Genomic DNA, 515,890 nt, shown 5'->3' on the forward strand with positions numbered 1-515,890 from the left:
GCAAATATCAGTGCAGTATCCCACAGTACCTCAATGTGCATACATTTAAGTTCCATCTTGGTTCATATTTCTTTTTCTTTGGAGATAAAATTTCCATGTAATGAAATGAAGACTTTTTAAGTGTACTCTTCTATAAGTTTTACAAACAGCATTTGCCTGTCTGACCCCTTTCCCTTTTAAGATACAGAACACCCTAGAAAGTTTCCTCATGTCCCTTCTCAGGTAATCCCAGTACCTAGAGGCAAACTCTCTTCTGGTATATTTTTCAACAGTGATTAGTTTTGCTTGTTCTAGAACTTAGTATAAGTGGAATCATACAGCATATACTCTTTTGTGTAATGCCCTTTTACTCAACATAATATTTTTTGAGATTTATCTTTATTGTTGCATAGAGTCAATAGTTTGTTCCTTTATTGTTGAGTAGTATCCCGCTGAATAAGTATATCCTAGGTTGTTTATGCTTTTCCTATTGATGAACCCTTGGACTCTTTCCAGTTTTGGGCTATATGATAAAATACCAATAATATTCCTATACGAGTTTTTTACTTTTAGCCATTCTAGTGGAGATATAGTAGTGTCTCATTGTGATTTTCATTTTCACTTCCCTGATGTGAATAATGATACTGAGGATTTTTTCCTGTGCATACTTTTTTGAAGTGTTTGTTCAAAACTTTGCCAATTTTTTTTAAACTATTAAATTGTAGGAAGTCCTTTATATATCTTGGGTACCAGGATATTTTCAGATATATGTTTCACAAATATATTCTTCTAGGTGTGGCTTGCCTATGTATTTTTCTAATGATCAATTTTGATGATCAAAAGTATTTAATTTTGACAAAGTCCAATTTACCTTTTTTTAATTTACCTTTTTTCAGTGTCATGTCTACAAACTCTTTGATGTGCTCTAGGTCACAAGATATTCTCCTATGATTTCTTCTAAAAAAGCATGTAATTCTACCTTTAGATCTATGATCCATTTTCAGTTAATTTTTGCACAAGGCATGATATTTAGATTGAGATTTGTTGTTTTGCATATGGAAGTCCAACTGCTCCAACATCCTATGTTGAAAGACCATCCTTTCTACACTGAATTTTCTTTATAACTTTATCAAAAATCAATTGGCTATATTTGTAAGGGGCTATTCCTGGACCACGATCTTGGTGTCTATCCTTCACCAGTATCACAATGTCTTGAGTCTTGTAGGTTTGTGGTAAGTTTTTAAAATTAAACAATACGATTCCTCCAACTTTTTTCTTCTTTTTAAAAATTATTTTAGCTGTTGTAGTTTCTTTGCCCTTTCATTTAAATGTTAGAATCAGCTTATTTATAGCCACAACAAATTGTGCTTGGATTTTGATTGGAATTGCCTTAGATCTATAATTAATTTAGGGAGAATTAATATATTTACATTGTTGAGTATTCCAACCTGTGAACTCAGTACTTGTCACCACTTGTTTTAGTCTACTTTCAGTTTTCAACATATGTATTTTGTACTTGTTTTGTTATATTTATATATAAGTGTTATCCATACATGTAGGGGGCTATTTTCAATGGAATTGTGTTCTTAATTTTAGTTTACAATTGTTCATTACTAGTGTATAGAAATATGATTGATTTTTGTGTGTGAACCTTGTGTCCTTCGACCTTGCTAAATCGCTTATAAATTCTAGGAGATTCTTTGTAGACTACTTGTGATATTGTACCTATCATGTCATCTGCAAATAGGAGCAGTATTTATTTCTTCTTTTATAATTCATATGCTTTTTATTTCCATTTCTTGCCTTATTGTATTGGTTAGGACTTCTGGTACCATGTTGAATAAATGTGGTAAGAGTAGACTTACCTTGTTTCTGATCTTACAGAGAAAGAATTCAGACTTCCACCTTTAAATATGAAAATAGATGTAGGATTTTTGTTGATGCTCTTTATCAGTTTGAAGAAGTTCCTCTCTCCTTAGTTTACTGAGAGTTTTTATCATAAAGGAGTGCTCAAATATTTTTCTGTATCTCATAATATGATCATGAGTTTTTTCTTCCTTGGACTGTAAAGATATAGACAACATTGATTGAATTTTTTCCAGTTTCATTGAGATATAATAGATAAATAACATTGTATAAGTTGGAGGCGTACAATGTAATGACTTCATACACGTATGTATTGTGAAATGTTCACCACAATAAGCTTAGTTAATGCAGTCTTCACCTTATACAATTAGAATTTTTTGATTGTTGTTGTTATGGTGAGAACATTTATGATCTACTCTCTTAGCAACTTTCAAGTATATAATACAGTATTGTTAACTATAGTCACCATGCTGTACATTAGATCCCTGGAAATTATTCAAATTATAACTGAAAGTTTGTAGTCATTGATCAACATCTTCCCATTTCCTTCAACCCAGACCCTGGCAAATGTCAATCTACTCTCTGTTTCTATGAGTTGAATGCTTTTAGATTCCACATGTAAGTGAAATCATATACTATTTGCCTTTTCCTGTCTGATTTATTTTACTTAGCATAATGCCCTCAAGATCTATCCATGTTGCCACAAATGGCAGGATTTCCTTCTTTTTTAATGGCTGAATAATATTCCATTATGGGTATATACTACATCTTCTTTATCTATTCATCCATAGAGGGACACTTAGGTTGTTTCCATATCTTGACTATTGTGAATAATGCTGCAATGAACATGAGAGTATAGATGCCTCTTCAAGATCCTGATTTCATTTCCTTTGGATATATACTCAGAAGTGGGATTGCTGGATCATATGGTATTCTATTTTTAATTCTTTGAGGAAGCTCTGTACTATTTTCCATAGTGGCTCTATGAATTTACATTCCCACCAGCAGAGCACAAGGACTCCCTTTTCACCACATCCTACCAACATTCATTATTTCTTATCTTTTTGGTGATAGCCATTCTAACAGGTGTGAGGTGATATCTCATTATGGTTTTAATTTGCATTTCCTTGATGATTAGTGATGTTGAACATATTTTCATGTACCTGTTGACCATTTGTATGGTCTGTACATCTTCTTTGGAAAAATATATATTCATGTTCTCTGTCCATTTTTTAATCAGATTATTTGTTTTTTTGCTTGAGTTGTATGAGTTCCTTATATATTTTGGATATTAACCTCTTATCAGGTAGATATTTTGAAAGTATTTTCTTGCATTCTACAGGTTGCCATTTTGCTTTGTCAATTGTTTCTTTTTTTTTTACTCCGTAAAATGTTTTATTTATTTTTATTTTTTCCAGATTTTTTTAAATTTTTATTTTTTTCGGATGTACATCATATTTTGAATTCTGTATACATTACATCATGTTCACCACCCGAACACTAATTATAGTCCATACCGTCACATGTGAGCCTAATCACCCCTTTTGCCCTCCCCCCCTTCCCCAAAGGTAACCACCAGTCCAATCTCAAATGCTATGTGTTTTTTTTTTGGTCATTTTTATCTTCTACTTATGAGTGAGATCATATGGTATTTGACTTTCTCCCTCTGACTTATTTCACTCAGCATAATAGCCTCAAGGTCCATCCATGTTGTCACAAATGGCCGGATTTAGTCATTTCTTATGGCTGAGTAGTAGTCCGTCGTGTATAAATACCACATCTTCTTTATCCATTCGTCCCATGATGGGCACCTAGGTTGCTTCCATGTCTTGGCTATTGTGTATAATGCTGCAGTGAACATAGGGGTGCAAGTATCTTTATGCCTTTGTGTTTTCAAGTTCTTTGGATAAATACCCAGCAGTGGGATAGCTGGATCATATGGTAGATCTATCCTTAATTTTTTGAGGATACTCCATACTGCTTTCCATAGTGGCTGCACCAGTTTGCACTGCCACCAGCAGTGAACAAGGGTTCCCTTCTCTCCACACCCTCTCCAACATTTGTCGTTTCCTGTCTTGTTAATTATAGCCATTCAGACAGGAGTGAGGTGATACCTCATTGTAGTTTTGATTTGCATTTCCCTGATAGCTAATGATGTTGAGCATCTTTTCATATGCCTGTAGGCCATCTGTATATCTTCTTTGGAGAAATCTCTGTTCAGATCCTTTGTCCATTTTCTAATTGGATTGTTGGGTTTTTTTGTTGTTGAGCTGTATGAGTTCTTTGTATATTTTGGATATTAACCCCTTATCTGATATGTGGTTTACAAATATCTTCTCCCAATTGTTAGGTTGTCTTTTCGTTTTGTTGATGGTTTCCTTTGCTGTGCAGAAGCTTTTTAGTTTGATGTAGTCCCATTTGTTCATTTTTTTTTTTGTTTCCCTTGCCCAGTCAGACATGGAACTTGAAAATATGCTGCTCAGACCAATGTCATAGAGCATACTGCCTATGTTTTCTTCTAGAAGTCTCATAGTTTTGGGTCTTACGTTCAAGTCTTTGATCTATTTTGAGTTGATTTTTGTGCATGGTGTAAGGGAATGGTCTGCTTTCATTCTTTTGCATGTGGCTGTCCAGTTTCCCAACACCACTTATTGGAGAGACTCTCCTTTCTCCATCGTATGCTCTTGGCTCCTTTGTCGAATATTAGCTGTCCATAAACGTGTGGGTTTTTACTTCAGGGCTCTCAATTTTGTTCCATTGATCTGTGTGTCTGTTTTTGTGCCAGTACCATGCTGTTTTGGTTACTATGGCTTTGTAGTATAATTTGAAATCAGGGAATGTGATACCTCCAGCTTTGTTCTTTTTTCTCAGGAAATCTTTGGCTATTCGGGGTCTTTTGTTGATCCATATAAATTTTAGGATTCTTTGTTCTACTTCTGTGAAAAATGTTGTTGGAACTTTGATAGGGATTGTGTTGAATCTATAGATTGCTTTAGGAAGTATGGACATTTTAACGATGTTAATTCTTCCAATCCAAGAGGACGGAATATCTTTCCATTTCTTTGTGTCTTCTTCGATTTCTTTCAACCATGTTTTACAGTTTTCGGTGTACAGATCTTTCACCTCTTTGGTTAAGTTTATTCCTAGGTATTTTATTCTTTTTGTTGCAATTGTAAATGGGATTGTATTCTTAATTTCTCTTTCTGCTACTTCGTTGTTAGTGAATAGAAATGCAACTGATTTTTGTACATTGATTGTGTATCCCACAACTTGACTGTATTCCTTTATTATTTCTAAAAGTTTTTTAGTGGACTCTTTAGGGTTTTCTAGATATAAAATCATGTCATCTGCAAAGAGTGACAGTTTCACTTCTTCTTTTCCAATTTGGATCTCTTTTATTTCTTTTCCTTGACTGATTGCTCTGGCTAGGACTTCCAATACTATGTTAAATAAGAGTGGTGACAGTGGGCATCCTTGTCTGGTTCCTGTTCTTAGAGGGATAGCTTTCAGTTTTTCTCCATTGAGAATGATATTTGCTGTGGGTTTGTCATATATGGCCTTTATTATGTTGAGGTATTTTCCTTCTATACCCATTTTATTTAGAGTTTTTATCATAAATGGATGCTGTATCTTATCAAATGCTTTCTCTGCATCTATTGAGATAATCATGTGATTTTTATTCATCATTTTGTTAACGTGGTGTATCACATTGATAGATTTGTGGATGTTGCACCATCCCTGCATCCCCGGAATGAAACCCACTTGATCATGATGTATGATCTTTTTAATGTATTGTTGTATTTGATTGGCTAGTACTTTGTTGAAGATTTTTGCATTGATGTTCTTCAGTGATATTGGCCTGTAATTTTCTTTTTTTGTGTTGTCCTTGTCTGGTTTTGGTATCAGGATAATGTTTGCTTCGTAGAAGGAGTTAGGAAGCCTCCCCTCCTCTTCAATTTTTTGGAAGAGTTTGAGAAGGATAGATATTAATCTTCTTTGAATGTTTGGTAGAATTCACCAGGGAATCCATCTGGTACTGGACTTTTAGTTTTTGGGAGGTTTTTGATTGCTGTTTCGATCTCCTTACTGGTGATCGGTCTATGCAAATTTTCTACATCTTCTTGGTCCAGTTTTGGAAGGATGTATGTTTCTAAGAATTTATCCATTTCTTCTAGATTATCCAATTTGTTGGCGTGTAGCTTTTCATAGTATTCCCTTATTATCTTTTGTATTTCTGAGGTGTCCGTTGTAATCTCTCCTCTTTCATTTCTGATTTTATTTATTTGAGCCTTGTCTCTTTTTTTCTTGGTGAGTCTAGCTAAGGGTTTGTCAATTTTGTTTATCTTTTCAAAGAACCAGCTCTTGGTTTCATTAATTTTTTCTATTTTTTTAGTCTCTATTTCATTTATTTCTGCTCTTATTTTTATTATTTCCTTCCTTCTGCTGATTTTGGGCTTTGTTTGTTGTTCTTTTTCCAGTACCTTTAGGTGCGCTTTTAGATTGTCTATTTGGGATTTTTCTTCTTTGTTGAGGTAGGCCTGAATTGCTATAAACTTCCCTCATAGAACCGCTTTTGCTGTATCCCACAGATTTCGGCATGTCGTGTTTTCATTTTCATTTGTCTCCAGGAATTTTTTGATTTCTTCATTGACCCAATCATTGTTCAGTAGTATTTTGTTCAATCTCCACATTTTTATGGCTTTTCTGGTTTTCTTTCTGTAGTTGATTTCCAGTTTCATACATTTGTGGTCAGAAAAGATGCATGGTATTATTTCGACCTTCTTAAATTTATTGAGACTTGTTTGGTGGCCTAATATGTGATCAATCCTGGAGAATGTTCCATGGGCATGTGAAAAGAATGTGTATTCTGTGGTTTTTGGATGGAATGTTCTGTATATATCTACTAAGTCCATCTGGTCTAATGTGTCCTTTAAGGTGAGTGTTTCCTTATTGATCTTCTGTTTGGGTGATCTATCCATTGGTGTAAGTGGAGTGTTAAAGTCCCCTACTATTATTGTGTTACTGTCTATTTCTCCTCTTATGTCTGTTAACTATTGCTTTATATATTTAGGTGCTCCTGTGTTGGGTGCATAGATAATTACAAGTGTTATATTTTCTTGTTGGATTGTTCCCTTTATCATTATGTAGTGCCCGTCTTTGTCTCTTATTACAGTTTTTGATTTAAAGTCTATTTTGTCTGATGTAAGTATTGCTACCCCCGCTTTCTTTTCTTTGCCATTTGCATGGAATATCTTTTTCCATCCTTTCACTTTCAGTTTGTGAATGTCTGTAGGTCTGAACTGTGTCTCTTGTATGCAGCGTATACATGGATCTTGTTTTTTTATCCAGTTGGCCACCCTATGGCATTTGATTGGAGCATTTAGTCCATTGACATTTAAAGTAACTATTGATAAATATGTATTTATTGCCATTTTGTCACTTTTTCTTTTTTTGGGGGTGTTTTAGTAGTTCTTCTCAGTTCCTTTCTTTTTCTCTTGCTCTCTTGTGGTTTGATGGCTATCTTTAGTAATATGTTTGATTTCTTTTGTCTTACTTTTTTTCCTGCTTGTTATAGGTTTCTGGTTTGTGGTTACCATGAGGATCCTATTTAATATACTATGCGTATAACAGTCTATATTGAGTAGATAGACTCTTTAGCTTGACCTCTTTCTAAAAGCTCTAGTTTTCACTCCCCTCCTCCCACATTATATGATTTTCACATCATATATACTCTTTTGTTTACTGTGTGTCTATCCATTACCCTCTTATTGTTGAAATAGGTGATTTTAGTACATTTGTCTTTTAACCTTCATATTATCTTCACAGGTAGTTGATCTGCTGCCTTTACTATACTTTTACCTTACAAGTGATTTTATTGCCTGTTTTGTGTTGTTGTTGCTTTGGGGGTTTTTTTGATAATTTTTTTTATCTCTATTTGTGGTCCTTGCTTTCCCACTTAAATAAGTCCCTTCAGTATTTCTCGAAGAACTGGTTTATTGGTGATAAACTCCTTTAATTTTTGCTTGTCTGGGAAGCTCTTTATCTCTCCTTCCATTCTGAATGACAACCTTGATGGATAGAGTATTCTTGGTTGTAGGTTTTTTCCTTTTAGCACTTTAAATATGTCGTGCCATTCTCTTCTCACCTGTAGGGTCTCGGCTGAGAAGTCCACTGATAGCCTGATGGGCTTCCCTTTATATGTCACTTGTGGCCTTTCTCTTGCTGCTTTTAGGATTCTCTCTGTCTTTAATTTTAGACATTTTGATTATAATATGTCTTGGTGTGGGCCTCTTTGGGCTTCTCTTGTTTGGAGCTCTCTGTGCTTCCTGAACTTGGATGTCTGTTTCCTTCCTCAGGTGAGGAAAATTTTCCTCTATTATTTTGACAAATAAATTTTCTGCCCCTTTGTCTCTCTCTTCTCCTTCTGGGACCCCTATAATCCGTATGTTAGCACGCTTGATATTGTCCCAGAGTTCCCTTACACTGTTCTCATTCTGTCTAATTCTTTTTTCTCTTTTCTGTTCAGCTTGGGTGATTTCCTCTAGTCTTTCGTCTAGGTTGCTGATCCATTCTTCTGCTTCCTCTACTCTGCTACTAAGTCCCTCTAGTGAATTTCTCATTTCGAGTATTGTAGTCTTCATTTCTGATTTTTTTTTTGTATATCTTCCAGTTCTTTGCTGATGTGCCCACTGTGTTCATCCATTCTTCTCCGCATATCTGTGAGCATCCTCATTATATTTTGTTTGAATTCTTTGTCCAGTAGGTTGCTAGTTTCTGTTTCACTTAGTTCTTTTTCTGGGGTTTTGTACTGTTCCCTTGCTTGGAAAGTATTCCTTTGCCTCCTCATTATGCCTCTTTCTCTGTCCTATTTTTTTTTATACTAGGTGAGTCGGCTATTTCTCCTGATCTTGGAGAAGTGGCTTTACGTATGAGATGCCTTATGAGCAGTGTGCTTCCCTCTCGTCACCAGTCCGTAAGAACCAGGAGTGACCCCTTTGTGGGCTACTTGTGTTCTTCTGCTGTGGCAGGGTTGCTCCCACTGCAGGTACCCAGGGAGTCTGATCTTTCCTTCCCTGGCCAGCTGTTTGTAAATCCAGTCTCGGGGGGCCTCAGCACTGTTGGCTACAAAGTCTATCAGCACACTCTTAGTGCAATTGTCCTCTTAATTGGGTTGGTACCCAGTGTAGCTGGTTGCTAGGGTCAGGGGCTACAGTTGTGATAGGCCTGAGGCCAACAAGGCTGTTGTCAGCTCTCTTAGGAGTGCAGCTGAGTGGGGCTAGCCCTTGGCATGGGGGCACTCAATTGTTTCAGGCTTTGGAAGGTGGGGCTGATCCTTTTTATGGCTATTTGTGAAGCACAAGTCTTCTGATGCTGGTAAGCCTCACCCCCCACCAGACCACATACACTGTCAACACAGTCCTGGTCCGTGCACACTTCTCAACCCCCTGGAGCGTACCCCAATGCCACACTGCAGAGGCCCCCACTTCTCCCCCAATGCCCCCCACATTTCACCTGGTCCTCACACAAGCCCTGCCCCACAGAGTCAGACACCCTTGCCTGCCTGTAGAGGATCAAGGCACTCAGTCAATGCAGGCTGAAAAGTAGCCTGAGGGCTTGCTGTTAGGTGGGGCCAGTCCCTAGGGTGGGTTGCCTGCCCTGGCTGAACTGGATTAAATCTGTGCTCTAGTGGGTGTGGCAGACCCCTGGGCTAATAGCCCAAGGGACACACCTCAATGGCCCCCACTGGTGTCCGTATCAGCACGCCTGGACCAGCTCAGAACAATGGCACCCACCAATGTCTCAGTCTCCGGAGAGGACCTTCCTCTCACCAAGATGCCCCCAGAGGCCACCAGGTGACTCTCGTTTCACCAAAGGACAGTCAGCCTTCTCTCTGGTGATTTTAGTTTGCTGCAATGAGTGAGTTTGTGCGTGGGCCCTTTAAGACCCGGATCTTTTTGGCTTTTGGCCGATAGCTTTTCTGGGGGTGTCCTCACTGCAGTTAATAGCCAGCAAAGCCAGACAATAAGACCCCTGTCTCAGTTGGGCTGAGTCTGAGGGATGCTTATAGCAGTATTGCCCCCGCTCCAGACCTCACTCCTCCAGGGAGGGCTCGTACCTTAGGGTGGCTCCCACCTGGCCAGCTGAGAAGCTCCGCTGCTCCCAAAGGTGGCTTTTTTCCTCTCCAGCTGGCTTTACTGCCTCTTCTGCCTTCGTCAGGACTGTCCCTTGTCGTGGAGGTTCTTTTTATCCAGTTTTCAGTTTTCAATCCAGGGTGATTCTTCCCAAAATTGTTGTAACCTAGTTGTGTTCGTAGGAGGAGACGAGTTCAACATCTGCTCACAGCACCATCTTGACAAGACCTGTCGATTGTTTCTTTTGCTGTGCAGAAGCATTTTTAGTTTAATGTAGCCCCACTTATTTATGTTTTGCTTTTGTTGCTTGTGCTTTTGGAGTCAAATCCAAAAAATTGTTGTCAAAACCAGTGTCAAGGAGATTTTTGTTTGTGTTTTCTTGTAGAAATTTTATGGTTTCACGTCCTATGTGTAAATATTTAATCCATTTTGAGTTAACTTTTGTGAGTGGTGTAACATTGGAGTCCAATTTCATTCTTCTGCATGTGATTATCCAGTTTTTCTAACACCATTTATTGAAGAGACTATCCTTTCCATCTTGTGTATTCTTGGCTTCCTTGTCAAAAATTAGTAGATTGTATACGTGAGGATTTATTTCTCAGACCTAAATCCTGTTCCACTGGTCTATGTGTCTGTTTTTATGCCAATACCATACTGTTTTGATTACTATAGCTTTGTAATATATTTTGAAATCAAGAATTGTGATACCTTCAGCTTTGTTCTTTCTCAAGATTGTTTTTGCCATTTGAGGTCGTTTGTGGTGCCATACAAATTTTATGATTTTTTTTTATTTTTGTGAAAATGTCATTGGTATTTAAATAGGGATTGCATTGCATATGTAAATGGCTTTGGGTACTATGGACCTTATAGCAATATTAATTCTTCTGATCTATGAATATGGGCTATCTTTCCATTTATTTGTGTCTTCTTCAATTTGTTTCATCAATGTCTTATACTTTTCAGTGTATAGATCTTTCATTTTCTTGGGTAAATTTATTCCTAAGTAGTATATTGTTTTTGATGCCGTTGTAAATGAGATTGTTTTCTTTCTTTCTTTTTTGGATAGTTCGTTGTTAGTGTATAAAAATGCATCTAATTTTTGTATGTTGATTTGGTATCCTGAAACTTTTCTGAATTTGTTGATTAGTTCAAACAGCTTTTTGGTAAACTTCAGGGTTTTCTATCTACAAAATTAGATCATCAGCAAAGAGAGATAATTTTACTTCTTCATTTCCAATTGGGATGTCTTTTTTTTCCCTTGCCTAATTGCTGTGGCTCGGACTTCCAGTACTATGTTGAATTTAGTTTGCTAGCATTTTGTTGAGAATTATTGTATCTATATTCATTAGGGATAGTCTTGTAATATCCTTATCTGAAATTGATACCAGACTAATGGTGACCTTGTAAAATGAGTTTGGAAGTATCCTCTCTTCTTCAACTTTTTGGAAGAGTTTGAGAAAGATTGGCATTGATTCTTATTTAACTGTTTGGTACAATTTACTATCTAGTCCTTGTCTTTCTTTGTTGGGATGTTTTTGGTTACTGATTGAATATCCTTACTCATTACTGATCTGTTCAGATTTTCAGTTTCTTCATGATCCAGTCTTGATAGTTTATACGTTTTCTAGGAATTTATCCACTGCTTTTAGGTTGCCCAATTTGTTGGCATATAATTGTTCATAGTAGTCTCTTTGCAGTTCTATGGTATAAATTGTAATGGCTCCTCTTTCACTTCTTATTTTATTTGAGTCTTCTCTCTCTTTTTTTTGATAACTCTAGCTAAAGTTTTGTCAATTTTGTTTCTTTTCAAAAACCAACTCAGTTTATTTATCTTTTCTATTTTTTCTAGTCTCTATTTCACTTATTTCTGCTCTTATCTGTGTTATCTCCCTCCTTCCACTAACTTTGGGCTTAATTTATTCTTCTTTCTAGTTCCTTGAGATATAAAGTTAGGTTGTTTAATTGAGATCTTTTTTTGCTAATGTACCCATTTATCACTATCAATTTCCCTCTTATGGCTACTTTTCCAGTATCCCCTAAGTTTACGTATTTTGTGTTTCCATTTTTGTTTCAAGATATTTTTTTATTTCTCTTTTGAGTTCATCTTTGACTATTTGGTTGTTCAGGGTTGTGCTATTTAATGTCTACATACTTGTGCATTTTCCAGTTTTTCTCTTCCTATTGATTTCTAATTTCATAACTTTGTGTTCAGAAAAGATACTTGTTATGATTTCAGTCTTCTTAAATTTTTAAAGAATATTTTAAATTTTTACTCTCAGTTTTGTCAATTTTTATATATATATATTTTTAAAGATTTTATTTTTTTTCTTTTTCTCCCCAAAGCCCCCCAGTACATAGTTGTATATTTCTCATTGTGGGTTCTTCTAGTTGTGGTATGTGGGACGCTGCCTCAGTGTGGTTTGATGAGCAGTGCCATGTCCGCGCCCAGGATTCGAACCAACGAAACATTGGGATGCCTGCAGCGGAGTGCGCGAACTTAACCACTCAGCCATGGGGCCAGCCCCAATTTTTATGTATTTTGCAGAAATACATGTGCTTTATGTATTTTGAAGATCTTGATTTGGTGCATTATCCTTTAGGATTGCTTTTCTTCTTGGTGAATTGCCATGTCCAGCCCTCATTTTCTTTGCACTGAAGTCTACTAATCTAATACTAATAAAACCCCTGAAGGTTTCTTCTGTTTAGTATTTACATGGTATATTTTTATAACGTTTTTCTTTTAACCTATCTATAGAATTATATTTAAAGATGGGTTTCATGATAGACAAACCTCTCTCCCATAGTCTCTGAAGACCACATTGGTGTAGAAGTGGTTTGCAACTCTTTTTTTAGTGCTTGCCTATAGTAGGTCTGGTAGTCAAAAGGGTACTGTCCTGTAGATCAGCTCTCTTCTCAGCCCTTGGCTAGAGTGTGTGGGCTTTCCTTGGGGCTAATGTTTTATGCACTCATTTCTGAGTTGCAAGCCTCTTTAGTTACCAAGAGGAGATATATATACATACATACATATACATCCAATATATATATATATATATATATATATATATATATATATATATATATATATAAAACCAAGGGTGTGTGTGTATATATATATCCCAAGGAAAATCACTGCAAGATTATCCTTTTAGTCTCAAAGTCTCAGTCAATCTGACTTCTTTTTCCTATTTTCAAAGTCTTCAGAGAGTTACTTTATTACTTTTTTCAGGGTTTTACTTTTAATTTGTGGAATGAATAGGGTGTGTTGTGGCTATTTTGTGTAACACTGGATGACTTGCCTTTTTATTTCTGTATGGGTCAAATTTTCCGATTCTTTCACATATTTAGAGTTTTTTTAAAAATGTGGATACTGAAGATCATGATGATTACATTGTAGAGACTCTAAATTTGGTTATTTCCTTTGAAAATTAATTCTTATTCTACCAGACAATTACCTAAGCTAGGTTCAAACTTCAAACTCAGGGTTCCCTGTTTATATTAACAGTTGAAATCTCTGCTCAATTATTTCAGCTTCAAGTTGCTGCTTTTCAGCAGACTCTGGTCCCTCTGCAACTGCGTAGTTTAGCAATTAGCCAAGGATTTCGGTGACTTTACATACAGATTGTGGAGCTTCTATCTATGTGACCTCTTCCTTCCAAGATTCTCCGTCTCGTAATTTTTACCTGCTCTGCCAGTCTCAGATGTTGTCTTCTGACACATAAAATCAGTAATTCTGCAATTTTCTTATGCCCTGAGCTGTGGAAGGATTGAAGAGTGAGTCAGATAAAAGGCTTCAATTTTAGGAATATAACCAGGATCTTATCTTTCCCATCTCTCAAAGGAAGATTCCGCTCCAGTTTCTGGATGCTTCTGATCACTACCCAGTGCCTTCATATAGTTGGCTGATTTTGCATGTGTCCTAGGTTTTATATCTGGTATCATTGTTTCCTCTGTATCTGCTGGAGGTTTAGTCTGAACATGGCACATTGCTATTACTGGAATCTGCAAGCCCCCTTCACCTTCTTGGGGGGATATCAAATGTTATAACACTGAAGGTCAGGGAAGCTGTTATTCTGGCCATGGATCTGTCTCATTATTTTATGCTTAGTTTTGCTAATGAGGAATACAACCCCGTCCACCTTTTTAAAATTGTTGTTTAGTTCCAGCCATTGAGCCATTAAGGTTATGTGCCACAATCACCCCCTCAAAGGAGGTATTTACAGATAGAAGCAGCCAGCAGTCTCCAGGGGTGCTGAGGTTCCCTCTCTAGATCAAGAGGGGCCAGCACTTGAGTCAGAGATTTTCAGGTGAAAAAAGCATTAAGGTATCTGGACAGAGCATACCTATATTGCTCAAAGAGAATGTAAGAGTGTTTCCTTTTGAGTGTCTGCATAGAATCATGATCACTATAGGAAAATTCCAGATATCTCCTGATAATATTCCCACATCAAGTCAAATTAAGACATTCACATTCAAAACTTCCATTATATCTATTGGCTTCCTGTTCTACTCTCTTTTCAAGGCATACCTGAACTTCTCAGTGTTAGTAAGGTGAGATAGTATATAAGAGAAATATAATGGCTTGATACTCAAAGTATGATACATGGATTAGCAGATTTAGTATGTTCTGGGAACTTTTTAGAAGTGCAGAATACCAGGTCTTATGAATCTACTGAATCCAAATGTGCATTGTTACAAGATCCTCAGGTGATTCTTACGTACAATCAAGTCTGAGAAACACTAAGCTAATACACAGGCTGCCTAGAGAAGAGCTTCTTAAATTTTCTGTGGATATTCTGAAGTTTCTGTTTGTTTGCTTGTGGTTCATATCCATTATAGGCCAAACATCTGTAACATATAATAAAAATGTTTTTAATATAAAAATAAATTAAGGCGATATAAAATCTAGATTTTTACTAGATTCGATAGACGTAGAATTACATTTCAAAAAATAATCAGAACATGCATAAAATATAAAAAAATGAAGAAATTTATGAAAACTGTATTTGTTCATTGAATTCTTTTCAGATTATTAATATTCACATATGACATACTAAAACTTCTTCTGATGACTTTATAATTCAATATTCCTTTGTAACTACACAAAGTGCATAATCTGCTCACTGCGAGACAAAAGCCAATTGTCAAGAGTCAAGATGGTGGTAGAGAAAGGGCATTTTATTACAGCTTGCTAGCAAGAGGGGAGATGGCCCACTAACGTCCAAAAGAACCATCTTAAGGGGGCACAGACTCTTGAAGCAGTTATATAGGCCAGCGGGTTATAGGGGAGTGGGTTAGGAATGTTGACCCTCTGGTGTTACAGACTGGGAATCAAGTCACCACACCAGATCTTGCAGTTTTCATTGATGATGGCTATCAGCAAAAACTCTCTGTTTGGGGGTCATCACATTCCTAAGAAACTCAAAAGAATGAAATTATCATCTTATCGCAGCCGAGAGGTATACACACAAGCAGGGGTCATAAAATCTATAAAACAGGTGGATCTCCTGGAGGGTGCAAATCCAGCTGCATTAGTTAGTTAGAGGTCATTCAGAGTTATAACATGGTCTCTTTTCTACAATATGGCTTCCCTTACGTCAACCTTGTGTTGAGGGAGTTTCACTTTCTTTGAAATTATTATTTTTGTGTGAATATATTTGTAATAGTTTGTGTAAAAATTCCACTCAGGTTTTGATGGTTTCATTGCTTCATTAGCCAATATATCTCTGCAAACAATACATTGTGGTTTTCTCACTTCATCATGAAATGTTTACAACACTGAATTAAGAATAACTTGGATGAACTCTTTTTGTCTTTATTTCTTCAGAATCACTTCCATTTTTGTCATTTGTTTCATTACTATTGTGCTTTTAGGAAAAGAGGTGTCTTTGCTTGACAAAGGGTCCATTGAAGCTTGTTTTGCCATATATAAATCATTGAAAATAAATAATTCAAAATTTACTTCTATAATTTAGTTAGTAGTTGTAAATACTAAATTTAGAAAAAGTGATTAATCAAAACTTAAAATAATTATAAAATATTGCTATGATAAATAAATGATTAATTTCTCAGATTCTTATATCTTTTGATTTAGAGATAACAGACTAACCTTAAAACATTTTCTCTCACAACACTGTCTTACAAAGCATAGTAGTATGAAGTTTGCACCATACAAAATTCATACCATGAATTCAACAATTGAACTGGTCTAGATCCTTTTCAAAAAGAATAATCCACTACCCATTCTCTTAGATGTCACAGTGTCAAGTTCCTATAAAAATCCCTAAATGCTTACACTGAATTACAGTACTTATCATTTTGCACATCTATGACAGTGCTGGTGGTCTTTTTCAAACTACAGACCATGCTTTGAGCAGCACTGGACTAGACCACTAAGACTGAAAACCGCCTAATGCAGAGCACCGAGAAGGAGAGACTTCTCCATTTTCACATCCACTATTTCTTTCATGCAACAATGCTGAATAATAAAATAAATGAGGCAATGTGGACACGGTATCTTCACAATTTATGTCCTATACCTACCTAGAGTCTACTTGAGCTATGATAGGTTTTTAGTTTTAGTACCTGAAAAGTTCTAAGATACTTAGATTTGAATTTGTGCTTTAAATTTAGATCAAAAGTCTCCTCTTTCTAAGTTCCTCATTACTCCACCCAGGTTCTTTATGGAAACCTTACTTCATATGGTTCTACAATGCTCTCTATCCTGGAGCCATATTTGGCCTGTACTTCTGGTTTCCTCAATTTCCAATTTCATTGCATTATAGAGACTAGATAGTCCCTTTCCACTGTACCTCGTTAACAACATTTTATGTTAACCAATCTATGTATAAATGCATGTTTGACTTTGCCTCTTAGAAGAAACTGTTTTTTCTTAAAAGAGCATTTTTCTTTATGTGTTTATTTCTAAACACTCTGACACCTTCTTCAATTCTTTATTTTAATCACGGTCAACATCTTCATAACAAGATTAATAATTTTAGGCTCCAAGGCCTTTAGAATGTAGTCCGGTAATCATTAGAAGACAATTCCATTGACTGAGGGGCCTGATCGATGGGAAAGGGAGGATAATCCTAAATGCTCACTCCCTAAAAATCCACATGAGTACAGTACTTCACTGCTGCCTAACTACCAGCACACTCACTGGAGAACTCAATTTCTTTACCCACTGGTTGTTGTCTGCTAGTTCTTGCTAAGCCTTCAAAACTCTTTGAGTTGAGCAAATGACAAAAATTCTCTGCAGCCTTCAGAATACTGGAGCCACACCACGTACTTTGGAGAAATGGAAACAGCCTCTGTATCCGTACTGTATATCACACATTGTCACCTGGATTCCAAAGCTGTACTACCTAAACCCCAGTCTCAAAGAATACCTAGTAAAAGAGACTGTCACCTCTGCAATGATTGAAGGTATGCATTAGGAGGATGAATCCAGAAAGAAAGAAATACAATAATATGACAACGTGTAGATTGGAAGTGAAGCTACTATGATAATTAGAGTCTAGATATTAAGTAATGGGGGCCTGAATTACTGTGGTGAAACAAGAGAGGACAGAACGATTTTGAGGGACATTGCAGAGATTGATTGGATGTGGGATAGGGAGCGTGGGGCTTTCAGAGACAGAAGGATGTGTAAGAAAGCGTAAGTACAGTTTTAGTAAACAAAATTTGAAATGCCAAGGGAATTCAAGTGGCAGCCATAAATTTAGAGATCTGTATAATAAAAGTACCCCCCCCCAAAGACTTGATATGATGGAAAGCACAAGCATTTAGATAAAATTATGGGTAAATTGTTGTAAAAACAGCAATTCCAACTAATGACTAAATGATGAATCAAGATGTTTGTTTTTATGCCCAAAGGACATTGAATTACACAAGATATAGTTTAAAAAAAGTCCTACAATGCAGCATATATGAGAAAACATTGCAATATAATGTAAAAAATTCATAAAGTTAATTAGAAACCCATTAAAACTGTAAGACTCCAAGAGAGAAAAATAGCCTAATAGGCAAAAAGTTGAAGCAGATAATTCATATAAAAGGAAACATAATTAATAAGCATTTGAAACAAATTCAATTTTGATAAAAATTAAATTCAAAACAAATTAATAAGATTCATATTTTTAATACTCTCTAGACTAACCAATTAGTAAAGATTTCAAAAACATTGTGATTACTCTAAGTTGGGGTTACGTGGTAGTATGGACTCTGCTATTCTGGTACAATATTCCTAAAAAGTAATTTAAAAATATGTATCAAACAACTTAAAAATGTCTTTGTCTGGAGTTTCACTTCTAGATCTGCCCTATGGAAATCATCAGAAACACAAAGATTTAAGCATAAAGATTCATTACAACATTACTTATAACGTCAAAAAATGAGGGAAAACTTAAATGTCCAATAATCTCTCTCCACTAGTTTCTAAACACTTTTATAGTACAGAAGGTATCTTTTTGAATTTCAAAACATATTAAATATTGTTGCATAGGTAAATTACATAGACATTAAAATAATATGCATAAATTTTGTGGAGAAATACTTATCCTGTAATGTTAAGCTAAAATGGGCAAACAAAATAATGCATATGTAGTAATTATGTATAATATGTACAAATGAGAGAAACCCACTGACATTTTCATGTAGTAATTTGATGCTTTTGTAATTAGCATTAGTTACTATTCTTTTCTTTGTTTCTGTGTTTTCCAAGTTTACACCCATGATATTTCATATATAAGTAATTTTTTTCTTTGCCAAGTAGCAATCAGTTTATATCATAGTTTACCCACGGTGGCAGTTATGGAGATGTGCTCCTCAGTCTCCTTTCAAGAGGCAAACAGCCATGAGGAGTGCAGTTAGCTGATAGCCTCTAGCTGTGGTGCCTTTAGGATCTGCCCCAGTGTTTGGCATAAGTCATGCTTTCCCTGGACAGCGCCAATGACTGAGCATGGCTTGTCTTCTAGGGCCTGGCTATATATGCTCCACTGAAGCCATACTCAATGGGCAGTCTTTGTGGCAGGACTTCCTAGTGGGTGACCCAAGACTTTCTTGGAGTTGCACTATACTTTGAGATTCTTTGACCAAATCTTCCTTCCTTTCCCTAAGTTTTCGAAGATGTGAGACCTACAACATGATCTTAAGGATTTTCTATCCCACTCTTGCTCCCTTGCATCTTAATCTGTTACAGGTCCATCCCCCAAACCAACAAATCCATTCACCTGTTGATGGACATTTGGCTTGATTCTACTTTTTGACTATTAGGAATAAAACTGCCATAAATATTTGTGTACATGTGTTCTTTTGTTTGCTTGATTTAGTTTTCTTTCTTTGCCATAATTTTATTTCACTTGGATAAGTAGAGTGTAATTGATGAATCTGCCCTTCTGTTTTCCAAAGTGGCTGAACCCTTTTCCACTCCTACCAGCAATATATGAGAGTTGTCGTTGTTCCACATCCCCAACAACACTCTAATTTTTTAAAACTATTTTAGTGGTTCTGCATAGGTGTCTCATTGCAGTGTTAGTTTGCATTTTCCTAATCACAAATATTGAGTATCTTTTTATGTGCTTAATGACCATTCATATATCTTCTTTAGTTAACTGTCTTTTAAAATTTCAGGTCCATGCTTTTTATTTGGACTGTTTGTCCACTTACTATTTCGTTATAAGAGTTTTTATTTATTCTAGAAGTAGTCCTTTCCTGAAGATATGAGTATTGTGAGGATTTTTTCTCCTAATTTTAGTTTGTGTTTTCATTTTCTTAATGGTGTCTTTTGAAAAGATGGTTTTAAATTAATGAAGTGCAATTTACAGATTTTTTTTCTTTACGGTTGGTGTATTTTGTGCCACAATAATCTTCTCCTATTTTGTCAAGAATTCTTACAGTCATCATCTTTATACTTAGGCTGTGATCTGTTTCAGATAAATCTTCATGTGATTTGAGAAAAATGCTGAGGTTCATTTTTTTTTACATACATCACCAGTTTGTTCTAAATATTTTGTTGAAAAAATATACATTCTCCACTGATTTACATTATTCAAGAGCCCATTTACCGTGTATATGTAGGTTTATTTTTGCACAATCTATTCTGTTTCATTGGTTTATATGTCTATTCTTACTCCGTTACCACACTGCATTGATTATCATGGTTTTATGGGAAGTCTTAAAGTGAAATTTGCTCTTCCTTTCAAAATTATGTTGGTCATTCTAACCCATTTTAATTTCTAAATCAGCACAAATATGCGCTTTAAGATTATGTTTTCCCTTAATTCTTTGAACATATTTGCCTTTAATTCTTTGAACGTATTTATTTACCATAGCTGCTTTAAAATCCTTGTCTGATGAATCCAACATCTGAGTCACTATGGGTCAGTTTCTATTGACTACCTTTTATTTTCTTGATTATAAGTCAGTTTTCTATTTCACAACTGTCTACTAATTTTTAGCTTTGTATTGCACATTGTAAATGACACATTTTAGAAGCTCTGAATTCTGTTATCTTCCCCTGGCAAGTGTTGATTATTGTTCTAGTTCACTGTTCAATTCCTGGCTGACCACCTTGAACTCGTGTGTTCGCAGTCTTACATTTTGTTGGTAGAGACCTCTGAGAACTCACTTCATTTCCTAAGCCCTTCGATATTGATAGGACTCAACGTTTAAACTGTCTCCCCTGTATATCTGGCCAGGATATGGTTTTAGGCTTTATTTGGGCAGATCTAGAGTAGATCTTTTTCTTTTTTTTTTAAGGTGGGGGTTTTCTGATGTCTCAGCTGAATGCCCACCATATTAACAGAATGTTTAAAGTTTTGTGTGATATGGTTAGGCTCAATTCCATAGCAGTTGCAATCTGTAAACTTGATGTTGTCTTGCCCTGCCCATCCACAGTCCACCCCATTGCCAAGAACCCACCAGTAAACCCTCTGTGCAGTTGCTTTATCTCCCGTGTCTTTCCCCACTTATTCCAATGACTTAAGCTGCCAGGAGATCCTGACATCTGGCTTCTCAGCTCAGCATGACTGCCATACTCTATTTGGACTTTAGCTTAATGTGCTATGGTGAGAATACTATGCCCCGGCAGGTAGCTGGTCTGATTATGGATCTCACCTTCAGTTTCTCAGTTCTCAAGTTTTGTATTCTTATACTGCCTGTTGTGCATTGCCCGAATACAGTCACTTTACATGTTTTTCTCAGGTTTATGATTATTTACAAGGAGAAGACTAGCCTAGTGGTTTTTTCCTTTATAGTTATTTAGGTTTGATGAGAGGATCAGTTCATATTTGTAGGTCAGTGCTATCTAATAGAACTTTCTGTAGTGATGAAAATGTTCTTCAACTGTGCTACTCGATAAAGGAGCTACTAACCACGTGCACTTATTGAGCACTTAAAATGTGACTAGTGCAATGAAGAACTGGATTTTTAATTATTATTTAATTTAAATTTAACTAGTCACATAAGACTAGTAGCTACCAAATTGGACAATGCAGTTCTAAGTAACAGGGACAAAAGCACTTAATGAGCCAGAACAAATGCCTTATTTGGGTAATTTATTTTGATATTGTTACTTGTGTGAGTTCTCTCGCTAGCTTTGTTTGTCTTCTTTTTTTCTTTTTTTTTTTATTGGTGTAACATTGGTTTATAACATATAAATTTCAGGTGTACATCATTATATTTCAATTTCTGTGTAGACTACATCATGTTCACCACCCAAAGACTAATTACCATCCGTCAGTTTTCTTACTTACAATTTGTTTGGTTCTCAGATAATTGCTCACTCCAGTCACCATGAGTCATTATTTCTCTGTGTTTTTCTGATGCTTGTGTTTCTGCAACGCATCTGACATGGTGCCAGGTTAAACTCACACGCTTCTTACCTTTCTTGATTTAGCCTCTTTCCCTGACTCTGATCCAGGATTTGGCTCTAAAAAAATTTTAGTGTATGTCCTAGATCTCTAATAAATGGAAATGGTGTTCCAGTTATCCTTAAAACCACAATTGCACTGTGTCCTGTGCCTCGTTATGGCTATCCGTTTATTGCTGTTTTGATATTTTGACTCTTAAACTGGAGGTTTGCATTTAGGAGAGGGTCAGAATTTAGATAAACATTGATTTTGATAAATGGTGTTACTTGGATTTATCAAGAAACTCAGATAATCAGATCAAAGTCTAAGTTTTCCTCATATTGATCTAAATTTGTACCATTAGAATATTATGTTAAAACTAGATCATTTTTATTTTTTTGGAATTCAGAATTCAATGTTCAAAAAACATAACATTGTTAACTAATATATTTAAATTGTGCAGTATATTTGTCACCATTTAAATATATCGATAAAATATTTGTATAAATGAAAATGATAAAAATAATTAATAGTTAATATTATTATCTAAAAGATAGGACTAAAAGGGACCATGAAATAGAATTTTCCAATTTCCATAACGAAAGCAGAGCCACTGCTATTTTGTTTAAGAAAAAACGTCAGTGTCTTCCGTTTCATGACATTCTCCCCATAATCAAATCCATTGGCTTAAGTATACATCCATTTTCTCTTATTCTGTAGTCAGTGGAGATTTATAGTATAAAACAGTTACTATCTAGATAAAATTATGCTCTTACTAAAACCACAGGAAATTAGTAGCATTTTGTTTGACATTTTCCTATATTGTATGGTACTATTTGGCTAAATGTCTCAATGTTTCAAGTAGATAACATCCTCTTCATAGATAAAGATTCCATGCACCTTTTCTCCTCTTGTCCTCCAAGGCACCTAGTTTGGTGTTTTGCATAGAAGCAGTCTAGTTATTTGAAATGACACAGACTTGCCAGCTCACATATTTAAGAGGAGGACCTCTAGACCCATCTCCTTAACAGCCTGAAATCACTGTAGACTCTCCCGTCCTATGCTGTATCTCAGTACAGATTTAAATTTAAGATCTTTATGCTTCTTACCCTGCCTGCTGACTATTCCCAGGTAGAGATCCTTGATTGCTTCAGACCCCTCTGTTGTGATTGGTCAGCACAATATGTACTATCTATGAGGCACCTGAGACAGTAAAAGCACTGTGGTTAGTATTTATGGGTTGGTAGTCCAATTTTCACTCTTTCCAATGGTGGCATGTGCATTACACTATGTAAGTAGGGAGAGACGCAATACAGGCAAACAGACCAGATTTGAGACAAGTGGAGGGAATGGGAAGGAGAGAGGACACAGTGAAAATCAGCTCAGTGTCCGTGGCACTTAAAAGACTTAGAGAACAAAGCAAAGCAGACAATGAAGAGAAATAAGGAGGGAATTTATGCTTTCACAGTTTTGCTTCAGAATAAAACTAATTTGTTTAAATTATAAACTTAACTTTCTGACACTGTGATAGTCTACTTGTTTGATCTCATGTAAGATAACTTAGAAGGGAAGGGAGATGAAAAGGGATTGAGGACAAAGAAAATATGAGGAAATTTCAGGTAGAGAGATGAAGTTTTGTGGAAAGGATTGAAAGGACGGACTTTGACCAGCAGCCAGCCCTCTTGAAAGGAAACTAGAATCCTAGGCTGTGGCTTGAAGAGACTACTCCCAGTAGCTATGTGGTTCACGATTTCTTTTTACATGGACCGTGTCTCTCAACTTCCCTTCACCATGGAATTAAAGTAAAAAAGCAGGGTTTTTTGTTTTTTAATTCATGATATGCCAAATATCTCTGTGCATGTTTCAAGGATAATTTTGAAGACTATTGCTTCCCAAACATATATTCAACCTGACTGTTGATGCCAGATATTCCATTGTTGGGACAAAAAGCCAAATTAGAACATCTCCTAAAATAAAAATAACTCTATAATTGAGATCAATATACTCAAGGGAGTACACGATTGCCATTCTCTCTGGGGTAGCTCAGCACCAGAGTCTTGAATATCACAAAAAGGCAGAAAATAACATTTTTAGTACTCTGCCATATTATTTTCATGTTGGTAGTGAGAAAACTCTTGAATAAAGGCACAAATTTAAACATTGTTTGTTATTTTCAGACTCTTGACTTATAAACAAACTAGTGAAAAATAAATTCTTTGTATGTTGGGAACCAGAAATAACTAAGATTGGACTAGGACACAAGAATGCCTTGAGCAGTAATTTGAAGAAAAAACATGTTGACTGCAAGGAATCCTGAATAATAAAATACTTGATGCTAATGATGATTATCTGAGACATTTTGATGACTTAAGCTCATTACTATGATTCGTAAAAAGTAACTATCAGTCATACTTAACGTGATAGACATTCTTATACTAATCACCCTAAAGAAACAAAGCCTGGTCTAGTTTATTACCTTGTGTCTATAATCGCACAACTGATTTGATTTAGTGTCAACATTAGCCTGGTGTTAACCATTCATCAGTATTTTGTTTATGTAATTTAATTTTATGCAAAGCAAACGTTCCATGGTCCAGGCAATCAAATTCATCTATTGCTTCTATTGCCAGCTCTTAAACAATTATTTATGAATGGGTGACTCTAATTTTATAATTGTATTATATACAAGCAAAATTTCCACTTCTGCTATTCGATTTTACTTGTAAAAAACTTTCTCCTGGAAGCACATGCAACTAGATAAAAACTAAGCAGAACTACTGACTCATGATGTAACAAGACTGGTCAAAGTAAGGTTAAATTCTAACTTCTTTACCTTCGTCTTCAGTAAATTGGCTCTAATGCTATCCTGGTGTAATTAAATCCTGGAAGACTTTTCCTTTCTGCATAAATCAAATTAGAAATAGCTCAAAGAATGCATGGATTTAAGGAGGAAATCTGGTTATTCATAATATTTTGCAATGTGTTGTCCTTTCTTTGCCAAAATGATGCTTTGGACAACCAAGAGAGCTTTGTGGTTATTTCACAGTAATAAAGATGATAAGAAATTTACATTGAGCTGAGCTGACCACTTAATCTCTCTCCTGTTGTGACTGTTTTGTCATATTTGTAAGGCAGCAGGCATTAACTATGATGCTGAAATGAGTCCCAGAGCAGTTCTTCTGTACTTTTTAATCCTATCTGCTGAACGTCTTATTTTCTCAATATTTTAATTTCAAAACTCTTCGTTTTTTGTTTTCTGATAGCTTCTTTTTTAAATCAGCCGTTTCTTATGTTAAGAATGTGATATCCTTTCAAATCTTTTTGAGCCTACCAGTTAGAATTATTTTTCTGTCTTGTAGATATCTATAATTTTTTCAGGGGCATTTGTTCTGTTACTTCACATCAGATTTCTTTTGTTCTGTTTATTTTCCTCAAATATTTGGTGATCTTTGACTTCCCATTTAATGACAGGTAACTGGCATGCATACATAATACAAAAATATTTTTGAACAAATAAAATATAACTATATTTATGAATATGCATAGAATTCCTGTTTCCAGCTTGCACAATATGTTTTTTTCTTTCATATTTTTACTTCCTAATATGAATTAGAAGTCAAACACATATTTTGTGGAAATAATCTAAAATTTAAATATGTAGAAATAAAATAGTAATAGAGAGACTTCTGCTTCCAGACATTTTGGGATAACTGATATAGGATATGAAGCACAGTGATAAAAAGATGGTAAAAAAATTAATGGTGCTTCAGTGACCTTTGGGACTATATAAAATAGCTTAACATAACATTAATTGGAGTCCCAAAAGGAGAAGGTGTCAAGCAGAAAAAATTGAAAAGAATGGCTTAAATTTTGGTTAAGTATCCAAGAAGCTCAGTGAACTCCAAGCAAGAAAAACGTATTCTAAAAAGCACACTAAGGAGTAGTATTATCAAATTACTGAACTAGTGATGAAGAGAAAAATCACAGAACAACCAGAGAAGGAAAGTTATTTCAAGTGAAAACTTGGATCCATACAAAGTAATAAAGTGTATGTAAACGATAAATATGTGGGTAAACTTAAAAGGCATTTTTCTCCTTTCTAAATTTCTTTAAAAGTTAATTGTTTGGGGGCTGGCCTGTGGCATAGTGGTTAAGTTTGTGTGCTCCACTTTGGCAGTCCAGGGTTCACTGGTTCAGATCCTGGATGTGGACCTAGCACCACTCATCAAGCCATGCTGTGGCAGCATCTTATGTAAAACAGAGAAAGACTGGCACAGATGTTAGCTAAGCAACAATCTCCCTCAAGCAAAAGGAGGAAGATTGGCAACAGATGTTAGCTCAGGGTCAGTCTTCCTCACACACACACACACACACACACACACAAAAGTTAGTTGTTTGAAGCAAAAAATAGTATCAATGTGTTTTGGCTATATAACCATATGTAGAAATAAAGGTATAGAAACAATACTACAAGGAATAAGAGGAGTAAATGAAAACATAATGCTCCAAATTTCTTACATTATTTAGGAAATGGTATATGCTTTGACTGTACACCATGATAAATTGAATATGCATATTTTAAACCCCAGAGCATCATTATTTAATGTAAAGAGATATAGCTAATAAACAAAAAGAGGAGATAAAATAGAGTACTAAAAGATACTTACTTAACCAAAAAAAAAGACAGAAAAGAGGAAAAATAGAACAAACAATATAGGACAAATAGAAAACAGGTACAAAGGTAATAGACATAAACATAGCCATATAAATAATTGCATTAAATATAAATATTTTGAACACTCAAATTAAAAAGCAGAGATTGCCATACAGGATATAGATAAGACCTAAAGATGCTGACTACAAAAAAACACATTTTAAATATAACTAAACACATAGCTTAAAACTAAAGGATAAAAAAAGATACATCATAAAAACACATAAGAATTAGAGTCACTATATTAATACCAAAGAGGACTGTAGAACAAGGAATATTGCAATACAAAATGAATGATATTCCATAGTAATAAAGCATCAATTCATCAATAAAACATAAAATTTGTAAATGTATATGTAGAGATTCAAGTACATGAAACTTCAAACTACAACAAAGCCCAAACAGACAGAATTGAAGGGAGAAAGATGTAATTCCACAATTATAGTTGGAGATTTCAATATTCCTCATTCAGTAATTAATAGAAGTAGACAAAAAGTCAACACGAATATAACAGACATAAAAAATCATGTTAACAAATTTGAACTAATTGCTGTTTATGAGACAGTCACCCAACACAGACAGAATACAAAATCTTTTCAAATTCAAACCAAAAAATTCACCAACATAGACCATTTGCTAGGCTATAAAACAAGGCATTCTTTTTCAGATGTTTCCTTGACATACGGTTGGCATACAAAAGCCATAGATATTTAATGTATACATGATAATGTGTTTAGAAGACTCATTAATTTAAAAGATTTGAAATAATACAGAGTGTGTTCTCTGAACATAGAAGATTCAAACCAAAAATAAATAGCAAAATATTTCTCAAAAATCTCCTAATACTTGGATAATATATGACAGCCTTCTAAATATCTTATGAATCAAATAGGAAGTAATAAAGTAATTTTAAAATATTTTTGGAAGAATATTGATAAGATATATCAAATAAAATTTGTGGAATGCAGCTAAAGCAGGAATTAAAGGGAAATGTGTAGCCTAAAATGCTTATATTAGAAAAGAAGAAAGGGCTAAATCAATGATTTAAAGTTCCACCTTAAAGTGTTAAACCAAAAATATGGAGAAGGAAAGAAATAAGTAAATTAGAGAGAGATTAACAAATAAGAAAAAAGAATCAATGAAACCAAAACATGTCTTTAAGATCAATAGGCTGAGCAAAAAGAGGAGAGAGAGAGAGAAAGAGGAAAGAGAAATGACCAATATCAGCAATATTAGGAATAAAAGAATGAACATCACTATAGATCACACAGACATTAAAAGGATAATAAAAACAATTTTCTTCAAATTTTGCCAATAAATTTGTCAATTTAGATGAAATTGATAAAATCCTGAAATGACACAATTTATTAAAATTAATACCAGGAGAAATAGAAAATATTAATAGTCCCAGCTATTAAATAAATTGAAATTATAATTCAAAATTTCCACAAGAAAACTCTAAGCCTAAATGGTTTTACTGATGAATTCTACCAAGACTTAAGATTAAATAATGCCAATCGTAGATAAACTCAGCATTTGGAAGTGTAAGAAACAATTTCAGCAAGTTTATTGAGGTAAGCATCACTGTGATGTCAAAACCACACAAATAGATTAAAAGAAAAAAGTTACAGACAAATATCACTCATAAATATAGATGCAAAGATCCTTAACAAATGTTAACAGATTGAATCTAACATCATATAAAACTGATAATTTATTGTGATCTAGTTGGGTTTATTTCAAAAATGCAAGATTAGCTTAACATTCAAAAAAATTAATCAATGTAAATCACCATATTAATGGAGCAAAGGAACTGTATTATCAACTCAATAGTTGCAAAAAGAGTTTTCCTCAAAATTAAAACTCCAGAGTGACATCAGCATCATGGCAGTGTGAACTCTCCTCATAAACTCTCCCTTCTAAGATACAGCAAAAAGGACATTCATATTCCAACAGAGGACATCCACACAACACAAAAGACATCTGAGAGACCCATTCAGCCATACATTGGAAGGTGGAGGTGCTGGAGCCCCCACGAGGGAAGTGGAACAAGGTAAGAGAAATCTCCTCTTCCTAACTAAATGCAGCAACCCAGGGACTGCATGCAGCTCGGAGAGAAAAAGGGGGAGGGGGCGGCCCTCTGTGGGAACACCATCACTCTCCAAGGTCCCTCACAGCCTGGGGGAAAGCCCCACACAGAAGTAACTAGCTATTGCAGGGATGTCTTCATCAAGTTAACACCCCAGGAAAGCAGATAGCGAGGGCACAGTGAGAAGCCCCTGAGACTGTATAAGAGAAAGAAGAGAGTCTCTCCCCCGAGCCTAGAGCCCCAGTTCAGCAGCTGGGAGCTGAGCCACAGGTTGCAGCAGGCTCAGAATACGCAGCTCTTGATCCCCACACAGTGGTGGCAGGTAGAAGTGGCGATCAAATACTACCACAATGCAGAAGCACAAATCCACCCTGTCTAACAGTATGAAAAGATATATTATATCTCCAGACCAGAAGGAAAATGACATGTACCCAGAAATCAATCCTGAAGGCACAGAAATCTATATCTAAATTACAGAAAATTCAAAATAGCTATCATAAAAAGTCTCAACAAGTTACAAGAAAATGGAGATAGACAGTTCAATGAATTCAGGAGCTACTTCACAAAAGAGATTGAAACTATAAAGAACCAATCAGAAATATTGGAGATGAAAAACAGAATGGATGAGATAAAGAAGAGTATGGATTCCCTAAATAATAGAAGTGATATTATGGAGGAACAAATCAGCAATATTGAAGACAGAAATATAGAACTGCTTCAAATGGAGGAGAGAAAACTAAGACTAAAAAGAAATGAAGAAATTCTCTGAGAAATTTCTGGCTTAATTAGGAAATGCAACATAATGATTATAGGTAGTCCAGAGGGGGAAGAGAAGGAGAATGGAGCAGGAAGCCTGTTCAAAGAAGTAATAGCAGAGAACTTCCAAAACTTTGGTAAGGAGCTGGAAATACAAGTGAAAGAAACCATTAGATCTCCTAACTACATCAGTATAAAAAGACCTACTGCAAGGCATATAGTAGTGAAGCTGGCAAAAGTCAATGACAAAGAAAAAATATTAAGGCCAGCAAGGCAGAAGAAAATAACTTACAAAGGAATCCCTATCAGGTTTTCAGTGGCTTTATCAGCAGAAACCTTACAGGCTAGGAGAAAATGGAATTATATATTCAAATCTCTGACAGACAAAACCTTTCAGCCAAGAATACTCTATCCAGTGAAAATGTCCTTCAGATATGATGAAGAAATAATATCTTTCTCAGATAAACAAAAGCTAAGGGAGTTCATTACCACAAGACCCCCCTACAAGAAATCCTCAACAAGGCCCCCATATCTGACAAAAAAGAAGAAAGAGGTTGCAAAGCCCTGAGTAAGGAGATAAATAGGTCGACAAAATCGTAAAATTGTAGCTATACATCAGAACAGGTTAGCAAACACTCAAGTATAACATTAAAGCTAAAGAGAAGGAAAATACCAAAAGTAAATATAATCTTGTCATTTTAACCACAAATTCACAACAAAAGATGAAATGAGATGTGACAAAAACAACTCAGTAGGGGAAGAGGAAAGGGATGGAATTAGTTTAGTCTAAGGAAATAGGTTATCAGAAAATGGACTATCTCATCTACAAGATTTTTCATACAAACCTCATGGCAACCACTAAACAAATAAGTTTAACAGAGACACAAATAATAAATAAGGAGAAAACTAAGAAAACCAGCGTAGAAAGCTACCTAACTGAATTGGTAGTCCAAAATACACGGGATGAGAAACAATGAAAATGCAGGAGAATTGGAAAACAAGCAATAAAATGGCAGCATTAAGCCTTCATATATTAGTAATAACTCTAAATGTCAATGGATTGAATTCTCTGATCAAAAGATACAGTGTGGTGGGATGGTTTACAAAACAAGACCCAACAATATGCTGCTTCCAGGAAATACAGCTCCAAAGACAAACACAAGGCTCAGAGTGAAGGAATGGAAGACGATACTCCAAGTAAATGGCAAACAAAAGAAAGCAGGTCTTGCCATACTTATGTCAGACTAAGTAGACTTCAAGATAAAACAGGTAAAGAGAGGCAAAGAAGTGCAATATATAATGATAAACTAGATGCTCCACCAGTAAGACAAAACACTTATAAATATCTACGCACTCAACACAGGAACACAGAAGTACATGAAACAACCATTAACAAACCTAAAAGGAGACATTAATAGCAGCACTATAATAATAGGGGATCTCAGCACTCCACTCACATCAATGGATAGATCATCCAGACAGAGTGTCAAAAAGGAAACAGTGAAATTAAATGAAAAACTAGACCAGAAGGACTTAATAGATATGTATAGAATACTCCATCCAAAACCAGCAGAATACACATTCTTCTCAAGTGTGCATGAAACGTTCTCAAGTATAGACCATATGTTGGGAAACAAGGCAAGACTCAATACATTTTAGAAGATTGAAATAATAACAAGCATCTTTTCTAAATATAATGCTATGAAACTAGAAACTAACTACAAGAAAAAAGCTGAGAAAGATGTGGAGACTAAACACCATGCTATTGAACAACCAATGGATCATTGAAGAAATTAAATGAGAAATCAAAAAACATCTGGAGACAAAAGAAATGAAAACACACCAGATCAGTTCATATGGGATGCAGCAAAAGTAGTCCTAAAGGGAAGTTCATAAGAATACAGACCCATCTTAACAAATAAGAAAAGTCTCAAATAAGCAATCTTAAACTACACCTAACAGAATTAGAAAAAGAAGAATAAATCATGCCAAAACTCAGCAGAAGGACCGAAATAATAAAAATAAGAACAGAAATAAATTAAATTGAAATAAACAAACCAAAAAACGGTAGAAAGGGTCAATAAACCTAAGAACGGGTTCTTTGAGAAACCCTTAGCCAGACTCACTTAAAAAAAGAGAGAGAGAGGAATCTCAAACAAATAAAATTAGAAATGCAAGAGGAGAAATTGCAACAGATATCACAGAAATACAAAAGATTATAAGAGAAAACTATCAAAAACTATATGCCAACAAATTAGACAATCTAGAAGAAATGAACAAATTCTTAGGCTCTTACAACCTCCCAAAGCTGAATCGAGAAGAAATAGATAATCTGAATAGACCAATCACAAGTAAAGAGATTGGAACAGTATCCAAAAATCTCCCCAAAAATAAAGTCCAGGACCAGATGGCTTCCCTGGAGAAATCTACCAAACATTCAAAGGAGATTTAATGTCCATCCTTCTCAAACTATTCCAAAAAATTGGGAAAGATGGATCACTTTCTAACACATTCTACAAGGCCAACATCACCCTGATACCAAAGCCTGACAAGGAGAATACAAAAAACAAAAACTACAGGCCAATAGCGCTGATAAACATAGATGCAAAAATCCTCAAGAAAATATTGGCAACCTGAACATAGTAATATATAAAAAATCATACATCATGATCAAATGGGACTTATACCAGGGATACAGGGATGGTTCGACATCTGCAAATCAATCAATGTGATACACCACATTAACAAAATGAGAAATAAAACTCACATGATCATCTCAATAGATGCAGAGAAAGCATTTGATAAGATCCAACATTCATTTATGATAAAAACTCTTAACAAAAAGTGGATAGAAGGAAAGTACCTCAACATAATAAAGGCCGTATATGACAAACCCACAGCCAACATCATGCTCAATGGGGAAAACTGAACGCCATCCCTCTGAGAACAGGAACAAGACAAGGGTGCCCACTATCACCACTCTTACTCAACATAGTACTGGAAGTTTTGTCTAGAGCAATTAGGCAAGAAAAAAGAATCCAAATAGGAAATGAAGAAGTGAAACTCACTGTTTGCAGATGACTTGATTTTATATATGGAAAACCCTAAAGAATCCATCAGAAAACTATTAGAAATAATCAACAACTACCGTAAAGTTGCAGGATACAAAATCAACTTCCAAAAATCAGTGGCATTTCTATACTTGAGTAATGAACTAACAGAAAGAGAACTCAAGAAGATGATCCCATTTACAATCACAAGAAAAACAATAAAATATCAAGGAATAAACTTAACGAAGGAGGTGAAAGACCTTTACAATGAAAACTATAAGACACTACTGAAAGAAATCGATAATGACGTTAAGAAATGGAAATAAATTCCATGCACGTGAATTGGAAGAATAAACATAGTTAAAATGTCCATACTACACAAAGCAATCTACAGATTCAATGCAATGCCAATCCGAATCCCAATGACATTCTTCTCAGAAATAGAACAAAGAATCCTAAAATTCATATGGGGCAAGAAAAGACCCCAAATAACTAAAGTAATCCTGAGAAAAAAGAACAAAACTGGAGGCATTACAATTGCTGGCTTCAAAATGTACCACAAAGCTAGAGTAATCACAACAGCATGGTACTGGTACAAAAACAGACACACAATTCAATGGAACAGAATTGAAAGCTCAGAAATAAAATTGCACATCTACAGACAGCTAATCTTTGACAAAGGTGCTAAGAATGTACAATGGGGAAAGGAAAGTCTCTTCAATAAATGGTGTTGGGAAAACTGGACAGCCACACGCAAAAGAATGAAAGTAGACCAATCTTTCTTCATACATAAAAATTAATTCAAAGTGGATCAAAGATTTGAAGGTAAGACCTGAAACCATAAAACTTCTGGAAGAAAATATAGGTAGTACATGCTGACATTACTCTTAAAAGGATCTTTTCGAATACCATGTCTACTCAGACAAGGGAAACAAAAGAAAAAATAAACAATTGGGACTTCATCAGACTAAAGAGCTTCTGCAAGGCAAAGGAAACCAGGATTAAAACAAAAAGACAACCTGCCAATTGAGAGAAAATAGTTGCAGATCATATATCTGACAAGGGGTTAATCTCCTTAATATATGAAGAAGTCACACAACAGAACAACAAAAAAAATCAAACAGATCAAAAAATGGGCAAAGGATGTGAGCATGCATTTTTCCAAAAAAGATATACAGATGGCCAATAGGCACATGAAAAGTTGTCCAACATCACTAGTCATCAGGGAAATGCAAATCCAAGCTACGCTAAGATATCACCTTATACCCATTAAAATGGCTATAATCACTAAGACAAAAAATAACAAATGTTGGAGAGGTTGTGAAGAAAAGTGAACCCTCACACACTGCTGTTGGGAATGCAAACTGGTGCAACCGCTATGGAAAACAGTATGGAGATTCCTCAAAAAATTAAAAATAGAGATGCCATATGACTGAGCTATCCTACTGCTGGGTATTTATCCAAATAACTTAAAATCAACAATCCAAAGAGACTTACACACTCCTATGTCTGTCACAGCATTATTCACAATAGCCAAGACATGGAAGCAGCCCAAGTGCCCATCGACTGATGACTGGATAAAGAAGATGTGGTATATATACAATGGAATACTACTCAGCGATAAAAAGAGACAAAATTGCCCCATTCTCAACAACATGGATGGATCTTGAGGGTATTATGTTAAGCGAAATAAGCCAGACAGAGAAAGACAAAAACCATATGATTTCACTCATATGTGGAAGATAAACAAACACAAGGACAAAGAGCACAGTGCAGTGGTTACCAGGGGGAAGCGGGTTGGCGGGTGTGTTCAATGGGTGAAAGGGGGCACTTACATGATGACTGACAAATAATAATGTACAACTGAAATTTCACAATAGTGTAAACTATTGTAAACTCAATAATAATAATAATAATAAAACATATACTCTCAGAAAAGGAGAAATAGAAGTGAATACTCCCAACCTGGTAAAGAACATCTGTGCAAAGTTGCTACTTAACGGTGAAAGAAAAACTCTCCTCCTTAAGATTGGGAATGGCGCAAGTCTGTGTGCTCTCACCACTTCAACATTGTACATGAGGTTCTAGATAGTGCAAGGGTCTAAAAAGTAATAAAAGACCTATAGACAGCAAAAATGACATAAAAGCAGTCTTTATTTGCAGACAATGTGTTTGTATTTACAAAACATCCTAAGGGATCTACAAAAATGCTGTTAGAACTAATAATTTAATTTAGCAAATTTTCAGGATACAGGGTCAACATACAGAAATCAAGGTTTTATACACACACACACACACACATATATATATACACTCTCAGTGAACAATTGAAAGAGAAAACTAAAAGGAAAACTAGTTGACATCCACGTATCTGACAAAGGACCTTTATCCACAATGTATAGAGAACTCATATCTCAGTAAAGAGACAAATTGCTAAATAAGAAATAGGTGACAAGAACTTCTGGTTTCCCAGCTGTCATGTAAAGGACCTTAGAAGTCATCATTCTCATTCTCACAATGAGAGAAAAACTGAACAAACTGAAGTTGAACAAATCTTCTTAGATCCATCAGATAATCGAGGTCACAGGACAAACTGCTCCTCTGCAATTTGGAGAGACAGACAGGCAGATGCAGAGAATCACCGTGTGCAGAGAGCAGGAGCCCACAGCTGGAGCCGGCGTCCATGGGAACACCTTAAACTGTAATTGATGAATTGCTGAAGGTTCAATGTAGAGGAGCTTGACAGTTAAAATTTCCAAGGGGGCCCAGCATTCACGGGGTCCCCACACTTTCATGAATTTTACCTCCAGGTACCCCACCAGGTTCTCACGGTGAAGATCACAAAAAAATTCCCTTCTACTTCTAGAATGGATAACAAAAGAAGTGATACTCCTATACAATGGAGTGATATTCAGCAATAAAAAGAAACAAACTACTCTATATACAAGAAAATCAATGACTACCAAAAATCTTATCTGAGTAAAATAAGCTAGACATAAGAATGCGTATAGTATGATTCCATTTGGCAAAGCAGTGGTCTCAAAATTTCTAGGAACTGAAATACATGAAGTCTGTGTCTTTCAGTAACATTCATTGTATCTTCTTAAACCAAAAATTAAATTATATTTCTGAGGAAACAGAATTGGTAAAGCTTCAATATAAAATACGTTAAATGAAATATTTTAATATATGAATATTCCTTCCATTAAACTATAAGCAACTAATTTAGTTAAAACATTGCACCATAACAACACAAATGTGTTTAAAGTTAAATTTGAAACATTTTCCTGGATTATAGAATGGCATGGTAGACAAGTTAGTGTAAAAATTTCTGGTCAGCCATGAATCAAATAAGCAGAAATTTGAGCTTATTTTTAAATAAGTGCTAAACTTAGTGATTTTCAGAGTTATTAAACTAACAGTAATGATGAAATATTAAATTCTTACAGAAGATTGTTACAACGCCTGCTCTAAAATGTATCATGTACCTCATTTCACATGTAAATGAATAAATATCTCAATCTTCAGTATAATGTGGAATCTGATTGGACTTTCTTTTGTTGAGAATTGGTCTAGAATAAATCCTACTGACCTATTAGAAAATAAGAAACTGTTCAGAATAAAAGAGTATGAGAAAATATCTCAGGATCTTCCATCCTTTGAGTCTCGGTCTTTGCTTCCCCTCTCTTTCTCTCTCGGTGTACATTAAATATTAAACTCTTAACAAAAAGTTTGTAATTTGTAGTTGCAGTGTAGAGACTAGGAGAGATCATATATATATATATATATATATATATATATATATATATATGCATACATTCTTTTATCTATCAATATATAAATTTATGCATAAATATGTGAAGAATATGCATACATATTACATATGAATTGCATAAATACATAAAGAAAATTTTCACATCTAGTTAGAAAAACATTTTGTCACTTGGAAAAGATGTTCACTAAAATACCCTCCAGTGGAAGTTAGGTTGCTGCGAATACAATGCATTGCCTATTCTGGAATATTCATGTCAGATAAGTCCATAAAATCAGTAAGAATGAGAAAGGGGACTGTAAGTTTGGCTTTATACACTGTTTCAAAGAAAGAAAAAGTAAGACTCCTGCTATTCTAGTTAATAAATATATTTTTGGTTAGAATAGTTGAATTTCACCTGTGAAATATGCTTATTGTTAAGAAATTTTTAATTAATGGACACCAAATACAAAAAAAAAAACCCAAAACGTATCTTTATTTGGACAAGATTTATTCCTTAAGGATGGTAATTCAGAGGCTTCCAATGACTTTGGAAGTGCGTGATTTCCCAATCGTTCTTAACAGAATTGCAAATCACCAATTCTCCATTTTCCATGGAATGAAGAATGATTTCTGGCAGGTGACTATGGGAGACCTGGGTCTGAATTCCAATCTCTTCTCTAACTCTGACTGGTCAAGTCACTCAATCTCCATGCTTCTGTTTCTTCACCTGTAAAATGAGGATAAGAACTCTTACCTTGAAAGGGTTGATAGTGAGGCAACAAAATAGTGAATGTGAAAGGACTTTTAAAATGTGGTTTTGTTTGAAAATAAAGCTGTTGTTATTTAAACTTTTAGTTCTGCTTTTATTTGAGTATACTTCTTGGAGGGAGGTCTGTAGGTTTGTCTCCTTCTTGTTTTAAAGGCCTCCGTGTTCTATTCTGGTGCATATCTAGGCTATGCTGCTTTTATTATAGGTAAAGTGTACGTTTAAGTGTCTACATCCAGGAAAGACTATAAACTAGCATTTCGCTTATTAATAGAATCAGACTAGAATCACATTTTTTTAAAATAAATGCCACATCTGCCTTGAGCATTTTAGGCTTTTCAGCTGCAGACAACACGTGGATCCTCTAGATTTCATTTTAGTGATTTCCATTTTAAAGAAGATTGCCAACGTCACTGAAAGGGGGACTGTAGGCATCAAATTAAGTGTCAAGGCTGACAAAGTGAAACTTTACATCATCAAAACATTCAAGTTAATTAGAGAAAGAGCATCATGAAAGCAGAGTCTCAGAAAACACATTTAAAGAAGACCATAAAACCCCTAGTGTCTGGGGTGATGACGGAAAACTTCCAGATCGTGTGGTGCCTGTCACCACCCCGGGCACAGTTACATCCCCATATATTCTTTGCAAGGAGTACACTTTTTCAAAGATCTATAAAGTTTAAATCCTTCTGCATTTTATAGTATCTTTTACAACTTCTTCCTCTTAGACTCCATCCATTCTGCTTCCATCACCATAACAACACATATCCCAAAACAAGCAGCAGAAGCTTTATCAGGAAAGATAGAGGTGAATAGCAACTGTACCCTGATTCCCAAATGGGAGATATTTTTCTTTGGGTCTCTCCTGTCATATTATTATTATTTGACAGGTACATTTTGACGCTACTTGCACTGAAAAAAAAAGAAAAGAATATGCAATTCTGGTATGTTTGATCTGTGATTTTGGAATGCTGGATGTTGGAGACAATAAGTGTAAAATTTAACACTATCCTTAGAGCCAAGATGCTGACCCATCCTTTATTTATCTTTTTTTTTTTTTGTAGTGCTATTCCTTTAATAGATGTACATACACTCCAGACACTTACTTTTTTCTTATTTCTTTCTCTATTTATTCAGCTTCTTTTTTCAGAGGAGCTTTTCTTTTCCCTCTGCTGATCATTCAAGGCTCTCTCAGGCTTTCTCACTCGACATCTTCTGCATGATCTCATCTAGTCTGTGTGCTGTAATTATTTGTTGTACAAGGTAAGGACTCTCAAAGTTACATCATTAGTCTAGAGCTCTCTTATGAGCTATAATCTACATAAGTAAATATTCAACAGCCTATTGAATATCTTAGCTTGAATTTCCCCAAACCCTCAAGCTCATCATATAAATAAGAGAATCCCTTATTATTTACCTCAGCCAAACCTCTCTCTTTCAGTATTTCCCACCTCAGTGAACGGTGCTATCCTTCTCCCAGGTACCCAAGTCAGAACTCTGAGCATTTTTCTTGATACCTTTTTCTTTCTCACCTCTGCATATAGTCACCAGGTCTGCCAATTCCACCTCCTATATATCTGTCAATTTAGTCCACATATCTCCATCCTCACAGCTACCGCCTTATGAGTCCCGGTCAATTTTTGTCTAGATCGTTTCAAAGCTTCTCAATCACACTCTGCCTACAATTATATCACCCCTCTAAGTGATCCTCCATAAAGCTATCATCATGGTCTTTTAACGCTGTAAATCCAGTCATGTCACTTCCCTGCTTTAAATGCTTCAGTGGTTTTTCAATTGTCTTAAGGTTAAAAATTCAAACTCGTTAGCATGACATTCTCCAAGGCCTGGTCCCTGTCGCCTGTCTAGCCCCATGTCTGACTATTCCCTACCTCCCACCTTGCCCTGCAGATATAACAAAGTACTGGATTTGCATTTCTAGGAAATTGCCCCTCTCTCAATCACTCCCCTCTCTTGGACAAACGTTTCCAGTGCCTAGGATGTTTTTGGTCTCTTTTTTTGCTTATTTAGCCCCTACCTGTCATTAACAATTCTGTTCAAATGTCACTTCCTCTAGAAAGTTGTCTCGAACCCTCTCCTTATTCCTGCCACTTAGACTAGCTTAGGCGTCCTTCCTCTGAGCTCCTATATTAGAAAGCTCTATAGTAGCACTTCAGTTTTCACCAATTTCAGTATTTACAAGAACTGAATACACCTGCCAGGCACTGGGCTAAGAGCTACACGTGTACAAAGATGAAGGCATAACTCTTCCCTCCATGAGGCACTTGGTCTAGTCCAGCTCCGTTTTCACAGCATGCAGTGTTTGTTGCCAACATCTTTCATGGCACTGTGAGCTCCCTAAGGCCAGGAAATTTTTTTTAAATTTTTTATTGAGTTAATGATAGGTTACAATCTTGTGAAATTTCAGTTGTACGTTATTGTCTGTCAGTCGAGTTGTAGGTGCACCCCTTTACCCTTTGTGCCCACCACCTACCCCACCTTTCCCCTGGTAGCCACTAATCTGTTCTCTTTGTCCACATGTTCAAATTCCTCATATGAGTTGAGTCATACAGAGATTGTCCTTCTCTATCTGGCTTATTTCACTTAACATAATTCCCTCAAGGTCCATCTATGTTGTTGCAAATGGGACAATTTTGTTCTTTTTACGGCTGAGTAGTATTCCATTGTATATACATACTACATCTTTTTTATCCATTCATCTGTTGATGGACACTTAGGTTGCTTCCATGTCTTGGCTATTGTAAATAATGCTGCAATGAACATTGGGGTGCATAGGACTTTTGGAATTGCTGACTTCAAGCTCTTTGGATAGATACCCAGTAGTGGGATAGCTAGATCGTATGGTAATTCTATTTTTAATTTTTTGAGGAATCTCCATACTGTTTTTCAGTTTGTTTTCCCAAACTGGCTGCACCAGTTTGCATTCCCACCAGCAGTGTATGAAGGTTCCTTTTTCTCCACAACCTCTCCAACATTTGTTACTATTTGTTTTAGTTATTTTTGTCATTCTAACGGGTGTAAGGTGATATCTTAGTGTAGTTTTGATTTGCATTTCCCTGATGATCAGCGATGATGAGCATCTTTTCATGTGCCTATCGGCCATCCGTATATCTTCTTTGGAGAAATGTCTGTTCATGTCTCCTGTCTGAGGCCAGGAAATTTTGGTCTCCCATGTCTAGCACAGTATCTGCACATTCTGTGTGCTTGGTAAATGTGTAAATGAATAATGTCAGCTTTCCCCATATGTGGAAGATGATTTCAGAGGGTTTAAAAATCCTTGTAGCATTTTAAAAGTAAGCATGCTTATCTGCAAATGAGCAGAAATATTATCTATATGTTTGTGGTAAACATCCTTCCTGATTTGCTGCTCTGTCTCCCTTCTCCTCACATCTGTTTTCATTTTGGCAGGAGCCCAAGCTGTATTCGGGCATTATTTATGTAATGCCTCCTCTCCATACGTGCCTTGGCTGAGTGGCATGGAAGCCCCAGCTTTTCTATTAGATCAGGTCCTTATCTCTGACAGAATACTCAACTTGGGTTTCTTATTTTGCATTGCAGTTGCTTTAACAGACACCCTAGAGCTTTTCTTATTAGCCCCCACTGGAGCGCCCGTGACGGCTGTAAACCATTAGTTATTGGGCTTGCCGGAGGCCTGCAAAGCACTGAGCCATGATAGTATGATCAATCCCGTTCATGCAACAACCATAATTCCGAATTTCTGATGGGGATTTAATAGAGATGGGAGGGGGAGAATGTGTCTCAGAGCTACTAAAATTCATTTTTCCTCCAAATCAATGCCAGAGTGAATTTGAGAAAACATTTTTTGTTCTTAACAACCAAAAAGAAAAAAAGTGTCCTATTTTTTGCCTGATGAGGTAAACTGTAGCTGTTCTCTGGAAATGTTTGGTAGAAAACAACTCTCCAAAACTGATGTCTGTCATTAGCTTCATGAACTGTCTGTACACGGAAAAACGAAAGAGAGTTGGGAACGTCTCTGCGTGCCCCATAAATGGCTTCCAGCTGTTTTTACGCTGGTTTCTTTTCTCACCAAGGAGGTGAATGGCAGCCACGTATTTATGAAACAGTGTCCCCGAGATTCTGATGTCTTTTCTAAAAGTACAGTGTTCCCAAAGGATCTCTGAAGAGCAAACCAAACCTTGAACACGTCATTGCTGTATCATGATTTAGAAACTCAAAAGGAGAGAGACGAAAGCAAAAACAAAATACATTTTTCATACAGGATCTCAGTCAATATTAGCTACCCAAATAATTGATTAAATATGAAGTAGAGAAAATACAGTGTTTACTTTGAACCTTGTATCCATATCAATTCTTAACTCCCTCTCCTATGATCGCTCTTTCAGGATGCTCAAAGGAAAGGAAACTAATCCTACGCAAGATGACAGTCACCATGGTACTACATTTGATTACTAAATTTCCCAAGAATACTTTATTTACTATGCATAAATTTAAATTCTTCTTAAGTGACTAGTTTATGACAAATGCTTTGTGTGGTACTGAGAACTGAAACGTGTTAAAAATAGGCATCTTCCATGCCTTCAATGAATTTATAGCATAGAAATAGAGACCAGCATTAAACATTTTTTTCACATAAATAACTATAATTCGTGATAAAGGGTATGAAGTAAAAGTAAACAGCAGAATGTGGGAAGACACGATGTTAAGGAGGCTGCTCCTCCCCACCTTCGACCCCCGCACAGATGTGCAGAGCAGAGCTCCCAGAAATGGCAGGGACCAGCGATTTCTCAGCCCCAGTGTGAGCAGCGCAGCCCACTGTTTTGTTTGTGTCAAGGTCCATTGCTGTGTTGGCCAGGAACCAGCTGGGGAGCACTCTGCTGTCTGACAGCCAGGGTTGCACCCCTGCCCTGGCCCAGAACTGTCTATGATAGGTCGCTGCTTGGGAAGGTCTACTTCAGGTCTGTCAAAAGAAAACTTAATGTTTGTTGCAAGACAGGAATGCTTGAAACCTACACTTCCAGCTTCTGAGACTCCTTCCAGACGGTCCACAGCAACAAAAAGAGCATCACTTATGCATCACTCGCCAGTTCCAAACTCATCCACACACATTATCCAGCTTGAACTTCACATCCACCCAGGAAAGCACAGTTTAGTGTTCTCATTTACAATGAAATCAAGACTTAGAGAGGATGCTCCACTCACCCAAGTTCATGTAGTTAATACGTTATGGCGCTAGGTTTCAGACCCAGCTCTCCTGCACCCAAAGTAGGGGCTCTTTCTACCATGCCATAGTGCTCGCCCCTCCAAGGCATTCATCACCTCAACTCCTGGGATGATTGTTTAGATCCTGTTTTAGTTGCCATCTGGTTTTTGAGCAGCTCAGAAACGATTCTAGTATTTCTGGAACTTAATTGTAGTAAGCAGAATGTGAGCCATGTGGAACAGAAGTGGTAAAAGCGTCTCTTAGAAAAAGAAGGAAATCCAAATGGCCAGTGTCACTCTCTTTAGGAGATGACAGTCCAGGCAAACGAGAGGTAGAAACTGACAAAAAAGATCTTGAATGAAAAATCTATAGGAAGCAATTCGTTGAGTAAGTGAGAGATGAGGAATATTTTTCTTATGCCACACAAGTCACTGTCCTAGCGGCAGATCTCGTTTTAAAAAATTGAGCATTTAATTTAAGGTAGATCATTGTATCAATGGGAAAAAAATCCCAGGGAACGGCATACTCTTATGAGGAAACCAGAAGACTTTTTTCTTTTCTTTTGTTTGGTATCTCACTCAAGGACCAGAGTCAAGGTATTAAAGCAACAGTCACAGCTGGCTTTTGCTCCTGCCTGCCTGGGGGGACAGCAGGAACGGCTGTGAGCTAGACATGAGAAAAGGAGCTTTTTACCTAAAACCCCCCAGTCTGCCATTGGGATCAGCCTTTTTTTTTCTTGCTGGCTGCCTCATGTGTGCAGAACGCTTCTTTTTCTCAATTAGTCCCTGCTTTTCGTAAACAGCAGAGGTAATGCTCAGATCAAACCAGAATACAATTATGCACCCAGTATGGAGTGCCACAGAGTCAGGAGGTAAGATGACCTTGGAAAAGCAGACATTTGCATTTAGTGCACTCCCGTTTATGCTTCTGGCCTGTCTGAGTCTGGGGCACAGGAAGAGTAGCACGATTAAAAGCACATCTGGAATCAGGCTGCCTGGTGTTGAATCTTGGTTCTTCTGCTTTTTATCTGTAAGTCTGAGAGGAAGTTATTTAACTTCTGTCACCCCATCTATAAAATGCGAAGAGAAGACTTTTTTTCTCTTACTCTTTTTCCTTCACCTCTTTTCTCTCTTGTCCTCTTTCTCTTTCTCTGTCCCTCCCTCTTTTCCTTCTTCCTACCTCGCATCACACAGCCTTCCTTCGCTTCCTTTTGGGGAATCTACCACTTGTCAGTGTTCCTTCCATGGAGGCAAAAGAGGCCAGACTCCCTCTCAACCCCCACCCTACTGGTTAAGGCTTGAGCATGTGACCTCGTCTCAGCCAGCAATTCTTCCTGCTAAGACTTTGGAGGGAGAAGTGCACACATGTAAGGAGAGAGGAGAAGTGAATGATCCTGAGAGCACAGCAGAGGCAGCCTGGGGCATCAGGAGCAGTGGAGCCTTACGCAACATCTGACCTGGGCACACTGCTCCCACCCCTGGGGTCCCAGCTCCCTACCCCATCCTTCAGCCTTCCTGCAGACTTCGTTAGCTTCCCCATGTCTATCCAACACACTTATTCTCTAAGTTAGCCCAAGTCAGGTTCTATTATTTTCCTCAAAGAAAGCTGACAGATAAAATGGGAAAAATAATACAATTGTAGGACTAAACAGGAAAGTACAGGTTAAGAACTTAATATACTGACTGGCATATAATATACATTTAATATAATATTAGTTATAAATATTTATTATTATGAATCATCTACTATTCTGGTATTATACATTACCTTATTGTTTAAAAAAATTGAAAGTTTTTTTCTGAGCATAATTTAAAATGTGTTTCTGATTGAAGGAGAATGAATGATAAAGTATAAGAAATTTTGAAAACAGAAAATTATGAGAAAGGAAATGGAAATAGTTCCTATTCTTCTTAAAAAGCAAAACAGATGAATGGATAAAGATGTGATATACATACATATACACAATGGATTATTATTCAGCCATGAGAAGGAAGAACATCTGCCATCTGCGACAACATGGATTGACCTTGAGGACATTATGCTAAGTGAGATAAGTCAGACAGAGAAACACAAATACTGTGTGATCTCACTTATATGTGGAATCTAAAAAAGCCAAACTCATAGAAAAAAAGACTAGAATGATGGTTACCAAGGGCTGGGAGTGAAGGAAAAGGGGAGATGTTGGTTAAAGAGTACAAACTTGCAATTATAAGATGAATAAATTCTGGGAATCTAATGCACAGCATAGTGATTATAACAATAAAAGTGTACCATATACTTGGGAAAAAAAGTAGCTGCTGTGGCAGCTAAGGAGACAAACCATTTGGATCTTCCTTCGAGAAAGAACTCTCAGTTCAGCTGCAAGGAATGTAGTTAGCTGACAGCCTCCAGCCATTAGCACCTTGGGGATCCTCCTCAGGTTTTGAGTTGAGGCCATGCCCTTCCTAGCCACCAACTGAGCATGGTGGGGGTACCAGATCCTGGTCAATTCTGCCTAATGTGGAACTCCTCCAATGGTCAGCCTTTGCTCTGAAGCTCCCTGTTGGGTTGGCAGAGACTGTCAGATCTGCTTTGTGAAGAGTGCTTTCTCTGCTCTTTTCTCCCATAGGTAGGTCTACATGGTGCTCTGAAGGCTATTTCTGCCCAATCCTGCTTCCTCCTGCTTTCATCTTTCACAGGTATTATTCCCCCAGCAACCCCCCCCCCCAAACAAAACACACTCCCAACCCCGTCAAGATATCTGCTCCCTGGAAGACTCAGCTAACAGAAAGGTGTGTTTGCTCCCAGTCTTTTTTTCTAATGTCTGTGTTTGTGTGTGTGCTTATGTGTAATTTTTGTCACATAATTGAGCTCATGTCATAGACTTAATTTCATAAAATTGTTTTACTGTCTTTACATTAAATATTAGAATGTTTCCATGTCATTAAAACTCTATCATTAATATCTTTTTAAAGGCTCAATAATGATTATTTTACATCCTTGCATAAGTTATCTTATTAAATTCTCCCAACGCCAATTCAAAGTAGGCATTATTAATACCACTTTTATAGATGAGGAAACTAAGTTCAGAGAAGTCAAATAACTTACCTGCAGGCATAGAGTAAGCAGAGCCAGGCAGTAGAGCTGGTGTTAGGACTTACCTAAGTAAGTAACACCTTAGCTAAGGTGTTAGACTTACCCAAGTCTGGGCCCATGATGCTCCAACTTCCACACTGCCTTGGCCCCCAGCCTAATCTCAGGCACCAGACTCTGCATCTAATGGCAGCCTTGTAGCACTTATCCTGGCCCTGGCCTCGGGAAAACGTGGGGGTCAGGATACTGCTCATGGCCCCTCGTCTTGAGTTAATCATTACTATCACATAGTTATTAAACAAAAAGTAATAGTAGACCTTTCATTCAGTCATTAGAAATTTGTGGGACATCACCTATGTGCAGGCAGAGGTCGCATATGCCTTTGTTGCCTCCATGGGCTAGTGGGGCAAAGACAAGGAGGTAGACCAGTACAATTCCATGTGACAGACAATATGATAGAACATTACAGAAGGTTCTATGGGAACATAATCTAAGGAACAGAGCTGCAGTGAAGGCTTTTGAGCAAGCTGAGCTTAAAGGACTTATTGAGCATTCCAACACAGTAACAACACGTGCAAGAATAACCCAAAGAAACATTAGTTATAACAAAAGAATTGTGTGTATGTGTATGTGTGTGTGTGTGTTTTAAAGGACAATGAGAAAAAGGGTTAATAGAGGTATTATGGACTGAACTGTGTCCCCTCAAAACTCATGCTGAAGTCCTAATCCATAGTCCCTCAGAATATGACTATATTAGGAGATAGAATCTTTTAAAAGGTAATTAAGGTTAAGTGAGGTCGTTTGGGTTGGCTCTAATCCAATTTGACTGGTGTCCCTATCATAAAAGGAAATCAGGACAAAGATACACAGAGAAGAAAGGCCATGGAAAGGCTCATGGAGAAAATGGCCACCTACAAGCCAAGAAGAAAGCCTCAGAAGGAACCAACAATGATGACACTTTGATCTTGGACTTCCGGCCTCCAGAATGATGAGAAAATAAATTCCCGTTGTTAAAGCCACCCAGCCCGTGGTACCTTGAGGCTGAAAATGCAGGCAAGGACCTGATGAAGGAGATCCATGTATGCCATGTTTAGGAATTTATGCTTTTATCCAGAAGACAATGGTGAGCTCCCGAAGGTTTAAAACAAGGAGAGATATAATAATATGCAAGTTTTAGTAATGTTCAGGATTTTTACTCAGTAATTCCACTTCTGTCCCTATCTAGCCCTTCCATGATTAAAGTAAATGGGGCTGAGGGACAATGGAAGGAATTATTCAGTGACTGGCTCCTACGTATCTGATCATACTTCAATCTGCATTCTCGGACAATCTCATTTCTGTCTTGTCCTGGTTTCCAACATTTTTTTCTCCAGAATAACCCCTGAGTCCACAGTTCAGACTCTTCTTCCAGGCCATGAGTCCTGCCTGACCCACCAAATCTCATCACTAGCATGACATTTAGGGAGCACTGGAAAGACTTAAAGAAGTTGCAAAATGGAAGTATTTGTCATGGAGGCCCAATACTGAGCCTAGACTGGGATTCAAACTCATCTGGGCCGAGCTGAAAATGTGGGTGATGCCTGTGGGGTGCCCAGGGGAATGAATCGTCTGGAAATGGTAGTCTCTGCCATCAATCTCTACTTCAACCCCTTGGATGCGTGCTAGGTTAATGGAGGGGGAAACTGAAGAAAGTGATTTCTTTCTGGTGAGAGGTAGAGTGGCTGCATGTGATAGGGTGGTTAGCAGAGATCTTCTCCCCTTGTGCTTCACACATCACATGGCATAGCCCCTGTGAGGTGTCTTGCTGTTTGGGGAATATGGGGAGGTAACAATGTTGGTGTGGAAATGAGAGTTCTCACAGGAAGGGTATAGAACATGAGAGAACCTTGTATAAACACATGAAGCATCTTCCTCTCCCACCCTCACTCCTGGAGCCTACCCATGACCCTTAGGGTAGTGATGGGGCAGGTTACCAAGAGCCAATGAGCTAGTGAGGCTTGGGGGAAACTTGGCTTTACCAGGTCAAGGAATTACTCATGTAATCATTGAGTGTCATTCACCAATTTTTACTGCCATTACATCCCTGTTCCTTGTTTAGTGTGTCAGCGCTCATGTAGCATGTCATACGTCAAACTATTACATCTCTTCTTCAACCTCTGGGAGAAAATAAGGGTAGATGGTGAGACTGGCTTTTACCCTCTGTGTATAACATAACTTCCTCATGTATTTTCTTCTTAACTTTTCTGCTTTTATAAAATACTTTGATAATTAATAATGGCTTTATTTTTAAAATTATGATGGACTGAGAACAAAATGCTTCTATTTCCTCATAAAAATCATTCTCATGACATTTGGTATTATCCCACTCAAAGAAGGTGGTAAAGATTCATTGCTGCACTCAAAGACACTTGTGAAGAATACTCAACAGACATGAAAAATTGAGTAGAGTGGACTCTTTTTATGGTAGTGGGTGGTGAGGCAGGAAGGAATTTCTTATAGCTAAAAATAATAAAGGCCTAACCTCCTCTCCAAGTTATAAACAGTTGACTCATCGTCTCAGCTTCCTGTTGCTAAATCCACCATGGATCCCATCCATAGACTTAAGACCACCATAGTTCCTGAATTAACCATGACTGAGTCTGAATTTACACCAATAAATTTTAGTTCTATTGCTAAATTAGACATCGTAATGCTGTGGCAAATTGTATTTTCCAAAAATGGCCCATGGCAATATTTCTGGCCTCACATGCTCTTCTAGAACCTTGCTACTCTCCTACCAAGAGGTAGAGTCTGCTTCCCTTCCTCTTGAACTGGGCTAGCCCTTGTGGGATAAATGGAATGCAGCAGAAGTAACTCTATGTGACTTCCGAGGCTGGTCTTCAAAGGCCATACAACTTCCACCTGTCTCTCTCTGCTTTATTATGCTTACCCTTGGGAACAAGTCATAATGTTGTAAGGTAGCCCAGATCTCATGGAGAGACCACGCATAGGTGTTCCAGTCTATGGCCAATCTAAGGTCCAAGGTGATATAGCCAGCATCAACTGCCAGACATGTGAGTAAAAAAGCCTTCAGATGATTCTAGCCCTCAATCTTCAAGCCGACATTATTGCACAGAGCTATTTCCACTGAGTCCTGCCCAAATTACAGATTCATGGACAACCTAAAAGCTTTCTTTGTTGGGAAAGAGCAGAGGGTTTGAAAGCAGAAGAACCTGGGTTCAGATCCCAGCACTGCCTCCTACTACCTGCTGGGTTGCTGGGTGACCTCTGGCTGATTACCAAACCTCATCATAAGAATGGAACTATTTTACTTACCTCACTAAAGTGTTGTGAGGACTAATTGAGAGCCTTTAAAACACTTAATACAAATTGGAATACACTCTCCTAGGAACTAAGATCTCTGAATCAGTAAAATTTTTAGGGACAAGAAGCAACACTTTGGGGAGTAGGTTATTAAAAGTAATAATAGGAGGAACCACTCCCACTTCCGCCCTTTGATTCCAGACCTTACAGTATTTTGGCTATGGGATTAAAACTCATCGTACTCTAGTCAGTTCAGAGCATATACACTACTTCCACTTAAGAACAGAGTATTGATGTCCACAGACTTCATTATGGTTTGGTGGGTTAGATACCATTCAGTTCACGACGAGTAACTCAGGTTGTGTAACCATCTGGCATCCCATGTTCAGACAGTAAATCTTTATCTGGGCCCATAGCAAGTAGGAGCCAGAGGTCTATACAACATCTCTGTTTTCCACAGACTTCAGCTAGGTCAAAAGGCCTAAGTGATGAAGTAGCTTGTGCTGCAACCTTGTCCTGTTGCAGACCTTGTTTTGCTCCAGGCATCAGCCAACTGTCAGTTACTCAGCAAATGAGTGAGAGCAGCACACTCATATTGGCATGCACTATTTCTGAACTTCAAAGAGATCATTGCGCCTCTTTCTTCATGGTAGGAAACTTGTCCTTCACTTTGGAAGGGCTATCCCAACAAGCCCCAGATGCCTGAACCCTTAGAAACTTTTCTAAAGAGACAGACCCCTGTGTTTTCATGGTGTTCATTTCCCACACTCTGGTACACATTTGTCTTATTTAGGTTTCTGGGATACTTGTCATGAACTGCTCCTCAGGTCCAGTCAATATAATGGGTGATGCACAGATCCCATAGGATGTCAGCAGAGTCCAGGTTCTCCACGCTCTATTACAACTGAGAGGAGGAGAGTTGGCACGGCCCTCTCCCTGCCAGGTGAAACAAACTGTTTCTGGTGGTCCTTGACGTTAATATGGAGAAAAAAGCACTTAACTGATCACCATGCATATCAGCGATCAAGGGCTGTGTTCATTTGCTTCAATAAATATACATCTGGAACAGCAGCTGTAAAATAAAATCACCACCTAATTGGATTTATGATACTCCATAGTCATTCTCTAAAATTCACTTGCCAAACAGGGCAGTTAAATGAGAATGTGATAGGAATTATGCGCCCTGGAACTCTGCAGTCTTTGATGAGGGCACTAATCTCTGTAGCACTCCTGTACAGAAGCCTTGGCTCTGGTTTTCATGCTGAAAAGGAGAGGAAGTTCCTGAACCAATAGGATGATTTTGCCATTTATTGAGTGCATTTATACCAATTCTGTATTTAGGAACTAAGGAAATAACCACAAGATGGTTAGATCCATTGGGCCCACTGTGAGGTAGACGCCAAACTCCATTTAACAGCTGATCTCCATAAAGCCTCACTAAGACCCTTAGGACCCATTTCAACACATATTTTCCAAGTGTCCACTGTTATGAACTGGCATTTTTCTACTGTTTAGTTCAAGTTCCTCTCTATCCTGGTCAGAGATTTTAAGTTTCCTTCTAGAGTTTTCTGTACTATGGCTCTAGTTATGGGTCTAAAAGTAATTAGTGGTAGTAGGGTGGGTCTTGGGGAGAATGAGCATCTTCTTGCAAGGCATTTGGTTTAGGGGATTTTTGAGCAAGTTAGTGTCCTTAATAGAGGAGGAGGACTTTCTTCTACTGGCAAAGGATGCTCAACAAACTGGTGGGTTTGCACATCTCAGATTCTGCCCGACAGCTCCTTTCCAGTTCTAAGGGTTTCCCTCCATCCCAATTAAGGACCTACCTTTCACATGAGAGACGTGGAAAATATAAGAATGCTACTTATATTGTAATTTGCAAACTACATAGAAACAAATTTTGAATCTTTCAGAATTTCAGCTCTAAGTCCTGCTGATGCTGGAAGTTTTAAGCCTTGAGCTTATTATTTTCTTTGTGTAAGCTCTCTGATGTAATCGGAACTAGCCAAGTCATCGCACCATTTTTATGCCATCACTTACCACTGTAATGACCAGGTTGTATCCCCTTGGTTTCCCAAACCCTGTCTTCTATAGGCATTCTTTCCCAGGTTTCAACAGATTATACTTAAAGTAATTGTGAAAATTAACCATGCCATGGGCTATCACATTTTCCACTGGTAATGAGTTCATCATTTTGCTCAAATTCATTCAGATTCTTACTTTTGATAATCTTTTCCCTGAGATGCTTCTATTGGCACCAAGTATCAGCCAGGATCTACTCAGGAAAACAAAAAAAACATAATAGGTGTTTCAAGCAGAGAATTTAGCATAGGACAATAGTGTGAAAAGGACTGGAGGAATAGAAGGAAGAACTGATGTCACCCTGAAATCAAGAAACTGCTATCATCTCTGTCCTGGAGCCAATTTGCATGTACTTTCTAGCATGCAGGAGCTAGAACTTCCAAAGAGAGCTGCCCCTGCCAGAGCTGGAATCCAGGACTCATTGGCCTGCTGGAGTAAATGCATAGCCATCTGGTCTCCACTATTCTTACAACCACCAGCTACCACAGCAACTGCCAATGCTTTCAGAACCAGAACTGGAATTGTTGTTCCTTCCTCCTACTTTAAAAATCTTCTATCAATGACTTCTTTTTGGCAGAATTTAACAGGAAGCCAGCTGCCAAAAGAGACTAGGAAACATGGTTTGCAGAGTCCCTGTGCCAGTAGTTCAGAGCTGAGTAGAGAAGAATAGGCGTAAAGCTGGTAGAAAACATATAAATAACCAAAGATGGCTGGGTGGAAAGGTAGATTCTTGGATTTGAGTGGCATTAAGTTGCTTTAACAGCGCTGGGCTATTCTGTTTCAAGGAAAATAAAATAAAATTCCCATGTGTTTAAACAACTGTTATTTATATTCTATGCTATGTTCAGCTGATTATTACCCTTGCCTGAAACAGAATTTGGTAAGGAGAAGCAGGATGCTACGATATTGAATTGACTTAGCAGGACCTTGGGAGGGAGGACATACATGTCGCAGACTGGAGAACTGATGGCCTATGTTATGTAGTGGTGAAATACTTGGCCAAATTTTTACCTGTGTACTTTGAAACACAAACCTTGTTCCAATTAAGGCTGCAGTGTTATGGGGAAATGTCAGGAAATCCAGCTTTTGGGGTCATGCTGATTATTTCTTTTCGTTTTCAGCAAGAATGTCTGGATAGAGAAATATGAACTTAAACTAGATGTCACCAGTCAGAAACCTAAGATGGAATTTAATATGGCACTGCTGAGAGAGATGTTCTCTGCCCCTGCCTGCAATCTAAATTGAATGAGAGTCCCATAACTTGGAGCTTAATAGAGTAGAAAAAGTCGATTGCTTTTGTTTCCCAAACAGAAGAGTTATAAACTGTAGGTGCAAAGCTGCATTTGTAGTAACAAATGAGGCTGATGCCCCAGGCCTTTACCAAGCACCTCCCTTAAATAGGGAGATTACCAAGAGTTTTCACCAGGACCCACATTAAAAAGCAAATTTTGTGGTACAACCCAGCACACATAGACATGTATATAACTAAAACAAATGTTTCACCAAACAATATTTACACTTATTGCCTGTGATGCTCTCTAGTGTCTTGTATTCTAATGCATCCGATTCCTTTCTGTTTAATGTTAAAAATGCTGACCGTGACCCACTAAACTGCCCTCATAATCCAGGAATGAAACATTTTCAAAATACTAGTCTACATCTTCACACATCCTGTTACATTTTCATTCACGAACCCCATGTCTTCACTTTTCTCTTTGCCCAGCTTGGACTATGTGGTATATCTTTCTGATCACCCCCTGGCATCGCCTCCACTCTGTTACTCTCCTTCTTCCCATCATAGTCGTCATAGTTGTTTAAATCCAACTCTTCACTTACTCCAAACCTGCGCTTGAGTGGATGAACATGACAGGATAAGTCACACAACCAGGCTAAACTGTCTACCTACCAAGCCTTTAGTGCTACCCTGACATCTTCTTAAATTCCTTTGTCAATTCACCTCACCCTGCCACTCTCCTAATAAGTGATTTCATATTTTCTCCTCTTTCCTGGACTTTCAACACCTTTGCTCCCTATTTCAAGCTCAGTTGGTATAAATTCCTTGTTCTTTACTGAGAAAAGAAAAGCAGCCAGAAGAGAATGTCAACATGCTTCCATTGCCGAGTCTACCAACCCCGCTGCATGCACTATGTCTTTCCTTCTTTTATAAGCCTCTCGCCAATACCTCCATGCCAGCACTCAATCTCATGTCCTCTTGCAGTTGTCACTTTTCACTTGCATCACCAATTTTTACCTCTCTGCTGGATCATTCCCAAAGTTATACAAACATGCTCTAATCTATTCCACCTTAATACAAAACTGCCTTGACCCCACATTCTACCCCAGCTACTATACATTTCTCTGATTCCTATTACAGCAAAACTCTAGAGTTACTATCTCAACTTCACCTCCTGCCACTGTTTCTTGAACCAACCGCAAATAGGCTTTCATCACCATCACCACCCCCAAAAAGATTTATACCAATTTCACTATGGCTTCTCAGGCCTCATCTTCAGCCTATCAGCAACCATTAACAGATGTGCTGACTCTTTCTTTACTTGGCCTCCAGAATACCATTCTCTTTACCCTTCGATATCACTTCCTATGTTTTGTTAGTCACCTTTTCTAACACCCATCCATCTCCCAGACCTCTAAATATTTGTGTGTCCTAGGTCTTGGTCTCACATGTCTCTTTTATATAATGTTTTAGATTATTTTGTTCAGTCCTATGGATTTTCATAGTATCACTTTGGTGATGATTCCTAAATGTATATCTCCAGTGCCAATTTCTACCTGAACTTTGGTCTCAAATATATAAAACTGGCTACTTGACATCTCTACTCCACTCCTCTCTACTAGAACTCTCAAACTTAACATGCCCTCAACTGAATTCTTTATTCATCTCAAACCTGCCTCTCCCCTAGTGTTTCCAGTCTCTGAAAATGGAAATGGCTTTCTGATAGTCATTCAGGCCCAAATCCTTGACTTCACTCTTTCACTCTCACATTCACTCACTCTGTATTGCACCTTTCAGCAAATCCTATGTGCTCTTCTTTCTAAATATTTCCAGAATCTGATCAACTATTTTCAATTCTGCTGCTGTTTCAAGACATCATCATTTCTTGCCTGGACTATTAAAATATTGTAAATAGTCCCTTGCTTCCATGGCTTGCTTTCTTTAATCCTCTATTGAAATCATCAGATATTAGTGAGAGAATAGACACACAAATCAACGGGATAGCATAGACAGTCCAGAAACCCACACGAATATAGTCAATTGATTTTCCAGAAAGGTGCTAAGACAATTCCATGGAAAATATAATCATTTCAACAAATGGAGCTGAAATAACTGGACATTCGTAAACAACAACAACAAAAATAACGTGCAATCTAGACGTCCACCTGATAGGAAAACTAACTTAAAATGGACCACAGATCTAAAAGTAAATATAAAACTATAAAATTTTTAATAGGTGGTGCAGTGGTTAACTGCACACGTTCCGCTTAGGCAGCCCGGGGTTTCCCGGTGCAGATCCCAGGTGTGGACATGGCACCGCTTGGCAAGCCATGCTGTGGCAGGCATCCCACATATAAAGTAGAGGAAGATGGGCATGGATGTTAGTTCAGGGCCAGCCTTCCTCAGCAAAAAAGGAGGATTGGCTGCAGATGTTACTCAGGGCTAATCTTCCTCAAAAAAAAATTTTTTTTTAAGAAAACTTTTGTAACATTGGATTAGGCAAAAAGTTCTTACACATGACAACAAAAGCATGAGCCATAGCAGAAAACAATGATATGTCGGACTTGTTCAAAACTTTAAAATGTTGTTTGGCAAAAGACACTTCAAGAGGATGAAAAACAGTGAGCCACTACAGAGAGACAATATTTGAAAATAACGTATCTTGACAAAGAATTTGTATCTAGCGTATTTAAAGTACTCTCAAAACTTAAGAATAAGAAAAAAAAACAAAAAATAAAAAAGGACAGATAGAAATGCCCTTTTAAGGGCTTTCCCAAAACCTGACTCTAAATTTATCACTTTCATCTCTTTGGCTAGAACCGGGTCACGTGTTCCCATAGCTACAAGGGATTCTGGGAAGGATCTCATTTTAATTAGTCACCTTGCCACCCTGAAGCTGTGTAAAACTGGTGTTTTCCTGCTGCATAAAACTAGTCCTATGCTAATAAATAATAGGAGTGCCCTTGACCTTTCATGCTTCCATTTATTCCTGCCTTGAATATCAATTGATGCTGGAACTGAAGCAGCTGTTTAACAACCTTGATGCAAGAACGTGGAGACAAAAGCCACCTGTTAAGCCACGGGACTGTGAAAGATAAACGAGTTCACACACTTAAAATTGCTGAGCACATAAGAAGTGAATGTTAGTGGTATTATTATTTACACCTAAAGAAATTCCTAAAATAAAGTTGGTGTTCAATAAATTCTTGTTGGGTGCTTGAATGAAAAAATATTCAATGCTTTTTGCCACAATTATGACTTTACTGTCCACTAGATTGGTCTTTCTGGTAACCATTTTTCTGGTTTCCTGGTTCTGATCTTGCAACTCCACTTACTCAGATGGGCCTCTGTTATCTAATTTGGCTGTCTGGTTGCTACCATCACCATGACTCTCTACTGAGTCCCTTGTACATGGGCTCTAAGCTGTTCTAGACTCAGTTAATTTAGATATTTTGTTTCAATAGTAAAAGATACTTCACACATATATGAAAATTAAAAAAAAGAGTTGGATAATGGACACATGTATATATTTAGGATAGATATATTGGAGAGAGATATATATATATATATAATGTTTAAATCCCATCTACTAATTATTCAATGGTCTTTGTTTTAATTCTTAAGGAGTTTCCAAAATCCTATTTAGAATGTTTTAAATGTATAGATATGAATGATATGTAGGCTGTATTCCTATGATGCTTGTAATAATGAGTAAAGTATTTCCACATTTCTATACATTTGTTTTCAAAATACTTTTTCTGTAGCATGGTTTTTTCCAAAAGTAATTATTTTTCTTTTATTATTTAAACATCAAACTTATAATTTATCTTAAAGGTTTGACTGTTTTTTCCCAAAAATACATGTCACACAACATAAAACTAATACTCATTTGTTTTCACAGAAATGATCAACAAACTTGGAACTCTTGCTGTTTTATTTTTTTAAATGCATAATTCATCTTTAAGCTTCATAACTATATCATACATTGTCTTGAGGTCACTAACAAACTTCTATGATTCTCCTGTTCTCCATCTCATGTAAGAGTTTTGAAGATTCTGATGAGTTGAAAAGTCTTAGTATTTTAAAATTAACCTTATCAGTGATACTCTGGCTTCAATAGCGTTGCTAAAATACAGTATCTGTGGAATGTACCTATGTCAATTTCACATCTCATAATCTTGCTCTGATCTAATCTCCAGAGCAAGACGAGCCTTTTCTCTTTCTGTCAAAGAAACTGCTCCATAATATTTACTCTTACACACTCCCTGCCTTAAAAAATTACATTTATTAAATGTATAAAACATTATTAGTAGTCATCAGCATTCATTCCTCTTCTGTTTCCTGGGTACACAGGAAACTATCCATCCCACCATCTTGCTGTTAATGGAGCCATCAACAATTCTGGCCAATGAAATGTAAGTGGAAGTGACCTGAGTCATTTCCTGCCCAAGGCAGTAAGAAGTCACTGCATGAAAATCCATCCCTTTCTTTTCCTGCTACAGTGACCTGGCAGCATTGTGCTGAGATGACGGAGCACAAAAGTGGAAGCACCCTGGATCTCTAGGTCGTTGCTTGGAAGACAGCTCCCTTGGAAAGAAGCCATTAGATGTATGGAAGACCTAGTGTGAGAAAGGAAGAAACTCTTGAGATGTTAGGCCATTGTAATTTTTAGTCAATTTGTCACCAAATTGTAGCACAGCTTCTCCTGATTAATACATTAAATAATTCATTTTATGTAAGACTACATAATTCTGGTACATGTTTCCTTTAGTGGTTCACAAAGATGCAGTTATTTGTATAGTCATTATTGAAAAAGAATCTTAAAAAATGCTGTAAGATGAGAGATGTTAAAAATATTTTTACTTTTATCCAACTCTATAGCCATTCTCCCACACTGGGTAATTTATTCAAATACTATCTTCTCCAAATGTGCAGCAGCAATGCTTTCCCCCATGAGTCTTCCAATAGTGCTTGCTGACAAAAAAATGCATTTTAGTTTATTACCATATTATTCTCCATATATCGTTTCAGCCAACCTTGTTGTGGCAAAGGAACAAGTGTTTCCCTATTCACTTCTCTTTATCCTTCTCCATTAGGTAAGAAAATTTTAAAAGAAAGTCCTAAATATTTATCAAATTCACTGAAAAATTACAATAATGTGCTGAGAATCCCATGAATCTAAACATCGCTAAAACAAAAGTTGTAGAGGTTTGTTTTCATGTTTACATGCCTAGTACTTACATGTTTTAAATTCTGAGTGTTTTTCAGACAAATCATGATGGCTTCATGCCAATATCTCAAGATCCCATATACACTTCAGGAGGGGTTCATCCTCAAGTCTTTTGGATAATTTCAACATTTTTTGACTGACTTCAAGTCTGATCTCTTTGGATTGTGACCATTTTAATCACAGAAGGTGTAGGATAATGATGTCGTCTTGTAGTTTGTGTTTATTTATTATTACTATATTCAAATCATGATTTCCTTTCAAGAATCTTTTTTTTTTTTTTGAGGAAGATTAGCCCTGAGCTAACATCTGCCACAAATCCTCCTTTTTTTGCTGAGGAACACTGGCTGTGAGCTAACATCTGTGCCCATCTTCCTCTACTTTATATGTGGGACGCCTACCATAACATGGCTTGCCAAGTGGTGCCATGTCCACACCCGGATCCGAACTGGCGAACCCCAGGCCGCCGAAGTGGAACGTGTGCACTTAACCACTGCGCCACTGGGCCAGCCCCTCAAGAATCACTTTTAAGACACTTGTCCTTTATGTGACAAGTGAATTTATGGCATTCAATTACAATTAGATAATATAACCCATAAGTCTACCTAACCAAGAGTAGGTAGGTATAAATACATCACAATACACTAAAATTGAACAAATGGATAAAGATGTCATAACAAGCCTTCTTCATTAGTGGAACTCCCGTACCTCCTGAGAATACCTCCCATGGCAAAGAGTGAAAGGTGAAACAATGGACAATATTTCAACCTCCTTCTTTCTCAATCTCTCAATATTCTCTAATATAGGCAGGGGAACAAAATAAACCAATTCCAAGGCCTTCCTTAATCTAGGGGTGACCATGTGACAAAATTATAGCCAGTGAGAAAACCAGAAGTCCCTGGAGAAAGTATCCCCTTCTGAGTTAACACCTTGCTAGAAAAAGGACTTTCACTTTTGATCTTTCCTTTTTTTTCAGCTTGGAATATGGATGCAATGCTTGAAGAAGAAGCAACCATCTTGCCTTAAGCTGAGAAGCCTCAAGTACCCACCAGTAAGTGTCAGAGTGTGGACTAAGAGCCAGAAATGTCTGATTCCCAAACTCAAATACTCTTCATCCCTGTGGTATACCATCTTGCCGTCACTGGGAGGAAATGAGCTTCATGAGAAAGAGAAGATTTCAAATGAAAGAAGAAAACAACAGCAACCAGGAGTTAAGAAATCATAAACTTGGTAGGACAATAAGATTTTAGGAGAATAAGGAGCTTCCACAACATAGGGCAAAAAAGAAATTAATGTCCTCAGGATATTTGTGGAAGTAGCGTGCTTTGATGAGCATCTTTAGGATTAAATATGATCACACATAAATCAACTTTGTAGAATTGATTCTAATTGTTGGTGACATTGTAATAAAAATGGAGAGTGTTAAATGCTCTGTCTATTGCAGGATTTGTCAGGAGGCCATGGAGTAGGTGAAGTAAGGTGTTGTTAACGTGTTAATTTTGACATTTTGGCAAACTTTTTCTACTTGTCTAAAAGGCAAAATTTCTTGTGTTCTAACCTCAGATCCCTGGATAGGAGCCTGTTGTATATATATATATTGGTCTTTTCCTTAAATAAAGCTCCATTTTGTTCTCAGTTTTTTCTTCCATTTTGTGCAAAGAGTTTTCTTATTGTAAGCAGTATTAGTAAAAATTCAACACTACAGTACCACCTATGAAAAATAATTAAAATTATTGGGCATCATTTAATAGAACCTACATTCTCAGTAGAGTTTTTTCTATTACACAAATCTTGTCCTTCAGAGAGACTCATGGGGGAACAGAGAGAGTATTTTTTGAAACTTTAATTATACTTGTTTGAATAGAACAGGGCTTCCTAGACAAAATTAGTGAGAAATAAAATTTGAAGGTATGTTGGAACCAGGCTGTGATCTAATTGATGAGGTCCTGGAATTGGCGATGACTGTGGAGTTCAGGGTGGGGAATTGAGGATGTTAATCTCCAGAATCAAAATGGAAAGATTGTAGCGTATTCAACAAATATTTGCTGAAAATCTACAACTGTATAGGACATGTACAATTTTTGTATCAGGAATTAAGTTTAAGTTTTGGTACTTTAATGAGTGTTTTTCAGCCATTCCACAATGTAATTGAATCTTGTCCTTAATAACCAACTCCTTCTAAAAATCCCCTCTGCCTGAGCGGTGAAAACCAGAAAGCTCAAGCTCTGTTTTTTCAAATCAAGCCAGAAACGAGGAGAAATAGGGAGAAGAAGGCTCTCTGTGGAAAATTCCCTGTCATTAGTTTCACGAAGCTGGATTTTGAGCACTGATAATAGGAACACTGATGCTGACCTGAATATCATGATAGCCAGGTGGGTTTGGAAAGGCATCCAGACTGCAACACTCTTAGGAATTTGTAGCTGGTAGTTCACCCCTGCTGTTATATTCCGACACATACCCAGAGCCTGGTCACGATATGCTCTCTGCTGCCTTTACCATTTTGTCAACCTCCCCGGTTTTGTGCCAGATGCCAAAGTGGAAAACAGAGATGGAATAAACATTTCCATAATCCAGCTAGGGTAGGTTAAACCAGGATCTACTTGCAGTTTGAACCACAGAAAATTTTAAGAATTCTCTTCCCCTGTTGCTCTGTCTAAAGATCTCTTGGAATTGGCATGGTTAACATTTGGGCTTGATAATTCTGTATTGTGGGGGGCCGTCTGTGCATTGTTGGGTGTTTAGCAGCACCCCTGGCCTCTACACACTTGAGGCCCATAGAATTCCCCACCGTGTCAATGGAAAATGTTTGTGGACACTGCCAAATGTTCCCTGGGGATAAAATTGCCCTCCCCCCACCTCTTCCCAGTTGAGAACCACAGCTCTATTCAGAGATTCAACCTATGCTGAAATATTCCAAATGACTCCGTGGTCCACAGTATCAAATACAACACAGGGGTCATAGCGAACAAAGGCTCAGAAAAGGCCACTGTATTTGACTGTGTGAACAATGTAGGGGATGGAAAGGCATAATTCTGGCAGAGGGAGATGAACGTAGACAACATTCAGGGCTGGGGAATAAGAGAGAGATGATTTTTAAAAAGTTGAAATTGGCTGCTTTTCTGCAAGTTGGCATGAAGTGAGAGAAGTAGGCTGATATTTCTCAGGGTCAGTGCCTCACTGAAAAGTGTGCTGAACAAATAGATATGTGTTTGTTTGTTTAAATTAGGGCTTCTTTCCCCTTCAAAATAGAGACAGCTAGCAGTTTTGGAGTCAGAAAAGAGTTACCAGAAAAGAGAATGGAGGCGTATATAGAAAGAGGAGACAGAAGGTGGAAGCAAGAGCCCAAGGAGAGAAATGGGAGCTAGAGGGTGTCCTGGGAGGAGGGTAATGACGGGGAGACAGAATAACACAGCTGGAGGAATGCGGAATCCAGAACTAGGCTGTGTGACTTTACAACCTGGGTCCATCATTTATGAGATGTCCGACCTTGAAGATGTTTTTTAATTTCTTGAAGTTCCATTTTATCACCTTACAAAATGAGGATAATAATAATTCCCAAACTTGAAGGATCCTGGGGTGTGAAAATGTCATAATGCCTGTAAGGTCCATAACACAGAGCCTGTGCTCAAGAGACACAGCTATAGAACAGAACTGAGGGTACAGTCGGGCACCGAGGAGCACAAATGCCCTATGTCTGGTGGCTTCCACAGTGACTGGGAGGGTCCCTCGTAGTCCAGGTGCAGTGAAGGTTGACAGGAAGATGTGGGCATGGCCCAGCAGATGCAATACAAATGAGAGGGAAAGATTAAAAGGCTTAGCTGGCCCACAGGCCCAGACTGGACCAATAATCACCAGCTTTCTTAATAAGTATGCTGGAGATTGGTGATCTCAGAGGAGGAATGCAATGGCTAATCTGCCAGGAGTACTGAAAAGTAAGACAGATTACAGGTAGGGAGTTGTGGAAAGTGTGGGAATTGGGACACCAAGGCCAAGATCTTAGCAGGAGAGCAGAGACAAATGCACATGATTCTGCTGTCTAGGTGCCCTCCACAGCGCCAGATCATACCCACTCTGTGGTGGGCCTTTGTGCTGAAATCCCAGCCTTTAAAACGGCATCTCTTCCATGTAAATGTTCAATAAATATCTGTTGAGTGAACAATAGAATTGAAGAATAGATGAGGGAAATCAATAGCCTTTTACTGAAATGAACTCTTCTTCTTTCAAAACTTTTCAATCTTTATAGCATTTAAACTAAATTTTTCTTTTTTTTAAAGTCTTTTTTTTTAAAGATTGGCACCTGAGCTAACATCTGTTGCCAATCTTCTTTTTTTTCCTCTTCTCCCTGAAGTCCCCCAGTACATAGTTGTATATTCTACTTGTAGGTCCTTCTGGCTGTGCTATAAACTTTACTTTTTATGACCATTTATAAATTGTGTTGGTAAATTTTATGTGTCAGCTTGACTGGGCCCTGGGGTATGCAGACGTTTGGTCAACTATTATTCCGGGTATCTGTGAAGATGCTTTTGGATGAGTTTATCACCTGAATCAGGAGACTGCGTAAAGTAGATTGCCCTCCTCAATATGAGAGGTCCTCATCCAATCAGCTGAAGGTCTGAATGGAACAAACAGCTCACCCCGCTGTGAGTAAGAGGAACTCCTCCGCCTGACTCATTGAGCTGGAACATGGGTCTTTTCCCGCCTTTGGACTCGAACTGAAACATTGGCTCCTCCTGGGTCTTGAGCCTGCCTTCTTTTGGACTGGAATTTACATATCAGCTCTCCTAATCCTCAGGCCTGCGGACTCTCACTGGAACTACACCACTGACTCTCTTGGGGCTCCAAGTCACCAGATGCAGATCTTGGGAGTTCTCACCCTCTATAACTGCCAATTCCTTATAATGAATCTCTTTCCATGTATACATCATGTTGCTGTATACATATACTTGTCTTAGTTCTTTCACTGAACTAAAAATTCTTCAAGATAATGATATAACTTAATTTTTATATTTGTTGTATCACAGTACCTTGTTTCTAGTATCCAAGCGCTATTGACTTTGTAGAATTAAAATCAATTTGAAGGCAATGATTGTGAAAAAAAGACGCAAAGCTCTGATATTAGATTGGCTAGAAGGTCATAATTTGGTGCAGTGTTTCTTCAACCAGAATCTATGCATACTTTCTGAAGGATTTTTGAGAAGAAAACTTTCTTTGAATTTTCAGTTTTCATTTTGATGACAGTATAAATTAATATTTTATCAGTTGCAAGTAGGAACTTGTCTTTTGGGGGAGGTAATGCACAACTGAACGATATTTTGATAAGCTTTGAGGCCTTAAGTCAATGCTTCTCTGAGTTCCCAGACATTTTTTCTTATTGGAAGGAATTACTCTGTTATTCAAATTTAAGAAATGCTTATTTGGGGAAGAACCCTGGGCTGAGTCTCAGGACAGCAGGTTCTAGCCCTAGCTCTGCTAACAACATTTACCAATCACCCTAGACCTCAATTTTGTTATCCTTAAAAAAAGGGGTTTGAATTTGATTGGTTTCCAAGTTTCCCCTCAGCTCTAAATTTCTATGTTTCTAAGGCTGTTGAAATTAACAGGGGAAGAGGAAGAGAATAAAAATGAGAACAAGATTGTACAAATTTCAAGAAAGGTAAAAACGATACCTAAAAAGCAGTGAAACTACCATATATCAACTATTTCCTTTATATTTTCAACTCTGTTTAGAGCATGACTACTATATATCAGGCATGGTTCCAGGCATTTGGGATCCATCAGTGTACAAATCAAAATCCTACCCTCAGCAAGTTTGCATTCAGGGCATACTTCAGTAAATGGGCAAGAGCATTAGATAAAAAGTAAACAAGTAAGTAAATGAATTAATATATAGTGTAGGAAACATTTGCGCTTTATTGGAGAACTATGTACTGTCAAGAGGATATCCCTCCAGGTTATCTAGTTTTAGTCATTCATTGTCTTTGAGCAATTTCATAGTTCTGTAAACTGTAGACAGCTGATAGAATGCAAATAATTCTTATACACTCGCAAATTCTGTCATCTAGTAGAGGTACAACTGACTTCCCTTCCCCATCTTTCCCTACTCCTCCCCCCAAAAAGCCAATTTTCTCTGCATTTGCATATATATTTCAATGTTCCTTATCTATAAATTTGTCTGATCTACAGGCTGTCTTTTGAACTAGTTATAACACCTGTGTGGCTGTTAGTAAAGAAGTAGAATAGAATCTTTAAAATGTTCGTTTTTATTTCTGCATGAGGATTGCGATTTTATCTTTTCCTGAATGTTACCTTTTAACAATGGCTGAAGTCTATGAAGGAAATAGATCAGGGTAATGGGGCAGAGAGGGATGAAGCCAGACAAGGAGCTGGACAGCTTCAGATCTGCTGGTTAGGAAGGACCTCTTGGAGTGGGGAGCCATTGAGCTGAGACCTGGGTGATGAAAGGAACATTTCTCAAAGGCCTGGAGGATGATCATGCCAGGAAGAGGCAGCAAGGTGCAAGGATCCTGAATTGAGAGTTTCTTTGGTGTGTTAATCTTCCAGAAGAAGGCCAGCATGTGTGGCAGGCACATCTGAGCAAAGGGAACATGGTAAGGTAAGGACAGTGATGTAGGCAAGGGCCAGGTGTTTAGGGCCTGAAGGGCCTACATAGAGTGTTCAGATTTTATTCTCAGTGCAATTAGGAAGATATAGGAAAGAAATGATTTGGATTCTATTTTTGAAAGAACTTTCTATGGCCAGCACACTTGACTAACCACTTTATGTGGATTACTCCAGTCAGTCCTCACATTAACCCCACAGAGCAGGGAATACTACATCCCCCATTTCACAGATGAAGAAAATAGTGCTCAGGGGGTAAATGCACAGCTGATATCTACAAGGTAACCAGAGTTATCCATCAGTGTACATACAGTCATGCCTTGCTTAATGACAGGCATATATTCTGAGAAACACATCGTTAGACTCTTTCGTCATTGTGCGAACATCATAGAGTGTACTTACACAAACTTAGATGGCATAGCCTACTATAGCCCTAGGCTACATGGTCCTAATATCATGGGACTACCATCATATATGTGGTCCATCGTTGACTGAAATGTTGTTATGCAGGGCATGACTGTAGCAATTGTTTCTACTGTCTACTGTTTGTACAATGATTGTGATTAAGTTATAAATAAGTTCAAATGTGATCCTCAATACTTTTGAACCATTATATTGAATTAAGTTTTGTAGATTTACTTTACAGAGTTTCACAAACTTCTCTTTTAAGCTTATTTTCTGGTTCTCCTTTCAAGAATTATTTGAAAAGTAAATGTTGATTTGAAATTTGAATTAATACTATTATTGAATCAATGCTGGCTGTGAAGGTCTTGGTAAACTTATCCAACTTCCAAGTCTTTTTTTTTTTTTTTTGTATTTAGTGACATACACAATAGCTTGCATATTGTCTTACACATGGCAGACGTTTAATTACCATAATCAAATAATGCACTTAAACTGATGTGTTTCTCATACCTCCTTACTACGTCAATAGCCAATAAAAATACAATATATCTTATATGATATTTGTAATAACTTTTAGGTTCTATTTGCAATTTGATGACTATGATATTGACTTGGTCTTCTTTTTTCCAATTTAGTGAATCTATTACAAATCTTATTATTCACATTGATACTTCGCTGTTTAAAGCTTACAATATTCTCATTATTGGAGTTGAGAAATAGCATTTTGGGGGAAAAAACCCACCAGTAAATTGGCAAGTAAAATCTCTCCAATGTGTTGTGATAAGACTTGTCAACATCTGCAGCTTTTTAAGCTTAGATACTTTAACTTGTTAGTAGATGATTGTAATTCCTTTCTCATGGTGTTCTTATGCTTTTACTGGTGTGATCTGCTTTGCTTTCCTTTCTCAGCTAAACTAGGTTTCTGTGTATTTCTGTGTACCTAATTTAGATGCTCTCCATCTCAAAACACAGACAATTTTGAAATTTAACAAGCAAGACAGTAGTGACTTGAACACATCCTGAAATGAACCATCAGCGCTTTCTCTGAAGAAGTAGAATGACTACTTCGTGTGGCGAACATCTCTCCCTGAGTCCCCTGAATCATCGAGCTTGGCTACGTCCCAATTTTTCTTTCAGCAAAAGTGGAGAAAAGGAAAAAACTGGGATGACCAGCTAAGCAAAACACAGGCTGCTTAAAGATTAAAGAAGCACAAAGGATATATCAGGAAGGGCAGTCAACGGGAAGTTTAGAGTCAAAAACTCTCAGCTTCTTGGGTCAGAAAGATTTAGGAATTTAAACCTCACAAGAAAAAATAAAGTTATACTAGTCTTCCTGTGTCTGTGTGTGTGTGCATGCCTATATTGATACAGACACACTCATTGTACATTTTACCTTTACTTTAAATGAATTTTCCAAGCAGATGGTCATGTTTGAGCAGATGCTTTCCACACCCACAGTAGCACTGCAAGAAACAAAAATAAAACACCATACATATTAAATGTGTAAATATTTTCTCATACTGCTTTCATTAACTGAGTATCTCATGTGTACATTGCCCCTAACTCAACTCGATAGGTTTATTTTCTTGATTCTGCATTTTATCTTAGGTTGGGCAGAATGCCTCTGAGGGGAAGACAACTGATCTCTTCAGACTCCCGGGTCACCCCAGTGAAGGAGTGCTTTTATTGCTTGCTCAAGCTCAAGAAAAGCTGCTTGTTAAGCCTAAGAGATCAGAATACTGACCTTAAAAAACCCTGAAGTAGGGCAACCTACATCCCATGTGCTCTGCTAATCTCTCTTGGAGAAAAAAACCCACCAGACTGGAATGCCTTTTTTTGCAAATCAAGCAGAGTATGGTTAAGGAAAAATAATGAGTGCTCTTCTGACCCGAACGTGAAGACATCCCACCCATGTGAGCTATCATAGAAATTAAAATATCTATATATTAGGGACAATTTTTAGAGAAAAATCTGCTTATGGTTTAGGTGCCGCTCAACATTAGGATTCGAGAAATCTCATAGCTCAAGGTATCAAGTAATGATAGAAAAACATTATAAACTGAGTCAAAAGAGTTGCTCTAACTAGAAGTTCACTTTGTAAGTGCAGGTCGATAAATATATTGCTTATTTTCAAGGTGGCAGTTAAGAGTCACAACTGTTACTGTTCTTATACACTGAACCTTTAACATCACTAATTACTAACAGTCCTTTTGAAAAAGGTTTGATGCATTGATGAATCGTTAACATATTTTATGTGTTTGTTAAGTACTTAATGCATCTTTGTAGGGCCCTGACATTACCTGAGCTGAGCACCTGTTACATAGCTTCTTTGAAGGTTGGTGGAGCAGAAGGATGAAATTCAATTACACGGAGAGAAATATAATGACGGGAGAAGAAAAGCGAAATCCTAGCCTTTCGAATCATTACATTAAGTTACACAACTCTTACCTATTCCAGACCTCCAGGCGGTTTTTACCTGTGACTTTAAACATAGCTTAGAACTGCAATCCTGCCATTTACTGAAACTATTTTTTACCCTAAACTCTGTTCCAACCTAATCAGGACTCACATTGGGTAACCAAGCAAAAAACCCAAAGGCAATGCGATGGGACCCAAAGACAGTGAGTGCCAGATTGCCTTGGGTTCTCAGGATGGCCAGCAAAGCTGCCCCAACTTCTTGCTCCATTAATAAGTCTTGATGGATGCCTGACATGAAAAATCAGGATGATCCCTTACCCTAGAACTATCTATTATCCACCAAAAGGCTTGCTATGCTTCTCTATGATAAGATGTCCCACTTTAAAAGGAAGCTACCTAGGCAGCTTCCAGAATCTTCTCTTCATTAATATATTTAACTAGCAAAACTCTTATTGATTGATAAAGTGCAAATATCAAGACTGAACTTACCAACTCAGATTGCTGACAATGAAGCAAATAAACTTAGAGCCTGTCTTATGAATAGCAAGAGGCATCTCTCACGGAAATGAGACCTTATATTTATATGGGCTTTAAACTTTTTGAAGCAACTTTACATTTTATCCTACTTGATTCTTACATCAGTCAGGATAGAATAGCTTTCGTTATAATTACAAACCACGCCAGAATATCATTGGCTTAAAACAACAAAGTCATGCCACTTGTTTATCATGAATCCTCTGGGGAGGGAGCCTTGCCCTATGTCATCCATACTCAGGGACTCAGGCTAAGGGGACTTTATCTCTGTGCTTCCATAATTGCAAAGGTGGGAATAAGGGAATGTGGTGACTGGTGTATTGTCTGCTTGACAGTGACTCATGACACTTCCACTCATAGCTTATGGGACAAAACATGTCACATGATCCCTCCTAACTTCAAAGAAAATGAGAAATTTAACCTTGCTTCTGTGCCTATAAAAAGGAGCTTGAATGTTTGGAAGAGACCAAGGACCATCACACTCCTCTTCACAGCTCTATGAAGAAATAGAGCCAGTAAGACAAGTCACGGAAGCCAGGCAGATTTTCTAAAGATGATGTTGAGAGAAAGAATGGACAGTTACCTACATGTGGCAATGCTTTCCTTTTTGTTCTTAAGTATCTTTCTCTCACCATGCCACAATGTCTAAAATTTTATTCTTCACTCCTTTAGACTAAGCAATGCCTTGCTTTAGAGGACAGTATCTTTCCTAACATCTTGGTGTGAATTACTTATCAAGAGATGATGGGAGGGTGCTCTTCAAGATGGACAGGAAGCACACTCATGACATGGGGATCAATTAAGTGGTACACCCCAAGCTGATTCTACCAGCAGGGGTTTCTGGAGGGGTTTCATCAGAAGTAATGAGGTCTCCGTGACTTTTGCAGTAAGGTGGAGTAAGGGGATGGGGGTTGGGTGGCTGCTTTTATCAAAAGGCATGACAGTCTCTATATATTTCCTGGGATAGGACCCCTGTGGACGTCTTTACAGATAATACACTGTGAAGGAGTTAAGTTATACATCTTCAGAACTGTGTAGAGCAAATTAAAAGCAAAATAAGAATTAAACAGATGATGCATTTAAACTATGAACTTTATGAAAATGCAAAAAGAGACTGAGAAGTTCCTTGAAATTGCTGTGCTAGTGCTGTCCAAGTAATTGACCATTCCAGTGAAGGTTAATTTGGACACCGAAATTCAGCATTAGAACCATGGACAGAGACAACTGATGCGGTTTGGAGACTACTTTTAAACACAATAAAGTTTCCTTAGACAGAATTGGAAGTTGATAGCAAAATCACTCTGTGTATTATTTGCTTGACACGTGTATGTGCTTTCTTATATTGACAAGGTGCTTTGGTGTTTTTGATTATGAAACATTTTTGAATGAACACTTCAGGAAGTCTCATATAAACCTCTGATCTTTTTCTGCTAGTGTTCTCCTAAACTACTAGCATATTTTCAATCCATATTTCTATTCATTCTTTTGGCGTAAAAGCTCAAAAGCTCCAATGGAAAGATGTAAGTGGCTGGAAGGAAATCAAATTAAGGGCCTTTGGTTTCTAGTATCACCAAGAATGTAATGCTTCACATTTCAAGGGAAAGCAGACTACATTTTTCTAACGCCTTTTCTCTGCTTCCTGAAAATCTTGGGAAATTCTAGCAACAAGACAATCACCACATTAGTACTTTCAGCAAATAACTGAAAGATGGAAAAGAGAAGCTTCCTTTTCACTAACGCTTGGGAGCTATAAGTGAGAAGAGAGCCAAACTCTACCTGGGCAGGGCTTTCAGAGAAAATAGTTTTAAGACTTAGTGAAAGATGAGGCTTCTTATCACACTCAAACTACGAAGATATTTAGTGTCAGCTGGACCTGAAAGCAGAGTCAGCCTCCCATCTCGTATACTCACATATAGCTGGAGTCAATTCCCTTTAGATTCTTTCTCAAGCTTCCAGCACCAACTCCTCCTTCCCATCTCCAAGTTAGCCCTCTAGAAGTCCAAGGTCAGGCCCTTCCCATTTCTGTCTTTGCTTATGCTCTTTCCTTCATCTAGAATCCCTCTAGGCAAGTCTATTGAAATCCTACTTATGTGCCTTTAAGATGTACTTAAAAATTATCTTGCCCAACTGTACACTCATACCACACACTATTCTTCCTACCCTCTACCGCTTGGCTCAGGCAGTAGATATCTCCCTGCTTTTCTCGGCTAGTGACTTTGTTGGAGTATTCAGTTTTGTACATTGTGACTTCACTTCTATTAAATCATTAACCAGTCACTGACAAGCTTTGCTCACTCCCTATTCCTGAAGTAGAGACTTCATTTCTCTCATAGACTTACCATCATGTTACTACTCCCTGCAACCTAGATGGAAATTCCCATCATTCTTTTAACAAATATTTATTAAAAGTGTACTAGCTGCAGGGGCTGGCCCCGTGGCCGAGTGGTTAAGTTCGCGCGCTCCGCTGCAGGCAGCCCAGTGTTTCGTTGGTTCGAATCCTGGGTGCGGACATGGCACTGCTCATCAAACCACGCTGAGGCAGCGTCCCACATACCACAACTAGAAGAACCCACAACGAAGAATATACAACTATGTACCGGGGGCTTTGGGGAGAAAAAGGAAAAAATAAAATCTTTAAAGAAAAAAAAAAGTGTACTAGCTGCAAAATTTTATTTAATTGACTCCCTTGGAAGAGACAGCCAACCAAGTGCTTAGCACAGGGGAAGTTCTGTTAAATGCCTGAATATCACTCAATAAGGAAAGATTTTGGGGGGAATTTTCTCCATCTCTCTCAAATTAGTTACAGAATAGCTTGTCAATAGTTCCTTATTGCTCTAGATGACTTGGCCAGGGGGATAAAATCCAAGACAGTCATTTTAGTGAGAGAATAGAGTTTGAAGAATGTGATGGCCAAATTCTAAGTGTCTGGGATCACAGAAAGCAGAAGGCATTAGGAGAGAGCAATAAGAGAGCAAGGTATCAGATAATGGATTGTGTGCAAAAGGATAGCAGAGTGGCTAAAAGATGCCTGCCAAGTGAATTGGGAAGGGAGGAGAATTGTTGGGGGAGAGCAAAGGCTCCAAATATAAAGCTGTACTTCTTCATATTTTGACTAGAATCAACTCTGGCACTAAGAAGAATGTTTAAGAGCAGAGAGACATTATCAATGATTGATCACTATCAATGAACAGAGTGTATTGATCACCTAGGAAGCATCATAGTCAGATGTACAGGCTACACCCACAGAGGTTTTAATTCAAGTGTGTAGGGTGGCACCAATGAATCTGCACTTTTAATAAGCACCCTCAATGACTCTGATGAGTGTGGTCCAAGGGCCATCCTTTGGGAAACACTGGTAGAGACTGTAATGTTTTGCTTTCAAGATACAGCTAAGATGCCAGCATCTCCTAGTTAATTTACAGCCTTGCCTTTCCGTGAATCTGGTGGCTGAGTAGGAGGAAAATATCTGGATGGCTTCATGCACAGATTGCTCACTATTCTTGTAGCCAGAGATCCAATTTAAGAGACAAGAAAAATCCATAGTTTTGATACATTCAAATCTTGAGGCCCCACATCTGTTCCGTTTAGTACCACATGTTTTCAGCAGAAAAGGATGTAGTTTTTATTTCACATATTTTAGGTTGCTTTAAGTCCAACAGCATGCATAGTTTTTAGCAGCAAAGGCTCTATAGATGTCCCAACGATAATTCACAAAACTTCTTACAGAAGCCAAACATGCAAGTACAAACAATCCTTTAGCTTTTCCACTTTCAAACTATAGCCAAAGAGCACAATTAAGTCTCTGTAGAGTAATTTTCTCATGACAAATGGCCAGTAAATACTTCCCATAGATAATTTATTTTAGTGTTATTGATTTTTTCCTCCTAAAAAGCTATATTGAAACAACAGCCATTAAGGCTTATAGAGCTTTGCAACATCTGGTTATGATTGCAGACAATTGCTCCATTCCTTATTTTGGATGCTGCATATAACACCAACAAGAACACCTTCATTAGCTGCCTACTATTCCCCTTTCAGATGGTACCTGGGGAAAGGCACGCAAAAGAGATAGAGAAATATCCAAAGGCAAAGCAATGGTTATTGTCCATAAATTGCTTATGTCATTTACTCAGAGTCTGCTCCCTGGCATTGTGTTAGAAGAACATTTTGCTTCTGTATGCATTACTTGGCATAGCTATGCCCAATGTATTAGTGAATTAAATACATCTATTTTTAAACTAGAGGCATACTAGCACATTGCCTTCCACTGAAACAATTTGCAGAGGTAAAATTCATCAATAGTTATTAGTCAATTTTGTTAGTGGAAAGAAACAGAAACTGACTCTGACCAGTTGAAGCTGAAGGATTTTATCAAAAACGTTGGCGTAACTCAGGAAACTCCTCTGAGCATGAGTCTTGGAAAATGAGCAGGAACAAGGAAATATCGGGTGAGTGCCAAGACCACAGGAACTGTCATGTGAAGATACTTCTTCCTCTGCCCCTGGAGAGGACACGGACATGGCTGCCACCATCAAACTGGGAAATGGGTGTGGCTGCTGCACAAATGAAGGCACCTCACTGTCTCTGATTTTTGTTTCACTCCTTCAAATTTAAAATGCCATGAGAATTTTGATCTTCTTGGCCAAGCCTAGATCTCATTCATGAGAGATCCTGAGTCTGAATTAACTGGGCTTTCTGGAGCTTTAGTACGATTCAGGCTCTGCCTGCCAGGAAGACATTTAACGGAAACAGAGGAAGGGGATTCAGACACTGAATAGTCGAAAAATCCTTGTGTCCACTATACCTAGTGGTAGCACTTAAAATGAAGTCTGAACTATGTTTTCTTTAGAGTCTTTTAACTCAAAATGCCTAACATTTCACCATGGGCTATACCACATCTGAAAGACTAAAATTAATTACCAAATCCATATCATAATATTAGTAACATTAAGGAGGATAAACCGGTAGAGATTCTTCAGAGAATCAGATATTTATGCCCACAAAATAAGGTTCATAAACATAGAAATACGCAGCTGAATAGCATTAAATAAAGATGAAGTTTTGCATCCTGTTTTCATCCCATCTGTCAGTAAACATTTATTTAGTGTCTTCTACAGACCAGGCACTCAGGTGGGTACTAGGAACTCAGAGGTGAACTTAACTCTGTTCTTGTCCTCAACGGACTTATATTACAGGAGAAGAAGACATACGTACAAACAGACAATGCGATAGCGTAGCACAGCAGAGGTATAAATATGTGAGGAGTCAGACCTACTTAAGCAGAAAGAAAGACTTCAGGTAAAAAAATAAAAAATAAATGACCTAAGAAGATGTGTCTCTTGGTAAAGTAGAAAGATGGCTTCCCAGGCATGAGAAAAGACATGCAAGTAGTTGCATGTGATTTGGAAATGGGTAAATGTGTGCCTGTTGGTGGGGGTAGGAGGGGAGAGTAAGGAGAGGTGAAACCATGAAATAAGGCTGAAGAAGCAGACAGAGTCAAAATTTGGAGAACCTGTCCCAAATAGAGAATTTAAGTTTGTCATATAGGCAATAGAGAATCATTAAAGGTTTTTAATCAGAGGAATATTACATTTTACTTTTGTGCTTTATGTTTTATGGAATATTTTATAAAGGTTGTTCTGGCATGGAGAAGGAATTGGAGAAGACAAGATGAGGCCGGAAGATCTCATAGATTTTGGCAATATCTCAGGGAAGAGAAGAAGGGAGTCAAAGCTAGTGACATTCAAGTATTAATGAAAAATGAGAGAAGGATTTGAGAAATGAAAAAGAAAAAAGAATTGGCATGACCTTGTGCACGTAGGGGGTGAGAAGAGGGGAGGATGAGCATGCTGGGCTAACAGCCAGGCTTTGAGGGTGCCAATGGAAGAGGAGTCAAAGGTTTGTGGAAAAAGAAAGGATGTCCAGCAAATTGGATATATCAGGTTTTGAATGCAAGAGAGATATTTTAGTTAGAAGTATCACTATTAATTACGAGGACGGAGCATATGAGATCACTCTGAGAGAATATGTACAATAAAGAGAGGAGCAGACAAAATGTGAAGCATGGGAGCATTCCAGCATGCAAGGAATTTACAGAAAGAGAGGAGCCTGCAATGGGAAGAGAAGAGGAATGATCAGAGAGGTTGGAGGCACCTGGGGACAGTGGTAACATAGCATGGTAGGATGGAGAGAAATGGAAGAAAAAAGGCATGATTAATACCATATTAAACTGATTTTTTTTTCTTTGTCTGTAAGGTCCTCGATATGAAGGAACAGTGCCTTTTTAAACCCCAAACTATCCAGCACCTAATAAAATATCTGGCACTTGGTAGGTACTCAGAAACGCTGTTTGGATTGAAGCATAAAACACACTTGCTGCCAGAGAAGGAGTTGGGGATGTAGCAATACCATCCAAAATGCTCCCCTAAGGGAAGTCCACATATCAGTGAGTCAACAGAAAGACGCTGAGCTGAAACAGTCATGGTATTCGTATTTCTACCTTCTGATAAATGGGAGAACTCTTGTCAGCTGAGAGTATAATCAGGGAATTATTCATCTAGCCTAAAGGAACATCTCTTATCTGCCAATTAGAAAAGAAAGTACAGTTACAGAAAACAGAAGGGTGGAACAAAGAAGCAACTGGCCAAAGATCTCACAGACTTCACATCAACCTTGACTCCAGTGAGACAGGTGGACAGCAGTCATTCCCAGAGTAACAGTAATCAGTGGCTGTAATGTAATCAGTGGCAGGCATTTTGCAGAGCATCTTACAGAGCATCTTACAGAGCCCTGAAGATTCCTTAGTCTTATGGTTGAATGAAGTTGGAAAACTGAACTTGAAATATTTACTGATGTATCATTTAAGAAGACCTAGCAAGGGCCCTGATGAAATTACTGAGCATTCCAGGAAAGATTTCTATTGGACGAATACAGCAAGGAACATTCAGAGATAGTCTATATAATTTATATCACATAAGAGGCGAGGAAGGTAGACAGTGCCAGGAGCTGAGTGGACTCTTGGTTAGAGGTTTTCACTAATTCCTTGATTGGAGAATTAGCTTGCTTCCTTAACAAAAAGCAAACTAATCAGAAACCTTCTGTGTTAAATATATCATTTATAACATCTAATTATTCTTGTGCTAAATGAATAGTAGAATATGATGTCTTCTCATTCCATAACATAAGGTCCAGTTTGTTAACAAATCTTTTGGTTGTGAACACCTTCTGCTATATAGATAGATGTAGACATATTGATTTGATATAGAGATGTAGTTATAGCTACAGATACATAGGGAGATACATATATAGATATTAATATAGATAGAGATATGAATATACATACAGATGTAGATATGGTCATAGATATGGTTATGAATATGGAGATAGAGCTAGATGTTTGAACTTGGTAGGTGCCTCCTGACTATTACAGGATGGGTTCAGGTGCCTAGGGACAATTAAAAAACAGGTACGTAGTGCTGTCAATAAGTTTACTTCATATTATGAATATTTACAAATAAAATGACATGACTTCCAAGCTTTACTCTGAAATATTATGGGAGGGAAAATAGGTGAGGAGGTGGCGCATAGATCAAACAAGACTAGCTATGAGTTGATCATCATTGAAGCCAGGTGATGGATATATAATGCTGATTTTACTAAATTGTCTACTTTTGCGTTTGTTGAAATGGTTTTCCCCATTAAAAGTTTTTAAAAAGTTAATGTTTATTTCTGCATCAGAGTGCTTTATGTTAAAATAGCATTTAATTAGGCACTAAACCACATGGCAGAGATTACTAACTCAAACAGTGTTCGAAGGGAGTGTCAAAGGAGAATGGGGCTGGAGAGGGTATTGAAGGGGGACAGTTTGGATAAGCAGAGGTGTTGGGAGGGCATTTTAGGCAAGTGAAGTGATGGGGAAAGCAAAAGAGAAGAGACGTTGTTGAACAACAAAAATACTAGTTTATAAGAGTAATAGATGAATGATACAAATATCAAAATAGGGAGATAGATCTGAATTGAGAAAATCCTTGAGTGCAAAAAGTTTCAATTTCACATCTGCATTGTTAGAACTAGGAACCCACTGATGGTTTTTGAGAAGAGGAATAACATGAAGAAATTTACTTCAGAGAAGCTTAACTGGTATAAGACAATAAAGAGTGGATAGACTAGTAGCAGGAAGTCCTGCTAAAAAGCCTTTTGGTCATCCCAGAGATGGTGTGATAAAGACTCACTGGTGTGGTGGTTGTGAAAGGAATGGATGGATAAGGCAGAGGACTTAAAGCAGAGTTAAATGATGGAATAACCGTCCAGAGGTGAAGCAAAGGGATGTTCGTAGTAAGAACATAGAGAGAACATTAAAGATAAGTAAATCAAATCTTTATTTACAACAAGATAACTTCGGCAAGAACTGGGAGGTGATTTAAGGTTTTAAAAAATGATATGTTCAGATATTTTTAAAGATATACCTCCATTTAATTTTTCCAAATTGATGTTTAGAAAGCTTGATTTTCCTTATCACTGCATTTTTCTTCCAACAGAGAGCAGCATCTATAACTGATACTCTGAATGCATACTCTACGTAGGCAGGTATTCTGAATAATACAAAAGCAAGTATGCAAGGGCCACTCTATTAAAAGTTATACTTTTCCTATGTAGATAGGAAAAAATTTTAAATGTACATTATAACACACCTACACAATGTCAATATTCATGAAACTCCATTTTCTACTCATGACATAAGAATGTAACGAACATCTCAATTGTCACTTAATGCATCTGTGCATCCAAGAATATTAAGATTGGGCATAAAAAGCAAGAGGCTGGATTAAAAACCAGCATTAAAATACCCAAGTGAATTTAGTTCAGTATTTATGGAGTATATTTTATTCTACTAAGGAGCATCTTAATGCAATTCAGAGTCTGAACAAACACAATCCCACGCAGAGGATAAAGTGTAAGAGTGACAAGATGCCAACACATCATGACAACCACTGTGCTGTCTGACCTGGAACGTTTATGCATTTTCTAAAAGTGCATAAAAAGCAAATTTTGTCATTGCTTCCAGCACGTCAACCTTACATTTTTAGTTTCTATTACCCACAATCCCATGGGCTCTGGTAAAACATCAAACTGAAGTTCATGAGTTAACATTTTAAAAAGACACAATTTGAAGATGTTCCCCCAGGTGCCCTGATTCCAGCAATTTTGCTTCATATGCTAAGAAGCGGACAAATCACTAGCCCTGAAAACAGCCAGCACCACTATTATTATCAACAATGAAATCCACCCACAAATCGAACTGGTGCCAACCAACCACTCTGAAACGCTGACAGCACCATGAGCCTGTCCAACTGTGGAGACACGGAAAGCAGCTGCGATTTCTCTAACTAAATGCAGATGCTGAGAAGTTTGACTGTTTTTTGTTGATGCTCAGACGCATGGGTACTGATGGGAAAGCCACTGAGAACTTCCACAGATGTACCCAGTGATGCTGCAGTTAGTTCCGGATACTAGTTACAAACTGATCTTTGCATCTCTCACCTGCTTCTCTTCCTGCATTTTCTTTCTCAGATCACTGAATTATCATCTACCCAATGGTCTAAGCTAGAAACCTCCAGAATGGCTTTTTCCTTACATTCTCCAACTACCAAAGTTGGGAAATCTCAATTCCATCCCCTCCTCTCTGGCCCCACTGCCAGGCTTCAGGTCCTCTCATCCCTCTGGACTATTACTAGATGTATTAATCAGGCTTATGTTTGGCCATAATTAATTGCTAACATAGTATTCTATCTTTAATAAATGATTAGATAACATTACAGAACTGTTGCTAGAAGATTTAGAAACTATTAATTTAGAAACTAGGAATAAAATTAGTAATTGGAATCATTTCCATGTGGTGCTTAAACTCAGATTCAATATTCATAGGGTTGACAGACAAATTCTTTAATTAGACATTCCAAATAGTCCAAGAAATGCAATTTTATCAGGGAACAGAATACTGAGATACTTAAGTGGCTAAAGCAGGATTTAAAGATTCTCGTCTCCTATTATTTAGAGGTTGGTCAAGAATCTGTCTTCCAGATTCTTCTTCCTGTAAACCCTTGCAAATGTTGCAAATCTGGGCTCTTAAGAGAGTCATATTCAGAGAATTAATATGTCATCTTTGGTTTTAAACTTGAAGGTTGATACAGGCAGTGGGCTTTTTCTTTTTCTGACACAGAAACAAATTGTTTCTCCCAAAACATGAACTCACTGTTTTGAGGAATTTGGTCAGATCTTTCCATGAGTGACAGCTTTGAAGGAGGCTCCGTTGCCTACACTGTCCTTCTCCACCACGGGCACTGTTTCCAGCTTTGTCAGGAAGAAGCCCTATTTCTATGTAACAGTCACCGTGGAGACACAGCAAGAGCGGCTTCATCCAGTGCCCTTTTCTTTAGTTCCTCACTTTGAAAGCCACTTACACTTGAATGTATTATTTAACATGGTAAAAAATGCATTGCTCTCCCAAACCTTCAGAGCTTAAACAGGTTTAAAAAGCTTTGGAAACCTTTCTAAACTAAAATAACCTACCCTTGGAAGAACGATGCCTGGTGTTCATATCAGGATTATCGGCAGTGGGCCTGGATGAGTAAACAATTAAATGAACAGTTTTATAAAATTTGGTGGCCTGATGCCCCCCCCGACTCACCCAAGAAGCTTAAAAGGGCCTTATATGTCATAAACCAATTATCCTCCCACCATGCTTGAAAGAAGTACAAAATTGCTGTTGCCGTAGGCTCAAAGGTAGTGTTAAATCCTAGACACACAATAACTGTGGTAAGGTGAAGTGAAATAACCTGATCCAGCTTAAAGATCAAAGACTAAAATAGAGTTGACCAGATGTCCAGTTTCCTAACAAATGGAATAAACCGACCCTGCTGATTGAATCAGAGATTGCCAATTCAATTAGGTCATTTAAACAAGACCTAAAGTATTTATATATAATTTTTCAACACATCTTTTTAGCTCTAACCTTGAAGCACAGATGGGAGGAGAGAAAGGGGTCTGCTGTCTCTGTACTATGCCAGCTTAGCTAAGCTTGAAATATGTTCCCAGAATTCTCTGCTCTGTATGATTCTGGGCTAGGGCTGACCACAAGAGAAATCTATGAGAGAAATGGACTCCAGACGTGAATCAGGAGTCTAGTTTAGCTTGGCAGATCAGTGTAGTGCCATACTCTAGTGCAGCTCATGTATGTTGTTGTGGATATGCTGGCTCACCCTGTTGGCTTATGTCTGATCTCATCCTCAGGCTTCTCCAACTCCTGGGCCAGGTGCATTTTTAGGATTATGAAAGAGTGTCAGCTTCTCCTGAAGGTCACTTGCTTCATCAAAATTACAGGATTGGAGGTAGTGACAGATCAACTCAGTATCCAGCTTATCCTTATGCGGTCCAGCTTATCCTCCTGGATTCTAGTTTGTCTTTGCTCTCCTCCACTTCACACCCATCTCTTCTTTCCAACTCCCTGCTCACTTCAGGCCTAGCATCAGATGCAAAAGCAACAGCTATTCATAAATTGTTTAACCAATCCCTATGCTTGCACAATGTCAAATCTCTCTAATAAATCTCTTATTCTATCTCATTCCTGATCATTTTACTGTTTTAACCAAATCCTGAGTGACACAGAAGGTATGCCAAGCCCTGTGATAGATGCATTGCTATACATTGTCTAATTAAACCCTCGCAAAGCTTCATTTTTAAATAAATCAGAAGAAAAAAATTAGGTGAAATGCCTAAAGCCACATGAGTTTCTACAGCACCAAATTCAAGCCTATGCTATCTTCTCTGTGTTGCGTAGCTTCGTGAAGGCCCCTCCTCCCCAGACAAAGCACATTAAACATTGATCTTAGGAATGTAGTGACAAGGTAAATAACTCAGAGCAAAGAGCCAGGCTGGAATGATGGAGCCAGAAGGAACAAATGGGTTAGAATAGGGCAGAGATGAGAAGCAAGTAGTCAAGGTAAAATGAAGGGTCTGGAAATAAGTTCTCAATCTTTGGGACCAAAGATTCTCAGTAAGATTTTCCAGGAAGACAAACCCTCACAACATAGAGGTAGAGTTAAGACTGGGGCAAGTGATAAACCAGGAGACAACAAGAAGAGGCCAAGCCCAGACGGCAACCAAGGAAGAAGATCTAGAATTTGAGAAAACAGGAGATCAAACATAGTAGGAGCGCCCACTTTATGTAAGGTATATTTGGATGCCATGTAATTCAAAAAGCAAAGCAAAGTGAAAAAAGCAAGCCCAGAATTGAGAACCCAATTGCAGAGACTGAAGGAGCAGGAGAAATGTTCAGGAGGTCAGACTCAGGGAATGGCATTTTATGCCTCCAGGTCTGGGCTTTTTGGTTGAGCCAAGAACCATTCTCAGTGGAGCTTGATCTGAGCCCGTGGCTGATCTTGAGATTTAGGTACAAGGAGCAAAATGAAGATTCAGTCAGTCATTAGGACTCAAGCTCAAAGCCAGATTAGAGGCAAGTCAGGGTGACTCGATGTTGAACCACAAAGCATTTGCCTTGAGACTCTGTCCGCCTAAGCCAGAAGCCGGGGTTGGACCCCTCAGTGCTGTACGCTGAGATCAAGTGACTCCTGCAGCTGGGAAAAGCCAGGGAACCAGAAGGAGTGACAAGCTGTGAGGCTTGAAAAACAAACCGTGTACGAATAGGTGTGTGAACTATAAATAAATCCTAGAACTCAAAGTGGAGGATTATTAAGTGACTTATCTGGGTTCTATGTATATGATCCATATATATATATGATGTTTGAATATATAATGTACATAATGGAGAAAGATTATATATACTCTATATATGTGAAGATGGCATGTTGACCATATTTTAATGACAATTATATGTAGTAGAATTGAGTATAGGTTAAACCCTGTTCAGTGATTAACAGAAGTTTCTGAATTTAAAGAACTATTAGTCTTTCCTAAACTACTTACACTGGGGTAAAAATAATTTTATAAATATTATTTATGTAAGTATTATTTTTCTCTTCTCTAGTTGTAGAGATCAATTACCCCGCATTAGGTTGTACGTTTCCAGTTTTTTGAAACTTCATTTTTTTTTTTTTGGCCACAAACATGTAGATAAATAACTGTACTGATTAAACTTGGCTTTGGGGTTCTAATACCTCTGGAATTCACAGAATGGGATTTCAAAGCTAACGAGTGCACAAATGTGTATCTTTCAGCCATCCCCCTCCCCCTCCACACACACTTTTACATCTGTCCTTTGAGAGAAGTATGAACAAACTCTCACACCACTACCTGCTATTTACAGCCAGAGAGGAAATGTTTGAAAAGCATGCAGTAATAGCAGCTTTCTGGCTTTTTAGATTATTAGACCTCTTTTGCTTACCAAAACAATTTCTGTTAACACAGATCTTCAAGACTCAGCAAAAACTCCCACCACCAAGACATGATAAAGTTTACAAAAGGAATCTCCTTCAGCAGTATTGGCTTAGGCCCCATCTTGGTAATGATTCATTTTAATATCCTCTGTCTTGCTGAATTATTACACTTACCTTTATTTGCTCACTGTGTCCTAACCAGCCAAGAAGCTATTAACATAATCTTCATTCATGTTCCTTTCTTTAGATTTTCTGTTCCCCTTCACTGGAGGTAATAGAGTGAAAATGAGTATTAGATCATTATACTTTCTTCTATGCATAATTTTAATGCATTTAATCTGGACAAGGAAAATTTGTCCTCTAGTTGAGCTATAAGCCAAGAGAAATTTCTAGGTTTCTCGGTCCTGAAGCTTGATGTATGATAGAGAATTGGGCTAAGCTGATTTCCAGAGGGAACATGGGGATAAATCACATCATGGCTGGTATTATCCATTAGTATCTTCATGCTGGCTTTTAGGTCGGACAGAACTATAATTCTCACAGGGAGTTTCGGAGAGAAACGTTTATGATAGAAGTTCTGATCCTATGAAGATCATTAATATTGCCATTTGAAAGAGATGTGTGTGGGCAGGGGAAGGGGAAGAAGAGAATGACTAACTGCTATGCACTAAAAAGTACTCAGTTGACCTAAGTTACTTTCAGTTCCATGGAGGGCTTAGGAGATGCTAATGAGCTACTGGGAATCTTACGCAGAGTGGCACTGAGGCCAGTGTCGGGAAAGGTCTGTCCTGGTGCAGCAGTGAGGGGATAAGGGGATGCTTTGACTCTACAGAGTTGAAGAAGAATTAAAAAACTAACTAAACGTGGGTCTACTTTATTTTTTAATTTATTTTATTTTATTAGCACCATTAGTTGGCAATTCTTAACAACATCAGTGATAAACATATCTCTCAAAAAAAATTTTGTTCATCTAAGTTCTAATGAAATCCTCCAGTTATTGTTGAGCTTTAGTTATATACATAAGTCTAAATAATATATATTATATAATATATATAAAATTTGTTTTTATTTGTATTTACAATTTAAAACAATGAAATAAAGTGTCAACTGTGAGATATAATATTTTTCTTTGGTAAGTGTAAATTTTGGTTTCTAGGTAAAACAGTTTACTGAATTGGAATAATTCCTTTAAATTAATTTTTATCTTTCACTTTTCACTGTTAATTGTTTGTTATAAAACTAAGGAAAGAATCTGAAAATGGTTATTTTTGATTATTACATTATTATTATTACCATAAATATTTTTGTCCTACAGGGGAAGAAGGTGTTAAAAAACAATCTTCTCCAGGGATCAAATAATCTAAGCATACCACTAACTAAATAAGCCAGATTCAGAGACTGTGATTCTCACAGTGTGTCAGGCCCCACTTGGAAGAAGTAAAATTGAACCAGCTTGGAAAGGGCCCTCAGAGGCATAGACATGATTAGTTTTCCATATGCCATGAGTAAGTTATCATTTTTAATAGTTAGCCTGTCTCAAACGATAAATAATTTGAATTTTGTATAGGGAGGATCCAAGATTTCTTAAAATAATAATCTTCATTCATTGCATTTCAATGTAGGGAAGAAACCAAGACTATACTACCCTAGAAGCCCCAAGTAGCATTCTGGATTGAAGACCTTTTGCGTGGCTGCTTTATGAAGGCCATCCAGTCTGGTTCAAAGATCCTTTGAAGCAGGAGGAAGAGATGGAGAGCTGCCTGCTTGCCCACACCCTTGCTTGAATGCTGATTGAGTGGTCCCAAGGGATCCAATGAGCTATGCCATCTATCATTTTCATCTCCGTCCCTGGGGTATTTTAATTTTTTTTCTGGTAGCAAAATATGTACTTAATAGCTAGTAAGAACTAATCTTTGAAAAACAGCTGTTTTCTTAGGCTAAAAATTACTTATCAGCCTTAAATAAGGATATAAACATGTTGAGCATGCCTGCCACACAAAGAATATATAAATAGAGCAATTACAGGATTTGGGGGGCTTTTTGTTTGTTTTTGTTATTGTTTTATTTAATGAAAGGGAATCCATAACAATAGCCACTATTGATTGCCTCATAGACAAGCATGGCTACTAGGATGATCCAAAAGCATTTCACTTTATATTTTACATGTGCATTTGTGTATGTAAGTGTGTGATAACCTAGGGAAAAATGAAGTTCAAATGGAAGTCATGATCACAGTTGAATAGAGCAAAACTTTCATTTGTTTTGTCCCCTTCGTTCATCTTCTACACTTCTAGACTCCACGCTTTTACTCACAAGTAGAGGAAGTAGAGAGATGATAAAAGGCTTCTTTAAAAGGATCTTTCCTCATGCCCCATCCAAGGTTCAGGAAGGGTCTCAAGCCTTGATTATTGACTTAATGTTTATACCAAATGTCATCCTTAACCCTGATTTTTAACTAATCAAACAAATCAATAGGAGGTAAAGAAGTACATCATCAAAGGTGAAATAGCATACTGCTGGTGGATAATATGCCAAGGAGATCATATTTACTGATATTAAAAACACAGCAAGGAGAATGACATTTCTACCCACAGTATAGAGTATTTTTTAATAGCTGCTATTTTTAGAGTAATGTTTCTCTCGGTGATAATGGAAAGAGTTTCACATATTAATCAGCCTTTAGACCAAATTTGGATAAATAATTCAACTGGAACCTTGTTCAGGTTTCAACCTTGTCACATTTAATCATCACATGAGTGAATATTATGAGAGATAATTTGAGGTTACTTAAAATTTTTTTCCCTTAGAAATATTTTTCCCTGTGTATTTTCTTGCATTTCTCATTTCTTCTCATCTCTCGACATTACACCAACTCAATAGGAGATGCATCCTACTAAATTACATATTATTGTTAATAGAGTGCTACTGTCCAATTAATAGTAGTGGCATTTCCATGCCAAAAGGACACATGCAGAGTTCGCAGTTCGCCATCCATTTCTTCTTCCGAGCAAGCAGAAATTATTCTTCACTTTGCTCCTCCTTTTTCTCTCCTCCTACTGCCTCTCCTTGCCTTTGACCTAAGATACCTTCGGCCTGCTTTCCTACCATATACACATAAAATGAGATGCTTGATTTCAAGGACCTCTGGTATTTCACAATGGCCTCTAATATTCCTGACTCTATTTTCTCCTTCTTGAAGCCTCCTTATTTCAAGGTAGTATATCCTGAACTATTCAATTTTGATGTAACTTGCCTAGATCGGATGTAAAAATCACTAGTATAACTAATATCCAAAGATACTTCATTTTCACCAAAGCAGAGTAAACAAACCTGTCTAAATAAGATTTAGTATTCAAAACAAAAAGTGAAAAGTTTTTTTAAAGTAAGAAGTGAACCCTAGTTATTATTGTTACTTTATGGACAACTTGTTGAATATTTATGAATATCCTTGAAGAGACAATAGTTGATCTTAGGTTGTGAAAGGCTCTTAAATTAGACTGCCTGGGTCAAATTAAGACACTGTCATTGCTCTAGCTGCCAACTTTACACAAGTGACTTAACGTCTCTATGCCTCAGTTTTCCTATATGTAAAAGTAGAATAATAAGGTTGTTGTAAGCATTAAGTGAGTTAATATTTGTAAAGCACTTAGAATAGCACCAGGCAGACATACAAATATTACTTTGATACAGTGTGAATCTTACTCTCATAGAGGCACTAGATTGATAGACAGCAAAGAGACGTGATTACTTCTTTCAGAGAAGATCATAGATATTTTCACAGAGGAATGGGCTCAGACCAATTGTAGCAAGAGAACATCAGTGGTAATAAGACCAGTTGTACTGTAATACTTCATATAAGAGATAATGAGAGCCTGTATCAGAGTAATGGCCATGGGATCAAGTTAGAGACAGTTTCAACACATGGCGAAGAAAGAAATCTACATAATGTGGCAACTGACTGAATGGGTGAAGCAGGGGAGCAAGATGAATTAAAGATACCAAGATATGGTCCTCAGCATCTGGGAGAATGAGTACCTCTTAAATGCACACAGACAGAACACTGCGGGGTTTGGACTGGGTAACGGGACGCTGGGAAATTCATCAGTAGATGGAAGGACCATTGCAGTAACCTGGAGTTTGAGGGCAGGAACACGTGTTTGAGGGGAGAGTGCTAAGAACAAGGTAGGAATGTAGGCAGGAGACCAAGTCCAGGTCTCAGATTAAAAGAATGAGAAAGTTAAAGCAAGGATGATTCTGGTCTGGGAACACGAACTAGGACAAAAGGTCAGGGAAGAATCTGAGTGACCTCCATCTGTGTCCCAGGGCATTAGAGTAGAGCTTCCCAGATATCTCTTGTCAAAAGCCAAGATTTATCCTAGATACCAGGGAGTCATCATCATATGTATGAGTTCAACCAAGGAGGAAAGAAGAATGAAGAGTCCAGAAAATAGGGGAGATTCACCATCCTAACATCCTGGAGAGGAATTGAGGGACTTGAAGAGAAAGATATTTTTACATATTTTAATGATCCGTTGAATGGGGGTTCCAAGTGAAAATGGAGAGCAAGGTACAAAATTATCAAACACATCTTTTAAAACAACTACTTTGAAGCACGTAAAGTTCATCAATGAAGAAAGTGACTAGAAATTCACAGAATAAATAGCTGGGAAATAAATATCAGGGAAAAAGGTGAGAAGCTGTTCAGATATTTCTATACTGATGCACAGAGATTTAGTAAGTTGAATTTAGGTCTTTCAGCCTAAGAAGAAATACAGTGATTCATATATATTACCAAGACATAGCAACAAATATATAGCTGTGGAAAACTACAGCCCGCTCAAAATAAGCATAGTTTTTGCTTTGCTTGGTTTGATTTGCTTCAGTTTAGTTTTCAGAAGGAATATGAAGAATGTTCTCTGTTAAGAATGCATATACCTCTGTATGAATTTCTACATGGAAACTAAGCCTTTGGCTAATGATAGAAGGAGAGAGGGGATATGAAGTGGAGGAACAGCTTCTGGGAGAACCAAAGACATACTTTGTTGCTTAACAGTCCTTTCTGGGCTCAAGTCTGGTCAAGAGGCTGTGCAGGGAGCCAACCGAGCAGACAGAAGGTGGAGCATGACCTTACTTTTTGGCCTTGAGTAGGCCTGTAAGGATTGTGATGGTAAGTAATTGCGGTGGCAATAAAGCTTGCATCTCCAGTCTTCCTAACAGCCTCCTTGCTCATCAAGATGTAAGGAAGATTTAGCAACAGACTATTTTGGTTACAATCTGGCTTCTTCAACATGAATATTGAGGATATAGATTCTGAATAAGAGATGTAGTAACTCTCAACCGCAAAATTGTGTATGCAATCCATCTGATGCAAAATTATAGCAGACAATGGTTTCAACCACAAATCAAAGATCAGTGCCATATGGGTGCAGTGTGGTGAGGCCCACCACTTGGTATCGATCTTCTGAGCCGCAGCCTCACACACAGACGATAATTACCATCAGTCATACCTGAAAGAAAGGACCACAACACTTCTTTTCCTCATGTCAACATGCAGCAAGACATTGTCATTTAGGATAATTCCATATTTTTGGCTCTATAATTCAGCCTTAAACTATTTGTAGGTAAATAATAAGAATTATAAAGTCACCTTTAAAAGAGGGAGTCAGGTGTGTTATCTACTTTTAAATGTTTTTAGCAGTGAATTGTAATCATGATAGCTATTTGAAAATGAAAAAATATGGTTTTTAAAATATTCTATAATTCTGATTGAACATTTCCCAAATAAGTCACATTACTGAAGTGTGTTTATGTGTGTCTGTTTGTAACACTCTTAAAATTTTTGGAATAAATTAATCAAATAAAAATACAAAACACCACTGAAACAATTTATAGTCTTTAAGAAAACTACATGAGCTTCCTACCTAAATAAATAAACAACACAAATTTTTTTTTTAAACCATAGATGTATTTCTCCAGTGTTTCAGAAAATGTGCTTAAATTACCCAGATTCCAAATGTCTCATGCACACAGTGGAATAGAATTCTTCTATTTCTTTGTTTCCCACTGCGCCCAGCCCTACCTACACAAAATAAAGGACCAATAAACATTTATTGGTTGATGAATGAGAAATAACTGTGGACACAGAACACTGCTAGATCATCTACTTTTTATTGAAAATAAAGATTTGACAACAGTCAAACACAAAAACAAAAACTGCAAAAGATTACCTCAGGCCTCCATTTATAAACAGTACCGGTGCCTTTCATCTAAGTGGTATTACTACTACGAATCATTAAAAAGCAAAGCAAAACAAAACAAAACAAGAAACCAAAACAGAAAAATCTTTGTGTGCGTATCCAGGTTCTCTTGTATAGTGCTTTCCTGGAAAGTCTTGAATAAGGTTCTCAGTATAAAATCACCTCTCAACAGCATGTTCACATTTTTATAACACACGAAAACAAAAAGCCAATCTCAAATATGTTTCTTTTCCACTGTCAGCCTTGGCGACTTAATCTTATTCTTTTCCTTCCCTTCAGTTCCAATTGTTTTTAAATAAATAGGATAGATGGCCTTGCCTTGCCTTTCCCACTATCTCCTCACCTCTTAAGCCCTTGCAGCCTGGGTTCTGCTATTTCTCCACTACTGAATCTGCTATCTCAAAGGTTCTACTTTCCAAATTTATTGGCATTTTCTCTATCTTCTTTTTCTAGGAAGGTTCTGAGCCCAGAAACCAAGTTGCCGCCTTGAAACTCTGCCTGTGGACTCTAGGTCATTGCACACCCTCAGTGATTCTTCTCCCTTTATCTTCCTTGCTAGCTCCTCATTTTCTTTTCAACCCCTATAATCACTATGAGGATAACTAACAAATGATGATGATCATTATAATAATGACTAACAGAAATTACTTACCACAAGCTAGGGATTGGTGTTCAATCATTTTATCTTTATAACAACCCAATGAGGAAGGCTCTAGTGTCATGCCCATGATAAAACTGAGACACACCGGGGTTAATGAACCTGTCCATGTTGACACTGCTAGTAATTGGCCAATGAGGATTTGAAGTAGAGTTCAAACAGCCACAGAATTTGGCTTTATAAATATCTGTAAACCCAGTCTGGATTATCATTTCCAGCACCTTTCAGATAACCTCATTTGTATATTTTAAAATTAAGCTTATCAAAAAATAAATTTTTGTATTCATATACACACTCTTTGATCTATTTCTCCTCCTGACTTTGCTTTAATAGTAATGCTGTTGTTTCGGTCACCAAATCCAAAACCTTCGACTCCAAAGACCCTTTTGTTGAAGTCACATTCACTCCTCATGTATATATTCCTATTAGGGTAACTGTATACTTATTTTCTCCACTTCCATTTCTCATTGTCTCTCATTCACTTTACACACTATAGTGAAATTCATTGTCCTATAATGTAACTTTAATCGTCACTCTCTTGCTTGCACCTTCAATGGCTCACCATTTTCTTAATGAATTCAGAGCACGTTTGTCATTTAATAAGGCATGTAAGGCCCCCTTTATTGAAGCCTCCCTAAGCTTCATGTCCTCCTCTCTAATACTTTCATGGTGTGGTCAAGCCTTTCCCCCAAATTTATACCGTCATTTCCTACATCCATACCATTATTTATGCTATAGCATCCATCTGCACCTCTCCCCGAATGCTACCCTTCAACACCATATCCAATGGAATTCTACTCTATTCTAAACTATCCATCCAATTCCAGGGTCAACTGTCTTTCCCTTGAACTCCAAACATACTTTATATCTCCTTGATAGCACTTACGATACCATGCCTTAAACAGTGGTTATTTTAACCCATCCCCCCAATAAAAGTGGTGAGAGTATCTTACTCATTATTGCAGCCCTGGCAGAATCAAGCGTAGTATTTTACAAATAATAGATTTTGAATAAATATTTTTGAGATTTAGGGATGGATTTAATGTGGGATTGGCAAAAATCTTATCTGCAGACTAATAGCTAATTTAATGAGGATCTTCCTTTCTTTAGCACAGCTCTGTAAACTCACTAAGGGAATTAGCTATGTGTCTTTCTACACTGAAGGAAAAAACGGTATTACCAAGCCACTTCCTAATTGAAGCTTTCAGTTATTTCACGTACTACTTTGGAATACTAAATGTAAAGCAGCATCATAAACATTTTTTTAGAAATCTATGTTAGATTTCTCCCAAAATTCATTCTGCTGGTTTTATTTAGCAAAAGTAAGCCAGTATATTTGGCCAACCGTATTGCCACCCTGTTAAAACTCAACAGGTCTCAGTCATTCTTGCAGTTAAGTAGGATCTGTAACTAAGTCTTGGCTGGTGAGATATAATGAGAAGTGTTGTGTAGAATATCGATGAAGTCTCCTTAAAAGTTTGCGGCACACTGCTTCTCCTCCCTTCTTTCTCCTAGATCTGCCGCTTGGAAGGCAGAGGGAATGGCTGAGGCTCCAGTGGCTGTCTTTGATAACGAAAATTAAAGTCCCATCTTGGAATTATGAATCAGAAGACTAAAAGGAACCTGAGTCCCTGAAGGCTTTAGAATAGCCATACTAACCCTACTTTGGATAAGAGGAAACAAGATGCCTACAAGAGAAAAAACTTGCCTAAGGTTACATCCTACTGTGTGATAGAGCTGGAACCCAGTGACGCTTACCCCAGAGTGAGCATTCTTAGCCACCGTACTATGCATCTCCTCAAGTTCTAACTGCAATTTATTACATATTGTACATGATCTTCTAATTAATAGGCTAGGATGATCATATAAAAATGAATCTTCTTGGAATATTAGTATTTTTAGTAAGATAGGATGGAGTCATATCTGACATCAGAAAAAGCATTCTTAAAGTGACATGGAGTCGGAAAAAAAGGCACTAAAATTTGGATCCAGTTAAGCTGCTGTGATACAGTGACACTCTTGGTTCAAATAATGATTTTCAATTCTCCAGGAAGTTTGAATTAAGAAATGTTATTTAAAAGCACAAAATATTGATTTGTCACTTCTTATTTCTCTGTTGAGAAATAAGATGATTATGAACATTCCAATATAAAACTTAACATGATTATTTTGAAGATGATTTTCTGTAAATGCATAGTTATAAAATAATATTACAGGAGTATATATTTGGAATTAACACAAAGAAAGAGTTTCCATTTATCTTGAAGCTATTTACAAAAAAGAAACAGGACAACCAGAGAGGGTTTCTTTTTCTCTTACGTTAATGAAATTTTCAAGTAAGATAAAATCATATGCCCAGTGCAGATTGCCATCACATTCTTAAGAGTATTTTCATGTTCAACCTGTATTTTCAACTATATTTGGCTTATTAGTTCTTATCAAAATTCATTTTCACGAGAAGTAGAATATAACTTCAAAGTCCTTTTGGGTATCAGATGTCATCGTGTAGTATTCATTATGAATTACCTTTCAATCTAATAGCATTTAAACTGAGAAAAATTTGGAGCCTTTTAAATTCATTTTCTCAGGGAAAAAAAACTTTGTAGTAAAATGAAATTCCTTTGAAAGGGAAAGAATTGTCACATTTTTAATATTTTCCAAGACTATGACTATGATAAAGCAGCAGGCTTTTATCCAAATGTAGTAACTAAAGCTCACCTGTGTTCATTGTATCAAACTCTTTTTTTGTGTAATTCTAACTATGGAAGCTGAAAATGCTCTTGCAAAACTTGTTGTCATGACAACAAAATCCCCAAAGAGATGACGCAAGTCTGCATGTAAAGGAAGTATTCATGACATGATTTAGCAGAAAGATACTTCAGCCACCCACTACAGCCCCATTTTTCAGCTTATCTGTCTTTGGCTTATATTTTTTTTAACATATAACAAAATTTCCACCCTAAAGAGATCTATAATAAATATGCTAAAAGTAGCAGTTATTTTCGTCTTTCTTCTAACAACTGTTATTTATAGTGAATAAGGAGGGAGTTACTAAAACTTGTCAACCTTTATAAGTTATTTAGTAATATTCCCCTTGGTCACTTGTTCTTGATTTGGTTTGAAGTGGCTCTTTCAAACATTCTCTAACAGATTTCTCTATAAAGGGAATGTTTGATAACTCTAGGCAAGGAGAATTTATAAGAAAGTATAGATGTATTGTTTAAGAAAGATGAGAAAATAAAAAGTAAAAGAAGTTATTTTAAACAATAAAGCATACTTGTTTTTGCTTTAGAAAAGCCAAGAACTTCAAAACCAGTGCCAAAAAAGAGCACTGCTGTATGACTTCTTAAAAATCTTAGAATCTAGACTCTAAAATGGGAATAAAATTCTAATAAGTTTTAAAATGTAAAATATGAATGATGCTTTCTAATTTGAGGAAAAAATTTAGAAAAAGAAACTATGAAAAGCTTTAGTTTGCAGCTTCCTTACCCAACGTGTCATATTTCTTTCTTAATTATCTTTTTAAATGAGAATATATTGTTTACTCTGGCATTTGGGGTCTTTCTCATTGTGACTGTAAACCATCTCTCCAGTCCCTTCTTCCACTTGTATCTAGTGTTTGATGCAAGAGTTTGACAGCCAAGCTGTAACCCTTGTTCTTGCCAGATTAAACTCCTCATTGTTCCCTGAGGATAGCCTTAACCACGCAGTGTCTTCTTTCATTTCTACTTGTTTTAACCAGTGAAATAAGGCAAAAAAAGGAACAAAAGACATAGAGATCAGAAAGGAAGAAGTGAAACTGTCCCCATTTGCAGGTAATATGATAGTCTACATAGAAAATCCCAAGGATGCTAGAAAAACACTTCCATAACTAAGTTCCGCACAATCACAGAATACAAGATAATCACACAAAAATAAATTGTATTTCTATATAATGGCCGTAAATTTATGGAAACCAAATTAAGAATATAATACCACTTACAATAATGAAAAAGAATAAAAATTTAGGTGTAAATCCAACAAAACTTGTATAGGACTTTTATCCTGAAAATTAAAAAATGCCAATTAAAGATATCAAAAAATCTCTAAATAAATATATAATAGCCATAGATTGGGAAACTCAACATAGTAAGGATATTAATTCTCCTCATATTTATATACATGTTTAATGTAACTTCTATCAAAATCTCAATGATATTTTTCTATAGATATTGACAAGATTATTCTAAAATTTATACAGAAAGGCAAAGAAACTAGAATAACTAAAAGATAATTTTGAAAAGTAAGAATAAATTGCCAAATTAAACTCCTCATTGGGAGGGATTCTCTACCCAGTTTCAAGACTTAGTGTATAGCCTCAGTAATCAAGATTATGTGGTATTGGTGGAATGATAGATGCATAAATAAATGAACAGATTGATAAAGTAAGCTGATTTTTTATGAAGGTGCAAATATCATTCAATGGAGAAAGGATAAACTTTTCCACAAATGGTACTGGAACAATTGGACATCTATTGGACATTGAACAATTGGACATCAAAAAAAGTAAATGTCAACCTGAATCTCACACTTTGTACAAACTCTAACTCATAGAACCATAGATTTAAGTGTAAAACACAAAAATCTAAAACTTTTATAAGGTAATAGAAGAAAATCTTCAGGACCTAGAACTTTATGAGTTCTTAGACAGGGTTCCAAAAGCATCATCTATTAAAAACAGTCTACAAATTGGACTTAGTCACCATTAAATACTTTTGTTTTACAAAAGGCCCTGTTAAGAGGATGAAAAGGGGCTGGCCCTGTGGCATAGTGGTTGAGTTCAGTACACTCCACTTCAGCAGCCTGGGTCTGTGGGATTGGATCCCGGCATGGACCTATACCACTTGTCAGTCATGCTGTGGAGGTGACCCACACACAAAACAGAGGAAGACTGGCACAGATATTATCTCAGGGTGAATCTTCCTCAGTAAAAAAAAAAAAAAGAAGAGGATGAAAAGGCATGTTGTGGACTGGGAGAAGATATTTGCAAACCACACATCCAACAAAGAACTCATATTTAGAATATATAACTAATTCTCAGAATTCAACATTAAAAAAAATTCAGTAAGAAAATGACAAGTTCATGAAGAGATATTTCCCCAAAAAGTATATACTGATAACAAATAAGTACATGAAAAGATGTTCAACATCACTAGCCATTAGGGAAATCAAATTAAAGCGATCCTGAGATATCATCATACACCTATTAGAACAGTACAAATGAAAAACAGTGGCAACACCAAATGCAGACAAGGATGTGGAGACACTGGATCTCTCATACATTGTTGGTAGGGATGTAAAATGGTACAGTCACTCTGAAAAACATTTTCGCAGTTTCTTAAAATACTTAACATATACTTCCAGTATGATTCAGCAATTGTACTCCAGAACATGTATCTCACACAAATGAAAATAATGTTCCCACAAAACCTGTACACAATTGTTCATGGCAGCCTTATTTGTAATAGTCTAAAACTGGAAGCAACTAAAATGTCTCTCAATAAAGAAACAAGCTGGTACATTCATGTTGTGGAACACTATGCAAAAATAAAAAGCCGTAAGCTATTAACATGCACAAGGAGTTGAATGGATCTCAAGGGCCTTAAGCTGAATGAAAAATGCCAGTGGCATAAGGTCTCATACCATATGATTTTATTTGCAAAACATTTTGAAATGACAGAATTATAGGGATGGAAAACAAATGAGTGGTTGCCAGGGGTTGGGGATGGTATGGGATGCAGGAAGAAGGCTGTGACCATAACACAGCAGCACAAGGGAGCTGTTTGTGGAGATGGACTAGTTCTGTATTTAGATTGCAGTAATGGCTACAAGAGTCTACCTATGTGATAAAATGACTTAGAACCATAAACACATGTGGGCCAATGCCAAATTTCTACTTTTCTCATTTTACTATAATTAGGTAAAACGCGACCATTGTGGGAAATTGGGTGAAGGATACACAGGACCTCTCTGTACTACCTTACCACTGCCTGCGAGTCTATAATTATTTCAAAATAAAAAGTATAATTAAAAAATATTGGTGCTGGAATGCATTGTTAAGAATTTAATGTGCAGTTTGAATTGAAAAGGTGTCAACTTTGCAGACCTTGTTGTAAAACGATTGTACTGAATGATGGTGAATTTCATTCACTAACAGACAGTAAAGATGATGGCAGGTGTCATTTGCAATACTTGTGAACCTCTGGAATAGCTCAACACTCCCAAAAGTTAGAAAGTAAAATTATTTCTATAGGCCACACATTTTCAATCTAATTTCTATCCAATAAAGTAACATGGTTTCCATAAACTTCAAGTCTTAAACCAACTAATAATAGACTCTGGAAAAAACTTAGGTAATATGGTAAATTAACACACCCATGCTCAGAACAAGTAACATGACAGGTCTAGAAGATTGTATATGTCATTCTAACATCCTTCAGCTCCCTTGAACCGAGGCACGGCACACTCTTGACCTTTAGCCACACCACTGGGGCTCAGAGGCAGGGCCTTCTGCCCCCTGCTTTCCTGCTCACAGCTCTGCTTCCCTGGCAGGACAAACTGGGGCCGACCCTATCACAGATGTTCCCGTTTGCAAATTTCAGGGTGATTCTTTCCACAATCAGCATTTTCTCTGCTTTCCCACCCCATTCCTTCCACTTGTAATCAGTCCATTGTATTATTTGCTTACCTCTCTGCCACCTACCCTGACTCTAAGCTCCTCTGAAGGCCAGCTTTCTCTCTGATTCACCTCTGTAACTCTCTAGCCATTGCAGTTTTATATATTACAAATCTAATGCATGTTTGTAAAATAAAACACACTTGACTATTACAGGAGAATTAAAAAGGCAGTTATGTATTAGTAATTCCACATATCCTATAATGTCTTTAGCACCATACCAGAATACACAACGTTGGTTTCCTCATTTTAACCATATTGCACTAAAAGGAACAAATTTAAAGAAATCTGAGAATACTGAGCTAGATGATAGTCTCTCTAGGAGTGAGCCAGTGAGGTATTCAGACATTCATCCAACATTTCATAAGGTTAACATTTAACAATGTTAAGATAACATCCAATGTTTGTTTAGTCAACAAATAACGACTGAATACATTCTATATGCATGGCTCTCTGCCAGGTCCTGCAGAAATCAGAGTGTCCGGGAGATGCGATCTTCGCCCTCACAGAATCAGGTCAGAGAATCAGTCCGATGGGAATGGAATATATTTTTGTAAATTAGTAGGAGCCTAGTCTGTATTTTATAAGCACAGAGCAAATATATTTAGAAACAGCACAGTCTGGGGTCCCAGGATTGTGAAGTACTTTTCAATAGGCTGCTTCTTTCAAAGCTTCATTGCCGCCTGAGACGTGGCAGGGAAAAGTGAGCCCCACAAGACTTGACTTGGAGCAATACTAAATGCCTGAAACTGGGAACAACTGTTCTGCTCAAAATAGTTCAAGCTCTTTCTCGTTATGTTATTCTGGAAAAGTGAACTGTAGCTAACAAGTCAAAATAAAAAAATCTTTCCCTCATAACTTTCCAGGAATAAATTTGCAATACAAACCAACAAAGGTAAATTAGTAAATTATCTATTACTGCACTTCTTAAGCATGTAAACCAAATTGTGACTTTTCTAGACAGAATATTGTTATATAGCATTGTTATGTAGCCGTATCTCCTGTTTTGCAGAGCAAGAAGAATCTTTTTATTTTACTTTAACTAAAAAATAAAAAACAAAAAAAACGCACCAATAAAAAGTACAGGTTGCTGAGAACTCATCTATGGACAGCTAATTTTGGACGCGGGAGCCAAGATCATGCGAGAGAGAGAGGAAATTCTTTTCAATAAATGGTATTGGGAAAACTGGACAGCCACATACAAAAGAATGAAAGTAGACCATTATTTTACACCATACACAAAAATTAACTCAAAATAGATTAAAGACTTGAATGTAAGGCCTGAAACCATAAAAATCCTGGAAGAAAACATAAGCCGTATGCTGTTTGACATCAGTCTTAGCAGTATCTTTTTGAATGTCATATCTCCTCATGCAAAGGAAACAAAAGAAAAAAATGAACAAATGGGGCTATATCAAACTAAAAAGCTTCTGCATGGCAAAGGAAAGCATCAACAAAACAAAGACAACCTACTAATTGAGAGAAGATATTTGCAAATCAAATAACCCATAAGGGTTAATATCCAAAATATGTAAAGAATTCATACAACTCAACAACAAAAAAACAAGCAACCTGATTAAAAAATGGGCAGAGGATCTGAACAGACATTTTTCCAAAGAGGATGTACGGATGGCCAACAGGCACATGAAGAGATGTTCAGTATGACTAATTATTAGGGAAATGCAAGTCAAAACCACAATGAGATATCACCTCATGCCTGTCAGAATGGCTGTTATTAAAAACACAAGAAATAACAGGTGTTGGAGAGGATGTGGAGAAGAGGGAACCCTCATACACTGCTGCTGGGAATGTAGGCTGGTGCAGCCACTACGGGAAACACTATGGAGAGTCCTCAAAAAATTGAAAATAAAACTATCATATGATCCAACTATTCTGCTTCTGGGTATTTATCCAAAGAACATGAAAACACTAATCCAAAAAGATGTTCGCACCCCTGTGTTCCTTGCAGCATTATTCACAGGAGCTAAAACATGGAAACAACCTAAGTGCTCATCAAGGGATGAATGGATAAAGAAGATGTGGTATATATACACAATGAAACACTACTCATCCATAAAAAAGATGAAATCTTGCCATTTGTGACAATGTGGATGGACCTGGAGGGTATTATGCTAAGCAAATTAAGTCGGAGGGTGAAGGTCAAATATGATGTCAGTCATATGTGAAAGACAAAACAACAGCAAGCAAACACATAGATACAAAGAACAGATTTGTGTTACCAGAGGGGAAAAGGGTGGAGGGAGGGCAAAGTGTGTAAAATGGCACATGTGTATGGCGCCAACGGCAACTAGACTTTTGGTAGTGAGCATGATGTAGTCTACACAGAAGTTGAAATATAATGAAGTATACCTGAAATTTATGTAATTTTATAAACCAATGTTACCTCAGTAAAAATATTAATTAGAAAACAAAGTACAGGCTGCTGAAGAAGCTAGTGGATAGAACCAACTAAGGGACTTTTGTACAAAATAAAGAATTTGACAGAGTGTAAAAAGTAAAGAGGAGTTTGTCCAAACACTAAGTTGCTGGGGTTGCAAGGAACAGATCTTACCTAAATACGCATCTTTATCTTTTTTAATAGAATTTATTTTTTTAGAGCTGTTTTAGATTCACAGCAAAATTGAACAGAAGGTACTCAGGTTTCCCATTACCCTTGGCCCCCTCACATGTTTAGCCTCCCCCTTACCAAAATCCCTCCCCAAAGTGGTACATTTGTTTCAATTGATGAACCCACTTTGACACGTTATTATCACCCAGAAGCCAGAGTTTACATAAGAATTCACTCTTAGTGTTGTGCATTCCATGGGTTTGGCTACAGGTACAATGACATGTATCCACCTTTATAGCGTCACACAGAATAGTTTCATTGCCCTAGAAATTTTCTGAGCTCCACTTATTTATCTCTCCCTCCCACCAACCCCTGGCAACCACTTATCTTTTTTATTGTCTCCATAATTTTGCCTTTTCCAGAATGTCATATATTTGGAATCATATAGTACACAGCCTTTCAAGATTGACTTCTTTCAGTTAGTAATACGCATTTAAGTTTCCTCCATATCTTTTCATGGCTTGGTAGTTCATTTCTTTTTAGTGCTGAATAATATTCCATTGTTTGGATGAAATAATATTCTATTGTCTGGACCACTCCATTTTTAATTTTTAAGTTGTTTTACCTTTGATGTTTTTTATAGCTTAATCTAGAGTTCATTGAGATAAATTCCTCCTGAATTCCTTTTCAAAATCAACTTTTGAGATAAATAAGATCTTTCGAGAGTAAAATCTTTGGCATCAGAATTGTTTTCCAGCACCTATTAACTGCATTTAGGAAATAGTCTTGAAGTCTTCAAACATGTTAAGCACTAAGGTAGCTTTGTAACTTCAAGTTAGCACCTCCCAAAAGTGCTAGTATCTCTTACCTCCCCATCAGGTCACTAAAATATCTCAAAATGGCATACTCTTGAAGCTGAAATGAATGAGTTAGAGAAAAAATTTGAGATAAACTTTGCTAACTGCAGCTGTGCATACTCAGCATAATCAACTGTTGTTTAAAACTAACCAGGTCTTTGTGTTCCTCCTTAGTATATGAGTGAGCTTTTTTTACAAGGAAGTCAAGGTCCAGATATCAAGGAGAAAGGAGATTCAGCCTCACGAGGCCAAACCCAAGCCAAGGATGAAAATCAGCCAGAAAATCCTGATGGTCAAGGGAAAAAGAGATTCAATCTTCAAGACCAAACACAGGCTGAAGACACCAACCAGCAAGGCCACATGCTGCCAGACCTGATCCTAAAACCCCAGCACATACTCCTGCTCCCCTACCTAAAACCCCAGATGAAAACTCCTGCCTTTTTCCATTCAAGGAGGTGGATTTGAGCTTTAACTCCCATCTCCTCATCTGGCTGTCTTTTGATAATAAATCTCTTTCTTTGCTACAAGCCTGACATTTTGACAATTTGGCCTTCCTGTGTGTCAGATAAACAAACCTGTGTTTGTGTTCAGTAACACTCTTATAGCTCATAAAGCAATTAATTGTTATCCCATGAGGCAAGGAAATAGTGGCACCAAGAGGCAAAGGAAAAGCAAGAGATTTGAATGTTTTCTTAATGCAATATATTTGAATAGACATTTCACCAACAAAGATATAGGAAGGGCACATTAAAGATGCTTAACATCATTAGTCATTAGGGAAATACGCATTTAAACCATAAAGAGATACTACTATAGATCCATTAGAATAGCTGCAATCAAAAACATTGGTAATACTAGGTGTGGGCAAGGATGTGAAGAAACTGGAACTATCATATGCATTGTCAGTGGGAATGTAAAATGGTACAGTAGCTTTGGAATACAGTTTGGTATTTTCTTTTTTTTTTTTTCCTGCTTTTGTCTCCCCAAACCGCCCCCCCCCCCCGCCGCCGTACACAGTTGTATATCTTAGTTGCACGTCCTTCTAGTTGTGGGATGTGGGACACCGCCTCAACGTGGCCCGAGGAGCAGTGCCATGTCCGCGCCCAGGATCCGAACCCTGGGCCGCCGCAGCGGAGCGCACAAACTTAACCACTCCACCACAGAGCCGGCCCCGGTATTTTCTTAAGAAGGTAAACATACACCTAGACGCAGGAAGCATCTACCCACAACAAATGAAAATGTACGTCCACACAAAGACTTGTATACAAATGTTTAGAGCAGCGTTATTCATAATGACCAAAAAAGGGGAAAAAATCCAAATGTCTATAAACTGGGGAATGGATAAACAAAGTGGGATATAACTGTACTTGACATACTACTCAGCAATAAAAATGAACTATGGACACAGGCAGTGACACAGATTAACCTCCAATGACACAGATTAACCTCAAAAACACTTTGTCAGTGAAAGAAGTTAGGCACAAAACCTTACATATTGTATGATTCTATTTAAATAAAATTTCTAGTAAAGGCAAATCTATAGACACAGAAAGCAGGTCAGTGATTGCCTGCGCCTGGGGTGTTAGTGAGGATTCACCATAAATGGGCACAAGAGACATTTTGGGTGTGATAGAAATGTTCCAGGTCTGGATCATGGTGAGGATTGCACAACTATACAAATTTACTAAAATACTAAAAATCATTGAATTATATAATTATAAGGAGCGAATTTTATGCTATTTAGATTACACTTCAAAAATTTATCTCTAAGGGTCAATAAAGCTTCTCCAATAGGTCTATACCTGAGAACAATGTTCCAATAACAGACAAACCTCATTTGCAAACAAACTGAATCACCAGCAGGACTAAAGGAGGCAAAATTGCTGGAGTTGAGAAATATTTCTAGAAATGACCTCATTCACAAAAAAGTGAGAGTGGTGGCTATTCAGTTAAGATTATTTATTGTCTCCTAAGCTTCTTCCACTCACATGAATGTGATGGTTATATGTGGTCATCATGTAGGAGCCATTCGGTCAGAAATTTGCAGTAATAGTACTAATGGAAACACGAACATGAGCAGGCTTCCAAGGAGTTTTCTCACTGATGTGCACAGGCAGGCCCATATCTCTGCCTCTAAGCCCAGACTCTCCTTCCAAAGATGGTTTAATGAGTCAGTCATTGCTGAGCACAACTTAGAAGGGAAAGAGGGCGAGAAACGGCAGGAATTCCAACATAATTAAGCCAGATGCTTTCCTTTTAAATGATCATAATGAGCCCAGAGAAGATATTTTTGTCAACATTTATTCTATCCCCTACAATTTAAGCTATCATGTACTAGATACTATCAAAAAAGGCTAATTTATAATTTCAGAGATATTTAAGAGTCATTTGACTTTTGAGCAAATTCTTCTTCCAAAATAAAGAATTCATCCATTTTTTTTAATTGACCATTTTCAACTGAAAGAAGCCAGTATTAATATATGAAAATTTAAATATCAAATGGAAAAGATACAAATATTCTGTAAGGGATATTCTGAGCTGAAAGTTCTAGCTTTGGACTGAGAATTGCTGTTCCATCATGGCAGGATCTGACCCTGCTCTGTTCAGACAGCTGGGGAGGGACTGCTGGTTGAAGAGACTGGATACAGACTGAAAGAGTGGGAAACCTTGGATCAGCTATGGCCTGGTCCCCAGCCTCTATTGTGGTGCTTGGGACTATTTTTAGAAATGTTCTCAAGGGCTGCTTTCTGAATAAGCCAACTTCTGACCTCATTGTGGGTCAAATGATTCACATGATGATTTTTATAATTTGAAAAGAGAAGGCAGCACATCACATGGTCTAAATCAACATTTCTCAATAAAAGGGTTATGATCACCAATTACTATGTGAGTACATGTGTTTGTTGGGTAGAAGTGTTCCCACATACCAACAAGCAATTCTCGGACACCAGCTGGGTGTCCTACAATTCAACTCGATTCCAACACTATCTAACCAGAAAGAGCATCAGATTCCACAGGTTAAGGCCTCAGTCCCACGGACTGCCCTCCACTTCATATATCAATTCCAAGTCCAGGTTGTAGCTTATACTTCTGATGGACCAGCTCAAAATCAGAGGTTTGCATGACCTCCTCCTTGGGTTTGATTAACTGTTAGAGCAGCTCACAGAACTCAGAGAAGCATTTTACTTACTACATTACTGGTTCAAGGTAAAAAGACTTAACTCAGGAATAGCCAGGTGGGAGAGATGCATAAGGCAAGGTATGGGGAAAGGGTCCAGAACTTTCATGCTTTCTCTGAACATCACTCTCCCAGCACTTCCACATATTCACCAATTGTGAAGCTATCCAAACCCAGTCCTTTGGGCTTTTATGGAGGCTTTGTTACCTAGGCAGGATTGATTAAATCATTGGCCATTGGCAAGTGAACTCAATTGCCGATCCCCAGGCCCTCCCCAGAGGTCAGGAGCTGGGACTGAAAGGTCCAGTCCTCTAACCACATGATTGGTTCCTCTGGCAATCAGCCCCCATCCTGAGGTACAGTCCAAAAGTCACTTCATTAACATAACAAAAGAGACCTTGATCACTCTTATCACTTAGGAAATTCCAAGAGTTTTAGGAGCTCTGTGCCAGAAACAGAGACAGAGACCAAATAAATATTTCTTATTACAAACCACAATAGCACACTCAAGTTCAACATTGTGGATATATTGGGCTGGATAATATGCTGTTGTGGAGGCTATCCACAGGAGGCTATCCTATGCAATGTAGGATGTTTAGCAGCATCCCTTGTCTCTACCCAGTAAACACCCATAGCACTCCTGCCCCAGTTAGACAACCAAAAATGTCCCCAGAAATTGACAAGTTACCCCTGGGAGCAAAACTGCCCCTAACTGAGAACTAATGGTTTAAATGATCAGTGTAAATGCTTTAAAGTATTCAAAAGATTGTGTAAGAACTTTGAGAAAGTATAATTTCTCTCACCATTGAATTGTCCAGATAACTATAAACCTGTTGATACTTAGAAAATGCAAAGTGAGTGTCTTGGAGAGTCAAGACATTTTCAAGAAAGAAAGTACGTTACTCCAGTTTTATCGCACCAACAAACTCCAGCATCAAGAACAGTGAATGAGGAAAATGACTTTGTTTTAAACATTCGAACTGCGAAAGTAGTGATTGATTTTACTACATGGCTGACCCTCATCTTTGCTAAACAAATTGCCTTTACCATGAAATATTAGGAACATGTCAAAAGATAAAAATCCAAAGTTTATACCCAAATTTTCATCACCACATTTTCCTGTAAAAGCCAACTGTATACAGAGACTGTCATTTAATTAAACTATCAAAGTGAGAAGAGACACAATGTGCTTACTTTTGATGAGCAATATTAGCTGACAGACATTAAAATTCTCTTCAATAAAGTGAATCAACATTCTGTTCTGATTGTGTCCTATTCACCTTGTTGGCAAGGGAGGGATCCCCAATTCTAAATAGTACAAGATTGTCAAATGGACAACACTGAACACTGGACAGATGAAATAGACAGCAGTGTATTAGTCACATACACTCACAGTCTGGGGAGAAGGACATTGCACACCCAGCAGGACCACACTGAGGTTGCATTCAGGAATAGAACAAGCAGGGGCTGTGGGGGAAGGTTTTGTAGTAACAAGAGGGTAGGGTGACCCCTGGTTGCCACCTGAGGATGCGATTGGCTTTGAAAAACTTCATGGACTGGCAGGGAAGCAAAATCCTGTTAGGTTGAGGACCAGGTGGAATGCAGCTGTTCTGGCTGATGGAGAACTAGCCAGTGGGGGAGCCTTTCCTGCTAAGTGGGGCTGGGAGAGTTGCACATCTGGCAAGAAGAGGGGAACTCACAGTTAGCTCTTTGGTGCCCCAGGAGGCACAGAGATATTAAGGCAGCACATGGAATTTTAGGCCTTACAATACACATACTGGGACAGTTGGAAGAGATTCATGATGGCTCACTCATCTGGAATGCAAAGAGAACAGCAAGTGGTAGGTATATATTTCCTGTATGAGTTAGCTGTGTTAAAGCTTTTCCAAACAGGAGTCTAATAGGGATAGATCTGAACTACTCCAAGCATTCTTTCAAGACTTTGAATCATAGAAACCGTACTGAGTACGGTGCGCACTGCTCAGCACTGCAGGGAGCTATAAAGGAAGAAGAACACACAGCCCTTCCCTTGAAGTAGCTCATGTCCACATCACCAGAATGTCCTGCACTGATTTCAGTGTACCTGTGGGGCTTTTCCACATGGATCATTGCACAAAGGAGAAACTAGGGTGATGCCATGAACTGCAATATTCCGTGTCTGTGAACAGGCAGACCCCATGCGAAGGTGAGCTTTGGCGTTTCTCCTGCCTTAGGAACTCAAGCAGAAAGCCAAATCATAGGGGGCCGACTCGGTGGCGGAGTGATTAAGTTCACGGGCTCCGCTGCTGCGGCCCAGGGTTCGGATCCTGGGCGCGGACATGGCACCGCTCATCAGGCCACATTGAGGCAGTATCCCACATCCCACAACTAGACGGACCTGCAACTAAGATATACAACTATGTACCAGGAGGGGCGGGGGTGGGAAATAAAGCAGACAAAAAAAAAAAAAAAACATTGGTAACAGTTGTTAGCCTAGGTGCCAATCTTTAAAAAAGAAAGAAAGAAAGAAAGAAAGCCAAATCCTGAAATGCTGTAATGAGACAATAACTTTCTGTGAAGACCCTGGACCACCAAAGAGTCTTCTCCAAAATAATTGTAACATTTATTTTATTTCTACAAGTTCTGATCTGCAAACCAGGAAGCTAATGCATGTCTGAGACACGGTTTGAGGCAAATAAAAATTTGATCTGGAGTCAGAGCTCTGGGTTTGAAAACTTTCTCTGTTACTTTCTAGCTATGTGAGCTTAGAAAAGGCTCTTAGCCACCCAGAGCCTGTGACCTTGTCTCTCTAATGGGGTCATTGAGGGCATTATATGTGAAAGGAACTAGGATTCTGTCTGATACATAGTAGATAATTCTACTAACCTATCCATCCATCCATATACCAGATACAAAATAGTAAGAATCCGGGTCTATATCAAAGTCAATTCAAGTAAAACAATAACAGTAGCAGCAAAACACAACAGATGCAGTTCTATAAAAGGTACAGACATCCTGTCAGGTGGAGAAGGGAGGCTTGCCAGGGAGGATGAAGTTGTCGGTATTAAAATTTGGTCCCTGTGTCATGTTCGATATAAACACTTTAAATTGCCAACTCCAGCATTATTTCCTCACTTGAATCTAAATAAGTTGCATAAGAGTCCTAAACTAACTCAACCTCTAGGGGCCTCTCTATTGCTTTAGCATTAACTGGGGATTTATCTTACAGCCCTGAATCATAAATTGGGAAGAACTCTGAAACAGTATTTAATTCCTAGCCTATGTGACAGAGATCTCATGACACACTGGTCACTGACACTGAAAGTGAAAAAGTCACAAAAGACTGCTTTCTTGAGAATTTCAGATTAGTGAAGCTGGAGCTATATTTACGATATAGCCCATAAGTTAATAAGTCTTTTAAATTATATTATTTATTTCCTGAAATGGGAGGCGGGCACAGGAGAGGGTGTGTGTGTGGGGCGGGGTGGTTTGTGTTTGCCGTTAGGTTGATAGGGAAGTAAAAGGACTAGCTCTGGCCATGGCTGAGCAAACTTCCATCTTGTCTGATTTTCTCTATAAATAAGTGAGAAAAACCTGGACCTTCACTAGAAGCTGGGTGTCAATGTATGTTATTAATATTTATGGCTCCTTCTCAAAAAGTTCTGGAATCTACCCTTGACTACTGGGAAAACCAATGAACCTCAAGTTTTGTATAACCTATTATATTTTTCAAAGCACTGTCACTCCTATTACCTCATTTGATCCTGTCCAACCTACTTTAGTCTCCTCGAAGAATAAACTACCCACCCGCAGAGAAAGGAAGAGGAGAGAGGCTCCTGGCAACTCCTCCAGCACAGAAAGGTCTTACTGCTGTGGATGTGCTGAAAGGCAAAGGCCCTCCCAGCCGTCCCCCAGCCTCGGATCCTCCCATTCAGGGGGTTTAATAGTGACTGTTGGATGTCTTGCTTTGGTCCTCCCTTTTCCTCTTAGGCAGGCAGGGAGCCACAAAGCCACCAGCTCAAGGTCACCTGCAGAGTGTTTCTTCTCCTCCCCCTGCCTAGAGCCCAGTGGAAAACTACAGGGAACAGAAGATAGTGTACGTGTGCAGCCGTGAAAGAACTAGGATTCTGAAAATCTGTTCCCTTCACTCCTTGCCCTACTTGTTAAGATTTGGGGGAAGGGTGTTAAGAATGGAGATCGTGGAGATTTAAAGAAAGCGTGAGAGAGCTGAAGTTCTCCCGTCTCTCTAAAACCCAGGTATTGTTCTTGGCATTCCTGCTAACTGGGAAATTAAACAGCGCAAAGGTCATTAGCAATGAGGAATTTCAACAGAATATCGCTGTTGGTGGTAGAATAGGCAACTCGCAGTTATGGAAGACAACCTGAGGGTCCACACTTTTGGTGTGGCTGAATTTGGTCAGTATGGTCACCATATCACACACGGAAGCAATGTTTGTTGATGGGTCGAATGACTCTAGGTGACAAGATGCCAGCACTTCTCCACCAGCTGCTGACCATACTGAACACTCATTTATAAACCATGACCATAGACACATATATTCCCTTTTCACGGGAATAGTCCCAGTGAATTTTGAGAACTAAGGAGGATGTCCTCCTCAAACACACACACATACACACATGAGCAAGCACACTTAAGACTTAAGTCTGGGCACCAGACAATATGGAAAGTGATGTTTGATGCACCCATATGGGCCCACAGGAGATGAGACCAAGAAGTTCCAAATTCTGATCCTCACACAGTGATCTGGGTTGGTCAGCATCCAGCCAATCATTTTTCAGTCTTCTTATACTCTTACCCAACTGTGCAGCCTTAGCATGATACAACAGATGATTTATTTAGCTCTGATTCTAAGACTTTTAGGTATGCAGAGAGTATCATGATTGTAGTGTACTAAATAACAATTGTTATGTCAAAGGGAGAGTACATCTTTTGTGAAATAGCTTTTTTTTTTTCCCCAAGGAAGATTCACTCTGAGCTAACATCTGTAGCCACTCTCTGTTTTATATGTGGCTCACTGCGACAGCATGGCTGTCAAGCGGTGTAGGTTCACACCTGGAATCTGAACCTGTGAACCCAGGCCGCCAAAGTGGAACACACTGAACTTAACCACTATAATCCTGGGCTGTCCCCAATACCATTTTTTTTAACTTAAGAAAACTGAAATAAAGGCCATGCACCTTTATGTAAATAGCATAGTTGGACACACAGCTGTCCTTTCAGCAACACTCAAGGATGAGACTAACAACATTTTCAGTAGCATTAGCTGAAATGCATACAGGTGTGTGTGTGGGTATTTGTGTGTGTATTATACTGTGGAAAACCCAGACAGTAATGTGACATAGTGGAAAAAACAGTGGAGTCGGAATCAAGACAAGTGGATTTTAATCCCAGCTCCTCTGCTAACCACACATACAACCTTGGAGAATTGCTTACCCTCGCCAATCCTTGGTTTCTTCATTTCTCAGAGTAGATGTGGTGCTGATTCACTTCCAAAGTCCCTTCCAGCTGTAAAATGCTGGTTCTGGGTTGTTCACCTTGGGCACATCTTTATTTAATCCAATTAAAGCACATTATGCTTAGTTGCCTAGATTAAACAAAATGGATCTCCCTTGATATAGGCAAACTGGATGTTTTCAACAATCTTACAGAAAGCAAAACCCTGCTTGCTAGTTGGGAGAAGAAGCATACTGATGCAAGAAGATTGAGGACTGCAAGATTCAAGCGAGTTCTATTCTTCCTCACACTCTCAGGAGGAAGTATCTCATGGGACAGAAATTTTTGTTTCATCCTCCTCTTAATGGTATTTTGCACTTGAGCACTTAGTCACACAAATCCATAATATGTCTTATCATGTTTTGAAAATTGGTATCTTTCTCAATTGAGTTATTACCACAGAACTTAGAAGGAAAGATTGTAATTCATTGTTGTGTGTGTGTGTGTGTGTGTGTGTGTAAAAAGAAAGAAAAGAGAAAGAGGACAAAGAATGAAGGAAGTGCTAATTACTGATAATTTGTGTAGAAAGCACGCCACAACTTTGATGATCCATTTAGTTGTGTGTGATCATAGCGTCCCTGACTCCTGTATAAATGAGAGCTGACAGAATCTCTATCCTCTATAAATACACCCTAATAGACCCACAGCAAAGGCAAGGCTTTATTTGGTTGTCCTCGAATCAAAATGTTATATTGCACACAAAAGCAATAGATATGAATAACTTTTCAGTGATTTCCAAAAATGTAGCCCTTAAACTTGTGTTTCCTTAATTAAGAAAAATCTGAAATTCTCATCTAACAATCTTCCTGTATCACATATTCAGCTCTTGCCTTCTAATGCCTCAAGGGCTAGTGGGAAAACCATTTATGATTTTTTCCAAAAAATGAGAGAGAGTATTCTATCATTCCATGTACATTCTGCCCTCATGCTTCTACATTTCACAGACTGGGATAAACCCCTAATGTTAGAAAAATAGGAACGTTTTTGTTAGATTGATAGGATGAATAAACATTAAAAGAAATACCATTTTAAAATAAAATTTTCTCCAAAATTTGATCTAGATTTTACCATTATCTCTCTTTCATGAAACAGAGAAATCGTCTAATTCAAACAAATTTACTGCTGGGGCTTAAAATTTTAAGCTTTCAATATAACTACCTCTAATTTTGTTACTGATACCATCACAGCATAATTTAGCACAGGAAAAGTCTTATAAAAGTTTAACATTATCAAAGCCAATATATCAAAAGATTGTTTTCTCTGAACCCATTGCTTTTTGTTTTTGTAATAGGGAGATTTTTATTTTTAACCCAAATTCAAAACAATAATTTTCAACAAAGACTCAATTCAAACCAGTTCCATAAAATGCACATTTTATTCTGTATCATGAAAAAATATTCACATTTAAATAAAGTGTGAAAAAAATCAAAGTTAATCCTCCCTGATGAAATAACAGTTTATTGTGCTGAAACCCAGAATTCTTTTGGGTTAGAAACTTCCACCTGCCAATTCACTTTTTAAAATGACTATTTCTTGAGAACCAATTTTAAATAAAGTGATAATCACCACAAACTTCCCAGAAGCAATCAGACTTCGATCACAAGTATTCCAGAATTGATCCTAAAGTCACAGAGTTCAAATACTTGCACACATCCTCCCGGCAATCAGGTGATAGGTCGACAGTACATACAAAATTTCTATATTACACGTCACAATACCTGTGTTTAAGTAGAAAAAATGATCTGCTAAGCATGAATTAGATTTTGAAAAGAGCAAACAACTACTGCTTAGCACAATGCTATTAAAAACATCACATAAAATTTTCACATTGTTTCCTTGGCCAATATATGAATCAATTGTTTCCAGTGAATTAACCCTTATAGACAGAGGCATTTTTAATACCCCACATTCTCACAAATATGGTTGCAGTGGCAAAAACATTTACGAATTTGCAAAAGTAAATTCCCATGGTAACAGTGTTATTGTCAAGAATTTGCGTTATAGTATACAAAATGCTGCAACTAGTGTAAACAAAGTCACTAGAACATTGAGTACAAAGAAATCTACAGTTTTCAATATACCATAAATATGCACATTTTAATTTGTGTTGTCTGAGTATCAAGCACTTCTAAGAGTCATTGCTTTTTCAATAAACTATAATGGATGTTTCAGGGTAGAAATGGTTCTAAACTTATTTCCAATTTCAATATGGTAACAATCAGTTAGTTCCTGATATGAAACGCATGTTCTGTCTTGCTTTAACTGTAAATAGGTTCCAGGGTGGAAAATGACTGCTCAGTGGAAGATGCCAGTGCCGTCAACCAAAATGAAATGTAAACAAACACTACATTTATACCTTCTCTGAAAAAGAATCTCAAAAATCACAACATGAAACATTCCCGCAGAGATCATAAAACAATCCTAGCCACTATTTTTCTAGATACGGTATGTGTTAAATAGTCTTTATTTTAATGAAAGTACATTCCGCTTTTGTATAAACTGACAATGCATAGCTGTGACAAAGTATGTCAATGTTAAAGACTTAGGTCTATGAAACTTTCTTTGATATGAAATTCATAATGACTCTTTGTTGTGGTTTTGCATAGTTTGCTAGCTGTTCTTCCTATTTACTCAATCTTGGCCTCATCAGGATTCTTTCCCACCATACTTTGGTTGGAGAAAGTTGAGGAGCAAAGGAGGGATCGATGATACCAATAGCGCTGTGATCAACAACAATCCTGATGCTGCTTTAGTGACAAAGTCCAGTCTCCCTTACTCAATAGAGAGTCTGCCCATGGAAGGAAGAAGTTAAACTTTATGTTATCAAAGGTGATTTAGCAGAGCAGGAGGATAAAATATTTGACAATGAATTACTTAAATAGTTACTGTGAATACTCAATCTGGTTTATTCAGCATTTGTGTGGATATTTTGGCCTTGACTGGTCTGGTCATTCAACCGTCAGTGATTCTGCAGTGAGTGAGAGAGTGGTCAGATCTTCTTGGCTTTATCCCATGAAGATATAGCCCAACCAGCCAAGTGCTTACAGGCCTGGGCTTCCAGGTCAGAACTAGAGGTTCTAAACTCATTTGGTGGGGGAGCACTCATTTATATATACATAGTTTTCTTTAAAGCCCCCAAACTTAACAAGCTTTCAAACTGCTTCCTAAGGTTTCATTAAAATCTTAACAGTGGTTATGGCAACGTGTTATCTCAAAAATAAGCAAATAAGTAAAAGCTATTAAAAAGCATCACATACAGAAAACACATTAAGAGGAAGTACCACTATCCCTGTCCTCTCTTCCCTTTCTGTCAGTCATAACTCTGGCCAAAAGCTGCATTTTTTGGTCGATTGTTGTTTGACCAAGTCACTTTAGAAGTAGTACAAGTCATGACCTCATTTAAATAATAATGTAGTAATAACATAAAAGCCGGGGACAAAAGTGAGCTAACTATAAAAAACTTTGTATAGTGTCAGTGGGGTCCTTCACAGTCATGCAAAAAGTAGAGTGGTCTTTCCCATGGTTATCTCTGTCTACGTTATTATCAAAGTGAAAAAAAGATGGTTTGGGGTGAGGATCCCAGAATGTAATGTTGCAACACCTTGTCTTTATTCCTTACCTTATAAGACATTAGCTTAAAAAGACCTCACAGTAGAACAAATATATCACATTCAGAAAATTAACATTTTTTCATTAGAGAAAATTGTTTGAACTCTCTGAAGTAAATATACATACAATGGGCTTACTAAATTTGGAAATAACACAAATTGCCATTCTAAACCAAAATAGTTCATTTGGATAATGCATTTAACAGTGATTTGGCCAAGAAGCCAATGTCACTGTAATCAATAAAAAGATCTGCATAATCTACTTAAAACTTAGTGGATCAAAAAGTAAATTTTAAAGATAAAATCTTTCTGGAGTCTCACCCAAATCCTAATATTAAAAATGAAGAGAAATTATAGAAAAACTCCTGTATGTCTCTCGCTTTCTTTGACTATCTTGCATTACCTCTTGAGGTTAAAATTCAATTGGAAAAGGATATGTTGATACCAGTGACTATAACTTGCCTCTTACTTACAAACACATTTTGCAATTTACCCCCACTGATGCCTCTCTTTTGGGAGAAGAGAAGGAAAATTCCATTATTGGGATAGGGCACCTTGTGCTGAACAGTTATGACCAACTCCTGTCATTTGCTCTAACCTACCATGAAAAATCAAACATTTACATTTATATAATAAAGTGAAATTATAAAAAATTATTTTAATTTCAGGAATCTTTAAAAGTACTTATCTTGAAAGACTTGGAATTTGGGGTTGGCGTAGATAGCCCTTGCAATGTCGGTAATTCTATAAGATGAAGTTTTCTCTTTAGGGTCTGACTCCTGTGTTAGAATCTCAACTGTACCACTCAGTAGCTATGCTATCCTGACAAGTTCCTAATCTATTCCTTCATAGAGCTGTTGCAAAAATTAAGTATGATAATCTAAATAAAGTGCTTAGTATAGTATAAATAGGGAGTGAGCGCTCAATAAAAATAAACTTAGTTAATTTATATAACTTCTAAGCCTGAAGGTAAAGAAGACTTCCACTCAGGCTTCTCTCAACCTTTGCCTTCATCATCTTCCTGATTCCCAGTCCAAATCCTCAATGGTCCTGACTCCCAGAAGTGTCCAAACACACTGGTATCATAAAAATTAAAGGATAGAAAATCTAAAGTTCAAATACAGAGCAATGCTCTTAGAACACGTGGCACATAGTAGACATTAAAAAAATTCTAGCTCATGTCCCCCTTCCCTACATAACACGACTCAGAATTTTAATTAGAATCTAGGACCAACTACAAATTCTAGTACCATTTTAAAAGTATGTCAACATAGATGTTGCCCTATTTCCTCTTTACTTAAATAATTTCTCAATTAAACACACCCAAACTCCATCATGCAGTTTCATAAATTTAAATACGCTACAAAAGATGAAAAATTAGCTGTCTCCCTCTACACAGAAGATAATTTGTTTGGGGTGTGTGTGTGTGTGTGTACACCCCCAGGGTTTTGAGAGGTGGAGAAGGACAAGGAAGATGTGGTAGTGGAACTCCATAGTGCTTCAGTGGCTTTGGGACTTGGGGAGGAGATTTTCTGCCTCACTGGATGGCTGAGAACTAATTATTTTATATGAAATGCTTTGACGATTTAACTTATTGCCAACAATTAACACTGGCATTTTTTAACAAATTGATTTACTGGATACAATTAGGCATTGTAATTCTATTAATTACTTTGTTAACAAAGAATGTTCTTTTTTTAGAACTTCTTATCTTCCCATACTTTATGGCCCTGAACCGATTTTCACTATAATAACATTTGGAAATATTACCAGATATTTTTTAAATTATGGGAATTATGAATTAAATTTTCTAACAGGAAAACAAAGTGAAGACCAAATTTATAATTTCATAAATGTTTATCTTCACTATTTCCAAGGTAGAAAAGGACCTGAGGTCAAAAATAATTTTCATTTTTAAGTTTTTTCTTTTTATGTTTTGGAGTTTGGGGAAAAAGGAATCAAGAATAGAAAACAAAACCACTGAAATTCAGAGTAAGCGTTTGATCCTAATATAAGAAAAGTCTGTTGATTTTTAAACGTTCAACATACTGAATAACTCACATTGCCAGTGTGAGAAATACTAGCAAAGTCACTATTTTTAGCATCTAAATCTGTAGTTCTAGAAATACTCTAAATGAGAAAAGTTGGGTCAAATCTGGGAGATAAAAGACCTGTAAATTTGTGAAAAATTAACAGATACCTTTGCAGAAAGAAACGGTGAATGGCAAATGCCAAAAAGAAAGAATCCAAGTATTGATTAATATTAAGCTTGTGGGAGAGGAGTCTGTGAAAATAAAGTTTGAGAAAAATATTTTATAGAAGATCTGAATTTCACAGGAAAGCAGTGTGAAAAACCTGAACATCTATCTCTTTTAATGAGAGTGGTTCTGAGGCTTCATTTTAAAACTGCAGTTTTCACAATTCATGTGGGTATATAAACATCTCACATAAGCGCTCTCTTACTTAAGGATGAGAAAAGCTGATACTAAAGAAGAATGCGTGCAACGTTGATGTGATTGAATTTATTGCTTGCTCAGGTCCTAGGACTGCATTAAGTTTAGTAATTCACGTTATTTAAAGATTGACACTTGGAAACGCATCTGAATGTGTCCTTTTGTTTGGCCTCGTGATGTGCCAGTGAGAAAAAGAGGCTATAACTGCAGAAACGTGGATGTTATGATTCTGTTTCTGTTCAAATGCTTGTCATTGCCACAGCCACATTTTCTTTTTTTTGATGACTTAGACAAATCTTCTCAATGGGACGGCTGCACATATTTAGTTATACAGAGCAGTCAATAAAAGTAGTATAAAGCAATGTACACCAGTAAAGATAAGAGAAGGCAATAAAAAAAATATTTTATATAAACTCACCAGAGTTGATCTGATTGCACCCATAAGAATTGCCAATGACCATGCTTAGATGTCCAGGTGTCTAAATTGCAACCTCCATTATGCTCCGCTATATAGATTTGTTCCACACATGGAAATGCAAATTCTGATTTGGTCTCTCTGTAGCCTGGCACCACTAACCTGACTTACTCTGAATTTTCAGTGGTTTTATTTAAAACCTGACTCTGTTTTTGCTCTGATTGCATAGCCCCACGTACATGATGTCTTGATGTGCTTTCCTGGACTAAGATAAGATGAATATTTCCTATAATGTCAAGTGGATCTCTATCAATCCTCTAAAAATATAATAAATTTCATGCCATAGTTGTAACAGTTTTTATTACCTAAGCTGCTAACAACATTTAGGCCATAAGTACAAAGCTTACACTGAGAGTGAACTGATTGAAAATATTTATTTACATATGTGTAGATGCATATGTAATGCAACTGTGAGTTGGAAGGCCACCAGCCTATCATAGTGGATGAAAATATGAATGTTACTGACCATTTAGCAAATAGACAGGATTACAATGGACACTAAAAAGCTATGATCATTGATGATGGATCCCCTTAAACCCCCTTTAATTCTTCTTCTCGAGTATATCAGGCATTAGAAAATCAGGGAAGATTAGAAAACCCTGTAAGAGATCTAAATACCTCTTGTCACATGAAATGTTCCCCTTTGTTTCTATGTCTTGTTATTTTCTTTACCCAAAGGGTCACAGCAAATGTAGCGAGTGCAGGCTTAAGTATACACCTCAGGATACAAGGCTCTCTTTGCAGAATGAACAAATATTAGCAAAAGAATCTCATTTTCAAGAATAAAATGTTTACATGCTAGAGAAATGGCTTCCTTGCATTATCAATATTCTAATATTACTAATTCCTTGAATTATCAATATTACTAATTACAACTTCTTAAATTAAAATACTCTCACTTAGGACACAATAACATGAGTGATTTTTCAATGTCATTCAAAGGATTTTCCTTTTTCTAACCTGTTTTTTTTCCAGTTCAAGAGATACACTGAAAAATCGATTGGTCATTGGAAAGGATTCTTTTACACTTAAGAATTTTGTTACAAGAACATCTGCCCATGGGGAGCCATATGTCTTGAGTGTCATGATTATTTTTATATAAAAACTTGAAAGATGAACTTCTCTCTACCCAGAATACTCACCAATTTGTTCATTTTCTCTCACTGAGAACTGAGAATTTCTGCTGAGCATTATGATTAAACGGAATAAGAACAATCATAAAATTCACGTCTTTCTATCTGCTTTCTCTCTTCCTCCCCCCAAAAGACCTTCATTCTTTCTATGCTTATTTGATTAGTAGTTCCAAATTTCTAGATGATTTTCAAGTCTTACGCTTACATGCCATGACTAACAATTATTTAGCCACTTACGCCTTTCTCCACCAATCTCTGACCAGAAAAATCTCCTCTAAAACGTAGAAGAATGTTTAGAGAGCACATCTCAGCTGATCTCCCATGAAAGGAAGAAAAACATGATAATTTGTCTTATAATGTGATTTTCATCTGAGAGAAAGGATGGTTTTCCACTGACCTAACATCGTCTAGATGTAAGAAGGGAGCAGCTGTTATCTGTATTTTATTATTTATGGGTAGGGAAATTGGAGCCCAGGACACACCAAACAACAGTTAACTTGCCTGAAGTTACACTGCAATTGTGGCAAAGCTAGATTCAAAATCCGAGACAGAGCTCAGAGACTCATCCTAGAGTGCTTTCCAGAAGAGTGTTCTTTCTTCTGTTCCTTTCTGTCAAGATCACAAGAGAAATACTCTTGTATGTAACAAAGTATTGAAACACAGCATTCAGATAATTACAAAACATCATAAAGTTATCCATGTATGACATGTACATTCTAGGCAAATTTTCTCATTACCTACATAAAATTTTGGAAAAGAGACTCAGATAAAATAGTTTAAAAGATAAAAATTATACAAGATACTAGAATTCATTAGGAATATGACAAATAATTTCACTACGACCCGCCACCGCAGACTTGAAAAACAGTCACTGCTCTGAAGATTCATTAAAAAAAAGTTTTCTAAAAGAATTTAGTTATTTAAAATAGAACACAAATGGGCCAGATCTCACAGGTGAAAAGAATCGCCTTAAATTTAAAGGAAGCTGTGATTTGCATTTGGGCTCCAAGAAGATTAATTTTCAAAATGGCACTTTAGTTAGTGGTCATAATTAATATTTCTATTAAAGTGCTGGGTACTCCAGGAGTACATATTTATTCTTAGGAGCACTTTAAAACCCCAAATTTTCTAATTCTCTTGCTCTGATCCACGCAATTTTTTTTTAACTGAATACTTAGGACATTTGTACTCCTAAACGTAATGTGCAATGAAACCAGTGTCATAATAGAAATTTTCCATTTTAACAATGAAGGATGTGTCTCTGTTCAACGTCTATGTCTGAACCATTCTAAGTACTATTTGTGTCGATGTGGAACACTAGCAGCTTTGGTATTGTCATCTGCCTTTTGTGAGCCTATTTGCCTTTATCATAAGCTCCTCTATCTGCTAGATCCAATTTAATGCAACAATATCCTAAAACAGACTGATAGAACTTGCTGTTATGATGCACAGCTCATATTTGCACTTTTGTTTGGCTTTTGCTGTTACATTACAACCACCTGTCCAGGGTACAGCATCTGATCTTATATATTATCATTGAAAAATATTGAAGGTATATAAGTTGCTTTGGAAAATGTTTGGATTTTAAATACATATCTATTTACTCCTATTATTACATTATTCAGAAATATGATAAAAATTTTATTCTGGATGCACCAAGAGCATCTATACAGTGTAAGAATAAAACATGCAGTCATCTGGTCCCCCAAAGAGAATCTACTGTCTATGTGCTGGTTGAGGCAGCACAGAACACGATTGTATTGTTATTGCACATATTAAAGCAAGTGCTCACCCTTCATCCAAATCTAAGTTCATCTGGTAAGAATTACAGAATCTGGGAATCTAAAGGATTACTCTATATACAATGTTTGCTGAACACATGCATTCCTGCTGAAAACAGCAGAGTGCATTCAGCACCTCAACATGTCATGCACACAGGAACAGAGGCAGCTGGAAAAGAATACCGTGATAACTGCACCAGAAATAAGCAATTGATACTTTTCCCGCTTTGTGACAACTTGGAGTAGTTCAAAACCGTATGTTCCTTTCCCATACATGTGAACAATATTGTAGGTCGATTAGGTGAAAGTGCATCAATGTCATAACATTTGCACCACTCCGAAGCAAAGGCATGGACTGCAGCTTCAAACTGCCCTGCTGTTTCACAGTCATTCTCTTACAGCTTTACACCAACTGTCATTTTTGAAGCACATGGCTAAAGTTAAACTGACCATTTCTGTACTCAGATTATTTTTACCGTTCATTCCCCTTTAAAAGCTTAGCTAAGCTTCTCTCATACATGGTTAAATAGAAAAATACCCTGAAATTCAATAAACGTCAGAGGTCAAGAAAAAGGTACCACCCTCACCTTGAAAGCAACCAAGTCCCAATTTCAAGGCTGTTTCCTTACACCATGGTTACCTCGTTGTCTTGTGCCTGGGGTTGGTAGATATCATGGCACGGCATGGAGACATGCTCCCTGGAAACTTCCATTATGGGTAATGGAAGTTATGGGCACAAAGAAAGGAAAATGGAACCCATGGCTCATAACATCTGTTCTGAGACTCCCGGATTAAAGAGGCACATCTTGTGGGCACGTGAGGAAGTTCTAAGAGAAATCGTAAAATATCAACTGTTTTTATAAATTACTTTGCACTTCTCCAATCTGATTGTGATAACTTGTCTTTCAGTTCTGGTGATTTTGTTTGGGTATGCTGGGAGATAGAAAAGCTCATAAAAATGGGTACAATAGATCAAAACACCTACTTTGATTTTGCTATCATCTTGCATATGTTGTTAACATACATGTACAGATGGTTGACTAATGTACAAATTACTGGTATATATTTTCAACTTGATGCAAACGTTAACTGCCCTGCTCCCACTATTAAATGTCATGCATGCACCAGTTTAAAAGTATGCCTCTCTGATCGACTTCATAAAATATACTTGAGTCAAAAGAAATAAATTCTTCTTGGTTTTTACAAAGGAATGTGTATTTTATTCTCAATACATATCACTTAAGGGACTAGCTATACGCAACTCTTTGTGACTTTTTTTTTAGTCGATAATAGGCACTTTCTAAGAATGGATTTGTGACCCAAAAGACTCTGAAATTCAGTCTTTAGTACCCCCTTTCCTAAGTGGATCTGCCTGAGCCACAGTAGGCTATAGAAACAACTCTGCAGAAGTCCAGCAGTAGACCTGTGTGCAAAAAAGCTTTAGAAAATTGTAACCAGAATAAAATTATAGAAAAGCAGTTATCTGAGTTGAACAACTTAACTTCTTAGTTGTTTTTTTATAACCATATTTCAGGTGTTATCTCTACAAACAGTAAGAAGCATGTGTGAACAATTTCACACCCGTGTTTCATTCTTTCTAAGTTACGATATGCTACAAAAACTTGTCTTTCTGTTTACATTCTTTTTTAATTTTAGACCATTATCCTTAAAAGTTTGAAATGATTACTTAATTTTTTCTTGTTTGTGTTTCTTTGCTAAAAGCCTTTCAACGTCACCCTTGAACAAGTTTCAAAAACACAAATTTAGAACATTCAACACCTTTGGAAAATCAGCATCTCTAACAAGAATTGTTAAAAGGCCCTTTTACCCTGTGGTGCAGGATTTCTATAATAATACACACTATATTAATAGTTTAGTATTTGTGGGATGGATATAATCAGCTTACAAGATGGTAGCTGTTCTCCAAGACGGAGGGAGTAGGGATATCCTTATGTAAGAGTTAATGATTACTATCTAAGTATAATGTTAAAAAAGAGGAGGTATAGTTGAGCGAAAATGCAATTCATGCAAAAAACCCATAGCAATAAATTTTCAATATCCCACACTGCTATCTGACTTAGGCAACAAAACAGTCATTTAAATGGAGCAAACGCCACCTGTTGAGGAAAATAACCTAAGTTACAAAAAAATACCCTATGGAAAGAGATCATAAAATGGTACTAACAGTTTAAAAGGTTGAACTCCTCCTTGGCATTGATCTATAATTCTAACTTAAAGAACGGTGAGGAATGAGAGCTCGATATACTCAGCCTGAGATCAAATTTGTCATGGCAACATTGGCAGGTTGGACCCTGATTCTTCAAATATTACATTGCCTTGGTTAACAAAAATCATACTTTTTTTTAAAATTATAGAATAGAGATTATAAATAAATGTAAAGAGTGCATGCAGTCAACTGCATAATATACAAGCAATATCTATGTTTTTAATAATCATCTTCTTTGGCAGGCCAGAATCCAGCTGGACATGCAATATTTACATATCAAAATCCGTAATGTGTTCATCATATTGAAAGCAAGTGAAAATATATATATGTATATACTGTATATACACACATATGTATATAGATGTATATACTGTTTTTAATATATTAACAAATATATATGTATATATATTAAAAGTGGATTTCCTCTTTGTCAGATTCAGGTGACTCAGGCCTCGAAACACTAAAAATATCCTGACATGGTATTTGGGGAGGTACTGGGAGCGGCATTTGGGATTTGGGAGAAGAGGTCTGGGGCGTGCTTTTTTCTGAGAGTATTTTTAAAATTTCTGCCACCTGCTTCTCCAGGGCAGTCATTCTGCAGCTCAGCAGCTGGATGTCCTCTTTGAGTTCATGTTTGACCTCCTGCAGTGTGGTCTGTAAGGCCTGCTCGGGGATGGGATAAAAGGGGTGCTTGGCATCAGCCTGAATGGGGCTGTGCTCCAACGGACTTCGCGCCTCCCCAGCCTTATCCAAACGAAGGTCACTTTTTGTAATCCCACTGTCACAAGAATCTGTTTTCCTTAATGGGTTTTTGGTCACACTGTTCTCAGAATCGCTGCCCTTGGGGTCCTCTGACAGTAGCCCCATCGACTCGGCTTTAGTGACATTATTCCAGTCTTCCTTCTTCTCCTCAGGGGCTCCCATAGTATTCTTGAGTCGCAGCCACCCCTTCCCATTTCCATTCTTCATTCTGATGGGGCTGTTCACTTTGAGACATTTGGGATCAGCACCGCCATTGGGCTTGAGTTCCATGGCATCACGGTTGTTTTGCTTGAGGGACTCACTGGTTTTCACGTAGGCCAGAGATGTCTGAATAGGTGTGATCTGTGACACGGTGACCACACTGGTGCCCGTGATGGAGGCTCCATTCTGTAAGGAGCGGCTTTCCACCTGGAGCTGGTTCCGCTCGGGGTCACTCTGTGTTGACCCCTGATTCCGTAGTTCCTTCTGCTGTTTGAACTTCTGGAAGAGCTTTCTGACCGGATGGTCCACGGGGATGCTGAGGGTGACCTCATTCTTCTGCCTGAGACGTTCCTCCTCCTCCTTCTTCACGTCACTGATTTTACGGAAAATGATCTGTGGAGGAGGAGAGATTGAAAAACGAAATTATAAAAACTGATGAATTTATAATTGCGTGACATGATACTGGACGTACTTTGTTCTACAGAGGAAACCCTTGAACATAAGGTAAGATCATTTCTGAAGGGAAAAATATTCCAATGTCATTTAACAGATGTGATATACTTAAAACCCAACATAGAAACATCGACTAAGCTTCCTTAGTTCTACTCTTTTGCATATCAGAGGGAGAATGTAGCAGAGACGACTGAATAGAGGTACTTACTTTCCAGTTTATGTTCCCATTTAATAGAAAATATACAATTATGTAAATATAAATATATATGTTAGTATATGTATACTTGTGTGTATACACATATGTGTAAGGAAATACATATTTACCTCTTAAATTTCCTTGTAATGCATCACTATTTTTTGCATGGTTTTCTTTTGTGTATAAACATGATTCAAAACCATTTTTAATACCATCCTCTATTTAGAGGTCAAATAGTAAGAGTTCTAGGCCATAAAAGCACTGAAAAGTTAGACAGTTACCAATGTGGCACTGGGCTGGTGGGAGGAGGGGTTAAATGTACTTGTGTGGCTCTGGAGGGTAGAACTGGCATCTATAAGTAGAAGTTTCTGGGAGGCAAATACTAGCTCAATATACACTTCATTTCAAACTGCTATCTATTAGCTGAATAAACTGCATTGAAAACCCATGAGCCTCACAGCACTAAAATATTCAAACAGAAGGAAGGATATCGTCCAAGTAATTCTTTCACTGAGTGGGAGGTTGTACTCTTCAAATTCCAATATTCTTTAAAATTTAAATATACGATTAAATACATAGTGCATGTGATGTTTAATAGGTATCCACAAATAAGCATAATTTTATTAAAAATGTATTTTGAAAGTAATATTGGGAACTTATAACTCCATCAAGAGAAACAAAAAGTGTTAGCCATATAAGAAATTACCACTTATATTATCAGAGTTAGAAGTGAATTCAATAAGCATGAGATTTTTGCTCAGAGTCCTTCTGAAGAATGAAATCACTGCAGATGAAGCTACAGCAGATGGAGGCTGCAAGGAAAGCTCAAAAAGGAGACGTATTAGAGAACGTGCTCTCAGAATGAGACAATGCTATGAGGTCAGCAAAATTACTTACGTCCGTCACCCTCTCTTCATTAAGTTTTTGGTTAATTTAGAAATATATGTCAAGTACACAGTCCCCGGCATATCATCAACACTCAAAATAGGCTGGTTCTCTCCCTTGAACTCTCATAAAATACTTTCTATTTGAAACCATTTTCATCACTTCTTGAAGATTCAGCAGCTTCCAAGAGTAACATATAGTCATTGACTTTATACCAGAAACCCGACACTGATGATGGCCACTGCTAACAGAAAAGGCAGGGAGAGAGCAATCCTCCCTCTAACTAAGAGCACATTTTCTAAATTGAGATTGATGCACTAAATACTGCTTATCAAGTGGTAATAATTTGTATTTTAACATAAATATTCTCTAAATTCAATAACTGTCTGTAAAAACCAGCCTATCTTTCTTTCTCTAGTGGCACATGAAATTGGATCTTTTTAAAAGATGTAATACTAATCTCGAAGTCTGACATCAAAGCTCCAGCAGTTTAATTAGAAGTCTTTCAAAGGATTGACATATATTTTATGCTTCCTAAGTAAACAGAGCTTGTTCTAAGCCTTTAAGATAATAACATTCTTAGGGACTGGACAGATCCAAGCATCCAAACACAGAAACAGTGATACTGTCCTCCCGTTTCATCCTCTCATTAAAAGGGCACTCACGTTGGTTCTATGAACTGACATGAGGGGCCTAAGGTAGATGACTGGCCACATCGTCCTTCATACTCAACTCTTACCTTTTTTGCTTCTTTTTTAAAATGTAGTTACTTAACCTTGGATAGACATAGCCTTGGTGCAATGTGGTAACTGACAGTAGCCTTCACATTTGGGAAAAAAGTATCTATTTCAAATTACCAGCGGAGGAGGGCAGGTGCTTGGCACATAGGGATGTCAGATAAAACGCAGGACATCCATGCAATATTTAGGACATACTTAGAGTAAAAAATCATACATTATTTATCTGAGTGGGATATATTAATACTTTCAAATGTATTTCATTGTTTACCTGAAATTCAAATTTAACTGGGTGTTCTGTATTTTTGTTTGCTAAGTTTGGCAGCCCTGTTGGTATGTAATAAACAAAGATGTTACTATCTCTAATGTCCATGTGTACTGCCATGTGAAGTTCACAGTTTAGGAAAGATTTGGAGCTCCTAGAGACTGATAACTTGTGGGTGTCTTAGGCCAGAGCTTTATGCTTTAAATTTTCAACATAATGGCTAATAATTGCTTAAAATTATTGTCTGCTTACCGAGTTTGGGATACTTAGTGATTTAAGAGTGTAACACACCCATGTAAAGCATCAATTAAAAAGGCCTGGTCCAGCTTTCTGACGACCAGCTGCCCACCACCACCCCTCAACCAAGAACAAACAAAGGTGTTTGGACTGGTACTATTAAGCTGAGAACAAAGACTCCAAATGCCAAACTACCTAACACAAAAAGAGCCCTGTCACAGGGCCAGGCTGCCAGGCTGCATCAGGCAATAAATGAGATAGAGCCAGGTTGGCATATTTGGCCTCCAAGAAGATGTAAAAAGAGAAATAATAGAGGTTTTGGATATGAGAAGCCAGAATCCTGAGTGTTGCACATTGCTCCTTTCCCTCCAGCTCCCCAGTCCAGAGGATAGGGGATGAGTTGACATTAGACATAGCTTCCTTGGGGTTTAGGTGTACTTATGAATATAGAGACTGGTCTTGACTTCTCATCTGGAGGTTGCAGAGCAGCAGGACCCACACATCTATTCTCTGGAGCCAGCAAAGCATGGTGAAAAAATAGATGCCCTCTTTAGAAGACCAAGATTCCTCTCTCTGTTCCTTCCCCTCACTCCCTGTGTAGCCAGATGGCTAGGATCCCTGTGGAGCCCGGAAACTGCAGCCCGTAGCCATCTGTGATTTCAGCTCATAGAAGCCAGATGAGGCAAAGCTACTCCAGGAGGTGGGAGAAGTTACTGCACCCCATAGGACACCTGCTGCCAGGGACTTCTCAACATTCAATACGCCACACAATAAAGAGAGCTCAGCAGTTGGGTGTGGCCAGCTCAAAAGACCAACACTCTGAGAATTTGAGAAGTGACCACAGGCCCTCCAGATTTCACAGACAAGCTCTAGATGCTGAAAGGGATCTCCCCTCCTCCTTTAGCAGCAGGACCACAGGCAATCTTGAGCCCAGTGAAAACAGAAGCAGGTGTAGAGGGAGGACTGAGAAGAAAAGGTTGTGAGGAAATTTCTTACCCAAGCTATAGAATTTGAACTGGAGCCTAAATGAAAACAGCAGCACTTGGATTTGCTCAACTACTGACCATAACCCGAGGTAACTAAAAAACATTACTGGATCGGATAGAGTTACTCAACGAACTAAATTTATTTAATTCATTTATTTATTTCAACTGCAGAACAGCAATTATGCCTTATTGGAAAACAGTTACAAACAGTTTGCGTATCGCCTGTGGTCACTTCCACACACATATTATCTCATTTAACTATCCTCTCATTAAAAGGGCACTCACGTTGAGTGAGTAACTTTCCTCTGAGGGAGGTCCAATTTATTCTCATGTTACAGAAGAGCAAACTGAGGCGCAGAGAAAACAAAGTGGTTTGCCTTAAGCCACACAATTAGTGAGTGGCCAGGATACAAATGCAAGGCGTCAGATTCCAAACAGTCTTACCCATTACACCTGCTGCAGCTCCTCACGGTGACTGAGACTTCCTTCTGAACTCCTGAAACCTGGATGCTGAGTGGGTGAAGTAGGCAGTGGGACAGCAGTTTCACACCAACAGGTAACCCTTCACAGAGCATTTGCCATGGAGAACCATTCCTGAAAGCAGGGAACTGAACAAATGATCGAAGCTCTCTGCTTGCTGAGTAATTGACAGCCTTGACAAAAGCTGGGGAGAGATTTCAGGGAGGCGGTTTCTAGACTCTCCTCACTCTCAAAGGCAAAGCCAGCAGGCTTGCTTCACTCCACCTCCCTTCCAAATACATGCCACAATTTTGTAGCTTCTTGTTTCCTTCAAGGTGGCCCATGTATTTTCTTTTAACTTACTTCTACATATGTTAAATTTATTACTTTTATGAAAGGCAGGGAGTAGGGAGCGTCAAGGACTGTAATTTTCCCCCTACTCTGATACCATCTTTGATCTCACTAATACCTAGATTCATTTGTTTATGGGGACAGGGATTTTTGTCTGTTTCATTAACTGCTGTGTCTCCAGTCTCTACAGCAGTGTCTGTTACATTGAGGGTCCTTAAAAAATAAATGCTGTTCATTAATTCAATAACCTTTTCATACGTGCAGCATATATATGTTTGTGATAGGTCTCTGAATCAAAAATATTACAAATAGGAAGATTGTTTTCTACTTTTTTAACTTTCCCCTCTCTATACAATGATTCAATGTTATCTGTAGTATTACAATTGATTATTAATGTCTACTCCTATTTCCTCATTTGGAAGCAAACATTTACCTCCTGGCATCCCCAGCACCCAGCCCGCTGCCAGGCACAAGTAGTGTTTGCAACAAATGCTTACTGAGAAGAATCAGGTTCAATCTTTGACCCACAAATCAGTCTTTAAAGAACTTGAATCAGAACTTATCTTCAGTTCCATTGTAAGGATTCAATAGCATCCATTAATGCAAACTGATGACAATGCAAACTTTCTTAACGTGAGGTAAGAAAATATAGGCACCAGAATTAAAAACAAAGAAACAAGAAAAAAGTGAAGAGGTGATTTCATCATGTTTACAAGGTTCAAAGACTAGTAATCTACTGAGGTGGCACCATCAGTTGAGTCAAGTCTTATTTGTAAAGTATGATAACTTTTTGTTTTGTCTTAAGTTGTAAAGAACGCATTACGTAACAAATAAGGAAATAAAACATCAGGGATGCCTAATGTAGGAAATTCATTGTATTTCAAAAACATTAAAAGTAATAGGCCCTCTCTATGAGTCCTCACAGGTTTTAAGATGACTTTAAGACCCTAAACTCCAAGTTTCAATACCACTGTATTTTTATTACTAAGGAGACTACATTTCATCATAAAAATAGCATGATAATTAATCTACATTACCATTGCAAGCATGAGCATTCTCAAATAAATTCTCTGAATCTTTCCTTTTACGAAGTTCTTTTTAGCTTTAACTTTTTAATCAAGCAGATGAGAAAATAGTTCAACTTAATAAGAGAATGGAAAGATTGATAAATTTTATTTAGTTAAACCCTTTAAAAATAGGATGTGCTTATTTAGATTAAAAAAATTCTGCATGCTACTTTTTGTCACTTGAAAGAATCTGCAAACAATGAGTTTTCATAATCCAATTGATTTTTACATGGGCAATGTGTCATACAGAAAGTACAAAGTTTCTGGCTAATTCAGTACATAAACTATATGGATTAATTAGACCCAATTATTACATGGGAATGATGATTATTTTTTTCTAGAAAAGAAACGTAAATACCGTACCACCCCCAAAGAAATTATTTTAGAAAATGTTAATGGATCTGAGTGAAGTTCACAGGAGATCAACTTAGATGAATTAAGCCACGTAAAAGAAAAAATGTATATCCGTGATTATTAACATGGTGTTCAAAGAAATCAGCTTTTAAAAATCTAATATTTGGGTTTTTTCTCAGTATTAATAACCCAGAACCCCTTGCACTTGATGCACTCTGCGTCTATCTTTTGCCTAATGGTAAATCAACTTGCTGGTGAACACCACAAAAATTAAGGACAGAATTTAAAAAGAAAAATCATGAATCAGGATATGATCCCAGCCACACATTCATGGGTAGGAAGCACAATAGCCTGTACTGTTTCTATCAGCAAAGAGGTTTATTTCATTTAAGCTTTTCTTCTGTGCTTCTTTATTTTCTGTGGAGCCCATGCTGGAAGGTTTAATTTATTTAAATGATAAAAGCTTCTTAACCTTAACAGGGAACACGGCCAGCTGAGCTTTCCATTTCAAAAGCAGGACATTTGATCATAAAAGTGATATCAAAATTGAATAATTTGAATGTGTTCTGAACTTTGAAATCCAATAAAGGCAAGGAAAAAGAGGGTTGGAATCATTTGTTTAATGACATGGATTTAGTGTTCCAGAATTTGAGGGAGCCTAGCGGTGTTTTCTCTCCAATGGCCCATCACTTTTCAGAGCTGTGACTCTAGGGAATTGACTAGGAATTCCCAGCTCTATGTGGTCAAGCGGCAGCTGCAGTTCATCAGCTCTTACGGATCCAGTTTGTTTGGTTCTTTGGTTCTTTTTACTGTTTCTATAAATTTAGTTGCTAATCCTAACTCTTAGTCCTCTCAATCCGTTTTAACCTGAACTAATACCACAAAGCAGTATTTATTAAACACTATCATGTACATATCAGAGGCTATAAGTTCTTAACAAAGGCCACAATGACAGAGCTGTGGCAGATGGCCGTTCAACAAATTTAGATGTGTGAATGAAGGGCAGTGATGATGCATCACACTGCTGAAATGTGGCTGTCCTGCTCTACTTCGCCCACTCATAAATCCAGAAGCTCTTCTAGGACAAGGAATGGGTTACGGATCTAGTTCAGCCTCTTAGATCCTAAATGAACTTTCAGAAATTAATTAATTGATTAATGTAAAGAAAAAGGAAAGAAGGAAGGGGAGCAGAGAGGAAAAAGGAAGGAAAGAAGGAAGGGAGAAAAGGAATATCTTGATTTTGTTAATATGTTGGATAATGCCTTATGTGGATAAGGATGGTTAGTAAAATGCAAATGAAGAACATTCTAGAATCACTGATACAACTGTTGAATTTACTAACAACACGTTCTAGGGCTCATTTTTCTTTACCACCTAAAAGATCATTAATCTCAATTCTCCACACTATCATAAATATGAAAATATATTTTTCATGAGGAACAAAAAACATAGATTGTAAACTCCATTACTGATGTTAGCATAACTCTGAAACACAGTTGCTCTATACATGTGTTTCTATTACTAAAGTTTGTTTCATTAAAAAAAAATAATATAAGAAGGAAGACAAAGTCTTCAAAACCAAGAATACAGCTGTTCCAAGGGAAAGCTGGCACGGTTTAGATTCACTGTCTCATATATTGCAGTAATCCAAGAATTGCTCTCCCTGCCTCCATTTCTGGTCTCATTTCCCTTCATTCCATTCTCTGCTATTGTGTATCAAATATGATAGTGTCCCAGGTTAAAAAAAATCACAGAATAAAATTAAAACTCTTTAATAAAAAACAGCAAGCCTATTGTAGTCCAGTTCCACCTGCCTCTCCAACCTCTATTTTCTTTACTCCTCACTTGACCTCCACACATGAGCCACACTGAATCACTCTGAGGTCCAGAATATTGCACATATTGTTCTCTCCTCCTCCTCACCTGCTGGGGAACGCCTAGTTACCCATTAATACTCAGCTACACTGTGCTCTTCTTTATGAGGTAGGATCAACTACATAATTTGCTGAACCTAATACAACACAAAAATTCTGGGCGTCTCACATCCTACTTAAGGGTAAAAGACTGACATTCTCCCCCCAAGATCAGGAAAAAGACAAGCATCTTGCCACTTATATTCAACACTGTACTGAAGGTTCTAGCCAAGGAAACTGTCAAGAAAATGAAATAAAAACATCCAGAATGAAAAAGAAGAATTAAAACTGTCTCTAGCACCAACATGATCAGGTATATAGAAAATCCTAAGGCCTTCACACATACGTATACACAGAAAAAACTATTAGAGCTAATAAAGGAGTCAAGCAAGGATACAAGATACAAAATCAACATAAAAATTAGTTGTATTTCTGTACACCAGCAATGAACCCTCTGAAAATGAAACTAAGATAATAATTTCATTGACAATAGCATCAAAGAGAATTAAATACTTAGGAAAAAAGTTAACAAAACAAGTGCAGGACTTATACACAAAAAGTATAAAACATTGTTGAAATAAAGAGCCAAATAAATAGAAAGCTATCTCATGTTATGGATAGAAATACTTAGTATTGCTAACATGACAATACTCCTCAAATTGACCTGTAGATTCAATTCAGTTCCTATCAAAATTCAAAATTCTAAATGCCTATTTTTCAGAAATTGACAAGCTGACCCTAAAATTCAGATGAAAATGCAAGGGACCCAGAATAGCCAAAACAATACAAAAAAATAAGAGTGTAATTGGAGGACTCATACTTTCCAGTTTTAAAACATATTACTAAGCTACAATAATCAAGACAGTGTGGTACTGGCATAAGAGCAGACATACACGTCAATGGAATAGAATTAAGAGTTCAGAAATAAATACATGCATCTATGGTCAATTGTTTTTTGACATGGTGCCAAGGCAATTCAATGTGGAAAGGTTAATCTTTTCAACAAATGGTGCTGGAACAACTGCATATCCACACACACACAAAATGAATATGGATGCCAATGTCACCCTATATACAAAATTTAACTCAAAATCGATCAAAGACCTAAATGTAAGAGCTAAAACTATGAAATTCTTAGAAGAAAACAAAGGCATAAATTTTAGCGACCTTGAATTAGGCAAAGGTTTCTTAGATAACTGAATCTCAAGCCACCAAAAAAATTAAATATATAAATTGAGCTTCATCAAAACTCAAAACTTTTTTGCCTCAAAGGACACAATCAGGAAAGTAAAAAGACATCCCACAGAATAGGAGAAAATATTTGCAAATCATATATCTTATCTTGGTTTTATATCCAGAATATATAGAAAACTACTACAAATCAACAATAAAAAGACAAAAGAAAGACAATTTAAAAATAGTCAAGGGATTTGAAGACATTTCTCTAAAGACATACAAATGGCCAATAGGCACATGGAAATATGCTCAACATCATTAGCCATTAGGGAAATGCAAGTCAAGCCACAGTGAGACACCACTTCATATCCTCCAGGATGGCTATATTAAAAAATAACAACATGGCTATTAACAATGGAAAATAACAAGTGTTCAGAGGATGTAGAGAAACTGGAACTCTCACACATTGCTGTAAGGAAAATAAAATGGTGCAGTCTCTGTGGAAAACAGCTTGCAGTTTCTCAAAGAGTTAAAGTAACCATTTGACTGAGCAGTTCTACTCCTACGTATATATTCAAGAGAAATGAAAACATATAGTCGCACAAAAACTTGTGCATGAATGTTCATAGCAGCATATTCATGACAGCCAAAAAGTAGAAACAACCCAAATATCCAGTAACTGATGAGTTGATAAAATGTGGTATATCCATACAATAGAAAATTGTTCAGCCATAAAAAGGAATGAAGTATTGATACATGCTAAAACGGGGATGAACCTTGGAAATATTATACTAAGTAAAAGAAGCCTGACACAACAGGTCATACATTGTATGATTTCACTTATATGAAATGCCCAGAATAAGAAAATTTAGTCAGAAAGTATATTAATGGTTTCCAGGGGCAAGGGGAAGTGGGAAATGGAAAACGACTGCCAATGGGTGTTAGGTGTTGAGAATGTTCTGGAATTGTATAGTGGTGATGTGTGCACAACTTTGTGAATATATTAAAAAACAGTGAATTGTGCACTTTAAAATGGTGAACTGTATGGTATGTGAATTATATCTCAATAAAAAAATGCAGGGCTTTTTGTTCAAAATTATTAAGAATTTCAAGACAGCAACAGCAGAGCATTAAACCAAGAACAGGGCTCTTCTAAATGCAAGGCCTTACAACTCCACAGCTTGCACGCCCGTGAAGCCAGCCCTTCTAGGAGACTTTCACTTACAGCTCCAGGTAGACACTTACTAGTGGTGGGATGCAGCAGCAAACAAGGTATTCATTCAAATCATGAGCAATTGTTAAACACCTACCATGTTCCAGGCTCTACTTTGAAGCTAATTATACATCAGTAGCAAAACAAAGCCCCTTAGATATTCCATATAATGTGAGATGGTGATGTGAGCTACAAAGAAAATAGAGCGTAAGGACATAGAGAAGGCAGAGTGGTTGGGTCTCTGTGAGGAAGTGATGGTCATGGAATGAAGAAGTGGACCGTGCAGATAGCCATGGGGAGAGGGCTTCAGAGATGGGGAACCTGAAGGTGGGAGAATGCTTTGTACATCTGAGCAACAGCAAGGAGGACAAAGTGGGAGGCACTTAGTAAACACAGGAAGAAAGACTGGAGAGGAGAGTGGAAAGGAGGCAGGACTTTGGATTTTAAACATGAGGGGAAACGCTGGGAGAATCTGGAGCCAAGGATTCACGTTTTCTCACTTCCACTCTGAAAGGATCACTCAGGCTGCTGTGGGGAAAATAAATTGCAGGGTGGGAAGGCTAAAAGGAGGGTACCAATTAGGAGACTTTTTGAGTAGTTCGGGTGAGACCTCAGGGTGACTTAGACCAGAGGTGGTGAGAAGTGGTCAGATTCTGGATTTATTTTGCCAGTAAAACTGGCAGGGTTTGCAGATGGGCTGGGTGAACAATCTGAGAGATAAAAGAGAAATTAAAAAAAATAAGTCTCTCTTTAAGCAAAAGGATAAATGGTAGAGCCGTTTTCTGAGATAGAGAAGCCTGGAATGGTGGCCTAAAAACTAGAAAGACAAGTTATCCAGTCTCCTAGACATACACACACACGCACACGCACACACACACACACATAGGCATGCATGTATACACATGTGCACAACATACAAAAGTGGAGCAGGAACAGGATAACTGACTAAGCACTCCCATTAAAAGGGGCAAGGAATAATGACAGAGAGACTCAGCAGTCACTAGGCCACAGCAATAATGAAATCTGCCAGGCAGGCACTGTGAGGATCTTCTTTATTAGTCTTTCAGTCTGCTATCTGGGGTAAGCTCTCTCTCATCCATTGTCCTTATTCCGTCTTTTTTGGAGGTTGTCCTTTGTCCATATTCCTCTGGAGTCAGACCTGATGTGGAAATTAGAGAGTTTGTCCTATTTCAGGGCTGTAGAGCTTCCTCAGCTACTTCCTACCCGTGCAAATCAGGGGGCCTATGGTTTGGTTTTGGGCTCACGTAGTAAAACAATTTTTTAAGACCAAGCTTGTGGTTTCTTTGGCAATATAATTCTCTCAAAAATTTTAGTAAGTTTGTGATCTGTTTACAGTTAATTTCATGTGCCTGCAATCTCACAAAAAAGTTCTTTCCTAGATATAGTCCTCAAGCCTGGTTTAATCCTTCACCTTCTTGGTAGCATCTCTCTCTCTGTCTCTGTCTGTCTGTCTCTCTCTATAATGGCAGCTACATTGAAGGTATCAGACTTGGTGGGAGGTCACATCCATTATCTGATCTTTGCCACAAAACTGAGTCTTAAGGGACTTTTCCATACAATGACTTTTGAATCTTATTTCCACTTTTTCCCCTTCTTAATTCCTTCCTATATTTCCTTACAAGCGAGCTAACTCTTGTCTGAGATCACCTTTCTTCTTCATGCCTTGTTAAATGTAACGAGTCACAACCTCCGCTCAATACTAATACTCTGATTTCCAGCCTCTTCCAAAAGAGCTACACCGTTGGAAGACAATCACAGGTAGCAACTTCACTAAATGTTTTGTCACTGAAAAATATTTGTCTCCATCTCTCCAAGTCTTAAATATCAATTTCCTTACTTGTTTCCATTCTTGCTAAGTCAATGCCATGTATTTTAGAATAAATGATGGCAGAACCTCACTATTGTTATCAATTTAGGTTAATGCCCAGTAGCATTGTAACTGTCATCTATTTGTTAGCATTTGAAAATTCAGAAGAATAAAATTGTTTTATTTCCAAGTTCTTAGCATAAAATTTTTACCACACTTAAGTCCAAAGGAACAAAATTGATAAAGAAAAACCATACCATTATGCTTTGCTGGGAATATAAGAATACAGCTCCCAGTATTGCCTGAGTCCCATAAATGAACCATTAGACCAGACGGTCTTTGAGAACATAATTATTCTGGTCATAGTAACAACTGCTTCCACATGTTTTCATCTTGGAATCATTGTGATAAAAATACCAGGATTAGAAAAATTGTATTAAGTATTTTCTATGGATTATCTGCTATTTAATTTTCACAATAATCCATTTTATAGAAGAAAAAACTGAATCTTAGAGAGATTTAAAAATCTTCCCCAAGGCTACATAGCTAATGAATGACAGAGGGTTTCCAACTCAGGTCTATTGGCCTCAAAGACTAGGCTACGCTGACTTAGGAATTCCCAGTCTAAATTTAAGAGAGATGCAAAGGATCTAAGGAATCAAAGACCTGAGGAGAAGGAAATTAAATGATAAATGAGGTTGAAATCACTTTAATAATTGCATACCCCAAAAGTCATGGGTCAATGCTGGAGAGTTAACACACAGAAGGAGATACATACAGTAGTCCACCCTTACCAACGATTTTGTTTTCTGTGGTTTCAGTTACCCATGGTTAACCTTGGTCAGAAAACATTAAGTGGAAAATTCCAGAAATAAATAATTCATAAGCTTTAAATTGCACGCCATTTTGAGCAGTGTGAAGAAATCTCATACTGTCACCTTCTGCCCTGCCTCGGGCATGAAACGTCCCTTCGTTCAGCGTATCCATGCTGTATATGCCACCCGCCCCTTAGTTACTTAGCAGCCCTGTCAGTTATCAGCTCGACTGTTGCAGTACTGCAGAGCTTGTGTTCAAGTCAGCCTTATTTTCCTTAATAATCACCCCAAAGCACAAGAGTAGTGATGCTGGCAATTCGGATATGCTGAAGAGAAGCCTTAAAGTGCCTCCTTTCAGTGAAAAGGTGGAAGTTCTTGACTTAATAAAGAAAGAAAAGATTCATATGCTGAGGTTGCTAAGATCTATGGTAACTTTTATTACAGTATATTGTTATGACTGTCTTATTTTATTAGTAGTAATTGTTGTTAATCTCTTACTGTGCCTAGTTTATAAATTAAACTTTATCATAGGTATGTATGTATAGAAAAAACATAGGATATATAGGGTTTGGTACTATCTGCCATTTCAGGCATCTCCGGGGCATCTTGGAATGTATCCCCCTCAGATAAGGGGGGACTACTGTACGCACAAATATGTAATGGAACTCTTCAGTATGTGAAGAAAATAACATTATTTAACATTTGGCAAATGTGATTTTACAATGCACTTTAGCATATGTTACCTCATTTTCCCACCATAACTCTATAAATGAAGCAGGGCAATTATTAGTATCCCTATTTGACAGATGAGGGTCAGAGAAGTTAGTGACTTGCCTAAAGCTCACATAGCTAGTAAATGGCAAGCTGGGACTGAAATCTATTTCCTAATGTCAACTCCAGTGTTCCTTCCACTATTCCATGCTGACATTCCTAATGCTAGGTATAATTTTGTTTTGTAGTTTGCAATGCACTTTCAACTATATTACCCTACTAGACCTCATTTGATACTATTTCTTTGTCCCCAGGAACACATCCAGTATGTGGCATTAGCTTTTGCTTTGTAAGATAATGGCTGTGCCTCAAGGAGAACAATTACTGAGGTACAGCAATTACAACACCTTTAAAGACATTTTTTCATAATGAAAGAAAATTTCAACAGCTTTTGTTTAGAAAAACAACTCTAGTATATTTATTTAAATATGTGTTAATTTTTGCATTTTATTTCCAAAAGAACAATGCAGCTTTTACTTAATATCACACACACAAATTCTTCATTGTAGGGAAATATAGACTGAGTAGGTACATAGTTTTCTCTGTTAGAGTATTATTTTCTTGAAAGATTTAGAAATGTATGTCTAGTCTAGATGATATATTACTGTTTCAATCTTTTACAGCTGGAATCAGATTTACACAAAATGGGATAATTCTTAGGTATTGCTTAATTTTATGGAATTTGATAACTGATATTCAGAGGAGTCAAGGTGACTAGGCACTTGGATGTCCAGCCAGTCATTCACGGTTGGACCTAGAGCCCACTTCTCTTGGTTTCTAAGTCTACTCTCCATTTCCCCCAGGGGATAGCTCTTATTTCCAAATTAAAATTGTGTGGCAAAATTTTTTAAAAAGACATTTCTGACAGTCAGGAGGCAAGGGTTTGGATGCCATCTCTGACACTGAACACCTGTATAAACTCGGCCAAGCCACTTAGCTTTTCTAAACATCAGGTGTACTTAAAGATCTGTTAAAGGTAAACAGTTCTCTATTTTATCAAGATGATGTAGCTATTCCATGTAAAACAGACATCAATTGCTTATGTTGAATGTAATGAGTGACATAAGTTATAGCATGTGTTCACCCAGGTGAATTGAAAATGGGATCTCTAAGTATTTACTGATCGCAAAATAGCCAAATTTTGGTGCATAAATCTCTCCTCTTTTCATTCACCACTTGGATTTTTGAACATTCCATAGAAGAAAATTAGACACGCAAGTCCCTGCCTCTTTGGACCATCTCTACTCTATTCCAATTGAAGAATTTAAGACATTTAGATAATGCAAAGGAGACGGTCTTCCCTTGCCTCTCACAGATTAGAAAGCATTGTATCATATACACCATTTTATGTTTACTCTAGTAAAAGGCTGCTGGAAACAGAACTGGTGATTAGTACCACTTCCAACTTGAAAACTTCCTTTGCAGGAGACTTGATGTTTACAGGATCTAGTGGATAAGCAATAATGGTCATTTGGAGATTGGAGTTCCAGTCCTAGCCAAGGCTCTAATTAGCTATGTGACCTTGTGTACAAGTCCCATAATCTTTCTAGACTTTAATTCCTTTATTTAAATAGTGGTGATGGTACTGCACTTACTTCTTTTCAGCTCTAACTATCTTCAAATATATGAAATAAGAGATCATTACCTGATGCTAAAAAAAAAAAACTTCGAAATAAGATGGACAATCTATTTTATGCTCTTTAAATTATTCCTAACATAACTTCTTGCTAGAAGATAACACACTTGCCCCATTTTCTAGGTGTCAAAAATTCCTTGTATCAAATCCCACTAAGGCTTCTCCGACCCTCAGTGACAATTATAGGTCTAGGATACACGTGCTGCTTTTATTTGTGTTTTGATCCTGCTTCTTCCGGAGGCAACTGCTCACATGCTGTGCTGAGAGAAGATGAAAATTTGCTGCTAATTACCAAGGTTCACGCTTCTAAATATTGCTAGCCCGTAATTGAATTGCTGTGTCTAGAGTTGAGTATTAGCTAATAACTTTGTCCCTACAGTGTTGAACTGTAATTAGTTATTCTAGTCAAAGGAGAGTATGGGAAGCTATGTGGCTGTTTCTTTAGTGTTGCAATTGCCAGGAGCTGGGACTTACAATTTTAAAAAGAGTATAGTGTTTAAGTGATTGAGGTGTGCTGGTACACTTGCCCACCAACATGCACACACATATACACACAGCAAAGCCAGCAGAGGCTCTTGGAAGAGAAGTTTGAGCTGTCACCATTAGGAAGGCTGATTAAAGAGATGTCGGCTGTACACGTTATTGGGGCACGAGTTGCGGAAAATTATATTTGAGCATCAGACAGCATTAGAATATATCATAACTTCACTTGAAGCTTCCTTTATAAATATATTCAAATAATTGGTACCAAATCTAATATTTGTTAATTAAAACATATGTATCTGTGATTTATTCTATTCGGAAGTATCTTTATACAATCAACATAGATATCCCAGTATCATACTCTATTCATCATCAGACAGTTGTGTTATCCTTGGGTGGAAAAGCCTCAGATCCCATATATTACTGTGATTGGAGGACCCTCCCCTAATATCATAGGTAACCTAACATAGGTAGCGTGAGAAAAGTCTTTGCCCTGTTTTCTTAGAAAGCATCAATAATATTAGCTCAGTTGATACTTCAGAGAGTTTTGGCCCTGAGGAAAAGACAATCTGAGGAGAGAACTGAATATTTTTAGCTGAAGATCGCAAGGTATAAAATGGGAGAGTCTGAAAGATCATAGTTGACTTAGGACATAAGAATGGAAGGAGAGTTCACATTTTTTGACGGTCAGCTGAGTTCCAGGTACATACTATGCATAAAGAACACAAAAATAAATGACTTAAATAAATGCAGGGATACACCATGTCTATGGTTTCTAAGACTGACTATTGTTAAAATGGAAGACACTCTTCCCTAACTGATTCATAGATTCATTATAATCCAAATCAAAATTTTAGCAGGATCTTTTGAAGAAATTAACAAGCTAATTCTGCAATTTATATAGAAATGAAAAATGCACACAATAGTCAAAGCAATACTAATTGAGAAGAAGAAAACTGGGAGCCTTATGTGGTCCATATTTTACTATTGAAAATTATAGTAATTAAGATAGTGTGGTATTAGCACCTGTCTTAGTCTATTCAGATAGTGTGGTATTAGCACCTGTCTTAGTCTATTCAGGCTGCTATGCCAGAGTTCCATAGACTGGGTAGCTGATAAACAACAGAAATTTATTTCTCACAGTTCTAGAGGCTAGGAAGTCCAAGATCAAGGCACTGGCAGATTCAGTATCTGGTGATGGCCCACTTCCTGATTCATAGATGGCTGCCTTTTCACTGTGACCTCACATAGCAGAAGGAAGAAGAGAGCTCTCCCGGGCCTCTGTTAGAAGGGCACTAGTCCCACTCATGAGGGCTCCATCCTCATGACCTAATCACTCCCAAAGGCCCCTCCTCCAACTACCATCACATTGTGGATTAGCTTTCAACATATGAATTTTGAGGGGACACAAATATTCAGTGCATAACAGCACAAGAATAGACAAGCAAATGAACAGAATAGAGTGACCAGAAATAGGCTCATACATATTTGTACACTAAATTATGATGAAGATAATACTGCAGCACAATGGGAGAAAATGATCTTTTCAATATAGGTATGGGATAAATTGAGTACTCATATGGAAATAATAAATATCTTGCCCTTTATCTCATACTATAACACAAAAATCAACTCTAAATAGATTGTAGATCCAAATGCAGAAGGCAAAAACCATAAAGCTATTAAATAATATAGAGGAGAAAATTTTCAATACCTTGGGATAAGAAAAGATTTCTTAAATAACAAACAAAAAGTGGTAACGATAAAGAGGAAAAAAAAAAGAATAAGTGAAACTACATTGAAATTAACGCTTTTTGTTCTTTGAGAGATACTATGAAGAAAATCAAAAGACAAGTCAGTGAAAGGAGATAAATTCAATACATATACCCAATAAAAGACTCATATCCAGAATACATAAAGAATTGTTACAAATCTTAAGAACAAGACAAACAACTCCAATATAAAAATGAGCATTTTACAAAAAGAAAAAGTTATATAAATGGTCAATAAATACATGGAACAGTGCTCATCTTAATTAGGCATCAAAGGTGCACAATTTAAAACCATAATGTATTATCCTTACAGACTCACCAGAATGGCTAAAATGAAAAAGAAAATAGAATACGTTGGAGAGGATATAGCAAAACTAAATTCTCATAAACTGCTAGTGGGTGTACAAACTCATACAACCACTTGGAAAACTGTTTGATGAATAATTACTGACGCTAAAGATAAACATAGTCTAGACTCAGAAATTTCACTCCTAGGTAACACTCCCTTCCAAATAATTTTGTACAAATGCAAATAAAAGGCATGTAAAACACCATCCTAGCAACACTGTTCATAATAGCCCCAACTGGAAACCCAAATGTCCATCAAGTTGAAGTGTATTCATTCAGTAGAAAACTCTTCACTGAATATTAATGAACCATGACTAACTACAGGCAATATGAATGACTCCTACAAAATAATATTGAGTGAAAGAAGCCAGATACAAATGAGCACATATTGTATAATTCGATCTAAATAACTCTAAAAATCCAAAAAAGAGGCAGAAGTAATCTAAAATGTTAAAAATCAGAATAATAGTTAAATCTTGGGGTTGGGGGTAGGAGTCGTGCATGCAATAGAGTAGGATATGGGCTTCTGACATGCATCCTATTCTTTTTCTCAAGCTAGGTGCTGGTTACATGGATGTCTTCAATTGTAAAAATCCATCAAGCAGTACACCTATGATTTATACACTTTTCCATATTTGAGCTACATTTCAATTATAAGTCTAGTTGAATGATAAATAAGAGCTTGACCCATCCCCAAGGATTCTCAGTGTAGTAGGAGTAAACCCTCTCATTAGCATGTTGTTACAATGCAATGGGGTGGTTCACTGTATTATAATTCATCAAAGATTCAAAGGAGTCCCTATTATGTGCAGGATCCGCTTGTAGGTGCTAAGGATACAATGATGAATAAAATAAGCTTGCTGCTTACAGTCTGGTAAACAACAAGGGTACATAAACAGGTAATTTTCAACAGGGTAGGTAAATGCAGAGGCATAGGAACGCACATGATACTAAATAGACTAGAACCTCTTTAACTGATCTTCACTTAATCGCCATGACTAGCTTGACCATCACCTTCCCTTCTCTTTGTAAAACACACTGACTGATGCCCACAGCACACCAGATACTCCAGACTGGTTAACCTGTGAACCTCTACATCCATCAGTTGAATTGTAGGTTTATTAATAGTCACTTGTATATATGTTTATACATCAAGTCTCTTGCTCCACTTAGAGAAACCAAAACAGGAAATCTCAGAGGCTATATTATGGTATGGTTTATATTAAAAAAGATTATTAATGCCTTAAAACATTGGTAATTGAAATGTACATTTTTTAAGGTTTTAAGTTAAAATATCTAACCAAAATTTTTTTATTAAACTACTAATTACTAAGCTACATACAATGCTTTGATAAGAGTATACACCCTGGTGCCATATTGGCTGGGTTGGAATTGTGGTTCATATATTCATCAGCTATGTGATTCTGGCAAGTTATTTAGCCTTTCTGTGCCTCATTTTCTTCATCTGTAAATAGGGGTAGGAATATGGCTGTTGTTGGGAATAAAAACATGGCTGTATCTAAAGAACTCTGAAAAGTGCCTAGCACATCATATGTATTTTCTTAATCAGTGTTAGTTATTAATATTTCTGGTCCCCATCACACCAGATAAGAGAGGCTGTAGTACAAAGGTGTAGGAAAAATGGAATGGATCTTGAGAAGAAGGAGTGACAAATGACACTTAACGGTGTGAAGCCACTAATGTTGCCTGGTGTGGGGATTTGGGGAAAGCTTCATAAACCTTTGAGCAGGATCTTGAATCATGGGTGGGAATTCACCAAAGGGACAAGGGCTGGAAGTACCTGTGGGCAGAGAGACACAGCTGATAGAAAGGTTTGGAAGACAAAGAGCATGGTACATTTAAAGAACCTTGAGTTGTTCTATATTCTTATATATATAGCACATATAAGATTCTTGGGACTAAGAGATAGAAGGTTAATCTAGAAAGGTAACTTTTAATTTACCTTTAAAATTTCCATTCTTCCTCAAGAGACTGTGAGTTCCAGAACAGTCTCAATTTCTTCTTTTCCCCAGATTATGTGACCTCCATACTCTCCTGGCTCACTTCCTACTCACTGGCCAGTGACCAGCCTGAGTCATCTCATCTGGATGCTTCTCCTCTTCCTCATTTCTAAATAGGAGAGTCCTGAGATTCCATAATTTTAAATGACAGCTACATTCCAAAGGATATAAATGTTTTTGTGCAGTCAGTCTGTTCTCCCAACTTCAGATTCTTCTATCTACATAATGTATCACCTAAACTGAACACACTTTAGAGACAGAATGTGCTATTAATAATTACTCCAAAACAAAAGGCATAAATCAGGACTGTCTTGGGCAAAGTAGAACATACCGACACCACATATATCCAGCTACTTACTCAACAACTCCATTTAGATAGCCAATAGACATCTCAACCTTAACACGTCTCAAAACAAACTCTTGACTTTCAGACCTGACAAAGAAGATTGCACATTTCCTGGAGATCTTGATCTTTGAGCTGGGTACAGTGCCTAGATGAGTCTTGCTATTGTCTACTTTGTGATCTAGGTGGGAAGAAGGGTATGGTGTAGAGTCAAGTCTCTAGGGCAGATTACTAATTTACCACCAATTGTTTCCTCTTCTTCCCTTGTACAAGGCTAGATGATGACATTTTTCTCACCTCTCTCAGAGATAGGAGTTGCCATATGACTGATCTTTAGCTAAGGGAATGTAACCAGAAATGATGTGCATCATGTCCAGGCCTAGCCTAGTATAATTTCCCTGCAGGACTTCTTCTTTTTTGTCAGCTGGAAGTGAAGGACCAGTGTATACAAAGGATGATAGAGCCAAAAGATATAAGGATCCTGGCTCCCTGAATCAACCAATGGAAGACAGCCCACCAAACACTTGATTTGGATTGGTACATAAATAAGAATTAAAATTTTATTAGGATGCTGACATTTGGGGGTTACTGATTTTAGTAGGTGCCATTTCCTTTACAAAGAAACTGATAGATTTTCTGTGAACTTTCAGTTTTATCTAGTCTTATTGTCATATAAATATTATTTTACTGAATTGAAGTCAAAGAGTAAGTTAAAATAATCTACATTTCGCATGGAAACAAAGTCTTTATTTTTTCTTTTCAGGCTTTGCAAGAATATATAGTTATTTTAGGCATTTACTTGTATAATTTGAACTGAAAATATAGTTTTTGGACTTAATGGCTTGCATGCAAGGACAAGAAATGTGTGGATAAAATTATTATCTTCTGATTCTTACTTTTACTAAAGCCAAAATAAAGTAGCTCCTACAGCATAGTATTTAATTTCAAGCTTTGCCTTAGAATTAGTGATTCCTGTAGATAAAATTACCCTACCTCCTTTGATAGTCATGGGAAAAATGGTTGCAAGAGTGCAAAATCAATAACTTTGCAGAAGTAATATCCACCATGGATCAATTACTACAATCAATGGCATAGTAATCAATTTATTATGACTCATCCCAACACTTTATTTTCCTCTTGTTAATTTTCACTATATGGAAAGAAATCTCTCTAAATTGTTTTCTCTTGTTTAATATTAACAGAACCAAGAAACCTCTTTCTACATCTAATCAAAAACAACAACATGGGAATGTTTATTTGTTAAATGAATCAGAGAACAAAATAGACTCACAGAAATCTTCAATTCTACTGGGATGACATTAGGTACAATTAAAATCTGTCTTTACTGGTAGGCTGATTTCCTCCCCTGTACAAGGACACATGTATCAAAAATGGCAGAGTAAATCTACAAAGGCATAATTTCAAATTGGGTGATATTTAACCCTTTTCCAAACAATAAGTATAGTTTTTGTTGTAACATGTGACACTCTTTTCTAACAATACCATTTATCCATTGACTTTATTTGTAAAAAATAAAATTGTAGGAATTTTGAAAATATAATAACCTATCATCTTTTAAAAAACACTAATTAGGAGGCTGGCCCCATGGCCAAGTGGCTAAGTTCATGTGTTCTGCTTCAGTGGCCCAGGGTTTTGCCAGTTTGGATCCTGGGTACATATATGGCACCATTCGTCAGGCCATGCTGGGCAGTGTCCCACATAGCACAACTAGAAGGACTTACAACTAGAATATACATCTGTGTACTGGAGGGCCTTGGGGAGAAGAAGAAGAGAGAGAGAAAAAAAAGATTGGCAACAGTAGTTACCTCAGGTGTCAATCTTTAAGAAAACAAAACAAAACAAACTAAAAAAAAACACTAATCATATTGATGGGGGAAAAAAAACAAAAGAAATGAAGTGAAAACACCTTTGCAATAATTCAATATAATTCTTTTTCTTTTCAAATATATTAATTTGTCAGCTATAAACTGTATGGATTTAGTAAACAGCATTGATGGTCTCCACATAGAATGAAGGTATATAAATGTAGTACAATGTTTTCTTAAAATTTGAACCTTGATTGTATTTACCTGTATTATGTGATATTTGCTTTAACCTTCAGAAAAAAATTTGTTGTACTGAACATGAAAATGCTAATTGTAATACCTGTAGGAATTTTATCTAAACTTTATGAAATAATCCCAAGAATGTCACCATTATTATGCGTTTAAGAATGTTGCAAGTATACTTCTAAAAAAATAGCACTCATTTTATGCCTGGGGCTGGCCCATTCAGCTGCAATCCTGAGAGAGCTGACAAGAGCCTTGCAGGCCAGAGGCCTATAGTGATTGTAAGCCCCTGATCCTAACAACCAGCCACGGTGGGGACCGACACACTTTACAGAAAAATTGCAATAGGAATGTGTTATTAGACCTTGCAGCCCACTGTGCTGGGGCTCCCATGCCCAACAAAGTGACTGAAGGGTCCATAGCCGCCACATGAGCTGAGCTTTACAACGAGCTGGTCAGGAGGACAGCCTAGCCTCCCCAGGCACCTGCAGCAAGAGCAACCCTGCTACCACAGAAGGAAAACATAGCCCACACAGGGGACACTCCTGGAACATTGGGAACTGGTGATGAGATAGAAGCAAACTGCTGGGCCTCATAAGGCATCTCTTATATAAGGCCACCTCTCCTAGTTTTGGAGATGTAGCTGATCTACCTAATACATACATATAGGCACAGAGAAAGAGAGAAAATGAGGAGACAAATTAATATATTACAATTAAGGGAACAGGACAACACCCCAGAAAAAGAACTAAAAAAAAAAAAGAGAAAAACAAAGAGTACAAAAGAAGAGTCATAAGGATGCTCACTGATCTTGGAAGAAGAATGGATGAACACAATGAGAACTTCAACAAAGAATTTAAAAATATAAAAAATAACCAATCAGAAATGAAGAATACAATACTGGAAATGAAAAATCCACTAGAGAGACTCAAAATCAGAGTAGATGATAAAGAAGAAGGGATCAGCGAGCTGTACAAAAGATTAGAGAAGATGACCCAAGCTGAAAAGATAAAAGAAAAAAGAATTAAAAAGAACAAGAACAGTCTAAGGAACCTCTGGGACAACATAAAGTGCACGACATCTGTATTATAGGTGTTCCAGAAAGAGAAGTGAGAGACAAAGAGGCAGAGAATCTATTTGAAGAAATAATAGCTGAAAACTTTCCTAACCTAAGGAAGGAAACAGACATCCAGGTATAGGAAGCACAGATAGCACCAACAAGATAAACCCAAAGAGGCCCACATGAGACATATTATAATTAAAATGTCAAAAATTAAAGATAAAGAAGGAATCCTAAAAGCTGCAAGAGAAAGGCAATAAGTTACATACAAATGAAACCCCATAAGGTTATCAACTGACTTTTCAGCAGAAACCTTACAGGCTAGAAGGGAGCTAAAAGGAAAAACCCTACAGCCAAGAATACTGTACCCAGCAAGGTTATCATTCAGAATAGGAGAGATAAACAGTTTCCCAGACAAGCAAAAGCTACAGAACTTTATCACCAAGAAACCAGCCTTACAAGAAATGCTAAAGGGACTTATTTAAGCACAAAAGAGAAGACCACAAGTGGGAATAAGAAAATTATCCAAAAAAAAAGAGAAAGCAATAAAATCACTGGTGAAGGCAAGTATAGAGCAAAGGTAGCAGATCAATGACCTATGAAGCTAATATGAAGATCAAATGACGAAAGTACTAAAATTATCTATTTCCATGATAAGAGGGCAATGGACACATATGCACAAAAAAAGAGGTTAGATATGATATCAAAATATAAAATGTGAGAGGAGGAGAGCAAAAGAGTAGAGCAAGAGGTCAAACTAAAGAGACCATCAACTTAATATAGATTACTATATACATAGGTTATTACATGTGAACCTCATGGTAATCACAAACCAGAAGCCTATAATAAATACAAAAAAAATTAAGAGAAAGGAACTCAAACACGGTACTAAAGAAAGCCATCAGACCACAAGGGAAAAGAGCAAGAGAAGAAGAAAGGAACAGAGAAGAACTATGAAAACATCCAGAAAAAAGGTAACAAAATGGCAATAAGTACATTCTTATCAATAGCTACTTTAAATGCCAATGGAATAAATGCTCCAATCAAAAGGCACAGGGTGGCCAACTGGATAAAAAAATGATACCAATATATATGCTGCATACAAGAGACACATTTCAGATCTAAAGATACTCACAAACTGAAAGTGAAGGGATAGAAGAAGATACTCCAGGCAAATGTAAATGAAAAGAAAGCTGGGGTAGCAATACTTATGTCAGATAAACAGACTTTAAAACAAAAACTGTAACAAGACACAAAGAAGGACACTACATAAGATAAAGGGAACAATCCAACAAGAGGATATAACACTTGTAAATATCTATGCACCCAACATAAGAGTTCCTAAATATATGAATAAATTATTAACAGATGTAAAAGGAGAAATAGTAACACAATACTAGTAGGGGACCTTAACACTCCACTTACATCAATGGAAAGATCATCCAAACAGAAGATCAATAAGGACAGAATGGCCTTAAATGATACATTAGACCAGATGGACTTAGTAGATATGTACAGAACATTCCATCTAAAAACCACAGAATACACATTCTTTTCAAATGCACATGGAACATTCTCCAGGATAGATCATATATTAGGCCACAGAAAAGGTCTCAGTAAATTTAAGACGATTGAAATAATACCAAGCATCTTTTCTGACCACAACAGTATGAAACCAGAAATCAATTACAGGAAGAAAATGGGAAAAGACCCAAATACATGATTAAACAAAATACTACTGAACAAAGAGTCAGTGAAGAAATCAAAGGAGAAATTAAATAATACCTGGAGACAAATGAAAATGAGAATACAACTTGGCAAAATTTATGGTATGCAGCAAAAGTGGTTCCAAGAGGGAAGTTTATAGCAATACATACCTACCTCAACAAACAAGAAAAATCTCAAATAAATAATCTAACAGTGCACCTAAAGGAATTGGAAAAAGAAGAACAAACAAAGCCCAAAATCAGTAGAAGGAAGGAAATAATAAAAATCATAGTAGAAATAAATGAAAAAGAGATTAAAAAAACAATAGAAAAAATCAATGAAACCAAGAGCTGGTTCTTTGAAAACATAAACAAAATTGACAAACCTTTAGCTAGACTCAGCAAGAAAAAAGAAAGAAGGCTCAAATAAATAAAATCAGAATTGAAAGAGGAGAAATGACAACAGACACCTCAGAAATACAAAAGATTATAAGAGAATACTATGAACAGCCATACGCCAACAAATTGGATAATCTAGAAGAAATGATAAATTCTTAGAATCAACTTTCCAAAACTAAATGAAGAAGATATAGAGAATTTGAATAGGCCAATCACCAGTAAGGAGATTGAAATAGTAATCAAAAGCTTCCCCAAAATAAGAGTCCAGGACCAGACAGCTTCCCTGGTGAATTCTACCAAACATTCAAAGAAGACTTAATATCCATCCTTCTCAAACTCTTCCAAAAAATTGAAGAGGAGGGAAGCTTCCTAATTCATTCTATGAAGCCAACATTACCCTGATACCAAAACCAGAAAAGGACATCACGGAAAAAGAAAATTACAGGCCAATAGCACTGATGAACATCAGTGCAAAAGTCCTCAACAAAATACTGGCAAATCGAATGACAGAATACGTTAAAAAAGATCATGCACTATGATCAAATGGGATGTATTCCAGGGATGCAGGGATGGTTCAACAACCACAGATGAATCAATGTGATACACCACATTAACAAAATGAAGAATAAAAATCACATGATCATCTCAATAGATGCAGAGAAAGCATTTAACAAGATACAGCAACCTTTTATGATAAAAACTCTGATAAAATGGGTATAGAAGGAAAATACCTCAACATAATAAAGGCCATATATGACAAACCCACAGCTAATATCATTCTCAATGAAGAAAAACTGAAAGCTATCCAAAGAAGATATACAGATGGCCAACAGGCACATTAAAAGATGTTCAACATCACTAATTATCAGGGAAATTCAAATGAAAACTACAATGAGATATTACTTCGGGCCAGTCAGAATAGCTATAATTAACAAGGCGGGAAATAACAAATGTTGGAGAGGATGTGGGGAGAAGGGAACTCTCATACACTGCTAGTAGGAGTGCAAACTCGTGCAGCCACTATGGAAAACAGTATGGAGATTCCTCAAAAAATTAAGAATAGATCTACCAAATGATCCAGGTATTCCATTGGTTTTTATCTAAAGAACATGAAAACACGAATGTGTAAACATATGTGCACCCTTATATTCACTGCAGCATTATTCACAATAGCCAAGAGTTGGAAGCAACATAGGTGTCCAACAGGGGTCGAATGGATAAAGAAGATGTGGTATATTTACACAATGGAATACTACTTAGTCATAAAAAATGATGAAATCTGGTCATTTGTGACAACATGGGTGGACTTTGTGGGTATTATGTAAAGCAAAATAAGTCAGAACGAGAAAGCCAAATATGATATGATCTCAGTCATACACAGATGATTAAGAAAACAACAAACAAACATATAGAGACAGGGACTCCATCAGTGATTACCAGAGGAGAAGTGGGAGGGAGGAGGATGAAAGGGGTGATTAAGCACATGTGTGTGGTGATGGATTGTAATTAGTCTTTCTGTGGTGAACATGATGTAATCTACACAGAAATTGAAATATAATGATGTACACCCAAAATTTATATAATGTTATAAACCAATGTTACCACAATAAATTTTTTAAATTAAATTAAAAAAGTAGCACCCAAGGGGCTGGCCCCGTGGCCGAGTGGTTAAGTCTGTGTGCTCCGCTGCAGGCGGCCCAGTGTTTCGTTGGTTTGAATCCTGGGCACAGACATGGCACTGCTCATCAAACCACGCTGAGGCAGCGTCCCACATGCTACAACTAGAAGGACCCACAACGAAGAATATACAACTATGTACTGGGGGGCTTTGGGGAGAAAAAGGAAAAAAATAAAATCTTTAAAAAAAAAATAAAAAATAAATAAAAAAAAAGTAGCACCCAAAAAGAGAAGGAGAACCTAAAATGATCTCCGTTGCATAAGATGGATTTTGAGGGATCATCACCAGCGGCCTCATTTCCTGTGGTTCTACCCTGCTTCTGAACTAATCTGATAAAACCATGATCCTCAATCATCCCCTCAACTGGCCTTCTTGAGTTACAGTCTGGCTGCTGTGCATATACCACTGAATGAGAAAATCCCTCAGTCATACATATAGGACATATATGATAGGTCAGGATCTCTGACATCAACTGAGCTTTCAGTGGACATTTCTTGTTACTGGCCAATTCCTTCTTCTGCATTACCCCCAACAGTGACTGTTTCAAATAAACATAACTCTCCTCAAAATCCACCCAGATCCCCCCCTCTCACTCTCAGCAGATGATCATGCCTTCTTTATTGGGAAAACTGGGGCAAAGTAGTCAGCTCTCTCAATTTCTTGCTTCTCCCTTCTGTTCCCCCTACCACCTATAGATTCAACGCAGCTGTGCTTCTGCCTCCACTTCTTTCCAATCTGAGAGAATGAAATGTTCTTCCTTCTGTTTAAAGCCTACTCCTTCACTTTTGCTCTAGCCGATCACCTGAATCCTCCAGGACTTTTCTCCATCAACTATCCTTATATCCTTGAATAAATTTAAATTATTTTTCTATTGACTTTTTACCTCAGCTTTCAGCTCATCTCTCCTATTCTGGTGAAGGAGGAAAAAAAGCTTCACAAAACTCAATCCCTTCCTTTGACTTTGCAGTCACTTTAGCTAATATCTTCCTACTTCTCCACTCAAACTAATTTTGTACTGAACATATTCCATTTACCCCTCCAGATCCACTCCCCACCCTTCTCTACCCTCCTCTGTGCCCTGGATGCTGGCCTGTATAACTGCATCAATGGGCTTACTTGCGGCACTGCTTCCAGTTGGGTTTGGCCAATGGGAAGCACTAGAAGGAGATATAAGAAGGAAGGAGAGTGGGGATCAGGACCTTTATTATCCCAGCGCCTAGGACTTGTAGGGTCTCCATGGGATGGCTTAATTCCTTGGCTAAATGTCACCACTCCTATCAGGCAACCTTCTTAACACAGTTTCTCTCTCTCTTTCTTTCTCCTTCTCCATCTCCTCCTTACCCCCCTCTCTTCTTTCTGTTATCTCTTTAGCCAGTGGATAGTAGTGGTGTGCAGTAACTAGCCCATGGGTAACACTATCCCTTATGCAGAAAAAACATAAGGATTGCCCACACTTTATATGTAAGCCTTTTACGTAGCCTTTTTCAAAATATCCGGTAAGAGTCTTCCATTTGTCTCCTGCTAGGTCCCAGTCTGATGCAATTTTTTTGAAAAAATAGTTTATATAGATACTGCTTGCACACTTCCTCTTCAGTTATCAACACACAACATAGCTTTTGTCCCACCATCCCTACACTAACACTAGTTTTTTCTCCCTAGTCATTATTACTGATCCCCACATAGACAAATCTAGCGGTCATTCTTCAGCCCATATTTTACTGGACATATTTTCTGCATTTTCCACTGTTGACAACTCAATTTCTCTAATAAATCTACTTCTTTAGCATCCATGATACCTTATTAATTCTCCCTTTATATCTCACTCATGGGTTCTTCTCACTATTCTCCCTTCAAACACTGATGCTCCCCATAGTTCAGTTCCTTGGCCCAATGATCTTTTAATATTATATGCTTTTCCCAAGTGAAATCCTCCACTCTCAAGACATTAACCAAACCCAACATGGCCCAAATCTCTAGCTATCAGCACTGTTAGACACAACTATCTGTGTATTCCAAATATACTTGAAACTCAGCATGGCCAATTCCAGAATCATTATCCTTATACTATGTGCCTCAGAACTGCTCCTACTTCTGTTTTTCTCTACGCTATTCAATCAGAAGTCTGAGTCACCCTAGACACCTCTCTTTTCCCCACTCCCCACCATATCAGCTTCCAGTCACGATCCATTAAAATTATTGTTCATATTTCCTACAGAGTGGAAACCTGACCACACCATTCCACTGCTTAGGACTCTTAACAGCTCCGGTTTGAGTTCATTAAAGGCACAGAGATGCTTTCTTCCTGCCCTGACCCTTACCTATATCCTCAGTCTTGGCAGCTGGAACTATCATGCCAGTGCTTTATGTGTTATTACATAAAACTGCTTATAGTTTCTAGTTCAGGTCATAATATTTCATACTTCCATGCCTTTTGAAGTCTGTCTCTCTTGCCAAAATGATCTTGACCATGTTGTTTGATTGTGTCCTGAATGTTTTAGCCTAAGCACCATGATTTTCCAGGAAGCCCCTCCTCTTGCCCCTATTTACCCCACCCCTCTCCTTACTGTTCTGCTGGTAAATGTTCATACTTGGGCTCGCAGAACACCATAAAATCTCCCAGAGAATTTAAAATGCTATGTTGAAATTATCTGTTAGCATCTCTCTCTACCTCATTATACCTGAAGTGCTCTAAGGCAGAGAACATGACTTGGTCATCTTTTAACAACTGCATAGCACAGTGACCGAAATTAAAGCTAATATTTAACATCAATTTTTATAACTAAAAGTGATTATTAATAATAATAAGCCTCTTGTTACTCCTTAACCTTACTTAGAAAATGAACATTGAAACCTTCTGAATATCCATGAAAAAATTAGTCTTCTGATATATTATAGGACAGTTTTTCCAAGCTATGAACTGATATATTGTATGCAGCAGCCATATATCAGCGTAAGGTCCTATATGACGTATTCACTTGAAATCAAGACAGGTGCAGACAAGTCCTTGGGGCAGGCCAGGCTGGATTTATATGCCTTAAGACCAAGGAAGATGTCATGTTAATATGTGTTAGAATTGATATCCGATCCCTATACCTGAGGTCCTATCAGAGATCTTGCAGGAAACGAAGCTTAATGATGTTCAGTTTCGAAAGTGGGAGAAGGATTTTGTAGCATAAGGACTTGGAGGGTCAAAAGAAGAGTTGATATAATCAGATCAGTATTGGTGACATAAAGAGGTGACAAGAATGATGGAGCTACAGCTGTAGTCAGGACTTGGGTGGGCTCAGGAGTAACAGGGATCCCAGTCGCAGGGCAGAGCAGGCAGTGGGGAGCAGTGAGGCAGGACTGCTTAGGACATGTGAGTTACCCTAGAAACCCCTGGGGCTGAAGGGAGGGATTTGATGCCTGAGGTTCCTCAGTTTCACTGATACCATCGTCCTCATGCATCACCTAAGGAAATAAGTATTGTTGTTACTGTGATCATCTGATCACAATACTGATTTTAATAAGAAAAATAATCATAGCTACTAATTACACTTTTAATAGTCACTATATAGAGATATATACAGTCAGTAAATATTATTTAGTCAGTAAATATTGTTGCCCACTATTTCTATTGAGACCACTCTTGTCTGAGCCACTGTTACAGGTTGAATTGTGTCCCACAAAAAAGCTATGCTGAAGTCCTAACTCCTAGTGTCTCAGAATGTGACTTCATTTGGAAATAAGAGTCTTTACAGAGGTAATCAAGTTAAAATGAGGTCATTAGGATAGACCCTAATCCAATATGACTGGTGTCCTTATTAAAAACGGGAAATTTAGACAGAGACAGACACGCACAGCGGAAAGATGTGAAGTCACAGGGAGGAGACGGCCACATGCCTGGAGTGATGCATCCAGAGCCCAGGAATGTCAAGGATTGCTGGCAAACATCAGGAGCTAGAAGAGGCGAGGACGGATTCTCCCCCAGAGCCATCAGAGACACTGAGGCCCTGCTGACACCTGGATTTCAGACTTTGGGCCTCCAGAACTGGGAGACAGCAGAGTTCTGTTATAAACCACCCAGTTTGGGTGCTTTTTTATGACAGCCCCAGCAAACTAACACAGCCACCAGCACTTGGGTTGTTGCAGGAGCCTCCTCACTGGTCTCTCCTGCTCTGCATTCTACAACTTCCCTCCCCCAGCCCCATACTCTATTCTCAATATATAAGATGGAAGCAAGAGTGAACCCTCTAAAATGTGCCTCATGTCATACTGCTCTTCTACTCAAAATCCTCAATGCCTTTCCGTCTCATTCAGAGTAGAAACCAAGTCCTTACATGGACTCCAAGACTCTACAAGTTTTGACCTGATCTCCACTATTCTCTCCTTCGCTCACCACAGTCCAGCCTCAAACATGCTAAGGAAACTCCTGTTTCAGGGCCTTGCCATTTGCTGTTTCCTCTGCTTATACCCCCTGAACATCTATAAGCCTCTCTCTCTCATCTTCTTTAGGTCTTTGCTCAAGCATCACTTTTTTGATGAGCCCTCATCATCTGATAATAATTTCAGCCCTCTGTAAATGCTCTGATCCCTTTGCCTGCTTCATTTTCCTCCACAATAATCATACCATCTAATGTACCATATATTTTATTTTATTTGTTGTTTTCTCAACAGGAATTTAGTCTCAACAACGATTTGATATTTGTTTTGTTCACTGATGCACGCTGAGTGCCTAGAACATACAGATTAGAACATACAGATTCTGGCACATAAAAAATGTATAAGTTGGGGCCGGCCCCATGGTGAAGTTAACCAGGCATGGACCTACGCACCATTCATCAAGCCATGCTGTGGTGGTGTCCCACATACAAAATAGCAGAAGATGGGCCCAGATGTTAGCTCAGGGACAATCTTCCTCAGGGGAAAAAAAAGTATAAGGTATATCTGCTGAGTGAATAAGTAGATTATCTCTAGTACTTTAGAGGTAGCACAAAGTGGCAGAACGAATACTGACTGCCTCTGGAGGTAGAACTCCTGGGTTCAATATCTGACTGAATCACATACTGGGGTAAATGGCCTGGGGGTAAGGAGCCTCTGAGTCTGTTTATTCATCAGTGAAAATGAGGAGAATAAAATCCACTCTATCTACTTCACAGTGTTGTTCTGAGGATCGACTTGGATGATACATAAAAAAGTATATCTGTAATCTGCACAGTGTTATATAAATATGAGCTATTATTAAAATAAATCTACTCAGAGTTTTATAGAATGAAAGTGATTCTGTATGTTAAGAGGGTAGTAGTAAAAAGTGACATTCTTAATTGTTAAGAAGTCAGGCTTCCTGAAAATAGGTTCTAAAAAAGAAAAAGTAAAAAGAATCCCCATACAGCACCTCTTAAGGATTTTTTTCAGTAGGAGCTGCAAAATGCAGCATTCACTAACTGCTATTTCTTGCTAAGAGTTATTGAACATACTTGCATATATAGCAAAATACTTAAGAACCCAGGACATTTAAGCTTTCTTGGTAGAACAAAGAGCTCATTTTGAGTGAATGCAACTCAGCATTATTGCCTGAAAGTGTATCACTTCATAAAAAAAAAAAGGGAAGAGAAAATATTTAAAAATATCACACAATGGCTTTTTAAATTTACTTTGCCACTATGATTTACATATGCAAATATACTCCAGCCAAGTAAGTATTTCATGGATAATGTATAGTTTGTGTTCATCTCCCTATCAGATCCCACAATCATACTTGGGACATCTGGTACCAACTTATCCACCAAATAGTTAAACAGGAAGCATTTTTTAAGAATCTCTGGAGGGCCAAGCACTGTGCCTGATGGAGGGAGCAACGATGAACAAAACACGATTTCTCTCTTACAGGAGTGTGCAATCTAGTTAGAAATGGACAGCTATGCAGAAGCTCAATACAAATCAAACTATAAGAGGCTCTTTAATAAAAGGAATGCACACACGCGAAAAGTGTATTAGGAAAGAGGGAAACTCACTGAGGGGATCTGAAAGCGTTTTTAGAAATGGTGCAATTTTAATTGAGTTTTCAAGGACTTAGACAGGGAGAGAATTGGAGAGGATATAAGGGCATGCCAGGCAGAGGGAGTAACCTGACAAGGAATAAAAGGTTCAAGAAGAATTTAGACAGATTTGTGGTAACTTTATCTATTATCAGTTTTTAAGGGCAACATGAATATTTAGGGATCATCTTTAATCTGTGGAAATTAATAATGTCAATGGTACACATTCCCTCTAATACCAATTATAGTATGGCGTCACAGTCAAAGACAGTGGTACATGGCATTTCTTATTAACTACTTCTGAAGAAGTGGTCAACTCCCAGGGGCCACACACTCTTTTGGGAATCTGATAAAACTTATAAAACCTCCCTCAAGAGTACACATTGTCCAAGACACGAAAAATTTTAAATCTTATTTCAAAAGATTAATAGATTTCTTTGAAGCCTGCATTTGGACTCAGGCTCAGAACCTCTCGTCAAAATAATGAGACCATTTGTGTGGGGAATTATTTTCCTTTTTTGTTCCAGGGAATTTAGGAGTTTTTAGAGAGAAAGTTTTGAGGGCAGTGTAAAGTACCACATCATTTGAAAAACAAGAAATTATATGTCAATGTGTTGGAGAATATCTAGATGTTGTCTACTGAACATCAATATTTGCCATCTTAACAGAGAAAACTTGAATAGGAAGTTCTGTGACTCATTTAGACTCCAAGTCCCAAAGGCCTGCCAGTTTTAATCATAGTGCTGTTGTGCAGGTTAAAACACTTATATGAGAAAATTCTGCACAAACATTACAAGTGGACAAAGATTTATGTTCCTATAGACCCAGGGCATGGGATTTGAGTGTTACTCTTTGTCATATAAACCTGGAGGGAGGTTGAAGAATGGAAGGGAAAGTTTTTGCTGCGGATCTCGAGGATTGCAAATAGAACATTATCTTTGATTTACACCACCAGTTTAATGGCATTTTATAGATAGGCCATCAACATAAGCAAATGTAAACCTTTTAGCAAAGTAAGATGGTGTTTTTGGAGGGGTGGGATGAGAGTGTTTTAACATCTGAATCAGCACAGTTAAGAATCCTTTCTCTTGGGGCCGGCCCCATGGCCAAGTGGTTAAGTTCGCAAGATCAGCTTCCGGCAGCCCACGGTTCGCCGGTTCGGATCCTGGGCACGGACACGGCACCACTCATTGGGCCATGCTGAGGCAGCATCCCACATAGCACAACCAGAAGGATCTACAACTAGAATATACAACTATGTACTGGGGTATTTGGGGAGAAGAAGAAGAAGAAGAAAAAAATGATTGGCAACAGATGTTAGCTCAGGTGCTAATCTTTAAAAAAAGAAAAAGAATCCTTTCACTTGACAGAGAAACAGATCACATAAATAGTTAAGCTGTTTTCCATTCTTAGAGATCACACATTTAAACACGTCAGATCTGGTTAAACCAACAGGAGAATAAAGAAGATCAAGCAGGAGTCAGTCTATGATAGAATCATTACATGAACAAAGATATTAATGTGTTTGTTCCACAAAACATGTGCCACAATATACAGGAGTGTATGTGGGTATTTGTGAGGATATATTTAACTAAAGAAAGACACCTTTCTTGTGATTATTTTCCATCTGTCCATTGTCCGTCCTTGGGGGCTGTGTATGTCTATTTGTCTTATCTAATCTTACAAACTTAATAATGATAATACCATCATATTTCTCGCCTAGGCGGTCAGACAGAGGTGGCCTTGTTCTAGCTACTATTTAATCTATTGCCCTCCTCTTGCTCACCATCCCATGTCCCACGTTGCTCCCCTACTGATTTTCTAACATTACACCTCAGCTTCCCCTTTGCTTTCACCCCACTCTGAAAATGCCTTCCTGGGCTGGGAAGCTAGTTCAGAGAAGAATGTGACATTTAAGAGATGCAACCCTAAAAGGATAACATGTTTCCCTATGTTTCAACTTCATCCTGATTTTCTTCCTTTGTTTATTTTTATTAACCTTATCTTGCTATTCATACATTTTGACAAGCTATGCATAAAATAAAAGATATTTAATATGGAGGTGGAAATGATATTTAGTCAACTCTACATTACACAGCTGACTGTTTAGTGTCAAGGAATTACTTTTAGATAACAGTTGGTAAGAATGAAATTAATATCCGCTAACTTGTAAAGCCTTCCCCTTGTCTCTTTAGAGCAGTACAGACTGATGAGCTCTATGCAGCAATTTAAAACAAAGAACTCATGGGAAGCTTTTAATAGTCTCATTTCTGGCTGTCATTACTTACTTAACTAAACTTAATTTGCTAATTTCCAGACATGCCTTATTTTTAAGTAGAAGCCACTTAAACATATGCCTTGATTTCTTCAGGTATAAAAAAATAAAAGGAAAATGCTTGTAAATGAAAAAACACCCCTCTCACATTTTTAAGGACGAACATCATAATTTCCAAACTATATCGATTGCTTTGTGAAGAAGGCTCATAATGGAATTTTCCCAGCAAAAAAACTGTCCTGGTAGATGAAGTGGCTTGCACCTGTTCCTTAAGAACTTTTCTAAAGTACTTAATGCTTCAGATGCAGGAGGAAAAAGGACTGCATTATATTTTGAGATGAGGATGACTGACAGTACAAGGACCTGCTCTATCAATAGGCTAGATTAGGATGGGAGAAGAGCTTTCAGGGAAAGCTCGTGACGGGGAAAGCACGGATGGAGTGGCCTTCTAACTCTGTACTACAGGTGACCTGCAGACAGCCACTTACTAGCACAGCGTGGCTCATTCTTTTAATGAACTGAACATGCCAAGCCAACTTTCAGTTCAGTTAAGATTGAGTATCCAGATTTTAAATTGTAAAAGCTCTTGCATCTCTTATATCTTGCAGAGCCTGATTTTCAGTCCCCTCCCCACCCCATGATAATGTAAGACATGGAGAGAAGGATCCACCCACACGAGCGATATTTGCAGCTTACCTAGAATGATTTTTAAAAATTTATTGCCAGAGAGAGAGAAAGAGAAAGTGAGAAAGAAACTTTTGGCTAATAGAAGTTGACATTATTTTGTAAAAATTTCATTATCTGTCTAATCTTTCTTCCCTGGCAATAGTCAGTAATACAGTTTTGTTCTCTGATTTTATTTTATAATAGACTCTACATTTGGGTTTTAATACATATCTGTGCAAATAAAGAATAGCATTAGTGATTTAAATGAAAAGCTCTGTAAATTGTTAGTGCTGCAAAAATTGTCTGTGGTTTTTCTCTGGCTAGACACAGTTTAGAACAAGAAAAGATCACTGCCTCAGAGTGAGACCCTGCGGTGGAAATTCCATCTCTGCTGCTTATCAGGACTATAACCTGGGAGATCCATTTAGTCTTAGCCTCTCTGGATCTCAGTTTTCTGGATTATAAAGTGGAACAGTGGTAGGATTAAATGAAATATCATCTGGAAACTGATGGCAAAGAGTGAATAACATGCTTTAGAAGCTTTAGGATAGCTAATGTCATAAGTAGCAAAAGACTACAAGGTAGCTTACAGTGTGTGATTCAACTTATTTTAGATTTTTGAAAGATTTTCATTTCTCTTAGGTTTTATCAGACTTTAATAAAAATAACTTAACATAATTGGATTTTAAAAAGTAAAAATCCTAAATAAAGTGAATACAAGTAATTCAACTAATGTTTGTAAAAACTAAAAGCAGAAACACTTAATGTATATAATATTATATATAATATATAAAATAATATAATAAAAATTATAGACTGAATCTATGTCAAAAAAGTGAGGAGCTTTTGCACAGCAAACATCTAATTTTATAGATCAGGCAGAAGGGCAAGAAATAAAAAAAGTAAAAAAAGAAGGAAGAAATTGCTACATTCTTTTCCCTTAGCTATCTGAGAAAGTGGAGTTTCGATAGAGTACTCATTTTTAGTGAATCTCTAGTCTGGTTCCCACAAGACAGCCAATCAAATTACAAACACTTAAAGCTCACAAGTGGTGTTCCTCAAAGCGTTTTCCAAGAAGCACCCAAATTCTCATCATTTGAGGTAGATTCCTGGGTCCCACTTCAGACCAACCAAATCAGAATCTTTGAAGGCACGTCCCAGGAATCTAAATTTTAGCCAACGCCTTCCAGGTGATTCTTGTGCACAATTTTAGAATCACTGACCTAGGATAGTAGTTTCCAACCCTGGCTGCACATTATAATCACTCAGGGAACATTAAAAAAATAGTTATCATGTCTTCTCTCAAAACAATTTAAATTAGAATCTCTAGGGATGAGGCCAAGCATCATACTTTTTTTCAAAGCTCCCAGAGCTATTCTAAAGTGTGGCCTTGTTGGAAAACCACTGTTTTAGAGCACTCCATGACTCCGGCATCATCTGTCGAGGTAAAGGTTAGAAATCTGTATCAAAACATAAACTCACCTTTACATGCAAACCTCCAGCCAGGCTCACTACTGAGGGCAGGACAGTCCTTTACACCCACCTTCACTAGGTTGCTTCTATCTGTAGAGGAGCAAATATCTGGATGTGTTCTACTTGACTCCCCCCACCTCTGGGCAATTTAATTTCCAGAATGAAAGCTCAAAGGAAGATTTTTCCCTTGATAATTATTTCTTATTCTATTGCAATTTTTTGTCACATAATAGTCACTCAGTACATATCTGTTGATGGAATGTGAGTCTCTGCCTTAGTCCTTTGGGGCTGTTATAACAAAAATCCCATAGACTGAGTGGTTTATAAACAACAGAAATTTCTGACCATTCTGGAGGTTGAGGAGTCTAAGATCAAGGTGCTGACAGATTCAGTATCTGGCGCAGACCCCTTGTTTTCGTTCACGGACAGTGCCCTCTCTCTGTGCCCCCACAGGGTGGAAGGGAGCGAGGGAGCTTTCTCAAACTCTCTTATAAGGGCACTAATTCCACTCATGAGGGCTCCATCCTTATGATCTAATTGCCTCTCAAAGGTCCCACCTTGGAAATTAGGATTCAACATATGAGTTTTGGAAGGACACAAACATTGGATCTATAGCAGTCTCTAGATCTTTAAAAGACTAAAGGCAGAAAGCTTTATCTTCCATGTTAAGCCACAATGGCAGCTAACACCACACAACACAAAGTGAACTTACAACTTATAACTTCCAAACTTTCTGACAGTTTTACTTTTCTAAATCTACACAAATAAAGTTATTTGTTTGTCTACCACCACATCATGCAAAAATAGACTAATTTTCAACAAATTTGGAGGGTATATTTGAGATGTATACTTACTATGTGGTATACATGCAATTCACATACTGAGGAGTATTATGAAGAGCTAAGAAGCCAAACTCCTGAGTAGCTAAAATACAAGGAAAAGCCTGTGTGATTGCCACTCAGGAAGAATAAGATCTATGTACTAGGACATTGTGGTCAGAGCAAAGAGAGTGGTTCACCTATGAGGCCAAAATCACAAGTGACAAGGGCAGAAGCTTTGAATGGCAGGCTCAATTTGCGAAGAAATTTTTTCCTCGCATGGACAATCCTAGGTGGCTTCAGGGTGAGCAATAACAGGCATTTATTTATTTTAATAATGGCCAACATTTCTCCTGTGCACAGCTGTGGAAGTCACCAGAAATTTGCTGAATGACACAGGTTTTGAACAAAAGCTCTCTTATCCAGGAAGAGAAAGCTAGTGCACAGAACCCTGTGAAGCTGGCAGCTGTCAGTGCGGTCTCATCCCGTACAGGAGCCGAGAAACAGCTCAGCCTGGTTTGGAATGTCTGGTTAACGCAAGGAATAAAGAATCAAGTTAAGTTTTTGAACTGCCATCCAGAGGTTTGCTTCTACATTAATTTCTTTAACCCATATCAGTCTTCGAGTCTTCTAACCTCAGGGAACTAAAGAGAAAACTAAGAATATCGAAGGGTTTCATGAGTAAAGACAATCCTGCTTCCTTAAATATTAACTTACATTTGTAGAACTATTGATTTGTTTAAAAACTCTGTTGCTTCTACCTCACTTACTCCTCCCAATAATTCCTTGAGCTCTGGAGGACATTTTCATATAAAGGAAAAATTAGCAAACTTTCTGAAGACTTGAGTTTGGGTTCCAGGACTGTTACCTTGCCGTTTAATATTGAGGGATCGTGGCAAGTTCCTTCACTTCTTTAGGTCTTGGTTTTCTCATTTACAAAATGGAGACAATGATATGTGTGTGCCCTGAAGGAACTTGCATTTTACATTGCATAAAACATTGCATTTTAAATAGATTTCTAAACTACAAGATCTATGGGAGTGTCAGATATTATAACTATTCCAATTTTAAAGATGATCAAAGCGAGGCACAAGAGGTTAAGGAGATCACCCAAGGTAAGAAGTAACTAAGAAATGTTACCATGGTTAAAATACAGATTTTCTAATTTCCAGTCAATAAGTTTTTTCCATATAATCACAAATAGTCTCAGAACACTGCCAAACAGACTTTCTGACATCAAATCAAGAAAAAACAAACTGAGAAGTTATTATGGTCCGGGATATTAAACATTGACAAAAAGAGCTTTTCATATCTTGATCGTATCTTTGGGAAAAGAAGTGTAATCACGTGAGTTACACTGAAATAATGGAAACAACAAGTAGAAAAACTAAATGAAAACTCAGTCCTTTAGCAACTGGCACCAAACTTCACACCGTGGTCGGACACTACGATGGGTCACTCACCAAACCAATCACTCAGAGGCCTCTGAGAAAATCCCCTCTGATTTGAAATGGCTAAAACAGCAGGAACTATCTTTCCATACCATATGCCCATTATCAAGGGCTGGAGAATGAGAATCTTTGAAAAAAATCAAGTAAAATATCATAGCTTTCAGTACACCTACTAATCCAAAAGACTGCTAGGCAGGCAGTGTAATGAAGGGAGAAGGAGGGAAACTGGGCTAAGTCACCAGGGAGAATATAAAGGCTGTGTCTTTCTAGGGAAACGTCAGCAGACTTCTTCAGTGTGGTCTTTGCCTCTACATTTGGTTTTGACCTAGAGTCTAGCAGAAGAGCTCTTTACCACTTGCCTCCCTGTAAGACACTGACATTACACAAGTTGCCAACAAGAGTGAAAGTCCAATCTCCAGGCTCTCAATGCACAAAAGTTACCTTGTGTGGCAAATCAATTGAGTGACTGGCTACTCAGCTTGTCCATATAGATAACAAACTCATGAGGTGGAAAGTCTCAAAAAGTCATTCGTCTCCCCATCTTCAGGCTTGTGTTGTCCCAGGCAGAGCAGCAGCCATGCTACTTCTAAAGAATCACATGTTGTCCTCACACTGTAAGATGTCATTCTAGAAAAGGCAACTTTAATCTAAAATCAATGTTAAGTTGAGTCCAGCTTTCCAACAAAGCAACATTTCCTCAGAATATCTGGCATTGTATGGAATGTCCAGAAGCACCATGTTCATCAACTTCCTAAACAAGTATAAATTTGATACCTATATGGTATACGGTTTAAAATTTCACAGAATCAATCACATATATTTTGTTCATTTTTATTTAAACAATCTTTGGAAGAGGGACTTTGGCTAGAGGCCAGGGGCCAGAAAGACTCTCAGGATGAAGGCTGAATGGGGGTTGAGGGTTGGTGAAGGGCTAGGGTATTCATCACAGAGGCCCATAACAAGACAGACCGACTGGATAACAGTCGGTGCCCTGCTTCCCGCATGGACGACATATCCTAGTATGAGTGTAAGTGTCAAGACTCTCTGGGTAGGAAATGCTGCACACTTGGAACTATTCACAGTTCCCATACAAACTAGCCATTTTCCTGGTCACCCTTATTGTCAGAAGAGTCTTCACTCATAATCTAAATAATTCACTTTGTAGTTGAGCCATTTTCTCTGTCTCTTTTCAGTGGGGAACAAGGGATCTCAAAAGTTGGTCACAATCCTCTGCGTTACCTTCAGGTCAGGAAGTTGTCACTTTGGCAATGGCTTTTCAACCACATTGTACGTACGAATCACCTGATGATGGGGATGAATCCTTACCCCCCCCATACTTGGTAACTATGGTTCAGTATCTAAAGTGGGACCCAGGAATCTGCAACTTGAATAAGTATCCTAACTGATTCTAATGCAGTTAATCCATGATCCTCACTTTTCCCTATGGGCTGATCTGAGTCATCCCAAAAAAATGTTCATGGGCCCATGACATCTCCTCCAGGTTGCCCACAGTCCTTCAGGTCATAATAACTTTGCCTACAATTCCTCTGGTAGAGATTGGGTAATCTCTTAAAGTGTAAATATACGTATGTGGTATGTCACAAATATATTATACTTTAAAAAATACATGCATTATATACATGTATATGTATGTGCTATATTTATATATATAAAAGCACTTGTTATAAATGAATATGAATGTCGTACATGTTATGTTTTATATTTTATGTATATGATGTTATACCTGTATGTTATAAATCATTCGTAAGTACTGTGGTTCTATTTGCTCTCATTAGGGGAGAATACTTACCCTCCCTTCATTAGGTATCCAAACGGAAGGACTTCTGTAAGCCTAATATTCCTAACATTTTCCCCTATCTTTTACTTCCTTCTTCCCAGAAAAGGAGTGATCTCTCTGGTTGGTGAGGTTGGAAGAAGCAGCCTAGCCTTTTCCTCTCCCCTTGAGAAGCTGTTCTTTCTGCAGAGATGAAGCATTTGGGCCCATCTACGAAAGGATGAGTTATCAGGGCAGGCTCTGCCCTCACAGGGGAGAGTTGTGGTTACCTGGACAGATCACTGCCTGCGCAGCAAATCTGCCTGACTCAAGGCCAAAGAGCTATAAATTCCACTAGATAAAGCCCTAAAGTCATATTCTCCAATCAGCTTTATCAGTAATAATAATCATATTTTGATCTCTCAATTGGTTGAAAATATGGGATGGACATAGGGGTTCTATATCTTAGACCCTTCAAACCTCTACAACACCCCAAAAGATAGATGTCATGGTCAGCAGAAGGGTGGGTGTTTCTAAGTACCAAAAAGCTGCATGGAGAACAAAGTGTAGGCAGTGGGGATACAGGCAAGACTGAAGTTCAAGGAGGGAAGTATAAACACACCACAGGGAAAATTTACATCATAATTTACTCACACCTGGGTTTGCTGCAGACTTTTATAACATTAGCCTCTCTCCAACAAATTAAACAATTCTAGCCTTTTTAACCTTTTCTTAGAGATATTATTATTGTTAAGGGAATATAAATCCATATAATAATAACTATATTCAGTCCTCTTGCAAATACAAGGCACTCAGATATTGATTCACTCACTTGCCAATTATGGTTGAACATTACAGTATAAAATATTACTCTGGGTGAAATGATGACATTATCCACAATCCTTGACCTCATGTAGTCAAGGCAATTTGGTAAGAACAATGGGCCAAATCTAAGTATAATAAAAGATACAAGCAATAAGCTCAAGGAGCTACTTCTCTAAGTTCACCAAAGCTTTGATGAAGAAGTATTTCACACCCAGATGACCTAGGTGCCATTTAGGATGCAGGGTGAAGGTCACTTCCACTGCCCTGTCGCCACCGACCCTGGAAAGAGAGTTTTGTCGAGCTGTATTTTTCACTGGAGACTTTCTCTAATTCATGAGCTGCTCTTTTTAAATGACAGTTCTCTCTTCCTGTGTTTCTTTTAATTAATAATCCTGTGGAATATTTTTCACTAAAAATGAATTTTACCTTTACTATGAAATGTCAAACATGAATAAAATGAGCAACTTTTTCTTACAGGGAATATTATAAAAAGGAAAGATATTAGTTTGCCTTTTCTTTGACAAATTTGACTAGTGGAATGAGCTTGTTGAAGCAATACTAGTGCCTTCTCTTTATTATGTTCTTCTGCAAGCAGATGAGTGGATGCAAATAGTATTTTTTAAGAAAATTAAGTCCTTCAAAAATGCCATAATGTTAAGGGCAGGTGAAACTAAAAATTTTATGAAAGCAAAATGTAGTTGCCTTTTACTTCTAAAAGGGCAACTGAAATTTAGCTCGAGGTTCTAAATAAAAGAGTGAACTTAGCTCTTGGTTTACAAAACTACTGGGTTAATCCAAAGCACAGACTGGAAAGGCTCTTTTCCATTTTTCTCAATGCTTCCCCTGAGTGTCTCCCATTAAGAGGAATACATTTATGTAATAACTCTGTTTCTGTAGCCACAGGACAATAGTTAAGGGGGCAGTATTTCAACAGTAAGTAGGGTGCTCAGACAGCCAAACGTGATAGATAAAATTCAGGGTGAATTTAGAACCTATAGTTAAAGTACAAGTTTTAGGTCAAGTTAAATTGGCTAATGCTAATTTTAGCAAACACAGCAAAACAGAGCATGGAAGTTTTGTTCATTAACTAAACTAGAAAAATGTAGGGGCTGGCCCCGTGACATACTGGTTAAGGTCAGCACACTCTGCTTCAGTGGCCTGGGTTTACAGGGTTGGATCCCAGTCATGGACCTATGCCACTAGTCAGCCATGCTGAGGCAATGACCCACATGTAAAGTGGAGGAAGACTGTCATGGATGTTAGCTCAGGGCTAATCTTCCTCAAGCAAAAAAAGAAGGAAGATTGGCAATATATGTTAGCTCAGGGCTAATCTTCCTCAGCAAAAGGAAAATATAATCCACGAGCTCAAAATGCCAAGAACTAGACTTAACATCACAACCCCTGCCTGTGCTCTTAATATGTATCATCAACCAAATGATTTCATCAAATGTTAGGGACCACAGTTGAGATTTTACCCCTAATAGAGGTTATGCTAAATGTGTGGAGTTTAGAAAGAGGTGGAAGTAGATATTGCTTTGCGTTAACAGAAGAAAGTAAGCATTTCTTTTTGAGAAAGTCAATATAATTCTGGGCAAGTATAGAAGTGTTTATTTCCACAATTCTCTGCATATTCCATTGTTGCATATGGCATTCCTTGCACTATAAACTGCATTTGGCTTATAAGATGGCAATTCTACCTTCTAAATAAATCAACCTGGGTACCTTGTTGACATTTCTCTTACTTTTGTTTTTGAGGAAGATTAGCCCTGAGCTAACATCTGCCACCAATCCTCCACTTTTTAGTAAGTAAGACTGGCCCTGAACTAATATCCGTGCCCATCTTCCTCTACTTTATATGTGGGACGCCTGCCACAGCATGGCTTGACAAGCAGTGCATAGGTCCACACCTGAGATCCGAACTGAGGAACCCCAGACTGCTGAAGCAGAACATGCAAACTTAACCATTGAGCCACTGGACCGGCCCCTCTCTTACTTTTTTATCACCAAGGATTGACAGTCTCCAGTAATATTGAGACTACAGCCTGACCTTCTCTTCCCATTAGAATTTTGAGACAGGGTCTTGGGCACCAGTGTGGCACTGCCACTTATGAAATGTCTCCTTATCACCATCTTCATCGCCATCATCACTGCCATCATCACTGCTAACCTTCCCTAAGACCTCATGTGGGCTAGTCTCTATGCACTTAATAGTCACAACAACTCTATAAGGTAAGTGCTAACCCTAAACCCCCTGAGGACAGGAAACATATCTGTTCTATTCACTCCTAGGTATTCTGCATTTAGAAAAGTGCCTGGCACTTAAGAAGCACTCCATGCATATTTATTGACTATTATTAATCTCATTTGACAGATGTATGAACTGAGGTATAGTGAGTAAACTCATGTGCCCAAGATCACACACTTGAACTTGAAGCTGGCTCTCTAGTCCTTGGAAAGAGAGATCTTAGGACATTCCCTAGGAAAGAGTATAGATGCTCCTTGACTATGAACAGAACTGCTTTTATTTCTGAATTGGGTGGAAGCTATGGTCCACTTCTCCTGCCTACAGTTGTTTAAGAGAGAAGGAGCCATGTGTCTGGATTGCTTTCTGCTTTTCCCTTTCACTGAAATAACAACTAAAGATTCATTCTGAATCGAATGCCTGATGGTGGCAAAGAAAGAATTCAGGTACCTTCTGGAGAATCCCAAATATAACAATTTCCCCTTACCATTTTTGGACAGGTTTTAATCAATTAAAATGTATCTGCTCATAGAAATCCAATGGGAAGACTAAAATTTTTTATCTCTAATTTCCCAGAGAATTTTCTAATTCCTCAAAAATGTAATCTTTGCAAATTCTTGTTAAAGATACATTAAAATGATCCCAGTAGTTATCAGAATTTAAAAAAATAACTAAATTGGATACCTCTTTTCCTTCTACTTTCCTGTCAGTACTTTCTCCCCCACGAGTCTCAGGTTCTACTACCAGAAAAGGAAGCAGCATATATTGTTTTAAGTTAATGAACTCTGCAATACTGTTACTCATTCATTCAATCAACAAATGTCACTGAGGTGCTGGAATGCAAAGAGAGGTGGAATGTATGAGTTAATAGATATTTCTCTACCTTTAAGAGCTTAACAGTCATGGCCAGGACATCTATTTAATACATATAACCCAACAAAGCAACCTACAGTAAATAACAAATAAATGATACAGTGCTGGGTGGTACAGGAGTGTAGAGAAAGGACAGATCATGTGGAGCCAGTACATGGGGCAGTGAATGGAGTAAGGGGCCCAAGGTTGATCCTTGAGGAGGGAGCTGAGGTCATAGCATAAGGTGGTTAGCTTCTCCCATAAAATAGCAATTCAAGTGACATATATCTTTTTCCTTGTAATACATACGTTTCCCAACCTCTCTTCCATTTGTCTAGATCTTAATGACTTCACTGTCCCATAGTTTAATGCTGTGACCTTAAATTTTTAGTTTTGACAACAAAAGTCTTTTGGAGTGATGTCAGCAACATGGTGGAGTGAGCTGTTACCTTTATCTCTCTCACTTTGAACTACAACTAAATGGACATTCATTGACCAATGGAGGAAACCCACATGGCACAACAGGATGTCTTAGAGACCCACACAGCTATACATCTGAAGGTGGATAGACTGACTCCTTGGGAAGTGGTGGAGATAAGTGAGCACTCCCCTACCCTTCTCTGGCAGCCCTGTGCACATGCCCAGATGCTTTCCTGGCTGGCACAAGTGCCCATTGTACCACTTCAGTCCCAAAAGTGGAAATGTGCCCTGGCATGACTGTGGGAAGGGGCAGCGGCAGCCCTGGGCCAATGTGCAAAAGCTTTCCCAGCTGGTGGGAGAGCCCACACTGCTGCTGCAGTCCCAAAAAGTTGCCCAGGTGTGGGATCCATAAAGAAGCCCCAATCACCAAGCACAGTGGCCAGGACAACCATAAGAAGATGTGGTGGCAGATACACACATGTTCGTGAACACTTTCCCAGCCAATATGAGTGTCCATAGTACCACTGTGGCCCCATAAGTGGGCAGGTGCCTCAGCGGGGAGTAACCCTGAGCCTACGTGCAAACCCTTTCCTGTCTGATGGGAGGACCAACTGAACCTGCACAACTTCCAGCAGATGGGGTGGGATGAGAAACACAGCTCCTGCCTCCCCCTGGCAGTATCAGGTGGAATCTGCCACCTGATACTACCACAAATGTGCCAGAAAACATTAGTTCACCAAACACCATGAGAAACTACAGCAACAATTCAGAGCAGAAGGAAAATGACAAATCTCTAGAAACCAACACTAAAGTCACAGAAATTTACAATCTAAATGAGAGAGAATTCAAAATAGCTGTCATAAAGAAACTCACAAGATACAAGAAAACTCAGAAAGACAGTTCAATGAGCTCAGGAATAAAATTAATGAGAAGAAGGAATACTTCACCAAAGAGATTGAAACTATTAAAAGGAAGAAGAAGAAGAAATTCTGGATATAAAGAACAGAATTAATGAGATTAAAAAAAAATCTAGAATCCTTAAAAAATAGACCTGATGTTATGGAGGAAAGATTAGTGATTTAGAGGACAGAAATCTAGAAATGCTTCAGGTGGAGGAGAAGAGAGAACTAAGATTTTTTTTTTTTAAATGAAGGAATTCTTAGAGAAATATCCAACTTATTAGGAAAAGCAACACAATAATTATAGGTATTCCATAGGGATCAGAGAGAGAGAAAGGAGCTTAGAACTTATTCAAAGAAATAATAGCTGAGAACTTCCCAAGCCTGGGGAGGGAACTGGATTTACAAATACATGAAGCCAATAGAACTCTTAATTACATCAATGCAAAAAGATCTTCTCCAAGGCATATAATAGTAAAACTGGCAAAGTCAACAACCGAGAAAAAATATTAAGGGCAGCAAGGCAGGAGAAAATAACCTACAAAGGAACCCCTATTGGGCTTTCAGCAGGTTTCTTGGCAGAAACCTTACTGGCTAGGAGAGAGTAGAATGATATACTCAACATACTGAAAGAATAAAATTTTCAGCCAAAAATATTCTATCCAGCAAAACTATCCTTCAGATATGATGGAGAAATAAAAGCTTTCCCAGATAAACAAAAACTGAGGGAGTTCATCACCACTAGAAGTCCCCTACAAGAAATGATTAAGGATGCCCTCCTACCTGAAACAAAAAGGCAAAGGTCTACAAAGCTTTGAGCAAGAAGATAAATAGACAAAATCAGGAAACTGCAGCTCTCTTTCAGAACAGAGTAGCAAATACTTTATTTTAACTTAAAAGATAAAGGGAAGGAAAGCATCAAACGTAACTATAACCACTTCAACTTTGTCACAAACTCACAACACAAAACAGAATAACTTGTGACAACAATAACTCAGAAGGGGAAGAGGCAATGGATGGAACCTGCTTAGGCTGTTGGAGATAAGAGGCTATCAGAAAATGGACTATCTCATCTATGAGATCTTTTATACAAACCTTGCAGTAATCACTAAACAAAAAATCAGAACAGAGCCACAATTCATAAAAAAAGAGAAAACTGAGAAAACCTCCACAGAAAACCACCCAAATTAAAAGGCAGTCAGAAATACAAAGGAAGAGAAACGATGGACATATAGAACAACTGGAAAGCAAGAGATAAAATGGCAGTATTAAGCCCTCATGTATGAATAAATGTTCTAAATGCAACTGGATTGAATTTTCCAACCAAAAGACTCAGAGTAGCTGGATGGATTAGAAAACAAGACCCAACAATATGATGCCTCCAGGAAACACAACTCAGCTCTAAAGAAAACCATAGGCTCAGAGTGAAGGGATGGAAGATGATACTCCAAGCAAATGGCAAACAAAAGAAAGCAAATGTTGCCATACTTATACCAGACAAAGCAGACTTCAAGATAAAAAAGACAATGAGAGACAAAGAGAGGCAGTATATAATGATAAAAGGGACTTTAGCCAAGAGGACATGCACTTATAAATAAATATGCACCTAACACAGGATCGCCAAAAAATATAAAGCAACTATTAACAGACCTAAACGGAGAAATTAACAGCAACACAATGATAGTAGGGGACCTCAACACCTACTTACATCAATGGATAAATCATTAAGACAGAAAGTCAGCAAAGAAATAGTGGATTTAAATGAAACACTTAAGCAGATGGACTTAATAGATATACAGAGAGCATTCCATTCAAAACAACAGAATACGCATTCTTCTCAAGTGCACATGGAACATTCTCAAAGATAGACCATATTTTAGGAAACAAGGCAAGCCTCAATAAATTTAAGAGGATTGAAATCATATCAAGCATCTTTTCTGGCCACAATGTTATGAAATTAGAAACCCACCACAAGAAAAAAGCTGGGAAAGTCACAAATATGTGGAGACTAAACAACATGCTACTGAACAACCATTGGATGAATGAAGAAATCAAAGGAGAAATTAAAAAATACCTGGAGACAAATGAAAATGAAAATACAACATACCTACTCTTGTGGTATGCAGCAAAAGCAGATCTAAGATGGAAATTCATAGCAATACAGGCCCACTTCAACAAACAAGAAGACTGCCAAATAAGTAATCTTAAACTACACATAACAGAACCAGAAAAAGAAGAACAAATGAAGTCAAAAGTCAGCAGAAGAAGGGAAATAATAAAAACTAGAGCAGAAATAAATGAAACAGAGACTAAAAAACAGTAGAAAGGATCAATGAAACTAAGAGCTGTTTCATTGAGAAGATAAATAAAATTAAGAAACCCTTAGCCAGACTCACTAAGAAAAAGAGAGAGAAGGTTCAAATAAGTAAAACTAGAAATAAAACAGGAGAAATTACAACAGATACCACAGATATACAAGGGATTAGAAGAGAATAAAGTGGAAAACTCTATGCCCAGAAATAGGATACCCTAAAAGAAGTGGATAAATTAGAATCATACAACCTCCCAAGAGAAAATAGAGAATCTGAATAGACTAGTCACAAGTAAAGAGATTGAAAGTAATAAAAAAATCTCCCAAAAAATAAAAGTCCAGGACCAGATATTATCTCTGGAGAATTCTACCAAACATTCAAAGAAGATTTAATACCTATCCTTCTCAAACTATTCCAGAAAATTGAGGAAAATGGGACACTTCCTAACACATTCTATGAGGTCAACATCACCCTGATATCAAAGCCAGACAAGGACAACAAAAAGAAGGAAAATTACAGGCTAATATCACTGATGAACATAGATGCAAAAATCCTCAACAAAATATTGGCAAACTGAATACAGCAATACACAAAAGGATCATACGCCATGATCAAGTGGGATTTATACCAGGTTTGCAGGGATGGTTTCAACATTCACAAATTAATTAATGTGATACACCACATTAACAAAATGAGGGATAAAAACCACAAGATCATCTCAATAGTTGCAGACAAAGCATTTGACAAGCTCCAACAACCATTTATGATAAAAACTGTCAGTAAACTGGGTATAGAAGGAAAGTACGTCAACATAATAGAGGCCATATATGACTAACCTACAGCCAACATCATACCCAACAGGGAAAAACTGCTAGCCATCCCTCTGTGAACAAGAACAAAACAAGGGTGCCCACTCTCACCACTCCTTGTCAATATAGTACTGGAGGTTTTGGGCAGAGCAATCAGGCAAGAAAAAGAAACAAAAAGAATCCAAATTGGAAAGAAAGAAATGAAAGTCTCGCTGTCTGCAGATGACATGATTCTATATATAGAACACCCTAAAGAATCCATCAGAAAACTATTAGAAATAATCAACAACTGCAGCAAAGTGGCAGGGTACAAAATCAACTTAGAAAACTCAGTTGCATTTCTATACACTAATAACGAACTAGCAAAAAGAGAAGTCAAGAACACAGTACCATTTACAGTCATAACAAAAAGAATAAGATATCTAGGAATAAATTTAACCAAAGAGGTGAAAGACCTATACACTGAAAACTATAAGACATTATTGAAAGAAATTGAAGATATAAGGAAATGGAAAGATATTCCATTTTCATGGATTGGAAAAATATACATAGTTAAAAGGTACACAGTATCTAAAGCAATCTACAGAGTCAATGAGATCCCAATCAGAATCCAAATGATATTCTTCATGGAAATAGAACATAGAATCCTAAAATCTATAGGGAACAACAAAAGACTCCAAATAGACAAAGCAATCTTGAGAAAAAAGAACAAAGCTGGAGACATCACAGTCCCTGGCTTCAAAATATGCTATAAACCTGTGGTAATCAAAACAGAATGGCACTGGCACAAAAAGAAACACATAGATAAATGGAACAGAAGTGAAAGTCCAGGAATAAAACCACACTTCTATGGTCAGTTAATCTCCGACTAAGGAGCCAAGAACATACAATGGAGAAAGGAGTCTCTTCAATAATTGGTGCTGGGAAAACTGGACAGCCACATGAAAAAGAATGAAAGAGGACCACTATCTTACACCATACACAAAAATTAACTCAAAATGGATTAAAGACTTGAATGTAAGACCTGAAACCATAAAACTCCTAGAAGAAAATATAGGCAGTACACTCTTTGACATCGGTCTTAGCAGCATCTTTTCAAATACCATGCCTACTCTGGCAAGGGAAACAAAAGAAAAAATAAACAAATGGGACTACATCAGACTAAAAAGCTTCTGAAAGGCAAAGGAAACAAAAAGACAACCCACCAACTGGGAGAAAATATTTGCAAATCATATATCCAATAAGGGGTTAATTTCTAAAATATATAAAGAACACATACAACTCAACAACAAAAAACCCAACAACCCAATCAAGAAATGGGAAGAAGATAAGAACAGACATTTCCCCAAAGAAGATAGCCAGATGGCCAACAGGCACATGAAAAGATGTTCAACATCACTAATTATTAGGGAAATGCAAATCAAAACTACAATGAGATATCACTTTACACCTGTCAGAATGGCTATAATTGCCAAGACAAAAAATAACAAATGTTGGAAAGGATATGGAGAATAGAGAACCTTCATATTCTGCTGTTGGGAATGCAAAGTGGTGAAACCACTATGGAAAACAGTATGGAGATTTCTCAAACAATTAAAAATAGAAGCGTCATACAATCCAGTTATCCTACTACTGGGTATTTATCCAAATAACATGAAATCAACAATCCAAAGAGACTTGTGCACCTCCATGTTCATTGCAGCATAACTCACAATAACCAAGACATGGCAGCAACACAAGTGCCCATCGACTGATGAACAGATAAAGAAGATGTGGTATATATATATATATATATATATATATATATATATATATACAATGGAATACTACTCAGCCATAAAAAAGATAAAATTGTTCCATTTGCAACAACATGGATGGACCTTGAGGGTATTATGTTAAGAAAAATGAGCCAGACAGAGAAAGACAAATACTGCACTGTTTCACTCATATGTGGAAGATAAACACATGGATAAAGAGAAGAGATTAGTGGTTACTGTTATAGGCTCTTAACATCAGCCCTGATATGAGTTCCCCCACATTGAACCCAGCGTTTATGGGGTTAAAGCTAAAACCTACCACCCCCTTTCCTGCTTCTCTAGCTCCACTCATAGGTAAATACCTGTTTCTTTAAACTTTGACTCCTTGAGCTTTACAACTAGATGGGAATTACAAATTGTTAACAGCCCAGGTGGCCTGGAGTTGGAGGCACAGGAAAGTTTAGCTAATCATGTGTCCTTGAAGTTTGCCAGGAAAGCCACTGTCTCAAGAATATCAAGGAGAGGAGGCTTCCCAGACCTCAACTCCTTGACTCCCGGCGCTTGAACCCACCTCAAACAGGAAGATGAGACAACGGCAAAGGACGCCCACCTGCCATCCTCCTATCTCACTATCCCCCGCCCTCGCTGCAAGCAGCCTCTCAAGGCCAAATGCAGGCTGGTGGAAAAGCAGCGAGCTGCACAAGCTACATGTGCCCCCTCCCCTACCCAAAACCCCAAATAAAAATCCCTACCCATTCCTCACCAGGTAGCTAGCAATTTTTGAGGCATGAGCCCTTGCTTTGCTCCCCGTGCCTGGCATAGTAAAAAACTTTCCTCTTCCACTCAAGACTCTGTTCTCGTTATTTGGATTGGCATCGGGTTCAGAGACCGAACTTTCGGTTACATTACCAGAAGAGAAGGGGGCGGGGAGGTGGGCGAAAGAGGTAAAGGGGCACATACACATGGTGACGGATAAAAATTAGACCATTGGTGGTGGGCACGATGCAGTCTACACAGAAACTGATAAATAATAGTGCAAACTCCAAATTATACAATGTTATAGACCTTTACAATTTCAATAAAATCATAGGGAAAAAAGTCTTTTTATAACTCAATAAATACCTTTGCCCTGTTCTCCATTTAAAATAACAGTTTTTGCTGCTGAATAAATGGCTATACTTTGTCTTTATTCTAGCCCTGGTCATTCATATTAGTTTGACCTTATTTTGGTGAGATATTAACTGCATCTCTGATATTCTTTAGTCCGAGTTAATCTGCTGCATCTTTGACAAACTGGAACACACCCAAGTATTGAATACTTCCACTGTCGGCAATCTAGACTAGAGCAGCAGTTTTCTAAACTGGGCATACTTTGCTCTAGAGGATTTGGACAAAATGAGAAAATGCATGCATAATTTGAAATTCTATGGCGTCAATTATGAATTTATTTCTGGGATATGAATATTTGACCATGGAAAATACAGAGGTGCCTGTGCTTCCAGAAAGAGATTGAAATGTTTATTTCATAAAGTTTGTTCAAAAGCTGGAAATTCAAATCTCTTATATTCTGCCTGGTATAGTAAAGCCAGCCTACCCTCTGAGTATCAGGTACATTTTCATACAATTACATTCGTTGCAAGTCTTTTCTATTGACAGACTTGCTCTGATTGATTTTTTTGAATTTTTAAGTTCTCTCTCTTTCTCTCAGCATTGTTTGAGCTTCATTAACATTTGCCAACCTTCATAGAATTGCTAGTTCACAAAAACACCCCTCTAAAAGAATATGCCAAGTAGAATGGCCTAGGAACACAACAACAGAGATTTTTCATTTTGGTAAAACCACCAAATCGAAATCTACACTGATAGTTTTCTCACCAGAGCAAATGTCCATGTAAGACCTTCTTCACAAAGACTTTGGAGAAGTCTGTGCATTAGAATCAAGGGGATGGGGCCCCCGAAAGGCACTTTTCTTTGCTGCCCACCCTCATCCCCACTCCCAACAGCCCACAGAGAAAGTTTTCCTGGTGTGTGATTTCAGTAACAAGCCACTTTGTGACCATCAGGTGTGGACATGCTGCTATTAACAAGCCAGCAGTCAGCTTGGTTTAATGGAGTCATAAATCCAGCAGGCTGGATCTGATCTCTCATGCTTGCTCTTTGCTGGCACAACAGACTTTTCCCTGTGCAATAGCACACTCTACAATGGCTAAGTGGGTCATCCTGGTTTCTGAATTTCCGAGCATTAGGAAACACTATTATCTCACTCAAGAGGGGGCATGTATCTTCCCATTACGGGAAACTAACTTTCAAAGGACCTCTGTCACATAGTACCCATTTAACGTACTAGAATCGTGCTATGCTCCACGACCATTTCTAAAGCTGTTGCCAAGGCACCTGTTAAAAGAGGGAAGCAAATTCCTGGACAGGGTCCAACGCCCCACATTACCTCTGTGTGCTGCCTTTAAAGAAACTGGCTGCCTTGTACATGCAAAATTAGCAGCCACAATTTTTACTTTTCAGTTTCCATTCCAGATTGTGAGTTTCTTAAGGGACAGTGCCTCTGCTGAACTTCTACAGATGACATCACTCTCTAGAGGATAAAACGGTAGACATAGAACAAACCTCAGTGAAATCAAATGCCAACTTCTAGAAGTGTTGGGTGAATTGAGTATAACCTGATTCAGAAAAAAGGGGCAGAAAACGAATTACTTTCTCTGCGAGAAATTACTGTAGCCTAGCTGGGTCACCTGAGTATCTCTGGCTGTTTAGTAGAATGACTTGATTTGATTCTTTTGGGAAAAGATCACTTGATTGGAATGTCAAAATCTATGAAATGCACCTCCCAGCTGGGAAAAAAGTGGGCATTTCAGGATTCTATTTTGGTCATAATAGTCAACTATAAAGAATTCAATCTAACCACAGAGTGAGTTTCTAGTTTCTCATTTGCAAAATGTATACAATGCTTCAAAATGCTTTCTATTCTATATAAATTGATATGTTTTATTACAATATCTATTTTCCTTTTTTGGCAATAGTCTGAATTCACTGAATTCACAATAATGCTGAATTCACTGTATGCATCTTGAAACCCCTCCTCTGAATAACCAAATGCTTCTCAAAATACGTCCCATTGTAAAGTATTACAAAGCTACTGCTCAGAATCCGTGTGGAAGCCTTTGGAATATATGTCTGTGAAGCTCTCTATTTTCTCAGGTACCTCAGAGGACAGAAAAAGTTGAGTCAGTGGATTCGGCTCAAAAAGCGAAGAGAAAAAATTCCTATAATGACAAACCATATGATCAAATTTAGATGTTGTCTTGGAGTTTGAGGAGGGAGGAACCCCCCAGAAAAGTACACTGCCTAAAAATATATTCAAATACAGGTAGCTAAACAGATCCAAATTTAATATTTTATATTGAACCACAGAGAACATCCATTAACTTCTTTTTCTAAGACAGAGAAGGAAAAAGAGACATAAGAAGATAAGAAGTTAGGATAGGAAAAACGGCATGTATTCCAAATTCAAATCAACACCAAAAGGCATTAGGGAAGAAAATAATATAGACATGTCAGTCTTATTATTAACAGAAATCCTTGCTTTCTAATTCGAAAGGAGTATTTTCTTTCAATGAAGACGGTATGATATAGCACTTTGCTTCCAGTGGCCACTCATCAAAGATTAATTGTTGAGAATTAAGAAGTGGTAGATACATTGGAAATGAGAAGTCTGGCATCCTTACAAAGGCACTACTGTAAGGCAGGATTCAGCCCTAAAATCAAAACGAATGTTTCAAGTGATTGTTGGCCACTTTGAGGATTCCCAAGAAAAATAATGTATAAAATATCTACCTCCTTATATTATATTAGTTAAATACTCTTCTGTCTGCTAAAGGTTTATTCATTTCTTTCTTGTTTCCTACTAAAATACGTATTTTCTTGCAATCAGAATAAACTCTAGTTTTGAAAACGGGAGCTGTCCAACCATAGACAGTGTAATCTACTGTCCAGTAAGTTGGTAAGTTATTGAAGTCAGTCCCCACTCTGAAATTTGGGAGACTCTGTCCTTAAATAACTGCTTTGGAGGCATTATTGAAGAGTGAGGGATCTGTGAACCTCTGTCCTGAAACTAAATGTGAAAAAGTTTCTATTATGTCTGGAAGAAGACCAACAGAGAGCCCTAAATAGAAGCAGCGTAAGGGCTCAAAAGACTGCATAATTAGGTCTCTGCTTCAACTAAATGCATGTGACAAACTTCTGGAATCGCTGAAACCTGTCTCTTTCTACTACCACCAAAGGAATGAGAGCCGCTCAGAGTTGGGAAACTGAGGTTAGAGCCTCAGAGCAGCTATCAGCTCTGAGGCCACAAACAAGTCACCTCATCTCTCTTAGCTTACTTCCCTCAGTGCTGATTTTATCTAAAACGAAATAACTCCTGTGGCATGTAAACTGCAAGGCAGTGAGCTACATCAGTTTGGAAGAAAAATTCTACAAACCATAACGTGTAAGCAGAGCTATTGCCAGCGGGGCCTGTGCTTCACAGTGACTTGGCAATCCTGATGATCAATGGAGGTAACAGGGTTATAACCACACTCCGCTCAGGTTAAAGTGTGGTATGCAGATTCTTCTAAGGAAACTGCAACAAAAAAGTTAGCTCTTCGAAGTCCTTTAGAATGAAATTAAGCTTCTATTCTGGTACGCACAGCCCCCGGCATCAGGTGATCCTAATTCACTCAACAGTGAGGTCAAAATTGCTGTACTATTCTGCAACCACTGACAACTACTGCACTGGACAGAAACTGCGGGCACAAATGGTTAGACACTGCAACTCAAAGTTAACTCTGATTGTGATTTAACACTAATTAGTAATGGTCATTTTCATAAGCCTATTTCATACGGCTCTTTGCCAAAGTTAAAGTTGTCAAGGGTATCATTTGTTTTTCTAGATGACAGTGATTATTCTAGTCAGTGATGATAAAAACTGTGCTGGATAGCATGCCTGATTCATGTTTCATTCATTCAGTTATATAGCAGGCACTCTTTTGGCCATTACAGAGATTACTTTACAGAGCTCACTGTTCAGTTAAAATAAACAAAAATGTAAATAGAAAACCAAAGTACCACAATCAATGCCATGAGAAGTAAGCATAGATATTATGGAATACTCCAGAGTTTTATGGAGACCAAGTTGTCTTTTGTTTCAATTGTGGACAATGTTTTAGTAATATCCTCTTCATGGGATTTAAAAAAAAGTATGAATTTGTGAAATGAATACGCTCCCATATTTTGTTTAGCTGATATCCCAGTGTAGGGGGAGGGGAGAAAAGAAAGTAGTGAAGTTGGAACTCCCATGATCACATTCCTAGATCGTTTCCTCAAAGATGCCCGTATTAACTACTGAAATGCATGTAGTTGGCAACACATGTACAGCAAAGAAGTATTCTAGATCTATTTCATTTCCAATTCCAGTATGTTTGCCATCCGCAAAAGGTCATCTTTGTAGAGATGCTTCATTGCTCACAGGAAAAAAAGGCATTTTAGGCCACTGGATTCACCATGAAAAGAAGGCTTTCTGGAAAGAAAAACAGTTACTGAGTTCTGAGCCTGAGCTAGTGCAACAGTGAGCCTAAACCACTATTTCTTATTACTGGAACATTAAAATACAGATTGGTGCTATGTTTACCCATAAAATTGCCAGCTAGCTTTAATGACTCTCTAATTAAAAACAGCGCCATCTCTGGAAAAGGACTCTGGCTTTATGGGGTGAAAGGGATGCTACAGATGCCTCTATGTTCCGCTTTTCCATTTTAGGATTTGTATTGATCATTCTTGGGGGCAATTTTTCCACGTTTAAATGGGAACCCTTTTTAAAATCACTCTAGGAGTGCCAGAACATTTTGCGAGTATTGATAATTATGCATTACCCAGAAGTTACAAAAAGCAATACTGCCTGCTGACGCTGCAGTACATCTCCAGTAAGGAAGACCTATTTCAGCTGTAAGTTTCGATTTTAGAATGTTTCTCAAAGTTACTCTTTCACATTTAGTTTAAAAAAAAAAAAAGGTTGTTAAGGACTGAATGTTTGTGTTGTGTTGTCTCCACCGAATTTGTATGTTGAAGTTCTAACCCCCCAGTGTGACTATATTTGGAGATTTGGGCCCTAAGGAAGCAATTAAGGTTAAACGAAGTTATAAGGATGGAGTCTTGATCCAATAGGATTAGTGTCCTTAAAAGAAGAGACAAGAGAAAGCTCATTCTCTCACCAGAGAGCTCATTCTTTTTCCCCGCAGGCACTCAGCGAAGAAAGGCCGAGTGAGCACACAGGAAGAAGGCCGCCATCTGTAACCCAAGGAGAGTGCTCTCACCAGACACCAACCCTGCTGACACCCTGATCTTGGACTTCTAGCCACCAGATTGTGAGAAAAGAAATTTCTGTTTAGACACCCAGTGTGTATTATTTTCTTATGGCAGTCGGAGCAGACTAATACAAGGGTTAAATGAATGTTATTAAGGGGGCCCAGATTAGCCTGCATCTTGAACTAAGGGATACAGAGATGTTCGGTAAAAAGGAGTAGAAACTGGGAGCAAGATAAGTCTCTGAGGAAGCAGTGGAGGCATTTCTTTGGGGCCACAACTAAAGGGCAAGTGTCAGTTTTGTATCACTTTTGATCAGTGTCCAATGGACTCCACCCCATGACAGTAGTAGATGTACCAGAAACATCTTCTCTGAAGCCATTTGGCTTAGAAATTTTACTTAACACCAGCAACAAATTCAGCAGAGCCACAGAGTGAAAAGATGCAACAGTTCTCTGACCATGACAACTCTATGTAACAGACGTGGCCTTTAAAAGGGGAGCCCACTTTATTATACAATTTTAGCCTGTATTGACATTGTTCAACCTTAGTTATTTTTTTCTTTTCAAATTCCAGTTAGCAGTCTTTTTATTAGTTTTTAGAATTGGCCACATCGTAATTTAACTCTCATTCCTAACAAAGAATTGTTCTCAACATTGGCTTGTTCCATGCCTGTTTCCTGCTCTCAACCTGGTCTCAGATTTTCCCAATTCTATATGGAAACACTTATTTTTGTTTTCTTTCTTCCTTTCTTTTGTTTGATCAACTAACATTTTTAGCACTCATAATTGTCACATTTGGCAGTAAACAATATTTTTTTCACAACTTCTAATGTGAAAGTGCTAACCTCAAAAAAAAACCTTAAAATACAAAGATGAAAGAAAAGGGGTTTTGTTTAATGTGAGAAATTTTATTTTTACATGTGTTTATACCAAATGGTGCAGCAGCCAGTATAGTTCTTAAAAGTACTGACAAGATAGCAAAGAGTACTATATCAGAATGCGGTATTATCGGCACGGCAACATTTTACCATATTTAGTAACACTTCTTGAACAATACTGACATGTAAGTTACATGCTTTTACTAAAATGAGACCCTTCACAATACAGGTGATACACCTGCTGGAGCCGCACGATACACACTGGCTCATGCAGAGATTGGGAGTCCTGCTCATGACTCTGAACACTGCCTATAACTCGGTTTTTTGGCTCCACTGTTAGTTTTATCCTGAACATGGCATGAAAAACACTAAAATCAATCTAAGAATCACATGCAAACTCATACCAAATACCTTCCTTCTTCCCTATTAAAATTGAACACAATCAAGTATTGCATTTTACTCACAATCTTCTACACAAGGCTGTTAATCTAGGCTAAACAGTAGAAATACAGCCAGCATGGGATTCACAGGACTTGGATTCCAGTCCAAGCTCTGCTAAGTGAACTTGAGCAAGTCATTTAATTCTCTGGGTCTCAGTTTTCTTATCTTTAAAGAAAATAAGTTGGACTAGGCAATCTGCAAGATCCTTCTTTGCTCTGGAATATTTCTCTGTTTGAACTGAAATCCTAACTCCAGTGTCATCACCACCTCCTGGAATCCTTCCTCATCTCCTCCTCTGGGATGAAGTGGATTCAACTCCCCGGTGCCCCCTTTGCACCCTGAGTGAAGCCCTCTCGTAGCACTTCTCTGATTCTATACGATTTATTCATTGGACTCTCTCACTAGACTGCAGGCTCCTGCAGAGAATGCACTTGGCCTTTTATCTCCATAACCCCACAGTTACGTAGAAGAGGCATGACAGGCATATACTGACTATATACTGAGCCAGCCAATACTTTCTGTGCCACACTTCGTCAAACTGTCTCATCAGAAGAGGGACAGAAAATAGCAAATATAACTCCTCCCTCATCCTATTTAAATAGTCCATCTGGAGGAAACTATATTCTTGCTATCTTGAAACTAAAGGAAATATTTAGAAAAAATTCAAAATCCCAGCCATAGTTAATGAATCTGCTAGTGCTAATGTAGGATTTATTTCAGGTTTCAAGGAAATAGAATTCTCCTGACAGTCTCATGGACAAATATACCCACCAATTTTAAAATATTTCTGGGGCCAGCCCAGGGGCATAGTGGTTAGGTTCGCACATTACGCTTCCGTGACCCAGGGTTCACAGGTTCAGATCCTAGGCACGGACCTGCACACTGCTCAGCAAGCCATGCTTTAGAGACGTCCCACATACAAAATAGAGGAAGATTGGCACAGACGTTAGTTCAGCGACAATTTTCCTCACCAAAAAAAAAAAAAAAGTCTAATTGTTTTATATTCGTAAAATATAATGTCTGTAGGTTTCAGCATCTCTTATGGAAAAAGGTTACAGTGAAATTACCAAGATATCTGCAGATCTGAGGACCTCTGAGAACATAGATTTCTTATCAATCTTTATAAGTGGTACATCGGTGGTCACCAGGCCCACTCCTAGGTTGGATGATTGGCTAGAAGGACTCACAGGATTTGGCATATAATCATCCTCATGGCTTTGACTTACTACAGCGTAAAGATACAAAGCAAATTAGCACAGGGAAAAGGTGCATGCGCGAAGCCTCCGAAGGCCCCCTTCCTAATTCCTCCAGCAACATGTTGTGACAACACTTGTGAAGTGTTGCCACCAGGGATGCTCATTAGGGACTCAGTGCCCAGGGTTTTCATTGGAGGTTGGTCACATAGGTATCCTCTGCCTGGCACCTACAAAATTTCAGACTCCTGGAAAGACAGTAAATGTTTAGCATAAACCACACTCTTTGAATAAATAGTAGAGGCACAATGAGCCACTCTTATCAGTTGAGTGGTGGGAACCCTCTTGAAATCCACATTCCCAGATGCCAGCCAAAGGCACATTTCATAAGCAGGTCTTTCAAAGCACAGCGGTTATGCTTGCTATGTTAACTCTTTTTACACAAATGATAAACGCCAGGTATCACAACTAGGCAGAATGAGCAGAGGTACAACAATTACTTTAAAAGTCTGATTAGAATCCTTTAAAATATAGATGTCACCTGTGCTGGCTGTGCTGCTTGCCTTCCCAGACCCGTACCTGAGGGCAGTCCTCAAGTTAATACACACCATACTGTCATTCCAGGAAATGGTATCTTAAATTGGCTAAGCAAATAAACACGTAAATAAAGTCAGCAAGCGAGTCAACCTTCTTCTGTTGATTTCTGATGACTTTTCTGAATATGTTTACACTTATTGGAAACTATGGAATTGTGTTCATGTTATTGAAAAGAAAATGCACCAATCAGTGCTTTTGCTCAACTCAGTTCAGACTCTGACTCTCGCACAGGAGGTCTTAATCTGCAGCAGTTTGGTAAAACCCGTAGAACAGGCCTCATTTCAGAAGGGCTGCTTTAAATGCACAAAATAAAATACATAGTATTGCAAAGGAAACACATTATACTGAAATCCAGTTATCAAAATATTAAAAAGTAATTCACAAGATAGTAATCTGCCTGCTTTTTTATTAACACAATAACATCACCTAGCAGCAGGTCTAATAACTACCATGATTATTAAGCAGTGATGAGTGTAAACAACATTTCAGGATATCTTCAACAAATACAGTATGATACGAAAATATCTATGATTTATTTTGGTACTTCTAATAATACTGTAGTTTGTTACCAGCCTTTATAATTATAAAGGAAAAACTAAATTTCACTTAGAAGTTAAAGAAACTAAAGATGTAATAATTTTTCTCAGCCAAATTTACAGGCCCCAGGTAAAATTTTCAGGCTTCTAGTATCACAAGATCAAAGGTTCATTAAATCATCGCATTCAGTTCACCAACTGTTGGACCAAGAGCGAGCAGACTTGTTTCATTTGACCATAGTATTTAAAAAACAAAGCAAATTAGTTACCAAACTAATGTGATTTCAACATAAAAAATCATACTGTTGGCTTCTCAAAGAAAAAAAAAATATGCAAACCACGCAACACTGGGCTGCATTCCAGCAAGGCAATGTGCAACCAGACTGAGCAGCAGCTACCCGTTTCACATATGGTGCGAACTCTCCAGCCTTCACAGCCACATTAACCTTGCCCCACTCACGTGTGTTAGCTACCTGGCTCCTGTAGCCACATTGTTTTGTTTGATTTTTGTTTGTGTGTGTGTGTGTGTGGCCACCTCTTGTATATGGTATTTTCCATTTCATGGTAACCCTCTGGCTAGGTGGCAAGTAGTAGAGATTTGCTTTCTAATAAAGAGGGAGAGAATTCTGTTTGCATACCCACTGTTATCCCCATCTACCTTCCAGTCCCCTACTTTCAGCAACTGACACACAAAGCCAAAGGGAAGCTAAGTGTTTTGGTAAATAAAGTTTTACTGAAGGACAACTACACTCATTTATTTATATACTATCTTTGGCTGCCGCTAGGGACTGAATTGTGTCCCCCCAAAACTCATAGATGGAAGCCCTAATCCCCCAATGTGATGATATTGACGAGAGGGTTTGGGGGAGATTATTAGGTTTACGTAAGGTCATGAGGGTGGGGTCCTCAGGAAGAGATTAGTGCCCTTATAAGAAGAGACACCAGAGAGATCGCTTCCTCTCTCTCTCTCCCCACCATGTGAGGACATAGCAAGACATCTGCGAACTAGGAAGAGAAGAGCCCCTACTGGGGAACCAAATCAGCCAGCACCTTGATCTTGGACTTCTCAGCCTCCAGGACTGTGAGAAATAAATTTCTGTTGTTTAAGCCAGCCAGTCCACACTGTTTTGTTGTGGAACCCTGAGCTAAGACAGCTGCTTTCATGCTACAACGGTGAAGTCGAGAAGATGAGACAGAGACTGTATGGCCCTCAAATCCTAAAATATCTACCACCTGGCCCTTGACAGAAAAAGTTTGCCAAAACCTGCTCTAGTTGTTGGATGAAATTACCAGTTATAGTTCTAAACTTTTTATATAGAAGGGCTTAAGGATGGTTAGTGAGAGTTATATTTACATAACGAGTATCTTATTTTTCCTTAATGGAGATGGAGGCAAGCAGCGAAGGCACAATCACATTCCTCCCTTTTGCGGCCACCGAGAACTGAACACTACAAAAACCTCTCCACTGAGCCACCCTATGTGTCCTGGGGCCAGAGCCGGAATCTATGATGGCTGAAAATTTGGGTCCAAGACTGTTCCCCTGACTTACCAGGAGTGTGCCCTTAATTAATGGTTATACAGCTATGAGATATCAATATGTACTAAGGACATAGGTTTGATTATACTATTCCCAACAAATGTTCACTGCAAGAATGCTCACAATGATAGCAATATGAACAAAATTTTTTTATTAATAATAGCTCAATGGGGAACAAAGTTAAAGTGACTAAGTGAATGAGAAGCTCCATAAACTGTTGACAGTGTGTCTGTGGAATATTGCCGTAGAAAAAAAATGTCAGCTACTTTGACAACTCAAAGCAACATGGCATAGTCTAAAGAATATGGCTTTAAGAACCAGACAGAGATTGATTCAAATCCTGGCCCTGACCCATAATTTATTTGGCAACTAGCTGTCCCACCCTCAGAACCCCAACCTCATCATCAATGAGATGGAGATTATACCGCCTCATCTGTGGGTTATTGACAATTAATAAGATTAATTATTAGAAGTAAAATATGTTGAAGTTCATGGGTAATAAAATAGGCTTTCAAAACAGTAGTTATGCTCATGGATCATTGGAGGATATTTTCTCACAGTTTCTCTCTTTTATGAGAATACTTTTTTGTGACAATAAACACACTGATTGACAATACACCTGTCCCCACATTTTGCCAAGTTATTGAAACTGTCCATCAGTTTCAGAAGGGTGGAATTATTTTTTTAAAAAAAACAGATACAGGTTGTAACAGGGCACGGGTTAGAAAGAGAAGAAGCCATTCACTGTAACTCGCGCACCGGCATCTGCAGAGGTAAGGGCACCACTCCTGGGGCCCACGAAACAACACGGGCTTTCTGTCTCCAGCTTCTCTTCCTACCAGAGGTAGCCACGCTGGCATGTGCACTCAGCTTGCAGAACCTGCGTGTGTGTGTGTCTGAGACAGAGAGATGCGCACATGCTCAGATGTGTGAAAGAGAAAGAGAGGTAACAGAGCTTTGTGATGGATTCATTCTGAAGAACCAGAATTTATTTTCTACTAGTGAGTTGTCTTAATTATCCCTCTTTGACACTTTGCCTTGCAAACAAATCAATTGGTTATTTGATAGTAATCCCTCTGGCCCGAGTTTCCTCGCGTGTTTTAAGAGAAAGTAGCTGCCTTTTTTTCACAGGAATATTACAAACATCAGATGAGATACTGTGTAAACAACATGCTTTGAGGGGGACAGTGACAAATGTCTGTTCTGAGGACTGTAACGACGATGGATAGCAGTTTCAGTAATCTCATAGTATGTGGGAAGATTTCAAAACTGGCAAAATTTATATTGGAGAAGACCTAATAGGATATAAGAATTTCAAATATCTAACAGGCTGCCTTGTAGAGGAGGAGTTTGTCATTGGAGAAGCTAGAGCAGAGACCAAAGCAGACATATTTATGGTTAATACTAAAAGGGACTCGGGCTCCCTAACAAATAAGCAAGGAACTTCCATTTTTAGTTCCTATTTGGCACCCCTCTTCCCCATTCATCACTGCCTTAACTTTCACCTACTTGTACAAACATACGTTTCACAGATTTGTGTTTCACATAATAGTTACACTTAGCTGTAAGTTCCTCGAGCACAGGGACTCCGTATTTAGTCTCTGTGATCTTGAGAGCTCTTTACATTTTGTCTTGCAGGTTGGATGCTCAATAACCATTTATTAACAAAAACATAAACTGAAAATGCTATTCAAAGACAGATCAAATATTGCGACACAGCTAGTACAAATATGAATCCTGCGGTCTTATCCTCTCTTAGAACCTGGGGTAAAGAATTACATTGATTTGCTTATGCTCATTTCGATGTTGCTACAGTAGAGATGTTAATTTGTCTCTTGGCTTGATTTTGTTTCCTCTGTGTTAACTTCAGTGAAGCTTCTGTTTAAGAGGGTAGTGGAAGGGAAGACTTGTTATTTCAAAATACTTCACCATAGACAGGCAATCATTTTAGATGAAATGCCTTAAGTGCAGTTATCCAAACATCTATTTCATTCTTGGCAATAAAAGAACCCTAAGCAATGTCCAATGACCTATAAATCAGAGCTAGGAGATTTCTTTATGCAAATTAAATTTGTGTCACATTCATCAATAAAGAAGAAAACGGCAATGAAGATTAAATTTTCAACAGCGTGCAAAGTAAAGGATTCCTATATCTATTTGTAGGATATGTCAGTGTGGCTAATTATTTTTTGAGATAGTGTGCTTTGAAAAAATTAATGAGCTTTAGGAATTGATTATTAAATGAGAAGGAGGGTTTAAAGGGAGTCAGGAATACAAAATAGGCAACCAGTTTGATTAACCCTACCAGCTTTAAAAAATTCCACACAATAAACTAAGAGATACTAATATTAATTTTATGGCAGTATTATAAACCCCAAGAGCTAACTAATTATATTATAGTACAGTTTGCTTGCTTCTCCTCAAGTCTGTTTTTAATTTTGCATTTAAATGATAAAGATTCAGATCTTTACCCACGTACTCAAGGGTATTTCCCCCCTTAAAAAGTAAACAAAATATAAAGAAAGGGAAAGAAAGTTGTGTCGCTTTACATTGATGAGAATGGACTGCTGCAAAATGAAATAACTTTTGCACTCCTCAGCTAATAGAGTACAACATAGTCACCCTCTAGATACTAACAAGGGGATGTGCATCCAAACAACATACCCGTTTCCTTAGATTGCAGGTAAGAGTGAGATTCCTTGAGAAAGAGTTTGCGAAAGCCGTGTAAAAGTCCAGGACTTTGAGCAAGGCTTCTCGCTTGATGATGTGGAGGTCACAGTATGTCAGGGCTCGGACGTTGGCACACGCGTGAGCAAGGGTGGTTTCCTTCCAGAAGATATCTCCAAATACATCACCTTTCCCTGGAAAAGACAACAGGATATGTGTTTAAGTATCTGTACTAGTTCTTATCTTAATCACTATTTTTATTCATTGTCATATATGGTATTGATCTTCTGGTATAATTTAGGGCCTTCAGTGTATAACCCCATCTATATACATATTACAATGGACAACACTTTCCTATAATATGTAAAGTAACATCACCTTGAATTCAGTTCTTGTTGGAAATCTGGAGTGGTATGAGTAAGCGTAGTCCAACAGAAAAGCCAAAAACCTCCTATTAACAAATAGTTTCATTAGCCTCTGTCACCTTAAGTTTTCCCATTCTGATTAGAAGGAACAAAGGTGACATCTTAGTTTCATCCTTTCTTCTGCTCCTTCTGGTAGAGATGACAGTAAAATGCAATAAATAAGGATCTACTGTTAGAGCCTTTATAAACCTGCAACTGACTTGACACGTATTAAACATGCATTATTCAGCAACTAAGTCTGGCACTCCAGGCAGGCTAAATATCACCACAACTTATTCCCCCAGGATGCCCTTCCCTCTCCAGCGAGTCAAACCATATGCAAAGCCTCAGGGCCCAGCATGAGAGCTCCTACAATTACAGAGCCTAAGGAGTTGAGTTGGGTAAAACATGGAGACCCAGATTTGTTACGCCAAAAACAGTTCCATAAAGAGTGCTATACTGTAGTCAAATGTGGATGTCTTTTTAAAATTCTAGAAATCGCAGAGAACTCAACCACGCACTTCAGAGCACCATCCACTGGTAACCTGAACTCAGTAGTTCAGCATCCCAAATCCAGAGTACTTAGTTGGCCAAATAAGTGGGGCGGAGAATGAGGAAGAGTCAGAGATTAAGTCCCAAAAGGGCTTTCTGCCTTTGACAGTTCCATAAGAGCCCTCCACTTCTGAAATGTCTTCAACTGTCTTCTTTGTTTTTCTGTGGGAAAGCAAAAGTTTTAAAGTGGAAAAGATGGGAATATATTCAGGTGGGAAAAATCTTCCTCTAAGAAGACTTATTCTTTCCACACTCTAACCACAGAAATGGGCAAATATCTGCTCTCAACATGAAGATTAAAGTCAGAACTGACAGGAAAGGAGGAAGAAGAAAGACATCTTACAACACTTCAGGCCAGCTAGGCCCAGAGAGAAAAGACAATGTGTAACCAGAGAAATGAAAGAGAAGTTGACTGAGTGAGATTACAGATGGTTTGGAAATCCTTAGAGAACCCAGAGCCACTCTGGGATAGAAAGAAAACATGAATATCATTGGGGGGAGGTGGATAAAACCACCATGCGACCATATGATCAGCATAAAATAACCATATTGAATATTTAATTAATCTTGAACAATCTCATTTGTTTCCAGACCCTCTAAAAATTCTTTTTAGTTAGTGACACTGATGAACAACTCAACTAACTGTCTAATAGCCACATATTTGTCCAAGGAAGGAAAATTAGAGACCTGGGATCCAAATAAGGTGTGTGGGGTTATACAGCATTGTGATAACCTATGGGAGACTTTAGCTACAGAAACTTAAAAGATGAACCCTCCCTCCACTCACACAGATGAATTTCAGAAATATGTAAATGGTATTCTCTTTAAATATATAATTCCAATTATGGGTATTTATGCTAACTGTTTTATCAGAAGTACCAAATTTACTTATAAAAGTGTTCACTGAAGTGACATTTATAATAACCAGAAAAGGTAGACAAGATAAACGTGAATGAATGAATGAATAAATAAATAGTGGAATATTATGCAGCTAAAAAATATCATAAATTGAAGAAAAGTGACAGAGAAAGGTTCACATTATTGAAAATAGTAAAAGTAGAAAGTTAATTCACACATATAGCATCATCTCATTTTATGCACCCTATCCTTCCCAGAAATACTCAAATGTACACACAAAGCGAATACATCAAAATGATAGGTTATCTGTGCATTATGGGATAATGGATGGATTTTATTTTGTCTTATAATTTACATGTATTACTTTTTAAACAGAAGAGATCACCAACTGTTATATTATCATAGTCCCTGGTGCTATGAAAATAACAGGGCTTCTAAAAGGCTGCTTCAATCTACCTCTTGTGTCTTTTCCTCTAACAGCATTGCTACTTTCTATACTGGGGTTTTTCCTTGAAGAGATAGAAAAAGGATTACATTTCTTTCTGATTGATTTCAATTACCCTCTCTCAAATAATCACTGATAAGACAACCTCTAACCCATTTGTAAGTGCTTGTTACTATTCAACTATTTGATTTTCATATATAGTTACTACAACTATAATCAATGCCTTTGACTCAACAATTTCAGTTCTGGGAACTAATGAAAAGATTTAGAACCAACACATGTAATATTCACTGTAGTATTATTAATCACAACCCCAGACTGGCAAAAATAAATAAGTAAATAAAATGTCCAACAACAATGGAATTGATCTATCCATATATCAAGTATTAGTCCATACAGAATTAAAACTAGTTTTTGAAATAACATTCACAAAGTGCTTACCTTATAATGTTAAATGAAGAAATAAAGATACAAAGAATAATTATTATGGTTATAGCTATAGTAAAGTATATAAAAATAAAACTGAAACCCCAAGACTAAAAGAATTGTTAATTAAAAGTGTACTTTTCTTAAAGAAAAATAATCTTGATAGAACCAAAGTATATTGTATTTTATTATTCTATGTTATTCTATATAGCATATGTTATTATCAGTTTGTCAGCTGATAATAAATTTTGTTAAAAACCAAAAGGGATACAAGACTATATGAAAATGCATTTAAATAATTACATCGATTTGCTGAAAGTGATGTGTTTATTGTTTTTCTTCTTTCTACTTTGTGCTTTCCAAAGTTTTCTCTAATGAATCTGACTAACTTTTATTAAAAATAGCAAAAAAAAATTTTCACAGATGTCTTTCCCTATACTTTTTAATAAAACTGAATTGATAAAATACATATATGGATCTACGGAATAGTAAATAAATATTCATTGATTGATAAGTGCATCATCAATAGGTAAAAGATACTCAATACATAAATGAACTCCCCCATATCAATATAGACCATTTTTAATCGTAGAGGCATTCAAATGTCTGTTATATATTTTATTTTACCTAACTGACGAAATTAAAATTCTTACCACATTTCTATCAAAAACTTTAAGTTTAAATTATTTACCATTTTAGTCTCAGGGAAAAATAAAAAGCCTATTATGTGGAAAGAATAGCGTTAAACTCGAATATAAACTCATGAGAGCACAGAATTTTCTCCGTTTTGTCCACTCCCACTAAGCCCAATGTCTAGAACAGTTCGAGAGCTTAATAAATATTTATTGGAAAAAAAATACACGAATGACAAAGGAGAGAAGGAGAGAAAGAAAGAGAAGAACAAATTAGGAAATGTGAGATTAGAGTTAGAATTGAAGCTTTGCCACTGACAGTATGACCTAGGTCAAGTTATCTGAATCATCCTCTGCTCCTTTGACCCTAAAGGAAGCAGGATGAACAAAAACTAATGTTTAAGATTTCTCTACATCTATAATTCCATAGTAAGTCAACTAAAAATCATCAAATTATGTTTTCAAGATAATATCTCTCTGTGTCTCACTGTCAAAAAAAAACCCAAAGAAATTGAAAATCTAGGGTGTCAATTCTAAATCCCATTACAAAGCTGAAAAGTAACAGAAAATTACCTGACTCAACCAAAGTAAAATTTATCCTCTGCTCCTCCCCTTAAAACAGTTTAGAGAAGCATAGAAAAATTAACAAATGTGGATAATTTTGCTCCCATCAGAATTCACATTACGTGACAAGCAATACTAATTGTTTTCTAACATAGAATTTCCATCACGCTACAATTCAATATTAATCTAATCAACCATTTCAAAATGTGCTTCCTTTATCCAGTCTTTCATATCACCTATAGTCACTCAATTCACAACAAACCCTTAGGGCACTTCTGGGAAGATGGCTATCTTGTAAATCAATTAATTAATTTATCAGATACAGTAGCGCTGGCTAATGTCCTTCTTCAAGGAATATTATGCACATTTACCCTGAGTAATCTTCAGAAATCACAGGTTGTGGAGACACAGGATTATGCATGGACTATCCAATAGAGAAATGCCCTTTCTTTCATCACAAAAATTTTGCAAACTTTCAAGGCTGGGAACTCCTGTTTCTCTTCACGACTGTAGAACATTTGATGCTAGTTCTCAGGTCAGCTCACACTGGGTGCAAGCAGTCTAAGCTACACACATTTTAGAGCTTGACAAAACTAACCTTCCCCCAAAGCCCTAAAATTAGGAAAAAAGCTCACACTCAATGTGAAAGTTGTTGTTTGGTCTATTTATATTTTCTCAGATCTCTGCATCAAGTCTTATGAAGTATTTCACTTCTAAACCACATGAAACAGGATTGTAAAATAGAAGTAAATGTTAAAGATTCATGGAGTTGGAAACTGGAAAATTTAAAGACAAAACAGTGACAGAGTTACAACATAACTAAAGGAGTAATCCAGATCATGGTATGCTTGGGGATTATGGTCCCCTGAGGTGCTGGGGTTTTGGAGTGGTTTTTTTTTGGTGGAGATTTCAAATTAAACATTTTATTAACGTGGTAGTTGTATGAGGTACTGGAGTTTTTTTTTTTTTTTTAAATGTGAAACATTATTTGGTGAGTTCATGACATGGATAAAATAAATGCGTAAAAATTATCTCAGTTATTCACCACTGAGTATAGACATCTAATATAGCCAAAGAATCCCTAAAAATATGGCATTTGAAGTTTACTTAGGTAGTTTCCTGTGAGTGTATCTCTGGGTGTAGTAATGGCTCTTTGTTATGATTCTACTATGGAACAGACTTAATCCATGTATTCAATTTTACTTATTAGTCAGCCCTTCATTATATTCGATGACTGCAGTAGGCTTGTATGCTTTATTATGAATACATATGCAGAGAAATATTCATTTATAAATGAACAACACTGAGTTTTTTAATTATATGATTTTAAATGGACTTTGAATATCTACCAACAGCAAGTGTCATATAGTAATATTTTAAAGGAAAAGAACAAGACAATGAGTATAAAAATTAAGAAATTATATGGGTGTATTAGAATAGACTTTTTAAAACATTTAGAATTGATGCCTGCCAATCTTCTGTGATTGATGTCCCAAGTCATTCTGTTGAAAAACGATAATGGATACAAACTTGAAGACACTTTTAGAGAAGCAAATAATTATTATCTACTAAAAAATCACTGATTCACCTTATTGATTTTTATTTATACACACAATGAATGAGCCAAATAGCTCTTATTAAGTAGATGTAAAAAAAATAGAGAATATCCTGATGTCAGTAAGGGACAATGGTATCTACACTTAAGGAGGTAGAAGATATGCAATAAGCAGGTTGATAATCCCTAGTTTGGCACTGTTAGCATTAAGAAAAAATTCACTATACATAGAAACCCAAACACAGGCTCAAATCAAGAAAGTTAGCAGCATATCATAAAAAAGAAATCCAAGAAAAAGACTAAATTGAAAAACAGTTACAACTTGAAACTCTTCTGTTTTCTTTTTCTAAGAAAGCTTTTAGAGTTGAAATCTATAGTAATGTTCACATTATAACTAAGTCTTATACCTTTCACTTCTGTCAAATGAGAGAAATTATGGCTGACATTCACCCCATTCAATTAAGGCATTCAGCATTCAACTCCTAGCCCTAACACTAACCTTCAGCTGGAAATGTGCTCTGTGCTGTGGGGGGATAGAGACATACAAGAAATAGAAATCCTGCTCTCAAGAGTCTTTAATTTTGTAAGTAAGAGAGACATGCAAAAATATATATAAAATAATAAAAAAATAAAATAAGTGCTATAGAATAAAGATAAGCAAAGCACACAGGAAAAAAAATTGTTTTGAATTTAAGGAGATTTAGGAAAGACCTCATAAACAAAGCAGTGTTTGAGTTTAATTGTAGCTGAGCCTTTAAGAGAAGAGCAGTAATTTGTATCACACAGTAGTATGAGCATGATCTGCCCAGGGAATGACGAGCAGCATTGGCCTGATACACTGGAAACCTAACGGACCTAGGGAGAGGGCCAAATCTAGAGAGAAAAAACAAGATCCAAGAGGAAGAACCTTGACTGCCATGCAGCAGAGTCTACTTAATCCTACTGTAAAGAGGGAACCACTAAAAGTGTTTGGAGTGAAGGGAATCATGACCTGTCTAGTGCTTTACTAGCAGAACTAATGACAGCATGAAAAGGGACAAAGCGAGTACTGTTGGAAGTACTGTTTGCATCACTGTGAAACTGTAATATGAGATTTCACAGATTGCAAATATACGATTCCACCTTGCCTCACATCAGCTCATCAGGCAGTGACAAAAAGAGTAAAGGGAAGAGAAGTATACAACAGATACAACGGTAGAAAACAAAAGCTCTATGATTTGCCTACTGATTTGAGAGGGGTAGAGGGGGTGACATATTTAAGATACTCTAGGAAAGAATGTGAACCAAGAATTTCATACCCAGCAAAACTGATTTTCAAGTATAAAGGGCACAAGCTATATCACCAACACAAAAGAACTCAGGGAATATTGTTTCCATGGATCTTTCCTAGGGAACTTATTAGTGAACATACTTCAGACAACCAAAATACCTAGAAAGACTTGACACAAAGACTAGTGTAGCATTAACTATATAGTTACTCATAGAACTAAGACTAAACCAAGGTTAGAAGGGAGGGAGTATAGTGCATACTGGCTGTATGCTCTCATGAGGTAGAGAAAGTACAACTACTAAAACTAATGGTGGGTGGAGGAGAATGGGACAAGCATATGCAAAAATCTCTTTACGTATTTTCAGTAATCATGTGGTGATGATATTAGTATTGTTATTCTGAGGTTGTTATATTCGTAATGTGGCATAAAGCAATTGAGCAATTATGAAATACTTTATGACCCCAGCTTTCTCAATATAGAAGAAAATAGATGAAGATGTAATATAGAGGTGGATAAATGAAGCCCTATTTTACTGAATTTTGATTAAATATATCTGCGTGAATTTGAGAAATTTTATTTGTGTATATATATATACGTGTGTGTGTGTATATACACACACACAGACACAAACATATATACATACATGTATTTTTTTCTCATAATTTTGTCTATCAAAAGGGCCAAGAAACAGTCACCAATTCAGCAGCAATGAGCATCTCTAGGATCAAGATTGTGATCTTGAAATACTATTTTTCCCAAAAACAAATTTGAGCTTCTTGGAGAAATGGCTAATGGCTGATTCCAGGTATGGGGCAGAACATGTACAAGATGAGGATCTGGTCATACTACATAGCAAGGAAATTATCAAAGACTACTATATCAAAAGGACCCAGGAGCCAACTTGGAGAGGCTCTTACTGGCCAAAGATGGGACAATTTGCACTTCTATAATGATAAAAACTGCACTGCAATGCACTGAGATTCACCATTTGTTTAAATCCATTAGTACATAAGGAGTTTTTTAGAAACTATCTAGGCACCATCAGAGGATAACTATCTTAAAAATCAGTAAATAACGGAAAAGCATCAAGCATTTATGGGGCCATTCCTATGTGAACTGCATACTGGGTAACCAGATAGTACTTAAGAGCAGTCTCTCTCTATAAAAGTATTCTACCTAGCAAACAAAATATAAAATTAGAGTATCTTCATTTTGCAACTCCCAATGAATTAACGGATCTAGGCATTGAGTGTCAATGGTTGTTAACACAGAGATTCAACTAGATATCATGTGCCTTCTGATGCAAGAATATAGACCCACCTATAGTGCTGACAAAGGAATTGAACCTGAGGCTGATCAAGCCTCTGGATCCAGCTGCTAATCTACAAGAAATACAGAGGATGGAGGAACATGCCAAAGTGCAGTGAGCATGCCAATCAGCAGGATCCAGACCGAGGAAACTCTGCAGGACAAATGGTCCAGGTTCTTCAGCAAATAATTATAAAGAAAAGCAAGCAATGGAGGGGGAACATGTAGATTTCAATTTAAAAATACACAAATTAAACAGTGTTTAGGATGGAGCACGTGGCATGACTTCCAGGGGATGGTGGGAGGGACTGTAAAAGTTCTATTTCTTGACCTGTGAAATTGTTACAAGGTCTTTACCTTATAAAATGTCATTAGGTTCTATGGTTATATTGTGATATTTTCTGAATCTGTTTTTTAGTTCACAAATAAAAATCTCAGGTACTTTTAAATAACTAATGGTATTTAAATTAAACTTTCGAAGGGGACTGAAGTGCCTTTTTCAAAAACATACTTTAAAAATTTTGATAGGAAATATTAAAATAAAAATGTACTTATGGACTTTAAATTTTACTTAAATATGGGAGGTTCATTTACTAATTACAAATATGATTTTTCTTTCTATAACTCTTAAATGTTTACTTTCTAACAAAGTTAATTTTGATTTATAAAATTATCCATTCTAGTTGACAGCAAAAGTAATGCCACTTTTAGGAATTTAAGCTAAATTCCTTCTCATAGACATAATTTAAAGCTTTCCTACCATGATCAATGACCAGGGTATAAATTAGGTTCTTTCTCAATACTGGGAGTTACTGACGGAGAATAAGGAGTGATTTATTAGAAAGTTTTGAGTGGCCTGAGATAGTTAATATTTAGCCCTTCTTATTCTCCCTGTTCAAATGCCCAATTGAGAGTAGGAAAATGTTTCCCCAGTCCACAATAGATCTATGCTAAAGCTAGAGTCTCAGGGAAATGCATTTTACTATCAGCACCTAGACAAAAGAGAAACAGAGAGTAGTCAGTATCTCAAGATAAAACATAGAGGAAATGGCAAGAGAACTTAACGTATTTTTCACCCAGAACTCAGACAATTATGAAAACAGCCTAATGGCAGAATAAAGCACTAGCTAATTTGGCTCACCGAAGCTTTACTAAGAACCTATTTAAGGAGCCCTATCAGAGATGACAGAGAGACAAAAATGAGCAAGACCTCCCAAGTGCTCACAATGCAATAGGAGGATAAACAGGTAAAAGAGAAAAGTAGGATGGACTAAGAACCCGTCTAAGTGTACAGCGAAAGCCCAGAACAGAGGTACCTCATCCATACTAGGGCAATAAGGGAAAGAATAAAAGAAGAGGAGGAAATAAGGGACAGACAACTAAAAATAAGAGAAAATGTCTTCTAAGCAAGCAAGCAGTATATGCACAAGCTTGCCAGTAAGACAGAACTTAGTGGTACTCAGGAAACTTCCTGCAATTCACTCTGGTGAGATCCAAGGAGGGACAGGCAACAGCAAAAGTCAGGCTGGAAAGGAGGGCTGAGACCAAGACTTAAATGGCTCATAGACCATGCTAGAAGTTACATTTTATCCCCAAGGTGCTGAAAAGCCAATCCTAACACAGAGACTGACATGATAAATTATATTTTAGAAAGACCACTGTGGTGGCAACATAATATAGAATTGCAGGTTGAAGCAGATGACAGATTGAAAGCAGGTGGGCCTTTCAGCTTTGAGTCACAGCCCAGGACCAAAATTTTAAGAGCAGTGGTCATGGATAGGGATATTAAGGATAGGATAAAAGAAGTATCAAGGAGATAAACAAGATTTAGTTCTGAAGGATGGTTGGGAGAGGGTTTAAGATTGAGTCTAAACTATCAGATTGTAAAGACATATTTTATCAAAAAATCTACAGGCTGAGGGGCTCTAAAGTGGATAATTTGACCCAAAGATAAATGATGTTATAATCACTACTTGGAAAGTTTGAAGCAAGAGGAGCATGGAATTTTTTTCAAAGCAAATAACTGGTTTGCCCTTTATAAAAATGTCTGAATTAACTAAGTTCATCATCATAATATGCAGAGCAAACCTACCTAGCTTAGCATCTCAAAACACAGAAATGTAGATTCAAAAGAAAATAAATTTCTGGGGCTTGGGAAAAGCCCTTTTAAGGATTTAAGTGTGAATCATTTAACTTCTGAGAGCAAGTATACAGGAAGACATCATAACCACAGCATAAAAGTCACATTTTCACAGATTCTCAAAATAGCAAAATATTATTCATTCACATCTCAGATTTTTTCATTTTGGAATTAAAATAAGAAGCAGATTTTGAATTTTGAGAACCATATTTATGTTTTCTTTGACAATGCGCAAAAGTTTATAAGAGATGGGCTGAGTCTAAATAACTCATCCTAATTAAAGTGGAACTTTAACCCAAACACTAGAAATTATCCTTTTTATATTATTAAGTTCATTTAATTCTGTCTTTCCCTTCCTCACTCATGCCACCTTCCCCTAACCCCGTAACAATATCTAACCCCTCCATCCAAAATCTACATAAACAAGCATAGTTCTCTTGGGAATTCAAAATTACAATTAAAAAACTCAAATACAGATTGTCTTACATTAGTAGCTCCAATCCTATGACTCTAATAATCAGTGAACACAGAGAAGACGAGATGTGAATGCAGTAACACAAGTATTTTAGGAGCTGGGTCTATTGTTAGCGTAGAAATGGAATTTTTATAATCTCTAAAAGGTACAATATACTTTGTCAAGGCGCTTAGAAGTAATCTGGCTGTTTTAGCCATACCAATAAATCTGTTCACATTAAGTAATTATAAGGTAGGAAGTAAAAAGCAAGAAGGCATTAAAGAACATAAAATATTATGTATGCATCATGAACTTAATTTGGAATTCTTTGTGTTTCATAAAAAGTGGGAAGGTCAAAAGAAAAGGTGGAGGTGTAAGAACTGAAAGAAGTTCAAACTGGAAAAAGACATGAACTGCAATTATCTTCATATGCCCTATTTAGAAAAACATCTTGAAGCCACTTTCAGTGTTAAAAAAAGGTATTTGTTGACTACATTTTTTATCTCTCCATTAATTAGTTATGCTTCAGAACTTATTCATTAAACACCTTAGCACTTTTGACACACTAAAGAATTATGTACCTACCAAGAGACTGATTAGAGGCAAGGATCCAAGAGAATGAAGCTGCACCTGTTTTTTGGATTCAGAGATTTTAATTAATTTTAAAATGACCTCCCTTCTCTACTTTTCAACTGGCAAAAGAATCAGTGTAAAAGAGAGCAAGGCCTGCTTATTTCTCCTATCAGATCAAATTAGGCAAATTCTCATTTTTCCAAGGTGTACTCAGATGTGAGCGATGCTGTTTCTGGCTGACCCTCATAAGGCAAAAAATCTTTAGACACGATGAAAAATGACACATCTCAATGCTAAAAGCCACAACGTACAATAAAGATAGGATAGTTATGAATTTCTGCGCATCAAATAGCACAGCAACAACCATTATAAAGCAAAAACTACAGGGGATGCAAGAAGACGTAAATAAAACACATTAATACTACTACACTTTAACAGCCGTTCTCACTTCAAGGATAAATCAAAAAGACAAAAAAAATAAGTAAAGATATAGACGAGTCAATCAACTAAACAAGGTAGAAAACCTAAAGATATATATCAAACTTCACACCCTGATAATTTTTGCAACTTTTCACTAAGTTTATAATTACTTCAAAATTAAGCTACCAAAAAACTATAAAAGGAAGAAGAAATAAAGGAGTAGCGGGAAAGGAATGGCTGGTCGCCAAAACGTCACAAGTGACGCTGATAGGTTACTATTTTCCTCCTCCTTTCTTAGAGCATTGTTAAGGCATCTTGAGTGTTTTAAAAAAAAAAAAAAAAAAACACCTTTTTTTCTAATCGTAAAAGAAAGTATTCTTAATCTGGAAAAGTCGGAAAACACGCATCCCCCAAGGAAGCCACACAGGGAAGTCACAAAACAGAGCCTGTGTGAAAGTCTGTAAGTCAAGACGCTGGCTCGGTCAGGGGAGGCCCCTCTAGCAGGCTCCAGTCTCCTCAGGTGGAGCACAGGGGGCAGCGGGCAACCGGCTGCAGCTGCCTCGAGGGTGGACCCTGCGAAGCGCGTGAACCCAGGGCAGGTGCTCGGAGCACCTGGTGCACTGGTCCCCAGTGCAGGCGTCACGCTCCCTCTCCTGCAGAAGGTGACCGTGAGGCCACACTCCTGGGCCACCACCTCCTCGGGCTGCTCCTCCAATCAACGCGGACTGGCGGAAGGCTCAACACCAGGACGGAGTTCCCGTCTCCCCGTCTAACTCGTCATCGCGGATCCTAACCACAGACTCCTGAGGACAGCGTCTTTGTTGGGCCCCATGGCCTTAGCTGACCCTGCCACCCGCCTGCAGACTCCGCCAGCGATGCCTCCCCACCCACCCACATCTGCCTTGGGAGATCACTTCCAGGTCAAACGTTTTTCTTTTTTTATTTAAAACAAAAACCTTCTGACTGCCATTTTTTTGGCTGAACTACTCTTTGTTAGAGGCCCATCGAAAAAAAGGAAAGAAAGGTTGCCGGAAGAGGTGTACACATAGTTTGACTTATTAAGCTAAGAGATGACTAGTCTCTGAATCCCAAGATTTTTGAGGAGGATAAACAAAAAGCACACACTCAAGGAAATAAAATGTGACGGATATGTGATGAGATTGGTCCAATACCCAGGGGCCCTGTGTTCATTTTTACTGTGTCACTGGGCAAAACCAGCAACCATTTTATTTTAAAATGAAAAGAAAATGCATTTCATCTGTCTCACTGAGCAAATGATTCCAGCTTAGCAGACCCAGCCCAGAGCACGACCAGCGCTTTTTCCGTCCTTCTTTTCAGAAAAGAAGTTACCAAGGTGAAGCTGTAATGAAGAAAATGGGGCAAAGCAAATGACAATGAGTACACAGCTGAAGTAATTTATCACACGGGTACTCACTTTTTTGTAATGTATTTGATGTCTGTTCTCCCACCCACCATTGACACAAACATGCAGGAAAAGAAAATACACCTGTTTTGAGCTCATATTTTATCTTCTTTAAGCAAACAAGAATGATTATACTGTGTATATGCTTCATTTTACGACAAAGGATTGCTCTGGCAAAATGTACACTTTTTGTGAAGGATCATAAATACTCCTTTATATTCCAAGAAACAAAGCAGAATAAGCACTAAGCAGCAATAAACACACCCATAGTGCTGACTCTAAAAGACTGTACTAATTTTTCTTGCAAAAAATAAAAAAAAATTCCTAAAAGAAATTTAACTATAACTGTAATATCATGTCTAAACAGACAATAGTGTTCAGTCATTTTCAACCTGGAACCATTTTCTCTAACTCCTATAAATTTTACTGAACGTGTTTTCCTATGAAGGGTCGTTGCTTCTGAATTCTCAATTATGTCTTTCTCAGGTAATTGTGCTTTTTGAAATCCATTCTTCGTTTTTGTGCTGCACTTCGCTTTTGCACTTTCTAAAGCACATCAGTCAATCTTTTGCTTGTGAGATTAAGTGGCATTGAAGCTATGGTAGGTTGACCTCGGTAACTAAAAAATCCAATAGTTTAAAAATTGAGCTCATTTTTCATGAGACACAAGCCATGAAAAATGTGACCAAAATGGAGTTGACATCCTGCAATTCTAACTTATTTGACTTGAGGAAAAAAACAAGGGATGATTCTCCGCTGACCTCATTATTGCTTCCTTTTCTGTCTACATGGGCTTCATGAGCCTGCTGCAGATATTTGAATAGAAAATGATCTAAAATAACATTTGGTGTTTTTTAACCAATATATATATTACACAGTCCCCAAACATGTAACTTTTTAAAAAATTTCTCTCTTATATGCACTCTCACTGTTTTTTGTTAGTATAGCTATCTACTGGGTCTCTGAACTTTAGAATGAATTTATTATTAGCCAAATAATTTTTCTGGTTTGCGAATGGATAGAACCAGGTTTATAAACCTAAATTTACTTGCATTGTGATTACTCCAGTATAATGAGTCAAATTCATTTATCTCTTCATCACTTTCAGCTCATTACTTAGGTCCACTGTGATGAGACAGAAAGATTTAGAGTAAGATGATCTGTACTCAAGCCCTAACTCATGTACTTAACTAGTTAAGTCACTAAACTTCTCTAGACCTCACTTTGTTCATCTCTAATAGAAAATGTTGAACTAGACAGGTTGCCCCTCTGAGACTAACATTCTAGGTTACTAACCTGACAATAATTCCACAAGCCATTTTCACACTTACCTACATGAGGGTACAGCCACCTTAGGCTATGATCAGCTCTAGTCTAAAAAGTACTGTCCTACTATTGCCAAAGAAAGTTTAATCAAACCCTTATGCAGCCCAGTAAGCTGTGACCAATACTAATGTGCTTTGCTGAAATGGCATTACTAGTTTTCACTAAGATTCATCATCTCATTAGTGACCCAATTTCCAAAGTCACCAAGCAAAGGAAATTTCTCTTACGAAACCTGAGAAGCAAAATGTCTAAAACTGTTACGATTTTGCTACTGCATTAGGAAAGTTCACAGTACCTAAAATAGCCACCACCTCATCATCCTGGATGACTTCCAAGGATCCTGATACCACAAAGCAGAGGGCATCCACGCTTTCTCCAGCATGGTAAATGAGGTCCCCGGGAGCACAGTGAATAGTTTGGAACTCTACCGCCAAGGCGCGCAGACACCCATCGCTGGCCAATCGAAAAGCAGGATGTTCATTAAAAACCTTCCGGTTTAGATGAACACAGATATCAGCTCTCATGTCCTTGGGACAGATGGAGAGGACCTGAAGAAAGTGAGAGATAAATAAGTGAGAAGAAGAGAGAAAGGGGCTATTTCAGAAAAAGGCATCTAATAAATATTTAGTGACTGTGACAAAGTCTGCAACACACTGCACTAGATACTGGGAAGGCAAAGTTAAAAGACACAGCTCTGCTCTCAAGGGCCTAATAAATCTCGTGAGATGGGCTGATGAGCATACGGATTATTATAATACAGAACCAGGTAGTAAAGCTTTGAGAGGGATATGAGTCTCCCTGTAGAAAGAACACATTCTTACAGTGGTCAGGAAAAGTCTCAGCAAAAACTTAATCTAATTTCATCAAAACGCCAACTGAAACAGGTCATTAACATTCATTTTAGTCTAGTCTCTGTTTTAGAACATTTTCATAATGAAATCAAAATTCAGCATAATGTACTTTACTCCACGTTGGAGGTGGATTCATATTAACCAGTTATAAAAAAACAGAATCAACAAAAGCACCATCACAACTTGACACACTGGCATTCGCTGATAGAACTCCACTCTATGCGTTTTTCTCATTCTGGAATATTTTCATTTTGCAAATGAATTTATGTCCAGGGAACGAAAAGGGAATTCACCAGCCTTCTGTAGGGCGTGGGCAACTGGAAATGTCAATGCCGGCAAAGTGGGGACATCATTTTGCATGGCAGCCCTTGCCCATTCTGGTCTTTGACTCCTGTAGACTGCTGAGGGCAAGAACAGAATTCAAGCTCAAGGCGCCCTTTAGAAGAGGGAACAAATAGCAGAAACATGCTTAGAGAGCTGAGGTTAGAGAGCTTTCATTGCCTGTAGCTTTCAGACAGGACAATTAAAGGCCCAGATTAAAATGGGCATTATCACCACATTTAATCAGAGCATCATCAAGCAAGATGTGATGACAGAAGTCAGTGCCATCCACTTTAAAGATGCATGTGCAAACTCACTTAGAATCCTCTCTCACCCCCTTGGTACACTATTCCTTATGATCAGAAATGTTTTTCTTTGATAGACTTTCAATCCCTCAAGCTGACGTCGAAGTTGATTTTTCCCCATTAAGTTATACTGAATAATGTTTTAATATAAAACAGTTTTCTTTCCCGTACTAATTGCATTTTAATCTTTAAAAAATTACCTAAGGCTTGAAACATCCTCTGAGTATTCCTTTTACTTGGGGCTCACTATCAATGGAAAGTTCTTTGCTTCTTTGTGTAGAAGATGAGTCCCTTATAAATGCAAAGACCATTAATTAAATTGTGATTTCAGTATCCCTTCCCTTAACCTTTCCTAATATTTTCTATGTTATTTCACATCACTTAGGCATCTCTGTGGGGTTTTTTCATACTTCTTTGAACTCCTATAGGCAGCTCACCTATGTTTCTGAAAAATTTCATCTTTAAGGCAACGAATGCCTGACAGAGCTTTAGACGCAACTGGCCCTTTCTTTCAATATCAGTTGTTTTCCATAATAATGTAATGTTTTCTTTAACATATTAACCTTTAGTGACTTCTGACAACTTTAGTCATTCAGTAGGCATTTATTAGGACATACCACTACATTGAACCCCTGGAACTAGAAGGATAAATAAGACATTGTCTTTGCCTTAGAGGAGCTAACCATGAAGCACGGGGAGGTAGGCGGGTAAAGAGATTATAATTATAATAATATAATTATTATATACAATGAGAATACAATTATAATACAATGAGAAAAGTGCTATGACAGGGCATGGCCAGGTTGACATGGGAGCACGTGCTGCCTAGAGATCGTTACTTATGACTTAGAGGTAGCATAAAAGATCAGGCTCAAGAGGAGACAGGTCCGCATGCAAATATATTACTTACTACCCTTGTTGCTTAAGGTATACAACAAAATCTATCACTTACTACCTCTGTAATCTAAGTTATCTAATCTCTCTAATGTCATCTGTGAAATGGGATGATAGTGCTTATTTCATAGGCTCAATACAGGAATTAAGTGAAAGGGCTTGAGTTTATCCCAGTTTAGCCTTGCACACGGAAAGGGCTAAAGAAATGTTAGTTTTTATTATCCTTATTGACCATGAATATTCCTAAAAAGTTGATTGTTGCTTTAGCTCTCCTCAAAAACAATTTGCGTTTTTTCATTTTCCAACCCTGTCTGAATTCTGTGTCTTGGTTGTTTGATGAGATTCCTAGCAAAATTAAGAAAATATTTCAGCATGAACCTGAAGATATTTCAAGCACTAGCTAACTTTAATATTTTTCTCAGGTTTAAAATGAAATTAGTACTAGAAAAGCAAAGCAGTAAGAATAATTTTAAAATACATACACACATGCATAAACATTACACTGAATAACAATGGGAAAATGGATCATTCCATTTCTATTCCATTTACTTTAAAGGATTTTCCTTGTTTTAGATTCATTTTGTAACAGTCATTTTATGTCCTTTTTATTATTTATTTCAGGATTCATGCTGCAAATGAAATCTTCCAATGTTAGCAATATTCTCAATTTAGTGGCATACCAAAAGAGGATTTTTATTACATTTTAAGTGCATCTCTCCTTTTTTGTTTCACTTTACTTATGACACTAATTCATTTATTATTTTGGTTGATGGTATATACTAAAGTCTAGATGTCATAAAATGACAAGTTAAAACTAAGTATTAAAATAATGCAAAGTCACATCCAGTGGCAAGCTCTTTCCCCACCCCTAGATAGAGCACATAACTTACATGGTGTTTCTGTCATCAAAATATGACTATAGTGTTATTTTTTCTGTAAATGAAGGTACTAATAAGTGTTTTAAGCCAGGAAAAATTTAGTTTTAAGTGGTAAAATAAAATTCTCATTCAAGATGATTCTATCACCTTGTCTGTTAGTCCCAATTTCAATGTACTCTGCCTTGAATGTCATATCCAATCTCTTGATGATGGGTTCCCTTATGGGTATCTCATAGTTAGAAATAAATGAAATTACATTTCAGCAGAAAATATTCATATTAAAAGTGACTTTTATTTGTCTCCAGAGTTGATTATGTCAGGATAGTTATAAATTAGATTCTTAATAAGACAATAATTAAGTTTTCTCTTTGAAAGAGCTATGGCTGCATAGAAGGAATCATTTTTAGAATTCTGCAAACCAACCCTGAAAAAATGGAAAAGAATGCCATGGTCTGAAAAAGAAAACTTTTTGAAATTATTTATGACACCAGTTCCATTAAACCCAAGATCAAGAGGTATCTTAACAGATATTCCTCAGGCTCCAAAGATCTAACCTCAACACTGAGAGTAGAGAATTCTTAGTAAAACACAAATATGATCATGTTACCTTGCATTCTTAAAATATCTGATGGTTTGATTCCCCACCAGGTAAAGCTGAAGCCCTAACCAAGCACACAAGGCTCTTTATGATGGGAACTCCTCCAGACGCATCCCTTCCTATCTGCCTCCAACCCTGCCTTCCAGTCACACGATGTTGCTCACCTCTCTAAATTTGCCATACTCTCTCGTTGCTCTTTGCCTTTGCACACACTCTTCCTTTTGACTGGCATTTCCCATCATCCTCTTCTCTGCCTAGGCACCTGATTCATCCATCAAAGCAGGGACCATTCCTCTTTCTATCATAAATACAATTTATACACATCTCTGTCATAGAATTTGGTAATATATAGAGGGAGAAAATAAGATTAAGAGGTGTTGTGATCTGTATTTTTTTTAAATAATAGCACACAAAAGTAACATTAAATTATCACAGAATTGAAAAGACTTTAGCCTAGAGATTTCAAATTTTTATTTTCATCAGTAAAACAATTCTTTAGTTTTTTAATGAAATCTTAACTTATGCCCAATATATAAAGCAGATACAAGCAGAATTATGCTGAGTGAAGCTCTGATGGGAAAGCATACCCCAGGCAGGGCTCCACAGGGGCACACTCAGTCATTCATTTAACTTATAGCTATTGAGGGCTGGTCGTGTGCTAGTTACATGCTGCTACTATGTAGGCCTCCAGATCCAAGAGCAAAAACTTTCACAGTGCTTGCCTGCTGGAACTTCTAGTCAGGAATAGCTTCAAAAATCACCATTCCTAGTCCAATGCCCCTGTTACAGATAAGGCAAATGTTTAGCATAAAGGTTATGTGATTTGCTTGAAGCCTCTCAATAAATTACTAGCAAAATCCAAAACTCTTTGATTTCAGCTCTTTAAGCCATGCCCCTCAATGAAGCTCAACCAAGAATAAAATACACCATCCGGCAATTTCTCATGTTTTCTAGTTCTTTGTGTACTACAAAAATATAAATGCTAATATCTGAAAATCACTTAAGGTCCAATTAATGAAAATATAGTTAATTTATTAGGAAATCACTAATGTCCCCCCACCACCAAAGAACAGCCTAAATTTCTTTGCAAGTTTGTTTCCATTTCTAAACACCTAATTTCAGTTCCAATAAATGTATTGCATATTTTAGAGCGTTGGTTAAAGACATAAGGATTCATTGACAAATTATTTATTCCACTACTATTTGCCAAAAGGAAGTTGTCTTATTTGGAATATAAGGTTTAGTGTATAGATGGAAAGGACCTGAGCTAGATATTTAACATACAGTGACCATTTGATAAATGTCACTCTCTTTAAGTCCCTTCTCCCATCATTTTCATCCATTATTGTATTAATAATGTCACAAAAGCTTAGAAGAACAGTGAGCCTAAATATTTTAATTAGAAACCAAAGAGTTAAATCAAGATCCTCTAAGAAAATGGTTGACTAGAGCAAGTCAAAGAAGAAGGTTTTAGTCTCTCTCTTATTTGTCCTTTACATATACTTAAAAATATATTTTGATAATCACTACATAAAATATAGGAAACAAAAAAACATTAAGAAGAAAATAAAATTTCTCCATTATTTACACATATTTATAAATGTATATACCATTTTCTTAAAACTTGAATCTCAAAGTTTTATTTCCTGCTATAATTGCCGAATGTCATATTATAATCATTTCTCATGTCATGAAATACTGATTTAAAAACATAATTTGAATCATTGCGTAATATTACATCATATAATTGTAACACGAATAATTTAACTACTGCGTTAGAATTGGATATTGAGATTTTTAGTTTTCCCTTTCTTAAATCCAGTTATAACAAATACCCTGTACCTATACCAGATTGTCTAAGGACAGAGTTTTTAGAAGTAAAATTAGTGGGTAAAATACAGAAACACTTTTAAGTCTCTTGCCGAATTGCTTTCCAAAAAGGTGTACCAAATTACACTCTAACCAGTAGTGTATGAGAGTATCTTACATGTTTTCAAGAATCTTCCCTGAAATATTCCATTTGCATTCGAAAGAGAAAAGGCCATTTTGCTTGAAACAACAGTAGCATTGTACAGTGCAATGACACAGAAGGCTGCAGAGCTTTCGTCTTAGTGGAGGTAGGCTCCCACCACTACTCTCTAGCTCAGTGACCACAGACTGATCACTTTTAATCAAACTATAAGAAATTTCTAGTGGAAAATAGGAGTGATGGGGATAATTCTACTTTAAGTGCCTGAAGGTAGTGAACTAAACAAGGCTCCCTCTTGAGGTCACTTACAGCTCTAAAATAAATTTATTTTATTGATTATCTATACAATCCTCTATAAGAGTAATATAGCACCAGCTATTTTTAATAATAATTGATAAGTGAAGGTGATCCCCCTGTTTTCTTAGGACAAAGGAATAAGTGCATTAATGACATTTTGATAGCCATTGAAGCTACCACTGACATTCTTCAAAATCCCTACCTCCTTTGATGCAATTAAGTTATGCACTGCTAATTAATCTCTTTTTACCAATCCAATTGAATTGGTATTAAGTTAGTGAAAATCACTGGAAAGAGTCAGGCAAGTGACATTTACTAGTAAAACATTTTTACAATCCTTCCTGGGAATGAGGAGCTCAAAGACTGCCAACACAGGAAGTAGAGTTCTCTATAGGAATTCAGTTCTTATTCATGTTATGGGAAGAAAAGCTCACCTTCTTTTTTTTTTTTAAATATAGCCAGGCAGCCATGCGGACCAAGGGAGAGCAGCTGTCTGGATGTTAGTCTGCCAATTTCTGAATGTATAAAAACCTCCAAGGAATTAACTCAGGAACAATGTAATGAAATAAAACTAAAGCAAATTATCTGCCATTATTTAAAAGTAAAAGGTCATACTTTACACCAGAAGACTGCTATAACCAGTGAGAGATGATAGGTTAAAATTCATGCATTTCATTTTAGAGATAAATTTCCTGCAAACAAATTTCATATAAAAAAGTGAGATTTAAGTTTTTTCTTTAAAAAATTTAGAGAGTCAACTCTACCAAGTTTTTCATAGTCTTGATTTTGCAGTAAAGTGAGTGGTGAAAAGAAACAAATAGCAATTTTCACCATTTTTTAATTTGTTAAAGCTGCTGATATTTTGTGTCACCAACTTTCTAAAGTTCTGATAAAATTTAGAGTTTCTGCTGTTTTTTATTCTTAATCTCATGCCTGAACTTTTTTTATGTGCATATATTTGACTCTTTAAGAATACTTTTCCATGTTAAAATATTTTCTAAAATTAGAAATATATTTTTAAATATATTCAATTAATTACCCAGAAGAGTGGAAACAATGTTGGAAACAATCTGGTCATGATCAAAAGATAAAAAATGACTAAAAATAAAGTCTCCTATGACAGATGATGTTCCCAGCCCCGTTGAAAGGATGAGTTCGTCTCATATACTGTGGGTGGAAGTGAATTGGTACTGCCATTACCTGGTTATATTGACAAAAGTTGACCATATAGATATACATACCCTAAGACCCAGAAATTTCACTTCCAGGTATATGCCCAACAGAAATGTCTATGCATATGCACCAAACCACATGAACATGAGTGTTTGTCCCAGCACTATTCATAATAGCTCCAAACTGAAAATTACCCAAAGATCCATAAACATTAGAATAGGTAAATACATTGTGGCATACTCACACCATGGACAGCTATTCAGCAACAAGAATAAAAGAAGAAACAACTATACATAACATAGATGAATCTAAACAACACAATGTTAGTTGAAAAAGAGCTTGACACAAAAGAGTGTACTCTGCATAATTCCATTTATATAAAGTTAAACAGCCTGAAAAATCAATACATGATTCTGGAAGTCAAAATACGGGTTACTGTGGAGGGGCAAAGCTGGTTAATGCCTGGAGAGAACACAGGAGGGCTTCTAGGGTACTGGTAATGCGGTTGTTGGGTTCTGGCTACACACAAGTGTTGTGAAAATTTATCAAGCTGTTCATTTATAACATAACTTTCCCACTTTTCAGTATTACATTTATTTCGTTTTTAAAAGTTCACTTTAAAAAGCACACACACACAGGGGCTGGCCCCGTGGCCGAGTGGTTAGGTTCGCGCGCTCCGCTGCAGGCGGCCCAGTGTTTCGTTGGTTCGAGTCCTGGGCGCGGACATGGCACTGCTCATCAAACCACGCTGAGGCAGCGTCCCACATGCCACAACTAGAAGGACCCACAACGAAGAATATACAACTATGTACCGGGGGGCTTTAGGGAGAAAAAGGAAAAAAATAAAATATTTAAAAAAAAAAAAAAAACCACACACACACAAATGGTAACTGTGTACAGAGATGGATATGTTAATTACCTTGACTGCAGTAATCATTTTACTATATATATGTAATCAAATCATCTTGTTGTACACCTTAAATATATACAATTTTTATTAAAACAAAAAAAAAGTTACTTTTATACAGATAGATATTATCTAAAGAAAATGAATGAAACAGAAATTGGAGCTGCCAAATCAATAATGATGATTATTTCTAGAATGATTGTGATTATGAAAGCTTATGTCTCAACCTACTATTCTTCCAATAGAGAAAGCAAACTAAAATTCTAAAGATATGCATCAGCTGTCTTTCAAATTATTTATGCAATTTAATATATCTACGCACACACAGGTATATATACAGTCACGCACCGCATAACAACGTTTCCGTCAACCATGGACCGCATATACCGTGGTGGTCTGCTAAGAATAGAATAGGTTCCATAGTATAGCCAAGGTGTGTGGTAGGCTATACCATCTAGGTTTGTGTGAGTACACTCTGTGATGTTTGCATATCACAGAAATAGCCTAACGGCGCATTTCTCAGAACATATCTCTGTTGCTAAGAGATATATATATACATATATATACACATACCAACTGTAGAAAGTAAAGGTAGTCAAAAGAAGTCACAAAGTAGTAAATGAAGCCAAAGATATGTAGGTTGATTATATTTATTTAGATTGCATCTAATTCCAAAATGATTTATTGTATAAAAGAGTATATATATTCTAATATATTTATATGTGTATATATACATATACATATATATGTATGTGTGTGTATACAGATAGATAAAAAAATCAGGTATATATAAAATAACAGCTAGAAAGTTAAGTTGTCTTGAAAAGACTGGGAAATTACAAAGTGGGAGAAAAATTAAATGAGATAAAATGAAGTAACATTTGAACAATTGAGATCACATTGAAACTTTTTTTTCACAACTCTAACACTCATATATAGATTACAGATATGGTTCAGTGACATATCAGTGTGTATATGTATAAGATGACGATGTACCATAAAATTGCAAACCTTCCAAAGAGCACCAAGCTCTTCCACTCACTCTCCCAATATGCTGATAGTTATCAGACTAGGCACCAACCAGTATGTTCTTATTTAGTGAAACCTGTTATTACTTATAGTGGAAATAGGACAGCAATATAAGACTGAGCTTTCTGGTAAATTAAACTCTTTACTATTAGTAAAGTGCCTCAGGAATTAAGCTATCTGAGACCAACAGAATAGACAAAATGGTATGCAGTCATGTGTCACTTAACAACCAGGATACATTCTGAAAGGTGCATCGTTAGGCAATGTTGTCATTGTGTGAACATCATAAAGTGTACTTACACAAGCCTAGATGGTATAGCCTACTACACACCCAGGTTATATGGTACTAACATTATGGGACCACCACTATGTGTGTGTTTAGTAATTGACTGAAACATTGCTATGCAGCACATGACTGCAGTTATTTGAATATTAAAATGCACAACTATGCTTCCTAGAATTTTCTATGGCAGTAATTCATGCATAAGTAAAATATAAGAAACAACATATAGACCATGATAAATATAATAAAATATAACATATATAATAAATATAATTTCAAAAGTTAAGAAAATGAAAAGATAAGACTTACATTGAAAGAAAATATTTGTAATACATATATCCTATGAAAGAATCATATCCAAGATATATAAAAAATTCCTACAACTCAATAGAAAAAAAGGCAGACAACCTAATTTAAAAAAAAGAAAAAAGCACAAGACTTGGACAATTTACAAAAGAGATTATCTAAATGGCCAATATGATTTAAAAAGGTGCTCAAAACCATTAAGTATGAGGAAATGCAAATTAAAACCACAATTAGATACTACTACACACACACCACAGTGGCTAAATGTAAAAGGCTGACAGTATACCAAGTCTTGGAGAATATGGGGAGCAACTGGAACTCTCACGTATTCTAGTGGGAATGTCAAATAATACAACCACTTTTCAAACTTTTTCACACCTTCTAATTAAACTAACCTCCTACCAATACTATGACCCATCTATTCCATTCCTATGCATATACACTAGAGAAGTGTGTGCATATGTTCATAAAAGACATGTACAAGTATTTTATACCATCTTCATTCATAATAGCCAAAAATTAGAACCGACCTTAATGTCTATCAGCCATAGAATGAACAGATAAGTTTTGCTATATCCATACAATTGAATACTACATATATACTGCATGATTCCAATTACATGAAGTTCAGCATCAAAATGGTGGTTACGGGAAACAAACCAAATGCCCATCAACTGATGAATGGATAAACAAAATGTGGTAAATTCATACAAAAGAATATTATTCAGTTATAAAAGGAAGTGAAGTATCGGTACATGCTACAATGTGGATGAACCTTGAAAACATGCAAGAAGCCAGTCACAAAAGGCTGCATATTATGTTATTCCACTTATATGAAATGTCCAAAATTAGAAAATCTATAGAGACAGAAAGTAGATTAGTCATTGCCAAGGGCGTGAGGGTGGGGTTAATAGAAAGTAACTGCTAACGGGGATGAAGTTTCTTTTTGGAGTGATGAAAATGTTCTGTATAGTGGTGATGGTTGCAGAACCTTGTGAATATTCTAAAAACCACTGAATTGTACATTTTTAAGTGGTGAATTTTATTATATGTGAATTATATCACAATTTAAAAAATAGTCGCTACTTCAGAGGGGAGTCAGTAATTGCCTGGACAAAGCATGTGGGGAGGCTTCTGGGGTGATTTTTTTAATCTTGATCTGGGTAGCAGTTACATGGTCTACACACATATAAAAATGTATTGATCCATATGCCTATGATTTGTATACGTTATATGTGTATGTATGTATATGTGTGTGTGTGTGTATACCCTTCTATGATAAAATATTATATAAAAAGTCTTTACTATCAACATTCTCCAAACATTAAAAATATTGACATTAGGCAAATTTGGTCAAAATTAAGTTGCACAATCTATGGAATAGACCATCACAGGAGACATGACTATCTAATTCCATTCAATAATTTTATAGTACTTGTAGAGAGTGTCTATTATATGTGGAACATATATAAGAGGTGGCGTTAAAAAATAGTTCCAAACAGTTTCTGTATGCAGGTTGCTAGCCTGTCTCACCAGGAAAACAAGAAAAACAATCAAAGTTACAGGGAAAGCTTAGAGTGTTGCAACAGGAAGCCAGCACTAGAAAGTAATAGGCAGGAGCTCAGAGGAGGGTCTGGGTAAAGAATGTTCAGGGAACAGGAAGCCGATCTACAAAGGCCAAAGCAAAGGGAGAACTTGGCCATTGTACAAGTAATCAACTTTATGATTTGATTTTTACTTTTTTTTTTTTCTTCATATGGTGGAAGCGAATTTCTATCGCTAAATATAGTGGCTACTATCTTGATTAAGTTTGTATCAATGCTGTTGAGAAGACCTGAAGACAGAACAATGAACACTGTAGTTATTTAATTGTTTAAGAATATGTATGCTGTCATGGTGACTAAAACATTATAATGCTTTTAGGACCTAAGCAAACTCTTCTTGTTTGTATGAGCCCATTTAGTAGCACAGGGGAAATATTTTTTTTAAGTTTAAGAAATGCTTTTAAAACTCAGTAGTATTCTACAATATCTTAGAAACCAAATTATCATCTTTTTGATATAGTATATTATGTTGACATTATTAAAAGGGACTTTGGGGAAATAAGCCCAACATGAATTTTGGTTTATGTATTATTTACATTGATATTTGTCATCAATGTCTTCATAGCTGAGAAACTAGACATGTCAGTAACACTATCAGAAATCAAATTTGTCACAATTTTTATCATCCAGAAAATAGTCATGAATGCAGGGTAATTAAAAATGTCCATGAATAGGACAAAAGATATGTAGGATTTACATGTAACTGATGCCCTCAGAGGTCACTTAAAGCTTCAAGGAACCCTGGCAGAGTCTCAGGTCCTGCAAACATGATCTGGTTTCTGCTATGGCAGATCAAAGACAGCAGATTGATAGAAATTTTGCTGGAGGTGAGTGTGCTGATTGTAAGTAAAAGCAATAGATCGAGAGCCTAATGCCAAAGAAATATTTTAAAAATAGAAACATGATGATCATATGGAAACCAAAAATAAAAACAAAATACCATTTATAATTTATGAAATGAAATAATTAGGTGTAATTCTAGCAAAACACGGATAGGATCTGTATCCTGAAAATTATAAAATGTTGATGAAGGAAATCAACAGACGTCTAAATTAATGGAGAGATATATCATGTTAATGAATTGGAAGACCCAACATAGCATATATATCAATTCTCCCTAAATTAATCTATAAGTTTAATGCAATTTCTAACTAAATCCCAGCAAGGTTTTCGGTAGACATAGACAAGTTATTCTAAAATTTATATGAAAAGGCACAAGACCTAGAATAGCTAAGACCACTGAAAATGGAATAAAGTAGGAGGAATCACTCTACTCAATGTTATGACACACTATATGACTACAGTAATCAAGACAGTATGGTATTAGCAGGGGAAAGACAGTCTACAACAAATGGTGCTAGAGAAACTGGATATACATTGGTGGAAAAAAAAGCGCTAAACTTCAACCTAAATTTCACACCTTATACAAAAATTAACTCAAAATGCATCATGGACTTACATGTAAAATATAAAGGTATAAAACTTTTAGGAAAAAACAAGAGAAAGTCTTCAGGAGCTAAGACCAGCCAGAGTTCTTAAATTTGACACCAAAAGTACAATCTATGAAAGGAAAAATTGATAAACTCTGCCTCATCAAAATGAAAAACTTTCAGTCTGCAAGAGACCCTGGGGGGCTGGCCCCATGGCCAAGTGGTTAAGTTCACACGCTCTGCTTTGGTGGCCCAGGATTTCCCCGGTTCGAATCCTGGGTGCAGACATGGCACCACTCATCAAGCCATGCTGAGGCAGCATCCCACATGCCACAACTAGAAGGACCCACAACTAAAAAAATACACAACTATGTACCAGGGGGCATTGGGAGAAAAAGGAAAAATAAAAAAAACTTAAAAATCTGAAAAAAAAGACCCTGTGAAGAAAATTAAAATATAAACTGAAGACTGGGAAAAAATGTTTGCAAGTCACATACCCTACAAGGACAAATTTCTAAAATATGTAAGAACTCTCAAACTCAACATTATCACATCAATTGACTTGTGGAAGTTGAACCATGCTTGCATTCCTGGAATAAATCCTTCTTGATCATGGTGTATGACCCTTTTAATGTATTAGGGAAAAAAGTCCAGTTAGAATATGGGCAAAATGCATGAAAAGATGTTTCACTGAAGAGAATATACAGATGAAAAATAAGCACATGAAAATATGTTCAGCATATGTAATGTAAAACGTGTCTCTCAGGTCGCATTGTCTGCAGTGGGCTCATTTACATTTCCATCTCCATGTAAATTGCTTTCCACCCCCTTGAAGTCCCAAACCACTACCCTCAACATCCTCCTTTGTCTTTAGTTGAAGATGATATTTAAGGTGGCAGCTTGGCCATTTTGGCAAGTTACCCAGTTTCCTGGGTTTCTCCCACGTACACATGTTATAAAGCTTTGTTTGATTTTCTCCTGTTATTCTGTCTCATGTGAATTTAATTCATAGCCCAGCCAGAAGGACCTAGAGAGGGTAGAGGAATTCTCCTCTTCCCCTACACAACTCTATTTGTAATAGCCCAAAACTTGAAAGCATAAATTTCCTTCAATGGGTGAATGGTTGAACAAACTGTATCTATGCCATGGCATACTATCAGCAATAAAAAGGAACAAAGTGTTGTGACATGCAATAATTTGGATGGATCTCAAGGGAATTATGGTCAATGGAAAAAGCTAATCCCAAAAGTTTACATGATTCTATTTATATAGCATTCTTGAGATGATACAATTAAAGACATAGAGAACAGATTAGTGGTTGCCGGGATTTAGAAAGATGAGGGATAGAGAGATGGCTATGGTGGTAAAACGGTAAAACTGTAGGACAAGGAATCGTTGTGATGGAACTGTTCTGTATCTTGACTGTGGCGGTTGTTACATTGATCTACAGTTGTGATAAAATTTTTTGGTGTAGAACAAAACATACACACACACAAAAATGAATGTGTGTAAAACTGGTGAAATCTGATTAATGTTGATGATTCGTATCAATGTCAATTTCCTGGTTATGAGGGAAACTGGGTGAAGAGTATATAGAATCTCTCTGTATTGTTTATTACAACTGAGTGAACCTAAAATTATTTCAAAATAAAAAGTCAAAAACAAAAGCTAAAAGTTTTGCATTAGCAAAAATTCAAAGTTTTGTTTTGAGGGAAGAACAAAGAGCCCTCCAAACAACCAGAGCCCCTGGAACATCAGCTCATAACAGGGCATTGCATTCAGTATCATTAATAGACTTTTATTAAGTGTTACTTTGCGTTAAGCCAAAAGGCCTTGAGAAGGCCCCTCAGTAGGAGAACTGTCTGTATGCCCTGGAGTGACGTGTGCCAGCTTGGCAGGAAGATAAGCTGAATCTCACCAGGGATGACTACAATTTGTCCCTCTGCTCCAGGGTAGACCGAATGCCAAACCTCTGACCTGAGGCATTAGCCTCTAGCACAAAGCCAAGGGCTTCAGCCCAATAAGCTTTGCTCTGGGAAATCAACTTGCAACCTTGAAATTCATAACACAACTCTCTATAAAATATTACAGTTTCATCTCCTTAAATGCCCAGAACACTTCAAAACTGCATTGATATTTCATTTAGACAAAGAGTTTGGCCCTTAGTGATGGTTTTTATGTGAACAAAATCTTTATCCTATTATTTTTTCCCTTTAATGAATCCTTTATTTATATTACATTTGCAAATTTTATCTAATCTAGTAAACTGAGGAAGCAGTATCAAAGAAAAAGGAATAACTCCTTCCCCAAGTTCACTGAGGTTTTCAAAACACTCTAAGCCAGTTCTGCTGTTGTTTGCTATTTCATTTTCTCAGTTATTGGTGATCACCTACGAATGCCAGAAGCAAGCTATGTCTTTCAGATGCAGACAAAAAAAAAAAAAAAAGACAAAGACATTACCTTCAGAAGCTTCTAGTCTATAGGTTAAGATATTTTCACACACAAAAAATATACTATTTTGTCAATGAACTATGAGCAACATTTTGGGAAAACCCAAAGACCTGAATGACTACCTTTGTATGGTGACAGAAGGTAACTAGACTTACCAAGGTGATTATTTCATAATGTATGTAAATACTGAATCCCTATAATGTACACCTGAAACTAATAAGATATAGTATGTCAATTATTCTTCAATTAAAAAGAAAAGGTGGCCGACCTCACAGCATAGTGGTTAAGTTTGGTGCCTTTGCTTCCGCAGCCCAGGTTTGTGGGTTTGGCTCCCATGCACAGACCTACACCACTCATCAGCCATGCTGTGGCGGTGATCCATATAAAAAATAGAGGAAGATTGGCACAGATATTAGCTCAGGGCTAATCTTCCTCAAGCAAAAAAAGAGGAAGATTGGCAACGGATGTTAGCTCAGGGTGAATCTTCCACAGAAAAAAAAAGTATCTTGCCTAGGCTGGTCAGCAGCCTTATGCCCATTTGTGAAATTATAGCATCTGGTATTTTAGTGGAGCAGCAAACTGAATTTCCCTCTCCTAAGGTTCAAACACAGCTCAGGAGGGATTTTGATATTGTTTTCTTAGATTCAGTTGGTTCAGACTTTGAAATAGATAGGAAATGACACCAGCAATTTAATCCTAACAAAAACTGTGCTGTGCAGGTATTACTGTTTCCATTTTACAAAGGTTAATAACAGATCCATGGTCTGAGTGACTTTAAAGCCTTCTTGCTCTTTCTGTAACACAGCATTGCTTCTGGATACAGAGACAATCAACAGAAATTTATCCCAGGTCAACTTGTAATAGTGGGAGGCACTTGAACACAGAGCCTAGGCCTAATTCAGAATGCTATCCAATACGACTCTCACAATTGCATGTGGGCTTTTGGAAACATTTCCTGAAAGATTCTCAGATTGAGACCCTGATCCCTTTTGTGGAGTCCAATCTACCTGACAACACTTTCATCAATTTATAGCAATGTGACCACCTGTCCTTCACTCTGACTTTCCTAGTCTTTTGATATTCTTTCTGCTCCACATATTGACCCTTGACCTTATTCCACTCACCGCCATAATGAATGTAATCATTTTCTGCATTTAGCTTACCCTCTTCTCAAAAGTTTCTCTGCTTCAGAGTGACTGAATCAGAGAGCTCATACATTTCCTGATTGTCATGCATCACCTCAGTAGAACATTTAGAGACTGGTGGTTGAATAATGTAGTCATTGTGGAATTAAATGTTTCTACACCCAACAGTCAAATTCTTGCAAACTCTGTCAGCATCAGTTCATTAACTGTATTAAGATCCCCCAACCACTGACCACTCCCAACACTTGCTCACTATCCATTTAACCCCCCTCTTCACTTTTGAAATGTACAGCATAGATTCCTATTGCTCATTCTTGTAAACACTTCATATTGTTCTTCATCATATTATCTATGAAAACCCTATCCCTGATTTATCCCTCATTGGCTAGGTAATATCACACAATTCTGCTAGATGTTTTCACTTTAAAACAATAAAGATAAACTTGAAATGGGCACTCATCACTACCTAGCATTTCTACTATATTTCCCTGATATTTACACATTCTCACTTTTAGAATATACCTTGAAGTTGATTATTACAGATCCATTTTCCCCAGTATGCAGTGGGCCAAGTATTAGTTTGGGGTTTTTTTTGTCTCAAGAATGCTTTCCTGAATTATAGTTTAAGCATTACTTCTGTTATTTTTATTTCATGTTTTGATGAACACCAATTATATCTATACTGGGTCTTTGTGCCTGTGTTCTCTGTTACATGTTTTCACCCTTTATACCTCTTTCTTTATTTCAGTTTCATTAATTGTTTTGCTCTTTTGATTTAATCCTTTATATATCTTATTATATCCATTACTACATAATAAAAGATAGAATGTGCGCAGCTTGTAATTTAATCTTCATTTATAAGATTTTTTTATCTTTTTTCTTTCATTTATTTTCTAACTTTGATCAGCTCCTTATACTTCTTTGTCTATTCTGATTTGTTTTTGGATTTCTGACTCATGAAGTTCTTTCCTATCTTAAATTTCTTATTTAACTATATTTAATTTAATTTGGGTGTTATATTAGTTGTCTTGTGTATAGTGGCTTTTTGTGGGGATATGTTTTCATGTTGAAAAGTTTTATTTCCTGATTTCTTTTCAGTATCTTTATATGAATCCTCTTTTTTCTGTTTACGATTATTTGTGTTGCATTTTTCTTAACCAGCAATAGTAGCTGATCCTCTGTGTGAAGAAGAAGAAGGCGGTGAGAAAGGGGAGGTGTCTTCTGTATCTTACCAGATTCTTTGGTTCAAAGGCATCCTCTTCTGTCATTACACTTAATTGTAGTTTGTCTACAAACAATACAATTTGGACTTGACTTCTTATATCTTATTCTTAGTCCCCGTATCTTTAGACACTTCTTTCCTCCCCTTTACCACTGAGCTTCCAAGAAAATCATCAGTCTTCCAAGGCTTTCTTTTTCCGCATAAATCTGGCCTTTCCAAAGTTATTTCCTTTCCTCCTGCTCCCTCTCCTTGCTGTTTGACTCCATAGCAGCATGTGCTCTGATCCACTGGGTTATCAGGCCTGTCCTCAGCCTGTTCCATTCTGGATGTGATTCTTCTCTCTGACAGCGAACTCTGGTCACTGCTGTCTACCCTCCACCATCGCTGGGATTGCACACCTCTTCTTCTGTTCTGTTTGATACCCTCATGACTCAGCTCTGGCGTGGGTCCCAGAGCCTACTTTGTTGGTTCATACATGTATTTTCCACAGTTCAGTTCAGTATAAAAATTTACGGCACTCTCTATCTCTTATCTAAGCTGTAGCCATGCTCTGAGGGTGACTTCATTTGTTCTCCTTGTAATTCTAGAGATTTCGAGAGATTTATGGGCAAATTTTGGCTGCCACGATTATCCCATGGGAACCCAGAGGTCAGAATTGGGTTTTTAATTTTTTATTTCCCTATTACTGGTAAAGTTAAGCATATTCATGTGCTCACTGATCATTGATATTTCCTCTTTTGAGAAGTGCCTGTTTGTATCTGTTGACTATCTTTCTATTGGGCAATTTATTTTTCTTACTGATTTTCAGGAATTCTTTATATATTCTAGATGTTAATACTTTACTGATTATATGTATTTCAATATCTTCTTTCATTTTATAGATTATTTTTCACTTTTTTCTGGTGTATTCTGATGAACAGAAACTACTAATTTTAATAAAGTTAAATTGATTAATCCTTTCTTTGTTGCTCAGCCAAATTGTGTCATGTTTAAGAAATTAAAAACATATATGATCAAAAAGATTTTGCATATATTGTTTTTTTAAAAAAAACTTGCTAAGAACAGCACCCTCTTAACAAATGTTTAAGTGTGCATTACAGTATTGTTAGCCATAGGCACAATGTTGTATAGCAGATCTCTAGAAGTTAAGCACCTTGCATAACTGAAAGTATAGCTGTTGAATAGCAACTCCCCATTGCCTCCTCTCTACAGTCCATGACAACCACCATTCTACTCTCTAAGAGTTTCACTATTTTAGATACTTTATATAAGTGGAATCATGCTGTATTTGTCCTTCTGTGACTGGCTTATTTCACTTCGCATGATGTCCTCCAGGTTCATCCATGTTTCCATGTTGTAGCAAATGGCAGGATATCCTTCTTTTTATGGCTAAATAATATTGCATTATATATATATGTATTACACATTTTCTCTATCCATTTATTTGTTGATGGGCATTTAGGTTGTTTCCACACCTTGGCTATTGCGAATAATGGTGCAATGAACATGAGAGAGCAAATAGTGCCTTGAGATCTTGATTTCAATTATCTTGGATAAATATCCAGAAATGGGGTTGGTGGATCATATGGTAGTTCTACTTGTAATTTTTTGAGGAAACTCCATACTGCTGCCCCATTTTGCATTCCCACCAACAGTGTGCAAGGGTTCCAATCTCTTCATATCCTTGGCAATATTTGTTATCTTTTGTTTTTTTGGTAACAGCTATTCTAACAGGTGTGAGATAATATCTCATGGCAGTTTTGGTTTGCATTTCCCTGATGATTAGTGATGTTGAGCATCTTTTCATGTACCTCTTGGCTGTTTGTATGTCCTTTATGAAGAAATGTCTATCCAAGTCCTTTCCCCATTTTTCAGTTGGGTTATTTGATTTTTTTAACTATTGAATTGTCTGAGTTTCTTATATATTTTAGTTATTAACTCCTTATCAGATATAGGGTTTGCAAATATTTTCTTCCATTCTGTAGGTTGCCTTTTCACTGTTAATTGCTTCCTTTGCTGTGCAGAAGATTTTTAGTTTGATGTAGTCCTGCTTGTCTATTTTTGTTTTCGTTGCCTGTGCTTTTGGTGTCATATCCAAGAAATTATCGCCAAGACCAAGGTCATGAAGATTTAGCCTGTGTTTTCTTCTAGGAGTTTTACAGTTTCAAGTCTTATGTTTAATAAAGTCTTTAATCCATTTTGAGTTGATTTTTGTGTATAAGGGTCCATTTCAAGGATAGATGGGGTCCAATTTCATTCTTTTGCAAGTGAATATCTAGTTTTCTCAACACCATTTGTTGAAGAGGCTATACTTTCCCCATTGTGAATTCTTGGCACCCTTGTCAAAGATCAGTTGACTATATACGTGTGAGCTTATTTTGGGGCTCTCTATTCTGTTCCATGGTCTATATGTCTTTCTTTATGCCAGTACCATACTGTTTTAATTACTGTAGATTTGCAATATATTTTGTTATCAAGAAGTGTACTGCCTCCAGTCTTGTTCTTCTTTCTCAAGATTATTTGGGCTATTTGAGTTCCTTTGCATTTCCATATAAATTTCAAGATAAATATTTTTTCCACTTCTTTAAAAAATGACATTATTTTTCACATTTACATCTTAAAACACAGAGTTGATCTATAGGTGTGAAAGAGAGGTCAAATTGAATTTTTTCTCATATGGATAACTGTTCATCTCAATAACATTTATTGAATGGTCTTACCTTTCCCACTTATGTATATTTGCCTATCTGTGTTGTATATAAATTCTCCCCATATGTTTGGGACTATTTTTAGACTCATTAACTTGTGCCATTACCATATGTTAATTTGACTATCCCTATGCCAAAATCACACTGTCTTAATTACTACACTTTACTCCTCCTCACTCTAACGTAGCATCTGTTTCCACTACTCTAATAAATCTGCTTTTATCAAGTTCATCAGTAAGCTCTATGCTGAAAAATCCAAGCGGAATTTTTCACATCTTATTTATCTCATAAAGCAATTCAAGACAGTTGTTCATATTGTCTCTTGGTTTCCATAAAATCAAATACTTGATCTTGTTTGTGTTCTTTTGTCTTTCCTGGCTATAATGTCATTTTGAGTGATCACAGCTAGGTCTTTATGGCCTTTTATATATTAACGGCTTTCAAATTTACACGCCCTTATGAACCTCAGAATTATATCCACTGATAAAACAAATGTTTATTGAGCATCTACCATGTACCAGTCACTATTCTAGGTGCTTATTATTCAGCCATGAACAAAAGAGGGAAACCGCCTGCCTGCATGAAATGTTTATTCTAATAGGAGCACAATTAACAAATAAGGAAGTGAACTATATATATAATAATTCAGGTTGTGATAAGTTCTGTGAAGAAAACTAAATCCTGGAAGGCACCTAAAGACTTTAGGGGTGGAGATGCTGCAATTTTAAATAGGACAGAAGTGTGACAATCTGACTAGAGATTCAATAATCTTAAGAAGATGTCAGGAAACTAGGACCTGAGGGCCAAATCTAGCCTGCCACGGGTGTTTGTATGGCTAGTGAGCTAAGGATGGTTTTTATATTTTTAAATGGTTGAAAAAAATCAAAAGAAAAATAATATTTTATGACATGTGGAAATATAATAAATCCAAATTCATATGTCCATAAATAAGGTTTCATTGGGTCACAGCAGTGTTCATTTGTTTACACACTCTATGGCTCTTTTCACGCTACAGTGGTGAAGTTGAGTCATTGAGACAAAGACTATATGGCCCACAAAGTCTATACTCTGTACTATCTGGTCCTTTATACAAAAAGTTTGCTGATCCCTGATCTTAACCAACATGCTCTATTGCTTGCAAACAAAAAGCCTTCCAGGGCAAAGTCCTCTTCGGGTTCAATGCCAGGAGAACATATGGAACTCTTTAAACAAATGTATTTGCTTCCTTTAGTATACAGCATTTCTGTTTTTTAATTCAGCTGCCAGGAAAATCAAAAGCTTGATGTGACCAAGTTCAGTAACAATGATACTCCAGGTAGCTGGACACCACCATTGTGTTAATCCCTCACCTATACGTGCATGTGTAAGTATTTATCTATGTCTCTTGTGCTGTGTTCTTTTATATTGATTTTAATTTTATGAGAAGTCTATAATTTTGTGTGAAAGTCAATACAGATATGAACTAACATAAAAATAAGTTATGTTCAGTATACTCTTTTAAGAGGTTATGCTTAAAATTGTAATGACCAAACTCTCTTTCTCTACTATGGGATTTTTAGATTAAACAAGCACATGTCTAAATTCATGAGGAGGTATAGTGCCCCTTTGTGATGAAAATATTGTCCTAATTTATGTAAGATATAATATTCTTATATATACTTTAAGGAAAATATGTAATATTTTTGAAAGGCTTTTGGAAGACTTTTCTCAGGGTCCTTCTTAAATAATTGTGCAGGGAAATATAAGTCCCACTCTGTGAAATAACTCATGCTTTGACACTAATATCTTATGTACAACTGCCAATAGAGAAAGGAGGTATATTAAGATTAAATAGTAATCCCAGGTCACATGTTTGGGGTTTTTGGGGTTTTGTGTGTGTGTGTGTGTGTGAGGAAGATTGGCCCTGAGCTAACATCTGTTGCCAATCTTATTCTTTTTGTTTGAGGAAAATTGTCACTGAGCTAATATCTGTGTGAATCTTCCTGTATTTTATGTGGGACAATGCCACACTGTGGGACGCCACCACAGCATGGCTTGACAAGCGGTGCTAAGTCCGTGCCCAGGAAGCAAAGCTACAAACTATGAGCCACAAAAGCAGAGAGCGCAAACTTATTTACTACGCCACCAGGCTGGCCCCACAGGTCACATGTTTTATTTGTTAGAAAGTAAAGGTCATAACATTAAGATTTGAGTTTTTCTATCAGCTCTTTTGAATCTCCTGTAAAAAACTTTTTTTAAAAAAAAGTATCAAGAAAGAAAAATTAGACTGTTGGGTTTTTCTTGTTTGTTTTGTTTAGTTTTTGAATATTTTGTTTTGTCTTATTTTTGACCTTTTAGAATGGCCCTCAAAAAGCCAAAGAAATGAAACTCTTCCCTGGTCAGCATTGTAGAGAGATCTCATTACAAGAACTTTCTTAAAATCAATTAAAGATAAATTTAATATCGAGAACATTAGTTTTAGTATTTCTCCAAATTTCGGTTACAGAACCAGACCTTTTTGTTGTGCATATGTGTCCTATACAATTAATAAGTTTGATGGCAGGACCACTGTTGATATATTCATTCAGTACTTTCTTACAATGGTACCATGTGGTTGTTGGCTTAAGTAAGATCTATGGCTTTCTGAAATCTGTTCATTAAAATATTAACTACTTAAGGGAACTTAAGTTTTCAGGGAATTTAAGAAAATAAAAATTTGTATATATTTTTGAAATGTGACATACTAAAAGCCTATGCAAATGAAAGCAGCTTTTCCTAACCCCAATACCAGTAAGAGTATAAGAACTTTTTTCAATACTGGAAAACCCTAATATTAATCTAATATTCATCCTAAGTTAGGCAGCATAAGTGCACTAAAATTCCAAGTTTCATTCTTCCTGGTTGTAATTAGATCAATTCAGTTTAGTAAAGTTACATACACCTTATTGATTAATAAAAACAGAAATAAGAACTGTCACAATCTTCTATTATTTGGCTTCAGAATATTTACTACAAGGTAGTAATCAGAGCTCACATAATTGTAAATTTTCATAAAAATTCAGACTTCAATATATCACAAGCATAGTGCATTTAGGAATAGTGCATTTGCTCCACCATTCTCAATGCAACTGAGAACCACCCTTCTCTATATTAAGGAAGAAAACCAAAGATAAAAAAAAAAAAAAGACTCCTCTTTTAACTCGAATGCTAACATTACACAATCATTTAAATTTTTATTATGGAATTGGAAAATACTAACTATTCACATAACTATTTGTCTCTGTCTACCCCACTTGACTATAAGTTTCATGAGCCAAAGACCCTGACCATTTTGTTCACAGCTTCATCTCCACTGCCTGAAGTAGTGTCTAGAACACAGGAGGTGTGGAACAAGTGAGTAATAGGGCAAAGAACATGGAATTTGGAGTCAGAATCGTAGGAATCAGAATCAAGTTTTGACTCTGCCATTACATTCACTAGATGTGTGTTCTGTTACTCTCTAATTCTTGGTCTACATTCTTCCAGGTGCCCCAGGCTTGGAAGCCAAGTACCTCTTGGTGTATCTATAAAACAGCATGAGCAGGTCAAAAAAAAGCAGAAATTCATTTGATCAGTCCTGCTAGACTGTGAGTTCTGTGTGGAAGAGACTGTCTCATTCACCACTGTCATTTCAAGAGACTGGAACAATGCCTTGAAACTAAATAAGGCTCAATCAACATTTATTATTGAATACTGGAACGGGAAACATCTTTAAAGTAAACACCAACTTATGCATCAATATCTATCTAAATATTTACAAATTCTGGACAAAACATCCTGTCAGGCCTCAGCTCTCTGTATAGAGAATTTCACTTCCCTGTAAAAAGAATTTTCCATTTTCCTCTAACCACACAATATGTCATTACAAAGTTAATAAGCCATTATAACATCAAAACTCTTCTAACAGAAAACATAAATGATAACGAAATGTTACCATTAGCAGGAAAGAGGATTTGGGGTTTGGGGTTTTGGTTTTGTTTGCTTCCTTACCACATGGAAGGATGGTTCTCAACTGTCCAAGAATGTTTGAATAAATGAATTACTTCTAATCATACCATGCTCTGTGATTTATTAAAGCATATGAATCATTTAAAACATGCTAAAATTATGAAACTATTGATCTGACTACTTTTCAAGGCACACTGAAGCCAAGTAATAACTGTCAGTTTAAACAGGGAAAGTCTCCTTGGATGTACTGGCATTTTAAATTGTGCCATTAGACAAGAGGGATCGTAACTGAAACAACTGGGTGTAAACTGGTGGCTGTGCTGGGTTGTTTCTCTTCTAACCATGACTGATTTCTCCTAGGGAGGCTGCTTTCCATTAAATTCTCATTTATCGTCAAGATAAAGTTTGATACAAGGGTTATAATATTAAAATATTAATTTAGACAGTCTTCTGATTTTTCCAGGGTGCTAAAAGAAGCTACTAATATTTCTCACAAAATCTTCCCAAATGTACATTTAAATTTTAATCTTAGAAATGGAAAGATCGTGAAAGAATATATATTCTGAGACTGAGTGAGTTTAAGTGATTGGTCACCCAGCTGGAATATGCCAGCTAGACTGGGAGGCTAGCTGACTAGAACTCAAGGCTCCTTACTACTGGTCTAGCATTTTGCCCATCATAGCCCACCTACACCACCTCCAGTTTGTACCCAAACTGTGGAATCCTTTGATCTTCACATTGGCCTCTATGAGTGGAACCTCTAACTACATTAGAAGAGCTACGTCCAAGACCTATAATTACTTTGAATGTGCCCAACATACCTCACCTGCACAATCAGTATAAGTTTTCAGATGGCCTCTGCCGTATGGTTTAACTCTGAGAGTATGACAATGCAATTCCAGTGAAAAGCTAATGAGATTTATTTTGGGTGTATAGGAAGATGATGAGTGGGAAGAGTAGGGAAACTTTATTTGGAGAAATAAACATGTGGAAAAACAGGAACAATTAAGGTCTGATAAGGAGAAACTCGTCTACCAGATAATAATATGCAACAAAGGGCAGAGTGGCTGCAAGCACTGCCTCTGTAAGGTAGACCTGGTCGAAACCCAAGTTTTGTTATGTGTGACCTAAGGCAAGTCACTGAATTGCTTCCAGCCTAGTTTCTGTATTCGTAAATGGGAATAATTTTAGTACTTATATGTTGGAAAGAGTAAAAATTAAACACACTGAGATTATTGCCCTATTAAATTCACAAAGATTAAAAGAAGATTGATGCCTAATATTAACAATGTTATTTTTAAAAAGGATACATGTAAACTTATGTCAGTTATAGCTCATTTGATCTTTTAGAAGAAATAAACTAAAAAATAATATAAACTATAAAATGTGCATACTCTTTGACCTGGCAAACCCCATTCTCGGCGTTTATCTTAATATAATCATTAAACAACTTAAATATCCAATAATAGAAGACTGATAAAATATATTATGATACATCCTTTAAATTGAATATAAATGTTTATGTGGTATATAGTTATAACAAATATATGTTCATAAAATCGTACAGAACAAATGCGGTAAACTGTATTTCCATGAGATTGGGTGGGATTATGGATAATTTACCATATTTTCTTTTTCTAGCTCTTATTTCTAATTTTACATAACCATTATGTTTCTATTAAGTAAACACTTTTAGAAACAAAATGGTTATATAAATACTCTTCTTCTAGCACTCGTTCATCCTTGGTAGAAGTGAAGATAACAGTACGCACAAATCTGTGCTCTGGTCATGAATATATTCTCTGCTACTTGCCCACAAGGCAGTAGATCGAATTCTAAACAGATAGGTGCTGATTAGTCAAGAATAAGGTACCGATGGAGTCAACATATGCCTCTATCAATTTATGTGTAGTTACTGGTTTTAGAGTAAGATTTTTAGCCAACATGAATGTTCAATTGAAATTATCCTGTGGTACATGGAATGTACAGGCCATGTGCAGTTAATTAATGTCACTTAACTAATGTTTTATTAGTAGTTAATGGACTAACTAGATCTTTGCTTTTTACCTTTTCTATTGTTTTCCATCCTCAAACCAGTTATGTGACTATTAGCACATAGGTAATATGAGTTTTATTATAAAATATGTGAAGAGTTTTAGTTTCTAACAAGCTTTTATGTCCAAATTCTATTGCTTTCTCTGTTGCCTTCTTGTACCCACATCCTCTCAACCTAAATTATATTCACACCCCTCTCCTTTTAAAAAAAAAAATCTAAATAGCTCCCTGTATCATATTTCAAGGATCATCACAATTCGGAATCACATTTTTCTCTGTGGTTATTTCGGTGTTTCCTCTCCCATTAGACTCTAAGCCACATAAGAGCAGAGATTGTGTTTATTCTTATTTACCACCCCAGAGCAATTACTACAGCACTCTACAAAACTATGCTTCCCTTTAATGTGGATGTCAATTTTAAAGCATGGCTATTTTCCCATTTATAAATTCTACCATAGTATCATCCTTCCTTAATTGACGTCTTCCATGTCTCAGAGATACTCCAGCAGAAACTAGGGAAGTGAAGATTCCTCAAGAAAGATCCAGAGATAAAGAAATGAGGAAGAATGCTAATGTGAGAAAAGAAGAGAAGGTTGGAAATTCTCAAAACAGGTCAAGACTCATAAAAAGCAAAATTAAGCGATTGTACAGTAATGTGTCCCTCTCCTTGGCTCCAAGACCAGGCCCAGAAGCAGGCCTGAAGCAGCATCTCAGGCAATTGGCAGTGAGCAACCAGAGGATTCTCTTCCTCACATAACAATCTTTCTTTTTCTTTTCATGTATTTACTCTATTTCTCCACCCTCTTGTGGCCTCCTGCTGTGCCCAACAGGGATGCCCATGGTTATCTGGCAGTAGCAGTAAAGGAGCTGAAAGTGGCTTTTCAGTACTTCATACTAATATTGTTGTTCTGAGCCAAAAGACAGGCATCTTTTAGGCATTATCATAAAAACTAGGAAAGAGATGGGTAAGTGAGTGGAGAGTAGAAAGCCACAAAACCTTTGAAAAGAAGTAAAATACAACAAACACAGTCAAATAATAACAACAAGAAGAGAAATCACAGGAATGGAAAGATCTTTTTTAAAAAAGTTCAGTTTGTAAAATCCAACCATCTGCATATTCCCACCTTTGTCTAGTAAACTGCAAACATTGTAGGAAGCATTATGATCTCATTCAAAAATAGATTTTTCAATAGACGTTTCTGCAGATTTACCCTAGTGAGAGTTTGAAAACAGATCAATCAAGGCAGTTCAGAACAAAATAACAGGTTGGATATAAACACCTACTCATACTGTAATAGTGTCTGCAGCATGTGTATTCATTCATGATTCAATTTTTTCCCCAAAGTCTAAAATATATTTGTGTTCAGTATGTATGAATATAGAAACATTTTATTCATCCGATCACTCTCCAATTGAGGTTTTATTCTCATCTATATTTAAACAGTAACCACTGAATGCCAAGCAAAGACTAAGATTAAAAATGGTGCCAGGCATGACCTAGTCTCATAGTTTGCGACTGGTAAAGGAAGAAATAAATTATAACCATAACAGACTAAATTATTTGCTAGCACTTGTTACTGCTTATTTTATGCAAGCACTATATGGGTTTTTTCATCCTCCAACCAACTAATCAAGGTGGACGGAGCTATCTCCACTGTAGGCATGAAAACAGACGCATGGAACCCAATTCTCATGGTCTAGATAAAGCCAGGCTCCTAAGTCAGTCATCCATAGCCAATACAGACAACGCCTTCTTCTCATTCCTGGATTATAGTTATCAAATGATTTCTTAGTCCCTTCCTCCGAGGGTAGTGGCAGAGTGATGAGAAAAAGAAACACAGACTAGCCCACACTACTGCACTAAAGTAATTTCAACATGGTACATAAAAAGAATGCACTGAATGTTATTCCTAGAGAGGCCCGGGTCATTCAGGATTTAATTTAGCTATACAATGCCTCCTTATCATTACCAGAGAGAAATAATACTGCCTACTACCTGACACACAAAAAGCTTACTAATAATTACATTAGCTAATAATAATACAAATCTTGCATTCAAGCACTCGAACTATGCCAAAAGCCATGACAAACTATATATACACTTGAATGTTCCAAAATACTATCACAGAAAATGTTAAAGTTCTCATTTATTTATAATGTTTCTAATAAACCCTTGAGCCTTATTTTATTTAATTTCTGATACTTGAAAGGAAAAATAATATTGAGGTTTCAAATAAAGTCTACCTTTCCAGATAAGGCCTCTAGCTCAGCTAGAAAAGAGAAAAGTTTCGGCAACTGAGGGGCAAATGTGGACTTGCCAATAGTTAAGTTCTCTTACCATATTTAGATACAGATAGAAAAGTCACAGTTTTCAGACATTTGGGCATGATGTTTCCACACAACAGGCTGAAGAACAGTTCTTTATAAGGACAGACTAAGCATAGTCTCTCTCGATCAACAAGCAGGTCACTTGATGACCACAGTTGTTCCCGAGCATGGCCTAGCTTAGCCTCATCAGGGATTCTGAGTTCTCATAATATTTTTCAGATGGTATTTGTTCCATCAGCTTGGAAAAACCAGTCAGCTTTACTTGTAAAAGTATAGTACTTAGATGTACTAATAAAAAATTGGGGGGGCACAAGAAAAGATGTTCAACATCACTAATCATTAGGGAAACGAAAATCAAGACTACAAGGAGATAGCATCTTACATCCATCAGAAGGGCTATAATTAACAAGACAAAAAGCAACAAGTGTTGGAGCAGATGTGGAGAAAAGGGAACCCTCATCCATTGCTGGTGGGAATGCAAACTGGTGCAGCCACTATGGAAAATAGTACGTAGATTTCCCAAAAAATTAAAAATAGAAATACCATATCATCCAGCTATCCCACTACTGGGTAATTATCTGAAGAACATGAAATCAACAATTCAAAGAGATTTATGCACCCCTATGTTCATTGCGGCATTATTCACAATAATCAAGACGTGGAAACAACCCAAGTGCCCATCAACAGACGAATAGATAAAGAAGATGTGGTGTGTCTGTATATACACACACACACACACACACACACACACAGTGGAATACTACTCAGCCATAAAAAAGATAAAATCATGCCATTTGCAACAACAAGGATGGACCTTGAGGGTACTATGTTAAATGAAATAAGCTAGCCAAAGACAAACACTGTATGATTTCACTAACGTGTGGAAGATAAAAAAAACACATGGACAAGACGAACAGATTAGTGGTTGCCAAAGGGGAAAGGGATGGGAGGGGAGGGTGAAAGGGGTAAACGGGCACATATATGTGGTGACAGGTAAAAGCTAGACTATTGGTCGTAAGCATGATGCAGTCTACACTGAAGCTGATATATACTAACGTACACCTGAAATTACACAATATTATAAGCCAGTATGACCTCAACAAAATAACTGAATAAATTTTTTTAAAACCTAAGAGGACAGGCTAAGCTATTAACTAAAAAAATTGTTGGGAAACAATTACTGAATTTTTACAGAATTTTATTCTATAATTTTTTCATACAGAATCCCTTGAATATATATGTCTGAATTGTAAACAAGATATGAAATATAATAGTACTCCAAATCATTCAGACATGGTTGTCATATAATCTTAGTGTCAGGACCTGCAAGTTCATTTTGTACTACATTCTGCCTGTACCCTTTACTAGCAGGGAGCTAATTTCCTCCTGAAGCAGACAGATCATTGCATTTTAAAATACTTTGTCACTTGTCATACTTCTCTCCATCTTCAATTAGCCAAACTAAAGATTCATATTTCCTTTATTCATCGTATGACAACATTCCCAGAACTTCATAGCATCACGGTTATCTTCTGGTAAGTGTTCTGCCACTTGATAACATATCTTTTAAAATATCCAGTTGGAAGCTGAACACAATATTTTATCTATGATCTGATCAACACAGACTGCTTTGGAATGATTATTATTCCTCTTGATCCAAAGACAAGAGTGCTTTTAATCTTAAAGTCCATCCAGTTCTGTTTTACTCTATTCGCGTGTATATATTTACATGACGTATTTAACACAGCGCATTTGTCTGTGGCGTTCCTCTTGGAAGGCCAATACCTTCCATCAGTTTCAGCTGTATATTGCCATAGGCACTTCTTGAAGCATTTAAATATTAAACCAAGATAACAATGCCATGTGTGAGAATGTCATCTCTGATTTTCACATTTGGGAATACAAAAAAAAAAATTTAGACATGCTTTTCTAAATTAAAAAAAAAAATACAAAAGTAAACTGACTAAGGGGCCAGCCTGGCTCTGCTTCAGTAGCCTGGGGTTCGCTGGTTCAGATCCCAGGTGCGGACCTACACACTGCTTGTCAAGCCATGCTGTTGCAGGTGTCCCACATATAAAGTAGAGGAAGATAGGCACAGATGTTAGCTCAGGGCCAGTCTTCCTCAGCAAAAAAAAAAAAAAAGAGGAGGATTGGCAGCAGATGTTAGTTCTGGGCTAATCTTCCTCAAAAAAAAGAAAGTAAACTGACTAAAAGGAAGTTACTTTAACCCGTAGAAAAAAATATATTGCCTACTATATTTGGAAGAAGTAGAGTACTTCTGTGATAGATTTGTTTAAAAAATAATGCAGGATTTTAAAATATTCAAAATCTCAATTTGTTTAAATTCTAAAGGCATAATTCTGCTTGAATGATTTGCATAATCCTGCCAGAACTTCTCATGTAATGGCATCTTCCTTCTGACACTTTATGCTTATTACACACGCATGAAACAAGAAATGAAAACCAAAGAGCGTTTTTCTACTGATTTTCTTCAAACTACATGTTAGGAAAAGAGTAAGACAGTGGGAAATAAAAGATGATGAGGTTTTAAGCTTCATTCTATAAAACAAGCTGGAACAACATCCAGTATAGTGGGAAATATGTTGTCTACACGACGTTATACAAGTTGTACATTTTTTCATAACAGTTCCAAAAACTGAAAATGATGTCCCTGGCCATTTGCTTCATTTGATGTATTTCCCAGTAAAGTAATTTCAAACTGCAGTCTAGATGTTTTTAGCTTTAACCATCATCTTTTCTATTTTTTTCCCATAATCTCTTTTTTCTCTTTAAATCCTCACTCATTCCACCCATTTCTCAGTCTTTTAAGTGCACAGAATATTAGCAAGCAGCAAAGCCCAGAGGACAGATTTTGGTTATTAAATTTAAAAAGAATCTAAAGCAACTATCGTAATTAGTAGTCAATAAAATACTTTCAACTAAATAAAATTAATCTAGGTACTGTTTTATATAAAAAATATTGCCTGAGGCAACCTTTCATCATAGAAATGCTACAATCTTCACATCAATATTGATTTTAATGCTGCAATTTGTATTAGAGAAAGCATTACTCACGTAAGACAAGTTAAGACTGAATTAAATCACAGTGATTAATTTGCTTGTGGGGAAAGCTAAATTCAAAAAATCTATAAAGCTAAATATGTGGAAACGATAGAAGGAAATCTCAGTAATTGGGGTGAAGGTTTTTCTCTAATTAGCTGCAATGCATCATTAAATTCTATTGTACTAGCAGCTGAAAAAAATATAGCTGTTTTAGAACTAATGAGAGAAGAGAAGCATTACAACAAAGACATTTGGATTCATACATTATATATTTAAATTTTTCTCAGTATATACTCAGTTAAATCTGATAACGACCAATATCAATAAAATATCTGAAAGAAACAGTCAACAGAATGTGAGATAAGAAACGTATAGTAAAACAAAGTATTTGGCTTACTGAGGAATGGGAAGTCTAACAGAGGTCTCTGACATTGAATATGGGATAATTGTTAAAGTTAAGATTCTGTTTATCAAAGCTACATCCTCGAGTACATCCATATTTCTAAGATTGTGACTACAATGACAGAATTTATGTTACTGTCATCAACTGCTCATTTTCTTTTTTCCATCCTTGTATTTTAACAGGCTCAACCAACTCCATTCTTATTATCAAAAAAAACCTACAGGACAGATGACTATATGATGGATAACTAGCTAACTAGGTAGAACATCACGGCCACTAGGACCACATGATAGCAATGGAGGTGGTGAGAATTGGACATACAGCCAACAGGTTTTGGTGGAGGTTTACATGTGGGGGTTTTGGTCCAGCAACTAAGGGGTGGAGTTTCCATTAACTGCATTGGGGAATAATGTTGGTGGAGCAATTTTCTTAGAGATGTTTGGGAGCTCAGCCCTGGACAACTTCGTTGGATCTAAATAGGCAGATGGATAGGTGAGTCTGTAGTTCAGGGAACAGGTGTAAGATGCGTATGTACATTTGTGTAGTGTTAACATATATTTTTTAAGTCATGAGATTGAAGGCATCACCGAAGGAGAGACTATAGACAGAAAATGGAAAAGACACAAAGATTGAGCTCTAGAATATCCCAAAATTTAGGATTTTATCCTGGTGAAATTGCTTTCAAGAAATGCCCTACCAAATTACACACAGGCCAGAATTATATGATAGTGTCAGTCACTACAGCCTTTGCTAAGACTGGGCATTGTCTTTGTCCATTTGACATATTACAAATTTTTTTTCTGCTTCAATATCTATTCATTAGAAGTGAAAATAAGCTTTTTTTGTATGTTTATTAGTAATTTGTATTTTTGTCTTCTATACATTTCCTACCTATGTACTCAGCTCATTTTTCTCCCCAGGTATTCTAATTCTTCTTATTGATTCATAAAGTCACTTTACATGTAAGGTAATTAACTTTTCATTTGTGATATTTGTTGCAAAAGCTTAACCTCATTTTCATTTTTGTGTTTTTTGGTGTGAGAAGTGTAACATTTTTGTAGCCAAATCTGTTTATCAGTTACTTTATTATGTATCTCATTACTTTAATAAGTAAGAAGACAAATTAAATATATTCACATATTTTCTTCTGGTAGTTTATGGTTTCTTATTTTTTACACTTAACTCTCAATCCTTCTGATGTTTATGTTAGGCCATGTAGGCTATCATTAAATATTTTCTTAAATTTTTAGCTCACTTTACAATTACATTAATATACCAGTTCCATCTTTGTGATATATCCTTTAACTCTTATTCAGTTCTTATCTATAGTAAAGTCTAGTTCTGAAATATGTATTCTTTTTCTTTGGCTACTAATTCTTGTGTGTATACTTCAATACTTTCTTATCATATTTTAAAGCTATATGTTACATATACTATTTATTTGTCAAATAACCAAATACCTAATAGGCATATGGGTCTTCCACTATGGCTGTTAGGCTCTCTACTAATCCAGAGAGCTGGATGCCAATTTTTTCTTTTCTTTTGTTCAAGATAGCATATGGTGTGTAGTCTAAGAATGCATTTTAAAATTCAGGCTCACTGACTATACAATTAGTGGCAACCTCCTATACCGCGCCCCCCCCCCCCCCACCAGGTCCAGACCTCAGCATGTGTCTCTTACACTGCTATTACTGCTGGTTCTTATGCATCTGTGTGGGGATTTTCTTAAAGTCTGGGAGAAATCAATATGCGTTGGAGAGTTTGCAGCCACATTAAATTAAAATTTACAAATGTTTTATACACGCAGAACAAAACGTTCATATTTGCCACAGTTGTTTAAATCTGCTTCTCCTATTAGTCAAAAACCACCCTGAGGATTCCCCATCCACTTAGGAGGCACATACAAAACAAAAATCATTTTCTTATCCAAAAGCTAATTCATTTTAATATTTATCCTTATTTTTTTTAAATCTTTTCATTTGAATTAAAATTTTATTTCACCTTTAATATTGGCCTCCCTTTTTTTCTATTGCTCCATTTTTCATTCATACTCTCCTATCAGAAGTACCTTTCTGTGACCACAAATGATGAACAAGTAAACAAAAAAAACTGGTAAATAATAGGAACCCAGAAATTTTTCCCTGCTGCGTGACACGTGCACTTCCAGACACACCACATGCTGGTGTATTATACCCTGACTACATCAGGAAGCAGGCAGTTGAGCAGGTCCTCAAGGGGAAGCTGGTGAGAACCTAGTCAGCTCCATTCCTGAACCAACCCAGCATCTGGGAGTACAAAGAACAGAGACTCAAAAATCTGCCTCATACCAGATCTGTGGCATAGGCCCTGGGTCAGGCTCTTTTCTAATGTAGAAGGCCATTATTCCATCATTTTACTGATGTTTTCTGTCAGTTACCATGTGACCCCATGGCATTTTCTGGAAAGAAAAGCTGACTCAGATGGTGACTGACAAGGTAGATGGTTGCCGCCTGATCTCAGTTTCACTGAATGTGGATCTCAAAGGACATCCTCCATTTAACGTCATAAACACTGACTCTCCCCTGCACCCCTGAGAAAGATTCCGTTCCTTCTTTGGATACCCTCTCTATTAACCATATATTGGCTCAGGTATGCATTAATCAAATTCCACGGACATATAGTATGTCCTTTTCCCTCTGTGGTCACACATCCCACTTTAAGTGGTCATTTAACCAGAACATTTACAGTGCATCTTGTAAAATGTTGAAAGAGGAACAAATCTCACTTTCTTTCACGATTCTTCGACATATTTCCCTCAACTCTCTCACTGGCACTCCCTCTGAAGGCTTCTCTCCCTCAGCTGTCACATCCCATATCCATTCCCCACACAGCCCCACAACGCTCTGCTCCTAACAACACCTTCTCTGGCTTAAAACTATCCACTTGTTATTTCATGGAATTCTTCTCACTAAAAGTTTGCTTTGCTCACCTGATTTCCCCTTTGACATTGAAAGGTGCTGTTGAGCAGGTCTCAAAGAAAAACTACAGGTCAACCTCATACAACTCAAAGAATAAACCAAATTTTGCAAAATGGCAAGGAAGGTAATGTACTATCTGATTATCATATGTCAACAACCAGTACCCAAAAATAATAGTCTCCACTGATGCTGATAAAGTAAAATAGCTCAAGATCAGTTTTCTCTAAAACTCTTGTGTGCAAGCCCTGTTTGTCATCCCTTATATTTGATGTGAATCAGCTGGGTGTAGGAAATGAGGAGTTTTTAAAATTTGGGTTTGTTTGTTGTGAAGAGGACTTTGGGTCCTTCTCTGCCCCTAATATGAGATAGATAGGAAAAATTAAAAGAGTTCCCATGAAAAGATAAGCAAGAAATTAGAGATGTCAGATAAATGGGGGAGGAGGTATCCATTCTATAAATTTGTGTAAGGAAAAGGGGAAAACAAAGAATTATAAGTTGTGTTATAAAATGGGAGAGAGAGGGGAGAAATTTAAGTGGAGGATAGCATAGAAGACATAGAATTTTTTAGCTTATAAGCAAGGAAGTTTGTTTCTAAATTTTAAATTGGCAAAAAGTCAAAGGAGAAATCAAGAATAAAGTCTAGTAGGAGAAATGGCAGCAGTTAGAATTTCAGAAGAATGCAGCAAATTCCTCTCAGTAGTAATGAGAGTGTTTTAGGGGAAAGGAGTAATTAGCTGTTTTCAGGAACCACAATTGCTAAATTAAATGTGATGACTAGTACTAATTGATAATTAATGGTTGAGTGTTTTGCACCTTTTAAGCACTCAATAATATGATTGATATGTCACTTACGAAAAACAGAGTAACATTTATGAATCAATTATACAAGCAATATATGAGTGGGAAAGCTACAAGCACCTGAAGATTCTATTGAAATAGAAAACAAATAACAATAACAATAATAATAACCCATACCTTCTCTGTGTCAATGCCTTTTGACATGGACCATGTTGAGACAATATAATCCATGACTCGTTCACTAAGGCCTTTGGGGACCTGATAGAGTTTCAGAAAGTCCCGCACATTATTCAGCATCTCATGGTATCTGTTGGTGTTGGCATACATTTGCTGGAAAATTGTGGTAACATTTCCAAAAATAGTCGCATAAAGAAGAGCTGAAAGAGAAGAAATGATGAAAATAAAACAAATATCCCAAGTGAAAAAAAATAACATGAATATTGACCAAATCAATGAATCATTTGACAGAGATGTCTTTATAAACTTTTAGGCATTAATGCACGTTAACCTCTGAGAAGAGTGTCTGGAATTTGGTATTCACTCAGTAAATGTTACCTTCAGTCTGATAAACATGATTTTATGAGCATGCACCACTCTAGTCAATGTGGCAAAACAAGAGAGTGGCTAATAGACGTCATGAAGAATCAGATGATCCAAAGTTATAATTTGCCTAAGAAATTCTAGCCTTTTGACTAAAGTTATCCTCCAGCCTTGTCCTCCTGAATCAAGCCTAATCAATTTAAATTTTCCAGGGATTGATCCAGTTTAGAAATGTATGCTCTTTCTCATTGCTTGCTTTTTCCAGCTTTTGGAATACATCCCTACTTATAAATATTTTTGACAGAACTTCAGCAATATAGGGAATGGAGACAAATTAAAGTGTTCCATTTTTAGGAGCTTCTGGAGAGAAAGAGGGTTGGAATTAACAGCTAAAATAAAACTTTGAGAGTGCCTGAAAATTCCAGTTATTAGACTAATGTGAAGATCCCAATGTTTAAGTATTTTGATTCCATCATTTTAATTAAGAGTAAAGCCAACTTTCAAACCATTGTTATTGATCTATAGGGGCCTACAAATGGAATAGGGTTTTTTAATGCCCCTGACTGCTACTCTCTCCCTCAACCAATAATTTGCCAACTCTCTTCTCTCCAGATCTGGTCAGGCTACTGATGTTGGCCTGCCCTTGTAAAAGTTGTTAAAAGCAATTGAGTTCAGTCCAAACTCAACACACCTCCAGTCTCACACCACTCCCATATGATCTTGTCCCTTTGGTTTCATCCTCTGTTAACAGTAAGCTCTTTTGAAAAAGAAGTATTTTATTCCCCTAAATATCCAGTAAACACAATATTTAATAACCACATATATTTCATAAGCATTTCACAAATAAGTGGGATATCAGAAAATGATCACTTCCATTCTACATCTTCCAAGCATTTGAAAAATGACGCCTCTAAACAAAGTATGGGCTGTTTCATTTTGCAGTTTCATCAACCAAATCCCATTTGATGGAAGTGGCATAAAATCAAGCTAGTAAAGCAACTTAAGATCCTTAATTTATTTTCAGGGAATCATTTGTTTTTTTAAGAACAGTTGTTCTTTGAGTACAACAAATTATAATTTCACAACAGAAAGCTATGATTTTATAAGCATTTACTCAGTTTTTTGGCTGTTATTTAGGGATCTTGATGCCAATGCAGAACAATTTTTAAGACAGATGATATTTTGTTAAAACTGCGGAGGAAGAATATAGTGCTGACATTTCTCAACTGGATCTTTAAATCTTTGAATATTTATATTTAAGATCAAAAACAGAAAAATAGATAAAATCACAGACTTAAATTCTTTATTCCATCATTGTTGGGATTAAGAAAGACAAACACAAAACTAATGTGAACAAATCAATGGTAGAAGAATCAAGAAACAAATATGATTTTCAGAAAAAAGAACTAGAATTTGTGTTTTTAAAATAATGAGCGTTTTAGAGGTCAATGAAATAGTGCTACCGTCATGTTTTTTAATAATGCCCAGCTATTATAAGTTGTCAATAAATATCACAGAACTACCTATTATTTTCACATGTTTAACTTGTTTGGCTCCCTGAGATACTTGCAATATGCTGTATTTGCCGAAATGTCTTACTATTGCCTCTTAGTTTAACAAATTACCACACATTCCATCTTTTTTGGGTACACTAAATATGCATATATTCTGCTTGTATTAAGAGTTTAAACACTAAAATATGAATAAAACTGCCAATCTATTAAAAGTTTGCAGCATTAATAAATGAAGACATTTACAGTTGCAACAAAAAGAATAAAGTACCTAGGAATAAATTTAAGTAAGGAGGTGAAGGATTTATACAATGAAAACTATAAGACATTATTGAAAGAAATAGGTAATGACATGAAGAGATGGAAAGAGATTCCATGCACATGGATTGGAAGAACAAACATAGTGAAAATGTCCATACTATCCAAAGCAATCTACAGATTCAATGCAATCCCAATCAGAATCCCAATGACATTCTTCACGGAAATAGAGCAAAGAATCCTAAAATTCATATGGAGCAACCAAAGACCCCGAATTGTTAAAGCTATACTGAGAAAAAAGAACAAAGCTGGAGATGTCACAATCCCTGACTGCAAAATGTACTACAAAGCCATAGTGATCAAAACAGCATGGTACTGGTACAAAAACAGACACACAAATCAATGGAAGAGAACTGAAAGCCCAGAAATAAAACCACACACATAGGGACAGGTGATCTTTGGCAAAGGTGCCAGGAACATACAATGGAGAAAAGACAGTCTCTTCACTAAACGTTGTTTGGAAAACTGGACAGCCACATGCAAAAGAATGAAAGCAGACCACTTCTCACACCATACACAAAGATAAACTCAAAATGGATCAAATACTTGAAGCTAAGTCCTGAAACCATAAAACTCCTGGAAGATAATATAGGTAGTACGCTCTTTGACATCGAACTTAATAGGATCTTTTTGAATACCATGTATTCTCAGACAAGGGAAACAAAAGAAAAAATAAACAAGTGGGAGTTCATCAGACTAAGGAGTTTCTGCAAGGCAAAAGAAACTAGGATCAAAACCAAAAAGACAACCCACCAATTGGAAGAAAATTTTTGCAAATCATACATCTGATAAGGGGTTAATCTCCATAATATATAATGAACTCACACAACTGAACTACAAAAAAACAAACAGCCTGATCAAAAAATGGGCAGAGGATATGAACAGACATTTTTCCAAAGAAGATATACAGATGGCCAATAAACACATGAAAAAGATGTTCAATATCACTAACCATCAGGGAAATGCAAATCAAAACTACACTAATACGCCACCTTACACCTGTTAAAATGGCTATAATCACTAAGACTAAAAATAGCAAATGTTGGAGAGGGTGTGGAGAAAAGGAAACCCTCATACACTGATGGTGGGAATGCAAACTGGTGCAGCCACTATGGAAAACAGTATGGAGATTCCTCAAAAAACTAAAAGTAGAACTACCATATGACCCAGCTATCCCACTACTGGGTATCTACCCAAACAACTTGAAATCAACAATCCAAAGTAACATATGTACCCCTATGTTCATTGTAGCACTATTCACAATAGCCAAGACATGGAAACTATCCAAGTGCCCATCTACTGATGAATAAATAAAGAAGATGTGGTATGTATATACAATGGACTACTACACAGCCAGAAAAAAAGACAAAATCATCCCATTGGCAACAACATGGATGGACCTGGAGGGTATGATGCTTAGCAAAATAAGCCAGACTGAGAAAGACAAATGCCAGACGACTTCACTCATATGTGGAATATAAACAAACACATGGACAAATAAAACAGTTCAGTGGTTACTGGGGCAAGGGGGGTGTGGGGTGGGCACAGGGGATGAAGGGGAGCACCTATGTGGTGACAGACAAGAAATAATGTACAACTGAAATCTCACAATGATGTAAACTATTATGAACACAAATTTTAAAAAATGAAGAATATATTCAACATCCCATTAAGTTTGGCATATTACAAAGATATCCTCCCATTTTCATGTGAGTGTGGTGTCCTACACTGAGTATGACTAAAAAGCAGACCACTTCTCATAATTTAAGTAAAACATTCAATTATACATGTACATATTTTTTATTTTTTTTACTTTGAAATAAGCTGCAGAAATCCACATGTACTCACATGCAGCTTCTGTCAATGATAACTTACACAACTAAAGTAATTTATCAAAACCAGGAAATTGATAGTGGCACAATACAATTAAACAGACTACACACCTTTTTCATATTTCATCAGGTTTTTACACGTATTTTTTTGGTGTATAATTTTATAAAATTTTATCACATGGACATATCTGCGTAATTTTATCACATGTACAGATCTGTGTAATATATTTTTAAAAAGAGAAACCACTTCTTCCTTAAAAATATTTTCAACACTTAGGACTAGTATACATTTCAAAAAAATAGTGAGAGCAAGTATGATATTCTACAGCAAGCAACAATTCTGCTTCCCACGGAAGTCTGTGTTCCCAGGATAAATGGGCACATCTTTAATGAGAGAGGCCCTGGGACATGACACACAATAATGAGGGAAATTGATCTCAGTAAAAACTCTATGCTGCTAACTCCCAAAGTAATACCTCTCCCCTGAATTACAGACACACATATCTTCTTGGATGTCTAATAGCCATTCAAGTCAAACATGTTCAAAAAAGAACTCTTAATTTATAACACCCTGTCTCCAACTACCAAATGTACTTTTCACCTCAGTAAATTGCAAAACCATACCTAGTTGCTCAGACCAAAAACTACAAAGTCATCCTTCAATTCACTCTTTGATTCATCTCCTGTATCTAATCCATCAACAATTCCTGTTGGCTCTACCTTCAAAATACAGCCTCAGTTCATTCACTGCTCACTACCTCTACCAGCATCCTTGCATAGTCTTTAAGAGTACGTGCTTTTTCACTTAATAGCTGTGTGTCTTTGGCCAATTCCTAAGCCTCTCTACACTTCTATTTCCTCACTTATAACTTTAAAATTACACTAGAATCTTCACAAAAGTAAAAAAAAATCTATATTCAGCTAATTAATTGTAACTCAGCCTCCACTCTCACAGGTTGCTCATGATAACAGATAAGATGATGCATCCAGGCCTCTGAAGAATTTATGTTCTCCAGACACTTCATTTTGTTTGCTCTTTAGGTCAAGCTTCAGCCATTCATCTCCTTATTAATGATTTGCATTTTTTAAACTTTCTGTGCCTGTTCATGAATACATCCAACATTTACTTTTCCTAATTATCTTTCTTTTATAAATCTTGGCAGGTAATCACTAGCCATAGACTCAGCAATTTAAAATATTAATATGAAAATGCATTTCTGGTAACCTTTAAAACCACATAGGTGGTTCAACCCTCAGTTCTCTTTCTATTTATATTCACTGAAGTCCACTTTTAATAATGATATTTAAGGTGTGGGAGGAAAATATTCCATCAATCTGTGACTGTATGTGTAGCACATAGCCTCATAAAACATTTGAAATGACTCCAGTTGGCTTTAGAACAGAATGAAGAAGCTGATCTTCAGAAACCTCCAGTTTCAAAGTCTTACTCTCCTTCCAGCTCTCTCATAATGGCTCCTGGTCTCCCTGGATGCTCTTCTTCAGTGACCCATATATGAAGGCACCCTCTAGGCATCCAGTTATGAGTCAGACATTTTCTCTTTCCGAGTCTTCGCTTAATGTATATCCCATTCCATCTCGTATCTGAACTATGTCAATTACCCTGTTAGTTAATGAGAAACTAATCTCATTAATTACTTTATAAGTGTTAAATATTGAAAATTATTTAATACACTATCCCTTTCAGGGGTGTTGGAATTTTGAAGGGAGAATTCCAGGTAACACGAGTTGATTGAATCATTATTTGAATTAACTGTCAACTAGTGAGATATCATATTGGACATATTTCACCAGTTTATGGCTGACCACATGATGACCATAACAACTAACTACATAAAAATAGTCTTAATGATTACATGGTGATGATTATTGATATTATTTCCTGTATATCCTAAAGAGTCACTTAATATTAAGAAATTAATCATAAACATATGTCAATGAGTTACTAATGTAATATTTAAAATGGAAGAAAAGGAGGGAGAGGGTTAATGAAAAGATGCAGGAGGATTGTTCATTCAAAGCAACCCTAAGACATTAAAATACAAGTAAAAACAAAGAATCAAAGGATCAAAATAGCTTGATCTCCACCTTATCCTTCTAGGATAGTTATTCTATCTTTTATGCTAAGTAAATTCATTTTCTTTACTCTCTCTAATCCAACACAATTCATTTAGACTTCTAATAAAATTAGTACACTCATCTTGATTGTATAGCTATAGATGTTTTTGTAACTTTAATAAAGACTAGCTGAACAATATAAAATAATGCCTCTTAAATAAGAGGAACAATAATAAGAGATGATCAATGAATACTGACCTCACCATTTCAGACTCATTTATTATGAGTCAAACAATAATTCCCAAAATAGGTCAACTGTCAGGCAACCAGAGACAACCAAAGGTTAAAATGGTGTGTTATCTTTAGGGGGCCCTGACTCCCTCCTAGTGCCCATCTCTTCCCTACCTTTTATATGTCCACTGCCACCCTGAGCCCGCTTTCTACAGGGGCCTAGTTCATTGCTTAGGACATCACACCCTCCTGGTTGGTGCAGTAGCCCAGCTGTACAAAGGCTAGCTTAGTCACTAAAAAAAGAAAATATTTTGGAGGGAGCTGTCTTAGGTACTGAACACAATCTCTAACAAGGGCACTGATAGATATGCCACCCTCGAGACACTGGTCACTCTTCTCTATGTTTCTCAGGGATTCTAAAACCAGCTTAGAAAGAGGCAGAGGAATGTTGGGAAATAAAAAGGCACATAGACAGAGATTGCCAGTGATGTCCAGTCACTCAGAGAAACCAGAAGGGAACAAAGATACTTTTCTTTTGACATTATTTTTCAAAAAATCATAGTTACAAAGAAAGACTAAAATTTGTAGCTGAATACAAATGACTAAAGGTAAATAAAATACGTTTGTATCTGGTGATGCAGAGCTGGGTAAATGTCAGCACAATAAAAAGGAACTGAACACCAACTTCAAACAGACAACATTTTTTGACCTTTTCTTCCTGCAGTTGAAAAGATTTTGTTTATTTTTATTTTCTATGCCTAAAGTTTGCTATTTTTATTGTTTCAAGGAACAACTGAAAGTATGACATATTTCACAAGTTATATAGCTGGTGATATGTACTTTGGACACTTCCATTTTGTTTCCAATATTTCTTTTTCTCTGTTAAGTTAGGAGAAGCCATATTTTCCTCCTCTATCATCTCCATTCATATACACACGTACATACACACATAGTTAAATTATGATATGATCTGATGAAGAAATGATAATTACATAAGTTTTATTTTTCAGAATGTTTATATGTTCTTATATGGTATCTTTTTATTTAAAAAAACTTGCAAACACAAAATAAGGCAACTACAAGGGTAAGATTTAGATACTGTAGAGATCTAATGATTTGATGCAGAAATTTTCCTGTGCTCTTCAAATTACAAAATGCAAAGATCGAGCTGCTCTATGTACTTAGTCAGAATCTAGTTTTATCAGCTACAGGAAAAAAATAATGAGCAAATACAGTGAGACTAGAATAGTTTCACTAGGGTGAAAGATGGAATTTCTTTTATTTATGGATGCTCTCTGTTTACTTTGTCTAGATACACATTTTAATTGCTCTTCAGTAGTCTACTTTTCATTAATGATACCCACAAGTCATTTCTCTAATCTTTAGTACCAGAATATGAAAAAAAGCAATAAATAGAGAATAACATTAAATCATTTATTCTTTCTATATATCTATAAAGCGGTTGTCCCTGTTATTCTTACATTAATATGGAAGCACAAAATATAATACCTGAAATAATATTAAAATATCTCTTTGCTAAAATACAAGTATTAATGATCCAAGATTCAAAGAGTGAAGTGGCACTGCCAACAACCTAAATAATCTTTTGGGGCTCCTAAGCACGGTACCTGTGGATAGACAAGAGCTTTTCGTATACTCTGAAAAATAGTGTCATAAACTGTCTTCTTGATGACCCTCAAGACAATTCATTTTTGCTTCCAAATCTTTGTTTAGTCAATTCCCTTCAGGTGGGTTTCAAAATATGGCCACAGTTTTGCCCACCTTGTATGCACATCTCTTTGCAATGAGATTTTATTGCTTCTTACCCCAAAAGGTGGAATCTATTTCTGTTAAGCTTGGCTGGATTTGTGACTTCCAATAGAATGCAGGAGATGATATTATGCAACTTCCAAAGCTAGACCTTAAGGGGACTTGCATGTTTTGCCTTCACTTTCTTGGAATGCTGTCTTGAGACCATTATTCCTGAAGAAGCATGGGTTGTACTGAAGCACAGCAAGACAGCAAGGATAGAAAGGTCTGGTTATTCTAGTGGTCCCAGCTGAAACTAGCCACCAGTTGAGATGCCAACTAAATGTAGCTGCCTGAGGGAGCCTGAGCAAGATGAACAGAAGAACCAACTGCCCAGTCAATCAATAGAGTCATGAGAAATAATGGATGATTGTGATAGTAAGTCACTATGTTTTGGAGTCATTTCTTACACAGCAATTGACAACTGATACATCTCTCCCCCATGAAAGCCCCCACTTTGCCTTCTTTCTTCCTAAATCCCAACCACTGTTCGGGGCTTATTACTTCCTTCATAAAACCTTTTCTGATTGTCTCAGGTCAAGGAATTTCTCCTATTCTTCTACAGAACCTACCAATACTTCATCCCTTAAAACAGTAATTATATACCTTGATTTATACTTTTAAATTCCTTTATATGTGTTAACAAATATTGCTATAAATATAATGAAGTTCTTGAAAGAAATTACCTTTTAAACTTTCTTATATCTCTCTATTAACAGGATAGTTCTGAACACACAACTTCTGAACACATAAAAATTGGAGGTCGTGGTGCTGGCCTGATGATGTAATGGTTAAGTTCACAAGCTCTGCTTTAGCTGCCCAGGGTTCGCAGGCTCTGATCCAGGGTGTGGACCTAGCACCACTCTTCCAGCCATGCTGTGGTGGCATCCCACATAAAATAGAGCAAGACTGGCACAGCTGTTAGCTCAGTGACAATCCTCCTCAAGCAAAAAGAGGAAGATCTGCAACAGATGTTAGCTCAGGGTGCCAATCTTCCTCACAAAAAGGAAAGAAAGAATTAAACTTAAAAGATTCTCTTTGTGTAGCAAAGCAAATATCAAGTACATGAGGACCATCCCAGGTCAAATCTGACTGAGAATATCACTAAGGTATTCTGACTTGACAGTCTGAAGAGATGGGAGGCAAAAAACCAAAAACAAACCATTAAGAGGTGCACAGTCACAAAGGCTATGGCTACAGCAATGATTACCTGCTAATCAATTACAGGAATATTAGACTCTAGGGACATCAATTGTTGAAATTTAGTAGTTATGAAAAGTAAATATATTTGAAGTTATACTGTAATATTCTAGAGAAAAATTAATCAAGAAGATAAACTTTCATGGATTCAAAATTTAAGGGGTCTACCATTTGGTCCAATTTGTCTATTTCTTGGAGGTTATACTGTGGCACTATAAAACAAGTGCACAAAAATGTTCACTGAAGTGTTGTTTACAATATGAGAAAAAAGTAAAATGTTCAAAAATAAAGATTGGGTGATACAAATGGTGGCACAGCAATATAATTGAAAACTAGGAAACCATTAGGATTATCATGGGGATCTCTGGGTATAAATCTGAAAAGATTAATAGCACATTTTTGTTAGAAAAAGCAGGCTTCTTAATTCTACTCTTTCTAATATTATATGAATCTGTGAATGCGCATGTGTAGGGGGATGATCTATGGATATACAGAGAAACATGACCAGAAGGATGTTTATAAAATGTTAGCAGTTGTTATATTTGGACAATAGGATTTCTGGTGATTTTTATGTTCCCTAAACTTTTCTGCATTATTTGATTTTTTGTAATAAGCATGCACCATTTTTATAAAAGGAATAAGTTATTTGTATCTTTTAGAAAGATAAAAGCTATAAATGTCTTTAAAGAGCAGTTAGGTCAATTCCCAGGTGACGTATTCATGAAAGGTCATTAAGAAATCTGAGATACTAATGGTGTTAGCAAACCTTTACCTCGTGCTTCTTATGAGCCTTATATGCATTATCTCATCAAATTCATGCTATCACCCTCAGTTACAGTTCTATCTTCATTGTAGATATAAGAAGCAAATTCAGGAAATTAATCTGCTGAAAGTTAGATCAAAGCTTCAGTCTCCACAACTACACAACCCTACACCTTTAAGACTGATGTTGCAAATAATAATCTTTCTGTCCCATCGTAGACCACTTGTAGCCAACGTTAGTAGCTTATTAATCATTGATCAGACCAAAAGTTCTTAAGTATGAATAGCAGATCTCAAAGAATTAAGTACTCCCAGGGCATACATTACAAACTAAGTAGAAATAGTATTCACTACTTGAATGAAATGTACCAAAAGATGTTCTGGGACCATCATTAAGCTGTGATATGCTTATTTGGATACAGACAAGGAGCCCTTCAATTTGCTATGGTTGCTACATTACCCAAACTGTCATTTAATGCAGTAGAAAAGGAAATTCATTGACAAATATCTCTGAAACGTAAAAGAAAAATTTTAGTTTACTTCACTTATGCTTATTTGCTGTGAAATATCATTATACACTACGATACACATCAACATTAATCAGACGCAAGTCTTTATTTTGAGAGAATTAAAAATTCAAGAAAATTGGATACATACTTAGTGATGGAGTAGAATTTCTAATTTGTGAATCTGAGGAGGCTAAATACCCAGGGATCATGAGTAACACAAACCTAACATTTATAGTCTCCCCATCATCAGCCTCAAATTGGATATTCTTAAGTCATTGCTGCATCCATTAGCCCTCCATCACAATCTAGTTTACATGCTCTGTCATCACTTTGTAATGATGTAATGAGCTTCAGCTAGGCTCCTCCTTCTATTTTTCTCAAATATTAAGGTTAGCTCACTGAACTCGGGAACAAATAAATATGTCTTTTATCAGCAATTCTTGAACCCTTTATCTAAAGCACTGGGTGGAGTAACTTGTGTAGGTCCAGAGGTCAATCTACTTGTCACTATTGTCCTGCCTTCCTTTTAATCTGGAAACTACACTACACAGCAAGTTTCCACACCAGATAATCAGCACTTTGGGTGGTGGAGTGCTTTCATTTTGGAGGTGGAAAGGGAGATATTTAAATTTCTTTCTGTGAGTATTTCCTCAATGTACATAATCTATAGACTCTTTACATGGCAGAGATGTAGACAAAGTTACACCTTTTCAAAGGCAAAACTGAATAGTTTTATTAGGCACATATTTTGGTCAAGAACACCACTGCTCTTCCCAAGTCCATTGTTGGCTCCTCCGTCTATATGATGCCTTTATGAAATCAGTTATCAAGAGTTTTCATTCTGCTGTCAGAATGCCTCTTCTACTCATAGTCTTCTTCCTGTTAACATCTCAGAATCTAGTCATCGTCCCGTGGCTAGGTTACCACAATGGCTTCCTAACTCTTCTCCTTATCTCCAGTCTCTGTCATAATACAGTCTGCACGTGGCCACCAGACAAAATTTCCTAAAATATTAAAATGTTGTGATTTTATTTTCCTCCTTAAAAAAACCTCAGTGTAGGGGCCAGCCCCTGTGGTATAGTGGTTAAGTTCGTGCGCTCTACTTTGGCAGCCTCAGGTTTGCCGGTTCGGATCCCAGGTGCAGACCTATGCACTGCTTATCAAGCCATGCTGTGACAGGCATCCCACATATAAAACAGAGGAAGATAGCCTCAGATGTCAGCTCAGGGCCAATCTTCTTTAGCAAAAAGAGGAGGATTGGTGGCAGATGTTAGCTCAGCGCTAATCTTCTTCTTAAAAAAAAATGTTTAGTGTATAGACATAGCCTGTAAGGTAAAAGCACTCTGAGAGAACCCATAGGATCTATGCAATGGGGAAAAGTTTCTGCCTGCCAAACTCTGTAATTTATAGTTTTTCCATTAGTTAATTTACCCTACCTAGACTCTGAGCTATTGAAAGGAAAAAACTAAATCCTTAACTTCTTTTCCAATCAAGTCAGAGTTTTGTCCAGTGAATGAATTTTAAAAAGTGAATTTCACCTGGCTATAAATAAAGGGATGTGAGACTTTTTTGACTATGTGAGTACAAAAGAGCATCAGGATGACTGTGTCTCTCCAGCTGTCTGTATGGTGCATGAATGATCTTACCACCTATTAAAATTCTGTGTAATGCATAGCAAAAAATTCATCAAAGAAAAGGCAATATAATCCTTGAATAAATTTATTCTTTAAGCTCTTTAAGGCAGGGCCAGTATCAGCTATTTCCTTCATAATCCCCAAGAATAACCAGAATGTTCTTCAACAAAGTGGGTTAACAGCAAAAGTTGCCAACTAACATGAAAAAATTACAACAGCTGATCTAGACTCTGTCCCTTGTTTGGTGAAATGACAAAACTAGTTTGTGTGAGCACAGAAGACTTACTGAATTGTATGCACATTGTCAAAACTTCTAAGGATGGTATTTTAGCCATTTTACAACCATCATTAGGCCTTTTTGCATTGGCCAATAGTCATTGACATATCGAGCACACATTTATTAAGTACTTACTGTGTCTAAACACAATGCTAGAGAGTATGGGAGATACAGGGATGTGCCATTTTATGGACATATTTTTATTTTTTAACTAACACTTGAAACAATTTGGTTGTAAAATTCTACGCTCAGGAATGATCATAAATTTTCCCATGTTCCTTAAAAATATTCTAAACAATGGATCAGAAGTCTGACAAAGTATCAACACAATAAGAAGCTTGATCATTAAATAATACATGTTTAGCAAAATGCTGTGAAAGAGTCAATACAGTCAAAACTAAACAGCTTGACCTTACTGAAACTGTGCTGCATTAAAATCTCCAGTTAGCCTCATCATCACTGACTTAACATTGCCCTTGACAATTTTCTTTACTCTTTTCCTTTTAAATAGTACTATCACCTTTATTTGTAGGACACACTGCTCCTCTACTGGCTCTTGTCTCCTCCCTTACCTAAAGTGTCTGTACAATTAATTAGTCAAACCAGCACTTTTTTGAGAGTAAAAGAGGGCCCTCTTAATAGTTATACTGGGACAACAGGAGTAAGGAGGGCTGTCCCAGGTAAACAAAGGACACTATGGGTCACTCCACCATTATTCCAATTTCTCCTCCTATGGCCCCTTCCTCCATCGCAAGAGACCAGATCTATGAGCTTCTGATGTTCATCCACATCAGAGCTCACTCCCTGACAAAGTCTGTCCACTCACAGATTTCAAGTAACATCTGAACTCAGAGGGCTTCCTATCTACGTACCCTATCATCTCATGTTGCAAGTGCCTACACAATCACTTTATTTGAATGGATGTATCTTTCAAACTGCCTGATGCGATGCCTAAAAGCAACCATGTCATTTCTTCCCAGTACGGAATATTACTTTTCCCAAAATTCCTTTTCATATTCATCGAATGAGCATAAAGTATAAAACCAAGCTCAAAAAGCTTTTCTCTTTTTTTGCTGGAACTGTATACAGACTAATTTAGTTGACCATGAGGTTTTAAAATGAACAGTGAATTTGGAAAAATATATGGGTGAGATGATAAAAGTATTTCCTAGAGAAGGCAAGCTGAGTTGGTCAAGGTGTAAGGAATTTGATTTGAAGGAACAATCCAAAATTTTCAAACTGTATTCTATTGCAACACTATAATTCTCTGTGATGGTAACACATGTTTGTCAAAAAAGAATAGTTTCTGGATCAAATAAGTTTCATATCAGTTCTCCCTCTTGGAGAGACTCAATACACATTAGCATATCATACTGCATATTAGCATATCAAAAGCTCTGAGAAGCCTCCCAGTAAAGACATCACTTTTCACACTTGTTTGTTCTTGGATCCCTGTTTGTTCATTAAAAACCTATGAACATTTTTCAGATCTCCATGGAAAACCATTTAACAATCACTGCAGACGGTTGGGGGAGCAGGTGCAGACAGTGGGGCATATGAGAGACTGTCGCCACAATCCCAGGATGCTAATGCAGGCCAGCAACTGAGGAACCCATTTTACCAAATCTAAAAGTTGGCAGTGCTACATCAACCAGTGTCACAGATTGATGCGTAGAGATGGAACTGGCCGTGAAAAATAATGCCTACCTGTAGGAAAGGCAAGACTAGAAGTGCTGAGTGGTGAGGCCAAACTTGAATTTGATCAAAAACAATCTAGGCAGTGGCAGAGAGCAAGATGAAGGACAGTACACATGAGTTGGCAGGGCTTGTTGCTTTCCCTAGCCAAGGCTTGCTGGGCCTTTAGGCACAGACTCCTTGCTTTTCTCTGCCACTATGCTTTGTGGGTCTTAAAATGGCATTCTCTAATTGAGTCTTAAGTCAATGATTGATGAAGAAGGGGTAAAATAGTATTTGAAAAAGTTCACTTTTGCAGTTTTAGACAAGTTATACTGAAGTGAGAGAGAGACTAAAGACAGGTAAATAAGCTACCAGGTTGGTCACCATCTCTGTAAAGAAAGAAATGATGAGGATCTGAAACAGGGCAGCGGCTAGCAAATGAAGAGAGAAATAATCAACCTACAGACATGAGGAAGAATCAACAGGACAGAGTACCTGAACTTAGGTCAGCAAATTCAAACACTGTTGTATTCTTGCAGTAGTGAAGGGTATGGGAAGGGTCTGCCATATCTTGGCACACTGCATACTCAGTCTGTACTATCTTCATTTATGTTGATCTGTACCTTCCTGATTCTTTTTTGTAAATCACTTCAGTTGTGTATCTTTAGCTTCTCTACGTAAAGTGTAAATTTATTGTAGACAAGAAAACATATTTTCCATGAATTTTGCATTTCCTAGGAAAACCTCGTGCATTGCTTGGAGCAATAAATTAACTGATATAAAAAGTTAACTGATTTAAGCATGCATTTTATATATGATAGAGCACTTCACTGACTTCTTTTAAAGATAATAGCTCATCCTGTGTTTAAACAGAATCAGATCTTTTAAAAGGTAGTCACCAAGAGATTATCGCATATAAGACAATCACATCATCATCAAATTAGAGGAACAAACCCGTATGATGATATACGAACTCATGAAAAAATCCATCATGAAAAAGCAGAATATATTACTCCACTTAAAATCCCTGGGAACTATGATTTGTAGAAACTTTGAGAAACTCTTCTGGCTACAGAAACTCTTCACCCTCAGCCTAATCATTTGTTGCTGGCTAAAATGCGAAACTTAGTTAATTGTCTATGATTAATGGAGCCAATATAAACCTGTTAGGTCAACAGAAATGGCATTGGTTTAACAGGTTTTAAAGGTTTAAATCTTGACTTGATAAAATTATCCTCCTCTTTCTAATTTGCAAGACTGTGTGCCCCATGAAACACTGAGTCCCATGAAACAGTGCATCATATATTACTAAATTTATTCTCTATCTCCCACATTACTAGGTTTCATTCTTTTCTAGTAACACTTGGTACCAAATGTTCACCTTTTCAATAAATCATTACTGCCAAGGTCTGACATCTATGGAATAAAGCCATACCAAGTTCATTCTACTGGGCACATCGCTGTGGCAGAAATGTCAGCTATAATAAGCATGAGATGAAAAAGATCTTCAGGCCTCCTGTCAGGTAGTACCTAACCTGACAGTAGGTTAAAATTGAACATTTACATGAAGAGGTTGGGCAACTGAGGCTGACAGCTGTCATTAACACTGTGAAGAAGAAGAAATATGCCACCTAAGATGTCCCAGACTTCACACTTTACAGGTGTTTTCGCATTCCCATTTAATCCTTCTAACAAACATGGGATTGGGCATTACTCCAGGTGAGAAATCTCTCTCTCCTCCCCATCCATATTACCGATGCCCTGCTTTAAGTACTTATCATCTCTCAGAAAAATTACTCCCACAGCTGGCTGATTGACGTCCTCACCAACAATCATGTTCCAACTGTAAGAATTGAGTAATATCAGTTTTTCTGGCAGGACAAAACCTGAAAATTCAGAATCTGAAAACTCAGTTGCTTAACAATAACCGGTTTTTGGGGCTGGCCCCGTGGCCAAGTGGTTAAGTTCGTGCGCTCCACTGCGGGCGGTCCAGTGTTTCATTGGTTTGAATCCTGGGCACGGACATGGCACTGCTCACCAAACCATGCTGAGGCAGCGTCCCACATGCCACAACTAGAGGGACCCACAGCAAAGAATATACAACTATGCACCGAAGGGCTTTGAGGAGACAAAGGGAAAAAAATTTTAAAAAATTAAAATAAAAAACAATAACCAGTTTTTACTTGCAGTTCACAACTACAGGGTGGATGTGGATCACACAGCTTCCAGAGCAGTGATGCTCCAAATGGGAACTCAGAGATCCAGCACACTTCCACCTGTGACCCTGCTGTCTCAACACGTGCTCCCCATGGTCATCACCAAAGAGAGGCTTGGAGGACCATGCAGACTACTTCCTCCACCTCCCACTGGCAGAGCCCAATCACATGGCCCAATCCAACTACAAGAGAGCCTGGAAAATGCAGGGCTGCACAGAAACATGTAATAAATGAAAACAGCCTCTACCACATCAACTCTCAGTACAGCCAGGTGGATTGGCTAAAACAGAAATCTGCTCATGCCACGCCTCTGCTTAATCTCCTACAATGGCTCCCTAATGCCCGTAGGTCTCATCTTCATCTTTATCTCCTGATATTTCACACCTCAAAATTCAGACTCTACAAACCATGAGGCACTTGTTTCTTATACACTATGCCATTTTTTGTGTTTGCTAATATTTTTTTTAAAAATCACAATTATCACCATTTCTAATCACATCCACAGCTGCCATCCTTACCCAAGCCCACACCTTTTGCCTATACTTCTGCAGTAGCCTCCTAACAAGTTCCTTACTTCCATTCTTGCCTTGAGCAGTATATTCTCAACACAGCAGCCAGCACATTGCTTTAAAATAAAATTAGATAATGTCTCTGACCTCTTGAAAGTTTCCAGGGGTTCTCATCACAAGCACAATAAAATCAAAGCCTGCACAATCTGGCCCCTGTCTTCATCTCTAAGTTCATCTTCTTCCCCTCTCCTCCACCTTATGGTACACTGGCCCCACTGATGCCCATGCCCACCTCAGCACCTCCCTGCCTCAGGAGCTTCTGCAGTTGCTGCTGCTGCTACCTATAACATGCTTACATGGTTCCCTCCCTGACTTCATTCAGGTCTCTTAAATGTTACCGTCTAAAACAGGAATGCTCTTACTCCATAACCTTAACTAGCTTTTTCTTCTCAACACTTACCTCTACCCAACATTGTATTGTGAATCTGCTTGTTGTCTATATTACCTGATATCCTCTCCAGAATGTAAAGTCCATGAGATCTGGATTTTATCTGTTGGATTCAATATAATATCTCTAGAGCTTACAGCAATTGATGTTAAATTAATAAGTGATAGAGTGAGTGAATCCTGACCCTCTCTGCCTACTGTACACTTTCTCCAATATTCCTTGGTGGCCACTCCATCTTCAAGCTTCAGCAGAGGATTCATTCAAGCCTTTCACATTCTTCCCACCAAGTACAATTCCTCCTCTGTGACTTCAGCTCTAGCACAGTGTCTAACACATAGGCATTCAGCAATTTCACATCAGTGCATGATGCTCAGAGGCAGTAAGGCCAAATGGCCAGTAAATAACAAGACAGAGATGCAAACCAAGAATTTATGATTTTAGGCCCATAGCTACTTTTACTTTATGTCACAGCTGCTGTGAAATACACTTTTTGTAGCTGAGATTCAAGATGCAGAGTATATTTCTTTTCTTCGTAATTCTTTCAACATGCTTAGCATTTTGGTCAAATGAAACAAATACTGAATGACATTTTTGCTTAGGGCAAGTTACCTAAAAATTAGCCTTCATAGACTTCTTTGGCATACTTACACGAACACACTTCAGTACATATTCTTATGTATTGCAAAGAGGGTGCATAATTTTTTGACTCTTTAGAACAATTGCGTATAAAGAACTTCTTCAAAAACTGCTATTTATCTGCAATAAAAATGTATGTGACTTCTCCATCTGACAAATCAAGTCTTTCACATTTAACACTCTGTGGTAACAAATCATTTTATTGGCAGCTCTTGGGTCCAAAGTAGCCGTGTGCTAAAGGCATGGGACGGAGGCAAAGTCAAGTCCTCTGCCCAGTGGTAGGTCCTACATGTAAACATAGCTATTAATTTTTTTAACTTTAAAAAATACTTGATCTTTATTTATAAATCTAGTTATTTTTCTAGGTTTCAGATGTAAAATACAAGCAGGAGGGTGGGGATCTTTTTACAAGATAATATATGGAAACATTTAATTTAACCACTTGGAAAACAGAAAGCATAGTTTTAATACAAAACATTTTGGAAAATGTCTCAGTAAAATTCCTATTATACCCACAATTAAATAATAATAATAATAATATATATACTTTCATTATTACGTATCATATACTTTTATTAACTCATTTAACCTTAAAGCAACTCTCTGAGAAAGGCCTATTATCATTTCCCTTTTAGAGATGATGAAACTAAAGGCAGAGAAAGTTTTAAGCTGCTTGCTCAAGGTCAAATAGCTAGTAGGTGGTAGAGTCAAGATTCAAATCCAGGTAGTCCGACTCCAGGACCTATGTTTTGAAACAATGGCTAAAAATTCTTCTCAATAAATACTTAAATCTTTTTTCCATTAGCCATAAGATCTTAATATAGGTTCTTTGTATTTAAAAAACACATCAATGAAACTGTTTTCACTGTAACCGAACATCTGTTTGTGAAGGAAACGAAAAGATAAACATGTCACACTCTTGTCTTCAAATTCTTTGATTGGCTTATTGAATATTATTCAATATAAATCATCTTCTACATACCAGCCCCTTTGTTAGATGCTGAGATATAATGGCCTATGAGATCGTATCTATCCCAGAGAAACTATAGTTGATTGCAGCCAGATAAATCATTTCTGTTCAGTGTCACACATGGTACACATAGAGTGCTATAAGAAGTCACTGGAGGGGCACCTAACCCTACCTTGAAGGCTCAAGAAAAGCTTTTTAGATGAGCGATTTCTAAGTAATTTCTAAAGTTGTTTGGTATTATGTGGCTGTAATATAATGATAGACAAAATTTGTACCAAGCTATGTCAGTTGAAGGCAGCTCAGTTGCTTCTCCATTGATATGAGACACTATATCTCTCCTTGTGGAAAACAAATTCTCATTTAGCATTTCACTTAGAGATTTGTCTAACACTGCCTTGTCTAAACAATAGAGTTGGGCTGGAAAGTTGGGTTTTAGTCCTGACTCTACCACAAATTAACTGTGTGTTAAGGATTCTGGGGAATGAGGAGCTAACATGAATAGAAAAGCCTGGGTATTTATGTAAGAAAATTTTCATCATGGGTTGCTAGGATGTGTGAGAAAAGAGGGACAAGGACATAGACAAAGGATGAGGCGGGACATTTATGCTTCCATGAGTGTCAATGCTTAAGAGAGAAGCTGTGCAAGCAGTGTGGTAGGAGACTAATCTGAATCAAAAAGAACAGGTAATTTGCATGAAAAATCCCAAAGGTGAAACTGAGTCATAGTTTGTGTTGAGTGGGGTCTTGAAGGTGAGTTGCTCCAGTGCTTTGATCTCCCTAAATTCCTGATTTTCAGAAACTGTATGCTATTATCTATCTCTTCCTTCTCCCTCTTAAATAGAAGACTTTAATGAGAACTTTCCTCACTTAATGAAAACTTTCTCATCAGCATGTAAGCATATTCAAGTCTCTGACCGTTGATTAAAAAGAGAAAAACTTCCTCAACTATTTCGTAATTTCATTTCCTATTCATTCCTCCTTTCATTCAACAAGTATTCATTGGGTCTCTGCTGTTGGCCAGGCACTGTACTATCCACAATACAAAGGTGAACCAAGCAGGCTCAGTCTATCCCCTATATTTTTGGTTTTAATTACTTTATTGTGTCACACACACACGAAACAATTCTCTTATATCTAATTCAACTTTTTCCTCTAAAGACGGCTCTGACAAGAATAAAGACCAAGAATTAAAGTATTACATTTGAAGACTTCTGTGCTAAATAACAAAAAGAACGATTAAAGGAAAATAAGATTTCTCTATAAAATCCAATTCTTAGCTCAGGGCACATTGTATAAGGACACTGAGTAAATAGAAATTTATGACGTTGAATTGTATTATGTAAAAATTCCAAGAACTTGCTCTCTACTCGGTGACAGAGGTAGTGACAAATAGATAAGGTCGTCAGAGTATGGTCAAGCAGCAGTAGAAATGACAGGGTAAAAATAGAAAGGAAGGAGGAGGAATGGAATGAGAAAATATAAATTTCTAATTTGGCACGTTATAATCCCACAAGTGCAAAGAAACATTTGTTTTAAAGTACTCAGGGAAAAGGACAGACTGGCTCAAAAATAATGATAATTTAAAGGTGTAGAGTACACATAAAGGACAGTTCTTTATTTTGATGCTAATTTATAGGCCTATAATGTGGTTATTGCTGAGTAAAACAAATGCCTTATATAATTGTTTCAGTCATTAGGCAAACTTGCATGATTCATCTGAAAAGGAGAACCATGCAGAAATCAGAGATTCAAGCACATATCAATATGTTATACATCTTTGGGCACTAAATCACAGACATTAAGTTTAGGAAGTATGATTGTTTAATGATCCAACGCTTTGAATTTCATTAACTATTGTTTGGAAGCACTTAAGAAATCAAACACATTTTTACTTTACTGAGAAGATTTGAAGTAGAAGAAAATAATAAAATTCCTTATCTATTTATCATAAATGCCCCAAATCCTCCTCAGTATTTTTCCCCAAATGAAAGGATCAGGTGGCAGGGTATAGAAGTAGCTGGAAATGAGAGCAGGCCTTAGAATGCAAACCACGCAGACTGATTGTCACCAGCCTGCTGATGAAAGACACAAAGCGATTTCTGTGTGTGCATGGGTCAACCGATGGTCCACGCTCCAAGGGCTGACCTGGTTCTAGCTTTCTATTTTTAATTATGAACCCAGACTTCTAATATGACAGAGTATTGTAGGGGGCGCTATACCCACTGACTCTTAAGCATGCAGGAGGCTAGAAACTCTCGAGGCTAGTGATGAAAATAATTTCTATTTAAAACAAACAAAAATCCTCCCATAGAAGAAAGAACAGAACAGAGATGGAAGTTTGTCTCTTAGAACTTCATTCCTGAAGAAGTGAGGATTTTGCTGGAGACACTGTTTGTGTGTTTGGTACCACAGAAGATTTGAACTTCGTAAAGAAGTTCATAATAAAAGCAACTGGGCACCTTGTTTACAAATGTGCTTGTTTCCTTTTAAATGGCTGGTTAGATTAAGAGCATGGGATTTCTGGATCAGACGACTCTGGATTCAGGTCCCAAAAGCACCACAGACTAGTTTGTAACCTTGGAAAAGTTATTTAATCTTTCTGAGTTTCTGTTTCCTCAGCTAAAAAAAAATATATATATATACCAATAATAAAATAGTACCTTGCCCATATGGTTTCTGGGAGAATTGAATGACACGGTACATAAAAAATGGTTTGCACAGAGGCTGCCACATACAAAACACTCAAGAAAAGTAATATATAAGAAAAGTAATATAATAAGAAATAGTGGGGCTGGCTCCGTGGCTGAGTGGTTAAGTTCGCGCACTCTGCTGCGGTGGCCCAGGGTTCGGATCCTGGGCGCAGACGTGGCACCGCTCATCAGGCCATGTTGAGGCGGTGTCCCACATCCCACAACTAGAAGGACCTGCAACTAAGGCATACAACTATGTACCGGGGGGGCGGGGGATTGGGAAATAAAGCAGAAGAAAAAAAAAAAGATTGGCAACAGTTGTTAGCCCAGGTGCCAATCCTTAAAAAAAATAATAATAATAATATAGCAATCTAATACGCTCAAAAAAAGAAAGAAAGAAATAGTAAAATTTTGTCAGCTCTCTGTACCCTGTTATTCGGGAAAAATTTAAATTTGACTTCAATATCATATTGGCTAATATATAAATTTTAGAAGTCAGAAAAACACTTCCTAAGCATTTTCATGACACGAACTTGGCTGCAGGTGATCAGCTAAATGCCAAATTCCAAAACTTGAGCAAGATTTGCTTGTTATCTTGGACACATTTTGAATTTCTTATGCACTATTGTTTGCAGGGGGGACTTTTTTAGTGAGGAAGATTGCCCCTGAGCTAACATCTGTGCCAATCTTCCTCTATTTTGTATGCAGGATACTGCCACAGTATGGCATGGATGAGCAGTGTGTAGGTCTGTGCCCAAGATCTGTACCCGCGAACCCAGGTCCACGGAAGTGGAACATGCAAACTTAACCACTACATCACAAGCTAGCCCCTTCTTATGCACTGTTCTTAAAATAGCAGACTACTAAAAAAACCTTCATAATGCAAATAACCATGAGATGACAGAGTATCAAATCTGCTTTTAAAATTATTGCTAGATGAAAGGCCAAGAAGACTAATTTAGACTACAAAGGCTTATTCTTTGTGATTCTTCTTCTTTCCCATTAAGTTCATCTCTGAACAACTTGAAATTATGACACATGTTTTAGGGAACATTAAGTGCCTTACCAAATATGAAATCTGGTCTTCTGCTTCCAATCATGATGTAGTAACTGATAACAGACATATCCTCCCATCGTAAATAATGAGAAAACTGAAAAAAATATATGAAACTACTGATTTTAGAAGTTGGGCATCAAACAGAACTAACTGTTTCCCTGAGAGACAGAAAATAAACAAGCTGAGCCCAACAATTACCCTGGATATCTGTCTGGAGACCACAGAATGGGGGGTGGGGTGGAGGGCGGGGAGGGAATTCAAGTTGATCAAGATGACCAGGCTGAGTTGATGAGACTGAGATCAGAATTTGGGAAGGCTAAGGAATCTAGAATTTTGGGGACAGAGTATCAGAAATAAATATGCTAAGCATAGGGAAAGCCCCAGAAATCCACACAGAGTCTCCCTTGAGTCTTTGTCTGAATAATACATTTTATACGGATATGGTAAAATTCTTTGAGGCCAAGATAAAAGTAGATGATACATCTGTAAGCTGAATGAAGATGTCATAAAGGGCTGTTATAGATTTGCCTTCTAACCAGCCAGAGTGAAAAGACCTCACTGAATACATGGGACATCCACTAGAGAATTCAGAAAAGTTGTGTCTTTGGAGTAGGGTTAAGCTAGTAAAAGAGTAAAGGCTATTTGAGACTCATCTAGCAAAGCTTTAAAAACAAGCCTTAAAAGCATCAAGCTTTCTGCAAATTACTAAACCATATATCAAAACAATATTCAAAACTCTTCAAAGGAAGGCAATAAAATCCAGTCAACAATATAACATTAACAATGTTCAATATATGACCAAAAATTACTAGATATGTGTACAAAAAATGTGACCCATACACAGGAAAATAATCAGTCAATATAAACAAATCCAGAATTAACAGAGATGATAGAATTAGCACACAAGGACTTTAAAACAGCTTTTATAAATATGCTTAAGGATTTAAATAAAAATATGAACATAAAGTAGAGAGAAAGGGAAGGTACAAAAAGAATCAGAGGGAACTTCCAGAAACGAAATATACAGAATCTGAAATGAAAAATTTACTGGATAGGATTTACAGCAGATTAGACTCTGTCACAAGAAAGGATCAGTAAGCTTGAAGACATAGCAATAGAAACTCTCCAAACTTCAGGAAGACAGAAAAGGCCTAAAAGTATCAACAGAACATTAGCAACCTGTGAGACAATGCCAAATACTTTAATATACATGTAATTAGTGTCCCAAAAAGACAATGAAGATGTAGAAATATATTTAGGAAGAAAAGAACTGAAATCTTCCTAAATCCAAGGAGAACTCAAAAGCCACAGATTAAAGAAGCTCAGTAAATGCCAAGTAGGATAAAATGCAGAGAAAACCAAACCAAAGCACATCATAATCAAATTGCAAAACCATTGGTGACAGAAAGATCTGTCAACCTAGAATTTTACATTCAGTGCAAGTATTCTTGAAAAACAAAAAGACTTTCATGACAATAAAAATTGGAGAATTCATCACTAGAAAACCTGCAGCACAAGAAATATTAAAGAAAGTTCTTTCAGAAAATAATTCCAGATGAAAAATCATATCTACATAAAAGAATGAAGAACACTGGAAAGAATAAATATACAGGTAAATAAAAAAGACATTTTTCCACTTTTAAATTTATTTAAAAGGAAACTGACTACTTAAAGTAAAAACAATAATATATTGTAGAGTTCATAACATATGTAAAAGTAAAGTACATGATAGCCATAGCATAAGAATAGTGGTGAGATATAGACATACTCTACTATAAGATTCTTACATTATGTGAAGTGGTATAATATTATGTGAAGGTAAAATATGATGATAAACTAAAGGTGCAAATTAAAAACCCTAGAGCAACAATTAAAAATTAAAACAAAGAGTTTTAGCTAATAAATCACTACAGGCAATAAAATTCAGTGTTGAAAGATATCGCTAAATATCAAGGCAGAACAGAGGATAAAAATGAAAATCAACAAAAACAAGTAGCACAATGGTAGGCATAAACACAAGTGAATTCACTGAGACTACATAAGTATACTAAATGTATACGCACCTAATAAAAGAGACTGAACCCTCAACAATAAAATCTGCAAAACACACCTAAACTACATACTATATAGTGACATTTACCAAGACAATGTGGTATTGCCATAAGGGTAATAAAAACAAAAAATTCAAAATAGATCATAGATCTAAAGGTAAGAAGAAAGAGAGAGGAATTTCTAAAAAAAAGCATTGTAAAAAATCTTGCCAATCTTAGGGTAAAGAAAGTTATCTCTACAGAACACCAAAAGCACTAAATGTTTTTTTAATTGATAAATTGGGCTTCTTACAAATTACAGCCTCTACACTTCAAAGTATTTTCATTAGAAAATAAAAATTTCCACCACAGACTGGGCGAAAATATTCATGATACATATATATGAAAAAGGCATATCCAAAATGTATAAAGAATATATTTTAAACCAGTAACTTAACTTAAAATGGGCAAAATATTTGAAAACCCTTTGTATTACTTTGCTAGGGCTCCCATAACATAAGTCCCACAGACTGAGTGGCTTAAACGATAGAAATTATTTTCTCACAAGCCTGGAAGGTAAAAGTCTGGAATCAGGTGTTGTGAGGGTTAGTTTCTTCTGAGGCCTCTCTCCTTGGCTTGCAGGTGGTCACCTTCTCCCTACATCTTCACGTAGTCTTTCCTCTGTGCGTGTCTGTGTCCAAATTTTCTCTTCTTAAAACGACACCAGTCATATTGAATTAGCACCTATCATAAGGACCTCATTTTAACTTAATTACCTCTTTAAAGACGGTACCTTCAAATAACGTTACTTAAAAATTTTTCTATCAGAAATTTATTGTTCTAGATTTATATTCAGTGATGTTTTTGGTAGTGACTGTATGTGAGAGACCCTGAACTAAACATTTTATCTCAACACCTACTCATGCTTTCACAATCAAGGGCATTGCAATAGTTTATTAGGAGATCATTCTGCACCTAATTATATTTTCTGTGGAATAGACTGTAGCACTTGAAAAATAATGGTACACTCATTAATGGTGCAATTATATATTAGAATTATGAATCCCATTCTTTTTTTAAAATGCACATACATTCATGTACACTCAGGCACTTACACATACCGCTCCAAATTTCTGAAATTAATAGAAAAAAAGATTTCCAAAGAAATTATGAGAAAAATCTTCAAAAAAGAAAACTCAATGCTGAGTTGTAAAAATCCTTTCACAATGTAAAAGAGTGAAAAACAGGACCTAATTTTCAATGCTGGAGAAATGAGAAACTTTTTCATCTCATTAGGCACACCAGTTAGGAAATGTGGCATTCTACAGCCAGAAGGAGACCCTCACTCAAGAAACATTTATTAAGTTCGGCTATTTTCCAGAAACTACATACAATCATAAATTTTTGAATGATATTAAAATGACGATGTGTAGAAGTTCGTGGGGACAAGAGCAAGATATAAAAGAAAGTGAATTGTAGGCAAGCAGAAAAGAGAGGACTGTGAAGAATTTCATCATAGTTAGTGGCAACTTGACCACTGTGCCCAATTTTTACTTTTTTTTTCTCTTTTTTTGAATAATGAACAGTCAGTATAAATTTAGTGTAGTATTTGTTCATTTGAAAGCATCTCAGAAACATGGACCTATTTTTAGAAGAAGATTAAAAATAAGTCCTAGATGTGTTTGTTGCCAAGCTGAACTTGGAACTAACAAACGTTCCACATACAGTGCCAGCCAGTCACTGATAAATGGTTCAGTCCTTCCTTTCACTGACACAGAGAAGAAAGAATGCTGCAAAACTGCAGCCGTTTTGCAAGAGCTGAATTTATGTAAATTTGTCACTTTTCAATCAGTTGTATTGACATCGTGTAGAAACACCTTTAAGCTTTCAATAAAATGCATATGCATGAGGGGTCATTTAGGCCGCATAATAGGGCTCACTTTTCTATCCATATTTGGCATTGAAGGTGGTCAATGGTACCCTGACATCATATTTAGCTTCCAAGAGCTTACATTCTAAAATAAGTAATATTGAGATACATAAGAACAAAAGGAAACCAGACACACATCACTTGTTTAAAGATTTCCATGGAAGATTCCATTAGTTCCACCATATATAAAGCCCCATGATAAAAATGTCTCACTTATGAAATTCCTGAATTCCCTCGTGCTGCAAGAAATGGAAAATAGTTAATTATCACTATGCCTATTGCTAGTCATAGGTACCATTTAATGAGAACTTTCCATCACAATACTCTGTGAGGTTGATATAAGTATCCATATTTTACAGATCCGGATGAAAAAGAATATTCAGTAGATGAAACAACTTCCCAAGGTTAAATTGCTAGCAAGTGATGAAGCTAGGCTCAAATCTCAGACTATCTCCTTTCAAAGCCTTGCCTCCTGATCAGATTTCTACAGTCTCCTCAATTAACTTTGATGGTCCACTATGTCTCTATCACCCTCGAAACATTTTATGTTAAGTATTTAACTATCTTTTGGGGATCTTCTGGAATCCACTAAAAACTTTTCAATGTCATTCTCTTCCTGGTCATCTGGGGAGAATCACAGGTTAAGTCTTTTTCAGGAAATAGTAGTTCCCTCTAAGGAGAAGGAATGTAAATCACGTAACTGGTATTGAGCTGTAATTTCGATGCTGTAATTTCTATGCTCCATGACATGCACAACAATAGGACTTCAGCCAGGTCTCACAAGCATTATGCTACAAACTCCGTAATCAGACTCACACTTCACACGTGACCCTTAGAACTTGACAGTGGCCATAGCGCATTTATGTAGAAGACTGTAGAGTAGGGCCAGATGCCTTGATGGTTCTAACCTATAATGAAATATGTGCCCTGGAGTAATAGCACCACCATTCTGATTCACACAATAGTCATTTTGCAACAGAATCTCGAATGTTCATTTTCTTATCTTCTTTGTTTTAACGCAGCTTACTAAATTTGTTTTACCATTATAATACATGCTGGACATGCTTCCTGGGTGGATTTTAATTGAGCAGTATAACTCTTCAGAATTAGAGACAGATGCAAATTCACAACCAGTCAAGGCTCTTATTAATAAAACATGCAACTTTAGCTCATATTGGTCAACTTAATGAGCATTCTCGAAACTAAGCTAAAAAAAATTTTAAAGTACTTCCTGCACAACAAGAGCCTTTAGCTTTATATTACTTCCTTTTTACTACGTGCCCTCAGAAATTTTTCTAATATCCCTGAAAGTTTTATCAATGGCTTATGGTGATAAGTTTCTGCAGTTAGGTTTTAAGTCTCTAAACATCAGTTTAGCTCAAAATTACATTGAGGAATCACAGTGGGAAATGTTTAATGAGTTAATTAGTACTCACTCTTCCAATAGAGCTGCGCTCATCAATCTGGGAGATAAACAGCAGATGCTTGCTTTCTGCTCTCTGAAGTACAGTTCTTTCCCCACATCCTTCTTGTCCATTTAATTATCTGATCCAATCAGGGTAACTTTTTGAGTAAAAATTGAGAGTATTTTCAAGTTCAGAATTCAATTACCTAGGATGTATCTAAGAAAATTTAGCTGCCCCATTTAGAAAGCTAGTACATGAGTTAGTCCCTTAGATACCCTAGGAAATGCAAAGTTTTTTCTCAATATGGAGTAATTACAATTAATTAGGGACTGCTGCTAAGTTCAGAACATTGATAACGCTGCTGCTGCTACTGCTGTTCACGGACTGTAAACTAAGATTACCACAATTCTAGCACTCTTTAAAATTGGAAGGCTGGCAATCAAGTGTTCATCAAGACTAGACTTGTAAATGGCATATACAGAGAGAAAAACTGACATTGAGAAATGAAATATACACTTGTAGATACATAAAATTTCTGTCCGAATACATGAGAAGCTATTAATACTAATTCCCTCTGTCCAGTGGAACGATGGGGTAGGGAGGAGAGAGGAAGACTTCAACCTTCCACTTTACACCCTGTGTTCTTTATTTCCACCATGGATATGTATTACAACAGTAATAATAATGATATAGTAATAGTATCAACTGTGATAAATGGCTCATAACAGGTGCAAGGGCTAAAGTTGGAGGAGTGTGAGTTAATAAGCTTTAAGCTATGGAGGCAAATGTTCTTTGCTCACAAGTTAGAATATCTGGATATAGAAATGCAGCCAGCTGCTTTCTCATATTTAAACACAGAAATTTAACAAGTTTCTAGTCCCAGAAGTGTCTAACTTGATAGGTACACCCCTTTTTGCCACTTGGAGAACCACCAGTACTATAGAAAGGGCATGTTTTCTTCAAGCTTTGTGTTAGAATTTAAAATATTTGTTTCTAATTGAACTTATAATAAAACTGGACAATAAATCACAAAATACCATTTAACCTGTAATGTACCTATAATATGATACTGATAGCATTCAGCAAATGTACATACTCACACTTAAAATCTGATTTCCTGGGTCTGTGATTTGCATTTCAAACAATTGACCTGGAAATGAAAATTACTACTCTAGGCTTGCCATTTACACAGCTTTGAGGACTGCATATGCAGAGGACGTAAATATTCGAATGAATATGCCAGCTGTTTTTAAAAAGGCAAATGACAAACAAAAAGGAATAGAAAGCTAGATGATGTTAGTAAGTGGAAAATATTGATGATGAAAACATTAAAAATCTAAGCTTGAATTAGCGCAAATTCAAAGTCCAGAAAATGTTCATCTGAATTCTGTAACACAAAATTATATCACTTCTAGTATAAAATAATTGGATTTAGACACAAACCAGATGCTTTTTTAAAAAGCATTGAAAACATAGGTATGTAATCAATTTATGAATTATTTGTATAACTTTACAGGATGCCAGTATACGAAAAACAAATATGATCTCAAATCCCTAAAAACAATATTCTACTTTAATGAAAGTAAAGAGAAGTTCTTGAAGAATGAATTGGACAATGATAGTAATTATATTTCCATGCTTGATCTTAGTGCTTAGGAAAAGATTCTTGAAATACCACCAAATTTTAAAAAATATATAACCAAATAACCAACAACTGAAACTAAAACCTACCAATATGGTCCTGGACAAGTCATGTCATCTCTCTGGACCTTAATTTAATTATTTTTCCTTTGGATTACATGATATCTAAAGTCTTTTCAGTTCTAAGACAATTATATTAATTATAATTATCATTATGTCCCATATTCTGAGAATATAGTAAGTATATTATGTTAGAGGAAAATGTAAAAAGAAAAAAGTATTTTCCAGTACTATGATGAAAAGATAAAGACTTATAACTAAGATTATCAGTTTTCATTATTGACAGGCTTGTAAATAATCATTAAAGAATTATAGCTTAAAACATTCTTATCAGAAGACAGGTTTTTTACATGATTGGATAAGGTTAGGATTGGCTAACGAAGAACTATCCTACGTAGCACACTTGAGGACAAAACTTTTAAATATCTAAAGTACACAAATATATTGAACAAATACTAAAAATGATATAATAATTTATTCGTTACACATTTCCCAAACACCTATTATGTGTCAAGCACTGTGTAACACTGGGGAGATGATGACAAAATGACATGGCTGTGCCTTCAGGGAGTTAGATCCCAGAGAAGAGCAGGTGGTTAAACAAGTAAGCGCTTTACAATATGATGGGTATAAGGAGAGAAGTTTGCTGAGAGGATAGTGACGATCATTACCTAAGTATCCTTTCATGTTTCAGAGTTATTATTTATTATCACATGGTAGATGAGAGAAGCACAATTAAATACAAAGTTAGAGAAAGCATATTTTATAGTGTTTTTTTACAGATAAATAAAGTGTTGAAGTTCCAAAGACAAAATGTCAGAAGAAAGGGCTGGGTCTGTAAGGAAAATATGAAGTCCAGAATCTCATAGCACTTCCCTAATGTAAAAATTTCTGCTTTGGATTCTGTGATGCCAACACTAGTCTGTTTGCAAATAAACACCTTACAATTATCAGTCATATGTGCTCAAGATGAACATTTCTCTCTTTGAAAATTTAACACCTTCAGAGAAAACACACACACCCATACACAAACACACACGAGACTATCACTCATCTGGGCATCTTTAGCCTGCAATTCTGGTACAGATGCACCAAGACATCTCTAATTGTAGAGCTGTCTTCCTCTGGAACTCATCAACTCAAAAGATAACAGCTAAGCATGAAGCAGTTTGGTCAAAAAACTGCAATATCTGTAGCCTGTAAAAATTTGTGCTCTGATTTTTTTTATTATGCCATGTGGTCTGCACTTAAAACTAACGGAAAACAGAATCCTGCCGAGTGCTCGTTTCCAAGAACACAACCAGCCTCTTGCTCTCTTTAGCGGCTCTGCTGCACCAAAACCCTGGCACAAGAGAGCTTCCTTTGGCTTTAGCCAGCACTGGATGTGGGTGTGTTTGGAGGTCCACAATGGTTGTGATACCATTAGAGAATTTAAAAAGAACATTTCCCATCTGCGACTTGAAATTCTTCATGCTGTGAAACTTGAACTCAGCCTTGAAAGAAATTGGTCATGAGCTCTTTTTCTGCAAAACTGGCTTCATCAATCGTGCTTTTCAGGAAAAATATGGTTCCTGTCAACACGAGCATTATGCTAACATACACACATGGCTGGGTGCATATTTCCTTCCAAAGACTCGGCTTTGGGACAAAATAGCTTTGAGTTTATAAAGCATTTTGAAACAGGCACAAAATGTGTAAATTACTACATCTCCGTATTAAGGAAGAAAACACTAAGTGAGGAACTAAGACAGAATAGTTAAGACTTTGTTAGAGGAGACAGTTGAATAACAGAGTGTTTAGATAAGGGTAGAATTGATAGTGAATGTGATGATACGGCAAGTTCTACTTTTCAGGAGTGTTAAAATAATATTTCTAGACATAAGAAGGTAGCAAACAAAATGCCACATTGGTTTACCTAATCCTCTATCTCTGACAATGGCAGAGAGGGCATTTTAAGGGAGAATACATAATTAGCCTCCTTAATCCTAATTTCCCTTAAATACACTGTTATGCTATTTTATTTAAATGAGGTGTTTGTTTTACCACTTTCACTGCATAGATTTGAGAAAATAAAGGTCTAAGCAATTCCTCGTGCTAACCTGGACTTCAGGTAGACTTCAGAACTCTACCGCTCAGCTGGTGGGGACTTTTGGGCAACAGCAGGAAAGCAATACAAGCCAAATCAATTCTTGGTTGAGGCAGGAGCAAAACAGCATTAGCTAGATGTTCTGGTGCTGCTACAGGCTATAATGTCAAACAAGTACTACCAAGACTTCAGGAGTTCTGTTGCTCACGCAATTCAATGTTAGTATTTGGAGACTATATGGTGAATATTTCCAGAAGCAGGAAGACAACACACAGAAGTTTAAGAAAAGAGCAGGACATAATCTGCTTCTTAACAGTGCTTCAAAAATCATTTGGGTGTATTCAAAAATGCAAGTGAGAGAATAAGCTTTCAACTTAAACCACAGTGCTAAACACATCAGATAAAATAATGCTAAGCATAATATGAGGTTTGAGGTCCATAGAGGAGAGCAAAACACTTCATTGAAATGGAAAAAGCCTTGGCTTTGGGGTCAGAACAAGTGTGTTCTAGTGTCAGCTTGGGCATTGAGTAGTCCAGCTTGAAACTTTTGGAGCCTCATCATTTTTCCTTTAATTGTGGTCAAATATATAACTTCATCACTTTTTAGGACCCAGTTCTTCCTCCTTAAAATAAGAAGGGTGGATGAGATGACTTTCAGTCTCAACTGCCTCTGAATTTTTACGAATCTTTACTAATTGTAATGCATGTGTTTCTAAGAGCATTTTACATTTCCTTTCCCTAAGAACGATGAAAAATGTGGGCATGCGATTGTCAATCAAGAGTCTGAGGCTGTGCAGATGGCTTTTGGGGCCTGCTATATTTTTATTGGATTTATCATGCTTTGTCTTACCAAGAGCATAAACCCTTTGCCTTGAAGAAAGGAAAACTTTTGGTTTTATCCTCTAATTCCATTCAGCTGAAACTCAAAGTCTGAAAGTCCTGCACATGTTACAAGAGGATTGTTTTAGAAGCTTTCTATGAAAGGAAACTTTAAGCAGAAATTATGAGAATATATATTCCCTTTTGGATTATAACTCAATAGATGAAATTTATTTTCTTTCAAAGCTTTGCTATGTCACCCTTGGCAGGAAAGTCATTCAGCCTCTTTAGGTCTCAGATGGATGCTTCGTGTGAAATCCAAATTACACTGAACCTGCCTACAGGCACGCATCCAAAATAGATAATGTCTTACGGTGCTTTTCAGCTCTAAGATCTATATTTTTGTGGTTTTCAGTTGGAAAATAATTTGACATACATTACTATAAGACTCAGCCTTATAGAATTTTAAGGTTCTTCTCAGAATTGCATTAGATTAATTCTCAGTGGTAGAAATAACGGCACTAGATATTAGAAGCAAGTGTCTGTGTACATCTTGACCGACACAATAGTGTCACTATTTCTTGCAGACTTCCTAAGATTGCAGAATGCTTGTCACCCATATGCATAATCCATTTGGATCTGTGTCCCTCCTCCCAAAGAGTATTTTCATGCCACAGAAACGATCACTGACCCCAACCCAACAACACAGTATACAGAAATAAGTCCATTTACCCAAGAATTTCCTGATATTGCTGTGTGATAGAAACTAAGAACTTCTTAGTCATGAAAATATCTAATTTGGGAGAAGCCAAAATCACTTGGAGACTCTAATCTATCCTTAGGTGTCAGCTGCAATGTACTGTAATGGATGATAGATTATAATATTAACGTCCTTGGGCATATTATGCAGTGGACTGCCATGGGCTAGAAGTGGCCAGATGTGCATGAGCTATGAGGAAGAGGGGGTTTTGTCTGGAGTCCCTGTACTACCCCATAGGTAACACAAGTTAGACACCTGATAACAAAGGCTACTCATGGAAGTGCAAAGGGGAGAGAGTTAGAGGGAAAAAAAATGCTAGAGACAAAAGTCAATAAATTTTATTCAACCTATGTTTATTAATTGAGAGCCTGACACCTGCCAAGCACCATTTTAGGCACTGAGTGCACAGTACTGAACAAAATAAACAAATATCCTCCCCTTTGAGGAGCTTACATTCTAGCAGAACATCACTGAGGGCCAAGCCAGGAAGGGTGGAGACTGTACCAAAGGAAGTTGAATTCCAGGGAGCAGAGTATCAGGAAGAGCATAGCCAAGCGACAGGAAGCAAGGGGAAAGTCAGAGCTAAGAGTCAGATACCCAGAATCAGGGGAAAGATGATGCAGTCATCCAGACAGTAGCCAATGATCACATTAACTGATAGGGCAAGGTTGGTGTTTAGCGCTGGCCCAGTTCCCATTGTTCTGCCTCTAATTCTTGAGACTCAAATTTCCACAAGGCGAGAGGCCAGGGCAGTTTCTGACACTCTGACTATTTCAGTACCTACAACGTTTTGGATATGAGACAAAATTGGCTCATTAAGCACCAAATTCTGCACAATCACAATTCTGTGTGGTGACAAATTATCTTGCATAGTGCCTGTGTATTTCAATTGAATATATCACTGCATAGGAGATAAGCTAGTTATCCACAAGTATTGAAGATGGTTGAAGAAAGGCATTAGAAGGTTAAGTAGAAAAATTAGAAGTTGAAGGTCATAAAAACATCATGAATTAATCAGTCATTAAATCAGTATGAGTCATCAAGACTTTAAACTAAACATTATGCCTCTAATAGCAGAATCCTATACCCATAACGCACATAAACAAATTCACACACACACACACACCACAAAACATACATGCACACAGAATTTAAGTATTAAAGAGACGGGATTATGTCCTGAGATGTGTGGGAGTGGGAAGAGAAGAGTTCAGACTGGTAGGTAATAAAAGCCTTCATCAACTAAGGGATATAAGTGTTTTCCTTTCTTTTTCTCTCATGTGTTTGTAAATACATCTGTGTTCAACCACCTCGTATATATTTCCTCCATATTGAGTAGCAACAACACTGAATTAATCCAACTTTCTTTTTCCATCAAATAATTCTATCTTTACATTTATCAGTATTTTAAAATTGACTATTCAAACTTCATCCCTTAGAATACCTGGAAGTCAAGGTTACTAATGATTTTCACTGTATCAAAGCAAACGCTATCTAGAATTGGTTAACATCCAACCAATTCTGGATATTCTGGATAGCTTTTGTCTGACCATTTGCTAAATCAGATGCCAAAGGTTAATTGTAAGTCATTCTTCACTCTTACTTTAAGTCCCTGTACAGAAGAACAGTTTCCTCCATCTGATGGCCTTAACTAAATGAATCCACCTTTGATTTTCATTAAATGCACTAAAATTAAACTCACAAAGGCTCAATAAATTTTTCAGATATTTCTAAAGATAATTCCTCTTAATTTAATTTCTAAAACTCTAAGTGAATATATTCCCTTCTCTTCTATAGCTGAGAATCTATAGATAACCAAGCCTATAGTCTACTCTAATAACTCAGAAACAGAGCAACAGACCTAAAACTCATAATACTGAACTTAATAATGGAAGGAAACTTGACATTCAGCCTTTCTTTAGTTTTAGACTCAGTTAGTAAAATTACAAATAACATACAATTCCCATGTGCTCAGTTAACTCTTAAATAAGCCTTTAAGCTTTGGAAATGCGAGATGGGAGGGTTCTTTCCTACGTCTATTTTGAGACATTTTAGAGTATTAATACTAACGATAAATATCCTTTGTTGTTTTATTTTCTTCATGCTCCTGGGAAATTATAGAAATATTCTGATAACCTAGTTCCATACCAATTTACCCCTTGTGCTATCAATACAGGTTAAGGAACTCATTAGCCAACAATAGTTCATTCAGCATCATGATTTGAATAAAGCAAATCATTTTCTGATTCAGGATGGAGGCAAAGAACAAATCAAAGTGTACCATATACAGCATCTATAGTCACAGTCTTCTTAGTTCAGAGATAAGACAAGAAGATACTGAAATGCAAAACAACCAGAAGACCTATGACTTTTACTTATAAAACTCTAGTGATTTAAACTCCAGAGATTTCTTGTAAAGGTTCCTCAGCTTCACTGAGGAACACCTCTTTTTAGCAGGCATGGATAGCCTACATTGAACCCTCCTTTGTATGAATTCCTGTAGCAGGTATAACCTTAACTCCATTTAGGTAAAGACTTAATTTATTCTTATCATAGGCAAAATAATGACAATGGCAAAGGCATAGGAGGAAGAAATTGCTTTCACACTATAAGCTTTTCCAGTGGGCAGAAATTATTGAAATCTCTGGTGTGTCTTCAATCCAAGAGTCCATAGGTATGTCCAGAAACAGGGAATCTAAAGCAACAGTTCCAAGAATATTGCGTTCCCTGATGGTGATACTCTTAGACTAGGAGAAGAGCAAAAGTAACAGGCATCAGTAGCCCCAAGCAAATTCTTCCTTCCATTTGAAATGTCAATAGGTCACTGTAGCTATAAGCTATGAATCAACCATAATTGCTTGTTTGACTGCACGAGGACTCTATAGTAATACAGTGAAGCAGTTTGATTCACTGTTGTCAGCAAATAGCAGATAGTTGAGACAAAAATGCTCTGGGAGTGAGGAAAGAGTGAAAGACAGAGGCCTACTGTTGGTATAGCTGCTTCAGTTCTCTATTTCACATGGCCAGTGAACATTGTGAATTGTGAAGGAATCTCCTTTCCACTTTCCTCTTATCATGGGGAGTATCCTTAAAGGAACAGGAAAAGTAGACTGATCCATAAGTTTTAAAAAGTCTTTCTGAGGTAGATTCAGTTCAATTTTGTGATCAATATAGCACATGTTGTCCAGCCATCAACAGAATTTACACAATAAACTGCTACTTGACTTAGAGACTATGAAGTGAATTCCTGTTTCTTTACAGGCATTCTAATCAGAATTCAAAGATTTTCATGAGGTGATAGGAAGTCCTCTCTTGATCCTTTTGGACCCCAGCAACTACATGTAACAACACAGTAAATAACCTCAAAGAAAGATTCAAAAGTTGTTGAAGATTGTATAAATAATATCGCAAAGCCACATATGAGGACTATACATAAAAAGCATCCTGCCTCTCTTTAGAAGGAAAGGATTACTGAAGGCTAAGAATTTCAAATTATTCTTCAACAACTGAGTAAGGTGACAAAAAGTCAATGTGGGACAGTAGTTAGAACTGACAAATTTTGATCACTAACTTGCTTTATGGTGGTACTCCCCTGTTCTCCATTGACAACCAGTGTTTCAAATTTTACTTATGTTTTACTGACATCATAAGCAAAGTGAAAATGACTAAAGACAGTACATGAGTTTTTTGAGCAAGCAGCCTGGGAAATAAATAGCAATAACTCCTAATTAGCATAACTTTCAGCCAGAGGTTATAAATAATGAGTAGCAGATGTCTGATCTGGAGTTGTTTTATTAAATTATCTTAAGTGAAATTCTGGTTTATTTTTAAGCTATTCTTGGATCAGATACTGTAAGGCAAGAAAAGTGTTTTTATTAGTGGGAAAGAACTGTTTTTCTAGATGAACAAAGTGGAAAAGATAAGACTGAAAAATTAACAAGGGTGTTCATCGCATTCTGAAGAAAGAGGATTTTTATCTGAAAGATGCTGGAATACTGAGAAAGAACAACATAGATAAAAAGAAAATAAATCTGGATTTCGTCTTGGGTCTACCATGAACTTGTTTGACCCAGGACAAAGCCAAGGAACAAAACGTATCATTGCTTCATCCACAGCACAGGAATAGTATGAGAACTCATAGACATCAATGAGTGAAAAAGGGAAGAACACAGTTAGGTAGAAGAGTAGCAAAGGAAAAATGGCACCATATTAGTTTCACTGTTTTTCACACAGTCACAAAATGCAGTGATATTTTTTGCATTCTCATTAGCTTCATCTCTCTTCCCATCCACTATCTCCCACACCAACTTGGCCTGGTAATTGAAACTTCCAGCTGAATCAGTCCCACGGAAATGGAGCATGGCAAACCAATACTAACCAAAGCAGAAAAAAAAAATCTCTAAATGTTTGGATGTTAAATGTTCTCATTTAATGAAAACTCATGAGTACAACTGGATGCTGAGTCAGTGAGCTAGCAAGCATTTATTAAGCACCTGCTACATATATGGCATTGTCACAGGCACTGTGGGTTAAGAAAAAAATAAGTAAAACCAGACACTTGGCCATAAGGAGCTTAGAACATGGTAAGGATACAGACTAAAGAATATAATGTAATATATTATATAATTAAGGGTTAAATTCTAACATTACATTTTAGAAAGTAAGAGAAAAAAGTCACTATGATGTATGCTTCAGTCACTATGATATATAATTTCTGTAATTCAAAACTAAATAGAGAGCTGGCCCGGTGGCGCAGAGTTTAAGTTCGCACGTTCCGCTTCGGTGGCCCGGGGTTAGCCGGTTCAGATCCCGGGTGCGGACGTGGTACCGCTTGGCACGCCATGCTGTGGTAGGCGTCCCGCATATAAAGTAGAGGAAGATGGGCACAGATGTTAGCTCAGGGCCAGTCTTCCTCAGCAAAAAGAGGAGAATTGGCAGCAGTTAGCTCAGGGCTAATCTTTCTCAAAAAAAAAAAAACACTAAATAGAACTAAAAGACTAGAACAATGGTAAAAAGTTAGGAAGGGAATGAGTGGATTTGATTTTAAATCCCTTATATTGTACTAAAAAAAGGTAAATACACTCATTAACAGTAGACTTTGTTAAACATACACATTAAGATATCCAGGGATTCTGTACAGCAAAGAAAACAAAAAACCAACCTAACAATTGGGAGAAGATAGTTGCAAACCATATATCAAATAAGGGGTTAATATCCAAAATATACAAAGAACTCATACATCTGAACAACAAAAAATTCCAATAGCCAATTAAAAAATGGGCAAAAGATATGAACAGACATTTTTCCAAAGAAAATATATGGATGGCCAACAGGCACATGAAAAGATGCTCAACATCATTAGCTATCAGGGAAATGCAAATCAAAACTATAATGAGATATCACCTCACTCCGGTCAGAATGGCTATAATTAACAAGACAGGAAACAATGAGTGTTGGAGAAGATGTGGAGAGAAGGGAACCTTCATACATGGCTGGTGGGAGTGCAAAGTGGTGCAGCCACTATGGATAACACTATGGAGTTTCCTCGTAAAATTAAGAATAGATCTACCATATGATCCAGCTATTCCACTGCTGGGTATTTATCCAAAGAACATGAAAACACAAATGCATAAAGATACACGCACCCCTATGTTCATCACAGCATTATTCACAATAGCCAAGACTTGGAAGCAACCTAGGTGCCCATCAAGGCACAAATGGATAAAGAAGATGTGGTATATATACACAATGGAATACTACTCAGCCATAGCAAATGATGAATCCAACCATTTGTGACAACATGGATGGACCTTGAGGGTATTATGCTAAGTGAAATAAGTCAGAGGGAGAAAGTCAAATACCATATGATCTCACTCATAAGTAGAAGATAACAACAAACACACACATAGCAACAAAGATTGGATTAGTGGTTACCAGAGGGGAAGGGAGGAGGGGAGAGGGCAAAAAAGGGTGATTAGGCACATGTGTGTGGTGATGGATTGTAATTAGTCTTTGGTTGGTAAACATGATATAATCTACACAGAATTCAAAATATATTATGATGTACACCTGAAAGTTATATAATGCTGTAATCCAATGTTACTACAATAAAAAAATTAAATTAAAATTTTAAAAAGATATCTAGGGAAATCAATAAAAGAATAGATATAGAATATATAACTTTCAAAATAGTACAGGGAGAAAAACTCCATCAAAAAGAAAACAGAAAACAAGGAAGAGAAAGAGAAAAATTGGAAAGTGAAAGGACAAAGTAAGATTACAGATATAGATTTAAAAGTATTAATAATTAAAACTAATGTAAATGGACTAAAATCTTAGGTTAAAAACAGGATGAACAAAGTGAATTTTTTAAAAACACAACTATGAACCATTTATAAAAGATTCAAAAAAGTATCAGAACACTGAAAGGTTGAAAGTCAAAGGCTAAAAATTGTATACCAGACAAATACTAATCAAAATATATTGGTACTAACAATAGACAAAATCATTGTTAGAGATAGGAGCAAATACTGTTAGATATCTAATAATATAAAAATTATTGCTAGAGACATTATAAATTATTGCTAGAGATATAATATATATGATATACATTAGATGCATACGAGTGAATGAAGAGTAACTATATATTGGTCAAAATTTAAGTTCCCCAAGAAGACATAATTTTAAAGTAGTATGCACCTTGTAACATAGCTTCAAAATATATAGAGCAGAAATTGCCAATATACAGGGAGATTTTGAAAAATTCACAAAGATAATTGGAGATTTTAACTCATCTCTCTTAAAAACTTTTATAAAACAGATAAAAACATTATTAAAGATATTGAACAACACAATTCATAAGCCAGAAAAACTGGAGAATTTAATTCTCAAACATACAAGGAATGTTACCAAAAATCAATCCATGTCAAGGCCATAAAACAAATCTTGATAAATTTCGAAAACATTGGTACAATGCAGAATATATTTTTTTACTAAAAATACCGTTAAGTTAGCAATCAATAGCAAAAATAGAACAAACAAAACACTCACGCATTTAGAAATGTTAAAATAAGATTTTAAACAACCTATGAGTCAAAGAAGAAAGAAGATATCACAATAGAAATGATAAAATACTTATAACTGAGCACTATTTTGTATCTAATCTAAGCCACGCAGTTTTTCACATTTTAACATCTCTGAAATCAGAATGTATCTTATAATCAGTGATGACTTTCAATTATAGTTGGCCAGATGACATAATTGCCATTATCTTCACATAATGGATTGTTATTCCTGGCAACTTAATGAGAAAGCTGCATCCTCTATATTTCAGTGTGCAAAACATTTAGGACTACTTGAGGAAGAAATATCAGTCCTGTTTGTTGACCAAAAATGATCCCGTGACATGTTTCTGGTAAGATCAAGAAAGCATGAGCATCAAGACTCACAGAATGCCGGTCAGCATTTTGGAAGAAAATACCAGGGAAAATAGTAAAGCAGTCTTTAAGAAATGTTCTTGATGGCACAGAGGATAATATAATGTGGGCAAAAATAAAAGTCCATGACTCTGAATCAATAAATGATTCAGGAAAGTTGGATTCTGGATGTGAAGAAGTTTAATAAATGTCTTAACCAATTTAGTTTTATATATTCTTTCATATATATGCATAAGAGCAATATCTGGCACAGTTTTTTGTTTTAAAAAGTTTAAAGACTCTTTCAACGAGTGGAAAAGAAAAATTAGAAATGGTGAGAAACCATTATGTTATAATTGTATTTTTTTTAAGTGTTATATAAAATGGTGCTTATATTAGAAGATGTACTACGGTACCACATATGAGAATTGTGTGATAAAGCTAAGAGAAAGCAAATATTCACTACCTACGATAAAGAGATGAAAGGCTTTAAAAAAATGGAGCTTAGCATAAAAATGAAGAAGTTTAAAAAATAAATGAAGATAAATTTAATGAAGGAAGTAGTTAAGATAAGAGCAAAAACGAATGAAGAAAACAAAGATATGATGGAGAGGGTCAACAAAACCAAAAGTTGGTTCTTGAAAAAAAAAAAGAATAAAAGTGCCTAGCAACATGGATCAAGAAAAAAAGGAAAAAGAAGAAATAAATAATAACAAAAAATAAACATAAATAATGGTGTAGTAGACATTAGCAACTTAGTGCTAGAGATGAAAAATTTATGCTAATAAATTTGAAAATTTATATGAAATGAAAAAATTTCTACAAAATATAATTTAGCAAAACTTAATACAGTAAAACAGGCTCAAAAGGAAAGATCAAACCTTTCTTTTGATACTATAAATACGATAAATGATACTATAAATATTGAAAAGATTGAATCAAAATTAATATCTTTGTACAGAAAAATATCACCAAGTATAGATGGTTTTTCAGGGATGTTCTATGCAACGTTCAAGAAACAGACAAATTCAGTCTGACATAAACTCTTTCAGAATCTGAAAAATATGGGAAAAGTCCTACTTTTTTTATGAGGCTAGTTTACCTTCATACCAAATTAGACAAAGCCAGTATGAAAAAGAAAAATTACTGCCAATCTCTCTTATGAATAGAGACACAAAATTCTCAGTAAAATATTAGCAAAATTAACTTAATCTATAAAGAATTATGTATCCATGAGAAAATTATGCCTGATGACCAAACAAGTTCATTCCAAAGATGTAATATTGAGTCAGCATTATAAACTGTTACTCTAATTCACTACGTTGACAGATTAAAAGAGAAAAGAAAACGATCTCAATAAACGTAGAAAAGTATTTGATGATATTTGACAACTATTTCTTACAAAGTTATCAGCAAACTGGAATACAGTAGCCCCCCCTTATTTGCAGTTTCAGTTACCCAGGGTCAACCACCATCAGAAAATATAAAATGGGAAATTCCAGAAATAAACAATTCGTAAGTTTTAAATTGCACACTGTTCTGAGCAGCTGGATGAAATCTCGTGCTGTCTCACTCCATCTTGCCCAGGACATGAATCATCCCTTTGTCTAGGTACCCATGTTGTGTACACTTCCCACCTGTCAGTCACTTAGTAGCCGTCTAGTTATCAGATCAACCGTCATGGTATCACAGTGCTGTGTTCAAGTAACCCTTATGTCACTTAATAGTGGTCCCAAAGCTCGAGAGTAGTGATGCTGGCAATTCCCATATGCCAAAGAGGAGCCTTAAAGTGCTTCTTTTAAGTGAAAAGGTGAAAGTTCTTGACTTAATAAGGAAAGAAAAAAATCATATGATTAGGTTGCTAAGATCTAAGGTAACTTTTATTACAATACATTGTTATAATTGTCCTATTTTATTATTAGTTATTGTTAATCTCTTGCTGTACCTAGTTTATAAATTAAACTTTATCATAGGTATATACGTATAGGAAAAAACAGTATATATAGGGTTTGGTACTATTCTTGATTTCAGGCATCCACTGGGGGTCTTGGACCGTATCCCCCTTGGATAAGAGGAGACTACTACAAAAGGACTTTTCTTTAACATGAAAAAAGAGTATTTTTTTAAACCCTATAGCAAACATCATACTTGATAGTAAAACAGAAAAGTATTTCTTTTCAAGTCAGGAACAAGGTAGGAATGTTCACTTTCATCGCTTTCTGTTGATCATTGTACTAAGGATGACAGCTGATTCCAATAAGACAAGGAAATGAATTAAAGTGTTAGGATTTAAAGAAAAAGCATGATGCATTTCACCACATATAAAACATAACAGAATCTACAGACAAATTTTTAGAAATGATAAAAGTTTATCATTATGATTGGCTGTAAGTTTAATAAAGAAACATTAATGGCTTCCCTATCCAATACCTATAAATGGTTAGAAAACACAATTTTAAAGTATACTATTATAATTCATTAATTCAACACATATTTATTAAGTGGCCACTGTGTGTCATGCATTAGTCCATGTGTTGGGGCTATGTAAGTTAAAAGAAAGAAAGAAAAGACAAAAGTGTCTGCCATGGCAAAGCTCACAAAAAAATAAATATGTATTATAAGATGTATTATGTGTTTATATATGGTATATATTTATATGTTTGTTTAGAAATGTAAGCCTTTATGGAGAAAATTATAAACACATGGGAAGACATATCATTTACCTTACTTTCTGTTAACATTAATCATAAACCTCTAGTCCTAAGTGGTAATGAGTAAGTACTGTAACAAGGCAGCATAGTGTACAGAGCGAGACCGTCTGTGCTTGAACCCCAGGTCTACCACTTTCTGGATGTGTGACCTTGGATAAGTTAACTTAACCCTTTGTGCTTCAGTTGCCACACCTAGAAAATTAGGATAATAAGAGTACCTAGCCTGTAAAGATTAAATAAGTTAACCTGTATAAAGCTCTTAGAACAGTGTCTAGCACACAGTAAGCACTATATACATATCTGATAAATAAATAGTGTAATATAGACAGATGAAAAAACAGATAACTCCACCGACTCCATGCGTCTATGAAAGCCTGATAAACGACACAGATAACATTGCAGATTAGTGGTGAAAAACGAACAATTTAACAAATGGTGCTGAAATAATTGACAATCCAGATGCGGGAAAATGAAAATAAATCCTTACCTCATGTCCTACTAAAAAGTAAATTTCAGGTCTGTCTAGGATTTAAAGGAAAGTGGAAATGTTTTAAACCATTCAGAAGAAAATAGAGGAGAATATTTCTGTGAGCTCAAACAAGATGGCAAAAAGCACAAACTGTGAAAGACCGATTTGACCACATTAAATGAAGATCTATTCATAATAAAACACCACAAGATAATGAAAGGATATGCAACACACTGGAAGAAGATATTTGCAACATATAAAACCAACAAAGGATATGTACTTAATAGAGAAAGAACTCTTACGAATCAATTAAAACGACAAACAATCCAAGGAAAATGAACAGAAGACTTGTAAAGGTCCATTATAGAATAGGAGACATATGAAATGATTCTCATCTTTTTAAAATTCTTTTTAGCAATCAGGAAAATGTAATCTGAAAACACAATTACCACATTTCTAATCCTTCTGGTGGTGATGTGAGGTTTGGGACCTCCACATATTGCTGGTGGAACACTATGGGATAAAATTTCACATCAGCTTGTAAAGTTGACCAAATGCACAGCTATGAACCGAAAATTCTACTCCCAGGTATGTATACACTTCTTGTATGTGGGCACCGAGAGATGTGTACGAAATGTTTACGGAAGCATTGTTCGTAGAGAAAATAAAGCTAGAGATAACCGTAATATGTACCACACATTAGACTGGTAACAAAGAATTGCATCAGTCCTACACTGGAACACTATTTAGCAGCGGGAAAAATATAAACTACAGTCTCATACATCATCATGAATGAATCTAAAACACATAACATTGAGGCAAATAAGAAAGTCACAGAAGAATGCATATAGTGCAGATCTTCCTTGACTTATGATGGGATTACATCCCAATAAATCCATCAGAAATTAAAAATGTCATAAGTCAAAAACGCATTTGAGGGGCCAGCCCGGTGGTCACAGTGGTTAAGTTCACACGTTCTGCTTCAGCGGCCTGGGGTTCGCCGGTTTTGATCTCAGCTTCTGACATGGCACCGCTTATCAAGCCATGCTGTGTCAGGCGTCTCACATATAAAGTAGAGGAAGATGGGCACAGATGTTAGCTCAGAGCCAGTCTTCCTCAGCAAGAAGAGGAGGATTGGCAGCAGATGTTAGCCCAGGGCTAATATTCCTCAAATAATAATAATAATAATAAAATTAAAAATTTTAAAAATGCATTTGATACACTTAACCTGTGGAACATCACAGCTTAGCCTCGCCTGTCTTAAATGTGATCAGGACACTTACAATAGCCCACAGTTGGGCAAAATCATCTAACACAAGACCTATTTTCTAATAAAATGTTGACTATCTCATGTATTATATTGAATACTGTACTGAAAGTGACAAACAGAATGGCGGCATGGGTGCAGAATGGTTGTAAGAGCATCAGTTGTTTACCCTCGAGACGGCGGGGCTGACCGTTTCACTTTCGTACCATCATAAAGTCCAAAAATCTTAAGTTGACCATTGTAAGTCCAGGACCGTCTGTTTACAAATCAATTTATATAAACTGCAAAAACGGGCAAAACTAAGCAACGTATTGTTGGGCGACAATTTCCTTGGTATGAAAACAAAACCTGGATAGTGGCCTCCTCTAAGGCAGAGGGAAGGGTATTGGATTGTGAAAGGCCACAGTGACATCCAAAGCATTGGCAGAGGTTTTTCTGCTGGATAGTGAGTACATTTTACCATGATACAGTATATATATTTGATAAACAATCTTTTTGGGTGTATGATATATCCTACAACAAAAACAGCTTTAACAAACAAATAAAAATACTTATAATTCCTGCTCTCATCAAAATGCAAAATATCTTTTAAACAGTATGTAAACAGATGCTTACTTTTTAATCCATACACAATTTTTAGTGGTAAGAACAGTTAACATGACTCTACCCTCTTAATAGATTTTTAAGTGTAAAATACAGTGTTTTCATATTTAGGCACAATGTTCTACAGCACATTGATAGAAATTATTCGTCTTGCATAACTGAATCTTGCTAACCAACAGGTATAAAGTTTCATATTACTTTTACTTGCATATTTATCTCCCCACTCTTGGAAACTATGACTTAAAATTACCTGTCTAACACTAGCATGGGTTGAGTCTGATAGACGCAGTATAGTGTACTTTTTAAGAGCCCAATTTTGTAGTCAGAGAAATATGGCTTACATCCTGGCTCTGCCGCCAGATAGCTGTAGGACTTTAGACAAATCACTTAATTTTTCTTTGCTTCAATTTTCTCAACTGAAAAAAATGTGGATAATAATATCTATTTCATAAGACTGTTATAAATGCATTTCTGAAAATTATGTGATTTTTCCACAAATTATGAAAATTAAAAATAATTTCAGGCCCATCATTAGGACATAATAAATGATTGTGAGTAGAAGCAGAATATAGTAGTCCAATAAATATTTTCCAAAGGAAAGCATAGGCCTCCCTTCTTCTTCTTCACTCCACCTTTGTGTTCTTTCAAAAGATGAGATCCTCAAACCACCACCATCACCACCACACATACACACACACAGACACTCCTACACTATCAATTCTCAGTCCATTCCTCGTTTCCATTTTGCTAAAGATGGTCTCGGGATGAGAATGTGTCAAGGGTTTATTACAGAAATTAGGTTCCTCCTAATTTCCATTATGAGAGGGAAGGAATGGGATGCAACACAGAGTCTGTCCCTTTAGAAATGAGGAGGGACCACTCTTCTCCTGAGATGGGAAGGAAAGATGGCTGGAAAAGCAGACAGCTAAAGTGAATATAGAAGGAGTCTAGGTATCATCAATCTTATTGCTTTGCATCTCTGGACCTCAGTTTCATGAAAAAGTTTAGTCAGACAACATGTACGGTCCTCTTCAGTTCTAGCACTCTACTGGTCCATGTGGGATGCTGAGTCACTACAAGCTCAGAAACAATAACCTAGAAGTGGCAGGGAATGAGCCAGGGGATCAGTGATAAATAAACAAGAAGATTGTTCTACAATGACAAACACAAAACTATGTATCATTCACACAGCCTGAGGAGGTAGCCAGAAAAATAAAAAATGGATAGATGGATGGATGGTGGCTCCATTTGTGGGGTTATCAAAGTTATATAGAATGTATGACTGCTAATGATGTCATAAATAGTTTAATACTAAAAAGTTGATCTGATGTTATACTTAAATAATTTCATTACATTATAAATCATATTTGTTTATTTTTCAGAAAATACTGATTGTGAGAAGATCATAGACGATTTCCTTAAAAGAAAAGTATCATTTCTACATCAGTTTCTTAAGGAATTGCAACATTTATGTGCACTTAAGAGAGTATGGTTTCCAACATGTCAGAAATGACAGCATTCCTATAAAAATTATCCAAGACTACTCCCTAAGGAATTTGTCACAAATGCAATCCCTCAGAAACACACATCATCTTCATTAAGAATGCAAGTAAGTCAAAAAGTAATTGTTTCCACATTGGCATATAAATAATTTTCATCTAAGTAAACTCTTTATACATCAAGAACGAAATTACCAGAATATTTTCTCTTAATCGCAACACGTTTTTCCTTCACTGGCATGAATTTGTTATTTTACACAAGCGAATGGTCTCCACCCTAAATTCAGTCATATTATCTCACTTTTATGTTATAATTACAGAAGCAAAAGCAGATGAAACTTAGCTAGAAACAGCCTAGTTAATTAGACTGGAGGGTGTGCTGTGTGTGATTCTCCCCATCCAACCACAGAGATCCTCTCATCGTCAGCAAAATCCCACCCACACACATACACCCACTGTGACCCCCATGGTGCTCAATGGTTTCCTCATAAACCACACCTTCTCTGATCTGGAGAGGCTGCCTTGGGTCACCTCACACACACATGCACACATAAACATGTACACACTCTACAGAAATTAAGTCCTCATCAAAGGTGGGAAAACATTTTGCTTTTAGACATGTTTATCATTTTTCGTATTTTTCACAGACAATATACTGAGGCTTAAGTGGCTGCTAAAATAACCACTAGCCTAGACTTTGATAAAATAGAAAGTGCTGAATTCCAAATTGGGATGTACTTCTCAATTCATTTTGCCCCCACCACAAGCCAAAGAGAGGTCTTACAAGTGAAATTAGATTATGTCTGACGTTCACAAAACCTCCCACCAATAGTAATTATTAGCTTACATGTTCAAACTTTGCTTTTCAGAAAAAAAGTGTTTAAAAGAAAATGAAACTAATTTAGATTACAATGCAAAGGATATTCATTTATAAACTTCAGAATTTACTCCACCACTGATCCAAATGCATTTCTGGGTGGCAGTTTAGCATCATTTATAAAATCGAAGAGCTGGAGGAGTCATTGAAAAATCATCAAGCCAGTCATCTGGGTTCAGATGTTACTGTACCCGTAGTAGGCGAAGAAAAGAAAGTCTACCTCCTTTCTAGTGAAGGCCATATAAGCAGCCACAACTTCCCTTCTTATCCTGTCTCCAAATCTCGAAATCCCGCTGGTTCATCAGATCCTTTTGGAATACGATTAAGCCTCTTTTGTTTTCTTTTAGCTTCAAATGAAAGGGAAGACTCGTGGTAACATTTACATAGTAACCCTAACACCAAAATTATTAATAAATATGGAAAATGATGAGGCACAGAGCATAAAGTCACAGAAGGTGAGAATCCTGCACGTCTGCCATAAGCCACCATCATCCTGGACTTGATTTCATACTGACTACGAGATGAAAGTTTGGGTTCTTTCCATCTTGTTTTTCCTTTCCTTGCTAAGATCTCTTTTCCTTCCTTCTCTTTTACTTTGTTGGGGAGGGGGGGGAAGATGACAGATGTTAGATAAGGGCCCTGGACTTTCCCAAGAAAGAGGAAGGCATGAAATCATGAAGTTGAAAAGATTAGAAAATCATTCTGCTAACTGTGTTCAATTGCTGTGAAAATATCTGTTACTTTTCCTGCTCTCCAGTAAATGAATCCCAACTTCCTGCTCAGTGGACCATTCGTCAGCGGAGGGGAGTGCAGAAGTGTTACTGCTGCCAGCCTTCCAGGGCGAGGCAAAGATGTCAGTTTCTCTCAGGGCTTTGATCACTCTCACTTGCTATATCAAAAGGACCCACAGAGTGCTTTTAAAGAGGCTTTCAATGGCACCATAAAAGAGAAACATGCTCAGTAACAGTTATGGAAATTGGACTGAGACTAAGGCTGGAACCAGGCCCACTTCACATCCATCTGCCACCCACCCAGAATGTGACAGCTTTGCCTCCTAGACACCACTCTGCCTCTTCCATATGTTTGGAAAGTTGCCTTCCTTTTTGAAAAGGTAACACACCTACCGTAGAACTTTTAAGTGCAAACTTCTCTCACGGGCAATGACTAGTTTTATTCAACCTTATAGTTTGTTTTCTTTTTCAGTATTTTAACATCTTGACGACTTTCATTCATTGTCTTATTTATTTATGGAGCGTCTAAAAGGCGTCAGACACCATGCTAGGCTTCGGTTAGAAAATGGTGAGCCAAAACTTGCACATTCCTTGTGTTCGGTGGAGCTTACAGTCTATCTAGTGGGGAAGGTAAATAAAAAACGTCACTAGCCGGCCCAGTGGTGCAGACGTTAAGTGCACACGTTCTGCTTCTTGGTGGCCCAGGGTTCGCCAGTTCGGATCCCAGGTGCAGACATGGCACCACTTGGCAAAAGCCATGCTGTGGCAGGCATCCCACATATAAAGTAGAGGAAGATGGGCATGGATGTTAGCTCAGGGCCAGTCTTCTTCAGCAAATAAAAAAGAGAAAGATTGGCAGTAGTTAGCTCAGAGCTAATCTTCCTCAAAAAAAAATAATAATAATAAAAAAATTTTAAAAAGTGAAAAAGTCACAAATATGACCTTTGTATGCAGACGTGTGTCACATGCACACATGCAGACAGACATGCACATACTCGGTGCTGTGAGTTTAGTAAAAGCTGAGCTGACCTGGTCTAGGAGGTCAGAGAAGACTTCACGAATGAAATAGTAACTGAGCTGAGATGCAGAAGAAACAGAAGCCCCTTCCATAGTAAAATCACTTTCTTCTCTTCTACACAAATCTATATTTCTCTTGGATCAACATTGTTCACAGTTTCCACTAAGAATGAGAATAATCCATCTTCTCTTATAAATAAAAGTTTGGATACTGAAAATATAAAACCCATTCATCTCTTTGTTGAACAATAAACAGAATACAGCTGGGCTTTTCCCGTCTGCTTTCCCACTGAAATTGTTAAACTCATCAAGATTAAATGAACAGACCTCCCTTCACATATAAGTCATGTTGCTCACCCTCCATAAGTAGGATACAAATTAGAGAGGGTTTTTTCCTTTAGTAACAAGACTTTCTTTTTCTTGATATCCATATTCTTTCTCATTCCACTTTCTCTATGAAAGTACATGAAAGGAACATATTTGTAAAGGCAATATACTGGATCGAAGACGGAATCAGAGTCTAACCCACTTCAAAGCATTCTCAAACACCTTAATAAGGGTGCCTTAAAAACAAAAATTGTGTCTTTAACTGAGCAATTTACAACATCATCTCAATCCTTCCTGGATTCTTTGTTAAGAGATAGCTTGCATCTTCAAGCCCCAACGTTTTTTCTTGACCTTACAATCTCAACCCCTTCCTGTAATTCTGACTACAATTTCCCATATGTAGGAAGACTTTAGTGGTCTTTCTAGATAGACCAAGTTCTCTTTAGTTCTTTATGTAATTCTCCTGCTCTGATTTTTGTTACCACAACTTATCCAGCATTTTGGCTTAGATGCAGAATCTCAGGGAAACTGGACAGATTAATCAGGCCCAGTGACAAAGATCCTGTGTTTCTCATCTATATGGAAACATAAAATATGGCACAGTCAGACCCAGAGTTTTTCCGGAGTGATTACAGGGAAGCAACATAGATCTTGTCCATTACTCCTCCTTGTTTATGAGCCTGTCACTCTATCAGAGAAGAAAATGAAATAGGTCTGCCATGATTTGTCTTCACAGTGCCACGCTGACTGTTTCCTAGTTTATCATGCATTTTTATTCTCTCCCACAGGATAGTCTCATTGACAATTTCACGCAAGTCTTGCAGGAAAGGGCAACTGCCAAGGTTAGTATAAACAAGGGGCCTGGAATCCAAGGAGATCAGTATCCAAGTAAACCAGGTAGCTGCAATCCAGGAACGCCTGCAGGGTTGGGAAAATGAGAGTCCATACCTAGACAAGGACTTGCGGAACAAGTATTGGAAACCAAAACAAGTAGGATCTCAATACCAAGTCACATCATTTTGTCTTTCCCTGTTCATTCACATATTTTCTGGAAAGCAGGAAGCAGCTCTCAAGCTTGGGCTGCCTGGTTGGAGTGGAGTGATATGCACAAAGTAGAGCAGCATCTGAAACTTGCTCTGGGTCCCCTGCCTCATAACAACATCATAAATAACTCAGCAATTAACTAATATTCAATGCTTTCCTGCTGTTAGATTCACATGAGGGTATTATGCAAGAGGAAGGCCATCTACCATGATGCTGTCTTCACAATATTGAGGATATGTTCACAGACATCTCAAGGGTATTCCTAATACTTCATTATAAATCTATCACCCAAGAACTTATATAAACGATTTTCAAACATAGTTATCCATACACAGTAAAAAAATTCTTGGGGGTAACATATTCCATATGTTTACAACTTAGTTTGTATAAAAGTATCATATTTCACTTTATTTAACCTAAAAAGAGAAAAGAAACTAATATGTATTAAGCATCAAATATGTAGTAATAAGAGGCTGTTTGTCATACTCAACTCATTTTATCTTCACAAGACTGTTACAATGTCCATTTTACAGGTTAGGAAACTGAAGCTCAATGAGGTCAACTGCTCAGTTAGTGTTGGGGGAGTAGAGAAATGCAGAGATAGGACAGACAAGTCTGACCTCCAAACATCTGCCTGCCACCTATTCCCACACCTGCCTCCTGTTCCCAAACCTGCTTCCTGTTCCCACACCTGCCTCCTGTTCCCACACCTACCTTCTGTTCTCACATCTGCCTGCTGTTCCCACACCTGCCTCCTGTTCCCACACCTGCCTCCTGTTCCCACACCTGCCTCCTGTTCCCACACCTGCCTCCTGTTCCCACACCTGCCTCCTGTTCCCCCACCTGCCTCCTGTTCCCACATCTACCTCCTGTTCCCACATCTATCTTCTCTTCCCACACCTGCCTCCTGCTCCCACACCTGCCTCTTGTTCCCACACCTGCCTCCTATTCCCACACCTGTCTCCTGTTTCCACACCTCCCTCTTGTTCCCACATCTATCTTCTGTTCCCACACCTGCCTTCTGTTCACATGAAAAGTGCCTCCTGAGTTCTTGGTCAAGATGGTGGCCTTATAACATGCTATTGTCTCTCCTTCTCCCCTCAAAATTCCTAGATATTACAAAATAGCTTATTGAAACTTAGATGAGGAACCCTCAGCAAACCTCAGATTCAAGGACACTATTAGGAATCCCTACAAGATAGGAGATCGCATCTAAACAAAGAAGGAAAACAAAGTTCCAACGTCTGCAGGAATGGCCTGGAACTCAACGGCTGTAAACGAGGAGTGATTGCTAACAATGGAGCAACAAAAGAGCAACAACAACTGCACGAAACAACTTCTAGATGATGTCAACATGCTAGTTGACGGGATAGGGAAGGAGAGGAGAAAAATGAAAGAACACTATAGTTCTTTTCTTGGACAAGGTGGATTAACATAGTAATTTTGAGCCATGTTAAAAAAATAATATATACATATATTTAAAATATACATAAATTAAACATATTTGACATATACATGTCAAAATATAAAATTTTACATTTTAAATACATGTAGTTTATTGTATGTCAATGTACTTCAATAAAACTGTTTAAAAGGGGGTCAAGTGTGTGCATTAAAATTTTATAATGCCAACCAGAGAAATGTTTAGCTTCCAAAATATTAAAGGAGGAGTAAATAAACAACTACAAAAACAACAACAAACACAAGACAGTCAATTCCACAAAAGGCAGAAAAGCGGGTGGGGAAAACATAAAATAATTCCTACAGAGCAAAATTCGAATTACACATAACTATATTAAACTCAAAAGGCAAAGTGAACATTTAAACTTTGAAATAAAACAATTTTACATAATTCATATATTAAGAAATAAATTTAAAGACAAATTGGAACAGGAAATTTAACCATAATGAAAGGACTACATATCAAAACCTGTAGGGTATGCCCAGAGAGATTCTCAGAGGAAATTTTCAGCAATAGATATGCTTAATAGCAAATAAAAATGCTAACATAAACAATTAAGTTTTCAATTAAAGATAAAAACAAAAGAAAATGTAAAGGTAAAAGTTAACTAAATCAAAAATAAAGTTATCAATGAAATGAGATTTGTTCTTTTAAAATAGCCAAAGATAGATGACAAACAAGCACATGAAAAGATATCCAAGTCATTTACCATGAGAAAAACAAAAATTAAAGCCATAATATCACCACACGATATTATCAGAATGAATAGAATAAGAAAATAGTGACAACACCCAATGCCGGTGAGGGGGAACAAGCTCTCCCGAAAACCATTTGGCAGTTACTTATAAAACTAAACGTGCAATTACCATAAGACCCAGCAATGGCACTGTTGAGCATTCATCCCAGAAAAATGAAAATGGATGTTCACACAAAAACTTCTCAACAAATGTCATAGCTGCTTTATTCATAATTCTATTTATATATGTACCATGGAATACTACTCAGCAATAAAAAGAAATGAATTATTGGTACACACAACAATTTGGATGAATCTCAAGGGAATTATGTTGAGTGAAAAACACAACATTTTTGAAACGAAAATTCTTAAAAATGGAAAATAGATTAGTGATTTCCAGGGGTTAAGGATGGGGGAGTGCATCTGTATAGAACGGACATGAGTGTGCTTGTAAAAGGGCAGCAGGAGAGATTATTGTGGCGCTGGAACTGTGTAGCATCTTGACCACAGTGGTATAAAGACAAATGTAGCCATGCGAAAAAATTACACAGAACTAAATACACACACATAAATGAGCTCAAGTAAAGCTGAGCAAATGAATAAGATCGTGCGTGTCCGTATCCCGGTTGTGATATTGTACTACAGTGCTGCAAAATGTTACCGTCAAGGAACCTGGGTAAAAGGTATATGGGATCTCTTTGTAGTATTGTTTACAACTTCATGCTAATCTACAATTATCTCAATTTAAATTGAAAAATTTGAAAGAGATAAACTTTTGGCAAGTATAATCTGGAAAACAAGACAAGGCACAAATAAATATTAGGAATAAAAAAGGAAACAAAACCTAGGAAATAATATTAAAGTTTTAGGACAATGTTACGAATAATTGTCAAATTTAAATCTTAGTTAAAATGACAAATTTCCTGGGAAAAATTACCCAGATTATCTCATGAAGAAGTTAAAAATCTGAATAGATCAATACAAAAGAAATTGAAACAGTAATCAATACAATCTCCCTAGACCTGTGACACCCAATTTCTCTGTACAGAAAAGAGTGACCACAGCTGGCCTGAGACTGTTATCCTTAGGAAGTCAGTTTGCAAGTTTGGCTAGTGCCCCGAGCATGACTGGTAGAGTTCCCTACACTGATGTAACGCTTCCTCTAAATGAGCGGCTCACTGTGCCTAAACTCTATAAACAGCATGGTTTATGCTAAACACCTGTGTTCTTTCTGGAAGGCTGGAATTTTGGCGCATGCTATCTAGAGGGTGCTCATGTAACCAGTCCCCGCTGAGTGTCTAGTGAGCTTCCCCAGTAGACCACACTTCCATGTGTTCATCTTGCTGCTGTGGAAACACACGTGCTCCAGGTGACTCCACTGGGAGAGGACTCCTGGACGCTTGCACCTCAGTTCCTCCAAACTTTGCCCCATGGGCCTTTGCCTTTGTTGATTTTCCTCATTCCCTTTTGCTGCAATAAATCTTAGTCACGAGTATAACTAAAGACTGAATCCTGTGAGTCTTTCTAGCAAATTCCCAAACTTGGAGGAGTGGGTCTTGGAGACCTGTGACACACTCCTTCATTGCCCAAAAAAGGCACAGGTACAAACGACACTCTGAGCAAGTTTAACCAAACTTTTAAGTAAAAGAAAATTCATTTTCTACAAGCTGCTCCCAAACATACAAAAAGCTATCCTGTGTTTATAATATAACCACACAGGATTTATGGAAGAATAGACAATCCTGGCACAATTTTAATTTGAGTATCATTGCAAAAGTCCTAAACAAATTATCAGCAAATCAAATCTAGCTGTTTACTAAAAGAAAGAATCATTGTGATCAGGTTGCTCAGGACAAAGACCTTAACTTCTCTCTTCCTCACATACCCTGCATGCAATTGAAAACCCAGAAAACCCAGTAAGCTCTACTCCAAAATAGAAGGAGAACTTCACTACCCTTTACCAGGTCTGTCTCCATCATCTCCCTCCTGTATTCTTATAATGAGCTCTTAATATAAATCTCCCTCTTCTTCTCTTGCTCATCACCCCATACACTCTATGAGTCCAGAGAGAACCTGCAGAGCCACAAGGCAGCTCATGCCACCACTCTGCTCAGACCGGCAAGGTCAGCCCATTTAAATCAGAGTACAAACTCACTCCCCACATCTGATTCCCCTTACCTGCTCTACTCTCTCTGTTTTACATTGCACTTGTCTCTTCCCTGTAAAAATATGATTTTCTCATTTATTATATTTATTTTATTTTTTTTTAAAGATTTTATTTTTTTCCTTTTTCTCCCCAAAGCCACCCGGCACATAGTTGTACATTCTTCGTTGTGTGTCCTTCTAGTTGTGGCACGTGGGACGCTGCCTCAGCGTGGTTTGATGAGCAGTGCCATGTCCGCGCCCAGGATTCGAACCAACGAAACACTGGGCCGCCTGCAGCGGAGCGCGCGAACTCAACCACTACACACGGGGCCAGCCCCTCATTTATTATATTTATTTTTTATTTCCTCCTTCCATCATTAGAATGTGAGCTCCATGACGGCAGGAATTGGGGATGCTTTGTTCTCTGATGTAAATCAAGTGCCTAGAAAATTGCCTGTACCTGTAAACATTTAATATTTTTTAATTAATATATGTCTGAGAACTGAAAAGTAGTCCTACCTAAGGAAAGACATCATGTAATTCACTACATTAACATGTTACACACACATACACTCACATCCAATGAGCTTAATAGATGTTGAAAAGTTTTTACTTTAAAAAAGTCTCTTAGCAAATAGGAGAAAAATTCTCCTGCTTCATTAAAGAAAGAAATAGTAAACATCATGCTTAATTGTTAAATTAGAAGAATTTCGTCAAAATGAGAGAAAGGAAAAAAGATGCTCACTTTCATAGCTACTACTACGTATTTTACTGAGCATCCTAGAAATGTAAAACGACAAAGAAAAAAGAAATAAAACATGTAGGCTAGAATGCAGGAGATAACTAGCCATTAGGCAGGACTGTCACTTATTAGAGAACCAAATGGAATCAACTGTTAAAATACTAGCACTAAGTTCAGTAATGTGACAAGATATAAAAATCAACATACAAGAATTGATAATTCTCCTACACACCAGCAATAACCAATTAGAAAGGTAATTTCAGAAAGAACATAAAAAAGATATTCAGAGCAAAGACTGCAAAACACCTAGGAATAAACCTAACAAGAAACATTCAAGATCTTTATGGAGACAACTACAAAACATTTCTCCCTCTCTCTGTAGTCTAACCACGCTGGGCTCTGTACTGTTTTTTGGTTGGTTGTTTGTTTGAGGAAGATTAGCCCTGAGCTAACATCTGTGCCAGTCTTCCTTTATTTTTTTTTTTTTGTATCTGGGTCACCTCCACAGCGTGGCTGGTGAGTGGAGTAGGTCCATGCCCAGGGTCCACACGGGGGATCCGAACGTGCTAACCTGGGCTGCCAAAATATGTGGAATTTTAACCACTCAGTCAAGGACAGGGCCCTCTGCATATTTTTTGAACACATCAGGCAGCCTCCTTCCTTGCAGATTTGCATTTGTTGTTCCCTCTGGAAAGCAGGGCTTTCTCAAGATATAAACATGGCTCAGTTCCTCTGCTGATTCAAGTCTGTGCAAACATTACTTTATCGGTGACAATTTCCCTAATCAAACATGGTGCCTGTGTGTGCACACACACACGTGCACTTCTATTGTTCTCTCTCGCTATATCCTACTTTATTTTTCCTTTGGGCATTTATCACAATGGAACATATTATATATTTGAATCTTATTTGTTTGTTTTCTCTATTCCCCCACTAGAATATAAGCTACTTAAGTAAGAGTAGGGGCATTTTTATCAATGTTGCATCCCCAATACCTAGAACAGTGCCCTAAAGATAGTATGTGCTAAAAAATATTTGTTGAGTGAATAACATACAAGAATACCTGATTAAGTTGAGATGTGCATGGAGGGGAAGTGTTGACACTATAAATAGGCTAATGATACTGATTTAATCTACAAATTCAATATGATCTTAATCAACAGTCCAATAAAATGTTTCCATAGAACTTGACAAGATAATTCTGAAATTCATATAGAAGGGTTAATGCTTAGGAATAGCCAAAGCCTGGAATTATACCCTATCAAATATCAAAATATGTTACAAAGGTGTAAAATTAATAAAATATGACATTGGCTCAGAAATTGACATCTTGATCAATAAAACAGAAGATAGAGAAGTGGGCCCATCACATGTGAAAATTTTGTATATGAGAAAAATCAGGATTTCAGGTTAGTGGATAAATGCTTTTAAGTAGTTATATTTCAAAAACTCAAGAAATGCTTATTTCACAATATATACATATTTTAATGCATCATGTTGTACATCTTAAACTTACACAATATTATATGCCAATTATATCTCAATAAAGCTAGGGGGGAAAAAAGATATACTGAAAAAAATACATATGAGTAAAGATTATTTTTACCTGAGCCCGCCTACCTCTAAGGGTTGTTCTGAGGATTAAAGGAGATGGTACATGTAAAAGAACAATAAAAATAATTAAAATGCCCCTAACATAATAAATATTCAGTAAATTTAGTATTAATAATTATTTTATAATTTTATAATAATAAATTGAACATTGATGAAAACAATTAAATCTTATTCTTTGTGTTTTAGTCCTTAGAATGTTTGCCGAGTTAAACCAGAATATAGTCTTTCATTCTCTTACCTTGCTCTACCATCTTTTGATGTCTTTTACTTCTTGACTTATTTTAATAATTGGTTCAAAAAAGCAATCTTCCATGCACAAATGCAACATAGTTACGCAGAAGATTAATCATTTTTATAAGCGATTTTAAGTGTGAAAGTGAGAGGAAATAGAAAGCGTCAACCATTTTTTTTAACATCAAAGTAATTTGCACATAGCAAGGTATGCTTGCCTTCAAGTTTCACAGGTTGGAACATCTGTCTACTTAAGACTACACTGCTGCTGGGAATATAAATTGTTACAGAAAGCAAAAAGTAGTAAGTTTTTCTTCCCTTAAATTGTGTCAAATTACCTAACAAATATATCTATATTTTCTAATAACATCTATCTGAAAATGACTTCTAAATAGGTACTTAGTTAAAATTTTCTTCCTAGGGAGTAAAAATGTATGGGGAGGGGGAAAGTTGGGGGCAGTGATTTGCCATGACAAATGAAGCCAGAGGATAACTCTAATGCATCTTCTTAGCCTAGGATATACAACAAGCCGTGAATAATCAATAGCGACATAAATCAAGAACAGATCACATGTTAAAATAAATTTAAAACTTCTGTATTTGAAGAATAGGGGTGGGCAACTGATTCAGAATTGTAGGTAATATAGCAATGGTTTGGCTAATTAATAGGGATGCTCTAAATTCAATTTATGTAACCACCTAGAATAATTCTAGTGCTCAGGAGAAACTAAAAAGCAAGAACACCACAAAATCCAAGGTAAAGTGGTTTTTAATGCATACCGGTAGAGGCTTTGGTTTCTTAATGATTCATAATCATTACCTAAAATAACATAGTTTCTCAAAGAATTTTATTCATCTTTCAAGTAACTATAAGCAGTAATACATCCCTGAGGTTTGAAAAAGGAAAAATTGTTCTTGGCTTTCATTTCCATAATATGCTCTTGCAGTCTTAAGAAGAGCAACAATTTTAGCCTCAAACCTCCCCAACTAAAATCCTTCATCCTGTGTATAAAAATCAAGAATTAATTCTCACTTCATCCTCAAATCTGAGAAAGTATGAATAAAGAAACACATTTGCAGAAGTTCTGGTGATGGATATAAGCAGAGTGAAAGAGGCTGAATTTTTAGGAGAGGATAAATACCACTCCAACGTGTTTTCTTAAATTAGGAAAATATATCAAAGGTTATTATAAAATATTAAATTTGCTAATGATATACAAAGAGCTCTCAGAGGTTAACCATATTCCTTCTACAAAAATAGAAATCGTTAATCACCATCTCAATTGAGTTACTCATGGTGAGTCATCATTTATGTTAGCCTAATGTGGTCTGGGATAGTCTCACTCACGTTCACGGTTTCTGGAGGCCCCCCAACCACCTTTAAATCAAAAAAGAGAAAAAAAGAGAGGTAAGAAGATAAAGGTAGAGAATGCTACAGAGATTCTGTATCACCATAGAACTCCAATCACTGAATAAATTAAATAAAACTGACCTCTAACAGACAGACAGTTGAAAACAGATGATTAAAATCATGATTTTGCATAAAATTTCATAAAAGATGGTGTTACAATGTGGCTTTATAATATAAGTGACCAGAGCTGTTCATTTCCTATGAATTTGCCATTGGAAAAAGGAGGAAATCTCTTCATTTCTCTCTTCTCACATTTACATACATTTTACATGTACATAAAACGTATTCCATGTACATAAAACATATTCCATGTACGTTTCTTTGAAGATACATAAGGGACATGCAGAATATCAGTGGGAGAGGGATCTTACAACGCCCAACCGTTGGCAATAAAATAAGAGGCTTGGGTAGATCATGTTGCTATGATAACAAAACAGTTTGGGGTAAAGTCCTAGCCTCTTTTCAGTACAAGGATTAAATAACAAAATAACAAAATTTAGGCTAATTAGCAGGCACTATCTACATCATATCTGTCCCTTAAGATAGATCTCAAATAGCACTTGTTCCACAAAAACAGTTTGATGCCTACCTCAGCCCATTCAGCCTCTCCTGCTGCAATAATTCAATGGAGCTTATTAGTGGTCGGACACTTGTGGGGCATGTTACTTACGTATAATTTCCCTTCACCCCCCTGACACTGCCATAGCCACATTGGCTTCCTTCTCATTATTCCTCAGATATTAACATACCAGGCACCATCCCACCAAAGGGCTTTGCACTAGCTAGTCCCTCTTGCCTGGAAGGTACTTCCACAAGATATGCACAGAGTGACTCACTGCCTTCAAGACTTTCCTCAATCATCACCTTCTGCATGAACATCCCTGCATCCCTCCCTGACCCCACACTCCCAAATGCCTGGATCCTGCTCTACTTATCCTTTTTTCATCAGCTAATTATCATCATCTGCTAACATACTATTCATTCCCTTATTTACTATGTCTACTATTTATCGCCTGTCTCCCCCTTTCAGGATGTAAGCTCCGTGAGAGCAGGAATCTTTTCTAGTGCACTGCTGTATTCCAAGAGCACAGAAGAAGATCTGACACATAGTAGGTGCTCAACAAATATTTGGTGAGTGAACAAATGAACACGTCTCTAAGCCTCACAACAACCCATAAGATAGGTGTTACCTTTCATTTAAGATAAGAAACAAAACCTTAGGAACATCAATAAGTGGTCCAAGGTGACACAACCAGGAAGTGCAGAAGCAGAATTACTACTGCACAGTAGGAGGACACCTACATTATTACACTTACTACTTTGAACTCAAAAGTAGCATTAGTTCTATGCACACCTCATTTTCCCCGCTAGTACTGTGTCTTCTGTTCAGTAAGTTCTCAGTAAACACAGGTGAGAAAGGAAGGAGAAGGAACAGGTCATAACCATACCCATTATCAGCAGTTCTAACTTTCAGAAAGTAAGCTATGGAGGGGAAGAACAGTGCAAATTAATAGTCTATTTTCCAGCACCACCATCCCTACAAAAGTCAAGCAGAAGAAGAATCCATCTGTTATAAGAGCCTACCCAGTCCCAGTTCCCTTGATAATTCTTTAGAAGAATGATATCTCATATTCTTCTTCCAGTCTGTGGGTACTAGTCCAGAAACTGACTTGAAATTAATAAAATAACGCTTTTAAAGTTTGGCAATATAGAAATCAATGCCATGTATTTACCCAATCTTTCTTTCTTTCTTTGTGTCATTTTTCAGCTTGAGTATGAAGTATTATTGCACCAAAAAGAGTATTTATTAAAAATTATCATAAAGCTGGATTTTTTAATATTTTCTTTATGTTCCCTTCTCTCACTACTTAAGGAATTAGGAACAATTTTAAATTATATTTAAATACCCTACCACTAAATTAATATGCTACTTCCAAATGTATTAGTGTTTATATGTAGAAATACACAAGTGCCTCTCATAATCTGGGAATTAACTCTATGTAATATTGCCATATGAGATGTTACAAAGAGTGAACACCTTTGATAAAATAGTCATATTTCAAATTTCAGAGCTGAGTCAGTGCCTAGCACAGAACAGACATTTAATAAATGTTTATGGAATCAGATCAATACCCCACAGGTCTCAACCAGAGATCCCCCTGCTCCAGTTATACAATGTATGAAAAGTAACAATCTTTTTACCTAACTGGCTATGTGATTTTATAACCAAAAGTCTTGTGAGGTTCTTATCAATTATTTGGGTAGAAGTAATGGTGCTTTTTAATTTTTTCTGCCTTAAATTAATGCCATCAACTCACTATCCAAATTTGTACATTCTCCTAAGTTCTTCCCTCCCTATTTCTTGAAATGGGGGAACTACAGGTTTTGGCATGCATCACATCGAATAAAACACTTAAAGTTTGTAAGGTTCCCAAACTAGTGTCATTTGTAGAAAAATCTGATGATAAACACCAGAGCAAAATATGGCATACGTATGAGTGGTGTGCTCTATTCTTTCCCAGTCGACTTTTCTAGGGTTACAAATGCCATGAAGACGCACACGTGATACTTAAACAAGGGAAGGCAGTAAAAGTAAAGGTGGAACTGTTTACCTCCTGAACTCCTTTAGATTAATTCTTTGCGTTCCAATGTATTCTTTGTATCCCAATATTGAACACACTGGCTCCCAATTTCTGATGAAGTGAAAGCATAAGCAAGTGGGGAAAAAATGTTATTCCAAAAAGCATTCAAAAGCGTTAGCTGTTTATGGAAGTGCCAACATTTTGGTGACAATTGATGCCTAACAATAGTACTAAATTCTCTTTTATTGAACACTTACTTGATGTTAGGTAATGTGAAAGCATTTTATGTACATTATCTCATTTAATCTTAAATGCAACTTTAGTGAGAGAAAGGTATTATAACTCCCACTTGATAAAGGAAGAAACTGTGGTTTAGAAATAAGCAACTTGCCCAAAGTCACCCACCCAGTAAGTGGCAAAACCAGGATTTGAACCCTAGTGTGGCTGATGTTCATATTCTTTACAAACATACTTGGAATAATTGGGTGATTGGAGGAACACTATTGAAAGGAAGATGCAGCTTGAAAGAAGGTCAATAAATTTCCTGAGCATCCAAACTCGTTAATGTTACTCTTTATAACATGTCAAAAAATTGGCTGCTTCTTAGGGTCAGTGCTTTATTTTATTAAAAAGAACAACTCTTATGGGAGGAGTAATTAACTTTGGGGAAAAGCCTTTTTATCAGAACGCTAAAACAATTAAGTTTTTGTGCCACTGAAGTGCCTTTCTGCTCTTTTGATGAGAAAAAAATCTTACCCCACTGCCATATAAATCCTGGATTCTGTTCTGAAAACCTCCAGGCCAGAAAACACTACTAACGGGATTTGAAAACACAGAGAAGCCCTGGAACTGGTTTGATTAGAGAGGAGAGACGCATCACTCACAGAGGGTCAGACCGTGTTCCCTCAGTGTGGCATAGACGCGAACAAATGCTGAGTCTCAGAAACAGTCGTCTCCTCTTTACGGCTCTTGACCCCAACAGATGATCGATTTAATTCAACTGTAAGGGAAGACGTCCAGACACAGGTAAAAAGAGCAGAGCCCCCATGATACAGCTAGGCAATTTTCTATCAACTTGATCACTGAGAAGAGTCCTGAAAGATCTAGAAGCAATTCATGTGGGAACTAAAGTGGTTCATTTTCTAGAAATGCAAGAAATTAAGATTTGAGGATCCAAACCAATGAAATGGCAACACAAACTAACACAAAACTTGGAGCTTGCACTACAGTTTAAAATATGTTTAACTGTCGTGAAAGAGGGTAGATTAGAAAACGACACTTTGTTTTGCCACAGTCAGCCTAAGATCTGCTTTAGTCCTGTTACATAGCTTTCCATTGTTATACAGCTTCTATTGTTCTGCATTAAATTTCCTAATTTTTTTATGAAACTGAGCTCTGTTCATCTCATCGCAAGACCAGGAATTACACGCTTACTTCTCCCTACTCAAATTTATCCTGAGAGGGGGACGAGGGCAAAAAAAGTCACTTTTTACATTGTCTCAAGTGGTGTTTGCCAAAAATATCAGTGCATTCACACAAATGCTGGAGTTAATGATGTGATATCAATTGAAATCTATTTACCTCTTTACTCTAACAGTCAATTCTGACCTGAAGACTGAAAGCGTTCTGTGAATGAGAAATTTATCTGCATCAAAATCCGGTATAATACCAGGCCTAAAATCCTTTCTAATTGTACATGTAAAATCCTGCTTAATACTTGCTCTGACTATTTACTGGAAATGAGATGAGGGAAGAATTTGCTCAATATGCCTGCCTGAAAATGGACCAAGCATTCCAATGTGCTGCTCTCTCATTGACCCATTTTCACAAAATCGTTTAACTACTTGGACATCATCCTCTTAATTCTTCAAGTCCAAAGCATACCCCACATTATTCTAAATACCTTAACATTCCTATGTCTCTCTCTCTCTCTTTTTTTTTTTTAGCATCTAATTGCTTTTCCACTGAAATTCCTTTCAAAAGACTGAACAGGAATCCGATTACTGCAAGAAGCATCATATTAACAGTCAAGGATTCAGTTCCTAATCTTCCTATCAAAGTAGGGAATGCTTTCCAGCATGAGGCAGGCCCCTTCACCTCTGCTTTCCATCTTTGTGAGCGATCATAGTGTCATGCATGACTAAAAGCATGGCTTTGGCATCAGACTAATCTATATTCTAATCCTTACTAGATGTGTGATTTGGGGTAAGTTATTTCTTCTTTTTGTCTTGCTTTCCTCATCTGAGAAATATTAACAATAATGTTAAAATGTAAACTGAATTAAATGAGAAAGTGTTTGTAAAAGCTTAGTAAACGTTTAAGTGATTGACGGATAACTGATAGTTACATGGCTTGGTTCTGTGTCCCATTTTAAAAAATCCATTTCTACAATGTTGGGGTAAAGAAGGTTTTACTAAAAATGGTTCAAAAGCCAAAAGAATCCATAAAATAAGAGGTTTGTTAGACCACAAAAAAATTTAAAATTCCTGTATGGCAAATAATAAGATAAATAAGTAAATAAAAACTACTAAAAGAAGGCTAAAGAACTAGGACAAACAAAAAGTTATATCCTTAATATGTAATAAAGAAAAAAGATAACAAAAATCAATAAAAAAGAAAATTCACATAAATAAAATCAATGGATAGGGGACATTAATAGGTAATTTGCAAAATATATACAAATGATCAATAAACATAATAAATACGCTCAACCTCACTAATCATTGAGTATTAGAAATAAAAACAAAAATTTTTTTCAACTATCAGTCAGGCAAAAATATTTTAAAATTGACAAAATCAAGAAATAAAAGAAATGGGCACCCTCAAAATATATTGGTAGAGTTTGAAGTTGTTATAACCTTTCAGGTTTGGCACTATGCACCCAAATAAAAAATGTGAATGTCCTTTGTGCCAACTACCCCACTTCCGGGAATTTGCTTCCAAAAAGATAACTGTCCCTGTACCAAAATATTTGTGGAAATCATGTTTATCATAATATTGTTTATAATGTAAATATTGGAAGCAATTTAAAAGTTTATCTACATGGGATTGCTTTAGAAGAGTGGGGTACAGCCACACAAAGCAGCACCATATAGCCATTCAAAAGCATGGTATATACTTATAGTCACTCACAGAAAAGACATCCCCAATACACTGTGAGCATAGGAAGAGGTTACAAAATAACACGCATGGTCCAGTCTCATTTAGAAAAATGCTCTGTGCATACACGTGCATGTGCATAGAGAAATGTCAGAAAGCATAGTCACCGAAATCCCTCTAGGTAGGGCTTCAGGTGACTATGATTTCTCATTTAGATTTTATGTATAGTTTCATTTTTCTTCACAAGTATAAATTATTTTTATAATCAGAAAAAAATGAAGCTGTTTTCATATTAGAAAACAAATCGCATAGCTATTTCCCTAGAGATGATATTTTAATAATGATATAACTGCTCTAGGGGTTTTTTCTATATGTTTTATAAAGTTAGAAAAGCATTCTGGGATCCACAGAGAGAAAAGGAAAAACGGCACTGCTGCATAAAAAGGGAATTACAGCCTTGCTGAGATGATTAAACCAAGAGCCTCACACACTCTGCGTGGAATAAGACCACCTGACCAAGTTTCAGGTCTTACTAGCTGGACGGCTTCAGCAAGTTACTTACTCTCTCTGTACTCAACTTTCTCTTCTCTGTAAAACATGGGTAATATTATCACTTAACTCATAAGGTTATTACGAGGATGAAATGAGTCAATTTATGTAAAGTACTTAGATTCATATCTGACATCCTAGAAAAAATGTCAGCTGTTCATTGTAAAATGAGATAATGTATGGAATCATCCTTGCCTGTCCTGGAAGTACAATGAATATTTATTATTGTTATCATCTACCTGTTCATCACGAGTCACCTAAGAACGATGAGAAGATGGATCATTTTCTCTGTCTCAGAATACCGAGGGTCAACCAGTCAACTGAACGTGATTAAATTTAAAAATAGTATCTCCAAACCAAGGGTAGAAAGAGAGGCCAATGAAAGCTTAGGAATGCATACCAGAGAGCCAAAGTCCCAGGTTGTCCACTCTTAGCAGGGTGATATCAATTACTTTGACAAATCAATAAACTCTTATATAAAACTATTATTAATACTCTGCATTTATACAGTGCATGGCAGTTTTCAGGGCACTCGCCCATCTCGATAATGGGGTGGCAGTGTATCTGATCACTGTGCCAACTCAATGGGAGATGGAGACTGGTGCTTGGCCGTCACTTTAGGACCCCAATCCCCACTGGAGCAAATGGTATAGGGGAGCCAGAGGCCTAGGAAGAATGGTGGAGAGGAATGGGGAAGAGAAGGCAGATAAAAGCGAGCGGAGCCAGGATACTGACGTGTGTGAGTAGCAGCAACAGGACAGAAACCCCCAAAGAATATTTTATATCATCTCTGGAACTCCTCTGGTGGACTCTGGGAAACTTACTCTGAGTGCAAATAAATAAAATAGGGAAAACAAAAGCTCTCAAGTTAAAGCAGAGATGGAAAGATGGGAGTCAATATGTTCGTTCATTTATTCCAATGAATCGAGGGCACTAAGTGCTAGGCACACAATGAGGTATAAAAACTCTCACATGGCCTACTGTGTGGTGGCCTGTCTGCTCACCCACCTCACCAGTTCCAAGGTGAGCCCAGTTCAAAGGTGACTCCTCAGAAATCTTCAACCCTCCAGGACAACTTAAAAACCCCTGAGCTCAGTGTTGCTCTGCATTAAACTTACTTAGGGTATATTCCCACCAAGAAATAAAAATTGCAATCTTGAAAATAAGATTCAGTAAATCATTAAATCTAAAATAACAATAAATTATTCAAAGATGTTAGATTTTGTAAAAGAATTCCACTTTCCTTCCCTTCCCCAACTACTTATAATAATTTACTTCATTAGGAACTCAGTTCTGGATTCACACAATAAGAAAGAAAAATACTTTCTGAAAATAAAAATAAAGTAAAAAATACAGAAAGAGATACATGATCAAAACTCCCTAAATCAGAAATCACGCATCCATTTATAAATTTATGAAACATTTTCATTACACAAGAAATTACGCAAACTGCAGAAGAGCTTTTTGTTTCAATAAAGCAATTAAGAGCATTAATTGTCCTGTTATCACTTAAAGGCAGCACAATTAATTTGTCATTCCTCCCAACGCCTGTGTGCTTTTGTGTGGCTCTCTATCTTTAGGTATCTCAGAGCACTTTCCCAAACATTTATTTTATTTTTATCCTTTGCTGTAGAGCTGCAAAACACGTTCCGTGGCTGACTGGAGAAGCTGACATTAGCTCGGAAACAAAAAGTGGTCAACGTGGCTCAGCGTGTTCTGTAATTTAACACAGTTTGAGGGACACAGGGCTCCATTTTCATTCTCTTGCTACCAAAAATCTACTCATTAATCCAAACTAAAGGAAAAATAGGCACTTATTAACCTCTCACTTCTCTAAATAAATGGAAGATAAATTAAGCTTGTTCTTTAAAATACAGGAAAGTATGATTTGTGTTTTCATGACTTTGTGGATAGAATCTCAAAACCATTACAGAATATGCAGTGTCTAATAGGACATTAGTGACAAGAAGAAAATGCTTTAGCTCTCACCTAGACATTAAGCATGGTGGAGGAAGGTTTGGAGACGACGCCAGCCTGGTCTGATCGAGTTTTGAGTCATCAACATCCTGGAAAATCTCGACTAAGCCACACAATTTCTCAAGACCGTAAGTGAGTCACTAGAGCGCCACACCTCTGGACACAGGAAGAGCAAGCAATCATCCTGGGGGGCACGACACCAGAGAGCCACACTGACGCAGCTCTGCCCCATCTCGGTGGCTGATCACAAGGCCTCCAAAGAATCAGGACTGACCTGTCTCACAGGGTCCGCCAGGCTGGTTATGAACTGATTTCAAAACGGACAAGACAGGTCCTTTCACCCGCCAGCCTTCTCAGCCAAGACATGATGAATAAAATGCTTCTTAATTTGCCCCATTTTAACAGGGGTAGATGCATAGGAGCTGGATTCTGAGTATTCTAAGAATATCAAGAATAATTTTTCATGCTTAAAAGCTTAAAACATGCTCATTCTGTGTTCTTTCATCTAGCCTCATAGCCACTCTATGACATACATAGGACTGTATGATTATATCTATAAGCAAGCTCTTCTTCTGGCTTATTCCAGGACACAATGATGCAGAGGATATACATTCTGGGATCTGCCTTTTATAAGTGTAATCAGGTATCTAAGTTTTACGTCTTTCAGATTCAGCCTAATAAGATAGTTTTCCTTTGATATCGCTGAGCTTTGGAGAACAGGAAAAGGACTTTACCTGATTTTGTATCCTTAGGCCCGTATATTTAGATTTATACCTATACCTATCTCTCTCTCTCTGTCTGTCTCTTGAAAGAGAGAGAGACAGGCAGGGAGCCAGATGGAGAAAGATATCAAGGCACTGAGGGTACAAGTATATATACACACATAAATTTGTATTACATAGTAGATATACCTAACTATGAAACATGCCAAGTAACTGTCTGACTGATCAATAGATGAATGAAGACCTAGAAATGCTTTCTTTGCAGATAAGCTAAATGCAATAAGAAAAAAAAGCCAAACCACATTCTCAACACATTAAGGATTGGCTGGCCTGGGTCTCTACGGACCACAATTCGTTGGTTAACTAGAATTTAGAGCTTTCACCAAGAATAAGGGGAGAGAATATCACATAAATTACTCTGTGTTTAACTAAAAGACATACGCCTCCCTATCGCACTTCAAAACTAATTAAAGCACATATTCATTTTAAACTGAAAAAAAAACGCAAAAGGTTTAAAACAAACTAATGCATGGCGTTAAATCATATGGGTTTTCTTTTGTGTAACCGTAGCTTGCATATTGAGCTGTTCATCCGAATGTTTCCTCCTTCTCTTCGAAAAATCTCCACAGGTACACTGTTTTATTTTTTTCTTGAGTACCATAATGAATATTCTTCCACATCAGATTTGCGTCAGCCTAAAATATATATTTATATATAATTAAGTGTATAATGTTATATAGAGCTATAGGTATGGCTAGAGATAATATAGATACATATTCATTCTGCCTTTCACAGAAGAAGATAGAGAAATTAAAGTATTAAGCAGTCCCCTCCCACTGTATGCTGGCACATACACTTGGTGTCCTTAAATCATTAAATTCCCAATAAGTAGCTATTCTCTTTTGTGCCTAGGTGAAAGGGACGGTCCACAGTCTGGATCATGCGGCCACAGAGCAGCCTCTGAACAACCCTTGTAGACGTAATTCTGGAATCTGAAGTTAGATTTATGATTATGGATTTCCAGAGGCTACAAACAATAGTTTAATTTTTAGTGCTTTCTGACACAATACTAAAGAGTAAAGAAATGCCCATATAAGAAAAATAAAATCTAGAACAATCAGAAAAAAGATCTCACTGGCATTTTTTCTTTGTTAATGCATAAACCAGAGGCATTGTTATGGTTTTCTTCTTGCCACTATAGGGTGCACAACTTTAAAAATTACAAAGCACTGATCAATACTGGATGAATGTTTCATGTATCCTGAAATACCATACAGTAAACATTTCAAGATGTTTCAGGCTGGAAATATTGCAAGCGGTTAGTACAGAAGGAAAATAAGAGGGAGAGAGGAAAGAAAAGGATCCAAGGAAGAAAGAGGGGGTAGGTTTGCATCAACTACCATACCCTTTGAATCTAGGAAATTAAAGTAATTCAATGCTAAGGAACTTGATAAATTAGGAGTACATCTTCATAGCCGCTCTGATCAATTTAGGAAACTTTGAGAGGGCTTTCAGCACAAAGTACTATGTTGGATGAAGTTAGAGAAGCTGCCAGTATTTCAAAGCCTAAATAGGGATGCTTATCTACATAGATGGTTAACTAGATTGTTAGGAGATATAAAGTGCCCAAAGAACTAATGTTTGAAAAGCAATGGAAAGGACAATAAATAGAAAGCAAGCAGAGCCCCACTGTCTTAGTCTGCACAAGTTGCCATAAGAATATGCCACAGACCGGGTGGCTTAAAGAACAAAATTAGTTTTCTCACAGCTCTGGAGGCTGGCAGTGGAGTTCCAGCATGGTTGAGATCTGGCGAGAGCTTTCTTCCTGGCTTGCAGAAGACCACCTTCTTGCTGTGTCCTCACGTGGTGGAGAGAGAACCCTGCTGTCCCTTCTTCTTCTTATAAGGACACCAGTTCTATCAGATCAGGGCTCCACTCTTAAGACTTCATTAACCTTAATCATCTCCTCAAAGGCCCTGTCTGCTATACAATCACATGGGGGTTAGGTTTGCAACACATGTATTTTGGGGAGACACAATTCAGTCCATAGCACCTGCTCCTTGGGCCGTGGGTCAATGTTGATGGATGAAACAAAGGATACACCCGTCCTCAACTCCTGCTCAGCCTTTCCTTTACTTCAAGCAGAATGATATTCAGACTAGAATATGGATTACAATGAGCACTGCTGAGAAAGACATGAACCCAACAGGGACAAATTGATTAAAAAAGAAAACAAACTATTAATAGCCCTAAAAGAGTTCATGTGTTCTGGTCCCATCAGATTTCATGCCAAGACACTGAGGAGAACCTGCCAAAGAGATAACTGTGCCCCTGCCACCTATGTTTGAGGAAGATAGAGTTGGCACAAAACTAGAAATAAGGCAAGCCCAATTGTAATTTTCAAATAATAATAACAAAATTGATGAATTCTGACCGCAAATCCAGGAACAAGGCATTACCCTCGGTTGAGATTTAGAATAGATAAGCACCCAGAAACAAGAGGACTGATCTCTACAACCCAGCACGTGATCCTGCAGGAGAAGGCAGGCTGTGAAAGCCTCATTTCTTGCTTGATAGATTTACCACACTGTGCAGATTTACCTATATTTTGGTGAGACTCTGGACAAGGTCCTCAATGAGAGCCCGGCAGGGAGGTACCTGGACTGGATGTTCATTCATTTAGGTGGATTCTTAATTAGTTCTATGACCTCCCCAAAGGGTCAAGCCTGACAATTAATGTCCACCTGAATATAGGTTTCTAGAAACAACAAAAATAAATATTTATTTACCATTTACAATGTGCTAGGCACTGTTCTGAGTGCTTTATATGAATCAATTTATTTACTTCTCACAAAAACCCTATGAAGTGGGTAATATCACCCCATTCTACAGGTGAGGAAAATGCAGCTTAAAGAGGTTAGTAAGAGCTTTCTCCCCCAAGATTCCATCAAATCTGCTCAAGATCACCAGTGACCCCAAGACTGCAAAATCGAATGGTCAGTTCCAAAGCCTCATCCTGCTTAACCTGTAAGTGGCACTTGTCACAGCTGCTCACTCATCTGTCCTTGAAACACTTTCCTCACCTGGCTCACAGGACACTTCAGTCCTAGATTTCCTGCTACCTCACCAACAGCTCCTTCTCAGTCTCTTCTCTGGCTTCGCTTTATCTTACCAACCACTAAATATTGGAAAGCCCCAGGGCTTAGTTCTTAGACACCTTCTCCATCCACATTCACTCCTGCAGAGAGTTCAACGAGTCTCACCCACACTTTACATATCAGCTCCACACCAACCATTCACAAATTTGTGTTTCCAGCCTGACTCTCTCCCCTGAAATCCAGACTTCTCTATCCAACTGCCTATTTGACAGCTGCACTTATACATCTAACAAGGATCTCACACTTAACACGACATCAAAATTTAACTCCTAATTCCGCCACATCCCCCTCCAATAAAATCCCTCTGCTTTCCCCATAATCATCTCCATCCATAAATATGCCCAGAACAAAAAATAAAAAATAAATAACTTGGAGGCATCCTTAATTTCTCTCTTCTTTTAACACCCTGCATCTGATATGTCAGCAAGTCCTGCTGGTTCTATCTTCAAATATAACCAGAACCCAACCACTGCCCACTCTCTCCACTGCTGCTACCTCAGTCCAAGCCACCACCATCTCTCACTGAGATTATTGCAGAGCCTCCCCGAATTATCTCTTCCCTCCTGTTACCTAGAATTTATTTTCAACACAGTGGCCAGAGTGACCCTGTTAAAATGCCAAATCATGTCGCTTTCTGCTCGGAACCCTTTAGAGGTTCCCATGCACACAATAACGTGGTCTCCAGGGCCCCGAATGATCAGGTCCCATTATCTTTCTGACCATCTCCCCCACCATTTTCTCCCTTCTTCACTCTATTCCAGAAATTCTGGATACTCAATTAGTAATGGGGACAGAGCCTTTAATCACGATATTTTTAAAGCTGACTTTTTACCACTAACCATGGTGCTTTTTATTAGTCAGGCTTCCCCTGCTTTAAATTTATGTAGGCAAAGTTCTATCTGACAACAGAAAAGTTCCACAACCACAATAGTGAGACATTTCATTTTCGCTCCTGCTCAGCTGTAGGCCCTATATACCTATTTACTCGAGACTCAAGACACAGGTTTTAAAGGTAGCACTTATATAACAATGTTCACAAGATATAGCTTCATAGGAATCCCAGTGATTTTCACTGCAAAGTAGCTTTCATCAAAGACACATATGTTCCCATCCTACACTGACTGCCTCAGTGAGGTGTTCCAGCTGGCAATATTTCAGCCCAAACAAACTGAAAAACACCCATAACAGGTTTATCAACAAAATCCAAACATCACTGTGCTGAATTCACTGTGTACTATAGAAAGCTGTTATTAAAGGCTGACAGAAGAGAAATTTTAGCCCTGATTGCTTTAATTGAACCCATAGCACTAAGAGTGGTTTTTCCTTTCACTCCTTTATTGCCGACCACTTATAATCCCTAAGAGTGTAAAAGAAGCCTGACTTTAAGAAATTGAAGATATTTAGGTGCAGCTTCATTCATGATGCTGGTAAATTTCCTGCCTTTCTTTAACCCTAAAGTAGAAACCTATGTGAAAAGGATAGACCTTTGACTCAATCTAGCTAAGGAAAGGGTATTTGATCATTTTTACAGTGTAAGTCTACATACTTAAGGAATTGGCTAAAGATGCTATGCTGGAGATGGACTTGAGGATTGATGTAGTATAAGAGTAAACTTGGCTCTAATGAATACAGAGGGGAAGAATGCCAGAGAGAATGATTGAGCAGAGGTTGTCATAACAGCACAGGACTTCCAAAGGTCAGGGACCATACAGCATAGCTGAGAAGCCATGCAGACACTTGGGTAGACTTAGAGACTAAGTAGACAGATATTATAGCAATGGATCTCTGATGAGTTCAGCAAGTCCCTACTAACCAACTAGCTTGAAACCAGTGGTAAATATCAGTGGGAATTGTTATATCCAGAGCTGTATAAATCTGGATAATAAACAAAGGAAAGAGAAGCAAGAACCAGAACTGAGAGAACCATGCAAAGAGACAGAGAGGCTCAGCCAAAGACAGAGAATTGACCACATGTATGCACCTCTGTTCCTTCTCAAAACTCCTTAAAATAACAGTAAATGGATTTTTTAAACCATAAAAGAACAAGGAGAATAGGAGAACACAAAACAACAACAAAATTTTGAAAGCTGGAAAGCATAGGACAAGTAGTAATTGACTTAGCAGGGCAAGTAGTAACTGACTTAGCAGATCCAAGAAATCTGAATCTTAAACCAGCAGAGGGAAAGCCAAGAAGTCAACCTGATTTGCACTGCAGAACCTCCAAATATCCCAGGAATTGCTACGCTACCACCAGATACCTCTGGAAGGGAGGGGGCAAAGGAGGAGCTGAAACTGAAGGATTTGTTGAAAGTCTGCTTAAGAAGTAGATGGATATGCATCTCCCAGATGTTCTCCTTAATTCCACAAAGCCAAGCAATTTCCCTTTTCACACCTTAGCAGAAGACTGGAGAGGGTCTCTGGCCTGAGGGAACAGCAGACAGTAGGGGTACCATACTGAAATCAGGGGGACCGTGTGAAAGTTTACACGCTAAATTTCAAACCCCTTCTCGATTTCCCCATTCAGTTTCCAGAAAGCTAGAAGCAAAGTTGATATTCTCCAACCTGGAAATTGGAAAAATTCCTCTCTGGGGAAAATTGGCAGCCCAACAGAAATGATGTAAATATAGTGATGTTGAGCATTCCCCACAAAATAACCCAATCAGATCTCCCTACATTAAGGCCACAGTTACAAAGACAGCCAAGATTCCCAGGCATCTGCATAAAGCCTTCGACATGGGAAACAGAGACCAAAACCAACAAACCCAAATCAACTTAAAGGAAACAGAGACTACATGGGTATATAAAAACTTCTCTCAGAGAAAGAAGAGAAGATTTTGAACTCATGAAACAAAAACAGGATGTTACAAGCCAGAATAAAGAGAAAACTCAAGAGCTCTTAGAAATTAATATAGGCTAAAAGAAATAAAATCTTAATACAAGGATTGAAAATGAGCTTAAGGAAAACTTCCAGACCATAAATGAAAAAAAGAAAAAATCATAGCAAATTGTAGAAAGAGGATAAGAAAACTAGAAAATCAAGCCAGGGGTCCAACTTCCAAATAATAGGAGTTTCAATAAAGAAAAGAAAATAGAGGAACTTATCAACAAAATAATTCAAGAAAATTTCTCAGGAGTGAATAATAGGTATTTTCAAGTGATGAAACGTGACCATTGAGAATCTAGAAGAGTGGATGAAAATAGACTCATAGAAAAAGATGTGTCCCATAGTGTTTCATAATATTAGGTACCAAAAGAAGATTCTAAAGGTTTCCAGAAAGGAGGGAGAGATAAAAACATATTATTTATAAGAATTAAGACCTGAATAGATCTAACACCAAAAGCAAAAGCAAAAATAAATGAGACTGCATCAAACTAAAAAGCTTCTGCACAGCAAAGAAAACCATCAACAGAATGAAAAGACAACCTACCATCTGGGAGAAAATATTTGCAATTCACATATCTGATAAGAGGTTAATACCCAAAATATATAAAGAACTCATACAACTCAATAACAAAAAAGCAAACAATCCAATAAAAAATTGGCAGAAGATCTGAATAGACATTTTTCCAAAGAAGACATAACAAATAGCCAACAGGTACATGAAAAGATGTTCAACATCACTAATCATGAGGGAAATGCAAATCAAAACCACAATGAGATACCATCTGACACCTGTTAGAATGGCAAAAGACAAAAAGACAAGAAATGACAAGAGTTGGCAAAGATGTGGAGAAAAGGGAACACTTGTGCCCTGTTGGTAGGAATGTAAATTGAAGCAGCCTCTATGGAAAACAGTAATGTAGCTTCCTCAAAAAATTAAAAATAGAACTACCTTATGATACAGCAATTCCACTTCTGGGTATTTATCTGCAGGAAACAAAAACACTGACTTGAAAAGATGTATGCAACCCTATGTTCACTGCAGCATTATTTAGCATTATTTACAATAGCAAGATATAGAAACAACCTAAGAGTCCATCAACAGGTGAATGGATAAGGAAAATGTGATATGCATGTGGTGGCATATTTTTCAGCCATAAAAAAGAATAAAACCTTGCTATTTGAGCCAACACAGATGGACCTCAAGGGCATTATGCTAAGTGAAATAAGTCCAAAGTTCCATCCAAAACTAAAAGAAAAAGGAGGAATGCCTCAAAATTCTATCATAGAATCATCCCTAACCTTTAAATCTCTACCCAGATGAACTATCAATTAAGTGTAAGGATAAATGAGATATTTTAAGACAGATACAATCTCAAAAAAATTATCTTTTATGCATCCTTTTTCTGTAGGCTCTTGTAAGAGTTGTTCCTTCAAAACAGATAGAGGAAACAGGGGGTCCACAAAAGAGAAAGGCAAGGGAATCCTGAAGATCATGGATGAAGGGAGATATCAGTCTGGAAGCTGTGAGTCAGGTCCATAGAGATTAGACCAGACTAGAGAAAGCCAGAAGGCTCCAGGAGCAATGCCTCCAAAGACGAGAAGTTGATCACTACCCACTATGAGCATACTGAGAGGAGAGTCATGCAGCAGAGGAGAGTTTGGAAGAGAAATAAAGAGAAGCACATAGAAAACTTAAAAAAAAAATTAATGACAATAATTACCCTGGGGAACACTAAATGTCACACAGAAAAATAATGATAGTATATCGCATGACTCAGGTATAAATAGTGTTTGCATAGTCATGATAATGAAAACAGACTGTTGATTCAACCAAAACTATGATCTAAATATATTGAGAAGACAGAAAATTGGAAAATATATGTATGTGTATATAGTGGTGGTTAAGGGACAGGGGGCAGGAAAGAGAACTATATTTTCATCTTCCAAAGATGGAAGTCAATAGATAATGACTAAAACTGAAAATCCTCTCCAATAATCATGATATTTAGAGGTAGAAACATAAATATCACCAAAAAAGTGAACATATTTTAAAGTAACCTCTGGGAAATGGAAAAGTCCTGGGGAACCGTGAGCTTCTATTTGTTGAAACAAATCTTACAGCACTATTTAGCTCTTTTAACTGTGTGTATGTATTACTTTGATCTAAAAATTAAATTAAAAAAAAGAACAGGCAGATAATCTGAATTACCATGAAGATAAAATTTAAAAGAAACCGAGAAATTTCAGAAAATATTTGGGATTTCCTACCCTTCCTCTGTGGGCCCTGCTCCTTTCCTGTTTGTCTCAGCTGTCTTCTCCAGTGTTGTCACATTAACCAAATCCCATTACCATCACCATTTCCTCTCTGGAAACTTCTCTCTGATGACTAAGTTAGCAGCTAGAGTCACACAGCCATAGGAAGGCTCTCATCAAACATCAGAAGCCACTGAAATTTCCCTGTGAGAGCATGGAAACACTTGTTTCAAGATGCATATTTCTCTAAAATACACTTTTATGATTTTGTTTCTTTAGCAGACAAAAACAACAAAAACAATATTCGTGCTTCTAGTCTAAACTGAAACAATCCTAATCTTATGTTGCCTGTAGAATAGAATATCCAAACTTCATCATCAAATTCTGTCTATAGTACAGACAGCTGTTTCCAAACCATTTAAATTTCCAGGTGGCTCCCTTCTAAGGCCAGTGAACACAAAGAGATTGGGAGTTTGGCAAATTCATCTACACCAGGACTCACTCATGTTTGAGCTTGAAGAACATGCGAGTGCGTGTACACGGGGACACACACACACACACACACAGAGTATTTTAGGTCACTCTAATTCCTAGTTCTTCCTAATGGCCTCTCTGCAGTCCTCCCACTGAACAGTGGCAGTCATTTCTCAAGCGGTGTGTGGATATAGCCAAGAACAAAGAAGGCAGCATAGCTTTGAGTTTCAAGTTAGACTTTTTTTAAGCCCATAGCCAAAACAATAATCTTGAAAGCGTAGATTTCCTTTGCAAGTGCCAGGCCCTTGAGACAGCAAATGGCTTTCTTTTTGGTTCTTGTTGTGTTTTGTTTTTACTAGTAAAATTTAGCTCTTTTCCCAGAAAACATGGAGTGGCGGTAGGGGGAGTGAAAAAAAGGTGGGCAGAATAGAAACAAATATAGGTGAAAAAAATAAACCTGAAATAGGTTGAGGAGAAATCCAAAAACAGAGAAGTGTATCCTGCTTCCCATCCAGAAGTCTGGGATGTGACAGACAGAGTGAGTAGGAAAACATAAGACAGACACAGCATCAACGGGCATTTGAAAGGTGGAAGAGGGAAAGGAGAGGTCATAAATAAACTGAGCTCTGGAATAGCAAAATGAAGTCAGCCACATATTCACAAATCCAAGTTTCATTGTATCTCTTATGTAAACCCACCACTGAAATACTTAGGTCTGGAGAACTAGTGTGGCTTTGCTTTGCTCTGAATTTATAAGTTTTCAAATACGGAGTACCAGAATTCATTCATTTGTTCAAAAAGGATTGATTGAGCACCTACTATGCTTCTGTTACACCAGGATACAGGGTTGAATCAGACAGACAAGCTCCTTGCCTTCTTTGTGGCTCCCATTCTAGTTGGATAGACGAACAGTAAATACTTCAAGAAATAACTGAAGACTATAATTACAGACCATAACAAAGAGACAGAGGACACGGACACTTTAGACAGACTGGGGAAGAAGTTCTCCTGGCAGGAAACGAGAGAAAATGGGTGTGAATTATCAACCTCCAATTATTTTTTCCACCATAGAGCAAGAAAAAAAGAGTCCTTCTTGAAGAATCTCTTCCATGTGGGCATCATCACCTGAGCTCCTTGCCACCTACATCAGCCAGGCAGCACTCCATGCTCCAAATGTTTTCTCCATGCCTCACTGAAATCTCAGCATCTCTTTTCTGTTCATTGCGACATTTGAAGCTAGTGTAAAACTCAGTCCATACTGGTAGCTAGAGACTTCCACCTTTCAGAGAATGAAACGGCAGTTTCACAGGGGCCTTCTCGGGGGAATGATACACAAAGCAGGGATCATCAGGCAAAGTGACCAGGGAGATATCTGGAAGTTGGCTGGCTCCTCTTAAATCATGCCTTGTAGGGAGACACTGCTCAGCCAATCAGGAGAGCTGCCCTTGATCTTTCAATAATTTGTTCCCAATATCACAGCATTCAATATTTAAGAGACAGAGTCTACTCATCCAGCAAAGCAAACAGAGAAGAAACAGCTAGAGCAGTGGGAGGAGGCCCAGGGAGAGATCAACATCAAAGAAGCCAAAGGAGAGGTTTCTATATGGATGAAAATGTGTCCGTGAAATCCAGCAAATGTACTTTGAGAGGTGGTACAGGGGATGAAGTCCCCTTTCAATAAGTAGTAAATGGAGACACATGCTTTAGGAAGCTTGCTTAAAAAGGGACGAATTGGTAGATAGATAATAGGCAAAGAAAGTGCAAAGTTGAATAGGCAAAGAAAGTGCAAAGTTGAGTGTTTTATTCACATAGGCATATTTTTTAGGATTGAAGAGATATGAACACGTTTAGGTGCTAATGAAAAAGAGTCAGCAGAGAGATAGAGAGATGGACAACATAGAAGAAATAAGGGTGAACAGTTGAAGGGAATAAAACATCAAAGGACAAAGCAAATCTATGTCCACACCCTGGACCACTCCACAGAAGTCTAGACGTATACAAGTAACTGCCCACTCGACACGACAAATGTCCAACCTAACATTCACAGTTGCTGGCACCAAAAGCCTGTGAGTAAATCTTGACTCTCACTTTCTCTCATACCCTTGTATTTTGTTGGTCCTAATGATTTGTCAAGAATCTAACCGATTCTAACTACCACCACTATCATCCCTCACCTTGACTATTAACCTAGCTGCTCTCTTCCATCCTTGACCCCTTGCAGTCTATATTCCACACAGCAGCCAGATTGATATTTGCAAAGCATAAGACAAATCATACCACCCTTGGTCTAAAACCCTCAAGAGTCTTCCCATCTGACTCAGAATAAAAGCCACTACTTTGGCCTATAAAGTCCTATGTGGTTTGGCTGCCCTACTCCCACCCTATCCCTCCTCCAGCCCTCCTGTGGAAAAGGAGGGTCAGGAATGTACAGGAATGCACGTCTGCTACAGCTATCCTTTCTTTTTCAGAGAAATGAAAGCAAGGCCATCTGCTGAGATGAAGAAGGGTGGTCATAAGTTTAGGAGAGGTGGGAAGAAAACATGATGTGAGAGTTGCACACGAATAGCTATTTAGCAAAATGTGAGAGAGATGACCTAAAATAAGTTAAGATTTGTAAGACTGTGAACCATGCATTTAGTGGCACCTGTTCCCATGACTGTGGTTTACTCCAGCTAGTGCTTGGCAGTCCCGAAACAGCAGCAAAAAAGGCAGGTCAGTCCAGACCGGGAATTTTTCAGGGCGTGGTGCAGCAAAAGGACAGAAGATGATGGAACCTAGAGTGTTGGTGTGTGTAGGAAGGAGGGGAGTGATGTTCTCTAGGTAGGCCCTGCTAAGGGAAGGGAATTGGGGAAACACACCTACTACAGGAGTCCTTTGAGGCTTTTTCTGAGGAATCTGACAGGCAAAGTCATAGACAGCTCAGTGTAAAAAAGTTCCTGAGGACAATGGCTCCCACCTCAAAGTCTCATTAGAAGAGTCAACTCTAGACCTGTCTGCTTTGCCAAAGTGTAACTGGAGGCATCAGTTTAACGTCCTTCCCTTACATTCATTTAAGGCATTTGGTAAGACTCCCAAATTAGACTTTCACAGTTTTAATACTTTTGGAGATTGCTAAACATAAATTAACTTTAATGAAGATAGGATCTAAAAGGGTAGCTCCGGAACTAGCCTCAGAGAGAATTTTTTAAATCCTCCAGTATTTCCTGAGAGTCGACTTGGATGTTGTTCTCCAAGCCCATGTGCTTGGCACCTGAACTCCCAGGGAGGCCTGACTCAGTCAACGCAATTTATGTAAATATTAAGTAATAGGTAAGAAGCAGTCACTTAGGAACTGGCTTAGAATTTGCTCCAAAGAAAATCCCCTCTCTGAGCATACCAAAGCAATTCTCAAATTCATGCATAAAGCCCGTTGGACATGACATTCATTTTTAAAAATTCTAAATCTATTCATCTATGAATTTGTTAGTCTCTCAACCTGTGAAAAAAATTTCTAAGTATTTTATTTCCAGCAAAACTAAAATCATATATCAGTTGATCCTTGATGTACGTAAGGCTTATGTAAGTCACCAGTGTATTTTCTCTAGCAGAGCACTACTTCACCTACCAGCTTAACAACCTATCCCAGGCAATATACACATTCATAGGGATAAACACTAAATTTATTGGAAGGTCACCATATAATTTTGTAGTCATCAGTAAATAAAATTCTCCTGTGACTAAAATACCTATCTTAGAAAGTGGAATTTCATAAAAACTTCTTCCCAAGTCAATTTTATTTTCCATTTTGTAACATGAAAGGAAAACCCCATGTTTATGTAATTCATCAAATAATCTAATTTAAATATTTTTTGTTGAATTTGAAAGTTTATTCAGAAGAAAGAATCATTGGTCGTGAAAAATACTCTGTAAGCATAATCTACCTGTACTAGCTTAATGGTTACTGACAAAATTACTTCCCTTCGTATTAGAAAAAAAAGGTTTGAAGACAAATTCCTCATGTGGCTTTCTCCCCTCAACCATCCAATGAAACTACTCAGGAACCAATGACCTCCTAATGCCAGGCAGAACTCCTGATTCGATGTCCCATTTGTCTTTCTGCTCCTCTTCCATCTTGAAGTTCTCTCATCCTTTTTGGTAACAAACTCTTCTTCCAGAGCCAGACTCTTCTTCTTCCCTTTTACCTTTCTGGGTTCTGTTCTTCACCCTTCTGTGGCTCTCCTTCCTCAAGTGTCCCCCCTCAGCCACCATCATTCCAACTCTATCCTACACTCTCTTGACATCAGTTACTTTCTCTACATTGTGACTCCCAAAGAGATCTCTCCATGCCTCACATCTCTGGAACCCCAAGCCACACTTTTCACTGCCTAACTAACGAACATTTCCAACTATGACCTGAAGCCCCCTCACGTTCAACAGGTCCACAAAAAATTACCCTCTTGCCTCAGGTATACCTGCTCTTTCTTTCCTATCTTAGAAAAGAGCTTTGTCATTCACTCAGCTGAATTAGCCAGAAATCTACAAGTCCTTTTGAACTGACCTTTCTACCATATCCCACACATTGATTTCACTTACCAATAACAACTTAAGAAAGTGTTTCAGGAACTGTACATACAAACTCTTTTTGAGTTTTCCAAATCACTGTAAGGTAGGGTCTATTATCTCCATTTTACAGATGAGGTTTAGATAATTGATGTAAGTTCTTAATAAGCGATGAAACAAATTGAACCTAGGTTTTTCTGACTCCAAAGTCCATGGTCTTTTTCACAAACCATGCTGTCCACACTAGACCATGGGACACTACAGCCCACCTGCCACATCTGGCCTGCCACCCATTTAAAGTTTTATTGGAACACAGCTCTGCTCATCCATTCATGTACTGTCTGTGGTTGCTCTAGCACCACAACAGCAGAGATGAGTATTTGCAACAGAGACCTTACAGCCCATGATGCCCAAGATAGTTACCATCTGGTCTTTTACAGAAAAAAAGAAAAAGATTTTGCCAATTCAAAACTACACCATCCCCTGTATCCCTACCACCTCAGTTGACGCCTTCCTGGATCACCGCACCAGCCTCCTAACTGGTTTCTCTGCACACAGCCTCTATCTCTCCCAACCTATCTTTCATACTAAAGAATAAAATTCTTCTTATTTGTCCCACAACCTTTAGGATAAAAGGCAAACTCCTTATCAAGCTATGCAAGACTTTTTGACATCTTGGTTCCTTCCCTCTTCCCCATCCACATCTACTTTCCACTCAAGCCAAAGTGAAATACATGGAGTTCAGCAAAAAAGCCGACCCATTTCATTCCTGTGTTTTAAAAGGAGCATGTGTTCTGCTCGCCTAGAAAGTACCCAAGTCTTGCCTCATTTACTTACTTGTTTTTATATTCTGAGCTCGAGTCACTTCCTCCTAGAAAGCTTTGTGGATTCCTCAGGCTAGGAGAACTTTTTCCATTCATTCATTTATGCAACATATGTTTAATGACTACAACTATCAATGAGACACAAGGCTTTGTGCTAAACATACAGTGAAGAAGAGGACAGCATAGACCCTGTTCTTTCCAGCCTTACTACTCAGCCTAACTTTTTTTTCTTTTTAAGATTGGGTCCTGGGCTGACATCTGTTATCAATCTTTTTTCTTCTTCTTCTTTTCCCCGAAGCCCCCAGTACATAGTTATATATAGTTGTAGATCCTAGTTGTAGGTCCTTCTGGTTGTGCTATATGGGACACTGCCTCAGCATGGCCTGAGGAGCGGTGCCACATCCACGCCCAGGATCCGAGCCCCGGATCCAAACTGGCGAAACCCTGGGCTACCGAAGCAGAGTGCATGAACTTAACCACTCAACCATGGGGCCAGCCCCTCAGCCTAACTTTTTTATTCTTCTGTTCGAAGTCATAGCTCTAAGTTCACAGTTTAAAGAAAGATGAGATGAAGACAGAGTTGGAGATGGAGATGAGGATGGAGTTGAAGATGGGGATAAATATGGAAATGGAGATGGGGATGGGATGGAAATGAGGGTAGAGACGGACATGGGATAGGGATGGGGATGGAGAGAATGGGAGAGAGAGAGAGAGATGATTCAGTGATTTTCTTGTCTGACACTCACCATACCACTAACTTACTGAGGGCCAGGAAGTATCTAGTTTGTCTCCCTAAACCAATACCTACAAGAACACCTGCCACAATGCTGAAAGAATTAAGTAATTTTGAGTGATACAGGGACACAAGATGGTTCCAGAGACAAAGCCCTCACAAAGAGACCAGGCTAGTTAATACACCACCGAAAAAATTTCCTATTGTTTTCTTGGAAAACTCAACCTTTACAGAATTTAAGAGGCTTTGTGAAAATGTGACTATGCATAAAAAGAAACATGAGTATAGAAGAATCTTCCTGCAGAAGATACAAGTTCTATTTTGAATAAGAAACAGGGGATAAAGTGTACTTCACATGATCTTTTTCTAACTACTTGATTATACATCTGAAACTACTAAACCATGAAAAAAAGGTGCCTAGAATCCTTAACTTTGGGCTCCAGGAAATGTTTTTCTTCATGGGATATGCAGCTCATTAAAGAAAAAGAGAAGAAAAAGTCTTTTTTACAAGCAGGGGTAAAGCAGACACAAAGAATTGACCCAGTTTCCAAAATAAACATTAAGCTTAAAGCTCTCTCCATCTGGCTAAAACTAAAACCAGAAATTAAAATCGGCATGTTCACACTCCATTTCCTCCCTATACCACAATAGCAAGGGCAAGAAAAAACTTAAAATCTAACATATAACTAAATATTATATCTGAGTCACCTGAAGTCTCACATTAAGATTTGTAGAGGAATTTTTTTTAATATTGGAAAAGGGTAACAACTCACTTTTAATCCTGCCTGGATATCCGTCTGGGCCAAATACCATTCAGAGTCCCCACTGGCATGGTGTACAGACTTTCCCTGGGCCTGGTTCCTAAGCCCTGAAGCAAATGTCTTTCAGTCTTCCTAGCTGCTTAATTTTGATATGAAAAAAGACACCTCTTTCCAAAAGCATATTTTCTTTTCTCTATAATATTCCCTGACAGTCTCTCCTCTTCACTCTTTACTGAACATATTCCATACAAGACATATCTTACTCTCCATAAAATAAGGTATGCAGTATACGTGAAAAGCCCTAAAACCTTTAAGCAACACCTCTTCCTTTTCCATATTAACCTCATCTCCAATAACCAGCCCAATCCTATGGACCACGGCAGAACTGCACTGACAGAATCTTAGACATATAGAATGTTAGCACTGAGAGGGACTCTAAAAGTCATTTATTTCAACTCCTTCATTTCACAATTGAAAAAACTAAAACCCAGAGAGATTCAAAGACTCTCCAAGGTCACACAGACCTTTGCCCTCAACTTATTCTATATTCTCCAAATCCCTGGGTCTCCCCGTCTTCTATTTATTTCCTTTTCCTATGAAGGAAGGTAAGGGTAATGCCCATAATCTCATCTTGGCTTTTATCTGAACTCCACAGAGGATGCTAAAGGAGCTCATCAACTGGAGAATATGATGTGTGGCATCAGTCTCCCCTGCTTGATGTTGAGTGACCAGCGTGTCACTAAATGCTCCCTGGTGACACACAACCACCCACATGGAGATTGAAATCTCCCTTTGTACACATCCCTCTGGCAGATGGTCCTGCTATGCTTCTAAATGTGCTAAACCATTTGCCTGCTGCATTATGCATCATACCAGCCAATTACAGAAAGTTCTTAGATGTTTGAGCTACCATCAACTACATCCTATTTGAAAATTGCAAATTAGCATTGTTACAACTGGATTTCCTGTCTACCAATTAAACCTCAGCAGTTTCCATATCTATAGTTTTTAGTTTTGCTTTGCTTTACTTTTAAAGACTTTCTTTGCATGGCATCCTAGCAGGACAGATTCTGACTGTCATACATGACGCGAATCAGGCTGCCTCAATTTAGCAACCAAGCAGGCAACAGTGGAAAGAGTGAAAAATGCTTTTAAAAAAAATAAATAACCAAAGTCTAACCTTGTGGTCCTTTGAGTATGCTGTCTATATGTTTACTAATTTAATATTTAATGGTGTATTAAAAGAAAGCAAGCAAACAAAAATTAGAGAGAAAGAGAGAGAGATTTACGGTTATACATAAATTACTTAGGGCAAAAAGTTATTCATAACTTATATTTTTATTTTATATGTTTCTTGTTTTATAAAATTATAATGAAAGATGCAAAAGTATAGGTTTTTATAATGGATTAAACTAAAATGCAGTTATGTGATTATTTAGTAATGAAGAAGGAACTAAGTAAGCAACTGCTTTGTTGATAAATATTTAGAAAAAGATTCATAAAAATACATTAGGACAAAAGGATAATTATATCAGAAAAATTCCATACTCATAGCCGCCAAAACAAATCATCTGTGTACTAAGGGGCTTTCCGCATAGAAGTAAAATTAGCCAATATGCTAATCTTTGGAAAAAATAAAATTATTAGGGGTTCAATTAGATTATATAAATGAAATGGATTAGAAAACATTTCGGGAAGGCATGATTAAGTATTTATTGAGTAAATTAGTAAAGAGATTACCCACATCTTGATCTAAAAACATGTATGCCATTTTCCACAATTGCTATAGAACTAAACTGCAAAAATATCCTCTTTCACAAAAGCCCTTTGGTACTGAACTTCATGAAGGTCAGTAGAGTAGTCAGGTTCACTCATGAATGGAGAGATACGGAGGAATGAGGGGGAGCTGGGGTGAAATGGCTGCTGCCAGAGCCACGGAGCTCACTCAAGGCATAGAGCACACCAAAACTAAGACAACTTTGAGGTAAAGAATGCATAGTGGTAGACATATGTTGAGGAGATCCAAACAACCCTTCCAGTTCTGGAATCTGAGCAGGAGGATTCTCCACCCTGGGCACACGTAGAATCAAAGGATTTAAGACTAAGAAACTCCTAGGTAGCATGTAAGAGAAATACTCTGGGATACTGCTGACATAAAAGGGAACAAGAAAGAACACAGGTGACTGGGATTGAAGGGAGGCCACGGTCATAAGTTTTCTTTGAAGATATGTCTGTTATCAACAAGGAGAACCTTGAGACTGTGCCCTGGGCAGAATCCACATGAAATTCAGCATCGGGGGAAAGAACCTAGGAGTCAGAGAAGAAAGCCCGTTAAAGAAAGAAGAGGACTCAGGAAGAATGTAGGAACTAGAATTGCTGCCATTGAAGTTTCTAAATTTTGCTAGAAGTCACAAAATTTCAGATGATTTTCTCCAGAAAAAGAGGCCATCATTTATAGGTAGTGATTATTTTTTCAACAGAAAACAGGTAGTTGGCGTCTCCATCAAGCTTTTGATAAAACATCTTTTTCAGTTCCTGTGTTATAAGGTCCCATGTGGTGCTTCTCAAATAGCCAGCCTAGATTGGCTAGAATCCTAGCACAACTGAAAGCATGAAACTTTCTGTTTCCTATCCCCCTCTTCCCTTACACTCCTTCCCCAGCACACACATACAAACATACACCACTAAATCCCTAACTAGGTCTCTGGCTGATAATACATATCAGGTTCTAGGAACTCTGGTGCTTTATTTTTGTTTGTTTTCCTTGGAGTTATTGTAGGAAAAAGATAATACTAAGATTACAAACAGCCACAATAGCTGCATTTGATTGATATTTTGTGCATGTGTGTCTAATACATTTTGGAATTGTGGGAAGTTACTGTAACACTTCATGGGTCTTGACAGTTTTCTATCATCTTTTCGGGTTGTTGCAAAGGAAACACACCTTGAAATTACCAAGGACTAAGAAAGAAACTAAAAGGCATCTCCTTGGAAGATTCTGGCTATAGAAACCAGACCTGTTCAGAGGCATAAAAATTAAATCAAATTCAACAAGCAAAAGATGCCAGAAATTGATTTATAAACAGAAAACTACTGCTCAGATATCGAAAGGAAATAGTGGATACTCAGGAAGAAAAAGGACCAACTTTAAGCCCAGGTCTTCATCTTGAAATCAAGACAGGAACTGAAGAAAAGGGAAAGAAGAGAGGAGAAAGAAATTTAGAGATATAATCAGTTATGCATGAAGTAGAGAAGGAATGGAACCAATACTGAACCAAATGAAGTTTTGAAAACTCAAAGGAGTCTATGTGAACATTTCCAGTGTAGGTAGACGGTAAAAAGTGGTGGGAGAATGAGTTGTTGGTGCTTCCATTGACTAGCGTCTTAGAACTTACCATCAGCCTAGTAAGAAACTTAGGGTTGGGGCAATACAATGAAAGGAGCTACTACTCTCCCAAAGGCAGACAGGATAGGTGAGTTTACCAGAGCTTTGACAAAGGAATGAGGGCCAAAATTCAAAGAGCATGATTGTATCTTCTTCAGAGACCTAACTGGAGTGGACTCAAGGACAGGAGATCCTCATTACAACCATTAAGGACAACTTCATTCATGCAACAAATCGAGATTGAGTATGGCATTAAAAATTGTTTAGAAGTTGAGTATACAGAAGCAAAAAAAGGCAGACAAAGGCCCCCCTCAGAGGGTTTACATTCTGAAGGAAGAGAAAAACAAAGCAAACATGGTTTAAGGTCTGGGGAGGTATAATGAAGAAAATAGTTACATGGCAGGGAATAGGGGTCACTGTCATTGAGGTGTTTTTTATAGTAAGGTAGCTTTGGGAGGAATTTCTGAAGAGTGATTTGGGTGAAGACCTGCATGAATCCAGGGCTTAAGTCAGGGAAAGATTGTCATAAGCAGTGGGGAAAGCAAGTACAAAGACCCCGAGACAGGACCAAGCTTGCTGTGCACAGGCTGGCGTGGATGGAGTGGAAGAAGCAAGCGCAAGAATGGTAGAAAGTGAAGTGCCCAAGGCAGACAAGGGCCAGGCCCTTAAGGCTTTGATAGAAGGGTAGGGAGTCTGGATTTTATCTTACGTGCAATGGAAAATATTAGAAGGCTTTGAGCAGGGGAATGAATGGTGTGATCTTATTTACTATAAAAGGGCCACTCTAGCTTCTGGGTAGAGATTGTGGGGCAAGGGTAAAACCAGAAGGAACATAAAGGAGATTACTGTAAACATCCAGGCCAGTGATGGTGGTGACTTGGTCGTGGGTGGTAAACTACAGAAGTGGAAAAAAATAATGAAATGTATTTTGAAGGTAAAGTCAACAAGACATGCTATGAATAGATGGAATAGATGAGAAATGCAAGAATCTAGGGTTATTCCCGAGTTTGAGAAAGAAAATAAATAATGATGTCCTTCAGCTCTACATAGATTTTATTTCCTATTACTCTCTTGTTGAAAAATCTAACTATACTAATATGTTCACCCTGCAAAAGAGTTTGGCAATTTCTTTAAAAAACTAAACATGCACTTATCATTTGTCCCAGCAACCACATTCCTGACTACTTACCCCAGAGAACTGAGAACTTATGTCCAAACACAAAACTGTACACAAATGTTCATGACAGCTTTATTTGTAATAGCCCAAAGCTGGAAACAATCAAAATGTCCTTCAATAGATGAATGGTTAGACAGTGGTATAGCCAAACCATGAAATACTACTCAGCTGTAAAGAGGAACAAGCTGTTGATATACTCAACAACTTAGATGGAGCTCAAGGGGATTATGTTGAGTGGAAAAAGCCAATTTCAAAAGGTCACATTTTGTATGATTCCATTTATATAACATTCTCAAAATCACAAGATCATATGGATGAAGAACAGATCAGTACTTGCCAGGGGTTACGGATGCTGGAAGGAAAAAGTGGGTTTCACTATAAAAGCGTAACATGAGGGAGATTTTCGTGGTGACGGAACATTTCCATATCCAGATTTCAGTGGTAGTTACAGGAGTCTACACATGTGATAAAACAACACAGAACTATACACACGCATTGTACCAACGCCAATATTGATCTTGTACAAGGGTTATATAAGATGCAACTATTGGAGAAAACTAGGTGAAGGGCACAAGGCCTTTTCCAGACTATCTCTGCAACTTCTGGTGAATCTATGATTACTTCAAAATAAAATTTTTTAAATCTAACTATGCTCAAGTGTAAAGCAAAATGCATTATATAATATTAAAAGTAGTATAGTAATAAATACATCTGACAAAATGTTCTCTTCTGAATTCATAAAGCAATTTTTGCCAATATATCTTACCACTTTTGGTGTATAGTCAACAGTTTAATCATCAGGATCTCTTTGTATGAAAGAACATTTTCCTCCTAAAAGCCTCTGGAGCAAACGGCACTTGGAATTCTCACTCTCCGTCTGTTACCTCTAACCAGCAAATAGAACCTGTGTGTTCTTGTTTCCATTCCTGTTCACAGGCGTATAGAGGGATGGAAGCTAAACAACCACTAACATTGGTGCTTCAATACCTTTTAGACATTCTGAACTCTGAAAACTACCTTGCTTAAACCCAAGATCTTGACTCTTCCTGGGCCAGCCAACACTTCTGAACTTTCACATCTTTCCCATCAGAGTCAAAATGTAGACCTCTGCAATGTGGAATCTCAAAAGGGTATTTGCCTTAGGCCAAATACCAATAACCATGACCCAAAGGCTTAACAGGTGCTAATACACTAAACATATTTCCATTGTCTTAAGGTTACTTCATGTATCAGAACTAGGCTTGGATAAATCATCTAATTCAACTTGAAGATATGAGTAGTGGCGAATTCTCCCTTAAAATCTTCTTTTAAAACAGCTTCTTTAGTCTGTATTTCTTTAATGTTCTGGTTTTCTGACATCATCCAGGCTCAGGTTGAGTGTAGAATACACAGTCTTTCACTCCTTTAGAGCACATTCTACTCCCGAGAACACCATCAAGACATTTAGTACTCAGGTATGCATGCTAAATCTTACACACTCTTGTCATTGCTGACTGAGCTTATATTTACTAATCTTTTCATTTTCTCAAACCGGGATATATTCAACCTAGAGTGTTTGTAATGGAGACTAGATTTACAAACATTTTTTACTAGTATTAATTGTAAAAATCTACATTTAACTGTATCCTGAGGTCGACTTTAATTCAGGAATTCAATTATTAACTACAACATTTTATGAACTGTGTATCTCACATCAGATCCTGTCTTCTTTTGCAGAATTAAATTCATTGCCAACAAAATCTGTGGAATGTACCAGATGCTGCCTGTCTAGATTCTGGTCTTCCTTGGAAAGAGCTCTGCCAGGTACAATGCTATGAAGAGAATTAAATCACAGAGTTCCCATTCTGATTTTCATAACATTCTATCCACATTGTTTTTCAAGTGTTAACACATTACATGTGTTAATACAAAAAGTAAAACACATTATTTTGCATTTTTATTTTCTAAGGCTGAATAAAAATTAAACCAATGCACATGATATGGATTATAAACACCTTTCAGAAGACAAAGTAGTTTCATCTTAATCCTGACAGAGATTGGAGCCTGGAAAATTGCCACAACATTAATTTTTTAAAAAGAAAAAGAAAAAAAAGATACTTACAGCCAACCATCATCATGGCCACCGAAAACATCTTCTCCACATCTGTGGTAGGAGCTATATTTCCAAATCCTATGGTTGTAAGGCTTGTCATGGTAAAGTAGAGAGAGGACACATACAGTGAATCCTTGCTAGGTCCTCCTTCCCATATCCCTGCACTGGTATTGTATCGATACGGTGTCCCAATGCTCAAGGCCAGCTGGTAGAGCCAACTGTCTATTTGGATGGTGTTCGTGACTTCATCGATGACCTCGTAGTCCCCAATACTGTACCATATGCAGGCCAGCCAATGGGCAACTAGTCCAAACACACACACCAGAAGCACGAGGACTGCTGCTCCATACTCTAGGTAATGGTCCAATTTCCTAGCAACACGGCCCAGTCGCAAGAGACGCACCACTTTTAAAGAACTGAAGAGACTGCTGATTCCCTGAATAAAAGACAAGAAATGACATGACATGACACTTCCTGAAAAGAAAAGGCTCAGGAGACAACACAATGGCTCACCTTCATGAACTTGATGACCACTTATATACTAAGAACATACACATAATATAGCTCTGACTTTGTCAACAAAAAAAGCTGAAATGATAAAGAAACTTTTTTTAAAAGAAAACGCAGATTCCTTCCCACTCAGAAATAAGATATTTTTGAATTATTAGATAAAACAACTTTTCATTAGCTAAGGAAGACCTAATTTATTTTCCTCATGGTAGTATAAACATCACAGAGTAAAACCAAAGGAGAAAATTGCTCAAATGCAACATATACAGAGTACAGAAATAGGGTGATGAATTCAGACCTTTTATTTCTTCTTCCTACAAAACTTTTCTCTACTCCAAAAGATTTAAATTTATTTCTTACTTTATAATAGCTATGAACAGCAAAACTTCTGAAAAAGAATCCCAATCTTACTGGCAAGGACACGGGAAATACTTCTGAGCAAATGTCATTGCTGGTTTCGTTACCTCCTGCCCTAGTCATGATAAGCACTAAATTTGTAGAGCTCTGAAAAAGTGAAAAAAACTGAACCTAGAATGAGTGCATAACCTACAAAATCCTCTCATCCTCTAGGCAATAGTCATAGAAAAGGATGCCATGAGGGAGCAGCAGCAAGAAAATTCATGTTTTGTTGAGAAGCTTAAAATACCAAATACAGTATTATCCAAATAGAAACATAGCACAGATTTTACTCAGTCAACAAAGATTCCACAGTTGCTTTTTTGGAAGCATATAATAAGCCACTTGGGGAGACAAGATAAAGGCATCCCTGATTCCTGATGTGGGGAGGGAAGATAGAGCAGTGCTCCTGGAAGCCTCTCATCTGATCATCTCTCTAAGTCTCCTAGAGTCCTTGACACCCTTACTGCTAATTCTGTCTCCCAGAGGGGAGACAAGGAATCTAATGTAAATTAGTCTGAGCTTAATTCTGACCAACATGGAGGAATTTATTGGTATAGTGGGACAGATGTGACATTAAGAAGACTCTAATTATGGCATCATAAAGTAGTTGACAGTTAAGGTGAAAAAGGTTAAGAATGCATTTGGTTATTCTATACTCTGTAGAGTAATATATGTTTGAAATTTTGCCAAATAAAAATTTGAAAGAGAAAGAGAGAGAACAAAGAGAAGTAGAAACAGCAGACTTTGTGGAAGTAAAAGTAGCAGGAGCAGCCTGACAATCTTCTGTCTCAACCTTGACATCCTCAGGCCTGGCTCTATTTTAATTCCTACTCTCAATGCTGTGGCATATATGAAGTCTTAAAATAAATTCTCACTTCACTTGAACACTCTGGGGGAAAAAGGATATTTAACTTTAGGTATTTCCGAAGAGTAGCATTAATAAAACTCAGAAGATGAAATGGCATAATTCAATGACATGAGATGTTAGAGGTAAGAAGATTCCAGAAAGCTCGGAAGCTCTCAAAAATGGAACTACGTGATCATGAATGAGAGAGACAAAAATAAGTATTTATTGAGCCTTTCTACAGGGCAGGCTCTGAGCTGGGCCCTGGGGACATTAAGACAAATATGTCCTGCTTCTGCTCTGAAGAAACCCGCAGTCAAAACGCATGACAAACTCAAACAGGGTGCAATTTAAAAATAAAAACAGTGTTGCCACAGATGTTCTCCAGTCAGTCCAAATTTGTATAGGAACTGTGGTACTTCTGTTTAAATACTGCAGAGAAAAGTCTTTTCTACCTGAATTCTTTTCTCTAAAAACAAAAAGAAGGAAAAAGAGAGAGGAAATTTTTATCCCCATTCAAACTGAAAAAGTCACAATCCTCAATCAGAATGTGAAGAGTGAGTGTCTACTAGAATTAGGCCCAAATGGTGGGAGGATATGCTCCCTTGATCTCTGAGGTAGGCAGATCTTTCTAGAAAGAGGTAGCCCACCCTGAGGGGCACCTGCTCTGGACTCCACTTAATCAAGAAGCACCGTTTTCTATAGCAATGCCCAACACTACTTAAATACTACAAAATATTTTGTAAGCATTATAAACTCTCTCTGGCACAGGGTCTATGACAACACTTTCTCCTGGGTTTTAGCCAACTCCCCAACTGACATCTCTTTCAAAATCATTTTCTAGGCCTACCCCTCTTCACGCTTCTCTGATGTGTTAGGATTCTCATCATAATTACCTTCAGCCCTCTTCTGGTTGATTGACCACATATTCATGTTTTAACCAACTTCTATATATGAACGATTCACTGGTCCACTTCTTAGCACAAAATTGTCCCCTGAGTTCCTGATACAAAAGCCAAATGACCACTATACATTTCCATTTATATGTCTCATAGATATTCAAAAGGTAATAGGCCCCAAAGGGAATCCTTCTCTTCTCCTGAATCAGTTCTCCACTTCCTACTCTAGTGAACTAATGTCATTATCTACCCAGCCCCTCAGACCTGGGGCTGAGCCTCAGCTGCTCCCTTTCCTGCCACATGCAGCCAGTTATCAAGTCCTGAGGCTCCCACCATTCAAAGTGCCCAAGCAAGTGCTCAAAATATGTCTACTTAAAGCTCTCAAAGATTTCCCTTCTTCCCCATTCCCAAGGCCATGTCTTGGTCATGACTTCAGGTTTTTTCTCACTCATTTGACACGAATAGCCTCTCCATTGGCCACTCAGCCTCTATTTTCACTCCCTTTAACTCACAGATCACACTATACAGGCTACCAGCCTGGTGTTTTTAAAATCACATCTATCTAACTATGTCTCTCTCTGATCTCAAATCTCTAATGCTGGCTCAGTACCTACAGGATTATGTATTAACTCCCTCCTGTAAAATGCAAAGCCCTTCATGAACTGGTACACCTGCCTACCTCTTCAGCATCTCTCCCACCAATTCCTATTGCTCTTTATGCCCCTGCCATACTCAGAGCATCCATGCTGTTGCATGCCACATTACAAATTGTTCCCTCTTCTTAAAGGGTTCATTCTTCCCACTCTCTCGGTGGCTAGGGTCTTACTTATAGTTTACGACAAACACTCTCTCCTCTATATGCTTTTCCCTGACCTCTTCCTCCTCCCCCATCATCTTTATTGTCATATCCTCACCCTCTGCCCCACTGTGAGTTATCTTTCCTTTGTGCTATCATATACTATTTGCACATCTCTATTACAACAATTATCACAATAACACTTTATTACATGTCTCTGATTGCATGCATGACATCTCAGGAAACTCTAAACCCCTTGAGGAGGATATCTAGTGTCAGTTATGAAGCTTGGCATATGGTAACATGTTAAGCAGTCAATACATTCAATAAAAAGTTGAACTCAGGGCTAGCCTGGTGATGTGGTGGTTAAGTTCATGCTCTCTGGTTCAGCAGCCCAGGGTTCGCAGGTTTGGGTCCCCAGCACCAACCTAGCGCTGCTCGTCAAGCCATGCTGTGGTGGTCTCCCGCATAAAACAGAGGAAGATTGGCACAGATGTTACGTCAGCAACAATCTTCCTCAAGCAAAAAGAGGAAGATTGGCAACAGAAGTTAGCTCAGGGCCAATTTTCCTGACCAAAAAAAAAAAAAAGTTGAACCAAAAAGTTTTTCAACACCAGCAAATGTGGGTGGAATTAATTTGGGGGATTTTAGTCAATAACAATGTAAACATCATTTAACAGAATAATTCAGAAAATAGTCAATGTACTTCAGATTGCATTAATAAAGGTGTGGCATCCAGTATGAAAGAGAAATTCATCTTAATTTCTCCACTGACCAGGCCACACCTGTAGGAAATACATGGAATATATCCAGAAGAAGACTGTCAAAAAAAGAACTCAAAATTACATCCTATTAGGAAATGTGGAAGGAAATAGAAAAGAGGAGACTGGGGCAGGGCATTATAACTGGGTTCAAATACACAAGGCATTGATGAGGGTTGAGCTTATTCTGCATAATCCTAGTATAGATGACCTGCATCAGAGTTAGAGCACCAGGGATAGAAGGACACCACAAAGATTTCAACTAGCCTGTGCCATATACTTCTGCTCAGTAAACCAACCAGAAAGCAAGATCATTCATCGCTGCTTGGAAAAGAGAGACAAGGTATTAACAGTATCGAGCACTTACAACATGCCAGGCACTGTTCTAAGTGCTTTATGTGTATTAAGTAATTTAATCTTCAAATCAATCCTATGTAGTTGGCATCATTATTAAAACATAAACTGGACAGGTTAAGTAATTTGACTATGTTCAGGCAGCTAGTAAGAACAGGAGCCAAGATTCAAATACAGGCAGTCTAGCTCCAGACCCCTTGCCCCTAACCATTTCACTATCTGACCTCACTCTGAAATCCGCTATAGCTAGAGCATAATGTGTAATTTAATTAAGCACATTAGTATCTGCAATAGTGGCTTAAACATGGGCATTCTCTACATGACTGAATAAAGGAGATTAAATACCTGGCCACACTCTTATCCCCACCCAGGCATAGCAGTGGCCCACAAAAGGGGTCTGCGGATACACTAGAACTCTATATAGTCTGCAATTCTCTAACACAGACCAACTCATTTCACTCACAGAATAGCAGGATTCCTATCCCCATTGTTCATATGTGCACATTGAAGTCCACATAGGTTAAATGACTTTTCCAAAGTCACACAGCTAGGAAGGAATGGAAGCATCACTCAGACTGAGTCCCTCAGATTCTTAGTGCGTTTCCCATAACAATCAGCTGTGTGCAGTCTTCCCGTCCATATCCCAATAACCACTGTAACATTAATCTTCCCAAAAGACAGCACCAAGCATAACTTCTAGCAGCTCATCATAGACATTAGATCAAACATAAAGTCCTCTGCAGGACAAGGTCCACAATCCCATCTCTGTCTACACTGCAAAGTCATTTCCCACTATGCCTTTGCACAGCAATAGTGCTCCGGTCAAGCCAAACTGCTCTTTGTTCCCAAACATAACCTCAAAGTTTCACCTTTGAATTTGTCCACAGTGTTCCATTCATCTACATATAAAATCAGAAACTGTTATTCAGACTGAATAATACACAAATAAATTTGCTTTATTTGGAAAGCTCTTTTTAACTATCTCATTCTCCATCGTTTTATATCAAAGAGAATTTAACACGATCATTATAATCAAAACTCAAAGTGAAACGACTTGGTTTTAAAATGTGATGAGGGGCTGGCCCTGTGGCCAAGTGGTTAAGTTCGCGCACTCCGCTGCAGGTGGCCCAGTGTTTCGTTGGTTCGAATCCTGGGCGCGGACGTGGCACTGCTCATCAAACCACGCTGAGGCAGCGTCCCACATGCCACAACTAGAAGGACCCACAACGAAGAATATACAACTATGTACTGGGGGGCTTTGGGGAGAAAAAGGAGAAAAATAAAATCTTTTTAAAAAAAAGTGATGAAATACTTAAGTCTTGAAAGAATCCAAATGTCCATCCCAGTATAATGGATAAATAAATTATCACACATTCACTCAAGGGAATACTATCCAAAAATAAACATGAATGGACTAGAACTATATGCAATAACAAGAATGAATCTAAAAAGCATCATATTGAGCAAAAGAGACCAGATACAAAAAAGTATATAACGTATGATTTCATTTATAAAAAGTTTAAGAACACATGGAACTCCTCTATGGAATTAAAACTCAAGATAGTGGGTCCCTTTTTGGGGGCAAGGGTCATGACTATGGGGGGGATTTGGGGGTTCTGGTAACATTCTGTGTCTTAATATAGCTAGTAAGTACTAGGTATGTTCACTTTATGATAATTCTTTGAGCTCCACACTTCAGATTGGTGTAATTTTCTTTAAGTATGTTATACTTAAACATCAAAAAAAAATGTTATAGAAAACCCAATAGTCACTGCTGTGTTGTTCGGTTAACATTTCACCACAGTACATAATTCAAATTAATAATTTCTTCATCATACAACTTTTTGAGGAGCAGAAGTCATATTCAATATTGTATCTAATAAATAAGGGACTTTCCTTATTTTATGACTCATTCTCATAACCTTCAGATTGGGCCACATTTGTATTTTATCCCTTGTTGGTAGTTTTATTTTCACTCATATGGTAATACTACACTTTTATCAAAAGACGCCCTCCTTCTGTATTACCCCTTTTTATAGCAACTTCCTGATTCTGTACTTTCCACCAGTTTTATCTGCTCATTCATTTTCTGCTTCACGTCACTCCACACTTTCCAGTCCTTCTGTGCCCACCTCTGCACACCAGAGGATTTCTGCCTCGATCTCAACCTCTGAGCTATTAGCACACAAATCCCCGGGGTCCTGCTGGTGGAAAAGAATATCAAACACATCAAATGCATAATAGAACACAGCAGGGTTAATGGAGAACTTTCAGTCATCAGCCTTCCAACTTTCTAGCTAATTTCCTTACTTGACAAGCCCCTCAGGCCATAGTAGCATAAGGAACAATATCCAGGAGACATCTCTGTGTCATTAACTCTTCAAGATTTTTTTGTAGATTCTCACATTAAAGAGATGCAGGATGTTAGCATAAAAATAATATCTTTTGATGATAAAGCCATTTAAAATATAAATCAATTCTCTTACTTGAGCATATGATAGTAGGCAAATAGCTCAGCTAATACTCTCCCCTGTTATTCCCTCCTTGCTTTATAAACGGAAAAAGGATGATCAAAGAACTTTCTTGTTCAAGGACACATGACAATTAAGTGAGGGTGATAGAGCAGGAATACCATTTTGTAATATGTAGTTGTGGTTTTTCACCTACATCTGGCATTCTCACACGCAGGATGTTGTGGTAGATTATTTGAAAAAAAGAAAATAGCTGTGGTTATTTCCCTCCCTGTATCCACATCCCTTGGCAATGTGACTTTGCAACTTCTCCCACCAAGAGATAGGGTCTATCTCCCCATGCCTTAAGTCAGGGGTTGCCTCATGACTTGCTTCAGCCAATAGAATGTAAAGTAAGTGATGCTGTGCCAGTTTCAAGCCTAAACCTCAAGAGGCTTAGTGCCTCCACTCATGGTCTTAGAACCTAGTCAGTTGCCATGTGAAGAATATCTATTAGGTTTTTGGAGAATGAGAGACAGGAGGAGCTCTATGAGTCATCCGTTTGAGCCACCCTAGACCGGTCAGCTAACAGCCAATTCAGCAACTGACCACAGACACATAAGTGAACTTAGTTGAGATAAGCCAAACTTATCCCAACTCAGCAGAACCATCCAATTGAGCCACAGACTCATGAGTTAAATAAATAGTGGTTGTTATTATCCACGAAGTTCTGTAGTATTTTGTTATGCAAAAAATAAAGCTAACTGACACAAATGTGGGGAAAGCACATATGTTCTATGTTTATGTGTACAGAATTTCACACTTGCATGACTTACAACTGGGGCCAATATAGATACCTACTTGACACAGAGGTCTCATTTTGACCAGACATTATCTCAAATAATTAAGATATTGGTATGTAAAACAAAGTTTTAGATATAACTGTTAGGTATTATTTACCCTTTGTATTGAGAAATGTGTCACTATTTGTTTTGCATGGATTCATGCAGTGAATGTTCCATGAGAACAGAGAACTCAAAGTTATTACTTCATATATCTTCTAAATATTTCTTAGATCCAACCTCACTTAAAAACTTGCTATCACCCTAGGTAACTTCAATATCCATGTGGATGACGTTTCCAATAACCTGACCTCACAGTTTCTTCACCAATTCATCTCCAACAATTTTTCCAATTAGACGCCCACTGCCGTGGTCAGAAGCTGAAATCTGTCATATTCTAAAACTTTTTCCAGCTCTGTAGTCTTGAATTGAACCATTCTGCTATTTGACCATAGCCTCTTCTCTGTTGAGCTAAATGGTCCAATGACACCAACTGCAATAGTAGTTCAATCTTACTGAACCCCAAACCCACTGACACATCTACTTTTCCCTAACCTATTAACCCTCTCCATTCTCCACTTTCTTCCATATGTGGTGCCATCATTTCAATAGTACTATACACACTGAATTCCTTAGCATCTCTCTCTTCTTGTAACCTCTATCAAAATCTAAATCAGGGCTCAATTACTAGCTTTCTTCATGCCTGTGTTTAAAAATTGCTAAAGAAAGCCATACAATAGGTCAGACTGATTCCACTATAAATTCATTATCATCAATCTCAAATCATCTCCCTAATACCTTGCAATTTTACTATTTTTCTTACGAATTCATCCACTTGCTATATTTCAAACTTTCTCTGCTCTGCTCAAAACTCCGACCACTCCCCGCTCAACTACATCCTTCCCATAGGCATTCAAACATCTCATGTGTCCCCCATTTAAAAAAATGTTATTACCCACCCCGACCCTCCCATTCTAGACCTTTCCCCTGGCATCTTCTAATATCTAAGCAAATGTAAGCACTAACCACTTGATTAAACAAAAAAGAAATCAAGAAGTATTCTTGTCACCCCTCTCTTTGATATCCCCTATGCCAAATCTATCTTAAAACCCTGTTATTTTTAACTCCTACATATCTTTCAAATTTACCCACTTCTCTCTGTCTCCACTGTCACCACCTTAGAACATGCTACTAGCATCTTTCTCTTAATAAGCTTCAAGGTATTCATTTGACCGTATACAGTCTGTTCTGAATACTATATGAGTTACCTTTTCAAAATCACTCCTGGCTTAAAATCATATGATAGCTTTCCATTGTTCTAAAATCTATTTTGGTTTACACAGACTTGTATGGTCTGGGCCTTGCTTACCACTTTAACTTCCTCCTTCAACACTCTTAAGTTTGCTCTCTATCCAACTTTCAATTGTTTGAATATGCCATACTTCCTCAAACACTGGGTCTAGGCACTTGTTATTCTTTCTAAATGGAATGTTCTACAACTGTTCCAGGCTCCTGTCCTTAGCCTAGTTAGCTCCATTCATGCTTCAGATTTCTGCTTAGTCATTGCTTCCTCAGAGAAACTTTCTTCTCCAGTCTGGATCAGGTCATTTCATTGTACAATCTGAAAGGACTACGTGCATTCCCTTTCTGACATTTGTGTTTTTGTGATTGTGTATTTATATCATGTTTTGTTCTTCCTTTTATCCCTACTACACTCTCTAGCACTCCCTGGTATATAGAAGGCATCAAATATTTATTGAAAGGATGAATACATTAATTAAAGAATAAACTAACATATAAATCTCTCATAATAATTTCTGACTCCTCCCGCACTGATTGTTATTAATAATTAATAGTTATTTAATCTTCCTGGCAGCACCATATCAGGCAACTTGATAGAAACCACAAAACAATAATAAGCTCTGTTTCATAAGCATTGGGGTCTTATTCTAAATAGATTTTATACGTGAATGAATACATGGCCCATTTCTATTTCCTTTTGTAGAGCACAATTTAAAGATTGAAAGATAATTGCAAACTAGATTTGCTATCTGGACCTCTAACCCAGATAACAAATTCTATTGCCTCCTTCTTATTCAGAACTCACTTCTCCAACTCATGCTACCAAGAGAGCCATGGGGAAATAATCCTAATTACTCCATGCATTATTTAACATGCTTCAGCAGAGGATCTGAATTTAAAGAACTTGTACATACCACTTGTTTTAGCCTATTTATATTCTTATCAAAACACAGCGGCACAGAGAGATGATAGATAAATAGATAGATAGATAGATAGATAGATAGACAGATAGATAGATAGATAAAGAATAGACCTCTATTTTCAGCAATATCCATGATGTACTAACTCTTAAAATGCTTCTTATTATGGAAAAGACTTCTCTTTAAAATCCGTTGGGTCCACATTGAACCTAAAGCATGATAAAATGCACCCTAAAGAAGTGGTATGCTGCCTAAAACCTCAACTTTTTTCAAATATTATAAGCACAAGAAAAGCAGGTTGAGGATGCTTTAAATCCTTCAATAACTTGTTGCTGCTCTTACAATAATCCAAACTCGTTAACACAACTGCTTCTACTACCTCTAAGTCTCACTTTGTGCATCTCCATCTTCTGCTCTTTGTCCTCCAGTTATAGAAAACTTTTTTCCTTTCTTCAAAAATTTCATATTCTTTCTTACCTGGGGGTGCCCAAACATGAATTTTAAAACACTCTCCCTAACCTACCAACCACTCCTTTTGCCTGGTTAATTCTGACTTATCATCTGGCCTTAAATGTCACTTCTTCAGAGATTTCCTCAACTATCCCCATGCCTCAAATAGGTTAAGACCTTTGTTTTATAGTGTGAATAACTGGTCCAAGAAATGCTGAGGGAATGGTGCAGCAGCCAGGGAGAGCTGAAGCAGAGAAAGGTTGAAGTGGCCATGATGGACCACGTGCTAGTGAAAGTTATGAAGATTCAGGAATGGAAGCCAAGGGATGAAGAAAAAGAGAAGAGAGGATAATAATTTAGTTAGTAGAGAGAAGACAGAAAAGCACATAGATAGGACTAAGTGAATCACATTAATGGTGGGAAACTCAAGTAAAGATCTACAAACTCTGGAAAAATAGAAGAGCAGAGTGAACGGTCATGTTCTCCAAGATCATTTTCTAAAAGTGGCCCTTTTCCAACAATTTTAATGATGATATGTGACATTGTGGTTGTTAAGGCTGTAATAAAAAGTTATTAGATGAGGCAATCTCAAAGCAAGACTGTGAGACATGTAAAGAAGCTGGTGGAAGAGTAGCTCCCTTTTTGTATGCTTTACCTTCCCTCCCCTACCCTTTGGCCCAGCACTCACTTCCAGGCTCACTCCCCTAATATTACAACTTGGCTGTGCCATGGGCCAAAGTTCCCAGAGCTACTGAGGTCCAGAACCATACATTAGGTCCTAAGGTCCTATTGCTTCTTTTTCAGCGTTCCAAAAATCTCCTTCCTTATATTAAATCTCTCATCACTTGAGGTCGAGTCCCTTTTCTTTGCGACTGAAAAAATATCCTAACCTAACAGCTACATTTAGCCCACTACTTGCTTTCCTACATGGCTCAACTTCTGACTATTCCAGTCATTATCTATACCCTACTGCCTTGTATTATTTTTATTTGTAAAGTATATCACTATCTAAAATTATATAGAGACTTTTTAAATGTTTCTTGTATGTTTATTGTCTGTTTTTCCCCACCAAAATAAAAACTCTGACCAAGATGGCATTAATGTTCACCTATTTTGATTACACTTTAGAGAGGCTTATCCCTGACTCTAGGCCCCTGACTTCTCTTTTCTTAGAGCATTTACTTTAGAAAACTTTAAATTATAAATTCTTTCCCGGCCCCTTTGAGATACAAATCTTCTCCCAGACTCTTGCCAGTTTTGCAACCCAGAAATGTCTTTCTCAAGGACTTGGGAGTCATTCCTTTGAAATGTAATCATGAAGAAAGACTGTGCCCCTATCTCCCAGTCTCTGGAGGAGGGTGGGAGCCTAACTTCGATAAGCACCAATTAGCAGACACAGATGGCCTAATCGCATTGACCAACCTCCCTGCCTTTTGTTTCAGCAGAGCTGAGTTCAATCTCTCTCCTCTATTGCAGTAGTCTTGAACAAAGTCTTCCTTGTTTTTAACAATTTCCCAATGCAATTTCTCTTTGACTGTTCCATGAAGATGGAGGAGGATGTGTGTGCTTGTTCACTGCTAGATTCTCAATATTTAGGATAAAGAAGTAGCTCAACATATATTTGTTGAGTGAATAGATGAATGACATCACATAAGGCATTTTTTTTACATTTAAAAGATGACTTTGAAAGAAAAATAAATCCCTCTAGAGCCATTCCTGAATATTTCTGAATGTACCACGACATCTCAAAAGTCATTCTAAGTACATGGCTTATTAATCACACTAAACAGCAGAAATGATCAGTCCTAGAGATAAGAACTTTATTATATACACCAACAGGCTTCTGCACATGGAGACTGTATTTCCTAAATATGATTACTTTCTTTGCCAATATAGCTGAAACTGTCATTAAATAGATGTGCTATTATTGAACTTAATTGTTAGATTTCAATATTGAATATAAGAAATACAATCTGTTCTAAAATTCTAGCAGGACCATATTTGAGTAAAAAATTCTGCTAGCCTAATAATTTGTAATTATCATAAAATAATTATTGCACAAGCTCCTCTCATCTAGGCCTCTTCACTCACTGTGGTCAAAACAATTGCAACATCTGCAAAAGCTCAAACAAAAGCTTTTGAGTATGGCCATTCATAATTCAGTGTAATCCTGTGTCTAAATATGAATGTAAGTGAAGATGGCTAATTTCTACCTACACAATTACCTAAACACACATCACAGTGAAAACTAGCATCTCCTGGAAAAAATGCACATCAGGTACTTGCTCATAAAGTCTGTATTTGTGTCTGCAATGCTGATCAAGTAAACATTCAGACTCACAAGACAACCACAGACCAACCATGCTTGTTCTCAGTAGACTCAGAAGGAGATAGGGCAGAAATCACTGCTTATCAGTAACTGAAATTGTCTACCACCACACTCAGCCGGGACACTCAGAACTGAAACCATAACTTGCTGTCTATGTTAACATGAATTTGTGCTAGTCCTCTGCTTTCCTTAACATGACTTCATTTTTTCAGGATTCTTCTACCCAGGCAAATGGTTTGATTTTTCATCATAGGAACTTCCCAAAGACCTATGAACTCTTCAGTGGAACACATCAACAGACAGTTTACACCCTAAGATTCTCTGAATCCTTTGCCTCGAAATCCTCACCTTGCCGTTTCCACCAATCCTGGACTATTGTATCATGATCCTTGAACCTTACAAAATCCTAATAAAGCCCACTCTCCTAACCACTCCCTGCTTTGAAAGACCCACCTTAAATCAAACTTCCAGTTCCCAATAAATTTTCTCCTTTTCTGTTCTGAGACACTACCAAAGTTTTGCAAGATAGTGTTCTCCCTTATAATGATAAGCAATAAACTCATCTCAGCTTTGTCTTGTCAATGGGTTATGCTGCCAATATTTGGGGGTCAAATTTTTGATGCCTCATGCTCCACCTAACCCAATACCTGTAATAACAACACAGGCATAGCTTTTAGAGTCCCACAAGGGATGCTCAGAGTTGTATCATTCAGAGAATCCTTAAGCTACGGTGTCCTAATCTGGTTATTAGTAGTTCGTTAAAAGTTCTCTCCAGTCCAGATGCAATTTGCTGTTATAGGTCTTTTTCAAATATAAGTAATATTGCCTGGAAACATAGATAATATATTTCCATCATCAGTTCCCACAGGAACAAAAGAAGACTGTTGACCAAAGGTAAAATTCTCATGCAGAAGAGAAGTGGTTTTGTTAACCCTTTACCCACCATGTCTATTAAACAGACTTCTTAAGGATGAAAAATTCCAATATAAGGATAAATATGTTCTTTGTCAGTTAGCGTTTGTTATGTGAAAGCAGAGATGAAATCATGGAATAAAATGAAGTAATAAAAAGACCAAATGGAGTAGGGATGGAAGTTTAGAACTTCCTTCAATGAAAGGTGAAGAAATGATGTATTCTTAAGCATAGGGTAAATTAATGGGCAGAAAACAGTAAAGACCAATTTCTATACAGGTATCCAAGGTTAGTTAAGGTAAAAATTTTTAAATGGTTATAGTATATTGATTGTGATATAGTTCAACCTTTCTTGCCTATATACCAGAATCATTCCCTGATGCTTCACAATAGAAGGCATTCATCATGAATGAAGATCAGTACAGTTAAAATATTCTTTTCATGTAAGCAACAAAATCAAATAAAGGAATCTCATTGCTGTCTTCATTGCTTATTACTTTCTATCCTCCCAGAGCTAATTCCCTCAGTTAGACAGACTGCTTTATCTCTGGGAAAATTCATGCAAAAGAATATATTCCTGGAATGTCACCAAATTTTTCAAATATAAGAATAATATCTATCTTTAAATCTGTGTATTACCCAGCCTCAATAACATCCTCTACCACCAACCCCCACCTAGAACAGAATTTAAAAGCACAGTTCCAAATGTTCCAATTTGGAACCTGTGGCTAACTCTTACTCATCCTCCAAATCCTTTCCCCAACTCCTCCCTCACAGTGAGTCCTCTTTTATTCACACCCTTCAATAGTTTGTGAGCAAGTTTCTCTCTCAAACTAGAAGGTAGGTACATTTGAGTTCAGTGACTATGGCTTGTTCATCTTTGTATTCATTTGTCCACATGCTTTGCTCTCCCAGTGAGAGGTCCAAGCTTGGAGACCTAAACCCTAAAGTAATTCCTAAATACATGTGGAAAGCTGGCAGGGCAGGCCATCTTCCTGGAAGGTTATTTACATGACAGAATAAGAATCTTCAGGGAAAGGAACCCATAGAAGGAGAGGTGAGCACAGTGGTCAAAAGATAATGCCCTATTGTCTGCAAGGAGGAGAAGCTCGGAGCACAGTTAAGATTATGCCACAAAGATTTCTCTCTGGACCTATCCTTCCCATTATCAACAAGAAGCAGGTATATCTAGGAAACATGATAAACTTTAATGCTTCATTCAGTCCAATACAAATATATATAGTATGGCAATTATGTGTCAGGCACTGCAAATTCAGGTTGTTAGAAAAATAGAATCTCTGCACTGAGAAAGCATAAATTCTATCTTTGATTCCTCCCTAAATGAGCACGATGCCTAACTCTTAGTTTTCTAAAGATCTTTGTTGAATTTGAATTTTTAACGTGAAGTAGAATTAAAGGATGCAAAACAGGGTCATACAGAAACTTTCCCCTGAGCTTATAGATGAAAGACAATTGTGGATAAACCACTAACACAATCCTCAATAAAAATATAACTGGTTTTTAATTGTTATTAGAATCTGTAGGGTTATTAAGGAGCCTTCTTAAGCAGAGAAGAACTGAGAGGTATATAGGACTTAAAATCGCAGCTAAAGTTCTTTAAAGCAGGCTACTAAGAAACCTAAGTCCCAAACAGAAGGTAGAATCCACCCAAAGACAAGAGAAGATGCTATCACAGTAAAAGTCTCATGCTCTTCAGAGCAAGGAAAATTGTTGGAGAAAAAGAGGAGCATTACATAACGATAAAAGGGTCAATTCTCCAAGACGACAACAATCCTTAAAGTGTATGCACCTAACGAAAACATCAAATATGTGAGGCAAAAACTAATAGAACTGCAAGGAGAGACAGATCAATCCATTATTATAGTTGGAGACTTCAACACCCTCTATCAGAAATGGTCAGATCTAGTGGGCGGAAAATCAGTAAGCTCCAGCTATTCCACTTCGGGGATATCCAAAGAACACAAAAACACTAATTCAACAAGATATATGTACCTCTATGTTCATTGCAGCATTGTTTATCATACCCAAGACTTGGAAACAAACCAAGTGCCCATTAGCAAATGAATAGATAAAGATGTGGTATATATCTACAATGAAATACTTCTCAGCCATAAAAAACATGAAATCTTACCATTTGTGACAACATGGATGGAACTTGAGGGTATTATGCTAAGTGAGATAAGTCAGATGGAGAAAGACAAACACCATATGATTTCACTCACATGTGGAAGATTTAAAAAACAATAACAAACAAACACACAGACATGAGAACAGATTGGTGGTTACTAGAGGGGAATGGAGTGTAGAGAGGGCAAAAGAGGTAAAGGGGCACATTTGTATGATTACAGATGGAAACTAGACTTTTGGTGGTGAACACATGTAGTCTATACAGAAGTCAAAATATAATGATGTACACATGAAATTTATATAATCTTATAAACCAAGGTTACCCCAAAAAATCAGTAAGGACATAGTAGAATTCAACGGCATCATCAATCAACTGAGTATAATTGATATCTATCGGCTATTTTATACAATAACAGCAGAAAACACATTCTTCTCAAGCTCACATGAAACATTCACCAAAACAAATGGCATTCTGGGCCATAAAACACACCTTAATTTTTAAAAAAATAAATTATACAGTGTCTGCTTTTAGATCATGATGGAATTAAAATAGAAATCAACAACAGAAAGATAGCTGAAAAATCCCCAAATGTTTGGAGATTAAACAACACTCTTCTAAATAGGACATGGGTCAAAGAAGAACTCTCAAGAAAAATTTTTAAATTTTTTGAACTAAATGGAAATACAACCTATCAAAACTTGTGGGATACAGTGAAAGCAATGCTTAAAGGGAAATTTATAGCTTTGGTTGCTTATATTAGAAAAGAAGAAGGAGCTAAAATCAATCATCTAAACTTCCACCTTAGAAAACTTGAGAAAAAAGAGCATATTAAATCTAAAGTGAGCAGAAGAAAAGACATAATAAAAATTAGGGCAAAAAGCAACAAAATTGAAAACAGGAAATCATAGAGAAAACCAACAAAACCTAAAGTTGTTCTTTGAAAAGATCAATAAAATCTACAAGCTTCTTGCCACACTAACTAAGGGGAAAAAAGAGAGGACATAAATTACTAATATGAGAAAGGAAAGAGAGAACATAACTACAGATGCCATAGACATTAAAAGGATAATAATAATAATAACAGGGGAAATTCTGGGAGGATGGCATAGGACTCTGAACTCACCTCCTCCCACAGACACAACAAATCTACAACTACCTGTGGAACAATTACCTCTGAGAGAGATCTGGAAACTTGATAAAAAGAACCCCCACAACAAGGGACAACACTGACAGGATTGAAGAGGCAGAAATATACCTCTGCTGAGGAGAAAACCACATCCCAGCCAAGGTGCTTCACAGCCAGGAGCAATCTTAAAGGTATGAAGGTTTTCTCAGAGGAGCAGGGGGATATGAGTGGGAGATCTATGCCACAATAAGCATCCCAACCTTTAGATTTAGCACAACTGAGAAGAGATTCCATAATGCCTAGCTTTACTTGCTTTGAAAACCAACAGGGAATACCCTCAGAAAAACTATCAAATTTCAGAAAAAGAAAAACCTGTTTGTAAAGACCCACACACAGATTTACCTGTTCTGGAAACCAACACAAAAACACAAGAAGAGTGCATAGTCCATTGGTAAATAGACTCACTCACTAGAGCACTGATTCAGTAGAGCTCAGCCAGGGCAGGCAACCCACCCTAGGAAGTGGCCACCCTCACCAGCAAGCCCACAGTGAACTTGTGGACCTGAGTACACAGGGTGTGTGAGACCTCTGAAGAGAAGCGAGTGGGTCCACCTCAAATTAATATAGATTGCTATTTACATAGGTTATGATATATGAACCTCATGGTAATCACAAACCAGAAACCAAGAATAAACACACAAAAAATGAAGAGAAAGGAATCCTAACATAATACTAATGAAAGCCCTCAAATCACGTGGGAAGAGAGTAATAGAAAAAGAAAGGAACAGAGAAGAACTACTAAAACCCCCAGAAAAAAGTAACAAAATAGAAATAAGTACATATTATTATACTTATTATTTCAGGGCTGGGCTGGAGGCATAGTGGTTAAGTTTGGTGGCCCAGGGTTCACAAGTTCAGATCCCTGGTGCAGACCTAGCACCACTCCTCAAGCCATGCTGTGGCAGCATCCCACATAAAATAGAAGAAGACTGACACAGATGTTAGCTCAGGGCCAATCTCCCTCATCAAAAAGAAAAAAAAATAACATGATCATCTCAATAGATGCAGAGAAAGCATTTGACAAGATACAGCATCCATTTATGATAAACTCTCTGAATAAAAGGGGTACAGAAGGAAAGTACCTCAACATAATAAAGGCCATATATGACAAACCCACAGCTAACATCATAATCAACAGTGAAAAACTGAAAGCTATTGCTTTAAAAGCAAGAATAAGACAAAGATGCCCATTTTTACCACTCTTATTTAGCATAGTATTGGAAGTCCTAGCCAGAGCAATCAAGCAATAAAAAGAAATAAAAGGGATACAATTGGAAAATAAGAAGTCAAACTGTCACTATTTACAGATGATATGATTTTCTATATAGAAATTCCTAAAGAATCCACCAAAAAAATTAGAAATAATAAACAAATACAGTAAAATAGAAGGGTACAATATCAACATACAAAAATAAGCTGTGTTCCTACACACCACCAATGAAAAAGCAGACAGAGAAATTGAGAACACAATCCCATTTACAATTGCAACAATAATAAAATACCTAGAATATATACACAATGGAATACTACTCAGCCATAAAAAAGAACAAAATAGTCCAATTTTCAACAATATGGATGGACCTTGAGGGAATTATGTTAAGTGAAATAAGCCAGATAGAGAAGGACAGTCTCTGTATGACTCCATTCATATGAAGAATTTAAAAATGCAGACAAAGAGAACAGGTTAGTGGCTACTGGGGGAAAGGTAGGGTGGGGGGTGGGCACAAAGGGTGAAGGGGTGCACCTACAACACGACTGACAAACGATAATGTACAATTGAAATTTCACAAGATTGTAACCTATCATTAACTCAATAAAAATTAAATTAAAGAATAAATAAATAAAATACTTAGAAATAAATGTAACCAAAGTGCTGAAAGATCTATACACTGAAAACAATTAAACATTGTTGACAGAAATCGAAGAAGACAAAGAAGTGGAAAGATATTCCATGCTTATGGATTGGAAGAATTACCATGGTTCAAATGTCCATACTTCCGAAAGCTATCTACAGATTCAATGCAATCTCCATCAAAGTTCCAATGACATTTTTCATGAAAATAGAACAAAGGATTCTAAAATTTGTGTGGAACAACAAAAGACCCCAAAGAGCCAAAGGAATGCTGAGAAAAAAGAACAAAGCTAGAGGTATCACACTCCCTGATTTCAAAATATACTACAAACCTATAATAATCAAAACAACATGATACTGGCACAAAAACAGATACACAGACCAATGGAACAGAATCAAGAGCCCAGAAATAACACCACACATGTATGGACAACTAACCTGCGACAAGGAAGCCAAGAACATACAATGGAGAAAGGAGAGTCTTCAATAAATGGTGTTGGGAAAACTGGATAGCCACATGCAAAAGAATGAAAGTAGACCACTGTCTTACACCATGCACAAAAATTAACTCAAAATGGATTAAACATTTGAATGTAAAACCTGAAACCATGAAACTTCTAGAAGAAAACATAGGCAGTATGCTCTTTCACATTGGTCTTAGCAGCATTTTTTCAAACACCATGTCTGACCAGACTGGGGAACAATAGATAAAATAAACACATGGAACTACTTCAGACTAAAATGCTTCTAGACAGCAAAGGAAACCATCAACACAACAAAAAAACAACCTAAAAGTTGGAGAAGATATTTGCAAATCATATAACTGATATGGGGTTAATATCCAAAATACACAAAGAACTCATACAATTCAACAAAACAAAACCCCAAACAACCCAATTAAAAAATGGGCAAAGGATCTGAACATTTTTCCAAAGAAGATATACAGATAGCCAACAGGCACATGAAAAGATGTTCAATATCACTAATTATTAGGGAAACGCAAATCAAAACTACAATGACATAACACCTCACTCCCATCAGAATGGCTATAATAAACAAGAAAGAAATAAGAAGTGTTGTAGAGCATGTGGAGAGACAGGAACTCTCATACACTGCTGGTGTGAAAGCAAACTGGTGCAGCCACTATGGAAAACAGTACGGAGATTCCTGAAAAATTAAGAATAAAACTGCCATACGATCCAGGGTATTTATCCAAAGAACATGAAAACATGAATATGAAAAGATGTCTGCACCCCAATGTTCACTGCAGCATTATTCACAATAGCCAAGACTTGGAAACAACCTAAGTACCCATCAATGGATGAATGAATAAAGAAGATGTGGCATATACACACGATGGAATACTATTCAGCCATTAAAAAAGATGAAATCTTGCCATTTGCGACAACGTGGATGAAGCTTGAGGGTATTAGGCTAAGCAAAATAAGCCAGATAGAGAAAGTAAAATTTTGTATGATTTCACTTATAAGCAGAGGATAAAAATAACAACAACAAACAAGCACATGGATACAGAGAATACATTGATGGTTACCAGGGTGAAGGAGGGAGGGCAAAGGGCAACTGGGCACATGTGTGTGGTGATGGATAGTAATTAGTCTTTGGGTGGTGAACATGACGTAGCCTACACAGAAATCAAAATATAATGATGTACACCTGAAATTTATATAATGTCACAAACCAATGTCACCTCAACAAATAAATAAACAAATAATAAATAACAATAGAATACTATGAAAAACTCTATGCCCACAAATTTAATATCGAGATGAAATGGACCAATTCCTTGAAAGACACAATCTGCCAAAAGTCACACAAGAAAAACTAGACTATTTGAAGAGAAACATATCTATTAAACAAATTTATTCAATAATTAATAACCTTCTAAAACAGATAGCACTAGATTCAGATTGGCTCATGGGTTAATGCCACCAAATGTTTCAGGAAGAAATATACTAATTCTGTAAAATCTCTTCCAGAAGGTATAAACAGATATAATACATCCTAACTCATTTTATGAAGCCAGCATTACCCTAATACCAAAAGCAGACAAAGATATTATGAGAAAATAAAATTACAGAGTAATATTTCTCATGAACAAAGATTTTTGCACATTAGCAAATTAAATCCAACTATATATAAAAATAATTACAGAATATGACCAAGTAGGATTTATCCTAGTTATGCACGATTGGTTCAACACTCAAAAATCAATTAAGGTAATTCATAACATCACAGACTAAAAAAGATAAATCACATTATTATATCAATAGATTCAGAAGAAGCATTTGACAAAATATGATACTCATTCAAGATAGAAACTCCCAGAAAACTAGGTCAGAGGAACTTCCTCAACTTGATAAAGAACATCTACAGAAAACCTACAGCCAAATTCATGATTATTGGTGAGAAACTAGAAGTTCTCCCACTCAGATCAGGAACAAGGAAAGGATGTCTATTCTCACCATTCCTTTTCAACATCATACCCGAAGTCATAGCTATTGCAATAAAGCAAGAAAAGCAAAGGTATATGGATTGGGAAGAAAAAATAAAACTGTCTGTTTGCAGATGGAATGATTATCTATGTAGAAAATCCAAACAAACTGATGTAAAGAGAAAATCTTGGACTAATAGGCAATTAGAGCAAGGTTGCAGGATATAAGGTCAATATACAAAAGTCAATAGCTTTCTTATATACCAGCAATGAACAAGTGAAATTGAAAATTAAAAACACAGTATCGTTTACATTAGCAACCTCTAAAAATGAAATACTTAGATATAAATCTAACAACATATGTACAACATGTATATGAGGAAGACTATAAAACTTTGACGAAAGAAATCAAAGAACTAAATAAATGGAGCAATATTCAATGTTCATGGACAGGGGTAATCAATACTGTCAAGATGTCAGTTCTTCTCAATTTGATCTATAGCTACAATGCAAGCTCAATAAAAATCCTAGCCATATTATTTTGTGGATATCAATAAACTGATTATAAAGCTTATACGGAGAGGCAAAAATTGTGCAGAATAGCCAACATAGTATTGGAGAAGAAGAACAGTCAGAAGACTACCTGACTTCAACACTTGCTATAAAGCTATAGTTATCAAGACAACGTGGTATTGATGAAAGAATAGACTAATAGATCAATGGGACAGAATAGAGAGCCCAGAAATAGACCCACATAAATATAGTCAACTGATCTTTGACAAAGCAGCAAAGGTGATACAATGGAGCAAAGACAGTCTTTTCGACAGATGGTGCTAGAACAATTGGGCATCCACATGCAAAAAAAAAGATGAATCTAGTCAGAGATCTTATACCCTTTACAAAAATTTACTCAAAATGGATTACTGACCTAAATGTAAAACACAAAACCATAAAACTTCTAGAAGATAACATAGGAGAAAATCTAGGTAACCTTAGGTATGGTGCAACTTTTTAGATAACAACACGAAAGGCATGATCCATGAAAGAAATAATTAATAAACTGGACTTTATTAAAATTAAAAACTCTGCTCTAGGGACTGGCCTGATGGCATAGTGGTTAAGTCAGACACTTCGCTCTAATAGCCTGGGGTTCACAGGTTCAGATCCCAGGAGCGGACCTAGCACCACTCACCAAACCATACTGTGGTGGTGTCCCACGTAACATAGAAGAAGACTGGCACAAATGTTAGCTCAGTGACAATCTTCTTCAAGAAAAAAAGAGAGGAATTGGCAAAAGATGTTAGCTCAGCGACAATCTTCCTCACAGAAAAAAAGAAAAAAAGAAAACCCTCTGCTCTGCGAAAGATACTGTCAAGAGAAGGAGAAGACAAGCCACAGACTAGGAGAAATATTTGTGAAAGATATACTTGATAAAGGACTATTATCCAAAGTATACAAAGAAACCTTGAAACTCAACAATGAGAAAATTAACAAGCCGTTTGAAAAATAAGCAAAATATCTGAACAGACATCTGGCCAAAGAAGATATTCAGGTGGCAAATAATGATGTGAAAAGATGTTTACATCATATGTCATTGGGGAATTTCAAATTAAAACAAAAATGAGATACCACTACACATCTAGCAGAATCCAAAACACTGATAACAACCAAAAGCTGATGGGGATGTGAGCCAACAGGAACTCTCATCCATCACTGGTGGAAACGCAAAATGGTACAGCCACTTTGGAAGATACTTTGGCAGTTTCTTACAAAATTGAACATATTCTTATCACACAATCCAGCAATTGTGCTTCTTGGTATGTACTTAAATGAATTGCTAACTTATGCCCAGACAAAAACCTGCACACAAAAGCTTATAGCAGCTGTATTCATAATTGCCAAAACTTGGAAGCAACTAAGATGTCCTTCAGTAGGTGAATGGATAAATAAACTGTGGTACATCCAGACAATGGAATATTATTGAGCACTAAAAAGAAATAGTTATCAATCATGAAAACACATGGAGGAAACTTAAATGCATATTACAAAGTGAAAGAAGTCAATTTGAAAAGGCTACCTACTGTATGATTTCAACTATATGACATTCTAGAAAAGGCAAAACAATGAAGATAGTAAAAGGATTAGTGGTTGCTAGGGGTTAGAGGGATGGAAGGGATGAGTAGGCAGAGCACAGAGGATTTTTAAGGCAGTTCTGTATGATACTGTAATGGTAGATACATGTCATGAAACATTTGTCAAAACCCACAGAATGTTCAACACCAAGAGTGAGCCCTAATGTCAGCTATGGACTTTGGGTGATACAGATGTGTCAATGTAGGTTCTTCGATTGTAATAAACGTACCACTGTGGTGGAGGAGGTTGATAATGGGGGAGGCTATGCACGTCTGGGGGCAATCTTTGTTTGGGAAACCTCTGTACCTTCCTCTCAATTTTGCTGTGAACCTGAAACTGCTCTTAAAAATAAAGTCTGGACATTTTAACTATGTTAATTCTTCCAATCCAAAAGCACAGAATATCTTTCCTTTTTTTGTGCGTCTTCTTCAATTTATTTCAACAATATTTTATAGTTTTCACTGTGCAGATCTTTCGCCTCTTTGGTTAAGTTTATTCCTAGGCATTTTATTCTTTTTGTTGCAATTGTAAATGGGATTGTATTCTTAATTTCTCTTTCTGTTACTTCGTTGTTAGTGTATAGAAATGCAGCTGATTTTTCTATGTTGATTTTGTATCCTGCAACTTGACTGTATTCATTTATTATTTATAAAAGTTTTTTAGTGGATTCTCTAGGGTTTTCTGTATGTAAAATCATGATGTCATCTGCAAATAGTGACAATTCCACTTCTTCTTTTCCAATGTGGATCCCTTTTATTCTTTTTCTTGCCTGATTGCTCTGGCTAGGACTTCCAATATTACGTTAAATAAGAGTGGTGAAAGTGGGCATCCTTGTCTGGTTCCTGTTCTAGAGGGATACATTTCAGTTTTTCTCCAATGAGAATGATATTAGATGTGGGTGTGTCATACATGGCCTTCATTATGTTGAGGTACTTCTCTTCTATACCCATTTTATTTAGTTTCTATCATAAATGGATGCTATATCTTGTCAAATGCTTTCTCTGCATCTATTGAGATGATCATGTGATTTTTATTCTTCATTTTGTTAGTGTGGTGTATCACATTGATTGATTATGCAGATGCTGAACAATCCCTGTGTCTCTGTAATAAATCCCACTTGATTGTGGTGCATGATCTTTTTAACGTATTGTTGTATTAGATTTGCTAGCATTTTCTTGAGGATTTTTGCATTGATGTTCATCAGTGAAATCGGCCTGTAATTTTATTTTTTTGTGTTGTCCTTGTCTGGTTTTAGTATCAGGATAATGTTGGCTTCACAGAATGAATTAGGAAGCTTTCCCTCCTCTTCAATTTTTTGGAAGAGTTTGAGAAGGATAGGTATTGTCTTCTTTGAATGTTTGGTAGAATTCATCAGGGAAGCCATCTGGTCCTGGAGTTTTATTTTTTGGGAGGTTTTTGATTACTGTTTCAATCTCCTTACTGGTGATTGTTCTATTCAAATTCTCTACTTCTTCTTGTTTCAGTTTTGGGAGGTTGTATGATTCTAAGAATTCATCCATTTCTTCTAGATTATCCGATTGCTTGGCGTATAGCTTTTCATAGTATTCTTGTACAATCTTTTGTATTTCTGAGGTGTCCACTGTAATCTCTCCTCTTTCATTTCTGGTTTGATTTATTTGACCCTTCTCTCTTTTCTCTTGGTGAGTCTAGCTAAAGGTTTGTAAATTTTGTTTATCTTTTTAAAGAACCAGCTCTTGGTTTCCTTGGTTTTTTCTTTTCTTTTTTTTTTTTTTCTTGGTCTCTATTTAGTTTATTTCTGCTCTGATCTTTAATTCAATGCAATCCCTATCAAAGTTCCAAAAACGTTTTTCACAGAAATAGAACAAAGAATCCCAAAATTTACATGGAACAATAAAAGATCCCGAATAGCAAAAGGATTCCTGAGAAAAAAGAACAAAGCTGGAGGTATCACACTCCCTGCTTTCAAAATATACTACGAAGCCATAGTAACCAAAACAGCATGGTACTGGCAAAAAAACAGACACACAGAACAATGGAACAGAATTGAGAGCCCAGAAATAAACCCACACATATATGGACAGCTAATTTTCAACAAGGGAGCCAAGAACATACAATGGAGAAAGGAGAGTCTCTCCAATAAATAGTGTTGGGAAAACTGGATAGCCACCTACAAAAGAATGAAAGTAGACCGTTAACTTACACCACGCACAAAAATCAACTCAAAATGGATTAAACACTTGAATGTAAGACCTGAAACCATGAAACTTCTAGAAGAAAACACAGGCAGTACACTCTTTGACATCAGTCTTAACAGCATATTTTCAAGTACCATCTCTGACCAGGCAATGGAAGCAAAAGAAAAAATGAACAAACAGAACTACAGCAAACTAAAAAGCTTCTTCACAGCAAAGGAAAACATCAACAAAACAAAAAAGCAACCTAACAATTTGGAGAAGACAGCTGTAAACCATATATCAGATAAGGGGTTAATATCCAAAATATACAAAGATGTCATACTTCTCAACAACAAAAAAACAAACAAACCAGTTAAAAAATGGGCAAAAAAATCTGAACAGAGATTTCTCCAAATATTGGATGGCCAACAGGCATATGAAAAGATGCTCAACATCATTAGCTATCAGGAAAATGAAATCAAAACTACAATGAGGTATCACCTCACTCCAGTTGGAATGGCTATAAGTAACAAGACAGGAAACAACAAGTGTTGGAGAGGATGTGAAGAGAAGGGAACCCTCATACACTACTGGTGGGAGTGCAAAGTGGTGCAGCCACTATGGAAAATAGATGGAGTTTCCTGATAAAATTAAGAATAGATCTACCATATGATTCAGCTATTCCACTGCTGAGTATGTATCCAAAGAACTTGAAAACACAAATGCATAAAGGCACATGCACCCCTATGTTCACTGCAGCATTATTCACAATGGCCAAGAGTTGGAAGCAAACTAGGTGGCCATCAAGGGTTGAATGGATAAAGAAGATGTGGTATACACAATGGAATACTGCTCAGCCACAACAAATGATGAAATCTGGCCATTTGTGACAACATGGATGGACCTTGAGGGTATTATGCTGAGTGAAATAAGTCAGAGGGAGAAAGTCAAATACCACATGATCTCACTTACAAGTATAAAATAAAAATGACAAACAATCACCTAGAGACAGAGATTGGATTAGTGGTTACCAGAGGGGAAGAGGGGAGGGAGGAGGGCAAAAGGAGTGATTAGGCACACGTGAGTGGTGATGGATTGTAATTAGTCTTTGGGTGGCAAACATGATGTAATCGACACAGAATTCAAAATATATTACAAATTATAGTTGAAAGTTATATAATGTTATAATCCAATGTTACTGCAATAAAAAAAATCTTTTTAAAGAAAAAGTAAATAAATAAAGTCTGTTATCAGCTGGATAAACTCCATAGTAATAAAAATTAATCAATTCCAAAGAAGACTGTGCAGTGTTTCTGTGGATTTAATAAGATTAAAACTAGGAAAACTAAAAAAAAAAAAAAAATAGTATTAATCCCTACCTATACCACTTAAACATTATTTTAAATTATTTATAGACTTTAACGAAAAGACACGGCAACCTATAGTATTAAATAGCAATTTCTAACATACTACCCTTGGTAGAGGGTCTGAGATTCAACAGACGGGAGAAAAAGAGATCAGAAGTTGACAAAATCAGGAAAATCTACAAGCATAATTAGCCTCTTTGATTTCTAATTCTTGTTTTGATGGCTAGATAGGAGATAAAAATCTGCAATGTAAACATGTATGCTAAAACAAAATAATGCATGTGGCAGCTTGATGAGCATAAATCATACAAAAAAAATTAGAATATTATTTTCTGTAAACTTTTGTGAAAATTAAAAATATTTATATACTTCCCCTTAGCAATCACTGGCCCATTCTTTTCACCTCCAGAAACAATGCATGAGTGATCCTTTTCTAATTTCAATTTGTCCAGAACTAGTTTATCACGTTTACCACTTACTAATAGCACTCATTGTCCTCTGAATTCTCTGCATATCATGTTTCCTAAGCCCACTTACACCACCAAACAGTGCATTATTTGCACTGCCCCATCTTTCTCCAATGTCCTATAATTCAGCCCCCCACACCTCCCAGAAATCAAGCTCTCTCTCTCCCAGAGCTGGATTCAAATGTGCCACACTACAGAGGAGCTTGTTTCTATTCCTTGGATTCCTAGTGACATCTTTGACCCTTTGTGGTTTCTAGGAAATTTGTACTACTTCTTTCAAACAGAATGCTTTCCTTTAATGGACTCTGTCTTCTCTGCTTCACAGTTCTCTTAAAGAATCACATATCCAGTTCGTGAATTCCTAGTAAATCAAATTACCTTCAGAAAGCATGTCAACTGAGACCATCTTGAAAATAAAAAGTGTTATTAAGTCTTCTAAGTCATTCTGTACCTGCATCATGTTAAAGGATTAAACTGTGATTTTCAGACTTGTACTCTCCTATTCCCAAGCCACCACTAGCTCACCTCCTCATTTTTAAGTTCTATTTTGTTTTCCGTCATTGTGCAATTTACCAAAACCTTGCTGACATTCCATTGCTTCAGGTCAGGGAGTCACCAGTGTGCACTAAGAGTAAGGAAGGATTACCAGGGAGATGGACCACACTCTTCACCAGCACAGGGCCTATCATCAAGCTGAGGAAGCAATCACATACAAATGAAATAATAATATCCCCCCAGATATGCAGAATTCTACAAGGAAAATTCACTTAAATCTTGATGCTGGCCCTATGGCATAGTGGTTAAGTCTGGTGCACTGTACAGCAGCAGCCCAGGTCCACGGGCCCGGATCCCAGGTGTGAACCTACACCACTCATCAGCCATGCTGTGGCAGCAACCCACATAAAAACAGAGGAAGACTGGCAGAGATGTTAGCTCAGAGCAAATCTTCCTCAACAACAACAGCAACAAAATTCACTTAAGTCTCTTTTCCCATTTATTCCTTATAACAACCTTGTGATGTATGTCAGGCATTCCTTCCCTTTTTTCACAAATATGGAAACTGAGAGCCAGAGTAACCATCCCAAAGGCTCACAACAAATATGTTCTAAAAAAATCATGAGATCCCCAGGTCACCCAACAACCAATACAGTGCTCATGAACACACACAAAGCAACAAAAGAAAAATAATTTTAATTATATTAATGTGCATCCATGTACATAAGTGAAGAAGAAATGTGGTGGAGATATTCATTAGAATTGCTTGGGTATAATGTAGGAAGCCTTCCTGTAAGAAGTATGTCTTAGAAAGATGGACGTTATATAATGGATAATAAAGAGTCAATCTACAGGAGCTGAACCAGAAAGAAGGCCAAAAATGCATAAAATAGTATGAGCAAAGAAACTGGTAGACATGGATAAATCCAAATAAGTATTGAAATTAAATAAGATAAGAATATAATACTTAAAAAAGAAAGTTAAAAAAATGTGGACCCAAAACACAAGACAATAATCATTTGAAAGATGAGAAGGTGAACAGAGGTCCTTGAATTATTTAGGAGAAAGGTAAAGATACAAATAAGTCAAATAGTGATGCTAAAAAACTGATACTGATGTTAAGAGTCATCAATTAACACAAAAACTTTCAAACCAGTGGAGGAAATCCAGGAGACTAAAGAATCCAAAAGATGGCAGAAAAGAATAAAACTAAAATAAAAACAGAGAAAATGCATTTTAAAATGGAAAATAAGATGCTCTAAATAAATCAAAATGCAATTAATCTCAATAAATATACATAGATTAAACTTGCCAATTAGGGAGAGTCTCAGAATCTAAGACTATTTATAAAAGGTACAGCTAGAGTACAATAATCTAGAATGGTAAGTTAAAGGATAGAAAGATATATATACACCAACTACTATACAAAAGCTAATTTAATTCTGTTAGTATCAAGCCAAATAGATGTTAAGCAGAAAAAGCATTATTAGTGATAAAGAAAGTTAGAAAATAATGTTGAGGAAATCTCCCAGAAAATATAGCAAGAAGATAAAATATCAGACAATAGGAAAGGAAAAAAAAGGAAATAAGAGGTACAATACCTGAATAAAAGGAGTTTCAGTAAGAGAAGGAACAGAGAAAAAAGGAGAGAAGAGTGGATAAAATCATCACAGGAGAAAAATCAAGACATAAGACATGCTTTTCCAGACTGAAATAGGCCAGCGAGTCAGAGCCCAAGAAAACTGATGAAAATGGACCCACACCAAGGTGTATCATTGGGAAGTTTCAGAACCCAGGGAAAGGGAAGATACACCAAACTTCCAGAAAGAGAAAACAGGCCACAAGTAAAGGATTAGAAATCACAATGGCTTCAAGTTTCTTAACAGAATCAATAGAAAGTAGAGGATAATGGCACTATGTCTTTCAAAATTCTGAGGAGAAATTACCCCTGGCCTAGAATATTATAACTAGCCAAACTATCAGTCAAGTGGGAGGGTGGAGCGAAGAGAGATCTGTTTAAGAAAATGACATTGATAGACTATTGCTTGCATCGGTATAATGAGGGGAGATTTAGACAATTGGCAGAGAGCTTAGTGGTTGAATTAGTATTAAGTACATAGAAAACTAAGCAAATGATGAAACCAGATAGTTATCAACTCTTGGGAAAATGGAAAGTGCAGAAAAGGAAAAGTAATCAGAGCATATTGAAGGTTTAGCTATAAATAGGATATTTGCAGTCACAATGACATAAACACCTAATATATATTGAACCAAAAGGATGACACACCCATATCATGAGAATGAGGTGAGGAAAACAGTGCACATACATAGTGAGGGCAGTGAGAAAAAGGGCTAAAACCTCAAATTCCATAGTGAGAAGTCAAAGACAAGGCATAAAACTGAAAAACCAAGAGGTAGGTACATAATCTTGTTTGGTGACATGGAAGAAAATAGTAAAAGAACCACCTAAACAATTTGAAAGTGGCTGCCTCTAGGATCTGCTCTTTTTTAAAACAAAATATTGCCAATTGCTCTTCATAGAGGTTTCAGCAAGTTATACACCCTTGAGCAATGTCTGAGAGTGCCCCACACTGTCACTTTATCAGTCCAGGTCCCCTACAGAGTGATGCCAAGTCAGGGTTAGATGGGCAAGAATTTTACTGAGATAAATGCCTGGGAAGGATAAAGGAAGGAAGGAGGAGCCTTCAGACCACAATGCAGGTCTGACACCTGTGAAGAGGGAAAGGAGAGCCTCAGACCACAGCACAGGCAAATGGGGAGTCCCGGGGCAAAAGTTGCTGATAGAAGAGTCCTGCATTGAGCAGGCGTAGACTAATCATAATATCACCACCATTCTTAGTCACTGGCTGGGAGCAGCCTTGGAGAAATACGGCTTCATTGTGTGAACCACAGCAGATCAGAAAATGCAGCCGCTGTCAGTCAACTGTGTTCAGTGGTGTGTTGGTAAATGATTAACAACTTGTTCTACAGAAAGTTTTTTCAAAAAATAGCATTTTCAGGTTTCTGGGTGTAAATACTCCCACTATGGCCAATTTCAAGCTACCACTGTGATAGTGTGGTAACTCAGGGAATACTGAGTTTGAAAGAGATGCTAATAATTGGGTTTCCCAAACAAGGAGCCAGATCCAGGAAGCCACTAAATGCTCCATGCAGCAAGTTTTCATGAAAGGAAATCTGAGCAGCATACTTCCTCAGCCACCGTACACACCAACCTAGTGTGTTAACGAAATTTTAAACGTAACAGTATGATAACTAAAAATTGTATGTTAGCGTAGTTTGTAGTTTTGCTTTGCATTTTCCTCAATATGAATGAGGCTGAGAATCTTTTGATATTTTTATATACTATATTAAGTGCATTTACTATTATGTTATATATTAATGTATTTTCTTTTCTATGAATTGAGCCAATCCTTTGAGTATTTTTATTAAAATTTTTATGCCTCTTTTAAATAACTGAAATCTTAATGTATTGATCTTAATATATTAATCCATTTAGCAAGTGAAATACAAATACTGCTTAATATCTCCTTATCATATGATTAGCATTTTAAAAATTAACTTCTCTCAACCCTTTCCAGAGGGTAAAGAGGAAAGAAATAAATGTACCCTAAAAATCTTGATGTAGGTGGAATCTAAAACCAGAAAACAAATTACTATGACTCCTTTTTTCTCCATAATTTTTGAAGTAACAATTACCTGTACACCATCAAAATACAATGTCTACATTTAACTTTCATGGAAATACTTTTTTTCAATGTCATTAAAGTTGATCGAATGTAGAAATGTTATGGAAAAAAGTCACTGAAGAAAAATTTCAACCTATCTCCCAACTCATATAGAAAAACAAAAGCTTTGACAACATCGTAAAGAACTTTCCATCTGAGCAGTCTACAAGGACAGTAGAATCTTTAGGGAAATTAAGTTTGTAATATTCTCATTATTGACATATTTTAATAATAGATACATTCTACATTGATTCATTTATATATTATTAGTTGAGATTATTGATTGCATCCTATTAGCGTTACATAGCAACTTGAAAATCATTCACTATTAAGTTAGAGGCTAAGAAGCTTTGGATAAAGTGGTCTTTTAAGATATTACATATGTTTTAAGCATTTCTAGTCATGCAAACAACACTGAATGAGCAGAACCAGGAATTCGACCAGACGTCAGAAATCATCCATTACAGACTCTAACCACAAATGTACTTACCCAAAATTTAAAGCAAAAGCTATAAAGAAGAAATCAAAAAGGCAAAAATTTAAGAAGTGCTCTTCCATAAAAGTTTTCTTATGTTTATGTTAGCTCGAGCACTGCTACCATGTATATCTGGAAGGGAGGAGTCAAAAGATCTATGGCTGCATAGAGTTAAAACGCTACAGTTTTCCAAAGAAAATACATCTATTTCATCATCTTTCAGTCAATTATCTAGGTTGTGAACTGTATTTGACTCCAAATACTGTTGCTTTTCTTCTGCTCCACCTCCTCCAACCACAACCTCCAACCACAGCCATTTTCATGGTAATTAGTATTTCCAACCAGAAATCAAAAAAAAAGAAGCAGACAAAAATTAATTTAAGAAATTTTATATGATAATTTATGGCAAGTGTTTAGCAGGGTTAAAGTTGAAAGTTAGCTTAAAAAGAAGCTTGGATTATCTGTAAACTCTTTTTATCCTAATTTTCTCAAAACATGATCCACTGTACTCAGAAAAAAAAGAAACTTACCTCATCCACATTTTCAAAGGCATTGATGATGTCGTAAGGTAAACAAGACAACAGATCAATCACAAACCAAGTTTTCAGATAGTTCATCCTTATCAGCTTGGGGTCAGAAATGACTTCTCCACCAGGTCCCACAAAGGTCGTGTGAAAATTTAAAACAATGTCAACCAGAAAAATAACATCCACCACGCTGTCCAGCACCAGCCAGGCTATGTTGTTCTGCTTCGTTTTGAAGGAAACATTATAAGGAACCATAATGGCGGTGTAGAAGGTAAGAATTAAAATCACCCAATCCCAGGTAGTTTTAAAAGCACAATAGTGTAAAATGATGTGTGGTGGCGTCTTTGGCGCTTCTTGCTTATACTGAGGAAGGATGTCTGATCCCAGCTGAAGAACCTAAAAGAGAGAAAGTGTCTATATGAATGACTTGGACATCTGCATAGTTAGTAATGAATTCAAACTTACTGGCAATCAAACCACATCCTATTTATCACGACTCTTGGTTTCAAGGCCAGTCACACCCTATAGTTCTGTCTCCCTCTTCTCCTGAGTTGCACCAAAGTTTGTTCAAAGGAAGTCACTCCAAGTCCAATCCCTCTACCAAAGTTGATCTGTCTACTGTTATATCTGACTTGCTTTCCAGTAGCCAACTGTTGCTTCGCAAACTGTCCCCCGTACACAGAGAGCAGGGAGAGAACTAAGACAGAGGCAGACCACTCCAGATAGGTAGATGGCAGGTTTAAGAAGCAGGAGAACTTACTTACGAGCTTGTCTTGGGTGGCTGCAAGATGAGGAGATCTCCGCACCTGCCTGCAAGAATCTTAAAAGTTTATATAGAACCTTAACTGGGTTCAGTCACACATACTACCCAGATGGTCTCAACAACACCATACTCTCTCAAGGCCATGTCCTAGGAAATGGCTCCCACTGTGGGAATGGTAGGCAGAGTGTACATTCCAAGGACGAGGAGGGGGTGAGGAGCCTCTGATTGTCCAGGTCTGGCTCAAGGGTCAATTGGTGGGCATGTCCTCTTGATGACCTCTTCTAGCACCAACAGTGACCCACAGCGCTGCTGGACATCCACTTCTGGGAGTGCCTTCTGCACACTCACTGGGCAAGCCTGCCTAGAATCACATGTCTCTCACTGATTGTCCAACAGTTATTTAGGTGACTCACCGTTATTTATTCTTCACACATATTTAGCACCTCAGGGAGCATCACTTTGATTCTGATGGCCTCGCTCACCCCTACCACCCCACTGTTGGTGATTCTGCTGTTGAGGGGGACTCAGTAAGGGTTCTAATGACTGGCATAGCAATATCAGAGTTGTAACTGTTATAGCCTGCTTTTTCCTTTTCTCTCTTCAATCAAGATTTAAAGAATATTTTGTCTCCTGCCCAGATGCAAATTCCCTTTAGGAAAAAAAAAAATGCCAAATACTCAGGTTTGCTTCTCCATACCTTTTTGACAAATTTCAGTGCAAGGTTGTATGAACCTTAACTTACTCTGATTAGGTCTAATTAAAGAAAAAAGCAGATCATAGAGCATGAGTGGAGGTCTGGGCAGCCCTGGGAAAAGGCAACAAACACAAGACTTAGCATTGCCTTCCAGAACCTGGAACCTTGAAATTATGAAAAGGCGTTGAAGGAGTGGGTCAGAGATCTCTGCTCCACACCACCAATGAATCGAAGGCTGAGTAAACCTGTGTGTTAAGGAGTTTGTAAATGGGACTTTGACAAATTATGTTTCCAGCAGCTGTGCTATCTTATGCATCCAACTATTCAGTGTCTCTAGGACTAATGGGACTCAGGAGGTAGGAGTCAACAGCTTCAAACTGTAAAATTATAAATGCATTAAACATTGAATGTAAGAATGGATATAAACGAAAATACCTGTTAGCATGTAATTCACATGCCACAAAGCAAAACAAACTAGCATTTCTTGAAACTTGGGAGACAGTTATCCTGAAAAGTTTGTCTCATACATAGAACTTACATAACTGAAAACGAAGTATATAACATGCATTATTACTATTTTGAAATGTGAAAAACATCACAGGTATTCTCTTCAGCTGTGTATTATAATTATTGTTTTAAGTTGGGAGGTTATAAGAACAATTTATAAAGATTTTTGTATATTTATGCTCATTATCAGTGCCCCCACCATATTTTTCCCATAAAGTCTTAAATTACTTAGCGGCAAATTATCCTCCCAGGAATGTAAGTTTCATTTTGGGATGGAGCACTATGTATACAGAATCACGCATAATCATGGCTTCTCTTTCACTTTTATACCACTGGTTTATCCATTCCAATTTCACTGTGTTAAACATGAAAATTTCCTTTATTTTCAATGTCAATATTATACCATCTATATTTACACAGTCTATAGTTTGAGCGCAAAGAAAGCAGACTCAGGGGAAAAACTCAGTGCCAGAGTGCATTACCACCTTCATGGGCCCTATGCACACTTGCCTTTCTGGACCTCTTTCATAAAAAAAGTAAAATTAAATAAAAATTATGTTTTACAACTGCATTGTTACACAGATGAATACATTAATATTATATAATCAAATTTTTTTACCCAGAAATTCATTTTTTTACTTCTACTGTTGATAGAAATTCAAGCATCCCGTGGACCCCTTAAAGGGTTGTAGGCCTCACACACTGTGCTCCCAGACCAGCCGGCCCTGCTCAGTACCCTGGAATAATGGGAGCTGTCTCCTCCAGAGGCGGAATGGGATCACTCTTGAGTTCAGTGTTTCTTAAATCTGGCTACAAACTAAAATCATTTGGAGAAGTTTTAAAAAATATTGTATAGTCATACCTAGAGCCCATCCCAGAAAATAATTAATCTTGTGTGGGTTCTCAGAGAATCTATATTTTCAAAACCTTTCCAGGTGATTATAATGGACAGCCCAAGATAAAACCCTTGTCTTATATTTCTTTAGACATTCAGAACCCAATTCTTCAGACAATGACTTGCATACGTAAAGTGATCCAAAAATGCTAAAGAAAGACGACAACAACAACAAAAGCGACCCCTGTGCTTCAGCTTTGAAATTCCTCAAATGCAGACCACTACTTCAATCTTAGCTCCCTCACTGGGGCTCTCTTATAAAGCACTGAGTAACAACTCTCCACTTTCCTTGCTATTTCATTTGTGCTTTCATAAGCAATAAGCCTTAGGTTGAGAGGGGATGAAATCATATTTTCTGATGTATTTTTGTACCAAGACAGACACGTTCCTTCTCTCTGAATATCTGAGTGCACTGACTCTAACGGAGTCAAGACGATGGATGAGGTGGTGGTGTGCTGTCTATCTCCTCCCAATATAAAAGTGAGAACCTGAAGCCAATCAGCAGGATTTCAGTGCGTGCGGAAAATCGATACACTGCCTACAAGGAGGCCAGGATCTCTGAAACTGGGAATCAGCTCCAAATTTAGGGGTCCCAGTGGACTTGAGATAAAATTTGTAAGTCTCAGAGAAAATTAAAGAGCTTGAAATTCAACAGCAAATCCAAATACTAGGGTTGAGCAAATTACATGATTCTGAGCACAACTGGGAGAACAATATCCTTGTGTTAACCTGATGCTTCTTCTAGGTCAGTCTTTGGAGATCTAAGAGCATAGGCAAACTAAATATCTGTTGAAAACCTTGTTATTTCTTCATTTTCTCTGAAATCTAGCCTAAGACCTGACAGAAAGCAGGGGTTTTTTGTTAGTTTGGTTTTTGGGTCTTTGTGAGGAAGATTGGCTCTGAGCTAATATCTATTGCCAATCTTCCTCTTTTTGCTGGAGGAAGATTGTTGCTGAGCTAACACCTGTGCCAATCTTCCTCTATTTTGTATGTGGGATGCCACCGCAGCATGGCCTGATGAGCGGTGTGTAGGTCCACACCCAGGATCCGAACCCATGAACCCCAGGCTGCCAAAGCAGAGGGCACAGAACCTAACCACTACACCACCGGTTGGTCCCAGAAAGCAGTTTTGTATCTGAATCAGGTTTGTAAATTAGGGGTGACTGATAAAGAAACTAACAATAATCAAAAGGCAAAGAAAAAAAAATCTGATGGGAAGAAAGAGGCATGAAAGTTCCTCAAAAATAAAAGTAAAAATGATGAGCTGTCAAGGGGAAAGAAACTTCCCACTTGATGCAGAGGAAAAAAACAATCATGGGGGATTCAGTAGTAAGGTAGAAAATTTTCCTCTCCATGGTCTCTTTCCTCTTGTTCTTGCCCAGTTGTGCAATAGAGAAAAGAAAAATTCTGAAGGTATGTAGCTAAGACTCAGAAGGAATCACGACTGTAAAAGTCAGCAGTCACAGAAACAAGCTCCTACACCTCGGCTTGATTTGTAGAAAGAAACGAACAACCCAGGGCAGAAATGAAAGTCACTTCAAAATCAAGTCTACTTAAAAAAAAGCTTTACTGAAAAAGGGAAGTTGTATCTAATTGTTTGCATTAAATCTTGTGCTAACTGCATATCATCTTTTAAAATATTGTGATTATTAATAAGTTAATATTTAGCTATGTTAACATTTTATTTGGGCCTTCAAAAGCATACCCGCACATCCAGGTGTTAATCTCTCCCCACGCTAGCAGTGCTGCTTAGAGAAGAAAGCCACTCTCGTCTCTCTGACAGCTATGGTCCAAGAAAACTCCTGAGCCCTCCAAATTCAGGGAGCAGACTTCACTGTCCAACCCTCTCCAAATCAACTGTAATGTCCACAACTAGTTACGAAAGTTCCTCTGGGCACCTTCAACTCACTTTTCTCCAGCAGAGCAAACTGATGAACACATGCACCTAATTTTATCTTTCTCTTCCTTGGCAAGTTACCTCAGCATGTTTTGTGAGTGCCCACTAAGTGCTCAGCCACTGGGTACCTTGATTAGCCTTTTGGCATCTTTCATGCCAATACGACGAACAATGATGGCAGAAGCCAAGTGAACAACAAAGCTTCTGGCTGCCTCAGAGTTCCGTCCTCATTCCTATTCTCTCTTTTTTCAATACCCCATCTCTGGGTAACATCGTCTAGTCCTGTGGCTTTAACAGCCATATCTGTGAGGATGACACCAGGGCCTGCAACTCAAACCCAGATATCCCTCCAGAGTCAAACCCAAAAGTCCCATTGCCTTTTAGGCCTCTCCATGCAGATTTCTTGTCAGGCACCTCAAACTTAATATGTCCAACCCTGAACTCATTTTCATCTCCCCCGAAACCTTCCCCTCCTCCTTATATTTGGCGTTCTGTTAACCAACAGCACTCACTACCTACCCAGTAGTCCAAGCCAAAAACATAGAGTTGTCCCGGACTTACCCCATTATTTCACATTTAATTCTAATCTAAAAACCAATGTGATAACTCTAATCTTGGTGTGTCTGCAATCTGCCCCCTCCTGCTACTGGTTCCCTTGCTTAAAGCCATGGTCATCCTAGCTGAATTACTCGTGGACCTCTTACCAGTTTCCTATCACCCATTCAACACAAAGCCACTAGGTCAAGCAGAGGTTCTTAACCACTTTTGTGCCATCAATCTCTTCTGGCAATCTGGTAAAATGTCTGGACCCCTTCTTAGAACAATGTTTTTAAATTAATACAGTAAAAATGTGGGATTACAAAGGAAACCATTGGGACCGACCTGCCTTTGAGAGGTTTTTCTGAAGCACAAATGTGACCAAGTCATTTCTCTGCCACATGGAACACCAACCACCACTGTGTCCTTAATATTTCCTTCCCCACCTGACTTCACCCACACTGAAGTCACACTCAGAGTCATCATATGTCTCATCTCTGAGCCTTTGCATATGCTGGCCTCCCTGGTAGGAATAACCTTCATCCCTTCTTTATCTGCCACTTATAGTTTTCCCTTCAGGATTCACTCAGCTCAGGTATCGCTTCAGTCAGGTAGCCCTCCCTAGCGCCCCAAGCCTGGGTAAATGCTCCTGCCTCTGCTCCCACCGCACCCTGTCATAATATTTATCACATTCTAGTGTTGGTTTCCTTTGCCCATTGCTTATGCATCTTTACATCCTTTGCACAGTATACAGCACAGGGCAAACCCTCAACAAATGTATGCTGAATACACAAACGGATAAATAAGTGAGCTCCCTACCTCATTTGCTCAAAAGAAACCTCACACTCTACAGACACTACCTGGTGTGTCATGAACTACTTTTCCATTTCCAAAGTATGGGGGAATAAAAAGAAATATTTGAAATTTCTATAATTCTTCAAGGGAAAAATAAGTTAGCAGACAAGTATTGCTAAAATAATAGCCAGAAGTATCTATATTGATTCATTTTGGGGGAAAAACGTACCACCACCACCATATTGGGAACCAAAGTTAGTCTCACACTTACTTCAGCTAATCTCGAATGTTTGTGGACCACCTCTGTTTTATTCATTGGAGTGAGCTGCTGCAAAACACTTCGGCTATTTGTCAAAGCCCGTGTCAATCGGGCAAATTTTGTCCAACCTTAAAAATAAGGAAAGAAAGTCTCAGTTTTTTGCATATAATGAATCTGGAATGCAACATTCTTGCTAATATTCAAAGCATCTCAGAAATAGCATAACATCCAGAACTAGTGAAAAGTATCAATCTAAAGCATTTTATTTCTACATACACATTATTATATATTTCAAGTGTGGCTATAAAATAATGAGTGATTTTATGTGTGACCTTTCTGTTTTGCTCATATCTACTGTATAGTCCCTGTAGCCAAGGCAGCTAGCCATCCACAAAATCCTGTGCTCCCCCTTGAATTGCACAGGTTTGTTACTGGGAACAGCTGCCCAGCCAGGAATACATTTTCTAGCCGTCCTTGCATCTAGGTGTGGCCCATGTCCCTAGTTCTCACCAATGGAATGAAAGCAGAAGTTATGCGTGTCGTTTCCATGTAAGCCACAACTTAAGAAGCAAGTATGACTTCTCCACATTTCCTCCTTCTACCAGCTGGATGCAAATGAGAACAAGGCCCCAAGGGATGGCAAAGTTGCTGAATCGGTGCATGGAAGAAAGCCGTATGCCAAGGATTACCTGCCTTGGACTGTTATGTGAGCAAAAATATGTTTCTATTGTGTTAAACCACTGAAAGTTGGGGGTTTATTTATTATAGCAGGTAGTATTACCCTAATAAAAACAGTCCTACTGTATATTTATATGTAGATATACACACATAAGGGAACAAAGCCCAATTTCAACAAATCTAATGTGTTATGGTTCATTTTACACACCTCCATCTTCTTTGCAACAGAGCAAAGTGTTATTTCTCTTTTACTAACAACCTTAGCAACATCTAAAGATTATCTTTGGAATATGTAGAAAACTTAACAATGCTTTTTAAAAGACTAGTAACTTTAACTTCTGAGGGGAAGGGATGTGAATTTAATGAGAAAGAAATTTCTTCTGGGGCCTTAAATTTCCATTACTAAAATCATTAATTTCAAGGAAATGTCAACGAGATGTAAACAAGTAGAACAAAACTAACCAAACTCTGCTCCTGTTTCAATGATCCTTTCCCTAGATATCTCAAAAAATTCTGATCTGTTAAATACTCCTTTGAGACTATTTGATAAATTCTATGGTGTTATCCCTCACTGGAGTATTTACCAAACAACTTGTTAAGAATGAAAACTCCTGATGGTCCAAAGGAATGATTATAATGGCAATGGTGAAATTTCAGACAAAGTACAAAAAAAGAAGGAAGAAATTCTGGGCAGATACCAGCCAAATGTCTTCCAAACCATAACAGGTAGGCAACATTAAAATTTACTAGTATTCTTCATGCTAATTCTGACTTCATTTAAGCTTTTTATTGCCCCACCAATTTAGCTCTCTCTGGGTTATCCAACAGGTGGATTGGAAAAGAGGTAAACTGGCATCAGTTCATAGAAGATCCTTAATTTTTCTTTATTAATGGGCTTCATCCTGGTGACTAGAACAAAAAAATGTTAGGCTTTGGGAATTGTATGCAACCCTAAGGCTTACCTTGTGCAATGTGCTGGAGAAACAAAGTACCACATATGCCACCAGCTCTCTAAGAACTCAACATCAACGTAAAAGATTGACATGCAATCCATATCACCAACCTAGAGTTTTCTTCTAAGTGCTAGACCCATGTATCTAACTAGCCATTGGCCACCTCTTAGTAAGATGTTCTACAGGCATCTGATACTCGACATGTTCAAAACTGATCTCATCGTCACTTTCTCCTCCCATCTTCAACTCTTCATCTTTCATGTATTCCTGGTCTTGGCGAATGGTCCCATGATATTTCCAATTGCCCAAATCAGAAACTTAAAATTCATCATCCTCCTTCACTATTATCTCCACATACACATGTCCAATCACTTCTAAGCTTTATAGACTATAACTTATCAATAAATATCCTCAAATTGAATCTCCTCTCTCTAGCCCTATTATGTCAGGCAATATATCATCTTTCACCAGAGTTAGGTGGCAGCATCCTAAAGATCATACTCTCTATCTGTGCTCTGACCACATACTCTACAAGCAACTTTCCACATTGCTGTCAAAGTTCTTTCTAAAGAACAAATCTTACCATGCCCTTCCCCTATTTCAAAGTCTTTAAGAGGTCTTTGGAGATCTTCAGGATAACATTGTATATCCTTAGCATATAGGTCATTTAGTTTCTGACCCCAAAGATTTGCTCTGCATCCATCTCCTTCCACTTCCTCATACATATTCTGTATTCCAGCCTTACTAAAATCAATAGCAAACTAAAAGAAGAATAAATTCAAAACTAAAATTAAATCTACTAGGAATTCTCTGTATACCCTATGGTATTCAGTGCTTCCATGCTTTCACATGTTATAATCCTTCTGCCCACCTGGAATGTTTTTTCCCTCCCCATCTGTCTGGCTAACACTTACTGGAACCTCCAAACTCAGTTAAAACATTACCTCCTCCTGGAAACTTTTTTGACCTACTCATGAGAGGTGCCTTCCTCTGTACATTCACATCATAGGATATATACCACACATGGCACTAACAATACTAATGCACTTGTTGATTAGCATATCAGTCACTGTCACTAACTGTTATTCATCTCTCCATACTCAGCCCTTGGTACAGGACTTGGCATAAAATAGGCCATTAATTAATTAACTAATTAATTAAAAGTTATTTGTAACTTTAAAATAAAATTTGAAAATAAGTCCCATTTTTCTTTATTATCATTGGGTTTTGGTTTGGTTTTGCTTTATTGGGTAAAAGTGGTAAGGACGTCTTCAGGTAACAACGTTGCCAATAGATATATTAAACTATTTCCTGTGGATCATTTCTCTTTCTTATATCAAATGAATATGGTAATTGCATTGAATACTTCTAGAAACTTCCAAGTTAATCTTATACTTACTGAAGGTTCAGGTTTCTAAGATAGGTAATGTTACACCCCTTAGTATATCTGATTGTTGCATTAAAAGAGAAGCCCATTTTCACTCCCTCTGTGCAATAAGGTTTATCCAAAAATATTTTGAAAAAAATGAAAGGAGATATTGAAGAAATAAATTCAATGACAAATGGAAGGATACAAATCATCAAATGCCATGTGTTCTCTCATTCCATAGGATTGTATACAGAAGTATATGTGTGAGGAAGGAGAAATATGACAATGAAAGCTTGTCATCATCCTCTGGTTTTCTATTTGAAGCCTCATGAGCACACACTATTGTGTTTCTTAAGGAGGAAACAGCAATTCCTAACTTAAATATAAAACTTATTCAAACATGTCTCTGTGTGTATCTTATTTTACACATGAAGTCACTATGATCAAGGAATATTTCATGGCTTTCCCTTATTTTAGTTTCGTGAAGGAAGAAGAAATTTTTAAACAGTGAAAATAAAATACATCCTTTTTCTCCATGGGTAAAAGTAGGACTATCATTGATTAAATAGCAGAAAGAAAATGAAAAAAAGTTTGTTAATTCTTCATTTTAAAAGGGTTTTCACCTAGTGTACTCTGAGTGAGACCCCCTTAAACATAGATGAAAAGGAGTTTACCACATGACATGACTTTTAGGTGCCAGATCTTATTCTTCTATCCCTTGTTGTCTGGTACCATGACTGGCACGTAGTGGGAACTAGATACATTTTGTTGAATGAATGAATGAGGAAATTAGTAAAAAAAAAAAAAAGAAAAAAGGTTAAGTGGAAATTAATACAGTATCCACATTATATGTAGTTAAAATTAAAATATAAAGAAGGAAATACATTCAGCTCTTAGCAGGTGCTAGCATCACTCAGCTGTCTTGTGAAGAAAGGTCTTTGGGTTGGAGAATGGGGGAAGAGTGTGGTACTGGAGGTGAGGAGGGAGCAGTGGAAGTATTAAGGGTTATAATTCTGCTCACGCAAAGAGAAGTGGGGAGTGCTAGCAGAAAAAAACTGGTGGCAAATGTCGAGCTGACTCAGACATACTGGAAGAGAGAAATTTAGGAGGAAATACTTGGGAAGGATTCTTACTTCCTAGAGAAATCAAAGCCAAAGGCAGTTATCTAATTGAGTAACCATTTAGGAGCTTTGATATCAAAAAGTACTGCAAGCTGGAGAACCACTGCAAAGCCAAGGGATGTTTTGTTTCACATTTAAATCAATGGGAGAGCTCAAAGATGAGCTCTCTGAGCTGCTCAGGAGCCTTTTTATTTGTCTCTAGTTAGGGCTTTCTTACAGCTCTCAGTTCTAAACAGTCAGCATTTTTTATTGAGACTCCTATACCATACCTCTCTGCTCACTCTCAGCAGATTACCTTGTCAAATATACTATTGAAAGAACAGAAGCCATAAGAAACACAAAAGCCTTCAATATCCCTTCTGCCCCCTCCTCCTCTAGACCCACCCACAATGGCACCTGATTCTTGCCTGCACCTTTATCACTTTATCATCTCAGAGAATTAAGCATTTGCTCTTTCCTGATCATGCATATGTTCTGTCCCTGGACATTTAAGTATTTTCTAGATTTTTCACTATCACTAACAATGCCACAGTGACTTTCCTTATGCCTATCCCTTTGTGCTCTTGGACACATCTGGAATTGCCCATGTTGTTAGCTAAATTAGTTCATCTGATCTGTCACCAACCCCTCTTGTACAGTCAAACTTTGAAAAAGTTGAGCAGCCACACTCTCTAGGTCAGAGAAAAAAGACACATCAGCAGTTCTAACTTTTCCCAGCGATACATTTACTGATCTCACCTTTACAGAGACCCAACTGGTGTGACTCATTATTCAGCACAGTTCGCTGATGTTACTTAGAAGTGATCAATACGGGGTAATGTGAACAGACAGCTGAATATGAACAGCCTAATACTTGCTCTATACGTTGTTCGTGGCATTATGAGAACATTTGTTCTCCTAAAAGCTCAGGATGCCAACTCCTTCTTAATAAAACATTAGTTTAGCTCTATTGGGTTGCAATTAACCTCTTTGTCATGGACTGCCTAATCTTAAAAATAAAAGGAAGTCACAGAGGCAGTTAAATCAATCTACTGGACTGCAACACAAGATTCTAATCTATAAGAAAAAAGCTTAGGTAAACAATTATACTCTCGGCCAAAGAGACTACATGGTATAATTACTCATATTTCATCTGTCGTTTCCTCTCTAAAGAAAACCATTGACTTCCCACAGGGGAAGGTTGCTATTTTTGCTGTTATTTTCATTCTACAGGAATTTTTTTTGTCTCAATTATTGGCATCAAGATGCCATAACTATTTGGCACAGGATATTTCACACTGTAAGTGTCTTGGCAGTTTTGGAATCTGTTTGAAAATATTGTACAGTATAAATGGGCATAGATTTGGGCCATCTCTTTTAGAATACACATGGATAATCAACAGAATGGATTTCTTGGCTGTGGTTTTCCCCTTGGTATTATTATAAATGATGTATCGGGTACCATTGACCGATTATCTGAGCAACAGTTCCAAAACCTCAATACCAGGAACGAAAGATAACAAAAACACTTTGCCCCCCTGAATTATTATCAGTAAATCCCATTGGTTCAAAACAATACAGTTATGTCAAAATCAGAGTGTTCTCAGCCCGTGCTTCATTTATGTAGGGAAAAAGGAAGCAGGGCATTAAGGTGGCCAAACCCCAGAAATATGTTTCCACTGGAAGGGATAAGGCAGCACTGTGCCATAGAGAGAACACAGGACTGGAAATTCATCAGATTTGTGTGTCCGATCTTCAACAGTAAGATGGAGATAATAATACTAATTTTCAGAATTATAAGAATGAGCAATAAAGATTATTTCTGCATCTATATACCTTTTCCTGATACGTATTAACTGCTCCATCAAAACTGGTTTCCTTGGCTTTCACTGGTTTTTGCTACCATTCATCATGGTATAAGTCAAAAGTATTTTTGACATTACTCAGTGCCATTCATTTTAAAGGCAAAAATCAATCTAGAAGGAAGTTTTGGTGATCATAGGATTCATTATGAGGGAGAGTTGCACTCAAATTAGTTGGCTGCCATCATGCCATAGTCACTATCCCAGATATGATTTAGAATTAAAATTTAGAATTAACCAGATTACTCAAGTCTTTCAACCATATGTCTGAGTTTCTTAGTAAAAATACCAATACAAGTAGATGGAAGTTGACATCAATTCCAAATTTGGCAAATCCTTAAAGGACTTGGGCCCTTGCTCCCATCACTGGCCCCTTTTCATATTAAGAAGGTAAAATGTTCTGGCTTGCCTGTTCTGCATCCTAAAACACTATTTCCTACATCTAGGTAGAACTTTTATTGCCTAAGTATTTCTTCAAAGTTTTGCAAACACCCTCAACCTACTCCCTTGCAAGCCTTTTCAACTCCCTGATGCTTCTCCCTGATTCTTTTCATCTTACTTACCTGACCAAATCCCAACTCTGGTTAAATCCAACTCTTGACCTATTTGTACGTCTATACACCTTTGACTAAACACAGTTGGAGTAAAACACATCATCACACTCATAGAAACTAGTGAAATTCACAAACACTAGCCGCAAATGGACCTTAGTGCTGCTCAGCAAACCTGCTGAATTTCCCCTGTCCATCACTGCTCCACTCACTTAGATAACTGTTTCACACTTACCCCTCTCCTCACACCGTCAACACTTCCTCACCTCATTCACTATCCTTGCTCTCACTTGATAACTGTGTTTCCTATTTCACTGAGAAAATAAGAACAATCAGAAGAAACCTTCCACTATATATTTACTTGTTTGTCTGTCACCCTAATTCGGATGTGAGGGATGGAATTTTGTATCTCCAGGACCTCGAATAGTGCCTGCACCATACTGTGTGCTCAATTAGCATTTTTGGTTGGGGGAAAAAATAGATAAATGAGGAGAATAAAATATTCCTGGAAGGGTCATGAAAAGGCTCCTGTTAAGTAACTCTGGTGCCCAAAGCAGAGTCAAAAGTAAATCTACTGTCTCTAAGTCCAATGCTTTAGACCCAAATCATTTTGATATCATGATGTTATCATGAAATCTCATCTGCTGTTGCTCAAAAATTCCATGTTCCCCTTTACTCAACTCAAAAGTTAAAAGATACATCATTTGCCAAGATTTCAAAACATACTTTCCTATATTGCTAGCTTCATAGCAACAGTAGGATGATTACTTAATGGCATAAATATTTTATTTCTATTGAATTTTTCATATTAAATTTACAGCTCGCATGAATAATAGAAAGTAGCTCACACACCCCATTCATGGTTACACTGTGGAATGCTTTCTCAGTAATCTGTTAGGTATTGGAAAGGTGTGGAGGAGTCTCAAAATAAAAGTCTCTTTAAAATAAGCTCTTCCTCTACAAATTCTGGCACCGGAAAGAGAGAGTTTACTCAATGCTTTCACAATGGGGTATAATTTTCCCTATAAATTCTAATTTACGTCTTTTGAGCACACACTTCAAAAATCAAGTAGTCTGAGTTGACTGGAGTTTATTCAAATATGACTTTTTTGTAGAAATGAATAACGAATTGAAAAGATTGTGCCTGACAAAGAGCTCTGTGATTCTGTGTGAAGATGCAGAGACAGAGGTGGAGGCAGATAAATGGAGAGGCATTAATTGAGAAAGAAAAGTCAACCCTCGATAATTAGCACTTCTTCCCCCACCTCATTGTAAAATGCTGCCAACTTTCAGTTTCCCTAAATAGACTGCATAGTTGCTGACACCACCATTAATGTTCAGCAGGTGAAAATTGTGAAAAAGTACTGTACCCTTCTTGACCAACTTCAGCTATGCCACGAAATCACTTAAAGTAAATGAGAGAAAACAATATTCATCAAATAGAAATACAAACAAACATAAATGTTTTTGAGGGGAAAAGACCGTGACATAAAACTTTTTACTCAGTCTTGCTGTCATCATGTAGGAAGGCGAGAGAAATTCACTTGAAGACTATGTTAGGTCACAAACCATATACCAGTCATTTACCTTTTATTTTATAATACATGTATTACTTTAAGATAGAGTCAACTGTTAGGTGTAGGTTTGTCTTACATGTTCCTTAAGTTGAGGAAGTTTCCCTCTAGTCCTACTTTGCTAAGAATTTTTATCATGAATGGGTGTTGGGTTTTGTCAAGTGCTTTGTCTATGCCAACTGATATGATAATATGATTTTTCTTCTTTAGCCTGTTGACATGGTGGATTACAGAGATTGATTTTTGAATGTTGAACCAGCCTTGCTTATGTGTAATAAATCCCACTTGGTTGTCATGTGTAATTCTTTTCATATATCATTGGATTCAATTTTTGTTGAAGATTTTTATATCTATATTCATGAGAAATACTGGTCTGTAATTTTCCTTTCTTGTAATGTCTTTTTCTGGGTTTTGGTATGAGGGTGGTTCTGGCCTCATAGGATGAGTTAGGAGAGTTCTCTCTATTTCTATTTTCTGAAAAAGACTGTGGATTTGCCAATGAAACCATTTACACCTGGTGTTTCCTTATTTTGGAAGTTTATTAATTATTGAATCGTTGATCCAATTTGTTTAATAGATATAGGGTGATACAGGCCACCTATTTCTCCCAGTGTGAGTTGTGATAATTTGTCTTTTTCGAGGAACTGGTCCATTTCATTTAAATTGTCAATTCGGTGGCTATAGAGTTGTTGAAAGTATTCCTCTACAATCTTTAACGTCCATGGAATGTGTTATCTTGGACTTTCTTTAATTTCTGATATTGGTAATTTGTGTCTTCTCCCTTTTTCTTGGTTTGCCTGGCTGGAGGTTTATTAACTTTAATGATCTTTTCAAAGAACAGCTTTTGGTTGTGGTGATTTTCTCTAATGTTTTCCTGATTTCTAGTTCATTGATTTCTGCTCTAAGGTTTATTATTTCTTGTCTTCAGCTTGCTTTGGCTTAAATTGCTCTTCTTTGTCTAGTTTCCTAAGGTGGAGGCTTGGGTTATTAATTTTATATCTTTCTTCTTTTCTCATGCATGCCTTTAATGTTATACATTTCCCTCTAAGCACTGCTTTTGCTGCATCTAGCAAGCCTGATAAGTTGTACTTTTATTTTCATTTAGTTTGAAATATTTTTTAATTCATTTTAAGGCCTCTCCTTTGACCTGTGGGCTATTTAGAAATGTGTTAATTTCCAAATACTTGGGGATTTTCTATCTATCTTCCTGTTACTGACTTCCAGTTTAACTCCACTGAGGTCTAAGAACATACTTTGTAAAATTTCTATTCTTTTAAATTTGTCAAGGTGTGTTTTTCGGCCAGAATGTGATCTATCTGATGAATGTTCCATATAAGCTTGAGAAGAACAGATATTCTGCTGCTATTGGATAGAGCATCTTGAATTTTAAAACAAATAAGCATTAAACATAAATAATATTAGAAGACTATTCTATTTTTAAATATCATTTAAACTTAACCTAAACTTCCCAGACACTGGGTCTATGAGTAAAGGCAGAGTAAAAGGTAGTATGGGTCCACAAGTGAATACTTTATTCAATCTTTCAGGAGATAGATTAATACACACATTTTCAGAAACATTCACAAATGAATTGTTCTATGTCATACTCTAAATGGTTTGCACATTTTAAAGTTTTCCTCTTGCAATTTGATGTTAACCAGAAATTGAGAGGTATAAAATATATAAACTCATATGCAAGGAATAAACCTAATGCAATTTTTCTATAATTATGATTACATTAGAAAGATTAAAGCTTCTGAGCCAGTTTTTGTTAAGAGGTAATAAAAGGCAATGTTTGCCAAGTGAAAAGAGGAAGACATTTCATTTCCAGTCTCCTAAAAGATTATAAAGAATAACATTTCATTAAAACTTCTTCTAAGGGCATTTGAAATTCTTCATTTATATGACACAAGTTTCAAATTTAAACATAATTGGAGAGAATAAAATGAGAGTAAATTACATAGAAAAAGGGGTAAAAGCACATGCCACTGACTACTGTTTTCCATGGCAGTCTCTCTGAAAATAATAGTCAAGAAGACCCCAGGCAGGCTGTTTGCATTTCACCAGCCACTCTCTTGACGACAAAATTGTTCTTTACATAATCTAGCAACACCTACCCATGAGAGTCTACAGTCCCCAAACAAAGGGTGAATAGTAACCTGAAAAGGTGAACTAATCAAACTCTAGTCAATTCAGCAAAATTCAATCAACTAATGAACTGGGCTCTAACACAACTTCTCCCAAACCATCCTACAAGGTGTTATCCTTTTTGTTTTTAAAACTCACCCTGGTAGAAGTCATTTAAATCCCCATTATATTGATTCTAAAGTAGTAATGCTGTATGAAATCTCTTTCCTATGGATTATCTCAATTCCTCTTATTATAATTTAGTTAACCAACTATTATTTCAACTTGCTATTTTCATTTAAACAATATGATTGAAGAAAACTGACTCTGGACAATTACTAGTGTGAATGTGCAGCAAAAGAAGGGCCAGATAGTAAAATTTTGTTTTGCAGTTCAACCAATGGATTTCGTTAAAATAGCAATAATAATATTTTTAAGTGATAACCTAATTCTTGCATGTGGTAATTTCTTCGAAAATTACCTTTTGTTGAATCATCCTCTATTGGCTGTTTGAACAACGTAATATCCTTGAAAGTGCATAGGAACAAGACCACCTTTTCATGTTCATTTCTTATTGGTGCAATTTGCATATAAAACCAAACAGGGGTTCCTGTAAGAGACAGAAAGAACAATAGAGTGTGACATAGCCACAGTAATTATTTGGTCTCTTGCCTTCCCTCTTCCTTCAGCTGCCAACTGCTATGCCAGGAACCAGCACCAAAACAACAGTATTTTAATTGCTTTCAGAATCAAAAAACCTTTAATTTTGTATCAACTGCCAGTTGCTTAAATACTAATAAACATTTTTCAACCCAAAATATCAGAATTTGAAAGTAAAGCACAGGGTGTCATTTCACAGTGCAGGAGAAGAAAGGCAGTCCTGCTTCTTAAGTAACGCCAGCATCACCTTGAGGTCTGGGTCCCTGCACCACTGCCGCTCTCACCAACTTTTCTTTCATAGTCTTACCAAGTGTGACCACTCCTACAAGCTTCTCTCTTCTTGTCACTTTGAGAAGTGTTTCCAATTAACTTCCACAGCAACACCTGATGCTCTGGTAAGTATTCCTCTTGGAGGAACATCTGAAATGCCATTTCTATCTCAAGGCTCTCTCATCAGTCAGACAGACTTATATGATAGCTCTATGGCTTTGACTGCATCCCCATATCAGAGACAGAGGACGTCAGCAACACTTGACGCCTGATGTACAGAGCTCTACCTTAGGCCTGGAAGGCAACCTTAAAGAAAAAACAGACATGGCTCTAGCCCTAGAGAGTTTCAGGCATCTTCACGAGACACTGCTTCCCACCTCTCTCACTCAAAGCCTGAGGCTGGACTCTGTCACCATGTTCTTCAGCGGCTCCTGCAGACTCCAGAGGACAGAGAGGTTCAAAGCATTCAAGCCTTAGGATTTGGACAAAGCAGGAACTGGCATTATGTCAAATAATAAATATTCGAAGACACGAGAAATGCCTTCAAAGGAGTAATTATTCATTAAACGATAAAACACTGAAGGAATGTTCCATCAAAATAAAAAAGACACACTTTCCATCTTGTTCTCTCCGAGCCACAGCGCAGTAAAGCCTCTCCAAAGATTCCATCTTAAAGACACACAGGCTTTATCACGTTTGGGATTGGGGAGTGAAATGTGCAGCTATTAATAGTGTCTAGGTTACAGCTGATAGCCGATTAGTGGCTTCCAGTGAAAACCCAATAAGAAGCACCTCCACATCTGTTGCCAAAATGTCACATGATAATGTCACCACAAAGGGGAATTTGCCATTTAGACAAGATGAGGCGACTTAATTACTGGGTTTCAGAAGCCAGAGAATTAGAGAGAGGAGATTTCTAAGAGAATATTCAGTTCTGACAACCAGGTTCTTTGCAACCCCAGGGGCCTAGGGAAGGACCTGGCCCTTTCCAAAATGATTACAGGATGAGATAGAACCTCACAAACAACCACAGCATCTCCCACAGAGCCTTGTTCTTTGTTTTCTGTTTCTTATTTTACACAGCGTGTCCAGGAACTGTGAGTGATGTGCACAGTTTTACAAATCACCAGACCCAGACGCTGGCAGCTACATGGCCTACGGCTGTTCCAACACAGTGAGCTTGAGGCAATGGGGTCATAAACAGAGAGAAAAGGGCATTAAAAACAAGCTGTTTTCCAAGGTCTGCTAGAAATCTGGACAGAAAGAGATGATGTTACAGTCCGTACCTTCCTAGGAAAACAGTTACTTTTCAAATTTCGGCATAGAGTCAGAGTTGTTTTTAAAATTGCTTTCAGATATCAGAGTGGATTTCTTTTCAAGTTGAGCTACAGGGTCAGACTTTCCAAAGAAGGCGAGTATTTGCTGAGTGGCTGGTGAAATATCCATATTCTGGATTTGGGGTTCAGGGGAGCAGCAAGTCTGGGAGGCTTAGACAGAGTGGCGTGTTGAAGCTGGAACCTGGGAGCAGTGATGTGGCATTGATTCTGCGGAGCAGCCCCTGCTGTCGCAATTCTGCCTTTGTATAGGCAGGAAGAGCCATTTTCAATCATCACCCCAGAGCCACTGTTTATTTCTCAACAGTAGAAACAGCCCCCTGCTAATCAGAGCAATGGGTCTAAAGAACAGAGGCTGCAAACTGAAACGTCAATCATGACAGAGGTTGAATCAGATACCTCAGCACCCCATATGCAAAATGGTGCTTAACCTAATTACTTAAGGGAAGTGTTGGGAGGACTTGGCGTTCAAGCATTCCCAAAAGAGTTTTCTACAGACGTGAATTTTTCTATCTAACATAAAAAGAAGCCACAAGAATACACTTTTTTCAGTTGATGCTCAAGAGACTTCAGCTAGCTATTTACAAGACTTTTCAAAGCTGCTTTTAAGTATAGTAGAACTCCATTAAAATACGTGGATAAAGGGCCGGCCCCATGGCCAAGTGGTTAAGTTCACGTGCTCCGCTTGGGCGGCCAAGGGTTTCACTAGTTCAGATTCTCGGCTCGGACACGGCAACACTCCTCAGGCCATGCTGAGGCAGCGTCCCACATAGGAGAACCAGAAGGACCTACAACTAGAATATACAACTATGTACTGGCGGGTTTTGGGGATAAGTGAAAAAAAAAAAGAGAAAAAGATTGGCGACAGATGTTAGCCCAGGAGCCAATCTTTAAGAAAAAAAATTCGCAGATAATATCCATCCTTCATGTTAAAGAAAAAAACTCAATACAGATACTACACAGAAAAGAGACACAAGTTTTAATCTATAGTGCTATGGGCTGTATTTCCTTCTGGATCTAAGCAGACACCTACATATATATAGATACTTATCTGAAAAGCACCAGTCAGGCCTGAACAAAGGTCAGATAATTATTTCAAGCCACTAAAACAAAGCAAAAAGCTAAAGCACCTTGATAAGAAAGCTTTGGAAATGTAAGATTCAAGTTATTACTAACCTGATTTAAAAGATATAAACAAAACAGAATTTCCACTAAGGTATTTTTGAGAAACTCAGAAACTATGGACTTGGCTTTGATGTTTTAAAATTAGGCAAAGATGGTTGATTCTGTTTAAATGTCAAAGTGAAATGAACTTAGTAATATGGAATAGTCTTAAATTACTTGCTAAACTCAGGGCACATATCTAAGTCATTCAAGGGATAACAACTCTTTTGAAAATGCAAGGGGGTTTTGGTCTATGGGTCTACCACAAATTATCAATATGTATATGAACCTGGTGAAAAAGACCCAGAAAGCACCTCGAACCTGACTTTTCTCTTGTAGAGGGCAGAGCTGATCATTTAGAATGGATTGTTTTCTAGGTGACAAGCCAACAGACATTTGGCTATGACCTCGAAGAGAAATGCCTCTTCAGCCTTGATTCTAAAATGAAAGATAAAATGGCAAGATATTTCTCAGGTAAAACCACTAATGACTAATGCTCCCATTACCAAGGGCCCTACTGTGAAGTAACACCTATGACTGTTGTCATCCCAATGAAGGCCTATCAATAAAAAGAGAAACCTAAGTTCAATTCCAAATACTACATAGAGAACAAGTGCTCGAAGTGAAATAGAATAAATTATGCCCAAGACCCAACAGGCACTAAACATGGAACAAGTGTTTCCTGTTGAAGCTAGAATGCTTCCCAAACTGGGGAAGAATTTCATAACCATCAATTTCCAGTAAAGATAATAATTGGCTTTGCAATCATTTATCATTAATACTAAATAAATTGACCCTTCTTATGAAGCAACTGTTCATTTAAAAAAAAAAAAGCCAATTTGGGAAAGCAGCAAAAGGAAATAAAAGTAAGTGACTATTCCAAGAAAACAAATTAGAAAGGAGACGTGGTTGATGAGTGTATTAGCTGATTTTTTGCTCTGTTGTTTTTTCCTCCAAACTCTGATGGAGAATCCCTATCATGAGGTCTTATGTGATTATATAATGGATAACTGACCATTCACAAATCCCATCCTAGAGAACAGCTCACAACAATCAATATAAATTTACCAGAAGTGAATGGCCTGTTCTGAAAGTAATGACGACTTCCCCTAGCCTGCAGCACAAAACAGTCTGAGCCTAGTAAAGGGCCATCTTGGTAGAGATTCAACTCGAGTGGATACCGTATGTTCACATGTTATCTATGCATCTGTAGAAGGGTAATCACACATACCCAGTGATACCCATCGCCTTCTCCTTCGACCGTAAGACGAAATGAATAAATTTCTCTGTTATTTTTAGGTGCTGTCACCTAACTATAGCATCTTTACCATGAATATTAATTGCAAAACATTTTGCCACCTGACACAGAAAAAAAAAATCTCATTTAAAATGCACCATATTTTTCTGCCATTCCTCAAAAGGTTGCTTTTCATAGGGAGAGCCATTTATTAATTTTTCTATCTAATTTTACCAGCATCCTGTTTTCAATAAGATAAGGAGCAAAGTTTTATATTCTCACTACACTATAGCTCGACTACCACTTACCAAAAGATAACATTAATAAAGAGTTGGCATATCTTTTTGATAATTTAGATACCTACTGTTTTTCTTGTACAGAAGAACTTCAAAGCAGTTTGACTCGTAGTTGTCAAACGTTTGCCTGACTTTCTCAATGGTCTTCTTGTCAGTCAATTCCCCGTACATGAAACTGGAAAAAAAACAAACAATCCATTTCAGTTTTGTGTTGCTTTTCAAACACTACATAAAATCATATGATTGTCTTTGTTTAAGTACTCAAATTTAGTTACAAAATATAATGCTGCTTCCACAAAATGAACTAAAATACTTAAACCATTTTTTAACAATGATTGCTAAACTTCTTGCTAAAAGCTAGCTTTAGAAGTTATTTCAAACGTGCAGAGAGAGAGAGGAGAGACAGAAAGAAGTAGTCCTCGCTTTACACAGGTCCTAGGTGTCCAGATGTCAATTACCATGGTTTAGTTAAATAACATCAGTTTCCCAAGGGCACCATTCAAATATCAGTTACCATAGAATATTAACTGTGAATAACTGCATAAAGTACAAACTTCACTGCTTGCTCTTCAGTCTACAAATCACTAGTAAATAAGATAACAGATCGGGGCTGGCCCCATGGCCGAGTGGTTAAGTTCGCGCGCTCCGCTGCAGGTGGCCCAGTGTTTCGTTAGTTCGAATCCTGGGCGTGGACATGGCACTGCTCATCAGACCACGCTGAGGCAGCGTCCCACATGCCACAACTAGAAGAACCTACAACGAAGAATACACAACTATGTACCGGGGGACTTTGGGGAGAAAAAGGAAAAAATAAAATCTTGAAAAAAAAAAAAGATAACAGATCACGATCAGTAACCAATCACCTCACTTCCTTCAAAGCCTGTCAGTACTGGTCACTGTACGTCTGTCATTCAGTTCATGCACAGAAGCAAAGCATGTAGTTGTGTCGCCTCCTTGTCTCTCAGTGATAAACCCACATGATGTTTTACAAAAACGAATAATCAAAAGCAGAAATTAGCCATCAAAGACTAAAGTTCACCAAAGAAATGCAAAATGATAATGCTGGCAGTGAAATTCAAGTTGAACATAAATGCAGTTACAGAAAAAATATATGACTGTGGGAATGATGACACTGCTGCCATTTGAGAGACTCCAGAAACGCAGCCAGAAGAACTTAGTGAGAGTGAACTTATCAACATAAATTAGGAAAGTGATTGTGACTAGAAGGATCAAGGTTTCCCAGTGGATGTGATATCAACACAAAAGAGCTTCATGTTAAAGGAACCCTAGGAGATAGGTCACAATAGTGGAAGTGGAAGGATAAAAGAGTTGAAGTTGATTCAAACTTAGAAAGGAGTATGACCACTTGCTACAAGATAGAAAAAAATGCTCTCCTCAGGTAAGTTATATTATGTTAAGGCAAGTATTGTTCAAATGATTCATGATAGCCTTTTACAGAGAAATAAAACATTTTAATTAACATTTCTAATGTCCTTAATCACAGTGTACTCAATAAATATTAGCTTTACTATTATTTTCATTTCCCTGCATTTATAACCAACAGTAAAAGAATTTTTAATATTTTAACAAAGATTGTTAAAGGTCATACAACAATCACAATTTTTTCCTTTGAGTATTAAGATTGCATTACATGGTTTCAGTTCCCATGGTTTTTTCTATGCTCCCATAATACAGTGAAATGTGAAGACTCCATATTACACACATAACGCACTGGCATTCTCATCATTTATGAGGATTTCTTTAAGGTACATACAAGTATGGCTAATGTGAGGGAAACAAAGGTGACAAATTGAAGAAAACATACACTATTACCAGGGCTAGAGGAACATACAAACCAAAACATAGATTAGAGAATGAGCTTCTATATCCCACAAAAATTTCCTCATGTTTGAAATTCTGTTTTTCTAAGACAACCCCACCAAAAGTCTGATAACCTACATAACAGAACTCAATCAAGGACTACAAACCTCTAAAACTTCATTCTTGATGCTTTCACAATCATCAGTTGTGCATCTGGTTTTAGATACATAGTTCTACTAGTTCGTATAATTGTCTAGATCATTTCTTCCCCCAGGAAGGAGCATGTGGCCCTGTTAGACACCTTGAGTAAATTTTTGAAGACCCAAACGTCTCTTTATTATTGCTTTCTTCCAGTTTTCAATGAGTTAGCATATTGGCCAGAGGTAATTCCAAGTATAGTGGGGCCAAAACTTGTACTATTTTAGGGACCCTCTTTAAAGAAAAGAATACAAAATTATAAAACAAAATTAGGCACAGAGCCTTGAAAGACCCCTACTCAAGCGGGGGCCCCTGAAGGTTAAGATTCATTGTCCTCAGGGGAAATCTGTCCCTGAATGTAGCAATCCAGAAAATTTACAACGCAAAACGCCTAATTCGTTAACAAGATCCAGCAAAGACTAGCCGGATCCAACAGCAATGCCAAAGCACAACTAGGTATCACAGAGCAACTCAGGCTCATTTTAGGCTAACAGGAATCTAGGCAACCAGAATTCTAGAAACCAAGAAATGTAAGGAAGTAGATGAGGCAGACCAAAGTTTGCCCAAGCACCGAGAGGTCTGAACCCTGCACTTTCAATTAAAGTATTTCTTTTATAAAAAGGATACTTTTAATTGTCATAATAGTAAAATAAGCAAGAGAATCTCAGAATAAAATGACAGATTCTAACTCAATAATCTTACAGCTAGACTAACACATGAAGCTTCAGAGCCTGCCTTTAAGACAGCATTAAAAAGCCACCGTTCCTGTCAAAGCCTGGATTTCAGCTCATGTGAGTTTCATGAAAATCTCTTGAAGGCATTACAATTAAATTAAAATTTCTCAGTCGAAGAGCATAAAGGCAAAAAAATAAAAAATTTTGTTTTCCACTAAATATCCTCCAAAAAATAAAACAGCTTAACACTATTAATAATAATTTTACAGACAGGTGAACTTTTTTATTAACGATTTTTTTATTAACTGTTATTTTTAATCTTGAGACTCTTTAATAAAGAGAAAACATTAAAAAAACAAAAAAATTAAGATAAGAGTAAATGAGCTAATTAATTGTGGTCATTAGAAAAGGAAAAGAAATGCCATTATACTCCTGTTACTGAATGTCAGAATTCTATAGTTCAATAAACTGAAATACAATATTCACAACTGGCCAACAGAAAAACATAAAAAGAGAAAGCATCTATATATATATAACATAACAAGCAACTAGGATAAAAATTATGAAAAATAAATTCTAATAGGATTAAAAATTAAGTTACAACTCAAATCAGAAAAGAAGAAACTGCTTTGGAAATTGTTGTAATACCACTTAAGAAGAAATACAATACAGGTCTGATTCAGCTAAAAATTGCCTGTCCTAATAATATAAAGGCACTTTAAGAAAGAATCCCAGATTATTAAAATCTGAATACATTTTTTAAAAGTCTTTTATTTCTTACATTGTTTCACTTCTATTTTTCATTTTAAGTTTATTAAGCCCCATATTTCTAGAGACAGAATATATATTTGAAGTAGTGAAATGCAGCAGTTAAATAATAAAAGATACTTCAAAAGAAACTATGAAGAATGTCTGAAATGTACTAGCCATGCTTCCAAACCAAGTGTTCTGAAGGTTAATTAAAACTAGCAAAGTATTTCCATCTAAAGTTATCCAAACCATACTTACTAAATCAATTGTTCCATGTACTCGGTGCATATGGCACATTTGTTACTTTGCTTGACTTTTTTATGTGTAAATATTGAATATCTTTATCGAGGTTTCCCTCAGCCTGACTTCACATGGCTGAAGCTCAATGCAGTCTTTGAACGGTTAATGGAATGTGAGGGGATTCAAGCTTTAGAAATGCTAATCATCAGGCTTTAGAAACTACATATAATAATTTTATGCAGTTTTTATGTCTCTTATTGAATATCCTCCAGGAATACATAATGGGCTTATAAAAAAAATTATAGAACATCAAATTGCCCTCTTAGACAGAACTCCAAGCTCCCCTTCAGAAATTATAAATGACTTCTATAACTGCACTGTTATTTTATTGGAAGGAAAATAAAATTAGATGTACAGAAGCAATCCATCTCTGCTATAACATTGAGCAGTCATGATATAACAGAGGAGACTGCACTTGGAAGACCACTTACAAACTGTGTAACTCACGGGCAAGGCATATAGCCTCTCTGCTTAACTCTTACTTTGCTCCTCAGCAAAATGATGGGACTGTTAACATAACTCAGAGTGTGAGGATTCAAAGGATGATGCACACGAAGTTGCAGGTTAGAATGTGTTGTACAATGGCTGAGTTATTACTGGAAGCCTTCTTATGAGTAGGCTTCAAAGAAGGCCCCTCCAGCCCAAACCCCACTCCCTGGCTTCTCCACAATTCTAGGACGGGGTTTGGGGATGTTTGCTAAGGAGCAGGGTCATTGAGTCTTAAAGGGAGACGCACATCATTTGTGTCTTCCTTCTCTGTGAGGCCATGAAGTTGTAGCTTAAACTCACCCAGGGCCTGCTCCTGGGTAATCTGGCCACTTCTCTTGCCACACAACTAACTGGCGGTAAGATCTGGTCTTGGGAGTAAGGGAGGAGTTTCCCTCAGGCCTGGCCTAGGCCATATCCAGCATGCCTGAGCATTTGGCCGTATATCTTTTGTGTCTATTCTGCTCTAGGAAACTTCTGGGGACAGGCGGCTTTGGTTGATAGCAGGATTTACTTATTCCTGGATCCCTTGTGCTGCCAACAAAATTTCACAAACAAGCCTCATCAGGATACCTAACAGTAAAGATGGCTATAGTGTTGATGGACTTCCAAGGGAGAAAGGAAGCTTAGAAACTGAAGAAAAAAAACAGAACCTAATCATGAGTTCTGCCAATCTATCTTAATCTGCTAATGTTCGACAATGTTCTAGGACTAAAACACTACAAACGTTGAGTGGCCATTAGTAAAGGATAATATCATCCAGAGGCTGTAGTTCACAGACTACAAGCATTTCATCACAGAAACCACATAGACGGACTTAATGCAGTTGGCAAATGTGGTCTCCAGCTCAGAATCAGCCACAAGAGTAAAATCATCACAAGTTAATGGGAGGACGGGATGAGATCTGTAGTCAAAGGACCAAAAAAGAAGAAGCCTGAAAGAAAGTCGAAGAATTTAGAAACAAATAAGAACGCAGCTTTCAAAATCTGAAAGAGGTAGTTTTGGAATAAATCACAGCATTACTTTATATAGTAGATCATAACCAAAAGGTTTCACAACTCATTAATTTATATGAGCTTAAAAGGATTTAGATAGAGTCATAAATGGTAGATCCACGACACGTAATTAAGGGAAACTAGAGATAGCACTGGACATCTCTAACCTGTGGAGTGTGACATCACTGAGGCACCTCTCCTCCAACACTTGCCCTCAGTGCCACCATGGGAAGCACAGCCCTCAGCCAAATGGGACCAGACTGAGGGACAGCCATCATGTGTAATGTGCTCTTTTTGGCTGAGATAATCCTGTGTCAATAAAACTGCTTGTAAAATACATCCAATAAAGTGTCTCTTAATATCTCTGCTTCATTGTGTAACTTGATGGCTTAGGTAAAAGATTATTAATGGGTGTTCTCGAAAAAAATAATTTTGAAAGCATCCAACTGCTCCAATCCTCCCCATCTACATTATTGCTCTTATCACCTCTCTATCCTAAAAAAAAAAAAAAAAAAAAAAGCAGAATGGGCTTTTAAAAGTTTTAGCTTAATGAAAGGTAAAATGCTAAAGTGCTTTCTACCTAACCTGTGATAGTGGGTCTTGAATGTCAGGGCTTCCTAGGGGTCATGAGATAAGATCACACACTTTTCAATGCCATTCCCCAAAGCCTACAGTCTTCTTTAAACATGCAATACTTTGGTGTCCTTTGATAAACAGCAAAGCAATCCAAAGGCTTGGAAATGCCTCTATTAGACAATAAAATGCCCTAGATTTGACACCTCTAGGAATCCTGAAATGTCATAAGAATATTTTTTGAAATTTCAGCTAAAACAAAAATGAGACAATAGGTTGCACACATCAGATTGTTTTAAACAGAAATTTAGATACTATCATGTAGTACAAGGATGTAGGAAAACTGGAACCCTCACTCATGGCTGGTGAGAGTGGAAACAGAAAGCCACTCTGGATAGCAATCTGACAGCAGTTAATTTACAAATTCCGCATATATTCTACTATCCAGCAATCCTATTTCTGGGCATAGGGACAGGCAACTTCTCACAGGGGGCCACAAGAAGATGTGTATGAGGATGTTTATCTCCAAGTTGTTTGAGGTAGCAAAGTGTCAGAAGTTGGAGCTCCTGACTAATAAAACGGATAAATAGTATGAAAGCTGTGAAGACACTGGAGCACCACACATTGGTCAGCCATAATAAAATAGATTATTATATAGCAATATAAAAAAATCTCAAAAATATAATGTTTAATGAAAACAGTAAGAAACCACAAATCCTACTTTATGGTGTGAATTGTGTGGGTCTTAAAAACAAACATAACAAAGCAACATCATTTCAAGAATACACATATTTAATAAACAGAAGATGGATTATAAAGACCTACGATAAACACTATAATGAATAACTATGGAAGGGGAAGAGAGATGGGATGCAGGGGAAAAGAAAGAAAATTAAATAGAAACCTTGCCCAGAGAGATCACAGTGCTAATACTGGGACAAATGGAGGAGTTCGTTTAATTCCATTCTGTGCACCTGGTCTAATGGGGGAAGGGTTGGGAAGGACAGAAGAGGAAAAAGATAAGAAAACAGAAGAAATAAATCTTAGCCTCTTGATATTATAAAATCATAAATTGTTATTTTTTTAAGTTTTCATAAAACAATTCATATTTGGATATTTAAAAAATAGAACATATAATCTTTACCCAGTTACTACTTTAATCCCATAGACTTTAATCCATCTAATGCAAGTTGTATAGAAAAATGATTCTTTTTTCAGCATATAAAGCGTAATTTTTTCCCACCACAAACTGACACTCACTGATTTGTAGTTTTTTATTTTATGTTTGTCTAAGACTTGTCATTATTAAATCAGTGAAATTCTTTGAATTATTTACATATGACATCCTCAGTGTCAAATGATTTATCTCCATAGAGATAAATTCAGTTAGAATTCAGCAATTCCAAAATTCTATAATAACTTTTAGCTATTAACACTGTATTTCTAAATGTGTATATAATTTTCTCCTTTCCTCCCTCTGTTTCCTTGTGTCTCATATTCAAACACTTTTATAGATTTATACAGGAAATGGAAAAAAATTATATGTAAAAAAACGAGAATCATGATGCAGATACTGTTTGCAAACCGGTTTTTTTATTTGTTGGTTGGTTTGTTGGTTGATTTTTTTTTTTTTTTTACTTAATAATATGTTGTTAGCTTCTTCTGGTGTCATTATCTTCCGAACACATGATTTAGAGAGGTAGGGCTTTGCAATACTTTTTAACAAATCTACTACTGGACATTTTTATCATTTCCAGGTCTTCATTCTTCCAAAAAATACTGCAGTAAACATAAAATGGGTATAGTTTAATTTTAGAAAGAGATGAGGAAGTTTAAAAGGGGAGTGCATTAGAATAAACTGTGCCTCTAAGAAAAGCTGATAGGGCTCAAAAATCATTTGCTTATATATCAGATTCTGGTCTTCACTGCTCTGTGAGGGCATTATACTGGTTGCAGTTTTTAAATTAGCAAAACACACCAGGAATTTTGTGCAATCAAGTAATAATTGGTTATGTTAAGAATATTATCATTTTGAAAATATAATTCCTAACAACAGTGAAGAAGAGTTGGGGAGGAACTTGCATACCTCTTTCCACAGTGAAAAGCATAACATGACCCAAAGTTTTCTGCTCTCTTACCCACCTCAAATACTATCACACTTGGGATGAAATACAATAAATAAGAGCATGTTGTACAGAAGCACGTGAGACCCAGGTTAGGGCTTATTGCAAAACAAGCCAATCTAATTCAACAGTTCTGACACAAAATGCTGAGCCATGTCCTGGAGAGCATACAAAAATGAATAAGATGGAATTCCTACCTTCAAGGCATTTATAGTCTGGCACTGTGGTGGGAGGGAAAAGCGATTCTTTTAATAATACACTAATAAAACATGCCAGCATTTTTTTAACGTATGCTTTTGTAGGAAAAATCGCACAAGCCGAAGAAAACAGGCTGGGGATGGGAGCAGATGCAAGGGAAGCAAGAAGAGATGTCAGAAGACTTTACAATATATCCAGATATGAAGAGCAATACTTCTCAGAAATGGCAACAAAAGCAATAGCAATGAAAACCCAAGAGAGAAGGAAAGGTAGTTTAAGGCCAGACTCTGAAATAGGTGTGGATGGTTATGGGATGTCTGTAATCCAAGTAGAGGAAATAGGTGTGGGAGCATCTGCACTCCCTGGAACTCTCTATACAGTCTGTTCCACAGGTAAGGTCTACCATAGAAGTAACTTCTGCCTGATCTAAACCCCGCTGAGATATTAGGGAGCAGAGACACTCACTACAAACCTTAGCCTCCCAGAACTCAGCATACACACCTTTGTGACATGCTGCCTGAGAGCTAACATCCACCCAACAGATAAAAAGGCACAAAAGATGTCAGTGTTACTACCAAAGGGAGATTCTCAAAGAAGGGCCACATTTATTCATCACTCCTGTTTACCAGTTTCAGACCTGGAAATGAAGACTGAATGTGGGGATGACTTTAGTAGAGAGAAAAATGGGGAGCACTGGGAGAGGGTAAGTGAAGGAAGAGGATGTTTGAACAGATTATTTCTCAAACCTGGTTAAGCATCAGAACCATCTGAGCTGACGATCAAAAGTACTGATTCCTGACCCCACCTTTCCACCTTGGGTGATTCTGTTCAATAGGTTTGAGGGGAGGTCTGGGAATCTTCATTTTGCAAAATCCCTCTCAGTGATTCCTACCTGGAGTCAGGTTTAGACCCACTGGTACAATATGAAAACCCTGTCCTTCGTGAAGATGCAGAACATTTATGTTTGTATCTGCATGTGGTCTTTCTCAGCATAATAGGGAGAAAAAAGATCAACAAATCACTGCTTCCCTGGGCAAGTCTCTTAACATAACTCTACCTCAGTTTCCTCCTCTGAAAAACAAAGGATTTGGGGTAGGAAATAAGTCAGATCCCTTGTAGTTCTAAAATAACATGATTTTGGTGCTTAGTTAAGTGAAAGCTTTAAAGAAAAATTAACTCAAGGAAAAAACAACCCATCTGGCTTTACTGAAATATTGTGAAAAAGTTTTCAATTCTAAATTGGTTCCTTATATGGTTTCTTTTTCTTTTTTATGATCTTTTTTCGTAATACTCTCTTTAAGCTCACAGATATGGCATATTTTTTAAAGAATTGTTATAAATAATATAAATGCCAGATTCTGTTTTACATAAGTCAAACAAAATAGCAATGGTACAATGTACCAACATTACAAAGTACGTGGGATTTACACAGGATGTAAGAGCTTTATTTTGACATTCCTTAAATGTTCATGAACCATGTCCTACTTGGTTGGGGTTGTTCACTCTACTTTGTTCAAGACAGTTTTAGCAGCTCAAGAAATGCTATGCCATCAGTGGTTCCCTGATATAGGATGCTCCTTTGATCACTTCCACCTGGACTAGCTCCTGGTTCATGGTAGGTGATCTAAAAATATTTATTGAATGAATTAATAAATTCACAGATACACAAAAATCTTTCTCTTTGCAAAAGTTCTCACCAATGGCTCTTAAACTATATATTCCCATTGACAATTTAGTCTCCTTCATATTCTAATATAATTTTTACCCTACAATTTTTATATGTGAGTAAAGAGATTCTGGTACCAATTCCAGTGTGTGTGTCTGTGTGTGTGTGTGGTGGAGGGGTGGGGATGGGGTGTTCCTCACACCAACAACAAGCAATTCTCAGGACACCAGCTGGGAGTCCTATGATTCACCTCAATTCTGACACTAACCACCCGGAGATAGCATCAGATTCTACAGGTAAAGTGCTCAGTCCCACAAGACTGCCCTCCACTTCACGTACCAACTGCAAGTCCAGGTTGTAACTCGTACTTCTGATGTACTGGCTATAAATCAGAGGTTTCCACGACCTCCTCATTGGGTTCCACTAGTTTGCTAGAGTGGCTCACAGAACTCTGAGAAACATTTTACTTACTAAAGTACTGGTTTATTAAAAAGGATATAACAGAAACAGCCAGATGGAAGAGATGCATAGGGCAAGGTATGGGGACATGGTACAGAGCTTCCTGCCCTCCCTGGGCACGCCACTCTCCCAGCACCTCCACATGTTCATGAACCCAGAAGCTCTCTGAACCAGTCCTTTTGAGTTTTTATGGAGGCTTCATTATATAGTCATGTTTGCTTCAGAAAAGATTCCTGAGCTGTTCTACCACCTACCTGCAAGTGCTGCTTTTCTGCATGACGTCAGCTCGATGATACCCAGAGAGTTTGCAAAAACCGTCATTACTATAAACTACAGGCCAATCCACAATCTGGGCATTTCCCAGTAAGAAACTCGATTCTAAAGAAGAAAGAAGAAAAGGAAGTTTTTTAGCTTCATTTAACAATGTATTTCTTTCAAGTAATCAAAAAGACAAATTCATAAAGATAGACAAATGCAATTATGGTGTGTTATGGTACAATCATAAATTCTATTCTTGAAATTGACATAATCAGCTTAGCATGATCATCAAATGAGATCTGCAATAAGTACAAGATTTGCATACAAACTTAAAACCCCATTGAAAAGAAGTTGGTTTATAATACCTCTTTGCATTCAAATATACTCTAAGTTATGAAAACAAAATATGGTTAATATTAAATAAGTGCTAATGATTATAATAATTACACCTAAAAACAGATTAGTTTATTAAGATTAGGGCTACAGTTACTTCTCCACAAATTGAGAATACTGAACTTGTTAACAGAGGCAAATTGGGAGACTCCTCCAAAAATTCTATTAAAGTAATTTTGACATGATGGGACAAATTCTTTGTCCATTAGATTGATCTTGAGAAGTCTAATTTAAAATAACATTGAAGAGTCCCTTTTCAAAATAAAATTATTCAAAGATAATTATTTCAACCACATACTACATTGAATTTGGAAACTATCATTATTCTAAATAAAAGAAACATCTCTGATCTATTTTGTATGGAGAAGTGGTTTTTCTTTAAGTATAAAAATTAATATAAAAATAATATCTTTTGGTATCAACCTTGATTGGAAATCCAGTAGTTTTAGGTAGTAACTAGCAATTTTGTAGCTCACATGATAAATGTGTTAACTTTTAATGAATTAAAATTAGAATATTAAAATTTAAAAATGAAAAATTATTTTTAAAATAAATATTTAACAAGAGTAAAATTTTTTAAAGGAATATTTACTTCAAAATATCTACCTAAAACAACCTCCCTTGAATTCATATTTAGAGTAGTGTGCTAAGGAGAAAATTAATTTATGAGTAGAAGTCTTTAAATTTAAATTCCACTCACAGTGGTCTTCATAAAAATAACAAGGCAATTCAACATTTACTAAGGAGCTGCTAACTAAAAGGCACTACTCTGAGTCAGACAATGAGATAGAATAAAGACCTTTTACTCTCAAAAAAACTCACTTATTAAGAAAAACAAATACATAACAATCAATTACAATTTAGCAGAATAGATGCTAAATCAAGAAGCATAGGACAAAATACAGGAAAAAAGTCTCTTTCAAAGCACTTAAAAAACAACCAAAAATAGACAGAAACTGTAAAAAAGGGAGATACATTAGGTGAGATATTCATTATCTGCCCATTCCCCTGAGAGCACTTCCAGTTTGTACAGTGATAGTGCTCAAGCAGAAAATTTGTACAGGGCTAAAGAGTCAAAGATCATGATTTGGGACTACCAAAGCAGCTTGAAGGGGGAGATCATCTAACATATGGAGCCATAAACCTGTATATAAATCCTCCTCAAATCCTTCTCTGTGACCTAAACTGTGCATGCACAGGATGAGACTACAAAGAACCCCTCTAGGCCAGCAATGACTGGAAGACTAAAGAGGTAGGCAGAAATTTCACCAGTTCCTCAAAGCCAGAAGACAAATTTTAGGGTTCAAGTCCTATCAAGTTAGAGAAGCTTGGCAAATACCTCCAGCTTTCCATTTAAGCCATAGAAGGCCATGCTTTAGGAGTAAGAAACAAGTCTCAAGATAAAGGTCTGTGACCTGGGGCTAAGATATAAAATGTAGAAAGACTCACACTAAAAAAAAAAAAAGCTAAAATCATAATCAAGATGACCTACCAGAAATTTACCTGCTAAAATAAAATACAGCCCTCTTCAGAGGAATATAATGAAATCCAAAATCTCTACAATGCATCAACATAATGTCTAGTATACAATTAAAAATTATTAAGCACGCAAAGAAACAGAAAACTGTGACAATAATCAAGGGGAAAAATAAGCAACAGAAAGAGAGGTTGATATGGGAACAAACAAATAAACAATAAAATCTCTGAAATAAAAAATTACTTGGATATGTTTAATAGCACATTGGACAATAAAAAAGAAAAGACAATTTAAAAACATATCAGAGCAAATTATTTGCATTTGCAATGCACTTTTATTGCAAACTGAAGCAAAAAAGAGGAAAAGATTGAAAAGATGTCCCATAGGACAATACCCAGGAATCTAAAATATATGTAGCTGAGTCTGAAAAAAAACAAGACAGAATAGGGTATAAATGTTATTTGGATAAATGAAGACTAAATTTTTTCCAAATAGCATGAAAAATAATAACCTACAGATCTTAACTCAGTAAACCTCAAGCAAGATAAATACAAACAAAGCCACAATAGGAAGATGACAGTAAAACTGCTGAAAACGAAAAACAAGGGAGAAAAATCTCAAAAACATCCAAAGAAAAAAGACATATTTTTAATGTGTGTTGAAGGCGTGAGGGAGGGAGATAATAAGTACAGCATACTAATCATGAAAAACAAAGGAGGCCAGAAAACAATGGAATGGCATCTTTAAGATAGTCAAAGAAAAATATTCATCAATGTAGATTTTTATATAAAGCAAAGATACTCTTCAAAAATAAAGGCAAAATAAAGACATATTTAGAAACAAAAGCTGGGAGAATTCATTGCCAACAGAATCACTCTAAAACAAAGGCACTAGGTATTTTAGCTGAAAGGAAAAGAGAAACATTAAATAATAATAATAATAATAACCCCCACCAAAAAAGTCAAGAAGGGAAAGACAAACAACAGATGGGACAAATAGAAAATAAACCAAAGGACAGTAGCCCTATATCCAACCATATCAAGCATTACATTAAACGTAAATGGGATAAACACACTAATTAAGACAAATTTTCAGACTGGAATTTTTTTTAAAAAAAATGAAAAGAAATTGATGGTTTACTGTTTTAAGAGAGCCATTTAAAGTATAAAGAGATAGGTAAGTTGAAAGTGAAAGGGTGGGGAAAATACGCTACACAAACACTAAGCATAAGAAAGTAAATGTGACCACATTAGTATAAAATAAAGTAGTCTCGAAGACAAGGGGTAATAGAGATAAAGAGGGGCATTTACTTATAATGAAAGAGTCAATTCATCAAGAAGACATAAAGCTCCCAAATGCATATGAAAGTAACGAAACAGCTTCAAAATACATGAAGTAAAAAAAGAAAAACGACATAAGAAAAAGGAGAATTAGACAATTTCACAATAACAGTGGAAGGTTTTAACCCTCCCATCTTGACTGGCAGAACAACCAGATGAAAAAATGACTGCAGATACAGAGTATTTGAACAGCACCAACACTATCAACTAACTGGAGCTACCTCATGTTTATAGAACACCCCACACTGTGCTACAGGATACACACTCTGTCCCAGTGCACATGGAATTTTATCAAGACAGAACAGAATCTGAGCCACAAAAATTGTCAATAAATTCCAAAATATTGAAATCACATATAGTATATTCTCTGACTTCAAAGTAATTAAATTAGGAACCGATTTTTTTAATTATTTAGAAAAATCTAGAATTTTTGGATATTACTCAATTCATTTCTAAACCAATGGGTCAAAGAAGAAATCAAAAGAAATTTAGAAGATAGCTTTAACTGGATGATAACGAAGTAACAACATATTGAAAATTGTAGGATACAGTTAAAGCAGTGCTTAGGAAGAAAGTTACCATTTTAAATGTTATATTTTAAAAAATAAAAAGTTTAAAATCAATGATCTAAGCTTTTATATGAAGAAACTAGAAAAATAATAGCTATTAAATCCAAATTAACTAGGAAGAGAAAAATAAAGATCGGAATGTAGATCAATGAAAGAGAAAACATTCAAAACAGAGTGAACCTCAAGAAAGTCAAAAGTTGGTTTTTGGAGAAGATTAATAAAAATGATAAAGTCTTAATAAGACTGATAATGAAAAACAGAAAGAGTGAAAACTTAAGTTACCAACATCAAGAGAAGACATCACTGGATATATTACAGACAGCAAATGATAATAAAGATATAGTGTAAACAATTTTTCCCAATGAATTTTAAAACTTTGATGAAATGAACAGCATGTCTGAAAAAACAATAAGAACAAGTTACAAAAATCAGCACAAAAAGAAATGGACAATCTGAATAGTTTAATATTTATTAATGAAAACTAAAGGCCCAGAAGGCTCCAGGTTCAGCAAATTCTTTCAAATATTTAAATAAGACATAATACAAATATTATACAAGCTCTCCCAGAAAGTGGATGAGAAAACATTTCTTACTTGTTTTATGAGATCAGCATTATGAGAATACCAAAATCTGACAAGGACTGTTAAAAAAGAATTAATGACCAATCGATCTTATGAATGTAGTTGCAAAAATTCAGAAGAAAATACTGGCAAATTGAATCCAGCAATACATAAAAAAGAAAATAGATCATGACCAAGTAGGATTTGTCTCATAAATGTAAGGTTGATTTATCATTATGAAATCAATCAATGCAATCCACCACATCAACACAATAAAAGGAAAAAAATCCATATTATTATATCTCAATAGATGCAGAAAAAAGCATTTTACAAAATTCACTCTCATTCATGATTAAAATCTCTGAGCAAACTAGGAATAGAAGGAAACTTCCTCAAACTGATAGAAGTTACCTACTAAAAAACTCAAAGCTAATGTCATTCTTAAAAGTAGAACATTGAATGCTTTCCCCTTAAGATCAGAAAAAAGTCAAGAATGTATGCTCTTAGTCCTTATACTCAACATTTTATTGGAGGTCCAGCTAGTGAAATAAGGCAAAAAAGAAAAAGAAACACAAAATATATAAATATTGGAAAGCAAGATGTAATTTTTTTCTGTTTGCAGATAGCATGACTGTTTACATAGAAAATCCTAAGAAATATTCATCTAAAATTAATAGTTGAATTTAGCAAGGTAGCAGGATATAAAGTCAACATAAAAGACAATTTTATTTCTATATATCAGCATTAAGTTCTTGGAAAATGAAAAACAGTTTCACTTAGAATAATATCAAAAAATATAAAATACTTAGAAATAAATTTAACAAAAGATATGCAAGACCTGTAGAGTGAAAACTAAAAAACACTACATAGTTAAATTAAAGAACACCTAAACAAATGGATAGCTATTCCATGTACAGGAAATGAAAGACTGGGAATTTTTAAGATGTCAATTCTCCACAAATTGATCTATAGATTCAATATAATCCCAATGAAAATATCAATAGGAGTTTTTGAATTGACAAAATAATGTTGTTTGCAAAAATGCAAATTACCTAAAATAACGCAAAATAAACTTGAAAAAAAGAACCAATTTGGAGAAATACACCACTATAGCAATTAAAATAGTTTGCAATTGGCGGACAAATAGATCAACGAAACAGATTAAAGAGTTCAGATACAGAACCTCACATAAATGGTGAACTGATTTTTTGCAAAGATGCCAAGGCAGTTTAATGGGTAAAGAAAAGTCTTTTCAGTGAACTGTGCTAAAACAACCGGATATCCATATGAGCAAAAATAGAATGATGACCCCCACCTCACACCACACACACAAAAATAATTTTAAATGAGTCACAGACCTAAATACAAAAGTGAAAACTAAGAAGAAAACATAGGAGGAAATCTTTGCAACTTTGAGGAAGACAAAAATTTCTTAGATAAGATTCATACAGCAATCACCATAAAAGCAAGCAGTGATAAATGTTAGACATCATCAAAATTAAAATCAACTGTTCATTCAAGAACACTGACAAGAAAATGAAAAGAAAATCCACAGCCTGAGAGAAAATATTCACAATACAGATATCTGAGAAAGAACTATCCAGAATATACAAAAAAAATCCTACAAAAGGACAAATAACCCAATTAACAAAATCAGCGAAGGACTTGAACAGACATTTCACAAAAGAAGATATGCATGGCCACTAAGCACAAGAATAAGATGCTCATCATCATCCAGCATCAGGGAAATGCAAACTAAAAGCACAATGACGTATCTCTGCTCAACCACTAGAGTGGTTATAAAGACCAACAGAACAAAATGTTGACGAGAATATGGAACAACTGAAACTTTTTATAACTTGCTAGTGCAAATACAAAATGGTATGGTCACTTTGAAAAACAGTTTCTTATAAAGTTAAATATTCAACTATGACTCAGAAATTTCACTCTTGGGCATTCACTCAAGTGAAATGAAAACATAGGTTAACAAAAAGACTTGTGTAAAAAAGTTCACATCAGATTTATTCATAGTAGACAAAGCTGAAAACGATGTAAATGTCAATCAGGAAGAAAATGGATAAATATTACAGCACATTCATATAAGAAATACTACTCAGCTCTAAGATGGAACAAACTACTGATTCACGCAACAACATGGATGAATATGAAAAACATTATGATGATTGAAAGAAGCCAGAAACTATGATTTCATTCATATGAAGTTTAACTACAGGCAAAGCTAATCTATGGTGGTAGAGATCCGAACAATGATTTTTGAAGGGAAAGGTAGGGGGACTGACAGGAGAGAGGAGAGAGAGCTTCGTGGGGAAGGTCATTGTTCTCTGTCTTTACAGAGATACAGGTTACACATTTGTCAAAAGTAATTGAGCTGTACACGTAAGATCGGTGTATTTTACCTCATATAATCTATATGATATACAACTTCAAATTTAAAAGAAAACTAAAGAAGGACACAGGACAAGGAGAATCAGAAGTTTTAGGAAGGCAGTGGCATCTGAGCTGAACCTCAGCTATAAGAATGGTGATACTACTTTTCCTTGGTACCTAGGGTGGTTAGAGTAGAAATTAAAATGAGCTTAGTCCTGAAAAAACGCGTCATAAAGTGTAAGTTTTTCTATAAATATATGATATTTTCAATTATAAATATGTGTAATATGATCCTCAAAAATTAACTTCTTTCCTCCCCCAGCCCCGGCCAGGTCCTAGTCAGTTGACCTTCTCTAATCCACGCACCCCCTGCTTCATGACTAGGTAAATGCGACAGTCCATTCAGTTAGCCACACAGTCTCCCTGCCTCCACGCATCCTGATTGTCAGACTAACGTTCACTGGTCCCCCTGAAACCCTGCCCTCATCCTATCACTCTTCACCGAGATCAAAACTCCAAACTGCTTACACCATCAAATCCTCTCCTAACTTGCAAACCCCTCTGAAATCCAGCCTCCCCCTCCCTACCTATACAAACAGATTTCTCATTTCTCCTAAAGTCCATACCATTGCAGTTAGGTCAGTTTCCCCATTATGTCCCCAAAATATATTCACTCATGATGCCCACTATCCACTTGAAACACTTTTCTTCCATCCTTTGCCTTTTAAAACTTTTAAGAACCAGCCCAAAACCACCTTCTCTACAATACGTTCACTGAGTACCACTCAGCTCACATCCCCTTCTGGCTACCACCATACCTGTCTCCAACCCTTCACAGGACAAACTTTCCAATAAGTTGTCTATTCTTGTTGGCTCCATCTTCTTAGCAACTATTTACTCAACTCACTCCTGTCTGGCTTCTCTCCTTACCACTCCAAGACAGCCAAGATCACCAATAACATCTCCACATCACCAAACCCAAAGGACGCTTTTTACTATTCACTTGACAATTCAGAAGCATTGGTAACCATTCCCTCCTTAATAATTTTTCAATTCTTATCTTTCATAGAACAACATTCCCATTTCTCTGGACACTCCTCCATTTCCTTTGCAGGCTCAACATTCTTTATCCAGTGAGTCTGTATTAGAGTTCCTCCATGTCAGTTCCTCTTCTACTTTCACCTATCTCCATAAATTCAGGAACTCATAATTTTGTATCTCCAAACCAGACCTCTTCTACAAACTCTAGATCTTGATATCTAAGTTGATCTCTCTTCTTAGATACCTTAAATATACCTCAGTAGAACATGTCTATGACCTTTCATTCCCCTAAATCATGTGCTTTTCCAGGGTTTCTTATCTTAAAGAATGAGATCACCATCCACGTAGCTATGTAAGCCAGAAATTTGGGAACAAACTTTCAACATCCTTCTCATAACCCTTATATCTAATCCATTACCAAATCTTATTGATTTTTGTCTCCTAACAGTCTTTCAAATCTCTCCATTTCTCTGGATCCTCACCATAATCTCCCAACTCCAAGCTTCCATTGTCTCTCCCTTAGAGTATTCCAAGAGCTATCTAATTGTTTACTCCCATCTTTCATGGGATTCCTTCAATGGACTGTCCACATTGAAGCCAGACAGGTGTTTTCAAAATTCAGATTGAATCATGTGCCCTCCCTGCTTTAACACTCGTCAATATGTTATCATGACTTTCAGAATGCCCAAATTCTTTCCATGGCCTATAATGACTTCAAAGTCTGTCAAACCTTGTCTCTCACCATTCTGCCCCTTGCTCTGAGTACCATAGCCACACTGCTTTTTCTTATATCCTTGTAAGCTTCAAGTTCTCTCCCACTGTAGAACCTTTTAACTTGTCATTCCCTCTGCCTAAACACCATTCCTTACCCTTCTCATCTAGTTGACACCTACATTTATCTAGATCTTAACTCAATTGTCATAATCTCAGCAGCTTTCTTTCCCTGACCTTCTGGCCAGGTCATCCCTAATAATTTTAGACATAATGTACCTCTTCCTCACAGCCCTTATCACAGTTGCAATTTTATACCTATTTGTGTCATGATATGATTAATGCATATCTGCCTGTTGGGCTATAAGCTCTCTGAGGACAGAGCCTGTGTCTGTTTTGCTCACATTTGATCCACCATTACCTAACACAGTGCCTGGCACATGGTATAGGCTTGGATATTGGTTGACTATATCAATAAATAAATGAATTAATATATTCTTTCAGAGATCTCTCTTTATACCAATACTCTTTATACCAATGTATCCAATGTATACCAATGTATCACAAAATTTAGTATGTAATACCTCTCTAAATACTTCATATATGCTATTTTTATCTTTTCAAATGGATTATATAGTCCTCAGGATTATAAATTTTATGCCTACTGTGCATATAAGAATTGTAATATAGTAATTACTTTTTGATTGAAGGAATTGCCAGTATTCCAGGAAAGAGAATCCCACAGTCCTAAAAAAGAAGGACTATAAATATTAAAGGGCCTGCTGAGGGAGACCTTCTTTCCTCAGAAACTGTCCAAACTTGTGTTTTTCAAACTTTTTCTAGTTGAAGCTTAGTGATTCAATGTATGCTTACACACAAGCACACACGTATACACACAACTGAAAAAATTTCTCAGACAACATTTTCTACATGAGACGTTCTCTATTTCTATTCTGTTCCAATTTTTAGTATGCTGGTCAATATCCATTAAATTGATTTACACTCTAATAAAGGGTTATATCTTATGATTTTAAAAACACGCTTTAAACTATCCTCAAAGGCCTTGCAGACCTCCTTCTCTCATAAACAGACTTGTTTTCAAGACATTTATTAGAATTTGGATGAAGAGCTCTAACTGTTCCTAGTTAACTCTGCTATTAAAAATATTAGCCTGCCCCCGTCATAGCATTTTCAATAGCTCTACAGTGGAAAAATTAAGATTCCAGCTCAGCGGAGTCCAGTTATCACTATTCATTTGCTGTTGACATAGTATTTCATTCATACCCTAGTAATTCTATGTAATAACAAAATTAACAACAGAAGCAACCATTAGCAGAGCCCCTACTCGGTGCTGGGCATTGGACCAGATGTCACACATGTTATCTCTCATGTGGAAAGGGACTCTGTTCCTCAATGACTCAGAGACTCACCGAGGCCCGAACCCCCAAGAGGTCTGAAGCAGCACTCCAAACACAGGTTCCCTGAATTCTAATTCTTGACTGAGACACTTGCAAATTCAAACTTTTTCTAGGGGGAATTGTGTCTCTTTTTTTGCTTTAGATGAAAAAGTAGGAAGACTAGGAATGAAGGTGAGTACAAAAGCAACTCACTGCAGGGAGGACTAATTCTCATATTGGCTGGAGGCAGAGCTGTTTAAGGAAAAGAACACCGAAGTTGGAATCAAAAGTGAGCTGTTGAGATGTTGCCTTTCCTTAATCCCATTTTTCAAAACATATACTTGATCTTAACCAATAACATAGAATATGGACAATTCAGATATTTGCCAGGTACATACTAGAGTATTTGCCTGTGTATTCAATCAGACCTAGCAATTTAGAAAGTTTTTGAAAACCAACTTAGAGTTTAAAAAAATAGTCTAGGAAATATACTCTCCATTCACCTTTAGGCTTCAAGTTTGCGTCCATTAATTTAGGCCATCAGAGAGTGAAGTAACAGGACTGATGTGCTCACCAGTCCCCACCTCGAGCTCTTAATGATTGCACATTAACAATATGTTCTCTAGGTTTAGGAGGACAGACGTAAGAACTGCTTCTCTCATTTCTGAATGTTTTATAAAACCATAGTCGAGAAAATTAGCCACAGCCGCATAAGTGCTAGGTCCTTCATAAAACAAGTCATCGACTGGTAAATATTCATAACAATCAAATTACCACAAAGAGCCCTGTCCCCAAATCTGCCAGAACTTGGATCTCGTCTCAACACTACCAAAGAAGCTACTGTGGAAAACGTGGGGAGCTTTGACTAGGTTATTGGTTTCCTCAAACACAAACTGGAGACAGCGATACCCTACCACGCTGGGCAGTTTGCGCAGATTAAATAGAGTAATGTGAGCAAAATCTTTATAAACTAACTATTGGAGCAAAAAGGCTTTATAAACTATTACTGTTATTGTTTACTATGTACAAGATTCTTTTACACCTGTATCATATATGCAGAGACAGCTTTCTATGTGTGAGTTCTGTGTGTGTGTATGAGCTAAGAACTTAGAAAAAATAACTTTTTAAACATTGACCCCGCAAACTAAAATCTGCAAAATTATACTGAAAGCTAAACTAGAAAATAAAATATTAGGAGGAAGGAGGGAAGAAAGCAGAAGGGGAGACAAATTTTTTTTAATGTTAAAGGCTAAATTAGATGGAAATTGCTAAATATTAAATAGACTGCCCAAGAGCAGAGCTTCTTTTGGAAATTTGTCCACTTGTTAGTTGAAACACAATATGTGTATATGAAATATTCATACAGCAGTTCCATTTCCCTGTAGTCGGGAAAATTATTGTTTCAGTGAATGTGAAATCTGGTATTATTAACAAATATTAAGAATAGGACAGCAAATTAATTAAAATCGCCTCCCAGAAAATTTTAATTTTCTTTGGCTTTAAAACACGGTGAAGAAAAGCAATCTGGCTACCGAGGGGCAACTTCTCTGCAAAGGAGATAAGTTGCTAATGTAGAAAATGAGACCAGTTCAGAAGAGTTGGAAACACAAAGCCTTTAAAGAAATTGCCCAGAATTCTGAGTGACCGTCACTGTCCTCATTGTCATGGACTGAATGCTTGTGTCCTCCCAAAATTCTTATGTTGAAACCCTACCCCTCATGTGACAGTATTAGGAGGTAGGACCTTTGGGATGTGGTTAGAATTTGATGAGGTCTTGAGGGTGGAGGCCCTCAGGAATAGAATTAGCGCCCTTACAGGAATCACGAGAGAGCTTGCTTCCTCTGCCCTGCTCTCTGTCATGTGAGGATACAATGAGAACGAGTACTCTGCAACCAGGAAGAAGGTTCTCACCAGAACCTGACGTGCTGGCACCCTGATCTCAGACTTCTAGCCAGCAAGACTGTGAGAAATAAATTTCTGTTTATTAAATAAATAAGCTGCCTAATTTGTGATATTTTGTTATAGCAGCCCAAATACACTAAGACATTCATCAACCAATCTTAGGGAAACCAGTTCTGATTTGTCTTCATAGCTCTCAGCACCCTGAGAGCCATGAATTCTAGAAAATGGAAACTTCCTGGGGATCTGGACTGTCTCAGTCCTTAAAGATGTTTACAAACATTTCGTGTCCAAATGGGTCAAATATACAACATGTTCCTGCATGCGGGGCCTAAGAATTGGGTCCTTATCCCTACCAGGTGATAGTAGTCCAGGACAACATTTCAGAAGCTATAATTCCAGATATGAGCAGATTCCTGAATGATCTCTGCAAGAGACCAAGCTTGAAAACATCTCATTATGTTCTTTCAAGACCACTCAGGATCCTTTCAGAGATGGATGTGTAATACAACAAACACTTTTTCCTCGAGGGTTAAAAGGTCAAAAACTAAATCGTAGGCCCTTAGTTCAAAATGGCCCAACTAGGATCATTATGAGTGTTTCTGATTTTGACTGCACATTCGATTGGGATGGAGGTTGAGGAGCATCGGAGGGGGCCACAGGAGTTACTCACTCCAGGCCCCACCTCTCAATGAGTCTGTTTTAAGGGGTCTGGAGGGAGTTCCAGGCATTAGTATTTGTTTTGACATCTCAGGTGGTTCTAAAGTACCTCCAGGGTGGAGAAGTACAAATCTACTGCAGTAATTCCTAAAGACTGGAGCTGCAATAGAATCTTGTCATAAGTGTCAAAAATACAGATTGCTAAATTCTAATGCAGACAGACTGAATTGACACCCTCGGTATGGAACACAAATGCGGCCACAGAGGTAAGTCATGCTCAGCCAGATTTGGGAAACTTTGATCTTGCTACTCAAAGTGTAGACCAGTATCACCTGGGAGTTTATTAGCAATGCAGAATCTGGGACCCACCCAGACCTGATGAATCAGAACCTGCATTTTAACAAGATTATTTGGTGCTTCCCCAAACTCATGAAGGCACTGATCTTGTGCATCCTTTCCTTCCTTTTATGGATGGGAAAGCAGGCCAGGAAAGTTAGACTCAGCTAATGGAAGAAAAGAGCGTCTGGTCAGGGAAAAAGACAGAACCAGGCCTCACCGTCCAAGACTTTCTATTCTATAACACTATATTTCTGAACTGCTGTCTAAGCTTTAGCTTTGTTTTCATGTAAAGGATGCACTTCCTCTTTATAGTGCTATTTCTTCAGACAATAGGAAATTTGTCAATTTAATACCACTACATATTAATCTCATTCCTAAAGGAGACCAGATACAAACCATGAGGTCAATAATCCTGGTTAATAGAAATTTCTGGAAGAAGAAAGGTTATATTCAGTCAATGAAAACAATATAAAAGCATGTGAGATGTTCCTTCCCTTTCTACAGCAATTCCAGGAAAAGAATGTTTTCCTCTGAGCTACTCCAACATTACCTGTATCTAGCATGATTAGATAGTTTTTCGGTTTTCTTGTTTTGTTTCGTTTTTATGAAAACTATACCGTTCTCTGATCCAGAAATTGCATGGACATTAACAACGGTGGAACACCTTCTTTTGGAGTTAAACCTTTCTCTCTCTCCCCCTCCCTCTCCTTATCAACTCTTTTAATGCAGAGTATCCTGGAAAGACATATTTAAGAGCACTAGCACAAAGAAGTTTTCAGATATTTTAAGAAGTGCTAAGACACACAAAAGAATTCTAGAACACTGAGGAAGAGAGAAGATGGAGTGGAGGCGAGAAGGGAAAGAGCTTCACAAAAAGAAGCCAGAAACACTGAATATAAAACACTTTCACTAATTTATAGTTTATCCAAGGTCTAGGGTTGCTTCTGTGGAAAGTCAAACCAGATTTTTGCTCTGATTGTATTCGTTTAGTCCTAACTTTGGAGAAGCGCACCTCCCACAAATCATCACTCTTATTCTGAAAGCCCTAAAATGCTGGCACAGAGCTTCTCCAGCAGAGGTGAAGGGCAGGTGGAAACCCAGAAACCTGCTAAGGGGTATTTCAATTTGCTCTCCGGGGTTGCCATGAGGAGGAACTTGAGTGCCCGTGCTCACAGCTCCACGTATTACCCGACCCTCCACAATCGTCTAATTCAAAGAGCTGAGGAACACACATTCCAAAAACCAGTGACCAAGAAGGGAAATTTGAAGCTTCAAAGTAACACAATAAAATCCATGTCACAATCATTAATGTTTTCTAAAAGAGAAAATGCTGATTGTCAAATATTCATTACAAAGTTAGGTTTTGGTTTGATTTGGAAATTTCCTTTGTTTCTCATGTGAATCAGCCTCTTATTAAAATCTGAAGCTAGATGTTTCTAATCCACAAGAAGTCACCTCTGTACACAGTCACACTGAGTGAAGCTCCCTTTGGCTGCATTCTTCTTAAAATGAAAAGGGAGCTCAACGACAAAGTGACAGTGAGGTGATCTCTAGAGCTTCACTCCAAACCTGGCTCTCTTCCAGTTTTCTCCATCTCAGTGAAATCTCCCCAACCTCTGTCCACACCCAGATGCTTGAGCTAAAACTCTGAAAGTCATCCTTCACAATTCTCCGTTCATGCCATCCAATTCATCACTGAAACCTAATAATTCTACCAAGAAAACATGTCAGATGCATCCATGTCTCCCCATCTCTACTGCTACCACCCCAGGGCAAGCCACCGTCATCTCTTGCCTTGACTATTGCAACAGCCTCCCACCTGGTCTCCCACTATCACTCCTCCTCCCTCCAACCCAGCTTGTTACACAACAAGCAACCCTTGCGGCCAGGAGATTTGTCCACTGCGCTTGGAATGTAATGGAAAAGCCTTACCCTGCAGAGCCGGTCCCTAACTGTCTCTCCACCCTGTTTCTCCTCTTGCTCTTTTTTTGCCCACTGCAATCCAACCACACTGGCCTTTAAGCTTAACTTAGCCACTCATTTTCTCTTTCTCTCCTTAGTATGTTTTCTTTTTGCCTGAAATATTCTTCTGTCCACTTATCATTTACCTCTTACTTTATGTCTCAATTTAACACTACTTCCTTACAAAGGCCTTCCCTGACAGCATCTCCCAATCGAAAATGGTCCCTGTTACACTTGATCACAGCGCCCTCCCCTTTTCCTTCAAAATGCTTACCACAATTTGTAATTATATATTTGATGCGGGTTTGTTGAATGCCTGTCTCCCCTACCAGATTCCAAGTTCCATGAGGTCAGGGAGCATGTCTGTTTGTTCATCACTCTACTCCCACAAAAGTTTGCTGAAAGATCAAACCAAATATAAAAATTCTGATTCCCATTTAAAGTCATACAGTCAATAAATAATTATTAGAGCAATGCTAGATATTGTCAAGGATGTAGATAAGGATCATGCTAGGTATTTTTCTTCAAAAAAACTGACAATTCTGTTTAAAAAAATTAGATGTTCCCAAGCAGATTTCCCCACACTCCAGAAACTTGTAAATTTAAATAATGGAGCATATATTATTTTTTCAACTTGTCTTCTGGGTGAGTGATATCTATAGATCTATTTAAGTTTTGTACAACAGAAACAGCAGAACAATCCCTGAAGCACATACAGCACATTTTATTTGGGTTAAACAAAATTTTGGAACAGATGGCTAAACAGAAGCATACATAATTTATATGTCATGCCCACATCCACAAGGCTGATTTCTGGAAGGTGCTTTGCCCACTTCTACTATATCAATAACAGAATATAAGGTGGTATCTTTCGTGTCCTTACAAACACACCTTTATCATATAGCTCTGTAGCAATGATTTATATGTGTCTCTGTGTGTATGTCTGTGTATGTGTCTGTAGACACATACACTTTGTACCTTCCACAATGAGACTAATTATTACATAGTATTATTGGCAACATTAAGCAGACCATCACTGTGGGAGTTTGAAATATGCAAAAAATATCTGTTAATTTATTCAAACTTGTTCAGCTGTCATCAAAGATAAAAATATGCCTCCACTTTTCATCTCCTTCAAGATCAAAGGTACATTTTTAAGTTTCCGTGTTTCTTTGATGGCATTAACTTCATCATTTTTCCATCTAGCCAAAGTGGTTCAGAATGCATGGGATACTTTAACATATATTTCTGAAATTCTAATGGTGAGAATAACAGCAATTTTGTTAGAAAGAGTTTCTCCACACACACAAAAAAGAATGTTCAACAAGTCAAAGTTTCTACTTTCAATGGTTGGAGTTCTGTTCACTAGAAGATGGATTTCTAAAAAGTATACTGGTCAGAATCATTAGAAGCAAAATGTAATTGCAATAATGGCCCATATCACTCACAATCTCATAATACAACAGAAAACCTTCACTCCGATATACAGAATGACAAATTTTTACTGGATTTTATTACAATGAAATTTCTTAAAATACCTAAAGCCATAAGACATTCGCTAGTTATATAATCTTGGATAAAAGCTAAATCAGTCAAGATGGGTTTATCGGGGGGGAAAGAATTACATATTTAATGTTTAAGCATAATTTTTCAATCCAGCAAATAAACAAACCTTGTTTTTGAAAATGAAATGCATCTGTTCTGAAGGGATTATGTATTTTCTTTGAAGTTAACCTTTCAAGGCAATGAAACACTAACGGCAAGATAACTAATGAAGAATTGCGACTAAAAGACTAGTCTAAGCCATACACCTGGTAGAAAAACAGAAGTGAGGTCTTGTTGAATGCATTTACAATCCAATTAATTTCCTAAAGCTTTGTCCTTTTTTTATTATTATTTCTACCATCTATGCAATAAGAGCCAATCATTCAAGGAGAAGATACGGATCCCAAATTCAATTCATTTGTCTCCTTTGGCCAGATTTCACTGGCCAGTTATAAAAAGAGGCTGACATTTCTGCCTTCTTCTTCAGCTTCTCCAAGCACTGCCAGTTACTCAGGTAAAGAGAACTGATTTTCTTTGGCTCTAAGTAGTAGTTTTTTTGTTGAAGGGAGGAGAGATGTTTTTGTTTGCTTGTTTTTGGTTTTGTTTTTTCTCCAAATAAGTCAGTCCTTGGTAAAGTGAATCCAAATCCTTTTAAGCCCAGATCCCCTAGTTTATGACTTAGGAAAGTCTCACTATTTAATACTTCGCTTTCTTTAGGTTAACAAAAAGAAAATCTCCCCTACCTTACCTTCTCTAGAGAAAATAGGAAAAGGTGAATATTTATTAAGCCCGTACTATGACGAGGCACAGGGCAAGAACTACATTTGTGGCTTTGCTTAGTCTTTCCAGCAGCCCTACAAGGTGGTTATTATAATCCTGGAGTCCCAGTGTGTCGCCATGGCTAAGGGCTAGAGCCAGGACCGGAATCTGTGTCATCAAGGTGAAAACGCCTTTGCTCTGTTGAGAGGAGTGTTCTCTGAGCCTTGGACATACCCCCAGAGTCCCAGAAAGATCACCAGTTACCTCGACCATGATTGCTCTAGTAGAGAGAGAGGCTGCTTTAGGAATGAGTAAGGAGAATGTATCACACCTTTCATGCCTCATGCTCAGGGGAGATATTTTGTTTCTGAGCCCAGTTAACGAGGCAATGCTTTCTTTCGACCTGTAATTCTCTCTTTGGCACATCATATTTCTATCCACTGGCTGCATCTAATGTCAGTCATGGACATGTCTCATGCCCTGAGATGAGTCAATATAGCAAACAGGCATGAATTCACATACTCTACACACAGCACTTATAGAGAGTACAAAAGGAGTACATGGCGAAATTCTTACCCCTAAGGATTCGTAATCTGGTTAGGAAGTAAGACTGATATTATACTGAGTGGGAAGGCAAAGATGACTCTAAGATTTCTAGACTAAAAGGCTAAAATATTAAAGACACCATTGAAGAAATGGGAAAATATCAAAGAAATTAAGCCTGTTTGAAGCCAAAACCAACGATAAATTCAATCCTGGCCAGGGTGAGTTTTAGATGACTTGTGAGAAGTACAAGAAGAGAAGTTCTACAGGACACTGTAAACAGGGGACTGGAACGCAGAGAGGACAAAGTTTAAATTATGACAGAGGAAGCTTGCTCTGAAAAGGAGGGTGAAGAAGTCAGAAAGACAGTTGAAGGTTGAACCTGGATGATAAACATTCTTCAGGAGGGGGGAGAGGAGGAGAAGGGAAAGGAAAGAAGGCGAGGAGAGGAGAAAGAGAATAGAAAAGAAATACAGAGGGACTAGAAAGAGAATCCAGGAAAAAAGGCAGGAGAAAGTGCAAAGTCATGAAAACCAAAAGATGAACATGTGTCTGGAGAGGGCAGGGAGCATAGTCTCAAATCCTGCAAAGCCAGAAAAATATGGACAAAGAAAAGGCCTTTGGATTCACAAGAAGAATGCTCACTTGTAACCCTTCTGGGAAGTTTCAACATTAGGGTATAGACAGAAACCTGCTGAAAAGCAGTGCAGGAGGAAATGGTGACCAAGAATTAAAGGCATCAACTACAAACGGTCCATTCAAAAGATTTAAACATCCAAATGATAATAATAACTAACAGCACTGATACTGATATGGTGCTTGCTGTGGGGGCCAGACACTGTTCTCATCACTTTGCACATATTACCTCATTTAATCCTCACCCCAACACCACAAGCTAGGTACTATTATTACTTGTATTTTATAGAGAAGAAGATGAGGTACAGATAAGTCGAGTAAGTCACAGAGCTACTAAGCTTCGAAGCCAGGACTCTAATGCAAGTCTCCAGAACCTACAGCTCCTAACCAATGTGCACACTGTCCCTCGCAGAAAAAAAGGAGGAACGTTATTTTTATCATTGTGTTCATCCTGCATCCCCAGTGCTTAGGTCATTGCCTAGCATACAGTAGGCACTCAATACATTTTTGTTGCATTCATGAATGATTAGCTAGAAAGAGCATGAGGGTCAAGCAAAAGGATGAGAGTTGTTTCTAGGGGACTTATTCTGGGACTATTTTACCCTCATTGAAGAATTCCTCTATTCTCTCAATGCTATAAATACATGAAAATAAACTCATTGTGCTTTAATTTTCCCCAAATGAAAATAAGCCAGCAGACAGAAAAGGCTTACATAAAAGATCAGGATAAAGGCTAACTTTTCCCCTCAATCCAAGCGAGTTGTTTGATTTTCAGTTAAACAGTGATCCGCAATCTCTAAAAATCCAAAATTGATTTTCCCTCTTCGGCTGGACACTGCACAGGACTGTAGGCTACTCCTCAAGGCAAAACTAGCTCCAAAGATCCTTGAACTGGTAAGGATCGAGTCCCAAGCATAAAACTTACCATCAATAACTTCTAACTGCAAAATTGGTTTTAAAAAATTTGATTAGCATCTACAGATTTTTTGAATAGTTCTTTCTTGTATAATATAGTCCAGCTTTGGGGCTGGCCCCGTGGCCAAGTAGTTAAGTTCGCGCGCTCTGCTGCAGGCGGCCCAGTGTTTCCTCACTTCGAATCCTGGGCGCGGACATGGCACTGCTCATCAAACCACGCTGAGGCAGTGTCCCACATGCCACAACTAGAAGGACCCACAACTAAGAATATACAACTATGTACCGGGGGGCTTTGGGGAGAAAAAGAAAAAAATTAAATCTTAAAATAGTGCAGCTTTTAAGCTTTTGGAGATTAGAACGAAAGAGATAGAAAGTATTTCAGCTGTATGTCAAGTTGGAATAGGAGATGAGTACGCAATCACTTCCATGCTCACCTCTCATGTTCTCATGAGTCCCATCTGATTTGCCCTATACAATGCAATTTCCAATTTCAGATATACCCATTGAGTAAATATTTTAAACTATCCAATTACTTTTACAAGCTTACTTAACAGATTTAATCAACATTGTTTTGGGGAAAATATCACTTATAGACTTGCTTAATTTAGAAGACAAAATCAGAAAGTATCTCTTCAACTAGTACTTAGTGCTTTGTGCTGTTCACAGTAGAGGATACAAAAGTATGTTTAAGGTGTGACCCATATTCTTAAGGAACTTAGTCTATGCACTAACATTCTCATGACTTCCCAGTTATATGTCATCACCACCAGAAACTGCTGTGATTGTGCACCTCAGCTCAGACCTCAAATCCCAGATCTCTCAAAATCAATAGGACTTCGTACTCAGTACCTATATTTCTCTGATGGGACCAGACCCCAAGAGAGAAAGAAATCCATTTCAATAAAATTTCAAATAGCTTTTCAACCACTTTTCCTGTCTAAATTATTTTGCTCTTTGTTTAATTTTTCTATCTTTTTCTAAGTGAAAACAATATATCACGAAACTACTATCTAGAATGTATACAAATAAATCTCTTTATCAGTAATAGTATCCACATACAGCCAAATACTAAAACAATGTCTAAACATACACTGATTTATGTGACAATGTTATCACTGCCCTCATTTGATCAAATATTTTTCTAGAATAAGCCTTTCCAATATCAACTTCTATATCATATAACATGAGAATATTTAAATGATTCTTTTTAGTCATTCCTCAATGAGAAAAGGAGTCATGCCACACATTATTAAGTTAGAGTATCTGGTGGAACATATTGAGGATTTATTTTTAGCTTTATTGAGGTATAACTGACTAAAACTGTATATATTTAAGGTATACAACTTGATTTGATGTAGGAATACACTGTGAAATGATTTACCACAATCAAGCTAATTAACATATCCATCACTTCACAGTTGTCATTTTCTTTCTTTTTTGTGTGTGTATGACAAGAACATAAGACAGGATTTTTTTTAATTCTACTCTGCTATTGGTAAAAGAAAATGTTTTATAAATGTCCATTTCTTAGAACACATTAAGACTATTTTCTTTCTCCTCAATTTCCACAACAATAATTGCCACCGGTTTTGGATTTTGACTTGTTATTCATGTTTGATTTCATGACATATCTCTTTTATTCATAAAAGTGCTGTATGGCATATTTTATTTTTTCCCATTAAAACTAGTTTTGTTCGGAACATTTCAAAGCATCTCCCAATATATGCTTTCTAACTCGACCACAGAGAAAAAAAAATCCCTAAAACCAAGATTCAAACCTGCTGATTGACAGAAAACAAAACCTCTTGAAGTAATATTATCTCCAATCATATTTTGAGGGGAGTTTAAGAAGTTTGGAGAACTTTGAAGAAGATCTGCTTCAGCTCTGTATTTTATTTTAAAATTCCAGATGTCATCAAAATACTAGAATCATGGGGCTGGCCCCGTGGCCGAGTGGTTAGGTTCGCGCGCTCTGCTGCAGGCGGCCCAGTGTTTCGTTGGTTCGAATCCTGGGCGCGGACGTGGCACTGCTCATCGGGCCACGCTGGGGCAGCGTCCCACATGCCACAACTAGAAGGACCCACAACGAAGAATATACAACTATGTACTGGGGGGCTTTGGGGAGAAAAAGGAAAAAATAAAATCTTTAAAAAAAAAAATACTAGAATCATATAATATCCCAGGTAAGTAGCTATAAATCTTTGAACCATCTTTCAATAAAATCAAAGCACTGTCATGAATTGATTCTCCTTCACCAGTTTAATATAAATTATATCAAGACATCTGGGAGAGGAAAATTTTGTTGAAATAGAAAATATGTATTCATCCTTGCAGCATATTATTTATAGGCCTTTTCCTGCAAAATTTTATATTTCATATATATTACCACCACCCTGAAATGATTTATTACAATAGAATTTTGTTCACCTGCTAAAGTAAATGTTCTACTAGTCTAAAATTTATTTAAATTTATTCACTTACATAAACTTTTTTATTAATATCCCATTCATTTAGTCACAAAATATTGGTTACCATCAACTAAAATGAAACTGCAATAATTAAAAGAAATAACTTTCTTCATTTCACTCTCCTATACGTCTTATATTTTAGACATTTTCTGCCAAGAGTAACAACTACCTACCTTGATTTTAACCTCCAATCAGACTTGAGGAAAAAAGAAAGAAAACGAAAAAGAAGGATATTAACTACTTGGCTCACCCGTGACAGAACCTATAGCGACCTCTTGTGGTAAATACTATCTACAGAGCTTTGGAGAACAATACAACCTTTTCTCATGCTAGACATTGGAGAATGTGGAAGCCTTGTTCCTCCATGCTAGCAAACAGCAGTTATTAACAATGAAGGTAAAAGATAAATATTGACTAAACTAAAGGATTCTTTTTTTTGGAAATCTACTCAGTCACTGTTAATTAAAATAAGCATAGCTGTTTTCTTCTATTTCAAAAAAATGTGTCTTACGTGGTTCTTTTAGTAAGGCAGTTAAAAGATGGCTAGGTACATGGATTTCTCCACATCTTCCTTCTGGAATCAAGCAAAAGACAGACAGAGGGCAATTTCTAGTGAAGACAAGAGTGTTTCTCTAGTCAGCAAAGACCTGCATTCATTGTGTAACGCAGTGTGGGCTCTAAAGCAAGAGACAGCCTCGGGCTTATTTATAAATATAGTTTAGGAAGTGGTCAGTGTAATTTCAACCTCCATGATACTTTAAAAGTAAAAGTGATACATTATGAGACCTGGGTAAACCAATGTTTCAAAAACACTATGTGGTTTTATCAACATTTCCTAAATAGCGGTTTAGATGTTAAAGAAAATCTTTCAAGAAAAAAATATCAAGAACTTAATACCAAAAAAATCCATTTGTTTCTCACCATTTCTTTTCAAGTGAATGACACTTAAAAGTTATTATTCCTTTCCTTTTTTGTTTTTAAATCACTAATTGTCTATTTCCTCTCTTATGGGTTCTCTTTTAAGATCTCAGTTTTTACGAATATTAATTACAGCACAAAAATCATTTTGGATTTTCCTATTAGAAAGAGATGACAGAGTAAAGAAAGTATTAGTGCAGCCTCGGTAGCACAAGCAAAATGGGAAAACGAGCATATTGAGCTTCTTCTCTTGAAATGTAAGTGGTTCATGAAATACTACCTTTTCTGTTTTCTTCTTTCCTGAGCCCCTTTTTTCTCTAAATAGAAAAACATTCCTAGTAATGTTTAAAATATTAAGGAACAATAATTAAATTCTAATAAAAAGACATTATTTTTGTACTTACAACTTTTCAAAATGGCAGCATAGTTTACTGTCACCCAAACTAACCGTTTCTGCCTATTTGTTAAGGAATCAAAGACAAGATATGAATAAAATGTGCTGCCCAAAGACATAATCAGAATGGAGGCCTTGGAAATGTTTTGGGTTTTTTTTAATCTAAAATTCCACCTAAAAGTCTTAAAAACTGTTGGTTTCTTTTAGGCACTTACCCTCTACCCACAAATCTACTGCTCCCTGCAGCCCAGTATATATTGATGAATAGCTTGCATAAATAATCGAAATTCAAATTAAGGGAAGATAGCCTAATAATGTTCCTCACATAGATTCAGTCAATAAGCACTTGCTGCGGGTGGGGGTTGCTATGAGACACTGCCCACATGTAATGAACTCACCAAAATGTTCCAAAACTTTCCCTTCCTAGCAACTTTGATTTTGATCAAACTAGCCAAAAATTTACCTAAACCTTCCTATTGCATTTATACTTTTGACGTTTTACAACTTCTTGGAGTAATAATGTTCTTTCTATATCTACTAAGATCACTTGTTAAGAATTATTGTAATTCCTTTTATTTTTCTAAAAATGGTCTTGTCTTTTATCTTAAAACTAAAGAGAGGAATTCCCTACTTCTACTATGCGGGGATTTGGCTATAAACTATGTTTGTATCCATCCTACTCAATGGCCCTCGTTATTTTATTTTATAGACTTTGAATCACCAGTAACAATTTGAAATGCTTTCCCATAACAGACTGAGTCAACTAAATAAGGAGAATAAAAATCCAATCTCAAGGGTGTAAAATAACAGCAAATAGATACCAGCGCTGGAGCCTGTGATTCTGGGAAATTGCAACAGAGGAGCCTGGAACTTTACTAGGAAATCCTCAGGTCTAAAAGCTATGCCCAAATATACCACACTTCTTGCCCCTTTGTCGTGCATCATCAAGAAGACCTCTGATGGATTTCTAACTGGCTGAGATTTCAGTTCATTAGCGATATCCATGGACAAATACACGCCTGATGTTTTCTCTGTGTCCATGTCCCTTTCATATCTAATCTCTCTCTCTCTCTCTCTTTCTCTTTCTGTGTGTGTGTGCGTGTTTCTGTTGCTTTCAACATCTCTCTTTTCCTCTTTGGGTGTGAAAGAGAGAGAAAGGGTTTTCTTCCTCCACATTTGTCTTTGGGCCTGGGCACATGCCCATCTGTGTGTTTATCTGTGTGCATCTCTCTATGTATATATTTCTATGTTCATCTGACTCTTACTATGGATCTGATCTTTTTATAAGGAGGAAATGATGTTGTATCAGAAAGAGAAGTATTTCATGGGGTAAAAGTAAACAGATAATCCCAGCCTCTGCTCCCTCAATTTTTAAATATGTTGTGAGAGCTGCCTCCTTTTCTTTCTTTTTCCACTAAAGCTCTTCCAACACTTCACTTCCAATGTTGTTGTTAGTGAATAATGAAATCTTCAGTGTGATGAACCCAAGCCATCTATGAGAATCCTGAAGGGAATTTCCTGTTTAGTCTCAATTAAACAATTTCTCAGATTGAATTTTTCTACCTCTGCCAAATCATATAGAAATGGCAACAACTGTGGGATACTCCCACATGAATGTGTGGACCAATTTAACACTGGAATTCTCAATTTCCGAGGTTCTTCCTGTAAAAGGGGCGATGAGACTGTCAGTATTTGTTATGTGCACATGCGCATATACTTACCCCAAGTATCTAATACATTTCAAACAAAGCTCAGAGGTTTTGAGTAGTGGTATTAAAAGTTAGCCACAAGCAATTAGAGGTGGTATTTAAAATGCCAAAACAGATAAATTTTCATTCGCACTTGATGTTCTCTACAGAAAGAAACATTAAGCCAATAAAACAATTATGAGCGTGAAGAGTAAAAAAGATAAAACACTCATTAATTTGGATAGTAAATACAAAATGGAGGCAACAGAAGCAGATATTTCTAAGCCACATAAGGTAAATCTTAATTTCACAGTCTATCTAAAATAAAAGACATTGTAAAAACGGACTCATAGTTGCAGTCTGTGTAAGAAGTTTCAACCGAAGATGCTCTATCAGTAAACTTCAGTCAAGGAATTCACACCTTCTTTCTGGTTACCATGCAGAGCAACAGAGAGCCTATGGGCTTTATTTTTTAAGGCCTTCTCTGAAAAGTCCTCTCACAGACAAAATTGTATGAAGTCGAAATAACCCAAGAGGATGAAAAAGCTGAAATAAGGCTGATATATCTTAAACAACTGATTCCAATAATCTTTAAATTTCCCAAACTGGTTGATTTAACAGTAATATTTTCTTTGTACTCTAGGTCTTTGTGTAATACTAATACAAGGAAATAATTTATAAACATAGAAATTGCCTGCCATTATGAATTTACATTTTATATTTTCATAAAAAATCAAAAACACAGTTTAAATCACACTGGAATGGCTAAAAATATTACAGATACTTTTTAAATAACTAGCCTAGGCTTATTAGCTATTTTTTCAACCCAAAAAGTCTGCTGTAGACTTGTATAGTATCAGGCATTGACCAAGGTGGAAGAAATAAAGTCACAAGCTTCAAATTAAAACCAAATACCATGTCAGAGATTTATGAAAAATACCTTAGCATGCTTAAATATATATAGTCCCCAAGCCAGGGGAAATATTTGCAAGCCTAGTTTTAGAAAAGATCTGAATCTAAGAATTAGTATAAACTAATCTACCAATTCAGGAAAAGCATAATTATATTTAATTATTTATTATAATTTGAGTGTGCCTCTATCTTGCCCACTAGGCAGGGAGCTACTTGAGAACAGAAACGTCTTAACCATTTTTTTTATACAAAGGCCCCCAAAGAGTGTTTCTTGTGTAAGGCACCCAAACAAATATTGTTTCAATGAATGAATGAATGAACAATGAATTATGGAACTGCATAAGAGTTTTTCAATGCTTTGGTCCAAGCTCTACTGTAATCAATATGCAGAAAAGTCTTTCTGATAACTCTTCAAGCAAGGGGTCTCAAAATAAAATGACAGGCCTCTGAAGAAAAAAAACTTTAAAGGATACTTTACATATCTTGCTTATAAAATTGAAAATTACATAAGAGAATTAAAGACAAGTGGAAAATGTAAATTTCAGTAAAATACAAAGTTTATGAGGTCTTAAAATGTGAAATATGTAACCATCCCCATTCAAAATATCTTAGAGGAAATGAATGCATAAATGGATGGCATTTTAAAGACACTTTAAAGCAAGAAAACCTTAACACTAGCAGCAAGGTAGAATGGCATTTTTTTACTTCTTTCTCCAGTTACTTTTAAAGCACAGTAGCTATTGCTTCCCTTCTACATTTCTCCTGTTTAAATCAAATCAAACATATCACAGAGATTAACATAGACCAACACACAAAGAAAAAAAGGAAAGAAAGAAACTTTAAACACAAAATTTGACCATACTGATTGCCTTCCCATTTTTCAAGTATTAACTCTCTTTATTAGGCTCAGCTCCAACTACTCCCCCGCACAGGGTTCCTTTCAGCGGTGCCCATTGGACCCAAAAGCCATTCCAGAGACTTAAATCATATTAAGTAGCCACTTTCACAGCCATTCCCAACTTGAGGGAAACCCTTCTAACCGAGATTCACTCTAAGAATTTGATCATTGTCTGCAGCCTACCTGGGAAAAAATATGGGAAAAGGATGAACAAGAAAGATATCCTTCCCCAAAGCGAAACTCAACTCTATTATCCAAACGTACCTACTCCCTACCCGCTCCCCCATCGCATCCTCGGTACCAGGCTCTGGACAGGTGGGAGGGGGTGAGTACGTCTTGGGAAGGGGATGCAACTAACTTTCCTCCACCACTTCATTCCCACTCCCACCCCAAATCAGTTCCAACTAGTAACTGAAGCCACCAGGTAGGGCTGTCTGCATCCCCCTCCCCCCCAGGAGTGTGATGGGATGGGGAGGATGGGGGGCGCGCGTCGGCAGGGTGGAGGGGAGAGGGATGTTCTTAAAACTGCAACTCTTCTTACCGCTGGAGCGCCTGACGATGTTCTCCAAAAATGTGTTCTGCGGTGCCACCAGCCCTCTCTTGCCCCCCGGCATCCTGGGTCTGGAGAGCGGCGGCCAGGATCCGCGGCGGGGGAGGGGGGCAAGCAGGAAGAGAAGGCAGAGGAAGAGGAGAAGGTGGAGGAAAAGATCGAGCCGAATGAAGAGGGGGCGCGGCGGCGGCGACGGGGTCCCCTGACTGTTTCTCCAGCCGGACCCGGATGAGCAGCTCTGGGGAGGAGGACCAGGCAGTTCATGGTAGTAGCGCTCCCACGGCCGCCGCTGCCCAGACTGTGGCGGTGCCGCACACGCGGCTCGGGAACTGCAGGCTCCGCGGGGCACAGTGCGCCTGCGCCGCCCCCGCTGTCGCTGTCCCGCCGGTGCTGATGCTGAAGCTGCTGCTGAGGCTGCTGCCGCGGCGGCGGTCGCCCGGGCGCGGGCTCAGCATTTCTCCCCCTGCCCCGCGCCCCGGGGCCGGGAGAGCGGGAAGAGCCAACTCGAGACCTGTCTCCCAGTCCCTCTTAGCCCAGACCCAGACACCTTTACTGCGTCTTCTTCTCCTCCTGCCCTAGCGCACCCGTCTCGCGCAGCTGGATCACGGCTGCCCAGTCGAGCCCAACTTCTGCTGCGCTGTGCGCCTGGAGGCGGCTCCTCTCTCCCCGGAGATCGAGGCAAACGCTTGCGGTCCAATGGGGCAGTGGAGTGAACGAGGAAGTGGGAGACGCAGGCAGGATGCCAGAGAGGGCAATGGACAGGCGGAAGGGGTCACATCTCAGCTTCTCCCTTTGGGGTCCTGAGCCCCGGCTACTCCCGAGGACACGACTCCGGGGGAGAAGGTGTCGATCAGCTCCCGCTCCAGCTGAGGCTGAGCGCCGAGCAGGGACTGACAGGGCGGTGCGCTGGGACGCAGAGCAGCCACCTGACGCTGCTACCGCCCCCCTCCGGGCTTTGGCGCCCGAAGCTCAACAGAGGAGCTTTCATCACCCGCCCTACCCCACGCCCCAGAGCTCGAGCCAGATAGGGTCGGAGCGCAGAGCAGGCACGGGAAGAGCCTCTGTGCCGGGGCTGGCTCTGGCGCGCGGGGAGGCGTGCAGCCGCACAGGGGAGCTTCCCCAGGGCTGTCGAGCGCAAGAGGCGAGCCCCGCCGCGCTGCTAAGTTGCGGAAAAGGTTGCACTTAATGCGGGGAGTAGGCGAAGAGGGCGAATAATTCACACGAGAGGCGGGGAGCGCAGCTGGCAGCGTTTGCGGTGGAAACACAGTGAGGGCAGCAGGAGCGAAGCTGCGCAGGGCATGGGGCATACCGGCAGGCATGGTCCCTAACAACCCACTGTCCGCTCGGAACCGGGGACAGGAGTGGAACCCTTAGTAAACAGAGTCCAAAAGCCAGAATCTACCGCGGAGAAGGGAAAATGGCATAAGAGCGAACGGAGAGCGGAGAGGCGGAAAGAAAAGGGGGAGCTCGCGCCGCGGCACCTCCTTTTTATCTAAGACAGTGGTTCTCAAAGTGGTCCTGGACTGGCAGTGTCTCCTAAGAACTTGTTAGAAGTGCAAATTATCCGGCCCTACCCGAGAGCTAGGGAACCAGGAACTCAGGGGGTGAGGGCCGAAAATCTCTTATAACAAGCCCTCCAGGTAAATACGATGCCGGGTTGAGAAGCACCGATCTAAGGCTTTCCCTCCAGAGGCTCCACGTGGGCCTGTGAGAAAGGACGGCTGCACAAGCAGGGTCAAGGAGAGGAGACAAAAAGTGCGCTGCGGCAAGTCAGAGGCTGAGGCGAAGCGTTGAGCGGTGAAGGCAAAGGAGAGACAGAGGGGGCGGGCGTCCCCTTTTGCTGGGATCAGAATATACCAGGTAACCCCTGTTAGAAATGGTCAAGGATAGGTTGCCCGGAAGCAGCGGGACTCCCCAGGCTGGGGTCAGAGGAAACCTGCTCAGAGCTTGCTCTGGGCGGGGAGGAGGGGAGGGAAGGTGTCTGACTTCCTTTGGAACCTCCTAGATTACCCATCATTGACCTCGAGCCACGATCTCTCCAGAGCACCCAGGATAAGGACCGTTGCCTGTGGCCAAGAGACACGTAAATGCATAACCGGGATCCAAGTTTAGCTTAGGGTCATTTTTTCCCTCTCCCCTCTGAAATTTCCACCCATTCGCCCAGAGCTTGGGCAGCTGAGCAAATCCAGAAGGTTGATGTGAGGTAAAGAGGAGTTTGCTCTGCCAGGATTTCTTCCGCAAAAACTCAAGATATTTGGCGGAATAAAACTAGGCTATTCGAGCTTTCTACCCGAAGCATGCTGGTGGTGCAAGTTTATTCCCCTACAGCTAGAACGTCTTCTGAATACACCGTGGCGTCTTTAGTTAAATAATACGGGACTGCCTGTGCAGATTGGGTCCGTATGGTTACAGCCCCTCCCTGGAGTTGACCCCTGTGTGTGTATGAGGGAGGGGAACTGGAAAGCAGTCCTTAAACACACAATTGGATTTTCCCCTCTGGTGGGTCTTGTATGACCTGCGTTCATGGCGACTAGGCTAGTGTACAGACAGACCCTGGTCCTAGACTTAATCAGCCATTCACAGAATGGGGTGGAGAACAGGCAGGCTAATCTTTTTAAAATATATATATATATAATTCCTAGATTGCTATCCTAGACTTCTAACATGATATGATAAATCCGTCGACATCATTAATGGGAAATATTTCAAATCTGTATGTTCTTTTGCACATCATCAGCTGCCCACATCTCACCTCTGGGTATTGATATAAAATCTCTGCTTCCCAGCATTCCCATCTAGTATAAATATCCCTGCTCCTAATCACTCCTCTGTGGGTGTATGAGCTCACACTTCCCAAAGAGGAAACTCTTTTGGACTCCATTAAGACACAGTCACACAATTACTGGTAGAACGTCCTCATTTATTTCCATCTGCAATTAAATTGACATTTGTCTTTTCTTCTTTATCCTTACTAACTGCATAGCATTATAACTTTGGGATTATTTTAATTACTGTAAAAAATTGGTAGTTATAAAGGATCAAATTCTTGGTTTACACAATTTTCTTAATCTTCTAGTTTAAATTTTCATTTTGTAGAGGAAGAAACCAAGACCCAGAGAGTTGAAGTGCCTAGTCCAATATGACACAGTGCTGTACTGAGACTAGAATCAGCTCTTCTGACCCCATAGCCAAGCTCCCTATAAATAATAGAAAGCATTATGGCTTGGCTTAGTGTGGGAACAACCAGCAACCTCCAGGGACATCTATTGCAGTCGCTGATTTTGCAGCACTAGTGAGAAGAGAAACCGTTGGCAACAACTTGCAACAGCTCCTAATCAAAATAGAGTTAGGGAAAATGGAGCGGCACCGTATGGCCTGCCTGGCCCCGGGGAATGTGCTGGCAGATTGCAGCAAGGTGCCAATACGGCATTTTAAAAGCATTTTGCAGACGGAGTCCATATGTTGTAACCAAATCACTGGATTTAACAGGTGAGAGAGACAGGAATCAAAAAGCTTCAAAGTCATACAAAGGGCTTCTTTTTGTTTATTTTATTGCAAAGATTCAATTATTTTAAAGCAGAATCATTTGTCCTTTTCTTTTCTCTTGAGTTATTGTAGTTAGAGTGGTGGTGTGTGGTAGAACCAAGAGTTCCAACACCCAGAGGTGTTCACTAACTCCCAGGTCACAGCTATGAAATGAATGAAAGCTAGCTGAACTGCAGGTGTGTTCCCGTTTAACAGCAACAATATCAAAGGGAAGACGAATATAATGCTGCATGTCAATTACACCTCAATAAAAAAAATTTTAATAGGTAAAGACTTAGAAAACTGATATATTAGGAAGTGATGGTTCATAACTACTACTGGTTCTCTGAAGAATTCTTTTATCAAGCACTCCTCCTTTGAGGATTTTAAAATGTAGTTTATTTGACAGCAGCTGTAATTATATGTAAATCCTCAGAAATGCGTTAGAAATAGGTCCAGTCTGACTTAATGTTTGATTCTTTATGTGAAAATGGGCTACCCACTACTCAGTTGGGGAACGGTTTTTCTCCCCACTTCTGCTCGCTGCTTCTGAGCTAACCTCAGCATAAGTCTAAGGTGCAATCTGCAGATACTAAACGGGTGGCTCTGAGGAAGAATGGGAGGAAGGAAGAAAGGAAAGGGCCAGAAGTTGCTTTCCATCCTAGCCTCCAGGGTTGGTCTCATTAGCGGCAGTGTTAGCTCAACCCATTTCCTCCTCCCCTACCCATTTCCCAAGCCTCACTCTCCGCCTCCCCCCAGAGTTGTACTCCTGCTCTAGCAGTGAAATACCCACACATTACTCGATTCCTTTGCACACACAAAGTCCCCCACTTACACTTAACCTTCTTTTTTCTCTCCCCCCACCCCCCTGGAATCTAAGTGGAAAGAAAGCAGAATAGAGAGGTAGTATTGTATAGAAGTTCAGCACCTGGGCTCTGGACCCAGACTACCTGGAATGTAATCTTGTCCCTGCCACTTACTAGCTATATAACCTAGGGCAAGTTATTTAGCCTCGATTCCCCTCCTGTTCATGGGGATGAAAATGACCTACTTAATAGGACTGTTATGAGGATTAAATTATTTCCTACTTGAAAACATTAAAACAGTATCTAGCATATAACAAGCATCATATAAGTGTCTGTAAAGTAAATAAGCCTTTTCATCCCCTTCTACTTTCATTGACAGGAAAAGTTCTAGGTGATGGTTGTAACTAATGTTCACCAATACCCAGTTGCTTTCTCCACCTCTTGAAATTAGTGTGGCCATGAACTAGTTCTTGTCAATGAAATGTGAATGGAAATGATGTGTTTTGCTTCCTGGTGAAAGCAGATAAGAGTCAGGACTCAGTCAGTGACTGTGGAATGTCAAGCAACACAAGGAGAATAGGTGCCCAGAATCACCTAGACCTGCAATAGACATTATCTAAGCAGGAAATAAACTTTGTTGTGTTGAGGCCCTAAGATTCTGGCACTGTTTGTTACTGTGCTATAACCTAGTCTATCCTGACTCACACAGGTTGTGAACTTGCTTTGGGTACAGGAAATTAGAGAAACAATAATTCCCTGACTGCAGATTAGAATCACTTGGGAAACATGTAAAAATTCCAATGTCCGGGTCACAGCGCCCCGACCAAGAAAATCAGAAATTCTGAGCATGAGACTCAGACATTAGTAGTTTTTAAACTTTCCCAGGTGATTTCAATGTGCGGGAAGTTTGAGAAACACTGTCCTAGAGCAATGCCACTCTCTATGGGGAATCTCTAGGATTTAGATATTGTGCGAAGATCCCCAACTGCAAGGATCAGACCTATGGTTACACCTACCCAGCAAAGATCCAACCCAAATATGTCCAACTGTGAGTTTCTCTATACTTGTAGCTGCTGAGCATCTCAGGAGAGAATCACAAAACCTGCAGGACTGATGCACATAGATTCAAGGCCTCCAAACTCCAAGTGCCCCTCTCAACACAGCCCTGTCCGTCTACACATCCTTAGTCCCCCGTCCCTTCCGTGCTCCGCAGCAGCTCTCTCAAAGCTTCTCCTCCCTCTCCACACCTCAGATGTCACCTTCTCCCCTCTCATTCTCAGCAGATGACCCACAGAGAACAGGTCATGCTGTCAATCCTTAGGCTTACCGCCTTGACTCTCTCTTCCTTTTCTTTCTTCTAGGCAAATAGGAAGCAATTTCCCTCACCATCCCTCCACCAGTGCTCTGGATCCTATTCACGTGTGCCTCTGAGGGACCTCACTTTACTGACTGTCCCCTTCTTCCTCTCTCTTTGACACTTAATGTGCCTTAAGAATGCTTTCCTAACTTGTTGTTCCCTCTAGCTTTTGCTCTGTCTCTCCCATCCCTCCATGCTAATTTCCCGGAAGAGTAGTCCATAGTAGGTGTCTCCACTTCTTTGCTTCCTATCCACTCCTTAACCCACCAGATTGGCCTCCACCCCACTGCCCCCTGAAATGCCCTCCCAAAGGCCACTTTTAAATTGCCAAATCCAGTGAAGCAACTTCATTCTTAATTTTACTTGACCTGCCTTTGACATTTGACCCTGTTACCACACGCCTCTTCTTGAAACATTCTCCTGCCTTAGACTGCCTGGGTTTGTGTGACCTCAGGATTTTTATTAACCTATCTGTGCCTGTGCCTGATTTTCTTTATCTGTAATAAAAGAATAGCGGTTGATGTGAGAATTAAATGAGATAATACAGGTGGGCAGTCTCATATCCACATTTCTGAAATTGAAAACTCGGAAATCCTAAACCTTTTTTTCATAAATTTGTCACAAACTCATTTGCCAGAAAAGCCTGACCTGAATTGTCACGAGGCTATTTGTACTCTTTCTTTATCCCACTTGCTGTGAACATTGACATGTTTTGCTGCATAGTTATTAATGTGTTTGATAACAGGGATTGCTGTTCAGAATCCTGATAGAGGAGATACAAATATACACAAATCCACAAATTTCTGAATTCCAAAAAACAAATCTCTTTCCTGCAACTCTAGACACGCATACATATGTGCTCACTGGCTCTCTCCACGTGGCAATTTCACAGGGATCCCCAATTCAACATATCCAAAACAAATGTATCATCTTGCAGCCTGCCCAAACTTCTCCCCCTCCAGTGTTTCCTATCTTAGGAAGGCCACCTCCACCTGCGCAGTCATCTAAGTCAGTAACTTCAATGCTTCTCCATCCCTACCACCTACATCCAATCCTGCTCATTCTACCTCCCATATATCTCTTAAAAGTATCCACTTTCACTATCACCATTGGCACTGCTCAAGGTCAGGGTCCCTCCTGTGCAATCGGGGTTGAGACTTATTGTCCCCCTGATTTCCTACCTAAAGCAGGTTCATATTTTGGATCAGTCGGGATAGACTAGGTTACAGTGCAGTAACAAACAATGCCGGAATCTCATCTTCCAATTGGATTACTGCAACAGTCTCCTAACAGCTCTCCTGCTCCCTGTATTTTCCTGCCATGCTCATCTCCTTCTCCATCTCCAAGCTCCACTCCCAATTTTTTCTTCACCCTTCACTGTAGCTAATGTTCCTCAGGCATAAATCTACTTATGTCACCCTTCTAAATTCCCCTTTGCCCTCAAGTGAAAGTCCAAAACCCTTAGCTAGCCTTTTTCTATCCTTCCCTATCTGACTCCTGCTTATATATCCAGTCTCAACTCTCATCTTTTCCCATTGCAACCCCATATCTTCATACTTCCTTGCTCCCTACACTCCTTTTTATTCCTTGTACTTACCATGATCTCTCTTCCTTCCTCCACCTATGTCCTGTATCACCAAGTATATTTGGATCATAGATTAGATATCATTTCCTCCAGAACGCCTTCTTTACTCTCCAAGACTCAGTAAGGAGCCTTCCTGTGACTTCTTCTAGTGCCACCCCATGCTTTCTCTACTGCAGCATTTGTCTCGCCATTGTAAAGAAAAGATTATAAATATGGTTGACACCCTAGGTATCTCCTCACCAGAGCCGCCCCTAGCCACTTTGGCATCTTTGTGGGAATTAGGGAAAGAAGTCTCCTATGGACAGTCATAGGACCAAGACAGGGACACCAGTTGGTGAGATGATTGTGGGCTGGATTTCAGCCTCTATTTGCCCCCTTGATGAATGCCCTCGGTTGGAAGGAGGGAGGCTTTCTAAGTGAGAAAACTAGAAAAAAAATCGTAACAATAGGAAAGCTTGTGATATGTAACAAAAAGTAGACAAGTCATCTCTAGCAATGAGGAATGGGAGATAGAATTGGAGGCGTGGTTAGGGATGTATCAGGGTAGCCTAAGGAGTTTGGGCTCATTTGGTAGGCAATGAATGACAGGTTTTGAGTAAAGAAGTGACATGGTATTTTAGGAGAAGGAATCTGAATGTAATTGGTGTACAAGATGCTTTAGGGAGAGAAAAGGCCAGAACTAGAGAAACTAGATAAGAGAGTTCTACATGTGACAAGATGATATTTTTTGAAACACTAATAAATATTCCCGCTCCCTTCCCCGTAATTACTGCTACCCTCTTGCCATCATTGCACCACAGCTCCTCACCATGGCTCACCTCTTCTTGGTTTTTGAATTTCAAAAGCCTAGGCACTAGAAAAACAGAAAAACAATAATAAAAGTATTATAATAAAGGCTATGTGTATTTTTACTGGGTGCTACACACTGTTCTAAGTACTTTACATACATTTTCTCATTTAATCTCATTTAATTTTAATAGAGATAAATTGAATTTCATTCAGTTCAACAAATATTTATTAAACATTTATGTGCCAGGTGTTTAAATTATCACCCATTGAACCAAAAGTGAAACTGAGGTACAGAGAAGTTAAGTAACTTGCACAAGGTCAAAAAGTGATACGTGATGTAGCCAGGTATTCTGTCCTCACAGCTCAAACTCTTAACCATTCTGTTTAACCACCACAATATACTATTTTCCAAAAGAGTTGGGAAATATCTAATGAGAACTAGCTATCTCATATGATCCCACCTCCAGCCTAGATGAGACAAAATGCCCTGTGCTAAGGGAAGGGAGACAAGCTGTAGAGGAGGCAAAGACCAAGGAGGTCCTGTCTCTGCCACAGTGTGGGCCAAGCCCGGGATCTCCAAGGAAAATGACGAGAACTCCCAATACGTTCGTGAGAGTTGAGACAGAGAAGACCTGCCCCATCACGTTGACAGAACTCTAGGGAGGCAGCAAGGCCATATGGAGGAAATGGTTGAGTTGGGTGGTGGAGACATGGGGCCTTAATTAGCACTGAGAAGTTCCCAAGACCTTGGTGGGCACATGGGCACAGACATAGTGAAATGATTCATGCACATTCTAGAGGAAAGCCAGGAGGCAGAGAAAGTGAGACCCAGTGAAATTATACCACATGTATTATTGGTTTTACCTACCTATCTCCTTCGCTGCACTGCAAACCCCTTAAGGTCAGAGATCGCGTCTACTGTATACATGTTTCTTTAGCTCTGATTCAGTGCCTAGAACATGCAGGCCACACAATAAATTGATCTGTTAATTATTCAGTGCTACTGGGAAAATTTGAGTGTAGAATTAAAAGTTTTAATCTCTAACGACACTTCATACCACACACCACAATAAATTCTAAATATACTACCAGGTGAAACATTTTTAAGCTATTTAAAATAAGTTTCCAAACTATTTTTGAAGCAAGAGAAATTACAAATAACAAGGTAAGTAAGTTTGATTACATCAAAACTATATCACCTGCATACACACAAAAAGCGTAATCTAGATGAAGAGGAATTGAAGGAGCAAGAAAAATTATCCATAATTAATATAATTTGGAAACATTTTTTCTTCAAAATCTGCTTGGAATGAGTACAATGAACAAATGGCAGGAAGAACCAATGGATAATAACCATAATTTTTCCGTGATTCTCAACAGCACCTCATGAGATTACTAGAGCAAGTACAATTATTCCTATTGTTCACTTTTTTAAAAGTGTCTAGAAATAGCAAGAGATTTTTAGAAGGTCCTCTGCCAATAAGTAGAAAGTCAAGGCCCAAACCAGTTCTTCTGACGCCAGGTTCAGTGTCCTTTCTCCCACACCACACTGGAATATCAGTATTATAGGGCAAGGGGCTAATTCAAATGAGAAAATAAATTTACAAAAATGGTTAAAACTAAAGCATATATTCTTACTACTAAAGCTAAATGACCCAAATATTTAAATGTGAATGAATGGGCAGGCAGATAATGGTATGTTAATTCAAATAGAATTGACAAATTCAAGGGCTACTGTAAAAACATGGAAAAGATCTTTAAAAATACAGGTCAATGGGAAATACATATACAATGTGAAATACTATATGTTCACTGATTTCTGCATATAGGTCTGACTTGTAAGCAGGAACATGGGGAAAGGCTACAGATTTTGTGATTCACTTCTGATTTACAGGATTGAAGCTTTGTTTTTTCTTATCATCTACTAATAATTCATGTTACTACTGATTTTGATGTTTCTATTAAATGTCCACTGTCTGTTGTTTAAATAGATCATTAAAAATCAAAGCAAAAATCTAGCTGGAAGTAAAGACACACATACACAAATAAAATTTCCAGGGAATAAGTATAAACAACTTATTTTTTACAAAAGGTATATTGAGGTATTATTGACATACAATAAATTGCGCATATTTAAACTGTATAATTTGATGAGTTTTGACATATGTGATGTTGAACCATCACTACAATCAAGCAGCGAAGATATCTATCACTCCTAAAAGTGTCCTTATGCTCTTTTACAATCCGTCCCTCCTTCTCAGTCCATAGGCAACCATTAATCTGCTTTCTGTGATTATCAATTAGTTTGCATTTTCTAGAATGTTGTATAAATGGAACGATAAAGTGAGTACTCTTTTTCGCCTGCCTTCTTTCACTCAGCATAATTATTTTGAATTCAGGCACGTTTTTGTGGGTATCAATAGAAAGGTGAGACAATCACCTTTCTCCCTATGATCATCCTGCACAGTAAAGTTTGAGAAACACAGCCATAGGGATTAATAACAGCCAAACCTAATTTTCTTCTGGCATTTGAAGAATTTGTCTACCAAGGAACACTGGTACTTTAAAATTCTTTTTCTACGAGCAGTCAGCCAGGAGGAATGAGCATCAGCTAGAAAGTGGGGCAAGGAGTCTAGCCCCACAGGTCTGGGGTCTGGCACTTAACTCCTCATGCCTCAGTTTGCTCATCTGTGAAATGAGGTTAGGACTGGCTCTTTCTAGTGAGGAGGAGCCACTTTTTATTTCCCTAAGCTATTAACATCTCTAGGTTTGAAGGACAAGAGGATTAAACGGTGAAAGACCTGAGAAGTACTGAAAAGAGGGCATGAAGTCATCATGGCAGACTGGGGAGGGGGTGCGAGGCAGAGAAGCCAGTGAACAGATTTTTCTTTGACCTGAAGCTTCATCATCTTGCAGATGCCGATCTACTTACTGCTCAGTAACCCCACGTTTGCTGAGAAGGCAGGCTAAGGGTGTCGCCTCACAGTCAGACAGAACTGGCCTTGAATCCCACCTTGGAGCAAGTCACTTAACTTCTCACGGCTTATCGGAAAAATGAGAACAAAGAAAAACCAGCATCCAGACATCTTATAGATTGTTCTGAGGATTAAACGAGACAGCATTTAATAACCAAAAACTTCACCTGTAAAATGGAGGCAATACCTTCCTTTTAAGAAGTGGAAGTAATAGACACAAAGTACTATAAACAGAGTTCGCCACATTTCAGGACTGTTTAGTGGCAACAAAAATCCCTAGAAAAAAGAAAATGTAGAAAATCCCTGGGCAGAGTCCCTTCTGGTTTTGTCCCTTCTGTTCTCTTTCTTAGCAGTGCTTCCCATGGGGAGTCACCTTTGTTCTGCAGACAAGCCCTCTCCACCTGGGTCCGGGGAGAGAATGTCCACCCAACAACAGCCTTATGTGCTGTGGTGTTCTGGAACCAGCTGTACTGCTTGTGAAAGCCAACTTGCAAATTTTCAGGAATTTTGTGAAAGGGTAGTTAAACACAGTCATTAATAAACATTAAATTATAGTAACTTACAAGTAAATAAATTATATTAAAAATGAAAGCAATCAATACTCAAAACTCATCACTTCCTAATTATGTTATTACATTTTACTATTATCTATGCTCTTAAGGTTATTTCTGCTTATTATATCTGTATGGTGGAAATTCTATGTAATGATGTGCTTCTGAGCATCAACTTCCAATCCCTGTTCAGTCATGTCACATGGGAAACTTGAAGTCAATGTTGGAAACTGGCTAACGCTACATACAAACCAGAGTTTGATAATTGTTTTGTTGATCCCCTAGACTTAAGCAAATGATGGAGAAAATGCAGACTATACATAATGCAGACTAAACTTAAAAGTGTTCATGTCTATAGCTACGACATTGTAAATAGCAACAAAAGATTGAGGAAATATTCTTCCAGTATTCAAAAAGTGTTACACAATTCAACAAAGAAGTCACTTGCATCGTTGTCAAACATGTAAATCCTAGCACATATCTTCATTGTTCCATTTTCATCATTAAGATAAATTAAAATACCAACCAAGTTCATGTTGAAGCCACATTATCATCAATGATAACCGTAGGCTGGCCACAGACTCCAGAGTTAGGCAAAAATCAGTGAAAGTATCAATGTGATGTATGGAATTTACAGTAAAGAGTGCTGAATATTTTAATATTACATATTTGAAAATTATATGCTACACATCTTTTATATCAGTAGAATGTATGATAAATTTAAATATGTACCTATATGTGCATGTTTTTTTTTTTCTTGAGAGTCAGCCAGAGTAAGCCATTAAACATTTACCTGCATGCTAGTGCCCAGATTCACCAATTCAGACTTTTGCAAATAGCAACTTCTCTTCCAATATCTAAAGTCAATCCAGCAGCTGGCCCAGCGGCACAGCAGTTAAGTTCACACTCCACTTCAGCCTGGGGTTTGCTGGTCAGAATCCTGGGTGCGGACCTAGGCACCGCTTTTCAAGCCATGCTGTGGCAGGCATCCCCCATATAAAATAGAGGAGGGTGGTAGCTCAGGGCCAATCTTCCTCATCAAAAAAGAGGAGCATTAGTGGTAGATTTTAGCTCAGGTCTAATCTTCCTCTAAATAAATAAATAAAATCAATCCAGAGGAAGACCCTGGAGGGCCCTACCTGTTACGTGTCTACATGTCTATACCTGCAACAAGAACTCTTGCAAAGAGCATGTAGTATGTATGGTAAATGGCTCAGCCTGGGGTAGGCGTGGGCAACGCCATGTTTGATCATCCCATAGACTATGGAGACAGGTACGATCCCTAAAAGGAATAGAGATGCTGGACAAACAAAAACAAGGGATGCCCATTACTGTAGATCCTCAGTAAAAGGTAGCCGCTATCATGTAAAGCAATGCAAAGCAACTCTGACCTTTTAATCTCAGGAAAGAAAATTAGCCACAGTTGACTCACTCTGTAGTACATGTGACATTCTAAGATTATGTAATCTCCAACTCATTTAAATTTTCTCCCTTCCCCAAGGCGTCAATAGAGATCCAGCCGTTAGTTGTTTATGATTGTCTTTCTTCTAACCGGCATTTCTCGAGCTTTTACTCTGTTTAAGGAACTGGGTTAGGTGCTGTGAATCCACTTACGTTTACTCTAAATTTGATAAATGGCAATCTAGCCTGATTGCAAGCCCATCTGTTGTGTCTCAAACATCCTGTTCAGAATATGGTACCACTTTTTTAAAAAAAAAAAACAGTTTATGCCACCTTAGCTTCAGTAGACTAATTGAACCAAACATGTTCAAAGAAGCAAACTCTGAGAATAAATTCCCAAATGTCAGCGCTGTCTAGGAGAAATGAAGAAACATATGGGATCCCAGCCATTCTCCAAATTATTCATGCCAAGGTGTCTGAGGGGGCTGGGCTCCAGAGAGCAACTTTATGCCTTCCAGAAAAGTCGTATGGTCATGTAATTCTAATTGTAAACTTGAAAAAAGAAATGTGCATTTAAAAAGTCACTGCAGAGAAGAGTCCTCTCACAAAGGGCCATTATGTTAAGTTCCATTTGTAGTATAAAGCACTGTTACAGCCTTAAAATTGGGTAGGAAATCTCCCCTATTATAAGAACATTCTTTGCACGTGAATGTAATGAATGCCGTACACCCTGTACACCATCTTTGGGAAGATCAGGCCAGCGTCTTCTCTGGAGAAGACTATAGGATTCTTTAAAAAAAACTATGGCATGCATCTTACTTTCAGAAGTGAACAAATGGTTCTTACGCTAGAAAGAAACAGATCAAAGTGGCTCAGATGTGTAAACCAAAGGCAGTTAAAAAAGAGTTTTTGTTTAAAGGATGCGGGCCAGAAAGAAAACAGAAACTCAGAAAGTTAAAAAAGTCAGCTCAGTTCAGATCAAGAGAGAAAGAACAGCCTGAAATAGCTCATGCAACTCTGTGGACATAGACCAGAATATGCATCATGGGCTAGTGGGCTGGGGAAAGAAGCTAGAACAGGAAGGCTAGAGCTGGCAGTGTGGGGAAGCTTGAGTGCCAGCTCAAGGCATCCCCCATATAAAATAGAGGAGGCTGGTAGCTCAGGGCCAATCTTCCTCATCAAAAAAGAGGAGCATTAGTGGTAGATTTTAGTTCAGGGCTAATCTTCCTCTAAATAAATAAATAAAATCAATGCAGAGGAAGACCCTGGAGGGCCCTACCTGTTACGTGTCTACATGTCTATACCTGCAACAAGAACTCTTACAAAGATCATGTAGCCTAGGTCCGCACCCAGCTTGAGTGCAAGCAGTTAAGCTGGGGTCTGCATTAGCTACTTGTCATGGGTAATTACTAAGCATTACAACTTTTCAAGATAGATATTATTTATCCCCACATTACAGATGGTGACCTTGCCTAAGTCACACAGCTAATAAGTGTCAGAACTAGAATTCGAATTCAGAACTATTTGGCTCCAAACCCCTCTTTCTATAGGTTTGCTGCAATGAAACTGTACAGCAAGCAGTCCAAATCTCAATATCCAAAGGGACAGTGGTGTGCTTGACTCCAGTGCAGGCTGTCATCCATACCTGGTAGTGACACATGGCAGAAAGCTCTAGACAGTACAATATTTTAAGTCATGTGGGTGGCAAAGGCAGAGAAGGGTAGAAGGACAAGTAGAGGAGGACACTCTGATTGGTGGCAGTGTCCCAGCCAATGGCTAGGGGTGGAATAGGGAACAAGTCTAGTTTTCGGGAGAAGGGCTGGTATGGCTATAGTCAAGGAACCACTCTAGCTGGCACCTGAAATTCCAACCAAAACTGGAGACAGAAGCACCATCACATGAAATAGGTGCTCAAGGGTGGGGGGATGGGATGAAAGTTACAGCTCAATAGGCTGCAAGCCCCTAGTACTCATCCCAAAGTCACTGCACCTTGGGCTTAGGACAGCAAGACCATATCTGATGGGGACATACCTCCTTGGGGCCTAAGACTGCCTCAGCCTCTGAGTGGAGTTAAGCCTGCGGGTTAAAGGTCTTCAGTACTGGTATCCCAGCATGGCTTCTAGTAGAGGAGACAGACAACAAGCAAGAAAACCAATGAACAATTACAACATTTAAAAGTCAAAAAAGTTCTAAGAAAGGAACAAACAAGAGGTTGAGATCTAAGGAAAAAGTAAAGGAGAGAGGGACATACTTTAGATTAAATACTCAGAGAAAGTCTCTCTGTGGAGGCCACGTTTAAGCTGCAAACTTGGGGGAGGAAAGAATCTAAGCCTCAAAGGAATAGAAGGAAGAGCAGTCTAGACAGAGGGAAGAGCTCATGTAACTGGCCTCAGGTGGGGAAAAGTTTGGGATGTTAAAGAAACCATAAGAAAGTGGGTTAGAGCGGAGTGTTGAGGGGAAAGAGAGATGCAAAGCAATGTTGGACATAAGTAAGTGCAATATCATTCAGTTTGTAGACCAGGGCAAGAACTTTTCCTTGCAATCAAAGTGTAAAGGGGAGCCACTGAGTCATTTATAGGTGGCTGTGGCATGATCAGTTGCAGCAGGAAGTAACAGGAGAGGAGAGTGTGCGACCAGCGAGAAGGCTATCGCCATAATCTAGGTAAGAGGTGATAGTGTCCCGCAACAGCATGAACTTTCGAGACAGGAAGAGAGCAAGTTGGAGATAAATTTTGGAGATACAATCAAGAGGGACTCATTGATGGAATGGCTGCACAAAGTGAGGACAAGGGAGGAATCGGGGATAGCTTCTCCATCCCTGACTTCAGAACTGGGTGCTGTTGACTGAGGTAGGGAAGATCTGTTAGTGAAACCTGTTTCCAGAGAGAAATCAAGGGTAGCATTTTGGACATTTTGAATTTATATAGCCGAGTGAAGACATCAAGGAGGCAATTTGACGGTTGAGTCAAGGAGAGGTTTTGGCTCCTGGGAGCCGATGCAGACATCCTAACCCAGGGAATTCCTCGAGGATTTCCTCTTAGGGCAGCCACAGCACCAGTTCCACAACTGCCCACATGTGTCACAGAGTGTGCTGTTTCGTATCTTTCCTGTCTTTAGTAAATAAAGAGATTGGAAGGAGGAAGTGGGATAATGAGATAGGAACCACAATGAAGACATTAAATCCTCGCAGCTCTATTCATATTAGGAAAACACTAGAATCAACTTAACAACCCATCAGGAGGGACTAGGCTAAATAAGTTATTGCACATTCCTTAAATGAAATATAATTAAGACACTTGAAATTACTGCTATAAATCTATATTTATTTTCTAGTATGAAAGATATCCAAATTATATGATATGGAAAAAAGCATATTACAAAAACAACAAATGCTATATAAATCATGTCTTTTATCTGTTAGAAAGAGATAAATTAACCATATTGCTGACATCCCCCCACAAAAAAAGCGTCGAGAAACATATATACACCAAAATTTGAGTAGTGGATGCTTTGAGTAGTGGAATTCTGGGTGAGTTTTACTTTCTTTTTCACACTTTAATGCATTACCAGTTTATTTTTACAATGATCACACATTTCTATATGTGTATTTTTTAAATGCGCCTTTATAATCAGAAAGCTCAAAAATAGCCATTTTTGTTTAGGAAGAACAAGACAAACAACAGTCTGGAAACTTCAGGTGAAAGACAGAAAGAGCCAGGCTGGCAGCCAGCTGCTCTGCCACTGCCGTGATCAAAGCATAGTTTGCGTTTATTCAATTCAATTCAACAAACACTTCCTATACACCTACTCTGGGCCAGGCTCTGGTTGGATCATGAGGAGGCATAGATGAATCCATCTTATTCCCTGACCTCAATAAACTCACAAAGAAATAACCTGGCTTTAGATACACATTTATAGAATATTATATTACCTTGCCAGGGCTGCCGTAATAAGATACCACAGACTGAGTGGCCCGAACAACAGAAATTTATTTTCTCATAGTTCTAGTGGCTGGAAGTCAAAGATCCAGGCGTTGGTGGGCAGGTTTGGTTTCTTCTGAGGCCTCTGTACTTGGTTGCACACAGGCACCTTCTCGCTGTGTCCTCACGTGGTCTTTCCTCTGTGTGTGCGTCCCTGGTGTCTCTGGGTGTCCAAACTCCCTCTTCTTATCCAGATACCAGTCAGCTTGTATTTGGGCCCACCAAAAGGACCTCGTTTTAACTTCGTTACTTTTCATAGGCCCTGTCTCTAACTATAGTCATATTCTGAGCTACTAGGTGTTATGACATCAACATGAGTTTTGGTCAGGGGGACACAATTCAACCCATTACAAGGATCCACAAAATTAAACTTTCAGTGGTAAGATTCCTATCTATTTTGTGATTTATTACCAATGTCTCTTAAATTTTCCTTGTAAAATCTGAACAAGAGATTCAGAAATAACTTTAAAATAATTAATGAGTAATCACAGAAATAAAGAAAATTACACTTGTCTTCTTATGAAATGATTAGGTACTATATGACACATTTATTTTTATGCTTTACATTCAAAATATGGAAAAATTGATCAAAATGTAGTGGAAAAATGAATAAATTTTTATTCTAGTACATATGCAACCTAGAAAAGGAATACTTGGAATAAAATTTCCAGGGATGAGATAATATTTATTAACACAATAGAGCTTTATAGTCTATTATATCGATTATATGGAATACATACTATTATATATATAACTCCTCACATCACTTTGTCTTATGTGTAACAAGGTGAATTAAGCTCAAATAAAATCAGAGATTAAAAACCTGGAACCACCCACGAGATTTAAAATATATTTTTCCAGAGGTCATGTTCAAAAATTCTACTCACTTTGTTCAGGAATGCTCAAAATCCATTCTGCCTTAAACTATATTCCATATGGAAGAAAGCAGAAAGTACCTCCCAATTGGAGAAAAGGGAGCTTCCCAAGGAACTTAATTGAACAAACACCCAACATAACATAGTTACACATGGCACCAAAAATCAAATGAAAGCAAATGACTGTATTCTAAATTACAAGCAAACTCATTCCTTCTCAATAATATTCAGGATAATGCTAGCAACATGTCCTCCTTATCACACTTGAACAAAAGAATCTCCCTTCCTACACTCTCTGCGTTCTCTTTTGTCCAAGATTCTAAGTGGAAAATAAGAAGAGAGCCAGCAGGGCTGCCAAAAAAATAGCAGCATAGACCACCACAGTGCCGGTCTAGAGTAGATGCTCAGTAGGTGTACAGGGGGCATTTATTCCCTCTTTCTCTAACATGCATTTCCCTGACGCCCCCTCTCCTTTTTCAATTGTACCCAAGTTCCTCTAGCAACATCTATCTCCCAATCTCAGTCATGTGGTGTAGATTGTCTTGACCCCACTGCACTACCACCTCCAGGAGAGCAGTCTATTTGGCTTAAGTCAATCAGCATTGCCTATCCACATTGCCCACCATGGTTGGTTTAAAGATGAGCACATTACTTAGTTAGAACCAAAGAGATGTGAAAAGACTTTACTGAACACTCCTGAGAAGAAGAAGTTTTCTCTTTCTCCCCTAGTCGGTGGATTATGAAGTTTCTAGAATTAAAGCAGCCATTTTGGTACCTAAAAGGAAGAGTCTGGAGCTATAATGAGTCAAGAGATGGAGCTTCCAAGTGGAGTCCACACATGCATCCTTAACATCTAGATCTGATTATCTGTTTGGGTGACATATTGTTCCCTTGATTGTTTAAGCTAGTTTGAATTATGTCTTCTGTCAGTTGCAACCAAAAGATTTCTAACTGATTCAAGTGAAAAAAATGAATTAAAGAAGTGATAAACCAGACATTCAACCCCAGCAGGTATGCAGGGGAAAGATTGCTATGGGTACACTCTATATTCGTACACTGTGAACAAGATTGTAATTTGTCGCATAAAGACAAAGGGAAAAATTCCTCCCCCTTCCTCCACAAGACAATATTAGGATAAATCTACCCAAAAGTCCTGATACTCCTCTCTTCTCTTGTATGGTCAATTTTCAGTCAACATGTAGATGATTCACTTTATAAATTCCTAGTAGCAAACATCCAATTCCAAAATAACTTTTTTCTCCATCTCATCATCAATTACTATATTTGATTCTTTTCACATAATTGAGCACTTATTTTACAAATGTTGGGGATGAAACTACTTTTATTTATAAGAAAAATAAATTCTGAGCTTTGTGTTAGGAATTTTATGTATGAAATTTCATTAAACTGCACAATAACCCTGTGGAGAAGATTGAGTTGTTCTCATTTTGTAATTAATAAAAAGGAGGTTCAGACAGGGTGTGGAGCTTGTCTAAAGTTACGCAGCAAGTAAGTTGTAGAACTGGAATTCTAGTCCAGATTTAATTACTAAACCTGTGCTTTTGAGTTATTTATTAAATCATTCAACAAACTTTTTGCATGTCATTGTGATAAACAATGGGAATGCAAAAAGAGAATTATTCCAAGGTTCTTCCCTCAAGAAGTTTACAGTCTCAGTGAGAAGAAATATGTATATGTAGTTGAATTAACACAATATGCAAAAGTTGCTTTTACAAAGCAACGGGCAAAGTAGGATGGGAACATGGAAGATAGAGCCTGGGGGTAAAAGAAAAGCTTCATAAAGCAGGATGATACTGGGAATCAAAGGATGAGTAAGCAAGGAAGAGAGAAAAGAAAGATCAAAGCAGAAGCCACAGCACTGAGTCAGGAGAGGGAACAAGGAAGGACGGAAGGAAGGAAAGAAAGAAAGAAAAATACAGCCTGGCGTGCTCTGGACACCAAAGATTGCCTGCGGCTGAAGAATCAGGGGCAGGGTGGGGGCAGGGAAAGAGAGGAATGAAATGGGAGAGGAGGCTCATTACATAATGGAGAGGAGTGGGAAAAATATAACATACTAATATTATACTATACTATATTATTAGTATAACATACTATAACATACATAATATAGTATATTGATACTAATATACATCTTGCTTCTTTTTAAAAAGGTTTGGAGCCTAGTGTGGGCCTAAACTGGAGCGACTTTAAGCTGCATTTATATTTTGCTGTTATTGTTATTTCAGAACACCAGTGAGATAGGAGCAAGAAACCATATTCTAAATAGAAACCACGGTGTGAGGGAAGACACCAGACTGTCTGCCCCATGGCCTCTGCTAGAGAGCCATATTGCCAACGTGGAGAGAACGTACTTCTGCTCACAAAGGAGGAGAGAGAGTAAATGATCACATTATATGTTATCTGCTTTAAAACCTGGAAAGCAAACTGCATAGTTTTATAAAATATTGTTGAAAATGGACGTTTCAAGGAATATTCGACAATTACTGGAAATTTTCAAATGCAAGGATTTCTGTCAACCATAAAAGTGTCTACCTTCTGATATATTAAGTGGAAAAATAATGATTCATTTAATTGAATTGAAGGAGAAAGAGTCAGGTGTTAATCCTTCCATGTAGGCAAAGCTTTAAAAAATTATAACAGCTGCAGAGTAGAAAGAACCTCCTTGTCTTCTGCAATATCTTGTATAATGGATCCTCTTCTTTCAGAATGCTTAAACCCAAAGCTCCAGTTTTCTAATATAGTTATGACAATGGTGGGTTTACAGAAAATAGAATTATTATTCTGCTGTGCTTGCTGCCTCCCCTGGTGAAAGATAACATGGTTAATTTCAGCCACCAACATTTAACAATGTTTACCTTGGTGGGAAGATAAATTTTCAGGGATAGCGAAATTAAATTACTTGACTAATAAATGTCACTGAAACATATTTTAAAACTAAGACAATGTAGTCCTGGAAAGTAGTTAGATAAGAAACCATGGCTTAAGAAATGTCAAAAATAATGTGCAATGTTTTTGGAAGATGAGGCAAGCCTTTAAAAGTCTTCGGCGGTACCACAGCATTCTGTGCATGATAGGGAGGCTCCGAGGCAGTAGGAGTGGAGGCCATGCAGCCAGATTGTGCAGCTGAGACCCGGTTCTGTTACTGATGACAAATGGCCACATGGATGCAGCGATTATCTGGAAAATGAAAATAATAGTAGTACTTACTACATACAGTTTTGTGAGGATTAAATGAGATTTTACAAACAACTAATGCTTCATGAATATGTCACGCAATGTATATATGTTGATTACTTACTCCATGTATTAGTTAGAGTTCAGAGAAACAGAACCTATATATATACATAAAGAAAGATTTATCAGTGATACCTATAAAGTATATACCTATATATATACATAAAGAGAGATTTAGCATAGGAACTGGCTCATGTGGTTATGGAAGCCAAGAAGTCTCACAATCTGCCATCTGTAAGCTGGAGAACCAGGAAAGCTGATGGTATGATTCAGTCAAGTCTGAAGGCCTGAGAACCAGGGGGCCGCTGATGTAAGTCCAAGAGTCCAAAGGCCCAAGAACCAGAAGCTCTGTGTCCCAGAGCAAGGAAAAATGAACATCCTGGCTCAAGAAGAGAGAATTTGCCCTTCCTTGGTCTTTTTGTTCTATTCAGGCCCCCAACAGATTCAACGATGCCCACACATATTGGTGAGGGTGGATCTTCTTCACTCAGTCTACTGATTCCAATGCTAACTCCTTTCAGAAACACCCTCACAGACACATCCAGAAATAATGCTTCTCCAGCTATCTGGGCATCCCTTAGCCCAGTCAAGTTGACATATAAAACTAACCATCACACTCCACAAAAGGCCTTAAACACTGTGGGAGACAAATAAATGAACACAACATGATTTCTGGTCATCAGGAGCTCACCAGTTAGTAGGAATGCCAAAACGTGAGCAGAGAGAACAATAATTCATTTCAGTAAACATTTACAACCTAACTATTATGCGCAAGCCATTGTCCTAGGTGCTGCAGAAAAACACTGTGCACTAACTTAATTTATAACTCCGTATCACATTAGTATATATTATAATAAGACAAGTTCAATAAAAAGTGATTTGAAACATATAGCACTGGGAGAAGTTGTTGCCAGTGGAGGGGACAAGGTCAGGAAAAGCTGAATGGATAGGTACAAAATAACCTGGTCCTCAAAGGATGGGCAAGATTTCAGCATGTCAAATATGGGGCATATGCAATGGGCCTGGGAATTCAAATTCCACACATTGCAAAGAAAAGACTGATCCTTGACCAGCTCTTGGGAGATGGCCTGTTAAGCCCTTGGAATTTGCTGGTTGAGTAGAGTGTCTTTGTGTACCTGGGCCTTGGGCCTTGCCAGATAGTTTATGCTAACTGTGTGATTTATGGCAGCGGCCTTGGGCCACACTGAATCAGTTTAACCTCTGGATAAGCTGGAGACTGAGTAACTAAGGTCAGCTGCATGGGTGCTCCACGCCTACCTAACTGACCCACAATTACATCTCTGCATGCCTTGGCTCAGGCGGGCTTTCCTGGTTGACAATACCCTGCACATATTGTCACACATCATTGCTGGGAGAAAAAAGCACTCTCCATACAACTCCCCCGGAAGAGGACAACTGGAAGCTTGCACCTGGTCTCTCCTGGACTCTGCCCTGTGCACCTTTTAACTTTGCTGATTTCAATCTGTATCCCTTAATTGTAATAAACTCCAACCATGAATACAACAGCTTTTCTGAGTGCATTCTTCGGGACCCCTGACACAGGGGTCAGGGCCTTAAAGGATGGCGAGAATTTCAGTGCTTCAAATATGGGACAAAAGTCAATTTAGATGACATGAGAATTGCACCACAAAAGGAACCTCTAAATATTTTTGTGTCAACACAGTCTCGAGATTAGATGTGATTTTGGGCATCTGAGACATATAGAACTATAAGTACTATTACTGATCAACAAATCAATTTCTAACAGGAACAATATATAAATAAATAAACATATACATATAAAGTTTATTTTGTAAATTTTTAATCATTTAAGAATCTTCCTATAATAGTTTCATCTGTGTTTTATAGACCTCAAATATTAATTCTTTCTACTATTAAATATAAATATAGTCTATTTTTTCTATAATTCTCATTTTAATGTTTATAATTTTCTCCCTTGTGTATAAGATTAGATGCTTATTTTAAGTAACCAGGATAATTATTCTCAAACCTTGATATATTTGTATTTAGCAATTTTTTTTAAAAAAAAGAACTTACGTGCAACAAAGATTTTTATAATATATATGAAAACACTTTTTCCCCAAATTAGTTCATCTACATTGCAACTCAATAGCATAAGCTGGGCAACATTTTCCATAGTAACTAAATTATGCCCTTAGCATAACATTTATAATTCTTGCTATAGTTGCTACTAGAACTTTATTAACAGAAATATGATTAGGTGTAGTAGAAAAGTTTAGCACAGTGTTTTGCTTTTAGTAGGCTCAATAAAAGTTTGGTGAGTGAATAAGTATACAATGGACAAAAATAAGGAAAAAATTAAAAACATACTTTGGAAAGACTGTGGAATTATAGGAACTCAAAACAGGACGATTGTCTGCAAAAACATTGAAATGTATAATGAAAAATGTGTTTTGATAATTATTATAAAGGTTATATAACTAAATAAAATAAATCATTGGAGGATAAGTTACCTTAACTGCCATGCTATATGATAATAAATATAAAAATAATCTATTAATATCTTTATCATAGGAAAAAAGTTAGATTTACATCTCATATATGTATATTTACTTTTAAAAACTGAAATAATTAATGCACACAAGAAAGCATAGGTGGTTATCTGTAAGCTTGAGTTTGAAAGATTTTCTGAGTTTGATACCAAAGGTAGATCTTAAAGGAATGGTTTAGTAGATTGGGATACAAAAAAACTATAAGTTTCTGTATGTTAGAACATGATAAAATTTTTAAAATTTACAAGCTAAATATTGTGTGAAAATATATGATAGATATGTGATTAATATCCTTAATAAATGTAGAAGGTTCTTACAACTAATAGAGAGATATGAACATCCCATTAATGAGAAGAATAATCAACATGACCTATCAATTCACAACAGAAGAACTTTTAAAAATCTAGTAAACATGGAAAATTCAACTGCACTAGTAATCAACTATATTCAAATTAAACAATATTGATACCTGTTTTTATTTACTAGGTTGACTAAGATATGTTTAGTTTATAAAATCCATGTTTATTCCAGTATGTACAAATGGTTCTCTACCTATTTCTGGTGGTAGTTACCCTAAGTAATAATTTTCCAATTCATCAAAATAATTTTTATAGACTTCTACTTCCAGTGCCAAGGATTATTATTAAAGTTTGAAGCATATCCCATATGTTTCATGACCTACTTGAATCCTCCTTAGATAACTATTTGGCCTTTCTTTTAATTTGGGTATGAGTTGTTCAACTTTGCAGTATTTGAAGAATTAGTTACATATCTGATTGTAAGGGATAAAGGTTTAGTAGGTTTGGGATAAAGCTTTGGGAGTACTGTGACTAAAGAACAAGATTGGTTACTAATTTTCTTTTCATAAAAGTACAAAAATAAAAAAGATTAAAAAACAAAAATGCATAAAGAAGATCATGACAATCAGTGGCTCTTGGAATCTGGGGGTCTTGTGCCAATGACCTGGGAAGGAAGCAATCTGCTTCTGAACACAAACAGTTCTGGAAATCCTGGTTCAGTCACCTGTTGGTGGTGGTGATGTCAGTGATACCTATAAAGGTATTCTCTATATTATCCGTTCCAGTTACTGTGTTCCAGAACTAAAATCAATTCCAGTTACTATGACAGCATAACAAATTATTTCAAAACTTAGTAGCTCAAAATGACATTTAACTTGCTGAAGAATCTGAAATCTGAGGAGGGCTTGGTAAAAACAGCTCGTCTCCGCTTTCCTGGGCATCAGCTGGGGTGACTTGAAGGATGGGGATTGGAATCACCTGGAAGCTTCTCATTCGCTTGTCTGGTAGTTCATGTTGGCCGTGGGCTGAGATCTTAGCTGGAGATGTTGGCCAGAACAACCATATGGGGCCTGGCCTCTTCGTAACATGGTGACAGGTTTCCAAGAGTGAGCATCCCAAGAGGGAGAGAGAGAGAACCTGTTGCAGTTCTTACTCAGATTCTTTTGGTGTTCCTTCCAGAAGACACATTCCAGATCTTAATCTTACGTTAGAGGCCTTTAGGTGAATATAAAGAAGCAGAAGAAAGCCCTGTGGATGACCAAACTAAATGCTTTGGTTAATTTATTCCAACAACTTACAGGATCAGAATGGAATGTTTTTCTGAGCTATAAGACGTAATCAATTTTACAAAGATTTAGTCACTGATTATGCTGGGAGAAAGATTATATTATGAAAATGAGAAAATTGACAAGCCTTAGGCCTTTAATTTATCCCATAAACTGTATTATTATTGCCCCCGAATGACAAGAGCATTAAAGTCTAGAATCAAAACCTTTCTAGAGATACTGTAAGCCTTTGTACATGAACATAAAAATGTTTATTTAATATGAAAAATACACAGTCATTGAGAGCTATTCATATTAACGCATTTTATTCATATACAAAAGCCCTAGGAAGGCTGACATTCTCTTCTGATTTATTGATTTCACGTATTATTCCCTTATCTTGTGTTTGGTAAACAAAAAGAGCTCTCATAATAGTTTTGAATTAATTAAAGTGTAGAGAATGTCGAGTACGCATAATTATACCTACACATGTTCTTTTATAAGGATGTACAAGGAGGAAGTCTTTGTGTTTCCTGGTGGGCATTCCAGGAAACTCAAAGATAGTTTAGACATAAAGGCAATTTATGAATTGTTATTCATTTTTATCAAGAATTTGAGATTTGAATTTGAGAAAGGCAAAATCAAGAAGACTTGTCAGAAAAGACAAGAACATAAGTCATAAATATCCCAAGGCAAGAAATAGTTACATGCAATATTTTTAAGTAACCATAACTATTAACTTTTAAACAAGATAAATAAATAATCCTTTTCTCAAAATGATTGAAGAAGATTCGAAAAGCAGAGTTAGAACAATTTATTAATGAAAGAAATCTCTGTTATCTAGACACAGGACAAATTTGCTACGTAAAAGAAAGAAAAAATTCCTCAACTTCTAGATGTATTCTTTGTGAATTTAATCTACATGACAATTTTTAATAGAGCATTTGTAAGTCTTTTATTCTTTATGCATAATCCATACAAATTGTCAAAACTTTCAACACTTTCCGCACTGCTTTTCAAACCATTTGTCGAGGGCATTATAAACTTATAATATGGCCTCAAATTGGTCTTTTTTAGTTTTATCAAGACCACCATCCTTCAAAAACATAGCTGTAAGATTCCTTTAAAAAATAAAATCCAGCAAAATATAAAAAGGAAGATACTGCAAGACCATGTGGAATTTACCCTAGAAACGTAAGTTTGGTTTAACGTTCAAAATTCAATTGATGCAATTCATCATGTTAAATGAATAAAGCAAGAAAACCACATGATCATTTAAATAAATGCAGAAAAAGCATTTAACAAAATTCAACAGCCATGTATAATAAATCACTGCAAATTAGAAACAGAAGGGAACTTTTTTAACGTAATAGGGGCATCTCAGATACCTAATATCGTACATAATTGTGAAATAGTGAATGCTTTCTTCCCAAGATCAAGAACAAGACAAGGATGTCCACTCTCACCACATCTATTCAACATTGTATGGAGATTCTCACCAGTGAAAACAGACATCAATAGTAAACACAAGGCATAAAAATTGGAAAGAAAGAAATAAAACAGTCTCTAGCCACAGATTACATGACTGCTTAGATAGAAAATCCTAATGCTCCTAAATGAATTTAGTAAGGTCACTGGGGAGAAAGTCAAAACTATACAAAATTAAGGGTGAACATACTAGCAGTAAAACATTGGGTGATAAAATTTAAATATCATTTACAATAGCATAAAAACATTAAATAATTAGGAAGGTATTTAAGCAAAAAAGTATGAGATATCTACAATGAAAACATAAAACACTGCTGAGATTAAAGAAAACCTAAATAAATGGAGCAATATATCATGTTCAGGTACTGGAAATAATATTAAGACGTCAATTATATCCAAATTGACCTAGTGATTCAACACAATTTCAATTAGAATCCCAACAGGTGTTTTATGGAAACTGATAAGCTCTTTCTAAAATATATATGAAAAAGCAAAGGACCTAGAATATCCAAATCTATCTTGAAAAGGGAGAATAAAGTTGGAGGACTTAAGCTACTTGAAATTAAGACCTACTATGAAGTATTGTAATCAAGACTATTGCACTAGCATAAGGATAAAGCAAAAGATCTACAGAAAGAACAGAGAAGACAGAAATAGACCCAAATATTATGGTCACTAGATTTTCAATGAAGGTGCTAAAGCAGCCTAATGAGCAAAGAAAAGTCTTTTTATCAAATGGTGCTGAAAAAAATAGATATCCATATTAAAAAAATTAAACCTAAATCCCTACCTCAAAAATAATTTGAGGGGACCAGCCCCATGGCCCAGTGGTTAAGTTCAGCTCACTCTACTTCGGCCGCCCAGGTTCGGTTCCTGGGCACAGACCTACACCATTTGTCAGCAGCCATGCTAGGGCGGCAACCCACATACAAAACAGGAAGATTGCCACAGCTGTCAGCTCAAGGCAAATCTTCCTCAACCAAAACAAGTAAATAAATAATTTGAGAAGGACTATAGATGTAAAGGTAAAAGCTAAAACTATAAAGCTGTTAAGAGAAAATATAGAAGAATCTCTTTGAGATAAGGAGATAAGCAAAGATTTCTTAGGCAGGATATAGAAAGGATAAATCATCAAAAAATAATATTAAATTAGAATTTATCAAAATTAAAACTTCTCATCAAAAGAAACTATCAAGAAAATGAAGGGGCTGGCTCCGTGGCCAAGTGGTTAAGTTTACGCGCTCCGCTTCGGTGGCCCAGGGTTCGGATCCTGGGTGCGGACCATGGCACCGCTCATCAGGCCATGTTGAGGCAGCGTCCCACATCCCACAACTAGAAGGACCTGCAACTAAGATATACAACTATGTATGGAGGGGGTGGGGGCGGGGGGGTTGGGAAATAAAGCAGAAAAAAAAAAAGATTGGCAACAATTGTTAACCTAGGTGCCAATCCCTAAAAAAAAAGGAAGATTCGCAACAGTTGTTAGCCCAGGTGCCAATCTTTAAAAAAAAAAAAAAGAAAATGAAGAGACAAGCCACATACCTGAAAAAATATTTGCATACATATTGCTGACAAAGAACTTGTATCCAGAATATTAAAAAAGCTTCTATATTGAATAATAAGATATAATAATAACTTTAAAAATATATGTATTTGAGGGGTCAGCCCAGTGGCGTAGCAGTTAAGTTCATACGCTCTACTTCTGCAGCCCATGGTTCACCAGTTCGTATCCCGGGTGCAGACCTACACACAGCTTATCAAGCCATGCTGTGGCAGGCGTCCCACATATAAAGTAGAGGAAGATGGGCATGGATGTTAGCTCAGGGCCAGTCTTCGTCAGCAAAAAAAAGAGGGGGATTGGCAGCAGATGTTAGCTCAGGGCTAAACTCCCTCAAAAAAATAAAATACATATATATATATTATATTTGAGGAAGATTACATAATGGTAAACAGATCAATTCACCAAGAAATCGTAGCAATCCTAGATGTGTAAATTCACTGCACAAATCTGGATTAGAATGAGGAAAACATAGCCACAAAGATCAATATCGGGCAATTGATAAAATTTTAACATGAACATGGATAAACCTTGAAAACATTATGCTAATTGAAAGAAGCCAGTCACGTATCATATTGTTCCATTTATATAAAATATCCAAATTAGGCAAATCTGCAGATACTGAAAGCAGGTTAGTGCTTGCTTAGGGCTGAGAAGGATGGTTGGGTAGAAGAGGTGATAGCTGAAACGTAAGAGGTTTGTTTTTGAGGTGGTGAAATGTTCTAAAAATTGTGGTGATGGTCATACATATCTGAATATTCTAGAACCTTTAACTTGTTCCCTTTAAAACGGTGGATTGTATGGTATGTGAATTTTATTCTTACTAAAGATGTAATAAAAAATCCTTGGTCCTCTCTGTATGCCCCCTTCTTACAGATGCTGTCTAGGTATTCATCATCCTCTTAGGTCGTACTCCCTGGAAACAGAACAGGTGTCTTGGATTCTAGCGCATAGAATGCACTGAGGGAGTGTTTGTCAGGAAAAATTTTAAGCAAGTGAGGACTGCAGTTCTGGAGAAGGAAAGAAGCAAGGATAAAGTTTAGCTCAGAAACCTAAATTGTCCCTGCAGAATTGTCCCCACCTTGAATCAAGAGGGCTGGTCTCACGTACCCTCAGATTAGTCAGTCTTTGGCTGCAGCTGGCCCCAGCAGTTAGAGCTGTAAGCTTTTTGGCAAGCAGGTTCCCATGAGCTGAATCTATCTGTGAAAGGCGGCAGCTGCGAGTCATTAGCAGCCAAAACACAGCAGCTGGGAGATGGATGTGCTGGGCCAGTAAAGGGGGTCCAGGAGGAGCATCAACCAACTCTACCAGGTACCCAAAAGAGTACTCATGGAGGTTGGCAAATATTTAGCCAAAATAATTCATTACAATATCGTTTGTAATAAAGAGAACTACATTTAATTGCCCAAGAATTTAGGAGGTGTATGTTTTGTTCATACAGCAGGATGGCATTAGCCATTAAAGATATGGTGGAAGATCATTTAAAGAAATGCAAATAAATTCTAGAAATATTGTGATGCGGATAGACTAAAAAATTATGAACACCATAATTCCATTTTTATAAATGTGGCAGTACATGTATTTTGCACACATTCTCTCCCCCTTTTGGGAAGGATATACATAAAAATTTAAATAGTAGTTATTGCTCAGTGGCAGGATTATAGCTATTTTTATTTTCTATATTTTGTTTATCAGTTTATTCTGTATTGTTTTTGTATAAAAAGTAATTTCAAATATTATACATCAACAAATTAATTCTCAAATTTGAACTGAAATTGTGTAATCATACTCAAGTACCATCAGATTAAAGAGTAAGGCTCCAAGAAAAATCTGGTTCTTGGAGATGTTACGGCCCAGTGTGGTCCTCCGTTTTTCACATTCAATTTTATCATTACACCTAAGGTTGGTCAGATTGGTGGTCACTGACCACAAAAGATGAATCTACAGATCAAACATCCAAGTACTAATTTTCAGTGACCATTCCATTCCAGCAACCATTCCATTCATAACTTATTCATAGCCCCATGTTCCCATGGTGAGGTACCCAAGAAGATGTGTAAGTTAACAGAAGGTTGTTTGGTGAGTATCTGAAGCAAATGGTCTGGAGAAATATTTCATCCAGTCTTTATGCTGAGGCCTTATGAACCACAGCAGACACCCCAGGGCCTCCCTACTCTCCACTCCCTCTGAGAGTCAGGCCAGCAGCCCTGGCCACAACTGATAGGATGAAGAATGAGCACGTGACTTGGGAGAAACATTTCACAAGCTGGTCTGGTCGAGGACTTTGGTGTGACCTGAAGCAAAAAGGTGAGTTGATCCAAGTTGCCTCTCTTATGTTTGAATTAGGCATTATTAAGATAATGAGGCTGCCAGTGTGAGCAAAAGCTGGAACAAAGCCATGAAATCCTGTCAGGGCCATGGTGGGTCATGGAAAGCCAATGTTATGAGGCAAAAACCCACAGAGAGAGACAAGACTCCATGAGCTGAGAGACCATGGCAGGCCAGGAGGAGGGAGAATGTCTCCTCAAGGCTCTAAGGTGGCCTCAGCTCTTGGCTGCTTTCCTTTATCAGCTCACAGATATCTTTATGGTAAACTTAGGGCGAGCAGGACTTTGAGGAAGCTTCAGTTCCTTATATCAAAAGAACTTCACTTCCCATGCACTATCCCCACTCACCACTTAGTAACCAGAGCCTCCCATATTCAGTATCTCTTAGGAACCAACGTGGGTTAATTCTCCAAATGAATTAATCCCCAAGAGAAGGGGCTAGAGAGTGCTTCTTCAGTGTGCTTCTTTGAATAATGACAGTCTCCCCCTGTAGACTGTAAGCTTCCTGAGGGCAGGAGCTTCATCTAGTTTTGCACACCAGCATGTACCCACCATGGTGCCAGTCCACAGACCCTTTCAGGAAATATATTTTCAATGGAGGAATCAGAAAATCACTCTAAAATGTTTTATTATTTTTAATTTCCACAACATCCCTGTGAGATATTTCTCTCCTAACCATTGGCTTGTTGCAATACAGTTGTCTGTTGACCCATGTAATATAAATTTTTACCAGTTTCGTCTGAACAGTTAAAATCAAGAGCAAGAATAATGCTAACTTTTATTATTTCAATTAATCCGTGTAGTCATGGAAAGAGAGAAAAATCCCTTGCTTATCAACAATGTGCTAAGCCATTTTGATTATTCTAATTTAATATTTCCAGCAACCGTATGAAATAATATTACACTCTCATTATACAGGCAAAATCCAAGGCATAGAAGAGTTACATAACTAGAAAGGAGTGAAGCCGGGATTCGAACATAGGTCAGACTTTCACATCTTAGCTCTTTCCATTTATCCTGTGCTGTTTACTGGGATCTAAGAGATCATCTGATTTACCCTTTTGTTTTACATGGGGGGAAACTTATAGGAGTTAAAGTAGGACTTCTGATTCCTGACTCTGAGAGTTGTGAAGACATGGATATTGCTGTTCTGCTGTTGAAAAACTGTAAACACAAAAGAGGCTAAGGCCAGGATAATTCCTTATTGAAGTCACTGCAAGGATTGAGGTCCTTTGATATCTTATCCAGATATTAGTACTGCTCATTCCAAGTTACTATTACAGTTGTTCCATTTGACCATAGAAGAAAAATAACTTAAATCTCGTTATCTACTGTTAACTTTTCTATGTCACACATGGATGGATGGGTGGATGGATGGATGGATGGATAGATGGATGGATGGGCCAGTCAATAGATTTGTAATAATTTTGTAGAGCAATATATTTTCCAGGTTATTTTATCTATATATCCCCTTACTAATTAGAGCCATAAAAAGGCCTCCATTTCCCAAGTCTCAGTTCATCCAGGGAATTAAGATTTTCTAGGTAAAATCTAAGTCAGCATGAAAAGGCCTAATCCTATCATTTTTCTATACTCGTAGTTCCTACTCTTTCCAAGAGAGATGGAAGCATGGACCACTGTCGCTATTGGGTCCTGAGTGCCGATTTCTAAAACAGTCTATAACTGGACCCCTGGCTTCATCTCATGCTGATTACATTAACTTTATGTACTTTAGGTTCCATAGTGATTGACCAGCAGGACAGCACTCCACTGAATTTCATGCTAACTTAGAGTTTTCTAATTTCCAGTTTGCAGTGATACCCTTGCACTAGATGTCAGCAGAGGGAAACTCCCAAAGGTGAGCTCTCTGCTTCTGAAGTCGTGTGAGAGAGTCCTCTCCCCACTGACTAAGCAATGCAGGCAAACGCTTGGCCACATCCATGTTTAGATTCTGCAACTGTGGTCTCAAGGCGTACTGGGACTCGGAGATACCTCAAATCTTTACTTGCAACTTGGCAGGCTGTAATTAAACACACACACACATTAGATTTATGCACACTGTGGTAATTTACCGAACTTGATGATTTCTTTAAAACATTCTTACCACCACCCGGCATAGTAGAAAGATCATAAACTTCAGTCTGACATCTAAATTCAAACCCAAGTTCTATCATGTACTAGTTTGTTTACAATTATGCTGGAACAAGTGCTAAACCTCTCTTTTCCTTGTTTTTTTTTTCATTTGTATAATAAGGACAATAATGCGCATCCTCATAATATTACTCGATGGATTAATAAGATAATGTAGGTAATGGACCCAGCACAGCATCCTAGCACCTAGTAGTTAATGATTGTTAGGCCCCTTCACCTAAGAAGGCACTATTAAGCTCACAAGTGTATGGCTTCACAACGGTAAACAGGCCACTAACTAGTATTTGAGAAAGTACTGAAAAACATGTGGAGGCAAAAACATACACCAAGTGCCTGGAAAACCCATATCAAATATTTAAAAATCCGGAATAAGATTATCTAAAATCAAAATAAACCCTAGCCGTCTTCCTGTGAAAATGAACTATAGTTTCAGTTTGAAGTGTATCTTTCTTAGGAACATATCTCTTTGAGGCATTTTCCTTTAAGGTATGGATTTGAAGAGTTCAAATTTCATCAACTTGAAACTTGTGGCATAAGGACCTCTTAAATTCAAATGGGAACACATGGAATTTATCTGTAAACATTTCTTACAGATAGATCAAAGAGAGAAGTTGTTCTACAAAGTCACAATATTGGAGATAAAAGAAAACTATGGAAGAGTATGCTGGTGCCATGAAGTATTTCATTTTCCAGTTAAGTATGACATTCTTTAGAGGATCAGATAGTCCTTAGGCCAGGCAGTGTCTGCAGGCTATTGTGAATCTTGATGCATTCAGGCCCAGACTGACTTAAACTGTGTCAGATAGATGGGGCCTCTATTATTTTAAAAGGGCTCTGTGATAACTTCTAGAGGTTCACAAACCCAAATCATAGCAACAAAATTCATAGAACAAGCTTCTTGAAGATTGTATGAACTTGGATGAGGTCAACTAAACAAACTAAAGCAACTGGTACTGGTACAGATATCTTTCAAAGGCCACTTTTCCTGCGAACAAATTCAAGGAGTGAATCAAATTTAACCTTCTAGTCAGACAAACGACTTGAGTCTTTGGAGTGCTTTCTTTATACAGTGATCACAGATAAGGGCAGACATGCTATGTGGGGTACCACTTGAACTACACGAACCATGAATGTGGAACCCAAGGATGCAGTAAAATGACAGTTTGCAAAACTATCAATGGACATGTATCTTAAGCCCAAGCTGGAGTCTTGATGATAGATCTAGTCAGATAAATTGGGTCAATTTCATAAAAGCAAACAAATTGTGGGCATAAACGTCACTTATGAAGAAAGGTATTTTCACAGATCTGTACACCTAAGGGACTGACACACCAGGCATTGTGTCATAGGCCATGTGGGGTAGTGTTGAAGTTTCTCTTCTCTCAGGCCCTTCATTAGTGAGATATACCCCTGAGAAATAAAAAGAAAGCTAACTGTGGAGGCTCAAAGTAGAAAAGGACTTTTACCACCTTGTATTTTGGTACAGTCGTGCATCGTTTAACAACAGGGATGCATTCTAAAAAACGTGTCGTTAGGAGATTTGGTCGTTGTACGAACATCACAGAGTGTACTTAGACAAACCTATATAGCATAGCCTACTACACACCTAGGCTATATAGTACTACTCTTCTGGGACCACTGTCATATATGCAGTCTGTCATTGGCTGAAACATCATGACTATATAAAGATTCCATAGAGTTCAGGTAGAAATGCTCTAAAAATCAGAATAGTCAGTGAATGACAAGGACATGTTTCTCAGATGACAGTAATTATCTTATTATGAATAACTAAGACAATAATGTCTGTATTTTACATCATGCTTTAAAAACTACTTTCACAGGGCCGGCCCAGTGGCACAGCAAAGTTCACATGTTCCACTTCAGCAGCCCAGAGTTCCCCTGTTCGGATCCTGGGTGCTTGTCGAGCCATGCTGTGGCAGGCGTCCCACATATAAAGTAGAAGAAGATGGGTACAGATGTTAGCTCAGGGCCAATCTTCTTCAGCAAAAAGAGAGAGATTGGCAGCAGATGTTAGCTCAGGGCTAATCTTCCTCGGAAAAAAGAAAGGGGACAAATAAATATTTACAAAATTTTTTTTAAAACCTACTCTCTCATTCATAATCTCTTTTAAGCCTTCTAAAAACTCCATGTGTTAAGCATTATTAGTCCCATTTTACAGATGAAGAAATAGAAGTACAAGATATTAATTAACCTGATCAAGACAACACAGCTGGTAAATGGCCCGGATAACATTTAATGTGTGTTCTCTAGCCTCACAAATTCACCTAAATGGCATAGAGATGGCATATGTAAAATCTTATTTAAAAATATCGTAGGATAAAAATAAAAATCACAAATATAAACCCAAAAATGCAACAGAAGTACAGAGATCATCAGTTCTTCGGAGAGTAGTGGCCATGAAAGGCCAGCACAGAACAGTTGTTATTAGTCACAAGGGAAAATAATCATTCTCCGGGGATATTTAATTTACTATAATGTTAAAAAGCTTTATGAAACCCAACAGATTTGTTTATTGTGTGGAGCGTGTGGATTACACATAACCAAGGAGACACTGGGGAGTGTGCTTGTCTTGGTTGTATGGCCTTTTTTTTTTTTTTAACTCATTGTCTTTGCTTGGCCCAGTAATTACATTTTGAAGTTCCCTGGCACACAGAAGCTGATGCAGCAGAGTAAGCCGATTTGAATAGGTTTTTCGTCATTTCTCATAAAGACATGATTTGCGGTTACGCTGTTTTCCTTCACACTGTGCTTTTGGATGATCAAATTCTCCCTCAAGAAAGGAAACAAAATCAGCCAAATTGCTAACATTCTTCACCTCTGCCGCCACTCTAGACAGCTTATTTGCATGTTGCCATGAAGGCTCTTATTAGCTTAGTCTATCTTGAATGGAGAATGCTTTATTGTGATCTTAAAATTAAAAGACACAGTATCTCCACCTCTATGATTCTGACAACACCCATCCTGTAGAGTTTAGTGATAAGCTTGACACTTTGCCATTTTCTTAAATTATACTGTGGGAAAATTTGAAAGTATTTTTTTAAGTATTCATTTAACAAGTTCTTATCTGAAATCAAAGTCACCCTCCCTTCCTACCTAATTAATGTAACCAAGGTCCCACAAGACTGAGTAGACTTATTCAGATTCAAAAGACCTACTACAAAATTAAACTTCCTAACAGGCTGAATAACATCTGAGCAGAATCAGAGATGCAAAAGGTATATTTCCAAAGAGAGTTAGAGAAAGGATGATACACGCAGAGAACTAGATTTCTCATCCTTGAACTGAGCCTTGGAGATGCCCAGACACCAGGAACAGAACTCAGAAGACCACAAACCATGAGAAACCTCTGTGAAGGTAGAATTCGGGACTCAGAGGTGGCAAGAAATGGCCATGGAGAGCAGAAGAGGGCCAAGCACCATGGACGGAGAACAGGCTAGGGGAAGCCATTTTCCTCCTGACATGCTCTGTGTGTTAAATTAGTAGGGCCAACCCAAGACGGGCCAGCTGCAGTGGGGACCCAATAACCACAGGGTGGGCTAGTCCCTTCTCCCACCTTTATCCACGCCTGAAGCCTGGTAGTGACAACTGCTAAGCACCCATCTTTGCATTTCCTTGCCTCTTTTCTCGCTGCTAGTAATTCCTTACCCACCTGGAACTACCCCCTGACTTCAATTTTTACATCATTTTAATACCAGTTCAGAGGGGGTAAAACAGATGATAATAAAGTTTAATGTGTAAAAAAGAAGGAAAGAGGGAAGAAGAGAAACAGGTGAGCCACCTCCCATGATTCCCCTTGCCTCAGCTTTAGCACACCCGGAAGTTTCATTATAGAAACCCAGTCTGCAGCCATTAATATAAGGTACCATATATTGCATACCTATCAGGTATCAGGCTCACTGCCACTTGCTTGACAAATATATAACTCAGTACAACACCTTGGGGCAAGTATCATTGCCCCTGATTCATAATGAGGAGTCAAACGTTTTTTTAAAAGTCTTAGAATTTTTCCATAGTCGTATAGATTTTATATGTTTTTCAGATCCAAGATTCAAACCCAGGTCAGTGTGGCTCCAAAGATTACTCTCTAAGTATGCTCTTCACTACCATGTCTAGAATTCCCTTTGAAAATGCCTAACAAGCAGGTGTCCACAGCCAAGGATAACTCAGATACACTTGGAGATTCGGAGGCCGCTTTCTCAACCACTGAGCCCCACAGGGAGGAAGAGGCCCATCCGCCCAGGGATTCTCCACAAGCGAGGCAGGACTGGGAGGGGGAAATGGTAGTTCAGGGTGCTTCTGTCTTTTCTAGTTTCTCTTACTCTGACCTCCCAGTTCTGCATCAGAGAAAGAATACAACTCCCTTTTCTTTGATTTCTACCCAAAACACAAGGCATGAAGGTTGAGTACCATGTACTGCACAGCAAACAATATTTGAACATTAGCTATTCCCTAAAGCTTTCATGCTTCTCTGCTTCTCAAGCTTTCCTCCCTCAGGAATCCTCTGGAAACTCAATTCCCCTCTTTAATTTGCAGAATACTTTAACTCTCTGCCCCCTGTGGCTTGGCTTGGGCGCATCACTGCTATTCTAAGATTCATTAATGTGCTTTGCTCAATAATGGACCAGCTTCTCTAAGTTCCCTGATTTATGAGTCCAAAAGAGCAGGACAAAGGCCCACTTTCTTCCCTTTTCTTTCCCTCTTTCCCATTAGCTCCCAGACAGAGGTTTATTTCCCTCACCTGTGTAAATTATTCCACCGACTTTAAAAGTCAGATGCTGCTCATTGTAATTTGGAGTTTTAAAAATAAAACTCTGTCTTAATTACTTATAACTTACTAATAATACTTTAATTACACAGAAAACATCTGTCTTTTTGATTGGAGGTAGCAAGAGGTGCTCTTACTAATTCTCTAGGGGCACTGGAGGCCAATACGGTTCTTAGGTCGTAACATTTTAGAGGATAAGTATTATATTAATCCCAGACCGTGCTATTAATGTACTCTTGAGTTAATACTTTCCCACAAAAGCTTTAGTGATAACAATTTAGTAACAAACAGGTTGGTCTATGTTTTAGCCACATGGGATGGGAGGCTGTTCCAGAACTTCCAATTAGAGCACCCACCGCAGACAGAAGGACGGCCCTAGGACATGAGGCAAGCTCAGAAGTGCCGCTGGAAACTGCCCAGACCCTCACTTGTAGGTTACAAAGGAAACAGGGAAGGGAACTGAGCTCCTGGGGGAGATGGGGGGGAGGGCGGTAAGCAGAGCATAGGGCAGAGCCTTGGGGTGCCCTATTTCACCAATGTAGGACAAACTAAGACCACCCCTACTATTGTTTTTTAAAAAATAAAAGCTAAGTGGTTCCTGAAACTAAGATCAATGTTTTACCTAAGTTCAAGGCTGCTGGAATTTTATATCTGATTTGTGCTTTCCTCCAAATGATGTTCTTGGAACATTTTCTGAAATCTCAGAGGTAAAAGATAAAGGCAAGCCAGGACCTCCAGCATTTGTTAAAATGTTTTGTGTAATCCACCCTGGTTTATTCTGCTCCAGGGCAGGCTGATTTTAATCCTCATATGCAGTCCATTCTGACCCTCTGCCCGCAAAGATAAGAGGAGGAAAGCTTTTACAATAATGTAATATCATATCTGGAAAGGATTCCGCAAATCCTCCTGTAAGATTGGTACGAAAAAATCCAATTTAGCAAAAGCTTTAAACACACAAATGCACACGCACGACACAGTGTACCTCGATCTACGAAGCTCGTGGTGAACGGGGCTCAGGGGAGAGACAAACCTGATTTCCAAAAGAACACACCACTTCAGAATGCAAGTCATAATTCTCAATTTTTAAATAGAAACTGAACTAGTTATTAAATGAGTATCAAGATCTTGAGATTTTCCATTTTTCGCAGTTGTTCTGAATCTATCAAAATATAAGTTGTTTGTTTTACCTTATGAATTTCTCAATTTTTTCTAGCAAAAATGGCCAGCCTTGACAAACTCAATTTTTCCTTTTCTTCTCCTTTATGATATATTGCCATGATTTCCGAGTAAATTCCAATTTTTTTCTAATTTTAAGCTTGCTGCTTTATACTTAGCGTATTATCCAGATTTAATGGAAAATTAATAAACATACACAAAAATCAGTCTAATGGTTTGCCAACGAACAACAGTGCAGATAAAAGCAGTTTCCTTCCCATGGGTAGGTTTTGACCAACATTATCACAGGGACCTTATCCCATAAAGCAAAGCGATCAGCTTCCCCCAGAGCAGCACCCGACTCCCTGCTCAGGCTCTTCATCTCTTCCCATTACCTACACTGTTATTCTGACCTGTGTATGCGCCTCGTTGCCTTTGAGTTGATACAGTTACAAGCTCAGGAAAAGAGACGTAGCAGTATCGTCAAGTGCACCAAAGCAGAAGGGAAAGTACTAGTGGCTTGAGTGGGCAGTTACAGGAGGACCTTGCTTCGAGTGAGAGCTGAAGAGGTGTATAAAGAAAAATTTTTGAAGAAAACTCTCTCCTATCTTTGGGGAGAGTGCTGCCTGATTATTCTATGGCGAATTCTTTCACAGAACCAAGTATTACTTGGTAACATAATTAACCTTATTACAAGTTATCTGTTTTTAAATCTGGCTCTTTGTTTGTTGGATCTCTTGGGGTGACTCATTTACTCACAGATTCGTTCTTCCTCCCTTTCTGATCCCACCACATGCTCTAGGACACTCTCAGTCTTTTCCCCTTCTTTTGCACAGACAACAAACTCTCTTGCATACCCACAGTAGCTTTGTCTATGCCTTTCATTCTCCACCCACCTTCCCAGAACATCATTTCTCGAATTTCCTGACTGTAAAGCCCTCTGGCTTCACATTCCACCTCGTGCTGTAGTTAATGTCTCATTTTCCTACCAGATGATCACCTCAAAGGTCAGAGTCAAGTCTGGCCCCATTTTTATCACCCAGAGCTTACTTAATAGGTTCTCAATAATTTTTCTTTGAATATTAACTAACGTGTTTCTCTCATCATTATCCAAGCCTCCTCTGATGTGGGTTCAAGCAAACTGGGTTACATCACAAAATCTAAATACCTAGTGTAGACCACCAGACTGACCGTATACTTGTCCCTGAATCAGCCTCGTTTTGCAGTATTAATCTCTCCCATCCACCCAAACTGTGTGCTCATATGTACATATTTTAAGCCACATTGATTAAATAATAATGTCCCATATTTTTTAAAACGACAAATTGTGTAACCTCAAGCAGATTGCTTATCCTCTCTATGCTACAAGTGGTTAGCTCAGTGACTAATTATACTCAATTAATGTTAGTTTCCCTTTTCAACTTTCAGTTCCCCAAACCAGCACTATCTTATGCTTCCGTGCTGTTCACATTCTCCTCCTTCTTAGAATACTCCCTGCTGGGATTGCTTGTCTACTAACTCCTACTTCATTCCAGTGACTCTAAGTTTATATCTCTAACCCAAGATTTTCTATTACCACTAATGGAATATCAGATTATTTAAATTATTTCTCTCCTGATAGACTCCTTTTTGGAGATCCAGGCTTACAACTCCATCTTTCTTCTTAAAATTTCCACTTAAACGTCTCACAGTTATCTCATCCTTAATATGTCCAAAACTGAACTCTTGCATCTTATGCTACCTCAATCTGCTCCTTCTTTACTGTTCCTTATCTCAAAAATTGCACTGTTATCCACCCAGTGCCAGAAACTCTAGTGTCAACTTTGACAATGATCTTTCCCTTACTACCCAGATCCAATTGATCATCATGTCCTAATGATTCAACCACTAAATTATAACTTGGAGTCACGTATTCAAATCCATTTCTATGGCTACAACCCTAGTTCAAACCAACTTCACCTCTCACTGGACTAACATAAATAACTGCCCTATCTGCCCCTACTCTAAACTTTCTTCAGTGCCTTTTCAACACAGAAGCCAGCATGTCTTTTTAAAACTGCGAATCTCATCACGTCTCCTTCATTTTAAATTCTTCAATGCTTTCTACCCATCTTCGAATAAAATTCAGAATCCTCAACCTGGCTTGCAATACCGTGCACAGTTTGGTTCCTGCCTATCTCTAACAGCGTCCCAGAGTGCTCTTCCCCTTACTCATTATGCTCCAGCCACACTAAGTTTCTCTCTGTTTTTACAACATTCCATGGTGTCAGCTCCATAGCTGTGATCTTCTCTACTATATCCTCAGCACCTGGGCAATGATAGCCAGATGCATGTTCAACTAATATTTATTGAATGTATAAAAGAATGAATGAGTTTGAGGATCAGCACCTTTATGCCAGAAGAGCAATCAAATCTCTTATGATTCTTTTAGCTGCAAATAATGGAGGATCCAACTAACAGAGCTCTAAACAATAAAGAATTTTATTACATAACACAACTAGAAGACCAAGGGTGGGGCAGCTTTGGGACAGCTTTAGGTCAATATTTCAACTTTAGAATAACATCTTCAAGCCTCCAGGTCTTTCCTTCTCTTTGCTCTGCATGCTCAGCGTGAGCAGGACCATCCCCTTATGGTCACAAGATGGCTGGAGCATTTCGGATATCATGGGTAGATGACAACCTCCAGCTAACAATCAGAGTGCTTCCTCCATTCAACTCTTTTTATTAATGAGAAAAACCTTTCCCAGAAGCTCCTCAGCAGAATTACTCTCAGTTCTACAGGCCAAAATTCAGTTGCATGTCCCCCCCGTTCCTAAGCAAATCACTGGAAAAGGGAATAAGACCACCACAAATAGATCAATTATCATTTATCCCTGAGAGCTGGGAAGAAGTCCACTTTTCTCAAGCAATCAAAGGAAAACAACGAAACAAAATCAAAACTCTGCCACCAATGAAAAGTTGAAGGATAGGAAGAAATGAGAAATGGAATTGACAAGGAAAAGGCTATTAGATCGGCAACCAACAGGGTCTGCCACAAAAGAAGAGCAGCAGCAGCAAAATTCAGAAGTGTTGTTGGCCCCAAAACATTTCCTTATTTAAGTGAGTTATCAGGACTTGGGTCTGTAAGCAAAGACTTAAGCTTAATTCTAAAAACCTTTGTTCAGCTAGACACCGTGATATGTAAGAGCACAGGTTCTGGTTACACCTGACCCGACTTCAACCAAAGCAGCTATACCTGTTTTCTGTTTAATATAGTGAGGTTCCACAAAATATTGCATTGGGACAAGGGTTCTAGTGCTTTAAAAAAAGGAATTCAAACGCTTCTGATCTGGTTTGTCCGATATTTTCCAAATGCGCAACTGAGGCCCAGAAAGATTATACAATTTAAGTCACTTATTGGCCAAATACCTTGGTAAAAAAGGACCTCTGCAGGAACCCAAGTCCCAGGACAAAGCAATAGAGCAGATTCAAGACACCAGTCACCAAAGATGATGACATTGCTTGGTAACAGTTTGCTTGAACCCAAACTTTTAGGATGGCTGTGTTAGGCTTCCAGGTGAAGGTAACACTGATCAGAACGGGATGTTTGAGGGTTGAGATGAGGCAGCAATTGTCCTGTGACTCTTGGTTTTCCTCCTGTCTCTAACGTGCCTTCTCCTTCTGTTTGTGACCTCCTCTTCTACATGCTCCTTAAAGGGTAATGTACCACAGTCTCCTCTCTCCATACTTTATGCCTCATGTGTCTTCTTTCTTCAGCTTTTGCTACCAATTCTTTGCTAATCAGCAGAAATTTCTCTCCCCAACACTTCTCCCCTGAGCTTCAGATTGGAATTGTTAGTCATTCACTGGTCATCTCCAACTAAATTATCACAAGCACCTCCAGATCCACACATTTAAAAATTACACCCAACTCCTAGTGTCTCCTTGCTTCCCACCTGCACTTGCTCTTCCTCAGGTGTTTCTAATGCCAGTAAAATGTCTCCCCATCCACGAAGAACTCAGGCCAGAAAGCCGGCCAGTTATTGTCCAGCCCTCTCTTTTTCTCACCCACACATCAAAAAGTTGCCAATATTGTCACTTCCAACACCTAAATTTCCTTCAAACCAACTCCTTTCCGTCCTAACCCTGCCCACTAAACTCATCATTTCTTAGCTGGTTTTTCTGTAGTAAATCCCTTGGCCGTCCATCCTCTCTATAGTCCATCCTCCCTCCTACAATCACAATGATATTTCGAAAACAAACATCCAAAATTATTTTCTTTCTTATCAGTTTTTTCCAGAGCACAAGATAAAGTTCAGCTCCTCAGGGGACCCTGAAAGCCCCATTATGATTTGGCTCTCACTTCCTCTAATTTCTGAGCCTTTGCTCCTCGTGGGGAGGAGCTGCTCTTACTTATCGATTGAGAGCCCAGCCTTTGAAGTCAGACTGCCTGAGTTTGAATCTCGTCTCTGCCACTTACTGAGTTACTTGAGCAAGTCAGTTAACTTCTCGGAGTCTCTGTTTTCCCGATTGTAAAATGGACATCATAATATTCCCTGAAAATTAAGTGAGGTAACATATGTAAAGTATGTGGAACAGTGCCTGGCACACAGTAAGTGCCCAATAATAGTTACTGTCTCACGTACCAGCCACTCCAAATTTCTTTGAACCTGATGTTTTTGTCCCTGTCTCTGTGCATCTTCCTTGAATCCCCTTCTCTGTTTTGTTTGTCAGGCAAAAAAAAAAATGTCACTTCTTTTCAAAAGTCACTTCTACTGAGCTCTTAAAACTTCAGAAACAGGGGCCAGCCCGGTAGCACAGCAGTTAAATTCGCACGTTCTGCTTCGGCGGCCCAGGGTTTGCTGGTTCAGATCCCTGCTGTGGACATGGCACCACTTGGCAAGCCACGCTGTGGTAGGCGTCCCACATAGAATGCAGAGGAAGATGGGCATGGATGTCAGCTCAGGGCCAGTCTTCCTCAGCAAAAAGAGGAAAATTGGTGGCAGATGTTAGCTCAGTGCTAATCTTCCTCAAAAAAAAAATTTCAGAAACAAAGTCTTTTTTTTGGCTTAAACAAGAGAGAAATTTATTTTCTCACAATTCTGGAGGCTAGAAGTCCAAGATCAAGATGTCAGCAGGGTTGGTTTCTCCCGAGGCCTCATTCCTTGGCTCACAGACGGCAGCCTTCTCCCCATATCTTCACATGATCTTCCCTCGGTGCATGTCTGTGTCCAGATTTCCTCCTCTCAAAAGGATACCAGTCATATTGGATTAGGGCCCACCCCAAGGACCTCATTTTTCACTTAATTATCTCTTTAAAGACCCTATTTCCAAATACAGTCATATTCTGAGCTACTAGGAGTTAGGGCTTCAACGTATAAATTTTGGAGGGGACACAATTCAGCCCCTAACATGCTGATTCCTGGGTGCGTGGACCCCACCACTTTGAGTAGCAAGGCTCTAGATTTCACAGATCAAAGAACAAGTATGGGTTCACCAGTTAACAGTAATTTATAAGAAATATGATCTCTTACAGCTTCTTTTTTTATTATTTATTTATTTATTTATTTTTATTTAGTTTACATCATTGTGAAATTTCAGTTGTACATTATTTTCTTGTCTGTCACCACCTGGGTGTTCCCCTTCACCCCCTGTGCCCACCCCCAACCCTGCTTCCCCTGGCAATCACTGAACTGTTTCTTTGTCCATGTGCTTGTTTATGTTCCACATATGAGTGAAATCATCTGGTGTTTGTCTTTCTCAGTCTGGCTTGTTTCGCTTAGCATAATTCCCTCCAGGTGTTTCCATGTTGTTTCAAATAGGATGAATTTGTCCTTTTTTTCTGGCTGAGTAGTATTTCATTGTGTATATATACCACATCTTCGTTATCCAATCATCAGTTGCTGGAGGCACTGGGATAGTTTCCATGTCTTGGCTATTGTGAATAGTGCTGCAATGAACATAGGGGTACACATGTTCCTTTGGATTGTTGATTTCAAGTTGTTTGGGTAGATACCCAGTAGTGGGATAGCTGGGTCATATGGTAGTTCTATTTTTAGTTTTTGAGGAATCTCCATGCTGTTTTCCACAGTGGCTGCACCAGTTTGCATTCCCACCAGCAGTGTATGAGGGTTCCCTTCTCTCCACAACGTCTCCAACATTTGTTATTTTTAGTTTTAGTGATTATAGCCATTTTAACAGGTGTAAGGTGCTATCTTAGAGTAGTTTTGATTTGCATTTCCCTGATGATTAGTGATGTTGAACACCTTTTCACGTGTTTATTGACCATCTGTATATCTTCTTTGGAAAAATGTCTGTTCATAATGTCTGCCCATTTTTTGATCGGGCTGTTTGTTTTTTTTGTTGTTCAGTTGTGTGAGTTCCTTATATATTACGGAGATTAACCCCTTATTGGATATATGATTTGAAAAATTTTCTCCTAGTTGGTGTGTTGTCTTTTGTTTTTTATCCTAGTCAGAGACAAACTCTTGATCCTCTATTCCAGTAAAAAAAGAAATTAAAGATTTGTGGAAAACTTATTTCTGACTGCAGAGCCAACATAAAGGAATTCTTCATACTTCATTTGTTCAATCATTTATTCAACAAGCATTTGTTGAGCACCTATTTCAGGTACTACACTGAGGGCAGGGATCACAAGACTAGTAACACAAGAGTTCACACTCTAAAGTCCTGACCAGCACTGTCCAGTAGAACTTTCCATGATTATGCAAATGTGCTATAGCTTCTCTGACCAATATGGTAGCAGATGTGGCTATGGAGCACTTGGAATATGACTCATGCAACTGATGAAGTGAATATCTAATTCTAATTAAATTTAAATAGTCACATATGGCTATTGATTACCATATTGGACAGCACAATCTAGACAAATATATATAGCAATAATTACCAGGTGACCAAGATTGTTGAGGAGATATGTGTAAAGTAACACAGGAGCAAAAAAAGTGTGACCAATTGTTTTTGGAGTTGGTAAAAAAGCTTCCAATATTTGGTCACAAAGAATGAGTAGGAGCTTGCTTGACACAATCAAGAAAAGTGGTACAAATGGAAAAAACAAATTTCCTCCAGCCCAGATAGAATCTAAAGAAGTGGTTGATAACTCATCTGAAAGCTTAATGAAGCCCTTAGAAGCTGGAGCTTTGTGTCACTGAACGCTTTCTATAAGAGGTATATACCATTTGATTGATTTTTATCCTTAAAGGGACTGAAGGGGCGCAATTTGGAGGAAATGGAATGATGAAGACGAGAGAATTATATTCTGCCTAACAGTGTGAAATGTTATATTTTGAGATGATTAGCCTTAGAAGCTATAATGTACTTGGGAATATTCTTCCATCATGTGGGCTTATACTATACTATACTATCATCTCTGAGAATTTATATGTGTCCTTAGAGGGTATGAGTTGTAGTTTGGTGTGTGTGTGTTTGAGAGAGAGAGAGAACAGTCCGTCACTAAACAAGGAATACAAAGGGCATATCTGCAGCTCATCTTAGTGGAGAGATTTGAAGGGGAAAAACTCTGAAGGTTCAAGTCCACTCTAGACCGGAGTCCTTTCAAAGGCCTACCTACACTGTCCTCCTGGGGCCCCTAAGGCATATTTCTACACTACATTACTCCAACTTTGAGAAATGTACTACTTTTCTCAAAGAGGGAAAAGAAGTGGATCCTGAGGCCACAGTTGGCCCTGTGGAGAGGGTTTCCAAAAGACAAACAGAGATTTACCCTGAGGAAATTAGAAGAAAAGGTAAACCTGAGGACCTGAGAATAAAGTTAGGAAACATTACAGGGGAATGACGAGGCCCACAAAGTGACTATGTGACAATGGTTTAACCTCTTGGATACATTTCTCTTGACCCATGGGAAAGGTAATAGTTCAAAGAAGTTTTAAATGTCTTCCTTTAATATAATTCTTGCTGTTTGTACAACTTAGCACAGTGAAGCCTGAAAGGAAGTAAGGAAGAGCATGAAGAAGAGAAGTGAGCCCTGCCGTGTGTCTACCACCTCCACCACCTTCTCCACCAACACTCTCCACAGCGCCATTGAGACAGGAACAATATTGTCTTGAAGGAACTATGGAGTGTTTGTTGCTGAATTTAACTTTTAGCAAAGACAGCCATGTTCAGCAGAAGACTCAGAAAAGCAGCGATCTAGTAAATGGAAGAAGAGACCCAAGACTCTTTCCTCCTCTAGCGCACACACGCACATGCACACATTCACAACTACACAAAGATTCTAGAGGATGATCACTCAAGGGGAGAAAAATGCTAATATTTTGATAGTGAGAAATGCATCCCAATGAGCTTATATGCAACTTATTGTACAATTTTTGAGAACCGTGCCTAAATCTATATCATAATGCCTGATTGATTGTACTTGAAGAAAAATATCAATCTGAGTTAGTGAAAAATCTTAATCACAGGTGATTTTTAAGGATATGCAATTACATTACTTTTTAGTAAGTTGAACAAACCTAGTGACTGACACAGCTCTGCCGAGTGGAGGCCCAGAAGACCTGCATTAATGGTTAGCTAATTAGCAACACTGGCAAACAACACCATTTACAAGTATTCTGCTAAAGCACTTGAAAATTTTTGTACTCTTGCTTCCCTCTTCTTGCTTGACTATTTATTTAGTAAATTTTGTTCTTCATGAATGTTATACAAGTAAACTCCAAGTCAACTTTTGTTCAAATTGCACACTAGTGGCTTCTAAATTAATGAGATTTATCTCTCTTTATTTGATGTTTCTTTCCAATGTAAACCAACTCTAGTCTGGAAGTCAAGAACATGACTTCCTTCCCCTTCAGGTTCCAGCCATGGTGTGCTGGTAAATGCTTATCAACTGGCTCTCTTGGTTGTTACTCTAGTTCTGACTTGAATTTTGGTTGATATTTTGGTTACTATTCATGAGTAGGACAAATGTGAAACAAAGTGTATATGGAAACTTTACTAGTTCATCATTTCTGTGAACAACTTCTTTGCTGAACCAAACAGTAATTTCTAATATTGGAAGAATATTTTTTCAATTTTTTGTGCTACTCACAACAAAACACCTAAAGACACCATACGCTTAAGTTTAATGTGTGTCATTAACGTTTTCTCCACCACTTTCTTAGGTCTAGATACATCAACAAACCAATAACTCAGGCCTTAATTTGTAGTGTTTGCTGATTTCCGTGGTATAAATACTCCCACCATGGCCCTTCAAACTAGCAACACAGCATCGAATGCAGAATCGGGAAGAGACGCACAGTAGCACACTATTATCTAACATTCACCATCCAGATAAACACAAATAACCTCAAAGGCATAGATAATAATTTCAGAGTCAAATAATCAAGAAGTGATGAGTTTTGAGTATTTTTCTTTTGTTTTGAATATAATTCATTTTACTGTAATTTTCTATCATTTACTTTTTAATGATGGCTGTATTTAACAGTCAGCTTGTAAAATTCCTGAAAATTTAACAAAGGACTCTCAGGGGACAGCAGAGCTGGATCCAGCAAACCGCTGGTCCAGCCATGGCCTAAATGTGTAAAATACTATCCTGAACAAGAGTAACATGCAATCCACTAATATCCTTCAACATATGAGTATGTATGAGCTTCAGAGACTTCGGAGAACAAGGCACCGTAGGAAACACAAGGCCACCACAGCAACAAAAAAAACAGAGAATATGTATAACAACCCAAAAACACCTGAATAGATGCAAAGCAGTGAGTATGTAAGAAAGTGTTGTTGCATTAAGGGTTCCATAGCAGACTCTTCTGGTTACCTACCCAATCCATATCTATTCTCCCAGAAGCAGGGGAGGCGCCCCATGAAAGCACAGGGACTGCGTAGAACAGCAGCGTTTATTGGCAGCTCCCAGCAGCAGAGAGTAAGGATATAGGAAGCTGCACCTTGGCCGCTTTCTCAGTGAGTCTCATTTTCTGAGAAGGCTTCACTTGGGGAAAATGTGCTCTAGTGAAACAATTGCTTCCCTATTCCCACCCCATATCAGTCCTGGAGACTAGAGAAGGGGCGTTTCTCTCAAAGAAAAATTGAATTTGATATCAGGAAAAGGGAGAATGCACAGGGGAGGGCAACGGTAATGTCTCTTCTACCTTTGTCGCCCTCAGGTCTGAAATTCAGAGTTTGCACTAATAGAAAACTAGCAACAGTCCCTCTCTTATGTCAGTAGTTCATTCTGAAACACCACTCCCCAGACTGCTCAGACAGTACTACATCTCTTTCTACACACACCGGGAGACTGGAACTTCAAGGCAATAACTAACTAGGAAGGTGGGGAAAGGAGCGTGTGGCAGTGTATTTCATCCTGAGAGGCGCAGTCCTCAGTGTAAAGCCTTGCAGGGAGGAAGCGCATTGGATGAAGTCGATCCTGAGCATTATAATTTTTCATGTGCCACAATGATTCATAGAGTCACGGGCAGTAGAAATACAATAAAAGCCTGCCTCAACCAGGCAGTGTCACCCGACGTGAGTGCCTAGCAGATGCTAAGAATAGAGCTGGGAGCATTTCACATCAAAAACAAGAGGGAAGCGGGCCAGCCCTGTGGCCGAGTGGTTAAGTTTGCGTGCTCCACTTTGGCGGCCTAGGATTTCGCTGGTTTGGATCCTGGGCACAGACGTGGCACCGCTCATTAAGCCATGCTGAGGCAGTGTCCCACATGCCACAACCAGAGGGACCTACAACTACAATATACAACTATGTATTGAGGGGCTTTGGGGAGAAGAGGGAAAAAAAAAATAAGATTGGCAACAGATGTTAGCTCAGGTGCCAATCTTTAAAAAAAAATAAGAGGGAAGCAATATATTCATCAGGTGTACAGAAACAAAAAGTAAGCCAGGGACACATACCAATCACAGACAAAGACTTAAGTGGTACAAAGAGAGGAATTTATACTGACAAAAGGAACAAACTACCATAGATTTTTATAAATCAACTATACAAAGCAAAAACCATCATAAATAAGGTAAATTGATCAAAAATATTCTTTCAGATTGGAAACAACAAAAATAAAATCACTGCATGTCAAAATTTGTCAGTAAGGCAGTGTTAAGATAATATAGGATTATTTTAGTCATTTATTCAGTGAAGGAACAAACTACCCCAGGACAAAGATTTTAAAATCCGTTCTCTCTCCCTCTTTTTATTATCCCAACCAGCAGCCTACTTGAAACTGAATAGCCTTGAATGGTTCTGTGTTTTCCTAACGGTCTTCGTTCTACTTACTGTATTTTTTATTTTTCCTCTTTGCTGATCCCTGGCTATATTCTACCTGCCACCTATCCAATTATTTACTTAATATGACATCTTATTGACCTATCGTTTTGACTCAAATGCATTTATTTTCAAGGGGAACTGATAGATAAGAAAATACAAGACAAGGATAAAACATAGAAAGATCTATGCCTTTAGAGTTACAGGACAGGCGCAAGAAATGCATAAGAGGCAGACATGGGTGGTACACTAGTTTGACAGGGTTGTTGTAACAAGTACTACAGACTGGGCACCTTAAAAAACAGAAATGTGTTGTCTCACAGTTCTGGAAGTCAGAAATCTGAAATCAAGGTGTCAGCAAGTTAGCTTCTTCCGAGGGCTGTGAGGGAGGGATCAGTCCCAGGCCTCTCTCCTTGGTTTGTAGAGGGCTGTCTTCTCCCTGTGTGTGTCTGTCTCTGTGTCTAAATTTCCCTTTTTAATAAGGGCACCAGTCATATTGGGTTAAGGCCCACCCTAATGACCTCATTTTAACTTGATTACCCCTGTAAAGACCCTATTTCCAAATAAGGTCACAGTGTGTGATACTAGGGGTTAGGGCTCCAATATATCTTTTTTCATTTTTCAGGGGATGGAGAGTGACATAGTTCAACCCATAACAGGAGAGATGGGTCTTCCTGAGAACGACCAGAATAGAATTGGTGCCATATATTTCTTTAATAAGCCACCTAAAATCACCACACCTTAGGAAACTCTTTCCTCCATGTTTTTTGCTTTGTCACCCCTCAACTCACACCACGCACCCCCTGCTCCTCCCATAAGTCAACTTGATTTATATTTTCCTATCTCCTACTGAATTTTTAGTCACTTAACAAACAAAACACTCCTTTCCTTTTAATAAAACATAAGCAAAATCACCACCATGGGCACAAGACTGATGTAAAGCCCTTCACTTCCATCCCTTGGATAGCTCCAATCTACAGCGGAGCCACTACCCCCTCCCAGACTTGGAGACCAATCTTCGTCCTACACAGGGAATATGAGTCTGGGTTCAAGTTTTACTTCTGGTTCCACACTAATAGAAAACTTCGGTTTTTCACTAATTGATTTCCTGACTTGTGACCCAGGATGCCTGGAACTGAATCCTTACCCTGCCTTCTTATTACTCTTTATCTAAGTTCCTAATGTATGTTCCAGCCCCTCATAGCTAGACTCTTGTTTTTCTCTTTAAGAGTAGGATTTACAGTTTCTGAATTCTCTGCCTGCTATCTCAATATAACCAGGAAATTGTATTCTTGTCCCTGAACTTCACTCTCCTTAGAACTGGTCACTGATACAGATGCCACAATTTTATAATGTTCAACACCTGCCCCTTGAAACTCCACCAGTTGTTGGTCCTGTCCCCATTTGGATATCATGGTACCTGCGTATAGTAAGTACACAGGAAATGTTTGTGTTTTTTAAGTAGGTATTAGTTGGTGTTGGACATTGAACATTTGTTAATGTCACTTTTTCCTCACCAGACCAAAGACCAATACCCTCAAAGTGTGTCTTCTTTCAAACTCACATCACTGCCTTTCCAACCCTGGAGAGTCTTACTTTGCTCCCATGTACAAATCCCTGATCTTTATTGGAATGGTGAGTCTCTCCAGACTCAAATTTGAGACTCACTTAGACTGGAACTCAAGTCAAGTCCTGTCAGCCCTGGTCAGACACTGGCCCCACCACATGGTTTATGGCTCGATTTTATGAAGCAGTAGAAATTGCTCAGTCCTAAAACAAAGAAATGATCAAACATCCTCCAAGTAGCCCTAATATCGCCTTCTCTTTGAGTGGATCAAAATCCATGATTACAGGGTCACTCCAATAAAGTACAAGGAGGCTGGGCAGTAAAGGGTTAATTAACTCAGGCCTGGTTGCTCAAGCCCTGCACATTCCAAAGAAAGGCCTGAGCTCAGGAGGACTGGCCCTTGACCAGCTCCTATGAGACAACCTCTGAGCCCTTAGAATATCCTCCCTGATAAGAATGTTTTATATTCCTGAGGCCTTGAGGCAGGCTATATCAGTGTGACCAGATGGTTTATGCTAACAATGTGACTTGTAAATACCTGTTTTCCCGTGCCGGAGATCCTGGGCTACACTGTACAGCTGGGTTCTCCTGGACTTCATCCATTCACCTTTTACCTTTGCTGGTTTCAATCTGTTTCCTTCCACTGCAATAAACCACAACTGTGAGTGTAACAGCTTTTCTGAATCCTGTGAGTCCTTCTAGCAAGTCACCAAGTCCGAGTATGGTCTTGAGGAGCTCTGACGATTCAGCGCCACTTTGAATGAATACCAAAATGAGTAAGAGAAGCCAATTATTTTAGTTTCTTTATCCCTGTAGATTTTTGGTACTGAGAACACACAGGACTTCTACGTAGATCTATCCTTTTACCTTGGTTTTCACCTCTATATCAGATCCTCAAGATGAACTGACTATACCTTGAGAAATTTTAAATGCCTAAATGCATTAACCAAAAAATTCAAACTCTACAGATTTATCAAAAGGAATGCTCACACATGTTCACATGGATAGGTGTAGGATAGTCATCCCAGTATTACTTGTGAGTAAAAAATCAGAGGCAACTTATATGCCCTTCAACATGGAAATGTTATAACATATAATAGAATAACCTCGTTATGGACTATTATGTAGCCGGGGTCTGATTTGGAGTGCGATCCAAGAAAGGTTCTTGGGGAAAACAATCAAGTATGCAGAATACAGCTTCATTTTTGTAAAAACAAAATAAAACCCTAATTCTTTTGTTTGTGTAAACATAGGAAAATACTTGGCATCTCATCGATCCGATGCCAGTGAGTATGATGGAGCAAAGAAGGGAGGATGGAGTAAGAGAAGATTTCTCTGATGATATTTAAATATTTTTCAATAATTTTTTGTTTGGTTTAGTGTCATTTTTATACTTTTCACAGATTTTAAAAATACCAAACATCCCAACTTTTAACCACTTTGCCTTTTTTTACAATGCCAAAACCACCTAGCACCAGTCAGCAAAATTCAGCAATGTAGAACTGGTGCTGCATTTGCCTTCACCTCTCCCAATGGGCAAATCTCACTTGAGTCGTAGGATGAGATCTGGCTCACTCGGTGTGAGAACAGGCAGCTGGAGGGGAGCTGGCAGACACCCGGCATGAGAAGGAGGCTCCTGCATAGGTGCTCGTTTGGCCTTTCTGTACCTTATCATAAAGTTCTTTTAAAACTAAGCATGAATGTCCCTGTTTCCTTGGGTCTTGAAACACCCTAAGCATAAATTCCTCCCATAAATTCCTTTCCCTCTAACCTGTGGGGTTGGGAGAGCTCCCCACTATTGAGGAGCAGGCTGAGTATTGAGTGTGGGTTGTTACCGTTATGTGGTGATATAGAGCACCTTCCATGGCTATGTTCCTGCTCAACCAACTGGTGGTGTGACTTCATGCAAGTCCACTTCTACTCTAAATATCAATTTTCCTCATCTGTAACATAAGGATCATGAATAGATCCTTAACGTCCTTTACAGAACTACATTTCTACCTGCCTTATCACAGTAAATTAGCTCCATTTTCCTTAACCTGGACACACAGCTCTACACCTCTACACGGCTACTACTTCCCACCAAGTACCCTTGTCATTCCCACTAAGAGCAGAGAAGGTCAGACTTCTGAAAAAGAAAGATAGCGATTTCTCTTGGGAAACTATCATCACTCATCACACAACTCCTCATCTAACCTGAGAATAAAGAAATACATTACACACTTTTACATATTTAAAATGAAGCTTCGTATTAGTTGACCTATATAATTCTAAGTCTCACACAGCAATTTACGTTTTTTGATGTCTATCAAGAAGATGAATTAAAACTTTGATTAATGAAAAGCGTACATTTCATATTTATACATCCTCTTTCATCATTTGTATGAATGAGGAGGGAACATTAATCTCTGACAAAAGAATGAAGTCTCAGTGTAGAGAGAATAAGGAATGAACTTCAATGTTAACAGAAATGTAATTCAAAGAGCTTGTGATCATTTTCAATTTCTAGAACCAACTTTTAGATATTCCTAACATTTATTTTTGTCTCTCAATTTGAAGTTCTGTCAGGAAACACAAAAAGAAAAACACTTCTTTATGATCTTCATTTCCAGAATAAATTGAGTCTCTTTATAAAATGTCCACACTTTTCTACTACAATTAATCTGGTCACAAGAAGATCAGTGGTAAATGACTAATGAATCGCAAATGAAGACTGCTGTGCATGGAAGAATGACACCACTATCACCTCAGACACAATGCCGCCACCATCACCTCAGTCATGACACTGCCACATCACCTCAGTCATGATGCCACCACCTCAGTCATGACACTGCCACATCACCTCAGTCATGATACCACTACCTCAGTCATGATACTGCCACATCACCTCAGTCACGACACCACCACCATCACCTCAGTCATGACACCACCACCTCAGTCATGACACCACAAGAGCCAAGTTGTCAGCTCTTCTGCAACAAATTGCAACACTCACACTGCACCACTAACTCTGTCTCTGGAACAGCTTGCCATTATGAGTTCCTGAAATTTAATTTACATTCTATTTCACTTTTGCAATTACAAATCCCTGAAATTAAGGGTCACAGAAAAAGGTTGGTAAAATCCGTTCTCTAGAGCTCCGTGGGCAATTGATATCCATATTTATGGTGTCCTTGGAGCAGCTTTTGTCCTTCAAATTGTTTACTGAAGCAGTTAATTTTAGGTTGAACACCGATAACATCTGAAAAAAAATGATCTTGAAAAACTATATATATAGCAGCTAAAAGGAATGTCATATGAGGCTGCAATTTAGCTGGTGAGCACATTTATGGAACAGCTGTGAACCAATAGATTCTGTTAAAATCTGAGGTAGGCACAAAATGAATCGATTGCAAAGTCCTTTTCTTGAAGAAATTTACGCTCTACATGGGGCCCAGAGCATGGGAGGTAACACTGCAATTTGGTAAGGAAAGGTATAAACCAGCATGAAATCAAACTGAGAATGTAAATGCTGAGAGTCTATCAAAGCAAGGAGTGAAACCAACCAGAAAGTATTAGACATGTATGGCTACTACTCAGAGGAGCATGCTTAGGAGGAAGATGCAACAAATGGAAGCATTTTATGGCATAGAGGAAATGGCAAGAGCCTCAAGGTCAGAGATAAAAATTTTTAATGGCAATAGGAATTTCAGGTAGAGATAAGAATCAGCAACATTTTGGTAGAATCTTTCTGATTAATGCTTCTTGGGACATTGCCTGGGGCAATAAAAGATGGGATCTGGCTCCCCAGGTGTGAGATGTTCTCAAGAATACTCAAAGTACCTTGACTGGGCTCTAAGAGCAAAGGTAAGGGTAGTGACATTAAGCACACATGTTATCAGGAGATTCCAGAAAAACCTAGAGAGTTTGGGGTATCTTTTGTGCATATTCATATTTGGGGAATTCTAACCTTTGTGCAATGGTAACAAACAATATCAATGCTGCTGATCATCTGTGATTAATCCCAAAGCAGCCATTCCTCAACCTAGTTGGTGTTCCCAAGCTCTTTTAAATAGTTATATGTGAAGCTGAATCACACAGCAAGGAAAAGGCTGAAACTTACTTGTATAAATAAATCCTTGATATCAGCTTCTTTTATTTCTCTTGTTTCTTTCACTTCAAGGACATTTAAAGGCTTCCAACATCAGCCATAATGGAGGAGCTGGTATCAAACTAATCATCCCACTGGAAAAGTTTTAAAACCTTGACAAAATATTTAAAAATAACTGTAGTCTTGAGGGGGAATGAGCACAGGGAGGATCTGAGGGGCTGTGACGCATGTGGGACGGAAGGTACAGGTAGTGAGCTTCATCATATCTGTCTGCTCTTTCCCTGAGGGTGCTCTCCAGTTTCCTGTAAGCAGAGGAGCAGACCCTTAGCAGAAATAAATTGGTCTCAATGGGCTATGGAGAAAGAGCTTAGAGTCCAGGCACCCAAAACAGGTAGAACTTGAAGATTAGAATCACAGAGAGAAGGAAACCTTAGGAAAGAAAGCCCATGACCTGCATATAAATTCCCCTCAAGTCACTGACTAACATCTAACATGCACATGAAGAGTGTGAGAGTGAAAGAGGTGACTCCTAGCCGATGATAAGGCAAGAAAGAAATAAAGCCATACAAGTTGTCTTCTGTTCTCAGACAACATGATTGTCTTCATGGAGAATCCCAGTGAATCTAAAAAAGCACCTAGAACTAATAAGCAAGTTTAGCAAGATCACAAGATACAAGGTTAATATACAAAAGTCAATTGTATTTGAACATAAAATTAATAATTAGAAATTGAAATTAAAGAAACAGTGCTATTATAATAGCACCTCAGGTACAAATCTACCAAGATATGTGCAGGTATTTAATATTTTAAATTACACAATATAGATCAAAGAAATAAAAATTCAGTTAAAAAAGACCTAAGAAAATGGAGAGATATACGTTGTTCACGGATTGGAAGACTCAACAGTGTTGTCAATTTTTCCCAAATTGATCTGTAGATTCTACACAATCCCAGTAAAAATGCTAGCATTTTTTGTAGATAACTACAAGCCATTTTAACATCTATATGACAGGCAAAAGAAATAAAGCGTCAAAACAATTTTTTAAAAGAGGCGCAAAGCTGGAGGACTCCTGTCACCTGATTTCAAGACAATATGAAGCTATATTTTCAAGACAGTGAAGTACTGGTGGAAGGACAGACAGAGACCAACATAACAGAGTAACGACTCATGGAAATAATCAATACACTTTTGACAAAGATGTTAATACAATTCAGTGGAGAAGACATAGTCTTTTAAAAAATTGGATATGCGTATCAAAGTAAAATATCCTCAGAAAACTAGAAATAACCAAATACCCATCAACAGTGGAATGGATAAATAAATAGCGGTATATTCTTACAACACTGGAAAAGAACAAATTACTAAATACTCAAGAATACGGATAAATGTCAGAGTGATAATGTTAAAAGCCAGACATAAAAGACTATGTACTGTATGATTCTATTTATATGAATGTTTAGAGAATAAGCAAAACTAACTCATGAAAATAGACATCAAAATAATAGTTTCCTTTGAGGAATATTGACTAGTAAGAGACAAAAGGGAGCCTTTTTGGGTAGTGATAAAGTTTCTGTATCTTGCTCTGGTAGTGGTTACACAGGTGTATGCATACGAAAAAATTCAATGCATTGAACACTTAGGATATGTGCACTTTACTGTATACATGCTGTTATACCTCAATTTTAAAAAGGAAGAAAGAAAAGAAGAAAGGAGAAGGAAGGAGAGAGACAGGAAGAAAGAGAGAGGGAGAGAGGAAGAATTTACATATTGCTGTGGCTTGATGATGTGATCTCCAGGATGTATTACCAAGTGAAAAATGAAAACACAGGGGCTGATCTCCAGGATGTATTACCAAGTGAAAAATGAAAACACAGAACAATATTTATTATATGACACCTTTTATCTAAGAATAGAGGTAAGGAGCTACAAATATGTGTATTTATCAAAAAGCAGCAATTGATGAGCAAACCAAAAATGAACAAACTGTTACCCATTGGGGAAGAAGAGAGTAGGGTGCAGGCAACAGGGTGAAGGCTGCACCTCCAGATGTACTTTGTTTATTGTTTTGATTTTGGAACCATGTAAATGTTTTTACATAATTTTTTAAAGAGATTATAAAAAAACACTCTATAAAAATAACAAAAGGAAACAAGTGTACCTAATAGTATATCAAATTGATAGTATAAATATATGGAGAAGAATTATTTCAAGTGACTCTAAAACACTCTATTTTGAGTGTATCCTCCTCTGGGAATGTTTCTGAAGGACAGAAGAACTGCCACAAAACCACAAACTGCACTCAGCCATAGTCTTTTTAGTAGAAATGTTGCCACTGTTACTTTTTAAATACAGAAAATAAGAAATGTCATTAGGAAGTAATATTTTCAGCATAAGAGAAAGATACAAATATGAAATCAAAAATAATCTGTTTTAATCTCAATCCTTATCCCTATATTTCTTCAAAATAGTTGTCATCACCATCTCAGTTGTGGCTTGGAAAGAAGCTTGCAAGTCTGGGAAATGGGTGATCAAGATTGGGGCCCAAATGAATTAGAGGACTAACAAGCACCGATTATATTGATTCTGATTCTGGTGAGCCATCTCCCCAGAAGAGTTCTGATTCTGGGGTGAACACAGCAGCCGCTTAGTTCTGAAACTTCTCATCATGAAGAATAGTAAGGAGAATGAAAAATAAATACATTGACTATGTGGTCAACGAAACCAGGAGACAAAAAAATCAGAAAACTTCAAATCAAATAATGGCTCCCTAAAGGTGGAGCGGAACCAGAAGGGAGGAATGAGGAGCTCAGAGAAGGCCTGAGGGGAAATGATCCCTCAGCAAATATGAAAATTATAAAAAGTGTAGGACTGCCTTGGAAGGCTCTATCTGTTGTGAATTGCAGTCTGGGTGAGCTCAAGGCTGATGAGTAAAACGAGTGAAGATGGGACCACACAGAAAGGCCATACTTCAAGTCTTTTGCTTGGTCAGCAGAAGAGGACCCCCCTTGAGATGTGAAGCCTAGAAATTTCCCCAGGCCTCATGCCTCCACAGGAACCTCCTGCTCAAAATCGCAAAAATCCATCCTGTTAAAATATGAGTGACAACAAAGAAATATGCACAACAGTCACACAAAGATACTACAAGGAATATAAAAAAGATAAAATAGAGCAATCGTAGCCTTCTTACAGACAGTGAAAACACCGGAAAAATATTGACACAAAGCAGACAAAAAGTGCAACCTAACATTACAACTGAGAATTTTAAGCCTTTATGCATCAATTGAAACTATAAAGGAGAAATATCAAAACGCAGAGATGGCCGGATGAGAGGAAATGGTAGTAGATAAGAGGAGGATATGCACCAGGAACTGGCGGAACTCAGAAAAGAAATAGAAGAAAAAGACAAAACCACTTCAGAAATGAAGACTAAGTGACAAGACATACAGGGAACAGTAGACACATAAAAAGCACAGTAAGGACATAGGGGACAGAAGTGAGAAAATCAAACAAAATGCAAAGTACAATAGAAAGAGGAAAAAAGGACTACATAAAAACATATATGTTTAAAAAAATAAAGTCAGGACTAGAAAGTTATACAACGTTAAACGCACAGCCAATGGCATATAACTCATGTCTGAATGAAGCTTATCTAACGCACGTGTTTTCTCTGTGAGGCACATCACAGCTTTCTCGTGCTTAAAAATACTCAATAGCACTTCATCACGATGCTTAGGGGCCATTTTAAACCACAAAATCACCAACAAAAGCACAAAAATGCAGAAAACATGGCACTACATAGACTACAGAAAAGACCCTGTTTACAGGGTGAGGGCTGAAACGGGACGGCACAGCGTTGCTGTGTGCACCCTCAGCTGGGAGTTTGTGTATCAGCCTCTCAGATTTTTCGACACTGCGCATATCTGCCAGTGACCCCAAAAGCACCAGGAGTGTGGACTTAGGGGTCACAAATAAATTTTAGCAAGTAGACAAATTTTCAAATACAGAATCTGCTGACAAGAAGGACTCACTGTAGTTTGGAAGATTGGAAAGTTCAGGGAATACTGGTCACTTGAAAGTTTTGTTAGGAAACCACTAGAGGACAATATCCAACAAGTCAAAAGGTAAATTGGATTAACTAAAATTAGCTGGCGAGGGGGCCAGCTGGTGGCGGAGTGGTTAAGTTCACACGGCCCGCTTCTGTGGCCGTGGGTTCAGGTTCAGATCCCAGGCACAGACCTACACAATGCTTGTCAAGCCATGCTGTGGTGGTGTCCCACATATAAAACAGAGGAAGATGGGCACAGATGTTAGCTCAGGGCCAATCTTCCTCAAAAAAATAATTAGATGGTGAATGGAGGGGTGGGAGAAGAGAACAGAGATTAATTTTATTTTTGCTTATGTGGGAAGAGTTATTATTTTACATAAGGGAATAAGAATATCAGGTAAAGGTAATATCTAGATTTAAAATGAAAACTTCCTAAATATCAAGGGGGAAAGACTACAACAGAAAAAACAGTACATATAGTAAAAGTTTTTAAAATATTTATAAATAAACTAAAAAAAGTACTATAAAATGACAGAACTAAGACCAAACACACGTTTTCTATCAACACATGTACCTAAGCTTAAGTAAGCTATTAAAAGGAAAAGATCTACAAAACAGAATTCAATTCTGTACTGTAAACAAAATTCATGCCTAAAACTAATTTAAAGGACTTAAGAATAAAGGAAAACACAAAGGAAAAAGCAGAGGTTGTGACTAATATCACACAAGGTAGAATTCAGTTTAAGCATCAAAAGAGACAAAGAAATGTACTGTGTTGCTAACGGGCACCATTCACAATGAAGACATAACAGTTATAAATATGTTTTATGCCCACCAACTAAGTTTTATTTATTGGCACTGTTGCAACAAGGAAGACCACCCATGGGGAACCTTGGGTGTCTCAGTAAGTCAAGCAGGGCTTGTTGCAGGATTGGGATCTGTTAGGTGATTGAGAAGAGGGTTGAAGGAAGTGTGGTTTAGCTCTTGGTTGGGTGGTTCCTGAAAGTGGGAACAATTCTACAACCGGGTATCTTAATGATGCTTATCTAAAAGGTGAAAGTTCAGAGTAGGGCTAAAGTTGTAATTGGTGATGGTTAATTTTCTGTGTCAACTTGACTGGGCTACAGGATGCCCAGATAGCTGGTAAAGCATTATTTCTGCATATATCTGTCAGGGTCTTTCCAGAAGAGATTAGCATCTGGGTTGGTAGACTGAGTGAAGAAGATCACCCTCCCTAATGCAGATGGGGATTATCCAATCCACATTGGGCCAGAATAGACAACAAAGGTGGAAGAAGGGCGAATTTGTTCTCTGCTTGAGCTAGGACATCCATCTTCTCCTGCCCTCTGACATTGGCACTCCTGGTTCTTGGGCCTTCAGACTCAGACTAGGACTTACATCATTGGCCCCCAGTTCTCAAACCTCCAGGTTTGTACTAGAACTATACCCCTGGCTTTCCTGGGCCTCCAGCTTGCAAACAGCACATCATGGGACTTCTCAGCCTCCATAACCACGTGAGCCAGCCCCTCATAATAAATGTCTTTCTAATCATCTACGTATATCCCGTTGTTTCTGTCTCTCTAGAGAACCCTGACTAACACAGTAATGAAGCAGCAGTCACTCATGCTGGCTCAGAGAGAGGCATGTACAGCATCTGATGTGCACAGTACTTATTTTTGCCTTTGCTCACACTCAATTGTGCAGTGGTCTTGTTTGGTCTCACTCTATCACGGTCACAGGGTGACCGTGTCTGACCTGTGACCGTGTCTGACATTAATATCCTGTGAAGTTGTGTGAGTTCACCAGCAGAACATCACGGCCTGGCTGTAAGAGTCAGGCCAGGTGCCAATGGTCAGCTATCAGGGGCTACTTTTGTTTTCTCTCAAAATCTGCTTCTTCTTCCCTCAATACCTATACAGGAAAAAGCAGAGTAGCAACTTTTAGAAAATAGAAATTACAGAAACATATATTGAGATAGTAATAATTGGAGATTTAAATTTACCTCTCTTTGGTCTAAGATAGATCAATTTGAACAAAAATAAAGACATAGAATATCTAAACAACATAATCTATAATGTAGATTTGATTGATATAGCGTTGTATCTGAAAATAGAAAATATATCTTATCTTCAAGTGCCCATGGGACATTCATTAAAACTGATTAAATATTAATCCACATTCAAAATAACAAACCCCAAGGAGTAAAAATAATATAGATAATATTCACTGATTACAATGAAATAAAACTAAAAATTAATTACAAATTCAGAAAATAAGCCCTCTTCTACCTAGAAGAAAAATTCCTGAGCTCTCAAGACAAATGGGACATAAGTCAGAGTGAGAAAGTCAAATACCATATGATCTCACTCATAAGGAGAAGACAAAAATGACGACAAACACATAGCAACGGAGACTGGATTGGTGGTTACCATAGGGGGAGGGCAAAAAGCTCACGTGTGAGGGGATGGACTATAATTAGTTTTTGGGTGGTGAACATGATGTAATCTACACAGAATTCGGAATATATTACGATGTACATCCAAAAGCTATATAACGTTATAATCCAATGTTACTGCAATAAAATAAATTTTAAAAAAGACAAATGGGAAATGCAAAGAGAAGCTAGAATTTTTAGAAAACAATAATAATGAAAACAGTACATATCAGAATCTATAGGCTACAATTAAAGCAATGATCAGAAAAGAACTCCTAACCTTAAAATACTAACATAATTAAAATATGAAAATAAATAAAGCACAGGGCTCAAAAATTTTTATAGGAATAACGAAATAAATCAAAGGAAAGCAGTAGGAAGGAATTAACAAAGGCAAAAGCAAAAACGAATAAGTTAGAACAAAAAATCAATAGAACTAATACCTAAAATAACAACAATATTCATTAAAAACTACATATACAAGCATTGTACTAAGGCCTGGGAATAAAGAGATGCAAAACAGAATGAATGAACAAACAAATGAGAAAAGAAACCATCCTGACTCGGGGAGTTTTGCTAATCCTTCTTCATAGATACATTCTACAAATATCTGATATTGATACTTCATGATTGAATGCCAACAGGCACAAAGGAATCTCTTTGTTGTTGACCGTCACTGTACAAGACTACTGAGATAATTTTTAAAACTTCAACATGGACCTTTCTAGACTAACGGGATCACAGTCTCTAATTTTATAAATCTCTTTTCTTCTTGTGTTGACACTTAAAATTTGTGGAACAAAAACATTTTCCTAAAATCAGCTACTACTCATGAGGAAAAAGCTCCTATTTTCCAATAACTTAACATGAGATAGATAAATGATAGACGTAGATACATAGGTACATAGCTAGATATAGGTAAATAGGACAGAGAGTTTGGGAAAAGATATAAATTTTCTATGCATGCTTTATTTTTCCATTGATCGCCTGAAAGAATATGAGTCAACGATGTAATTTTTTTTCAAGTAAGAGAATAGAATAGAAGGATTTGAGAAGGCCCTGGAAGTGAATTTAATAATCAGGAAGACAAAGCGCCTCCCTCCCCCTGGGTCTTTCCCATCAGTCTCTAAGCGTGCCTAGAAATGACTTCAGCGACTCCTCTCCCTCTTTGTGAGGAAGACCGTGAGCCTCACCAGCAGTACCATGGGGACCTTTAGCAGGGCAGGTAGTGCCAACGGGCCACAACCAGAAACAGTGTGTCCTACAGAGTTTCCAAGTTGGCTCCGGAGCAAGCTGTCTGAATGGAACAAAATGAGAAAGGGGAGCAAAGTGGAGAGGGAACTGAGGCAGGAACTGATGTGAAGTGGAACTTCCTTCAGTAGTAAAAGGAAGGAGGAGCTCTGAGCAAATTCGGGGGGTTCCCACAGCTTTCTAGGCACTACCCTCCCCCTCTAGCATGGCATACTTGAGGTGGGCAGCCTAAAAGCAGTTAAAGAGAAAGACCTCTCATTTCTGTCTGGTGCATCAGAAGATGGCCTTCTGATTCTTCTGGAAAGTAGTAGACAGCAGATGTCAAAAGTAACCCATCTGCTGACGCAGACCTTGTGGAAGCATATTGCCTTGGGTCCAGATTAGATAGATAGATAGATAGATAGATAGATAGATAGATAGATAGATAGATAGATAGGTAGATAGATAGATAGATAGGTAGGTAGGTAGGTAGATAGAATAGATAGATAGATAGATAGATAGATAGATAGATAGATAGGTAGGTAGATATAGAAAGATAGATTATTTTCCCCCTTGACTGAACTTCTTCCTCTAATTAACGCCCTCTTTTCCACTTCCATCAACATCTGTCTTGGCTCTGCTCGTTTTTTCTAGTTCCGTGCACTTTTCAAGCTGGCATGTGCTGTCCTCTGCCCCCATCATTCTTCTAACATTGTTTCCATGAAGGTAACTTGTGACCCTCTATTACTAAAGCCCATGAAGACTGCTGCCTTCTTCAGCAGAACATTCTGCCTCCCTCAGCACTGTCCGCTGCTCCTTGTTGGAGAAACATCTCCCTGACTCGCAGGGCACCACTTTCTCTGAGCCTTCTCTTTGTCTCTGACAGCACGTTCTCAGTCTTCTAAAGTGGCTCCTGTTCATCTACCTGCCCCTTAAATGGTGGGATCTACCAGGAACTCATCTTTGGCTTCTCACCTCACATTTTTTCCTGGGCCTTTACTGACGCCAACTAGCAATATACTGATGCTTTCCAAATTTATATCTACAGGCCCCCTCCTGCCTGATTTCCAGTCAATCCCATTATTTTTACTTCCTACTAAAAGGCAGAGGAGTGTGGTGGTTCAGAGCGTGGACTTTGGAGCCAGAATGTCTAGGCTATGTGAGCTTGGGGAAGTCATCTAAGCTCTATCTATGACATAGTTTTCTTTCTTTTTTTTTTTTTTGAGGAAGATTAGCCCTGAGCTAACATCTGCTGCCAATCTTCCTCTTTTTCGCTGAGGAACACTGGCCCTGAGCTAACATCCATGCCCATCTTCCTCCACTTTATATGTGGGATGCCTACCACAGCATGGCTTGCCAAGCTGTGCCGGGTCCGAACCCAGCATCCGAACCGGTGGACCCCGGGCCACCGAAGCAGAATGTGCACACTTAACCACTATGCTACTGGGCTGGCTCCTGTGACGTAGTTTTCTCACCTGTAAAATTGAGGAGGGAGGAAATACCACTTTATAGCATTGTTGTCCAAATTAAATGAGTTAATATATGTAAACTTTTTAGACTAGTACCTGAAACATAAACACAACGTGTTTACTATTATTATTTTTTCTTTAGGCATCACTTTCTAGAATTTCCTGTGAGTATTTCAGGCTTTTTTCCTAAATCTGTCCCTGACATACTCATTTCCCTCCATTTCTAGTGCCAACATCCTATCTGATTCCAACTATCTGGATAGTCAGGCCATACTTACCTCTCCAGCTTCATTTCTGGTCATTTCTTCCCTAACTCCCCCCCCCAACACTCTAACTCCACAACAGAAACTGAAGTCCTTTTTTGGTTTCTTGACCATGTCATGCTTTCTCCTACCTCAGAGCCCTTATCTTCTCTTCTGGCCTGCTCTGCCTAGAACGATCTTTCTCTTCCATTCCTTTCTATGTAGAACACCCAATACTCATTCCCATACAGGGCCAGCATATACGGTTGTGCAGGTTGTGCACTGAAGAACTCCAGAGGAACTCCATTCACGTCTGAGTCAATGTGACCAGCAGTCCCTGGAATTGTGTAGTGTCTGCACAGTCACACATGATGGCCCTGTTCAACCAACCTTATCCAGATAACTCTTGCTCTTTCTTTAAGTCTCTGCTTAGAGGTCCCTTCCTTCAGGAAGCTCTTCTGGATTTCCTCTCTTGGTCAAAGTTAGTACCCATCTTCTGTCCCCTTTGGTATCCCATGCTATAAATCACAGCCCTTTTCACAAAATATTGCAACCATCTGTTTTCTTGTATTAGCCCCCACCATACTGTTAGTGGTTCAACATATCCAAACCAAACTCAATAACTTCTCTTCACCCCAAGCCCACTCATCCAGTCATTCGCTCTCCATCACCCAAACTTCCCTTCTTCTATATTCTCTATTTAGATGGAACCATCTATTCACTCAATTCTTCAATTCATCCTCTGACAATATGCTCATTTTCCAGTCAGAATTAATTAGTACCCATAGCACTGTTATATAGATTTCCATGATAGCACATATCAACCTGAGTTATATTGTGATTACTGGTTCATGTGCTAATCTCTGCATAGACCATGAGCATAGCAAAGGCACACAATCATCTCCCAATCACCAATACCTGACACAGTGCTGGAAACTATTCTGCATTAACATTTTTAAATGTGTAAAAAAATAAATAAAATGAAATAATTTCATAGGATTTAAGGTAACTATAAATCTAAATAAACCGTTTGTTAGGCCCCCATTAATTCATTCATATACGTTGGGACCTTGAGTCTTCTTTTTAATATATTTGATTCACTTTAAATATTGGTTTCCATTCAGAAAAATACCAAAATGGGATTTTTCTGTAATCAAATGAATATATTTTCTCATATAAATAAAAATAATTTTAGTATACACTCACATATGTTACTACTTGCAAAATCTATTTCGGTGCTAAAAATTTAACTGGCATAAAATAAATATTGGCAATTATGATGAGAAAAGGATGTTGCCTTGAAGAACACTGTAAATAGTAAAGCCTTCTAAAAATAAAATCCAAATTCTAAAATCTGTTCTTTTAAGTAAATTTCCATCACTTTGCTAATTACAAAACATTTTTAATGCTTATAGATATAAAAATATAAATGTTTCCTTTTAACAATAGAGTCTCCCCTCCCAAAATAAAATGAATAACTAGTGTGTTTTAGTCTTGGATCTGACCCTGATTCTGGGATCTTAGACAAGCCAATAAATTTTACAAAGCTTTAGTTTCCTTATCTGTAAACAAAAGAGAGAGTAATAATAGTATGTCACAAAGTTAAATGTCAAAATTAAATGTAACTTGGTATAAAAAATGATTTCTAAACGTAAATTGCTAGATCTCTATTATTACCGCTGTTAATATAATTCCTACCGGGCAAATCACTTTCCAAAGAATGACTTAGCCCCAGTATGAATTCAGTTCTCATATCCTTATGTCTCTTTATTATTGGAGCTGACTCTGCACAATAAAAGTTTAAGATAGTGCTATCTTGAAAGTGAAGGAGAAAATCTGGCATGTGTAAACAAAACACACACACACATTAGTATTTGGGTGTACATTGTATTTGTAATGGATATTTTAATGATTTTTAGGAAAAAAAGCCATAGGAAACCAACAGTCTGAGTCTCACCCCCAGCCACCAAATGATATAGAACAGGAGTTGGCAAAATTTTTCTGAGAAGTACCAGATAGTAAATGTTTTAGGCTTTGAGAGCCATATGGACTCTGTCTCAACTACTTAACTCAGATGTTGTGCAAAAACAACTGTAAAAATTATGTGACTGAACGAGTATGGCTGTGTTCCAATAAAACTTTATGCACACCAAAATTTGAATTTCATGTAAGTTCACATCCTGAAATATTCTTTTGATTTTTTAACCATTTAACAGCGTAAAAACTCTTAGCTCATGGACTGTACAAAAACAAGTGTTGGGCAGGATTTGCCCTGTGTGCCGATGCCTGCTATAAAAGATAACATCCCACAGTGGACGGTCTTCTGGTAAGAGAGCAATGCAAATTAATTCCTTCCAGTGTAGTAATTTAGCCAGGGTTGGTAGTTTTCTAAACTAGAATACTTTTGAGATTATATTGTATTAAAATTCTTGATTGCTGCTGGGAACATTGTCAGAGGAAATTTGGAGGTAGTATTCCAAGCGAGGTCATTGTCTAGGTTAATTCAAGGCCCAACAAAATGTACTTGTGCATATCTTCTACCTTCAGGTGTCATTTCATGTAACCTGGAGAGACTTACACATTTTGGTTTCTCATTATAAATTTGTATCTACAAAATCCTTGCATCCTGGTCATATATTCTATTTCGCAGGCAATGTAACAAGAGCTTGGTTTGGAGGGTCTCTCAAACTGGGCTTAAATCCCAACTTTCCCCCCTTAACAACTGTGTGACTTAAAGGGAGTTTGTCAAACCTTTTCAACTTAATTCCTCATTTGTAAAACAAGAAAAATGACAAGAATGTTTGCAGGGTTGTTGGAAAGTGTAAAGGAGATCACGTAACTACAGCACCCAGAGCGACACATTGTTCCTTTTCCTCATTCTGTTTCTGAATTCAAAAAAAGTTTCACCACCCATCTGCTCCTCTAGAGGTGAATTCCCATCTTTTTTTCTCCTTTTGTCCAAATCAGTATGACTATACAAGAAACAACTAATGTTTCTAAATTTCTTATCGCACCTTGCCTCCATTTAGAAATGCCTTTCACAATGAAGCTGAGTATTCATTTTTGTGGAAACATTTTGGATGCCTTTGCTTTTAAAGCAACATCTAAGCATTAACCTAAAGTGTAGAAAGTGTCAAAAAGTTTCAGATATCACGCATATTTTCCCTTGTGAAAAAATTAATATCCTTTAAAATTGCCAAAACATACAAGTCTACTTTGTTTTCTTTTTAGATGTACAATTCGTTAAAATTGTGAATTTCTCCATGTAACTTGACATCAAACCAAAAATCTCAAGAGAGAGGCCCGCCTGGTGGTGCAGAGGTTAAGTTTGCACGTTCTGCTTTGGCATGGGTTTGCTGGTTTGGATCCCTGGTGCAGACATGGCACCGCTTATTAAGCCATGCTGTGGCAGGCGTCCCACATATAAAATAGAGGAAGATGGGCACGGATGTTAGCTCAGGGCCAATCTTCCTCAGCAAAAAGAGGAGGATTGATGGCAGATGTTAGCTTAGGGCTAATCTTCCTCAAAAAAAAAATACTGATGAGCATTCTCATCATCAAACTAGAAAAAGTTGAGAAAAAAAAATCTCTTGACATTGAAGGGACAATGATGTGTGATTGTCAGAACCAATCTGTTACACTTGCCCAGCTATCCTCTCACTTGCACTCAGAGCACTGTTTTGGGAGACAGAAGGTCCTAGAATCAGACTGCCTGCACTCGAATCTCAGCTCTTCATCTAATAGGCTGAATAACCTTGGACAAGTTTATCACCTTCTCTGTGCCTCAGTTTTCTCATCTATAAAATGGGGCTACAAGTGGTTTTATCTCACAGGTAGGTCTATTGTGAGGGTTAAATCTGTGTGTCTTAATTTGGGTTCTCCTAAAAGCAAAACCTGAGATGGGACTCGGGTTCAGGTAGCTTGTTTGGGAGGTGTTCCCAGGGAGCAGCGAGAGTGAGGCAAGGGAGGGAGAAACACGAAGCCCACTAAGGATACATTGTTGGACTGGTTACCATTCTGGGAAACTGGGGCTCAGTCCCACAGGGGGCCTTCTGAAGAACCTTATAGAATGGTCCTCATAACTGTGCATCTGAGGGATGAGAAACTGGGGTTATTTATCCACTAATTCCCACTCCTCATTGTTGGCATTCACTCCTGGGAGATTTATCTTCCCCTCACAACCTGGCTGGCTTGTTCACTGGCTAAGCAGCCTTCCCCAGCTTCAGAGTAAGCACTGAGGCAGGAAAGCTGAGGCTTGTCCTGGGGGTGGGATGATGGCAACAAGCACAGAATGTTTGACCATAGCTGCACTAAAATCAAGCTAAGTAGGCCACATGGCTGGGTTCAGAAATTACCTAGTACAATGAATGAAACCCTAAGCACAGTGTATGGAATATAGTGGCTGCTTGATAAATCATAGTTCTTATTATTGATATTAATTTTGTTATCAGAATCAACTCTGTGCAGTAGGAAGACAAACACCATTCATCCATTGGGTCCTGAACACCGAATGATAATGACACATACCCAAAGGGGAAATATAAGCCAGAGGGCAAGTAGCAGAAGGGCACAAAACGATGAGCTCAGTTAGAATTTCACAGGGTTTCAGGCACCTGCACAATATTGTGGTGGAGATTTCTAGTGACAGACAGGAATTTTGGTCCGGAACTCAGGAGAGAATGGATGAGAGCTGGAGATGGAGACTCAGGAACTACCGGGATCTACGTTAGAGTTCCAATATTGGTGTATGACAATGGAGGAAGACAAAGTTGAATGGAGGGAAGAAGAGGACTAAGAGTAGAACCTCAAGCCACAGTGGTATTTAAGAGACCACGAAAGGAGGGTGACGCTGGAAAGCAAAGAAAACCAGTCCTGCCAGGGAAGTAGAAGGCAGGCAGGAGAGAAAGGTGTCATGGAAACCAGAGGAGAGAGGAGGAGAAAAGTCTCCAGGAGGGAGAATTCCACAGTGTCAAATACTGCAGAAACCAACATGAAAACAACTGAAAAATGTTCATTGCATGCATATTGTAAAAGATGTATTTGTTTTTAATGGAATATTATTTTAGTTGGGGAAAGTTGAAACAACAAGAGCAATTAAAAACTGAGGCACGGGGGATCTATCAAATTCAGTTCAACACGAAGTCTTTTACTGAGCAACTTTAGTGTACTAAGAGCATAATTGAGACTAATTATCCAAAAATCATGTAAAGCTAATAATTAAACATTCTTTAAATCTCTTCTTCTCGTCTTTTTCGGTCCTTTAAAAGTGGATTTCATGATGTGAACATTTCGTATCTTGAAATTGGCCTCAAGCTTTAACTCCACTGTGTGCATTGCTTGATCCGCAAGCATTCCTGACTGCTCTTGCTCCACTAGAACGCAAAGCATGTCATCTGAACAATGGAAGCTGTGCAAGCCAACCTCGTTATTAATACGCCCACCGGCTTTCCCAAACATATGCTTAAATATCTTCTTCATTCTAGGATTTGATAGCCTAGTATTGCAAAACAAGAAACCTCACTTGTTTCATTGCCATAATAAACAATTGTCTTTTAGCTTTGTGGTCGGGAGGCATTGGCCACTAGGTGGAGAAAGATACCCCGTGAGCCCTTAGGCAAATGCATGAACTGAATTTTTAGTTTCCAAGATTCACTTAGTGACTTCTTTAGACAGTAGTTTGAATTCAGTTGTGAACAAAAGAAATCTCTATGAATGGCGATGCCAAATATTCCATGCACGTGGGGGTCATTACTCTGTTCCCTGGAATCTATGCATTCACTTTCCAAGAATGAGTTCCTTGCCCTTCTGATCAAGATAACCCTCAGAATTTGAATTAATGAGTCATTGTTCTTCCTCTTAGCCTTCCATACAGCTCTGGGTAACACAGCTCCAGCTCCATCAGTGAAATAGAGGGGAGTGTGCCCCCTTGTTTTCTCCTCCAGTCCCTGTGCCATCCTCAGACATCACTCTTGCCCTCAAAAAACATAAAGGACCAACCACACCCTCCAGACATATTTGGATTTTTACTGGGGACCTCAGAAGGGCAAAAGATCTTCGGGATCTGAAGGAATAAAACTCTCAAGGGTGAAATTTGAGAACCACAACTGGCACACTTGTAACCCCTGCTAAGATCAGTCTTGATCTGGAATCATAGTAAATTTCCCATTGTTTTTTAATAACTGATGTGAATAGTATCTTAGAAAGAAATCTGTTCCTCTGGCCAAAAGACATTTTTATTCAAGTAAATTAAAGAAATTAACTCTATTAAATGCCTTTTGCTATATTCTTTATCTCTCAAATTTTTTAAATCACAGAATAATTTTTGTTCTTTTTCTTTCTAAAGTTTTCCTCTGAATACAGATCTCTCTATTTTTAATGCATTAATCACTTTCATAAAAGACCTTAACTATAGACTTTTAACTTTCTCTTTAAATAAAATTATACACTTATTTTCTCGTCTCTCATCTAAACAGTTAGGCATGTCCACATACGTCATTTACTGGAAAATATTTTCCCACTTTCCAACTGATCGCTGTTGGCAGAGAGGAAAATTAAGTAATCATTTTTTCATAGATATGATTTTCTTTTTCCCCAAGAATATTGCAGCATCTGCCATTTTAAACCTTATATTACATAAATTAAAAAATGTAAGAGAGTAGATCCTATGAGTTCTCTTCACAAGGAAAAAATCATTTTTTTTCCTTTTTTACGTATCAATATGAGATGATGGATGTTAACATTGCGGTAATCATTTCACAATATATGTAAGTCAATTCATGATGCCCTACACCTTAAACTTATTAAAAAAATGAAAAGATAGAAGTGGAATAGTGGACAGACAAAGATAGTTAGAGAGATGATACAGCTAAAAGGGAGCCCAGGGAGAAAATGAAGGAAGGAAGGGCTGACTGGAAAAACATCTGATGGGGCCCTGGGGCTACATCTGAAGACCCTGGTGCTGGTTTTTACCCCAGACTTGTCCTTTCCTCACCATAGGTCTTTTCAGATTTGATTCTTTACTTCTTTCATCACCAGATTCACTGCTTTTCCTGATGTTTTTGATCCTGTAAAGATACCAATAAATCTAAAGATAACTATTAATTTTAATTTTTTTCAAGGAGAAATCACTATAATTAACTTAGCGATTAACTACCAACTGATTACGTTTTGTTGTTAACTTAGTTGGTCCGAAAATTGTGAGGTCAAATCTTTTACTCTGCTAGATTCTCTTAACCTTTAGGAAAGCATGCCGCATGCACACACAGGATCATGGAAATTTAGAGCAGAAACCGTGGGAAGATCTAACCCTAGCTCTGTCATTCGAATGGCAGGACCCCGGAGCCTGGAGAAGAGAAGCACCTTCCTCCACGTCTCCTGAGGACAATCAATGGGGCCAAAGCTTAAGGCCATGCTCCTCACTCCTAGTCGAGTACTCATCCCACATTATAGTTCTCCGGAAACGAGGACGAGTTCAGCCTACACTGAGAGTGTTTGTTACACTGACAAGAGAACAGCAGGCACTCAGATTTCTACCAGCAGAAACAAACAGAATGGTGGTCTGTGCAGCTCACATTTCTCTGACAGTTCGGGCTTATGGCATAAGGGGCTGGGAGCGCCATTAGCTCATGCCTCAAATTTAGACTTTTCACCTTACCTCCAAATAAGGTTCGTTCAGTTATAGAAAGACACAAAGAGAACTGAAAGGCATTCCCCACACACCTTTACACTTGGGTCCGTTCCAGACCACCCTGTAGGGCACCAGGATCATTGGATAACACAATCATGTTGCACACAATGCTTTGTGTGTATGTGCGCATGTGGTAACAGCACTGATTGGTTAAATGCAATATGCAAACCATATATCTGTTTCTATATTTCACTTCTTCATATACCAGAAGATTCAAAAAGGAAAGTACTCTGACCTCTTTGGACACCCGAGAAGCTCTGCTGACAGGAATACCAGGTTGTTTAGTGGGGAAAAAAGGAACTCCTCCAAAACAGAGGCACCATTCATAAACACCCTCTGCGGGACATTCTATTTGGTGCTTTGTGATATCGTATCGTATCATAAGATATGATCCCGTGCAATCCTCACAATACCCTCTGACATAGGTACTATCATCATACCCATTTCACAGATGAGGAAATTGAGGCTTAGGTTAACAGCTCAAGCACAGACAACTAGCAAGCGGTTGAACCAGGACTAGAGAGAACCCAGCCCTGGCTGACCCCAAAGCCATGTTCCAGGCATTCCGGATCACCACCTCCCAGGGTGGGTTAATGTCCATGCAGCAGCCCTAATCGTTCAGGAAAATCACCAGAAGGTCTTCAGCTCCCCCTGAGTGGGCCATCCATCACATCCTCGGCTCTTCCCATTGGCCTGTACTGCCTTTACTAACCTGGAAGGAGTGAGGGGCTGCAGCTGTCCCAGAGAGGCAAGCGTTTATCTGACGGTCTGCGTATGTGCATCACATTCAAAGCTTAAGGTTAGTGACATAAGGACTAACTGCTGGTTGACTTACCTATGATCCTGCATCCTTTGCCCGACCTTTATTTCTAAGTCATTTCCCACACTAGCCATTTTTGGCCCCTGTTTTATATTGTAATCTATTGAATTAGTACAATTATGGCTCATTCCTCAGCTTTTCTGCCCACTTCCAAATAATAACCAAATCCTGTTTCTCTTTCTTTCTCCATTGACCCTATAGGACAACATTTTTGTCCAACATTCTCTTAGCCACCATGATATGCCAAACTACATCAAAGCCTGAAGCTTTGTGAGCAGCCAGCCCAGGACCGGGACCAGGTAACGGTGGAGAAACAGGAAGAGCTGCCCTCACTGCCTCCCTCTCCCTGTTCCCTGTAGAAGCCTCTTTTGTTCTGCTCTCCCTGGACCTCCTATGTCCACCTGCTACCCTGGATTCCGGTAGTCAGGAAAGATAATGACATTACTAACTAATGGACATAGGTATTTGTGACTGAGTGGTCACTGTCCCTTACCCTTCCAGAGGAGTCCTGGGGGCAGCAAAGCCTTTGGCAGAATTTCAGACACTGCACACCTGGTAGGGAGATAATTTTAGGAAGGAGTATTCATTAGAACATTTAAGTGGCTATTTGCTCCCATAACATTGGCCCTTCCCAGAGCTGAGTGCCACATCTCAGGGGATGGCCAAGTATATTCCCTCTTCCCTGAGGCAAGACGAGGAGCCTAGGAAAGAACAGACTTCAAACTAGACCCACTCAATGGAGGCAGCCAGGCCTCAAGGACGAGTTCAGCCCAAGAAACAGAATACAGTACCCAGAGGATGCAAGACAACAGAGAAAGGGAGTGGTCTGGGCAAGCTGCCAAATTCAGGAATGTAACACAAATTAGCAGGAACATCCAGACAGGCAGGTAGAACTATAAGGAGGAGATTCACCCTGGAGCAGGTCACATGCCAAGATCCAAGGAGAAAGGGCCATCAGGGAAACTGGGACCAGGAGCCAGGCTGGGAGCAGGAACAATGCTTCAATCCATGGCATGAGGATGGCCAAAGCAAGCTGGGTCCCCAGCTTTACAGGGAACAAGACACCAGGCAGGTCTCTGAGATATCATTGTGGCTCAGGAACTAAGCCGAGTCTCTCTCTTCAGTAGAAGCAGAGGCCTTGGGTCTCAGGGAAAAACTAGGACTAGCTGGATTGCAGCCTCCTTCTTACCCCTCAGTCAGGCCCTTTGGGCAGTAAACAACCTGCCCAACCATACCCAGCAGACCTGGGAAGTACAGTGACTTAACAACAGAAGATTTGCTCTGGAAAGGGTTAGAACCAAGGGCAAGGGAAGGGATTTCCTTCTCTCCTCTAAGGTGTAAACAGCCTCCTCATATCCTATGGGATGTAAAAAGTAGAATCAAGAGGAACGTGCACCAGCAGCTGACAGCAGACTTTTTCCTCCCAGAAAGGACATTGAAATGAATTCAAGTTAAGAAATCTGAGAACCTCCAAAATAAATGCTTTGGCAAAAACACGTACTTCATGACTTTCTTTTCACAGTCAAGTTACGTTCCTCCTTTGTTTTCTCCAGGCTTCCTAGCAGAGTTTTCATTATCTATGACCAAGTAGAAGATAAGTTGGACAGATGCACCATTCAGAGGCCAAGTTCTGCACAGCAGTGTTTTTTCTAGAAGTAACATCTGGCTCTATGGCCCTTCTTCGCTTGGAGACTCGGCGGCTGTGGACGTGGCTGGCAGCTTGGCTTGCTCCGCAGCTGTGGAGCTGCATCCCAAGTCGTTTCTGGCATCAACTGCAGCTGAGCAACATCTGACTTTGTCCTTCCACATCCTACCCGGTCCTTTTACATGAGGCAGACCCCGAGGAGCCAGGGCAAGATTCTGGATGGTATTAGCACTCTGGCCCTGGGCCCTCAGTAGCCATTGGAAGTGAGACCTGGCTGTGTGGGGACCGGTGTTCAGTACTGTGTTACAGTTTAGGAAAGAGGTTAATCCCTTCTGTCAGGCAGGACCTGGGGAAAAAAAATGAGTTTCCGTTCACAGGGGAAATGAAATGAAAAACCTTTTTGGCTAGTGGGGACTTTTCTGTCATGAAGCCTGAAGACAAAGAATGAGGAGAGAAGCCTATAAAGATACTTGTGAGAGAAAGGAGGCCAACAGTCCCTAAGGGTTCCAGAAATACCTTTGAATTGGAAGGATTCTTGTCTGGTAATTTTTTGAAAATAATGTTTTCATTTTCCAAATGATACATATTCATTCAAGAAACTGTAGAAAAAGAAAGAAAAAAATAAAACAAACCTAAGAGAATCACATTTCTACCATCCAAACTCAGTCCATTTAGGGCATTTCTTTCCTACTCTTTTTTCCCTGTATACATAGAATGCTGCGGCTGGGGTGGGGGGAGTCCCCTAGATTTAGTCATACATGATATATGTTTTTATATTCATGACGCTAAATTATAAAAATTTTACCATGTTAACATTCTTCTTAACAATTTTTAGTGGCTACTTAATTCAGCAGTCATGTCAATTTTCCAAATCATTCTATTGTAATTTAGGCTCAGTGGACACTGAAGAGACATTTTCGAAGAGGAAACAGAATCAGTAAAAAAAAGGATTGGATTTAGGCAATGAGAAGGAAGAAAAAGTTTATGTAAACTGAAAGATATATATAGCCTGGGAAACTAGCAGGATGATGATACTAATACCAGAAATATTGAAGCTAGTAGGAGCCTTAGAGGTTGTCTAGTTTCTTGCTACTCACAGTGTGGTCCATGAACCACGGGCATCGGCATCGCCTGGGAGCTTGTTAAAAACGCAGAATCTCACCCCAGACCCACTGAATCAGAATCTGCATTTTCAAAAGAACTTTGGGCAGTTCATGTGCACATTAAAGACTAAGAATCGCTGGTTTTAGAGCAACCCCTTCCCCTAACCAGAACGGTGAATTCTGGCCACAGTCACTCAGCTCTATAGTGGCTGCTTTCTACCAAACTGAAATTTATCTTATTCAACTAATAATACTAACAGATAATATTTATCAATAACTATGTTCCAGGAATTATTCTAATTGCTTTACATCCAGTCCTTACAACAACCTTGTTAGTGTCCCTATTTTACAAATCAATAAAAATCAGTTTTAAGTAACTTGCCCAAGGTCACATAGTAATTGGCAGAGCTGAGACTGAACCTTGGCTGTACCACTTGTGTTCCCAACCGCGGCACTGAACTGGATGGATAGACGGATGCATGGAGGGAGGGAGGGACAGATGAAGCCTTTTGCTGTACTTTAGCCCAGCTTATCTGACAAGTATCACATTTAAGTATGTTAGGGATGTAGTTAAGTATGCTAGGGATAGTATGCGTAGCTATATATCAGAACCAAAGAAGTCTAGTTCCAAAACCCTCACCCACTCTTAATCAATCACTATGCCAGGAGAACCACAACAAAAAAGAGTACCTCCTTCTGGCTGAAAGTCACTGTCATCAATGTAAGGAGTTTTAGGTCTACAAGAACGTTAGGCTCCCCTCTTTATTGGATTTTCTATTATTTTCTATGTACCCATTGGTTTCTTCTCCCAATTCACTCATTCACTTTAATCTTTACCCTGCCCTTTTGTTCTTTTTTAGTTCTTAGGGCACTGCTCAGGAGATTATTGTAATCAGAGACAGTCTCTGCCCTCATAGATTTGCAATCTAGAGGGAGAGACAGAGATTAAGTAAATAATTACACAAATATATAGTTAACCTCAAGCAGTGCTGTGAAGGAAAATTACATAGAGCTGAGAAAGAAGAGCAGGGGTCTGTGCCCCCCACCTTGGGTCGAGCTTTTTCTGCCCCACCTCCTCCCTGCGGTTCCACACGTACTTTACCTTCTTCCAGCATTGTCTCTCCACACAAACATCAAACTTAGTTTGCAAATATTTACATTCTTCCAAAAATTCGCATTCTTCCCCCATTAAATTCGGCATCTGTACTACTTTCCTACTGCTGCTATAACTAATTACCACAATCTTAATGGCTTAAAACAAAACAAATTTATTATCTTAAAGTTCTGGAGGTGTTAAGTCAGAAATGGACCTCCCTGGCTAACGGCAAGGTGTTGGCAGGTCTGCGTTCCTCTTGGAAACCCTAGAGGACACTCAGTTTCCTTGCCTTTTCTGGTTTCTCAAGGCTGCCCCCTTCTAGCCGGCAACTGCATCACTCTGACCTCTGGGCTGTCGTCACGTCTCCTCCTCTTTGTTTGACTCTCCCGCTTCCCTCTTTCACTTATGTGGAACCCTATGTTCACACTGAGCCCAGCTAGATAAACCAGGATAATTTCCCTTATCTCAAGATTCATAACTTCATCACATCTGCAAAGTCCCCTTTGCCAGGTGTAGTAACATATTCACAGGTTCTGGGAACTAGGACATGGGCCTCTTTGGGGGCCATTGTTCTGCCTATCACAGCAGGCTAACCCAACCCTCCTGCCCTTCATCCTATTGCCCACTGTCTCCTCATTCTTTCCCCTCATAATGTAAGCATGTAATGATTCCAGTAACACATCAGCCAAACAGGAAGAAGGGAGCATAACGGGTCAAGCCCTGAGCCATGACTTTTCCACTGGAGCATAATCTTTCTTCTTTTTTCCAAACAAAGCTTTTGTCTTGGATTTGATTTTCTCCGAACCAAAACAACACATTTCCTGGTTCAGAATGTGCCTATGAAACAATAGAAAGACACTCATTTTTTCCAGGTAACTTTTATAAAGGAAAAAGTTACACTGTAGCAGTTCATTATATTGGTACAGACACTGGGAAGATCAAATCGTCTATATCAAAAAGAATTTCACTCCCAAATATCTATCCTAAAAATAATTAGGGGTGAGCACAAAGATGTGCATTTGTTTCTAATGAGGAATAGAAAACAACCTAAATATTCAAGGTTATAGGACTCAGTTATTACATGTTTGTGTGGTTCACTATGCAGCCTTTAAAATAATATTGTATATATTAAGTGACGCAGAAATAGAGTAGTGGTATCAATTTTCAGAACAGTATAACATGGTTGGTTAACATCCATGATTAAGTCCAGAATTTCATAACCAAGATAAACACAGGGCTTTTTTTTTCACTCTTTTGGCTTTATCTCTGGTTTTCTAATTGTTTCACTATGACTTAGATCACTAAGCAATAAAAACGCAGCATTATTACAAGTAGGGTTTACTGATGAAAACATACAAATATTTAATAATTAAAAATGATAGCAATAACAATCAGAATGCATTTAGTTATTTTCAGTTAGCAAAGTATATTGTCATGCAAACTCTATATCCGTAAATGATTTGGACACTAGCCAGGAATATTTATATTCAAAACAACCAGTGAGAATCCACACAGCATAAGTAGCAGAAACAAGATCACTCATCTTCTAGCTCTGTCTTCCTTGCCTGCTACACTCCTGTCACGCAGACCTCCTGCAGTTCCTTCAACATGCCACGCTTATCGTCGCTGTAGGGCCTGCGTAGAGGGAGCTGCTAGTCCCTCGCCTGACATACTCTTCCCACAGAGCGTCCCAAGGCTGGCTTCTTCATATTGTTTCAGATTCTGCTCAACTGTCACCTACTCAGAGAAGTCTTCCTTCGCCACCTGATCAAGAATTTTTCTCCTGGTCACAGTTTTCTTCACGGCACACATCAGAAATTATTTTATCCATTAAGTAGTTTGCTTATAGTTTGTTTCTTACACACATACATACACACATCCTTTACCTCCCCTAACATGTAAAGCGTATGAGAACCAGGCTATTTTTGGTCCTGTTCACCAATTCCTAGCTCATGCCTCACACACAGGAGGTACTCAATACATTTTTGTTAAATAAAATAATTACCAGCCCAGGTTAATTTTGAAGAAATTATATCTATTGCATTACAGAACAAGGGCTACAAGAGAGTTTTCTATTTTTCTTTGTAAGCTTCAGTTCCTTCCATGATTGTGGGTTATTTTTTCTTTTTTTTAAGTTGAATTATCAATTATATACAGTGAAATGCACAGATCTTAACTGTACAATTTGATGAATTTTGACAACTATATAAGCCCAGTTAACCCCAATCAAGATATATAGAGCTTTTTAATCATCCTAGAAACTTTTCTTTGCCCCTAGTAGTCACCTCCACAGGGGCAATAATTATTCTGATTTCTGTCACTGTAGATTAGCTCTCTCCGGTTTTGAGCTTCATATAAAAGAAATAATACAGAACTGTGCTCTTTTCTAACTGGCTGCTTTCACTCAACCTTACACCTCTAAGATTTGCCCACGTTGTTGCACTTAGCAATAGTTGATTCATTCTCAGTGCTGTGCAGATTTCCATTGTATGAAGACTTTTCTATTCTCCTGGGTATGGACATGTGTTTTATTCCCAGTTTGGGGCTATTATAAATAAAACTAGTATGAACATTCTTGTACACATCTTTGTGTGAACATACATTTTTTACTTCTCTTGGCTAAATACTCAGGAATAGACTTACTGGGTCATAAAGCAGTTATGTATTTAACTTTACAAAAATCTGTCAAAACTTTTTTTCCAAAATAGTTGTCTGGTTTACATTCCCACTAGCAAAGTATGAAAGTTCCAGTTGATCCACGTCCTCACCAACGTTGGGTGTCGTCAGTCTTTTTAATGTTGGCCATTCTAGTAAGTGTGATATAACATCTCTTGGGGGTTAAAATTGCATTGTCCTGATGACAAATAATGTTGAGCACCTTTTATGTTTTTGTTGTCCATTTTTACATCTTCTACATGCCTATTTAATTACTTTCTCCATTTTCTCATGTGGATTGTGTGGGTTGTGATTTCTTAGTTATAGCGGGTCTTTGTTACATTCTGGTTATGAATCCTTTGTCAAATACCTGGATTACAAATATTGCCTCCCAGTCTGTGCCTTACCTGTTCATTTTCTTAATGATGCCTTTTGATAAACTGTTTTTTAAATTTTTCTCAAATCCAATTTATCAATTTTCCTTCTGTAATTAATGCTTTTTGTATCCTGATAAGAAATTTTTGTGTTCCCCAAAGTCAGAAATTTTTGTGTTCCCCAAAGTCTCCTTTTGGATCCATTTTTGCGTGTGGTTTAAAGCAGAGATTGATGTCCATTTTTCTCATACAGGCATCCAGTTCTTCCTGCATCATTTGTTGAAAAACTTTCCCTTTATCTATTGAATTGCTATGGCACTTTCAATGAAAATCAGTTGACTATAAAAATATGGATCTATTTCTAGACTCTTTATTCTAGTCCATAGATCTATTTATCTGTCCTTAATTTAATATCATGCTGTCTTGATTACTGTATCTTTATAGTTAACCTTGAAATCAGGTAATATAATTCCTCCAATTTTGTTCTTTACTTTTTAAAGGACTACTCATAGCTTCTATTTCTTCTTGTGTGAGTTTTGTAAGTTGTATCTTTCAAGGAATTTGTCCATTTCAGCTAAGTTGTCAAATGTCTTGGCGCAAAGTTATTCATGATATTCTCCTATACTTTTAACGTCTAAAATCTGTCCTTATGTCCAGTCTTTCACTCCCGCTATTAATTTGGGTGGGTGGTGGAGTCTTCATCAGTTTTGCTAGGATTAATCTTATTAATCCTCTCAAAGATCCAATTTAGGCTTTCTTGATTTTCTCTATTGTTTGGCTGTTTTTTCTGGTTACTTTTAAGATTTTCTCTTTATCTTTGATTTTCAGCAGTTTGACTCAGATTGTCTAGGTGTGGTTTTCTTTGTTTTTATCCTTCCAGGGTTTGTTAAGCCTCATGGATATATGAGTGGATGACTTTCATCATGCGTGAAAAATTCTTGGCCCCATTTTCTCTCTCCTCTCCTCTGGTACCCCAGGTACATCTCTATTATAAGCTGCTCAATGTTATCCTACACGTCACTCTTTTGAAACCTTTTTTAATCTCTCTTGTCATTGGGTAATTTTTATCGACATAGTTTTAAGTTCACTGGTCCTTTCTTCTGCAGTGTCCAATCTAGTTGAAGCCTGTACGTTGTTGTTGTTGTTTTCCATTTCAGAAATTATATTTCTCAATTTGATAATTTTCATTTGGTTCTTATTTAGAATTTCCATTTCTCTCCTAAAATACTATACTCTTCACGCACTATACCCATCCTTTCCTATAAATTATTTTAACAAATATATAATAGATGTTTTAATGTCTTTGCCTGCTAATTTCAATACCAGGGTCATCTATGAATCTGTGTCTAGTGGCTCTGTTTTTTCTTAATTATGAGTCAAATATTCCTGCTTTTCTCATGTCTCAATTTTTATTGTATTCTAGACATTGTATATAAAAACAATCATGATGGAGTATAATACTTTTGTTTCATTTTTTAAGTTTTTTCCCAGAAAGTAAAAATTCTTCTCCCCCAGGCAGTCAAGTCACAGAGTTGATGTTTAGTTAAGCTGGAGCTAGGCTACAGCTTTACTTAGTCAATATTCACCTGCTATTGGCTCCACCCCCTATTGTCCCATGAGCCTCTGCCTTTTTGATCATCAGTATTGGGCAACAATTCTCCGTGAGACTCTAACATTCTTCACATCTTACAAGGAGAGGCACTGACTGTCGTCCAGGTGGAGAGTCTTCCAGACTCTTTTTGAGGAGGTTTGTACAGCAAACAGCCTTGGAAGATAAAGATAGCATCTCCACTTGGAACGAAGAGTGGGTATGCTTACAGCCCACTATAAAATATTTGGATTCCCCAAGCTCAGGGTTCCTTTCCTGTAACAGAACCCACTGCATGTTCAGGCATCATCTGACCCTCTTTCTGTCACCCTGTGGGTATTGGGGTTTGGAGAACTGACACAAATATGCTGATTCTCTGGCTACTACTATTGCTGCAAGTTATAAATTATCCTTCATCTCTGACCCAGGTGTTTTGTGTCTTCTACCAGCATCCATGAATCTGTGTCAGGCCAACTTATTAGCTTGAAGTACAGTAGAATCTCAGACCCAAAGGATCTTTGAGAAGCAATATTTAAGCTGGGAAGAGTTTGGCAACTGCAATTACAGATTTTTTTAATTTATCTCCATGTTCAACTCCGGTAAAACCCTGAAGTCTACTCCCACAAGAACAGGTGAAACAATATTATTTCTCTCTGCTTTCCAGCTCCTCATCCATTGTAGCTTTCTAAACGATATTTAAGGATAGCGGGGGTGGGAAGATTTTTAGATCAAGCAACTTGCTTTTGTCTTTGGTGCTCTTCAAGAGTCCAATCCATCCCACCAGCCCACATAGTCATCTAAGGCTTGAGTGATTCTCATCCCTATAAGATTTCTTTATCTATGGCAGGTTTGTAACTCTATCAGCCCAAACCTAGGGCACTGACCAGTCCCCAGATATAGAAGCTGCCACACTTGATGTTTTCCTATGAAGGGCTTCTTTCTTCCTTCCTTTCTTCCTTTCTTTCTTTTTACCTAGAATTCAGTTCTTCAGGACACCCTGTGTTCACCCCTCTTCACTAGCTTCATGTAAAAGAATAATTTTAACTTTACCTGGGTTTTTAGTTGATTTTATTACCATAGGAGTATATCTTTCCTATTCTTCCATATCATAACCAGAAGAAGAAGGTTTTCTACCCTGATTCTGATATATACCCTTACAATGTAGCATATAAGCTCTCCAAAGGCATTTTATACAAAAACTCAGGGGCTACATAAGTGTTCTTGAGTATATGTGTCCAAAACTGGTTCACTTATACAGGAACTTTGGATATAATCAACAAAATTTAAAACACTAGACAGTATAGGTAAGAGACAGCTAACAACTGCTGGCAATGCTGCTCACTAAAACCCCCCAGAGAGTTTTACTATGCCTAGAATGATAACCTGAGTGACAAAAAAAAGAGAGAGAGAGAGAGAGAGAAGTTTAAAAGTTAGATTTGAGTACATGCTCAAAACTAAGGACAGTAAAACTACAGAACTGATGATGGGGCCGGCCTGGTGGTGCAGCAGTTAAGTTCACACATTCTCCTTCGGCGGCCCAGGGTTCACCAGTTTGGATCCCAGGTGCAGACCTACACACTGCTTGTTGAGCCGTGATGTGGTAGGCATCCCACATATAAAGTAGAGGAAGATGGGCATGGATGTTAGCTCAGGGCCAGTCTTCGTCAGCAAAAAAAAAGGGGATTGGCAGCAGATGTTAGCTCAGGGCTAATCTTCCTCAAAAAACAACCTACAGAACTGATGGTAAGAAAAGGTCTTTTTAATATTGCCATACTGAAAGAGACTTTTAAATGTTGAACTAGTTGCTGAAAATCAATAATTCAGCACAACTGGGATCATTCACCTTCAAGATTTGGAAATTTAGCTGTACACTTCACTGAAACTTCTTTAGAATGCCCCACTATTTCATGAATTTGGTTTTTACTGAGAGTCAAATTAAGTCCTATGTGTACCCATGAATAGGCATATGGAGAATTTATTTCCCATCAGATCAGAGACCATAGCAGAGAAGTGCCAAGGCTCTTTGAAGCATCGCTTACCACAAAATGAGCAGACAAATCCACCCTGATATTCAAAACCACAGATTCTGACCATCCACTACCAACTAGCCTCCTGGCCTTTTTGTTAGCACCCACTACTACTTGACATTATTAATTAGGAAATTTCTTGCTTCCTCTTCAATATAAAATTACTTTATCTAAATAAACGTTTATGAGTATCTGCCACATGCCTAACACCAATTCACCTCTAAGGATGTGAGGGTAAATAGGATGCTCTTACTACCCTTGAAGACTTCGGGACTAACTTGTCTCAGGTTTCCATCTGAAGTTTCAGCTCTTCTCAATCTCTTCCTCTTCCAGGCTCTCAGTCCCAGCTGACCCCCTTGCCACCATCCCCAGTGAGATTTACTTCCCACTGTTGACTTCCTTCCAGATCCCTGACTCCTGCTTGAAACAGCAGTTTCCTCTACCTTGCTCTAGAGAGCTTAGGTTCCCTGCTTTTCACAGACTCTCTCTCTGAATTCAGAGGCACCCTAGCCCCAAGACCCAGGTATTTTTACTCAGGGAACATCTCTTCCTGATTATACCCCAGATGAAGTCATTCCTAACCCAAGGTACCCTTTAATGAACACAACTAACACACATCCTCTCATTAAGTTTCCCAGTTCCTTGAACATACACCAAAATGTAACACATTATGCCATAGGAAGACAATGATGTGTATCATCCATTCAGAACCAGATATTCTTTCCTTGTCTCTTTGTCTAATCCTGCATGCTTCCTGTCCTGACCTTCCCTTGGGGCAAAATGAAAATGAGAAGACCACAGATCCCATATGTCTCTTATGTGAATTTCAGACCTGGATGAGAGGATCTCTCAGACTTTAGTTTCCCTAGGCGCTCCTAGATTTTGAAAAGTGGAATTGCCTAGTATTTGTGGTAAATTGTTTAGAAAGATGGACACAATAGTAGTTACCATCCCATATATCCTTTCAGAGACCTTGTAGTTTCTATTTCTATGCTCCTAGAAAACTCCCTGCTGGAATGCTGCCTTAAGAGTACTCTGCTGCTTGGAAGCCAAGCTACTCATGTGGAGAAATCACAAGAAGAAGATTCAAGGTGCCCCACTTGCAGCTCCAGGTGAACCCAGTCTTGAACCAATCTGCCAGCTGACTGTAGCCATATGAGTGACTCCAGACAACAGAAGAATCACCCAGGCAACCCACAGGATCATGAAAAATAACTACATTTTGAGATGGTTTTTATGCAGCAATGAAAACTGAAACAATATTTAAGGACAATATATTCAATGTATTCAAGGCTACAAAAAATTTTTCTGCAATTTTGACTTTAGTTGGAAAGTATTCTAAGAGCACTTAAAGTATTCAACCTACTGCTGGGCTAAGATTTGTTGCTCATGTTAGCACTGTATATTTTTGAAGTGTCCGATCTCAGTACTTGACCAAATGAGGTGAAGTTTCAATTTGGATGTTCAATATTTTTTAATTGATTAATAGTAAATGAGACAATTGATTTTTAAGAAATTTAATACACTGCTAAAGAGCATAAGTCATTCTTTCCTTTCTATTTTGTGGTCCATTCCATTATCTTGGGGGTCAATCATGAGGACAACATGACTGAATGGAATAAATTTTCTCTTAATGTTTTTAACCCAGAGGAACTCATCTGAGGATTAAATAACTGGAAACACAGGAATAGGAAGCCAATTTTTATAGGACAGAATTAAGCACAAATGCCTTATTTAAATATTCATGCTTGGAAAGAATTCTCTCGGAAATCTCTCTCGTTTAGAGCCATCCTTTTACAGTACAGCAGGAATTTTGGTAAACTTGTTGCAAGTTTTGAGCAGATGTGGAACAAGGCAAAATGTGACCCAATGTTACCAGCGTCTGAAAAAACCACAGAACTGTACTATTTTACACCAGTCTGCCAAAATTCATACTGAATGACTCATTAGAAGTTTATAAAATAAAAATGGATAAAATATGCATAAAGCCTTACAAAAGTATGTTGTTTTTTTCAAGTTTTTATGGTTACAGAATTTGTGTTAAAACTGATGATAACAGGCCTGAGAACATAACCATTTAATTCAAGAATAAAATGAAAACAAGCTCAGCTTTGCATTTCCTCATATTTCTTTGAGTAGATTCTTGATGTTTTAAGGCCTGTTCTGGCACTCTAAGATTGCTAAGTGTGGGGAGTAAGAGACAAGGAAGAAAGCCGATACCCAATTCTAAGATATTAGGAATATTAGAATCCTTGTGAAGAGGGAATATAAGGCAATAGTAATTTATGTAAAATAATTTGCATGTACATATATTGAAGAATAATCAGGCAACCAGCCAGCCCTGGTGGTCTCGTGGTTAAGATTCTGTGCTCTCACTACCACGACCCGGGTTCGTTTCCCAGTCAGGCAACCACATCACCCATCTGTTGGTTGTCATCCTGTGGCGGCTATGTGTTGCTGTGATGCTGAAAGCTTCACCACTTATGCCACTATGCTAAGTGTTTCAAACACCAGCAGGGCCACCCATGGTGGACAGGTTTCAGCAGAGCTTCCAGACAGACTAGGAAGAAGGACTTGGCCACCCACTTCTGAAAAAATTGGCCATGAAAACCCTGTGAATAGTGGTGAAGCGTTGTCTAATATAGTGCTAGAAGGTGAGAGGTTGGTGCAAAAAGACTGGGCAGGGTCTGCTTTGCTGCACGCAGGGTCACTAGGAGTTGGAATCAACCGATGGCACTAACAACTTCAACCTCTCTTTAGACTTGGGTTGTGAGGGAAAGTAGGGGTGTTACAAAGACCAGATGTTTTCTTCTGTCTACCAGAATGGGCTGGAACCACATCAGGAATATGATCTCATACCACCACTCTTCCAGCTTCACCCTATGGTGTGATGGAGAGATTTAAGCAAATACAAATTAGAAGCTGAACAAATTAACATTGGTCCCCATGCCAGATTCAGTTAGCTGGCTCCTAGATTCTTAATGCTTCTTCCTCCTATGGATCTGGCAATTAGCATGCCAAGTTTTGAGTTGCAGATGTTGCTTTTAGGGGAAAAGTTTTACCACAAAATTTAACTCTTTCAGATAGCTTAATAATTATAAAACAACAAATTATAATGTTACTATGAGGAAATTTGGCAAATGCCACTTTAAATAAATGCCCAAATTAACATCACCAATAATTGGGTAAACTGGCACCACTTGCCTCCTGACATGGTACATTGAGCACGACACAACCCTAGGTTTTATAATATTCCTCCCCAAAATGCATAACCTGAATCTGAGCCTGAAGAAACATTAGATAAACCCAAAGTGAGGAGCATTTTATAAAATAGTGTTCTGTATTCTTCAAAAGTTACATCCTGAAAGACAAATAAAGGTCAAAGAACTGTCCAAATTAAAGGAGGTTTAAGAGATGTGATGACTAAACGGAATGCATGGTCTTAGGTTGCACCCTCTACTGGGAGGAAATTGCTAGGAAGAAATTTGAATATGGGCAGCAAATTATAAAATGTTATTATAAAGGTGTTATATTTCCTGAATCCGATAATTGTTCCATGTCCATATATGAGAATGAGCTCAGTGTTAGGAAATACATGCTTAAGTATTTAGGAGTAAAGGAATATGACAAAAGCAACATATTATCAAAAGGGTCAGGACATACTATGTACATATAAATATAGAAGTCATGATGAAGCAGATGTAGCAAAATGTTAATAATTGGTGAATCTAGATAAAGAATTTATGAGAATCTTTTGTACTATTCTTATAACTCTTCTTTAAATTTAAAGTTATTTGAAATTTTAAAACATTTAAACATAACTTTTAAAACACAAGATTGTTAAGACTTGAAAGATAAGAAAGCTGTCTTTGTTTTCAATATGCACTATCCTGGTTAATAATTTTTGTGAGTTCTAGAACTTAAAAAAAAGTGATATTTATCTCTTAGCAAACTAAGAATACAGATCATTAGAGCTATTCATTAAACAGACAGTTCTAAGTATTCATGTACGTGTTTGAAATGGATATTTTTCAGAGTGTTTTTCTTTCACAGTGGTTTCATTGGACATCATTTGAGTGGATATTATTAACCACCTAACACCCAGAAAGCTGAGCTTTGAATGTCATGAGTCTGTACTATATACAGTCCACTCCGAATCCAAAGATCCACAGCTCCTCTGCAGTATTCCTGGGTCCCCGTTATGTACCAGGTACTGCATTGCTTCTGGGCCGACTCAAAGCACAACCCTAGTTCACAATAAATTGCCAGTTCCCAGGCAGATACCGCCCACCCAGGCCTCTCTCCTGAGCTACATTTCCACGTGGGCCACACACAGCCTACTGTGTATCATCACTTGGATGTCTCACAGGCATCTTGACCTGTACCTGCCAAACTGCACTCTTGATCTTTCTCTCCAAATCTGTGTATCCTCCAGTCTTTCTCTGTTTCAATAAATACTGGGCCTTCTAGTTGATTCAGGAAGAAACATGGGAGTCACCCCTGCATCTTCCATCTTCCTCACCACAGACAGCCAATAGTTATCAAGCTCTCTAATGTATCTTTATCTACTTTTCTCATCTCCATCTAAGAGAGGCAAGTTGGTTTAGTGATTAAGATCATGAATTATGGAATCAGATTACTTGCACTGAAATCTGAGCTTCAATCTCATAGCTGGGTGACCTTGGAAAAGTTACTTTGCCTCATTATGCCTCATTTCCCTCATCTGTAAAACTGGGACCAATAATGATATCTATTTCATAGAATTCTTATAGTTGGTACTCAATAAATGTTAAGTATTACTGTCTTCTTTGCCACCACTCCACTCTAAGTAACCATCATCTCTCAAGTAAATCAGCCTTTTATTGATTTCCCTAATTTCACATTTGTACTTCTCTAACCAATACAACCACCAGAGGATCTTTATTGAAAACATTGATAAAAAGTATGTCATTCCCCTGCTTAATGTGTTCCAGTGGCTTCCCATTGACCTTGAATACAATTCAAAGATTTTTCAAAAAGCTACATGTTTCTACATGACTTAGCCTAGTGTTTTGCCAATTTTTTTATTGGATTCTTTTTTTTGGGGGGGGGTGAGGAAGGTTGGCACTGAGCCAACACCTGAAGCCAATCCTCCCCTTTTTGCTTGAGGAAGATTGTCCCCAAGGTAACACCCATGCCAATATTCCTCTATTTTGTATGTGGGACACCTCCACAGCATGGCTTGATAAGCAGTGTGCAGGTCTGTGCCCAGAATCTGACCCCACAAATCCCGGGGCCACCAAAGTGGAGTGTGCAAACTTAACCACTATGCCACCAGGCTGGCCCCTGTATGTCCAGCTTTTGACAGCTGAAGAACAGAGGATGGGCAGTCAGTTGACACAATGCTACAAACTTTAAGTTAAAAAAAGAAAGAAGACTTATCCCAATATTAAATAATAAAAATATAATTTAAAAATAAAAACGATAATGGTTACATGTAAGTAAGGAGTAGAATATTGTTTGCAATTTTTCACCAAGGCAGCCAGCTCCACCTCAACTTTGATCAGTTTCCATCCACATATAGACGGTTTATTTTCTTATATTTTATTTCTAATAAACTTTAAAATCCTCAATCACAACTGTAGACATCAAGAATGGAAGTCTAGGACTGATCTCAGACAGTTCATGACTGAGTTAAGCAGAGGATCCAAAAACTATAGGGTGATTTTTCACTGAAGATCACTTTCAAAGCTCTGTCAGATGCTGAGTCAGGGAACACATCACACACGAAGGCAGAAAGGTTAGTGATTTGAACCAATTCTCAATCCACTCTGACAGCATCCAATTCTAACAGCATCTCGTCAGGTTCTACTATAGCACTTAGATATGGTTTTCAAATATACCCCAATAACACAGAATCATTATTTTCTGGGACCAGTGAAGAACATCGTCATGTGCTAGAAAAAAGTCAAACTCTCAGCAATGGAGCTCTTTTCACTGTTGGTCAATCTTTGTAACAAATCCTGTCATTTTACCCTCAATATTAAAATCTTGATATGCCAGCTTTCAATAATGGATCAGGCTGTTTGAGATTCTGCTATCACTAAGATACCACTTGAACAAACCACTTGAAAATATATTTCAGTGACACAAAGCTGTCATTATCAGATCATCATGAAGAAAGATTTTTATCTCTTCCCTCATTGCAAAAACTTGTGAACCCCTTTCCTCCCCACAACAATTCTCCCTCTATCTCCTATGTCAATTTTTTTTTCGTTTTATTAGGTCATTCTCATCGGCATAAAACTATGCTGTTTTTATGGAAACAGCAAAACAGAAAAAAATCTCCAATTTCTCTGATCCATTTCTTAAACTTCTCCAGTCAGATTCTTGTTCCCGTCAACGCTACCAAAACCACTCTTGTCAAGATCACCAGTGGCCTTCACCTTGCAAAACCCCATGGTCAGTTGTCAGTCTCACTTGAACCTCAGCAGCCTTCAGCACTGTAGCTGCCTGCCTCCTCCGGCAACAGCTTCCTCATGGCCTCCTGGGCACCACATTCTCTTAGGGTCTTCCGTGAGCCACTCTCCCTGCTCCTCCTCAGTCTCCTTTGCTTCTCTAACCTCAAGAGATTTCTCCTTTCTCCAGGGAAGCAAATCTACATCTCCAGCCTTACTCTCCCCCGACATCCAGGACCATATACATCCCCGTTTGTCTAACAGACACACGATTCCCCAAATTGAAATCTTGTTCTTCCCTACTCCCAAATCTCCACTCACAGTCTCAGTTAATGGAAGTTCCAACTTTCCAGTTGCTCAGGCCAAAATCTTTAGGGTTCATCCTTGATTCCTCTTATCTTCTCATAACCTACAACCAATCCTTCAGATCACTGATATACCCAGAATATGACTTCTTCTCTCCACTTCCTCTCTTGTCCAAGCCACCACTGTATTTCACTTGGATTATTACAACTGATCTCCTTGCTTTCATCCTCCCCCCACTCCCAGTCTACGTTCTTCACAGAATCCAGAGTGATTCTTTGAAAATACACCCAATCACATCCCTCCTCTGCTCCAACCCTTCCGTGGCTCCCCACCACACTCGGCCAAAGTCCATACATGGCCTAAAAGGTCCCACAGCCTGGCCCTCTGCTCCCTCCATCACTTTATCCCTCACTCACTCTGTTCCAGGTACACTGGAGCGCAAACATTCCAAAGATACCCTCACTTAGGGTCTTTGCATTGTCTAGCCTCTCTTTCTAGAATACTGTTCCCCCACATATCAGACATTCCCTATTAAACATTTGGTCTTTGAGGATCGCCCCTCTTCTGGCCAAGCATCCTAATCTTACTATAGTCTTCTTATTTTCTCATACCACCTATCACCTATTAAGATAATTTACATATTTACTATGTTCGTTGTTTATTATGTATCTCCTCCCACTAGAATGTAAGCATCACAGGGGCAATGATGTTTTTTATCTGATTTGTTCGTCACAAAATCCTCAGCACCTTACAGGTGCTCAACGAATACCTACTGCAGAAATTAATAAATCCAAGGTAAACTGCACTTCCAGCTGTCTTCCCAAACCTACACTATACATTTAAAAATCATATGAACAATTGGTTATTAGCAATGATTCTAAGAAGGCTCAAGGAACAAGTGTGATATGACCTTCAGATTCGGACTTGGACTTGAATCCTTGCTCCATCACCTAAACTGCTGGCTCTGTGACATTAAGCCTGAGCCTCCATTTCCATTTAAGAACAATGGAAATCATGACACCTACCTCCTGACTACAGAAAAGATTAAATGTGGTAAGTGTGCAAAATTTCTCAGCACAGTGCAATACATGTAATAGTTGTTCGTGAAATGTTAGAAAGTCCATCTCCCTTTTCTTTTCCCTCCTTGATTACAGGAAGAGTCACTTGTTCCATCTGCTGAAGGTTGAACATGGCTGGAAAAGGATTTTACTTTACGTGCCAATCAGTTTGCGGTAGATGCCTGGAGCTTAGGGTTGAGAAGGATTTGGCAGCTATGTCTAGATTCAGCTAAAACCAGCGCCACGATGACATCTACCCTCGCACTGGAGGGGAGAAGGGTGGGGTCTGAGCATAATCTACCATCTTGGATTCAATGGCTTACCCTACTGCCTCAGAGAAGAAGCATCTACTTCTTAAAACGCCCATCTGATTTTTCTAACATAACTGTGAGTAGAGTGTCAATTGTGGAATCGTTTCTGAGGTTAAGAAAAGGATTAAGGAAAGACAGTGGAAAATCTATATTTCTACAAAGGCTTATCAAGCCAATTAAGCTACCACTTCATTTTATGGAGTCTGCTTCTTTCAGTATATTCAGGCCAGGGTCTAAAAACCACAGAATGTTAGCTAATCAGGTTTCACAAATCTCATCTCCTCAACCAGATTTTGAAAGCCCACACTGACTCTAAGGGGCTTTGCCCAATAACATAAAGGGAATTCCAATATTCTTTAAAAAGATCTTCAGTCCAGAATAATTTAAGATTAAGCACTGTATTGATTGCGGTAGTGTAAGAAATACGAAAATTAAATGCATGAGACAGATGTTAACTGAAGAAAAGAACTTTAGAAATGGATATAATTATTCTCCTAAAATGCTATGTTATTCGTCAAGTTGACTTGGCCTAGTAACAGCATCTCTTATGTTTTCAAGGCATAGAAAATGTGATAGCTTAATTTTCTTAAAATAAATATTATGTCCAAACTATATTCTCGAGGAAGGAAGAGAGTGGGCAAAATGGTATTTACTTCAAAAGTGGTGTCAAAGGCAGTCAACTTATCTGACAATAAGCTTTTGTCTCAAAAGTAGAAGGAAATAATGTTTCCTACTATGTGCCAAGTTTACCTACTAGAAAAAAAGAAAACAAAAATTAAACCAAACAAAATGTTCTGTGGCTCCTGTTCCACATCAAATCAAGAAACATGTAGCTAAAGATTTAGTCACAACAGCCGAGCAGTAAAGTTTCACATTTACTCACAGCCCCAATCCTGTTTTGATTAAGCAAAAGGTAACCATAAAAACAAACAGGAGAGGAAGATACTTAACGGCCATCCTTGATTCCGGAATGATCGGAACCAGCTGCAGACAGGATACACTAAGAAGTATAGTGCTTTGTCAACACCTTCAATGAGAATAAATTTGACCTAATTAGATAAAAACCTAAAGTACAAGGATTCTGAAACTGATAGGCTTCCCCACGTGGCTCCCACAATCACTGCAGACAGCCTAAAGGAGGCACGGATTGTCCGGCATAGTGCTCAACATTGCTATGTGTCATGAGCTCTTAAATAAAAGGCCAAAGATTATAACCGGAGGGTGAAAACTGAGTGTGGACACTCATTGTTTGTGACTCACCATCCATTCTTAGTTCAGTCAAGTTAAACTGTGTGAGTTATAGCCAGAGCGGCTGTGTGAACCCTGGCTCTGCCACTTCGTAGCTGTGTGAACTTAATCTCTCCGTTTTAGTTACCTCATCTGTAAGATGAGAACTTAATTCTACCTCTCTCAGGGCTATGGTCAGGTTTAGGTATGTTAATACATGCCAACACACAGTACGTACTGGACTATTAGCTGTTATTACTATCATCATTACTACTAGCACTAGTAGTATTATTATTACTACTACTATTTTTTTCACTCCGCTTCCAAACATCAATATCTGGAGTTTCCTCCCTCAGTCTCATTCCCCATTTTCAGCCCTGTGATTCTGTGAGCACCTGACTGGCTTAAACCCAGCAGCATATCTCACTTCACCCAGGTCAGAGAGAAAGCTGAGCCTCGTGGGGGATGTGCTGAGATACACTCTCTCCTCCCGACCAGAAGAAGTGAAGCTCACCTTCATTGTGGCTGTGGAGTGGCCTGGAGGTGCCGGGGGCCCACTTGTAGAGCCTGAGGGTGGAGCCGACCCAGAAATAGGAGGCCAAGAAGGGATCCCAGCGGCAACATTAAGTTCTGGGTCAGTCACACCCAGAGCCAGCTTCCCTGGGATGTTCAGTTACACGACTGTAAATGCCTTTTAGGTCAAGCTAGTTTGGGTCCAGTCGTGTTCCTAGATTTTTGTATATTCATAACTACCTTCTATAGATATATAATTAATGTCTTTATTTAAAAGACAAAATGTTATTAAATGAGGATTCTCTCAGAGTCTACACAAATAGGGGCTCAAGTGACTTGCATGTAGTTCTTAATTATGTGTCTTAGTCCATTTGGGCTGCTCTAACAGAATACCATAGACTGTTATAAACAACAGAAATTTATTTCTCACAGTTCTGGGGGCTGGGAAGTCCAAGATCAAGCGGCCAGCAGATTCAGTATCTGGTGAGAACCAACTTCCTGGTTCATAGATGGCCATCTTGTTGTTGGGTCTTAACAATAAGGGGAGTCTTTTCCAGGGCATTCAACCTGAAAGCCACGTGTCCTTTCCCGTAACGACTCCATCCATCCTCTGCCCATGGTTGCTGGGGTTAAGTCATGAAAGACTTAAATTTTCTTCCTTCCCTTGTCCTGAGGATTTTAATAGATTTTTTTTGAAGGAATTTTCTTTCCCATAACCCTCTCTCCACTTATCCCACTGGGAGTTAGTTTCCAGATCTTTGCTCTCAGTCTCTATCGTGCACGAACACCGAACCTGAGGTTCGAGCTGTGGTCTTATTTTAGCCCTGGTAGTCTCTATGTCTCTCTTTCTTCTGATGCAGGTGATATCTAGACACAAATTAATTAGCCAGTAATTTAGGAATATTTAAATAATTCAGCAAGTTTGATCAGACACATTAAGTCCCCAGGGTAGAATTGCATTTCCCTCTGCATTTAGTGTTTCACCAACGAAGAGTTGGTCAGTAACCTGCAGGCTCTCAAGAGGACACATTTTTAGGTTTAATCCAGTGACAACAACCAAAATGCCTCCATGGACACAACAGAGCCCCAAGTCTCCTGCTATTGTTGAAAGGCCCTTCAAGTCCTCAGTCTATGCATTAATTTTTTCACATGGCAACAATGCATCCTAAGTAGAGGACAAATTTTGAATTGTTTTCTAGCAGGGGTGGAAAATTTATGTCAATCTTTGTCACCTGTCCCTGTAGTTCACACAAGCAAAAAGGACAGCAGGTTGTGGCGTGGCCCTGACTTCACAGAAGTTCAGCCTGTGGCAGTGACACTGTGAGGCTTCCCCACCCAGAAAATGACCAATCCAATGACCTTAGGCTTCTTGGGCCCATATCACTAACCAGTTGAAATAATCATCAAGGATCTTTGTTTGACTCCACCCCATGGCTATTTCCACAAGCTATTCCCTACTCCATGGCCTTGATGGAGGAACAACCCAGCACAATCTCAACCTCAAACTCCTCCACCTTCCAAAACACACCTCTCCAATCTGGAAGATCAGGGATCAAGGGGAAATTTCCTTCTAAACTATTACCTAACTCCTGATTTTCTGGATAATGGGAAAGTGAAATGTCCCTAGCCTCTGGATTTCTATGGAGGGAGACCAAAAAAAGATAGTCAGATCACCCATAGGACTCTCTTGCTCTGGGACGAAGTTTTGTACTCAGAGTTAAGGTATACAATAGTGAAATGCAGAAGAAACACACACATACACCTTTACCATTACCGGCCAAATCAGCCTCATCTGTCCTAGAACAGAAAGAAGTCCCCATCTGCCCGAGATTTGCAAGTAACCTACTTCTATCAGAATTAAGAGATTTGGCAAAGAAAGAAAAGCCCTCCAAGCAAGAAAAAAAAAGCCATTCTAGAACAATAAAAAGATCATATCCAAGAAAATGTGGCCAATATATGATTATATATGATATGATATGATATGATATGATATATGATAACATGGGCTATAACCAGAGGCTGAGTGCAGGTAGTCTGACAGATAACAAAAGCAGGTACATGAGTGTCCCCGATGGCAGTGACTCACCCACCTTAGAGAGAGGTTGTTTCAGTCCAGACCTATCCTAGGACAACCTGTTAAGTTTTAGCAGTGCCCTGAATGATCTTGAGGTTTAGGCCCAGTGAGAGATTTGGGTCAGAGCCCCTAGAACTATGCAGCCCCTCCTGCCTCACGCTATACCCACCACCACTGAAGGCTGGACATCGTATTAGCCCCAGAGAGGGCTTTCTCTGGACTGGAGTGACTCGTGACTAGGCTGGGCATCCCAGAATCATAGCGACCACAGCACATCTGACGTTCAAAGACTGGAGTCAAAACAGTCTCCTAACTAGAGGCTACTCCAGAATCAGAGTATCTGGTCCAATTGCATGATTTCCCTGTGTGATTCCTAATTTCGAGAATAAAAGAAGGAAAAAAAAGAAGAAGAAAAGTCTGGGCTTTTTTATTAAAGTCATACTAGAACTGGAAGTAATCAGAGGAGTCGGAATTTTATGCAAAAATGCTCAGTTGGCATTTGGGAAAATTCATGTGAGGCCAAAGCTCGGAGGACAGGAGGGAGCCAAGGAATTAAGATCTCCTGGAAAAAGCAAGAAGTATCACCCAACAAGATTTCACCATGTTCTGGTAAGTTTGTGTAAACTTGGTGCTTGAGGTAAACCAAATAATTAATGGCTACGAAACCACCACTCAATCATGCACATGGCCCAAGATCCAAAAGTACAGGCATCTGGTAAAGAATCTTCTAGCAAATGGTCTTCATACCACTGCTCAATTCATACTTATAAACCTTCGGAATTAAAGTATCTTCTTGATCATTCTTCCTGGGCACAATTCTGTGGATTCATTGACTTATAAGAACAATGCTGAATTGTCTTTACTTTTTTCTTAAGATTCTTTTACTCTGGTCCAGATCAAACTTTTAATATTTAAAACAATTCTCACATGGATAACATGATCCACATAATTAGCAGGTTATTAAAACTTTAAAATTTTTTTGCCACTTTCACTAGGGTGTCTCAAACATTTTTCCCTATAATATTCAATTTGGGGGGCAGTAAACAGTGATGAAGCAAGTTCGTTTTGAGAAATATAGCCCACATTCTCAATGGCCATGAACCATCTTTGCGTATAATCCAGTCTGGTAGATGTACCAATCTTTTAAGTTAGAGTAAAGGACTCACACTGGCTACTTCAAGTCTCCTAAATGTCTCAACTTGCAGTTCACATAGCAATCATCAGGGGCTTAAATATCTGTGTCTGATGGCGCAAAGTTTAGGTTATACACAGGTGTAGCAAAATTTCACCTGACCCAATTTCTCAATTTTTTTCTAGGCCAAGTGTTCGGTAGGCTGGTGCATATTTGTAATGTAGGAATACAGGCTGGGCAGTCATGTTTGAGAACTCCGTATTTGAATGGAGCGTTTACTCCACACCACATTTACTGCCTGATCTCAGGGACAAGGCCAAAGTCAGAATTCCCTCAAAGTTCTGCCGATCACATATCATCACGTGCTCAAAGTGGTCTTGCTCATCTTCAGGATGGGGTTCCTGACACTGCCAATCACTCCTTCACCTCCTACAACCTTCATGCTCAAGCATTTTTTCTAAAAGAAAAACAAGTTTTCAAGTTGCAATTTTATTATCACGTATTCCATATGTTTCAAGTAGATTAAATGAAAATAAAACTATATAAATCACATGCAGTCATAGGTGTCTTTAAATGGTTCAGAATGGCAATAAACATAAACAATTCAACTTTCATATTGCTAACTTAACCTCCACGAAACTATCTCTGGATGTCATTTAGGCTATTCAACAATATTTAGCTCTCTCCTTCCTGACATGGTAGGATTATAATTCTGACCCTGTTGAACCTAGCATGGGCATGTGACTTGCTTTGGCCAAGGAATGTGAGCAGAAGTGTCACTTCCAGGAGGAAGCTTTAAGAGCCAATACCACTTCACCACATCAGTTTCTTCCTCTGCCATGGTGATCATCAATATTCTCCA

The 515,890-nt window shown here is 37.6% G+C and overlaps 1 protein-coding gene and 1 long non-coding RNA gene across 2 annotated transcripts; both read right to left on the bottom strand.

Annotated features, from left to right (window-relative positions):
* Positions 1 to 36,680: 36,680 nt before the first annotated feature.
* Positions 36,681 to 45,641, bottom strand: LOC139079282 (uncharacterized). Its single transcript, XR_011532754.1, has 3 exons — positions 45,243 to 45,641; positions 38,062 to 38,196; positions 36,681 to 36,916 (listed from the first exon to the last, which is right to left on the bottom strand). It is a non-coding gene; the product is annotated as an uncharacterized lncRNA (long non-coding RNA).
* A 68,009-nt stretch (positions 45,642 to 113,650) lies between these two features.
* Positions 113,651 to 419,172, bottom strand: KCNH5 (potassium voltage-gated channel subfamily H member 5). The gene is made up of 11 exons (XM_008522406.2): positions 418,003 to 419,172; positions 391,046 to 391,169; positions 380,617 to 380,723; positions 376,069 to 376,197; positions 365,386 to 365,501; positions 359,030 to 359,422; positions 326,263 to 326,689; positions 235,287 to 235,486; positions 199,464 to 199,716; positions 184,815 to 185,011; positions 113,651 to 119,197 (listed from the first exon to the last, which is right to left on the bottom strand). Exons 1-11 carry the CDS (start codon positions 418,073 to 418,075, stop codon positions 118,250 to 118,252), a joined length of 2,967 nt encoding a protein of 988 aa, XP_008520628.1. The 5' UTR covers positions 418,076 to 419,172; the 3' UTR covers positions 113,651 to 118,249.
* Between the last annotated feature and the right edge of the window lie 96,718 nt (positions 419,173 to 515,890).

Source organism: Equus przewalskii, chromosome 25 (assembly GCF_037783145.1).
Source record: "Equus przewalskii isolate Varuska chromosome 25, EquPr2, whole genome shotgun sequence".
NCBI lineage: Eukaryota > Metazoa > Chordata > Mammalia > Perissodactyla > Equidae > Equus > Equus przewalskii.

Coding starts and splice junctions, on each gene's coding strand:
- KCNH5 (XM_008522406.2), bottom strand. CDS start 418,075: ATGCCGGGGGGCAAGAGAGGGCTGGTGGCACCGCAGAACACATTTTTG. Junction 359,423..365,385: donor AACATTCGAGATTAGCTGAA/GTAAGTGTGAGA, acceptor TCTCTCTTTTAG/GTTCTTCAGCTGGGATCAGA. Junction 199,717..235,286: donor AAGGCATTGACACAGAGAAG/GTATGGGTTATT, acceptor CACTTTCTTCAG/GTCCTCTCCATCTGTCCCAA.